The 576,716-nt window shown below is 37.8% G+C and overlaps 2 protein-coding genes and 1 long non-coding RNA gene across 15 annotated transcripts; 1 reads left to right on the top strand and 2 right to left on the bottom strand.

The window, feature by feature from the left end:
• Positions 1 to 225,987: 225,987 nt before the first annotated feature.
• WDR72 (WD repeat domain 72) lies at positions 225,988 to 329,451 on the bottom strand. 5 transcript variants are annotated; one of them, XM_083870942.1, is made up of 20 exons: positions 329,378 to 329,451; positions 320,847 to 321,008; positions 319,711 to 319,817; positions 316,857 to 316,935; positions 313,906 to 314,080; positions 313,341 to 313,417; positions 311,493 to 311,612; positions 310,248 to 310,393; positions 309,790 to 309,886; positions 307,262 to 307,403; positions 306,743 to 306,982; positions 306,000 to 306,220; positions 305,420 to 305,615; positions 295,133 to 295,329; positions 278,062 to 278,879; positions 275,108 to 275,199; positions 273,632 to 273,714; positions 268,908 to 269,019; positions 234,383 to 234,481; positions 225,988 to 228,545 (listed from the first exon to the last, which is right to left on the bottom strand). In XM_083870942.1, the coding sequence occupies exons 2-20, from the start codon at positions 320,997 to 320,999 to the stop codon at positions 228,490 to 228,492; spliced, it is 3,210 nt and encodes a 1,069-aa protein (XP_083727068.1). In that variant the 5' UTR covers positions 321,000 to 321,008; positions 329,378 to 329,451; the 3' UTR covers positions 225,988 to 228,489. The 5 variants fall into 5 exon arrangements, with proteins under 5 accessions (XP_083727068.1, XP_083727069.1, XP_083727070.1 ...); XM_083870943.1 differs by lacking the exon at positions 329,378 to 329,451 and adding an exon at positions 328,759 to 328,832; XM_083870944.1 differs by lacking the exon at positions 234,383 to 234,481.
• Positions 329,452 to 329,570: 119 nt separating this feature from the next.
• Positions 329,571 to 508,766, top strand: UNC13C (unc-13 homolog C). 9 transcript variants are annotated; one of them, XM_083870705.1, is made up of 39 exons: positions 329,571 to 329,615; positions 329,986 to 330,055; positions 339,488 to 339,618; positions 340,419 to 340,607; positions 342,787 to 342,816; positions 344,955 to 345,054; positions 345,832 to 345,949; positions 347,652 to 347,771; positions 350,277 to 350,415; positions 362,812 to 362,878; positions 400,951 to 401,015; positions 405,131 to 405,206; positions 412,625 to 412,696; positions 416,639 to 416,858; positions 420,812 to 421,039; positions 422,955 to 423,096; positions 429,807 to 429,976; positions 430,814 to 430,929; positions 432,297 to 432,460; positions 438,950 to 439,100; positions 441,586 to 441,654; positions 442,906 to 442,995; positions 443,803 to 443,931; positions 452,675 to 452,808; positions 458,920 to 459,005; positions 472,423 to 472,549; positions 473,521 to 473,617; positions 474,069 to 474,212; positions 475,204 to 475,281; positions 478,678 to 478,755; positions 485,445 to 485,533; positions 487,726 to 487,875; positions 489,124 to 489,247; positions 491,776 to 491,832; positions 492,919 to 492,999; positions 495,578 to 495,725; positions 505,360 to 505,452; positions 506,180 to 506,339; positions 507,257 to 508,766. In XM_083870705.1, the coding sequence occupies exons 7-39, from the start codon at positions 345,913 to 345,915 to the stop codon at positions 507,540 to 507,542; spliced, it is 3,987 nt and encodes a 1,328-aa protein (XP_083726831.1). In that variant the 5' UTR covers positions 329,571 to 329,615; positions 329,986 to 330,055; positions 339,488 to 339,618; positions 340,419 to 340,607; positions 342,787 to 342,816; positions 344,955 to 345,054; positions 345,832 to 345,912; the 3' UTR covers positions 507,543 to 508,766. The 9 variants fall into 9 exon arrangements, with proteins under 9 accessions (XP_083726831.1, XP_083726832.1, XP_083726828.1 ...); XM_083870706.1 differs by having other exon boundaries at positions 339,431 to 339,618; positions 405,134 to 405,206; XM_083870702.1 differs by having other exon boundaries at positions 339,431 to 339,618.
• Positions 499,416 to 505,385, bottom strand: LOC310914530. Its single transcript, XR_014591045.1, has 3 exons — positions 505,293 to 505,385; positions 499,938 to 500,041; positions 499,416 to 499,435 (listed from the first exon to the last, which is right to left on the bottom strand). It is a non-coding gene; the product is annotated as an uncharacterized lncRNA (long non-coding RNA).
• Positions 508,767 to 576,716: the final 67,950 nt, after the last annotated feature.

Genomic DNA, 576,716 nt, shown 5'->3' with positions numbered 1-576,716 from the left:
CAGCACATCCCGCTAGCAGAGAGCTGGGAGAGGCACAGCAGGGAGGTGACACCAGCACCCAGGGCTCTGGTGGCACTGGCTGAGGGCCCTGCTGGCACTGGGACATCACTGCATTCCCGCAAGGCAGCTCTTTGCCCGGAGCTGCTGCTGTGGGTTTGTGTGCTCTGAGCCCAGCCAGGTCACAGACCCCGGCCTTGGGTTCATGGACTGTCACTTTTAGTGCCAGGACTGTGCACGGGCAGGGAACATGTCTATGTTCATGGGCAGGGAACACGACTGCAGGCTCAGCTGTGACTGAGGAGTTTACCAAATGCCCTGAGTGACTGTCCTGCAGGGCTGTCCCTGCCAACATGCACCTCTCACAGTCTGGGGCTGCAGGTCAGGGTGTCTACTTGGAGCTGGAAACACTTGGTGAATGTCAACTGTGCTAAACTCTAAATCTGTGGATTTTTTGAGGCTGAAGCTTTGTTTTGTCTGTCCTGGAAAAGCGAGTCCATCAAGTGAGCCATGTTTCCCCTCACTCTCTTCTTGCAAAAGCAGCAAAACTGTTGAAGTTATTTTTTTTTTCCATTTTAGTTGCCTGGCTCCATCTATGGGGCTTTGGAAACCCTTTAAATCCCAGCATACTCCCAGATCAGTGATGGCAGCACCATTCTGACAGCAAGAGGAGATTACGGCGGGCCTTCCGAGGGGACAAACAAGTGTCACCCAAGAAAAATGTGTTTCTATCAAAGGGATGCTCTGAAGCTGTGAATGAAAACACAGCTTCATCACTCTGCTGAGCACAGAGCTAGTGGGAAAAGCTGCTTAGATGCTCAGCAGTCAGACAGGAAAATGAGTGCCTCTTGGAGAGCAAAAGAGGAGAGGACCAGGATAGATATGATGAGGTTTGGATCAGCACAAGTAAAACATTATCAGTAGCTTCCTCAGCTATGAGATAAAAAAGAAGATTGCAGAGGATATTACAGATTTAGACGTTCCTTTGTTATTTGTATCCTCAAACTTGGACCTCCTTCAACCCTAAGTTAAATCAGAGGTCTCTGGTCGTTTATGTTTCCTTAATACTTTTTGTGCTCAGCTTATCCAGGCTCTTAAACACCACTCTTCAAAGCACGACTCCGAGGTAGTACCTACTCAGCCCTTTGGCTTCATACTGTTGTTCACTCAACCCAAACCACTCCTCAGCCCTTTTTGGTGGCTGTTTTTTGGCATCTCCTGCTGGTAACACAGTATAGCTTATACACCCAAAAGGTCTAATCAGGGTGCTCTTCTCAACTGTCTCCCTCAATAAGGTTTGGTGCAGGCGTATTTTGGTGTTTCTGCCTCAAATTTTTGCCTGCATCCCTACATCACTCAGTGTACCTCGCTGTTGGATGTGTGAGCCCCACAAGCCAGGGCTGGAGGAGCACAGCTGACAGGAGGCTGCTGCCTTAATAACAGCAGCAACAGCCTCCAAAAGCATAATACTTTCTCCCTTCCAGACAAACATCTCTTTCCCCATTTATGATGGTCCAAAGGTCGAAGATAGCACTTCCACGGCTCTGCTGAAGTTTTATGCCCTGGAATTGCTGTCAAGTTTAATGTTAGCATTTTGTGTAATGAAATAGCAGTTGTTACAGCTCTGCAACCTGCATGAATTCACACTGAAAAGATGGAAAATTTCAGGTGAATTTTCCCAAACTCCTTAGACCTTTACCAATGGCCTTATATTGGACTAAAAGCAGAAGTAAGCAGTATTTACTTGGGAAACTGAGCAGCAGACATACCTGGAGAATTCTTTCTGAACCTAATATCAATGTATTTGAGAAGAAACCATCGGAATATTTACCCTTTTGTACAGCTTCATCGACCTTTTCTTACAACCTCTTGTTAGCTTTTCCCTTTACAGGTTTTTGGTATAGATCCTTGGGTTATAAGTCTGCAGTTCTCTGACATGTTATTGCTTTGTAGAAAGGAAGGTCTCTTTGTTTTACGCTTTTAAAATACAAAACCTCAAAATGATTGCCTCTTCAGTAGTATTTTTACATAAGCACGGTCTCATCGACAAACCTCTCATTGACTTTGATGGTTACAAAAAACATGTTTGAATTTAAAGAGAAAACATTATTATGCTTAAAGGTGACAGTCTGATGCTCCCAGTACCTTAAAATCTGATGAAGCCAGTGGTTACCTGAAAGCCAAATATATGTCCCTTATGGTAATGAGCCCCAACTTGGGGCTGACTGGAGGCCCCTCTGAAACACCTGAGGACAATTTCTAGCATTTTCAAAGCAAACTGAGAGCTGATGGGTTGCTTCACAGTTGGGTTTTTTTTTTTTTTTTTTTTTTTTTTTTTTTTTTTTTTTTTTTTTTTTTTGCATAGTTCATTTCATAATTGCTGTGAGCAATCCCAGAGGAGCCCACTCTTCAGTCTGTTGGGGGAGGCTGCACCTTAAGGTCTAGCTGCATTTGCAGATCTTAACGTTTTAATTCATTCCCCTTCTGGCAAGTGGAAACTGAGCTAAGCCTAAAGGCACAAGGTGTAGCTGTGATGCTGAAGCAGAGCTGATGAGCAGGAGATGCAGAGCCCCAGAGTTACCTTTGGTCCCTCTGAATTCACTTGCATGCCCACAGCAGTGCTGAGGGTCACAGGTTCACCGCTGCGGCACCAAACCCACTGCAGAGCTGTGCCTAAGCCCGTCCCTGGGGTGTCAAAGTAGCTTATGCTGCACTAGGAAGAGAGGAAGAAAAATGTCTCCGTGACTAGTAAGTCTAAAATCTGTATTATTGTCAAAGAAACAATAGCAGCATCAGCTGCTGCTGCTGCCCAGGAGCAGAGCAGTGTCATTAGAGGCACAGGGCAGGGCACCTCTGGGGCAGGCAGTGCATCCCTGAGCTCCACAGCCCTGGGAGGCAGTGGCAGAGCAGCTGAGCTGCTTGAGCAGGGGCATGGGAGAAATCTGCCAGTGGGAAATGCTTTTCCTTCTCTAAAGGATGTGATGAAATAATTCATAACTGACCGTTCTGGAAAACACAGAGGCCTGTGGTGTTCCTCTAGTTCTTATTTAGTGGCAATTTGCCTCATGCTTTTTAGAGGACTGTTAGTGACCATATTTTGAAGTGCTCTGCACTGCTGATTGCTACTCCCATGCTTCAGACATGTTTGGAATGTCCTTATTTGAGTTCTAACTTGCAACATCTGTATTTAAAACCATACACTTCACCTTCACTTTCCACAAGCAATATTGTTAACAGGGAGAAAGTTATGGAAGGATGCCAGAAAATATTTACTCATTTCTCTCTGCTCAGTCCTCCCCAGCCCTCCATTAGCACATCCCTGATCTTACTCACTGTGCACTGAGGGATGCAGCTGGCAGCTGGACTCTGGCAGCAGTGGGTGTGCTGGTGTCAGTACTCTCAAAGCAGCTGGGAGAGGTGTTTCCAGGACCCTCCTGTTCATGCAGCCCCTGCCTGTGGGGCTCCTCTACAGAGCTTCCTCTACACCTCTCAGGGGTGTTTCCAGACAGGACCACTGGTGTTCCTGGGTGTCATGGACATGGCTGCAGGGGGCTGAGGGGGGCAGATGTGGGGATTGCTGCTCACTGGGCTGATGCTCAGTGTCACCTGCCCTGCCAGGTGCCAGGGGACTGCTCTGCCCTCTGCATATCTGGCTGCACTGCCCCGTAAAACTACATTGTGTAAAGATCCTCCAAGTCCTTTCCAGATATTCCAGTAAGGCTTTTAAGACCAGACTTATCTGATGTAAACTGATGCAGCTCCATCAAGTCAATGGAGTGATGTTGTATTACAGCTAAAGCCTTCATTTGTTAGTTTTTATAATTGAATATACAACTCTTCCAATTTCAGGTAACAGACACCTTCATTTCCACATTGGCAAGGGGTTGATTTATTCCAATAAATATTGACCTGCTGTGATGAAGCATTCTTATTACCAGGATGTATTGGTACAGCACAGATATATCGATAGATTTTCAGCTCAATGTTGTATAAACATTTTACAGTGACATATTTTGAACTTACACTGACATGTTTCTGAAAATATTTGTGGTGGTGAGGAAGCTGTGAGCTCAGTCAGTTATCTCTGACATGGCAAGGACTGGGAGAATGACCAAAGATTCACTAGAGTTTTGGGCTCTTATCAGTTGTTTTGCATGTCCAAGCCCAGGGACAGGTCAGGAGTCTGTTTGCAGTGGGGACTCACTTGCAAAATTTGCTCCATAGATCATCCATTGTTCTATCCATCAATAAAAAAAACAATTAATGAAGCCCAAAATTTTCACACCAATTTGTAGGGAAAGGTTGGTTAATCTGCTTTTCAGAAATTTTTACATTGGTATTTTGCTCTTCCCAAGGGCTGGGTGGTGGAGTTGGGCACCTCCTGCCACAAGCAGTCTGGAAATTCAGTCCCAAAGCAGGCTGCTGGGAGAGCCTTCTGCCCCTGGTGTTTGTGCAACACAGCCCACAAAGCTGCAGTGCAAAAGCTCTCTGAGATGACAAGCAAAATGGTGAGTAGAGTAAAATATGGGACCTAAACTGTTTTAAGCATTCTTTCCCTGAGAGCAAGATACTCTTTTTCTTTAAGTGACAACAAAGCTACCAGCCCCCTCACTGAGCAGGGGCACTCTCAGGAGGGTTGCTGGCCTGGGCAGGGTTGAAGCTTGTTCTCTGTCCCACTATGCAAGTGCACACTGAGCACTGGGGGAGGAACAGCCTATTTTTAATCGCCGTAATGGGTGAATTTTAGCTGCTCGTTGGTGAGAGGCAATTCTCTAATCCCAGAAGAACCAGTATCATTTGAGCTGTCAGCAACTGGCAGGAGGGATGGATTGTGCCTCTGGCTGTCAGGCAGCCCTGCAAACCTTGCAGGACTTCCCCCCGTGATGGCACGTGGGATCCCCAAACTTTTCTGAACTTGTTTGGTTTATCTTGATTAATAAGCTCAAGTATTCATAAAGCTGAGGCCTGCCCTTAAGGAGGTGATAAGCCATAATTTGTAATAAAAGAGCTACCTTTTCCAATTGTCTTCAGCTGAAGCGGAGAGTCCCCGTAATGATTTATTGCCTTACTGCCAGGCTCTTGATAAGTGGACACCAAATGGCTCCTCATTACTCAAAAGCCCCTATGAATTCTTGAACCAAAGTCCTTTCCAAGCTCCACTTCGTCCACTTTCTTTCTGGAGAAAATGAACCAGGGCCCTTCTCTCAGTAGCCTATAAACTATTTTAGCATAAAAAAAATATCATAAATGAGAAAGGAGAAAATCTTGTTTGCTAAAGGGCTGCTGGATGAACTGCCTCTTGCCCTTTTGATAGCATCTTTGAAATGGAAATGGCCAGCTGCCTGACCTTCTGTTCAATGACCCTTTTTGTACAAAGTCAAATTGCAGTGGCTTCACAGCAGCAATTCACCTATGGACATAAACTAGATTTCAGGGGGGTATGGAAGAGGAGGCTTCTATCTGCAGTTTCTTTAGAATATTTCTTCCATGTTAGTATTTTCTACATACACATCAAGGATCAAGCTTATGAAATGAATTACTGTTCATAAAAGGTATTTAGAATTATACTTCAGTAGCTTACATCTCTCTACTTTTTTATGTTATGGATGTAACAAGCTGTCTTTAAAAATCATTAATCAAAAAGATTTAGTATGTGAACAGTGCTACATGCAATTTTGAAAAAAATTCTATAATCAGTTATTGGATTGTGGCATTAATTATTTAACTCATTTTATTAGAACTCAAGGAAAAATATCATTCTAAGCAGAATGAAAAATCAGCAAAAATAAAAGAACAGGAAAAAAAATATTTTTGAATATGTTGAGACTCAGGCACCCAAATTTAGAAACTGGCTGCTCATGTGAGATGTCCAAGTACTGTGACAACCACATTTGCTGTCCAATTTATGCCCTCACAGCTTAGTTCATCCTGTAATACAATTGCTTTTTAAAAGCAGTCACTCGTTGTTAAATGTATTTGCCAAATTCAAACCCGTTCCTCCAGCTGGGGTAAATCACTCGTGCTCTAATATACCAGCTGAGAAGTTGTCCAAGGAAGTTTCCCAGATACCCACAGAGACATCAGGCTCAGGGTTTGTTGGCAGGAGTCAGGACTGGCGTGGCCATGGTCACAGCCACCCACCCTTTATCTTCCAGCCCCACTTCTGTCCCTCTGCCAACTGCCAAGCATCACCAGCCAAAGAGAAAAAGCGTGGGATGTGTTTGGTTTTCTAAGCAGTATGTTTAGCAGTGTTTCAGCTTCATCTAAAATTATGCCTGGATCATGTAAGCATAAGAAATCACTCATAGCTGTCAAAAAAATCAGACCCTTAAGGTAGCTAGTACATTTTCTGATTAAAGAGCAGCCCTGATTGTTGGTTCACAGCTAACAGCTGGTATGTTAAAGCTAAAATCTGAGTGTCAATTAATTCTGTATCAGATCAGCTGAGAAAGACAACTGTGCACAAGCATATGGTCATTGCAGGAATAGGGCTGCTGAAAGCTCAGGGTGTTTGATGGTTTCAGCCTGTCGCTCTTCACTTATGATATTGTAAATGAGGCTAAAACAGTTTAATTCGTGTAACTGGCAGTCAGAAGGAGTGTTTAATTGAGGGAGAGGGGAGGGCTGGCAGTACTGTCAGGTTCTCCTGCGGTTGCTTGATGCACAGTGGATTGTGCCCAGTGGCAGGTTGCCCAGTCCTGTAGCACACACAAAAACAGTTCATAATTAGACCATAATTCAATCTGAAGCCTTGTTGGCAATAAATCCCTCATGAAATTAGAATTCTACCCGGCCTCAGGGACATCAGCCCTGCCACCCTTGGATGTGGCATGGGAGGAACCCTGCAGGCTCAATGAGTACCTGGCACTCTTGGTGAGGGCATGGTGGAGGCCAGGGCTCCTCTTGGCCATGGCTGGGACCCTGATGTGCTGTGCCCTGTCCTCCTGCTCTTTGGCAGTGGGGAGACATGGCTTTCCTGTTTGGGATACACTAATGGCTTGGAAATTTTCTAGTTGATCGGTTACAATGCAACCTCAAAGGAGAAGGAAAACAACACTCAAAATGAATAAAGCATAAGAGATGACCCTTCTTCTGTTCCTGCTGGCACAGGTCAAGCCAGGAGAAGTTTCATGACATATTCTTGGGCCCCCAGGTTCAAAAAAGCATCTGTGCATTTTCCTAAGTTTTAAATGTACTTATGTCCATTCCTACACAACAGTGGCCTCAAATCATGTGAAACTTTGTCAAACCATATAGAAAAAACAATTTATAATATTTTGCAGAAACTGTCAAAGGTTTGATCTGAAAAGAAGTTTAGGTGAAATTCAGGTTCCTGATTTTAGAAATACTACCTGGCTGTATTTTAATTTCTGAGGTGCTTAAACTTAATTTTCAAAGTTAAAAGTTCAAGTGGACACAGGTCCCTGCTGCCAGAAGATCCTCCAGCAAGACCAGGCTCAGTAGGTTGGTACCTCCTGAGGTCCAAGAAGGGGATGATCTTCCACATCTGCTCTTCTTTTGTTCAAATCCCCCAGCCTTGCCTGTGCTGTCTGCTCTCTCTTTTCACAGAGCTGGGGGAGAGGTGCTGCCATTCCCTTGGTTTATTTTTTTCCCAGTGAAGCCCTGTGGTTAAGGCAGAGGGAGACCTGGGTTTCTCCTCTTCTGCCTGAGAGGTTTGTGTACAGGGAGTTGTGGCTACTGAACTGTACTCTTCTACAGGAAAAGCTTGTGAGGGGACCAGGAGAGAAATTGCTCTTCACCCCTCCTGTTGAGAAATGCAATTTGGAAAGGTCCCTGGAGGCAGAGAGAGCAGCCACGAGCCCGACCATTTCACTGAGAGTCAGGCACTCACCTAGCAGGCAGGATGGGCCCCGCTGGCCCAGCACTTCATTCAAGGACTGATGTAATTAAAAAAGACACCAGCAAATAGTCATCTCCTGTTACCTTTTGTATAAAAGCATCTGAAATACTACTGACAGAGAAGGAACTGTCTTTTCAAGTCCCATATGTGAAGGTCTCTAAAATGGCCAAGGAGTATTTCACAGATGTTTAGAGGAAAATAAAAATCCCTCTTTGAGCTGAGAACAAGGATGAAACACTTAGACCAAAGGTTAGTGTCCTCCCATATATATAAACCTCCCGGGTCACTGGCTGTTAAGATAGAAATGGTTCCTCCATGCTGAAGCACCATGAAGCTGTAGGACTGCTGCATTTACAGGAGAAATAGCAAAGTGTTACTGAGCAGAGTCAAAGCACAGACTCAGAGATACGGGAAGAGCAGAATGTGAACCCAGGCTTGAGGTGTGTACCTGGCATGGCCAGACAGGAAGGTTTTTAGAGTTTTTAGAAACTTTTCCAGAGAGAGCGCTAGATATATTTCCCCCACCCTATTTGGAGTTTCTCCCTATAACCACTGCATGTGAGCAGCTCCAAGGAAATGCCCAGCACCCACCTATATGACCAATGCAGATGTGGGGAGCCCTCTGAAGGGACACTCCCCCCTCAAGCTGTCCCCATGATCCCCTCAAGGACAGACTTGCCAGGAGTTACCAACCATTCCCTCTATAGCTACAAAACAGAATGCTTGTGCTTCCTTTTCATCCATACTGTCCCAGTGAACATGAAACTAAAATAACCACAGCAGTGTCTTGTTTGAAATGAAAATGGCAGCACTTTTTCTTCAGGAAAGTCTTTTATCATCTCCCTTTTCACCAGTAGCACCGTGACAGTGAGAATCAGTTAATGCAATCCTCACAAATCAGCACTAACCCCACAGATGCTGGGAACCTTTGACAGAAGAACTTCATACCCTGGAGGAAGTTACCTAATTCCTAAAGGTCTTTACAAGTTCGGCACTCCCTGTTGTTTCTGCACAGTAGCAGAGCAGGATTAGGGGCATGACACAGACAGAAGTGCTGTGCTAATTCCCCTCTGAAAATTATCTGTTGGCTCTGCTTAAAATCCAGGGCTCCTGGGTTAGGGAACAAACACTGTTGTACTCAGATTAAACATCTTTGTTTCCCAAAATAAAATAAATTATGGAATACAAGATTAATTAAATTATTTTACTTGAAACAACAAGTTGAATCCTGCAGTGCAGCTTTACCAAACTAATGAGCACAACAGCGAGGCTGAGCAGAACGCTAGCTAGGAGAAAGGAAAAAGTAGTTCAAAAACCAGTGTGACAACATGTAAATAAAACACCTCCCAGGTTTTATGCTTTGCCCTTATAATCACTGCATTTGCTTTGAAGGACTCTGCAATACACAATTGTTTATGTATTTTCTTCCTTATTTTCTCCTGAACATCGGATTCTTATTTTTTTATGGCAGAAGTAGCATGCAGACCATAGTATATGGATTAAAGATGCTGCATCCATATCTGCTTGTTGCTATTGTTCCTGGCTTGTGAATATTTTAAAGCACATGCCAACTCTTTGCCTCTGAAAATCAATGGAAGTTTGGCCATTGACTTTACAGAGCTGGATCAGAACTGAAGGTCTGTTCCCCCCGCCCCCTTTTTAAATAAGTGGGAATTTTATAGGATAATGGTCCTGGAGCATATTGATTGGCCTCAGCCAGGCTGCACATCGCCCTCACTGGAAACTGTAAAACCTGTAATGGGCTGAACACAATGGGAATGTGACTGACATGTGCCGAGGGCATTTGGGGCTCAGGGCTGCACTCTGCTCAGGGTGCTGCAGCAGTGGGAGGTGTCACGAGAGACACCCAGAAGGCCTGGCATGACACCACTGCATGGAGCACAAACATCCATAACCCTGCATCTGCTCTGTGGGGTTGCTGACCTCAATGTGATGGGCTCTTGTGCTGCTCTGCGAGGACAGCACACGAGGCTGTGTGTCCCTGCCCACACTGAGGGGACAGACAGTGCACTGCACAAAATGCTGCAGGATTCAGCAAAATGGGGCTGTGGAAAACTGGCAACAACATTTTGTCTTACTACCTTCTTCATGTATCAGTAGCCTTGGATAAGGTAAGTACAGAGACCTGTGGGGTTTTGCAGAGGTGATGTGAACCCTACAGAAGTGCTGATGAACATATTAGCCCTATGCCAACTTTGTCACCACCCTTAATCAGCCCCTGCCTCATCTGGTGTATCTATTTGTTGCTCTGTGCAAAGAACATTCAAATCAGAACTACTGTCCTGGAACAAAAATCTTTCCGATATAACAACTGATGGTGTGAGCCCACATCAGTGGTAGCCTCTTATTGACTGGTGAGGGTTTTGGATCAGGCCCTCCCCTGTGGTCATTTCCAGAGACAATTATTCTGATAGCTCCTGCTTTGCCTTCTGTCACGTAGTGCAGTTGCTCTGGGGCTGGCCAGGCTACTGTGCTCTCCTGGAAGCCATTTCCCTTCACTGAACTTTGATTGTGAGGAATAGGTTATTGTCCGGGGTTTGAAAAGGAGACTCTGCAGAACCCTGCCTGCATCGAGGCACCCACTCTTTTCACACTCAAAATCAAAACAAAGCACTGTTTTCTCCTAACACTGCATGTGATTGCAAAACGATCTACACACATTTGTGCCTGTTCATCTGAATATGGGAATATGCTCTGTGAGACTTTCTGCTAAAAACATCATGTAAAATCATGTCTGCTGCTCCCAAGATTTCAGAGTGCACACACAGAAAATAAAATCTTCCTTTTGCAAAAAATCAAAGGATCTTTACTTTTCTCTCTAACTTGACTTCACCTCACTAAAAATAATGTTTTAGGTACAGTATTAATGAGAAGCTACTGTCATATAAAAGCAGGAACATGGGTGTCAGCCGGTGTAATAATGGTAATGTAAAAATCATAGAAAGTTGATGTGTGACATGTACTAGCCCTATTACACAGGCTGTGCACGCACGTGCATGATATTCAGGACACCCTCTTATCAGGTTTAATTATATTAGTACCTGCTGCTCATCTATATCCTGTATAAAAGCAGCAAGGCAATCATTAGAAATAAGCATTGCAAGGTAAAGCAGAGAATGGAGCACAGCCCCAGTGTCTCTCTGGCGGTTTGATTTGACATGCTTGCATAATCACACAGGGGATGGCTCCTTATTGTTTTATTTTCAGTAACAAGCAAACAAAAAATCTCCTAACCTGAAATAATATGATGATAATTTTCCATAAAGGAAGAAGCTGAACTACTTATGGCTACAAAGACAGAGGAGATTGTATTAAAGGACTGTGAATCTAAACCTCTTTGTTGTGTTCGCAGGGATTTTCAGGGTGATTTAGTGTGGATTGATTTGCAGTTTATTCTGCAGCCATTGTTTGTAATGTGCTTTGCAAGCTCATGTACTCTGAACCTTAATTGTTCTAAATTAAACTATGGGGACCAGACAGAACACATTTCAATCAGAATTACAAAATATTGCACCAAATTCCTTTGGGATACATAATCTCTCGCTAGGTCTGCAGCGCTTGTATACATGAAGGAGGAGTGAGAAAGCATATTTAGGAAGACATTTGACTATAATTTAATTTACCCTTTTCCATTGGTAAAGCAAACAAGGACAGAGGAATTGGTAGAAACAAGCAAGGGAAGTGGTTATGAAGCTGCCTCAGTGTGGTATTTTTCGCACCCTGCGAAAGCAGCTGCTGGTGCACAATGCTCTGTGCAGGGCCAGCAGAGAGAAAAACACTGCCAGCAGCCAGTGGCTGGGCACTGGCTGGGGTCACAGAGATTGGCAGGGTAGGGAAGGCAATAAAAGCTTACTTGGGCTAGCATGGGAGAAAGGAGCAATATAACTTGCATTGATTTGAACGATTCTGAGTGAAAGAAGCTCAGATATTAGTAGGGTTGGAGCCCTTTTAAGCTAATATGCCTTTACTGAAAGAGCTCTGTAATATTTGCTTGAAAAATACCTTTGTGTATCCTTGCTAGGACTGACCTGGCTCCTGGCAAGTTGGCAGACAAGGAAACCCCTTTTTGTTTCCTCTTATTTTTCTTCAGGTAATTGCTTCCCCAGCTGAAGCTTCTCTGAAGAACCATGATAAAGAAGTTCTATATGAAGATATAATTTGGGAGAAAAACACTCAGTGAGGATGAGAAAGAGTGTGAGAATGCAGGAGATATGGAAAAAGCAGGAAAGGATTTTGGAGAAGGGCAGATGGTGCCAGTGTAAAAAGCATGGCCATAGGGAAATAAGGGCTGAGGACAGATCTGCCACCCAAAATCAGACGTCTGGCCTGCACAAAGCTCTTCTGCTCAGTGTGTCAAAGCTCTAATAGAAGTTTCCTTTTCTATTCAACACTTAAGTGGGTTAAAATCATTAAAGAACATTATTTTTGGAGTTTACCGTAAGAATGTTCTTCCTATGCCTGTGTCTGAGCAAGGTAGAGAGCAGCTGCTCCAGAGCCTGGTGGATACTTCAGCAACCCATACTTGGAACAGTCTAATTATAATTTTAGGCTATATTCTGCATTGCTATTTGGGTGATTTGAGCTGGGACCTCCCAGCAGTGGGCTATCTCAGCAGCTTTGGGGGCAGAAGTGACATCAGGATGCTAATCTGCCCCAGGCTGCACTTCCAGACCACCTGAGCCTCCCTGGTGTGGGCAGAGGGGGAAAGAGGGAACCCCCAGCTAATGGGGAATACGCTGTAAGATCTCCTGAGATGGTCCCTGAACAGCAGTGAACTTTTGTGGCAGAAGTAAGGAAAGAGATGTGGTGAAGGAGAGAGACTGGCAAGCCTTGGCCTCAGCAGAAGGGTGAGGAGCTGTTTACATGGCCAGTCCTTAGAAGGCACCATGATTTTGGGACAGGGATTGAAGTCCTTTTCAAGCTCACAAGTATCAGTGCCTCTTCCTGTCACTTCCAGTCTAGAGAAATACGGATCAACTGAACAGCAGCTCGACAGGCTCTGGAAAGTCACAAGTGATTTGTCAGAGCTTTTTTCTGGGAGGTCACAACGAGCACGAGCACATTTAGGCACCGTATGTGTCCCTATTTATCGACTGCACCTGTGCTTCCATGCCGAGCCTGAAACAAACCCGCTCATACTCAATTTAGCATAGCAGTCTGAATTAGTTAATTTTAGTCAGTTGGTGATTGTTATTGCTAAGATCCACCACTGTTCTGCATTGCACAGGCATTAAAATCAGTGTGAAGATTGACAGCCTTTTCCCAGAAAGAATAAAAGTATCTGCACATTCATGATGAATATAAACAGAAAGGTCAAGACTCAAAACCCAGCAGTCACCTATATAGTCTCCAAACAGTAGACTGTCTCATAAGGTCACAACTCATTTAAGCCCAGTGCTTCCTATGAATGCTCTGGCAGATGTACATAAGTGAATGGCTTATTTATCATCAAAGCCTGAGCTCAAATATAACTTTATTAAAAGCACTAAGTTTTTTACTGTTTTAATTTAGACCTAAGAAATTAAATTCAATAGTATTAGAAGAAATTACTCAAATGTTCAGATTGAGATAATACTGGCTGAATATATTGTTCTCAGTGCCTGCCATGGTCTGACAGCCTCTTTATATCAGTGATTTTCAATCTCTTCAATGTTTATGTATCTAAAATCTTCTGCTGGAAGTAGGTACCTTTATAGTGAAAATTTAAGCCAACTGACAAGAGATTTGCTATCCTTGCTTATCTTTTATAGTACTCTCATTCACAGCCCATGGACCCCAGGTAAAAAAAACAAACACTAACCGAGGTATTTACACAGCCCTCCTTCCCATGGCACCTGAATACCCACCTCACCACGGATTTATTTTTACTGCAACAATGTGAATAAGAACAGCACTTTTTGTCATTCCTACCTACCCAAAGAGCAGAGACATCAAGTCAAAGATTTTAAAACCAGACAGAAATCAAAGATTAGCTGCCCAAATCCATCCTTATGAACCTACTTAAAGTAAAGAAATCCAGCAACTCTTTTTTCACATTATCCACAGGCAGGACTCTCAGACCCATTTATCCTTTTCACCAGTGATTGGATCTGCTAGATCCTTATTTACATGTTATTATTTGTTCAGCTTTAAGATCTGGCTTTTCAAAATTTCAGAGTGTAAATGAAGACAGACAAGTGGTGAATTGTAGGGGCAAAAATGAGGTAAGAGCAGTAACAAGGCTATCTCATCCAGAGATTTTAGGTTAGGTGCTAAGTTAAAAAAAAAATAAAAATTAAAAAAATCTTTCCTTACAACTAAAGGCACCCTGTGTGTCTCCCTAGTTGGTCTTTGTGGGATCTCTATTGCAACACTACTTCAGAAAGGTTGATTCCTTGTTTTAAGCAGTGGCTTATTTGGAGAGACTCATGAATAAAGCCAGCTACACTGAGAGACCTGCTATGTGCTCTGCTGGTAACCAAATGAGATGGCAATTTGGTGACTTAAAAAAAAGACCTCACAGTGGGTCCATCACAGTGTATCTCCTATGTGAAAAAAACCCCAGTGACACAAGTGGTAGCCTTGGCACAAAAGTCAAGGCCTGGTAAGCACAGACACGGTTTTGCCCATGCTAAATGCCACTGAAGTCCCACTTCCAAAGGATATTCTCCTGTTCAGAGTGTCAATCTCACCCTCACTGCAAGATGCATAGGAAAATCCATGGGTGAATAAAATATACGCTGATTACAGAACTGCTTCCTTTTCTTTCCTCTAGTATTGCCATTAGGACAAAAGGCGAAAAATACTTTTGTGGACAACAACTCAACAGCCACAGTTTCAAAGTAAAGCCTATCATTTGTACAGCAAAAATCAAAACAACCTTTTATTTGTCACTGCAGGGAGAAGAAGAAATATGATTCTTGTCTCCTGGCTCTGTAATGTTGTCTTCAGCTGTGCATTTTGTCCAGTTGTGCCTTATCATGTTAGTGAAAGGAGGCTTTCTGCTTCTTTCTTTCTTCCCTTTTCCAAATCTTTCTTTCTTTCTTTCTCTACCTCTTTTTTTTTTTTTTTTTTCTTAAATACCTCCCTGTTCTTGACCTGACCTCTTGCTCATGTAGCATCTGTTTTAAAATGGTCATTCACTATCACCATTTCTTTTGGGAAACACGTTTCTAAGCCTAAGTATACAAGATTATAGCAGATTTCTTAGCTTACTGTGTAGTGTGTTTCCCATGTGATAGCTTCTCCTCAGGAAAGCTATTCTTTCATGCAGCCATAGCACCAGCATTGATCAGTGGAAAAGTTCAAGGCAGCAACTCATCAAGCACAGCTTCAATACTAGATTCCAGACAAGGTCTGCAATAAATAAGACCAGTAACAAAGCATCATATTTCCTCCTTACACAGAAAACCAACAGTGACACAGTTCTAAATTTCAGAATATAAGGACAATTTCTTCTCTGCATTGGAGCAAGATGAAAGCTGGAGGTATACTCTCTTTTAATATAAACTATCTTTAAGTAATCATGAATTTTTAGGATGCTAGTCTTTGAAGTGTGATAGCATATCATTTTAAATGCACAAGTTCTTACTGTAGGAGATTTTTCAGTGCCTTTCACTGAGTAGGACTTTACTGTCTGAACACTGTGATATTATTGAATATGAGTGTTTAGAATATATTATTCTGAACCCAGTGTTAGTTCCTGCTTTTTATAAAATATAATAATGGTTCCAGAATTTCAATGTTAGCTAACAAAAAAGGAACAATCTAGGGCTGTAAGCAGATAGGAAAAAAATTCCAAATAGCAGTGCGATAAAAAAATATACACCCTATGAGGCCCTCACAGATTATTGCTATTGATTTCTTTCCTGGAGACGTGGAAATGTTACCAGATGGGGTGTTAGGCAGTAAGTGTGTGGGTGCAAACGCAGTTTATTGCTTGCTGTCTAGAAATCACTGAAAACCTTCACAATTCTGTTTGGCTGTGTCACATAAAAAGGTAAATTTTTTGCCCTACACCAGTCCTTACAAAAAGCTACATGACATGCCATGCAATGAGCATACAGTAAATTTGTCTCTAAGGAAAAAAAGATCAGCAAGGGAATTAAACACACACAGATACATGCACACACTTCCCAAGGACTGTAAAATGCCTTGAACATATTTGAGTATTTGTCCTCATCTTGGTCATATCCTTGCACTATGTTGATTTAAATTAATTTGAAAGACTAAATTGATTTATTTCATGGTTTTTCTCTTTTACTTCTGCCTGGAACATTGGGCTCTGTCCTGTATTTTATGCTTATGGAAGTGCTAATAAGATTTGCTGTAGGTTTCTAAAAGTCAGGTACTGGAGCTGGAGTATAATGCACAACTGTGTCTGACCCCCTCGGGGATGCACCCATTAAAAAAAAAAAGGCTGACCTTCTGTCACTTTCTTCCTCCTCCCTTTTAATGATTCCTTCTATATCCTTTTGAGAAGATCTTTACAGCCCTTTGACCCCTGTTAGAACAGGAAGACTTAAACAGCTAAAAGTACCCTCAATATCAGCGGTTGCCAACAGGAGCTCAAGAGGCTTTTTAGGAAATGCCAGAAGACAATAACCTACATTTTCAATGCATTTAGAGACAGGTCCACATTCAATATTGTATAATTCCCCTTTCGTTTGCTTTAGCACAGCCCACGCTGGTGCTGAGCAGAGGCTTGACAGTACAAACAGACATTCCCCAGCAGCAGAGCTGCTGTTTTGGCAGCAAAGCCACTTCTAATGACAAAGCAGCAAACCTCTGTTAATTCTGCATGTTACGTTACTTCTCATTTAGCCTTCAGAAAAACAAAACTCTGTGCTTTGGAAGGATCAGATGGTTCTGGTTTTGCTCTGGCAGCAGTGCTGACCTCCACCTCCCCTCCTCTGAAACTCCTGCCTTGCTGTTTCCCGAGCCTTGTCAAATCCTTCACCACCCCTGAGCCTGGCACGTGCCGCTGCTTTCTGTGCAGAGAAACCAGAAACAGCAAAACCAGGTTATGCCAAGCAAAAACCAGGCTTTGGCTGTTCTCTGTGGTGTTTCTCAGGTGGCAGGGCACACTCTGGCAATCTGCAGCAGAGCAGACCCGTGCTGACAGCTGGAGCACAGCTGGTTGCTGAGCTCAGGCATCAAGAGAATCTGGTGGGAGGGAGCAGGGATGGGCTCACTAAAACAATGGCAAGATGAACCCAAGGGGTGACGGCACCTTGGCAAACAATTGCTAAAGGAGCCTTGGTCAGAGAATGCAAAGGAGTCTTTGGGCCTGTCTGCAAAATTTAGATTCTTCTCTCTCTCTGGAAGAGCAGTCTCTGACTCTGCTCTGAGGCCCTGCCAGATGAAGTCAAGCAGGATGACGCCTCTGAGCAGAGCAGTGAGTGGCCAGTGCTGAGCTGAAGGTGAGGCCCTGAAGAGCCATGAAGTGATAGTGGAGTGAAAATCCCTGTTGCAATGGTATCATAATCTCACATGCATCTCATTATGTGTGTCTTCAAATAAAATATCATTAAGCAGTGTGATGAAGCCATCAGCTTTAAAATTCAGAGAAAAATGTTTTGGGGTAGCAAAACAGAAAATAAGGCAAGCCCACTCAAGACCCCAGTTCTTATTTGTGTTTGTTCTTTGGGGACACTAACCATAGGAGAAAAGCTGGAGCTGTGCTAAAATTAACTGAGCCATCTCACTAAGAGTTTGCAAAATGTTACCTGATACAAAGAAGCCCTTGTGCTGCCAATGCATCCAAAAAAGAAAGTCAAACCTGAGTTAGACTGAGCAAATCAAGTGAGCAGTGGGGATGTGTAATAAAAAGGTATTTCAAGAAGGACAATTAAACACAGACACTTTGTTTTCTTTTGGTATCTCCCAAGACTGGTTAATGTTCATTGCTCACAGCACATACTAAATTTGATAGCTCAAGCAGTTTTCTGCTAAAGTGACTTAAAAGATTGAAGTGTGCCCGTGTACTGCAGTGGAGTGCAGCCCCCTTGGCTGCTGGGGGTGAAGTTACTCTTGTAAGCAAACAAAACAACTGCCTCTGGTCTGAGGGCACTTACAATACGGAGACTGAGCTGCTGTGAATGACCTAATTGGGTCATTTGTAGGCCAGTAGGCTTGGAAAATTGATGAAACTGGTCTTCAAGGTGGGGATTTCAAAGACAGTAACAAGGAGATCCCCATATGAGTGATGTTCAAGCCCTACAAAAGGAATAGCCATGAATATAATTGGGCAATACCACACATAAAGTGTGATTCTCCAGACAACAAGATATTTTGTATACAATTCACTCTAAAGGAAAGAAAGCCTTCTGTTACGTGTTTGCATGACCTAGTGGACAATGCCATAACAACCAGGTGGCCTTGATGTCACACTGACAAAGGATGAAACTTAGTCTGATATTTTTCATAAGGGCAGTACTTTTATAATTTCCAGTGGAAAAAAAAGTAGCAGCCTCAAGGAAGAGGAAAGAAAGAAAGAAAGGAAAAGGTAAATTTTTCCTGCAAGCTTTTTGCTGCAAATGAAAAATGAAACACAACACAGGTCTGGTAAGCCTCGTGGGCCAAAACAAAGCACAGCCGAGTCCCCAGCTCTTGCTTTGTCCTCTCTGAGGCACTGTGTCCCTTGGGGACCAATTGTTCAGCTCTAAGTCCTTTTGCCTGGTGGTCTGTCATGGAGTCTGTTAGACTATAACTCACAGCTGCTCTTTCAGAAACATTTATTTTTGTTTGTTTGAATTTATTTCATACACATGCATGTGCACACACAGAGATACAAAAACATGGCCCTGTTTTTTCAAGAGATCTGGAGTTCCCAGGCATTTCATTGTTTTTCATGCATTAGCTTCAGAGGACTTCAGGAGTAGAGGAGTATTTATTTATGGATTAGATTGACAGAGTGCTCCCTACAAGTGCTCCAGATTCATCTCTTTTGAACTCTGTGCACTTACTCCGAGGTTCTGATCCTGCAGAGTAAAGGGAACCCACCCCAGTGATGTTCTCAATCCAGATGTTAAAGCTAAGAATATGTTTAAAGTGTTTGGGGACTGAAGCTCTAGCCTCTAAATATCACATGAAAATAAATGCCCTATGATTCTCAACAGCTCCTGAAGCTGTAAATCTTTTAGGTTTATCATGAAATATTGAATAAGTAAAGCCAACACTACGGTCAAGAATGAATCTGACACTCAAGTCAGACCTTCCAGCCAGCAATATTCACAAAGTGCGTATTTACATAACCTGTAGAAATTATAGTATTTAGCCATATTATAAAGCTCTTGATACCATAAAAAGGCAGGAATATTCTCTCAGTTTGCATCAGTACTTAACCAACCAAGAGCCATCAAATCTTAAATTTCTACTAAGTACATAAATCTCCCATATCAGACAGAACAGACTTCATGTTAGCAAAAAGCCTCCAGTAGAAGCAGCTTGTTAATGAAATCCTTCCTTCAAAGGAGTGATTTTAGAATTCTGCAATAGCCAATGAAAACTACATGCAAACATTATGGTCATTTGTTATCATTATAAATTGTGATAATGTCATGGCTGACTTACAAAGATGATGACCTGAAAGGCCATGACATTATGACATTACATTTTATCAATAATGAAAAATTGCTTCTTTTGCATGATTGTACCGGAGATGAGCCAGGACCCTGGAAGGCTGCTGGCTCCTGCAGACCAGCCTCAGCTCTAGAGAGGGAAACAGACCAATAAAGGAATGCTTGGGGAAAATAAACCCATCAACCAACTGTAGCAAAACTAGAGATACAGATAAAGAATACAGAGTATATTTACCTCACGGTATTTAACCTGAATTTCCGAAGGCTTGGATGATCTATGTCTTGAAAACGACAGAGGAGATTCACCCAATACAAGGACCTCACAAAAGGCTCTTTCTAGTAGTTAGCTAGCACACTGAAAGCCTTGGGGACCAAAGCAGCTCTTAAAGAGGGGTCCAACATTTTCAATAGCAGTAATTGACAATTCTATTTTAATTGTTTTCTAATCCAGCCTCTCTTCACTCCCTTAAGTTCCCCTCCACCCCACAGCTCTAACAATCAGCTTTAAGCTGGATCCTAGAGATACATGGGACCCTGAACTGTGTGCCAGAGAGAGAACTGGGATGAGCAGGACGTTATTCAAGGAAAACAGCTCAGCTATTGCCACTGGCACACGTGCTTTGACAGCTACTCTAACAGCCAAAAAGCTGGAGGGCTGCAAAAGATACAGTTCTGCCATGCTTCTCCTAACTGCACTGAAAGCTCAGCTCTCAGCCACCTAACTCTGGGTGGGTATTTACACCTGAAAGAATGTGTAAAGTTGAACCTCCAGTCTCACCTTTTCTGAGGCATAGCAGAGCTGGACAACCTGAAGAATTGCAGGAGATATGGTGACCTCCACCTCTCAGGACACCGAGATGTCCAAACCACTTAGAGGTAAATCATGATCCCTTCTGCATGCTTCCCCCATGCCATCTCCTGCCTCCACTCCTGAAACACCATAATCATCTGTGCAGCAAGATACAGAGTCCCTCTCTTCAGGTACACCTGGCCTTGACACACTCTGCAAGGGGGAGTGTGGTACAGCCTCAGCACAGCCATGTGCTCTTTTCCAGGACCAGAGAACAAATCAGTGACTCTCACAGACCCACTGAACTGCTATAATCCTGAGTGCAACTGGCTTCTGCACTCCTGCCTGTTGTTCCTTCACTGTAGGAGCACCAAGTCCATAGCAGGATCTCCTACCAGCTCCCCCCTGTCCCACCATTGCTGCCCCAGGCCAAGCCCTGAGCAAACAGATGGGCTTTGCCTGTGCTTGGTGCTGCCACCACAAGCAACAAAGGCAGAGGCTGCAAATCCTCAGTTTGAAGTGAATAGAGCCTATAACCTGAGTTTAGACTCAAGCCTAAATTTCTCAAGCTCCTGGAGACAGTGGGTAGCACATTTAAAAGCAGAGCTGTCTGCCTTGCAGCATCCCCTCTGTGCCCCAGAGTGCTGCTGGTGGGACAGGGCTGTGCCCCACTGTAAAGGGGCTGCATTAATATTGCAGAGATGCCTGTGTGTAAAAATGTGTAGTCACTATAATTGTTTTTAGAACATCAGCCAAAATGCCATTGTGCATCTGTAGTAATATTTATGAGGACAGTTTTATGGTGAATAGGAAAAGAAATGTCCATAGTGGTTTTCTTACATGTAGAAACATAAGTAGAAAAAGGAAAGTTGATCATTTTATTTGCTGGTGTGTCAAGGCTGTAATGTTTCCAGCAGGTCTATGCAGGAATCGTTTCTCAATAAATCAACAGATAGCTGCTTTTTGGTTTGGTTTTTTTTAGAGCTTGAAAATATATAATCCAAAAAAAGTTGGAAGCACTGTGGTACCTTGTCTATTCTCAGCTGCACTTAGTCTCTCAGATGGCAGTGGAGAGGCAAATACACATATACCACAGGCTGAAATTCCTAAAATAAAGACTAGAGGGTATGTAAAATCTTGACATTTGGGATGCAAAGTACATTTTGTTTTATATTTTATGTGGGTATTTTATGGCAGGAATGTAAAAGACCTATTTGTTTGATGCCATTACCTCTCAGTAATAGCTCCTGTACTTGTTCTCTTGGTGCTACCGTTTTAAGTGATTTTTGTGGAAGTTAAAAGCAGTAGCACCTGATACCTGAAAATTACATAAATTGCCTTGATTCTAAAGGATGGCGGCAGCAACACAAGACAGCTGCTTGCCAGTACACGGGGCAGAAGCAGAGAAAGGCTTGACCAGTTTTCACCTAAGAGGTTCACTTTTGTGTGCATGTGGGGTTCTGCTGGTGGTGTGAAATCCCAGGGCATCTGCCAAGATGTATTGCTTAATGTTCTCTGCTTTTCAAAGGTTCAGTAAGCAAAAGGGGTTATCCTGAGCAAGCTGCTATGACCATGACAGGAGCAAAACACCTCTGTGTATAAATTTGAAACCTTTAACCTCCTAACTGTCAAATTTCAATATTTCTGGTCACAGTGTTAAATGCACCCTAGCATTTTTATTGAAAGAGTTTTCAGTGTATCCGGATGGAAAAATCAAAGTTTCCTTTTATATTTACACACTGTTAGTAAGTTGTTAAAAGAAGAATAAAGCAAGGTGACTGCCAGCAATATTTTGTATTAGTGTAAGCTTTACAGCTTCAGCATAATAAAATAGCTTCCCTATTTGCTTTGTAACCTGTGACGTACACTCTAAATGCCTTAGTGTTATTGCTGCTCTAATATACCCTACATATTACTATGATAAACAGACTGCACTGTGTTGAGGCTGCAGTTCAAACTGGACAGAAAGGAATACAGGAAAAGATAAGATGGGATAAAAATGTCTCTTAGAAAAAAAAATACTTTAATCAAATCTAGTTTCCAATTCCTTCAAATATCAATGCTCATCCTACCCATTTAATTTTAGTTAGTCTTTTTTGCCTTTGCATGTACAAAGAGCATGCCCACCACTGATAGACACAGTGCTATTACAGTGCCCTGCCTAGAGATGCCCTTATAGTTTGGTATCTTTTCCTGCTCTGTCCTTTTTTTGTGGATGAACCCTCTATCATTCCATCACAAAGACCTTTATGACAGCAGATGTGAGAAAGAAATAATGCCTTTAGAAAGCCATTTTCCCTTCAAACAGTAAATAAATATTATCAGAGATATGTGTGACAGTGATGGAGAAACCCGATGTGGAACCGTCCCTTCCAGGGGCATCACTTGGCTCATGCTCCCCTCAGTGCAGCCACCACCAGCAGCTTCAGCAGGGAGAGTCCAGGATGACATTTATGAAGCCTCTCTAAGGTAAGACCTTCTGAAATGTCACCACTGGCAGCAGCTCTGGCTGCAGGGGCTGCTCCCCACGAGCCCCTCACTGCAGCCCAGCCCTCGCAGGGCTGCCTGAGCTGTGCTCCTAAGCCATGTACAAGTCAGGGTTGAACAGTTATCTTTAAGCTCTGCTGCCAAGAAGGAAATTTATTTTGGGGCAATGAGAGGATTACAACCCAGCTTCTGATCTGCCACGATCCTGTTTTACACTGGGGTGACTGTTGGCTCGAGTTAAGTTACTGTGCTTTATGTGGAGTAGATGTAATCAGAGCAAGGCTTTAAGCACCTATTTCTTCCACAGAAGTGTCTCTGGCTCACAAGGACAACAGGATGGCAGTACCAGCATCTCTCTCGAAATCGGAGAGCACAGACCTGTTACTAAATGGCCTAGATTTTTCTCTAGTGAAAGCAACAGGGCTCAGCACTCACTTTTGGAGGGGAACATTTTCTTGGGTTGACAACCCAGATATTTCGTGGGTGGTGGATACAGAGAGAGCCCTGAGTGCCACAGCAATTAGCTGAGCTTCTTACACAGCTCCAGGCACGTGTATCAGGGTGTTTAGATTCACTCCTCCTCCTATCCCAGCTAAGCCACTGGGCATTTCTGTCTGCAAGCTGCAACAGGGTCACCTGCATGCTCTGGATGTCTAAAGCTTGGCCTCAGCTCCGCATGGATACAGCACTGGCATGTACAGTCAGGGTCTGCTTGCAGCCTCACTTCCAAACTAATTTCCAGGAGTCAGACTTCTAAGTAAAAGGGCAGCAGAGGACAGGAAAGCAGCCAACTCTCCCCTGTTAAAGGTAGAAGATGTTACTTGGAGTGGCTGAGGAGTGCTCTCTTCTTCCTTGGTTGGGTGCAGCAGGGCTCCATCACCTCCATCTGCTCTCCCCTGTGCCCCCCAGGATACTCTGCTCCTCCCTGAGACATTATTCTGAGTTGGATGAGGCTCTAAATGCAGCAAGGGTGTATTTACTGGTGAGCAGTTTTAGCTGTATGCATTTCTCAAGGCAGCCTCATGTGTCTGGAAGCTCAGCTCTGGCTGGGGGCCATGGCATGGGAGGTCAGGCTTGGCATAGTGATGCTCAGGAGAGCCCTGAGTGTGGGAATCACTCACACCGAACAGCTTTACAGCAGCCCTGCAAGGGCACAGCCAAGCCATCTTGCCCACATGGACACAAAGTCCCCACCTGCTTCTCTGGGGGCAGGTGTTTTTGATTTATTTCAAGGAGGCGCATCACTGACAGCTGGGGAAAGGTGTCTCAGTGCCCTTTGACCTGTGACTCCGCTTGAAGAAAATGGGATGTCAGAATGCTCCTGCTCTGAAGATGAAGCCAGCAGCAGCTACTGGCATCAAGATGTTTGGATTCACTTGTTAAATTAGAGATAATTTCCATGGCATTGACAGAAAAAGGTAAAAAAAAGGCAATTGCATCTACATTCACCCCGTTTTACATGGAATTATCAACAGCTCAGGTAGCTCCTGCCTGCTGGGGTGGGACCTGCTCCTTCACTACTCTACCAGTCCCTGATGGTGCCCACAGTTTTGCCAGGAAATACTTGGAGCCTTATTGGATTTTACCCAGCTCAAAATGCCACCACAACCTGAAAATCAACAATTCTGCCATTCTGATCAGAAAAGAAAGGATGGTCAGTTATGGTCTTAGTCTAATAAAATACAGAGAGGTCTCAGACTAAAAAAATGAAACAAAGTACAAGGAAAAGGTGGTTCTGTCCATATGATGCACTAAGGCCATTTAGTCCTAATAATCTTTGAAACACCCTATTCAAAAAGGTATTTGGAGTTCTTATCACATTTAGGAACTTGCTTAAAACATTTCTGGATTTATCTGAAATCCATTGCTAATTGCGATTGGTTTAGTCTGCTGAAATACAGGAACCAGAGCATGCAGAAAGTCCTTGGTTTAGCAACACTTCCTAAATGTATTGTGACAATGAAAAATAAACTTCATAAATGGTTGTCCAGTACCTATTTATTTACTAAGAGTTATAATGAAATTCAGGACTTTCAGTCCTAAAAGAGTCTTCAGCACAAAACACACCCACTGCCTGCAGGCAGCGTTACAAGCAGGGACGGGCATTTCCCAGGTAGGAAAACGTGTGCCAGTGGTGAGGGCACCTGCTGGGAGGGAAGACACTTGTCACCTGCCCCATGCTTTGCCACGATGCATGGGGTGACATTGGGAAGGTCACTGAAGCTCTGTGTGCTCTCTGGAAAGCAGCAGCACAGAGGGGTTCCCACAGAGCACTGTGGCATCACAGGGGAACTGGAGCTGTTCGGCAGCTCCTGACTTTGTACTTTCCCAAGAACACGACTCCTGCTGCTACTGCTCTTGTTTTCAAAACATACAATAATCTCACTTTGGTCAAATAACAATCAAATACTATAATTTTAACCATGAAATCAATAGCCATGAAAATGGCCCCAGCTCATTGTAGCTCTCTTGGGAAGTTTTCAAATAGATAAGGATAATGGCAGAACGTTGGAGCTAGACTGGATCAGGCACTAATTGCAAAAAAGATGAAGGACAATTTTGGGTTTAAATGTAGGAATATCTCTAAGTTATGACTCTGAAATAACATTCACTTTTTTGCAAATATTTAAGTGGATTCTTGTGTTTCTCAAGCTATTCCTTAATTTCTAAATGGGATCCTCAGCTTCAGCTCAAATGATTCCTGGGTGTTCATCTACTTGTTGTGGCTAAAAACTTTATTGTACAGTGGAAGACAAGGAACAAAACCAGGTTTGTGTTGTGTAACCAGCACAAACACAGACCAAGCCAAATCCCCATACCCAATGGGCATTGGGCCAAAGCCATAACCAATAAAAGAATAGTTGGAGCAAGCAACTGAAGGACAAGCTGTGGCTGAAATTTATGTAAACCCTTCAGAAAACATTCAGAAATAACCACTTCCATTCTGTGTATTTACAAAGATGCTGAGCAGCTCACAGTTTCTATAGCAAAGAAAGACTGCATTATAAAATGTTGCATGTCCTACAACATGAAAGCCACCTGAACTTTGAAGAGGAAGGGTGCCTGTCTTTGCAGTGGCCTTGTGATTGCTGGGAGTTCCTTCAGCGTCCCCTTAAATCGCTGGTGTTTGGCTCATTTGTGCCGCTTCTTTTCAATTGTTGACTGTGAGATTGAATTTACCATTTAGAGCCATTACTGTGTGTCATGAACCTTCTCAATCTGAAATGTGAGAATCTTCTCTTAAATACGGGGCTGCTGAGAGGGAGGTGTTGCAGGGGCAGGTCCCGCAGGACCCAGCGAGGGGAAGGAGGTGGAGAGATCTAAGGAGCTCTCCTGGCATCACTTCCTTCCCTTCCTCCTCCCACCTCACTGTTGCCTTCCCTCTCCAGTGCCCCACTTTGTGCCATTCCCCTCCTGTTCACATAAGGAGCTCTGTGGCATCCACTATGAAGAAAGAGATGTGCAGGGTGCACGAGTAGTTTTCCACACAAGGATGGATAGAAGGTGTGTTTATCATCAGCTGGAGTTTTCTGGCTTGAGGCTGAAACGTGGAAAAATTAAGAATATTATTTCTCTCCTTCCACAACCCATTTCCCTGCTCTGTGGCAACATTAGCAACAGCCAACAAGAAAATCATATCTGCAGAGGAAATTTCTGGGCTTGATTAATGCTGTTTGTCAGTTCAGCTGGGCAGAGTGAGGCTGTGTGGCAGCAAGTCTCAGAGCACAATCCTTCAGGCAAGGCTGAAAGGGCTGTAAACAAGCTATGAAAGTTTAATGACATTCAAATATCTGAATGACTCCTCAAATGGTATAGTGGTTAGGAATTGTCCTGTACGGCTTTTGTAAAGAATTCACAGGGTTAATGACTAAAGAATGGAGTTCTGGTAATCAATATAGTCCTCTGGCTCTATTGATTGGAATCGCCTGCTTATTTTGCAGCTAAGATTTTTTAGCCCATTCAGAACAAAGACACCCTAGGGGACTGTTAAGTAAATAGGCATTTAAGACTTTTTCGTTGCTAAGAAAGTAGTTAATTATTATTAGTGCTTAAAAGTCTCAATTTAGACAGAACATCCCAAAGAACATCATAATTTTGCTAGTTTTCTGTATGTTTTATGCTCATGCATGTGTATTGGCAGCTGTTTAGAAGTGTGCACCTATTGGCCTGGACAAGGTGCTGAGGGAACCTTCAAACCTGGAAGGCCTCAAGACACTGAGTAGCTTTGCAGGGACCTGTACACAGAAAAAGATCAGGTCTCCAGAGAGTTGCAGTGTTTGTAGGGTGAGGACTGCCAAAAAATATGAATATGCCAGGGAATCCTTGTTGATCTTTTGCTGAAAGATGGCATTCATGGAAGTGGAGGAAGATGAGTGCCTCAAAAAGGAGCTGGGCTTTATAGATACAAGGTTCTTCCAAAGAGAAAGTGCTTCACAAGACAAGCAACTTTCTATTTTGCCATACATGTAAAGATTTTCTGCTGATGTCACTGTTTTTGCAGGCCAGAGGTGCAGAGGATCACCAAATCACCTAAGGCAGCCTCCAGTGCAGAGGACACTGTGGCAGGGCAGGGAAAAATGCAAGTGACTGCTCCTAACTTGGCAAGCAGAGTGGCCTCAGCCTCTGAAAGCAGCTAGGAGCCAACTGCATTCCCTTTAGCAGATTTCAGAAAACAGGGGAAACTCAAGTTAAACATTTTTTATGAAGGGTGTGATCTGTACAGTCAAACTGGGTCTGTCCTGGCCCTGCAGTGCAGCTGAGGTGTCTCCTGCAGAACCAGCTGCAAACTTAGCCCCACACTTGGCCCTCAGACCCACCAAAGCTGAGAGCTCCTGCCAGATCTCCAATATTTTCACAGCAGACCTGAAATCATTATTACTAACATTCTTTTCTTACAGCTACACAAGTCTTAACTTCTTTTTGCCTTATTTGTAATTTTAAACCAGAAGCTGCTCCTTGCTTGACAGAGAGGGAGAACAGAATGGCGCTTTCCCACTGAATGGCAGATGATGGTGGAGCTGCTTTGCATTTTGATGCCACTCTGGTTTCCTTTGCTCTTTGCTTGTTCAACCATTTTTGCTTGTTACACTTAAAGCTGTGAACCCAGTGGATCAGAGAAAAGACATCCATTTGGGACTCAAGCATAGCTAATCTTTTCCATCCCCCTTAAAAATTAATTATCATAGCTCCTTGCTCATATGGGCATTTGATAAAAACACAGATCATGCACCAGTCAACAAGCACTTATGCACCAGCTGAGACATTAAGAAAACATTACATTTCGTATATGATCCAATTAACAGCTTTTTCCCCTGACAATGATTTCCTACATACTTAGGCTATTATATACAATTTGGTAATATGTGGAAGTATTCATCACGCTTGCATTCCCTGACACTAATCCTGTTTGTACATTCTCCTCGCTTTCCCCTTCCTAGAATTTAGAGTGGAGATTCCTGACTGCAGCCTGTACAGAGCAATGGCTGGATTTTAGCCGCAAGTGATGTCACAAATCCATAAAGTGATAGATAGAGGCAGAAGGGCAGCTCTGTTCATAGTTTTACACACATCTAAATTTTGTTTCTACCTTGTACAACTGTACTCCCAGTATGTTTTTAAGTGTGACTCTCCAGCCTTGGTGGACTGCTTATCAATATTTGGTAACCTCCACTCCTTATCTTTTCCAGCTTCTAATGGAGATATTGTCCAAAAGAGAAATCCTGGATCTGAATTTTATATCTCAGTGCAAATCTGCTGTCAAAAATCCTGGCAAGTGGATTTGAAGGTTTTATTGCACCCAAGTAGCAGTCCCTAATTTTGGTTACTGTTGAGGTCTATCCATCTGCATAAGCCAGCAAGTGAAAGATTTGAATTAATTTTCTGGAAAAGGTTTACTTAAAAAGAAACATTTATGGCAAGTGTATAATGATACCCGCTATGGGTGCAAGATCTGAAAATCATTGCAGCTCTAATACAGAGAAGTGTTAGACAGAACAACTCCTCCCAGGATTTGAGCTGGTGTGCAGCTGATTTCAGATCAGTGCCTTCTTTGCCCCAGTTTTACTGAGCACCATAAGGCTAGAGATGGACAAAATGGGAGGTAGAGAAAATAAGGAGTTTCTCAAGGGTTTCTGAACCTTCAGTGAGAATTGCTTTGGGAAGACAAAGGAGAGGAAGCTATCCCTGATTTTGCTTCCACTGTGGAGTCATCTTAAAAATTACCAGATGAAAGCCACATAGCACTTCACAGTCTTTTACAGTATAAGTAACACAGATGCAAGTCACATTGTAACCTTTTGAGAAATTTTGTAGGGAAAATTAATGCACAATTTGGGACAGAGAAAGGAATTCTTAGTGGTCTTTTGATTAAAAAAAAAAAAAAAAGTTCAGAAACATTTCAGGTTGAATAAGACACTGAACTTGACCCAAAAATGTTGTTGATTTTTTTCTTAGAATTTTTCTGGATCATCACTGAAGAAAAATAATCTGATTTATTATGCAATGTGTAAAGACTTATTGCACATTGGCAGGAACACGATTGTGAAGAAAGAGCTATAAACCAGTGCACATTGATATCAAATGTGTAGCCATTAAGAAAGAAGAAAAAGAAAGGTCCAAAGCTAGGGAATTAATGAAATTTTGCCCAAGGGCTACACTCAAATGTATTTATTTTTTGAATTTGTAGTTTTAACTTTGCTGAAACCATCTGTTATTTTTATATGTAAAAGCTCCTTTCCTCCACGTTTTCTATTCTCTGGGCACCTTTTCCTTCCTTCTCTCTCTTTCTCCTTTTTTTTTTTTTTTCTCCCTTGTTTGTTTTTTTGTGCTAACTCCTCAGTAACATGTGAGATCTCCCTGAAGTGTGGAGTCAGAGCATTTTGGGTTGCCAGGTAAGATGATGTTCACGCTGTAGAAGTTGGGGCTTTACCTTTGCAGGCCACAGAGGAAACTGTCCTGTGAGGAAGGACACAAGAATCCTCTGAAGAGTTTTTCTCCACAACTTATTATGAACCTAACTTTTTAAAAAGCAGAGGAAAGCCAAAAGTCATTGTTTTCTCAAGGATGAAAGTATTGATGTTGATGGTGAGTTGGGCTCAATTTGTAGTGTTAAATCATGAGCCTTGATAACACAGGAAAAAAAAAAAGAGAAGGAAAACCTCAGACTGTGGAGAAATTTTTACCATGTAGTTCTGTCTTCTCTTTTCCAAGATGACAGGTCTGGGTTCCTTAATTGACTCTGTGCTATAGGAATGGCATTTGCCTGAAAATGAGTCAAGGTGTTCCCTTTTTATGAAATGCTGAAGCCTCATGGCAGTGCAGCCAGGCACACAGCCTGGGGACACCTCTGGTTTCTAATAGCCTGTGCTAGTGGCTGTCATATGGAGTGACCCATTCCAACAGGAGTCATGAAAATCATAGCTAATTTTATTTTGCATTGAAAATGGTGCTAAGCTTTTGAGGATCAAAGTTCTCTTCCAGGCCCTGCCAGAGATTCACTGTGTGACTTCACTCTGTCCCTACAGACTCTTTTTACTTCTAGATCTCCTTCTATATAATGGGAACAATGTCATTGGTCCATCTAAAAGAAACCCTTCAACAGTCCTCCCTAAAAAGCAATAGCACTCATTAGGGAGATGTAGGTGACATGAGGGTTTTTTTGTTACTAGAAACCTCACCCTCTAGTAGATATGCAAAATGTATCTTTATGGTTTGGTTATTTACCATGGTGTTTATGAATTACAGAGAAGTCATCTTATACCTTGGTATTCAGAGTAATGCAACATACTTACTAGAAATCCACCTAAGCAATTACTTTTTTGATCTATTGCCAGATTCCTTTCATATCAGCTGCAGCAGCTTGCAAAAACTTAACAAATAGCATTTTACATAGGCTTGTAGTCTATATTCAGTTTTATCTGATTATTTTTAGCACAGTGATTTGAGAATCCAAATTACAGCTAAGAAAATGGAAAATTCATTTTCCAACAATGCCTTAAGCTTCACTAGCATTTTAGAGCAGAACATTTCTGTGATGGCCTTTGATTCAATCCAGGCTGAACGAAAGACATTTCATCACCACAGAATGCATTTCTTTATTTGCCTTGGATCTATGATTCTGTCAGTATTGAGAGAAAAGAAAAATCAATGCTGCACTATAAACCTCGGGCAGCCCCTGGCCAACGTGGTCAGCATGGTGTGAGCAAAGGAAATGGCAGGGGAAAAAAATTGACCGCTCAGCAATAGTGTGGCACAGTAACGGACAAAGCTCTGGGCTAATAACAGCTTGCAATTACACATGGAAAGCCAAAGCTTGTAGGGCATTCAGTACGAAGGGGATGTAATACAATTTATTGAACCACCGGTTAGAGTTCTGCAGCTTCTCAATAAAAAAAAAAGGGCTGTGGACCTGTACTGCTTAAAAGACAGACTTATATGGTGCCAGCAGGGGAAGGAGACTTGAAGAAAGCAGAAAGCCCTTCCTTTTTATGTCTTGGATAGTGAGCAAGTGGGAGAATGCAGCCTATTTATGCTTTCTAAAAATACACTGGTGAGGCTTAAAGGGACAGCCCTGCTGCCAGTGCCCGGCTGCCTCCACGGCTGCCTGCACACACACACCCCCTGAGCCAGAGTGGCCAAACACATCCAGGCACTGCATTTTAATTCCTTAAACTGCACCTATGCTGACAGCACACTGCACATCCTGCCACTATGAAAAAGGGGAGAAGCAGCGTGACAAAAATCTTTGCTCAGGTACCGTTCTACACCTGAGAGAAGGAAGGTGTTTCTGCAGGAAAGCAGAGCATTAAAATACTAGTTAATGAGAAGGGAAAATCTTGAACTAAAAAGAGGAATCATTGACAAGCACGTTCTTGAACAGACAGAAATTAAAAATTATGACTAAAAGCATGTGTTTTATAGTGATCAGAGGAGGTGGAGGCATGTTTGGGTAGGTCTGGCTGCAGTACTGAAGGTCAGCACTGCACACTGAGGCCAACACCCTCCTGCCCCCCACAGAGCCCTTTACCAGATGGGACAGCTGGGGACACTGTGGCCACAGGTGGGGCACAGCCTCAGTCACAGCCACCTGCTCCCCTGGGGTTTGTGCATCCACCAAGAAGGAGCAGGGTCTGTTAGGGGTAAAGTGGCTATGGGGCAGTCTTGGGGAAATACATACAAACACCTGGTGTGCAGGTTGCAGAATTTGTGTTTTCAGGGATAAATTATGCCCTTCAGATGGTGATGAAAAGTTTTGTCACTCAATGGCATGAAAACTGGAGGTGCCAAGTATCACCCAGTGTGGGCTGAAGCCCTGGTGCTGGTAGGGCTGGGCTCAGCAGAGAGTTTGCCTTGGAGAAACCTCTGCGTGATCCCACACTTGGACCTCTTTCTGACTATGTTAGCACATGTGCACATTTACCAGATTATCTCTTAGCATCAGTTTTGGGCATTTGATACAATGGCTGCCAAACCAGCAGCACGTTGCTCAAAGCCCTGTTTTAGAGTCAGGATTCATCTTTCCTCTGAGTCAGCCCAATACAATTATATATTAATACCCAGCATCAGATCCTGCACTTGCTGGGGGACCCTGATCTTTGCAGGGTCTCTTGGGTCTTGCCTGACCATATTTGTGTGTGTTGTGAAGAAACATGGTTTCTAAAATTTTTGGCAAGTGTTGTAGTACTCGTTCCTAAGTACTGCAATGATGTGGTGAAGTGTGCATTGAAAACAACTGAAATGACAGCCACCATGTGTCTGGTTATTTTTGTGTTAACTGAACTCAAGCTCTCCTCATGATGCAACACAGCTACAAGATTCCTCATCCTCAGTAAAAAGTAACAGATTTCCCTTTATTGTGACCAGGGGAACCAGACCACGGGTACAACTGTGGGATACTATCCCAGCACAAATCTGGCCCAGAGATACTTTTGTTTAATATGAAATGTAATTTCTAGAGTCCCAGTCAGAGTATTTCACCCTTCCATATTTCCACATCCATCTTTTCTCCTGGTGCAGTTCACAGTTCCAGTGGCTCCTCTGGGCTCTCCTGGCACAGGAGGTGCTGCCAGCACATCATCTTCAACACCAGAATGCCTGCAGGAGAGGATATGTTGTATCCCTTGTGACAATTATGGCGGGGTCCCCCCAGCTCCATTCCCGGCGCGATGAAAACAGCTCCGAGCGCTGCAGCCGCTCAGCAAATCCCTCTCCCGTTTTGGTAATTAAGTCCTTCTACATGACACGGCGCGAGAGATAAGGGATTAGTGCTGGAGACGCGAGGAGCTCCTGCAGCGGGGTGTGCCGGGGTGATGCAGGACCGGCATCCCCGACACGGAGGGAGCCCCCGGTGCGGCTGCTCTGGCACTCACGGCCATGGGGGAGGAGGATGCGAGCGCTGTCCATCCCCAATGTCACCTGCAGAGAGCCATTAGCCCGCTCAGCCCTCTATTCCTGCATGCTGAATCAAATTAATCTAACAAAAACAGATGACCTGTGAGCTCAGCCTGCCTTACAGCAAAGTCAAACGGGAGCGAGGGGCGGCGGGCGGCGGGGAGGGCCAGGCTGTCCCCTCGCTGTCCCCTCGCTGTGGCCTCCCGCCGCTCTCCCTGTCCCCGGCTGTCACGGCCCCGCACCGCGGCCACCTCTCTCTCCCTCTCGTGTCTACCTTGGTCTGGCTCCGTGCTACCCCCTCCATCGCACACGTCCACACACAGAGCTGCTGACCTAGAGGTGTTAGCCACTCCGCAGCTGCCGTTCTTCTCACATTAATCTATAGGAATCAATGGACATTTCATTAGAGTAATCAAGTGTGGATGCATCCCGCATTTATATCCCGCGCCTCCCCCCTCCCCCCAGCTGCTTTCACAGGCTAATTGGTCCTACAGCAAAGACTATGTGGATATTTTTCCCTACAGATGAGTGTCAAGAGCAGTTTTTTACTGCTGGTTGAAATACCTATCAATAGAGAGGTAGTATAAAAGCCTTCACCCATCAGGCAGTGTTGCTGATGCTAATACATTATGCACTTTCTGTTCTCACACACTCAACTCTCTTCTTTACACCTTTTCCCCATACTACTGAGTCATTTATGCTGACTTCCATAAGAGAATTAATCCATTGCATTTTCCTTAAAAAAAAAAAAAAAAAAGAATTGCAAATAATACTTCTCTATCAGTTCACAATACATTGAGGGAATTTATCACATAATTATATTTCACCAGCAAGCTTTTTTATTTTTATTTTTTTTAAAATTTTTTTTCTGTCAAATCTCTTCCTCTTGCTCTACTGTGTTTTTTGTTATCATTTCAGGAGGTATTTTGTGGTTTATGTGCACATTGGTACACAATGACGTCTTGTGAAAGGCACCAGCATTGTGTTGAGCACCCTTTGCTGCCTGGGAGGGGATGCTCTCCCCTCTCTGCTCAACTCTGCAAAGACAGCAGAGCTGTAGCAGGACTTAGGGAGTGCTGAGGAACATCCTGAGAGTTTCTGTCCCTAAATGCGCATGTGACAGAAGGCTGGTGACCAAGTGGAGTCCCTACAGTTGGGGAACCAATGGATTCTTTCAGATGATCTTGTTGACACCATGAGAAAATGTGATGATACTTGTTAGAACAAAAAGTTTGAAAGTGGAATTTTTCATAAGATCATGGACTTTTCATTTAAAAATAATTTCAAAAGCTTTTACAAGAAGGTGGACACCTAGCAACACATATTTAAAATGTATGAAAACTTCAGAAATGTCATTGTGGAGAAGGAGGCAGTGCAGGGAAGGCAGGCAGTGGCTCAGGGGTGCTGTGCCTGGGGCTAAGGTGCCTCTTGAGAAGGGCTGCTGAGGCAGTGGGTAAGGGCTCTGCACTGGCACCCCCCACTGCAGCAACCGTGCAGCAAAGATGAGGGTTATATGGGAATTCATCATCCTGCACCATCACCCAACACAATGCTTGGCCTGGGCAACCTCCAAGGAGAAGGGCAGGAGCTCAGAAAACAACAGGGATGGGAGTTTTGGTGTCTTTTGAAGTTGCAACTAAACTTTTCTCTCTTGGTAACTGTATTTGATGATTAGAAAAACTAGCTGAATTAAAAAATCATTGACTTGCAATAAAGCTTATCATTCTGGTATGTTATCTTTCAAGTTATGTCAGACTTGAAAAAAAACCACATATGTTCTAAGCAGAAAAGCACTTGAGCACAAGAGTTTCCAGTAACAAGAAAAAAAAAAAAAAAAAAGAGAAAGTTCCTTTCTTCTTCATCCTATTTTTAGAAGTATTAGCAGGAGTTGCATGGGTTTACCCCAGGTGAAAGTACAGCCTCATTTGCTGCTGCTGCTACAGTACATTGTTTGCAATTTATTTGGATATATTGCAGGGATGTGGAATTTCTCCTACCTTCCTGACTTTTTCCAATATGGCAGGCAATTTTCACTTTTGTTTAATGAATACTATATAGGCTCTTAAGGATTTTTTTCTTAACTAAAGCCTACTTTTTGCTTATGGCCAAATTCATGAAACTGCAATGAAGAAAAATGAACCTGCTGAAGGGGATTGACCCCAAATGCTCACGACCAAGTCTTTCAAGACTAACGAGAGAGTTTGCATTTGCTTTTCCTGCCAGATCTCTTTCCTGAGGGCACACTGCATAATGCAAAGAGAGCTATGTGAAGTTTGGTGCAGAGCATTGAAAATAGGACCATTCAGCTGTTTTGCAGAGATGAGGTTCTCTTCCCCTTCCCCCTCCACACGTTTTTCACTGTAAGTGAAAATGAAACTTGTGCTTTTCAGAGGAAATGGCTGCTAAAGGTTAGAGGGTAAGTCTTCCTTGCTGCAAGCATACATTTTTGCAAGCTGAATCTTCTCCATGTGGCTAGCAGCACTCACACTGAAATAACTGAAGAGGGCTTGGAAGAAGAGCAGGGAAATAGAGGGCAAGAGCATCAAAAGAACATCCCAAAATCGATTCACCTCCTCTTTTTTATTCCTTCATTTGAGTTCTGGCCACCTTCTTTTCCCTATTCCACATTCCACTGTAGAAACAAGATCATTATTGAGAAGTGGAGGGTGGGTAGCAGTGCCCAGAAATGACAGTCATTGTGAAAGGAAGAGCATTTCTCCAGGGCTGCCATGGGGGCTTACCTACCACAGGGGGAGGGAAATTTGGGGCAACAGGGGACTGAAGCCTTGACTCCTTGGCCTGCCAACCAACCAGCATATTTGTGCAGCTGATGTACCCACAGAGAAACACAATGTCACACATCACAAGTCACTGGGAAAAGAGCAGAGGGAGGAAGGAGGCAGCTGTTGCCCACCTCAATTTGCCTCTCTGCTTGCTTTTGTCCTCAGAGTACCCAACATTTGGCTCTTGGGTTTCTTTCTGCCAAAGGAAGCCACAGTTAAAGAGTGTCTGAATGGTCCTGAAAGCAGTTCCTTGGACATTTTGATATATTCTGTGTAGTGCAATGCTCCTATGAAATATTTGACCTCAAGCAAACACACTCATTAGTATCCATATGGAATTCAGGATATTCCTGGTAACAGTCTGTTATATAAGATACAAAATAGGATGAACAGAAGTCCAACCAAAAACACACCTTCCAGGAGCATATAGTTTGCAGAATGCAAATGTGGACAAGACTGAGTGTATTGACACAGAACATACATGGAGAGCAATAGAGCACAAGTGTATACCCATAAAATTTACAACCATTTACAAATGAAGATGTTTCAAGTTGTTATAAGATAGCAAACCCAGATCTGAGAGGGACTCAGCATGTTCTTTTTATTCCTTCTCTCCCACTTGTCCCTCTAAACCAAACACTGACTCAAACACCTGGGAGATTGGTGATGGGGTTTGCTGTGCTTGCCTAAGGAAAGCTAAGTTTCAGTGAAGCAATATTCCAAAGGTTGCAGAGTTGGATGGGCAGAGGGATGGCTGGGAAATGGGCATGACCAAGGTCAGTTCTCAGAAGCCTGCAGGTTCCAGTTGTTTAGACCCAGTCTCTGCACATATTAGTTATTTCTGTGTGAGGTAAATGGAGTGTCCTATCTTAAAACTGCCCAGATTCACTTTTGCCATTTTTAAACAGAGCTTCCTTGCCTGATGCAGTGTGTGCTCACAGAAATACCTTTGTTCACACCTCCTTTGGCACAGGGTGACTCTAAGGGGAAGTGTACATACTGCAATTGGAATAAACCAAAACTTTTCCAAGGATATATACACTGCCAAGAAAAGTGTGAAGCTGGTGACAAAGTTTTCATATAGAAAACACATATCAAGGGTTTTTTAAATTTAGTTTCTATAAAGAAGAAAAAAATGCACTATGAGAAGTATATTGAGATCTCTAGAAATTCTCCTTTTTTGCCTTTACCTGCACAGGCAGAAGAAGAGGCAGTCCAGGAAAAAAGGCATTCTAAGAAAAAACAGTCCTGTCCAATGGCCAGGGCTGTACATTATTTAAAATGTAAAAAGCCCATGCACTTTGTTATCATTAGGACCTGTCTGGAGATGGGGATTAACCAGCATCATCATCTATGCTTTATAAACTAACTCTGCATTTTAATAGCTGCAGCTAATGTATAACTGATCATAAATATCTTCATTCTCTGCTCTGTGAATCCCCAGTACAAAAGAATAACAAAAATACTACTATTTGGTAGTCACAGACACCAGAGTTATTAATGTCAAGGTTTGAAACAAAATATAAAAGTTTCTGTTAAGTCATATGCCCTCTTTCCTTATAGAGGATATATTATAGTGCATTGTTTTTCTAAAACAAGAGCATAAACCTCTATGATGCTACTGCAGACCTTTCACAACAGCAAAGCTGCTCAGAACCTGTATGGAGAGTAAGGGGTTTGGGCTGACAGCAGAGGATGGGAGCAGATAAAACTCCTTCCCAGAGTGGTTCTAGATGGGGCAGGGGAAGGGATTACATTAATCCCTGTCCCACCCACAGGCTCTGGTGGCCTCCAAAAGATATTCTTGAGCTGAAGTGTTGGATCTGTTAAGAGGCTCTTCATGAATATCATGGAGCCAGTTTAGAGAAAATGAATTCACTTCCTTTCATCTACCTGAGGTGTTGGGGCTTGAGGGTTTGCTAATGACAAGAAGAAAGGCTCTAAAGTGGTAGAAGTGGGAAAAGAACCATGCTGATGCAGGCCGGCAAACTGTGCTAAGGTTTCATTTCTGTCACCAAAGTCTTGCAAAGGCCACCAGTGAAAATGAGCACAAAACCAGGACCTGCCACTATCTGCTTTCCTCAGTATCACAGACAGCTTTAATCATAAACCAAAAGCTTTTGCTATGAAAAGCACCCACTGTGCAGAGCCCTCCCCTTTGCCCAGGAGTGACAGAATGACCCCTTGGTATGAGGCCTTGGTTAAACTTTGCTTTGGCATTTCTAACCATACTTGCTTTAAAAAAAGTTTTCAAAGTACAAATGTTGGTTACCTTTTTTTAAAAACGGGTCAGATTTTTAAGGTGAATCACCTTAAAAAAAAAACCCCAAAAAACAAACAAAACAAAACTTCAGAGCTTGCAGTGTGCTTATTGCCTTACAAAGTGTTGCTGGCAATAGCAATTTTAATATGAAGCAATAAAAGAGGAGGTGTGGGGACTATTGCACTACTTGCAGATGGCTGACCAGCCACAGGGGGTTGCAGGAAAGGGTTTCTATGGACTGTTGTGGTCCCAAGAATAGCCCCCCTGGCTATCTGGAGCTGGGGCTGAGCAGGGCACTTTGCCTGTAAGTTCCAACAGCCCGCTGGGCCACACACTATCGTCTCTATTTACAGAAGTTGGTGGACTTTCCTCCACAGCTAAATAGGCTGACAGCCTCAGAGATTGGCTTTGAGTTTTTTGGTTTGAACAAATCAATGAACTACAAGGAAAACTACAAAAACAACAACAAAAGAAATGGTTTCTGAATGTTACCTGAAAAACCACAGAGTTTCAAAGGAAAAATCTCTAGCAAAAAAATACCTGGAGCAAGGCAAGGGAAGAAGTTCCTCCTACAGTACGCAGATCAGTGCAAAACCATAAAACAGAGAGTTGCTGATAGTGAATTGCTATTTATTGCATACTATTCTGGACAAAAAGACAGACTTGATGAGAGTCAGTTTTAGGCTGTTTCAGTCCATCAATAGAACTGCCAAATAATTTCTAATAGAATACAGAAAAAGCTATAGTTTTTGAAGTTAGTTTGTGACCCGCTTGTGCTAGCCCCAGAGGACAATAACAGCCCAAGCACTTCCTGAGTCAAATAAAATGTGAGTAGGAAGATGTAGATGGAATTTCAGTTTTCATCATCAACTTTTCAGCCTAATTACATTTAATTCACATGTGATCAACCCTGGCCCATGGAAGGGTAAGGAAGAGAGTGGGCAGAAGAGAAAAACATGAAGGTGACTTGAATAGCTTGAGTACAAACACCAATAAAGAAATATTTATTTACTAATGGTAATAATTGCCACTTCTTACACAACACTGGAAATATAGAGCTCTGTAGAAGCATGAACTCATCAATGACCTAATTAATGGTTCAGGCAAGGACCCCACTGGAGCCCTGCTGCTGTGGAGGGACCCTGTGCACCTGCAGGGCATTGACTCCCCCAGAGAGGTTTGGGGAACAGCATCAGGAGCTGTCCTGTCCACCAGCAGTGCATCCCAAGGCATAGTGCCACCCCCTCTGGGAACACTTGGGCCGTGAGCTGGAGAGAGAGAACAGGTTCCAGAAAGCATCTTTGGTGGGTTCTCAAAGGGAAAAACCTCACAAAATCCCCCCACCCTTACCCTAAGGATGGTAAATATATGTGTAAGACATTTAATTAAGGTAAACTCTCATATACCTGGGAAGTTAATTATGGCTACACTGGCATTGGTGCTGTGCCTGTGAACAAACAGGTTCACAAGCCAAGTACCCAGATGGAGACACTACCAGCAGATCCCTGAGAGAGCCTTTCTCTGTTTATCCCTGCCCAGCACTGTTACCTGGAGCCACATCCCAGTGCTACCCTAGCCAGGGGGTTAGGGAGTGATTAATGCAAAGGGAATTCACTTGCTGAGCTGATAACAGATACTGCAGCAGGTTTCCAGGGGCTCTGGCCTATATCCAGCCCAGTAAGAAATACTTTTCCTGTTTCACTTGGGTACAGCAGGTTCAAATTCATACAGGGGCTGTGAAAGGCAGAGCTGTAAAGCAGCTGCTGGTGAACTGGGTTCTCTATCAGCCCAGGCACAGGGAGGAAGGAGGTCAGCACAGCACACATAGCTCTGCCACCCTCCCACTTCCACCTACCTCCTGCCCAGGGCATCTCCTCACCTTGCAACTGACTGAGCCTGGCTCTTGGCACAGCTTTCCAGCAGGAAAGTGTTTAGCTGGTAGCAAAGGTAATCCTGAGTTATTGTTCAGGGCTAAGAATAATAGAAGGGTCATCATTTTGGTGGTGATTGAGTATACAGATTTGATCTGTGAGGAGTAAAGACTATATTTATTTTACAATAATGAGAAAGGTTATGATGCTATATTATCTAATGCTGGGCACCTTTGCAGGTTAAAACTTCCTACAGTAATATTATTTAAAATATATATTTTCATTTATTTTGAGAGATTTAGTCTGGCTTGCATGGAAATAGAGATGCTTCAGCTTTATGAAGGGTTTTCTGTGTATTTTCACAAATTTAGTTGAATTTTTAATGTGCATGTCAAAATGAAGTTATATACATCAAAGAGTAGTGTGGGTTTTCAAGTCTGAGGTCCAAATTCATTATTGGTGTAACTGCTGCAGAGGTAACCAATAATCTGACCCAGATTCTGGACTTTAGACAAAGTTTATCATCCCTGAGGATTATGTAGAGTTTACTTATCAGGAGAAGAATCCAATCATCTTTCCCTGCCCCTTGTCTGAGGAGTGGACTTTGCAGCCACATTTAGCAGTAATACCCTGTCTGGGAAATGTCTCAGCCTCCTATATAATAAATGGGACTTGCTAGAGCTGAGAGCTGGGGAGGAATTGTGCTGCCCTGTTCTGTGTGTGGAGGCATATGTGAGCAGGCTGTGTGTCACTGAGATTTGTAGATAACCAAAGCTCGACACTCTATGGTTTATAGTTTACTGATGCAAGTTCCTGCTTTTCATTGATCTTCATTCACTAAATCTGGACATTTGACTACTAGAAAGAACCAAGCAGCTTTTAACTCCATCTTTCACATCTCTCCAGTCCCTATGAAATGCATTGTTTTGTTTCAAGAAAATGATGAAACTGAAGGAGAACCTCCACTTTAAGCATCCCAAATATTTGGAGAATTTAACAGGCTGAACTTGGGTTACATTTGTATTTTGGGCTTCCCTTTACATTTTATGGGGAAGTAATTGATCCATGTAAAGCACTTCTGTCTCATATTGAGAATGGCAGCATGTAGTGCCCCAACATTTAATGTGAAATATTCCTGGTTTTAATTTTCTATTAATGTTAAGCTGAGCCGTTGTGTGTCCCTGTTTCATTGCTTAGCTGCAGTTGTACTGAGCAGCCTTGGAAAACAGATGAAGTGGGTGGTTATTGCCCATAATACAACTGGATTCCACAACTGAACTCTTGGAGCTTAGAATTTATGCCAGTGCTACCTGTGGTTCTTAAATGCCATTCACCCCTAAGAAGCAGCCCACACTCACACAAAAGATTTGTGTGATTTGGCTTGATGTGGTGATTTCCAAGGTCCAAAGCAGGACTTATATTATTATTTCTAAAAAAGAGAGAGGAGAAATAAAATATCTTCATTTAACTGCTAAGGAAAAAGATACCTGATAGTTTCAAGAGATTTAGACTTAAAGTGTGCTGCAAACAGATGACTCCAGACATGAGCTGAAAACAGCTTGTTGTGTTTCTTTAAAAGGACCTAGTCAATCTGCAAAGGCATTTTTCTCTCATGCTTGGATATTTTATGTACATTGCTCTATTTTTGGCTTAACAACTTTCCTGCTTAAATCACTGAAACACATCAGCTAAGCAAAACTGCATTTTGCAGAGCCATGACTGAAGTGTTAACATATTGTGGTTTCAGAAAGCATAAAAAGGACAGACTGGAGGAAGGGAAAAATTTTCATTAGGGGATTAATTAGACAAAACAAGGCAATAAAAGAGACTCCAAAAGACTCACTCTTCAGAGATTTCCATAATTGTGCTCTTTACAAATGAGTTTAATTGCCTAAAGGAAGAACCAAGAAGCAGGTGAGGAAGTGGTCAATAAGTAACAATAAGTGACCACTGCATTACTGGGGTATCTCGTGCCATCAGGCCCAATATCCGGACTGCTGAAGTAATGCAGCCATGAATCCTGACCTGCCTGAGCAGCACTGTGGTGAGCTCCTGAGAGCTTGTTCTATTCTGGGGAAAAACCAGTTCCGCTCAGATTTTTCCCTGTCATCGAGGGGGCTGCTAACACACAGATAGGATGTATATTTTGGAGGTCAAATAAATCAATACGAATCAAAATCAAAACAAATCAGAGATATGGTAAACAAACAGTCTAATGTGATTTACTGAGATATTTTCCTTCTTTTTCTGCTGTGCTTGGTCCTCAAAAGCCTTAGTGGCCTAAACAATAGAAGGAAATAAATGAATATGTAAAGTATCTCATCTCTTCCCACACGTAATAAAATGAAAACAAATCTTCTCACTTCTACAAACTCCACCACATCAAATTAATAATGGAAAACATCACATCAAAGCACTCTGTGCTCAATAGCCTGTGGCACATTTGGACTCATCAATAGATGTTCAACAATATTACAACTTGTTTAAATCTTGGTAAAGTAGTGTTATGTACTATTGTTATTGACTTTCTTTTTCTAATTATCACCCAAAGGTGACAGATGATACAGCACTAATGATCAGACTGTTTAAGAGCTGAATCAGCTTAGAATCCCAACTCATTAAACCTCAGCAAAACTAAAAGATTCCTTGGACTTTAAGGCTAAAAGCTTCACTCTGCTGACAACATTTTGGTCAGGTATACAGGGGACACAGTCAGGAGATTGAAGGCATTTTTCACTGGCAGCATCTTTGGAGATTTTAAGGATTCTAGTATACACAAGTGCCTAAATATTTAAAAGTATATAAAATCCATACAGCTGTCATGATAAAGCAAATACTTTGCAGAAGCCCTTTTGTTATGCTAAACATCCCCATGAATCTGATTAAGCTAATAGTAAAACTGTTCTTGATTTTAATAGAAGCTGAAATCAGTAGGAGTCGCAGAACCATGGCATTTGTTTGAACCCATTTCTCCCAGTGTAGTCAGAAACAGAGACCCCAATAGTATTTTTGTGCCATATACTAGTGTACTTCAGCCTTGCACCAAATTCATTATTTTCTTTGCCAGTTTGGCAACAAAATGTGGCATTCTTACATCTGTTTGAGAAAATCTGACTAAACTAATATATTCCTTTCTGTTGCTTCACTGGATACAGGTTAGGAATGATACTCCTGATGTTATCCTGTTATTAAGAAGTGATGGCTGTCTCTAACAGCAAGAGCTGAATCAGATTTCTGAAGCTAAAAGTAGAGAGATTAAATTAAACTAAGGGATGGGGACTAAACTCACATCTTTTGTAACTGCATTGAAAAATAACCTATAGCACTCCCTGATTGCAATTTTTGATACCAGTGTTTAGTCTGAAGATCCTTGTCCAGAGCAAGTAAATCCTCCCCTGGACAAACTTCCTTTTACTTGGCAGTGACCAGAACTAGAAGCATTGGCCTCCATACCTTGCACTAAAAGCCCAAACATTTTAGCTCAGTGTGTTCTCCCCCACTCAGAGCTCAGATGGTTCACTTCCCAGTGAGCTGTATTACTTCTGCATGGAGACCTAGAGGAAATAACTTCTAAAATCAGGCATTAGTCACTCTAATCTCTGTTTCTAGTTTGTCCCACTCAAGCCCCATGTTATAAATCAGAATAGTAGTTACCCAATTTGCCAGGTCACATTCCTTACAAAGCAAATGAAACTATTAGGTGCTATCAAAAGGGCAGGATTAGCAACTGAAAACTTCCCTATAAGCTGCTATCTAATAATTTATGACACTTTTGATGTTTCCTGGCAACTGAACAGATTAATAAGTCCATAGTCCACCTCTGATATTCTCTTTCCCCCTATCACAAACTTTTGGACCTTGAAACATTTTCACTTTCATAAAATTCACTGTATCAGAGAGTCAGTGCAGGACTAGCAGTGGTGCCCTAGTTCCAGCCCAGGACAGATTTTACCCCACTTAGATGAAACCCACACTTTAGAGTGTCACAGCAGTGAGGTGCAGAGAGCATTCTCCTGCCTGATGTGCACACAGAGAGAGAACACAAAAAAAATGTATTTCAAAAGACTCTTCCCACCTTAATTGCTTTTCCCCACTTGTACTCTGCAGATGTCTTGAGCCAAAAAATGATGGCTGGTTAATTTTTCTACTTTTTAGGACTACCCACATGCTAATCTGGTCACAGACTCACCACTTCAAAGACACTGTGCACCTAGATGAATGTTGTAAATCCCAAATTACACAGGATTTATTTTGGGAAATTGCTTTTTCCTTTTTTTCTCACAAAGTTGATCGACGCTAAACCTTTTGTTCATTTTGGGTCAGCTTAAGTCTAAGTCCAAATGATACATCTAGCTTTAGATTTGATAAGGGCAAAATTAAACTCAAGGCTGGATCCTCTGAGTCCCTGCTATGCAGCCCCCAAAGGCTGCCTGGTACACAGCTTTTGAACCTCTTGAGCAACCAGAGCTATTTACTCTGGAGTCACAAAATACAAGGACTAAAGTTGTTTTTTCGATATTGACATTCAATGGAAAGGTTACTTATTTTTGACAGTCCTTCAAAAGAGATTCCCCACGATTCCCCCATTTCTCCTTCTCTCTGTGTCTCATCCCTGAAGCCTCCAGCTGCAAGCACCATTCCTCTTTGCTGCCTGTCAACATGAGCAATTAATGGCTCCGAAGGGTTGCTTTGAATGACCTGTGTAGTCCCACCCACAGGAACTGGCTCCAAGATAGCAGTGCCAAGTAGTTTCATGGGAATCTGTAGAGGAGCGATAGTTTTGCCCAGAGGTCATAATGTTTTGGATAAAATTGTGAATCAGTTTTTAGCTGTGTGCTATGAGCTTCAGGCTACTTTTTAAATTCTCCCCCAAAGCTTACTGTTTTTTACATGAAGAGGCCATATGTCATAATAAACATCAGGCTTAGGAACAGCTCACACTCTAAATGTCAGGCTACAAAGCTACCTTTAAAGATTAAATCTCTGCCCTCTTCAAAAGGGAGGTTGAAGGGAGGGATGAAGAAATCCCAAATACAGAGAACCTTACAAATAAAGCAAAGTTTACTACTAACAAAACGTATCTTGCAAAAACACACTTGGTGCCTTGCTGTTGGAGCTGCCCTCGATAAAATGTGGGTGTCATTTGAAAAGGACATCATTTCCAATGAATTCTGAAAGTGTCACACAGAGTATTGATCGATCGAGTCTTGCCGTCAGCGTGACCGGGGCCGGCAAAAAGCTATCCCTGTGATCCAATTTTCAGAGCTCACAGACACCTCCAGTCCCAGGCAAATGGCGTCAGCAAGTGGCAGGAGGGGTCTGGGGGAGGGGAGCTGGAGGGAAACGTGGAGGGGAGAGGCTCTGCACTGTCTGCTTGTCTAAGCATTAAATGTTATTAGCCACAAGCATGGCACCCCCATTGTGTGGGGAGGCTGCTGTATGCCTGGCTTTTGTGTCACCAGCAATGCCGGACCATTTGTACATCAAAAGTAGGTCCTTATCAGCAAGACATATCCTGATAAGATCACGGTTTTTATGATTCCATCAGTGTTCAGCCAGTTTCCTGCTTTTGCCTACAGACGCACACGGTGCCGGGCAAGGGCGACGTGAACTCCAGAGCCATTGCTGGCCAAGCACCTGTGAGCCACCAGCTGGCTGTGACACAGTGGTGGCACTGCCCTTCTGCCCCCCGTGTCCCCCAGCGTGGGCTGTGGGCAGCAGGATCAGCCCTGCACAGCACAGAGCCAGCCCCAGGCCTGCTGCTTGCAGGGCTCAGGTACCAAACAGATCCATCTCACAGGAGAGGGAAATTATCAACGCCCTTTATGAGGCTGAGCAATCTCTGAAGGAAAGTGTTGTCTCAGCCTGAGACAATCCTGGCTTGAATCTGAAAGTGCATCTGGGGATGCCCCCACCACTGCACAATTAGGGATGCACCTTGTTTTTCCTCGTTACCAGGGAGAAACATTGTGTGGGATCCGAGCACAGCAAACCCTTTGCTGCACTTGCAGGTACCACACAAGTGAAATAACAGGAAAGATAAAAACATGAAAAACAACAATAAAGGGAGAGCTGCCAGGTAAGAGAAATGGATGACTTGTTTTTTGTATGGAACTGCAGCAGGTAAGGAAAGAAAGTTTAAATGGGAAGAGTGAATCACACACATTTTCTTATTATAAACCTGATTTCTGTTTGTGGACTCATTGCTACTCAATATGTGAATTATTTGCTCCTGCTGTATTGTTTCCTCTTTGTACTAAGTGACACAAAACCTCTTTCATTACTTTTGCAAGGAAATTACTTCCTTTCCTAAGAATTATTCATATATTAAAATAAAACTAGGAACTGAAATGACCTATTAGTCATTTCTAGTGTTGAAAAGAGTGCTGTTTTTGAAAACAGAATGGAAGTGTTCAACAGAAACTGAATTTTACTGTCCATATTAATAGTATTTTAAAACAGAAGCTTCAGAATGTAAACAGAAATTTAAAATACTCCACACAGCTTTCATTTTAATAAAGAAAAAAGCTCAATTATTTAGTCCCAGTGGTACTCTATTTAACAGGCTTCTTTTCTAATTAGTGTCTAAATCTACAATTATTTCTGCTAAATTTGAGGAACTCTCATATGTGAGTGAGTACAACAAAGAAAAACAAGGCTCCACAGCTAATAATAATTTTAATGAATTTCTTTTATTTCATATAAATTAAATATTTTATTTTAAAAACCACCTAGGGAACTGAAATTCTTCTAAGTCACCCAGAAACCATGTTCTAGGGTTGGCACTCCAAATTCACCACTTATAATTAAAAACAAGGACAGCAAATGCAGTGAAGACACATAGCAAAACTTGCCACAGAATAAACCGTGTTTGCACAGAGAACACAGCACCACTTCAAGCCACAAACAAATCAATCAAAGTCAACATCTATTTCCAAGTGATTTGAAAACAGAAAAAAAGTAACTAATTTAATGAATTTTTCATTAGAAGCCCTTCACTCTACCACAGATGAACTAGAAAAATCTACAAAACAGTCGTGCAGTGTTTGAGAGAGACCAAAGTTTCCTTTCCTTAGAAACAGCTCCCAGCACCCCACCTGAACTAGGCTAAACACAGGCAATCTGAAAGGCCTGAACTTTCAAGTGCCATTTTCCCTTGTAGAGCCCTTTCCCCCAGTGATTTATATATTTGCTAATACATTTAATTGCAGAGGTCTGAATTGCTGTATATTGGTTCTCATAACCAACTGCAGCTGAATTTTTTTCAGAAAGTCCAGGTGAGAATGTACAAATTTAAGAGTCCCAAATTGATATCAGGGCTGACAAATACACACAAAATCTATTATGGTCCACTTCATCAAATACAAGTTTTTAATGAAATATTGCCTGTTTATCAATATGTGTTTCTCCAAATGTTCAGTGGCAGAGTACAGAATGAGCTCAAATAAAGTGAAGGACTCTGAAGTTCAGTGCTTGACGAAGGTATCACTAATTGCTGATGCATCTGCTGTTGCTCCAGATGAAAGGGATCAGTGCTGAGGCATCCATGTGGATTGCACTGGCAGTACCAAAGGGAGAGAACTCAAGTAGAAAATTCTGGCTTTTCTCATCACTGATGCACCAAGCCCAGAAGTATAAAATATATTCTCAATAAAATGTATCTCTTCTGGACACTAATGCATGAGTAGTAAAAAAGAAAAATAATGGAATTTTTTTCTGAAGATACAAAGTCAAAGTCCACTCATGGCAAAAATTCCCGTTAACTTCAATGTGTTCAATTATGGTCCAAATATTGCAAATGATTTCTTCAGAGGTTCACCTGAGCAACCCACTCTGCTGCAACAGCAGCACTGGGCCATCCAACAGATTAAGCAGATTTTCCCTCTTGATTTAAGATAGTTTCTAATTTTCTACAGCAAGTGGATATTTCACAGTGAATCACATTGCCTAAATCTGAAAACTAACAGGAAATTAAATAAATTACTTCTTTCCTGTCACCACTGTAAGCACTTTATTGTCTTCTATTTTAGCTCTTTTTTACTATTATTTTTACTAACAAGGTGAGGGGGGTTTACTTTGATGTCTCTCTAATAACCACAGCTAGTGAGTCAAGGTCTGACTTTTGGACCCCCAATGCCAAACTCTTCTGGGTGAGGTATCCATGCAGCTTCCCACAGACACTCATGGGATAAATCAGAGCATTTTTGGGGCCAGCTAATCTGCCTGTAAATGTTACCTCCCTGTGCTGCTCTGCCTGAGGCTGTGGCCAGTGTGGCCCAGGCCCACCTTTGAGCAGAGCAGCATGTAAGCAATGGTGATGGTAACACATGGGTAATGGCAATGATGGCATTACAGAGTCTTATTTGGTGAAAGGAAGAAGCTGGCCCCAAATCTATTGCTTCTGAAGGCTATGAGAGACAGAATCTCAGTTACAGGAGGTTAAAAAGGTCCATCTATCCTCAAAGAATGGAGTAAGCAGCAATTCATGGAGACTGAAAGAAATGTAAGTCCTGGAGGGGATGTTGTGGAAGGGAGGAAGCCTGAAGCTAGATTTCTTGTCTGGCTCTGCAGGAGCCATAGCACAGTGAAGAACATCTCTGCATTTGAAAAGTAACAATTGAAGAGCAGCCACCCTCTGAACCTGAATGGGCACACAGAGACACACAGCGAGGCTGCTGCAAGTCCATCTGTTCCACCCCATACAAATACTTTGCCTTTAAAAGAAAAGAAGGAGGCTGCTCATGCCAGCTTCCCCTAAGTATCTTTGGCACTGCTTCGTGTCCCTGTGCTTGTCTCATTAGGGAGAGAATGAAGGTGCGATGCTCTGAATAAGTATCTCTGCCCACATTACGTCAAATCCTTCATAGAGAGGGAAAAAATCCAACTGTGGGGTAGAAAACCCCTGCCCGTCTTCAATCAATCCTCACTACCACCAGGCATCTAGTCAATTTTTATTCAGTCTTCTGTAGCCTCAACTTCAATGAGTGGCACAGCAGGGCCAGCGCCAGCAGCTGCCAGCGTCTCGTGCTGCCGAGGAGCAGAGCCAGCCCAGCCCAGGGAGGGCTGTGCAGGGGACTCAGGAGTGTTTCAATCTGTGCCCCAGCCCTTAATCATAAACTCAAGGTTCAAAGCCTTGCTGGACTGCTGGCCGCTGATCCCATCTCAAGGTGATAGTCACCTCTAGCCCTTCTGCAAACTGCAAACCTACTGTCCATCCATCTTAGAGCAGCTTGACACTGGCTTCTCTACCCATTTTACAGCCAGCGAACATTTCCTATTGATTTATTGATTTCTGTCTGCCTGTGGAAGGAGCTCAGAACAGACTCTATGTGCTCTTGCAGCCTCCTGAATAGATTTTTTTCTCCCTTTTTCCCTTTTTATCCAAGCTGTGTTAGCAGTCTGTGGTGAAGCAGGAATTAGACCATGCGGGAGCCCAATTTGCTACTGGCGAATGTGCCAGGCTTTTCTTCCTCTCCCTACCCGGCATGCACGCCTCTGCTCCCACTTTCTGCCTCTGTCTCCTTTTCCTGCAGGAAAGCTGGCAGACCCCTGCCTATTCGATCAGTTCATCTTGGCTGAAAACCTCTGCTGCTTCCCTTCAGATCTTTTCCCTGTCATTAAGAGGTGTTTGATGTGCGTGTAAACACCACTTGTAATTGCAAATCCTTGATTTGTACCGGGTCAGAGAAATTTCTTCTTTTCTGAGTCAATCTAGGAAAAGGCACGGTTCCCAACTGCACATGCATCTGCCCGAGTGCAAACCTCTGTGTGTTTTAATAGACATATGTTTTATGAACTTCAAAGCCCCTGGGGGACAGGATGGCTCCAAAGATTTGAATCAGGGAAAGGGTGTAGTGTGCTTTCCACCTCCTGCTTGCCAGTCCAAATGCAGCCCAGGTCAGCAGTGATTGAAAGTTATTCCTGGCTGGTGGCAGATCAGAAATTAGTACCTGTCACGAGACAGGTCCCAGCGGGCAGATCCCACGTCACAAAGAGCAATCTGGCCTTTCCTTCTCCACAGAGAGGCAAGCACTGACTGAGCCACAGGCTGCTCTTTCTCCCCAGGCTTCCAGGTGGTGCCTTGAAGTTCTGCTTCAGTCGTGATGGTGGCAAACTTTTGTTTCTGGTGGCTTCACTTTTTCTCAGCTGGGGAGCAATGTCCCATGGGCTGCCTCACCCTGGCTCCACGGCAGTGATGCCCTGTTGAGCCTCTTGGCCCATACTTTAGGTGAGATTGGGTTCAGTTCTTCATCCTCCTCATCCTTCTCTCACCTGTCAGCAGTGACACTCAGAGAGCAAACACAATGGCATGGCAGGGAAAAAAGGACATTTATGGACTGATGCCTATAATACAATCTCACTTTTTCATGCAAAAGACTGACAAATGGTTTGACTGCAGGCAGCTTCTATGAAAAACACCTTTAAGTTATTTGATACCTGCTTCTCATTCTTCCCTCAGAGTGCATACACCTGAGCAGGGGAGACAAAATCAAAGAGCAGCCTACAGGAAGTGAGGCAAAACATGCAGCCTTGCTCTCCTTTCAGGAGATCACAACATCTTAAATCCATATCTCTGCACTCACGTGTGCAAACCTCCCCTTTGCCACTCCCTGAGGGAATACATACAGGCAAATTCCCACTCAGACAAAAGGGGAGGAGGAGAAGCCCATTGGAAACCACTCCTCTCTGCCCTCAGAAGATCTGTGGGGGTTAATCATGTTCCCAGGCTGTGGGGGCTGCAGGGGCTGACCCAGGCACAGGGGTTGCCCTGGTTCTGCTTGGGCTGAGAAACTTCAATTTGTTTATGCTCTCCTTATCCTCCTTTTACAACAGTCCTTAGCTTGGATTCACAGGAATTTTTACTCCTTTATCTCCTTAGAGACTGGCCTTCTTTGTGGGAAAAATGCCTTTTGTGGGCCCTAACCTGCCTCTCTGGGTACCCAGGGAGGTGAACTCAGCACTGCTGAGGGCTGAAAGGGAATGTCCACACCTTGTCTCTACAGAACATCCTTAACAGTGGCTCCAGTTTTGTTACCATCCATTAGCATTTGTTTTCTTGACTAGAATTTCTTGCATCATAGAAATTTTTATATTCTTTTCTAGTATTACAAGCTGATATAAAGCATCATGGATGTCCTTCTGAGAGATGGTGAGAGCTGTCTGCACTGAAGTTGTGTGTGCTTTCCTGGCTCTGGAGTGAGGGAGCAGGTATTTTCCCAGGATACTTATGCAATACTAGTAAGGCATGTGAGTTAAAAAATATGAACATTTAAAAATTAACCCCCACATTTGTGTTGTCTCTTCTGATTTATTGGAAATACAGTACTGATGAACTAGCGGGGACTCTAAAGTGGAGATTTTTCAAGGCTGAATCAGGCAAGTGTGGAAAGGGAAAGCTACAGGCATGGTGTTCCAGGCTATGTGGCCAGCAGGCATCAGTGGCTGGAGCCTGCTCTTGTTTAAACTGATGTATTTCCAGTGATGTCAATGAAATGATGCAGATTTACAGCAGCACAGAATCTTGTCTCAAGTCCACTTTCAGCCCCAGACACAGGAGAAAATGTTTACAGGATAACTGGAACTGTTCTTTTAAGAAACTGCACCTGCCCATTTTTACACTGGGTCTATCCATATGTAACTACATGCATTTCAATGGGTTACTTCTGATTTACACTGCAGGCATTGTGCATTTCCCTAGACCAGCATTAACCATTTATTGACCTTCCCAGCACTGCTGTGAGGAAGGCTATTATTCCCGTAGTATAGACAAACAAGGATTATATTTTGGAGAGTGTCTGGATCTGGTGCACACATTTGATCCTCTTTTGCCATCAATTACACTTCTTCTTACAGGTCTTGTTTCCCCACCCCCATCCCCTTCTCCCTTCCATCACCACCATATGTGTGCAGGAGAATGGAGAGGAAAAACAGCACAAATCATAGTCCAGGTCCAAATATAAGGTAAGTCTCTCAGGCTTATTTGAATTGATTACTCTCTTTTTAAACAAAAATCTCTGACCTCTTAAATTTGCAAAAAGCTATTTTTAAGCCTTGCTGGTTTACTGGTTGGTCTGCTGCTCTTTCAAACTGTGCTCAGAGATGGGGTGAATCTTTCAGAGGGCTTGGAGAAACGGGCTGCACCTGCAGCAGGCAGGGAGCAGCTCTGAGGTGGGAGCTTGGATGGACAGCAGAGGCAGCAGGCTGTTCCAAGCAATATAGGCTGATGCTGGTGCTTGTTTGATGTGGAAGGGACACATGAAGTAGAGAGCAGGAGGTTAAAACTCAAGCCAGAGCACACTTAATGCAGCTTAATGTCTGCCCTGGACTTCGGTGTACCTTGTATCAGGTCTTTATTGACATAGCTCAGTAGAAGGTGAGGGAATCTCCCAACAGCACAGTTCTTATTTCTGGGTATGTTCTACGATGCCTGGACCTCCTGCTCTCACTGTGTACTTGCCACATGCCAAGCAAAAGTACCAGCCTGCACTGTCAGTGACAGGTTCACAGTTGCAGACCACTGAACAGACTTAGCCAACAGCTTCAGGAGACCCCAGACCAACAGCCTGTCCTTTTCCCTTGGGCAATAGGGCATGACTTGTTTGTCCCTGTCAAGCAGCACACTGCATCCTGCTTCAGTGTTTCACAGTCCCCTGCCTGCCATGTGTGGGATTTCCCACTGTCTCCTTCCTTCCAGCTGCCCTCTTCCACTGGAATGAAGTGATGGAGCTGTGATTCTCTGAGCTGCCAAACAGCAAACCCCAACTGAGCATGACAAATGTGAGAGGTGCAGCAAAGACACCACCAGCCCTCTGCACTGGCCCAGGCACTCCAGAACAGAGTGCAAGTTGACATATTGAATAAATACAATTGGCACATGATTTATCGATTACACCCCTTCTGAAGACAGGTCCTCTACTGAGATGAGATTCATAGGGCATCACATCACTTAAATGAGCCCTGAAGCATGTCCTTCACCATGTTTTTACTGTTGGTGCTTTCACAAGGCACCAACTTTTTGGGGGTTTTCTATGTGTGAGATCCAGCCATCAGTATGAGCCAATACACCCCATGGGAAGTGTATTAGAGTTCAGTAAAAGGCAGAATTTATGTCCTGCAGAAAATCCAGGTATTTCAATGCCATGATTTGTGTCTGCTTCATTGGGATTGTCTGACGACTCGGGGTTCAGAGCTGAGCTCTATTCTGTGACCAGCCCTTGCAAATGTTACAATTGGTTTTGGTGATGCTTCTTCACCCCAGGCTGGAAGATGCAGCAAAAAAATTTTAGCACTAGAGCACTAAAAATAGAAGTTTGAAACTGCAGTACCAGCACATTTTAGGAATCAAAGTATTACTGGATAGGCAGAATTTTACCATTGTCACTTTGAAAATACTTGTGTATTGGGATAAACTCCAGTTGCAAAGTATGACAGTGAGATCCTTTTATGAATAAAGTGTTCTGCTACATAGATATTTCATCAAATGACTTCAGCTTATTTAATGAGTCACTCTGTTTTACCCAACTTGCTTTGAGAAGGCATTAGCTTGATTTGGTTTTGTTGCCAATGATGTATCTTCTCTTCCTTTTAGTTTTGCTTATCTTTCTCCTATCACTCCTGTTCTGTCACCTGCACTGCCTCTCTTTACCGCTCAGTTACACTCCCTGCAACCTCTTTCACCCAGCTGTCCAGCCCAGGTGGACAGCTACAGCTGGTGATGTGGCCCAGATAGATTTTCTTGTTTCTGATAATGAATGGAGTGCAGTTGTGTAACTCTAGTTTTGTGTATAATTTTCAAAGACAAGTTTTGGGGAAACAAATGGTTTAGTTGTTATATCAATATTGTAAGGCTTGACAAAAAACAACATGGCAGAAAATTATGACAGAAATAGCAGAAAGCCAGTATGAGGCTCTGCACTATCTAAATTCTCTTTTTATATCCCAGGATTGATAGTTCTACAATTATTCTCTAAGTTTTAAAACTTCATTTCCCTTGGGTCTCCCACTGCTATTGTATTTTCTATTTTCCTGCAAGGACTCCACTTAGGTGTATAGTTCTTTCAATATTTTTTAAAAAACTTTCAAAATATTTAGTCTATTTCTTAAGCTATTTCCTACTAAAATAAATATTTTGTACTAAATTTTTTTTCAGTGATTCTCAATCTCATCTCATTGTGAATAGCAATGTTCAGGAGAGATCCAAGAGAGTAGCATCATCTGCTGCAGATAATAAAGCACTACCCTGTGGGCACTGGCAATAGGTAGTGGGAAGAAGGTGGCAGAAGGCAGAGGTACTGAGGGCTGTGAAGGAGGCAGGTGAGGTCAGATCCTCCTCCTGCCTCTGTTGATAAGTCACAGACCAGTCTTCATGGCCTGATCCTGGTCTCCTGTTGTCCTTTTAGAGCAGCAACAGCTCCATAGCAAAAGCTGACATATATTCCAGCATGCTTGTGGGGAAAAAGCACAGTGCCCAGAGAAACAACTACAGGGCAGTGCACTTCAAAGCAATGCCAGAGTTGTACACCATCACCAGCACTGAGGTTTGTGAGAAATCAAACACTAATAAGCAGATGCATTAAGGAATACACATGCTTTTTTCTGCCCTGTCCTACACAGCACTGACTGTGCTGGTACGTAACCATCCAATCCTACTGAGCACCTGGTGCTGATTCCTGAATGCTGATTGACACTCTGGAGTATTTGAGATAAGTTCCTATTGTTAGGAGTGCTTGTTGACTGTGCAGAGGTAAGGAGATTTTTTTCATGCTGAAGGTAAAGGCCACTGAATTCCTGTGTGCAAATCTGGGGAGTTTTTTTCCTCCCCTGATGTTTTGGACAAGGTGTCTTGGCCATCTTACAACCACTGTCTGCAGTGCTCTGGCCATGTCTTGCCTCAGGAACATTCTGATAGTGTAGAATAACCTACCCATGTTATTATTGCCTTGCTCAGTCTGCTTTATTGCAGAACTGCTACATCTGCAGGTCATTGTGGCATGGCTGCCTTTCATGAACCACACTTATTTCTGTGTGGCATTAGGGGAACAAACCTGCAGCTTGTGTGAACTGCTGTAACTACAGTGGTCTTCAGCTGAAAAGCTCTGAATGCAGCCAGTTCTGCTGAGGTTCCTAAAAAGAGAAACAGAGTTTGCTCTGTTGGGGGCCATGGGGTGGATTTGTGCACAACAGGGCATAAAATGGTTTGACCTCAGGAGCCTCCCTGACAGCCTTGTGCTTATTCTCCTCATGGCTACAGTCACACTCCTTTCCTCCTCTCCATTCCTTTCCTTCCTGACTCCTTACATGCTGCTGGCTTTTTTTTTTTTTTTTCTTCTGGGACTTGCAGTAACCCAAAGGATGACTGAAGTTCTGTTGTGTGGCAGCACGAACGCCATACAAATTGGAGGGTTTTTTTACTGAGGAGCTCTGTGTGTAGTAGTTTTTACGTTGTCCTTGGCAGGTTGTTCTCTGAGTGTGGTTGTTGTCTTCAAAGACTTGTGGCACATCTGTAGGTCTGAGAAGGGGCTGTTCCCCCTGCCCACTTTGGGCCTTGTGCCTGACTGGAGTGAGAATCAGCAATGCATTTTGTTGGTTTGGCAGAGGGACCTGATATCCCTGACAACTTCACTGCATCAAGGGAAGGGATGGGTGATTGCTCAGTACAGCCCTGTTGAGAAGACAACTTTGCTCATCTTTACCTGAAAAAATGAAAGCTCAGGATACTCCTAATGGCAGCAAGTGTCTCTCCTGGCTTTCTCCCAGGGGGAAAGATGACCCTAGGACACTGCAGGCAGATCTGCACAGGGAACTTGCCAGTGGCCATTTAGAAATGATTGCTGAGCAAGGAGGCAGCACCTTTTCTGCTGACACCAAGGGCAGCAGCAAAGGAAAGGGTGGGACAACTGCTGGAAGGAGGTAACCCTGCAGTAATGGGGCAGAGGCTTTCCAGCATTTCCACTACTGTCTCCTGCCTTTTCTATCACTTTCTGACTGTCCTTGAAAAAGTTACACAGGGACACGTTACCAACAGAGCATCCTTGGGAGGTGAGGGAAGATTGTGTTACGCTGGAAAGTATTAACAGTTGCATCAATCACAAGCCTGGTCAAAGCAAATAGATGTCCTACTCACCCTTTATCCAGGCTGAATAGAAGATGCAATTAAATGGCTCTCATACAGCAATAGCAGGAACAGCAAAAGCCATTATCCAAAGCCTGAGCAGAAGTGTGTGGGCTGAAGCACCATAACCCTCAGCAAAAGAGGGACAGGCAGAGAGGTGAGCTGGGGCTGGCTTGGAAAGGCAGCAGTGAGAGCATGGAAAGCATGAGAAAAAAGAGACATGGAACCTCCAGGAATGAGCAATGGCAGTGTTCTTGTGTCCCAGGGTTGCTGGGCAGGTTGGTTTGGAAATCCTGACTTGAAAAATTGTCTCTATCTGTGTCAGGAGAACAGGTTAGACCAAACAAATAACCTTTTAAAATAGAACTTATTTAACTTTTAGGGAGGGTAAAAAGCTCAGAAGAATATGGGGTAATTTGGGGCCAAATAGGTCTTATTAAGCTAATCCAACTGGGGAAAAAATATTATCAAATGTGCTAGAGGGGTGGGATTCACCACATGTAAATAGTGCAATGAACTGGTCTGTACCTGACTGAATGGCCTCAATTGTCCTTAAGACACTAGAGAGAAATGGGCAGTTTTAGGGAAAGCTTCATCTCTTCCTGAAGAAGGTGTCTAAAACAGGTCAGATGAATTGGGCATAGAACTGCCTGCTTCTCTCTATTGACATTCACAAGAGTCTAGACATCAAGCTGAGATAGAGATAACCGCGCTATATATGTCTAAAGTTAGGTAAGATGAATCCCATCCAATAAGTCTCTGTGCCTCTACCTGCAGGCAAGGAAAGGAATGTGAATAGTGATGGATGAGAGGAGCATTGAATTTCCTGCAAACATTCATCCACTGTTTCTGTGACTGGGCTTCAGCTGCATTCTCATGTATTTGTGCTTTCCATTAATGCTGCACGAGTACAAATGCCAGTGGAAGGTGAGTTTCATGCTTGCACACACAAAACTTGTGGGAAGAAGATTGTCAATTTTGTCTCGCAGGCTTTTTGCACCAAAACTGATGGCCATATTTACATTCAGCCAGGCTATCTACACAAACTGCCCTGAACTTCTGACCTCTTTAGGCACAATGAAAGATAACAAAGATGAAGGCTGTATATTTTCTTTGACAGAATTATGAAGGCCAGGACATAAGTCATTTAAGCAGAAAGGATTGAACAGGCCACGGGGTGTATTGGCTGCTGCAGAGAGAAGAGCATTCAGACTCGTTCTGTCAGAGGGCTGCTGGATGCTGCTGATGGAAACACAGCCATAATCTGCATGGGAACAGATGCAAGATACTTCCTTGTTGGAGCTGGTGTGTGAGCCAGGGCCAAGTCACCCTCCTAATTCTTCCTGTCATTTCTGAAAGATTTATTTCCCAATGCCTCTGCTGGAGAAATGGGTTCCGTATCCCAGGTCTCACCTTGTCCATGAATGTATCAGGAGCCATCCCCAGGGGTCAAATTCTTTTCCTGCTCACCATCCAGGCAAGCCCATCATCTTTAAGGGTCTCAGAGAAACATAAATAAGAAGAAAAATATAGCCACCATTGTGTTATTCTGATTTAACTTTTATGGGTGACCAAAGTGTTCTTTTCAATGTATTTTGTGTATATTTTTTATGAAGCAGAAAAATGTTTAGCCACTTCTCAGCTGCTAGTAACATTTCAAACCGCACCATCAACTACCTGTATGCAGTAGATTTCTTTAAATAACTCCTGGCAAATGCTTGACATCTGTTTTCTCTAATTAATTTTAGCAGTCATCATACTTCACTGCATATGTTGAAAGCTTTCAAGGATGATAAGAGCTACCTACAGCATTTCAATCATGGGAGCTTGTATTGCAAACACTACTCCATGAAAGCTCCAGCATAGTTCACTCTGAAATGTCAGTGAGAGAAAACCAAGATGAAACACCTACTGAATGTGAAAATAATTGCCACATAAGTTGGGGAGAAGTATTTCAGAATTCTGGCTTTTGATTTTCTTGCAACTATATTCTGGATTAAAAGGAGACAATCATTAGGAATAAGAGGCCCAGACAATGCTCATTCCCGTGGAACTATGAAATGAAAAAGTAAACTCAAAGCAAAAAGTAGTTACTGATGGATAAGCACAAGAGAATTAGATCGCAATAATTTCATTCCTATGCATTTAGAATAATATTACTATGTATTCCTGAGCTTGGCCACACTGCCACCTCTCAAAATGCCCTATGGCCATCATACTCTGAGATGAGAAACTGCTTCAGAAAAACAAGTGTCAGAGAGTGTGCCTGTGTCAGTGCTGATCAGACCCATCCCTGCTCTCACTTCTGCACAGGGGGTTTGATTGTTGTTCCCTTATTTCCACCCACAGCCCTGTCTGCCATTTGCCTTTGTGCTCTTGCAGCCTGGAGGTTCCCAGTGACCTGGGATTGACAGCAAACTGCAGGCTCTGCCAGAGGCAACCACAATCACTCTAACTGACAAAAACAACACAAAAATCAGCATTCATAAACAGATCTGATGCTGTTCTCTGAAGAGGAGTGTACCCTTCAACATCACCTTTCCCTTGCCTCTAATCACCCCTCACACGTTTTGTAAACAGAACAACAGAGACCACTTAGATAACACGTTAATGAGTAAAAGAGCTTGCTGACATCCTTTTGGGAAAAAAATGTCCAAGTGCTGCATAAACCTTATTAACTGCAAGTAATTGGAAATTCTCCTCACACATCATGTGTGAAACCACACCAGTCACCTGGCAGTGCCCCCCAACTGCAGCTCCCCCAGACCCCACCCTTGCCACCAGCAGGACTGGGGTGAGGCAGTGAGGGGCTGCAGCCTGAGCTCTGTGGGAGGGGAGCAGGGAGGAGGAACAAGAAGAAAAGTCACAGTTCCCACTGTGCCAGCCCATGGCACAGCACTGCCTTGCTGCCCAGGCAGGACTCTGAGGTGGCTTTTAGTGCCCTGCACAGCACAGCATTTACAGCTGCTGAGCTGCTGAGCAAAAACCCTCTTCTGTCACTCCTTGAGACCCTCATGCCTTTGCTGGTGAGTTGTAACTGTTCAGGGCTCTGCAACGGGTGTACCACAGGCTCTGTGCTTTGCTTTGGGGTTTCTGGTATTCTGGGCTTTATCTTAGCTACACTGAAGTCAGCGCTGGAAATCAGCATGAGGGAAAGGCACAAGTTGCTAATATTTGTTGTTTTATTCCCTTGCAAAGTGCTTATAGTGCCCATTTCCATGTTAACACATTGCAAAGTGTCTTCTCAATGTTAAGTGTCTGATAATGGCAACAAAACCCAGCAGAGATAACTTGCTACAAGGATACACAGTAAATCAGACAATTTAATGAATTCATAACCTTTCATTTTATTTCCTTCCTGTGAGATAATTTTAGCCAGTGTCAATGGGATTTGTAGGAAGGGGGAATGAATAGTGATCCTACCTCAACCAATAAAACAAAATCCTAATTTTCTGTCTTTTATCTTTTCCCATTCTTTCGTGCGCCTCTTTGGCCTTGTCAAAACATATCGTTCAGTTAGAGACTAAAAATATTTTCCCATCGATTGGGGTTATTGATTTTTTTTAATCTGTACTTTGGCTTAGAGAGCTCGGGTGAAGGGTGAAAGTTCACCGGCTTAGTCCGCTGTTTTATCTGGACAGCAGAAGAATGTATTGGCAGCAGATTTGATTTACCTTGTTGGTCAGCTGTAGTCACTCCAAGCTCTGCAGACAAGCAGCAAGCATATTTTGCTGTCTATTTTATTGTACACCAAACTTCTTGAAGGTCCAGCCTCTCTATTGATTTATCTCTCAATTTCCAGTGGCCTATGTTTCCATTCTTATTAACATAAATGTATCAGAAATCAGATTCCCTCTCAAAGATATATTGATCATTTATGAGCTTTGAAAAAAGTCTGACATGTATGCCATGTATTTCAATCATTCAGGGTCCAGAAGACTGAATACATACTGAGCAATAAACAAATGGAGAAAAAAAGTAGAAAAAATGGTGTATATTAAGGTGCTGTTATAGAATATATTTGGATATATCTGGTGTTGATATTGAAAATCATTTTCATACTAAAAAATATTGGTTGTTATGAACAAATATTTGTCAAAATGCTCAAGAGTCCTGGTTGAATTGCTAACTTATTTCTGAACAAATTTAAAATAAACTATAATGAAACAATGATTTTATTGAGAAAAATAAATTTTACCACATAGTGAAAAATATTTATATTTTTTTCTATTCTTCCTGTAGATGCATTGATTAAGTTAAGCCTTTTTTTGACAAAACTTACTAGCTTAAAGCTTTCTATATAACACTTGTATATAAATACATACAGGGAAAACTTATTGTCCTAGAAAATAATTTAATAATTTAATAATAAGACATCATTAGACAAGTTCTTGTACCTACCCAGTATTTCTAAGTCATAGTGAGTCCTGCTCTTCCAGATTCTGTGGAACCCTTGTGAGCAGAGCCAAAGAGAAAATGGAGGTGGGAAGGGAAAATCATTCTTCTCTGAAGAAAAGCCTTTCCTGTACTTGTAGAAAGTATGTCTGACTAAAACGATCAAACCACATTTTTCTGGCATTTTCTGGCATGCTGCAACTGCAAACAGTAAGTGAGGACATTTAGCAGGCACCCTGAATATTATCTGGTCAATGACTACTGCAAATAGGTGGATGGATTCAAATATAATTTTGATGATTTATAGATTTCTTGGAAAAATTCAAATTCATTAGGTATGTAAAATAGTCATAAGGTAACTCTAAAGAAGTTCTAAGTTACTGCAATACCAGTCTGTCCTTGGAGGGCACTGGGTTTGTTGTCCCTTCCAAACACTTGTTTTTAAAGGCAGAAACAATCCTTTGGCCAGCAGTTCTTTGGTCTAGGACTGACTTGACCACAACTACCTGAAGCACTTTCTACACCTCTGAGTGCCCTTTCCTTGACCATCCCCACTGCCCCTCCAACAACCAGAGGATTTCATTGCTCAGCAGCAGTGGACAATGTTCCTGTAGATACTGACTTAACTGGAGGGTTCCATTCTCCATTTGAAGTGAATCTCTGTAACAGGTCAGACGTCTTAGGACTGACTTCTGGGCCAAATCCTTTAAGGGCCAAATGGTCTTTGTTCTGCTATTTCTTCAGTAGCAGCCTCCCTCTTGCAGTTTGCCAGGTGCTTTTAGCATGCCTGCCAGAGGAGGGACAGGGAAGGAAAAGGGAAGCTTCACTTTGCTGTAGGCAGCAAGTATGTGCAGGTACAGGGCTAATTCATGTGAAAGTTTATTTTGCTACAGCCCATTGTGGGGGCAGGGAGAAGTGAGGAGGGGTATTTTCCTCTCCCCAGGCATTACCTTCTCAGAGGCAGTGAAGCAAAAGGAGCTTTCCAGGAAGGATTTGAATAAAGAGTACTGTGACCTTGTGGATGACAAGTAAATGCTCATGCAGTGAGCAATGTCAGTTCTCCATCTTCTTTGTGGCTGGATACATCCTGGAGGGCTCTCTCAGACAAAATGCATTTCCCATCACAAACCAGCTTCCTGCATTCTGGATGGTTTCTAGCTCTGGCAGCAAATCCTCCAAATCTGTGGTGTCAGTTTTATTTTAGGTTTTACTTTTGCCAGCAGTGCTGTGTTCTTGAATTTGACTTTGCTCCACATTCTAAACAAATATTCAGGCTGCCTTTTCTTGCTCTCTGTCTCCCCTTGGACTTCCAAGAACAGAGGGATGCCTAAATATTGTCCTGTCTCATTCCTGTGGACTTCTCTGCATGACACATCACAAAACAGACTGGACTTCCTTCTCTGCCACTTGCTACCACACATTTCTGTGTGCTTACTTTCACGCTGGTTGTTTTCTGGTGGGTTGTGTTGCTGATTTGTTGTTTTGTTTTGTTTTCTTTTTACCTTGCATGCAAAGGGAACAGCTGGAAAAGGCATTTTTTCTATGAGTAGAAGAATCGTATCAATATTGCATAATCTATCTCCATTTTCAGTAAGTCTTCATTAGATAGCCATAGAGGGATCCCCAGGTGACATATAATAAAGCCCCTTTCCATGACAGAAACATACCCATTAACAAATTTTACATTTTCCTTTCTTCCGTTGCTCACCACAGAAGCAATTTCAGTAAGAGCTTTATTAAGTCTTTGCAGGACTGGAACATATGCTGTCAAAGGAAGTACTGTCAAGACTAAAGGAATGAGTTACTGGGCATTTTCTGGCTCTGAAAATTACTTTTAAAAATTCAAGTAACTGGACACAACGGACACTATTCTGTTTAGCAGTCGTGCCCCTAAATTTGAATCTCTTTGTTACCTAGAATAGATAAGATACAGCAATGATTGTTCAAACATACTGTATCAGAGACCTTTGCACAGAGTACTGCCACTGCAAAAACAATCAGTGCCTGCAAAAGCTGTTTGCTTTGCCTAGGAAACCACAGGAGCTGGACATGGAGGCTCACAGCAGGCCAGACAATATGACTGCCCAGTACCTCAGAAGACAGTGTATTCCATTATTGTACTATATGATCCTAAATACTGTCATAAACTGCTAATATACTAATGTGTTCATAGTCTATTGATTAATACTGGCAATGGTATTCTGGGTTAGCCTAACTCGTCTGTAATACTGCATATAAGCAGAAGTTTTTGAAGCACGTGGTGTGTAGGAAAAGGGATTCCACACATGCTTTATCTTATCATTGCAGCATTAATGTTACAGTTTCTTTTATAGTGTACTAAAAATAATTTTATTTCTAAATCTCCTTACTCTCTTCAAGCATTTGGAACACCATACAAAATTCCAGGAATAATTTAAAATGCATTAAAAATTATATTAAAGAGCCACAGCCTGAAAGTTTTAATAAAAACCTAATCAAGGGTGTCAGGGGCTGAGAGATGTTATTCATATAGAGTCAATAAAAATAAAACTGAATACACAGTTAAAATGTTTTGAATATTTTTAAGACAAGGAGAGAGGGATTGAGGGACACCTGGAAAAGAAAAGGCATATTGGGTTCCTCTAATGAAATGTTTTGGATGGAAGAGGGGCAGCAGGAAGGGGCTGCAGGCTGCATCTGCACAAGGCCTGGGGTCCTCACTGTGGCTGTGGTAGGATGCAACTTCTACTGGAGGAGTTCTTAGGGGCTCTAATTCTCTTCTTCCCACCCGGGCTGGTGCAAGAGCATGTGTGCTGCTTCCACAGGGCTGAACTTGCCAGGGCCCAGTGCCATGACTTCTGTTTGCCCTGGTCAGTGTCCCCTTGGCAGTCAGGGACAGCCTAGGACACAGGGCAGGACACAGGGCAGGACACAGGGCAGGACACAAGGAAGGACACAGGGCAGAACACAAGGCAGGACAGAGACAGGACACAAGGCAGGACACAAGGGAGGACACAAAGTAGGACACAAGGCAGGACACAAGGCAGGACACAGGGCAGGACACAAGGCAGGACAGAGGCAGGACACAAGGCAGGACACAGGGCAGGACACAAGGCAGGACACAAGGCAGGACAGAGGGCAGGACACAAGGAAGGACACAGAGCAGGACACAAGGCAGGACAGAGGAGGAGCAGCCTACTGCCAGCAATGTGCCCGTGGAGGTGGCCTGTATATCTGGTTTGCCCATGAGGAAGAGTTTTGGCCTGGGTTTGTGCTGCTCCAGGTGTGAGAAGTGCAAGGATGGTCTGTAATTACCCTGAGTGTGTCAGCCCAGGAGCAGGCAGGGTGCAGCAGGGAGCCTGTAGGCAAACCCTGTGCTGTACTCACACAACAGCCAGCAGCAGGGAGAGCTGCTGGAGCTGCCCCTCATGGAAACCAGGGCCACTGAGCCTTATGGCCCTGGGGCACACGCTCTGCTGTCCTTCCCAACCTGCTGGTCAGGGTGGAGCCTGCAAAAACCATGCACAAGGAGTAGCTTTTGGGAAGGTATGCCTTCCTGGGCATGGCTGCTGCAGTGAGATGTTAGTAAACCAAACACTGTTCCTCTGGGGACATTAGATTGGACTTGATGGTCTGACAGGTCTTTTCCAACCGCAATGATTCTATGATTGGAAGGTGAAATCTGCTGGGTTTTTGACTGCTTGAAGCTGCTTGTAGAGCTGCCCACAGCAAGTGCATTCTGACTTACAGACAGCCCTCAGAGCCTGTGAATGCCTCAGCCACATATTCAACACACATTCATATACAATGGTTTTGTGAAAGAAAACATTCCTTCTACACAGGAAAGCATGAGCAAGTAAATGTGAGCATTGGTCACACTACATGGTATCAGCACTCACACTCAGACATTATTGATACATATTCTTAATTTTTAGCTTGATGATATCTTTTATGCACTCACTAAAATATACCACAGAAGGTGTAACTGGTTACACAATTGTCTTTCCAGATCACATTTGATAAGTGTAATAAGATATTGCTGAGTTTACCCTCTATTTTAGCATCTAAGATAGTCTACAGTCAGTGGCATAAGGACATTGTTCAAAAGAAAAGATTTTTTCCTAGGAGAATGGGCATGTGCAGCAGAGGTTTGCAGTGTTGCGTGCTGTCAGTCAAAATTTGCTAGCAATGTCATTGAAGGTCAGAGTCCCAATATCTCTGCAATCAAAGCTGACAATGACACATTCACTGGATAGATACAAGGAAGGCACTTTTCTACTAAATGTCCTAAAGTAATAAGTGAAAAATTAAAACTTTTCTTTTAAATATACTGCACATATTGTAACAAAATAAGTTTGGAATTTTTTCACGGAAAGAAGATAGCAATGATAAAAGAGAAAATGAAGAAATAGCACCTGTCATTTTAACCAGCTGTGGCATACTGTTTTCCAGTGTTTTCTAAAGGTTCACAGCTGTGGAATCAGACCAGTGGAAAACCAATAATGACTAGAGTTGCAGAAGGGAAGCTAAACTAGCAGGGGCACTAACAGGCAACAAAAGAGGCTCAAAAGAAAATAACGTAAGTTCTAATTTAATCTACTGATGCAAAACCAGAGATGCTCCTTGTTTCTCCAGTTCACTCTGTTTGCATTTATGCTAAGGTTTTGGTTGGGAGCACAGTGCATTTTAGAAGCAAATTTTCAATCTTTTCCACTTACTATGTATTAGTTCACCTCAATCAGCAGACAGAACTAAGCCAAAAGAATTCCCATTTCACTGCATCACTTTCTAATCATACATACTCCAGCTACCATGAAGCTATCAGAAGAAAAATCTGGGGGGAGAAGCCTCAGTAAAACCAATATTTGACTCTCTCAACCTCAACACTAATAATCCTAACCCTCACCCTAAACCTAGCCCTCTCCAACCCCAAATCCAATACCATGGCTGGTCCAGGTCAGAAAGTTGTAGGAGCAGCAATATTGGGGTTTTGCTGGGATTGTTTGAGCATTCTTTTTCCAGCCCCAATGTTTTTGGAGCTGTAGCATGTTAGACTCTCTCAAAAATCCCAGACACAGATTGATGATGAACTCACCCAAAAGCCCATATTACTGGGAAGAGACCCGTGCTCAGAGCAACCATGTCACACAATGCAAGAAACTGGTAAATGTTAATAACATTTAAGCACTATCATCTGTGTAGATAGAAGGTTGTATTAGCAATTCCCAGACAAGCCAGTTCTCAAAGGGAAGTTTTGACTTGAAACAGTGTTTCAAACAAACGACTGCCGCAGATGTTCAAGCAGACATCCTGAAGGAAATCTGAAATGCTTGCCTCCAAGAAAATACTTCTTGGAAAAACACAATTTCTCTTCAAATCCAAGTCCCAGTTGAAACATTTTCCATCAGTTGAAACAATAACATTGAACTGTTGTACAGACAGCATGAGAAAACAACGGAGAAACAATTCAGTATCATGGGATGGAAGTTTCACCACAAAAGATATAGAAACCAGGGTTATTCACAGAAAACTGGCTTGTTTTATGTTCTCATGGCTGTGAAACCAATACCTACCTTGGAGCTTTTTCTACTAGATTGCAACTAGATAGAATCCTGATGCTATCTTTGACTTCATGGGCAATTTTTTCCCTCTTGAAACTTAGGATATGTCTGCTAAATTACCATGCCAATAAAGGTTGCCTGTCCCAGGAATCCTACCCCAGAAATGCCAGGAAGTCCCAGGAATAACTTGAACAGTGGAAGTTTGAGCTGTTTAACTATCCTGTCACATTTCGTGGCTCTTCTCTCCAGTTCTTAGCCTATCCTTCTTAGGAATACATGGATAGGTTTTATGGTTTCCATCTATATGCCTTGACCCTTCAGAATCTTCAGGGGCACTTTCTAATTTTGCAAGAGGCCAAGAAGGTCTTTTTCCCATTTCTTATACCCTGTTCTCTGACACCCTTTCCCTAAATCCCTCACAGAAATCTCAGTGCAGACACTTAGTTGGAGCAAGGTATAAATTCAGCTCATCTTTCTAATTTTTTTTCCCCCAGTTACTGTAATGATGACCTGCAGCACTTGGGTTCAAATCCTGCCAGCCAGGAATATAACATTAATTTCTCATCAAGACAAAATAGGAACACTGTTGAATAAGTAGTTGTATTATAAGCACAGGAATCTCACAACTGATTTGATAAAATTGAATTCCTGGTTGAGGAGGGAAACATTCAGAAGGGAAGGAAGAAAATAGAGCAAATATCTTGTAATGCTGAGGTTCACACATCCAGCCTGGGAGTTTGGCAACCAAATAGATGTTTTGAAGAGCTAAATGGTAACATAAATCACCTGACAATTTATTATGAAGTGATTATATATATTTCAGTAGATGTCAAACAATATAACTGCGTTAATTAAAATGGAATTAATATAGGGCATCTTGCCATATCTAGCAATATATCAAAGCATAATTTGCAATATTAGTTCTGCCCTCACTGTAGGGCTCCCAGGGCACTCCCTACTGCAGAAACAGTTGTTTGCTTAAGCCTTTCTTGGTTTATTTTTCAGCTGCAGTTAATTTTGGAAGAACCAATATGTTTTTTTAAAAAAAGACAAAACCAATAAACACTGTGAGCAGTACACTAAAAAGCATTTTGATTTGTGTTCACAATGCTACTATTGCCACTACAGTTGTGGATTTAGTTTTGCAGCCAAGGTCAAGTACCAGGTAGAAGTGCTTATGGGACACTGAACACTTTATGCAACTTGTTTTAATTCAATTAAAAGTTGTCTCCTTCCACCTACAGAGTGGGTGTAGGTTGCAAAAACCTTCTCACTGTCAGTGCTGTTAACACTGAGAAGGCACAAATATCCTAAAAAAATAATGAGCTGTGTTGAAAGAATGTGAGATTCTTAAAATGAATTCATTGGGGAATCTTTTTGTGTGCTTTCTTATTTCTCACTCCCTCAGGGTTGAAGTTCTCAATTTCTCTGTCTTCAACAAAAGGGAAGGGACAGAGGAGAGAGGAGGATGCATTAAATAATAAAACAATAAAACACCAAACAAAGAATTGTACCAATTATTCTGTTTGGATGAAACCTCGTGGCAGCACTGCTGGATCTGTGACAACAGGAAGGAACATGGAAGGAGTAACTTCTCATCATCAACAAAGAAGTTCATTAGAACAAGGAAAACAGTGTGATCCCCTAAGCTGCTTTATCTCTCTCCCTAATTCACTGTGAAATTCTGCTACAACTCTTCTTTGATGGTGAGAAGTTAAGCACTCTGTGCTTCACCTGCTGATAAGTATTCAGGATCAACTTTTGAAATCACAGCAGTGTGAGCACTCTTCTTTGCAATGATGCTTACTTTTACAAATACTATTTTCCTCATCGCCCTTAAAACTTCTGCCAGGCTTCTGGAACAGAAAAATTCTGTTCTTCAATGAACACAGGCATTTCTTCTTAGGAAAATGGGAGCTGCATTCACATGCATCTGGAGGCTCAGTTTGGCTTTCAGCCCAGGGATGAATTTATTTGTAGATGATTTTAGAAATCAGTTCCACTGCCTGAATCTGATTTTCTTTACAGCAAAGACAAGCCCCCCTAAACCAAGAAACCTAATTAAGATGCTATGTAACTGCCATAATAATCAGCACAGCTTCTATGTACTTATAAAATGAATGTTTACATTGCTATATAGGATTTGCAGTGAGGCAGTGTGTGAAGAGTCTCCTGCCATACTTGGTACTGTAAAATTCACTTTGCAAAAGAGGGAGCTTCTCCCAAAGAATTTAAGGGTTCAGCTAGTGACTTGTTCAATTTTTGGTAGGTGACCTAAAGCCTTTAAGGGCTGGCCTGTACACAAAGGCACGGAAAGTGTTGTTTGATACTGATTTGATTAAATTGGAGCAACTTTTCCGTGAGAGTGTTCAGACATTGGTTTAATTTGTGTTGATGAATTTACAAGCATGAACTAAATTTGCATAATCAGTCTTAGTCTGACATAAAAGAGAACAAGCACTAAAATTGCACCAGTTAGCTAAATGGATATAAATTAACCCTGAAGCCCTCTCTGGGCAGAAGGAAGCCTCAGAAATACTATACAGCAGCAGAGAAAAGCATCCAACCAGAGCAATTCTATTTGTTACTTAGGGATTAACGATATAAGATTAAAAAGATGCAAAACCAATTCAAAAGTATTCCAAAGTTAGTCTGCATTGAAAATGGCCTATTTGGAAAGGCACACTTTCAAATGCAGCTTTTGGAGCTGCAAGCCAGCTCAGACTATGCCTGTGGCAGGAGTTCCAGAGCAGCTGCAAAAGGTTGTGCTGCTCCACACATTCCTGCTCCCTGCAGCTCCTCCTGTTCATCCTGCAGCTCCTCCTGTTCATCCTGCAGGGAGCTGACCCCACTCTGGCCACACCTCGGTGCCTCCCCAGGACAGAGGGATGCAGAGAGTGACACTGCTCTCCATCCTGGCCACAGCCACCAGAGAACTCATGTCAGATGTCATGCAGCCACAGAGTTCTGATCGGGTGTGTGCACAAATGTTTGAACCTTACATTTAGTAGAGACTCATCCACTCCACACAGCTTTTACAGTAATTAAAAATCTGAATCAAATCATACCAATCTCACCAGCAAGTCCCAAAAGAATAGTATAAAGTAACAGTAGGACAAAAACTGAGAGAGGGACTATTACAGTATTTAGACTGTAGGGAAAGATGTAAATTACAAATAATGAAGGAGAAGTACTGCAGAAATCTATAATCTCTGTTTGAAGACCAACAACAGGCTTTTGAAATGCTAAAAAATTACACCCATGACAAGGCATTGCCACAGTGGGAGAGGAAAAATAGTGACAAATAGTTTGTCAGAAAGGTGAGAAGCATTTGATCATCTCTCCAGCTGGGGCAGTGGTTATTTTTTTATTATTGTGCTCTGCTAGGCTCTGGATGGAGCTGGGCAATTGCTGCCAAAAAAGAGTAGTTTGACAACAGCTGTTCAAATTAAGAAAGAAGTTAATTTTGGCTGGATCAGGCATTTTATCTTGTGTGGTCATCTGAATTGCTTTTGGGATATTTTGTTTTTGTGCTAAGGGAAATAATTTTTGATAATCACATGGATGCACTTGTTTTGAGTATTTTTATACCCATCCTGAACACCACTCACCCTCCCACCCCACCCGTCTGCTGAATATTTTCAGATATCTGATCAGAGATCAATAAGGATATTTTACATCAGAGATGACCAAATAGATACTGTTAATAAGTTAGAAAGCAATGAATACTTAATGTTTAGTCAAAAAGATCAACTTGTAATCTAAAATAACTGGCACAGTTGTCAAAACTGGACTGTTCAGTGATAGTTGACAAACAAAAACAGAAAAACTAAAGCTATCCCATCATTTGCTATGAAATTTGTGCCCTCTAATTTCTCAAGCCAATTCAAACCAACCACTTCCATATCAAATGTGTCTGATGGACAGCCTCAGAGCTGAGGTAATGTGATTTGTTATCTGTCAAATACTGCACATTTGCTGTGAACATTATGGATTTTAATTTTTTTTAAAAATTAATGTACTTCAAATGTATTCTATTAAGAATCTCTGGAACAGTCTTCTTTATTCACAGAAAAAAAAAAAGAAAAAGATTATATGTCAGTGTGGGCTGTTCACATGGACTTTATAGTGCCCCATTTTTCCGAAGGTGCAAAACTCCTGCTGAGGACATCAGCTTGGCTCCCTTGGTAGATCAGCACCCTCCAGGAGTTGAATGCCACCATCTTCAACAACCAGTGCAAAAATTACCATGATTTATGTGCATGAGGAGCTGCATTCAGACACTATTTTTAAGCCATCAACCTGTCATGGAAACAGTTGACTTCTACACTTTACTGATCTAGATTGGCACATCTTGATGTCGGTCCTGGAACCTCTTGGTCATCTTCAATGATACTTCAGAAAAAAACACCAGATGAGCACCACTGGATGACACTTCCTGTGGGCAAATGTCCTTGATCCACCTGGCACAGGACATGTGTTCGTAGGTGGGATTCTCAGCTGACTGACATTTGTTCATCTCTATAAACTCCCACAGCAGGGAAGTTGTTGCACCATAAGGGAAGAACGAGTCCTTCTTTCCATCCATGAGGTTTACATTTCATTTTCCATAGCTGTTTACTTCTCCCTCTTTACATTCTTCCCCTTTCTGCCAGTGTGTACTTTGGCCTCCCTTTCAGGAGACAAAACATAATCTGCCATCAGCATCTTAGAGGAGTACCTGTGTCTGTGTACCACTATCATTTACTCCATGGGTTGGCTGAATCTCTCATCTCTGATGGATTTTCCCTTTTCTCCATCTATCTGTCACAATACCTTGGAAAACATTGCTATGCAGGCAGTCAGACTGAAGGTATGGAGTTTATTTTACAATCGAACTTGCTTTTGCTGAATATTCTGAGCACTTTCTTCCATCTGAGAGAGTTCATGATCTCTGCTCCCTAACTGTTGACATTTATCTGCCCTTTCTTTCATTCCCAGCTCTCTTTCTGTCATTATGATTCTGATTCCAGAATGACCTATTACCATTTGTCTTTTATTCCTGCACATTTTAGGAATGACACCTTTTATGTTGATATCTGGATACCTTTTACATTCCTCTCAAACCTTTCTCACCTTAGGCGGTTCTTTGTGTGGAGTAGCAAGTCAGCAGTGCAGCTCCCTCTGCCTCCCCACACAGCCTCCTCAATAACCAAGGGTGTGCACTCCCCTGCTCCTTCCTGGGCCTGTCAAAGGACAGCATCAATCAGATGCCAATTTTGCAGTGGGTTGAGGTCAGGCCTCACATCTCTCTTTGTGGGGTGGGGGTAAATCTTGGCCCCATGGAGGGGTCCAAAGGACCATTCAGCAATGGTAAAAGCTGGGACCATCATTCTGACTATAGAAAGTGCCAAAATAATGAGTCCTGCCTTCTCTGCTCTTTTAGAAAAAGGACCAAGGGAGAATCTGTACTCTTCTGACACTCCTGCCTCCAGAGAAATATCTAAGGTGGTTTTAAAGAGAGCTAGGGAACAGGGGTCAATGCCACCCACAGCTGCACACTATGGAATTACTGGTGGAAAAAGGAAGAGTCCTTTCATTCAGGTACGAATTTTAAACTATGGCTGCAGGAAATGAAGGGTGAAAATGCATTAGGTAAGGTTAACAAGTTTGCTTGACTCAGCTAATCAATAACTAAGTAAAGAAGATTCTCTAACCATGAAGAAAACATATTTATTCACTTGCAAAGGAATGGGGAGGTGCTTTCTGTGATGCTCTGTATACAAAAGTCTTTGGAGCTTGTTCATATTAAGCTTATATTATACATAGGCTTATATTAAGCTGCACACAGTGATAATCTCAGAATTCTAACTGATGATAGCCTTCTCAGTGCTTAGTTAGAACAGAGCAGATATGTCTAAGAGCAAATGAGCTCAACTGCACGGAGCACACTTCTGTAACTGTTCTTGGGCTGTTTTTTCTGCACAGCTCATTAGCTATCCAGCACTGCAAAATGCAGGTATTCTTTGCTCCCATTGCAGTTTTAATTGAGAGCTTATGATGCAGCACTGCTCTGGAAAAGAATTCAACATCCTTCTCCTCATGGCTTCAGGAGAGTGGGGTGTTGATTTTTTGCCCTTACAAAATCCATTTCTTTGTACTTTAAAAAAAATACATATTTTTATTACATGACTCTCCAAGAGCTTAATATCCTAATGTGCCTTTTACAGAGGAGGAGAATCAGTCAAAGACTAAGTAATCTGCCTAAGATCACAGAGGAAGGCTGTGGCAGCATCACACTGAGACCTGAGGTCTCCAGAATCCTATTACTGTGCTCTAACCCCAAGACCATCCTGTGTTTCTTAAAAGCTTTACTATTACATTGAAGTATGCAGAGACTCAGACGGAAACAAAACCAGAAGGCATAAACAAACTCAGCATGACAGTGACTGCAAATACCCTGAAACAATAGAAAAGCAAATAGATAAAGTTATTTCAGTTTGAATTATATTTGGAAAGTATATTCTAATAGAATGAATTCATATCTATTTTACAACTACTAGTTAATTAGTCAAGGGATTAAAACATTCCTGAAAACATAGGCAAGTGCTCTTTACTACCTAGTGGGGCGTGAACCTCCTTGGTGAGAATTTACTATTTTAAATGTGTATTATAGGTAAAATCTACTGGAAATCAGAATAACCTTTTCCCCTAAAGACATCGTCTCTTTCCCTGTGATAAGTCTGTCCATCATCAAAGAACTGATAAAAGGAAAAAGCGAAGGTCACCCATCAGAAGCTACATAGCCATGCAGCAGGAATGGTTCTGGAAACACATTAAGTTATTCTCAGCTTTGTCATCAGCATCACAGACAGACACTGCAAAAGCTGACCCCACCGTTCAGAAGGCCTCTGGCCACACAAGGGCTCCTGCACATTGGGGATCTCTGCTATTCATTTTATGAATAGACAAAAAAACATACGTGAGCTGTTTTGCTATGTTGCAGACACATTATTTTAATTCCACGCCTTCCCAAATTATGCCCTTAGGTCATTTTTCCTGTTGGTCAGTCAGCGTCAGTCCTCTGAAGTGATTTTATGTCACCTGAAATCCCCACTTAGAGTGGAAGCAGGAGGATGTGTGCAGGACAGCAGGAAGTTAGATAAAAAACAGCTGGAGATAAAAGAGCATAAATAGTAGATAGAAGAGAGCCTTTGGGGAAGGCCACAACACCTCTGCTTGAGTAGCTCTGGAAAATTTCCTTCTATTTCCAAATGTCCGGAATAGTGGAAAAAGTCCAGCCAAGGGATTTCACAGTGTAATCAAGGAGTCACCTCAGAATATAATCAGTTAAGAGATTGTTTTATATACACCTGCTATATTACATTATTTATCATGCCCGGAAGGCTCTGCATGACTTGCTATCTTTCATCACAATTCATCCTCTGTGGCAGGTGACTATCATGAAAGAAAGAAGAGAAGATTCTCAGAACAACTCAACCAGCTACCACCTACTAGGTCTGGAACTGGACTTGCAGCAGCAGGGTTTGTTACAAGGCTTTGAGCTGAGAACTGCAGTCCCATTATTCTGCACACTAAAAGCAGCAAGCACAGCTCATGACTGAAATGTTTTATATTTGAGGCTGTTCTTACATTTAGGGAAGGAAAGGAGACTGAATTTTGATCTTCTTCAGATCATAGTACGAAAGATATTTTATTTCAGGGAATTATCTTTTTGTGTGACTAATGTTTGTTCATTTGACCACTCTATGGAACTGAAGGTAGGGCATTTTGAGATGTTATTGTAGTGCTAAGTGCAATAAAAGCTGCAGCGAAAGTAGCTAAACACCCTGAGGAAAGCAAACACACAGCTAATGACACACAGCAACTGCTCTACTTTGAGGATTTACTGGGACAAACTGTTACAACCAGAAGCAGAGTTTATGACATTGGGGAGCCTGTTCAGCCTCAAATGCATCTTATTCAGTCACATTTACCTAAAAGAGCATTTCTGATTCATGAAAGGTTCTTCATCAACTTAACTGGGAACATGGTGGGAAATAAGAAATACTGCCTAGATTAAGAGTTTGTTTCTGGGAGTCTGTGATTCAGTGCTTCTAAAAAGACCAAAGCAAATGGCAAATAGTATGTTTCTCTCTCTCTCTTTTATTTTTTTTTTTTTCTCCCACCATTATATTTTACCACCCTACATTTGTTTCAAGGTTTACCAGGGGTTTGAATTAAATCCATCCAAAGGAAGACTTGATATTCAAGGCTGCCCCTCGGCAAAGAGGAGTTTTGCATTCATTAATATTGCCTTGGGATGAAGGAAGGAACAGGAGAGCCCTGATTGACCTTAGGCATTTATAAAGGTAATCTAATTTGTGCTCGTTTGCTACTTTTTCATTAAAGCCACTCCTGGAATGTTTCTTATCATGGGTTCCCCTTCCCTTGAGAAAAGTTTCAACAAATAGACCAAATCCAGCACAGAGTTGTCCCAGCAACTGACTCAAGTGATGTGGAAATGTAGGCTTGGAGAAATTCACTGCATTTTGACCTGCAGAATTAGGAAGGTAAAATCAGAACCAGGAAAGTCTACAAACAAGTCAACCTATAGCCAGTATATGGCTCATATTACATCCACATGAAAGTGACTACATCTTATCAAGGCCTGACTGAATATATGTTGTTCATGCAGGTCAGCAGCCAATTTCCCAGCTGGAACATTTTAACAACCACGGTCCATTTGGGTACACACAGAGGGTAGAGAAGTAAATCTAGTCCTCAATACTGAAGCTTTCTCATATCACACAGTTGAAGACATAATTCCAGAAACAGGTGATGCCAATGATTAAAAGAAACATTGGAGTTCTCAGAAACATTACTGCTACTTGTCAGGAACATTCTTTTTTCCCCCGACTTAAAGTATATTTGTTATACCACAGATTAACTGCATCCATTTAGGGAAGAAATGGCCTTGAATCATTGTTTCATCTTAGGAACCACAGGTAATGTTGTACACAGTCTGTTTACAACCTCAGGGTTAGTGAAAATGAAACCAAACTAAGAAAATGCTGACCAGAACGAGCCCCGCCAACATTTCCTTCTTTAATCTCTTAACCAAACAATACGACACATGACAGCACAATGGTGGGGATGAGGTTTCACAGCCTGCTGGGAACGCCACTTTTTGGTTAAAAAGAAATAAAATAATATTTTGCTCTTTTGATTTGCATATTGCACATTAAATAAGCCCTGCAAGGTACCATGTTTCAAAATGGACTTATTTTTAAAGAAATGTAGATTAATAATCCTCCTTGCTTAAAAAATGAGCTTCAATATTTGTGCGAATCGTAGAGTGAAAAAAATCAATGTGCTATCGACTGCTGGGGATGATCACATTCATTTTGCCCTTTGTGGTTGGTGAAATCCATGCTGCAATTACAGAGACAGGCTGGCAGCAAAGAGCCTCAGTTGGGCTTTCAGCTCCACATTAATCCAAAACTCACCATTTTAATGCAGATATAGATTGCCACGAGTCAATAGCTGACTACTTGAATTGTGAAGTAGCAGTTCCATGCTATATTGGCAGCACTGGCTGTTACAATATCTTCAAGTATTTTGAAATTTCAAAGTGTTACTCCATGAAAGTGAAGAGCGTAACTGACACCACATCAGAAGGGGCTGCAGTGTTAATGCCATTATCATCAATGCTGGAATCTACAATGAAGACATAACACCACAAATAATCTTAAAGTAGATCAAAAGTAGACTTTTCTTAGGATAGCATACAAGTGTATCCACTCATGTTTTAATGGCCTGATGCATTATCTCACAAAGTATCCCAAGTGTTGAATTCTGATAATATAGTTCCTAATTCTCTCTCATTTATGCTGTTCCAAACACAAATGACTTCACCAGAGAGTTCACTCTGCATTTACAATCTGGCAAGTGAGGTCAGAATTTGGCTTTGAGTAGCAATTCCCTTTTCAGCAATCTGTCTGTAACCAGGAACTGAATTCTGCCACTAAATTTGTGTGAGGAATGGGGGAATCCACTAAGTGCTCATTGTCTCCTCTGCAGCACACCAGGTGTAGGGTGAACTTAGGACTCTATTTTATGTACAGCAACTATGTTCTTGTGTAATTCCATGACACTGACCACTTTCTACCCCATCCTGGTGCCATGGTGAGACATGCACCGAACACCACACTGTTCCAGCTGTCAGTTTTGGTGCACAGAGCAAACGCAACCCCAAACCCACAGAGCCTGGTGGAAATGCTTCCATTGATTTTATTGCGCCGTGCTTGTGTGGCTGCAGACAACTCCACCACACAGGAGAGCACCAGAGCTGGGCTGGGGAGGAGCTGGAGCTCAGAGCAGGCAGGATGTGTGTGCCCTGCCGAGAGGCACCGTGCAATTTCTGGGTTTTTCTGGTAATTTCAAATTTAGTTAAATATTTACAGATTTCCCAGCTACCATGTGATGGTGGTGTTTAGGGACGTCATCCTTCAGGTTTGATGCTGACCACCTTTACCTCATTCACACACATAACCATTGTCTGTGCTACTGGAAGGAAGAAGAGAGGTGTGTGCTGTGGCTGAGCAACAAACAGCTTCATCAGATGCAGAAAAATGTGCACACTCATTTTTGTTACCAGGGTAACCTGTGAACTCAGCAAGAACTCTTAGCACATGTAAGACTATCAATAATAAAAATAATTAAATAGGTAATATATAGGCAGTAGGCCCAGGTATTTTGCCACAAAATCAGGTGTGTGCAGCCATTTTCCTTTGTTCATATCTGAAATACAGTCTCATTTGATGTTGGAAAGCCTTGCTGTACTTTAGACTCTTAACAATGAGTCAAGCAAAATATGCAGCTATGAGACTTTGTGGAGGATTTCAAAAGGAAGAGGATTCACCCTGGTGTTACATATTGATATTCTGTGCAGCTTTTCATAGCACACCTGATAGACCTTCAGAGTTTGCCTTAAAAACATTATGAGATTTGAGAAGGATCTTAACTTTACCTGCAGAAAAAAAATACTGGTTTTTGCCACTGACCTGTACTTGAGGGGTTCATACATCTGGAAATCTTATAAAATACAAAATTTTATATAGTGTAGAAATGAAGATTATTTATATCTCAGTTATAAATAGACTCACGTTATGTTGTGAAACAACCAACCACAAATTTTCAGGTTTTTGATTGCTTAGAAAGATGTGAGTTTTCAAATGCTTTTTTCCTAATTTCCTCAATAAAACATAAGGTTTATGTCAACTATAATGGGCAACATAACAGAAATATCATTAGTATCAAGAATCAGAATAACAAGTTTCATTGAACATGATGGGAAGAGAGAAGGATGCATTTGCATGGGCAGGCTAGGAGTCTTCCATAGGAACAGTTTGATTAGCTGAGAATTAACAAATTCTTAAAATTGTCAGAATCAGGTTCTCTCCTTATGAAATCACTGTGCTCTAAAACGCCAGATAGAAAGAGGTCTCAGCACAACAATTCAACATCAGTTAGAATATTAATAAGCAAATGGAAAAAGTGTTTCAAACCAACAGGAAGGTTTTTTTTGCCTTGACCTTCCTACTGAATAGTTTTAATTAATTATGAGGAATTGGACTTACAGGGGAGTGCATAATGATAGCCATTATGTGGAAACCCTAAAATTAGACCGTGTTTTTAAGCCTATAAAAACAAACTACAAAGTCTGCCCCAAGCAGCCAATAATAACACAAAGCACAGGCAGTAGGGATGAGGTGTTGAAGGCACAACCCAGCCAGGTCCCAGCACCCAGCAGAGGATGTCTGTCCCTGTTCTGGAGGAAGTGGAAGGGTGTTGAGAGGTGTGGGGAGATGGGGGCAGCACATGGGGTGGAGGCAACTGGACCTGACTCAGGACTCATATGTGGCAAAGCAGTGGAGAGGCAGAAAATACCCGAAATGAGCCAAGCCCAGGGCTCTCCTGTTCCAGTTCCTTTTTGCCTCTGGCTGGATCCTCTCTACATTTTCTTCTTTTTTTTCTGAGGACTGTTTTGAAGATACTGGTTTGACTTTCCCCAAGGTGGCTTCCTGTCTTTGCAGGGGTCAGTTCCCCTGGGGGTCACCAGCCTGCCCTTGTTGGTGCCTGCCAGGGACAGAGCTTCTTCCCATACCGACTTTCTCCTAATCTTCACTGTGCTTGTATTGCTTCAGCTGTCACTTTTTCAGGCCATCCAGTTGAGGCTGATTTTAGGAGGAACTTTGTGCTCCAAGAAAGTTAATTTTGAACAGTTCAGGAGAAGTAAGCCTGCCTTTAACAATCTCCACCTGGAATAAGAAAAACTTAATAAATTCTTCATGTTTACTGCATTTACACAAGGCCCCAGACTATGGATTACCTTTTTATTACTCCTTGTTGTAAGTTTTTTTTCTCTATTATTAGTTTTTTTTTAACAAAACAGTGGCAAGAAGAGAAAATTGTTATCTTCCCTGTGGACATTTACAGGCTTTTCAATGAAAGTTTGGTTACAGATTTGTTCTCTGCAGAAGCATGAAATAGTTTTCCCTTACAGAGCTCGTGTGCCCCATATCTCAATAGAAGAACTTTCCCAATGATCTGGCAACAGCTATACAACAGAGAAAGGGATATGTTTAAAAGTCTGGAGAATCTGCTTCACTGCTGACATAACACCAAAAAATAAAAGTACATACACACACAAATAACCTGCTTCTACACAGGAGATCCTGAGTGCACTTTTTTATAGACAATTCAGAGACAGTGGTTTCTTTTCACTATTTTAGCTGCAATTCTCTCTCCAGCAGAGAGTGGAATTTTCCAGCGCTGCTTAATGTTGAAATAATGAACTTCGGCAAATCTAAATCAGCTGAGAGCAAACTGCAAATACGAGACTCTGTAGTTTAGGTGGTGGTTTGTGTCATTGCACCATTGGGCCTGAGCTGTCCTTATACCACTGAGGACAGAGAGAGAAATCCTGCTGGACTCCAGGGTCATGATCTACTTTCTCTATTGCTACGTCCTTTATCCTATTTTCATAACTTGGTACTGTCATTTTGTGTTCTGCTCCTCTCCATACATTAGTGCATAACTCACTATAACACTGTAGGCAATGATCTGCTTCAGGAGAAATATTTGATATTTTCTAAACTAATCATAATTCCTTACAGCATATACTGTCTGCATTTCAAGAACACATTTAGTTAAGGCAGGGCCCAGCACTGACCTGTCACCAAAGACAATGATTTTTCTCTCTGTTGTCATTATGAAGTGGCAGAAAGAGACAGTACACTGCAGTTTGGGCCCACAGAAACGCCCAGAAATAAATACATAGCTCTTCTCAGGGAGAAGTCAACAGACATGCAACCAACCAGGTATTCTGAAGAAAACAGAAATAAAATAAGTTAGGAAAAACAGTGTTAAGGGAGGGAAACTACAGCAATTCTTCACCCCCTTCTAGAATAAAAAGAGTAGTGAGCTGAATTCACAGCTTGAATGTTGCTGCCCAAGCAAGAGGAGGTACAAAAGGAAATCCTCTTATGAAATGGAAAGGCAGTTCCTCTCTATGCCACAAAAGAAGCCTTGAAAGATGAGAATCCAGGTATCAATCTTCCTGCCACTATTTCTCTATTGCAATGGTTATTTCTGTCAGAGCATACCCATGAGCAAAATTAACCCACCAAAAGTACAGGCAAAAAATCCCCTCATCCTTCAATGCCTAAATAACAACTGCATGAAGTTTTAGACAGAGTAGACTGGTAACAGGTACCAAAATTTATCACTGAATTAAAAAAAATAACTCAAATGAAAAAGACTGGCTGGTAAAAAGCACACAGCATCAATCTCATAGGTTAATCATCTTATTAATACACTTATTTTAATCAAGGTACTTCTATTTTGTCTAAAATTAATATTTTCAGAGCCAATAAACCTGCAGTTATTAGAAGTATCTGTCACTGAGCTATTCAAAGATATCACTACAATGGGAATACATTCCATACACTGACTATTCATAAAATTCCCATGTTTAATTTGAAGTTTTATTATTCTGTTAAAAGCACTTAATGGCTCCAGCCCTGTACACCTGACAGAACTTCTGCCACCATTTACCCTCAGCCATTCTGCAGGTTCAGATCAGAACTGGCAGCCAGCTGGAGACCATTTCCAAGCAGGGGAGAAAGCTCAGTGTAATGAATCCCTGTGTTTATGCCTGTTCATAGGTCTCTGAATAAGCATTTAGGACCATAAATATGGATGTTTATCACTAAGGATTGTTTATGTGTGGTACAATTGGTCTAGACAACAAAGTTGGGTTGAATTTCCCTGGATTCTAGAAAATGTAGAATTCAAAGGCTGATTTCAAATCATTCACAAGTCAGTAACCACCCCTCAGGTGTTTATGTGTTTTCTTGCTACGTGTCAACAATTCAGAAATTCAAAGCAGAAACTTCTTTACATGTCAATCTGCAGACAAACTTTAACATTTACAGAAAACGAATGCAAAAAATTTGTTTCATCAGAATAAAGTTGATTCACACTTGCCAGTACATCCGTTACAACTGAGAAAATTGCAGCATTATAATACTTGTAATTCCATTGCTCCTGAGCCTCTTAATGTGATGATAAGTTGCTTCATTAAAAAAAATATTTTGCTTCTTAAATGAGGTATGAGGAAAGGGGAAGTACAGAGATAAGTAATTATATTTCTGAGAATATAAAATTAGCTAAATGTATCTGCATTTGAACTCAATATGATTTTTTTTCCCATTTTCAGTATTGGAGACCTCATTTGCATCCTAAATCAGAATGAAATACTGCAAAAGATGTTTTGAAGTTGAAAAAGTTCACCTTATGTCAACAGAATATTTTGTTTTCATATGTTCAAAATGCCACCGTTTTGCTTTTAGAATTTTTCTTTGATTTTGTTATAAATTAAATTTCAAAAGGTAACATAATAAAACCAAATTTATAGGAAATGATTCAAAATTCTGTATAAAGTATTTGTAATTTATTTTTCAAAAATTCTTACAAATGGAAATGTCATTAGAGGTAGCCTGTTGCAGCAAATTTCACCTTTGACAAATCCACATAGTTTTGAAATAATAGACTTTTCCAAGTTATTTTTCCATCAGCTCTCCCTGATATAAATATCTCAAGTCTGTGAAACATCAGACTGAGTGAAGCTATTACTAATACTGTATGTGTAAATAAGTATCTCCATCTAAATTACTTCATACTTTTTCACACAAGGAACATAAATGCAACAAAAGATCAATCTGACTGTAAATATCCAAATATGTCCTTTAAAAGCCAAAGGAATGTCAGATGCAATTTATTTTCAGCCAGTGCAAACCGAGACATTAAGTGGCAATTCTACTTCCATTAGCTAAATCTGGCAAATATGCAACTGTTTAAAGGCATTGTCAATAGCCATTGCACAATTAAGCATTTGTACTGATGCCTTATTAAATTACCCTTTTCAAGTAGGTATAATAAACTAGGAGTTCACTGTACAGATTTTCATGGTGAAAGTCCAGATCACTGGAAAATTTATTGAAAGGCAATGCAGTCCACCCAGTAATGAAGTAAATGTCAAATGGTTTTGGGCAAACAAGTCTGAGCTGTCTTAAAACTTTTTTGACAGATATAGCTGAAGACAACTCTGGTAACAAAAAGCCTTCAGATTTACAATTCTGATTTATGGAGTTCCCAGGTAAACTTTGAAATGCTTTGTATCTCCAGTAGCAAACCCTGTGTGGTGGGGAATGGAGATCACTACCACGAGCAGTCAAAAATGGAAAGCCACCCAGAGCTGATAACTTGGGTGTTTCTCTGAAATACTTTCATCCCCTTCAGTTTAGTCAGAAATTTTGCTGCAGTGCCCTACAAGACCCACTGTGGGCTCTGCCCAGCCCAGGCTGTGGGGAGAGGGACTTGAACTCCCTGCTGCATTTCCACACAGCCAGCACAACACCTGGGACAGAGAGAAATGGAAAATTGCTTTTCTACATTAAATTATCTCTTCCCAGGGGAAAGACACGTCTTTGAGGGCCTGTGTTGCTCAGGATGGGCCATCCTGAAGGATGTTTTCCCCAGCCCTCCTCTCCCCAGTGCAGCCACAGAGCTGGAGGAGAGCCAGTCCTCCCGCCTGGCCCAGGGCATGGCCACGGCAGAGAAAAGCTCCAGCACAGGGACAAACCTCCCACACCTGGAGCTGCCAGCACCCATCTGGCTCTGAGGGTGCCAGGATAAATGCCCAAACCAATCCACACTGAGGGAATTTCACTCAGTCCACTGAATGGAATTTATGTACTTTAACTGTGCCTTTTTTTCCCCCAAAATATTTGTACTGCTTGCTATTCCCCACAAACAGAACCAGCTATATTCAGGTGCTACATTTTCAAAGTCTACTTGTGACCTTTCTTTTTTTGCCTCATTGTCAGGTGCTGAAAGGCACAGAGAATTACCTCCAGACCCTCAGCTTTGTGCCAATTTGCCACCATTGAATTGGAAAAGCAATGGCCACAAACTGACAAGATGTTTCACGTTGGAATATTGGAATTTTGTCTTTCCAGTCCTCTTCCAGGGCTGGGCAGTTGTTTTCTTTATTCACAATGCATGCATCCTGCCAAGTCTCAGCTGTGTGTCTGGCTAGAACTGACCTCAAAGGAAGACAGGCACTGATATTTGCAAGCAGAATTTGGACACTTGAAACACAAAGGCTTTATCTTAAATGTAACATCAAACCACTTACAATAGTTATACTTTCGTCAGACATATAATATACTCTGAATATTTTCTCACTGAATGCACTATAGTTTCTTCTCTTCATAACTTTTTTGATTATTAGTTTCAGTCTGCTGCTTTTAAGAATGGCAGAGTTGCAATGTCCAAACTGTTATACACAGGGTTGTGAATTTATTATTTTAAATTATAGCTTAGTATATTTAGTCAGTTTGTTTTATATCAAGCATTCATTTAAGTGGTTTTCATTGTATTGACATTTTATAATGCCCTCCTAATATTCTTATTATTGATTTTAATACTGCAATGGTATTATTCATGGTGACACCTATTGGAAAGCAAGCTTCAATTATATCAATAGATGCTATTATTATAACATTGATAACATTAATATTTGATAGTGGCATAAAATGTGATGCATTGGCAATTAACTCATTAATGTAGATATCATTAACCAAAAATGTCAAAGTTGTTGTAATGATTTTTCTGTGGTTTTCTTTAACAAATTCTCTAATCACTGGCTCAGTTTTGCATTTTCAAGTGCGCATTAGCCACGAAAGTTTTTCTGAAAACTAAATAACATCATCCTTTTTAAATAAGAAAAGACGGGCTTTTATGGCTCAGAAGATACCCTGAGCCTTGAATCAAGAGCATTAGTAGGAGATCCAGTATCTGAAACTCCAGCACGGAATATTCAAAACTAAAAGATTTACCAAAACATAACAGTGCCTTTTTGCTTGTTGCTTAGCAACCAGAATTGATCCGGCCAAACAGTCACCTGACTGAGGGATTGCTGGTGGCGATATTACTCCATCATTTTTCTTTTTCACACTAAACTGATGAAGGTTCTATCAGAAACAGCAATTAAATGTTTCTTTCTTTTCTCTCCAGCTCCTTAATTATACAGTAAAAACATTTCCATCGCTATTGCTGACAGGAAGAGAGCACAATGTAAAGCTTAAATAATTAACGGACTTATTCAAATACATCCAGCTCTAAAAGGAGAAATACTGCAAGTCACAACTCACTGTCAACTCTGCCATCCCAAAATAACAAATGCAGCGAGCTGTTCATATAGCAGCAGAATAGCCATTTTTACCACACCTGCACTGATGGACAATTTGCAATAATCTTTTAAAAACCACAGACTAAGAATACTTGTTGTTTTGATGACTCAGTTGGAATTCACCACCACATTTGTCTTGCTTTCATCATTTCTAAACATTAGCATTTTCATCTGTTGACTGAAAGCACTTCTGGTCCTCTAAAACATATATATAAAACACTTTTGATCTTTTTAAATCCTCCTGTCAACCTGGAATCACACAGCCTCTTACATTACCTTGTTCTTGTCCTTAATGGTGACCTGCAGTGAACTCCGCACTCCCCACTTTCAGATGTTCAACATCCTTCCTTTGTTAAAAGCAGCTGATCAAAAAGGAACATTGTGTTCGCTGTGTTTCCCTCTATAGCCCCTCACAATCATTTACAGGAATTACACTAAAACACAGGGTATGGACAGCAGCAATTTCATTTAACCGCATGCTGGATTTTTGTTTTGCTTTCTGCCATGTTTGATTCCTTCAGCAAACAAGGAAAGGAATGCATCCTGGGACTTACACACTTGGCCCATCATGAGCCAACATAAAGTTGGGTCCAGGAGTGGCCAAAAGATTGTTGTTTTTACCTGCTGATTCTTTGAAATGAATGCTCTTTATAAGCTCAGATGACATTTGTCCTTTTAAGGAGTGAAGAAATGTTACCTAAATGGAGTGTATATCCAGTTTCACTTTTCCTCTGTATCATATTTAGATCTGTAGATGGGATTTGATGCTGTTTCCCATAATGCCTCCATGGCTTTTTCTGTAAAAGCTTAACAAGGACACAGCATCAGAGAGTCTTTAGTGGCTAATACCCGACCCCTTTCTCTCACATTACAGCTCCAAGTGACCATTTTCATGCCAAAAGGTCACCAACATCCCCATCCCCATGGAACCAATGTGCATCAACCTTCTAACCTTTGCCACCGAGAGATGATAGCTATTTGGGCTGCAATCCCTTCATTACAGATGCTCCGTATTTTATATTTAGTGTGGGAGGTCAAATTTAGGAAAGCAATTTCTCTTAAAGCTAAGAGTTCCAATAATCCAAGATCTTCTATTGGCTTATGGGTGAGTGGACAGTAATGGGTTTATGGGCAGCTTTTTTCTCTTCGCTGGGGAGGGAATTCCGTCAATCTAAATTTTTAGGATTGGGTGGCTACCATTGTTTATTATTCAATGAGCCCTTATTAGATTGTATCTAAGCACACTACAGCAGGCAGAGAGTATCCTTACAAGCAGCCTCACAGGCTGGATCAATATCTCAAGGCATTTACAATCTTCTTGAAACAGATTAAATAATGCTATTTTTTAAATTCTGTTTTTAAGGCTTATATGTGGTCACGCAGTTTTGTTAGTGACAAAAGCATTCATCCATTATCATCATTAATCACCATGGTTAATCTAGTGTTCAAGCAGCTTGCATCTTAATACAGAGACCATCTTTGGTGGAAATAACATTTCACAGCAGATCAGAGAAGGCAGAGTAAATCCCACAACCAACAAAAAAATTTAAAAGATCAACTCCAAAACTGTGGTTTAAAGATCTCAGCTCTACATTGAGGGGGAACATTTTTGTTCCATTTTGTACTAATCTTTGTAAAATGGAAAAATTATTATAGTCTCAAAACTACAAATATTTGGACACATGCTTTACTTCTTACAGCAAGACCCAAGCCAGCAAGGTACTTGGGGACATTGTTGCATGCAGTGCTGCTCAGGACAGCATTCAGGCACATGCTGGTAAATGACAGATCCATACAGAGTCTTTGGGGGGCAAGGTAGGAGTTTATCATCTATGACACCATTGAACAATTCTAATTCTAGAAGGCCAGTGCAGTCTATGGCTAAAAATCTCTCTTAGACTGGCAAAACTACTTTGAGACAGAAAAGTTTTGAAGCTACCTGTGAATAAGGAATTTCGAGCAAATTGCTATTGTCTGTACTATCATGTTCTCCATTAGCCAAAAATATTAACAGAAATGTCAGGGAAACCTGAATTTTTTTCAAGATAGCATTGAGCAAAGCTCCTTGTTAAAAAACAAATCTTGCTACAAACAGAGGACAGAAACAACATCAGGTCATTGCATGGGGAAGATCTAGTGACAAGCTCTTCTTATGGCTCCTTGCTGCTGGGAGAAGCATCCTTAGATAAATCCATACCCATTAAAGAGTTTTTCAAGTTCCCAGCTTTCTCCTTTAATAATAGCTCCAGAGATTCAAAAAGGAGATCCATGGGCAGAGACTGCAAACAATAAACATCCTTTGTGTTGGGGCCAAGACAAGATCACAACAGAGTTCTAAAAGTGAATTTCTCAAATATTTATTTGCACCCACATTAGTCTTTTTCACTTGCTGAAACCCACACTTCGGATTTCCAGGAGCCTGAGTGCCCTCCCTGGAGGGCTGGCCCTGGTACCTACTGAGCAGGAGCTGTGCATGGGGCACAGCCCCTCCTGCCTGGCAGCTCCTGGAGTCACAAAGGGACTGAACATGATGCAGCTCAGTGTGCACAGAGATTTGGTGAGAAGGAAGAACAAGACATTTAGACACATCTAAGAGGCAGAAGATGCAGCATTAGCTCTAGTGAGGATTGGAAACAACACCCAGCCCTCAGTGCCAGCACCTGGGCCACGAGGAGTATCTGCAGACTTACTAGACCCCTCTGTGGATCATTGAGGGGACACATGGGGAGCATATGTTAAATACCTTCAGACCATCTTGAGCTGTTAAAAGAAAACCTGCAAGGAACTGGTGCCACATGTTTGCCTTGAGAGTGCCTGGAAACATCTGTGGGTTCAAACTGGACATTTGGAGAACATGGGATGGAAACTGATGGTCATAAAGGCAGCTCTGGAAATAACACTGGGCTGATCTGACCCCTGATATAATCCCCCTCTGATCAATAGGGTTATCAGCATTTTTTAAAAAGTGAGTCTGGCCCACTTCACACTGCATTTTTGTTGCAGTGCAAAGGGTGTCAGTTTCTTTAATCTCTTTTAAAACATCTTCCATCACCCTTTTTGCAGGTAAATTGAAGTCAAATTGTCAGGATGGCTGTGAAAGAAATAAAGGGACTAGGACTGTCCTGCTGTTGTTAATGTCCCTCGTGTTGCCTTTCCTTTTTTATTAGGCTCAAATATTACAATTTTGATAATATCTGCACACAACACTTCCATAATTTAAAACAAACATAATACAGCAGATCTCTTATTGATTTTGCCTTCAATATTCTGTTATTCAAAAACTTAAATGGTGTCCCTCTCAACAATGCAACCCCTAAGTCAATGGCCACAGGTAGGCCTGCATCAAACTTAATTAAGGAAATTATCCAAGTTTTAGGGCAACTAAACATATTTCAGATTCCAAGTTTAGGCCAGTTATTTTCTTAACTGGAAGGTGTTCTGTGGCCCTGGTCTCATGGTGCAGACACAGCCTGAGCTGCACAACAGGCTGGAGGCTGCTCCTGTTAGCATGGAAAGGAGTTTTTCATTTTCTTTAACAACTTTGGAATATCTCCTGTGCTAATGATGGTCAATATTTCACAATTTTTAAACTTAATAACTGAACTAAACTTATTTCTGTAGTATTTGTGCTCAGCACTCCTTGGAACATAGACTGCTGCTGTGTCTGACTGCGTGCAGATCCCATGCAGCAGTGTCCTGGTCCCCACCAGAGTCTCCCAGGTGCGGTCACAGCTCACCTTTTTTGAGACACAACGGCAATTCCTTTTATTTTGGTCTGTTATTCTCACATTCAGTTAATGACCTCTGTAAAAGCTGTAATGTGAAACTAAAACCATCTGCCCTGTGCTTACACACACGTTCCTGCTTCAAGGTCCATAATATAATCTCTCATAGCTCAAAGTGGTTAATATTAAAATGATACCCTGTAAAGGTACAATGGGTGTGGACAGAACCAATTTGTTTATACAATCGTATTTTGCCACAGAGTAAATTAAGTTACAGGGTATTCATCAAAATTGAATTACCACAGTGCGAGCTAACAATTTTCCAAAGAAGTTGTGACATGAGCACAAAGCAGCCCGTCAGCCACGAGGAACCGCTGTCGTCTCGCAGGCTGCAGCTGAATTACTCACCAGAACAATTAGACAAAAGCAATCCTCAGAAAGCTGGAGGTTGCCAACCAGTGGAAAACAGTGACAGGTCTAAAACTGTGTTTATTGCTTATTTAGAGAAGCCAGGAGAAAGGAGAGAAGGAAGGAGAGATAGAGAGGCCTTCCATAGGTGGATTCTCCATGGGAGCGGGCAATGGGGACATCTCAAGGTGAGGAGTGTCACTGTCCTGGTGGGACAGGTGGGAGTTCTCCCCTGAAATATTTCTGGAAAATCAGGTTTTCAGTTGGCTGTTCCCACTTTACTTTTCTTTTCAGCATGTGAATGAGATGGTGTGAGAAGTCCCTTCTCTGACCTTACATTTCTTTACATGAAATGAAGATGAAAGTGAGAAAATTGTTGTGTTTCAGTACAGGAAAATTTAGGAGGGCAAATGCGGTCAGATGAAGTTTTAGCACTCATCTTCTCTAAACTCATGCTGTGAAATAGGGAAGACAATTCTGGAAAATACATAAAAGTGTATGAGTATGGAGGCCACTATCTAATTTCTCTTTGTTTTTTTCCTGTAAGAAAATTATTTTGCTAATCAATGTTACTTAAAAGAAAAACTGAGGCATTAAAAAATACTGTTTAAATGGCACTTTTTTTAAACTAAATGAGATGTTTAAAGTGTAAAATAATTTTAAGGGCATTGAAATATTGCTGTTGGAAAAGACATAAAAGTTGGGGTCCTAACTTCTTTCATCTTTAACCTCTTTAAAAAAAAAATAAATCTGTCACTCCACTTTTCTTAAGGAAACAAAAAAATCAAAAGATTTTGCAAAAGGACAGATGTTTCTTTATCCTTTCAAAGCAATAGAAAAATCACAAAGGTTCATCCAAAATAGTTATATTAAAAAAAGGGAATACTAGATGGCATTCAATAATTTAAACTTTGATAACTACCATACTTCTACCTATTGCAAACCCAGCTCTCCTCAGGCAGTCTGACCTGCTCAGACTTGGAGAAGAGCAAAGTGGTTAAATCAAACCACCCTTGGGCAGTGCTCCAGCCCTGAGTGAGTCCCCAGCTGGATGTGCCTGCTGTGATCCCCCTGAGGTGTGCTTGCCATTCTGTGCAGGGGAGGCTGCAGGATCCAGGCAGGATCCGGGCAGGATCCAGGCAGGACCCAGGCAGGATCCAGGCAGGATCCAGGCAGGATCCAGGCAGGACCCAGGCAGGATCCAGGCAGGACCCAGGCAGGATCCAGGCAGGATCCAGGCAGGACCCAGGCAGGATCCAGGCTCCCCAGTGGGATGACAAACAGTGCCCAGACACCATCGCTCAGCACAGCACCTGGGCAGCCCTTTCCCCACCTGTGCTGCTTTGGGGTAACAGCCACCACCTCGTCATACTCTGGCTTTTTGGATCCTTGTAAACCACACAGGTTTTCAGAAGACTCCTCGTTGCAAACAACCGTTCCATTAGAAAAGCCTGTTTAGAAAACTGCATTACTTGGGCTTGGCAGGATAGATTTTGTTTTCCAAAAATAATCGTGCATCATTTCCTTGGCAGATAGGACATTAGAGCTAGAACTGAACAGGAACATCAGGCATGCATCTACCCCAACCCAAGAATCATGTCTGCCCATCTGTGCAGTCCAGGGGCTGCAGGAATGATGAGCCCTCTCCTGCCTGAGCAGGTCCTGCCCAGGAGCCGCTTTTCCGTGCCCGGCTGGCCGAGCAAACACCCGCCGGGTCACCGAACCGCCTGAGCCCTGTCACACCAGGGCTGTGACCCTGAACACACTAATTCCTTCCACACATGGCGCTGGCCCGGGGGAAGCGCTGTGAGATGATACCTGCCTTGTCAGGGGCTCCCTCGGGGAACTGAGCAGTATTTGGGTTTTGAGATATGGGCATACACTACACAGCATGTATTACTGGATGCCATACTGGTGCCTCAGGAGATGTTGACTGTGCACATTTACATAAATCTAAAAATAAATAAATATACTCGCAAGCCTCCTCAATCAAAATATGCCACAGACAACTAAAAGATCTTGAATCAAATATTAATGTTGGAGATTTCTCCAGCCATTTTGTAATGCTTCCAGCTATATTTATTACACAATGTGTAATGCACTACCTTATTATAGTCCTGAACTATCAGGAGTATCATCTTTTTTGATGGCCTCAAACTGGCTTAATAAAACTGGCCCTCCTCTGAGTGCCCAGGAGCAAGTAGTTAAGATGGAGATGTGGTAGTCAGCACCTGCAGGCTGTGGCAGTCGTGACCAGGACAGTGCTTGCTCAACCACAAGAAGGAATTGGTGCTCATTAAAGGTCTTTTACTCTGGCACAGCAAGTCCCCTGTTTCATATCTTATCCTGAGACAGGTGAGAGGATTTGGAACATTTCCCCACATATCTAAAATTTGTCCTCAATTTGCACTAGTACATATTATGTCAGTCAGTTTTTTTGTCTCATACTATTTTTTTGTTGCTTTTACCTTCTGCAGCTTTCCCACTAGTAAATGCACTGAGTATTTTCTTCTTTGCTGCATTGTCTCCTTTTCCTTACTTTGCTATAAAGCTCCATGTCTTACAGAATTCTTGTTTTCTAACTGAAAGAGGATGGGATATTATACTTAGTGTTGGCAACCACAAGAGATAATGAATGTTTAAAAAGAATCCCTTGTAAATATGAGATTTGCAACATCACTATGGGAACAAACCCAAGTTACTGGGCTTTCTAAATTTAATGAGGTTCAAATGTCCAAGGGCACCAGCTTTCAGGAGAAGAAGCAATGTCAGAGTGTGCAGAGGAGAGGATAGTGTTTCTAAAGCAGAGGAGAGAAAATGTCTTGAAAGAGGCTTCCCCCTTGAAGTGAATCAGGTAAAGTTAGTGGTAAGGAGGCAGCTGTGAATGTTCAAAAGGGATTAGATTCTTCCACAGATCGTGACTTTTAAGTTCAGTCACTGCAATACTATTTATGATGGTTATAGTCCTATATGGCAATATCTCAAGGACGAGAATGATTCATCAATTCCAACACTGCTTCTTCCAGAGACCAAACTGCAATGCAGCACATCACAAGGCATACTATTCCTATTAGGTAGGAAGCAAGAAATATTCAAAAGAGGAATGATGCAAAGTCTATTCAATCAGCTTAAAGATTTCTATTGCCTCCAGTGAGCTTTGGATAAAAGCAGCTGTTGAAAACAGGAACGTTTTATTTGTCAGAAATTCCTTTTGCTGCAAATGACATTCTGAGGTGTATTACTAGACTGAAACAACCAGTGCTTGCACCCTGGAGTATTTCAGTGCTTTTTCTGCAGAGCTCCCCATGCAGCTCAGTTCTAGGGGTCTGAAGAGGCAGTTCCTTACCATCTTATAGCCACCAGGCAGGCTGAATGTAAAGCTTCCTCCAAACTAAACTGCCTCACTTCAGATCAAATACTTGCAGCCATGCTAGCTGTGTCCATGGTAGCAAATACCAGCCTGTCCCCTGCAATGGCTGGGCAATATTGCTTCCTTCAGTGGAAATCCCAGCCCTCTTCTGGGCTTGCCTGTGTATTTCCCACCCAGGGCAAGACAGAAGTGGGTTCTTTGCAAGCTGCTTGGCAATATGAGTGGGATTTGTCATGAAGCTACAGCCTGGGTCGAGTCTGAGATCATTCAGTGCACTACCCACACATCAATTAGGATTTCTGCAAGATTCTGTGGGAACTCACACGGTATCCTCTGGGAAAGATCCACCATTGCTTCAAACACAGCACAGCATTCTTTGGTCAGCTAAGTCCATATCTGCAGTTTTATAGTAAAATATCATCATTGTCCTTATGCTCTACCATTTCTTCTTCAAATACTTACACTTGTTTTCACTGTTTGATGTATAATACACCAACACTGTAAAGCAAACACACACGAGTGGTGCACCTTGCTTTAGTACTACATCTATCTTCTGCTAGATAGCAGTAGATGATCAGGCTTCTACAAGCAATTTATCAGCAAAGAAGATGCAGTGATGTATTTACAGGAGATATTACAGTGCGTTTTGGTTTATTTATACGTATTCATATTAATTCCACAAGAGAGATTCTACAACAGTACTCGGGGAAATTCTCCCTAGCAGGAATCTCAGCCCCATGGTTCTCCTTGTCCCCAGTGATAAATGATGTTCATAACATCCGCCCAGAAGACAGCAAGTTCTCCTGCATTTGCAGAGCCTTTTTTACCTACGCTGAAGGTTCTATACCAAATGCTTAAGCATGAACTGATAATATGATATATCTTCCCCAAACTGGCCATTTGCTCACATGTAAAGAAAAAACCCCGTGTAATAGTGACACCTGGTGACACCTATTGTTTTGCTTACACGCACACACACCTACCTCTTTTCCCAAATATACTGGGTTGCTGAAAACTCCCAGCCTGTGCTATGTGATCAGGGGTAGAACTGTAGAACAACACTCAAAGAATTTGGTTTGATATCCTTTTCTTTGCTCTCACCTTTGTTATTGACAGTAACCTTCATCAAATGGTTTACACACTGCACTGTCACATTCAAGGTGATGTACAAGAGGCCACATGGTCCACCTGGAAAATAGATTTGTAGCTAGACACTAATATAAAATGAAAAATGCATCACACCGCCATCAGTTAAGCCCTTTTTCTGTAGTCCACATTCCCTGAGCTAAGGACCACATGTTCTTTGGAAGGGATTCTGCAAACTTAACTGTTAAAAGATAGAAAGTTATTCTGGTTTAAAACCCCTGAACATCTAAGCCTCCAAGACTTCTTGTAAAGTTTCTCTGCCAATACATTCTCAAAGTGACCTCATTTTTGTATTAAAGAAGATGAAAAAGCCTAGATGTGTTAGAAGGATAATAATAATAACCAATACTATTAGACATTGATCTCCACTTTCTCAAAGTGTTTGCTGGGAAGTGCAGGGATTGTTGTCAAATACTCTGAAGTTCTGGTACTGTAAGTTATCATTTGTGTCCATTATTAAATTAGCTCACCACTGTGGTGGAAATCACAACTTGTCTTCTTTGGCAACTACACTATGAGTCATCTAGGCCATGGATTGTGTGAATTCCTATTGGAAAATCCTGTAAAAATTATGTGGTGAAAAATACTCATCTTTCTGACTCAAAGAAGACTACAGTGAAAGGGGCATTAGTTTTTACTTTTTATTTTGATATGTTCACAAAAGTGTTTGAGGAGGTGAGCAAAATGTCAGATACAATAGCACAAAAGCCACACTGCCAAGCTTTGACCACTTGACTGCTTCCCTAGGGATGTTTTTACTGGTATTTTGTTGAACTCAGCCATTGTGCTTTCTGTTATGAACTGGTTAAAGAGAAGATTATAATATGGTTATAGCAAAGGCAAAAAATATGAAGTGCATCTCAGCAGAAAGAAAAAGGAGAGAATAGCAGGTACAAAAACAAAAAGATAATTTTCTTTTTTTGATTACCCTAACCTGGTTATTGTTTTGTTTTGTTTTTTTTTTTTTTTTTTTTTTTTTTTTTTTTTTTTTTTTTTTTTTTTTTTTTTTTTTTTTTTTTTTTGTTTTGTTTTGTTTTGTTTTGTTTTGTTTTTTTACTTCCCTGATTTCCTTGTCCTTGGACCTCAGATTCCAGGGCTGTGCACAGCCTCCCCCTGTCTCAGCTGGAAAGGTCCTGCCTGTGAGCAGGGACTGCTCAGGTACGACCCCTGAGCCCTCAGAGCACAGGGACATAATAAAGATGCACCTGGAGACAGGCTTCCTATTGAAGAGTAATGGAGAGGTCACCCCGAATGCCTGTTGCCAAGAAGGGCTGAGCTAGGGTCATTAATGATAATTAATCATTAATTAAACCAGGCATGATACACTGGAAATAGTATGTTAGCTACTCCATTCTCTGGGAAATCTTCTCCTTTGGGTTAAACTGAGCTCATGCAGTGGTTGTGCTTCCTGTGTGAAAGATGTGTCACTCCTGTGAGATCCCAAAGCTTCCCAGTGAAGTTGTGGAAGCAACAATCTTCATGTTGATTGAATTTTCACTTAATTTAATTTCATTGGAAATCACAGATGGTGTCACCCAGCAGCTAGAGGCTAAAAAGGGGCACTTTACAAACTGAATAAAAAACTTATTAAGTTATAATAAGCATCAAAAGCAAATGGAGATGAAAACTTTACTGCAAACAACATATTTACTCTACACACACAGTGATACTGAAATTGAATTTCTTTTTTATTTTGGACATTAATCAGGCTCTTGATAAAGCAAGTGATTCTAATATTATGCAAATCCCTGTTTTCTTATGAAGGAGACTGGAAATAAGGAGCACAATAATGCTAAAATATGGAAAGATAAGAATGGCTCAAATGTAAAAAGTTTAGTTACATAGTTTATTTTTACAAGTGAGAAAAGAATAAAAAGAATAAAATACTCTTTTTCAGTAAAGACACTAAACTTTCTTCCCCAGATGAGCAGAGACAGTGTGGTCAGTGTAACAGATTGCTTTCAAGATCTAAAACTGCAGTGTGTGAACTTGCCCTTCCATTTCTCACCAGCCTTTCTCCACCTCTTGGGGAGCAAGTGGCAAATTGTGCCACAGAGCAAGGTGTGGGAAGTGTTCCCCAAATCAAAACAGCCTCTCAGAAAGCACTGCCTCATGTCACAGGCACATGCAGGGTACATTCTGCCAGTCTGCAGCCCAGGTAATGTACAACTTTCCTGTGGTTTTAGTATCCACCTACCACTCCTCAAAATGACATAGTAGTGACTCAAGGGCTCTATGTGCTGATAGGTGTGAATATTAGCTGGGAGATAGCATGTCAGGGAGAGAAACTTTAAAAGCACAGGCAAGGATGTTGTTTTTTAGTCTGTATAAACTGGGAAATGAACATCTACCATTATTGGAAATGAAAAAAATCTGTGATTGAATGAAACATTGTTGTCCCTCCTCTGATTTTCTACTTGATCATTTTTGGAGAAAGGAACAATAAATTTTAAGCTAAGCCCTGCTCACAGATGTGTTATTTATTCACCCAGTTAACAGCCATTTCCTGTAATCAGTATAAACTGATCAATCTGCCATAATGAGGATGGAGCCAGTAGCTTCCTGGCCAGGGATGAGTCTGTGTCTCTTCTAATCTGCAGACATAACATATTGGAAGATTGCTACATTGCCACATGCTAAGCAGTGAGAACACAGCAGCTTTCCCCTCTGCAGGTAGATGGCTAAAACAATGCATGAAGACAATGGTTTGTGGGTCACTTGTATCATTAGTGCTAGAAGAAAAAGACTGTTTTCTAACATAGCCTGGAATTATTAATTAATTAATTATTTCTGACAGTAGAAAACCTATTTTTTTTTGTTTCCACTGTAACATAACCGTTACAACTAATGGATGATGTTTAAAAAGAGATCCACAAATATATTAAGAAAAATGATTTTTGACCCTCCACAGAAAAATGCTTTTATTAGTGCTGTAAATACCTCTGCTGAACACATGGATGGGGGCAAACTACAGAGCAAATGAGATTTAGTGGAAATAAAAAGGAGGATCAAATAGTGCTTTGTTCCTACGGAAGAGTAAACCAGTAAATAACGCAACAAAAAAAATCCTGCTCCTTTATTCCAGGAGGCCCCATGGCCTGGGAATGTACTGGTACATTTGTTGGTGGGCACAGAAAACATGTTATTTTTATGGCCATGATGGGATTCAAAATAGACAAGAAGTAACTGAAATATGTGCTGAAAAAGACAATATTATCATAAAGTTATTTTGAAATCTGTCATATTTACATTTATAATGCAGACTATGGTTTAGAGGAAATACAGCAAATAAAAACTAGTAAACATCCAGAAATTGTTTTGGAACACTACATTAGCATCAGTTATTTGCTTATGAAATAAGGCAAGATTTCTCTTCTTTTTTGGGTGACTATGTGGGCTTTGAAACAGACATTTCTGAGACTTCCTACAGTCAAAATACATATTTCTTATTTCAAAACACTCCTTGCACACCTATTGAAAGTCTTCCTTGAGCCCTGACAACTCCATAGGGTTTTGCAGTATTGTTGCTTAGCTGCTTAGTGTTCACTTCTTACAAAGTTTTCTGTATATTACCAGGAGACATTATGCTGCAAAATGAAAAGCATCTCCATCCAAACAGTGACTCAATGCCCACCTTCAACCAAATAAAATGTGAATTTCCATTTATGCCTTTTCAATGTGGAAGGTCTGATCCCATAAAAATGTCTGCAGGCATTTATGCATAATATTGTGACTAATTCTGCTGCAGCCAATGGGGTTTGGTGGTATCAATCCTTGATAAGCTAAAGCTACACAACTCAGTGCTGCAAGATGGAAAAGCATTGCTTAGTACAATGTATATTAAAATTGTGCCAGAAATTATTTTACCGAATGCTTACTGAACACCAGAGAGCACTCAGTGCCATAAATACTGTGTTACATGTAGTGCTCACAACCTGAATGGCTGGATGTGTGCTGCTGTGAAGCACCAGGTTGTTCCTGGGACTCTGTACACAGGCAATTGATTCCACAGATCAGATACAAATCTTCCTTGTGTCTGCATCCCTGTCCACAGCTGTACACACCCAAATAAGAGCAAAATCCTGTAACTACTTGTTTCAGAAAACAGATCCTGGACGCAATGCCTTGGGACCAAAACCGAAAGGAACAGTCTTTAATTATATGATGTGACAGGATTTTCCGTCTCCAGAGAATATTCCCTGGTTACTAATGATGCCTTGAGAAGGCTGACCTGGAACAGAGACTGGACAGAGCTAAGAGAATAAAGTAGGCATTTATTAAAAAGCCTTGAAGGATATACCTTGGGCAGTACAAGAGCCTGGTCAGGGCTACACCCAAGGTGGACCCAAAATGCTTACAAAAATGGTCAACAGGTTTCACACTTTATAAGTTTTGGTCCATTTGCATATTTGGGTTAATTGTCCAATTATAGCTTCAGGTTATGAAGTCCCATCTTTTTTTTTTTTCTCTTCAGTCCATCATTGTTTATGCTTTTGGGCCTGAAAACTTGTAAGAGTTGTCCTTGATCTCAAGCTGGAAAAGGATTGTTTTGTGTACCTACTCTGTGAAGAGAACCAACTAACACTCAATATGAGGCTCAGAGCTACACACCTAGGCACCACAAAAATCTAAAAAATATGAAAGCTATAACTTAAGGCATCACTAAGAGTGAAGGGCCATTGTTAGATAGCTGAAAATTGAGAGCTACCAAGGACTAGAGGATTGCTGACAGCCCCACCATTGAGGACACACCAAAAGCTGATAGTATTTTAACTTCCTGTGACAAAACAGTATAGCAGGATTCTGTCTTTCTGTAATCATCCCCTTGCAAGGGATGTGAGCTGTGGCTTCACCTTGCTAAGCAGCAGCTGGCCCCAGAGGAACAAACACACACTCCCTTACTGGCACATACATTTCTATGCACAGCAGTGCTCTCAGTTTCTAGGCTGAAAAGTGCTATGAGAATGCAAAGAGCTATTAATATTAAAATTGTGAGTCTAATAATTTATATGCTGCTTTCTCATCGTCTTTCAAAATGTCCCCAGCAGCAAATGTTATAAGTCATGACATTAAATGTTCTTTAGAGAACTGCACTTTTTTTTTTAACAAATAAGACTCTCCCCCCGCTAAAAGTCACTAACAAAAACTGCAGGGTGTCCAAAAGGGGCAGGATCTGCCTGTTAGCTTTTGAGAACGTGCAGTTCATTTCAGCTCTGCTACCCTTGATGAAATCTCATGTGATAAATCATACAACTCAGACGTGTTTCACTTGTTTGCCAATGAATTTGAAAAAGGGCTTATAGCAGTTAGGAGTGTAAATACAATTTGATTTAAAAATTATTCAAGAATAATTTTAAAGTTCCCCTGAGATTTCCATGTTAACTCAAATGGATTTTGCTTTCTCTCAGGATTCAACTGCTTCTAGGAAAGCTTTGGTGAGCAGGTAATGTGACACCTACTCTTATGTGAGAATTTGTGGACAGATCTAAATTACTTAATTACAGATCACCACTGTAAACAGTAACGTGATTTTAATATAATGAAAAGAATATTCATCTTAGTTTTTATCTCAAATAATCTCAAGTACAGCTACATTTACAAGTTCACTTCAGCTCTCAATAAATATTCTTTATTTTTACACCAGCAGCTGGTCTAATTCTGCACATCTGCATCTGCTGCCTGCTCTGGGGCTCTTCCCCTGCTTTGCATCCCTGTTGTGTCAACACTGTTTGATGTTGCTGGGGGAAGAGGGCAAGGGGTCAATTCTTTTACTGATGAGATGTAGCTGTTGGCTCCTTGAGATTAGGTTACACTAAAGTTAGAAGCATGAAGGAAGGTAAAATTCCCACCTCTAACCGGTGCACCTTCTCATCCTACAGGGATGGGTGTGCTCAAACTGAAGAAATCAGCACTGCAACAGAGCTGGCTTCACAGGTGCATTGGGAAAGACAAACTGGGGATGGGAACATTTGAAAACAGTTCCCCTTGCAGGGGCCCAGCACCCTCCTCACCCACCTCAGGCTGATCTACCTGAAAACCTGCTGTGAGAGATGGTGTCACACCCTCACTTCTCCCACCTCACTCTGCATATCCAGCAGCATTTTAAATGTGTCAGGAATCGTACAAAGAAACTATTTGCCAGCGACTGACATAATCCACAGACAAAGACGACTCTGAGTGAGAATAATTTGATCACAAACTATCAATGCAGTGATCATTTTTTGCTCTGGGTTTGGGCAAGCACCTGTCAGTGGGGAGTCCTGATTCAGGACTGAGGCCTCCAGATAATACAGATGTGTGCTGGCTGGCTTCCTGCAGCAGCACAGCAGCTTTTCAGGAGATAAAGGGAATAGGAAAAAGGCTTCTCAGAAAACAACTGCTGGAGGACTGTTTTTGAGTAGCTAGTGATGAGCAGTCCAGATATCAGCTGAATATTTACTGCAGAAGTTCCAAGAGCTAAAAGCTCCTGCCTCTTAAGTAGCTGGATATTTCTACTGATTTCTTTGTCTCATATGCTATCACTTCACCTCCATAAAAGATATCATGGGAATTTTACCAGCCTTAACCTCTTGTCTCTCCACAGCTCTACCCCAGGTAGGAGTTGACCTTTGCTAAGTGTTCATGCTGCCTTTAATGAGAGAGGATGTGTTGTATATAGATCTTTCTGAAAATCCATGAAAAAAGCCTGTTGCCCAGTAACAAATGGTCCAGTTCACCTTCTTTTGCTCATGATGGGGAACATCTACCCTTCCAGGTGGTCCTCTTGCTTGCTTCCTCTTTCCTGAGAAAAGAAACATGACATAACATGGGTGAAGGTATAAGGCAGGGCAGGAGGCTCTGTGGATGGTTCCTCCAAGGGAGAGCACCCTCAGGGCTCTCCAGCAGATCCAGTTTCACTGAGGAGCTGATTTTCCTGGGATTTTCCTGCAGTCATCTTTGCTGTACAGTGACATATGAGGCAGACACTTGACCTATGCCTGCTATTTAATTAAATGCACTTCTCCACCTTTTTTCTTTGTGTCCGTGTCATGATCCATGTAAGGATAGACAAAATACACTGTTGTTAATAGGCAAAACTTATGAAGCTTAAATGGAAGATTTGGCTGGATATCTTTAATTAAATGGGCATTAATACTATGCAACATCCTAACTCTGAATGCGAAGGCATTAAAATAATTAACTGGTCTAATCTAGGTTTAAGAGGCTTGAAAACTAGGTTGAAAATAGGTGCCAGTGTGACAGTATATCCCTGTGAAGGTGACCTTAATTCTAGATACTGGAGCAGCTGCAGCATGCTGGGGACATGTGAGTACCTGGCTGTGGCAGCAGGATGGTGAGTGCTGGCAGAGGAGAAAGCAGCAGCTGTTTAATCTTATGCATGATTAATATAACTAGAAAATACACTGAAAATTATTCAAATCACTGGAATATTGTTCATGTATCACAGCAGCAGCACAGGACTGATTACAGATTTAGGACTCTCTTTAGGGTGACCTTTAGCCATAAGTGTAGGAAGACTTCTTGTCAAAATGATATTTTGTTCTGACCTTGTAAATAAGACAAAAAAAAATGCTGATAAATGACTGATCTTTGTTTGCTGACAATCACATGATGTCACAAGAAATCCCTATCCCTCTCACTTAGGAAACAGCCACTGCTTTTCCTGTGTGCTGGCCCTTGACATCAAACCCCAGTTCCAGTAGGAAACCAGACAATCCAGCTGTAAACAGACTCTTGCCACAGAAACCATGCTCAGGAAAAACATCTCATTTATGCTTGCTTGGTAAATTTGTCATCTATTGATATCCCTACACTAACAAGGGTTTCACTGAGGTTAACATACATGTTGTCTAAAAAGAGCTGCTACAAAACTGATATGGAAAATGATAATTAAAGGCAACTTTTGGGGGGATTTTTTTTTTGCCAATTTGATCAAAAATCTTGGCATGTGCCAAGTAGTGCAGCACAACAGAAGGAGATTTGAAGAGTAGAACCATTGGTCTGATGATGTTCATTCTGCCTAGATGTGATGAGTCAATTTTCTACAAGCTCCAGTCTGACCCTATGATTTGCATGCTTTAGGTGTGTGCCTGTAGAGCATCTTTGGGTGAGCTAAAGTTATTTCTTCAGAGATCACAAATGAAAGGAAGAATAAAGAAAGCTGCTCATGTATTCCCCCAAAGCTCTGGGCACTGCTCTAGAAGAAACTGAATCCACTAAAATAAGCAATTTCCATTAGACTTGGGTGTTAACACCCACTGAGCGTACACATTTTAGGCCTTCTGGACAAAACTGACCCTTTGTTTGTCAATCTAAATAGAGCAACAAAAAGAACAAACAAAGGCATTTCATTTCAGCTTCCTCCCTGAAGAGGACTGTCATTATCTCGTGTCTGTTCAGGCTGAAGGTCATCAGTGAACAGTCAGATCTAGTAATTTTTTTTACATGTCAAGTTAAATTCTGAATAAATTGTGTCCATGCAAATCACACTGCTGTTAAACAACAAATCCTAAACTATAATACATAACAACAGTCATTAATGCCTGGAAGATCACCCTGCCTGATCACCCTGTTAATTCTGGGATGCAAAAAATTCAAAAAGAATGGGAAGGAAAGGAGAGGAAAGTGCACCTCCAAATCCTGTGGTGATCTCAGCTGTCCAGAGTACAGTGGCAATCTGCAGGATTTTTGTCTTTATTTATCAGACTGCATAATCTAATTATCTCTCATTAGTCCAAAGCTGATTATTTCATTTATCTTTGTATATGTGACAACAAAAGGCTCTCTTTAATTAAGCAGATCAGCAATTAGCTGTTGTTTTATAGGCAGTTTCAAACATCCCTGTACAAGTAGCATGCAGCATGATTGCAATCAGATGCTTAGGGAAGAATTGTAGATGAGGACATTTTGATTTACAGCCCCATTTAGTTTAAAGCTGCATTGGCAAGTCTAACTCCAAAAGCAAAGGCTTATGAGATATGGCCAAGTTGCCAAGCACACTCAGTGGAACAAAGCATAACTGAGACAAGATCTGCCAGGGAAATTTAGTTAGATCTGCAGAGGAACCTTTGTGGGTTGACCCTGAAGAACATGGGAACTCTGCTTCAAACAGGATTGTTTTACTCTTTATAGTGAAGGAGACTCACATTCAGACTCCTCAGTGAAGCAGCAACAGGCAGATCAGGGTCGTCTGTGGTTAATTAAAATGAGAAAATTATTTTGTTTGTGATGTGATGCTGTTGACAGCAGTGGATACTGCAGAAAACATGAGAACTACTTAACTTGGCTTGTGAATTCTGCAAAAATCAGAGCAACCCAAAACATTAGAACCTGAGTATTCTTCCAAGAATCTTTGGATGAATTCCCAATCTCAGTGTTTCCTTTATCTCCTCTTAAAAAGTCATCTCCTACTTTGGGGCTGGTACTAGAGAAGGAGTCATCACTAATCCCTACTTTTCAATCCTGGACTACAGAAATCACAGCTGAGTGAAAACGTCAAAGCCATTTTTTTTTGTTCAACCTTTCCAAATTTCTGCAATACTTTCATCAGCAAAAAAAAATAAAAAAATAAAAAAAATTCTGCATCCAGATAAATGTATGTGTCCATATGCATAAAAAGAGAAAGCATTAAAAAAAAATCCTTACAATCATTTATGAACACCTAACAAGTTTTAATTTTAAGATGTAAGTGCTGAGATAAGCACAAAGAAATTAAGTTGGATGTCTCTGAGAGCACAGAAAGAAGAATGGATTGGAATGCAAATCTCCACACAAACTCATACTTGTAAGCACGGGTATTGTCCATTACTTGAGAGTAGCTCAATTTAAATAATCAATTTGCAAGAGAAAACTGCTGGTGCATTTAATATACTGAACTTCCCCCACTGGACTGTGCTTGTGACCTGCTCTGCTTAAAATATGGAGAAATAGGATTAAATAAAACAGACCACAGCAGCTGCTCCTTTTTTACTTCATTTTGCACATGCAATTTCTTATTTTTCAAAAATGAACTGGAATAATAAAGGTTCTTTTGTGTTGATACAATTTTTAAAATGCATTTGTCTTATTTTTTTGAAAGACAATTCTTTTAAATGTTTTCTGCCCTTAGTTTTGGATGGAAACATGACTTTTTAAAATAGGAATATTCCAGTGAAATGCACGAGGAGCTCTCAAAACTGCAAGGAGCTACTGGAAACTTTGACAGAAATGAGGAGGTCCTTCAGTGGCCTTTATCCCTCCTTGTGCAGAGATTTCTCTGCACAGAACTGCTTTGCAAAGCATGGTAGGCTTGGAGCAGCACAGTGTTATGAGGCTGTTCACCCGCTGGTAATTGGCAATTAAGCCTGGTATAAAAGGCTAATGGCAATTCTCTTCTGCTTGGAGAGTCAGAGGTAGGAATCTTGCCTGAACAAACTGAAGACATCTGTGAAACTCCCTGAAGTGAGTCATGAAAAGGACATAACCTCTCAAGTGCCTGCCATGAATTTTAAGGGCAGAGTCCCTAAAAACACGTTTGAAAACCATGAGAAATCTAGGGCATCATATTGTGCAGGGGGAATTATTGTTGATTTGAAGGAATCAGGATGTAGCAGTCTTCATATAAATATGCAGAAACAGGTGAGCTGAGTGCAGACAGCTCCTGGAGTCCTGCTGCAATCCCTCCATTGACTAGGAATGTCACTGGGAGACTTGGATAAACCTTTCTGTACATGGCTTTTATTTAGAAGGGAAAAAAACCCACCCAATAGCACTGGGATCAATACTAATCCTGGGGACAGAAAAGTTTGAAAAAAAACAGTAAAACATGTGCTAGAAGTAATTCCTGAGGGACTACTGAATAAACAGCCTAGTGAATAGGTAAAGAGCTTTTAATGTAATTTTTTTCCTTCATATTCTGGTGATAACATCTGTAGATGTAGTAGTTGAGCCAAACCTCTTCTTTCTCTTATCTACAGTCTTAAAATAAGAAAAAATATTCTTCCTCTGGGCATATTGTGAGAATATCTAGCAGGTACACTGAGAAGCAGGAAAATAAGTTTAGAAAGCAAATATCATAGATGGTTCATGGCACATTCTCCATGAGAGACTAGTGGAGCATCAGGCAGGCTGGACAGCTGCAGCTGCAAAGTTCCAGGGATGATGACACCAGTTAGGACCAAGGCTGTGCCACCTCAGAGTCATACACCCCACAGTGACAGCATCATTAAAACTCAGGACAAAATGACTGTCCTGTCTCAGAGAGTTTGTGACTTATCCAACTGCCCTCAGACACTCCCCAGAGGGAGCAGAGCAGACCTCAGCCAACCTCTGCACCCCTACATGGAAAGGTGCAAGACACCACAGTAAGTGCCTGCTGTTACCTCCTTAGATGGGTGCACTATAAAATATTGGTCAATATTCACACAAAAACATGTGCTGTTACCTCCTTCCTTTGTTGCACTATAAAATATTGGTCAATAATCACACAAAAATCCTGAACAACTGAAATATGAAGTCAATATGAACTCAAACTCATCAACCACTATAACAATTTTAAATTATCTTAGAAGCAGAGGCAGTAGGTTGAACCAAGGATCCCAACAGCCTAAGTCAACGCTGTACAGCAAGAGAAACAAAGACAATACCCACTCCTATCACACAAACTAGAGCAAAAAAGTTTTGAATTTTCTCAAATCTCACTGGACACCTTGGAATGGAAATCTGGGACATATCATGTCTGTTGGCCACCCTTTCACTCTCGTGGTTTTGGCTTCTAAGTCAAGGAGGTGAAAGCAAAACCAGGAGTCAACCCAGTGGTCTGGGATTACTGAGGACAGATCCTGCCTTGCCTGGAGTTACTCTTCAGCTGCCCTAGAAGGAATAACTTGGTCCATACTCAGCCACTCCACAAACCCATGGCTCCTGCACCTTGCTAAAGTAGAGGGAAAACTACATTGAAAACAATTTGCAGAGCAAATTATTGCCTAAGGATAGAGATTTTCATCTGAAGGGAAATGGTCTAACTATAGATTTCTTGAGGTACATTATTTTATTCATAGAATGACATCACCAGTTAACTAATTTTTCTGAAGTCTGGCTACCCCTCATTTTAACTTCTGACCATTCTCTGCTTTTATGTCTTTGATGTACTTCAATCTCATAAATTGCAAATGAGGAACCTTTTTTGAAGTATGTGAATTTCAGTTAATAATATTCTAGTCCACCAGGAATGTGAATATGAACCAAACTTTGACTCCCAACAGAGGATTTCCACAGCTGGATACAGCCACATGTTTCTCACTGCTTCATTTACATTTTCTAATTCATACAGGCTCTCAGCAATAAGCAAACAAACAATTGAATTGGCTAATAGAGTGAGGATAATTTAATGTCTGAGGTTTTTTTTTCCTAAAAAAAATTCGGATTGTGAGGTAAATTGCCCTTTTTTACCGATAAAGGTATTTAGCTGCACATACATTTTAGAACCTGAAAAACCCCTTGCAATATACAAGAAGAACAGTTTGAGACATAGGGCTTTACATTGATACATTTGAAATATTGCAGGCAACTCCTCTGCTTTTCATTTTGCAGATGAAGAGGCAGTCCTTTTATGATTTTTAGGCTAAAGTAAAATATTGGCAGAATGGGAAAAGAACCCAGACTTCTTTCTCTGCATTCCTTTCTCTCCTTCAACTTTCAGGTCCCAGTTTCATCATAAAAATAGGATACCTTACAGAAACCATACACACATGGCACTGAGATGTTTTGGCCTTTCCTCTGGCACAGGAATCCATTCAGAGCCATCCACAGGGAATGGTGGCTCATTGTGGGAGCATGGCCAGGTCCTACCTCCTCCTGCTCTCCTGACAAATCTGGATAAGCTAACAGACAAATGTAAGAGGGTTTAGTGGCTATTTGATCCTCGCTAATAGGCCCAGGCAGACGAGGCAGTTGCAGGTCATGGTTAGTGGTCAGGGAATAACTTTTGCCCCCATCAGTTGGCCTAAATTTACTCCATGAAGCCTTATGGGTTCTACTCTAATAGAAAATACCTACTTTACCCAACATTGCATCCATGTTTAATCTGGATTTTATGTAAGTTTTGTTTGCAATTTAAGGGTATATGAAAAGCAGGTAGTTTCCAGAAAGAGTTATTTTATGTAGCATATGGGACTCCAAAACAGGTAAGAATTACACAACCTCCATTTTCTCCGTTTGCTGCTCATGCCCTCTTTACTCCCAAATTACAAACATCCATGCTATCCCTCCAGTTAGTCATTATTCATATGATCAAACAGTAAACCTAGAATAAAATGTCTGAATAACTATGATGTGGCCCAAATAAGTTAAGTTAGACAGTGTTAATGAGAGTCAGCTCTGATTTCCATGTTCAAGTGCCCTTCAGCTACAATAGATTTTTTTTCAACAGGGCAAGTCTAACAATATCTCAGTGAAGCCAGAAAAATGTATGCAGAGACAGACATCCACATCAGAGTAGGAAAACACCCTGAAATGAGTCCTAAAGAGCGAATACGTAAAATGATTTATACCTTTACAAATCAATTAAAGTAAGCCTCATATAGTTTTATTATTGATGCCCATTTAGTTGAACGAGAACTTTGAAGGGCACTATGGTTCTTAAAAAGAAAAGATTCTGCTTACAAAACGATTGACCTTCCCAATCACACAGGTCTGGGTTTTCCACTCTACTTAAATATCTGGAGAAAGAGTTATTAAAGCTTCTACACTTCACCTTCAGATTCTCAAAGCTGCATTTTCATTGGAAACAGTGAGGAGGAACCATCACCTATCTTCTTTCTGGATGCTTCTTCCTAAATACATTGGCCTACTGAACAAATCAGTTCCCTTTGCATATTTTTCAGACCCCTGCATGGGAAAGCAAAGATTCAAATGTTTCCTATCAGCATCACCTACGTCCAGTTTATTCACCTGGCTGGAATAATGCACTGGTGTGCAGAAGCTGCTCTTCCCAAGGAGAAAGGACAAAAGTAAGTGCTTCTGAGAGGGATGGGGCTTGACAGCATGCTAATATGATGTCCCTCAAGTAGGTGAATGCATTGCCAGGTATCACACAGATTAATTCTGATTCTTCCAGCCTTGTTTTGTAAACTCAAATTTGGAAAAACCACCCTTTTCTGTGGTGAGAAGGTAATTAAAGCTCTGCTCCTTCAACCTTGCCACCTCCTGAAAGCTAAGGAAGCAAAGAGCAGGGAGAGGCTGTGTGATACAAACTCAAACTAAAATTGACTTACAGCAAACCCCTACAAATTAATGTAAATAAAACCCTGTAGCTTTCATACATAATCACACAACCCAGACAGGTGGGGTGCTCCAAGGAAAGAAAACATTAATTCCTTTGAATTTATGGTTAGTAAGCAAAACTTGTTCTCCTCCAGATACTTAAAAAGTATATACAATGTAAATGTAAAATTCACCCTAGGTCTTAGGAGACAGTGCAATAGCATCTTAAGTATGAATGTACCTCCTTTTTTCATTCAGAAAATCCAGATTTACTGAAGTAAAATAGTTCTAAATTAATTCCTTCTATAGCAAAACCCCCATGCTGTATTTAATAGCAATCAGAGCTTGAGAGTTCTAAACCAAAAAATCAGAGATTTCACTATGGGAAGTGCTCTATTGCTATACAGAAAAATTCAACCATCTTAATTGTATGAGCTATTACTTTAACTTACAAAGCATTTTGTATAATCTGTCTGTTCCTCTCCCATATCTCCCAAGAGACAGCCATAAATATACAGAGCTGGGGCACTCACTTGAACAGTGCATTTTTCAGCCATGTATTTCTTTAAAAATGGTATATTTTGTATTATTGTGAAGAGCATCCTCATAGGCACTCTGTAGTTTATTGATTCAACTGAATTGTGCAGGACTGAAATTCTAAACCGTGCTTTTTGCATTGATCATTAAATCGTGTCATTAAAATAGGGCTCAATGATGTTTTGAATACACTGATCCTGATAATTTTATTGCCTGGGAAGTTTCATTGTGGCACTGGTGCTAACAGCACCTGAAGAAAGAATATAAAAATCTTCCTCTGAAACACAATTGTGTCCAAGCCATTTGAAAGGTACAGAAACCAATTACAGTAAAATTCTGTGTTCTCAATCAGGCTCCATGAAAAACATTCCAGCACGGAGGGATGCTGGGTTATTTATTGTGGGAAGTTACTGAATGCTTAACTATGCAGATGAAATTCTCCTCGTTCTTTTATACAAGGCAGCAAAATAAATAACTTAACAGCTCCCAGTTCCCAAGGTAGACTTGTTAATCGGCCCAATATTGTTCTAATTCTCCTCGTCGCTAACTGAATTGGAGCATGTAACTGGATAAAATGTGTCTTTAGATACCATGTACTTATTCCGATTACTATTTGCTTGATTGATGACTTTCTGATTTTTTGAAACAATGCCAGCACAGTGGCCTCTTGGTAGCTGAACACATGACTGCTGTTTGTTGTGCTTTGGGGGGACTGCAATGCGAGGTCTGGCTCAGTCATTTTTAAAATCAATACTTGCTCTCTGAGCACGGGATAATTTAGAGAACATAATTCAGAATTCTACCTTTCAGCATGTATCCTCCATCAAAGGAGGATTTTTGTCCAGAGTCAGCACAAAGGCTACATGACCCAAGAATGCACAGATAAGGTTAAAAAAGAGAGGGAAAGTACATATTTTTTTTTTCAAACTAAAGCATCACTAGCCACATGTGTAGATAAATATTACTTTTATGTATGTGCACTTATAGCACATGTGTGCCTCCATAAATATGAATTGGAACTGGACGCCTTGAATAAATTTTGGGTTTTGCTTACTCTTATGTGTTTTGGTGTTTTTCCTTCTATTTTGACCATTTGTGTGCTATCTCACACTTTTTAAAGCAAGGTCATACTTCCCTACAAAGACTGAAATGGCTGAAAATGGGACCTGCAAAGTGTCTGATCAGTTGGTGTTCAGTCTTCCTAATTCTCTGAAAATGCTGAACAGTGAATAATTTCCTCCACAGGTATTAGTGGTGTTCTTCTCTCAGCAGCAGTGATTTGAAATGAATCTGCTGCATTCAGTCAGTGCAGTCCTGCACATGTAAATGAAGAATAACTGATCTTAGAGCTACTGTTCTTTGGGTATTGAATTAACTCCAGTGTTATGGATTTTGATCCTTTTGGATTAATCTTTACATCTTACATTCAGACTCAAGGTTATATCTCCATTTCACCTTTCATATCCCTTCCATTAATGAAAATCTCCAACTGTCCAGCTCTTTGAACCTCAGTAATATTCTAAATCCTCTCTCTGCCATTGAAATTTTCTCTTTGCACTTTCTCTTCCTTCCATCCCCCTCTGGGAGGAGCACCCACAGAGTTTCCTATTTCCCATGCAGCACTCCAGTTTTATTCTTACACTCATAGCCTGCAAGATTTCCCTCTTTCCTTCCATATCAGAAAACTTTTATTCCTCTTATGTTTTGACAGAAGCTGCTGAAGTCAATAGAGCATTGTTCACATATCAAATGTGCTGAATTTGTTTCTCAACCCTGAATGCATTTTAACTTCTCAGTACAGAAAAGCTCAGGTACAATCCTTTTGCCCAGTTTCTCCCCAGCTTAGAGGACTGGGAGTCCCTCTACGAATTCTTACTTTCATTCTAATTTTGCTTCTACTTCCTTCAAAAGGGGAAACTTTTGGTATGTCTGAACAGAATTTACAGCTTCTCTTCATTGTCACAGCATCCTGAGCAAAGGATCTGTCATAAAGAGCAAAAAGCAGTCTAATTCTTAGCCAATGACAGGAGAAATAGTACTCAAAATGTCTGGAGGTCTTGGGGAAAAAAGGCTGATGCCTCAACTAAAGGTACTTTTTTCAAACATCTTGTCCTCATCCAGATTTCTTACAAGGAAAATGTTTGTCTTAATTTTTTGCAATACTCATTTTGAGTTCTACTCGAAAATCCATAGATGGCAGCAAATTAGCTTTAGCAAGTTGAGTTTTCTAATCATTCTCCTTTTTTTGTATGCTTCTTTTGATAGAAATTGAATTAAATATGACATGAAACAGTGGAGAATAGTGACAAAAACAGACAAATCATTCCAACCATCTAAAGACTAACGAAACCCTCTAATTTTTCTTACTTCCTTATTTATTGTCCTTTGATGAGTCCTCAGTTATTCCAGTGTCAACCAAGCAAATAAAATCCACTCAGGATAGAAAAGTTTCAAACCCTGCATCCATTATAAATTTTTTATGAGGATTATTGGTGCTATTTCATTCTACACACTTTGCTGGATGGCCATAACAGCAGCTGCAGCAGCAGAGCTCTGCAAAGCTGTTTCCCTTTCAACTTTTTCCACAGGTTTCTTAAAAGGTCATCATTTGGGGCTGAAATTTCTAGTGTCGGTAAAGAAATTTTAGACAGGAGATTTAAAATTTTTAATTTTTTTAAAAAAAGTTTTAATATTTTTTTATTTAATTTTTTAAAAAAATTTTAAATTAGGAGTTAAAATATATTTGTTCTGTTTTTCAGGGAAATCCTTGTTATTCTTTCCCACAGAAGGGTGTAACACAAGCATCAAAGTAGATCATAAAAGTTTGCATTTTCCAGATCTTTGACCCCAGGTTTGTTTTCTAGAGTAAACAACTTCCCAGGCTTGGTTGATATTTTTTGCAACAAGACAGGTGCTTTATCCACAGATTCCTACTCAGCCAAACCTCAGAATAAAACATGGTGGAATAGAGGAACAGAAGGACCTGACTGAACCCAGAGAAAGGAGTTTGAAGCATCCATTGCTGTGACATTTGTTCTCATTCACTTGGCACCTTGGGTGCCCTGGATGTCACCTCTCAGGTGAGGTTTGCTCCCTCTCACCACAGGAGAAAAGGTGAGTGTTGTACCAGCTTGGCTTTTACAAGGTTTAGGAAATTTTACAAATGTGGGGGAAGGGGGAAATCCCACATTTTATTCCAACTGACCACCAGGATAGCTGTCTTTGAAAATCAAGCTGAGATTTTCTGCCCTTCATCTGTCCTAGAGAAAAGCAATAAGGGAGCCTCCCACTTCATTGCTCCTTATCACTTGTTTTTGTTATGACACAAAACCCATGTTTTAATTGCAACAGCTTGAAAAAATTACTGAAGCTTTCCCTGTGCTCAGTATGTGCATTGATAAAAAAAGGCAAAAAAAGCATAGGAAGGAAAAGTGGAGGATGAGGAAGAAGCCCAAATTCTCAGCTTTGCACCTGAGGCCACCTGGGTGGGAAAACAGGAATATGCACTGGAAACCTGTAATAATGCTTCCTGGGTTTAGCAGAAAAAAGAAGGAAAAATTCCATGTATATATACCACAAGCAAAGTACTTTTGTTCTCCAAGCATAATAAAAATAAAACAGAACAAAGACAATTTTTTTCAGAAACAAACTGCAAGGCTGAAAATAATTTGACATGAAAGATTTTATTAATAGTACTTGATTATAGCTTTGTTTTATAGTAAATTATTTCAAAAGGGAGAGTTGCTTTTGTCACACTACTTGCTTTAGATTTTGGGTGCTTGCCCTTAATTTACAAGTCCAAGTCTAGATACCTTCACACCCAATTTCTCAGCAAAGGAAAAAACACTCAGACATGTATCTGCAGCATGATTTTCTGTTTCAAGCTGTAAGCACAAATTATATGACAGAAAGATGGGGAAATGGCAGGGGTTTGACAAGATTTTATTTAGAATATATATGATTATGAACACATAATTTGGAGTCGGAAATTATCTCATTTGTGAGAAATAACACCTCTGGCTTCACTGAACATAAAACAAAGGGTTTGCCATGGGGGTTTCACCAAAGACATCCTTAGGAAAAACAGCATCTTTAATAGCAGAGTTACTGCAAATACTGTAATACTTAATGTAAAGATTTTTTAAAAATCATCACAATTAAAATATCCATATCATAATCCTAGAATACATCGCAACTACTGTGCTGTTTATGTTGGCAAATCAATAATTATGAGAACGAAGACTGTAAAAGCTGGCATTTCTTCATTCTCCTTCACACCGTTTTTTCTCCATTTTTAACCCTTGCCATTTACTTCCTGTGGCATGGGCAGCTGAACTGCTCATTCAGCTTATCCAGTGAGCCCAGACAGAATGTTTATTTTTGCTTATTCAATGAGCCTGCCAGCAAACCTTCCTTTGCCAAACTGTCCTTATCTCTTCTCTCGTGAGAGCTCTCAATTTGCTGATATATCCCAGTAAATTTTAGATGCCTAATTCTAAAATTTAAGGGACATCACCTTGGGCTACCACCATTTTCCTGCTCAGAGTTGTTCTCACACCCCTGTTGGTTGTATCCAGAAGGATCTGGGAGCAGAGTGTGTGCTGTGACATCCCTGACCAAAGAGCTAATAGTTTCCAAAATAATCACCAGTACTGGATATGCCAGTCTGATTTTTTATCTTGAGCTAATAACAGATCAATTACTGTCAGATTTCTTGGAATTATGGAGAGGAGACTGAAGTTTTTGCTTTCAGAGTGTACTTTTAAGGTGAGTTTTGGCAAATGTGAAGAGGGTCTCGAAGAGTGTCCTGCAGCACATGAAAAAAGAGCAGTGATAATAGCCCAGCACTATTGCAGTCAGCCTGGTATTTTCTACCACACTGCAGGAACAACAAAATGCCAATTTAACATAAAATAGTGTTTTAAAAAAATAAAAATCCTAGCTAGAGATGTTTTGGCAGAATGAACTCCCCTATCATGTACAGGACAGGATTCTGTAGATCACTCAGTGAGTGCCCATTGAGTCTGGGTACAAGTCATTGCTCTCTAGTGTGAAAACAGGAGTAGGTAGGATAAGTCTCAGACAAGAGAAGAGCAGGCTGTTAATGTGTAAATGGATATTATTTCAAGAGTGTCTTTGGACTTGCTGTGCTCCAGATTTTGGGTCTGGAACGCAGACAATCCTCAGGAGAGTATTGGTATCTGCACATCCATGAAATTGGAGAATCCAGTCCTTGCTTTTAAAAGAGCCAGTGTTAATAAAGCCCTGACATCTTTGAGTTTATCTTCAAAGTCAAGAAATACAAGAGGATGCACGGTTTGTTTATAAGATTTTATTTAGTGCTGTAGATTAAACTGTACCTGTCTCTGGACCAAAATACTTCTGAGCTTTGATTCTTATAAATTTGTTTTGAGCCATGTGTCTGTGAACCTCTCTTAGGAGCAGATTCACAATCTCAATACATGAGTTATTCATGAAAGGAATGCATGTGTTAGAATAATCCTATCACTTTTTCCTAGTCAGATGAAATACTGTTGTATAATGTTGGTTTCCCTGCCAAATTTCTTCACAAAATTCCTTCACAGAAATAAAATCTGCAGGAATTGTAATACTTTTATAAAAAGTCATGACCCCTTTAAGAAATTGATTTCTGTAACACTCTATTTTTCATTAGAATTGTTTTCCTTTAAGTAATTTCATAATTCTCTGTTAATGAGCAAGTGAAGAGTGTTTCGGACCAGATAGCCTGTGATGTCTAAAGCACCAATCACTTTCCTGGACCTCCTATCTCTGAAACCACCTGCTAATCATAACAATTGCTAATTTGAGCCCTTTTAGCCATTTCTGGTGTCAGTGACAACGCCTCGTAGCCTGCAATGGCCATTTGGCCACTCTTCCCACCCACCTCAGCGACTGCTGCTGCCGCTGCCCATTTTGGGCTCTATTGTTCTCCTGCCTCTTCTGACCACAAGCAATTCCTCCTCTCCTAATCTCGAGGGAATCTCTGCCTTCACAATGGGGGCAGGGCCATTCGCTTTGTGTGCAAGATAATCTTTTATAGAATTGTTCTCACACACACCCCGTCCTGTTCATGCTCTTTCTGCCTCTGAAAGGCAGATAAACAGCAATGGGGAGGTTTAAAAAGCCAATAGGAAGTGTTAACTATCTCTGGTTACCATTACCCTTTTTGATATGCACTTAAAATTCATAAAGAAATGGCTAAATTGGGAAAAAAATGTAATCATTATTATTCTTGCAGTTTCTCTAATATTAAATCCAGAAGTGCCTCGAAAACAGCAGCAATTTGCTAACAGATAAACAGTTCACTGGATTTGGATTTTATCAATACCTATGTGTAAAAACCATACAGTGATGGAGCAAGTGCTTCCCACAGTATTTCAAAAGAGAGGAAAAATGTAAGGTGATCAGTTAAGGGAAGCAGAACTGACAGCCCCTGTGCTCAGCATGGTATCTCCCTGCCTTGTGGATGCTCCTCTGCCCCAGCCCACTCTGAATAGAAGGCAAAATTTACTTCATTTCCCAGCCTGAATTGTTGAAGTATGACTTCGTGCTAGGCTTTATGTTTAAGTCCTCTACTCCAAAGGATTTAAAGCTAGTCGTTAAGCAGAAAAGGTTGCAGAAAAGGGAAAAGCATTTTTAAAAAGGTAGACTGTACCAACCAATTGCTTTAATTAGGGAAAAAAAAAATCTGTAAATACTACTGTTCCCCACACATCAGTGAATAAATGCATAGAAAGAAAGTATCCTGCTGCCTGTGCCACGGATAATAATTTTAGGTATTTCTTTCACCTTTCAAAATTGCTTTTCTGATTTATTCCCTATCCTTTTCCTGAGCAGAGTATAAAATTACCTGCAAAACCTGCATCACGCAGGCATTTCTTCTTGACAGTGTTCCCTACTAACAGAGCAGAGAAAATGCTCGGGAAAATCTCAGCTCGGTCATTCCTCTCCGTCCTGCCGGTGCTCTCCTCCTCCTCCTCCTCCTCCTCCTCCTCCTGCTGCTGCCGCCGCTCCCGGAGCGCAGCCCGCGCCGAGGGCTCCCTCTAGTCCCTGCTCCCAGCACAGCAGGGGCCGGATCGATACCCGAGCCTGCAGCTGCCCCTGCCCGAACCTCAGCACCGCCCGAGCAGCGCCAGCCACGGGGAACTCCATCCGTCCGTCCATCCGTCCGTCCGTCCGTCCGTCCGCCCGTCCGTCCATCCATCCATCCATCCATCCATCCCTCCATCCATCCCTCCCTCCTTCCTTCCATCCATCCATCCATCCATCCATCCATCCATCCCTCCATCCATCCCTCCATCCATCCATCCATCCATCCATCCATCATCCCTCCATGCTTCCATGCCTCCTTGCATCCATCTATGCATCCATCTATGCATCCATCCCTCCATCCCTCCCTCTATTCATCCATCCATCCATCCATCCATCCATCCATCCATCCATCCATCCATCCCTCTCTTCATCCCTCCATCCCTCTCTCCATCCCTCCATCCCTCCCTCCCCTCCTTTGGAACCGCACTGCCCCACACAGACTGCAGGCTCGCTGCTCCGTGAAGCAGCACAGATTTTGGGATCTCTCCTGCCAGAAGTGCTAAACGCAGAGGATGTGAACCCCAAATCTGACATGTCTGTGTGTCCCCGGGGACGGAGGCACTGCCCCGGTAGGCGCTGTGCGGGCGCTGGGCAGGCAGGGCTGCAGTCACTTAGTGCTTTGTTGTATTGCTGCCTTTCATTACTCTCTGCTTTAGCCAGGTGGTGAGGGCCACGCTCTGAAAAGCTCCCTGGGGTCCATGTTGTCTAATAAGTATGGATGTTGCCTGAGGCAGTTGGTGAGGTCCCTGTATCTAAGGCCCAACAAACTCAGCTTTATAATGATTGGCAGATTTGGGGTTGAAGCGTGGCTGCTGACATGACATCGTAATTCATTACACACTGCTCTTTAACGTGTAAATTACCTGAGATATTACCAGTATTTTGCTTTTAACCCTCATCTGCTTGTACCTAATTTTGTTCTACAGCTGTGGGGGCTGACTTTGGTGAGGCTTTACTGATGCAGGACAAATGCAGGGGAAGCCCTAAGCTGCATGTTTTGTTACATGTTTTTTTTTCCTGTAAAACACAGTGCAGTAAAAAATTTCAACAGTTTCAGTCAAGTTCAACAAAATGTTACAGCTATGACATGAATGTCAGACCACAAACCTGGTATTTAATCACTTAGTTCAAAAGTAGCATTTTTGCAGTGGTTTCTATAGAGGAAGAAACTGCAAGCACCTCAGAGACACAAAAAAAGTCCTTTTCAGCACAATCATCCATCTATTCCCACACCTTTGTATGTCTTCCTCTGCCAGTGTCTGTTCAGATATGGAGTTGCAGATATTGCTGTTTATACAAATATAGCTCTGCACACAGACCAGGACCAAGTGCTATCCCTTGCTCACTGCCACAACTTACCCATAGAACTAGTAAGAAAGCAAAATTAAGTCTGTCAAAAGTTAGCTGATGTAGAGTGACAGATATGATTAATTTAATGCTGGGAAAACAGATGAGATGTTTTGAATGAATACTTGAATTTTCTTGGAGAATGATACATATTGCATAAATTAACATCCCCAAGCCCATCCAAGCTTTGTCCTTAGCCAGAACAAGCAATTGGCAAGTTACAAAGCTTGTCATTAAAACATAGCATCTGATTTTGACAACAAGCTTTAAAATGTTGTTTACAATAATGATTTCAAAGGGTGCTGTCTGTGGTACTTTGACCATAGCAGCCTCAAGTACACAGGTGTAGATGGAAAATGAGAGGCTGGCAGTGTGTGTGGGGCAGGCTCCTGACCTCTCTCCCTGGCTGAGAGCTCCTGGGCCCTGGAGCCTTTGCCCATAGCATTGCTCTTTGTTTTCAAAAATTATTACAAAATAGTTGATATTTATAACTTGTAGCTACAGATAGATTTTTCAAGACACCCAATATTAGCCAGCCTGGCAACCATTTAATTTAATGCTGAGTGCTTTGAAAAAATATATCCTGAGAGTGTTGACTGTCCTTGAGTTTCTCTGATGCCAACAGAATCTAGAAGGATTTATAATCCTGTAGGAGGTGGCTAGCAAACTGAAGGATTCAGCTCACAGGCCAAAGAAAAATAACTGGGCCTTGTTTCAGGCACTTCTAGAAATCTGCATCACAGCAAACATTTTTTGGCCACCCTTATGATGGTACAGTACCACTGCCAATTTATACTAACACTTTTATCTCAGGCTTCAGCAGGAAGGTTTTGGCCTGGATATGACTGAGTTAGCTGTAAATTTTTCTCTTCCTCCACCATAAATGTCCTCAACCTCTGGTCATGTGTTTCAGATTCACTTTCACCTCTTCTCGGTCCTTGTGAAAGTTTTCCCTCTGTAATGAAACCTCAAATGAATGCAAATTGTACTCAGACTTGGTTCAAAACCTTTACATTGTTCTAGCTGAAAACAACATGCACAGAGTGAAGTACCAACCCCTTCCTCCCCTAAGGCAGTGAACATCTTTGCTCTGTAGTGAACAGATGCTTTTGGGATTGCTGCTGTTCACCACAGACTGTCTGTTGTGAGAGTTCCAATACTGGGAGGCCTCAGGAGCTCTAAGAATAATAATGTTCTTTAAGATCCAATTTTAATTTGGATATAGTGAACCATTCACAAGTTCCTGGTATCTCAGGCATTTCAATGTGATGTGTCAATAAAAGATTAAAAAAAGTAAGTGAAAGCTTGCCCTGAAACCTAGATATGGTTTTTACATATCCGACACAGTTATTTTGCCTTTATCTTAGATTATATAGATTCTTTGTTTTCTTGATACTAAATATTTGACTTACTTATTTTTTTTTTAATTCATTATACATAAACTGATTGCACCAGCAATTCATTTGGCCATAGTTTGAAAATAACACACAGCATCTCTTTTTACAGCACTTTACTCCCTATCAAGGTAAAGTAGCTTTCCATAATCTCTCCCAGATTAATATAGAAGAGATCCCTCTTGTCCACTTTGAGTGGAAAACCAGCTTTAAGGCTGTTGATGACATGACAGCCAGTTGCTACTGAAGCCTATTTCCCTTCATCCCTGGCCCTTCAAGACAAGTCAAACCTTGCGAGACACTGAGCTCTCTCAGCTCAGGCCATGCCAGGTGCTGCAAATGCCCACAGGAAAGATTCCCAGCCTCACACTGTCAGCAGGGTGAGGAGGAATTTTCCCCTGTCCACAGCAAAAATTCCACAACAACTCACCTTTCTATGTGTCTTCTTGCATAGAAAACAAAGTACTTCCTAATTACCCAAAGCAGAGTTTTTGGTTTTAACAAGCCACATTCTATATTGCTGTGAAGCTGAGGAAGACACTGGAGCTGCAACAGCTCAATATGGTGGTGAGAAGCAGAGAGTTAATCACTGCTGAACCAATATTTCAATATAATGTTAGTGGGCTTGGTGCTATTTTTAGCCCCTCTGCCAGCTGTATTCACTGCAGTTCCTCTGACTGTTTTTGACAGAAGAGGAACAGTATCTCTAGTTACCTGGCCAAATTCTTATTCTGGCAGTTTCATCCTCCCTGCTGAAAAAACTTGCATAATGTCTGAGGAATAAAGGTTTGTGTTCCTCCTCCAGCAGCACACAGCAATACTACATGAGGAGCTGATGCACCTTCCTCCCACAGGAATGTGCTGCCAAAGGTGGTGTGTGATCCCACCAGGCACATTCAGCCATGCAGGTGGGGTTACTGCCATGTCCTGCAGCATTTCTGTCCTCCAGAACCCCTGCTGACCTGGGTGGTGCTGCTGACACACTCCAAGAAACGCCCTGCCTGCTGTCTTCTGCATAATTTAAATTATGGGCTGCTTGGGAAAGCAATCCCATCTCTCATGCACTGGTTCCACTGCTGGACACACAGCCAGCACTCAGAAAAGGACAATGTATTTTTTTCCAGCTCTTTGACTTCACCGAGTGCCCAGTGCCTGAACAGGACATGGCAATTCTCTCCTTTTGTTTCATCACACACAGACCTGAGCCTGCAAAATTAAATATAGCCCTGATATTTGAATTAGCTGGTACATTAAAAGAGGAAACTTCCCATGTTTGTGGGGGTATAAGGAGACAAAGTAAATGTCCCATGGCATTTTAAGATAAAATTTTGAGCCCACAATCTTATACATTGTTGTTTTAATAAGCTGTACTGCATTACAGTAGAGAAGGTTATAGATTCGAGCATACCCTTGGCTCCAATACAATCTCACTATGAAATGGTTTTAAACACAAGGACCTTCAAATTTTTCTTTTAAATCAGATTATCCCCCAAAACAGAAAAACCCCAACTGACTGTGGAGTGCTATCTTTCCCTTGCTTTCACCATTTCCCTTTCATAGCACAGTACAGGCACACAACAGAAGATTCTGTACATTCTCTTCCTCCTTCCCTTTTAGTGCTAGAACCACCTCTTTTATCTGAAAGATCAGCCACCTAAGGCTCTTTTTCTGCACATAAGTATGTGTGTTTTTTTCTCTGTACTTTGAATGATACCAGTGAGTGCTGTGTTCACAGGTACACTGAGTCTAAAGATATATATTTGGGGATAAAATGCTCTGTAAATCTGCCAGTCATCTAAAAGAAGGAAAGGATTTAATTGTATTTTAGCTGCAGAGGCATTTCATGAGCCTTAACTGTTAAAATAAAGAGGAAGACTTTCATTATCAGGTTCTGGGATTCAGCTGTGCATCTTTCCTTAACGCTAATAGGAGACTCTGCTGTTTCTGCTCACCTAACACTGAAAAATTGCTCAATAAAAAATACTTGTCTGGTGCAATTACACCCTCATCTTTTAATTAGCATTCTCTCTAGTAGTTAGGGTGGGCTTTAGAAGCCCAGTAAAGAGATATTCCTTGGCCAAAAAAAAGTCATCTCCTTACCAAGTAGATTGGTTTAGCCTCAGCCTTTCAATGAGCACAGGATCCCAAAAGCATTTCATCCTCATTACTGAATCACAATGCTGCTGCTGAAGTGTGAATGTGGATGCTTTGGTCTTCTGGGAAGGGAGAGCTTAATATTGAATAAACAACTATCTGGGGAGAGGGAAAAGAGACTGAAAGGAGCTTCTGGGGCAGAAGAGGGCTGAAGCCAAATATTTTTATTGGTATCATTTTTCTTTTAAAATGAAATGAGCCACTTAAGTGTTTTCTTTGATTTGTATTTGGCTGACTGAATTATTGTCAGAGAGAGGGAAATGCCTGCAATGCAATCCTGAGTGGTGAAGTACCACATATAAAAAAAGTACCAGGATCCTTAAAAAGCATCATGAGCACAGAGCCGTGCTTGCATATGTGGCTCCCTCTCTGAAATGAAGTTTGAATCATCCAACAAAACAGAGCCATTGTTCTATTTACACTGTATTTTTTTTCCTCATACTTTCAAAAATTTCAGGCTGAGAAAACTTTTCTTTCATTTCCTGACATTCTAAACAAAAATTACTTTGGGAAAAAGAAGTCTGTCCTAAGCAACAAGGACAGAGTGATGGCAGCACAGAGGCAGCTCCCAGGGGAGCTGGGTGAAGGCAGCACAGCAGGGCTGGAGCTCAGGGACCAGTCCCTGGGGCTGCTCCAGGCCAAGGACAAGGACTTGTCCTCCTCAGTTCCCAGGTGAGTGACCCACCCTGTTTACAGAGGGCCTTTCCAGGTGAGGTTTCTATGATCTCATCCTTCCAAACCTTTCTCTCATATAAAAAAAATCATACATTAAACCAGGCAGAGGAATTCCTGTCCCCTCACCCAACAGAGGGTCCTATTTATTGATCTCCAAAAATCATTTTCTCCCCTCCTCTGGCCAGGTATATTTTTTACAAAACAGTGGCCAAGATTGCCATCAGAGTTTTGAAACACATGGGAGCACCTCCATCCTTTACTGTCTTTTTATTATCGAGGAAAAGCATTTATGAGATGAAGGAGACAGAGTATATGTCTCAAATTACAATGCAGTTAGAAACACTTATAAAATATTTATTCAATTAAAGACTGGTTGTTTTTTTGTTTTATTTCCCACAATTTTTTAAATTAACAGCAAATAGTGTGGCAAGAAAGCAGAATATTTCAGTAAATCTTGATGTAATGAAGAACTCAAAAAGGTCTTTGCTAGAAGATTTTCTGATTTTTCAATTACAAAAGAAGAAATATCTCCAAAATCAGATTAAACCAGAGCTGCCATTTTACCATCTAATGTGCCCTTCTGGACCTGAAATCTGCCCCACAGGGCCTCCTTCCAAGTGAGAATCTCTTCCACCAACTGCCAGAATTGGTTGATGCTGGAGGAGTAAGGTGCTGGACCAGCCCAAGGGAGGGCAATGGCAGACATCCACATGAAGCTGAATGGAAGGGGCAAGGCTGGTGACAGCTGAGCCAGAGCTCAGCCACAGTGTCAGGGACAGCCTCGGTCACACACAGGGACAGTATTGTCAGTCACACCCAGTGCTGCCCAGCACAACCCGGGAAGCAAGGGACAGAGCAGCACTGAGCAGGGAGAGTGCAAATAGAAACCTTTGAGGATACTCACATTGATCAGTTGCTAATGTTGGCTCCTGTATTCTGGGTAGGTTGGGGTTTTTTTTGATTACCTGCTTATTTATTTATTTTTTAGAACTGTAAACTAAAATTCTTGTGATGGGCCAAGCTGCCAGATCCACTTGACATGAGAGGTCATAAGCTGTGGCAGTAGCTCAGGGGCTACTTCTTGGGTAATCAGAAGGTTCGACCTTTGGCAGTGGTGCTTCTTAGTCTCCTGTGCCTGGGAGCATGCCCAGCTTGTGCAGGCCAAGGTGAGCTCTGCAGAGCTCACACTATTTTTACAAGCTGTATTGGCTATAATAAGCATGTGTATGCAGAAGAAACATATTTTGATTACTTCTCATTTAATCTTTGGTCTATGTCAGAAGCCTGGGAGCAGGAAGACCCAAAGATTAAAATAGAATATTCAGGAATCATATCAAGATGGAATGAAGAATCTGTGAATTATCAACTAAGACCTATTCCTTGAAATTCAGTATGCCAGCTCACCTCCCAAGCATGCTCAGATGGGATTTCTGTGACAAGAAACCAGAGCATCCTGATGCTACAAGAGACTCACTCACATCACCAATGCATTGTGGCCTTGACTCTACATAAGCATATTAACAAACTGGGTTATTTTACAAATTACACTGCATTCCTGAATAGTGAAATAGAATGGCAGAAAAGCTCAACATTCAAAATACATACATTGAAATGCATGATGCTTTGTTCAATTGGAGCTAGGTAATTTCACAGATTTTTGCTTTCCTTTTGTTGTATGCTTCTCTCAAAATCAGTATCTGGGAAAATGTGCATTAACAAGCATCTGTACAGTGGGAGGATGACCACACAGTGATTTCAAAATCATGCTCTCATTACTGCTAAAAATATAGTTTGTTATCCCAAGAAGGGATGTAACACCTCTGTAATTAGGGACTGCTCTGGCCTCGGGGGAATCCTAATAAAGCAAATTTCATACATTGATGTGCTTCCCATTGCTTCATTTCTTTGTTCTATCACCCTGTTGTTAATAACACCCTGCAGCAAAAAATGTTCATGAAGCCAAGAGCTGTCCAGATAAGAGAAAAGGTCATGATCCCCCTAGTGCGCGTTCATCAGTGAATGGACACCAATCTGAAAATAAGAGGATGCCTGTCAATATGGAATGGAAGGCAGCAGCATAACATCAAATTAAAGCCAACGAATGCTCATACAGTTGTACTGGGCTCCAACCTTAACCAAAAATCAATAGTCAACAAAGTATTACAATATGAAGTGACTGAATCACTGGGGAAGGAGGTAGCAGAGGGAGGAAGTGCATGAAAGCTTTGCAAACATTATTATACTTATATACACATACGCACACAGATGATGAGGATGATGATGCTCTGTTGCCTCTAAATTTCAGCAGGAAGTGGAGCTTCAGTTACCAGGGGTAGGAAATAGAGCACAAGATTCTGGTCATGCCAGTATTGTTAATGGGGGATGCAGCAGGTATAGCTTATGCAAGGTCCCAAAAGCCATGAAATGTGTTACACACAGCTTTCATGTTGCATCACAGCCCCAAATACTGAGGGTTACTGCTGAACATGATTCGTGTGTATTTTACGGCAATTTATGTGAATAATCACAGGAGCAGTAAAAATTTCACAGGGCAAGCAATGTCAGGTGGCATTATGGGAAGCAGGGATTTTTGCCAAGGAATGGCTGCAATAAAAAATATTGGTTTGCCTTTGACTTTTTTTGAAAAGCTCTGTTTGTGAGGAAAAATGCTGTGAAACTACTTACAGATAACACATCCACATATTCCAAAAAGTTTGCCTTAAAACAGTTTTGATTTATCAGTAAATTTGTGAACTACAGTCAAATTCTAAATTTCTATCCCCAAATGCAACTTTTTGCTAAGATATTCTGTGCTTTCATTTTAGGCCATTGATAGCTTATTTCAAAACCACTCACAAGCAGTTAGGAAACATCTAAAACCTTCAGTGGAATTTGTTTCAACTTCCAGAGACAATGGGGATGACTCCATCCCTAACTACAGGCAAAACTCAATTAAAAATCTCTTTATTTTTCCTTATAATTTTCAAATAAGAAGAATCCAAAAAAGAAAAAGGCTAAAGATATTCAAAACATATAGCAATCCATACAGCAGACTTATTTAATAACTATTTTACCTCTAAGCAACTGAGAAGAAAGAGTGAACCAGGAAATTTCCTATTTGTACATCATGTTGTGGTGAAACAAATAATTTTAGCAGTAAGATGGCCCTCTGGTTTGGAGCTCCTCGTTTCACTTCACTAAATGTACAAGATTAATTTTGCTGCCTCAAGGCCTCCCTGGACATAATTAGGCCTGATGCTGGAAAATGACCTTAATTTTATCCATCAGTTTTGCACCCACAGTAAGTACAGGAGCACTTTATAGCCCTTAGACATCTGATGACCAGACTAAGCATGCAAATCTGGACATCTAAGCATGGATAAATTCATCATCCCTAGCTTGAATCTATTAACCTGCACAAATAATTAATTCTAAAGTTTGTCATTATTTCTAAAGATAAAATGCATCAAAAAATGCAGAGAATGCTTCTAGGCTCTCCTAAAATTTCCAGAAATGATATTTCTAGTTTATCAAAGAAACAAGGCAACTTGAGATTTCTCTGGGTTTTTCAGGATGAGTTGCTGAAAAAAACCTTTATTAAAGGCATTAATTGGGATAGGGTCCAGTTGTTCTAGGCACTGCACAAACCATGCAATGGTCACCTAGAGATTAGAAAGTAAAAAGAAAGACCTTAGCAAATAATTGACACGAAGAAGGGAAATTGCAAGGAAGACATTCCCAAAAGAGGAGACTGCAAAGAAGTTCAGATCTACTGAATTTTGTTATTACAGTTGTTTCTTTCCCTTCCTTTCAAAAAATGCCTTGTATTATGTATTTTATCAAGACAGCTATTAGGACTTCATGCTTACGCCTTTGCTTAATTGCAAAGTGCAATAAAGAAAATAGAAGTCAGTCTTATTTCCAGAAGAGCTTGGCTATGAACTTTGTTATCTGGGCCTCCACATTTGCTCAGTGCATTACACAAGAACTATGTTGTGGCCTCTTCTTATTACTCAAGCCATAAATTTACAAGACAATTATGGTCTGCAAGCTACAATGCAGTGTCAGTTCCAGTAACCCAGGGACCCTCATCAACCAATTTTTGTTTGGTTTGTTTCTTCTGCAAACCTTGGGCTCCTCATTTTCAGGGAAAACTCTACCTAGATCATAGGGTGTCTGAACAGCTGCATCATAAGCAAATCTTCAGGTTTATTGCCCTGTTAATTAGGGTCACTGCCCACTAATAATTTACCCAATAAGAGGATATTTTTTTAATCAGCCAGTCATTTCATTTATTATTTCCTTTGGCTGAAAGTGTAATAAACAATATGAAATACTTTAATTTATGATACTTTCACCCATCATAAAAGCATTTAACCTGGCCTTAAATTTTCTTTAATGGTAGCTTTAATTTGTAACATTTTAGATCTTTTAAGGCTATAATACATGTTCTGGTAGGTGGACTTCACTGCCATTTAGTGTATTCGCCTTACTAGCCAAATTCACTCCTGAATAAATAGTTTCATTTTCTTGCTAACAAGGGCTATAGCAGAGAATTGTCCTGTTCCTGGGCACCACTAATAATCTGTGTTATTGTATTAGGGCAGGATACACATTGTCTACAGAGGATGCTGCAGATCAAATAGATCATTCTGAAATCCTGCAGGTCACTAGCCCAGAAAAGAAAATCCTGCAGGTCACTAGCTCAGGATTTCAGCCATGGGAACTATTCAGAAACCTGGCTCCACTCTGGTGCCCAGTCACCCATGGCAGCAGCATTTGTGGGGCTGATTGCAGGCCATATCATCCTCAAGAACATCTAGGAGAAATCCTGAAATCTCAGTTGAGAGCTTCAGGAAACTCTGCCCTGAATATAACGGATGAGCTCAATGCTGGTATTTTCCCTATTTTCATGCTGCTGTTAGAAAAAAGATCTGTATAAACCTCATAAAGATAATTAGGGAAAGGGGAAGAGGAGGAGCTGGAGCATTGTGCCACTTTAATGAAAGGTGCTGCAGAAAATGCTTAGAAGTGAAAAGAGATGGTTGCACTTCTCAAAAGAACCAAACCTCTAAAAGTGGGCACACACTAGAGAAATAAATACCAGGAGTTTCTTGAAGTGGTTTCTTCTTGAAAAGGTCTCTTGAAGTGTAAAGACTAAGCAGTGGTGTATGCAGAATACAGTGCCAGCAGCTCCTCCTGGCCAGCAGAGATAGGCAGAAAACCAGAGTAATGCTCCTTTCATGAGGGAGGAGTATTAACCACGAAGATGTTTTTCCACACCAGTGGGACTGAATGCATTAGGATTAGGAGCAGAGATGGGCAAAGCAAATCCTGAGGGGTAAAGAGCTTGTCAGCATGATACTGATGCCACAAGTCATGCTGATGCCCAGGTAGTAATAGCACTATTTTTGTAGCTGTTATTTGTATTAAAGTAGCTGAGATTAGGATCTCTTTGTGTTAAGCCTTTAAGCAAGGGAAAGTCTAACCCCCAAAGAGAATGCAGTCATCAATAATAAGACAAGCAAAATCTGGGAACAAGGCACTGTTATTATTCCCATTTTATAGCTGGAGAACTGAAACACTGAGATTAAATGATTTGTCACCAAAAAAACTCTAACCCAAAACAAAGCAAACCAACAGATATCAACACTTTGGCACAGTTATGACATGGAGCCACATCTGATTCTATAGTTTCTGCTTTAGCCACCAGACCAGGCCTCCTCCCTAAAAAAATGGTAATAGGAGGTGAATAACATACTAATAAAAACATACTACTCACCTAAAAATCTCAAACCACTTTATGTACTAACTGAGCCTAACAATGACTTCAGAAGAACCGTTAAGCATCCTATTCAAAGATCTAAACAGGCAGGCTTTGCCTTCCCTTGTTCCAATATTGCACATCATATCAAGAATTCCTAGTTGTCATCCTGGCATTGAAAGTATCATCCTAAATCACACTCAGGCTGTAGGGGAGGATAAAAAGTGTGACTTATAAATGAATGTCTGTAACAATATTTAGCACACTGTCCCTGACTGGATTAGAAGGCTGCTTGTGAAGTAGAGCCACAATGTATACCTTGACTCAGATTCCTGCTAGCAACAGAGGAATAATGCAAAAGATTGTCTAAAACATCTACCATAGCAGGAAAAGAATGAGAAAGCACAGGGACCCTTCAGAGCTGAGAGTCTTGTAGCCCTTGATACCCCTCAGGAAGCAGCCCTTGCTGTGCCCCCAGGATGGGGAGAGCTGCAAGGCTGGATATCACTGGGGGCTGTGACTCAGCTGTCCAAGGCAGGTGCTGGCATTGCATATCAACAGGATTTTTGTTCCTTAGACTAGGGTAGGCTTCTTTTTATAACCCAAATTGCAGCTGAAGTTATGGATTTATTTGTATGAGCAACACAGGGTGAGAGCAAAACATCCTGTGTGAGAGAAAGTAATATTTCCTTTCATAGAACAGTCTCACAGTGTAGAGTTAAATCTGTGGGGCTAACACAGAGCACAGTGAGCCATGGGTACAGCTTCAACAGCAGCTCAGCTCCAGGTACCCATGTGGTGGCCTGATGAGCTACAGCAGCAAGGCTGACACTGGTGGAGCCTGTGAAATCAGAGCTGCAGAAATATTGTTATTCAGCAGCTGGGGTGCTGAGTGCCACAGGGGTGACACCAATGCAGTGTAGTACCTCAGGAATAATGGAAACTGCTGTGAATTAAATGTCCTCCTGCACATATAAGAGAAACATACCCAAAGGGTCCAGGTATATGTGCTGTAACAGGCCAACAATGCTGAGCACAAGAAAAAAAAAGAGTTAAATGAAACTCAAAAAAATGGAATAGAAGGCCCTGTAATTACACTAGATATTCCACAATTACGAGAAAAAGCTTTTTTAGCCATAATATTAAAGAAGCAGCTGAGGATATTTTCCAACAAAACTAGTACTTATATTTCTGCCCAAAAGAGAAAAATTGAATGTTTGTTCAGACTTATTTCTGGAGATGTTAAATAGGAAACTTGTTACTATAACAAATTTGCGAGCTTTAAAAATAATAATTCCGTTTGAATTATTTCAAATTGATGTTTGAATGTTTGGTACTTCAGTGACTGCTGCACAGCCATAATTAGCCAAATATATGCATTATGAAGAGTTATGACACTGCCTCCCTATGTGTGTTAGTCAGAGCTAGACTGTCACCATCTGTGCATTGTGAAGACAGCAAGAACTCATTTCATAACGAGCATTGGTGGGAGTGCTGTAGCACATCAGCACAGTGTCCTACGTAACTACAACGTGGCTCGATAACAAGCTTAGCATGTTTAGGCATAATTGGTTGGAGAAATCAATCCTCTTCTGTGGTGTAATTGTTGTGCATGCAAGTGAGAAATAGGACTGGACCTGAGAGCTCTGCTAGGTGGCTCCTTTGGCCGCAGGTTCATCTTTCAGCACAAGGACTAAGGAATGCAGTCAGAAATCAGGGAAGGAGGGGAAGTCACAATGTTTCTTCCCCTATTTCTGGGCAGATCACAAAGAGTAATTGCAGCGAAAGGCGATTTCTCCCATCATGCCTTGTGCTCTATTGAGTTCACTCAAGATGTAATTGGAAAACAAATACAGCAACACCATCATCAGGACAGACACAAGTGCTTGTCTTGGGTACAAGCTGTTGTATAATGTGATAGGTCTTATTTCCACTGACACTCTTTATTCTTATCTAATAAAATGCATTGCCACAGCCTTTGTAACCTGGTAGTAATAATTAAACCTCATACATATATATTGGTGCTCTGTACACATTCAAAAGGATATTTTAATAACTATCAAACATTAAGAATTGGCCTATGTCCAGAAAATAGAATCTAGTTAATTACTAAATTATTTTGTAAATTTAACATTCTCCTCCTCTCATATACTTACACGGCACATAAAGAAGTTTTGAGTAGCAGCTAATAAAAGCGAGTCTTAGTAAAAAGAAATGTTTTTGCTAAAAATAGTGCATCACATAGAGTTATGCTGATTTTTAACCTTTCTATTTATACACATCTCCAGTACATTCAGTATAGTATCCAAGTGACTCGCAAGATTAAAGATGCACCAATACATTTACTGTGAAGTCCATAATATTTGCAAAGAAAATAAATAAAAAGAAATTACTGGTGAGAAGTACCGCACTTATTAAAAATACCATCCAAAGCTTAAAAGAGCTGAATTTGATGAGATTGCACATCTGATATAACTCATTTGTTTGATGGTTTTAATCTTAACAGGTACATGGCTAAACCTGAAAAAAAAAATTCAAAATGAATGTGTAGCTATTAACTCCTGGTAATTAGCTGCTATCACCAGAATAGCATTACAAAGTCAAACAAACTAAAATATTTTGACAGACACAGTGACACTGCCAGTGACTGCAGCCAAAAAGCTTTTACCTGCCTGGGGTAGACTAAGATTTTAGACTTGAAAGCATCTCTTGGCTGCCACAAATACATGTATTTTTTTTTTAAACTGCCAGTCCGTAGGCATGATGTGTAACATGCATCTGCACAGGAATCCACTGCAGTTCAGTGTTATTCATAGCCACCGATCCACTCTGACAGTGCTGCTAATTTATGTCACACCCACAAGCTAACAGGGGACCACAGAGGTGCTTCATGTAGATGCACTTCAAACTGCACAGTGGCTTTAAGTGATTAAACCATATTCTATCTATATACTGCCAGCAATGTGCCTCCTTTACAAGTATTCATGTCACAAAGGCTCCCCCTTCTGCACCCCACCCCTCTGCTGATAAATACAAATCTTAATTTTTGCTACAGATAATGCAAACATACAGAACTTGTGAAGAAGCCTTTACCCTGAGTACACTACCATAATTAGTTACCTTCCCCTGTTTGCTTCCTGTCTGCTAAGTGTGATGGGGTTTTTTTCTGCCTAATATCCTGTGAAGGTGCCAATTACCCTGCTGCTTATCAGCTGAAAACTATGCTTTGTGCAAAGGGAGCATCAATTATTTGTGAGCAGAGAGCAAAGCACGTTTGAATCATAATGATAGGATGCTGGGGCTTCCAGCAAATAGAACATATCAAAAGGTAACATAAATCTAATAAAGTGTAGGTCATAAGGGATCATCTCAGAAGTCCACACTTCAATCTTTAATTGTTAAAATTATGTTAGTTTTGCAGAAGGCAAGTCTGTGAGTGTGCAGGGGTTTGCTATAGCTTAATAATAGGAAAAATCCACAGCAGAAAATAAATTTTCTTCAAGCAACGTTGTCTTTAAGACACATCATTTCTTCCACACAATTCATTTGAATCGTTAGGCTTTTTACTTGGGTGCTGTTGTTTATGCTTTGATTCTACACTGATAACCATTTTGCAGCAAAACCTCCTTGGTCTCAGCCAGACATAAACATGCTGCAAACCTGTAATCCTCTGCAGATTGCAGAGAGAGGCTGTAAATGATTTTGTGAGGACACCGGTCTCTTTATTTGGTATCAACATTGCCTTTACAAGCTTCCCACACACACACTTTCAATTTCAGGCAAGCTTTTGTACATGGGGGGATATGGGACAGAAAGATTAGGTTATTCCTTGAACTAGCTCTGTAAGGTCAACTCTTTATATGCTTTTGAAACCCAATTTGAAGGGCTTGTCCCTACTTTTTCCTCAAGGATTGTGATTCACAAGGGTTACTACAAGCGACCATTATCTTATCGTAACACCTGCTCCAAGTGGTGGGACTGCAGGGCAGCTCCTGCAAACCAGCTTCTTTTCTATTACAAAACTGCTTACCTGCTGACTGACACAGTCTCATTCAAATGATGTACAAGTGTGTCCCAACCATTTACAGGATTATCGTGCTCTCCTTTCACGAGGCTGCTGCCCACCCCCACCCCAGCTCAGGTCAGAAATCCAGAGATGGTACTTCTGGGGGAGATCTGACTCAAAGCTGTGAAATGTAGAGAATAAATATCACAGTAGTTTTAGGCATGAGAGTCTTATTTTGGATTATTACTCTATTACTAGGAGAACAGCAATGCTGCTTAGAGACCTGTTGAAGCTTACTAAACCATCCAGTGCAGAACATTACTTTTAGAGTCTTAGGCAAAAATCTTCCAGGTTAAAAAATTCCTGTTTCCTAATGCCTGCCCAGAGTATGACATTGGTACTCAGAGAAAAAATAGTGGTGTGACAGACTCAAAGGACTCATCTGAAACACTACAGTACTAAAAAAATTCACATGCACACAGACATTAAGGTGAGCCTCTAGAGATGGTCATCACCTGGCAATAGCTGCCACTCAGTGGTCAGAGGTGTGGAGATGCTTGAAAAACCCAAGGCGGCAGATGTGACACAAAAAGCCTGATGGAGACAGAAGCAGAATGAGGCAGCTGAGGAATGGCACATTTTTCTGCCTCATCTCTGCACACCTCAGAGCAGCCTACAATGTTCTGTGATCAATTATTATACCTGCAAGTCTGCTTAGGGATCTCGAAAAATTCAATATTGTGAGCTGCAGCTTTCTTCCCAGCAATTGCAGACCTCTGGCTTCCAGAAAATCCACCCCACACTCCAGTTTGTAACACTGTGACCCTCGTAGCTAAGAGCACGCAGGCAGTCTGTGCTAGGAGAAAATTCTGGTGCTAACTCCCATTAATCATTGGTGTTCTTCAAAGGAACTGATGGATCAGTCTCTTTCCTATATTAATCATTTCTGTGAGTAGCCTCCACTTTCCATTTCCAGCAGTTATGAGAGAGGCACCTGCTTCCCTGTCAGAGCACAGCCATAGCCATCTCCCTTCCTTTGCCCAAAGCAGTCAATCATTCCTCTACTCTAGCACAACACTCGGGGTGCAGCCATCCCCATTCCTGCCACGCCTTCACCCTTACCCCTCAATGTTGCCTCTGAGGAATTTAGCAGAAGGTGGAATTAGCTCCTGCTGAGGTTCTCAAATTACGTCCTGGAACTTAAAAAAATGGCCCCTAAAGTAAAAGCACAACCTGCTCTATAAATGTGTTACTCTAGCCTCCTGTACCTGCTCCTCACAATATATGACCCTCCTGTGACCCCAGAGACTTTTAGTTCTCTCATCTGTGAGGGATCTGAGGGACTTGGGCAGAGCCAGGCTGACAAGCTCACAGGATGGGCTGCTATGTCCTAGAAGTGAGGATCTACCACCTGGTAGCAGATTCTTTCTGCTACCAAGTGGATAAAAGATGGGATCAGTTGTGTTTCTCTGAGCCACACATCTTCCTCTGATATCCTTGGAGGATAGCTCAGTTCCTTGGATTGCAGCTTGCCTGGGACAGGGGACTACAAAACAATAACCTGTGTCACAGGGCAACCCTGCTACAGGACAAGACATTGAAGTCAAGGTACCCACAGTGATAGTAATTTTTGAGCAGCACACAAATAGTCTGTGGACAATTGATTGCTTTCTCTTGGCATTTACAGAGCTTGGTCCAGGACCAGGACCAGCAGCTATTGTTGATGCAAGTAGGGATAGCCAAGAAATCTAGCTAATATGTATAATAAAGATGCAAGTTAATATCCACAGTGAAAAACCACAATCTTATCAGAGAAACAATTCTTCAGCTTACACAGCCTTATTCAATTCACAATTTCTGGGAAAGGATGCAAGATTAGACAGACCTTGCAATGACCATCCAAGTCAGCAAATCTGAGGCACTTTTTAGATGCAAGGCATCATGGCCATCAAATCCATGCAGATTTAGACACTGACACAGCTGGACAGACAGGGAGAGGCTGGTGCCTGGTAGGTACCACCTGATCCATCTAAGAAACCTTGTAAACAGCATCAAAATTTGGACAACCCCTCTGATCGTGCACATTCTGTTGCACATCCCATTGTGTCCCATTGTTTCCAGTCTGATTTTCTTGCTAAGACTTCATCCTTTTCTACATTCAACTAGAAAGAAGGTACCTGCTCAGGCCCTTCTGCTCTGCTGAAGGCTGAAACTTGGTTCCTTTGGGGGGTCTAGGGAAGGTGTGGAAGATCTAACAGCAGCCAACGTGATGTGTCAGATCAAGCACTATGTGACTCTCCCTGGATGCAGAGGGGAAAGATCTCTCTTGGCCTCAGCCTTTGGAGGGACAGCATAAAAGGGGAAAGATAGGAGAAAACCTTTGCACAGAACTGACCCAGGTCACATAAATTAGACACTTGCTCAGACTTGTTCTCTGCAGGAGCACATCTCTTCCTCTATACAAATCTCACAAGACTAAGTTGTCATACCTTAGGCATTTAAGACAGGTCCCTGTGGGGGCTTACCTGAAATCCCAAGTGATTTTTCCTAAGTACATGACCTCTTTCTGTTGTGGACGATATTTAGTATTCCAAAAGTCAAATTAAAAAGAAATAACAGGGAGAATACTTATATGAATGCAGCAGTTGCTGGGTTGAAAGGTAACATGAAAAAAGATTTAAACACAACAGTGAACAAGAAGTCAACCCCATGGCCAAGTCAGTGTTCATCCCAAATCCTGGGGCTGCAAGCAACCTTGTTGTCCTCAGGGTGGAAGAGAAGGTTTGAGCCCTCTGTACCTGCTGAAGGCATCACAGGTGGCAAGAGACACTATTTATCCTGTTTTCCCTCTGCAGCACTTACACTGGAGTAAACCTGGTGCTTCTGAAGAGGGAAGGGCCATCATTTGCTCTGCTCTGCCCAGAGGTTTATTTTTCAGGAGAGACTCAGAGGTACTACTATCAGCTGGCAGGCACATCAATAATGCTTTCTTCCAGCTGGCACTTCAGAATCCACACACTGTGGTTTGTGGAGATTATAGGAAATTTGAGATCCCAGATATTCTGCACATGCAAGACGACCAGGAAGGAAAACTCCCAATTGAAATCACAATGGGTCAACTTCAGTTAGCAAAAGAAATTGTAACAAGCATTATCAGTGCTGAAATTAAAGCTTGAGCATAATTCATCTAATGAGATATATCAACGTGTGTAGGTAGGTTTTTATTTCTTCTGTCAGGATTTTTCCATCTCAAGCATTTTGTATGGCTTTTTGAAAGTATAAAGGCTGACCACATCATAAATGGAGATTCTGGGCAGCTTACACTGTCCACACTTCTGTTATATCTGTTTACTCTCTCATGAATTGACATTTAAATAGACCAGATTTTAAAACACAAATGTAGCAAATATAAATGCTTCAAAATACAGTTCATAACTGTATAATTACTGCTGGTGCAAGTGGTTAATGTAGTGATCCCATATTTATATCTCAATTATAAGCATTTTACCCAGCCTAGATGTGCCAAGATTTGCTTATGTTTAGGACTTAAAAGTAGATCAAGATAACACGTCTGGGTTGAGAAAAGTTATTTCCCTCAGGTACTATTCTGTCTTTCTTGTGGATCCTGATGACCCTAAGCTAATCACTATTTATAATAAGAGCAATATATTTGCCTAACCATTAAAAATAGGAACTTTAAATTTACAGAGTTTGCAGACAGTCCCTGGAGTGTTCCAGGACACCAAGGATGAATGCCAAAGAAGAATTTTTTATCTCTCCTTTTTCCCTTCTTCCATTCTGAAACAATCATCAATTACCCTTATCCACTAGCACCATCTCATCTAAGTTCATTTTCAAGATGAAGTTTCCTCGTTGGATGGTGGCTGTCCAATCCTCTTTCTGTCCATCATGGACTGCTTTAGCGCTGTCCCCAGATTGACAGCCTGAGAGTGAATCAATAATAATTATCAGACTGCAACCACAGCGAGCTGTGTAATTCTGTGATGGGATAGCACTGAACAAACAGCCCCACATCCACTGCCTCAGCTTTAAATATGTGCCTGTCCATTTAACTACTCTGATCATGTGGTTAGTAGTAAGCTCTTGGCCTTTTTTCCATGCCAAACATAAAACCTTTAAAAATTGCCTGCTAGTCTAATGTGACTGTGCCATGTCCTGCCTTTCACTATGTAAAAGCCTTTGCCAGCAGATGTTAAATACGACCATAAAAAAGAACAACTCAAGCAAAAAGGAGGAGTAATCCAGTTTTCCTGGATGAGAGCAATGCACCACAAGAGAAGTGAGGGGCATTTTGCACACTGTAAATGACAAAAAGTCTGGGGTTTTTTCCACATGGCAGTAATGTTCCTGGCTCAGCCAGGATGCTGCAGGCATCTTATCCTCACTGCATGTACATACACACAGCAGGTGCTGCTCAACTGCCCTGGCAAAGAAGCAGCTGGACTAATGGAGAAAGAGATTCACATTTTCCTGGGGAAAAAAATCTGGGTATCTACAAGGTAAGGGGAAGCATGTGCACTCTCTGCCATATTCCCTAGGAAAAAACAAACGGGTTCATATACAGGTAAATTGGCACTGAAATAGTTTCCAGGCCAGTTTTGTATCTTAAAAGCAAAACTAATATTCCAGAAGGTACATACTTCAAGGTAGGAAATTCAGATGTAGGAGAAGGCACAATGTGAAAAAGGCATTGGTCTTAAATGAATATTTTTCACCTGATCCAGATGTTTAACTGAAGTATGAAGTAGCACAAAGTAGCACATGAAGCAACAAAAGCCTTTGTGTAACCATCATGTGGGGCAGAGATTGGTAGGCTTGTAGGGTGAAGCACAGAAACTAAAGACAGAAGAATTAAAAACCAACTTTTAGAAATGTGAAATTAAGATTTCTTAGCAGATAACAAGACTAATTTCTTGACACAAGGAATGGAAAATTTAAAAATTACATAAACACATACATACTCACTATAACATACTTTTACTAAAATGGCATAAGAGAACCTCGATGCCATACACTTCATATGCTGTTTACAGTAAAATAGTTGCAAGCTGATTTTATGCTGCATTTCAGAAGTTTCCTGCAGTGTCAACAACAAACCAAGCCAAGGTTTCATGATGTGACAGACCAGTGTGAGGACATCTGAAAGGGCCAAGTGCCAAGACCAATCCATATTATTGACCCCACAAACGTTAACATATAGCTGGGGAGAACTGGAGATCTACTGAAACATTAGGCAGGAAACAAGACATCTTCTAAAATTTATGCACTTATAAAAGCTATTGAATGTTAAATGGGGAGAATTCATCATGAAAAAAGAAATTCAATAAATTTTAGCCAACAACTTATCTTCTCCAGAATCAGGAGGACATGTTGAGTGTGTTTAGGATGTGGACACGGGATACTGAGAGAAAGAGTTGTAAGTTATCATAGCAAACCACCAACTGTGAGGCAAAGAGGTCTTTCCAGAGAAACCTTAAAAGCAATTTCAACAGGGCAGTGCAATCCATATCAACAGCACAAGGCAGATCAAGGGACGTGGTCTCCATAAATGACAGTAGATTACAAGATCTTTACAGGCTCTACTACAAAATTGGTTGAGACTTCCTCAGTGTATTCTTGATCTATCAAATATTAAAATGTATGCTAAAGCTTCCAGTACTTTAATTCTTGCAAGATAAAGGGTACATTGACATAAAACAGAAAAAAAATGTTTTACTTTGACTAAGATGGGGCCAGTGACAAAACACAAAGTCTGCACTTTTAAGTATTTATGATGATTTTTTATTAATTTATCCAATGGATTACGAAGAACTCTAGCACATGGGGGTCAATAAATAGTTTAACACAAATAAAACAGAATTTGAACTGTAGTTCAAATCCCCTCTGGTTTGATTTCTGGCTTTCTGCCTTGGTCAAATTCCCTGACTCTATGACCAAGTAAAAAGGTAGCTGAGTTATTGCCTGGTTAGCAATCAGAATAAAAACAAAGGCTGAGAAAAAGCTCAGTGCTTCACAAGGACGCAAGGACAGTAAAAAAATGGCCTAGTCAGTCATAGAGCTGAAGGTCAGGATGCAGTCTTGAGTGTTATCTAGCATTGCTAGATATTGGAAATCCTTATAAAGAGTCAGAAAGGTGTTGCATATTATGTGAGAGGTTTAACAGCAGTAAAGCTATTATTGCAGGAGCAATTTCTGAAAGCCTAACAGAAAATCTAACTCTTCAGTTCCAAACACAAAACAAGCTTATCATGCTTATCATTGAATTCCCACTGGAAGATCCCCAAATTCTACCTTCTCTTGTGGCTTTTTTCTCTTTTATTTTCCAGTGCCTTTTTTTTTTTTTTTTTCCCAGAGAAGTGCTTACTGCCTTCAAACATACAGAGCTGCTTACTTTCTACTGGCAAGGAAGAAATTAAATGAAACAAGCCAGAGGCAGGATATTAATGCAGAGTGCATTAAAAGAAAAAAATTACGGTATGAACAGGGGAGTGACTGATTTATAAAATCAATCACATACTTTTGGCTCGATGTCATGTTATAAAAAGAACAATAACCCTGTTTACATGAACAGGATGATTAATCACTGTTTTCCTATTATTTAAGGTAGGCAATTTTTATTTCCTTTTTTCTTTCATATGAGTCGGCAGTAACATAGTTGTTTTATAATATCAGTCGAATAATTGTATTGTGATGATAGTGAATTTAATGCACTTCTGTAGTTAAAAGGTCTGTCAGCAGAAATTCTGGAACAAACTTTCAGGCATCCCTAGACATAAAAATTCAATATTAGATTAAACTTGAATTTTATCAAGTTTTAGTGAATAATTAAATATTACAAACTTGAATGTAATATCTGTAGGTTACATTGTACAGCACTAGATATCAAGGCAAGCATTTGAGGCTCAATAGTTGTGTGATAACTGTTTTCCTTCTCACATGCATAAAAACAAACTGACAAATTTTCAGGCCTTTTAAAATGTGACTGCTCAAGGTGTGTCTGTTAATTACAAATTTGCCAAAGGTTATTACTAGTGTAAAAGAGGGTTCTTTCATAGTTTCCCAGTTGTGATAATTGCAAGGTAATACCTGTTTCTGATATTTCAAATCAACACTTCAATCTCTTTTAGTTTTTAGAACTCAATAAATCTGCACAAATTGCCATTACTAACACCTTTACTTCAAAACACACCTATTTTGTGGGATACATACAAAAGAGAATTATGAAAAGGAAATAAAGGAGTGGCATTAGAAATTTTAACAAGACCATGGGATGTCCACACAAAAAACATTCTTGTTTTATAGGTCCTGCAATATTATTGCCACAATTGATAGCCAATAATAAACATAATCTTCACCCTGGTTTGAAAATGTGTTTCTATCTCACCTGCACTAGTGTGGAGGTGTAAATATGCAGTACAGTTCCCTTGCATAGTGTTTTTTGTCAAAAGCTTCAAAGGATTATAAATTTATTCCAACAAAAGACAGCAGAAATGCAGAAAAATTCACAAATCATTGAAGGGAATGATGTCTTAAGAAAGCTATCAAAACACCAAAATTAGGGACTATAGTGTCTTCTTGGATTTCTTGCCTACTCCCTGTACCACAGAACTAAGATAAAACACAATTGTTTCTCCTGTATAACCTTATCACCCTCTGTGTTGCTAAATGCCAGCTCTGAGCATTCATTCATGGTAGGTTTTGGTCTAAGGCACTCCTTCTTTGAAGTGCTTTAGGAGACTGGCTCTTGCGGAGAACAGAAATCAGTCAACCAATGCATCCTATTTCCATGAAATACAAAAAACCCCCAACAACAAGCAAAACAAAAAAACACACAAACAAACAAACAAACAAACAAAAAAAGGAAGTTAACCTGAGGATCCTATAAATATCCAGGATGAGGACAACCTCAATGAAACCCATTTTCACAAGTAACAAGAACCACTGAATGAAGACACTTCAATGGTTGGTCCAGATAAGAGAGAGAGCAGCAGACAGGTTAAGGCATGACTGAAACAGACCTGGAGATTGGACTGCAGGTAATCATGCTGAGACATGGAGGAGTCTGAAAAGTCAGCCTTCCCTGCTCTTTCCTGGAGAATTCCCACGTGAGAGCCTCTTAGTGCTTGTGGAAGAACAGGATTCCAAACCTGGAGCTGCAGTGAAGGTCCAGAGTGGCAGCCCAGCAGATCATGCCTGTTCTGTAAGCCATGAAGTGGGAGCATTAGGGATGAGGATAAAGCTCCCCAGGGATTCCTGTGCTACTGAGAAGTGGAGACTGATGGGGTGGGAAAGTCAGTGATACGTGCAGGGGGATAAGGACACACAGCCACTCTGCACTGCCTCTTCTGGGTGTGGCAGGAAGGGGGAAGCTCAGCATTTAAATAAGGGCCAAGGAACAGCTGTATCATCTTGGTTTAATGTATGCACTGTGAAAATAAAACTAGAGAGAAATTGCCTGGAACTGATTTCAACTCCTTCCCTGTATTTCCTAGCATTTCTTCACTTCTTATGGTGCAAATTTTCACGCTTGTACAGAAGTGATGAATCTAAAGATAATATTAAAAAAGCATCTTAGAATTATTTCACACCATCTGGGAGAAGAAGTTGACATAAATGTTGTTAGCAAAAATTATTTCTTTCTATTTAAAAGAACATAAAGTAAGATCTAACAAAATAATCATGTGGTATAATATTCTAAAGAGGAGCATTATTTGCATGATGTAGTCACAGAAATTTCAGCAGTCTATAAAGTGCTGTCAATCAACAACCAGTACAGAGATGTACTTGAACTTCTTGATTGGGTTTAAATTGGCAAATATCTTGAGAAAAAAAGCCCTAGCTATGTTCCACTATCATGCACAATTCATTCAGGTGGTAGGACAACAAAGGATTGCTTCCCAGCCATGAAAAATACAAAAAGTTAATTAAATTCTTGTCAGTGGTGAAAGCACTCCTTTCAAATTAAACTTCATTGACTACCAGCCTATACTTACACAGTTAAAATTAGAGTATATTAAAATAATTTATCAAAATAAGCACACAAGTACAATCAAAATTAACTGATTAAAAGTCCATTGATTAAACACATGCAAAATGTTGTTAATGTAATAAAGAAGAAACAGCACCATTTATAGAAAACCTGTATGTTGCCATTTAGGTCACACAGGCTTTTGTTGGTAGAGCATTTATAGTTTTTATTAGCTACTGTGGCCTTTGAAAGCCAGCTTTGATACCACTGTACAAAACACTTACCACCCAGTCTTCTTTTTAGCCTTCAATTTTAATTTTAAATTCTTGGATCATATGATTTGACTCCATAAAGTTCCTTCTCTCCCTGTTGCTGATAGAGTCATATTATTAAATGAAAATTATTCATTTTTATTATAAATACTTTTCACTTCAACTTTGCTTAAAGTTGTCTTTAATACTGTCGATGTAAGTGTTGTCAAAAAAAGAAGGGAAATACAAAGCTAACCTGAAATCTAATAAAATGCTGAATATGTAATTGTGAGTAAACCAAAAATTTTTGGTTTGTGTATTGCAGAGCCCTGACTGTTTCAGCTCAGGAAACAAGAATGTCAGTTTCAACTTCCACCTGAAATAAACAAGGTTTGAAGACCTAAACAACTCCAAGAGGTTCCTTTTGATAGTCTTGACCACGATTCCTGTGGGCAGCCTGAGGTGTTTGATGAGGTGATTCCAGAAGGTTTTCTTTCTGATTCAGGCAGGTCAAAAGTGGAGCCAGTCCTCAGTCACTCTCAGTGAGATTTGGAGTCACCAGTCAAATACAAGCTCTGCATTCATCAGTCCATCAACTATGAAGTTAGAAAGTCTGTGCTTAGGCTTGTTTTTATTCTTCTAGTCTGTGAATCTGAAGTCGGATATTGTTGTGGAACCTCACTAATTGCTCATATTGCTTATCTGTTATTTTTCATTTTCTGGCAATGTTCTACACCTGGAATAACCCATGGGGCAAGAACAGCTTTGTCATTTCATGTGGTCAGGCATCACCCTGAAAGGCAAATGCACAAGGTGCGTCTTTGGTTGATTTCTGCAGATTTCATTTATAAAGAAATAGTCTTTATGTGGTTACAGCTTTGCAGTGGCACTTGACTGAGTTGTGTATGAATAATTTCTCATTATAGCAGTATAGAATTACTCATTGTAAATACTTGACAATGTTGCATAGGAATCAGTAAAACTACAAATTACCTTCTAAAATCCAGGGAAATATCCTAGACTTAACCTAAACTGGTATCGCCTATCAAAAGCAAGTTGGAAAATCTTAGGCAAAGAAAAAAAACAGAAGCTGCTTAGAACTTTCAGGTTTAAGTAGCAACACAAGATCTGACACCTACACCATTGTTTCTCTTTCAAAACATGACATTTTATGTATTGTTTCATTTGTTGACTTGTCTGAATTATTTTATAAACTCATACCAACTGACAAAGAAAAACCACACAGAAAAACTAGATTAAATTGTTTAGATAGAAAGAATTCCATTTAAGCGTAATTCCCCCGATAGCATTAATTTGGTAAAAGCCCTGGTACATGACCCAATCCTAACCTTATATTGAGCAGTCAAAGATAGCAAAAAAATTCATTGTCAATTCCAAGTTGCAATTGCACTTGTTTGCCACCAACAAAGCCACCTTATATCGCGTGTGCAAAGTAACTAATAAGTGCCTGATTGAAGTTTTGACTTCTATTAGTCCAGCCAAGGCCAGAGCAATTTTCTGGGTTTGAATGTCCAGGGTTTAGTTGGATTCCCTTGAGGATGAGCAGGAAATACTGCTCGACAAAAGATGCTCTGTGGCTGAACTGCTTCTTCTGCATTCAGTGCCACTGCACTGCTCCAGCTGCTCCAGCCGAGCTACTAATAATGTTTTTGTATGTCAGCCCTGGCTCCCAATAAAGACAAGGACATTATTCTTAAATGACATGTGAAGGTGTGATAATCAAGACACTGCATTCAATCTTGGTGGGGATTTTGATAGTGCTACTTCTCCAGATTGTATCACAATCTTTTGTTCAGGTGCCACACTAATACCTGGAGTGTAATTTGCAAACAGGTAGATGAGAATTAATGGCATCTGTGATGCAATTTTTAATGTATTTGGGCATCAGTGAAATTATAACCAGTCTAATAGAGAATGACTGATGATTCTAGAAATGTTATGCTGCTCAGTGAATGCACACACCCCTCACCCGATTCAGAGTCTGTGTAACAAGCACTGACTTCAAAGGGATTTGAATCAGACTTTCAAGATTTACTATGTTAACTGTGAATAGTCCACACTTCACTGGTATTGAAAAGCATTGTCATTTGCAGCCAACCTTCTTCTTCCTTATACCTTGCAGGGTTTACAGTGTATTGCAGGTTATTACTTGTTTTTATTAAATCCACTTTGAAGCCTGAGGCTAAATCCTAAAGTCCTTGCCCAGCCCTTCCCTTCTTCCCCCAGACAAACATCCCCACTGCCTGCAACGGGAGCCTGAAATCAGAGGAAGTAGAAATAATTGAATGTGCTTAAATTTAACATCAGCTTTTTGTTAACTGGTTTATCATGCTTTACCTTTATTCACTGGATAAACATACTTTATAGTAGTGTTATCCTTTATGAGCACTAATAAGGAGGGAGGGATTATACACAGAACTTTTTTACTTGTTCTGTAAATTAGATCATGAAGTGTTTCCACCAAAGCAGATTTTATTGAAGCTATTACTTATCTTGTGGTTCAGTCAGTGCAGACCTATAAGATCTGCAAAGTTTACAAGGTGCTAAACAATACCCAAACCAACCAGATTAGCTGAGATAGATGTCAGGATAATTATAGGCTGTAATGACTCTACAGAGTTGTGAGTGTTCAAAATGCAAGACAATGTTTTATATTTAAAGGATCAGATAAAATAAGATATTGTCTATCCTTTCTGGAATCAAAACTGAATACAAATTGTTTATTAAAATTTGAAATCCTGAGTTAAACAGTAATTCCTCCAAACCTATTGGAAATCACTATTATTAGGCCACTAACACACACAGTGCTCCACTAAGAACAGAGCTGCAGTGGTAAGGAGTGCTACAGAAGCAGCTGTTGTCTGTCCTGAGCAAGTGTTGTTGGAACCAAATGAGCTAAGGACCTCCACAATTTCCAAAAGTACTATTTTAAAGTTATTCCTGTTACTGAACTCCTTTCCATTCTGTAGAACCTTAAACCCCTCTCTTTCTCATCCATCATGGCTTTGTGTCCATTTCACCGACTGTGTGAAGTGTCTGAGACCCTGTTTTAAAGAGCAGAATCTGTGCATGGAAAATCTGAATGCTCTGCCTCTCCTCACCCCTGAGGGTGGTGCAAAGAAATTCTGTAACTGTCCCAGAGTGCACAGAGGGTACCTGTCAGTGCCAAGGGCTGCATGGGGATTCTCCATTCCCCTTATCTGGCACCAGAGAAAAGGAGGGACTGGTGTTTTTCACATCATCCCTTCCACACACACTGCACATGAGACTCCACTGGTAGTCCCTGAGCTGCTGTGTGCTACTGCATGGAGTCTTAGGAGAGACAGACCACTCCTCTCAATCAATGATTTCCCTTGCAATTTGGGGGTTGATGACACTGAAGGAAGCTGATTTCCAGCAGGGAAAAAGTTCTCTCTTACGCTGAACACAGAGACCATTTAACAAGTGACAAAAGTAGGATAAGGAAATTGCACAGTTCTTCTCTGGCTGAAATAACACTCAGGTAAAACATACACTAAAAGAAAAAAAAATGCACTCGACAAAAAAAGAAATCTGTATCTTTTCCACATTTTAAAAACTAGGTTTTTGGATTTCCTTTAGCCAATAAGAGTTTGTTCATGTGACCTATTATGGATTTATTTGAACCTGGGTATAAGGGAAAGAGATGACCCTTCATTTCCATGCTAAATGGCAGGGGAATGAGGGAGATTGTTGCATAACCCCCCCTATACCTGCTGCAGTTACTCTCAAACTGTAATAAGAGAATAGACACATATAGGCTCACAATTACCTACACATTTTTTAATGAATACCAACACCTTCAGGGGAAATCAGAATATTTTAATAGACAAAATCATTTCAGTTGAGTGCAATTGCTGTAGAAGTTCATCACTTGGAAGTCTATCAAGACGTAGGAAAGCTTTTTAAAGAAGCAATGATAAGTGAAACCATGAATAGAATGGTTAAAATTGAGCCTCGTCAATCAGCTGATAGAACAGAAACATGCCAGTTAATTTCCAGAGGCCTTTAGGCATGTATTTATTACTTGATTTCTAATCAAAATTATATACACAACAGGAAAAAGTGCAATTACAGATCTGTTGTAATACAAAACAAGTCCAAAAACTATGGATAGTTGCAGCTGCACATTTCTAAACTAATATATTTACATGCTGCCAAGACTAATACACTTTCTTTGATTTCTGGCTGCAAAGAACAATGATATATGTTAACCTGGTATCTGATTTTCAGCAAGGATACCTAAGTACTATTTAACACTGACAGTTATAGATAGCTTAGCATTTAACTGGAGTCTCCCTTGACCTCAATTACCACATTAAAATATTGTTAACAAATTTAGAGTCAAATTGGCATTTATTATACAAGATTAGGTTCACTCTGAGTAATTTACATATTGTCATCAGGTCTGCCAACTGCTTACATCTTCATGTAGTTTGGGGAAAGCAGCCAACATTGATATTATCAGGGTGGATGTGATGACAAATAATAAAGTTTTGTTCCCATGACAAAGCGGAATTTTTCCTTTGACAGTAATAGACAAGGATCTCACCCACAAAAGTTATTATCCTATACATTGTCTGCATCCTTTGAACAACAATTTAAAGAATTCATATATATAAAGGGGAAAATTTCCATCATTTTTGACCCGTATGAACATAGTTTGAAGTGACATGTGTGACACTGTAGCCTGATGCTTTTGTGCCAGTGACTGTTTTGTTACGTATTTCAGTTTCAACATCAGTATTGCAGGTAACAGAATACTAAGTCTGCTTCCCATAATTTCACATGCTTACGTGTTCAAGGTGACACATGAAAGATGAGAATGAAAATGTGTTCATGCTCATGTATGAAATACATGAAAAATAAAATACATATGCATGTGTTTCACTTGTGCCTCCTAGATTAACAGGTTTTCCAATATTCAGAATTGATGACTGTCTCCTGTTTCAACCTATTTTTGTGCCCTTTAAATTTTAGTCATAAGGGAATAAGTCACAGAGCATTAGTAATCTAACTTTGATCAGCCTTGGAAGTCCCAGGGGGAAAAGTCATGAAGCTTCTGCTCAGTTTAAAGTCGATCCCTAATCAGACAAAATGCCTAATAATTTCAGTAATGATTTTATAAGGACTCAGGGATTTGTTCTACTCTTACTAAGCAATGCAGAAGAGGGATCATAGAGTATTTCCAGTTTGCCCTCAATCTAAAAGGATATTTAGTGCATTAGGGAAGATCTCATAAGAAATGCTTTCTTAAAGGCAGATTCTGCAGTCTGGGAGATTTCCAAGGTATGTAATCCCTTTAGCAGAAACATCAATTTATCTCAGCATGCTGTAAAAACCATAATAGCAAACAAACCTACAAATCCAGAGATCAGTTTCTGCCTGATATTCAGCCTTAAGTGTTTTTTGAGACCTGCAGACACTGACATTCTTTGGTTGCTTCTAAAAATTATTTCCCCTGCTTTCATTGTACATCTTTGAAATTGCATGCAACTCTATGGCAGGTCTGCTCAAACTGCTTATATTGTGGCTGCGTGTTTGCAATGCCTTCACTCCAGCTTGCCCAGCTTTGTAGAGCTGACATTTCTTAACCTTGCTTGTATTTTTTTTTAACTTCTTAAAAGGAAGAAGGGTTTTAGGGTAAACTAAAGGGAGAAACTTTGTATTGAAGTTTGTAGAAGTTGTCAACGAACTAAATCTGCCCAAAGACATTCTCTACATGAATCAGTCAGAATCTGGAGGCCTTTTTGAAGAAGAGATATCCCAAAATTCCCTGAAGACTTTTCTACTTGCATAAACCAAGGTGCTCCTACTACTCCTGAACTACCAAAAAACCCCAAAATATGGCATATGTCAACTCCAATTGAGGTACTGACCCCAAAAGAGACTCTGTAGACTTAAAGATGGTCTCTGGGTTTAGAACTGGAATCATGTTGGAGTTTTACTAGAAAATCTTCACTTTGGTCAAATCCAGAATACTTTCACATAGAGATAAGTTGAAATAACTGTTGCTAGTTGTCTGGGTTTTTTTTTTTTTCGCTGTTTTTTGGTTTTGTTTTTGTTTTTGTTTTTGTTTTGTTTTGTTTTGTTTTGTTTTTAATGAGGAAAACTAAAATATTTTGAAATAGTTATTCCTATTACATGCTTAAGATTTGCAGGTTTACACAAAAGAAAGATTGCATGAGTGAAATTAGAAAATTATGCAGACATTATAAAAGGTGAGAAACTCTTTTTTATATTAACAGCATACTGTGTTTATAAAGAGCCAGAACCCTCCAACAGTCTCATCTCAAGGGGGCGTGTTCTAAGTTATGTTGAGGAAAACATCAGACAATATTCCAAGCAGCAAAAATTTTTTGAGTAATATTTGACTCTCATAAAGGACTTCAGGAATTTCTGATCCATCAACCAAAAGAATTTCAGATTCAGAATGTGTGGGACTGTCAGTTTGGTCTTACAACTATTTTTTTGGTCTTCCCTGAGGACAAGACTGGAAGTTCCTGCAGGTTTTTCACAATCATGCTTACAGCCAAGCAGGACATCACTGAATTTATGGCTTGTTCCAGTTGGGAATTCCTGGTCATCTGGAGCCTGGGAGATTTTGTTGATTTGGATAAAATGCTTTAAGTAGTGGCCTCTGTGCAAATAGTGGCCAAAGGCACTTTGGTACACTTCTGTTTAGCTACAATGAGGTAAACTGAAGTACTTTCCAGACTACAGTTTAAGCAAGAAACATTAAGAAGAAGTGTCACAGTAACTACTTTCCTGGAAGTATTATATACTGACTAATCACTGGTGATTGGCCTGACCCAGTAAATTTAGTAAAATACATATCTATACACAGGAAATAAACTGTGCTACAGAAATCCCTTTAATAGACTCAGACCTCAGGCTCACCTGGACCACATTGTCAAACCTACTGCTGGCCTCAGTTTTGAGGTTGCAAACATGACTTGGCAGAAAAATTGCTTCCTGACAACTGAAAGAGGTGTTAGGGAACATTGTTGGATGCCAAATGGAGTACAGGAGCCTCTCTGACATTTTCAAAAAGTACCACGTTCTTTGGTGAACAGAGAACTGGAATTCAGCAGCTGAGGCTTTCTCTCCCAGGATCCCATAGGAGCAAACTCCCTTCAGTTTGGAGTAGGACCCAACTGAAGCCAGTTCACAGCAGGGTTTGCCAATGGATTAGTACTCAGCTGCATTATTCTGAGTCCCTCTTTCAGCTAGGCATTTTTCACAAATCCTTGATATTTCTATTCCTTGGGAAAGCTGATGTCCTTATACACATCTTGAGATTTCCAGTGGAATTTAATGTGCTTGCTGAAAATGCTCATAATACAGAGCATAAGTGCCAAGTCACTACAACAATGGCTGGTGTAGCATTGCAGTAAGATTTATTGCTTGCTGTTTGAAATGTGAATGTGTGCCTCCACACAATCTCTGAGGGACCAGGCAGTTCTTATACAATTACAGTGCCATCCTATACACCTCAGCATCAAAATGTTGTAGATCAACAACTCTTACTATAAAATGCCAGTAACCTAATAACAGTGCATTAGGCAGTTTATGAAACTTCTCTCACTCTCTACATACATCTTCCAAAAGGAAAAGGGTCCTAAAACATACCCTATACCTTGACCATTTCAAGCCAGGAGTAGATGTCATTCCAGGGCCTGAGACTCTCACAGAGAAAGCTGTTGCAGCAATCTATGGACTGAAAGGAAGAAAACTGGTTCTTCTTACCTTTCTATATAAAAGACTTCAGTGTGCATCACAGAAGCTTTTCAATTTTATTATAAAACCTCATTACTTCTTTTTATTGCAGACTTAGTGGAGCCTTCTTGTAGAAATTAATCATATGATTAACTGTGAGATGGTCTTTTAATACTGTATAAACCATATATTGCTAAATGTCCTTCTTGACCCTTTATTTGCAACTTGGGTATTCTCACAGGACAGACAATAAGAGACAAATCAATGCAATAAGATATTTCATCCAGGGCTTCCTGCCTTACCTTAAACTCACATTATTTTAAATCTTATTATGCAAGGAAGGTATGGGATCAAGTTCACAGCTGTCAGAAGCCATTAGAGTCAGGGGACCTCTACCTGCTTATTCTACCAGGGAATCTGGCCAATGTCTTTATGTTTTATTCTTGATTGTCTTAACACCTTAAATGGAAAGTTTTGCAATACAATGGAGATAAAGCATCTCCAAATTAAGACACCGTCCAACATAAGATGCACAAAGTTTAGGAGCAATGTGTCTTCACAAGATGCTGCAGACAGAAGTTACCAAGAGCAGCAGTATTCAGAACAGACAAAATAGGAAAAAAATCTCCAACCCAGACATAAGTTCTGCTATTCCTGGAGTTCCCATACCTATGTGAGAGCTGCACAGGAACAGATCTTTTCATCTGCTTTGCCCTTTGAGTGGCAGAGCTGCTGTTGCCAGTGTTGCAGGAAATCCAATCTGTAAATTCAAAAAGGATTCAAGTGTCTCTCTTGGAGGAGTGGCACTGAATCCCCACCCCACATGGCAGCAGCTGCCCCAGGACCCTCTTTCAGCTGGAGCATTTGTCAGTCTAAGTGAAGGACATGTCAGCCAAGGAAACTGCTACACCTGAGAGCTTTTCTCACAGCTTGGAGTCACAGTACATGAACCTTGCTGTGGAGGCTCTAGAGACTCTTTGGGAAAGGGATTTTGTTATGTATTTACACTGGATCCTGGGGCCCAGGCAGTGATGCTGCAGCCCTGCCACCTTCCCCCCTGTGCTCCAGGCATGCAGCTCTCCCCTGAGCACCTGGGCATGTGGTAGCTGAAATTTCATTCGAATTGGAGTAATGTTTTCTCCCAAGGTGAAACCCTCTCCACTAACCCCCAGAGCCTCTGAGGTTACTTTTTGCTACTTCAGAAATTCTACAAGACTCTACTTGCTTTAATCAGCAGCTCTGCCTAATGGCCGAAGCAGTCCTCTAAGGGAAAGAAATGAAAGAGTTCTGAGACTTATTGAGTAATTTTCAGATTTTTCCATTGGGTCAGCACCAGGAGTTTTAGGGTTTTAGTTTTTAATTGTAACATTTCAAATAGGATTTTTTCATGAAACACACATGAATTTATGCTAACACTTTTTGAAAATGTTTCTATCCAGCATACTCGATTGAGGGCTCATACTGACCTATTTCAAATATGATTTTTTAGCATATCTCAGTTTACATATTTGTAGACTAGCCACACTAAGCAAGGGTATGCAAGTGTCTATGAGGGCAGATAGATGTGTGCTTAGACATTTGTGCCAATCTACTATTGGATTTTCCCTGAGAAAAACTTAAACCACCTACATTCTTTTGCAAACCTGACTTGGAAAGCAGAGCTCATCACTGCTCAGCACTGATTGTGTCTGAGAAAAGTACTTTTAAAAGTCCTTAAAATAGTAAGTTAGCTATCTGCTGTTGATGTAATAAAATCTGTTATGTGCAGATATTTAGGAATTTCAGAACAGTGTAGGGAAAAGTCAGCAACATTATTTCTTTAGAACCAAGTAGAATACAAATTGCTGACTTAAAATACTGCCTGCTAATCTTCCACTACTTGTGCATTTTCATAGGACTGCAGGATTCAACTGGTCTAAAATGCAGAATTTGTAGTGGGCTGGGTACTGCAGTGAGAGCCAAGACATCCCTAGAGGGGTTCAGCACCTGGCAGGAACAACAATAATGTTCAGCATGTGGGTAATGAGGGAAAAAAAAAATATCAGCCTCAGGAGTGGGATTGTCTTCTTTCCACAAGTACAAAACAGGAATATCTCTTCTGAAATCAAGCAAGGTTGATCACTGAGAGAGGAAAATCAGATTTTGATGTATCTAAATGTAAACCCAACATGGATTACTTTTGCAAAAACCTAGCTGCCTTTACTTTTTACCCAGTAAAGACTGTATCCAAATCTACTGCTCACCATAATGTGTATTATACAGAGATGTGAAAGCTGATGCAAGTGAATATGCACAGTCCTGGCAATCTTCTCTAGTTTATTTTAGTACATTGCAATACAGTCCAATATTATCCACTTCAGTATAAACTTGTCTTTTCAGCTATTTCTACAACACAATGAAGTGTGTGCCTTCTACTGCAGTTCTGCTCAAATACATCTATCACTTTATTGACCTGAAGAGGAAAAAAATGTCCCTTTTTCCAGCTCACAGGTATGAGTTCTTCATGACCACATAGCAGAGACACTGCTGAAGATATTTAGAAAGCTGTAGATGTTTTCTCTTTGTGTAAATACATGATGCAAAAGAAAAAAAAAGGGACAAATGTCCTGGCAGGAATTGTGTCCTGCAGAAAACAGGGACTTGGTCAAAGATAAAATCCTCACTATAAACTGAAGAACCCAAAACCACAGAAGAAACCCAGCACTGACAGAGAGCCCAGTATAGGAGCAGAGCAGCACATAGGGCTTGCCAATGCTTTGCTCTAGATCAGCTGAGCCTGGTTTGTCCTCAGCCCAAGGCACCACACGAAGACCTGCCCTACTCCATTTGCATGGCTTGTCCACAGCCATAGATCCCCCAAGCTCAGATTCACCACACCTCCTTCCTGGAAGCTTCCTCTTCATCCTAAATCAGCTCACACCTGCCTTGGAAAGGCTCTTTGGGCAGGGACTCTCCAGGACAATGTGGGATTTTCTTGTGGGAGGAAGAGTCTCCTCTGTGGGTGAGAGGGGAGAGGTAGAAGCCCCATGACCCCACTACAGCAAGCAGCCCACAGTGGCCCTGCAGCTCATGGAGCTCTGCCAGGGAGAAGTGAGTGACTGGGGGCAGTTTGTGAGATTCAGGAGATTTAGACATTTTATTAACACAAGCCATCTCCTTTAATGCAATGTAAGGAGTATCAGCTGGCTGTAGAAGACAAAACACACCTTCAGTACAGGCCAGTTGGCAACAGGTGACATGATATTGCATTTTGTTAGCAGCACACACATTTCAGCTGTGCTCTTGCTCCTTGTTAAAAATTCTGCGTAACTCAGCTACTGAAACATTTTTAAGTTTCCAACGCCACAAATTCTTTTAATATCTTCCAAGTGTGGTGATATGAGTTAAGTTTCTTACCTATAAAGCTTTTGGGGTTTCTCATGAGTTTGGTTTGATAGATGGGTAAGAACATGCAACAGAAAATACAGAATACAGGACTTTGATGTTACCAGCATTAAACCCGTACCTGTGCTTTACCAGTCACAAAATCCCTAGCCCAACATGATACATCAGCATTTTTCATAGAATTCTGCTGAAGGGAGACAAGGTATTAGTCTGAGTAAGCTGTTCAATTTGTCACAATTTTTTGTGTGACCATGGTCACACCATTTCATTTTCCCATCCACCTTTCCAGACAGTCAGTAAGGAAAAATAGCATGTCAATACTTTTCACTGCTGGATATTCATGCTTGCAGGATATTCAAATATTATTGGTATGGGACAGTTTTATTCCTTAGATAGATGAGTATCAAATAAAGAAAAAGCTAGATATTCATTTTGTCTAAACTGATCTTGTTCCTTAGATGAATGAAAGTTTCCCTATAAAGTCCTGAAAGTCCAGTTTCTCCTATGGCATGAAAACACTGTTTGTCCCTTTAAAGCAGTGATCTTTTGGCAGCAATCCTTAAATTCTAATTAAAGACCTTTTGTTTGATCTCTTCCCCTTTTTCATTCCCACTACCTGTCTTAGAGATTTTTTCCTAGCAGCATCTCTCATTTCTGACAGAGATAGCATATGGCTGGCTGAGAAATTCATCTCCACCCAGCAGTTCCTTGTACGGTGGGGAAACCCGAGCTGTCTTCTTACTACTGACAGAGAAATCTCAAACCCCTTCTGGGTTATGTCCCTATTACTGCCTCTGCTATATCTGTAGTTGAAAGAAAGGTACAATTTGGAACTTAAAAATCAATGGTAATTTTTTGGTCTTTGTACAAATTATCTTTAAGTGAAAGACTCAATTTCGTCTGATATCATACTGATTGGAAATCCATTTTTCCCAGCAAAAGTATTTTTAGGCGTCTCACAAACTCATCCTTAAAGACCCAGATCCCAATTGTTTTACAGGAGAGGAGCATTTGTCTCCATATACATAAAGATTCAGATCTTAAAAATTCAGAAAAATCAGAAGTGCTCTGTTGATGGAAATGTTAAATAAGCTTTGAATGACTGGACATCTATCCTGTTGTAGGTTTGTGAAAATAGGAGAAAATAGGCACAAATGGGAATGTTTCAAAATCTTTCTCACTACAGACAGTGCACAGTGCAACACAATAAATACACTGTGTAATCTCAGTGAGAGGAGCAATGACAACATCACACACACATCTCTCAAGATATAAAGTGTGCAGCTGGCTGGCACACACTCCTATCCTCCCCTGCTGCACTAGTCTTTACAACTGCCCAAGAAATTAGGGAGCTGAACATATAAACCCATCAATTCAGACTCTGCTCTTCTTTCCTTGTCTTTTAGCTGGAGTGCTAAATGAACCAAGCAGGAACCAAATGAAACTGCTCTGAACTCAGATTCTGAGCCAGCATCATGCTCTCATGTCTTCTCAGTAGCACTCAGGGCCATACTTTCTAAATGTACATATTTGGGACCCCACTTCAAGATAATTTCCTACATCCTCTGACCTTTATCACTTTTGCTTTGGCTCCGCCTTCTCTGATTAATAAGATAAAACAACCCACTTTTTTTCTTTCTTATTTTGAAAGCACAGCCTGTTTTTCCTACATCTGCTGACTCTCACTGCCAGAGGTAAGTTCCTGCCTCTCTTTTTCTCACTTCACCACTTTCTTTTTTTAAAAGGAGTACTTACATCCTCTCCTGTATTTTCCTTCTTAGTTTGGTTGAGGTTTCCAGAAACCTCTGGAAAGCTACAGAGGGATTTTCACCTAAAAATCGGTTAAAAACTCCTGTTTTGTATGATGCCAGCCAAGCCCTTGATAAAATGAGTTCAGGCCCACAATGAGCCTGATGTTCTGGCCCAAGGCACCTCATCCCTCAGCCTCCTGCCTGGACACAGCACCAAGCACAGGGTCTTGGATCAGCAGTCATCCATCTTATGATAAGACAGTTAGTAGTGGTCTAAATTAGCCTCAGACATGCCATTGATTTGGTGATGCTATATGTGCACTAGAACATATATCTATCTCCAGATGACTTCAGTATTTTTTTGCCCATTCCAGGATTCCTCACTCCTCCAAATCTTTTCCCTCTAACTTACAGAATACAGGTCAGTTCAATCCTTCTTTATAAGTCATACTTCCAAAACCTTAAATCATGTATTTGTTTGCCTTCCACTGCACTTTTACAAGCTCAGTCAGCAATGTCCTTCCTATAATACATTGCAGAATTGCAGATACTCCAAATGGAACCTGACTAGCGATTTTCGAAGCGGCAGAGTAACTCTAGTAGTAACAACACACATTTGCTTGCATTTGTACTTCTGCCAGTTTTCTGTTCAAGACTGTATTTAAATCTCTGGTTTCCCAGAGCTAGAAAGGAGCTGATGCATCTCTGCAAAAGTAAATGGCCTCAGTCATAATGGTAGGGATTCCTTCCCAAACACATTTCTCCAAAGTTGGCAAAACTCCTTTCAGAGTAATTCCCATGTCTAATCCCTTATAAGCAAATTTAACATACTGAATACATCCACTGCAGTGATTTTAGGTGTTGTAAGAAGCATCAATATTAAATCAGTAACATTCATACCCAGTTAATCAAATGAATCCAGAGCCAAAACCTCAGAGTGACTCTAAGGGCTTCCACCCTCTTTGATTTCCTATTCTTTGGATGAGATGCACACTACAATCTCTTTAGTAAAAACCCCTTAGAGAACTTTGCAACAACCTTTCAGTTCAACACTCTGGCTCAAATCCATCTACTATAATTATATTTCATTATCAATAGCCTCTCCTTCACAGTCTTACTCTACTATTCTGTAATACAGTCTAATACCCAGTGCCTGGGAGCTGCTGCGTTATACCTTGCAGAGGGCATAATTTCAATAACAAGGATATTAATCCAAACTTAAACTTGGCTTAAATTGATGTTTTAGGGCAAAATATACCACATAGAACCACTGTTAATGATCATCACCTCCCTCCCAAGATAATCTCTCAGTGGATGAATTTAATTCTGTCTGAGATTACCTACTCCCCATAACTCCCAAACTTATACAAGTAGGGGCTCTTCACAGCCCATGTGTTTACCTGTTGAGAAGGCAGGATGCCTGGCTGCTCACAAGTTCTCAGACACTTCCCCTAAGACAGAACTTTCCAGGGAATATGAAAGCTTAGACAGGAGGCCTAGATAACATCTAAGTGCCATCACTTTTACAGGAAATCCTTTCCACTGTGACAGCTCTGCCACATTGGTGTCACATCCCTCTTTACACTTCATCACGCCTGTTCACACTTTGGTGCATTGATGAATCAATTAAAGCATTTTCTTGGCTTTTTTCTCTCTCCTTTTTGCATCAATATGGGACAGTTGGCTCACAGCATGACAAACTTTCACATCTAGATTTCCAAACTTTTCCTGGAAGCTAAGAATACATGTTCCACATGTAAATTAACCGTTACAGCAGGATGACAGTGGGGTATTTCTCTGGCTCTACTCTGTTTTCATGCAAGTTGTACAAAATGGTGGGTCTTATCTCCCAGAACTGATAGACTGAAAAGGAGTTTACTTTTTATGAATATGGGTCTTGCAACAACTACTATTATTCAAAGCTATTAAGTTTGTATTGTGTGCTAAAAATACTATATTCCTGGTGTCTGTTCAAAAATTTGCAAATCTTAATGAATACATACTAAACTCTTAACCCAGTCTGGGTTTTCTGATAGAATCAACTTGAATTTCAGGAGTGATACATGCCCAGACATCCCAATACAATTAGAGGTACTTCAGGTATTTGACAGCTTGGGAAACATCTGCCTAGATGAAGCATGGGATAGAATCTACATTTAAATAACCATGTTCAAACCTGTTTGATTATTGAGGTTATCATGCACACACCAGTGTAAAACATGCACAACCTTTTAATATCAAGTCTATGGAATGTCCAGTTTTCGTTATTAACAAGATGTATTGGCATCTCTCCATGAAAATTAGAGTAAAAAAATTATCACCTTCTGAAGGTTTTCAAAACTGCTTAAAGACAGTAACCCCAGAGAACTCTCTGTCTAGCTGAAAGCTTGCCCACTTTTGAAATTGGGGTGTAGAATCTCCCCCAAAGGGGAATGAATTGAGTCTCAGATTTGCTGCTCTACTCCTGGACAGTCATACTGTCATTGAAGAACCAGCTCTAGAACTGGCAGGACATAGAAAAAGGCTCCTCACCTGTATTATACATAAATACACACAAACACACATATGTGCCTTTATATATGTGCGCGCCAATCAGAAAAGCATTGTGAGCAAATAGAGCTGTTTTGCGTAACAATATCTGAATGAAATATATGCTCACTCAAGTTTGGCATTATGAGCATCCACCCCAAGATATATTAGCCTTGCCCAAAGATTTCTCAGTGCCGCTCAAAGCTCACAAAAACTATACTGCTGAGACCATGACAGTATCTTTATAGAAGTATGCCAAGTAATCCACTTATTACAGTTTGAATGTGAAATCCTTTACTAGGTAAGAAGCAAACTAAAATATGCTCTTTGAAGACAGCTACATTATCCTTTAAATAAAAGGATGTTTAAACTATACTTCTCTTCATATGTGAAGTATAGGCCCTTCATAAAAACAATACTATAGTTTTTCTAATGCAAGTTGACCCTACTATCTACTAGTGAGTTTTCTAAAAAGTGTTTTCATGGTGGGTTCAACTCATATCATGCAGCTTTGCAACATGGATTTAAAGATACAGATTTTATCATAAACATGAATAAAACTGTTATATTAAAACATTAAAATCGTTCTTAACCTGTTGCAGCTGCAAAGAAGCATTCTAAGCCTTTCCCACAACACTTTTTCAAGAAGACAAGGTAAAAGAAATCAGTGTTAAATCTTCTGTAACCTCTAATTCATGAAATTAGCTATTTCCCAATTAGACAAGAAAGCACTTCCAGGAAAAGTGACATGTGAGTGTTTACTTTCTGCTTAAAGACTTTTTTGATTAAAAGATATTGAAACAGATAACACAACAAAATTAGGTTTTGCTGTGATGGTCAGGTTAAGGTTTATGCTGTTGCTAGGATATACTGCCCTATCACAGCCAATCTTGACGGTGAAAATTGGTGCCTAATTTCCCAGTGGTCCACGCTACTTCTGACTGAGGCCTCAGTCTGGTTAATCATGCTGTCATTCTCACTGCAGATTGCCTTTTGACATCTTCATCTGCAAAAAGATTCTGTAGTCAAGTCTGACTGTGGTGAGTCAATTCAGCATTTCACTGGTGGTCAAGACTTGTGGTCAAGTTTCTTGTGAAACGAAGAGATTCATGAAGGGATGAGGAATACAGTAATTGAAGTTATTTTGCTTGGCAAAGGCAGGCATGGACCATGCTTGAGCAAATATAATTGAAGCAGTGATCACATCTGGGTCCTGGTACTGCTGTGCCAGGTGCCCCTGACACTGTTACAGGAGTCAGGAGACAGAGTCTGCCCCTGCTTGTGCTGGTTTGAATAACAAAGAAAAGTTTCTTTTCATTTACACTTGAGAACAGAAGCGAGCATAGTGCTCAGGATTTTCTTATCTCAAATGACAGATTCTGTTGAAGATGTGTGTTTAAAAACAGTTTAGACAGTGTAGTTCCCTAAAAATTTATTTCTATTATATTGTTCATAATGTGTGTAATGGATCACCTGTATAAATTCTTTCACAAAGTTGCAATTGACTCCCTCAGCCACCTACACATTTGGCCCCTCTAAGGGAGTTCCATGGTGTTGTGAGATGGGAGATATGCCCAATACAGCAAATCCTGCAAAGACATGCCTGCTGTCAATGCTGCTCAAAAGCCTTTCTGAGGATGAGTGACAGATGTCTTTGCCTGGAGAGAAACATAAAAAACTCTGCAAGATCCAAACAAGGTGACTTCTAGCAGGCTGAAAAGCAGGCATCTGTCTGAGGAATAAAACTAACCTGTATGTTGTACAAGATAAGAGATTAATTCAGTCAGAAAATCAAAACAGAGACTGTAATTTACACGTAATTATATCCAAACTACACGTTTGTTGTTTCGCCTTTTTTTCCTAAACATGTTATTGCTTTCACTGCTATATAAGTTTAATGTGCCCACAAATTACATTAGATCCCCATTTCCACCAGAGAATACGAGCAGATGTCAAAATTATACCAGTGGAGAAATGCAACAAAACACTGCACTGTTTTGCTATAGGTAGGAATGAACAGGAAGCATTTTAGTATTTTGAATAATTTATTGATGCTTTTGAAAAGCAGATGTGCTCTCATTAACACTGTCTCTCTGGCCTCACCAGCAAGATTTCTTCTGGTGCCAGTATTCTACTATTTTTTCCCACAATTATAAAAGCAGACCACTTACTACAGAAAACTAAAACCAGTAGAGTCAGCCTTGCAGAAGATTTCTCAACAAGTACTTTTATTTTATTAGACAAGAGCAGAAAGACCATCTGATGCTCTTAGCACCTTCCTTGATCCCTGGCAGGTACCCTAGCTGTGAAGGTATCAATTACTGATGGAGGGGGAAAAAATCCCTATTTGTAGTAAATCCAAATGAGCCTGACTCTCCCACGCTTGCTTACAGTTGCTTCAGTAAAGGCATCGAAAATTAAAATTATCTTTCCTTCAGAGAGATAATTTTATAACCCTCCATGTAACCTATATAAGAACTTGAAGTTTCTAGAAGACAGCGTAGCCCAAGTGAATCTGCAAGAGCTAAAGGGAAATACAGAGTTACAGGACACTAGAACAGGAAAGTGAGCAAGGGGTTGATTGGAAGTGCACCTGATTAAATAATTCAAATTATTTGGAATATATAACACAAATTCAGAATGAAACCCAAACCTCAGTGTAAAGATTCTTCTTTGCAAATGCACAAAGTGGCAAATAAAAGCATGCATTTTTAACAAAGCATAGGAAACTGCTCGGTCAAAGGTTTTCCAGAAGGGATTTCCAGTTAATGTCATTGCAATTCCTCTGCTAATTCGTATCATCTCACTAGCAAAGGGACTGCTCTTGTTTAAAGTGAGGCTGACACCAGTATTATCCCTCACATGTAAAATTCACACACAGCACACAGTCAGCAGTGACATACATGTACTAAACCCTGAAACCAAGTGATAAATTGCATTTCTCCAGCACCTCCGATCGCCTCACCTGCACTCTGCCCACTAATCCATCTTTGCCAGGACTACCACTAACCTTCCAAACCTATCAGTTCCTTGCAGACAACCATCATTTTTTTCAGATAATAACCTGCTAAAAAAAATGTTTTCTTCCTTCCTACAAATGAGGAATTTGCCCCCAGAATGTATTGGTCTGAGGTTCAGGGCATTCTTGGAGCAGTGACAAGTTTAAAGTCCAATGTCTCAGAACACTTGAAGGTAAGAGCTGAGTACTTCATATAAGTGGGGAAGAGGCACAAATTCACCCCCCTAATTGTTCAGTATAGGCTTGACCAGATGTAAAAGTTTTTATTTTAGCCATGGTTGATCATAAGATGTCAATTTTTCAATTTGCAGTGCTGTGAGGTACAGAAAAGCTCATGTTTAAATGCTCTAAAGTGAATTATTCAGGTTCTCTGCCTTGAAAGACCTGTAAGAGAAAGTTCACAACAGTGAAGAAGGTCAATACAAAGAAAGTGAAGGGCATACACACATGAGCCTTAAAAATTGCAAAATACACCTATGTATTTGCCACTGCTATGTGGCCCTATGCTTTGCCAGTCTGAGTTAATTCACATCAAATCAACTCAAAGTACATCTGAAGTCTGTCACACACTTGGATTTTTTTTTTTTCTTTCTGTGGCATAAACAAAATACCAGGACACGCTGTCAACATTTCTACTAAGTGCATGTACAGAGAACTACTGAAATCAAGGTCTGTGCTCTGTCTCAGTGGAAAGCAGGTATTTTATATTGGGAACTTGGGCTGAGCAGCACATCCCTTCACTGCACAGATAACTCAACCAAAACACCAAAGAAACCACTGCCTCCTTTCCACCTCTGTGTAATGCACTGTGATGGAGGGATAAAAGACACTGTAAAACATCAAACTGCCTTTAAGCATCCCAAAGCTCTGCACACGCTCCTAAGGAAAGCTTTGTCTGTCATCCCCCTGATCTATGAGTGGTGAGTTAGCATGATCCAGCCAGTTGTGAGGCCTAGGGGAGAAGCAGACCCACACATGCAAACCTTCTGGCAGATCCTCAGACCACTGGGACAACAGTACAAGGGATGATGCAGTTGACACTATTTAAAGACTGAAACAAAAAAGCAACATTAAATTCCAGAATCGAGTTTTCTTATGACAGTATATCAAATCATACATGGCAGCATATTTTACCTATCCCCATTTCTGCAGAACCCTGGTGTGAGATACATACAGGTTAATACCCACTGGGACAATTCTATGCAGTTCTTTGGTTTTGCATAGAGTTAATTATAACTAATGTAAATCTCAGAAGAATGTGAAGGTCTTGGTTGATATGGTCCCCTTCAGAAGACCTACACGTAGACCTAAATTCTACAGTCCTTGGTCTCTGTTTAATTTTAGAGACAGTTATATTTTCATAGGACATACATTTCCACAAGATACTGCAAACAGACCTTATTTTATTTATCATGTAGGAGCGAGAAGTTAACAGAGCTGGGATTCACACCTTGGGATCAAAGGAGCATAGATATTTGAAACCTGATGCTTATACCATTAAAATATCTGCTCTGGGACATGCTCCGTATGTTTGCCCTCTCTCCTCTCACAAGTTATATTCTGTAATAAAACCTTTATATTCTCAAGATTTCTGAATATCATAAATTTACCAGAAAACTGTGCTTTAAAAGAAAAAAGCTAATACAATGAACTCTGGATGACACTGATTGACTTTTAACAACCTTTCCTGGGCTTCCACATGATAGCAGCATTAGCCTTAGTCATAGGGACAAAGATATCTTTAGATTCCAAAAAAATGAGTAGGTACTTGTGGACAGACCTTAAGCCAAATAGAAGGAAGGGATAAGAAATCAGTGTCAAATAAACATTTTATTTGCTAATTGTTTAAACAGGAGTTGCTTGTAATTATCTAAGTTTTAATGGCTTATTAAAGGAAAGAAAAATTCTTAGCTAACACTTTGCTTTATTAGAAGTGAGGAGGGTTGTAAATGCACTGTACTATTATCTGTGCCTTCCTTCATATGTTGTGATTATGTGTTCAGTAAATAGCGCACACAGACTAAAAAGACCTTGTTGTGAAATCAAGCAACATTAACTCATTAAGTCAATAATTCATGGATTCTTTTATCTAAAGTGGCAACATCACACCATCAATTCACAAAACAGCCACTTCTCCGAAGTGTATGTGATGATAATAATGGATTTTCTAACAATACACTCTCAGAGCAAGGTCACTGCGCACAGATGCGGTGGACGCCATGATCTGACCTAGGTCAGCAAAACAAGCTTTATTATTGAACCTAATTATGAACTATCAAGATAATGGCCTAGACTAAACTGTTTCCTTAGGGATTATTTAGAAACTAGTCAGCCATTTTAGGTTCAAATCTACTGTACAGCACTACCTTCCAACGCAGAGCAAATGCAAGGTACAGGATATATACAGATGTACTACACGCCCATTTCTGAATATCCCCAGAGTTGCCAAAGACAACCCAGGTGTGCAAAACACATGTTCAAATCAAACTGAACTCAGTTTTTGATAGGGGCAATCTAGTCAAGTGAGAACACAAAGAAAAAAGCATGTATACAAATCTGCATGGATATCAACAAAGGGGTAACAATCCAAATTTTGCTTTTGGTTTTCCTTAGGTCTAGAATTAAAAGCCTTTTCATACATTCTGATAATAAAACAACACTACTAAGCAAAGAGATATGAAGCAAAAAGCTTCAGAATACCATGAACTGTTTTCAGACCAAGCACGGTAACACTCATGATGTTTATAATCTATTTCAAATATGTTCCATAAGAGAGTTCATGGAGGAAAAATATTTCATGCAACTTACATTTCCCATAACTTAAAATAATGCATGGGATCAGTGCTGTCTAGTGTAATTTTTGCTCAGTTGAGGGTATTTTTACTTCTTTCCCCTCCACCCCCAGAAGATAAAACATTTCAGATGAGTTCACTTCTCCAGTGAGAAAAGTCATTAAAATGTTTCCTCCCCTTGTGTGCCTCACACTGTAATTCTCCCAGGTATATAGAACTGACTCATTATTATTTTATATTTCAGTCCATGTAATTATATCCAAGTTTCAGGAAGGAATAGCTCCTTGAGATCAGAGATCTTCTTTTGTTAGAAGTAAAGCCAACCTCTGAGTACTCCTAGCAGAGGAAGATTGATTCCCTGTATGATTCCCTCAATTATTTAAAATTATCTTGGTTTTATTTAAGGTTTTGATTCATATGATAAGAAGAGACCTAGTTTAGAGATGTTTGTTTTTCTAAGATCAGAGTTATGTTGCTGTGATAAACTTCTCACCTTTTCAGCTTCCAGTCCCAGTGAACCAGTCAACCTGTATGAATTAACATGATGTGATTGACCCTGTACCTTGCCTGTGGGTTTGTAATAAGATCCAACCCATGGGAAAACGTGTAGGGAGAAGGGAGGGGGTGGCTCAGCCTGAAACCTTTCCTTTAACTGGTTGGCCTGTGAACCCATGTGAACTGGATCTTCCATAGAAGTCGTGGTTTGAAAGTAACCCTTTCAAATCACTCTTGGAAAGGTTTGCATAGCCCTAGTGCTAATACACTGGGGCAATTTGCAGGAAATTTCATATTCTTTCACTCCACACTGACAAAGACTGAAGGTTCACAAGCTCTAGGACAAAAGAAGCCATAAGGGAAAAGCAGTTTTTCACAAAAATCAAGATAAAAGAATTACTTTGTCATACATGGATGGAGAGAGTCTTCAGGAATAAATGTAAGATGGAAGGAGGGGAGAAAAAGACTACTTTTGCAGGGGCACTGCTGAAAAAATATATTATTTTTTAAGAAACAGACTTTTCTCCATGTCATATCTTGAATTAGCCAAGCTGCTTATTTTGTATTACATAGAGTCCTGTAGCAAGGCTTCTGAGTTTCTGTATAATTATTTAATACAGTCTGGAGGAATTTGAGAGTTGGGTTAGCAATAGCTGCTTAGGAGAACATTCCTAACCATGTGAACTAAAGGCTTTTTTAAAGTATCTTTTAAAGAATTGTGTAATAATTTATATGTTTTTTTTCTATTAACATGGTGAGAAGAGAGAGCAGAAACTTCCCAGCTAGAATTAGAGGCACTGGTGATGTGGTAACTCCAAAGAGAACTTGGTACAGTAAATTTCTGATACAAATGATAGTGGGAAGCACTGATCAGTCTTGCATAAATTGTAAATCTATTAGTCAATCTGATTTTTTGTGTGCACCCTCACCAATCTGGTTTTACGTGCCCCCACCTTTGGGAAGCAGACCCAGCCTTTTCCATAACCTCACGATACACATGTGCTGAATCAGGCCAACAGCATTTCTTCATACATTAGTGCATGCAACAAAATCAATTGTCTGGAGCATTATCTGATGTAGCCAGCCAGTGGAAGGCACTTTACATTTTGTTTATGCCTATTCCCGTTCACTGTTTTAAAATAAAGCATCTCTAAATGGTGATAGCTTTTCACCATAATTCTGCTACATTTCTAGATTCCAGATAAGGAAGAAAATGCTGAATAGACATACCTACAAAATGCTAAGAGGCAGAATACTATAAAACATTAAAAAATATATGTCATTTAAATGAATTTCAAGGAATATATTTTCTCTCTATCTCCTGCCTCGTTTTGACTACAATATTGAAAATAGAGGTAAGATTGAAAGGCATCAGGCCAATCCTTTGATAACAGTAAAGAGAAACTTCCTGACAGACTGGATTATATGTATAACACTGTTCTTCCTACAGTCCTTAGTTCTTGCCAGATCCTTGCTGAAATCAACAGTTTTTATCTGATTGTGACCGTAGATAAGTATCAGGATAGTAGAGTTACCAGCTACAATAAGAGGATACACAGCTTTTGTGCTAATAAGCACTTCTGTTTAAATGTTAAGAGCAATTAGTCCTTTTGTGTCAACTATTGATTATGCAGACTGATAGACAAAAATCCCACACAGCCTCATTCTTCTTTCTCCTGGATTTCTAAAGAGCAAAATGGGCTTAAAGCAATTGTAAGGCAGTGTGATATTCCATCTTTGGAATCAAGAGCAGCTTAGCTGTTTGAAAGAGCAACGGTGATGGGTTTGACTATGAGTGAGAAAAGCAATTTCTGATGTATTTCTTTTTCAGTGCTATTTCATGAAAATACCCAATTTTGATACCAGCTTTCTGGAACAAGTATGAAGAAGGTTATTTCATAAAAAGTTTTAACCATAAATAATTTTAGTTGTTTCTAATTATAACTTTTTTTGAAATTGACTTTTTGGACAGTCAGTCTACATGCATTCAATTTAAAAGTTGCTTTCTAAAGAATAAACACAGTTCAAAGTTTGTGGATTTAGAATCATCTTCTGACTTAAGAAAGGGGCACCAGTATGACTTTATCTTCAACCATAACTACCACATTTATAGAGTATATATGTGTCAAACTTCTTTGTTTATAAATCATGTAGCATCAATAAAATGGTTTTAGAGAATCTTTTATAAAAAAATTTAAACAAGTAACAACAAGAACATTGCAATAGTAAAAATGTACATTCTTTCTAAAATGTAAAAATGCTCATTATAAAAAGATAATAAAATAAAAATTTAGGGGTAAAATAAGGATAAAAAGCTAAACCAAAGTTTATAAAAACATACTGTTTCAAAATAGCATTTGGATTTTATTTGCTCAATCATTTCCAGGTTCTAAATGCATTTAAGCTAAATATAAAGAAATACTGAAAGAGGAATTGCTTGGCATGAGAGCCACAATTTTCATTGGTAGCAACAACAGAGTCAACCGTTACAGCAGGTGTTACAAGCCTATTATTGTATTAACTAAGTGCTTCCTATTCCTATGATTATTCCTTTAGGCATATTTTCATCAAAAGATGGGAACCCTTGAAAACCCAGAGCAAGATAAACTTGGAATTCAGTATCTCCAAATTTCCAGCAATTTGTTGACAATTCATTTTCAAGACAGAAATATAATGTAGATTAAAAGAAAAGCACAACCTCTTATAATTTCATGTGAAATGCAGCAAGGCATTTAATTTTGTATGTGACTGCTTTTTCAGAGTTTTTATATTGCTGCACTGCTGCTTCACACAGAAGTGACTGTGAAGCTATTTCATGAACTACTCATTGATCTCTATGAATTTATTACAAACACTCTGGACCTTATTATAACAGCATCCTTGAAAGACAAGCATTTTGAATGTCACTAGGAGATGTTGCTGTAATAAAGGAGAATGTAATAGGCCTTCATGCACAGTATTTGTGAGCCAGAACATTTTCAAAGAGAATAATGTAAGTAAGTGCCTTATAAGGAGAGTGGACCCTATACATATTGCAGTTTGAAGATTTCTTGATATTGTACATTAAATCTATAGAAGGATTCTCTGTCTTCAGACACACGAGAGCATATAAGCATGTATCATAGTCATGTTATGAAGAGAACACACAATTTTTCAAGAAAATTAATACACTTTTATCACTGTTTTACCTGCATCAAGATGAATACAGAGAATGATCATTTGGTGTACATCACCAAAACGGATAGGAGCATTAAATTCCTGTGAATGCATAAGATTTTTACAAACTGATTGTAATTTAAACTTCTGGGGGTAATGTTTTGATACTTCTAATGCTATACATGTTTGGAATATCTGCTCTAAATAAAATATTATGTGTCTAAAATCCTCATTTGCTCTGACCAGCATGTGGGCCCATAACACAGGTATTCACACAAAGAAAATACAAATATAACAGCTAAATTTCTATTCAGACAACACATAAATGTCTTCAGGGTTATTGGTATTTGACACATGCAAAATCATTGCCATGTATTTTGGCAAATACCTATTAGCAGAGTAATTTATGAAGTTTAAATGTTTAGTATTGGGTTATTCACGGCTGCATTTTAAAACCAAGTAATCTAATTATATGATTCTGCCACATCTGATTAGTGTTTTATTTTGCCAGGATTTCTTCAGCTTAAAAATACCTTCTCTGTTGTTTTGCTTTCCATGAGCACTGTTGATCCCATTACTGAAATCTCTACTCAACCATTAGGTTACTTTTGTAAGTGCATGCATTGCTTTTGAAAGCTGTTGAACTTCCAGATTTATGACACTGAAAATCTAAGCCATTGATCCACCAGGCAAATACATTACAGAGAGCACTGGCAATGTACAGCAGCTACTTTACTGAAGAGCTCTTTCAACAGGCTTCAGCCCTGACCTGGGGGCCTGTCTCTAGAAGGGAAAAGAGTTGAGACTTCTTGAGTCACTGAACTTTGCAGCCTGAGCCAGAAAATGTACAAATACCATGTATTGCTACAGTGATGGCAAATTAGCAGTAGTGTATACAGCTCCTTATTTAGAAACCTGGTTGGATCTCAGCATTCTCTGCAGCTGGAGTACACAGGACTAGATTTGCAAGATGTATCCTTTAAAAATAGTTTACATTTCCTAGAAATGTGGCAGGGCTTTTCTTGAAGATACACCACACAGAAGATTGAGCAAGCTTTTAAATAACACACTATTGAGACACAGCTCTAAAAAAATACTGGCTTTGGAAACTGGTGCTGAAATAGGATTGCCTGGAACAAGTACTAATCCTTCAAGGGCAAAACCCAGGTATGGTTGCTTTCAAAAATCTTGGTGTCAAGTAATGACAAAATATAGGACAACATAGCTAAATCAGTCTTGCCCCACTGCCAATTTTCAGTGACATTTTTAGTGCTCAGATGGACAGTAATATCTGAAATGTAATAGCTAGCTAAACAGCAAACATTCATTAACTGAAATAGAAAGGGTTCTGAACAGATCCTAAAAAAACCTAGAAAAAGTTAGATACAAGTTGAGCTTTAACAGCTCTTCATAATTTATCTAATGCATAATGGTTCCTGGAAGATATGTGCCTATCAAACTTTTATTCAGCTGTAACTCAGTGTTCAGAAAGGTACACATTCATGTCTGAAGGAAAGATTCCCTCCCAAGAACAAGCAAAAGATACTGCAAACATATTACATAACAAAACCCAATTATACTTTAATAGAATATACCTTGGGTATGAGAATGAGAGTTGTAAAGGAACTTGCTTGAAAGCTTCAATTGGGCTGTTTTATTGGCAATATCAGCTACCTTGGATACAGTGAAACAGTTTCTGCTGGTGCAGGATTGTCCTGATGCTCCACAATAGATGTGTTTGCTTGCATAAGCATATCCTGCATAAAGAGACCAGAGCCAAGAAATTTCTCCAAGTCAAAGAAAAAAGCAGAAACTTCTAAATCCTAAAATGTTCAGCTTCTCCAAACCACTACACAAATGAGAAAAATGCATGTACCTCCATTTTCCTATTTGGGCAAATCAAGTTAGGAAGAGCTTGAACAATGAATGAGACAGAGACATGATGCATAATTCAGATAATCTCAGATAATTCTTATCATCTGGGAAGGTACAATTTACCTTACAATTTACAATTTACTGTGCTCAAAAAAAAAAAAAAAAAAATGTATAAGCGGATGCCAGGAGTATATTTCTCATAAATAAGGAAGCAAGAATATTAATATGGCAATTCTGGAAGAGAAACATCATGGGATATATATTTCTCAGGACAGTGGTTCTTCAAGAAGAGAATTAAAGATTTCCTACCAAAAAAATCCTCCTGATTCCTTTTCAAACACTTGAAAAGGTGTTTAACAAAAAATTATTTGCAGCTAATTCTTGTATTATTTCTCTGTTCTACCTGTTGGAAGTTCAGATCAGAAAGAGGTAAAATGTAACATTTAAATTTGCCACTTGAAAGAGATGTATATAAACATTTAAAAAGAAATATACATCTGTTATTAAACATTGGAAAGGAACACACTAACAATTTACTGTAAAATCAGCAATTACAATGAATAACTACTACTGAGGGAAGTAGATAAACACATGGTGAGAATTAGACCATTCTTAATTTAGGGACTTTTTTCCCTTGTGAACTTCTTTAAATGCCTGGAATTAGATTCTTTTTTTTCCTTCATTTAATGTAAGTGTTCGCTCATGTTTTATGCAATTGGTTTACTAAAGAAAAATAGTAGCTTCTGTATAATGTAATTTGGGACAAATTAGAAACTTTGAAATATGTTTTTGTGTTGTAAAAAGGATCTTAATCAAGATTTGCCACTAATATATTGACAACAACGTCTGAAATGTTTTCCTGGAATCAAAGAGAAAAATTCTCATTTTCATAATGTATCATTGGACCAAAAAAAAAAATAAAAATTAATTGCGCTACCATTTCTGACTATTACAGTTGTCATGACTACTGGAGAGCCTTCTACATTCACTGGGTGTCTTCAGGCCCCAGTTCCTGATCTCAGCAATGATTAGAGTCCTGTTGCTGTGAGAAGGATGATTAAGAAGCCCCTCTGGAAGTGTTGGGATCACTATCCTGTCCTGCCAGCACAGGAAGATCCACTTGTAAATTCCAAGGTTATAAGCACAAGCTTTCAGAAAACCTCATTCAACTTTTCAAATTGGTACAATTTATGAAAGTAGGTTTCTACTTAAGGGCAGAAGAAACTCTGCGTAGCTGTCTAGCAAGCAAGATCTAAGCTCAATTTTCAAGAGCAACCTTTTTTTTTTTCCTAAAGAATTAATTAAGTTAAAACATTGTTCCTGCAGCCAAAACTTGATACACTGATGCAGAAAGATTAATACAGCTAAGCATCACAGAGATGAAGAATTTCCTTCTAATTAAAACTTTCTGGCAAGATAACTGAATTGCCCTCGTATTAAAGATTAATGCTTTTGATAGCTTTGATGGCTCAATATCTCCTGTAAATCATAAGAGTAAGATGCTTAAAAAATTGATTCAAGCTTATTAATTGCAAAAATAAAATATCACAGCATCTTCAGCAACTATAAAAAGTTGAGTAGCAATCATTGGCAAGTTAATTTTTATTTCTTTTTAGAACGCTGCATTAGTGGAGTAACTAAAGCATTGCTGCCTCAGGTCTGCATTTTGCAGCTTCCCCATTGTATTAAACAAACATTCACTGACCCATGTGGTTTTATGGAAACTTCTGTGTTTACAAGAATAAACTTATTTTCCCTTCAGCACGTTTGGTAACCTGTCCTTACCCAGAGAGGGATATGCCAACTGGAAAATCAGCTTCCAGCAGGTGGAAACACACAATCACTCCAAGGTTAAGCCCTGAGGATTTTTATGTTCTTATTCCAAACTTTACTCCTTAACACTATTTATTTTGAATTTATGGACTTTTCCAATGGTTAGCCAATTAAAGCAAACACTTCACATAAAGGTGGCTTCATTTGAATTGGAGCAATATAACTTATTTCAATATTAATTCAGACACTGCAAAATTTGTATCCTGCTCTGCTAGAAGCCTTACATTAGAAGTGCTTGAATTTGTGTTTGTGCTGAGCTCTCAACAATATTGACCTTGGACTATATGGGACTGTTTGTAGAAAATATTATTCATTCTAGAGACTTTGATTTTTTTTAGTTTATTGTTGAAGAGATTAATGACAAATCAACTGAAGATATTCACAAAATAAAATTCAAGCTAGAATTTGTTTTAAACAGGATATTGTTCCTTCCTAATTTACTGCATTTTGACACATGGTTAAAGCAAGAATAGAAGGTGTAGAGGTATCATCAGCCTGGATATATTTCCAGCTCACAGTAATTGAGAAACTTCCTAAAATTCAAACTATTTCAATAAAATAAATGGAAACTTTGTCCTCATGAAGCAGGTGGTATATAACTTCCAGGCTTCCTTTTACAAGTGCCACTGGCTAACAGGTTTTAGAAATTGAAATTTAACAGGAATATTTTTTATATTCCCTCATAGTGCCATTATTTATCAACTCTGCTGATGGAAAACTTACAGAAGCAATTCGAGGAATACAACAAAAGTGATCCATTTTTCATCATGCAAATACACCACCTGGAGGCACTTTTTAACCAATGTGCTTTCTGTTTATTCTGGTCCATTTAAAATTTTTTTTCTACTCCAGTGTGCCATATGTTTGTCATACTTTATACTACTAGGCATTAGAGGTAAAAGAGAGCAAAATTTGATTACATATGCTAAAGAACAGTACAAGAGCCATTGTAAAGTTAATTCTCTCCTGCAGGATTTGGAGAAGAGAGAGCAGCGTATGTGCATCATGGCAAATTCTGATTCCATGATTCACAAGGAAACTAAAGTTAATTGCGTGCACAAGAATTAATCCATCATTTTCACTTACAGAAAATATTATAGGTTTGGCCACTGCTTCTCCAGTTAACACAAAATATCTTATTTGTCTGAAGAATTAGCTGCTGTATTTTGAAAATAACATATATTTTGAAAGTAATATAAAAGTTTTCTTGGAGTAAACTCTCTGGTTTTAAGAGACCTGGGGGCCTGAGATAAAGGAAACCAATGAAAATCTTCAAACCTGAACCCAGTAACAGGCACTGATATTTATCTGTACTCTTGTTTGAGCACTTCATGTTCACAACCATTTCCACATCAGCCATTATAAGGTTGAATTTGAAGGCTGTCTGTATTTAATTGCAGAAGGAACAATAACCTATAGCCTGATCCAATACAGGTGACATTTGCCCTGTTCACTAGGGAGCATCTTTTTAGTGTTTGAAGGAACAACTGCCTACTGCACTAATTTAATGGCTGCTTTGGAATGAATCTGCAGATGCAGTTATGTACACCCTGGCCTGGTGCACAAAATAAAAAAAAATAAAAATCAAAAGGGATTGACACTAAACAGTGAGCCCAGGGAATAACACAAGCATCTGGGTCTTTGTGAAGCTGTTGTGAACGATTGTAGTTCCCTAAAAAATGTGCTATAATGTTGTCTCTGCAAATGGCTCAAGGTCTTAAATATGTAGGCACAAAAAATATTGCCTATTTCATTTCTAATTAGAAAAGGTGACTGCTAATAGTTTAGAGTGAATATTTCCTTATTTTTGTCTCAAATACAGATAGAATTTAGTGTAGCCTACTTTGACAACTAATACCAGCCCAATTTTGTTCTTCTGTTTTGTTTAAATTTCAATACTTGCTTACACATGCAGGCATCCCCAGGCACTTCAAAGGCACTGGAGCAACAGGCTACACAATTTAACTTAAGGCAAGTCAGAAAGAGTTGAAAGAATCCATAGTACTGCCTTCCCTTTTGAAGTTCAGGAATACTTTCTTTAGCTTTTTATATTTATAGTTGGCCTATGCCAGCCTTTGGGGATTCACATTCTACACTCATTGGATTGATTGAACAAGACTATTTCCTCATGGGAGCCGCATACGCTTAAAATTGTGGCAAACATTACCCCAAGAGTCCTCCTTGCTGGATAGATCTCATTCTAATCAGAATTTTATCATCCTATTGCATATTTTTAAAAATAGGGTTTTTTCTATATCAGGTGTGGTCATGCTACTATTCCAGAGCACACCTGAGAGCACATTGAAAGTAAATGGAGTAACTAAATTCACTGGGCTTTGAAATCAATTTCTTCACATTGATTTCAAATGGAGCTGAAAGAGGACTTGTGTGGGCTTGTGAAGTTGGAACAGAGGAAAAAAACTACTGCATTTGCCCTTATTATGATAAAGAAGGTCAACAAAACAAAAACTGCATCATTTTTACAGCCAATAGCTCAGACTGGATAGTGTCAGCAGAGATTTCCTTATTTGAAATTGAGGTCAACAACACTTAGATGCTTGAAATTCAACACCCCCAAAAATATATGCAAAGAAGAAATAGAGGTGAATTTCACAGTCCAGTTTTTCCTCAGACCAGTATTAAAATGCATTGCAAAAGGTGCTAAGGAAGAATTTTGCCTGAGAAACTTGATAAGGTCCTGTAGTATGAGTAGGGTTACGCTCCTTGTAAAATTCTTCTGGGTGGTGTGATGTGGATACACAGCATCCACTGAATAGCAGGAAGATCACTGGAGTCAGTGACACACGGGGTACAAGGTCTGTCCATGCACCTGTCTAAAACCTTGCTTGCCTTAAGCAGTGACAGCACCATGAGATCTCTTAATTGAGTGCTCCAAATTTCTTCTTCTTGAGCTCAGACACCTCCCTGTTTTCCTGACCTTGCCATCCTTGCCTCACCACAAACCCTCCTTTTGCAATGGGGTGTCATTGCTCAAAGCTACCACCTTGTAAAAGGGGCTGTGCAACCACTGTATTTCCTGACTGTTTGTCACTGTCAAGGAGAAGCAGATGAAGGAGCCCTACCCTGGAAAATGAAGACAGTTAAAATATCTGTCTTATAGTAACATGATCATTAAAGAGGGAAACACTCTTTGCTTATTGCTTTGAATCATGCAGAAGATAACCCTGCCAACCTCCTTCCTCCCCATGAAGGAAGATGGGAGACTGGCAATTATGACAGGGAGGATATGAGCTCAAACAAGAAACGCTGGGAAAGGCAACATTCCCCATTATGCTGGCTTTCTAGGGATAGAAATCTTTTTGGAGAAGTGACCCAGATCTGTAAGTAACAAGGCATGCTTAGCAAGACTCCAGAAAACATAGAAGAGAATGCTTATTTTAAAAAAGTTGAAACAACCAAGCAATCTCACATTTTTTATAATTTACAGTTAGGAGATTAAATGAAAAAATATCTATGACACAATGTTCTCAATTGGCTGTAGGAATAGCACCAGACACTAAAAACTGAAACATCAGAAAATTTAGCATTTTTACCTTTTCTAGAAATGTCATGGCATGGTAAAGATTCAAGTGAAGCTAATACACTGGACTGACAGTCTGTTTTATTTTAAAAAATAGCCTGTTCCTTCTGCAAGAACAGCCCCCAAAACTATATTCTTTTGTGACAGAAAGATTATTATTGTTTCATCTTTATTTCTCTCTAGGAAGAGGCAATTCATCTACAGCCAAAATTAGAGTAGCAAGAAAAAGCAATCTGTGTCTAAAGTATTAAGCCAAGTAAGGCAAATAGCGATTCTTAACAATAAAAGTGAACTTTTGCAGAGTGTAGAACTTCAATGTCTTCAGTCAGACAGAGCCCTAAAGACAAGTGATCTAAATCCTGTGGGGAAGCAAGCAGCTTTTTAGACCAACAGGAGTGCTCTTGGGAAGCATCACTTTCCTCAGACAAGAAACTGGACCTGGGGGAATCAGCAAGATCCTACAAAGGCAGGAACTTCTGCAGGCAGCTATCAAAATCATTGTGTGCACAGTGAGCACACACATACAAAATTTAGCCTGTAAAAAGGACTCACTAAAAAATAGCTTTAGTCAAAATCCTTTAAATACAACCTTAGATGCTTAAAAATCTTTCCCTGGAATTTCCTTTTCTCTGTTTTCCTCAGCAGCATGTTTTTGTTTAGAAACAATTATTCAAGATGAGTTTCTCTAGTTTTTAAATTATTATACCAAATATTCCTCAAAATGGAGAACACTGTAGATCCAAAAAGTTCCATGTCTTCTAATTATGTTGGCCCCACCCCTTGCTTACTGTGCTTTTCTGGGATTCAATTGCACACAAAAAAGTAAGGTTTATCTACCCATTTAAAAATTGTTCAGTGATTATGCATGCATAGCAGAATCCCCAGTTCTGGAGAACAATTAAGATGCATCAGAGTTCAACCAATCTTCCTGGATTTTCTCCCTAAATCTTTCTAGGAGGGTACAGTTCAGTTGTTAAAAAAAACCCCAAACCAACAATAACCAAAAAAAGCCCTCAACAATGTATATTAGGCAGACTCATTGTAATGATTATAATGCAGATTTCATCTGGACTGAACACAGACTAAGAAATTGTGATTATTGCTACACACAGGATCAAAGTGCAACAAGGCAAATTCATGGAAGAAAATTCACAGAGAGCTACCAAATAGAAAAGGCACCAGAGAAGCCTTTCTAAGCTACAAATCATAGCAGAATAGATCCATTTAGTGAAGTATCACTACATGCTTGCCCTGTTCTGGTTCTTTATCTTAGGTATCTACTTTAGGTTCCACTCAGAGGCCAGATAATAGACTCAGAGTCACCTCAAGGCCATCTTGGTATGGGCATTGTTACATTTCACCATTTCTCAGGTAATCTACATTAAATGCACAAGAAAACTCTATGTTCTTCGGTCCCAAATTAAAAAGAACCATTTCATCAGCACATAACTGTGTAAATTAACAGGTTTTGCTGGTAAAGCACTAACAGGCTCTTTGGTATTTTTCACAACTACCATCTAAGGTGAATAATTGTGGAATCAGGCCATGTGCCAGCTGAGAAATTCTGTCACTTTTACTTTAACTGAGTATTACTTTACTTTGCAAGTTGACCTATAATGAGATTCTGATGGGGATAGATAGAAGCTTTTCAGCCAGCCTAACTCAATGATGAAAAATGATGGGTATGAAATTACACTTTTTTCATATCATTCTCCTGCTTCTTCTACTGCAACCCTGTGGCTTCATTTTTTAAGCTATAGATAAGGATTTTATTACAACTTAGGGTAATAAGAAGAAAGATTACCATCTGAACAGTAAAACTTGCAGCACTCAATGACATGGGAAGATTCCCCTCCTAGGTTTCCCATAAATGCATTTTCGGAAAGGGAGTTGTGTTCCATTACCCAGAGTTTCCTACAACTCCCCCAATACACCCAAAGTCTAACACACCATCACTGCCCAGTGCACACAGAGCAAAACTCAGGGACTTCTCACAGAAGATCATTTGTTGTTTGCTGCCCCATTTCTGCTCAGGCTCTGGTGGATCCTGATGTTCTCAGGAGGAGCAATGTCAGCTCAGCACGTGCTTCATGCTGGCAAGGAGTCTCCTGAAGAGCAGCCTGACACCACCATCACACTTTCTTTCCTATGGCACAGCTGATTCAAAGGCCAGCTTCATATTTATTGTCTAGGTGGTTTCAAACTGGGGAAGGACAGATTTCAGTCCTACCACAGTATTAAATAATGTAGAAGAGAAACGTGACTATCAGCAAAAGGCATATTCATTTTCTTCTAACCCTTATTAAGCTACAGAAGAAGTTGGCTTTGAGATGAACTGAGGTGAAAATGCTTGATAGATAATTCACTTCCATTTCTCTTCCAAAATCTAAAATAACTAACATACAAATCAGAATACTTCATTTCCATAGGTCTGAAACACACAAATTCTACACTTTTTCTCCTTGGATGAAAAGAGATGGTCCACAGACCCTCATATAAACCAGGATATGGGCCATCAGTTCTCAAGAATTTCCTGCCACAATTAGTGGCTTTTGTAGCTTTGCAGGGGCAGTGGCCTGGGCACTGCTTCTCCTGGGCAGTGTTCTCACTACCACAAGTTGATTGGCATAAAGAATTATATACACCTTTCTCCTGAGAAATCAGATTCTAAAAAGCACAATAGAAGCAAGTGCAAGAAATTAACATAGCTGGTAAGAGGAAACAGGCAAGATATTACAGAAACAAGTTTATTCAGGTACAATTTTCTGGAAATACAAATACAGGGGATAGATCTGTGAAGGAGTAAATATTTCCATTCGTAATTGTGTAAACAGACCTGCAAGTGCCTGGGTGTCCACTGGGTCATTATTAGCTTTTTTCTTCTGAGCAAAGAGAGGTCTCCAGAAAGAACAGTGTATGACAGACAAAAGTATAGACTTTTGTAGGAGGGGAAAAGCAAATTTTTTTGAGAAGATCAAGTGTTTTTTTGTTTATTTTAAATACAGATCATCCTGGGTCCCTTGGTTACTTCAGGGTAGTTCTCATATTTCAGTCTTTGTTCAAAAGGAATGTTTGGGCTGGCTGCCTTTATGTCTGTTCATCCTCAGCTCTGCCAAAAGTTAGTTTTGAGCTGCAAGCAATTGACCACAGAGGAATAGGCTATCAAATAATTGATTTCTCAGAGCTTGTATGGCCTCAAACAGGTTTAGAGAGTGCTGAAGCAAGACAGAGTTAAAGGCTGTCTCTAATTCTGCAGCTCGTCAAGATGAGAGACAGCTTTATGGGCATTTCCAAAGGTATGGCTCTGCAAGCAGCCAAACGTGTTGGGACTCACCGTTGAGGCCTGGAAGATAATACTCAGTACAGTCGTTCTCCACCTTTGCTGGACACAGTTTGCAGCACAGCTTTTGTTGTCTGGGCATTATTTGGTTGTGAAAGGAAGTAGGAAAGCAGCAGGATTTTCCTACAACCTCATTGCTTTAAAAACAAAAGTCTGGGTTTATTTAAACACTAATACAAAACACATTATCGTTATATCTCCAAGACCAATAACTCCTGTGACCAAATTCCATTCTCTGCAGGAAAATGTGACAGAACAGTTCTAAAAATTTCTCAGTGGAGGGAAAAAATGATAGATTTCTTGACCAAGTAACTATTTCAGAAATTTACCAGCTGATTTAGTGAAGACCTTCATGTTGCTTAGTTAAAAGCTCTGTGGCTTAGTTTGCTTAAAAAAGAAATAAAAATTACCCTATTAACTAAATGCAATTGTTATCACACTTGATAGCAACATCATCAGGGGATGCTCTGACAGTCCTTGCAACATGACTGAAAGGCACCTGAGCTCTTCAGTTGTTTTGGGTTTTTTTTTGCAATGCTGAACAGCGAAGAATGCTACAGATTCACCTAAGGAAGCTTTTCTTTGTCTATTGCTCAGGGGCACTTCAGAGTACCTATCTCAGTATCCCTAGGCTCTTTTTCAGCTATTAATGATTTCAGTGAAAAATTCTGCAAAAGCTCAAGGCTCTTGTGACGGATAGAAATTTTGTTAATGTATGAATTAACTATACATGTGGTTTTTAAATTCAATTTAAGCCTGAAAATTTAACCTTAGGGGTTTGAAATAATGGGACATTAACTTCACTGCCTTTTACAAACTACCGTGAAACATAAGTAAATGACAAAGATGAATAAAATCAGAATGATAAATGTTTTATAGTTGGTATTTTTTAAAAATAATGTTATTGCCATTGAAAACCTAAGTGAAATGAATTCGGCCATTCCAGCTTAGTCCCTGGTGGACAATAGTCCACATTTCAAAAGCATCACACATAATTTGGCAAAATTGGCAGCTTTGGCTCAGATGTGGCTTAGGGCTGAGTAAGCATGCAATTCCCCTAGTGAGAGTGCCCCTTTCCTTGAGGGTTAAGGTCAATGGCTAGTCACTGTGGGGAAGGAAGGTGGATATTGTCTGCTTGTATTCATCTCAACTACAGCCTCAGAATCAGCTGCTGGTGATGCTCAGCTTCCCAGTGCCAGGAAATATATTATACTTTTCCCTTAAATATACATGCACCTTCCCTCTCTTCCATTCTCACAGATAAAACACTTACTTTCCCTTTCCAGGACAGACAGCCCTTCAGTCAGTTTTATAATCTTCCCCCTCCTCCCCTTCTCATCCCACAGTAATATTTCACCTTATACTAGATTTAAAAGATTGCCCATTCTTGACCCAGAATACAGCTGGGCAATATACTAGTTTAATGGCAGGAAAACAGGGGCATCAATGGAAATTATAGAAAATCAAATTGAACAGATGTCAGGAAGCACATCAGGCATTGTAAATGTGAGGGATGCCCATCAGACAAGGTTATGGAGGTGAAAAAACAGAACACGTGAAAAAAGCAGAGCAAGAAGAAGAAACCCAGCCCTCCCCCAGCTGCCAGTGACATGCTTTAACTGATGCATTGGGAAGGTTATTCTGTGCCAGCCTTCAAAGTGACACTGGAATCTACTGGCTTGTGTGAAATATATTATAAAATATGACAAACAAGTGTTACAGTAACAATGTTACAAAAAATATTTTTTAAAAATCCTCAGTCTCATTAAAAGTTAATGGGGATTTATATCTGACCCTGAAAGTATTGAGATATTTCTGATTTCTCAGGAATTTTCCACTGATTTTAACCTACAGAGGGATAGATAATTTTTTCCAAAGGTATTCAGACATTTAACACAATGGATTGTGTCCACTGGGATTTTAAGAGCCTAGACATGCAATTCTTACTAGTGACAGTTTTGAAATGCCCACTGTCATTTCATCTCAGCATTCTTGGCATTTAAATAACTTTACAGAATTGGTTAAAGACTTTTTCCCTTTATTATGTCATCTGAGGAGAACTGTAGAATCAGATTCAAATACTAGTAGTGTACACGAATTTCTTTCCTTCCAACCAGGCAACTCCACTCATTGAAATCATCTAACACTACCACAAGTTTTGCTTTCTTTCATCTTACTAAGTCAAATTTATCTGGAAGAGCCGGTTCAGGTTTTGAGAAAGAACAAATACATCTTGCTCCATATTTTGAGACAATGAATGTCTTACTGAAAGTTGTGTTTAAATCACAAGGTATCTTTTTTTCATAAGGTTGCCAAATCACATTATATTGCTTGGAATTTACTGTCAATACCTATGCTTTTTAAAAGATTATGTAATGCGCACAAGAATAACTTGTTCAGTCTCCATGAAGAACTGTATAATACACATTTATGACAGAAAAAAATTTCAATTGCTTTAACAACAAATAGCATCTTGCTCAAGTAGCTTATAAAACACTTTCTGTTAATTTAGATACTTATTTATTTCAAATAAATGAAGAAATAATTACCATATGGATTCCCTAGTTTGTGCTATTAAAACTTGATCAAATTGTTGCCCTAACAGAAGGTCATTGGGAAATGTCATTCCACCCCACCCCGAGGCTGTGCCACCCCACACCTGAGCCTCAGAGTGCTCAGGAACACAGGTTCAGGTGGACACAGGTAGGCACTGAGGGCTGATGGCCCAGACAAACTGAGAGCAAACAGGGCCAGGGTGAATCTCTGCCTACACAGGTCAGGGATGTCTAAATAGATCAGAAAAATTTATGTTCGTTTTAGACTACAGATGTGCTGCTGCAGGCCCTGGCATACAACTCTGGGTTGCCTGCAATGAAGTTCAGGCACAAGAGTTTATAAAGGCCCTGTGGGACCAGGCAGGAATCAAACAACGTTTGGAATCAGCACTACTTATCTATATGCATTTAAAAATGTGTAAATTATACTTCTGTGTGAAGAAGTATCACCAATCACCAATCAGATACTCTTGCTGAAAAGGCCTTTTAGTTTCTCCACATATTGAGCAGCACTGTGCCCATGCTCATTTTCACTGCTTATAGTCAGGTGCCCTTGACTGTCACTTGGCCAGTCTTAGCTGACAGCAGTTCCACAAAACACACACTTTACAAGCTTTGAGTATTTCAGAGTAATGAGACACAGAAAATGAAAGAAAAAGACAAAATAGCACACAAGAATTTGGCCAGAAAGTTCCAAATGCAACAGTTTCAAACTTTTCTTTAAAGTCAAAATGCTTTGAACTTACTAACAGAAATTTCCTTTAATTGAAGATGTAGTCAAGTAATGTGCAACTCAGACCTCAGTAGGAAATTATGGTACAGAGACTATTAAGGTTTAAGTGCACTAAATCATCCCAGAGCACTTCTCTTTCCACTAGCCAAATCTACTTCTTTGCTGGAAATGAGACTTGCCAAAATTGGGATGTCTGACAAATAACATCTCTGAGATCAACACGAGGAAGTGTTCTCAAGAACACAACTTTTTCTCTCAAGTTCAAAAATCTGCAAAAAGATCTGTTTACTATCCCAAGGTTGAAGGTTGCTATCCACCTTGCTCATCATTTTGTTCATTACTTCCAGCTCTTAATTGTTTGGACCAAGTCAGGCCAGCTCATCTTTAATTGGAATAAAGAGTTAATCTTTTATACAAAGGACCCAGCTGAGTCTTTGTATGTGTTTGAATGTGTAAAGGGCTTTTGGCAGTTTAGAGTATGTGTGGTGTTAGCAGGATTTAGCTCATTAGCAAACCACAAAGGCTCTGCTGACACTGTACTCTGGGTAAAATACATGAGGCCAACCTACACCCTGTGGACATGTACAGCATAACTACATAATAAACAGGCATTTATTAATAATTTTATCTGTCACACTTGTAGAAGGAGAGGGTGAGAAGTCAAAAGCTGTCATATGTTGCAACTAAAGAGGCATAATTAAAATGATAAGTGTCATGTGATTACAATCCTTGAAGAATTAATCTAGCATGAAACAACAATGGTATAAATACAACAGCATATGTTCCAAAAATTAATTTCACATAATAGGCAGCTGATGTAAGCATTTAGACCCAATTATGTATGGTCATACAATAGCAGCTGATGCATGGAAAATCCCTTCTATAGTATATACTAGAATAATCCCATTATAAATGAATGAATGGAAAGACTCCTTCAGAGTCCTTGCACTAGTGTGCACTTACAGACAAATCAGAATTTGTGGAAATATTATGTAGCTTTACCTTCTCCACTAATTTGTTTTCAAGGTTTAACTTTTCAAACCAGATACTTTTTCCCCATCATCTTAGACCTTTGGCTGTTATGTAGAAGGAGGATTTGTGGTGACAGCAGTTACAACCTACATATTTGTTTAGCCTCAATTTAAAAAAGTTTAAGCAAATTAATTTCCCCAATTTCTACTCTATGCAAATTAGACTTAATTCCTAATATTGTTCTACCTGATTCTCCCTCTGAAGTAGAATCAAACAGAATACTGCACCTGCAGAAGTCAGAATTGAAGAGACTAACAACCAATGAATGTTGTAGCATAAATCTCGAATATGGTGGCTGTACTTGTATTAACATTTACTTCAATATGATGATTAGGATTTTTCCTCATAGGCAAAATGTAGACAGTTTATACATAAATCATGTTTGTGTTTCAATTTACACTGATGGTGTGCACATGGGCTTTGCTCTGTTTCTCTATTGACCCCAGCTCTGCTTGCGTGCAATGCAATGTCGCATCCCAAGTTTCAGCTTGAGAGCACAATGTGCATCCAAAGTTTTAAACCTGGAAGCACTAATAAGAATTCAGATGCACACAGATTACCTCCTGACAATGACAGAAATAAACTTATTCCAGAGAGAAACTGAATTTATCGATTAAGTTTTGGCCCTGAAATCACTTTGGATGCTTGTAAGGTCAATCACAATGACCTACCATATGTTTCAATAGCCTTCTGTTCTCTTTCAAATTGCACAACTTTTAGTTATGAAGCTGTGAACACTACTACTACTACCACTGACCAACGACACTTCATGTGTTTCTGCTTAGAAAAGTTAGAAGCAAATTACATCCACTGCTTCACTAGAGTCATATATTAAGCAAGGGAAGAAACAATAGAAGTATTATAGCACTGTGACAAGTAAACAATGTTATCTGCTCCCCGGAATTAATGTTGAACTGTAAAGCAAAATAGTCCTGGTGTCATGCTAGGCAAAAAAAAAATTCAGAGGTAGAAACAGACATGGAAATATCCATTCAGCTGATCACATAAAAGTGTATCTGACAAATAAAGAAAAAAACAACACTTAATGAACAAACTCTTTAGTAAAGAGGAAAAAACTTACAACTTGTCTCCAAGAATTAATTCACAATGTATGCTAGTAGTTGTTTTTACTTGGGTACATATTTTGTTCTTTCAGTGTGCTGAAGAATGAGAATGAATACATACAGCTTATTAAGCTGATTATTAACACAGTTCTTAGGGACTAAAAACACATCTGGACTTTAAATAGAAGCAGCAAGAGGTGGCCAAGATTAAAAGCAAACTATATTTTTTAGTAGACAAACTCAATGACAGAACTGCAAGTCCTTTTTGGGAAAGTAAATAAAGTGTTATATCTCTGGGGAATGCAGTGTTTTGTTGGCATCAGTGAATTTCCAGGTGGACACTGCAACCAGGACCCAGGTGTGCTTTCATTTAAGTAGAGCTAACCCAAAAAGTTTCTTAACAAGGAAGCAATAGACTTGCACTCAGGGGGGTGCACTGAACCACAGGGAAGTGGCTTACTACTTTGGGGACTGGTGGATTGAGAGTGAACTGAGCAAGATGAAATAAAACACAAAAGTATCACATCTTTTAAAAAAACCCACAAAACAACAAACACCACCAAAATTTCCACCATGATACATTTCCTATCAGTCAGAAGAGGAAAAATAAAAAAAAGACATATTATGGGGAAATAAAAAACACTTGAGAGAAAAACAAAATCAGAGAAGGCCAGACACTAATTGTTTATCTGGGATAGGAAAGGAGAGCTTCTGTTTAAAGTTAATGCATTTACCCAGATTTTGAAACTTCACTTGACATTTAATTCCAGCCATTTGTAGATTATTGATTAAATTAAGGTTCTAAAAACATTGACAAATGCAAATGACACAATACTACTTTAAGAGACCACTAGTCACAAAAGCAGCCTTGCTTCCTGAAGACAACTGTTAGCACCTCCCTTCTCTTGGGAGAATACCCTAAAAATGACACTTGTTTCCAATATAAAAGTTTTTCAACACACTGCTGGCAAACTGTGCAAGCTGTGCTGGGGCATAAAGCCACGCTGAAGACAAGGTGCTCACAAGAGTAAAAGATCTTTAAGATATCATCTCTGTGCAGAACAGGTGAGGGAGCCCCCCAACACAGACCTGCCAGGCTGCTGGGCTCTGCAACCTCCTAAAACAGAAGATGGAGCAGGGAATTTGACCTGGATTGGCCCTGTGGGGACCCATTCTGACAGGAAGGGATTATTGGACCTTGCTTGTATCCTTTCTACTCCTGGACATGCCTTTAAAGAGAAAACCTCCACAAGGGCTCATGTATTAATACAGACATGGGTCCTGTTCCTGTGTAGAGAGATGTTCATAGAAGTCTCCATAAATGGAATGAGAAAATTCCCTTCAGCCAAGGATCCATTTTAACTCCTTCAATTTTCAGCTTTTTTTTTTTTTTTCTTTTTTTTTCAATAGACACAAAATAGCTCATTACCAAAGGGTAAAGGGAGTTTTTCCTATTCCACCTTGCCTTGCTCAGGATTTGATGCATGTGATGGTGCACTGGGGGGCTGTGTGTGAATGGTGAGTACAAAGCACCTGGCAATGGGTTTGATCATATAAGTGATTCAGCCTCAAAGTCAAGGAGACGCTGCACACAGGTATTCCTGAATGAAATCTTGTCTTTACCAAACAAGCCCACACATTTGGACCTGGAACTCATAACAGCTGTACCTAAGCGAATGTTATTAAGAAAGGAAATAACGCATTGGGAAGTATTTGAAGTTCTGACCTTTCACCCACAGCACTATGATTCAAGCTAACCCTGAAGACCCGACTATGATCTATCAATGATTTCTGGTTTAGATCCCCAATAGTTAATTTGTTTCACGCTGGGAGAAGTGGCTTGATATAGTTTAAAAACTGGACTATTAGTAACAGCACATTACCTATTTGTGCAAAATCATGCATATGAGCTTGCGTTAAGCACTGAATAAAATAGAATATATACAAGACTCAGGAAACACTAAATTGGTAAACAGGTATGAATTTTGAGAATATGAGCTAAATTATTTTTTTCTCAGTAGAAAAGTCTTGAGTGAATGAGCAACAAAGTATCACTGTACTTCATGCCATTAAAATTAAAGTAGTATCTAATGAATTTACAAGTAGTGGACACTTCAAAGGCCACTTTATTACATCTTTCAAAAATATTGCTCCATTAGAGATGGATTTTATCAGTTAGAATGGTGACATTACTCAGTATTAATGAAATATAGCAGAACACTTGAGGATGGACATATTTAATTTTAAATGAAATAATTTTTTATGTTTTCATGGATAATAAAGAACATTCCCTCTGAGTGGGGAAAAACGCTAAGGAGCCAGAGGTTATGAGAGGATCATTTAGTGATGTTGTAAAATCCTGGCAGCACCAAAGTGGTAATAAGTATTACATGTTCACTTCTTAATAATTGTAGAAAGACTACACACCAGAGCTTCATTCATGCAGTTCACTTGATCTCCATTTAAACTAAACAGATTTTTTTTTCTTGCTTCTCCTCAAATTTTGATGCTAAGTAAATATTTAAAATTTTCTTTGTCTACGTCATAAAAGCTTCACAAATTATCTAATTAGCCAAGATGAAGTGATAATGTTTTATCAGCAGCTTTTTCCCTCTTAACTGTTGTTTAAGAAGAATTCTGAGATAAAAAGGAAAGGTTATTACACTTGGACAACCTTAATTCTTCAGGGAAAGATGCAGAGTTTAATAACAGCAGTCAGCCATCTGCTACTCCCAAGGTCTGCATGCAGATGGAGCAGCCTTGCAATTGTGTCAGCTCAGAGACAGCAGATATCCCTTCCAGGACTGTGAAAAAACCCTGCCAGGACATAATCCCTTCTCACCATCAGTCCAGGCTCAAGGAGCACTGGGACTCTGGGCACCACTGCTGTGAACCCCTAATCTTCACTAATATGGCTGCATCAAGGCTGTAATCTCACATTCTAAAGGATAGAATAAGTTGGATTCTCATTTTAATGCCATGAGTTTAAAGAAAAGTTAACAGATTAAAGGTTCTTAATACCTTCTTAAGTTCAGCAAGTAACACATGGAACAGAGCAGGTCAGTTGGGAATGGAATGTTGCAGGAGACAACATACCAGTTTTCCCACAATTTCATTGGTTGTCCCAAGGAAAGGAGGTGGCAGGCTGGAAGCCCAGACTTGGGAAATAGACCCAGATCTTGGCCAAGGCTCCAGGAATTGACAAGTTTACACTGCAAAGAGATATGGATACATTGGAGATAGTCCAACAAAAGGTCACAAATGTGATTGAGGGATAGAAAGGGCAGGAACTTTTCTCTAAGGCTGAGAGATCTGGGGTTGTTTAGCCTAGAGAAGAGGAGGGTTGGGGGAATCTTATCCATGTATCCAAATACTAGAAGGGACTGTGCAAGCAGGACTGAGCCAGGCTCTTTCCATTGGTGCCCAGTGACAGGACATGAGGCAATGACAAAAACAGAAACACAAGAGGTTCTGTATGAACATCAGAAAATACTATTTTATTGTGAGGTTGACCAAACACTTGTACAGATCACCCTGGGAGGTTAAGGGTCCTCCACTCATAGAGATATTCCAAAGCCACCTGAATACTGTCCTGGTTCTAGATGGCCTTGCCTGAGCAGGGTGATTGGACAAGACCATCTTCAGAAGCCTCTTTCAACCTGAACAATTCTAAAACTCCAAGATTAAAAAAGCTTGCTTAAATATTTGATATAAGTTTATATTCATTGGGAATTTAGTTCTCAGGAACAGAGTCTTACACACTGGATGACAGTTTCAGAAAGTGCTTTACCCAAGGAGGCATTGCACTTTTGCTCATACAACCTCCCAGAGCTTTTTGATACCAGTATTGCCAGCAAAGAGGTCTCTGTAGACAATGAGTAGAAAGAGGTGGAATTTTTTTTCCTGAAATTCCCCTGCTGGAGTCAGTATATGTTTCTGAGAACATTAAGCTGAGGCTCACAGTGGTGGTCTGTTTCCCCCTCCCACATATTTCCCACAGAAATACTGGAAACATTATTTTTTCAGGTTTACACCTATTGTGAACTCTGTCAGAGCATCAGCTAAAATTACCAGTGCAATGTGGGAAACTGGAGCCAAGTGTATCCTTTTCTTATGGAGCTGCCACAGCAGCTGGTCTCTTCATCAGCAGCAAAACTACTGGGGATGCTAAGGGAGCAATAAGAAACTTTCTGGTTTTCTACACCTTTGCATCAGTACAAACAACTCTGTGTACTCTATCATTCAAAGACAAAGAAACTCAGGAATGTCAAACTTCCAGAGACAACTCATAATAAAGTGGAGTAAAAAAGTTATTCCTTTAATTTTTTTTTACTAGCTAACATCAAATAAAGATTACCATAACAATGCAGAATTTGGATCTGAATTGATCAAGGTAACAATAAGAACCTGTGATATTTGAACTTGAGTTTGGCTAAGGTTTGCTCTAAGCCACTCTAGTGTTCTGTAAAGGGGATTTGGAACATCCTATTGCATTTTCACTTGCTGCTTGAAATAAAGACATAAGTCAATGTCTCTTTTCGAAGTGTGGATGCCAACACAAAATCTCACACTGCAACATATTAAAAACAAATTGCTGTATACAACAGATTTCTTTTTCAATACTGAGACAAATTCTGACCCTAGACACTTAGGCAACAGCAAGCACAGAATTCCGAGAGTAACAGAAGCCAGTGAAAGAGCTGCAATTAAGTATTTCCCCAAACCCTTGACAAAGCACTGAAGCAGCATTCTCCTGTAGGTTTGGGAAAGGAGTAAATAAAATCTCTATCCATTTTGTGCTGTTGGTCTATGAAGTGCAGATGATTACCATTGCCTTCGGTAAGCCAGAGAGATATGAACTTCATCTGACATTCTGAGATAGTTTAAGTCAATATTATCATTGAATGATACCCATTGATCAACCAAGTGAAGCAGCAAAAAAATGGATTCCAGCTTTAGGAAAAATTCGCTTGGGAAACTGCAAGCCTGCCTTGACCTGACTTGGCAAAACTGAATTCTTGGTGCATTGACTGGGTTATAACTGCAGCCTACACAGCCAAATGCAGACAACTACAGCCTAGATTTAGAAGCATGCTGCAGTTAAAATAGCTTCCTGACCAAGATTTCACTTAGTGAGGTCAGTAGTTGAAGCTTGACCTGGCTTGAGTGGACTGAGCCAATAATAAGGTTTGATATAGTTATGTGGTCAGACAAAACACTAATTAATTACAGCCCTGCCAGAAGCTTGACTTTCTAATGAGAGGTTGGTTGTAGCATTACTGTTTCCCTAATCTCTCTTGCTTTTTGGTTTAACACACTTTAATGGAGAAGAAAAATAGATTAGAAGTAAGGAGGGGAAAGCGAATGAAGCAAAGGATGGAACTGAATCCCAGCTGGTCCAGAGAGCTCACAGTGGTAGAAGTACCTTCTAAACCAAGAGCTGCTCTTTGTGCTGACTGCCCAGATCTGCCTCACAGACAACACTGTAAAGCTTTTTATAATACCTTTATGGTACACAGATGGCTTATTCCTTGAAGCAGCAGGGAAAAAGGTCTATAATAAATCATCACACAGGGCTCCTTTAAGGTATGTGATAAGTATGGTGAACTAGGACTGAATTCTGGATAATAGTAGTGAGTCAGGAAGCAAAAATAATGGCTACATTGCTCAAATTAATGTATCCCTTTTTGTAACTAAAAGTGTACTATGATAATTCATTAGAAACATGGATATTTCTTTTAATTTCTTTCCCGCTGTACACATGAAGATGACTACTATTGATCAAGGGTTGTCCTCAAGTGAAGTTATTTATCCATGTCCCACTAAAAAATATTGTAAGCCATTTATTACCAGTTAATCAAATAAACTTTTGTAAACTTCCAGTAATTTTATCCCCACCTAAAATAAGTCTTCTATTTTCAGCTTTCATTCGACTTTGCTGAACAGTAGAGGGAGATTTCAAGCATTATCAATAGTGTGGGTCCCTAGATGTAACAAATAACTACCACCAAGAAAGCTATTTTTATACAACAGGCACTGGACTGGAGGTGTTTTTTCCATTTGGTACAGGTTATATATTGCCTTCATTACCACGGCATCCAGGCAGCTTTCATTAATACATGAATGAACACTTCTAACTTGCCACATGCAGTTGGCTCCTCTGAGCATCTCCCAGGAGAAAATTGTGTATTCAACATGTGCATGCAACATGAGACTTTCTTTTTTCATTATTGACTCTCTTTACCAAGATGATAACAATAATCTATCAGCCTGCAATCTTAAATATTCATAATCAAGTGTTTTATCAAAATTACATCCCATTATAATCTTAGCTTTAGAAACAGAAAGAAAATTCAATCATATTTTATAATCGTGCCCACTGTTTAAAGAAATTCTCCAAAAATTTAACTTGCTTCTCAGAGTCAACTGACATGACCTAGACTCATCTTTAGATGTTTCTTGTACTGCAATAATTGCAGTAACAATCTCTACAGAGAGAGGAGCCCATTATTCACATTTACAGGCTATTTAAACATTGTCAGCATTAGATAAATGACAGCATGTGCTCCCTGCTGTACATGAGCCCCAACCCTGAGTCAGGGGCCCAAGTCTCACTCTCTGACTCTGCTCCAAGTCAAAGCACTGCAGCCCTGACTTAATCCAGAAAAATATTTAAAACATACATTTCAATTTTGGGCACTTTATTCAAATCTGAAGGCAACTAGTGACAGAAACACCCTAGAAGATTGATACGGTTTGAAGCATGTTATGTATGGCTTTGCTCTTCAACTTGCAAGTAATTTGTAAAGCGGGTCTGTCCTGACTATGAAACATTGTATCAGTGTGATTGGAATCAATAGTTCCTGCACTGTCATTTGTCACATATTTACAAGCCTGAAAAATAGTTCATTTTGTCCTGATCCTATAACTCAAAAGATTGAATCAGAACCCTGGAGGGACCTTCGAATGCGACACATTCATTACTGGTCACTAGTCTTTGGTGACGCTGCCATCACCAGAGAGGGAACACCACTTAAAATTAAAACATGTTCCTCTATGGGTTATCTGTTCTAGTGCATTAAAAACCTGTTGTTGTTAAGTTGTATCTCTACTGTTTTATTGTAGTGAACTTAAAAAACAAACTTATTTGAACTGTACATTGCTTTTAAGTTTTAATTGCCCTTTTTAGACGAGCTTTCAGAATTTTTGCCTCAACTTTTTAACATATTCCAGCTCCTGCAATAGTTTTAGGAACAAGCCTGAGGTATGATATAGTCAAATTAATCTACAATTTCCCTTCAAGCTTCCTTTTCACTTTTCAAATCAGTTTTTATGGAAAAAATTGTTTGAAAATTTCTTTCTTGAAAGGTGTTTGCCATTCACAATACATCTCCCCTTAATGCTGTACTTTGAAAGCTTGGCCAAGCAGCTGAACTTCCTCTTCAATCTCAAAGGCTAAAAAATGATTTATAGCCCTTAAAAGAGTGTGGTGCAAGTTCACTGCCATGAGGAAACACTCACTTTGCCACAGGAACAACCTCAGATTCACTTTCACACATCATCTCCATGTTCTGGAAATTACCAGGATCTCTGTGCTGTAACTGAGCAGGAGGCAAAGAGATTCTGTACCAACCTTATGTTAAAATGTGAACCCTGATACCCTCTGGGATACCTCATCCACTCCCTGCTGCTCAGCCAGGAAGCCACCCTCTGCCCTGTTCTAGCCCACTGAACAACAGGGATCACTAAGTCGTGGTCCTTGCAGATGGGCACAGCTTCTCATGCTAATACAGCTAAACCAGAATCCAGGGAGCACAATTCCATTTCCCCCAGACCTCTCTCACTCTGCACATGTGTCAAAGTGTTGTTTATTAGGGAAGAAAAGCTCTTAGCATGGTCAAAAATTTGAATATCAAGGTTATCAAAGTATGAAAGGCAATACTGAGAGCCTGTGCTCAATCATTTGATGAACATATGGTCTGCAAATACACATGTGGTCTAGGGTGATAACACTTCACTGCTGTGTAGTTTTCTGGTAAACCACATTTTCTGATAAAATGGCAATTTTAAAACATTCCATCAGATCTAGGAAGTGTAATGCAGTAAGACAAAGTGCCACCTATACCTAAAAAAGAAAAAAAAAGCAGAGTATTAGCTCTTGGATCAGATCTAAAAACAGAGTCCAAGTCTTTGTATCAGTAAAGAACTCAGTCACAATTTCAGCAAAAGGTCCTCTTGAAGTTATTATCTGTTCAAATTAACAGAACCATCAGAGTCACTTTTCAGAGTATGCAGCATAAGGCTGTGTAAGAACCTCAGTTACAGTAATTCTGCTTCCCAGTGAATGTGTGTCAAAGACATGAGAAGAGGCAATATCTGGAGAGGCCGGATTAATAGAACTTAAAATACAATCTCAGTACAAAGAGGAAAGATTTACCAAAAAACCCCAATTTCAGGAAAGCGTCACGTAACTTCTGACACATATCTGACCATCTTCAAAAGTGAAGCAATAATTCTAATGGTGTCTCATGAGAAAAACCCCTCTAATCAGTATTGTGAGCCAGGATCCCCTGGGCAGACTTTGCTGTGCCCTCCCAAGTTAGGTTATACCAGGGGAAAAGAACCCTTCATTTCTCCAGCTCTAACTGTTAAAATACATTGATAACAGTGGTACTTAACATTGCCTCAAAAAGTTTTGAGAATCCAGTAGTAATAATCACTTTGGTTTTCAGCTTTTACTTGTTGTAATCAAAGAGTGCATAAGGCTGTATAACATTTTTTTTTGATTATTCTATAGCCCTGTAGTAGCATTTTGAGTACAAAAACGAGAAGGCTAAGCAGAAATTTCCATATGAAAGCTACAAGAGGACAACACCTTTGATGGCTCATACAGATTTGATTCACTTTGCATTTTCACAGATACAAAAAGACTCTTTAGGGATGTTAGAGGCACTAAGCAAAAATGAAGAAATCAGAATAAACACATTTATGACTAAGAAAAGAACAGAAAGAAGCCAGTGCAATCCCTGGACCCTTATCAATTAAGGCAGATTATCCAGACTTGAAATGGAGCAGAGAAAGAAACCATCATAAGGATAGGGGAGAGAGGCCACAACCTCTCCCTTCCCTCAGCATTTCACCTTGCTTTGGCAGTGTTTATTCTTTCACCAAAATAGCATCCAGTAATCCAGAATTTACTGTATCTCCAGCCCTGCCACAGGGCTTCCCTTTTCCCTCTTCTCAGCAAGATTTCCCAGCCAGTGCCAGCCAGCACTACACTAGCACCAGCTCCTTCCCACTTCCTTCACAATACTTGCCAGCTCCCTACTTGCAGCTGCCTCTCTTACCTTTACAGTCTTTTAACTCCAGGCTTGGTGGGGAGTAGATAAAATTCCTCTTGACACATACCTTCTGTTTCTCTCCTCTCCTTTATTTCAGCCTTTTTATCTCCAACACACATGTGCTTGCCCTTCTTCCTCCCCCAAAACTTCCAAGAATCTTTTTCTTTCAGCCCTTTTATTTTTGGTTAGGTTTCAGACACACTCCTCTTAGCATCTCCCCCACCCCTGAGGCCATTTGTATGGGTCAGCCTTCTCCTTTTGTTTTTCTCCCAGAAGTGATAGAGCAAGTCACAGAAAAAAAGACAAGGTGACTGTTACCAAATACTAATTGTAAGAGTTCTCAGGTACTAAGACACTTTTAGCTCAAGAGATAAAAGTATAACTTTCAAACTTAGAAATCTTTGTATTTCTGCTAATTCTGTAAAACTTCTGTCATAGTTTTATATTTTACACTGACAATAACCATTTCCTCAAAACCCCATATGCCCACAATAAAAGCCCTTTTTCTTGCAGCTGAAGTAATAACAGAGTGCCAGGATAATTTCAATAAGGTCTATTTGTTATGTATGAACCAGACAACCCAGGTTTGCCTTTCAACTCTGACTTGTGCAGTTTTAGTCAAACAGGTAACAACTTGCAGGCCACAGAGTGCTTCTCAATATGCAACCAGTGCTAGACATGTACCCAATAAATTCAGAGCTAGTAGATCACAGAAAGAGGGTAAAATAGGGGTATCTAAAGAGCTGGGAGTTTGTCAAAGTTAATTTTATCTTTGCAATGATGTTCAGAGCCCAAAATCAAACCAAGTAGTCCTTGCTCTATCTGTTTCCAGAGGCAGAGTTTTGCCTGTTTCCAAGGTCTTGCTCACCCCTTCAAACCACATTTATGCATATCCTTCTTGTATCACTTGTCATTTGTCAAAAAACATTAATAGGATTTAGGGCCTATAAGCTTTTCTTAATCATCACTCTGTGTTAATCTGCACACTTCCTAATTCTTCATCTGCTAGCCTTAAACATCTGATGCAGTTTAAGTAAATCTCCGCCATCTTCATTTGTAAAACCAGATGCAAAACAGTTAATAACTCTGCTGTTTAATATCTTATCCCTTAATCTGTACTATAGCATCAACCCCTAAGAAGATCAGGTTTTTTAATATTTGTCTCCTGACTTTACAGCAAACAAGAACTCCAGCAACAGGTGAAATGCCTTACTTTAATTATACTCCATTGCTTCTGAATTCCTGAGCCTTTACTTTTCAGAAGAAATATCCAAGAATATAAAATGAAAAAAAACAAAGCTTAAGAGGGGTACTGCAGCCAGAGATGTGGCAACACAGTCCTGTTCTCTATATTTCCACTACATTCTCTGTATTCTTAAATATTTTCTGTCATTGATTGCTTCACTCTTTTTCATCATGTAACTACACACTCCTTCAGTCCAGGAGGATTCAATTATATGAACCAAATCAGGGGTGAGCACCCACAGCACCCCACAGATCTCTTAGCTGTGTCTCAGCCACTCTCCTCAGCCAGCCCAGCAGGCACTGCACACCATTCTGGCTTTCAAGTGTCCTTATGCAGTCCACCATGGAAAGACATATGATGGCATATTATCCTTTTATCCCCCTTTGTCAGTACAGCTCCTTGAAGTATTTCTCTTTCTGTCCCAGAGTCATTATGGTACTAAGCTCATAAGCTGCACAGAGAGAGCTCTCTCTGGAGGATGGAGGAGACAAGAGGCTGCTGCTCACTTCAGTCATGATGGCCTCAGAGTCAAGTGAAGAGCCTCAGCCGTCATGCAGCTCCATGGCCTGGCAGAAACAGCCAGGAAAAGCTGGGCTTGTGCAGCAGGTTTTTCCTCAGCAAACCCTCTGGCTTCTCCATGCCAGGGCACAGCAGCCACCCCTCACTCTGGGAACCCACCAAGGCCTGCTCCACACAGCTGCAGCAGCCCAGTTGTATGAGCTCTGTTATAAAAATGGCTGAAAACGGCTGTTAATATCCTCTGGGCACATTCAGAAAGAATTTCCTCTTCCATACTCCTCTCTCTAGTTGGTATCATTCAGTAGTAAACCAGGCAAGTAGAAAAGAATATTAGTTTTGTCTGAAATTGTCAAGAAACATGAAGATCTTGACATGAGAAGTAGTCTAATAGAGATATACACACATATCCCCACAGAAAAATGTCATCAATTCCTGACACAGGAAAGGAAATATTAATACTGTTAGTTAAAAATAGCTTCTGAGAGTTATTACAGACATAGAAGTGACCTACTAACTTTTTTTCCAGTTGAAAAGTGTTTTCAGTAACATCTGATCTAATATTTTGGACAGTAGATGCTTGCACTGGGGAAAAAACCTAGGAATGATGTCCACGGTACTGATGTATCTGCATAAAACTTCATTCTATGGAGAAGTAGAGCACTCACTTAATTCATCAAATCACAAATAGTTGACAGGTCTTAACAAAGGCAATCATACAGCCAGACAGCCAGAAATTCAACACCCCAAGCAAGCTAACACCAAACCATGAGTAAGATATATTATTTACATCAGTGCTTTCTCTCAGTGTGAACTATTTTCTTTTACTAGCTTTAGCCATAATTTCTGTTCATCACATCTGTGGAAGATTTTATAAAGTATTTAATGAAACCAGAAGCAGTGGAACTGCTGTCCCATGCCCACACTTATTCTGAGTGGGGAGGGAGGTTTTGATGAACCCGGGATAATGGGAGGAGGCTGTGACCACTCCTTCACTGCAGTCCTTCCTGACTTTAGATTCTGGTCACAAGCAGCCCCTCAAGGGTGCCAGCAAGGGATATTTTGCTTGCACTTACTGAACCTCCATTATTTTCTTGTGACCACAGTGATAAAGCCGTGATCACTGTCATCATGGTATAATTACAAATGACATGATACTTGCTATGGCATGTCAGGTATTTGCAGAAGTAAAAAAAAAGGGGGTTTTTTGAGATGACCAGATAGACTAAAACCAGTCAGGTATTTTTTTCTTTCCTTGCAACTTCAATAAAAACAGAGCCAATGGGATTCAAAACCTAAATTTTGTGATGTGTCCCAACTGAATGAGTAAAGGTCATTTTCAGTAACAAAGGTCAATGTGATCTAGTGGCCTATGGGCCACCTGGGTGGATAAGGAGCTGTGGTCAAGGGCCATGGCCACAGTGCTAAACACAAGTGTAAACCTAGAGGTTTGGGAAAATGGATGGGGCAATTTCAAGAGTGTCCATCCGTGGTCAGAAAATGCCACAACCAGCTCAGTTGAGCCAGCCCACAGAGGAGTGGTACCTGCTGAGATACGAGCAGCATCTTCTACACGTGTCTGACTTCCAGACAAGGCCAAGTGTCACAGCAAAGCCTCACACTACATATTGCACCTAACGAATTCCCCATCACAGTTTCCAAATTACAGATTTAGATAGAAAATTCAACAAGTTGAGTGGAGGGAGAGGGCATTCTCTCTCAGATTTTTGTAGCAGGACAGGAGGTGACTGGATGTATGAATGCCAGGACTCAGAACGCAATTTCTTTTCATATGCAGTAAACCAGATAGGAAAACCCCCCATGGGACAAAGCAAAGGAGTGTACTCCACACATTGAGTGATGGCGAGTCTACAGCACCTTGGAAAGCAAAACAGGAATGCCACCTCCTGATCATCCCTCAGTCACACACATACACTGCATCAGACAGGCAAGAGACTTCAGCCAACAGCACAATGATCACTAACAGAAAAAGGGAAAGAAGAATTTATCACATTGAGAGCACAGCAAAGAATTTCACAGGTTGTGTTTGAGACCAGTGTGTATATAACCCCACCCAGCTCCCACTCAGCTATTTGTAAAACAGAGGCTTTCTTAGCTTAAACACCAATTTCTCAGAAGGTTTTTGATAGGGCAAGCTCTCCAAAGGAAGTAAACATAAAAGAGAAGACATGAAGAAACAAGGATTCATGCCAAGTTCTATTAAAGGAGCTGAACGAAAGCTGGACAAAGCTTTGTCAACTAAAACAATAGCTCCTACCCTTCATTACTCCGTATTATCTAAGCATTGCTATATTGTAACTTAAAGGAGGAAAAAGGAACTCCCTGTGCTATATATGCTATATAGGTTTATTAACTCCCAGTCCTCAGGAGCAAGTTGTGACAGAGTCAGCATTCACATCAAGTCTTGCTTAGCTCCCAGGCAATGGCTTCTTCTCAAGATTGTGCTTCTAGTGCCAGCAAAGGAAGCAAACCTGATACTTACCTTCCTGTTTCCCTCTGCTTTGCAGCCTTCTTCAGGAGTTTGCATTTCTCGTGTAATTATATCAGTTGCACGGTAGCTTTCATTTTGTACAGCAGGGAGAGATCCAAACTTTTTACACTGCTGGCCATCTGTTAGTGAAACTGTCTCTCTGAATCAGAAACCCCTGACCATGGGATGTTTGCTGTTGATGAGGTGCTCTTCTCCTGACTAGATCCATGACAAAGATGAGAAAGATCCTTGGATTGTATGGTCAGTAATGTGAAAGAAGCCCTAGATGCAGGAGTTCATGGATTAGATTGTATGTAGAGCTCATACATCTGCAATACCAGAGTGTCTAATAATAATAACACATTACTATATTTCTCCTGAGTAAATAACATAGGAGAGAGATGAGGTATACCTTCCTCTCCATATCTTCCACCTACACTCCATTTAACATTTTCCAGACACATTCAAAGGGGCCTAACACTCCTCTTTATACATGGTTCCCCACTTTAATATTTGTCACTTGACTATTCACAGTGGGGATTTTGATACAAATAGCGATGCTAAACAACACATGTGTTTTAAATAGAGAGCTGCTCCCAACAGAGTTGCAGCTAGGAAACTGCAGAGAGCATGTTAACTGAATTTTTATAAGCACATATCTCAGCTGAACAAAAATACAAGGTCAGTTATCTACTGTTTCTGAATGTCCTCAGTCTCCAAGTTAGCCACTTACTGTTCAGATCACAAATGCAGTGGCAGCATCTGTATGCACCAGAGCTCTCTCTCTCCTCGTGGATCAGACTTCAGCACACTGTTTCTCAGCCAACTATATTTTTTCACATGAAAGCAGACTAAATAAAAAAGCAGACTAAGTATTTTTTCACATGAAAGCATTCTAATCAAAATATTCTTTCTCCCAAAAATATGCAAAGCATTTAATGAATTTATAATAATTGTGGCAAATGAATTGGGAAAAAAATAGTTTTTGTGAAACTGAAAATGCTAAAACCCCTTAAAGCCTATTACTTCAGTTTAGATCAAAGTAGAAATCTTCACCATGCCAAAAAAGTGAAAAAAGCCTCTAAATCTCTTGAATAAAATCTGCTTCCACATTTTGACCAAAAAATGCCACATCCAAACCAGAGTATCTTTTTCATCCCAATCGTTGTTTTGTTGTGTCCAGTGTGCAGTGATGTAACGCTTCAGTGTACCAGCCCAGGCCTGGGCCTCACCTAATAGGAACGGCCAAATATGCCAAATAGTGGCAATTACTTGATGGCTTTGTGATGTGGACCATTGCCCATCAGGGACTCATCCTTGACAACCAAACTGATTTAACTTAGAGTCTGAGGATGGATTATACAGAGCTTCCAAATACAAAGGTCTCTGCTGTTAACACGGTTTAATTGCTGTCATAAACATAAATTGCTGTCATAAACATAAATACAGGCTTAAAATTATATATCCTTATGGTTGATATATGGGGTGCAAAATATCTTGAATATCATGTCTATTGGCTTAAACTTGAAAAAAAACCCCAAACAATAATGTTAACATTTTTTAATATTGACTATCTAATGGAAAAAAAATATTAATTGGGTAAGATATTTACTACTTGCCCTTTTTATTCGATGTGTTATTTAGCTAAAGACATATTATCTCCTCACTTGCAGAACCCCTGAACATCCCAGCACTCAGCCATGGACTGCTGGGATGATGTTCCTCACAGAATGCACCCTGGGTTTTCTAGTTGTCGCATATGTTTAATTTAATTACAATTAATGAGTTACAATTTACCCTAAGGGAAAACTAGCTTTTGTTGACAAAGAGGTGTTTAGTGAATGGCATTCAAATTCTTGACCTAGACCTCAAATTAACAGGCTGTCCATTAAGAATGCATGAGTAGCTTTAAAGACTGCATTTATCTGTCATAGTCCTTTAAGTCCTCTGTGATGTCTTAAAAAAAGACAATAGTAACTGTGCAGTACTACTAAAAAAGATTCAGACATTACTTTTGATGGTACTTTCTTCACTGCAGAACATTATTGAGTTCTACTGGATTACAGTCCATAAAGACACCACGATGAATGAAGTTCTTACTTTTAAATCCTGGTCTGTTTCTATTGCTGTACATATAAATACTGATGCTAATTTCCTTCATGCAAGAAATAAAATACAAGGACTCCAGTGAAGCAAATTATCAGCCACACTCTTGCCTATTACCTAAGCAGCAGGGAACTGCACTGATGTATTTTGAAGATTACATATCCTCATTACATATCCTCAGAGATTCTCATTCTAACTACTGTATGAAACTGTTTTCAAATCTATTTTTTAAGATGTTAACTGGGTATAAAAGTTAAGAATACCAATTCCAAATGAAAGGGGAAAATGTTTTTTATGGCATTTCAGAAATGCATATGGTCAAATAACAGTGTTCAAGAGTCTTTATGTGATGCAGTAAAAGATACAGTCTAGTTCAGCTTACATTCAGCTAAACAATACCTGTTTCATTCAGTATATTCAGTACATTCACTGTATTATTATGTAGATTCCAGCTGCTAATGTGCTATGGGAAATTAATATTTCATTGTTGCTGAATGTAACAAAATTTGCCTGAATTTCCCTGAAAAAATATCCCATACCCTGCTGGTGTGGGTTTTTGTTATTTAATTATTGGGAAACTAGAAGTTGAATATTGTCATGAGTAAGGTTTCCAGGGAACAGCCATGGAGCATTATAAGCACAATTGGGAAGTACCCCTTTGTTAGAATGCTACAGAATTGCCATAAAAATAGTTCCTACCTGGATGAATTGAGAAAGGATTTGCATTTTGCTTCAGCTCTTTCAGAGGATTCAAGTTTATCTGATGCTGCTACTTGTGTGGGTGCTGGCAAGGACAGGTGTGTGGCCAGGTGAGGGCAGGAGGCATTATCAGGAGGTGTGTGCTGACCTCTCTCCCAGACTGGGGTTCTGGATGCACACAACTCATCATCTGGCCAGAGATCATCACAGAGCCTTGGCATTCCAGAGCATGGGTATTTCTGCAATTCAGTGGCAGCAGATGTACACACTACAAAATTGGCTTGATTTTGCCAGATATAAAATTGATCCTAAATTTTCAGAAAAGAAAAAAAGGTTTTAGGAAGCAGATGAATCTTTTCACTAGTAGTGAAATTCCTTTCAACCCGAATAATTTCAAAGGGTTTTACAATTTAGAAAGTTATCATGCAACCCAGATATATGCAAGTCAAAATTTCCAAATAAGGAAATCTGAGATGCTTTTATACTAAGTGCTCAGCATATGGTATTTTTGCCCCAACATTTATTCATAAGTATCCATATTTTTCCTTCATTTTGAAATTACTGTAGGTTAACAGTATTAACTGTTAGTTTTTGGTGGTAAAAATCAGGCCAATGATGGATGACAGTAAGAAAAGAGACACTTGAAAAAGATGACAAAGCATAAATATTTAACAGTAGAGTAGAGTAGATCTTCTACCAATATGTAGATCAATTATAATCACCCTGGTCTAACTGAAAAGAGTCAGACAAGAAAACAGAGCAATTTGTGATGTACAGCATGCAGGAATTTATGTTCAGCAGACTCCTATACCTGGTATATCACACCTTTTCCACATTTTTTAACTGGAGATTACCTCATTTTTTCACTGGCTTGTTAAAATACATTATCTCATTTGGATATTGGAGAGTATTTGCTAAGAGAGATCATGGGAGCATCAGTTCATCCCTATTTCCTACATATTCTTGCTTACAGTTCTACAGAATAAAAAAGAAGTTCAGGAATTGTTGGGTGTGAATTTACCAGTCTGTGAGAGTGCATTGTGTTTTAAGCTCACACATGTTCAAAGCTACTGTCTCTATTGGGGAACCATTCTGAGAAAGCTCAGGTTAACTGTTCTCTCAAGATATCCACTAAGAATCTCCAAGTGTCTGAATGGGAGCCCTTTGCTATTTAGATAGTGAGAGATAAGATTTCTTCTTTAAATATTAGCTGTCAAACTGTGTTATGTCTTATTATGTTTCATCAGATTGGCATTCAGCATGATGAGGTTTAACAGCACATGCTGATAACGCACAAATAGTGTAACATAACTTAGGAATAAAATTAAAGGGCAGGAGACTATTTTCAGCTCAGATACCTGCTTATCAATGTTTTGAGATAGAACACAATTCAACCACAATAGGAAATCTAATTCATGTTCACAAAACTGGCAGGTTCTTCTTTCTCACCAGCCAGCTAATTTTGAACAGCACCCTTACAGACTATATTGGGGTTTGTGAATATTTTCAATCACCACAGTAATTGTACAGTATTGTCAAGGTGTGTATGTTCTGTAGATCCCAGAAGAAAATATTGCCACATGAGATGGATTCTTTAGGTTACATGTTTTGGGTCAGTACATAAGGGACATGTTCTGTGTCCAGTACAAATAAAAACAGTTTGAGAAGAAGCCAAGAGAAGTTTCTAAACAGTTCTGACAGCCTACACAATCTCTATTTTATTCTCCATTCCATGCATAACAGATCATACAGTTATAAACCCTTTCCATCAAGAAGGAAGGTTAGCAGTTCACAGACATAATGTTTGAAAGTGAAAGACAGGCTGCTGATTTTAATAGATTACTCAAGTCTGTAGTCAAATTCTTCTCCTAAACCTTGTTCCAGAGTTGTAAAAACTCAGATGGATTTCAATTTTTTACTATATTGCTTCCATGCTAAATTTTATTTTCTTCTAGTTTTGACCACTGATTTATTAATGTCAGATATTTTTTTATTGCCCTCCCTTTCTTCCCTAAACCTCAATTACAGGTTGCATTCCAAAAGATGAATATTTGTGCATGGTTGGGAATTAAAACGCTGACCTTCGGTATATTTTTTTCCCTCAGTGTTTTTCCGACTATCTGCTCTGTACCTGACAAATGAGGCAGTGAGGACCCTCCATATTCTGTTTGGGGTCTATTGGCTGAGGAACTCTTGGTCATCCTACCTGCCTGACGTCTAGGATCATGATGAATTGTCTCCAACTCCAGCCTCAGATTGTTTTTTAACATTTAATTTAGTTTCTTCCTGTGCTTGGATGAACATGGCCATGTTATGGATTTCTGCTCTAATGTACACCAGCAGGTTGGAAGAACAAGCCTCAGCAAGCTGTGGAAATAAGAGAGGCTGGATCAATAGTCAAGGTCACGACCCTGGCTCTGATTCCGTACACTGTCCTGAGATTTTCTCCCCTTAAAAGCCTCTGACTGCTTCTAATGTGGATCCAAGTGCATATTGAAAGAGAAATTCTTAAAAATCAACCCCTCAAAAGGGTAGGTGTAGCAGGATCCTCTTACCTTCTGTATCTTAGACACAGAGCTGACAAGGAGTGTGTCTCTGAATTTGGTCTAAAAATAATGCCTCATTTTAAATATCTTCCTATGCAATCATTTTGATAAAGAAATAGATAATTGCAAATTTTGTCATCTGGTGCTGTGAAAACATTCATTTATTCATTCATTCATGGAGTAGTTCTGATCCAACTAGAAACAATTTCAGATGGATGTTAATGATAATAGGACATTTCAATGAAGATACATAATTGTTTTATAAAATAAAGAGCAAAATATACTAATTTCACAAGTATACCTTGACTCGTACCAAGTAGAAAATGCTGCCATAAAGTGTTGTAATAAAGGATCAAAGATGCTAAGTCATTTGTTGAGCCTGCCTTTGTGCTGCAGATAGAGCTTTGAGTCTTCAAATATACAACCCTAATGCAGCAAGGCACATTTCTGAATGGTAGTAATTTTCCACTGCAGGATATAGTCATGCTGAGATTTAGTGCTTAGGAAAAAAAAGAGAGAGAGAGAGAGAAAGAAAGATAGAAAGAAAAAAAAAGATTGCAAAGGTATTTAATGTATCACAACAGCACTCCCCCAATCCTTGATACAGATAAATTGTCATATCTGTTAAAACCCAGCCCACAATGATGGGCAGTCAATACAATAAACAATTCAGTCTCCAGTAGAGATGACCAAAAGAATTTCTCATCTACAGAAGCAACCTTTTTGTTGTTTCGGCAGAAGAGGGAAAAGAATTACTTTTCAGTTGGCCCCTGTTTCTGACTTTCACTTAGCAGAACAGAAAGCTGTATATTGCCATGGAGGGGGAAGGCTGAAGGTCAGTCAAGAAATTCAGCTTGTTGCATCAGACTGCCCTGGTCTGAATCTGATCTGCATGCTCAGATGCTCAGCAGCAGGGTGAGTGCAGAGAACTGCAACAAATATTAAAAAAAAAAAAAAAAAAAAAAAAAAAAAAAAAAAAAAAAAAAAAAGGCATTGCTTAAAAAGGTTTCCCATAATAGCTGAAAATTATTTACATGCAAACTTGGCATCCTAATCAAGGGAACAGGAATTCATAATGATTCACATGGTAAAAATCAGGAGTTTGCTCAATGTGAGAAAGAGGAAGATGAGTGAGCTTTATGAATTGGCACAGTAAAGTTGTCCAGAGGTATTTAGGTGTCTCATGGGATTTTCCATCAATGTAAATTAGATGTGTAATGGTTTTGAAAAATCTCACTCTATGCCTATTGCATGTTGAAGTGCCAAATCACTTCAAATAATAGTCAGTGAGGGCTGTTACCCATTAAAAAGGAAAGGCAGAGGACTCTGCTTGAGCTCTGGAATTGTCTCTTTGGTTCCAACCTCCAACTGTGAATGTAGGAATTTCTCTTCTAATATGTTGAGGAGTAAGCAATCAGACTTGTCTCTTGAATGGGACTTTGTACCTAAATCCCTGATGGTGGGAACATCAGTCTGTGCTCCTTAAGCAATAATTTAACATTTTGCTTGCCCAGTTGCTCCACCTCTATCTGCAGTCTATAGTATAAGTATGCTTATATCACAAAATATGATGTTACAGGATTATGATATATATCTGGAGGAGATGACTGAAGAGAAACATGGAGAAATCAATTAAAAGTCAAGAAAATAATAAAGACTTATTCTTATAAAAGGTACCAAAATCTGCACTATTTAAAATAGAAAAACAAGAAAGAGTATAGAGCCTGCAATATTCTAGTAGGATACAAAGACATCTATAACATTGTTATTGCTATGGAATTAAAGTTTCTCCTCCACTCTGTCCCAATTACCTTGCTACAGCCACAGACAGGGATTAGTAACCTCACAGATACAACAGGAAATAATTTACATGGATTTCCTTGGATGTGGAATGCAATTTTCTGCACTAGACTTGTGTCCCAGATGGAGAACTCAGCTGCAGCAAAGGACACCCCTGGAAGAGATCTGGAATAAACTTTGCCCCAGTCGTTTGAATGTTTTCTGGGGTGTCTTGAGTCTTACCTTGGCTGTGCCAACCATCTCCCCACCATTGTAGAGGGCAGCTCCTGTCTGCCTCATGATTTGTTTCTCATTTGCCAGTGTATTTTGTTACAGGGTTCACTTGGCTGCTAAGAGAAATATGTTTTGGTAACATTATCCCGTACTGGCAAACTGCCCACTAGGAAATATATCCGGGAGAACTGAGCAGAAACTAGGAACTGTTTTGTTCCTTGATTCTGGCTTGGATGATCTATATTTTAGTCAGATTCAAATTTTCATAAGCCACCCTGTTTGAGTGGGTCTTAGTTTTGCATATTCTGTGTTCGATTTTCAGGACTTAATTTTCTACCATTCTTGAAAACTTGAAAATATCTGCAGATGTTACTAAGACAGCATTGTCCAAATTTTCAAATTATCACCATGTAGGCGACGCTGAGAGAGGACAGCAAAAGTCACCAATAATGTCACTCCTGGTATCAGTGGACCTCAGAGCCAAACTTTTTCATTCTTACACTATTTTCTAAATTAATATTAAAGAGGAGAGAGCAAAGGTGTGTCTATTCTGGGAATAAAAAGAAAAGCCCCATTCTAGCATCTGTTTCTGTCTCTCAAGTTCTTTTTATGCTACAGGCTGGTTCTATCTGATGAGACATAATGTCATAATAAATCTGTCTACCTCTCACTCACTCCACCAGAAAGTAGATCTTGCTTTTTGATTGTATATGTTCTTTCCACTTTTGTGGGTGAGTTTTTTCCAACACTTCTAAGCAAAGTGGAGAAGTCTTTTTGTTCTCAAGATGTACTTCCCTTTACACTAGTTCTGCCTGTGACTATCATACACTATTTTTGTGCTGTATCTCCATAAAAAAACCAAAAATCAGCAGAAATCTCAGAAAATTTCTCCAATCTATTCTCTCATACACCATGCAGAGAACACAAAATGCAAAACTCCTCTTATAAATAAGGCCTCCAAGCACCAGCTGGGCAAAAGGCATGGCTTTCTTTTTGCTGCAATCTAATTCACTGAGGTTAAAAATAAATATTAGAATGATGGTTTTATTAATATGGTATTAATAAAAAATACCTTCCAAGTAAAAAGGGAAGAATTACTTTTCTTGGCTTTGGGAAAACTGCTGTCTCAGAAAAAGCTCTTGTGACTTCTTTTTAACATTATCCTTGTTTCATGACTTACTGCCTCCTGTTTGTGTCCCTGGTGGAACAACCAGAGCCCACAGGTCTGAACTGATCTCCATCTCTCTCCTCTCGAGTACAGATGAAATAAGCAAAGAGATCACAAGATTAACTCTTCTGTCAAATGCACATCTTCTGGATGTTGTGAACAATATATACATAACATGCAAGGCACTTCTAAATCACTCCTCTCTTTTGCTGTTAACATCATTTCAGCATCTTAATTAAACTTTGCACTCCTGTATTCCTTAAGTGCTGAGTTCTTGCAACATTTTCCTATTTATAAGCCAAAGAAAGTGAGGAAAAAACCCATGCATCAAGAAATGCCAAGGAAAAAACCATCAAGCCATCAAACTGAGTAAACTCTGTCTCACTTCTGTGAAAGTAAGAGAAATTTCTTTTTTACCTGATACTGTATTGCTGTCAAAATAACACCTATTCTTTATGTCTGTCTTCAGGTACCAGACTTAGATCAGACTCATATAGGGAAAAGACTGTTCATGCTTTGTCTCTAGCTCCTTGTCTCCTTCACTGTAAATTCTGGAAACACATCTTTGATTGGGCACAATTCCCTTGCCACTCCACAAGCCAAACTGAGATGAGGCCAATTATGGGAGTCTTTCATCTTGTAGAAGTGAGATATCAAAGAGTGTAGTTTGATAGAGGCAAAAACTTCTAGTGAGACATTATCACATGCATTACACTCACACATGGGACTATGGACATAAAAGATCAATGCAGAAAAGAACCAAAAGGTCAGTTTTCAAGATTTCCTGAATATTCAAGGATTCAGCATAGATTTCTTTCTGACTATTGAACAAAACAAATTTAAATCAAAAACCCTGCTTGTGGACTGCCTGGCCGACTTCCCAGACCTTCCCTAATTTCTATTGTGAGAGTCAAAACAAAACAAACATTTTTAAAAAGTCTATTATATATTTAAATAGTTTTCAAACAGGAGAATAAGTCTTAAGTAGATTTTCATCTCATCAGCGCTATCAGTTCCTATATTTTCCTTGAAGTGGTAATTTAATAAACATAGCTATAGGATTGTTTCAGGATAGAAGAGATTCTCTTTCAAAAAATAACAAAACCAAAAAACCCGCACCCCCCCTAAAAAAAAAACCCAAACAACAAACCAACAACCCACCAACCAAGAAACAACCTAAAACAATAACAAAAAAAACCCAACCAACCAACCAAACAAAAAAAAAAAACCAAACCAAACCAAAACAAAAAAAAAAAAAAAAAACAAAAACAAACAAACAAACAAAAAAAAAACCACAAAAAAAATAAATCCCAAAACAGAAAGCCACCCAAAAAATAGAAGAGATCCTTCTTTAATGGTGAAAAAAAACTTATCTTCCTTTTTTTGGGGGGGGGAAGGAGTGTCTGCTGTCATTGTAGTCTCTTCAGAAATGTAAATTTTGGCAATTATAGTTATATAAATAATTCCCAAACCTATTTTTCAAAATCATACAAGAAAATTAGGGAGTCATACATAAAAACAGATGATTGTGAGGTGTGGCTTTATCTAGAGTAATTTTTGCAAAGGAGAAGCTTGACCGAAAGCTAAAAATAGAATCCTAATTTTTCCTTGAGAAAACAAACAGTTGTGTCCAGGAAAAATCTGTAGATTTGTACAACTTCTTAAAGCAACTTCGGTCTTTCCAAAAGCTGCTTTTTGCCTCCTTTCTCTCCCCTTTTCCCACCCAGAAACACACACACACACAGAACAGACAGGGAGATGTTTGTGAAAACTGCAGTTTCCGCAATCAAAAGTACAACATTTACTATGGCTTTTATCAAAGATTTCAATTCCCTCATCTTAAGGAAAATGACCCTTTTATTTTGTTGTGGACATAAAATTATGGCTCAGGGAAAATTGGAAGCATTTCTGTTGAGGGAAATCAATTTTCTCACTGCCATATATGATCAACATGTCACAGCCATCACCTAGATAATAATAGTAAAGTACAAGTAAAATGGCTGGTAATACTGGCTTTAGGAAAAAAAAAAAAAAAGGCAAGATAACACCTTTTTTTCCCCCAACATGTTTTCAATAAAAAAAAAAGAAGAAAGAACGCAAAGGTTTCTCCTGTGATCATAGCCTTTCAGAACGAGAATGTTTTATTTTGTTTATTGATAGTCTGAAGTGTTGGGGAATCTGATGAGAAATTTGGTCTTCCTGGAAAATAGTCAGCGCTTTGTGTAAGATGTGCTGGGCCCTTTTCAATCAGCTTGTTAATGGGTGGCTAATGGTAAGGAGAAGTGACCAGCCTGAGATTACCCAGGAGTACGTTTATGTAAAGGCAACACTCAAAGCAGAGAAGCATCTTCTTAATTTGGATACTACAAACAAAGAAAACATCAAATTTGACCTTGCTGGGGAAATGTTAATGGCTTCTGCTCATCCTCCTTCTGCCACTTAGCATCTCTTGTGCCCCACCTTGGGAAGCTTCCCGGCAGAAGTGTGCATTAGCAGAACTCTACCCTTACAAAACACTGGCCTAGGCAAGGAAAAAACATTACAAGTGATTAAATGGTCTTTTGATGTTCACTTCAACAGATGTAACAGGTCACCACAGTTAAGCACATCTTCAGTGATGCCATAATAGTATATACAAGGTAAATCAGAACTCTGTAAACAAAAGGAAATAGTTTCATGTTTCAGGTTGAATTTTCAATGTTGTCAAGTAAAGATCAAGAAACTACAGCTGCAAAGGTTAAGGACTGCAACACTGGAAATGAAAATACATACGAACACTAATTTTAATTCATTGAAGAAATGTAAATGTGACAAAATCCTTCAAATCCTGGTGGTAACTGAGAATAAATTATTTCTAGGACATAAAATAATAATAATCTCTGCTCTTCCACCTCTGTTGTACTTTGAACTTTATAAAATTTAAGGAGATGATGTCATTTGTATCATGCTTCAAGAATAGCAGTGGGCTTAGAGAACAAGCTGAAAAATTAGTGTTATAAGGTTTGTCTTAAGACAGAAAGGAAACAAAACAAAACAAAACAAAACAAACAAACAAACAAACAAACAAAAATTAGGGTTAATCCATCTCCCATAGTTTTTGTTGATGATTCTGGACTTTGCTACTGTTCCTACTACTAAATCCTGAGAGATAATTCCTATTAACCAGTTGCCTTAATATCCACAGCTGGATGTAACTGGTTTTTACCTTTGAAAGTTGAGCAGGCTGTGCATTTCTAGAAACTCATGTGGGACCCAAGATCAACATCAGTGACATCAGATCATCAAATGAATTGGGGTCCTTGAAGAAAGGTATCAGCAAAGCAGCCTCTAGGTTTTTAGCACCAGTCAACACTGTTTGTTAGAGTGCACAGATGAATCATAAGAAGGGATTTCCTTGGGTTGTGCTGACCCATGTCCTCAAACTACCCCCTCTATATGTTTGCAGTAATATAATTATGTAGGGTGGTGTAAACTGGGATGACTATTTATTGGCATATGAAAAAGAAATGACAGCACCAGATTGTGGTCACTTTAAACTATAGCTTTTCCTGACATACCTTTGACAAGTTTCTTTTAGAGAAGCCTCCATTTCCACTCAACACAAGTGAAACTTGTGCTTTGACTGCCAGATTCCCAAGAGAATTCCTTTGAGAGGTAGTCAGAGAAAGGACCTGATTTTTGTTCTTATTAATGATAAAAGGGAGGAAGAGACTTTCTACTTGGGTTCTCAGGCAGCAAAAACATCTAATTTAAACACTCTGGTAGTTATATTCTTTACCAAACTGCATAAAATAAAGCATATATTTACATTTTTTGAAGGATTTATTGTGAATTTCATGAAAGTTCACTATGTCCTTGATTTGACAAAATGTGTAAGAATAAAACTAGTGTGACTCCTAAATACTTAAAATCAAGCATCTGCTTACTTTGGTGAGGAGCTCTGTGTAATAATTGATGAAGGTTAAACATTAAATCTTCCAAGTCTATCTGATCATTCTAAGAATATGCAATGTCATGACATGCTTCAAATTTAAATACAGTCTGGAAATGTGTGTCTAAGGAGTAAAAAGTATAACTGAAATGTGCTAAAAATACGGTGAAGACCTTTCAAATCCTTTTTTAGCCTTTAATCCATTATTTAGCACTTCATTCTTTAAAAGAAACCTGCAGAGCTATATCCTCAGAAGCACAACCTTGAAACAAAGTGTTTTTAGACATGCACAGAAAGCATTAGCAGCTTTCATTGCAAAATGACACCTGTGTGCCTGTATGTCCTGATCCCTGAAGTCATACTTCACAGTATAGACTTATTCATTCAAAAACACTTCATCTGATTTATATCAAAGTACCTGCTCCTGTCTACACAGACTAAGTAAATGTCCAGCTCAGACAGCAAACATTATTGTCTTGAAATCTTTCATTCTGGTGTATTATCATACATTTATCATTATGGTGTTTCGTAGCCACATACCCATAAATATTTGGTTTTGGTTGTAGCAGACCTGAGTGTCAGGGAAAGCTGACCTGCAAGTAAGTAAGAGAAAAATCTTATCTGTGGCCTTGGAGAAAGGGAGATAAAAATGAAGGGAAAGTTTGAGCAGTGTGAGCAAAACTTTTTTTAAAGGTAAATTAAGTAAATGTCCCGTAGTCAGTTATTAACTTCACATGGTTAATGCTGCTGTTTGGTCTAGGAAGGTTATCTGCTGTAACATTTCTTAACATTTTCATAATGTTATCAAGAATTAAAAAGGTAACATTTATCAAACATTCCCAGTGTCCATGAGTCAGAACAAAGAGCAGCCACACAGTTGTGATAACGTCAGGCTGTCAGTTAGAAGCGAGTCCAAATACCTTGGAGATATTTGCTTTTGGATGATGCATTCTCTGTCATGTAAAAATGTAACTTTTCAAAGTACACATGTTACTGATTAAGTTAAAGACAGAAAATCTTATTTCCTTCTAATTACTTCTAAAGATATATGCAAAAGATGGAGAAGGATAATCAACAGGATGATCCAGATAAAGGAGCCTTAACATGAAGAGAAATCAGAGGGCCCAACCCTCCAAATCCTTCTATGATTAGTCTTTAATCTGCAGTGACATTGCTCATGTGAAACAGAAGTTACAGGACCAGATCCTAAATCTCCCAATTGCATCTTCCTAAGAAAAGAGGTGGATTAAAATCCAGACCTAATGTTTCATTGTGTCTGGCAGTATCAGAGAAACAATGGCAGCAGCCATTGAGTCTAAAAGACTTGTACCATTCCAGCAGGCTCTAATTTGGACAGTCAGGACTAATCTTCAATGCTGAGATGGGAAAATTTTGATTACAGTAGTTTGTGTTAAAACCCTTACCAATGAAGTAGTTGAACCCATGCAAGTGATCATGCCAAGGGCAGCCAAAATCCTAGGACTAACAAACCTTTTCACTACAGCAAAGAGCATAATCTCAGATTGAAAAGCTTACTATCATTTTAAAATAAGTGGGGAAAAAAAATTAGCTAATTGCTCTGCCCTCTTTTTCTAACATTTCCATCAATGGCTATCAGTGCTGCCAGAGTGCTAGAAGTGTCTTGGGGCTCAGGCTAAGACACTGTGTGCTGATTAACATTTTACATTAACAATTATACATGTGGAGGTTATTCCAAGAAACAGCAATGTGCAATTTAGGGAATGGCGAGGCTTGGAAAACATGGAAATTAACAGCCTTTACTACAACTCAGATCTCAGGTTTAGGTTCACCTCCAGCCATTCATTCCATTGAGGTCTGGGCAGACCCTGGCACTTCTGTATTAATAGCTCTCATCCAGATCTATTTATTGTCATTAATAAATAACTTGGGAAGAGTAAATAGGTGAATAGAATTGCTAGTTATAATCTCTAACAAATTAGAAGGCACCAAATCAGTATTATGTTTCAGTGGGACTCCACACTTTCCAATTCACTCAATACTTCCTAAAATTATAATTTCACTAGTTAATCAGGGATTACTTAAATTATGTGTTAACAGTGGCTTTACTCTCTTTGTATCTTCCAATATGTCCAGTAAATCCTGCATCAGGAAGTGGGACTAGGAGGATGAAGGCACCTGCTGGTATTCCTTAGTGTGTAGGTACACACAAAGTCTGGATTTTCACATCTCTCCTTGGCTGGCAGCCCCTCCTATGGCAGGAACCAGCAAACAAGTTGGCTCTGCTTCTGCCTCAGTAGGACAGGGGACATGGACAAAGGGAGTAGTATAAGACAACTCCTGATACTTCTAGCTGTAGAACACCCTAGGACCCACAAATTCCCCCCTTTCTCAGGAAGGAGAATGTACTTCTGCTCTACATTTTTCTTATTTCCCAGATTTGCTAATATTTTAATGTAAAATACATCAAAATTATAGATGGCTCAGTGCCTTCTTTCTGCTTTGGCAAGGTGTTACCAAGGCTTCCTGATGTCCTGACTCCTCTGTGGAATATAACAAGTCTTAGAATAAACCTATTACTTTGATCTGTAGACATTACCAATTCTGGTTCCATTCATGATAGGCAAAACACAAAATCCCTGCTCAAAATACATTGTGGGTGTTGTAGCAAAATGCAAAAGTAGTAAAACAACACTGTAAATTTATTGGGTTTTCTAATTATGGAACTGAAAATATTTGCTATTTTATTTACTATTCGGCATTACTTACAACCATCTATATTCTCCTTTGAGAGGTGCTAGTCCAGGATGAGCAATCAATTCCAGGCCAAATTTTGATCCAGGTAATAACCAGCAAGTACAGGATGATATTTTGATTTCGGTGACATTGCTCTAGATTTACTCTAATCTAACCAAGATCATTACCAGGCGTTCTTTAAAGACATTGTTCTCCCAGATGCCTTTCCAGATTAATTGGCACAATTACATCCTTCTTTCTCTCTTCCCCCTCAGGTCAATCTGTATGTCAGAGGGCTACAAGCTCTGTTGATTCAGAGCTGAATGAGTTCTGTAGGGAAACAAGTTACAATGATCCTCCTCATCTCTAAAGGCCCAAACTCTTTTGGTTTTGATGTAGCAGTCACAAAAATACAGTAATCTTTCATTCGCCCAGACTTTCTCTTCTTCATTTGAAGGGTGAGAGACATTTCCAGGATGCAATGGGCTGTTTCTTCACAGGTGAAGCACTTCATGAAAACTTACATGCACTTACTACTTCTTCGGCTTCCAAAGGAAAAAGACTATTGGCATTTACAGTCAGAAGGTAATCTTTCAACAGGAGGATTGCTAGGCCAGAGGGGATAGCTTTGTGATCTGAACATCGAGGATCAAATTAGGCCTTGGTGCAGGAGAAAGCAACTCCTCTGGCTTCAATGGATCTGAGCACATTTACATCAGAGGTGAATTTTTCCTAAGAGTCTGCATGGGAGCAGAGATTCAAATCCCAACAGCCACAGAGAAGTAAGGAGTGGACTGTCAACTCAGCAATACAAGAGAAGATTTCTTATGAACGCTAGCTCAGTAATGCCTACTGCGAAAATACCTCAACTACTAAGCAACATGAAATATAAAGAGACATTTACAGTTTGCCATGTGTCTCCCTAAGTCTAAATAACAGCAACCAGAAAGATACTTCTGTTAACTTTTCCTGAAATTTGCTACCAATGGGCTTGTGATAATACTGGTTCTTCCTGTTCTATTTTATCATTCAAACTAATTTGCTAAACAGCTAACAAATTTTCATCAGAAAAGAAAATGCTGCTAGATGTATTTCAATTGACCATCCCAGGTGGACTGTGAATAATGGCAATTAAAAATCCATTAAATAAGCATTTCTGAATATCCCCCACTTTTCTGCACAGTTTTTCTGCTGTTTCCATTATGTTAAAAAATGAAATAAAATATTCTTTCATTCCACATGGGAGCAATTAATACTGCCTTCCCCCCCCCACCCCCCCACCCCCCCCCCCACTACTGCACTTTGATTATGACTATTCATTATTTCATCAAGGCTAAGTAATCAATATTCTCATTTAAAAATAAAGACAAAAATCTTTTTATTAAGAATATAAATGCCATTTTCAGACCTGTGGTATCAGACATTCTCAGGGAAATCAGGAGAAATCAACAGCAGCTCCTATTCTCTCCTCTCCTGTTTAAATTTCCAGGGGAAAAGGCTGTGGGTTAGTAGCATTCAAAGACAATGTTCCAATATTAGAAATCTCCCAACCAGAAAGTTGTATTTTGGGTTTGTGTTTCCCAGACCTCTGCAGTAGCAAAATCCCTCATTGCTCTTAGATGGCAATTACACTTTAAGCAAAAAGATATTGCAGATCATTGATTCCTGCAAATCTCTTCTCCTTTGAAGTAGCAGCACTTGCTTATGAATGAAGATACACACACTTTCACCTTGAAATCACATCAGCCTATTTTCTCCATTTAGTCCTGGAAGCACATGGATTAGATGTGCCAAATTGGATACATCTCATCAGAAGAAAAGAGGTTTGGTCCTGTGAGCCTCCCTTGCAGGTAAGATACTTGCATGAGGAATCTTAGCAGTATGACTGACACTATTTGTGGGAGTGAGAATGAAGAACAGGAAGCTTTTCTTGAACCTGAACACTCCCAGCTCCACACAGGTGAGGAAGATCCAAGTCCTGCTGAACCTGTGTCTGAATGTTGGTGTGTGTAAGGATTCCTTGCAGGAGGAGGGCTTCCACAACCCCACTGTGTGAAACTACGCAGTTGATTGACAGAGAAAAAATAGTTGAATTAAGCTCTTCTTTGATTTTACGGAACATTGACTTCTGCAAATGTGACCTTAAATTCAAATTGATTTGATCTTAAATGCAGGAGATTTCATCTACCTTCCAGGCAAATATGCTCCATATGTTAAATACCAGTAAACATAGTTAAGTTCTCCACTGTCTATGAATGGAATACAGAACAGCTTTTCTGTAAAGACCAGATTCTCCCTCAGCAGCGGAAGATTTAAAAGGTCAGAACTGGTAATGATCAGCTGAAAACAAGGGCTTGCCTGAAAGCTGTTAGAGTTTGCATTTCCAGTAGGTCCTAAAGTCCTTACTGAAAAATTCAGGTGAAATGGCTCCTTGTGGTGTTTCTTTTTGTTTGTTTGTTTTTGGTTTGGGGTTTTTTTGTTTTGTTTTTGGTTTTGATTTTGGTTTTGTTTGTATGTTTTGTTTTGTTTTGTTGCCTTGGTGATGATTCTTTCTTTTTTACCTTCTGATGGTAAACAAGAAAACTTGAATGCTGTTTTTCAGATACATCATCAAAAGTCAGGTATTTCCTGTGAGAAACTGCCACAAGTTCAGTATTTAAACTGACCACTACTGCAAGGAGCTAGGAAATATCTTTTAATTAGTTCTCTCATAATTGCTTCCTGTAAAGTTTTGTAATTTTTCTTAAAGGGTATTTTGCTGCTTGACACTCAAAGAAGATTTCTTCAACAATTTTGGCTACTTATTTGTTTGTTAGTCAGCCCTCTGATATTGCTCTGGATAGCCTCTATTTTTAGCTCTTGGATCATACATCCTGGGGAAGGAGAGTGATTCTATTCTCTCTCCCAAAGATAGATTGCCCCTGAGTGCCAAAAGCTGGCAATGGAAAAAAACAAAAACAGCAGCAAAGTGCTCATGGCAGAAGGCTTGATGGAAGCTTTAGGGGACTAATTCTGATATGTTTACTTTATTTTCTTTTTAATGGGTTGTCAGCTGAGGAGAACAAACAGCTCTTCCTGCATCCAGAAGCATAAGCATTTATTGGTCTAGATAAAGCACAGAGAAGAAAAATTGTTCAGGGTGTACTATAAGTCATCACCATGTCTCTTCAGGTAAAATGCCAAAGTATTTCTGCTATACAGTTTTCACTGTGCTGCTCTGTGCAGCACAGACTGGTACCAGAACGTACCATGACCATTGGAACAATGCAGAGTTGAATATTGAGTATAACCTCTGAATCTTACCCTGCAACAGCCACTCAGGTAAAAGCATTGCTGATATCATTAACAGAAAAAGCAGTTCCCTTGGGAATGATATGTGTGCACTTTCAGGAGAAGGGTACACACTCCTACGCACATTCAGAGCCCTCCTGAAGCTGGGAGGGGTTTGGGAAGGCTTAAAGAGTCAAGGATTGCAGTGTCCCAACTCTGACAGACCTACATAGGGAAGCTCTACTGTCTTCATGCTGTTAAACTAGTCCTTCATCTGCAAAAGGAACCTGCTGTATTTTCCCTTTCGCAAAACATATCACCAGTAAAGCCTTGATTTTTACACTGGCACTGGATCAAGCAAACGGTACACATGGAAATCACTTTTGTGACTTCTCAGGATAAGAAGCTTAGTAAAAACATAGGGGATTGTTTTCAAAATGCCTGTGAAAGAAAACTGTTTAGCTGTGTTTCAGAATGTTGCCAGTAAAAGTGCAAAATTACATTTCCCCATGCCACACTGGAGGTGTCTGGTAAATGTACTGCTGAGCTGACATTCAATGTCCTTGCAATGAATCAAGTCTATGTCTTTACAGAACCTGGGGTTTACAGCACTGCCCTGAGTTTATAGCTGAGGGTAGTCATAAAGATCCATGTTTCTTTTATGTATTTCAAATACATTTGAACCATAAGCCTTTCTTTGCAAAGAATACTCTAGAAAGCAACCCTCCTAATCACCTTGTATATTCTGGACTTGGACCTCAGTTCCCTCAATAGGTTTCATTACAATTGCACCTGGGTTGCTGCGTAAAACTGCCCAGAGGGAGACCAGAATGGTAAATAAATCTCATTTACCAAAATGACTGTTCTTCTGGTCAGCTTTGGTGTGATTCTTTTGAACTGGCCAGTCTTGAAACTTGAGTACACTGGTTCTTTTTGTGATCAGCAGTATTGTGCATGTCAATGAGTCAAACATCCTGAGCTGCCTTTAACTATCTGGTGTGCCTTTGTGGTGAAAATGACATTACCCTCAAAGGCAACCCAAGGACATTCCCAGATTGTCACTACTCGAGCAAACAGGTTTTGATGGTGGCCTTAAACATATACTGGTGCCAGGCTCACAGAAGGAGCAATGGAGATGCCAGGTGTCAGCATCCAGGGAATCCAGGGAATCGCTGGAACCCTGTCAGACACAGGGAGAATACAGCCAACAGGGATCAGCAAAACCAAAAATTGGCTGGGTAACTCTTGAATTCTACTGTTTTAGGGATGTAAGAAAGGAAAGGTTGCCATTTCATCAACAGCATGTCTGGTAATTCCGGTCCCAGAGTCTGCTCAGGCATAATCATTCATCTATATCTGTTAATGACATTTTAATTGCATATCCTTATCTCATAAATATGGAAATATTTGTATAAAGTAATATGTGCTAAAGAACGCATTAAATTTCAGTTTGCTATCAATTTCAGTTTGCTATTTATATACAGCATATAGATTTCAGTTTTCCCTTGACACTGGCATTGTTGAAACAACCACTTGATCTATTAAATTTTTTGAGTAGCTCTTTAAATTATAAATAGTGCCCAGTTGTTTATTTCAAGTGCTTTCAGTACTCCAAATGTGGTTTAATTGTATTTGAAAACTGCCAAATATCAATGGAGATCAATCCCATCCCATTGATCTGTTTATGCAGTTAAACATGTAGAATATCAGATTCAGGCTCTAACATATTTAAATACTCCTCTATTGATCAGCTGCTGCCATGATCCAGCACAGATGATGGCATAGATGATTACAGGAAACTGCCTGCTCTGGTTTGCTCAACTGATACCTCCATCTTTCAAATGGCATCATGGAAAAAACTGACCCACAGCTCAAAACCAGAGGGTGAGTCAGACGTACACGCAAGCCTGCCACATGGAAATGTTTAATATCCATGGAAAGACTTTAGTATCTGATGTGGGAAAAACCATATACTGAAAAGCAAAGTACATTAAAGCCCTGCACCATTCTGCCTTAATGGGACAAGAGATGAACTAGGGAGCTCAGACAATCTTTGTTCCCTCCCAAAAGCAGACCAATACCCTCCAGGGCTGCTTCTCCAGCCACATGATAAAGGTCTAAACTTAGGATGCAGAACTGTCTTCTTTAGAACATATGGCAGAAAAAATGTAGTAATGCCAGGTCTTGCAATGGTGTTACTTCACTGATGTGGATGAGTATGTGATCCTGATTAGAGTGCTCTACAAGCAAGGGAACAATACTTTCCTTCAACCCAAAAGACTTGGGTTGAACAAATCTTTTAGAGCTAAGTAAATGTCCCTTTTATTAGCTATTTTGATTATCCATGAAACACTAACCAGGAAACACTGAGCTGTTGTATTTGTACTTCAGAACTAACAGGGCACGGAGGGAGTGAATGGGTAAGGACAAAGTGTTTGCTCCCAATCCCATGTACTGATCAGGGCCAGCTATCAGAGGAAAATCATTCTCTGGCCATTGGTGAGGCTTCAGTGGAGCAGTCAGTTCTGTGTTGGTATCTCTCCATCAGCAGAGGGGAAAGAACCTCTGATTTCCCTCAGACATCCAGAGAGCTAAATGAAAGCTGCAAAATGCAGAGGAAAGTGAGGGCTTAGATCTTGGGAAAAGAGAAGGAGTGGGATGGATTAAAGAGCACAATTGCTCTAAAGGATTGGCAGAGCCTTTCTAGGTAAGAAGGAAAAAGGAATCTCATTTATAGTTCCATAAAGTGCCCCATGCATGTGACAATATTGGAGAGAGAGGAGTCATGCAAGGAAGTGTGAGGAGAGTGGTCTTCCCATTCCTAAGCACAGGGCCTAAAAACCCCTCAGCATTGCTGTGGATGAATGAGCAGAGTTTAGGCAGTTCAATAGCTCTTTCTGAGAGGTGAATGCTTTATTTCTTGGGTTTCTTTTGAAATTCCAGCTAGCTGTGTAATACTATGGTGAGAGCAAAAAACAAATATATATAAATTCTTCTGTGGTGTTTCAGGTGAGTGAAATGCTTGGAATGCAACCACCCATCATTACTATTATTGTGCTTTGTCTGCTAGTTAGGGTAAGAAATTGTCCTTGTCAAGTTTTCTTCAAAACTGACCCTTGCTTCAAGCCTTGAATAAACAGCCTTCTCTGGGAAAGCTGCACGTGGTACGTCATTATCAGATAGGTACATTTTCCTGAATGGTACACAAGACAGTGTTTGAACAAAGTCTAAATGTTTTTCAACTTCTCTTCATAGAAGATCCGAAATAGATCCAAAGTAAGACTAAATCTAGTTTAAAGTAACTTACAGACCTGTTATGACATCCTATTAACTGGTCCTGAAATTAATTCGGATGGTCTCAGATATGAGGTAATATACCTTTTCATTATTAGAGAGGATTACTGGATTTTTTACAAGTTTTGTGGACATTACTGCATCTGCTTTAGACACAGGACTCCACAGTCAATGACTGTCTTTGGCAGAGTTTAAATATCTCAGCAGCTGCAGAAAATTAATTTTATCAGAGATAAAATACCAAAAGTATTTTGCACATTAAAATATGAAAAAAGGAAAAGTAAGATTGTGTTGAGTTTAGAAGACTTCCTTCTTATCAGAAGTCAAGCATTGCAGGCAATACACTGCTAGTAGCAACAACTTGAAGCAGCACTCATCAATATTTCTAAATTACTAAGAAGAATCTAGTTAATCATTAGTTTCTTTACACCTTCTGGCAACCTTGCAAAGATTGCTATGAGTTAATATAAATCCCATAAAGTTCAAAAATGTCCTATGACTGCTGGAACTTTGTGGGAAACACTAATAACCAACCTAGGGGTTACACCCCAGAAGGTTTGTTGAAGGTACCTTGGTATCTGTGAGTGACTGACAGCATGATGAATGATGATTGCTGGGCTGGCTTTGAACAAGCGTTCTTCCTCCAGCAAAGTCAAACAGACCTTGCAGAGGAAGTTACAGAATTTGCTTTCTGTTAAGGAAACTCAGAGATTAAAATCCATATGCCAAGACTTGAAAACTTGGAATCCAGCTTCAGGAGTGGATGATTCTTGTCAAGAGAATCTATCTGGAGGTCTCTTGTCACTGCTATATACTGGCTAAAGACTCTGATATCCCTTTGCTCGCTGTCAGAGATGTTGCCAGCAGAGCCCAGCACAGTATTCAGAGAAGAGATGCTGCCCTATCCTGTCTGCCAGTGAAATCCAAAATACATGCCCAGGATTGGTATAAATAATATTTGACTATGTGTGCTCAGCAGATTCTTTGCTGAGAGCTTCAAAGCGGGCAGAGAGAGCAGTAAATGTCATCTTTGCATGTGTGAATTTGAAAGCCTGTTAAAACTCACCATTTATGTTTAAAGGTTTAGCATTCACATGATCCCTCTTCTTAACACAGCCAATACACCTCATAGCATTCATTCATAAATGCAAGCAGACTGTCATAGAAACTGGAAAAAATAAGGATAGAAGAGGGTAAAATATGCAGGAAGCTATCCTATCCCCCTATGGCCTGAAATTTGCTCAGGGTATTATACATGTGATTAGCAACTGTCTGTCAACTAAAGGAAAAAAACCTGGGAAATTTAAGGAGGATATGGTTTTTACTGACGATGCAGTAGTCAAATAATAATGAAATATAAAATGTTGCATCGTAAATTTCAGCCTGAAAGATGAAGTTTTCGAAGACAGGGAAATTAAGTGGTAAGATTCTTCTCCCTTTTCTTTGTTGGCATGTTTGCTAAGACCTGCCTCATAATGGGTTAATATTTTAAATGTAAAGCCAGATCTATCAATTGTATTGTTGTGGTCTGATCATCAGGACCAAAATGATACACATTTATCTTTAAAATACCTCTAAGAGTGCTAAACATATGTGCGTATATAAAAGTATAGAGGAGTTTGACGAGGCAATAGTATTGATTATGAGTGGACATGAGCTAATACACATAAAGATGGGTGTGCAATCCATATGTGCAGAGGGAAAAGTTAAGCATTGCCACAACCATTCTTTCTGCAGTCCTAGAACTGACATTTCCTAATACAAATTCAATCTTCATGTTCACTATTAAAATAGGACTCAATATGGAATATACAGTAGTGGATACAAATAAATTCCTACACATACACATGCTGTACAAGGCTTGACTCAAAATACTTTAGATTCAGTAAACCTGTTTTAGTGGGGCCACAGCAAATAAATATGATGTTCTTAACATAAATTTGCAACTTTAAATTTTAATGCATTTAAAAACCTTAGTAAACATTTTAATTTAGTACCTCTAATAGGAGATATTTTACACTTTCGCATATAAGTTTCATAAACCAGACATTCATCATAAGCATGTATAATTTTGTCTCTTGGCCAGAGGATTTTCTGGATTTATGTGCAGGATAAACTCTGATAGTCTATTCACACCCTGCATTCTTAAGATGCCACTCAGAATACCTCATAGTGGATTCACGGTTATTGCTGTTGCTTTAGGCTTCACTCTATTTATTTCAAAAATACAGTGAAACTTCTTAGGAGAAGGAAAATTACATTTAATCTCCTTATGACCAGGTATATGAACCAGTTTACCTGCATTTGTTCCATTAAAGAAATATAACAGCTTAGTTTCAAAAGATCAGTAACTTCTGAAAGAGTCTTGATTCTCTTTCTGGTCTGTAGCTGAGAAAGAGCAGAGACCACTCAATTCTCAGCAGTAAAGTGGTTCTCTCTACTTAGCTAATTTCCCCACACAATCTGTAGTTCACTGGTGACATATGTCCAATGCTTCCCCAAGTTTAAAAGAAAAGGAACTCACATTTTGCCAAAGAAGAGCCAAGACCACAGGGGAGATGAAATAGAAGATAAAGTAGTAACACTGCAGTGGAGTGAACCCAAATGGCACCTTGATTTTTTTAAAGTGACATATTACAGACATAAACCTGAGTTGGAGAGATCAAATCTATATCAGCAGCAAGAGCTAAGCTCTCCAAAATTTAGCACAGCTCAGATCTCCTGGCTGGGCTTGCTCCCATTCTTCTGTGAGACAAAAAATATAATAGGAAACTTTAGCACAAACATGTATTTTCGGCTCCATTATTTGATTAATATTGGTAGAGCACTTTCAAGATTACTCATATTGCATAGCATGCATTTCTCTTGAAGAATATTCAATTTACTTTTATACTGACTTTTATCACATTCAGGAATGCACAGATACTATGCTTTAAATAGATTCCATCATCCCGTGCATACCTTTTGTTTATATATCTGTAACAGCAATGTCCCTCAGACAGTTTTCTGGCAATAAAGCCAACTACCAGTAGAACTGAAAGTAAGTTAAGAGTGAAAAATTATTTTATCCTCCAGAAAACATGGGCATGTTCAAACACTTCCTATCAGGCACGGTCATCAGGAGTGTATTAGTTGTTGTAGGTCAAGATCATGGAGATTGTTCCATCATTTTATCCATTTATGTAATTTTCCATACCTGAGAATGTTACCTCACACTAATTTGCCAATACAGATCCAGCATCTGTTTCTACAGTCAACTTACAATGAGTCATACCTGCTCATATAAATACATAGCTATAGTACTAAAACCATGAAAAAGAATATAAATACCTCATATGGAAAATAGATTAGTACTTAATTTCACAGTGTTGGGCTCAATAGACCAAGGTTGTCAGAGAAGCACAGTTATAGATTAGTTACGCCCATTTTTGTCCTATAAAATTTTAAGCATTTTATTTTCATTATTACTTACTTTCTGAGGATAACTCCAGACACCCAGGTTTACCAGTGTGATTTCATTAGTAGAATTTCATTCATTGGTAGCATTTCAACTGATACCTCTGAGAACAGAAAGAGAATAGGGGTGCTCTTGCTGGGTAGGAAGTGTCTGAGGGCAAAGGAGGATGAAGTATCTGCTGTTTTTTTCTCTGGATGCCACTGCAAAGTTTTAGCTGTGGACTGCCACAGAGGACCTTATGATAGCTTTCACAAGAACAGTTCAATGCATTTCACTTAGTTGTCACATTTTTTGAAAAACACCGTTGTGCAATGGCAGTGGTGTGGAATAGAAGTTGAATTTCACTGTAGAGATAGCTGCATTTCAGTGGTGGGTGAAGTGATCCCAGCAGACTTCGTAAAGCACTTTGGGATTCTTACAGATGAAAGGTGCTATATAAATGTCAGGTATTGTTATACACCACTTAGGAAAAATGTTCCCATTTATTCCTCTGGATTTACTGTTGAGCATTTAGAGATAATCGTCATCGCTGATAATAACACTAAGAATAGTATCTTGAACGCTGCAGACTGTGCAGATTGTTCTGTAGCAGGAGGTCGCATACTGATAAGAAGGAGGAATTTTTTGACAATGTGATTATAGAGAACAAGCTATTTTTCATATTATATGGTCAAAGTGCAACAGTCAGAGTTATTTACATGGCTGCATCATTTACAACCCAGGATTATTGAAAAGACTCAGCTGAAAGGTAAGCTGCTTTCCTGACGATATTCAAAACAGCACAGTACAACAGCTCCCTGTAGAAGGGTCATTTGTTTTACTGTATTACCTCTCTATACTTGTCTAAGTTCTACTCATTCATTTTATTAATAGATTTTATTTAAATGTATGACGGATGTTTCTAACAATGCTTACCTAAGCACTGATTAGATTTTGTTGAGGGATTCCAGTGTTTATCCTAATATGAGCACCTTTGGATTTTGGTGTTTTGTTTAGGGTGGGGGGGACACTTCTTTTTAGCATAACAAGAGTTCCAAATGTAGTTCAGTATTGATTTTAACAGGGGCGTAAAAGGCAGATGGTTTTTGCCAGGTAGATGAGTAGTTTCAGCAGTGCACTAACAGATCAAATGGTCTTTATAGTACTGGAAAACAATCCTGCCCCAGCAATTCTCTCAACTGAGTAACACTTGAATATAAAGAAACTCACATTTCCCCTTCCTCTTCTGCTTCCCAGTGTCTCAGATTTGTGTCTTTCAGTTGGGGTATCTCATTAACCTGCAGGCTCTATCCCTGCCTCATTATCTTTTCCTGAACATCTGAGGGAAGCAGAAGTGAGGCTGTATTAACCCACTGATTGCTGCTGACCGTGTGATGCCCCTGAGCCCTTTCGGAAGCAGCTTTGGCTGAATAAAAGCTGCTGGAGGATGTGGTCCAGGACTGACTACTGGATAAGGAGTAATCTACAGTGGGGATTCCTTTTATTAAAACCTTGGCAAAACCTTTGGGAGGAAAGGAGCTGAGTCTATCTCTGAGGAAGGCATGCAAGCTTCTCTGCTATTCCCAATGTCTTTTAGTACGGAAACTGTAAAAGCATTAAAATATACAGAACTACCCCCTCTCCTTCCTGCTAGCCAGCAAGGGCACTTTCCCAGCTGGTCCAGAAAAATTACCCCCTGGAGAAAGACTAAATGCTAAAGAAAACTTAATGTTGCTGAGATTCTTTTTACAGTCCCATTCCCCTACCAAAAATGCCGCAAGAGCTCAGTCCCACATCAGCATGGGTACTGTACCCAATACTTGCAGGATTAGTTGTGGCTCTATGTATCCTATGCAAATTCCCAGAAATTCCCAGTCTTCCTAGAATATTGACATTTATACCCACCTTCAGAGCGCTGTTCAGAATTATCACAGAAGATCAGAGTGCAGCTTGGAGGCCAGTGTAATCATAATTTGACCATGCTGGTATATTTACTCTAGATAATAGAGTTTTGGAAGTTTAACCACTGACTATCATGGGAGGAAGAAAAAACTCAAAATTCTGGAAAAAATGTGATAGATTTTTCCCACACACGAAGAAAAACAACCAAATAACAGGAACGGAGATTAGCATGTATAGATTAAAGGGAGTAACACAAGATGGTACATGTTCCATGGGCTAAGCAAAAATTTAACACTAATTATATGTGCTTAAAGGACCTACATAAGAGAAGGCATTTTTAAATGAAAAATCTAGAATGGAACCTGTGAAGTACTTACGCAGTTAGTCAGATGTGACTTAAGATATGAGGAAAGACATCTCTAAAACCTCATAAAGATTAAGGTTTGCTCCAATAGTATCATAAATCCTCCTCACACACAGGGTTAGTACAGGAGAAACCAAAAGCATGAATGTCTTTCAAATATCTACTCTTTTCAAGTGAAGTAATATTCTAAAATATTTAGTCAAATAAACATGTACACAGAGTAGGGCACATGCTCATCATATGATAGGTGGTAGATCCATCTAACTCTTCCCAGAGATTTCTTTATGGAAACCACCAAAGAACCTCTGTAATTTAATCACTGGCTGCTGCAACTAGCTGACTGCCTGTTAATTGCTTGGACAATACCCAAATTGTCAGACCAAAAGACCACCCAGTGATTCATTGGGTTGTCACTTCATATAACCAAAGCAACAAATATAAGAAAGAGTGCCTGAAACGAGTTGTTACTTGTGATGTCTTCTGATATTTTCTCAGTATTCAATCCATTAAAATTGTTCTTCAACTTCTTCAAAAAGCTTGAAATGTTATTGCTGCAAATCTCGAGTTCCTAAGGAGCAGTTATACTCCAAAGTGATTCTGCAAAAATATCTCTAAGGAAAGCTTGTTTGGTAGTTCTAAGAGTTTCTATATGGTATTACTCAGGTGATGTTTTCTTAAGCCTATTAAGTTTAGGCATGGATAAAGAAAATCTAGCAACATTTTTATTATGGAATTTTGCTTTTGTATGAACTTACAAAATGCCATGACCATCCTTTTACATATCCTTACAAAACCACTGCAATGTACTACACAGAGATAACACTATCACAGTGACAGTTATTTAAGTTCCAGGAGCTTTTAAAATATATTTTCATTATAGGTCATGAATACTCAGCACTAATATGAATTCTAAATGTATGCTTGGTTGCAATGAATAGAACTTTCCCATAACTACACTAAGTATTAGCAGTGAGGTAAAGGGAAGGTGAAAAGATATTTTTTATTACTTAAGCAGTGGCATAATTTTGAAAATACAGGGGGAAAAAAGAGGATTTGGGAGACCTGGAAACAGCTTTTTGACAAATACCTGCTCAATTGAATGAAATCTAAGACTGATTCAATGAATGCTATGAAGTGAAATGTAAAACCCATCCAATCTTCAAACTATATCCTAAAAGCAGCAAAAATATATTTGCTCTAAGCATGCATTAGTCTGGAAGACATTTAAGAAGAGAAGTGCTTTTCCCATTACCAATGCCCAAGGCATTGAACTCAACAAGTGTAGGAAAGACAAAAGCTGGGTACCCCAGTGCTTTGATGCAACATGTGTCCAGTTGCTGCTCTTTTCTCATCACTCATCTACTTTTACTGTTGTCACACGTTTTATCAGCCAAGAATTCCTGCTTTCCCTGTGTAAATCCTTTGCCTGAAGCAGTAGTTAAGGAGTGCTGTCACTCCAGGACATGTATCTCAACACTTGTACTATGTTTTTTGTCAGAGCCCCATCAGACATTAGAGGATTGTTTGGTCAGAGCCCATCCACTGAGTGCAGTGTGAAGCTGTGACAGACCCTCCCATGTGGAATCCTGGCCTCTGCAGACTGCCTGACAAACAGCTGGATGATCCCCTGTGCCAAGGGTTTCCACTTCACACAGCAAGGGCATCAGAGGGATATCAGTTCCCATTTCTTCCCCAGCTTCTACAGAGGGTTAGAAGAAACCTGCCCAAATCTGCAGCTGTGGCAGTTGGATGAGGGTGGCTCAGTGCCACAGTCTGCCCACTTTCCCAGTTACTTTAGCTGATCCCATAGTCAGTGTGGATTAAACCGCCACCCAATGCATCCTCAGGCAGGACCCTCTGGAATGAGGTATGCTGTCCCTTGGATATTTCATCTTCCCCTGCAGGTGCCACTGTTTTAGAAGTATTGAGGGAGCTAGTGCTGATCTGCTTTGTACGACAGCTCACTGTAACACTGCTGTTTGCCCCCAGCATTTCAACAGTATTTTCTAGTTCAAGGCACTGCCATCATTATGCTTTCTTGTGCTAGTTTTCCCTCTGTGCATAGTTACATGTGTAACACCTGCTTTTATCTCTGAGGGCCTGGAGATGATCCCACAAAGTCTCCCTGAGGTTTCAGCTGATGCTGCAGAGACTAAGACTGCTGGACAGCTTTGATTCTGGGTCTCAGTTTTGTTGCTTCTCTTTCAAAATCTCTCTACTTTTTAGCCAAAGTAAATGACAGTGCAGATAGTTCTACACTACACAAATATAAAGATATTTGCACCTTCAAATTTTTTTTCCAGATAATTCATGATAATTTCTATAAAGCACTGCAATTAGTAGAACCCAAAGCACAGAATCCTACACTGTGTATCCCACTACCTTTATCTGTTTGTACCTTTGACAAGGATGTCCACAGTCAACAGCTTTCCTGCCGAGGCTGCTGCTCATTCTGCAAGGAAATACAATTTTGAACTTTCAAAAACATCCTGTGTGTCCTGCAACCTAGTGCAGTAGGAAGAATTCTAGAAATTTAATATACAGGGAAAAAAAGTGAAAACGTAGAAAAAAATAATATTGACAATTATATTAATACAGAGAGTTTTGACATACTGTCTTTTAAACACTGATAATACAAAGTTAAAAGCTTCTTTAGAGGCGCATGTTATTAAACTGATATGCATCTTTAAACTGATCAGGCTTTCAGTTCAGTCTCAGCAATAATACTCTTAAACATGTTTTTTTCAAACAAACTCAAGAAAGAGCTGAAGTGAATTTCAAGGCTTGAGTGCTGCTGCCATCTACATGGCAGGAAGACTATAAACCAAAACAAACAACAAAAATCTGTATGCTACATTTACTGGTCAGAGCTGTAAGTCTGCAGATCAGTGTGATGATAGAAAATACAGTTCTGAAACTAAACCAGCTTTTACTACCCTGAGTTTCTGTGTGGAAAATTCATGATTTACGGTATGATTTCCCCACACCCTTATTAGCGAAAAGATCACACATTATTTAGATAAAATTTAAAAATAATTACAGAAAATATCACTATTTTACTAGTTTTGGATATTGCTAATATTTTTATGATGAGTATTGTGTTTTCAAATGCCAAAAAATAATAAAAAAAGAAAATCTGCCAGTTGATGTAAAACTGGAGGGACTAATGTACTTAATGAAACAACATATACTATTTACATATACTACTTACTCCAGTGAGACTATTTTTCACAACTGTCTTATTGAGAGTATTGCAGAAGAAGAAAACCAGTTTTTATTGCTATATTTGCACACCACAATGTAAATTCAGGTAGCACACCTCTGTATTCTGAAGTTAAACCTCCTTGAAATACGTGAAAGAAAAAGACAAATGTAATTAAATTCGTACTGCTAAGAAATTTCATCAAATGCTCAGTCTGCTCTCAAAAACTTTGCAGATGTTTTTTTAATTTTCATAATCTTTGACATTGTTTAGCAACTCACACTGCTTCACCTTGGCAGCTCTGTTTGTACTCACCCATCACAGCCACATCCATCAGAAGACGGGGAAGGTGCTCTTGCTGTGACATGCCTCTGTCCCACAGCACAGCTCTCAGACACACTTCAGACTTTCCAGCAGGTGTCATTCAAGAAACAAACTTCCCATGGGCCCCAATAAGACAATCTCAGGTTATTGTGTGAATTTTATGTTGCATCCAAGTTCAGAACTATTTCTCCAAAAGTCAAATTGATGAATTTTCAGTTTGGGGATCTATGAATTCAAATGATACCCCAACTCAAATGCTAACAGTAATGCTGAGATCTTTGTCTAGCAGTTCAAACTACATATTCAATGAGGAGGGGAAAAGGGGAAGACCAGTCCTTGAATTTTCTCTGCTTGAAAATCCTTTTCTCATCCAAGAAGTATGGCCTGCAAAATCCAGCAGAAATGTCCATTACAAGAAGCAGGACTTTGTCTTCACAGATCCTCCATCAGGGATGTGGGTGCAATGCTATTCAGCATTGGCACACTGACTCTGGGATTTGTGCGGGAGCTCACTGTCCTGTCTGCCTTCAGAGAATTTATTTCTTTCAAAAGGAGTAAAACCCTGGGCAGAGGTAATGCTGCTTACTGAACTGTCCCCTTCTCTGAATTTTTCAACACTTCAGCTCAGTCAGACCTGCAAAACCATTTCCTTTGCTAAACTTCTGCTTTTTGGAGCTTGTAGCCCCATTGCATAGTGGTTTTGTTAAAGTGTCTCTTTATTTCAAACACTGAATCCCATCAAGTCCCATGCCAATGTGCTCTGAGAACATCTTTCCTGGATTAGGGAAGGGCATTACTCCACAAAATACAACCCCAAAATGGAAGCAGTTTATTACAATGATCAAATTTAAAATATGTAAATGACACAAGATATTTCAAAATATAATGTTTGGATTTGGAGACATAAATGAACAGTTCAAGCTTTAGGGAGGTTTCCAAACAGGAATCTAAGTGACCATTCAGTATGACCAGTCAGAACAAGTATGAATTATTTGGAAACTCAAAATCTCTCAAATAAAAGAGATGCTGAAGAGTTTTGATTTTGTCTTATACTAAAGCAGTAAGTGTCTTTTAATTTTTTAAATAATATAATGAATTATGCATGTAATGCAAAAAATGTTTATAGGATTTGAAAGCCAAAAGTCTGTGTTTAAGTAAGACCCCTGCACATAGCACCCTAAACTTCAATTTCATTCTCATTTTTGTGTGAACTGTCCCACATTTCCACTCTGGATTGCTTGTTCCTCCTCTGACTTTGCACTGAGGCCAGTGCTTGCCTTGGCACAGCCTGGGCACACAAGCAGTAGTGCCAACATAAGTGAGGAGACACAGAAGCCTGAGGCTGGAGTGTAGAGAAATCCTCCTGATTGTGAAACCACACCTTGAGCTGTACACGTCACTGGACCCCATGACTTCTATATGGAAAAAATCCAAGCCACACCAAAACACCACATTCTTTAAGCAGTTTATGTATTCATGAATTTTTACCCCATATTTAAAATTTAAACAACTACTCAAAAATATTAGCATAACTATTCCTTTTGACAGGATTCCTTCAGAGTAACACAATAAAAAAATACATTCTTAATTGCCTTGGGACTTTATTGTAAACTCCATCTCCATAAGCATGAATGCAGAGATACATCAGACCACACTCTCATAAAATGCTTCTTCAGTTTGGCTTACAAGAAACTATTGCAGAAAGTTCATCAGTATTTGTGTATTCAGCTCTGAAATTGTTACTTTGCTGCAAAAAGATTTTTCTAAGTGAGTTGATTGTGAGCACATATTATAAAGTTGGTTGTTTGAAAGACATCCAGAAGACAAGGGGAATATATTTGCTTTACTAAGAAATAAATGTACCTAATAAAAAAGTTCCTGCCTTACCTTACTGATCCTGTAATGATAATTAGCAGAAAGCACGCACAAGCATGTGCCAAACACCGATCATCACGGCACAAACCATTCCAGAGGGCTGGCAGTATTGGCAGGCTGCTGATGTGCACTGCTTTGCAGAATTAAAGACAAGCAATCAAATATCATGTTGCACAAATGTAATTGCTACTACAGCAGTATTGGGTGTTATGGACAATGCCAATTCCTTGAGCTATGAGACCTCCTTGAACACATCCATTTCTGAAATATCTAGATGAAAGAGTTTTCCAAAGATTTATTATCTTGGCCCAAGTGAGCAGATGCTGATGCAAAGCAGTGATGCTTGCTGTGAACAGACTTTTTAATGTCTATGGAAGAGACAGCTGCAACAACTGGATGTGGTTGTTAATATGGAAGAGGAGCAAAGGAAGGAAACAGGTCCATCCTTTGTTTGCAGTTTGTTCTACTGTCTGCAAGGTTACTGTAGGGCTACTAAGTTCATGTAGATATATTTACAACTCTATTTTTACCTTCTTGATGTTTGCTACTCCCATTCAGACACAAAAGTTAAGAGGAGAATATATGTCAGCTAAAGACATGTTCTGCTCTCAGTTGTGTTGTGCAAGTATAAATACATCAATGATATTATTCCATTCATCCAGCACAAGAAATGCAAGAATGAAGACATAGCATTGAATATTCAGTCACCATAATTCCAGTACAACCACATAGAAACAAAAGATACATTTTAGAGAGGAAAATGCCTTCTATGAACAAAGAATGTTGTTTCTGAAAAATACAAAATGTGTAAAACCATTGACTTTTCTGTCCAAAGATGCCATTTTTCTGCATGGCATTCACAGTCACAGAAAAAATAACATTAATTATCCTTATCTTCTCTAGATTGCAGCCAATTTGAATTACATCTTCTTTAGTTGAATAAAAACTGGGATACTTCTCACCCTGTCCTTCCATCACCCAGTGTGTCAGAAGACCATTACACTGCACTGCACTGAGGAACATGGACTTACAGGAAATAAAAAACTAGAAGAAAGAAGCTTTCATGTCTTCTTCAAATCAAATTGTGGCAACAGAAACCAGGTTTTTCACTCCTGCAGCCATGATAATTCCCCACAAGGAAAAAAGAGATTAACTGCCAGAGAATCTTTCCACACTGAAGAAATCTCCACTGTCTTAGTTAAGGGATCCTATGGCTAACGTCACAATCAGAAGGGATATATCAGACCAGGATTTTCACCATAAGGTTCAAATCCATAAGGCACATCCCCAAGACCCTTTGTCTTCAGTAGCAATCCAACTGCTGGCAACAAAGAAAGTCAGCTTACTGCTCTGAGCAGCCATTATTTGTCAAACCAGCTTAAGTCCCACAGGATATAAAGTGATAAATGGGTCTAATCAGCTGCATATATCCCACAAATACAACAAAATATTTTTTTTTAGGGAAAAAAAAAAGAAGTAAAAAAGGTATAGCTGCTTTTTCCAATGAACACAAATTGATATTCAATTAAGTATATAATTTCAGAAGAGGACCCCAATGGGCTTCTCCAGTTCCACACTGGTACTGCGTTTCTACAGATGATGGTAATGGCAGTATTTAAAGAAAAGGAAAATTTGTGTCCTAGGCCTGACCAAATCAATTTCCCATTCTCTGCTGTGCACAGATCATTCTTTGTGTTTTGGTTATTTCTAAATATTCCATGTTTCATCCAAATTGTGAATTTCTCTTTTCAGTGAAAACAAATTATCTAATGATTTGAAGTGCTTTTGGTTTTGGTCAATGTTAAAATGCTACTGGCAAGAAAAGTCAGAAGGAAGGAGAGAAAAATTTAAATTTGTATGTAAAACAATACTAAAATTGATGTAATTGCTTAATGGCAAAGTTGTAAAGATCACTACACAAACAAGTGAAGGATATCTAAAAAATGAAGAGCTGATATTTTCTATATCAAAACTACTCAAATTTAGTTGAATACATGTAAATCTATTAGAGATGGAAGTGTGAATTGAAGCCAATAAATCAGCCAAAAGAAGCTGATCTTATGGAAGGCATTTCCTCTGAAAATGAATTGTTAAAGGTACCATAATAAATACAAAAAGCTATTTCATGTCCACCACACTATATATGTCCTATTTCTTGGCTGTCCTTCTGCATCTTCTAATTCTTTCATCTCAGCAAGTTTTTTCTAACACACCTTACAGGAGCACACCTTAGATATCCAGGGATGTGGCTTCATGTCATCTGGAAAAGAAATGCATCATTTCTAAATTATTTACATTTTGAGGCTTAATGATTTTACAATATGAGGTAATAGCTGAGACTGTTACTGAAATATGTGTTATTTTACAGTCTTTTTATAGAGTAACAAACTCTATAATTTTTGTAATGGAATAAAAACTTTCAGCACCCTCATATTAGTGTTAGAAGGACCAGAAATCTACCTCCAGAAGACCATTCACATTATAATTGATATACCACAGGAAGCAATAAGCAACCCGAAACAGCTCCATAGAATATATGGCATTTCTCAAAACTCTTCATCTGCACAGATTTCTGCCTCTTCCTTTCTTTTGTTTTAAAGGAAAGTACTCCAGAGGATCAGCAGAAAGATAATTTCTCTTTTAAATTAATAGGGTTTTATGTTTCCTCTGCAAAAACAATTGTCCAATTATATATATTTTCTCTCAGCAGCAATAATCCTACAATAGCTGTAAACAGAAGTAATGTTATAGTATATTTTAATCCTGTCAAGGCATTTTGAATTCCACCAATTAAAAATTGGTGCAATTCTAAAAGAATCACCAATTTTTACGTTTGTGATTTCTTTTAATTTGATGTATGGTAATATTTACAACCTGAACTTTAAATATTACTTGCATTAGAAATACTGTTCAAACAGGTACCACCACACCTTTTGTGAGTATATGAACACTGAGAAAGCAGCACACGTAATTTTAGTCCCGTCTAATGAATATCTTGTAAATTTACCTATGACCTTTCTGTTTATCTATCATAGACACAGAGATATATGCATTTTCTTGATGACTATTAGGCACTCTTTTGAGTTTACAGAAGTTTAATTTGCTATTAAAAAAACCCCAAATCTAAAGCAAACAGAAAAATCACAAATCAAACCAAAATATATGAGTCATGATTCTAGTAAACCAGAACACTGATAGGATATGACACTACATCTACTGCAGTGAAATTATGATGAATTCATCCACACCTTGGCTAGAAATTCCAGAACTTCTCTCTGGAATAGTTCCTAGGCACTGAAATTTTATATACAGTCCCTGGAGCTATCAGTGTCTGTGACCAGTGGGCTGCCCTGACATTGCATCTTTCTGCTTCATTCATCCTCACCAGCAACAGCCTCCAGCACCTCATTCCCAGGTCAGTCCTCATTTACTGCCTCCTGCTTTTCATGAGGATGCAAACACAGAAAATAAGGACTTTCTAGAGTGCTTTGTACCTGTAAATTTGCTGAATATTTACTTTTACATTCTGCCTGTGTTCTGAGCAACAGCCATAGAGGTGACACAAGGCTGATTTAAAAAAAAAACTCTACTCTTCAGTGGATGGAACTTGGAGCTGGTAAGTGAATATCTGATGCAGAAATTGTAACTTGCCTGATAACAAGATAGTCACACTTTTAGTGCTGTATTTTTAAGCACAGTGTGGATAATAAGAATCTGCTGTTCTTCATATATTTTTAGTTCTATTTGCTGCAGTTCTGTGTCTCACACACTGTATTTCAGGGGCAGTCAGAGACCTTTCCCATCACCGTGCCAAGGTCTCTAAACAGGACAAGCAATTAAGCAAGATGGCAAAAATTGCTCGGATTTTCCCTATTATCTATTATGCACCCAGAATTACATTCTGTCTTGAAGAGTGAAAAATTGAACAGAAATAAAATTTAATATGTGCAATGGTTTGGGAATGAAGGGATGGGAGAGATCATGAGCTGCAGAAGGGACCAGGCAGAGACTCAGGCAGAGACCATCTGATATTAAGGGCCATAAGCATACAGGGGTTTTACTGTTTATGTGGTTTCTATCCAAAAGATGGAAAACACTGTACTTCCCATCTACAGCTTCCAATTCCATCTTCCATTAGTGAGGCTCAGTTTCCCTCTATTACCAAGTGAAGTAATAGTCTATTTCCGACTCTACTGCAATGTGTCTTTTGGGGAAAATAAAGAGGAAAGAGGCATCTGTGTCTACATGGTTTCTTGTGACTTCAGCTCAAATCTCTTCCTTTTTCCCACAGGAGCTGCACTTGCAGAACCCTCCTTAGTGGGACTGCCCCACATATGAAAGACACCTCAGGCTGTGTTTACTCCTGCCACAATCCTCTTAGATTTTGACTAACAAAATTCAGAGTATTTTGAATCCCCTTAGGAACCATTTGAAGCAACTCCCTTTGGATAAGATGATCTGCATCTGGGGGTATAAATTTTCCACCATTGTTTGTACAAGAAAACTCAGGTGAATAGCTCAGACCTAGAAGCCTAACTAATGCATCCATGGACACCCACTTGCAGCTTCCTTTTCAGTTTCCTTAAGTGTGGAAAATTTGTCTGCTAAAATGGAAAACTTCTGGGAGTATTTATTTAAAGAAAGAAGCACTTTAAGGGATAGTGCATTCTTTATGGGAAGTTGATATGATTTAAAAGTCAAGTTCTACAGAAAACTGTTGCAATTCTTATTTGATTATTACGTTCAAGGCCAGAGCAGAGAGAAGTTTGAAAAGCCAAGGCTTTGCATGTCAAACAGGAGTAGTCCTCAGCATGTGGGGAAAAATGGCAGTGATAAACCTACTATTAGGCATCTGGGAGAGAAGCCCAGCATCTCCTCTGTGTGGGGCCTAAAATAGACATGAGCCACTATCACAGATAATGGCAGCCTGTAGCCACATGAAGGGAGAAACTAAAATCCATTTCATTTAGACAAGAAACCGCAGTCTGATATTTACCTGTGTCCATCACTTGTGAAAAGTGTTTACTGTGAATTATCCAAGAGAAAAGTGCAGGTTGAGGGGTTTCATTACCTATCTGAGAGTAGTTCAGATCACACACTAAACACAAGAAATCACAGGTAAATCTTGGATTGGTGTCTTGGGTAGTCAAATGGATTCCTGCTATTCATCTGAGTATCTGCCTCCTACAATTGCTGGAGGCCGACATGCAGAGCAGTGAGAACATGGGCAGACACAGAAAATGTGAAAGTAAAACAAACAGTAAAAACAAAAGCTTCATGTGATTTTTGAAAACAAAGATTGCTTTGAAAATAAAGCTCATTCTAATGTTAAAGAAAGAGACTGCGTCTTTCACCACCAAAAACCACAATGCACAGAGAGATGTGTTAAAGGCTACAGCCTTCCTGAATCTGGTAGAAGTTATAATAAATAACCCTTTCTAGGAATAGTAGGAATTCCTTCCAGGTATATTGTGATATTTTCACCTCTTCCTCATCAGAAGAGATAATAAAATAAATATATCTCTTAACATCACTATTGCACCAACATCTTGTAAGTGAAGCACAAGAGACTCTTTATAGATATATTAATAAAAACTTAAAGATTATGTTTGTTAGTTTGCCCATACTTAAAATGTGTGAGAGAGATGCCTTAGTCACAAGGTTTCACCAAACCAAATGTTGACACCTCCCAAGCATTCTCAGGTTCCATGATTTGAAGTTAAAGCACCTGAGAAAATCATAGCCAACTGAATGTCATATTACTGTTTCAATGTTTGCTACTAAAAGTAAATGGTAAGCTTTAAGTAAATGTATTGTGTTACCAAATCTTTCCTTTCAAACAAGCACTTCTGTCAGAAGTGTCTTAATTTCTTATCACAGAATTTCATCCGCACAAGGAGCAATAAATAATTCATGTTCCTAGCTCTTTGTTGTGTGTCCCTGAACTGCACAGAGCTGGAAGGCTGACAGCTGTGTCAGGACAAGCACCAAAGATCTGACATGACAAGTGACTAACAAGTTTCTTTCAGTCTATAGTGAAAGAAGACAATGGCATAAAGTGCAAAAACGAAATCCTGAAACAAAATGAAACTGTTTCTTTCTCTTTGCCTAAGTGTTTGCTATGAGCTTATTTCCGACCCATAACCTCTGGTCATTTTATAGTACTGCCCAACCCCCTTTACTCCTCACATTCGCCTGGCCATTTACGCCTGTCCACGGATCAATATGAGCAATTCTTGGAGAAATACGATGTCTCCATGACAACCAAGCCACAAATTCTCAGTGGAAAGCAGTGAGACCAGTAGTGAAATCTCCTGAGGTTTTCAGACCTATAAGACAAGATGTCTTAAAATGCAGGAACGGACAGAAACAAAAGCCAGAGTAATTCATTGTTTATTACTAGTTTAATGATGTCAGATGGACCGATTGGAACTCAGTTTTTAAGTTTGGATGCTTTATCAACATGTATTTTTGCCAGTCAATATTCACCTCCTGACAGGCTTTTATTCTTTCCATCACTTCATAGAGATATGCAGAGTGAGAATTGGATATGTAAGTTCCCATCCAAACAGGTACACTTTGCCAGAGAGAATTAATTTAAGGTCAAAATTAGTGTTATCTTTATGGTACGTTAATTCTCTCCTGAACACTGTAGTGCCACCTTGCTTCAATATTTTCTCACTTCACAACTGATCAAATCTTGGACAATCCAAATTTTGGCCCATAATTGCTGTTGAAGGGACTACAGACTATTTCTTAAGGAGATACTAAACACCACAGATTGTCAAACCTGGCTTCTTTCTGTGTAGATTATCTATTTATTTCTAAATCTCATGCTGGTTTGTGCTGGACAACATTGAGTTCAAGTCTATGTGGCTTTAAAATGAATAGAGATTTACAATTCATTGGTTTCAATTATTGCAACATATACTGGTGTTCATTTCTCTGGAAAAGATGAAAAGGGAATGTAGTTCAAATCAGGTATATGACAGTAGTTGAACTCCCAAGGAATCTTGGAAGAGTGGAGTGTGCTGAAATATAATCCCCTAGACATGGGTCCTATCCGGGTTCTGAGATGACTTAGGGGACCTGACATGGATTTCAGACTGCACCCTTTGACTGAAAATTAAATCTCAGCAGTGTTCCTTGGGGAAGGATCAGGGGACTGTTGGCAGCTGCCCCCTGTCAGCACAGGCTGCAAGATTTGGAAATCTCTTAACTAAGCTGACAGGCCGCAGAGACGATGAATCAAAAATATGATACACGGATCAGCACACAAAGATGCAGGAGGGTACAGAGAAACCAGATAAAGCAGGAAGGAAAATACCAAGTGAAGAAAGATGTTTAACTCTTTCACTAATGAGGACTATGTGCAGGTTATGTGTGTGGTATATATGGGTCAAGCTCACAGTTTGCTTAAAAGATCTTAGTATTTAGTCGCACAGAATGTTTTTAATCAGCTGTGACTCAATACAATTTATATTTAACTGTTTCCTTTTGGGATTCATTTAATAAATTTCGTAGATGTTCCATAACGAGAAAGATAATGAAACTACATGAAGATAAATCTTTTGGATACCAAAAAGGATGCACTTTATGGATGTTCCTGTATTTAGCTGAATCAATGTTAAGAGTCATTAAAATGAAATAATGATTGTGAGCTGATTTAAAGGAAAGAATCAAGCTATTTAATGCCACCAATTTGCTTTCCTCCAGAGATACAGTGTTTGAGTGTCCACTGCTGCATTCAGCTGCAGTATATACAGTACTTCTAATTTTTCATAATCTCACACTACCTTCAAAGGGTCAGACATTGTACATATATTAAGTAAGCAGTGTAGTCCAAAAGTAATTATAATGAACTAGTAGTGTCAGCTTTCTTTTTGGTCATAAAGCCTTTATCCTTTCTAAGACCTGAATTCCTGATGAAAGAGGAAAGGATAACAGCTCCACACTGTGACCCCTGGAGGTGACCATTAATTTGACATTGCAGCTGCTAAAAAGGAAGCAGCATTACAATGTGCTTTTTTTACAGACCCAAAAGCTGTGTCAGATTTATCACTTGATACTTGGTGGCTGTCTTTAAATGCCTCTCACCTGGACTCTCAGACTCTTCCAAGACACATCTGTCAGGCGTATCATCCACATCTTGGAAGTTTGCCGAGTTGGAGCTCTTGTCATGCTTCAGCACACTGACTGGAGCAATAAAGAATAAAAACACAGGGAGGGAGAAATGTAATGTATGCAGAAATCAACACTTCTTGGTTTTCTGCAGAGCCTTCAATGCTGAAGACATAATTTGTAAACACAAATAATAGATTGAAAAAAACCCCAGAAACACAAACTGCATATATACAACCACAGGATGCTTGAAGAATCTGTAGACAAAAATGTATTCAGGGCAAAGTTTGAGACTCAGCTTAAATGAGGTCCCTTCGAAGTAGAAAACCATTTTTTTCTTATAGAATCTTAATATAATAAAAAAAAATTTAGAAGTCATAAAAAAATATGCTTGTCTGTTTCACCAAAGAAGCCAATAAACAATAGAAAAGATCAGTCAGACAGTTTTGTAACTACTGGAGTCATTCAGCAGGGAGAGAAATGGTATGTGTTTTAAGATGAAAATATGTTGAATAAAACAAGCTGGAATGTGTAAGAAAATTACTGATAATTCCAAAGTGCAGTGAAACCCAGACTGAGTTGCTGTTTAAAGATTACTAAATTTGGTAACATGCTTTACGTAACTGCAAAAATCATTTTCATTTCAGAGCATACAAATATTTTCAGGGAAACAATTATCTGTCTATATATAACTTTTTAATTCACTTGGCTTTTGAATGAATCCCATGTAACTTTTCCTGAGCAGAAGAGAGGTATTTCCCTTGTCAAAGTCCATTCCCCTCTCTTCTGCTTCACATCTCTACATGGAGCCACAAATACAGCTTGAAGATGAAGTACAATTATTAAGCAGTATATTATAGAACAGCACAGTAAAGACTAGATCTAAATTTTTCTGTCTGGTTAAAACTCTTAGCTGATCCTATTTCCTAAGATAATAGCACTGGATAAAAAACACCACTTTTTTTTGTAATATGCAGAAACCAAAGTAATGTTCCAGACTTCTGGGGATGGGGATACCAGTGGCTATGCACAATCTCCTTGTTCTTCTGTCTTCTTTTCATAAGAGGAAATTCCTTCCCTTACATATTTTGATGACTTTTTTTTTAGACCAAATACATATTTGCTGAAGGATTATGTAATTTGAACACCTATTTAAATTTTCCAAGATTATGAGTGAATCAACAAGGCCCGAGGGCAGTATGCAGACACATGAGGAGCTCAAAAGACACATATTCCACTTCAGTGCTCTGTGCTTGCCACGGGTTTGCAGCTATTGATCCCAGGTCACCAAAAGGTTCCATCATTCTGGATTCCTGCAACTACATAGAGTCTGTTTGAAGCAATCAGAGCTTCAATACTATTGTGAAATTAGAACCTTAAAAATGCAATATTAAAATATAATAAATAATAAAACCCATGATAGTGACACCATGTGTTTCACCTGAAAAAACAAAAAAACAGTAAATTTTGCTTAAAAGGTTTGCCCTGGATAGCAACAAATCAGTATGTAAAACCCTGCCCAGGTAAAGCAGAAAGTGTTGACATGATAATCCACGTGGGGTGAGTTGACACTGAAGAACAATTACAGTAACAAATAACAAATGTTCTTGCTCACAGATAAAAAAGCTATGATATGTAAAGGAAGAAATGCCTTTAAAGAGATCTGTGCTTTTCTCTTTTTACAACATTTAAATAATTTTTAAATGCACTAAGTGAAAAGAAAAATTGGAATATGCAAGTATTCAGATTATATTTAAAAGCAAAATAATTTTATGCCAAATTTTTAGAACACTTTTTTTCTAAAACAGTTCTTCATACAATGGAGTCAGCTGCACTGTCCTGAGTGACAGATTGAGTCATTACAGCTGCATGAATTTAAAAGTCAGAACTACTCTGAAGTAGAACAATAGGAAAATTTCCAACAGAGATGGATGAGAGAAAACAAAAAGTACAGCTATGCATCTGGAGAGACAGCAAAAAATCACAAGACCTGTTTTGGTCTAATATTAGCCACCAAAAATTCATAATCAGCCTTTTAAAACAAATCGTGTATTTTCACCCAGTAAAGAACTCTCACGGGGAACCAAAGCGGGAAGACACTTCCACAGCAGCAGAATCAGTCCCAAGTAGGAGCTGGCAGAGACTTCCCTTACTGGAAATCTGTATTGCAACTGCCTTGCAGGGGACTAAGACAAACCTGCTCAAGTGCTCTGCTCCTTCCTGGGCCATGTCAGCACAAGCCAGATGATTTCAACTGATCAGCTGGATTCTACAACACAGTACTGAACAGTGTCTTAGTGAAGGTACTGGATTTAGCTGAGGGGTGACTCAATGCCTAACAAATAAAACCCAGCTAGAAGCAGGTCCAGAGTTAGACAAGGTACCTCTCAAGGATGGTGTGAAATGAAAAAGAAAAAACCAATGACAGGACAGCAAGATGCTTGGACAAAGCAGGAGAATGTCCAGTTGATGTATCTGAGTAGATACTGCAGAGATTTGGGGAAATCTGGGAGAAGATGGAGTCATTAAAAGCCAAGAAAGACAAAAATGAGAAGAAAAGGAATGACAGGCAGAGCTGATAGAGCTGAAAAATGCCAAAAAGCATGAAACACTTGCAGTAATAGCTGGTCATTAGGAACAGTTTAAAGGGAGTGGAAAGGGGTGGAAAGGGTTTTCATGGGAACAGAGAGACAGAACTCTGGACAACTTGTGCAAAAACAGCTGTCAAAGAAGGCAGCTCAGCAAGTGTGAGTGAAGGGAGGGAAGTGCTTGTTTCAGAAAACCAGGAGACAGGCTGGGATCAGGTCACTGGTGCAAATAAGGGAAGTCTTCCTCAGCCCTGTCACCTGCTCAGAAGTACACACACCTCCCTAGACAAAACCAAGCAAATAAACTTCACAAGACCCTGGTTTATGAAGTTACATAATGAGTGCATGCAGTGAGCAAGAAAGGTACCAAGGCACAGACCTTCAGACCTTTCTTTCCTAAAACATCACATTATATGCTCAACTGGAAAAGAAAGGTTTCTTAAAAATATCATAAAAGAACAAAGGGAATTGGAAGGTTAAAAATAAGGAAAGTACAGTCTGGCCCAAATAAAGAGTGAAAGTTAAAATGGTGTTATGTAATCAAGGAAAAATATTGTAAAAATCTCAGCACTAACACCTATTTTACTGCATGTTCTCTTAAGAGAATAGGATTTTATGTATAAATATCAATAGGAGGAGTATTCTGAATTGCTTATACTGAGGATGCTGATGGAATTTAAGTTATTTAAACATAAACACTGTCATCTTTATTCAGAAGACACTCTGTCCTACTTTTGGTTTAAATGGACCTTAAAATTACTTTTGCTTCCCTTTGAAAGGTAATCTCTGTAGTCAAAGTGACATAAATAGAGTATAAATGAGCCCCAAATCTATGAGTCATAAGCAAGTTAAAAACCATTTCTGGCATTATAACTCAAATAACATTTTCTTTCAATTCAGTGCAGCATCATTTCCATTGTTACATGGACAGTAGAGATCACCTTTGTTAGCATGGAAATAAGGTAAAAGGATATATTTCATTGAAGCAAATGACCTTGAACTTAGCATATAAAGATGACATAAATCTTCACTGCACAGGATCAATCTTGAGAATTGTAGTATTTTTTTCTGATGCATCTTAATGACCTCTTAGGACTTGTTTACTGAACTTGATAGCCATTCTTCTACATTATTGAAACAGAAAAAGTCACTAAAAAGATATGGTATTTAGAATAGTAAAGGAATGTCATAAGATCATAGTATTCAATGAAACATTTATGAATCTAGTTTCAAAATATTTCAAGCAATTCTATACAATAAAAACAAATAATTTCCAAAAAGATACCACAGAGTGGGGATACATCTATAAAGAACAGTCTTTGAACAAACTGTTGAAGTTGTTCTCTGTGAATATAGCCTAATCATGAAATACAGCAACAACTCATCATGGTCGTTTATTTCTACATGTTGGGTTAAAACTCTGAAAAGCCTTGTTCCACTCTGGAAATACCCTACTCTAAAATCTAAAAAACATGCTTTGCATACCAATTATTAGAGGAGAGACACACTGGAGAAAGAAGTTTGCATACCTCAGGCAAATAAAACATTTAGCATTTTCTGATAAAATGCCTGTGTTATAGATAAGGTGGATTAGTAACTTAAAGACTATCTGCAGGGAAAACAAGAACTTGTCAGTCAAAACAACTGGATAGAGCAACAAAAATTAATTTTCATTTGAAGATGTTAGGTAAGAGAGGATAAATATATTTAAGGTTCAATATGGAATATAAAGAACCTGAATCTAAATCAGATTGCATAAAAAAAAAAAAAAAGAAAAAAAGAAGAAGAGCTGTAAAAAGAAACAAAATGGTGATACTGTTTTATTTTTGTACATGGATAAAACAACTGTCCTGCAATGTCACTTCTGAGCTGTTTGGCTTCTACAGGCACTTACTGTACTATACCTAAGAAGCAATGGAGCAATAAATGCTTTGAGTACTATTTTAAAAGCACATTTCATAGATATCATAAAAATATAATGAAAAGTATAAGAACAGCCATATTTGCTGAGACTAAAAAATATCAGTGCAAGAGTCCAACAACCATAAAATAATACTTCAGCAGAAATTTCTCCTAAAGTTCAATTTGAAACTCAAGGAATTACAAAGAATTTTTTCCCCTCCTGTAATAACTCACAGTAGATTTTTGTTTTACAAATTTCAAGTTTTCTTTAAGTGTGGAATTTTTGCATCCTTAACATTAACTCGCTTTGACATGGCAAATTCCATAGTTTTATCACACGGGAAGGAACCTCATTTTGTTTGTCTGTCTATTCCCTGTTGCTTAATGTGCAACTTCTTGTTTGAGAAAAGGCACAGTTACAAGCCCAGCACATTCTCTACATGACCTGTGGCTGAAATCCTTTGTTTTCTCTCTTTTCCAGACTGATGGTTCCTAATCTACTTGGATTTTCCATATATTTACAGCCAAACTAAAAGGGTAAGATTATTTCACAAATATTATAAGAAAAGCAGAACATATTCATGAGCTGCCAAGAGAAATATCAGCAGAAACTCCACACATCCCAGAGGCACAGCAAAGGCAGACACTGAGGTGACACCATGCAGATGGAGCTCCCACTCTGCCCCTGTGGTGGGTGATGCTCCCACCCAGCAGTGCCCCAGCAGGCAGGAGTCTGGCTGGATGGGGAATTGCCCCTGATGGCACCAGTGCTGAGCACAGCTCAAGGATCACTCACAGGTTGTCCGGGTGATACTCCCTGGTATGGTGCTTGCCTTTGTTGCCACACCAGGAATGCTGTTGACTCATGCTCAGTTTGTAATCCAGATTCTTTCACGAGAAACTGTTATCTTGCTTTTTCTTCCTCATCTTGTCTCTCTGCAGAAGATGAACCCTACCTCAACCTGTTCTCATCCTTATTGAATTGAACCCTATTTTTTTTCTAGACCATTTCTCAGGCTCTACAAACCAAAAATTCATTTCACTAACAGAAAACATCAGATGCCGGTCATTTCATAAATTTTAGTGTCATTTGAAAAAAATCTGCACAGATGTACGTAATTTTAATTTAATTGAGAATGGCTGGTTGTTATCTTCTGATGATTAAATATCACAATGGCCTAGTTTTCATTACTTTTTAATTTAAAAAAGAACGATGAAGATATTAACCTAAAGAAACACATTATTATTCTGAAGTGAATGCTGGATGCTGCACTGTATGGAAGCTGAAAAAAGCCAGTATGGAACCAGTGGAACTGGAAGGTCGTGTAACTTGAATCCATTACAACGAGGGCAGAAATAGGACCTGATATGACATGGCAGAGCTCAGTTTGCAGAACAACCAACCCACCTGGGGCTGGGGTTGGGTGCCTGGGAAGCCTGAGCTGACTCTTGCACTTCGAAGGCACCTGCAAACAGAGCTCGTGCCACTCACCAAGTGAACTGCAACTAAAGAACATTTTTCCTTAAAGGTTTTAACATCTCAAAAAATCCCTCAAAGGAGGAAAAGTCCATTTTCCTCTCTCCCCATATCTATGAGGGCAGCATTCCTCCAGACAGAAAAATTGAAATTTTCAGTGATTCTTTTCCCAATATACCTTGAGGTTTTATTCACCCAGAGGGACTTCCCTACTTCTCTCAACTAAAATATAATGGCATGTAACAAATTATGCTCTCAAAGGACATCCCATTTTTGTTTCATTAGTGCAATGAAACATTCACTCAATTTTAAAGCAGTTGTCTTGATCTTAGTTGTGATTTATAGCAGATTCTATCCATGTATTCTGTGTAGTATATATTATAAAACACCTAACTAGTTAAATTTGTCTCTGTGGGTTCTGCTGCAAGAAATAAAATACTTTCCCATAAAATTCCACACAGCATCTACTGCACAGCTCTGAAGCACAAGATTCTGTAAAACTTAGGAGGATTTAAAAAAGGAAAATGCAATCCCAAACTGTCTTTTATTAATTCTTCTATTGTTATATACTCTTTCTTCTTCTCAATGTCCTCTGGCTAGAAAGCTTAAATTTCTCTTTTTCAATTTCCCTAAGTGTGTCTTTTAATCAAACATGAGGTAAGACTGAATTATTTGATGAACATTATTTATCCCTATCTCATTTTTTTTTCCAACCACTGACTGGGAGACAATAGGGAAGAATAAAATAGTTACAGAATTAGTAAAGAAAGCCAAAAACTATTAGTTACTAGATAAGCAGTCTCTTTTTAAATTAAACTATATAGCATATTCTTGCTATCTAAACTTCTAAAAATATCACAGAATATGCTGAGATGGAAAGGACCCACAAGGGTCATCAAGTCCAACTCCTGGCCCTGCACAGAACCATCACTGAGAATCCCATCCTGTGTCTGAGAGTGTTATCCAAACTCCTCTGGAGCTGTCTGGTGCTGTGACCACTTCCCTGGGGAGCCTGTTCCAGTGGCCAGTCATCACCAAGGATGAAGAACCTTTTTCTAAAGAAATACAGCAAAATTCCCCCTGGTTTCTGTACATTAGACCAATGGTGCTGCAGAGCACACAGTGCAGATGTGAATCCTATCACTGTGTCAGTAGCACCTACAAAACCAACAAAGAAATACTTACTATTTTTAAAATTGTGTAATTGACAGCATTGACATTACTATTTCATGATAGTAGATTGATTTGGTATTCAGATATAAAATCATTAATCAGGAAGCTTGCGGAGGATTCTGGTTCAGTCCCTTTCCACAGAGAAATTCTTGCTGTAGATTGCATCAATTTGCTTTTAAAACCAAAACTAAATGAAAGTGTGCAGCACAGTTATGACACTGACGCATCCCTGTGCATAATACGAGTGTTACAGCTTTTATAGTCTTCCCATCTCTCGATCAAAGCTGTCCAAATAGCTTAATCCATTAAAAAAAAAAAAATAGAGCCTCTTTATTAACCTCTTCTGGCCAGATTATTGTTATTCTTTTGCATTATGGCCTTGGAGATGTATTACTGATAGGGAGGTAAAGCCAACTGCAGCACAGCATGACTCTGCTGAATGGCTGCTGTAGGAAAGTGGAAGTACTTATTTCCAAGACATTTCTGTGATGCTCCCTACTGTTAAAATGTTATCTGACTTTAAAAGATTTTCAGTTCAATTGTAAGCAATAAGTAAACTCAAGCAGTACAGAACTGTACACTGAAGAGTTTCAGTAGCTGGTCAAACAGGAATTATTTCAAGAAACTAATGTTGTATAGGACTGCTTCCTGGTGGCTGAGACCTCTGATTGGCAAAAGACAGTGGACTTTTCAGTCAGCAAGCTAGTTACCCATAGATGTGGCTCAAGGCTGACACACAGATTGACTGGTTCACACTAATTTACTTCACACAGATTCCATTTATCTCCTAGAAGATCCCCTGGCAGCAGCTTATAATGGCATATCCTAGGATGCCTGCCTGCATGAGTTTTTAAAGCGGCAGAGCTTGATGAATCTAAGTCCAGAAAACAGTTCACAGATTGAGGACTAGGTGCAATCAAAAAACATCAAGTAGCACAGCTGGGACTTGCTACCTTGCTTGACTGGTTTGAGCAGCTGAGCATTAACTACGCTTGCTTTCCTGCTGGCAGCCCTGTGTCACTAGGACAAATCGGAGCACTACCCGACAGAGGAGAAAGGCAAAAGGAAAGGCAAAAGGAAAAGCAAAAGGAAAGGCAAAAGGCAAGGCAAGGCAAGGCAAGGCAAGGAAAGGACCACAGATTATTGCATTGCATGGCTACTATTTATAGATGCAGGAATAACTAATTAGAAAATTAAATCTCTTTTCAGCCCTAGGATTATTAAAGTAAATAATGCACTGCTACAGAATAATACCAGTTTTGAGGCTGAAAATTTGGAAGATTTTCTTTTGGTCATGGTGACAGTTCCTAGGAAAAAGACCTGAATGAAACTAAAGTTGTTATCTTTCTTTCTTATTGCAAACAAAATATATTCAATCTAGTAATTCATGCACAATGAAAAATAGTTATCAATATAGTTGATTATTCATTACAGCAATGTGAGCTACACGTCAATGCACTGCCTTGCCCCCATAGAGAACAAGGTACTTCAATACATGCAAGTTTGTAAGCAGTATTTTTAAAAGGACTGATAAGAAAAGGACTGAAAATACAATCTCACACCCTAGCTCTCCAAACTCAGATAGATAGACCCTATTCTAAAAAACACTTTTTAGAAAGGAAGCAAAAATTAATATTATCAGAGAATAACATTTGACAGCAAATGTATTGTGAGAGATCCAAAGCACATTTAGTACTTAGAAGGTTAAAGACTCAGCTGTAGTGCTAGTTGATGAAAAAGTAGGATTAAGGCTTTAGTATGAGTCTTGACATGATCATGTTGTCTGCCTGCTGTCTTAAGCTTTGAAAAACAGCTGGGATCATCTTCTTATAAGCTCCAACTCAAAGATGTTTAAGCAGTTCCAAATCCAATTAAACAGAGGTAAATATAAGGAAGGGCCCTACTGAGCCAAATCATCTTATTTTTTTAATGAAAACCAGCATAATTGCAGGTTACACAACTCCTTAATCTCACTTTAAACCTAACAGACTGCTGCCTTACAGTGCACATGGCAAGTCCAGTTAACCCAAGCATTCTGCATTGGTGTGCTTAATTTTTGATCATTATCCTTTATTATGTTACTTGTAATCCTAAAAGCCTATGATTGTGTCCAGATATTTGGCAAGGATTGTACCTGGATATACAGGGATTCCTCTTCTAAGAGTAATGGATTAATTGGATAGCACTGTATGACTAGTAGATGGTTTGCAGTGAAACTGCTGTGCAGTTTTTAATTTGTGAACTCCACTTCCTTCTCCTTCTGTGCCCATCCTTTAAACAAATTGCCTTTTTGAACATTAGCAGTGTTGCTGGAGTACCCTATCTATTCGCTCCCCTAACGTGACAATGGATTAGAAATAACACTGCCCTTCAGAGTGGGCTGCTTACTAAAATCCTCTTCATAAAAATTAATGGAAGATATGGAAATTGTATTTTTCACAGGGAATTGCATATTCAATTTAAAAGTGGCTATCTTATGAACATGACCCAATCAGACTATGACTACTTAAAGGCTTAGAGCATTAGAGCACCTTTATTTTCCATTGAGTCAAAAGATTTTTGAGCTGATCATATTGTACCAAGGTATGTATTTTTTACATTAATACATCTAATACCCTAAAAGCAAAAAACACACATAGGTAATCCTTCTACTTTGTCCTATAAATATGTACAAGGACATTCTCCAAGGATGAAAAGGCAAAATCTCATCAGGGACTACTTCAAATACAAGCTCCTCATGTCGGTAAGAGCAAGAAGGAAATTTAAATGATCAGGAGAGGACTGTTTGCAGTAGTTGTGTTACATTATGCATGATTCTCGGCTGCACAGGATTTAATTAATGATTTCCAGTTACATGGCTAAGATTTGTAGTGAATTGGTATTTAGGGCAGCAAACTAACATCTCACAGTGTAATTTTGTATTTTTTCCCAAACACCAGTTACTGGGGGTTGCTGTCCCCTTTGTTATTTTGTAGCTGGAAATCGGTTTTGTATATATGGACAATAATTCGGGGCTCTTTCACAGAAGCGTAAGTTTAGACCAATTTCAAGGCAGTTATTGTCCTGATGCAACTTAGAACAAAATCTAGACTTTGCTATTCTCTGAATTAATAAGCAATATCTGTGGCTATGTGTAAATATCAGAAAGGTTCTTGTTGAACTGTCAGACGATACATGATCATATTGGTAATGAATGTTACCACAAAACATACATAGGCTTGGGAAACAGGCTGTCCACTTTAAGCATCACTGGATGTACCTCCAGAAAATGAATATGGCACTCCCTCAAATGAATAGATAGGCAAGAATCTCTGATGGGTAAAAGATGACTGCTGCCAAATACTGCATCTTCACCTGCACTCAGCCCTATTCCTCAGACCATCAGCAAGACCTATTTGAAAGTGAACAAAAGAGCCTGGAGACTCTCCTTTGAGAGAGGTAATAAAGAGGCAAGACAGACAACACAGGCACTTTCAAGAAGCTGGACATCTAACACACACTGACAACTGTCTCTGTGCTCCAGAGGCTGTGTGAGACCACATGTGTGAAGAATTAAAAAGCATGGGTCCAAAAAGTGCAGCTGATCTGCCTTGCCAGGTAAGACATCGGACAAGACCACATTCTTACCAGAGTTAGGGACCATGGTGGGATAAAGAGCCAAGGAGTAACACAAGTGTGAGCTTTTCCATGATCTCTTTGATGCATTCAAGTGTCATGTATGTGTGAGGCAGAAATTATCTAGATGGAGAAGTGGCAGCATGTTTTAAAATGTCAAATTTACTGCACTTCACTTAAATAAGGCTGGTCAAAGGTAACAGGAGGATGCTGCTCAATGCTGCCAAACTTAAAAATCTGTAATCAGTTTCAGTATTGCTATCAGCCTCCAAAGGTATGAGCTTAAAAAACACAAAAGAAAGAAGAAAAAGTTTTCTTTAGGTTCTTTTTTTTTAAGTGTTAGCCTTTTTGGGTGTTGAGCCTTTATTCCTCAGGAAGAATAATTTGCCTATAGCAATGATTGCATACTATCACTTTGCTATATGAACTGGGACTTTTGGGAAGAGAAACACACAAGACACCATAAGATTTACCATAAAATTATGAGGTTTGGTGAAACCTTACATTCACTGGTGATATTTGTATTACCATAGTAGCCACTAATTAGAATTTGATTTTCCATTAATGCCTGATCATTAGTTTCTTGTTAATTCTGAAAACAAATGTTTCTATTGGTTTTTGTATTATACCTTGTCAAAAGTATCTGGAATATCTTTATTTAGGTATTCTGAAACTTAAGTCTACTAGAGTCTATTTGTGCACATCTATATTCCAATTCACACACAGAAAAGGTAGGTATACACTGACTATTGGGAAATTACCCAGTCCTCCACAAGAAATTCCATATGGAAGTGTCCTACCAGTCTTCTGCAGATACATCAAATTGTACTGCTGGTATTCTTCTCTTCTACTGGTTGATTTGTTTCTGTTCCTATTTCCTTTCAACTACCAACTTGTCTGCACATTTAGAGGTGAATCTAGGGACAGTCATATATATCCTTGTTCATACAGAAGGATAAAAACAAATTTAATGTTTCAGGATACAAAACTGCCAGTTCAGGAGATCACTGAAGGTTGCACTTCAGCTTGTAAGATGAGTGAAGTGGAAATGCCAAAAGGGCTCCTGCACAAAAAAGGTACAAATGTGCAGCAGGACCTTGACTGCAGTTTCAAAAGCACTGTGCAATGGCTGTAGCATAATTAACAGAAAACACAGCAGTCTTGTAAAATAAATCACAGAATGCTCACTCCCTTCTTCACCTCTGTGTTGACTAGGTGCACTTTTATAAAAGGCAATAGAGCTGCTCTTGATTTAGCACAATGTAAGTTCGGCCAAGGTGACCGAGCAGTGTAGAAATTTTAATGGATATATGAAAAGGATAAGAACAGATACTGTAAAAGTAAGATGACTTTCCAAAACTACATTCGAAGAGCAGAAGACAAGTTCACTTATAACTGGCACTCAGGAATCTGCTTTATCTTTTCCAAAATAACCTAAGGAAATTCAGAGCTTCAAAACAGAGCTTCAGACTTCTTATTCCAGTGATTTGAGACTGCACAACTGTAGCACCCCAGTGTAACTGCTCTCAATTGTTAATCAAATACACAGAACCCACTGAAGCTTCCAGGCACCCCAGTCTTTGCACATCCTTTATCACAAATGACAAACACAGGTGAACTTCCTGCCATAACCCAAAGCCTTTCCCAGAGGAGAACAGCCTAGCAAGAGAACTAGGCAAGACATCTCTCTGGCAAGAGAGCTTCAAGGCATTTTTACATTCCTACAGAATTGCAAGGACTCCTGTGGCAGTATGTGAAAAAATACTTAAAGTGCATGGGGCCTGTTGGACTACAAGAAGGTGCAAACAGATCTACAACTGTCTAAGGCATTAGTACCTAGGGGTATTAAGTTACTTAGAGACACTATTTTTCCTAGAAAATATGAAAGGCTAAAGAATATATTCAAATAGTTGTTACAATGGGAAAAATCAAATTCAGTATTAAAAAACTGGGATCGCAGCTGTATTGTTATAAAAAACATTCTCCCTATCTACCTGAGACTTTCATAATTGCATACACAGCTGCCACTTCAGGTTCCATTCCCAGGGAATTACGGATTCAGAGCTAAAGGAAAGTGAAAATGTGGTTTAGAAGAACAAATTACTTGATTTGTTTTAGCTCATGAAGACAGCTACAGAGTGCAAATGAATAGGCAGGGCTCACTTTCCTCCTTGTGTTATTTTTTATTCCAACAATGTCACCTTCTAAAGAGCAGACTTTTTTATTGGTTTCTTTCAGACTGCACACTCTTTTGGATACATATTTATTTTCTTTACTTTTGATTTCTCAGGGAGCTTCACTTACCACTCAATGAAAGACAGTAGAGGAGTTCTCCTTTCTCTTTGTTCACCTGACTTGAAAAGACAGGTCAATCTCTGTCCAGTTAAATGTTTGTTAAAAGGGGAAGATTTTTTTTTTCATTAATCTGTGAAGTACTGTATTCTATGTATTTTTCTGCTCATTATACGTCTGTCAGTATTATTGTTGAGTTGTTTTGCACTTTTAACTAGCAGTATTACTTTCTTTCATCCAGCATTTGGATGACATTCTCCACATTTCTTGAACCTGAATTTTAGACCCTTTGAAGCATTTTTATGACACTATGAAATCTAAATGTGGACCCTGCTGTACACACATCTCCTGCAAATTATCTTTCATGGACATGTAGCATTCATAATACACATAAAGAAGAATGATAAATGCTTTTTTTCACTTTACAAAGTACACTAAGATGTGCTAGAGCATTTCACAAACGTTAAGACAGCGCTTCTCAAACTAACTACTCTGAATATTTATTGCACCATGATTTGTTTGTTTGTTTGCATGATAAAGGCTGGAGCAGGACCTGGGGTTAACTCGCATATGGCAGCACATGGCCATGTCTCTAGAAGATTCAGAGGGAACACTGGGAACTCTCCCCACACCTCATCTGTACTAAAAATACATGTCATTTGTTTGGGAACACAGTGTGTAGGCAGAAGCAACCAAGTATCATATATAAAATCACAGAATACCTGCAAGATACAGACATTATTTACGAACAAGAGAAACTCTGCACTTCAAACACTCACAGGGCTAAATCCTGCATTTCATTAATACCAAATGGCTTTAACTTTCAGTTTCAAACAACCCAATCACAAAACCCCTTAATGTGCCATCAACACTGTAATAAGTACAAGATTGTTATTAAAGCTTAGAATTTGTTAAAAGGACCACTGCACTATGTTACGACTCTCTCCACAACAAGCAGACTTTCAGCTTACCATAGTTAGAAGAAAACACTTCATTCCAACCAAATATTATGAACACCTTGACATCTTACTAGTATACCTTTTTTTCTCTCCTACTAGAAATACCAAAAGAGAAGAGCTGATAACCTTACTGAATATTAATTAGTGACAGAGCTGCATTTACAAAGGTGATTGACTACAGGTATTTGAAACACTAGAAATACAGTATTTACAACAATTCGAGTATCTACATGAATACAGATGTTCAGAATTTTTTAATATAATTTTATCACTATCTGTTCATAGCAATTTTCTTCATTTATGTATACATGATTGGTCATATTTAAGATAGGTACAAATTCTGTTACTTAAAGAATTTATTTTACAGCAGCATTTAAGAAACCATAAATTTATGACAGTATTACTAGAGGAAATCCATTTCTATGAAAGCTGTATATTTGCAACACATTGTTGAAGTATATATTGCATTAATACTTCACTGTGCTTCTAAACGTTAATATAGGTTATTTGTTTATTACTACATCAAGGTTATTCATCATATGCAGTGTCAGAAAGCACAAGCTGACATCTCATATTGTCTGTTTCAAGGGCAAGACCAATGTGACCTTTGGCTCCTTCTTTTAAAAAGGATGAAATCATTCCAGAGGGATAATGCTGAACTGCACAGCTCCCTTTAAGAATCAATCTGCCATTTATGGTTTCCAATCTTCCATACTGTAGCATGGCTTGTTAAGATCTCATGGCTAATTTTCTCTTCAAATTTAGTGTTCTAAAATTCCCCAAACATGTTTCTTACTGCAATGTCATTTATGCTTCCTATTTTAATCATCATAGAAGCAAAATTTCAGATCATCAGTTCTTTTTGATTTTTCCAGGGTACTTCTGGATTCTGTTTGGACTAAAATCATTCTGGCCAGTGACTTCCTAGATCTAGATCACATATTGAATCAAAAAATATTTTGGATTCAGTGTTTTTTCTTTCTAGATTTTCTTACAATCTCCAAGAAAAAAATCTCAATCTTTATTGACTTTTCTTGCTTTACCATGTTTCTATGTTCTATATTCAACTGATATAGGTGTGCAACTGAAGGTAGAAGATACAGTTACCAGTGAAAATACATCAAAATTAGAAACAGTTAATAGGTAACTGTGCAAAAAGTACGGGAGTGATAAAAATGAGAGGTCATCCATTAACTAAGGAGCTCTGCCTTCAGCTGCTTCTGCACCACGCCAGAGGAAAGCAGATGCACAATCAAATCATGAGCTAGATGTGAAGCTACGTGTGTTATTTCACAAGGATGACAAGGCACCTCCACGATCTTGAAGCAGACATGTTTGTACAGGCAACTCTTCCAACTTCATCAACCTCAAAGTGAGTACATTTTTGGAGAGAGAGGGATGAGATTCATATGTATTGGTAATTTTATTATCTGTGCATGATACTGATTTCACTATAAAATTCGACCAAGGAGAATACAGCATTCTTTGACCTAGCTGATAAAAGGTCAGAAAGCAATTTTGAATAATAAATGAGACCTGCTGACCTCATGACCCAAGTCTGGCAGGGTCAGCAGCAGCCCTCTCACCAGATGCTGATGGCAGATATACAAACGCAGACAGCTCAACTAATGAGCTTCCCGGATAAAGGTTTTAGATCCAGTGACATTTAAGTGCTATGCAGTATATAAAATAAACTTACAAATAATCTGTGCCATAAAAAATTAAAGTGATATTTACAGTGAGGTGGAATATGACATACTTTGTAATCTTCACTACAATGATTATTTTACTGCTTCTCCTAGCTGGCCATTAACCAGAAAATATAATACCTGACTAACATTTCCTCTAAGGTCTTTTCACGCTTATATGGTTCCCATTCAGTGGATACACTCTGCAAAGACAGACTTTGATAGTGCATCTTCTTGGCACCTCATTTAATAAAAGTCAACAAAAATTACTTTTAAGACAGGTTTGAATTTATTTTATTTAAATTCAAACCAACATATTTCTTCCTAGTGAATAAAACACAAGCTTAGGGTTTGTAAGACCAAAAACTATTTTCTTCTCATTGCTTCATGAACACTTCCACCCAGAAATTAATTACACAGTGCATGGTTCATGAAGAAGAGAGGGAAGTGTGCTAGAATTCATTCTCTCATCTACCTTGTATTTCACTCTACAAATGTCTTCCTCCATTCCAGACCTCAGAAATCCTGAGTTTCAATTTCACCCTGGGTGCTGGGTCTGAGTTCCATAACTATCATCTCATTCCTCAGGTATATTACTGCTGCTTGCTTGAATTTTTAGGAATATAACTATATATTTCTGTTCTGCATGAATTAGCAGTGTAAGGCCAAATTTCTATATATCATTTTTGAGATCTGATTTACAAGGAAAGATAATTGATAAGGTTCTCTTCATCTGCAAATAATTCACCATGAATACAATTAACTACAGGAACCACAAAAACTAGCTTTTCTGTCACTATTATTAATTCTATGGAAGATGTCTTTTAGCCACTTACTGAAGTCCAGAGACTACATTAAAAATGCTACAGAAAAGTTATTGTGCTCTATTCAATTCTGTGTTCCTTTGCATAACTAGTTTTAACTTATACAACAACTGGTATTTAAGAACTCAGAAAAATGCTGGAGATAGAAGAAAAAACACTGTCCCATTTCATTGAAGGGGAATCTGAGACACTAGGTTACATGAAGAAATATTTTCTTTTAAACTTTCTAAAGTTTCAGCCTTTCAATTTAATTGCATTCCTGCATGTTCTTGAATTGTGAAAAAGGATAAAGAATGATTAGTTGATTCAATTTTGTCAAACAATATGTATACTTCTACAATATTATTTCCCATTTATCTCCTCTTTAAAATTACATTTATATTGTTAATTTTTCTTTCCTATCTCTAAGGTGTCCTCTATTTAAGCCACAGCTTTTCAGAGAAAGTAAAAAAGAACTTGACCTCTCCAAAAGGCCTCCCAATCAATGTACACAATAAATTTGTAATATTTGCAGTGTTATTTACATTCTTCTTATATCTTCCCAGTACACTAGCTCTTCTGAGTGCTACTGTACTTTTGACTGAAATGTTACCCCTGACATTTATAGATGGAATTTACCAACCCAATGGTGACTGGCACACCACGAGGGAGAGAGCATCTGTATCCTTCTGATCCAGGGACTGCCAGGAGCCATTTAGATCTTTTTAATCAGTGCTGATTAAGGCAAGTCAGATGACTACCCTCAAATTTATCACTGCCTCTAAAGACCTTGTAGCCGCCAGTAGCTTGGGTAGCTCGCGCAAGGGATTGTCTTGGCCACTCGCCTTCCCTCTGCACTTGAGAGGACTTTGCAAGGGGAATTACACACTGTCACTACATAATCTATCCCAATTTTTCACTGAGTCAAGTGTGTGCCCAGAATACAATTTTGGGACTTCAGTACTGTGTGTAGATATCAATTAAACTCATTGTTAGTGAACTCAGCTTCTAAATCTTAGTGCATTCATTTAGGAAACCAGTAACAGTGACCAGAACCAGCTCCTGCACTCTCAGCTGGCAAGCAATTGAAACAGAATTTGATTATAAATAGATTAAATTATAAAAGTTGCTCAAAAATCTGCCTGTAGCTTTGCCTCATGTATTTAAAACAGCAGTAGCTCCCACTACCAAGGAAGATCTTTTTACTGCATCCAGTGCATCAGTAAAATGGACTGTCCTGATGCTTTGATTTCTGTCTTGCCACTTAGACAGTTATGTGTATTGTTGTAAGTCTGCTAGATTTCCTTAAAAACATTATATTCAATCTGCCTTAAAACAGCTTCTCCATTTTAAAGCTGTGAGAGTACAAAAAATTTTGGAAGTCAAGAGTTGTTCACAGTAGGTTCATACCCATTTTCCCCCAACAAGACCCTACAAAGCTGTGCACCAGCAGAAGCCTCTGCCTAGCAGAGTAAAATTTCCATTACATAAATCAGCTGGACTTATGTTAATAATTACTTACTGGTGAGATGTGTGAAGCAGAACAGTGCAATCTGGAATTAGATTCAGGGTTTGGAGATACATCCTAATCTCTTAATGAACACCTGAAAATGCTTTACTTGAAGAGAGACAGGAGGACTCATGAGATCCACCCAGTAGGATCACCTATGAGGAGAAATTCCATTTAGCTTTGCTCAGCAGCAGAAAACAAATGCAAATGATAGAGTGGATCTCACTATAGGATTGCAAGGATATAAATCTACGGAAAGGAGAATCAGAAAAATTACTGTACTCAACTGGTACTGTAATAACAGGAAACAAGACTCTTACAGAAAATCCTCCTAGATAAGTACTACACACTAAAATTGTTAAACAAATCTAGCCATGTTTTGATGTACTCTCTGCCCTTGCACCACTGTAGTGACAGCTAATGCATGGTGGGCTGCTCTTTTCCACTGCCTGTCCTGCTTTTCCTGCGATACAACACCACCATCCCATTTCATTTTTTATTCTGCAAATTTATGCTGTGACTACATCCACCAAAGGATCCATTTTACCTCTGTACTCCAAATGAAGAATGTGTAAATTAGTACTCTTCACTAAAAATCAACATGCTTTTCAGAGTGTACAATATTTATTCTTCTTAACCCGGAATAGCGTATTCCCAAAAGCAATTAACATGCCTTATGCTCTTTCCTCTCCTCTTCCTAAAATCACTACAAAGAAAACTAGAAATTAGATCTTCATCTTGGTATGTTTTATCCAAACACAGGCCAAAAATCAAAGACCTAGTTGCCAGCTTTCTAGCAAAATTATGCTTGATAAGAGACATGTCCGTGTATTCCAGAACAGGTTCTGCTCTCTGTGGCTTTTGTTTTCCTTTAATTCATAGGCCACTTTTCCTTGAAAAGATTGTTTTATTCTGATTCTGAATCTGTGCTACAATTTTGCAACTTGAATAAACTAATCAGCTGTGAATTTTCTAAGTAGAACTTGCACATTATCACAGTTATGAACAGACTGCAATTTTTTTAAAAAAAAATTTCAAAAAAACAGTTCCTCTGCATAATAAGCTCCAAGATGTCTAACAACCCAAAACACAAAGCTCTGACTTGTATTCTTGTTTAGGACCTTAATTACTACAACAGATCTTACAAGCATTTTGTAATAAGTCATCATATTTTCTCAATCCTTAAACTGCACTTAATTTCAGCCTTCTCTTTTGAATTTCACTTAGGACTGGCTCACAAATCAGAGGCAAGGAAACTCTGGTCTTCATACATACTTGTCTAAAAAAGTATTCAAGATTTATACTTCTTGTTCATACAGATTCCTTTTAATTTTATTCTTTATACTAGGCAGCTTATTTACCTAGTAAAATCTAGTTTTATAGCAATCCATTGTATGCAGGGCATCTTTCAAATGTTACCATTTTCATCGGATAATAGAAAAAAAGAAAGAAAGATAATCAGAGCCTCTGGAATAATAATTGGTAAAAAAAAAATGCTTTGGATTAAAACAATTAGTTACAAGCACTACGAGTTGAAATTCAGTTCAGTGTTAAAGAGACAGTTTAGAAGCACATGGTACATTTATCACAGCTCCACAGACAAGTTATTGAGCTGTCTGTGAAAAACAGAGCCAAACAGGAAAGCTTTCAGCAGAAAGCAGTGGTTGAGGTCCTTGATTGATAGAGTTAGATGATGCAAAGCTGTCTGATGGCCTTTCTGCAAAATAAAGTGAAGGAACTCAAGGTCTTTCATGACGATCTCTGACCACAGATGAACAGCTACTTTATTACAGCGCAGATTGAGGTTGCACCTTAGTCCATATTCTGCCACTTTTGGATGCACACGGTTAACTTTACCAACAATCCACTGTGTTTAACATAAGTGTCTGCCATCTTTATACGGTTTTAAAAGGACAGCAGACTGCAGTAGTTAAAAGCTTAACCTCTTTTCTGTTTAACTGTGGTGATCGAAAAAATATAATCACTTTTATCACAAGGTTCTTATTGCAGTGATAGGGCTGATTGTTCAGGGAGAAGTGCCTCATTTAAAAGATGCAGCAAAATCCCTGCTATGCATAAGAGCCAAAATCTACTTGTGCTGCCTCTTTCAGAAATGAACTAATTTACTTTTTCCAAAATGTAAATCCTATATTCCTAATGACTTGGGGGTGATTCCATTCTTCACTGGTGCTACAGACATTGTAGAATATATCTTTGCAAAGCCTGAGGATGATTGTAGCACATTTACTTTTAGCAGAAATTTAATATTTATCTCCCTGTTTGTGATATTTAACAAACACTATTTTTTATGAAAAGACACTGCACTACTTCACCAATAAGAAGTACTTACAGCCACCTAAACACTCCTGACTTGTGGGGCACATTTCAGGCAAGAGTAATGACTTCTCTTCACAGTACAAGTTGAGGATATTTTGTCTGGGGTTCTCATAGCTGCCTGTGATTCACAATGGCTTAGGCTGTACTGTCTCTTTTGTTTGGAAGTCCAACTTGGAGTCAAATACTACAATCCAGTCACTTCCACACTTCCCACACTGACACACTTCTGGTTTTAGAAAAGCAAAAAAATTCCACAAAAAATTTTTCAGAGTACTCAGAGAGTTTGACTCTGGGCCATATTGTAGTTAAAGTTCCCATTAGCATAATTGTCTAATGGAGTTGCTAAAGCAACTTTACAGAAGTTACTCTCATTCACTCTCTTCAACCATCCTTCTAAGAAAAATATGTTTTCAGATATTTAAAGTCCCTTCTCCTAAACTATAGGTGTCTCTCCCTCATTGACAAGGCCAAAGCAGCGTCCTGGACTAAACCGTTGTTGTAGGCTCCTTCCAGATGAACTATCACAGTGTAGTGCATTTTATATTTGAAATGCTTCAATTCATCCTCACATTCATTTGTAGACTTCACTCTGGGTTACTCTCTCAGCTCTAGTGCTCCACTGTGAGTGTCTTTAGAGCAGAACAAGTTACAGTAAAGCAGTAAACATTTCTCCCCAGAAGTGTCTCTGTAAGCAACCAAAGTGTCATTGACTGCAAAAACTTGAGTTTTAACAAGGGCAGGTTCATGTATTCAGAAACTGTCTACAAGAATTATTCAGTTTTCTAACATGTTCTGTTCTGCGGTGATGAGTCTTGCTAATACCAACACATCTACTCCTCACGTCTTTGACAGCCTTGGTTATAAGTCAGTGTTAATGACTATCCCCAAACTCTTTTCCTCAGAATAGCTTTTTTTCTTTCCATTACCTTAGTTTAATATTTACTTTAGAGGCGGCTGCCTAAATTGTCTAGTTATGGAATTCAGTGTGTCATCTATCAAAGGACTGACAAGAGGAAGGCTGCCCTGAAATTCTGACTTTTGAATTCAGAACTGCCTAGCTCCTTTTTCATGGTTGAAGTGGCATAGAGATACTATGACCTATGTACTCAGCTTTCAACTCAGTTATTTTACCATTTTCACAATAACATACACCAGAAGTAGTTTTAAAATGTAACATTTTAAACACCTTATTTGATATCATTTAGTTAGATCTATTCTGACTGCTGGCACAAATGCTGCAAGTCTTGCACAATTTTTATGCAAAGCAAGATTTAGAGTATTATCTAGGCTTTTCCTCCTGTATCATATAAAAGACTCTTCAGCACAGTACCACCTCATAAAAAGGAAGATGCTCTCAATTTCCTGGGTTTGGTACTGGTCGAACAGAGTCGAAGAAAATAAAAACAACACTGAGTGCTGTCAGTAGAGACAGGCACTGGGAAATAAAAAAGGATTTCAGCCTTAAACTTTAATCTGGTATCATGTATTTCTAAACACAAAATTGTAAACAACTTCTAAAGCATTTAATATTATCTCAAAGTAGTCTTTCTCTCTGATTAACATTAGGAACACTATGTTTTGGCATACTAGAGGCTGAACTATGAAAAGGATTGCTTTATTACACCTTGGCTGCATAAGTTCAATCTTGAAATAAAAAAACCCTTAAAAACAAAACACCATGTCTGGTTCATATAAATAAAGGAGTTTTAAAAACATGTATTGACTTTTCCATGTTATTAAGCTTTTTAGATGAATCCAGTTGTTAAATGGTTGTTCTAGTAACTGGCCTGTCATCTGGAAATGTTCTTAGATTGTTTTTTTGACACAATGTCCCTGCAGAAAGTTGGGCAGTGTGACACAGGGAGCACAGGTTTGCCTATCACACTGATTACTTGATGTAATAGTAAGCAAGCTTAAGTGAACTGTGTGTCTTCAATCTTTCCAATCACTTAGGGATGGGCACCAGAGGATACCATCCATCATCCATGGCCTGAAACATATGGTGCATCAGCAATCTTAGGCTGACCTAAATGATAGTAAAAGCTGCTATGCTGTTCACAATAAGGAATTGTTGTCCACTGAATTACAGGATTGTGATTAGATTGCTAACATGGCCAACTTGATGTATAAGTGAAGTGTCCAGGAAAGATATTCCCTAGGATCCTTTGAAGATTAATTTATACCCTTGAAATGTGCACCAATCACAGAATGAAAAAATATGTCAAGGTATTTTTCTTGTGAACAAAAAAAGCATTGCAGTGGTAACAGCTATTAATTTATTTTTGGCAGTTTTAGCCAACAGAATTCAATAAACAAGGTTCCTAAAGGTTTTTTTCTTTCTTTCTTTTTCTTTTTTTTCCAAGGTTTTTCCTGCTTGACTCCTAAAAGCACTGAGTTCTACAACAATATCTTTTATAAAGCAGACAGTTCCCCCTCACATTCTATTCTAAAATCTCAAAGAATTTTAATTATTACACAGAGGCAGCAAGACTGAAAATTCTTAATTATTGTATTACAATGTAATGGACATATGAATATACTACAATATTATGTATCATACTTTAAAAACAAAAAAATATACATCTGACCACTGATCCCAAAATTATCAATTTTGTCTCTCCATAAATTAGATTATTCTTGTCATGTTATTCATTCATCAATTTAGGAAAAATCACCCGCATCACAGAGCTAAGGCTTCAACTGCAATATCAACTTTGGTGTGACTCAGGGCAGGGGGCAGCAAGGAAAAGGGGAGTTATTATTCTAGAGTAGCTCTATCCCTTAAATCCTCTTTAGGTAGTAAAACACAGAGTGAAAAGCACATTTTAGGAAGCACAGGCAAAGAGTGAAAAAGAAAATTATCTTATAATAGCTAGGATCTGTATTAGAACATAACAAAAAAACAGCATACATTTGTGCTGACCATCCAAATACCAGCTTACTCCAGGCTGAGGGAAATTATTCCCTTATATAAAACATGGAACTTTAAAGAAAGTGTTTTGCAAATATGTCTTCTATATACAATTACCATGAGAAGACTGGAAACAATGGTCTTCTCTGCCCTATCTGCCAGTCTATTTTTCATTTGTGACTTGATTTGTTTTTCCTGGAACACGTGAGGCAGATGTGCCTGCTGTGCCTGTTAGCTCAGACCTTCTGCTGGTGCTTTTACTTCATTTCTTGTGTGCTTGTAGCCAGATCAAGTCCTTAACCACACATAAGTCTTGTTTTAAAACATACCTAACCATGCAACTAAACCATTAAATTTCATTACATAAAAGCACAGTTTTAAAGTCATAGAGTTGTTGGGGTTTTTTTTTGATCTTTTTTTTGTCGTTGTGTGTGGTTTTTTTTTTTTTTTGTTTTTTTTTTTTTACTATTCCCCAGTAATCTGCTGACAGAAGAGTAATTCATATAATGTACTATATATCACACCTTGACACAGATAACAATGGTCACTAGTGAAAGGGGCTCCTACTGGACCTTTTGAGGGGACATACTAATTAAATAATAAATTCTTTCCTGTGCACTGAGAATGGCCTTATTCTGCGAAAAATATCTGAGACACACCTATTAGAACAATCTGCCCAAGCTACCAAAATGTTGCTTTTCACTGAAAACACAAGCTACAATCAGTGTCTGCTTAACTTATATAAAAAAATAGATTGCCTTTTCAGTCAAGACAAAGACTTCATTGCCAGCATTAAACTTGTCAGTTTGGTGAGATGCAAAACCCTGACAGAACTTCATGTCCAAAAGAAACAGAAAAATTTTAGCATTATCATATTATTAGTACATTAAATTGAGCTTGTATGTTTTAGTTATGTCAGATAGGCTTTGCTTTTCTCTTTTTACACTTCTGAAGAAAAAAGGAAAGTAAGAAAGGAAATTCAAAACCTATTCAGATAAAAGGGTGGTACAGAGAAAAGAATACACATATGAGCTACTAATTATTCTACAGAAAATACTTCCTGGATTCAGGTTCCTACTTCACCCTCTTCCCTGGGCTATCTGAACATCTCCTGGTAGTGCAGCAGGTGACGTGAAAAACATCCATCATATGAGAACAATACAGGCACCTGGTCTTTAGGGAATTAATGATACATATCTTAAGTGTAATATAAGTTGGATTTTTTCAAGAGGAGGGAGAAGAAATTCTTCTGCTGAAACACCTGGAATTTGACAAAAAATTTCCTCAGGTACACCAGAAAGGTTTCTGTATTCTTTAACATTTGAATAGTCATCTTTACTAGCAATGCAATTAAAAAATTAAAACATGATGCTGAAGCAAGACTGGATACTTGGTGGACATAACTTTGGTCCTTAAAATAAAACATACAGTGAAACATTAAGTATGAACCAGTCTTGAGAGAATACTGAACAACAAGTTTCAGAATCTGGGAGCCATTATGTGCTGATTGGTTCTGTGCACCATGTAAATACTATTTCTACTAATAAGGCTCATTTGCTTTGAAACAGCGTTTTTGTTTACTTTTATATAAAAAAGAGAAATAGATTCTGCACACATGAGACATGAAATACAAATAGATGCATTAAGCCTTCTAAAAACATGTACAGGGACAGAAGTGTGCCCAGAGATGAACACATTGTCTATCCTGAAATTTAACAGATCTACTGAAATACGTTCTAGTGGTGATAGATATATATGTACCTCCAACTGGTTCAATATTTTCTTGGTAGGCAAGAAAGGCTTCTTTTGAGCTATTTCCATTTTTTGTTTGCTGAGACAATGCCCTGATCTCATTACTAGAGACAAGCACTGTTCACTTGTGTTCATCTGCTGTGTGTTAGCTGGGACTCTCTACTTCCATACTAATAACGACTTGTATAAATGAAGTAGTTTTACCTTTCAGCATGTTTTTCACAAAACACATAATGAAAAATTTCCATCTTACTGAAAACTATTACGAGCAGCTTGAAGTAATTCCCCTCTTTCTGCAAGGATTTCTTTTTAAACAAACAAAACTATTACAACATTTAACTTCTCTTATTGCCAGATAATATTAGTAATACTGTTGGTTCAATATTTGTGTGATCCTAATTTTATTATTTCCTTCCAAATAAGGTAGGCGAGTCAAATTCAAGGACAGAAACATTTCAAATATATAAAGCTATAGACCAGGTTCAGGAATCCATTCTGTATTTCCTAAAAGTCGAAAAAATAGAAGATGCAAAATTTGAAGGTATCTTGCTTCATATACCATTAAAAATAATCCCTTCAGTAATTCGTATTCCAATTACATGATAGAAAGCTAACCAAAGCATGACAAAAACTGCTAATGGCACACTGCAGATTGTTCTGCCTTCCTTACAGCCCAGTACAAGCCATAGGTAACTGCAGTCAAAGTGTCTCAGCAAGATTTTATTCCCCATGATAAGGAAAATTCAGGCAACAGAGCCTGAAGAAAATATTGCCAAACTCTTGTAAGCCTTTTTTAAGCATGGCAGTAATATAATAATATAATGTGGAGAAGAGAACTTCTGCCTGGGGATCATCCCTTTATCCATGCTGTTCTGAACCATCCCAATCTCAGAAAAGCATCCAGCTCTACAATCTTTCTAGGGTAGAACCCATTTAAATCTTTCCTGCCCTTTCTATAACCATAGTATTGTACATGAATTTCAAACAGCAAAGAAATTAATAAAAATAGTATCAGGAGGTGGTAGATTACAAAACATCAATACAGCACAGAAAAACTCTAGAAGGTGTCTTATAAATATGAACAAGGTATTCTGATACTGTGTTATCTATGGCTGCTAGCACAGAGTTCAGTTTCAGCGTTAATTATGGACCATACACAGTAGTACTTTTCCCCCCACCTGAGTCTACTTCTCATAGTAGACCCATCTAGAAAATCTGCAGCTTTGCAAGAACCATTTGCACAAAAAATACTAGGGAAAGTGCTAGAATTTAAGTACTCTTTTTTTGCTATTTTGTTCACAAGATTTTACAGAAGCTGGGTGAGCAAAATGGACAGAGACATAGGGAAACATCACTAAGGCCTATGAGTTCCTTAACAATTTAGACAATAAAGAGCACAGAGTCTGAGCACTTAGAGATTGTACTTCCACTAGTTTAACTTGGTAATAATCAAATTTCAAAATATAACCTAACCAAGGTGAAAACCATCAAGTTTTGTTCTTTCTACCTTTGTGAATAAAATTAACACTACATTGTACAGGCACAAATTGATTAAAAAGGAGAGGATGACACACAAGAAATTAAAACATTACTTTGTAACTTACATACTTATTTCTTATGGTATGTTCACATGTCTTCCAGTTCTAAGGGTTTATTTGACCCATGGCTCTGCGTACTAAATTAGTCACAAGAAATCCAGGGCTCCAACTAAACTATAAGGACTACAGTTTACACACTATTAGCAAGTCTGAACACTGTGTTCAGCTAAGAGCAACAATACAGGCAAGGAGATATTCAGAGTAACGAAACAAGATGTGACAAGGAGTGGCTCCTCAAAAAAAAAACAAACCCCAAACTAAACAAACCCAAAACCCAACAAAAGAACAAAAACAAACCAAAAACAACCAGAAGACCGTCTTAGAGGAGACCAAGAAACAGGAATAAGTAACAGGGAGTATTTGCAGTTGCTTCACTCATCATTTTGAAACCCCAAGTCAGAACCAGCTGTGAATTTTTTTCTAAGATTAGCGAGGCACTTTGCCTCACCAAATGAACTTGTAAATAAACAGAAGACACTAAAAATGAACCAATGATAATTTTATATGTCGCTATTAACAGCTTCTCCCCCCACCCCCCCCCCCAAGGTATTTACCTTTAAAGAATTAAATAGAGCACTAGAGATTCTTTGCATTCAGTAACCACTGAAAAAAACACATGGAAACCAAAACCGACTAAAGTTTATTCTGCATTTAAATTTACAATATGTGTGATCCTTATGCCTCCTTGACCAGTGAATCCTATCTTTCCTAATGTTTTGTAGGAGTCTGAGATGGCGCCTTTAGAATTTGATTTTGTGTAAAAATACTCACCAAATCTGATTTCTGCTACATTAAGGAGTCCTCTGGTAAAATATATGACGCATGGAATGAAATAAGCTGTAGTTCTAGAATGAGTCTTTAAGCTTACTTCCTTTAGTACTTGACCACTAATATTAAAGACTACTGGATCAAACTACAGTTTTAATTGGATATATAGGACATGATACAGTAGTATAGTTAAACTGCAAGTTAGATTCTAAAATATAGCATTGATTTGTATTCTTTTACTGGAAATATTTGTAATATGAAACTAGGATACAATAAACTCATTTTTAATGCATATTCCGTACAGAGGAAAGCTACTGCTGTCACAAGGTTATGCTCAAAGTCCATTCATCAAAAAAATGTTAAATTAATTGGTTTGCTGTTTCTAAGTCTAAAATGAGATTACAGATTAGTCTAATTTTCATTAATAGTGATGAAATGTTGATTATACAATTCTTACACTGCTTATTGCTTGCTAAAGCACACACAAAAAACTGGCCTGCCACATAATTTTTTTTAAAATAACCTGCTCTGTAATAATTTAATGAATTCTATAGCAACTTGCCCAAGAGCACAAAACATCAGTTCCACCTAACAACTTTGCTTTATTGGATGAAAAGTTTCCACTTATAAGATGACCAGATTGGACAGAGAAAAGAAATTCCACTTTGGAGATAATTTTTAACATTCTTATTTCTTGGTAAATAGAGGAAGTAAAAGATTGGAATGTAAAGGAATAAAAAAACAGGCTCAAAGAAATAAAAGCGGAAGATGTAACATGCTAGAAGAGGGTTACACTGGAAAAATGTGAGAGATGTCAGATAGGAAGACATGTGGAGCTAAAAGTCAGAACAGCTGAAAAGTACAAACTGCAAGAAAATATCATAGTGTTCAAATGTTGCTCTAAAACTGAAGCTCAGGAATACTTCAGAGAGACTGCATAGGAAGAGAGACAATTTTGATAAATTTCATTGGAAATACTACACATTTTAATCATGGGCACTGTGAGGCCCAGAAGGACATTTTAGTTTATCCATTTTGGAGGATCCACCAACAAAAAGAATTCCTGAAGTGTAAAGATTTCTTGATGTCAGCATTCTCAGCCATATTTACCCAAACCTGTGCTTACCTCATGACAATGGTGACCTTATTCAGATTTAAACTTTTTTTGAGCGGGATTCAACTTTACCATAACGAGACAACGTAAAAATTATGTTCTTGAAAAGAATTTAGTGTGGGTTCATTCAAACATAATGTCATGATTAGTAAGTGCCATCTATTCATCCTGTTGCAACTTTCCTAAGCAATTTAGTTCCTCCAAAGCAATAAAATCTTGAAACATAGGGTCAATCACCTTGTGTTTCTTCAAAAATCAAAATTAAAATAAAAAATTTAAAAAGTAAAATTTGTGAGTTTAACAAACAGATTATAAAAGGCTAACACCAACACCTCACTTTCTTTTGGGACATCTGCCATAATGAAAGATGCTCATTGTCTTTGATTTTTATATGGACAATTGAATTGTCTTTTCATTTTTGAAGTGATTAGAATGTGCTAAAAAAGAAACATTTTCTCTTATGCTTTTCAAAACCCCTGCTGTTAGGATACATGGAATCATAACTGCTTGTGCATTTAATGGTGTCTTTTCTCAAATTCTTTTGATCCAAAAAAATGCACTGTGAAAAGTTCTTCATTTAAGTTAATCTCAATAACATCTGTCATACCAGAAATGGGATCAAATACAATTCTTTTGTGTTTTTAAACCAGCAGTTTCCCAGACATGATTTCCACTGCAACACTGGCACTGTTTTATACCTGCTCACATTGCCATACATCTATTATAATCTTTTTCTTCTCCACATTCCTACTTTTTCTTTTTAACCCTGGTTCCTTTGTGTTGAATTCTCCTCTTCTCTTTAGCCTTCCATTTATTAGAAATGCTCCCATGAGTTTGTTGTTGTGCATCCCGTTACTCCCTCAACCCTCCCCAACAATTCCTGATCACAGAAGCAGTCAATTCACAAGCAGTCGATTCACAGAAGAGGAACTTCATAAGAGCTGCACTGGTAGCTTTCATTTTCTGGTTCTGCATTTCTAGGACTCCAATGTATTTTGCCTGGAAACCTTTTTGCAGATTGTGTTTGATTACTGTATTTGTGCTGGATATTGAACTCAGTCCCAGCAAGAAAAGCAGTTCAAAGACTGACCCCATTACACATATAACCAGCCCAAATCCAAGCTTGAAACATCCTAAGGGTATTGTAAGGACATGAGCACAGATGTACACTTATCTGAAAGCAAAGTGTTAAATCAGAAGCTGATTCCGCAGATTCTGTTGGAGATTTCTGGGCATTTAGTATCCCACCAGAACACAAACAATATAAATTATATGAATGTGTTTATAGCAAAAGTGTCATTTACACCCCTAAAAGTTCCTTCCCCAGCAGTAAGGCAACAGAAGTTTTCATTAAAATTGTGTGTAACTTTTGTGGGTATCAGTGATCCAAAGGGGCTCCAAGTCAGGATTACCTTTTGGATCTTTATTTAAATACAGAGTCAGAATGTGTATCTGGACTAATACGAAAAGGCAGTAGGTTGTAACAATGTGAAAGAATATCAGAGAGAGAGTAACCCTTCTCTTTGGCTGCAGTTCCTTGACAAAACTTTCAGACTTAGCAAGCAGGCAAGGTGTTTCATTTACTATATAGAAAGACAGACACAGAATTACTTCCTAAGAGCTGACATTAAAAAAGTCATCTGCAACTGGACAGATTTCTGAAACCCTGACAATGGAAGTGTTTAAAGCCCCGTGCCACAGGTCACTATTCCTCTCTAGTGAACAGGAGCTGTTATATCCCGCCTTTCATTGATTTACCATTACTGAACGGATTCCTCATTTTAACAAAACATATTGTTATATTCTAGATAAGTCTTCGACAATTCTTTACACTAACCTATGGAATTCAATTGCCACCATTAATTTCACTCCGGTATTTATCAGCAAAAGCTTTTTTCCTGCAAGAACCAATTTATTTAATTGAATAGTTTAAAGGGCTCCAAAACCACATACAAAAGATGAGGTTATAGCTAATAGCTTTCAAATATACTTAAAAGCTTGAATCATTAGCAGTTGCTTAAACTAGGAATTTTTAAGTGCAAGCCAGAATTTATGGCAAACTAGCCTTAGTCTTGTGATTTTTCACATTTCATTTTTTTTTCACAAATAGAGGAGGCAGTTAAAATATTATGCTGTATTTATGAATAAAGCCTGCACTTTGGTCTCCACTTTTCCAGTTTTTGGCATTCCTGGAATATCACATGCATCATTTCCTCAACTTATTATCTGAGTATTAGGTTCTTAAACACATTTATCCTCATGATATTTTTAAAAGGTAAATAAACCCAGTTGCTCACACATTTTACAAAAAACTGAGGCATGTAATTCCAGAACTGGAATGCTGTAATGCTGTTTCACATAAGTAATTTTTAGCTCCCTATGCATTAGAAGAAACAGTCATCAAAGGATAGCACATAGAAACTGCTTCAGTGCAGTAGCTATTGGAAGATTGCAGTCCTGCACACAAAATGCACCCGGAGGTGAATCTCATTTCTAGCTCTTAACCGAGCAAATATTTAGATATTTCCATGAAAAAGGAAAGAATTTCTGTAGATGGCTCACTGCTGAATGCCTGAGGATAACCAATGAGTTACCACTAAGAAAGATACAGGTTCAGATCTACTCCAGGAGGGAATATCCAATTTCTTTGTGTCCAATCAGCAGGCTAGGGAATGACAACAGTGGTATTATCCCTACACTTCCTCTGATCAAAGAAGTTCTGCACGTGACTGGATATGGATTAAGGATGTATGTCATAAGATCAAACACTACAAATGAAAAATGAATTTCACCATACTTCCTCTTAGCTTTATGTTAAGTGGATATAAAAGTGGATAAATAAATTTTAAAGACCTGAAAATCACTGCCTCTGACTCATATGAGTGGAAAACAAGACCACACTGACAACCTGTTAAATGGTACTATTAACCTGAGATTATTGGTGTGTAGAAAAAGGCAAGAAGGAATAAAGTCCAATATACTTTTTCAGAATTATGATGAATGTCAAAAAAATTAGGGAAAACCGAAGCTGCTTTGAAGAACTGAAGAAAATCCTGCAGAAATCAATAGTAAGATTGCTATCAATATGTTTGGAACAGGTCCAAAATTATTATCTCTGATATTAACATAAAGAAATTGCAGCTGTTTGCATTTATATTTCCTTTTAGCAACAATGGAAGAATGTACTAGGACAGAACAGAGTTAACCCTTTCTCTGGCATACTTTACATGCACAGTTTGGGGTTTTCTAAAATTCCTTATCTTGGTTTCTAGAAAAATATGAGTTTGGTAACTAGGGTTTTTTCTTTTTGTTGTTTGGGGCTTTTTATTCAAATAAGAAATTCTGCCTGTATGGAACCACAGAAAAATATGGCATTTAAATTATTCATCAAGTGAAACTGTTGTCTTCACCTGATCACCCTTAACCATGAAGTAAGGATGCAGAAGCTTCAAAGGATTAAGAACCTTTCTGAGAAAACAAACAAACAACAAATAAACCCCACCCACAAAACCAATTATATAATATACTATAAAATTTAAAGGTCAAAACGGAATGGCAAATTCTGAAGGTTTGTCCTTTTAAAAAAAACTTCTATTCACTTCAGTGGAAATTTGTTGAGTTAAACATCGCTAGAGCTAAGCTACTAATTCTAGTTAAGGAAAAACACAACTCAGTGCAATGATGATGGCAACCAAGATTCAGATTCTTTTACTTTGGATCAGAGGGCACAAAGCCAGTCTTGAACTATAACTTAAAAACTTGAAACAATATTTGACCTTTACCTTGATATTGCACAAGATGCCAACTACTGCCATAAATACAGATTATGTAATAATATATGACATACCTATCATGTAAATTACTAAATCCAAATAATTACTTGTCTTAATAATTACACTGATTGTGGACTTACTTCTGCATGAGTTTTTAATAATTTCTGCATACCGTTATAAGACACATCGTTATACTCTTTCATATATTAGAAATCACAAAAACATTTGTTCAATTCTCTATGAATTCATCAAGTTTTACAACATATATGAAAAACCATACAAGTCAAAACAAGAATACTTCTGCTATTTACATACTGTGATAAATAATGCAACAAACATGACTGGAAATAAAAAAAAGAAATCTAATATAATATAAAATGCAGTGAAAAATCTCTTTTCCAATCATTCTGTATGTTTTCTGCCTCTTTCAGAGGCATTAAATTCTGAATATGTAAAAAAAAAAAATCCACTCTTCTTTATGGCAGGTATTTATATAGTTGAGATCAGAGAGTATGAAAAATTCATAGCCAGTAGAAATGCATATTGTTCTCCTAGCAAAGCAGTTTTCTAGTTGTTTTTTGAACAACCATCAAATAATTAGGTTAAGAATAAAATGATAATAAAACCAACAGTTCTTAACAGTTACTAGATATACAAACAAACCCCCTTTCAGAGAGCAGAAGTAACTATTCCTGAATTCACAACTTGTTTAAGACTTAATTAGAATTAAACATCAATTGACTACTAGAATCATACCAGCACTTTTTATGTAACAGAAATATTTTTTTCATCTAGCATAGAACATTTTGAAATGAACCCAAAGATCTAAACACATTTGGAGTTTGGAGACATCTGCATTTGCAACTTTCAGTTAGTTCCATTTTAGCTGTAAATTTTTTTGTCAAAATACTTCATGGAAATACATGCTGAAAATTCAGGAAATTGGAAATTAGGTCCATACATGAAATTGACAGCTGGGGCTGCTCTTTAGTTAAAATGCACCTTGAGCCAAACCACATAAACAAAATGACTCAAAACAATCTTTAATATAAGGAACATAAAAACTCATATATGACAATCATTTAAAGTGTTTTGCATTTCAACATTATAGAGACACCTCTTTGTATTGTGGCCTGGACAAGTATCACTGATCATTTTTAGTATGCTGGAACAAGGATATTGGTAACAAATTTTCATGACAGACACACACACACTCAATGAGATAATAAATTAGTTTCCCCAGTGAAGGCTCACTAATAAGATTGGACCTAAAATTTAGGTCACTTAATTTTAAGACTCAGCTAATGGCCTAAAAAAAAAAGTATAACTTCATAACATAAATTCAGGTTCAATCTTTTTTACCATAAACATTAGCACCATTGTAAAGTTGCAAAGAGTAAGCTTCTTGTAAAATTAAATGATCTAATTGTAAAATGCATTTGATATCTCCTTGCAGGGAGGTTATTTCTAAAAGAAAAATAAAATATTCTGTATTACATTATGAAGTTATAAAATTTAAGCAATTAATTTTTAGTGCTGTGTAAGGTCTGATGTCACTGGAAGGATAAATTTGTAAAACTTCTTTCCAATATGATTTATTGATTCTATTTCAAAGACAGTGCTCCTTTTATTTGCAAATACAAGACATATTATACAATCAAAGAAACTTTACCTTTTCTTCTTTAGTATTCAGAGGTCACAAGAGAGTGTGAAAGTCCTTTAACTCTTTGACAATCATATGAGAAAACTCCTAGCCTGCTAAGGTTGAAATAGGCCATTTGCCCTGCCTCACAGAGAAATAAAGTATTTTGAACTCATACTCCCAGCTTGTTCTGATTACTAGAGGAAGTTCTTTAACACACCAACAAATTTTCCACTTATAAGACAAAGAAAATCTTCTGAGAGGGACATTTTACAAGGTCATGTAGTGATAGAACAAGGGGTAATGTATTTAAACTGAAAGAAGACAGATTTAGCTTAAATATAAGGAAGAATTTCTTTACTGTAAGGATGGTGAGGCACTGGAGCAGGTTGCCTAAATTGTGGATGGCCCATCCCTAGGAGTGCTCAAGGTCAGGCTGGACAAAGCCTTAAGCATCCAGGTCAAGTGGAAGGTGCTCCTGTCCATGGCAGGTGGTTGAACTAGATGATTTCTAAGGTCCTTTCCAACCCAAGCCACTCTATTATTTTTAATGTATTGCAAATCCCTCTCCTCAGTCTTTGGCAATGTCCAAAACTTACCATTTCCATTCTCTACTATGGCCAATGGCTCTCTGCAACTTGCCATCTTTCTCAAGGGATTAACAGTCCTTTGAACTTCAGCCAGCAGCACTGCTTGCATTGCCTCAATAATCTGTCAGAAATGCAAATTATTATTGGAGGATATCAGTACCTCAATTATTTATCTAAGTATTTGACAATTTAAACCAACTAGCACAAAATCTGGAAATTGTCCTGGTGAATGTCATTAGAAAGTCGACACTTATTAATAAGTCTTTCAGACAGTGATAATCATGTGTCTCTACATACACACTGAGGAAAAAAAAGGTTAACTAGATAGCAATAAAATAGTGTAAGTTGTCAGTCAGGACTGCTTCCCAATAAACATTCATTTTCTCTAATGTCAAATCGAGAATCAGTCACCTACTGCCTCCTTTATTTCAAAGATAAAAAGTTACTAACAAAATATGCTAGTAAAGGACAAGGTAATAACACCTAATAAGTATCTTCAGTTTTTCTTGATGTGTGCAAAAGTGCTTGATAGACTGAACAATGACCCTGTTGTCTTGAGGTGACTTGGTTTTGACTTTTTTAGAATTTCTGGCATGTAATCTTTCTGATGAAATTAATTTATGTTTTGTTACTAGTGGTGATGGTCTATTCCTCTAGCTCAAACATAACACCCCCATATTTTTTGTCTAGCACAGAGAGAAATACCATTCCTCAAACTCCTCTTATGCAAAAGGAACATCTTCTGGAGTTGTAAGCAGCCTAAATGGCACTTGCAGTAGCTGATGCACCTCATGTGGGCATTAGGACAATGCATTAGTGAGGAGGCTGTCTGACAGAGTTAACACTTTCCTTCCCTTTAGCAAAAAAACGACATAAGAACTATGGACATTTTAAAGATACAAAGACACTTATAAAATACATTAAGACCTTAGACAAAAACCCCAAACCTTTGTAATTCTTAGTCTAAATTTCAGCACAGTGAAATCCTTCTCTGCATTTGGTATTTCCTTCAGAAAAAGAATACAATTTTTCCCATTTGGGAAGGTATTCATTTTCAAGTACAAGAAATTTCCTGAAAAACAGTTTAAATTGAATACAAAAACTTTAAGTTTAATGTATTTTATTATAAACATTTTAAGCTTATATGCTATTTATATCTTTTAAAAACCTATTAAAATTATCTAAGTTTCATATGAATTGAAGTTGATATGTAGGAGCCTTCAAACTGCCCAGAAGAGAGACCATTTCAACTCATTAATCAACTACCTGTCCTCAAAAATATCTCAAACTGCCCTTGTAAGTTCAAATCATTAAGTGGAACAAAGACTGCGGGTGTCCTTTGTGACAAAATCCTTTATTGTGGACAAATATACCACAGTCAGGTCCACAATGTAAAAGTTCACTGCAAGTGAACCCAACCCTATGTGATTCAACATAGCACAAACCTTCATCTTGTTATAATGGAACTTTATTTTACAGGGGACACCAAAGGCAGTTTCCAGTTCCTCACATCTATACAGCCCTGAGCTTTGGGGATTACAGATCCTGACTTTGCAGCAGACTCTTACAATGTATGGACAATAATTAAGAAAGAGAAGAAAACACGGACATGTTTTCATTGTCCTGGGGAAATACTTGACAAAACAATTCTTACAGAGGTACACAAAAGAAATCTGCTAAGAACCTTCCACTAATCTGGATCAGATGCTCTTTACTTGTATCACTGCTGTGCGTGCCAGGCAGCATTTTTAATAGCTTCCTCTAACATCTTAAAGCAATAAACTGTAACAAATGCACAAGATAATAATACTGTAGAGGCACCTGTAGATGTCTCTGCATGTTACTTGACTGTGTCTGTTGTATCTACATTTCCACAGTGCTTGCTGTGGTTTCACATTGAGTTTTGTTTTCTCATGGAATCTTACCCCAAAATTTATCTCTCATCTGTCCTTATCACCAGTTCTAACAATCTCCAGTAGTTTTTCCTGTTTCTAACACATAACAAATCTACATGAGCACCTTTCATTTTCTCTGATCATTTCCACTTTATCTTTAGTTTCCTTCTGGATATAAATTACCTATCTTATTGGCTACATATGGTTTCATTTTTTTTCCTCTGTAATTGTAATTGCTGTTGAAAATACAATGTGGTTTTTAGTTGAGATTATTAAATGTGAAAAATTATGCTGCTTCTTTGACTGAGGAAGTATAAATAGCATATGTCAACCTATGATACTGATATAAATACTGATATTAAAAGTGAAAGGTAATTGTTTGACTAGCAGCAATAATACAGATAAATTCAAAAAGACAAGTGAACAAAAGTTGAGGTAAGTTGTACTGTTACGTCTATACCAAGTTATCCTGGCTTTCCTCTCCACACTTTATCAATTACTTCCAAGGCTTACTATTCTCTTTCTAATGAGTGGGTTTAAGGAGAAGAGTCAATAGATATCACTCCTGGTTATTGCTCAGGCCACAACCTCTACAGGTCTGAGCCTTGCAGAGACTGTCTCTCAGGTGCCTTCATAACAGTGTCACATCACAGGGCAAAAAATACACACCAAAACATCAACTTGAATGATCCAGTCTGCTTTGCTCTAATTCTGCACAGTAATTATCAGGACAGTTGTCTAGATACTTCTACTGAACTGTGTATTATTCTTCACATATCTATCTGTAAAGACAAACACACAAGTCATTTCTGGGTGGGATGGGAGTGGGGCAAGGAACAGCTGTTAAAAATGGATATTTTATCTGAAAGAACAGCTAAACAGATGAAGACAACCTTTCCTTTCAAATCATCTGGGGGAAAGAAAACACTAAAAAATAATTTAAAAACATACACATTTAAAAAATTTGATTCAGAAGATGACCTCCCTACAACCTTCAAGTCAGTAGACTCATTTGCAGGAGGTTTTTTCATCAGGCTCTTTCGGTTTCTTTGTTTGCACAGAATCTGTTACAGTGCTGTAAGGAGATGAGGAACCAATAATTGGTAACTCCTTTGGGTCATGTCTGAGTGTCAGTATTCTTCATGGAAGATCACAATATAAAAAGTTTTTTATAACAGCCTAAATAGTGATGTTTTTGGTAAATGTACTTGAGTGCTTAATCAGGCTGTTCAGGATTAATAAATTGGCCATTAAACTGTGATTGCATAAATAAAGTTTTAACTCAACCATCTTACTGTCAACAAAAACTAGTTTCGTATAAACTACTGGTCACTAAATATCACACCTACTGCCAACACATTTTTTTTGAATCTTAAGTTTTATGGCACTTTGGTGGCAAGCAATCCAAAATGTGTTCTGCTGAGTGGGTTAACAAAGCTTAGTGGAGCTACAATGCTGTACCTGAACAATGCTAACATTTGAGAAGCATTGAGAGCACAATATTTGCAGTACTTGACAATTTCAGTGTCTTAAAAGTGAAGTAGTCTGAGGCAGCTTATTCCATACCTTATCTTCCAGCACACTAACCTCCGATGCTAGATGAGACCAATATCATTGTAAACACTGATCAGTTGCTAAATACATTCAAAAATATAAATATCTAGATCTCACATAATCAGTTATGCTACAAACACAACTTCCATAAATATATGAACTATTCTCTGAAGAGTTTCAGCGGCTGACCAGGTCAGCAAGAGATTATATACATTCCACATGACAACTGCAGTTTTTGAAGTTTCAAAAGAAAGGGAAAAAACACTTACTGTAAGAGAAAGGGGAGAGAAAAAGAATTCAGAAATAATATGGAAGATGTGAAGATACCAGGAATATAATAAACAACTGATAAGCTCAAGACAAAATGCTGGAATCAATTGAATGCGAATATTTGCAGAAACTATTTTTGTCTAACAGAACAGGGGACTATCACTGCAGCACCCTTACAAAACTCAGCTCTGCAAAATATTCTTTGCATTTGAAGTAGCAGAGAGTTGCATTCAATTTCAAAAGTAATATCATAAACCAGATTTGTAACAGGTATTTCCCCTTTCTGGAATAAAATCAATTGTGGTCAGAGTGTAACATCTTGAGTTTTGTATCCCTGAATATTAACTCACTCAAAGAACTACACAACTTTCTTTAAATGCATATTTCCAAAATGAAAAATGGTCTCTATATTTCACTGCTTAGATTGTTTCACTGCTGCCTATCAATACTCAAAAAGTTATCGCTAAAGACTTCATATTCTTCACTAATAATAGGGATGAGTATCATCTGACCAGAAGAATCCATAACTACATGACTTGCAAGGTGTCCTTGAAGACTGTTGTAATAATTAAAGACTCAGGATTTTTGACCATCACTAAGGCATTTTGAGTTTCTTCTATAATAATACATTAATATAGGACACTGCCCTTATTTTGGCCTTTTATTTTCCTGGAACCAAATATGACATTTTTGATATAAGTTTCATGTGGTTGTTAGAGAAGAAATAACTCACTTCTTAAATAAATGCTATCAACAAGAGCACTTAGATGAAAGATTAGTAGGAGAGCTACTTTGTCACATCTAAACATTCACTTTAAGGCTAAACAGTTTCATGAGTGGCATACTTCATACTGTAATACTAATCTGCTTTCTACAGACCTGAATGGCATGACTTATGTCATAGTTTCCCCATAAATTGTAACTATTGGGTCACATTACTGATTCCAAATACTATATTACAGCAAATGGTACTTAAGGATTACATTGCTACAACTGACACAGGCCATTTCCTACCTTTACAGATTGGTCATTCCAACAACAAATGAGTTTCAGCAACGAAATGCTCCCGAAGTCTGGGGAATGATATCTACTCTTATCTGGAAAACACATAGACAGTTTATGAACTGACAATATATAAGGAAGCACACAAACAGAAAAATATTTTAACATTTTAAAATTTTCATTTCAGCACCATACCTGAAAAGATCTGAAAAAATGTAATTTCTTAGAACATGCTCTAATCTAATACAGTATGCACAAAATGTTCAGACAATCTACTACTTGAACATTTATTCTCATCCTAAATTAAATTAGTGTTGGGTTTTTCAGTTTTTTCTGGGTTTGGTTTTTTTTTTTAACAGAACTGATATCCCATGGAGTACTCTTTCACCACAATTTTCTAAATATATTAAGAATACTTTCTGGTTTGGATTACTTTACTGGGCATTCCCTGTTCTGCTATCCAGTGTGTCCTTGATACTAAAGAACAGATTGTTCCTAGAATCTCCAAAATCTGCAAGTCTCAGATTTTAATTTGTAAATGTGAACAACTGTATGAACCAGGAGATACAACATATGATTAGATTACCTTAGAATTTTTAGGTCACTCAGTAAATCTATTTTTATATTCCTGAACATTTTAATCACCATTTCCATGCCTTTCCCTCACTTACTTTCTATTGTTACGTGATTTTACGTTCCATCTCTTTTTTCCAATGGACGTTTCTGCTGTCATTGCAAGTTCTACAGTTGTGGTGCATATTAGATTCAGAGAAGGAAAGGTAACTAATGTTTGATGGGGATATTAAGGTTTACCTGCACAGCGCCAAGATTTGATGTAAAAGAATTTGTGTTTTCAGTCTGGACATGGCTTATTCTGACTCTATTTGTCAAGTAACGTGTACTGACAAATGTCCATATTCTGTTTAGGTTTTTATTTAAATGTTCTTTGGTTAGTTACATGCTGTAAACAAACCAAGGCTGGCTTGGAAAGCCAAGATTGACGAGCGATGGCCTGTGGGACATTAACAGGAACAGATTACTTTATTCTGCCCTGAGCCAGAACTCTAAAGGCATTATTGAACACTCAGGATGGCTCTTGCATTACTAAGGCAACAGTTTGCTTGGAGGGGTGTATATATTATTGGGTGGGCACGTAATGGTGATGAGGGAGATGGGGGAAGGGAGCGAGGGCAGTGTTTGTCTTATTACATTTCTGGTTTTCTCATTGCTGGAAAGTGTCTTTAGAAACTCAGCTAAATGTCTTGTCATCACAGGAAAAATATCATTGATTCCAGTTAACACTTTGTTTACGCATTTTTTGTGATATTTGCAGAAGAAACAGTGTAATTCAGTTTCTCTGTTTGCAGATTGGAGAGCATAAAGAGCAATATTTTTTCTCATTAATGAAATTAAATTCTATATTTTAGCAGCAAAAAGCATGCAAAACCAGAACACTTAAAAGTTAATACTGCCAATTCACATACTTACTGCTTGGTAAATCTCCATAAAAACTGGGGCATGAAAGTGCTACTGCTTCTACATTTCGCCATTTGTCATGTACAGATTCTGGTTTCTGTGGACTAAAAGAATATGAAACTATTAAACGAAAGCTAAACATACATGAGAAATGTTATGTATTAGGGGAGGGTTTTTTTTTTGGTTTGTTTTTTTTTTTTTACAGTAGGTACTCTGATATCCATTACTATCAACCTCAATTAAGTTTCTCTTCAAAAGTCACTTACATTTTTTTGTCTACAACTTGATATTGAAACATTCACAAGTATAAAACACTGAAAAGTACCGTCCAAATGCAGAAACTTAAGCTTAATAAGCTTTGAGCCAAATGTGAAGCTCTATTTTGCAATAAAGAAACAAAATCATATGTAAAAAACTGAATTAAAATGCCATTTTTACAAAAGAATTTGTCTGGGTTTTTTTCTAATACACAGGACAAAAGTTCAAGGGAAACTAAAAGCCTTTTTTATAGGTTTCCTTTTTTATTCCACAGTGGTAAATAATTTAGAGTATCATTACAATACTTGGGATTTCAGTGGATGGCTACTATTTAGGAGACTAGTGTGTACATATTCTTGCTTTTTCTGAGTCACTAACTCAGCAACCTAACCCTTGAAAACAAAGGATATGGAGAAAGTGAAAAAACCACTCCAAACCCTTGCACAATTTAAAAGTATTTCTTTTAAATAAATCACTAAAGTGACCTGCAAAAACTACATTTATGTGTCATTTTAAAAATAATATATTTGCCTTTCAAATCCACTACAATGAAGACTGAGTCATAATATTTCAAAAGACTTTACAATACCAAACAATTCTGAAAGCTTGCAGCTGGAGAGACACAAATGTCAAAAAGCAGGAGAAAAATTTTTTGAAAGTCTTTTCTTCCCAGCTTCTTCCAGTTTCTGTCCCACTTTTATGATCTGACACATTTTGCTGCAGCTTCCTTTATTTTCACAGGCTGTGTCAAGTTGGAAAAAACCAACAGCTAGACAAACACCAGGACCCTTGCAGGCTGTGAGAGCTGTCCTACTAACTACTTCTGCAAATACTGTGGCGAATTAGAATTCAATATGTAGGTTTCTTTTCCCTTGAGCATACTGCAGTTTTGGATAAAGCAAATATCCAAAGAGGTTTGGCTGCATACTGTACTTTTTGAAGGAAAACTTGCCAAAATAACATTTGCTAAAGATAGTAGGGTTTATGTATCTTTATGTATCCTAAAGAAAACTTAAAATTATATAGCATTGTTTTTAAAAACAAACTAAAAAACACACACCCCCACAAACAAACAAAAACCTCCATTTTTTTCCTTGCAGCAGCTTCAATACTTAAAATTTTACAGGACATATGTTCTAAAACCAGGATGTACATGCCTAGGAAAGATGTTTGATTCTGGTATGCTAATTAATTTCAATTACACAATGTCTTTCCTAAAGGATGCTACACAAGGAAAGCATAAAGTACTTTTTCACATGGAAAGGAATTCATGTTCAAGCTGTAATCCTGAAACAAGTCAGTCATTCATATAAGAGCTTGTAACGAATATGGACCAATAGTCAACACAATGAGCAGCAAAAGTAACTGAGAAATGTGCATTTGTCCTGTGGGATGGTGCACATGTCTTGAGAGATGCTGAGTGCCCAGAGCTTTGTGGGAGACATAGATATTTGCTGCAAGATCAATACTTTCTGTCCCCCCTTCTTGCCCTGGGGCCATAGCATCACCGACACTGAAGTTAATTGTCCCTAAAAAACTAAATACAGACCAACACTATGTTTGCTGAACAACAAAAAATCTGTGGACAATATCCATTGCCTGATTAGCATGCTCTATTTGGCTTGTTCAAATAACATTGAGCATGTTATTTTTCCTTTAAAGCTGAAAAAGCATTTAGTCAATAAATTTGCTTTGAGTAACATAAATGCCATTTGGGACGGTCCTCACAACATAAGGGCTGATGAGGCATTCATCCTCAGTATCTGCCATCATTACTGGGGCCATTGTACTTCAGATAGTATAACTAGGGCAGACTATTCTTGTCTCTTATGTTTTATTTATCTGTGAAGTCAAGGGTTCTATGGCAAAAGAAGTATATTGCTTATAGGGAGTGGAAGTTTAAACAGCACAAATGTGCTTAATGCACATCTCACTATGTGCCTAAAGAGACCTCATTATTCTGCTTTGAACTGCAAGGAAGAGAGTGATCTCTGGAAAAACTGCGTATGAAGCTGGATAATTCAAGTTCTTGCTCTTATGAAAAAATTGCATCAGTTCTCAACAGCTAAACAGAAAAACGTAAAGACTCTTAATTATATCCTGATCTCCTTTTCTTCAAAGAACATCAAAAAGCTCTAGAGAAAGAACATAAGCTCCATTAAAGAAGTACATATTTAAGAAAAGTTTGTTTCATTGTTTATTTTTTAACCACTAAAAAGGAACACAAGACTCAGAATATTCTTAGGTGGAAGGGACCTACAAGGACCATCAAACCCAACTCTTAAGCAAATGGCCCATACATGGATTGAACCCACAACCTCAGTAATATCAGCACTGTGCTCTGACCAACTGAGCTAATCTCAGGATCAAAAGAAGGAGCACAGAAGCTAAAAGTATGGAGATGTACTTGTTGAAGATCCTCTTCCCAAAAAGTATGTGACTGGCTGTGTGTTACCTAATAAGCTCTTCAGAAGAAAGATTTGGGGCAGGAATAGTACTGATTTAATAATTTATGTTTAGAGATTACTCTGCTGTGACTTGTTCTTTGAAATCAAGGTATTGGCTTGGTGTTTTATTTTAAGGCATGCTTCATTTTCATGTGTTTTTGGGACAGAAAATATAACCAAGTGCATTAGTGTGACCAGGAGGAATTGGGTTTGGATGTAGAGACGTTACAAAATATAATCCACTCATAATGAAGTTCTTACCTTTCGATTTCATCTGTAACTGCTGAAGGTGTGTTAATTATCCTGTTGATTAAAGCTATTCTGCTCAATATGTAAAATAATGTTTCCAAGTCCCTTGTTCCATAATCATCATTCTCAGGTCCATCCTTCTTCCCAGATTGTCCTTCAGTTGCAGCAAGGTATTTGTTTGATAAATCAAGGACTCTTTTTGAAAACAAATTGAAAACTTCGTGTTCTCCTAGCACACCACAATCAGTACATTTCCATCCTGGCAACATCAGTGAGAGGTGCCTTTCATCTGAGACAAGTCCAAAAGAAACAGGACACCGAAGTCTCAAAATATCCAAGTGTCTTGCACAGAGATTGTCTATTTCTTTATCTACACCCCATGGCAAGAGACATGACAAAAGCAGTTTAGCTGTATCAGTGGCGATGTTCACATCGATGTTTCCTGATGGCTGCATTCTGATCTTTCTTGAACTCTTCGTTTTCTTCCGTCTTTTTGTGCCACCACTTTCTTCCACAGGCCTAGCTGCATTATTATCCCTGTGAACTAGGTCTGAACAAACAGCCTCTGCCTGCCCATCTGCTTGAGGTATGAAGGTGGCAGTTTTATTTCTTTTTAATGTCATTGCCCTTTTCTCAGTAGTACTTTTAGCTCTTTCTAGAGTGTATTGTTTGTGGAATGATTTTGATGACTTTAATCCATTGAGTTGAGATGAGAGAAGTTCCTCAAGCTTTTCCAGGTCAAAGAAGAGAATATGAAAGTTTGCATTGTTCCATTTTGTCTTGGCTGGTAAAATAGTAAAGGGCTGTTGGATGCAGCTGGTATCAGTCAACTGAAAGAAAAATATTAAATATCCAAACAAAAATCCAACAGTACTTGGTAATTTTCAAGGTATCAACATAGAACTGCCTATGGGATACATAAAATCTATTAACTCCATCAAGTTCAGTTTAATTATATTTATTTCATTTTGATTAAGCAAAAAAGATTTTCTTCCAAATAGCTTAAGATACACAGAGACATTCATGTGTAAATACTATAAAACAGGCTCCTTAATGTCTTCAATTACACAGTCATATTGCAGATTGCACGTATCTTTGCAAAAACCCTAGGCTGGTATTTCTTCGGCTAAAGTCTCATTTCAAACTAAAAGGATTGTTGGAAAATTTTACAGCATAAAACCTTTGTTTTTTCAAAATAAAGCTAGAGAAGGAAGCCCTACAATGCTGCAAAATTCTTGCAAACCCTGAGTGTCTATATGCCTTTTTTGCAATTCGCTATATGGTGTATATATATACATATATGGCACTTGTGTGGGATAAAGACTATGCCTTTTGCTATTTCAAAACATGTAAAGCTATCTAAAAGTTACCTCCTTCTGAGCTAAGTCACATAGCAAGAACAATAAGGAACTTAGTTTAAAAAATCTCCACACACACAATTATCTTACCTGAAAAAAATTAAGAGAAAAAAGTCTACTAAAATGTTTGTGAACATCTGACTTTATCTTGTGCCACCCTATTTCCTACCTGCATCTTTCTAGAATTCTCCATACTTTCCCCCCAACTTTAAAGCCCACTCACAGTAATGGCAATTTGTAAAGCATAATTTCAATTCTACATACTAACACAATAAACACACATGGTTGCTTACTATTGTTAATAAATGACCAAAGAACATAGTTTTTAAAACCAGAAGATTTGAGAAGAGCTACAGCTGCTGTCAATTTTAGATTCATATGTTAAACTGTAGAAGTAACTTAATGATAATGACCTGTCCACTGACCATATGGAAATATTCACCAAAAAAAATTACTCCATTTTAGCCCTGCAGTTTCATTATTCAAATGCTGAATTGTCATTAAGAAGAAAATTTTACATCTTTTCTTTTACCAGTGCCCTTAGCATAGGGTGAACACTATGCAGTGACAAACTCCCATGGAAGGGATGGCTCCAGGCACTTTGAAAACAAGCTGATGAGTTAACACACTAACACAACATCTTATATCATAATCCTGCTGCATCTACTAAAGAAGTATCTTTTACCTTCAGGGAAACACCAGAAGTGAGGGAATATAAACTCCTTGCTAACACTTCTGCCCTTTTCTTTAAGCATTTGTGACTGACATGCTTTTATTGTCCTGCACAAGGTTATGCTCTCAGCACCATGCTCAGCCTATTTCACCTTTACAAGCAGAAAGACACATTAGGAAGCAGCAGCATTCATCTCACTAAAAATTTTGCAAACAATCGTGCCAGCTTCCATATCACAAGTGATAAAGAATTTTCCAGATCACTTAGTTTTATTTTTCTGTTGATAATTTGAAACATTCCACTAATGCAAAGAACTTTCTCTTGAAAATAGTTAAATTTCAAACTATCAAATGTTAGTAAAACAGGGCAGCAACCAGGTCTTGCTGGAATGGAACATCGTTTACCTCATCTTTCTCATAACCACCTTACCTAAGTCCTTTTACATTACAAACTATGATTTTATAGGATTAGCTATTTTAAACTGTTAATACTATAGTAAAAATAACACAAGGAAAGAATTGACTGCATAAACTCCATGTCATTTGACTATTTAGTCTTGGGCAGTAATATAATTTTTGTTATTTTGGGAATGATGCTGTCAACCAGATGAGGATATACTCTAAATACATAATCTCATTTAAAGATCTCCATAGGGAGTCGTAAGTAAGAGATTATAACTGCTTGTTCAGGTTTTTTATCCTTTTCCTTTAAAAAAATAATACATCGTAGTTAAGCACTAGGATTATTTTAATCTTTAATTATGCTGTTTCCTAATAGATAGAGAGAACCCCCGTGGAATGCAAACACTGGAATTCACAGGCTAGCTTTGACATTAATTGAAGCTTATTACTTAGCCTACCATTTTCTCTTTCTATACACTTGTTATTTGCTTGATTAACATTTAGAAACCTTTAGTGAAATCACCATCCAAACAAAGGAAAACATAGTGACAATGTCAATCCATTGAGACATCTGGTGATGCTACTACACGTGAAGTCACAATAAACACTCATGGTTTATTGGCAATATGAGAGCTTATGGACATTGATGCTAAAACTGTCTGCCAAGTTATCTTAGCCCTCTGCCACAGGCATTTCACTCCAATGAAAGAGGGTGGGCATCCAAAGCTCAGATAAAATGCTATTAAGAACATATGGGCAAGTTATTCACTGTAATAGAGGATTACAGAGAATGGAAAGACACCCATAAAACTAACTACAAACTAGAGAGCTGGAAACTGCATTTGTTGAATATTGAAGAACAGATCAATAGATATTTACATTATATATTTTACCTTTCCTTTTCTAGTTTAACCATTTCTAATTTTAAAGTATATTTTTGACAAGGACAGCTTACTATGAACTTTAAAGAAGCAGAAGGTCTGACTACAGACAAAAATTATATTCTGAGACTTGTGAACCTCCTGTCCGTCACTGACCCACAGCAGAACAAGCTTTCTACATCCAGGAAAGAGCAAGATTCAGGGAGGCTTTGAGATGCCAAGCAGTTTTCCATGCATGGCCATATCCCCCTAACAACTTTCCAGTCTGTCGCTGAAGGTGTTTGAGCCAGGATCAGAGAAAAGCTAGAATAGACTATTTCAGCTGGAAGAGACCTACAAGGATCATTTAATCCAACTGAACTCTCCAAATGCCCCTTGAACAATCACTGGCTTGGGGCATTGTTCACCTGTCTCAGAAGCCTGTTCCAGTTTTCTGGTATGCAATTCTTCACTGTTGCCCAAGTTACAACCCTGTTCCTCCATGTCTACAAAGGGGGCACTCATTCTTTACTCATTCTTAGCACCCAAGGAAAAATTTTCCTGTGACCATGGGAAGGGGGCAGCACAGGGCTGTGCTTATTGTGGCCCCCAAATGCATCAACACATGCCATTATCTTTAACAGATTTAAGACAGACATATCACATAAAAATTTCATGGGAAGTACAATTCAACTGTTATTTTACCTAGCTGCCTTCTCATCTCTAAAGGCCTTTTTCCACTGGGATCCAACTTGTTATGGGAAAGGTATTCCACTTAAAATACACACTTCCATTAGCTGGCAGGGATTCCCATACTTTTTCAGCTCCTCATATGTATGTACTTTCTCCGCGTATCTGCTTTCTTTACCAGAAGTATTCTGTTGTGGGTTTTGTACTAAAAACAGATTTGACAAGAATGATCTTGACATTCATTTTACATAAAGGAAATAAAGCGGCAAAAAAAAAAAAATCACAAGGTAGAAATTTTAGAAGGCAAACAAGACTCAAAATACATTTAGAGGTTGCTTTGATACCACTGAATAGCAGTTGTTCAGTTCTCACAGCACAAGTAGTATCAACCCCTGAGCCGAACAAATCCTGAAGTATTAAATGTGACTTTTCTTCCAGACTTATGGCCTTCTTTTGCCATTGCATTCTCACTTTATCCCAAACATAACAGGATAGAAATGGTAGAAGATTGGTCCCAAAGTTCCCAGTGCCTGCAGAACAAATCAGGATGTACAAAGCCAAAGTGGGAGCTATCCTGTTGATATCTCATATGCTGATTCTAAATAAGTTTTTTTAATTATGTAATATTCAAGGGGTAAAATTCTGTTTTCCTTTGAGCTTTCCCCTTTGAAAGAACATACTTTGATTCATTAACACTGAAAAAGTTCAATCCCCTCTTTTATCCATTGCTTGCAACCTGCAAAGGCTCAAGAAAATATTAGAAATTGAAGAACTTTAATGGGAATTCTTAGGTAGATTAGGCAGGAGAAGACTGGGAAGGGGAATGTGTAGAGCTTAAATGAAATGGTGCCAAGGAGACTGGAAGGTTCTTTCACTCATAGAAGGTGCACTACTGTTTTATTTTCCTTGGGGTCAGGGATTTTCTATTTCTGATTGGATTGAGAGGTTTTTTTTTGAAGGCATATGCTTTTCTATTTTGACAGCAATTTGGCCATTGGCTATTAATACAGATACAGTACAAAAGGCCCACTGAAATACATAGTAGAAGAGTAAGTCTTATCTGATGGACTTTTAAAGAGTAATTGTTTCATTCTTAATTATACTTACTATTAATAAATTAATGCAAATTTAATCATTAAAATACCAGCATCCTACTGTTTGCTCAATGAAGATATTCTGTGAATATCCACTTGTATTATATATTTTCAAACAAGATTTTTTAAACAAAACCCAATCTAGAATCATCAAAACCACCATATCTTATAGGCTCTAGGAAGTTTTTCTGACACAATTTTTGAAATATCACAATGATGCTTGATAATTCGATATCAATATGCTTATTTCAATGAAATTAAAATTGTTTTTGTCATCTGTGTTTACTGTAATCTAACTTCTTATTACAGTACAAAGAAAACAGAAACTTTAAAGACTATAGTATGCCTGAATCAGTCTTCATCAAATCTATCATTAACAGTAAACATTTCGTTTTTAAAAAACTAAATTGTGGAGAACCTGTTACAGAAAAGAAAGAGGAGAGTAGTAGAATTTGTCAAACAAAATTTACTGATGGGTAAGAATTTTCTGTGTCTTGATCAGACCAGTCACTGGATTGTCAAGAGAAGTTCAGAGGTCATAACTTCTCAGAATCACATCTCATCACTAATCTGGCACTGGGCTCACAAAAAATAAGTACATCAAACATCTGCTTGAAAAGCTATTTAGGTACTCCTACCCTCCTGTTACATTTGCACTTCGTGGAGATTGAAGAACTGTTAACTGAAGCATGGCCACCACACCTAAGGGTCTTACACATTAAATTGTATTGCCAATGATAGCTCTATTTTATTCTACATAACACTTTATCCTCGATGGTGGGAAGGAAGGAGTATCTGTGTTAGCTTTTGTTGGATTTGCATTTGCATTTTACATCTGTTTTTAACTACTGAATATGTCAAAAATCATCTTTTCTTGCAAAGATATTTTTCTCTTCAACCTTTTAAATGAAAATAGTAGCATAAGAGAAAGTACCTGCAAAACATAAATCTATCTCATGCATAGTTTTGCAAAATAGGAAACTTGTAACTGTCTCTTGAATTGTCACAGAAAATGAATACATAAACAATACAAAAAATGGCTGGCAGAGTGTAAATTAAAGCATTAAATTTATTTCTAAATCCTCTGAGCCCTCAGTTGCTAGAGATGGTAGTCGATAGGAGTAAAAAAAAAATTGCCTCCTTGAAATGTGCTTGGTGAACAGCAGCTTGATGATTGGCAGCACAAATAGAAGACAAACGAGAAAGCCTTCAATCTGCAGCTGATGCACAGGAAGAACATGGGGAGCTGAGTTTACAATAGAGAAAACATTACCAAGCTAATGGCACAGGCAATCGTTTGACCACCATGCATCTCTGATAGCAGCAGGGCATCCATTTTCAGTTAAGTGTTAGAGTACCTTTTTGCTTTCTCTGACCACTGCAGGGGTAAAACAACCCCGTGCGTGAAACCCACTGACTGGTAATAAATTACTATATTGGATACTTTTTGTTTTCTTTCAGCAATGACTTTACTATGTATTCTTGCTATCATTACCAATTAAAGTGGAGCTCACGTTAGCAAGCTGTATCTAACTGTACATCAGTCCCTACGCTCCAATTGCTTTGGCAAGAATCACGGGGTCAAGAGGCTCCTTTGACCTTTATCAGCTACGTCTCTCTGACCACTCACTATTTGAAGCAATCTCGACTGAACAGATGGACACTTTTGCAGACTCTATAAAGCTTAGAATATAAAGATAAATGAAATTGTGTTTGGGGCTTCAAACCATTTTATGAGCATAAAATACAGTTAGCAAGTTCCACAAAAACCTCAGATTCCAAACAGCACATCTTAAACCTTAAACAAAACACCTCTTTATCTACTAAGAAATTTTATTTTTTGGATGTGTCTTCTACATATAAAATCAAAAACTTGATGTAAATTACATCTACTTAGCATTAAGTCACTTCCAAATTTAGGAAGCCTAATTTACTTTGATCATTAAATGACAAGCAAAAAGAAAAGCTAGTATAACCTTTTCCTATGACAGCACAGCATACAGCATATGATCAAACATCATTCAGTGGAAGAGTACTAAGACAGTTAGAAAGAACAGACCACTCATGTATTTTATGACTAGAATTTTGATACAATAGTTTAAAAAGCAAGGGCTTTAAGAAATGCAAGATAGAGAAATCTGAAACATAGAAATTTGAAAGGGGGTCCAAGTCATCCCTAAAAGAAACTCCAAATTCTCAGTCTTGCTTGAAGAACTATTAATAATTAGATAGAAATATGGTCTTTAAATCCTATTTAGGTGTTTGAAACTTAATAATCTAATCATTGAATGGTGTCTTATTTCAGGAAAATCCTGTCAGCAAACCTGCTTTCTTTAGCTATAACCTTTTTGCAAATACGCAACTGTCTTATTTTCTTGTTCTGCTGAAAGGATGAGCAATCTGGGATAAGTGCAAAGATGCATTTATTTAAAAATAGTTACAAGCATCAGCTATATAATTGAAATAGCACTTAAATATACACCATACACCAACTCTAAAAGAATCTGCTGAGGAAGAAAGGATGCAAATTATTGGCTACACTTTTATCCCCACATAAAAACCATATGCACTTCCTAATCCAATATTAGCTCCTATCAGCAGTCCACCTACCACATCCCTGTCTAACCCTGCCCACCTCCCAGGCTTCAAATTTAAGGAGCATGTGAAGAGTTTCTGTCACTAAGAGTATCCATGGTCTCCCAAAGGGCACAAAGAGACCAGGCCTACCTGCCAGAAAGCAATGCTAGCCTCATGCATGGGGTGAGCATCACACAGTTTTGGTATCACTATCCCAAGGTTGTTCATATTCCTTACCTTCGGACACTTCACCTAGTCATAGGACAGAAAATCCTTTGATGGGGGCATTCAGAACTTTTTTCTTATTCATTTACCCCTTTTATAGCTCAGTGCTCACATATAAAAGACTATCTGTACTTTATAAGGAAAAAGCCTGGAGTCAGTAGTAGTGCCCCAGTTTGCTTTCACATGCAATTTATGCTTGACCTGAGGCTTCATCTTTTGGACAATGCATCCCAAACAAACGTGTCAATTCATGATGAATTTTCCCATATGAACTGGTAAAAATAAACTGCTTTGAACTTGCCCTGCATTACTTTTATTATGGTATTTATTACAACTCTGGTTATACTACTGAGGATGCCCAGATCCTCCTAAGAATCCACCTCCCATGAAGAAAAGGCTACAGTATTTTTTGAGTTTGCACCAGTGTTTATCTATCAACTTAATTGCAACATAAGTAAAGTCACCCTCTTTCCTTCCAACACTGTAATCTTTCTTTTTTCTTTTGTTAAATCCCAGTGGAAGGCTTTACTATCCTCACAGCACTTTGAACAGTAACTGTAGCATCACTGCTGATGCATCTGTGGCACAATGTAAGTAATTAAGCCAAGGAGTCTTCAGGCTCAAGCTGTGTGATGAATAGTCTAAGCAACTGAATAAACCCTCTCTTTATCATGTATGGAAGGCCACTGTCAGGCAGATTGTAGTCCAGATGGATCTACTGGGCACAAAAATTTCAATTGTTCAGGAAGAATTGCTCACACATCTATTCTATTGCTCAATGTAGAGGTCTAGCATGAAAATTTAATGTTTCACACATTTTGTTTTCAAGTTAACACTCTCTCTCCGTAACACTCAGCTTAGAGTTTACTATTGGATTTAATTAAAGTGTACATATAAAAGTGATTCTGGAGACAAATCTTTAAAAGATATCAAAGAATAATAGGCAAGTAAAACTAATATCCTGAATATCCTTCACAAGTTCTCAAAACTAGGAAACAAGCCTACACTTTATTTTTCAAAAAAATATTTCAGGAAATGCATAGACTTTTTTACTGACAACTTTTGGTTTGCTCTAGAATTCATATCACTGCCTGTCTGGGCACACCATCAGAAAGGCAATTCTAAATACATCTGACAAAATCTTGTCTAATTATTTTATTAGAAAGAACATAAAAGTGAACTGTAAATCCACTCATCTCCTATATCCATTTCTGACATGGACAGTCTTAGCTGTGAAAAGTTTAGATAGAAAGAAGGAATATGATAGTGTTTAAAATTAAGTATTATTTATGCACTCAACATTCAAATACTCTGCCTGCATCATAACATATTAAGTTATTTTGAATGTAAAAATAAATTTCCCAACTCTATCTTTAGAAATATTTACAGCTCACTGCTGGGTGGTAATGAAAAATTTTTCATCCTCACTCAGCACTTTAGAAAAAAATATGGAACATCTCCAAAGTTTTCTTGATCATCAACTGGACAAGAAATACTACAGCAGTCCAAAGCCACAGACTGCTGGCTCAGGATTTAGGAATTATCATATTGAACGATTTACTGGATGAATGAACATCCAAATATCTGTAAGATATAATGCTGAACATCAAGATACTGCCAACAGGACCTTTGCAGGAGCTTGAGAATATTGCTTTGTCCTAAGAAGGAGTGATGTATATAAAAATTAAGTTAGCAATACATGTCTGAGTGCTGACTCCAACTGAAACAACATATTTTCCCTGGGCTGTTCTGAGTCCATTTCCCATCTTGAATTATAAGAGTCCCATCCAGAAAATTTATCTACATAAAAGTTCTAGATCAATTCATAAGCAAGTACTTTCTACTAAAGAACAATAACAACAAAAAAAAACCAACCCCCCCAAAAGCAAAAAAAAACCCCAAAAAACAAAAGCAAACAAAAACAAAACAAAACAAAACAAAACAAAAAAAAAAAAAAAAAAAAAAAAAACCACAACCACCAAAACAAAACAACCCCCCGTGCATTCTAGAAAGTGCCACTTGAGATTTTAAGAAAATGCAAGCTGGACTTTCTTCAGATCCTATAGCATTGCAGGATGTATAAGGAGATGAGGAGAGCAGTTAAGTTTCTGTATGCATAGATCTCGTACTGTTCTTTCCTCACTGTCTTACTCTTCTGTCTTACTGCACAGGCTTCCAAAAGGACAGGATTTAGAAACAAACATTCTCAGGTGTCTGCTTGGATGATTCATCCTTTTCCATAAGTATTGCAAGAACCAAACCAGAACAAATTAATGTTTGAGTATAAATATACAAAAAAAAAAAAAACAAAAAAAAAAACAAAAAAAAAAACAAACAAAAAAACAAAAAAACAAAAAAAAAAAACAAAAAACAAAAAAAAAAAAAAAAAAAAAAAAAAAAAAAAAAAAAAAAAAAAAAAAAAAAAAACACCCACAAACCAGCAAGAGAATGGACATATAACCACTGTTGTTGCTTTGTTTGGAATCAAACCATAGGTTAATCAAGGATCTTATTTCTGCTATATAACCAAGACAAGAGTTTCAGTTAGCTATCAGAAGGAAGCTATCAGATAACAAGTCTTTCTTTCGCAGCATAAGGTTTGTTTGCGGCAAGTCCTATTTCTAAAGTTGCATACAAGATGATGATGATGCGCTTCTGAAAAAGTCACTATGTTTTTTTATTATAGATATGTGAGGTGGAAACCTACAAAAAACTCTCACACTGAATTCACTCTGAATTCTTCTTAATATTTTTCTTCACTAAACTAATTAAACTATAAGAGGCCAGGGAATTAATGTTTAGAATAGAAAAGATGATTATCAGAACTGTAAAGATTCCACCATATCACTATCATGAATTGTGAAGAATTTAAAGAACACCATTGAACAACATGAAAATATAAAGGTTATAACGAAGATCATGTGATTTATTTTAGAATTAGGCAGAGCACTTAGAAAGAAAATCAATTAGGCTGATCTACAGAACAAGTCACACCTTCTAGACAACAAGAATAGTAAAGATAAAATCCAAGACAGAACAATTCAAACTGTGCCCAGCTGTACACCCAGACCTAAAAGAAACAGTCCTAAGTGCCAAATATGCTATCATAAACACCACTTCCATAAGATACAAACTGCACATTTTTAATTACATGTGTATATCCCTAAAAAAACAAAACGCAAACTTTCCTAAAAATTCCAGGAGACAGAAGGGAATTGCAGCATGGCAGCAGAGGTATGAGAAAAGACAAAGACAAAAATAGCTAGGTTAGCTTCAATAAATCATCCTTCAACATGAAATACTTCACAAGGACTGTTGATATTGACCTCAGATTTATATCTAGTAGGATACTACAGCAACCCCTTTAGCTTTATCATACAGTCCAATTAGTTGTCTAGGAAAGGAAAGAAGTTTTAAGTCAGTCACCTTCAGTATAGTCACAGAGCAGAAAAGAATCAGTGTCAGAAACATGGAAATAAGAAGTTAAGACTTATTATCAGATTTCTGTCATCCTGTGTTAATTGTTAGCCACATGTGTAAGATTAAAATGTGCTACAATATCACACTTTCATTTTGCTTTGAAGCAATAAATGGTTTGGTTTCATTTTGGTTTGAAACAATAAATGGACAGAACACAAATCAACAAATTCTTGACTTGGTAAGCCAATTCAAAAACTACAGTAACTTCCATCAGAGATGGCATGTGGTCAAAGCTATCAATATCCCTCAGGATCATGGTTCTTTTTAACTGCTCCCAATTTAATCTCACAACTCCCAAGTTATTACTTCACTGTAGTTATGTGGCTACCTTGGTCCCTTGATAAATACTTGTAAAATTTCACAGGAAATGTAATACTAAAACTTTTTGCAACTGAATTACAGAGAAAAAAAAAATCTGTACGTATTGAGTCCTTTTCTCTTCACTCATTTTCCTATTATGCTTACTTAATAAACTACTAAATATAGCTACTGAAGACTAGTTCCAGAAAAAAAAAAGAAAATAAATACCCTTGCAGCAGCAATGTGGTGTTACCAACTTTAAGGAGAATATTCTGCTACTTTCTATTTTGCTTTGTCCATAATGATCCACTTCACATAAACCATCAAGACCTGTAATTCCCCATAATAATGCTCTAAACATTATAAAAGGAAAGAAATTAAAGGAATCCATGTCTGTGACACCATTGTTTATGGTATCACTCCGGATTTCCTATTTGCTAAGTATCATTCTGTATTTGTGCTTGTATCTTATTTCCATTTTTCTATCAAATTTTCCATCAGTAAGATTTAACTAGCAGTGATTTTCTATGCTTCCAATAACAATTTTATTTTCAAATTGCTTCCCTTGCTATACTAAAACAAATAGCTGCTATTGTCCTCATTTGCCTCAGTCTTCGTTTTCCTCTTACTTATTTCGTGCAGCAACAAAGTAGATACTTCTGGAAATTGTTGCCTTTACATACTTTTGTTCAGAGCAGAAATATATATACTATTACATAAGTGAATATCAAGTTCTAAAGGACTCTTATTACAACATATTTTAAGAAATTGCTGAGTTAATATATCAAAAAAATACATATACTTTTAAAAGTCGACAGATAAACAAATGTGTTTCTCTTCCCCATCTTTGCCTTGTCTTATATACAGGGGAAAAAATCCCTTTTCTGATCTAGACTTTCAGTAGTATAATTTAAGAGTTCGAGCTTCAGTAATTACTGCACAGATTTTATAATCTGCTTTTCCCTCAAATGTTTTTACCCAGACCATCCTAATTACTTTACCGAAATCACTGGAAATATTAGTGCATGACAAACACAGGTTTATATCCAAAATATTGAAGCCGAAAAGGTAGGAAACTTTCCAACACAAAGGGTTTCTGGAACATCAGGAAAACAATTCCCAGACACATCCAGCTTTTTATGTGCATCAATGAAATCTTCATATGACGCACTGAAGCATTTCAATTTTTTTTAAATCAGTTTTTCACAGAGCTCCAATTTTCAAACAGAACTATGACTTGAAGGTATAATGAGAGCAGGTTCCATACAAACACCATGAGCACAGTCTAGTGTGTATTCTATTGTAATTAAGACCAGTGATTCAATACCTATTGCTACTGGCCAGGTATCATAGCAACCTTGTGTCACTGAATACTGCTGGAAAACTGTTCAGCACTAGCAAGACCATGCTTCAGGAAAATCTACAATGGCACTACAGATTGTCAACATCTGTGGGGGTTGTTACTGGGAGAACAACAAAGAAACCTGCTTTTAAAAAACCCCATACTTAGAAAATTGACAGGGGTACTACAGTGGCACTACAAAAAGAAAAATAAAAACACAAAGAGGAAGGAAATAACATTTTTTGTCATTAGTTACACAACTTATGCACCCACATCCTAACATCCATCCCTATAAACAGAGTTACAATAATGCTGCATCATCACATTGTTTATGTATATCCACAAAGCACTGTCTTCTCTTTTTTACTAAACACAAGCATCATTCACCACCAACATTAATCTGAAAATAAAACAGCCTCACTTTCAAAATAATATTTAAACTTTCACAAATGAACTCTAGATAGTCTTGTATAAATCTGCAAAAAAAAAAAAAACCAAAAAAAAACCAGGTTACTATGAACAAGAACCCAATATTGATTTTTCTGCGGTGCAGTAAAGCATCTCCATTCTATTTGGCTGCTGTCAAAGCCACTCTTTAACAGCTGGAGTCAAATTGCACTATTTACAGCAAGAGCCCTTGTCAAGTGGACCATAAGTATTCTAACAATACACTATTCAAATGGCACTTTGCCACACAAATTGCTGACTTGATGAATACCCTATGTCAATGACTAAGGCCAATATAAAAGTTTCATTTTTATGAGAGGTTTTACATTCACATATTAAGTAAAGCTTTTTTGAAGAACTATTAAGCGACATATTTTGGGTCTTATGACATTAAAAATAATTAAAATCTGTTTAAATATATCAAGGGAATTTGACAACATTAATATGGATCTTGTGTTAACTACATTTGTCACAGTCATCTGTTATTGGTACTCCCACTGGCACGTGCAGCACAATAAAAGAATTAAAATGGTCAAAACACCATGAAATCAAAACATTCTGCTTTTGTATCTGTGATTTACATGATGGCAAAAGTTTTGAAAGAAAGCCTTTGAAGCTGGACTACTATGTGAGGACATTTTTCTTTTTTAAGATGGAAGAAAGAGAGACCATTATTTTGAAAACGTTCTTTCATCTTAAATAAAATATGAATGGTAAAACAATATAATAGTGGCAAGAATAAATTCTGAGTTTTACTTGCAATCATCATGTGGATCATTCATTGTACAAAAGGATCACTCAATTAAAATATCAAGAGGACAGAATAGCTACCCACTCATTTTTCCTGTCACATAAATCTTTTGAAATTGAGTTCTTTAATATATGCTAAAATTGATGATGGGGTTTTTTGATAGAAAAGTTATTAACAATTTAGTATGTTGTTAAAGTTCTAATCCACAATTTGCCAAAGAAGGAAACTGATAATGAAACACTCACTCCATATTAAAACCCTCTGATAATCTGAAAGTTTTGTGATAGTTTTAAGTGTGTAGTAATTATATATTTAATTAATAGGGCATGGAATGTTGAAGTCTGATGACCACAGTCCTCTCACTAATTACATGGGATCTGAATTTTCAGAACATTTCAAGATGCTAAAATACAGTGAAGCAAAAGAGTCATTAGAACACTTTTTGAAAGACCTAAACAAAATTTTTTCACAAAACTTAAGAAAAACAGCAGACTTCATAAGAAGCCTTCAATTCAGCAATAACAGAACAGTGCTAAAAAAGCTGCAGAGTTTCACAGTCCTTTTGTGCAGCCAGCACTGTGCTTCTGCAATAGCATTAAGGGGACTCCCATTGTTATGTTTTCTCCAGGTTCAGATACACTAAATACATTTAGGCTCCAGCATCTCCCACAGTGATCTACAGAACCCTCTCCAATGCAGATGCAATTGGGAAGAAGCTCTGGATGACACATGTCTGATAAATGAAAAGTGCTTTCCCAAGCACAGAACTTAATTTATTATGAATTTAGACAAACCTAACAGGTCTGTAGTGAAGAAAAAGAACATGAAACTAAAATAACGATTTTGACAGAAAAAGTCTAAGAGACATCAATAGTACTCTTAAGTTTGCATTTGGACAAGATAATTAATGGACAATATTTAAACATGAAAATAGGATATTATTTTGAGAAATCAGAGCAGACAAGATGCGTATCAGATCAAAAAAAGCACTACAAATTATTACATTTCCACAGTTTCCTGTTGTGATATTTCTCCCAATTTAAGATTGTGCTAATTCCCAAAGCATGTTAAATTCCACATTTTAAAGTTTACAAAAAACTCTTTTCCTGTATTTCATAACCAACACATTTCTTTTCCTCCCACCCTCTTAAATCCATGCAATTTTCAATTTAATAGACATACCTAAAACTACTTACCAAACAACTACCAAAACTTTTTTTCTTTTGTTCCTATTTAAGAAGGCAAGAAGAAACTATTCCTTTTAACAAACTAACAGGGAGATCAGATTCTGTGTCAATGGCCAACTAGTGCACCATCTGCCCCACAACATGCTCAGCAGGATTACACGCTAATAAGACTTTTCAGAAAATGGGATCAAAAAGAACTTTAGAAATCAGACTAAGGTTAGTAAAAGGTCAAAGAAAAATATTAAGAGTTAAACTACAATCATTAGAAACTCAATGTTATATGTAAATTTGAAGATACAATGAAGAAAAGACAATAAAATTCAAGAGAACTTGGATCAAGCTGTATTTTATCAGTTGTGAAATATCTGCTACTTCATTTCCTATAATTAATAATGCCAGAATAAAGACCAGAGACCATTCTGAAGGCTGTTTCTATGTGTGATTGAGGGAAAGGATTTTTCATTCTCAACACTTGTGGTAAAACATCTTCTATGTACACTGAGGGTTGAGGAATAGCAGACATGACTTCCCCTTTTTATTGCAGAGAACAGAATTCCCAAACTCATTCATTAAAAAGTGTAAGCAAGAGCAAACAGCATGAGAGCCCTATTCTTAAGATACACTCTTATCAAGAGTTCAGTGACTATATTACCTCCTGATGCATACATAGGGTTTAAGAAAATAGGTTTGTACCATTTTTTCCTATACGAAAAAGGCAATATCCATCTCATAAAATTTGAGATTGTATTAAATTAGAGATAGTTATAATAATCAGTTTCAAAAATGGTTTTATTTGAAAATATTTACTATATTAATTTTTAAATATCTACAAAAAACTGATAAAAGCATAGATACTTAGGCCACAAGAAAATAGAGTGACTATTGCATTTTCAATCTTACTTCTCATTATTTGATCTCTGTACTCATTTTCTCAGTTTTAACAGCACATTAACACTACTTAAAGCATATTATTTCCTTCTATTATTTAGTCAAAACCAAGAGCACATCTTCTCCATCAGTAACAATTAGTTGGTTTAATGATTTTGGTAGAAAAGTATTTCTAGATAAAGCTAAATACGAATCTCTCCCTGGCCAAATCTTTCCTGAAGATGGTCATACCTATTTGCAGCATTTGCATATACAAGAGTATTACCGTCTTCTTAACCAATACGATGCCAAATTTAATCACTATATTAAAAACATAAGGCACTTGCAGTCTATTCTGTAATGATGCTAACAGAAAGCACACACCCAATAAAAAACTCTCTCTGAATGACAAGAGGAATCTGTGGTCTCATTAGAAAAGCAATAAGAGGAAGAACAATAGCATCACAATGTGCTTGTTCTTAAGGCATACACATTTGAACAAGTGTAAGGTGTATTCCACTGTTCTCAGGGTACCACTGACAGGTGCAGTCACAAGCTAGAGGCATGAGGAAATAGGATCTAACTACAGGTAATAAGGTCTGAGAAAATCCTTTTGAGATTATCTACTAATGACCTGCATAAGACCCTCTGCCAATTTTCCTCATTTGTCTATGAAAGGGGGTTGAAGGCATAAGAACTGAGCCACCCAAAAGAAGCCTTTATAAGCTTAAAACCAAGCCACCATCCCACTTACATATCAGCAGGTGAAAGGGTAAGGAATTGGAACCACAACTAATTGCACTGGAGAAATGCTCTACTCTTGACTCTTACCTTATCTGGAGATTTCTCTGTATGAGCAAGGTAAGGGCCCGTGCCATGCTTATATGAGCTGGAGTGTTTGTATCCAGAACTCCTGTTTCGTTTTGACTCCTGAGGAAGTAGAGCACCTGTCACTAAGTGTTCTGAATCTTCAATGGCACTAAGAATTGCTCTTGCTGTTTCACCAGTTTCATGTCGTTCCAGTGTGCCTAGAGAAACACAACAGAAGTTGTAACTTTTTCAATGAGCTACACTATCACATCTCTATGTAAGTATCATAGTATTAATATAGTACACTACATGCAAGCAAATAAATTACAAAATATTTACAGATTAGGCAAATAACTCCTTTTTTAAAATTAAAACGTTATTCTACACTATTGCTATTAAAAATTAAGCTTAATCTCTAAAGAAATCACTGCAGCAAATAACCTTGTTTCAGTCCAGAAACAGCTTGGTATTTTACTCGCATGTAGTGAAATGCAGTTTTCCAAAGAGGGCCAAGGATGTTCACAAAAATATCACTGGCCGTAACTGTTCAAAACAGTAATTTGTTTTCTCCTCACAAAGCCCTCCCAGAGCATCTATATCATTAACACTGTAAACAACAACACATTTATGTAATATTTTAGTGCTGTCCTCTAGTGTTCTGTATTACAAATAGCAAGAGAAAGCTCAATTTTTTTATTCCATTCCTAAAAACTGACAGATATAAAGAAGGTTTATACATGAATATATATGTAGCTTAGTCATCAGGGATATGAATGCGATATTTCAGACTATTTCATTGCTTGTGTGGCTCTCTAGAATCTAAATCCTCTAGATGTTATACCCAGTTATATTACTTTAGTCAAAGTTTCATCTAGTAATAATTTTGGTAATACTATTTTAATTATAACTAACATTAAAGATATAAAACCTGAGCTTAAATGTATTTGAAATGAGTTACTATTATATACTACATCATTTCCTACAGGAATTAAAAGAAATTGATGAAATAGCATGTTTCCTATAAATATCAGGGATAAAATACATCTGAAGGGTTTTTCAAGTATTAAATATCAGCTATAACATGAAATGTTTTTCCCTTAAGTTTGAATTCTTTCTCCCCTCAAGTAATAAAACATGAATTTTCCCTTTCACTGCTACAAGAAAAAAAATGTGTAACACTGAAGTTCTATCAGTAACACCTGCTAAAAATATTGGACTGGGATTGAGGGATCTCATACAATAAGTGTTTGTGTGTATATGTGTGTATAAAATCTCTTTATCTGAAATTATTTCTTTGAAACTCATCCATTTCTGTTCACTGCCGTATCACTTCTACTGCTCATATGACAAAGTCTTTAAATTCAGAGCAGAAGAAAACAGGGCACCTGATTCTTTGTCCCCTATAAAAATCAGTTGAACATCACAGATTACTGTAATATTACACTGAAAGAAGCATCAATCAGCCCCAATTGTTTAATGTGCCATTTTCTTAATTCCTTCCCAGGACTTGCAGCCAGTGCCAGCGACCATTACAGAACAGGATGGTCACTGAAAGGAAAGTCGCCCAAAAGGTCTCCATAGTTAGACCATCTACAAAGGTCCCAGCACTGACACATTTCAGTATTTCAGGAACACAAAAAACATGTTTATAAATGACTGCTGTATAGTTCATGCTGGACACGAGCAAACATTTTTAAGAGTACTACAGCATTTGCAAAGTGAAGAAGCTTGGAAATAATATAGTCAACTCAGCTAATATTATTTTGGCTCCTCTGTATATGTAAAGTAGTCTTTCAAGCTATAAACGTGCCACAGAACTATGTGGATTATTCAGAGCAAAATATGAAAAAAATTCAAAGAAATCATTGTTCTCCTACTTTTAAGTGGAGGGGCCAAAGCTTTCTCTATCACCTTCTGTGGCCAAGTCCACTACACAGTGAATATTTTTATGAATGTATACACATACATATATCCAGCATTGCTTCCTCTAACACTTTTTTCTGTGAAATTCACTGAGTCCTCAAGACTATCCTAATATCCCTCTGAAATTACGAGGTATTAGGTTCCTTTTAAGAGAAATTACAACGAGTTTTAAATAAATCCAAGACTTTTGGGGGCATGTTACTAAATTCAAAGACCTGATTATGCACAGTATTAGACAGAACTTCCAAACATGCCCCGATAGCTCCAGTTGCATGTGAGTGCCTCGGCAGCATCCATCCCTCAGAGTCAGACCATTCTGTGGGATAATCCAGTGGATATACAATAGAATATAATTTAGTTAAGGCTATCATACTAAGGACTTGTGTTATCTTCCATATATCAGAGTTCTTCTCTGGCAACAGCTTCAAAGCCAATTTTTCAACTTCTGGTTGAATATAAAAATTTTAGTTGACAGAAAAAGAAACAGACTAGAAGGGGAAAAAAAGTACAGAAAACGTGTATTTAACATCGGAATTTAACCTTGGAGGGCAATGGCCTGAACAGAATATACAGGTATTCTCAATGTACATGAAAGCAAATTCATGTTTTATATATTTAGCACTCATATCTTATTTTAAACAGATGACAGATATGCTTCTATATATTATAGACTTAGCAGACACAAAGCGAGAAACCACCAACTGGTTGTTGGGTTACTGAACATTTCTGCTGCTAACAAACTCTTCTCTAAGTGCATCAGGACAATGCCAATGCAAGCATACCATTTTCTGAGTAATTTGGAGAAGAGAAAATTAACATCTTATCAACTCAAAAAAGCCCTTCTGGGTTCACACTAAGCAAGAAAGAGGGCTTGGTTTTTCACATAGAGAAGTTACAACTGGTTTGGGTTGGTTGTTTTTTTTTTTTAATTTTTATTTTTAAAGCATGTTTATAGAGAAGAACATTGAATAGCAAATGCCCTGGACAACCAGCTTATTTTCTTACTAACAGAACAGAGGACACCCTAAAATCAATTTGAAAAACTCCTGTTACATCTTTAAATCATTGATATATCACTCAAATCCCTTTTAAGTAGCACCAAGCAGAAGGAACCCAATCCTGTTCCCTAGTATGAACATCTGTATCTACAGGTTTGTGTGTACAGCTGGAGCTGCAACAAAATGGCACAAAGTGCATAGGAAAATGTGTGATTGTGACAGTATTACAAAGTATTTATATTATATGCTTAACTTACTCTACTGAAGAGCCCAAAGTACTAATTTACAGAGCAAATAGTTGGCAGAAACAAAATAAAGGAAGAGACCTATAGTCTGTGCTGCCTGAATACATCTGAAAAACAGACAGGGATGATGAAGGGGAAAGGATTCAGAAACTTGTATATATGACAAAGACTTTCTGACCACTGCAAAGAGTCAAATAATACTGGGGCAGGGTAGTTATTGTTCAGAAATTGTTATTTGTTAGGAATTTGCTGTCTCTGATTTTAAAGGAAAATAAAAATAAAGAGTAAGAAAAGACAAAGCTTGTACATGATAGTACAGGAAAGAGGACAGAAATAAAATTCACTCTCAAACCTGTATTTAAACACAAATAAGTCCAAAGGATTTTGACTGAGGAGTATAAAATAACAATGGATGAACAGGAAGAGATAGGGGTGTCCACACAGCAGCAGCACCACTGCTATCACCCCCTACTATACATACAAAATACAGGAAAAGAAAGTCTTTATCTCTCTAAAGCTGTGACCATGGCAACCAAGTCTCAGGAACAGTCAAGAGTGGAGTATTTCACTCTCCTGGGCAGCTCTGGACCACCAGATGCGACTGGCTAGAGACTGCTACAACATCTTATTCTTCCTGTGGACCAAGTACTACAAATTGTGTCTCTTGGTGTTAGTGCTGTCCACACAGTTCTCTGAGTTCTGCATACTGAAGGATGCCTTTTTACTGGAGAGGTCACGCATATTTTCCTGCCTCAAGACAAGGCATTCACTGCCATCACATGACCTGTCATATCATCAGGCTCCAGTGCTTTCTGTTTGCTGTCACAGCTAAAGTATCGAAAATCCTCAATATTGCAGTGCTGCTGTGACCTAGTAACTCAGATGACTCTTACAGCATAACAGTGCTCTGTGAATGAGAAATTATTTCAGAATTGATTTTATTTAAAAACAGCATGGGGTTGAGAACAAATCCTTTTCTTTACCAGTAGTCAAAACAGAAAACTCACCTTTCAGAACAAGTATTATCTGTAACATTAATTGGTTTATTTTCTGTTAAGATCTTCTTTTCCATAAATACCTATTTCACCTGAAAAAAACCCTCTCAACACATTTCTATGATGGTAGAATAAGGCATACAGAAATTTTATGTTCCTTGCTACAAAAATACTTGAATTTTACAATTCTACAATCTTGCTCCAAGACAATTGTCCAGCATGTTGCTTGAAAATTTTCTCCTTATTGCTAGTGCTACCACTCCAATATCAATTGGCCCAAAACAGATGGAACAAACATTGCATTAAGAATACATATTCCAACCAACACCAATCCAAAAGTAAATGCCATCTAGCAAATAGAAATGGGATTGATTACACAAAATCCAACCTATTAAAATAATCTAATAATATTTTAAAAGGTATTTTACTTATAGGAAGATATTAAAAACAGAGATGCCCTGGGCTGTGTCTTTGCAGACCCTCCTTACTTATTTTTGCATTTGGATGATTTCTGTCATGTCCAACTCAGTGTGTTATTGACATTCTTCAGAATACACACTTTCAGAAAAGCATTAGCAAACTACTGTCAATATCCTTCAGCTGAAAAAATGCAATGAAGAACAACACAAAGGAAACCACTGAAATCTAAGTTATGATGGAGGTTTATATATGTAGGTAAAAAGAGCAATTCTCCAACGCAGCCAGTCCTTACCTCAGGATTTCTGATGTGGGCACAAGATCCCAAAAGAAAGGACACTCCCCTGTTCTCTCCCTGACTCCATCTAAACTGATCCAAACAGTAAAGAACAACAATAATCCTTTGAATGAATTGTTAAGACACAATAAATGTGGTAAGCTGGGCTGAACGGAAGAAGTTACCAGCTCTGAACTTGGAAGATAATGCAAGTAGTTTCCATCTACTCCTTTACCACAAACTAAAAGATGGAATGGGAATCTGTCCTTTAGCGTCTGGAATGACTCCCCTTCCTGGCAGGCACTCTTCTGACTGCACTGGATCACAGACAGCAGTTTTCTATTACACCTCCTATACATATACATGTATATACACATGTATAAAATCTTATTTATTAAGAATGAAGACCAATTATAAACTGGAGATCAGAGATACATACAGCTAAACTCCATACATGTTCCACCAAGTATACATAAATGTACATGTGTGTAGGCACACGAAGGTACACTCTTGTATACTGACAAGCGTCAGGTATCCTCAGCTTCTGCAAACTGGCCAAAAGATGACACTGCCTTTTTTTTCCCTGAGACAGACTCTCCCAAGCTCCACTACCCTTTATTATTCTACATCAATAAGTATTTACTGAACGATGACTCAAATTTAGAGAGCTATGAAATATTCAAGTACAAGCTGCAGACTGACCCAAGGCTTACACATAAATAAGAGGCAATAAAAAAAGAGGCAAAACATTAGTTAAGTTTTACCTTAAGACTGACAAATTAAACAAAAAAAAAAGCCCCAAACCCAAATTCTAAGTTCCACAAGGCATATATATTCCTTTTTAAATCTTATTTGGAGATTTGCAGATCTTTAGGCTATGCAAAATTCATTAAAAAAGAAACAAGAAGGTAGTCACTGCTATGACTTTAACCCTACATCATGGCCTCCAGGAGATGAAACACAACCACAGGATTTATCAGTTAGGCCACATTCACCCACTCAGATCTAGTTCTGACCAATGACCTGAAGAGAAAAAGAGAACAATGGAGAGACAGGGAAAATGAAAAAGACTTTAAAAGATACTCTAAATCTCTAAATTTCACAAGGACAAAAAAGTCACAAAAGCGTAATTATTCTTCCTTCTACAATTGTCTAGGCAAAAATATTAGTAAAGTAATGACTAAATTTACTTTGATAGAGTTCTAAATTTCATTAAAACTATACAACTTATTTTCTCACAGCCACCTGATGAAATCTAAGCCTTAACTTTCTAAACAGTTTCATCACTAATTTCTGTATGGGATGAAGAAAGTTGTCAGACATATTAAATAAAGGTCTATTTAGGAAAAAAAAACCCAACCAATCAAAACCCCTCCCCTCACAATCATGTGATACTGGCCGATTACTACAGGTTTAGAAGCGTTATTGTTGGCACCAATTATAAAAATATTGGAGCATATATAACTACATAAAATTATCTTCAAACAATGTTTGAAAACCTTCCAGCATGTTTGACCATCATTATGATCAAAGGTTTAATCCATAAGATCACTATCTGCAGAGTAACTTCATTTTCTCCATGGCAGGTTTGCTTCTGAAACAGCAGAGGTTTTATGCAACATTTAAAGTGATGTTACTCTATCTTTAAACCCAAACTAAAAATATCATTAACAATAAAACAATAAAACACAGCAAGGCTTGCAAGGCAAAAGAAAGTAAAAGGAAATAAGTAAATGATTAATTCTGCAAGTATCATGAACTTCAATGAATAAATTCACTTTAAATTTGTACTAATTGAAAAACAATTTATTGCTGATAAATGAAGATTATTATCTCTGAACAAGGAAGATTGCTAAAGTCCACCCATTCATTCCTCACTCTTAATACACACTGGATCTAAAGTTGGCTCAGTAGACACACTGCCATTTGCTGTACATAGCAAGCAAAAATCCTTTGATCCTTTTATTACTGTATCTTATTGTAATGATATTTACTTTTCTAAAAAAGCAAAGATACCAACTGGTTAGGAAAATGTAAAAGCAATACATATAACAGCTAATTTCCTTATTGAAGGGGATTTCAAGTGGTGGCTATTGGAAGAAATATTCTGCACTTTAATTAGAACAAAATTTGTTATTGATTTTCATATTTGTCTTCTAGCACACAAGTTTGGACCATATCCTGTAAACATACTGTATTAATATTCCAAATGTCTGATTAGATCAATATTCATTGTCATGGAAAGATATTCCACTGAAATGGAAAGTTGCCGTATCCATATGTTAAAATTTAGGTAAAATACATTAAACTACACAGATATTATTTCATGGCCTCTGTATTGTTTTCTATATCACTACCCACATGTAGGTGCAATATAAAAATTTAAACTTAGAATAATTTTACTTTGCTCTGTAAGTCTTTACTTCGCTCTGTAAAGGGAATAAAGAATATAATTAAATTTATCTTATTCTAGATCTGTAACAGCAGGTCAAGAATAAGATAAATAACTGCCTTTTTTCCACCCCATCTTTTTTAGACTTGTTTTTGAGTCAGTGAGAAAGAGATACAGATTTAAATTACACTTGAACTATACTCCTGGTATTTAACATTTCAGCCTAAACTATGCTGAAATCCTATTTATTTAGAATATATGCAGACTGTTGTACTCAGAAAACTCCCCAGTGATCAGGTAAAATAAGGTTATCTTTGTAAATCTCATGAAAAGAAAGTACAACAAGAGTGCAACTTTGTACACAAAGTAGCACTGCTTTAGAGTTTAACCTAGGACACAGTTTCTTCTGCCCCATAAAAGTGATGATTATGAAAGGCTGTTGAGACACAAATTTTTTAGGTCCTTTGAAATACTTTCTGTACAAGTGTGTCAACCTCCTCCACAGGAAACTGAATGACAATGAACTGTTATGCACAATGAAATCTTCCACATGCTTTAGAAGGGTCACCCTCCTAATTGTCAGATAGAAGAACCATTCTAGAATCAAAGTGGTACTAGGTCTCTAAACTTTTCTGAAGTCACCTGTCAAATTCAACAGAATTATTGCTGACTCCACAAGAGTGTAAATACTGAAATATTCATAGAAATTTCTTAATCCACAGCCTAAAATTATTATCAGACTGGCTGTTTTCCCAGGCATCCATTACCTTTTGCACGGAAACACTGTTCAGATTTGGGGTTTGCATATATCACTGCAAACAGTGATATATGAGTCTGACAATACTCCACTGACTGCAGCTTAGAGGCAAAGCCCAAATCATGAAGTTAACTGCAGACTTAGCCAGAAGAAATATAAACACTTTTTGACCATAGAAGCAATAAAAGCCATCTTATGTCCCTTTCCACAACAGAATTCAAGCACAAGGCTACCACTCATATTCTATCCTATTTAACTTAGTGAGGAAACACATTCAGAGGTAACTGTGTAGGCAAGTGGTTGCCCATTCATTTGCCAACAGATGAAATCCTAAGGAAAAGTGCTGTGTTCCTGCAAAGGTGCCTCAGTGATGCTGTGTACATCTCTGTCACACATCTGAACAATGCTTTGCCTGCCTGAGTGCCACTGAAGTATCTACATAGCTCTTGATCTAGGTCAGGCCAATTTCAAGGATCAATGCCATGACCCCTTGTGTTCTGCTGCAATACAGATGTAATTCAACATTAAAGCAACTACAGTATATCCTACCAGGCTTTCACAGGTATTGACCCTAGATGGCACCTTTTAGTCAGCAATCCATAACAGGAACAACAACAACAACAAAGATTTGTTAATTGCTACCGTATAGTGAATAACAGCATCTTTTCCTGTGTACCAGCTACTCTTAGAGAGGTGGTGATGGTGGCACTTACTCTTCCAAGATACTTGTAACAGAAGACACTTCTGGCCATCTGCACCCTGTCTGAATATGTAATATGCATCAGCAGTGGTATCAATTTAACTTCTTTAATACTGAAGTATGCAATGGATTGTGAGCAAAGGAGGGGCAGTTCAAATACACTCTGATTTTTCCTGTTTTGTCTAAAGCAAACAGCATAGATAGTGTGTTGTAATAAACTGTAAAATAAATAGTGATCTCAGTGCTCAGTTAGTAAAATTGGGTTTTGATACAGTTTTAACATGCTGTGCATTTCAGTGGCCCTGGACTCAATGTACCTTCCTCCTCCCAGGACACACAACTCTGAATTGCCTGGACACGCATATCGTAGTGTCTAATACCATTACAACCTCTAACAGTCCTGTCTGTCCAAGCTCAAATAACTACATTTATTATCCATATGAATCAGCATTACATCCTCAAATCACCTGAGAATCTACAGTTTAACCTGAAAACACTCAGCTTTAGTTTTGTTGGCTAGATAGTTGTGAGCTTTGTAATTATCTTCCACTAGTAACTGATCATCAATTAAATCAAATATCTCAGATTATGAATTCTTGGAAGAAAGCATAACTTCGTGCTCCAGCTTGGGACAGTTTAGACTGAAAACATCAGTCTTTTTAATAAGTTTGATTTTTATTTATAGCTCCCAGGAGTATTCTACTCAATTCACTGCCACATCAACTGAACTTCTGATTATCAGGATTGGACTTAAGCTGTTCTACTTTACTAGTGGCATACCTTGAACCTGAAGAAAATTTTCTTTTTATATAAGCACTAAAACTCTCCAATTCATACAATAAATGTGTTAGCATTTCTACTGTTTCGGCCTTCTGTAAGTGTCAGAGTCTGTCCGAGGATGTGTTATGCCTCACAACTGTCTCCAATGGTTGAAGACCAAGACCCCCGGAGAGACCGGGGAGAGCCCCTGGCCTGGCTGAGGTGGGGTGCCTGCCGAGGACTGATACTCATCTCCATGAGAACGGAATGCAAGAACAATAGTAGCTTGTTACAGTGGACTGAGCTGACTATACTGACCGTGCTAGAAGGGTACAGCTTGCCGCTTGTTCCTGAGCACCCAACTTTGACGCAGGTGCCTGCACTGGCCCAGTGCCCTCTTTGGCTCCATTCCACTCGCCTTGGTCCTCTTCCTGACCAGCCTATAAAGACTCTGCGGATCCCGTGCACCCTTTGTGATCACCCCACTGGAGAAGATCGCGTCTATGGGCATCTCTACGTCTTGAGGACCTCCGACTCTCCACGTGGTAGCTATAATCCCCCTTCCCCTCTTTCTCTATCTATCTTTCTCACTATTCTCTATTTTCTTTCCCTACTATCACATTGTGGGCTCTAAATAAAAGTGCATTTTTTGTTTAAGCAAACTGGTTTGTCCCCTGTTGTGTCTTTTGCGCTTTGAGATCTCCAAAACGAACCATCAGGTTCCCCGCATATGTTTGCGGACCCTGACATGTAAGTTATGCTCCTATGACACCACATGACAGACAAACCTTTAGGAAAGCGAGCAAAACACCAAAACAAATAGGATGAGCCCTCTGTGTTATTACCTGTTTCAATTTCCCATATATAAACTGAATTGTCTTCACATCCAACAATTAGCACATTCTCAAGAGGGTCAAATTTTATCTTCTTCACAGGAAACAGATGCTTTCTGGCATGTAAGAGACATTGTCTCTTCTGAAGGTGTAGAATTGCTACTGAGTGGTCACTGCACACACAGCACACTATACTCTGGTCGTTTAACTGCAAAAGAAGAAAACTCCAGGAGATTAAAATACTATGTTCAAGCTTCTAGCCTTACTGAGTATGTTCTTTAAATTTCAAGAGGAAGAGATAATCAGATTGAGATATAAGTTGATAATCATGATATTAAAAAGGGTAAATAGAATGTTAATACTTAAGAGCTATAACTTAATATACCAGAAATTCAAGAATTCAACTCCCTGTAATTAATAGCAATTTCCAAAGGCAACAATTAAGGTAAGTTAAGCATAAAGTGGTGTGGGCTTAAGCATTGCCAGATAGTGTTTTCTTTTTATTTTCTCTTGTATGTAAATATATACACAAACAAATGGATGTATAGAGAGATCATTTTTTGAGACATAATTTATCATGCTTTTTACTTACTGTGTAGTGTTCTGGGGATTGCAAGAGCTCTGTCACTGCACCAGACTGCAGATTAAACTGGTGTAGGATCCCTCCAGTAAATATATCCCAGCAGATCACAACAGAATCCTGGCTCCCTGATAACAGCCAGCTTGGATCAAATCTTACTGATGTGTCATGTGGATACAGTAAGCAAGTGACTCTGCTACTGTGACCATTCAGAACCTTATAAGGTAGATTATCTGAAAAAAGACAGTACATAAATTATTTTTGCTCTTTAAGAATAGGAGTTCCATATTTTACAGCACTTTTCCTGAAAGTCAGGATAAATATAACCAACCTTTGTATGAGATCAAAGAATTTTGGACCTTTTCCTAAAAGTGAAACAAAGGTGTGCACTCTTAGCTTCACTACTGAGATGTAGCCTTTATGTTCCCTTCAGTAGAATGATCTTTTAGAGAGCAAATAAAAAAGAAAACTGCCAATATAATGACATGCCACATATCTCACTTCTAGGGGATATCCAATCCCACAGCCATTCCCAGATTCCTACTACTGGAAAGCACCTTGGTAGTACTAAGCTGTGATCCAGTAGATCAGCTATGGTAGGTGGAAGACCATCATCTTCCATTCTTCTCATTCCATTTCTGACTACCAGCCCTACTTTTCAGAGAATTTTTACAGGGATCACTGGAAGAGATACCAGAAATATGAAGTCTTCTGTGATTGACTGAGATGAATCTGAAAAAATTGTTAAAACTTACCTTTAAGAAAAGATATATTTTCTAAAAGTCTTGCTCTTGCAGTTTTTAGACCTAATGTTACAAAAATTTTCCCGTTTTCACATCCACAGATAAGCTTATCAAGACCAGGTATGTACACAGAGGAACTGACAACTGCACTTCCATCTTCAGATCCACAAAGTTCATCAATAATGCCCTCTGACATGGAATGATCTTTATCAAAATTATCCTGAAGAGTCCACATGGTTGTAATTTGGACCTCTAGGGGGTAGGGAAAGAGAGGATTTTTTTGTTTATGCAAAGCAAAATATAAAAGTCAAGCTAAACAAAATACATCTTTTCATCTCTTGATCACTTCCCTTAACTTATCCTTTCTGCAGTTTAGGATTGAAAAGTCAGCAGTTGCTACTCCTAACTACAGGCAATCGCCCCACAATGAAAAAACGAGCATCACTTTCTAATGTAAAATGTTGATTTTCATGAAAATTGACCCCAAGAAATAATGAAAAAGATGGGAGCAAGGTGCCAAAAGTGCCAAACCTTTTGGAGAACCATCAAACGTTGACACAAGAACATCGGGAATGTGCCACAGAGTGATCCGTCCTGAAGCTTCACCAGAAAAAAGAACCTTGTAGAAAGGCTCCTTTCTTTCATTCATGAAGCCCATGACAAAAGGAAGACGCTGTGAAAAAAACAGTAAATGAATATTCTGAGAGAAAACTGATAAATTAATGTAATAATTAATTGTAAATAAGAAGGTTTGTTGTTTCTTTTTTGTTTATCAAAATTTGTAAAAATACAAAACAAACCACAGTTAATTTCTTACCTGCCACTAAATTGTGCCCAGATCAAGTCTACTCTACCTGGTATAAACCTCTCCAGGATCACCTCTGCTTTGCAGGTATCCTTGGCTAAATCTACATCCTAAATGAAAAAGTAGACAGAGTTTTCCCCAGGTTTATAGTTTCACCAGCATAAGGACCAAGATCAGGCTGAAAAAACAATACAGTCAAATATTGATAATCTTTGCATCTAAACAAATTCAGTAAAGCTTCAGTCATGACAGCTTACATGACTACAAATAATAAAAGGTAAGAATTATGCTTTTACACAGGTAATAATTTATAATAGCATCATTCAGTCATGAGGTGGGGTGGAGCATTTCCAAAGAGCAATGAAGCCTGCTGAAGAGTGTGGAGTACAATTCTGATGAGGAGCAGCTTGGGGAGCTGGGGTTGTTTATTGCAGAAAAAAAGGCTTAGGAGAAAGCTTATCATTCTCAACAACTATCTCATATGTTGGATATACTTATTTACAACACTGAAGTTTGAGAGTCTGTTCCAAAATAATTAACTGTCCTGTAAAACGCTTCAGTTTATAATCTCAAAATGGAGTTCAAAATGGATCATCACCCAGGTGATTTGGTTGTCTCACAAATCTGCTTTAAAAACTATTCAGACAGTAAGGCAAATATTAAAGAGAAATATTAAAAAAGAAAAGGTCATTATTTTTAAAAAAGCACATATTTAGGGGAAAGCATATGTGAACTTTGTACCACCCCTGTAACCCTATTATTTGCTAAGCCATGTGTTTCGGCTATTTCTTTTCCCTCACCTTTCCTGACCTTTTGGCATCCTTCAGCAGTTATCCTATCTGATTTTTAGATCACAGCATTTAGGGAAAAGCTGAATGGCTTATGCTCTTTCCCTTCAACTGAAAATTAAATCTATCAGGCTTCACAGGATTATGCAACAAACATGCTTTCTAAGGGCCTACATTTGTCAACAGAAAGAAAGCAGGCTAGAAAACCTCACACAGGTATATATTTAAAAGTGTTTCTAGTCAGCTACAAATAAAAATATGTTTCTGTTGCATATCTTCAGAAACTGCTCAACAACCTGCTTGAGCTGCCACACAAACACTCAAACAAACACAATTTCAGGCAGGAATTAAATCCACATCTTTCAACAATTACAACTTCATTAGCAGCATCAGCAAAAAAAGCCAGAACCAGAACAACACAGAATAATCTGTTCTGTTTGTTCTGGTTCATTTTTTGCCCAAGTAAGAAGGCTGACCACCTATGTTTCCTGTCCCCCATTCCCCAGCTTCCTAATTATAATGAATTTTCTACTTTTCAAATCAATTGGGTTTCCTTATGTACTTCTATGTGGTCACACAAAGCACTACATAAAAAGTGAGTGAAGATGTAGGTTTGCCAATGCAGCTGGGTCCATTTGAGATACCTCTCTACACAGTAACTTCAAATTTGAAATCGGTGTGACATGCTCTGCTGAATATGAATTCTCAAACAAAAGCATAGAGGCCACCTAATTTCTCAGCTTCTTCTTTTCTAAACGTTAGAGGCTTCTTCAAGTCAAAACCATAGTTCTGAAGAGAATCACACATGTCTCATTTTATGCACTCTGGGTACATCAGTGTGCTCACAGTGCAAAAAGTTCTGCATGCGATTATGCCTCTGAAGGCTCAAGCCAGCAGTACTCTGGATAAAGTGCCATAGATTCAGATCCCTTCAATTTCAGGTGGATACACAACCTATTTATGTAGTTACATTGAAACATGCATACATTCCTTAATAATACAAGAACTAAGTAACTTGCTTATATTTTGCTCATGGGTTGCCTTTTTTTGATTTTGGTTTTATGGCATGGTTTTAGCTTTTGGTAGTTTTTATTATTTATTTTTATTAATTTTTATAGATTTGAAAGTAGATGCTTCTAAAATTATTTTAGACTACATCCTTGTTAGAAAAAAAATTTTCTTTTTGTCAAAATTAGAGAAAAAAACACAACAACCAGTTGATCTATATTTGAAGATAAAGGCATTTTTCCACTTTCAAAAATACCTAAATATAGCCAAAATCAAAGACAAAATATTTTATAAGCACCTACAAGTTTGTAAGTACCAATTTTAAAATTAAGGAATAAATATTACTCATTGTTTTTATAGAACAATTAAATCTGCTGATGAATTCATCAATTCTTTTGGGATTATTCAAGTAATTGCAAACAGTCAACAAATAAGCTTTCAGACCCTTATGATTTTACCTTATTTTCGTTCATACTAGTAAAGCTGAGTAAATGAGGATAAACTGTTTCCTTCAGCGCCTTCCCATCAGCAGGGTACATGCTTTTAGAAAGACCACTGCATAATTAAAAAGAAATTTTAAACATACAAGATTTAGAAAGTCATTTTTTTAGAAAGCAGAACAGTAACATCCAAGATTCACAAGTTCAATTAAAGGTAACCAAATAAGTAATTACAGGAGACTTTTTGAAATCACAGCACCAGCTGCCCAAGTTCTACATGGCTAATCTTATTCCTATGCCTCCTGCTGTGTCAAACAAAGACTGAGGGCTGTCAAATTCAGGGTAAATCTTTGAGTGCCAAAGTGGTTTTGTTCTGGTTTTTGATCATTTGCAACATGCAGAGATTTTCCATAGTAACCCTCTCAAAGTTCATCTTATACCTGAACTTTTTGTGTGAATTTCCCATCTGAGCCCACCTGTTTAGCAGCTGGTAGATGTAACTGTGGCCATCTTCTGTCCAGATGATAAGTCTGTAAGCTGCCAGCACTTCCCCACCAGCAAAGCACTGACCACTCTTAGAGAACTCAGTACAAAGCAACGAGAAATCACAATAATCATAGACCTAGGTTCAGAAAAACAACAAAATAGAAACAAATAGTGTAGGCAAATTCATTTGAAGCTGAACTGGGTTTGGGCAGTGGATCAGTAAGTAGAACATGAGTTCAACTCTTTGTAGTTGAACAACTATTTTTCAAGCCTAACATGTTTTGATAGCAACAAACTACTGTTTGATAACAAACAAGCAACAAAGTCAGAGTGAACTCATACAGTTCAAAGTTAAAGAAACTGACAGTTAGAAAAAAAACAACCAAAAAGTAGCATTAGGGTCTTACAGTCTCCTTATAGGAATTAATAGAAAACAATGCATGTTACAGATATTTTTCCATGAAAAGCTTATCCCTTCTACACATGAACTTTCTCTATAAATGCTTTTGTACAAAATTTAAGTAGTCTAAGAGATATCTCAATAATAGTCTACAACTACATTTTTCAAAGTTGACCCAGGTGTATGTGAAATTTTTTGACCCATTCCTGGGAGATGCTGGAATCAGGTATACATGTTAAAATAATCCTGAATGATTAGTGTAAGAGAAGTTTTGTAGTGCTGGAAAAGAAAAATAAAGAATTTTACAATAAGTTTCAGTTTAAATATTTAATGTTTTCTCTAAAACTGTTATTAATTTTTAAAATATTTTAGTTACTTTATTATAGCTACAAGACAAAGCAATACAGCCTGGGGTCTTCAGTTTTGCTGCTTCTATCAACAAACAAAGGCCCCTGGCTACTGAGGGCTTGCCAACTGTGAGTACTTCTGTCATACTTAAACAGGGTTTTTTAATCTTTGTCTCCCTTTCAAATGCACTGTGGAGGGGACTATAATGCACTCAGTGCTCTACAACTGTCTAATACTTAAATCCCTCTTCTATCCAGCCAATTTGGTGTTAAACTTTTAAAGTGGAAATACATTCATAAAAAATAAAAGCTTCATCTCTTTCACACAGTTAAGATAAGCCAAGAAGTGTTACAGGCATAATTATATTTGACAATTTGTGAACACTTTCTTGAACCTAAGGAGAAAAACAAGCATCTGCACATAAAAATCACATTATCTTTTCAAAATTAACAACATTAAAAAGCAAGTGTAATGCTCAATAATGTACCTGCCAGCTCATGGAAGACACAACTAGAAGGAGCCTTTCCGTGTAAGTACAAAATCTTACTGCTTGACAATTTATACAGTCCAGAGATTTTGATTCCTTCTCGTACACATTTTGTTTCTCCTTTACAGCACAGAGAAAAAAAAAAGCTATAAAATTTGTTTCATAGATCTGAGATTTTAGGATAGAAACAACCCACTAAAAATAGCTTTCTGTTAAGAGACTTTCAAAACTCAAAGCAACATCTAATTCTTAATTAACAATATAAAGATAACAGGGTTCACAACTAATATATAAACAGAAGAATGTAAACATTCAGTGTGGCTCAGACCATGATTTCACTTAAAGAACTTATAGTGAATGTGGAGAAGGACCAAAGAAAGACCATAAACAGAAACTGCTATAATGAATATCTGCTAAGTATTCTTCAGTCAAAAAATAGCTACAACAACCTATAAACAGAGAATCAGAGTCAGAAAAGCTGATGAATATTACACTTTCCCACTCATTCTTGTTGCAATCAGAACAGTCTGAGATGCTGGTGTTGCCATATGTCTTGTTTGCTTTTAACATCTTTAAAGGTAGTGCAGAAGCAATTAATTTTCTTAGCTTTGTATTGCTAAATATACTGCTAAAAACAATGTATATATTTTTACATTTTTGTGGGAATATCAGATATATTAAAGTCATCAGGCTCATAATTTTTCTATTGGAATTATATTTATTAAATATTGATTAAATCACTTAAAATTGATGTTTTCTGTTTTTTTAAGATACCAACAGTCTCAAAACCTCTCACAGAAGGGATATGTATGCTTGGCATCATGGCTATAAAACTGAAAGCCATTTTCTGACATCTTGTAGCTTCAGTTAATTCTAAGTAAATCCAACAATATTTACTAAAACACTACTCTTTAGAATTTAGATTGTTACCAACCCTGCAGCAGACCCTCCACAAAAAGCGGCCCCAGGCAGTAAAAAGACTGCACCACACCATATGTTCCTCTGACATCTGTAATCAGTTGTTAGAGTCCTCAGAATTTTTACAACATGGCAGCAGGGTTTGCTCTAGGAATGCCGAAGAGCTGCACCCACACCAAACACCACAGATAAATCGGAAACACCAGGATAGTATCAAACCTGACAGACTGTCCTCAGGGGCCTGACTCTACCCATGAACAAGTAGTGCCCACACCCTGCAGTTTGTTGAGCCAGGCGCTGAGGAGTTACCAGCATTCAGAGAAGTCTGTTGATATTTTGCCATTTCTGTCTCACTGTTGAAGTCCCTTTGTGAATCTAGCTTTTAGAGTATAATTAAAACACAAAAATTTCATCCCAATTCTAACACTTGTTTATGGAAGGTGACAGCTGCTGAGAATATTAACACAAAAAAGAGTAAGTGAGCTTGAAGATAGAAAAATAGGACACTTGACACAGCAAGAGTCTTTTCCAAGTGAAGACAGCATTGTGAAAAGCAGACTGAGGAAAACAAAATCTAAAGGACCATTTTGAAGAGAATAACAAGGGTGAAGAGGGAGTACAAAGGCCAATATTGAAGTGCTTTTAGTTTAAAGGACAGAGTGAAGGGGTTTAAAGGCATTATCAGGAAAGCAGGAAAGCATTTAAACTTAAGCATCCTGGAATATGAAGAGACAAGAAGTCCGGCCAAAAGGCAGTACAGTCGTCAAGGCAAAAGCTGTCCAATGTCCCAATTTTAAATAATGCTATGTGTTTTCAGAATTTTGTAACAAAAGTAATAAAATCTATTTAATACACATTCAGAAGATCTAAATTTATTCATATTGTGCTTCAATATAGTATTTACTTGAGAACATTCATGTTAACACTGACCTGAATGCTATTCAGAGATGAAGACAGGTCCCACACTTTGAGAACTCCAGTTACAGACACTGCAACCAAAGAGTCCTCTGTGAAAAGTTAACAGTGAGATAGTCAACTTGAAGCCAAGTTCAAACAGCGCCCACCAAATCAGCACTAAATCAAGGATTCTACAGGACACTGCTTAGATGTTTTACACAAAAAAATAAATAAATGATATACAGAAATACAAAACGTGTAAGCAAACAGTGAATAACGTATAAACAGAAAGCACAGAACTGTGGTATTGTGCCTTTAATTTCTCTGATATAATAAAACTTATTTATATTTAAATCCAAGAAATGAGCTGCTTACAGCCAGTATAGACTTTTTTTCCTCTAAAAACTGTATTAAATAAAACAAGGCCAGTATTAGGAGTCTTAAAAATACCTCTTGTGCTATCAATGAAATATTAACCTCTTCTACATGACACCTCTGTGAAACAATTTGATATAAAATCAAGCAGGACCATACCATCTATACAGAAATATTTTATCACAATTTAATTTGCTTACATAAACACCTTTAAAACACATACCTTGAATTCTTGCAGAGTGCACAACACACATACAATTTATCCAATCAGAAGACTGAGATGATGATAAAGTGTGAAGAACAGCCAAAGTTTTAGCATCAATAATAAGAACATCTTGATATTCTCCACAACAAAGAAGCCAGCCTTCACCTGTCATTCGGAATGAGCAATGGTAATACTGTCCAAGGGGAAAGCAGAAAGTCAGCACACAGAGATAGACAAATGGCATGCAGATTTTTCACACTGAACATGTCATAATCAACACTTGTAGCATCAGTAACAAATCTGAGGCATTTGTGAAACCTTACACAATACTGGTAGTGACTCTAGCAAGTCACACAGCTTAGTAAAAGGTGCTTCAGACTGAAAGCAGCGCCTTCCTTCCTAAATATTAGGATTTGGGTAATTTTTGGAAGAAAGTCGGGTGTTAATTTTCCCTATAAATTGTTAAGAAGTTTGAGACTTGTTTCTCTGAGAGGCCCCTCTCCAAACACTGAATCAAGCTCCTGTCATCAAGAGTTGTAGGAAAAGAAAAAAATCAGGTGAAGATGTAGAATATTCATAATTAATTTTTTCATACTGGATTTCTGATTACTTTCCAGGAAAGATTTCTGCTCCATAGGATATTCTTTATTCTGACATTAAATACCCTAGGTGTTCAGAAGATTCTCTCAGCAATCACATAAATGAAAAAAAAAAAAAAAAACCAAAAAAAACAGACAAAAAGCAAAGGAACAGAGAAAAGGACAGAGTGACTGAGAATTTTTTTTATGCTGGTGTTTTATATGTGCAAGGACACATCTCAAGCTGTAATTGTAAACAATTTCTATAAATGCATAAGCGGTCACCTCAAAGCAGATTTACATTTAACACTAACCTTAAAATAAAGGGAACAATCATGTAGTCAGAAAAAAAAAATAATACAGACAATCCAAAAAGACTGCACCTCATTTACAAATTTTCTGTATGGTTTTGCTTATATAACAATGCTTGCTTTTTCAGTCAACTAACTGAAGCGTGAAAATAAAAGTAGGATAAATAACTGGATACAGGATAAATAGTACTACAGCTATTATGAATTAACAGAGGCAGAAATGCTTAGAATTTACAATTACTGTTACCATTAAACTAGGCTTGAAATAGAGGATTTTTATACTCAGTAATTCCTCTGAGAAAAGTCCACACTGATTAAGATCCACAAACGTTTAAGTGTTGACCCTGGTGTTAAATTTCATTTCAAATGGCAAATATTCAGTTTGCACTACTTGACATCTGCCATTCATAGCTAAATCATCTACACTGAACAAAAGAAACCTACTAGAGCAGATAGGTTAGTAGTTCAATTAAAACCAAACACTAACTACAGCACAAGCAACCCTCCCCCATGAAGCAACAAGAAAAATATATGAGAAAACACACCCAGAAAAACACAATTTATTATAACTATCTGAAGGCTGCATTTTAAGATTAGTTTACCCTCCTAACAACACCTACTTTTTCCTAAGGAAGGCTTCCTGTTAGATTTCCTATTTTCCTCTAGCTATCTTGCCCTAGTTATTAAACAAAAATAATTATTAGCCACAATTAGGTTTAGCTCACTTCTAATAAAGAAGATGTATTTTCTACAAGTATTTGCTACACCTGTTTGAAGGGTAAGAATGAATATTTTGCCTCTGATCTTCAGAAAAAAATGTACACATTATCAGCTAATCAGCTATGCCAGATTTGCCTACTTCCCTGCAGAACTTTTTTGTAAATTCATCTATTAAAATCTAATAAGGCACCAGAACATAGCAGATCATACTGCACCTCAAATTATAATTTAAATACTGTTTTGTTTGTGTATATAGATCCATTTAAGGAATATATATGCTTTAAGTGTATGAACAAATAAAAGTGTAGAATAATTCTTTATGTTTTTATACACATACATAAATGTAAAAAAAAAAAATTAAAAAGTTAATCTTCCATGATTTTTGTTGGCAATATATCCAAGCTTTTTCCTCTTCCCTTTACAATTAACAATTACTTGAACTCCTCATATCAACCAAAGAAGTGTCAGGAAAAACATTTTCTTCCGGAAGCTTTAAAAATTTTGAATTCCAAATTGGCTGTGCTTTGGAGTTACATGAAGGCTCAGATATCCGCCATTTGGAGCCTTAGTTCCACCCTAGACTTCCTCACTGAGGAAAAACCGGCATTTTAATGAATACAGGAGCCCTGAGCTTCTCCTCTGCTTACATATCCAGAAATAAGCCATGTCCCAGAATCAAATCCATAGTTGGGGCCCTCAATCTTACATGTGTATTTCAAACTCTCCCACACTCCAAAATCTAGATACCTATTTTACCTGGATACAGTTTCAACGAGACACATGAAATTATCTGAAGCAACATTCAAAGTCTCTGAAAATAAGGGATTTGTTCTTAGGTTCTGCAAAAAATGAAAGTGTATTTTTGAAAATGGGGTGAAGTCTTTTGGAGGTCAAGAGTTCAGCATCAAAACCATTCCAGAATTTAAAAATAAGTCTTTCAGCAGATTGCCTCACAGATTACTTTGGCCAGATTACTTGTACTCTTAAAATGTCAAGAAAAATCCAACATCAAACTTGAAGCTTCCATGCAATTTTAACAAGACAAGAGCAAAGATTAAGACCATTTCACTTGGCTACCTGATGCACAAACAGTAAGTTAATCACTACTGCATTTCAAATATTTACAGCTTAAAAGTAATCAGTCTGATTTGAATAAAGAATTCAGAGGAACATAAAAGTCTCAACTCTTTCCTTAGAAGAAAAAAAAATGAAAAAGAGATTAAAAACTACTTATGTTGTGACAGGGTCTTTTCTCCAATGTTAAGAGCTATATATTTAAAACTGTTTCTGAAAAATATCACTTTAATAAAGCAAAACTCTTGTAATGAAGAGAGAGCCCATGAAAAGTTGCTATACTTACATGGATTGCTGTGTGCCTATAAGGAAGCTTTGCGTTCTCAATGCACTGTCCACTAGTGACATTCCAAACACACATCTCCCTGCCAAAGATAACTTCATATTACTCTCTGTCATTTCCACTCAATTGGCTGGAATAATTCTGTGCCACCAAGTTTTTTCTTTAGTGCTGTATTTAAGCGCAGTCTGGTCATTTATAAAGCTTTTTGTTACAGATTGCTGGGTAAGAAAATGTAGTCATTAGAAGGGGATGACATACAGTATCTGTTTCTTTTTGTTTTGGTAATTACACCCTGCTGCCTTGCAACCAACCTGACTTTAAGACCAACTATGGCCTACAACAAATTGTAGGTATACTGCCATTACAGCTCGTCAACATGTCACTGTAACTATCTGTCACTGGAACTACATCCTCCTGAAAATGATTCATTTCACTGAACTTAAACCACACATTTCGAAAGCATTATGCATCTTCTCCCACATCAGACTTCAGCTCTTGCAAGGAACAACTTCTGTAAAGAAGAAACAGTGCCATCATGAGGCTGTTCCCAAAAATCTGCTCTCAATACACTCAACCACCTGAGCACTTGTGCAAAACTACAGCTACACTTGGGCACATTTGAGAAGGTTGTTTGAGAAAGACATTTTGGCACACCTTATCTACACATTATTCAACATGCAGGGGGACTAGATCACAAGAGACAATCAAATTAAATGTTGTAAATAAGGCTGTATGAGATATGTTATCATAGTTCAGCAACTGAATGTTAAACTTTGATGCTTTTAGATTTTATTTTAAAAAGCCCAAACATTACTTCCAGGACTGAGAAACAGCAGCATCAAAGTTAGTAGATAAAAATTCAGAACTTAAGTGAAAGCTTTACACTGTTTATTAAACATTTCAGAGCAACGATTTTCTCCCTGTTTATATCAGAACTTCACTACTTTAGCTACATTACTGTGACACACACATACAAACCTGCACAAATCAGACCAGAATGTAACTTCAGCTTCTGGATGATGTATTCAATTTACTGTGTATACTAATAAGGAGTAAGCAATATCACATATTCCATACAGCATATGCTATAGGAGAGGTTTGTCATTTATAGGACATCAGTGAGAAATTATGAATCATTCAATTCACTTATAGACTTCCATATAAGAAGTACAAAAAATAATGTTCAACATTCATTCTTTTAAGATTAGTCAGTTATATCAAGTCTGAAAATAATTTGGAGTGGAATATGGAAGATTATCATAGAATCATCTTCCACACAATTTCTTCCATACACACTACAAGGAGATGAAAGTTTGAAAATGGCAGAAGTGAAGTATTCACAAGCCAGAAAATGCAGTTTGGCAAACACTCCATCTCCTGAAGACAAGGCTTCCTATTTGTAATTACCTCAACTTCATGTTGCAACTTTACAGGTATCAGTGATGGATGCTTTGCCCTTATGTAGCACTGATGAGAAGTCAGCAGTAATTTGGTAAAAGGAAACACTTAAATGGGCCAGCAGACAATTCAATCCTACCTACCCACATTCCAAACAAGTCCAACGATCCCTTCAGAGATAAAATCTTTAGCATGTGAACATCTCTGTATGGTAAATCTATAGCAATATCCTCATTTGTGTCTTAATATTTTCCACCGATTTTTTTTTTTTTTTTGGAAATACAGTATTTTTGCTTCCAGTATGATCTGGAAGCAGTACTGCTCTAACAGACCTTCAGAACTGGGATGAAGAGCAGCTTCATCTCAGAACCCTTGAGTAGAGCTGTAGAAGGGCAAAACAAAACTGGTTGTAGACTTCTCACCCTCTCTGCATAAACATAACAAACATATGACTACCTGTCCAGTGAGGCAGTCTAATCTTTCAAGATTAAGAAGCCTGGAATAGTTTTTCTGCAGGTTATCCCTTTCTTGTATACTCATGATTGAAAGAGAATCAGGCAGGGATCCTAGCAGCTGGAAATTAAAAATAAGACACAGTAAGAAACCAGTAGCCTTAAGGTGCTGGAAGGTACAGCTTGAAGCACAATTGACAGGTACTCTTCATGGAAAGCCATTTTAACAGACCTGTCCTGTTAATTAGAAAGATGAACCCCCCAAAAAAGAGGGGAATATAATTAAGCAGCAAGACAAATTGCTTATGAAAAGCCCCTAAGAAAATAAGCACCTAGCCCTAACTCTTTTCAACAGATGAAATCCTTAAGAAAAGGTCTTCAGACCCCAGCTGAAAAGGTTATCAAGTATTCTGAACTGTACCCTAGCAGAAATGCAGGAAGTAGTTTGAGTCAAGCAACAGGCCATGTCATAACAAACACATAGCAGAAAAGCTGCAAGATCAGGGCTCTCTGAAAGGACATTCTCCAAAACAGCACGTAAGATTTAAAGATGGAAAATGAGCACATATGGGTTTAATTCATGGCCATTCTGTGTTTCCATACATACTGACTGAGGCACCATAAACCAGATCAGAATACATTAGCCTCTTTTACTGGTTCAGTTCTCAAGACTGAGTTCAGGAAGAAACAGAGAAAAACACCATGATATTCAAATGCTGTTGAACTTGCCGATGCCCTTCAATAGCCCATTAATTTCCCTTTGAAAAGGGAACCAATAGCCAACCCCTTTGAATAATTCTTTTTTCTGTCTAATAAGTGGATGTTCTGTTGTCCAAGCTCTTAGTTGGACTATTGTATATTAACAAGACAGTCACTATCCTAAGTAGCTGCTATCATTTAAATATCATGGAAGTAGATGAAAAATTTCTGCAAATGCATAATCTGACCTACACTTGACACATATTTCATGATTTAAGAAATGAATAATTGAATATTCAGTTACCTACCCATTTTCAGTAGCACTTACTACATATGGCTGTTTCTCAAACTCTCTTGCTTTTGCCAAACAAGTTACAGAAGCAGTATGGCCAAAGAGAATTTCTTTAGATGAAATCTAGGAGAATAATATAATGATTTATCTTAAACAAATTCTGTATAAACTAAGGATATCTAAAAGCAAGAGAATATTACTTGTAGATATACATAATTGTCAGCCTGCTTTATATTCTTGTGTTCTTCAGTCATGTTTCTGGAATGCAGAAAGATGAGGAAGAATTTTTATGCCGTTTGCATAAAACTAAGTTTTTCTATTCATTGCACTCATCTTCTGAAGAATGTATGGAGATCGAATGTTGTAAAACAGGCAATGTACAGAACATCTCCATCCTTCACCCTAAGGGATGCACCAGAAGTGGCACAGAGCAGTGGATACTGAAAAACCAAAGCTCTTAAATTTGTGTTTCATACCAAAAGTTTAAATAACCTCTCTGATTATCATCACTGCATGCAAAAGTTTTAATTGGAAAAGGTAGCCTTGTGAAAGTGAAAACTTTCAGGCTATGTTTGAATAAGAATGGGATAACTAAATTTAAAAAAAAAAAATAGAACCGTAGTTCTAGAAACACAGAATAAAAAAACCCTGGAACTGTTTCCACTCTACTCCATTATCAGGAAAATAAATATGAAATTATCAAAGCAATAATTTGCATCTTAATTACATCAAAAAGAAAAGTTTCATCTTGCTGCTTCCATCTTGGTAGACAGATTTGGTTTTGTAAGTAGATACTTTTTCTTTAAATGACAGGTCACACTCAGCAATTGATTTACAAAAGAAGAAAAAACTTCACAAGATAGGAATCATGATAATTGTATATATTTACTTGCTGTCATTACTCAGAGCATACAGTCTCAATTTATAAGCCACAGGTCATGCTAATCTATGAAAAATTCTCCAAAGTCCGCAAATAACAGGTTGCTCACATAGACATTTCACTTTCGGCTTCATGAGTTTCCTATAACTAATATCACACTATCTTTAAAAATTCATCTGAATAAGTGCAAGTCTGGATAATCCTATTGCCAGTAATAAAAGATAAAACTCCAGTCTGTCTATTTGGCAAACTGTAGCACAGTTGACACAAACCTGTAAGTCTGACGAAAGATCCCAGAGACAAATTTGTCCTTCTTGGCTTCCTGTAACTATGGTGTGCTGGTCATCTGTGATCATGACAGCAGTGATGCTGTGAGAGGGAGCTGTTCTCCCCCACACAGCCACAGCCGGTACCAATGCCTTCATGGTCAACACCTGAAAAAAAACAAGTCATGATGATTAAGCAAGATTGAACATAAGAAAAAAGAAAAACATTTAAAAGGAGGGAATTTAATCAACGTCTGGAAAGGGAAGCTATAAAATATTGCTGTAAGAAGGTGGAGCTGCATTGAAACATTTTTTTGCTGTTGCCAACATCACACTATTTCAGGGACCAGTGCTATCAGAATACTGAAACATCAGCAACAAGAGTTGTGTGCTGCTCCACACAGCCTGGCTTAGCTCTGATGGGCTCATGTTTTCTCTCCCTAAATGTGGCTGGTGGAATACACAACATCCTCTCTGTTCCCTCCAACCAGTAGTGCTGCTCATTGGCAGCAGCAGCAGCAACCAACTGCTGGAGCAGCAGCTCCTGCTGGCACAGGAGCAGGGTGTCAATAAAGACTGATTCCTAGAAGGGTAAGGCAAGAGAAAGATAATATGGTCAAAGGAGAGAACTGGTGGTGGGTCAGGAAGGAAGAGAAAAATGAGGTCTAAGATGGCAAAGCACTATATACCCAACTGTGGCATCTCCTAGAGCCAAGAACCAAAATAAAGGTGACAGCACAGCTGCAAGCTGAGAAACAGAGAGAATGAACAGACTCTCTCTGTTGTTCAAGACATGAGTCCATTGCCCCCCAAAAAAATTATCATCTAATAGATTCTTCCCTACTGCAAAAAATTGATTTAATGGAGTTGTCCATCTTGCTGAGGGCAGTTTTGACTCCCATCAGCTAGACAAGAGACAGATTGACAACAGCTGATGGATGGAACAATGTCAAAAGTGTTTGTATATGTCAACATGTTATTCTCAAGTGTCAGCAACAAGAAGAAATGGATTTTAAGCTCTTTCAGATTCACCATTGTTTAAGGTCACTTGAATAAACAAATACTTTAATTTTTCTTTTCAAAAGTCATGCCACCTTTCTTTTAATCCAGACAGCAATAATACAACTGAAGACATACTTCAGAACAACCACTTTGCAGCCACTAAGCAAAATTTCAGAGAAGATGTGCTCCAGTTTGTCCTGGAGAAAGAAGAGACACCAGAGCCCTTTGCGCATCCTTGGGAAAGATGTTCAAAATGAAACAAGATGCTACAGTAGTGCGGCTGGGAGAACTCAGTCAAAAAACATGACAGTAAAGCTGACCTTTTGTGAGGAGAGACAGGAAGTGAGCAGAACAAAACGCATGATGGCCAGTAAGAGTGAGTCAAAGGAAAAAAAAACCACAGAAATGATGAGAAGGGACATGAAGAGCAGATCCTGGGATAATTCAGAAAAGACCACAGGACAGGAATGGAGCACAGAAGTAGCCTTTTAAATTATGCTTAGAGAAACTGTAACCCAGCACAACAGTGGCTGAAAGCAGGGACATACACAAGAGGTATCTTCATGACTGCTACTAAAAACCTAAAGTGACAGAAAACTAAAGGAATGGTCTTCCTGACAAGAAAATGAGATAAAGGGCTCAGCTACTAAGAAAAAATGCTGAAAAGACTGGTATGGCAGACTATTGAGGTGCTGCCATCCAACCTTGACAGAATTCTGAGGGCAGAGGAAGAAGAATCTAAGAAAAAATTGAGGTCATGAGTTCATTAGGCTAAATCCCACTAAGTTTCATTTAAAAGCTCTTGGTGGATATATAAAAATATTGAGACATGTTATAGTTCCCAGCATTAGAATCTGACTTTTCTAATTATTTTTTTTTTATATCGCCAGTCATATGATGTTACTGGTGAACATTTAAATCCTTTTCTCTTGCATTTTATGCCCTGAAATAAAAGCTGTTCTGGACAATCTTTCATGATATGTTTTTAGTTATCAGATAAGCTAAAAAAGGTTGCCATTTTCTAAGCCTTATAAAGGGATGGTTGCCAAAAGAGTTTGATAAGCCAAATCTTGCATCTTTAAAATGCATTTGCTTGCATATCATGTAGGCATTTATACTTGCACCATGGGAGTGTTCAATTAGTGTAAAACACCACAAGGAAGCACAATCCAGCTTTGTACCGCATTGAATACTGAATATTAAGTCATAAATTTTATTTTCTTATAAGGGAAGCATAGAACCAAGCTCAATATTCTTAGCCAAAGACCAACTGCTGAGCAAGTAATGAGTAAGAGAGAACTCAAATTAACAGATGTTAATGAAGCAAACTGATAGAATTTGGTAACATGGAGATGATCTATCTGCAGACAGTTTAGTTACTCTTGAGTAACACGAATAAAAAACAACTGCTACTGACAAACTGGCTTCATTTAGACTGAAATGTTACGAGAATATTTTCTATGTTTTCCTTTACGAATGAAGCCCAAGAGAAGGAAAGCAGAAGGTACATGAATTTTTGTATTAATACAGTCCTTAACATTTTTCTCCACTTGCTTCTTGGTTCTTTGGAATAAGATATCTTGATGCACAAGCAAGTGTGAATGAAACCTTTGCTTCTTAGTGTAGCATGACTCCACTAGAAATACAGCATAACCACAAGATGGATTTTGTCTGACAACACTTAGCTTTACCAAATTTTTTAGTGATACTGATGGCACCTAGAGCAAACTTTTTTGAAATAAAAATCAACAGATATTTATCAGACTGTTTCTTTTAAAAATGTAAAAGCTGTTTTCACAAAGTCAAATATTGCCCAAGGCATATGAGAGCTGCATGTAGCTTATCAGCACAGTGTCAAATTCCTCCAGCTCTGCCCACTCAAGCATGCCTGATTCGCAGTATTAACCCATAATTCAACTTGAAATCACGTTTCTCAGTCCTACTGCCCATTTCTCCCTGTGTACAGCCTAATAAGCTTATTTTTGCTGCCCATATAACCATACTGCCAAAGAGTGCTCTCTCGTTACTGAAAAGCTCTGGTTTTAGTTAAAACCATACCAGCCCACCTCACCACTAACTTGTTCCATCTCTAGCATTCTGTCTCTAATACCTTTTCACACTGAAACCACACCACAAACCACTGTTAACTTGGAAAATCATCCAAATTTTCAGAGCTTCAAGGACTTTGGTTATACTACTTCAGTGTAGTATAGTGTAGTATTAAACCTTAATTTGGAAAGCTGAGCCTACCACGTCTTATTTTACAGGAGTCATGAGATATTTAAAAGTCTAATCAAAAGCTTTAAGAGGCCAGAAAGCCAAAGGTCTGACCTTGAATGCCTTACTAAGCACACATTTATGCAAGGTCTTTTCCTCATCACTCAGCTTTTTTGACTAGGACTGGTCATGAAATGACAAGAATGAAAAAGGTCAGATTATACCACAAAGAATCAGTGCCATCGTAACTTAACATACACTTTTTCTGTATATATTAAGTGTATCCTGACTTTGACTTCTCTACTGACCTTAAGACAAAATGAAACAATTGTTAGCTTCTCTATTGGGCTCATCTCAGACCTTCCGATCACTGCTACATAATTACTGCTTAACCTCAGGCACACATCCCTTCCCTAAGCTGTGTTTTCTCAAAATAAAAATGAAAATAACCTTAAAGCCAGTGGCCTGGGAACATAAAGGGTTAGAAGGGCAGAGTGGCTGAGGCCTCAGGAGCATGCACACCCATGCACTGACAGTGATCTGAAGTGAGAAATCTGGGTACAGTTTTGCCCCACTGAAGGCTGTGGCACACGTTCCCTATTGGTCCTTGCATTTCCAGTGCTTGCTCAAAAGCATAAAGGAAGCTTTACTGTATGACACATCCTCCAGATGTTAAACTATTAGCTACAGTTGTAAGAATGACATTTCTTGATAAAGAAAATACATACTGAGATCTTTCAATGAATTCAGAAATAATATTTCTGATAAATATATATATACACCAAAGTTCTTAAAATGAGCTAAACTCTCCCCAGGGATCTACTCTCAAATAGTTCATCATATAAAATGCTGGTTGTGATAAACATCCTTCTCATCACTATAACTCATAAAAAGCTTACCAAATGCAAATTTATAGTTTATTTATAAAAGGAGAAAGACATCTTACAACAAAATATCTCTTTACAGGTAACAGTTAACCTGCCAAAGCATTTTTGAATTTATAGCCATAGTTATGTCATGTTTCCTACACATTCCAAGCTGTCAATAGAAGTTTCACTTTCTTAAAAGTCCAGTTAAATGTCTGGCAATCAATGCAGGCCCAGGACAAAACAAAACTGTGCAGATATTTGCTTGCAGTCCTGAAAATATTAGGATATTAGCAGAATTTAGTTGTTGGCATTGGATTCAATAAGTTCTCCCCATGTACACCCCATTATATTTAGTAAAGGGAACCTTAGGGAGTAAAATTTAGGCAGAGCCTAAGTTTTTTCATTACAAATTACTGTGGTTTTTGTCTTTCTAATCTCTCTCATTCTCCTGTTCCTGTCTGTTCTTTGGGTTTGTCTGACACATCCTCCTAGTTTCTACAGAAGAAAATAAAGTACTATTAATATTGGTTTTACTCTTAGTAAAAAGCTAATACTCTTTCTTAAAAGCAGCTTTGCAGTCTACTGGCCCATTCAACCCTGCTTTCACAACTTTCTCTATTTTATGATGTAAATGTTGCACTTTCCTTAAGGATGTTTCATACCATCTCCAGTAATCCACTTTAAGATGGACTTTCCTGAAGACCTGTTGGGCTACACCCGAAAGGGCTGGAGTCAGTGCTGAGTGACACCCACACCTCCCTGGGGATGGGGATGTCCTGCTCCTGCAGTCCAAGGGAGCAGGGCACTGGGACCTGCAATCGATACAACCCATTTTAACTAGCAAGAAGCACCTGGTAATACCTTGTTTGTATTTCTTGAACGAGTGACACAAGAAACACTTATTTCATTCCACACAATAATTCACCACAATCAGAAAGAGCACAGTAAGGGCAACACCATCTCCCAGCTGCTGATTACATCAAAGGTTTGCAGCACAAATTCAATTTTATGATGTTAATCTCAACCTGCCACTCAGAAATTTTCTCTGAGGGATATGATTTTTTTTCTCTGGATTTCATTTTAAGAATGATTTTCTTCTTCTACAATCAATAAAGATATGTTTTCATCAAAAGACTCTATCTTGGCGGAATTCAATTGGCCGTCTCAAAACCTTTTGGTGACACAATATTAATTAAGATAGTTTATGTTGCACCTAAGCTGGAAAATGGGGCACTGAAAACACAGCAAGTCAACATCTGTGCTTTTCACACTGTCATAAGATGCAGTAAAACAATCTTCACTTCCTTCAAGTTCTGTTTTACCTCATAAACTGTTACATTATATTAAGCTCCCCAGAAAAATATCACAACATGTTTTTTTGCTAAGTAGATAAATCAAAAAGGTGTCCAAAAATACAAATTTCCACTTTCTTCAACAGTCATTGAAGGCTTCAACAACATAGTAGCTGTTTAAACATGTTAGATGACAATTAATGCACATGAGCTAGCAAACTTGGTTTTAAATCCCATATATCAAGGATATAAACTAAGTTTAATTGAAAAAAGAAAAATATGATGCAAGTGTGTGCGTAGAGCCATAAAAAACATCATCTCTTAAAGAAAAAAAAAATCCAAACCACATTTACTGTCTGAAATATGGTGTCTGAATGTCCTATCAACTACTATCAAGAATGGATATGTGCAGGAAATAAACCTTGCTTAGGCACTATGCAGAACTACACACATGCAAGTTATTTGTCACTCCTAAAGCATCAAGCAGAGAAAAAGTAACACCTTAAGTCATCGCCAGTGGAGTTACTCACATCCAAACAGTGAAATGCTTTGCAGCAGCAGACTTTCCATCAGGTTTTAGGACAATCACACATCAATTCTTACAGGAAAGCACATGTGACAGAAAGGGCCATCAGTTCCTGCAGAATGTAAGCTTTGATTTCTATGAAATTGCATCTTACTCAAAGATCTTACCGTCAGTTTTATACACATTCAGTCATGCCTGGGTTTATTGAAAATAACAGTTTTCCCTGCAAGAAAGTGCTCAATCCTTTTGCTAGCAAAGTAATAGCACCTTACATTTTCTTAATTATAAATTCTTTTTTGAGCAGAGAGACATCTATGCCCTTTAAAGAGTCAATGATCCCAACAGAATCCCACATGAATCGAAGGACCGGCTAAGGTACTGTCATCTCCAAGTTTACGGCCTCCAGAACTTGGAAAGTGTAGAGAGTAACAAACTTTGAGTCTGTGTCAAAGTATCCCCCCACAGATGTAGGAAAATTCATTTGTAAATGACAAAAGCTTTGATTGACTTGCATTTTTATGAAATATCACAAATTCTGTAATGAACTAGTCATAATTACAAAATTTATCCTTATTTACTCTGTTTTAACACAAAAAAAAACATATAATCTGGTAAAGTCAAGACACATAAAAGCTAAAACCAAAATTTAAAAGGATCTCAAACTGGCAGGCACAGAATATGAATCAAAGTTTTAAGTCAGTATTTTTGTCTTCCTTAAGTGACCTTGAATGCATTTAAGACAAAAAATCCTGTTGATCATAGGAAGGTGATGTTTTTGGTTCAGCTACATTGTACTCTGGGATGTTTAAACAACAAACAAAATTGGAATCAGATGGTGAAAATAAAACAACCAGAACGTTTCACTAGCCCTTGTTTTTTCAATTATGTAATAATCATTAATCAGTGGAGGAAGCAATTGCATCATGGCGAGGATTTCTAAACTCTGACAGGCTGCTTCTTTTTCACTTTTACTCTTTGGATACTCTCAATTAAGAAACAGACCTCTCTGCAGTGATCTTTGCTACAGGGCATGCAGCTGTTTAGTGTAAACAACTCCGAATGACTCGTTATACACACAGTCTAACCTGCTTAAGTAAAAAGACACTGTTTATTATGAAGCAGGACTGAAGTCCAAAACTTACTCAATGCATTGCAATCCATGGATTGCAGTTCTCTTCACAGTGAACTTCAAATTCTAGCACTGAAAAGTCTTTAAATGAGAAAAAACTGTTATTGTCATGTAATCAGTCCTACTGACACAAACCTTTTGAGCAGACCCACCTCACCACAACAGTCATTTTTGTGATGAGGAATTCCAAAAAGAACAGTGATCTGTACCAGTGACATCACAGATGTGTTAAAATTTCATGATATATTAAGGCAACTACTACTATTTCTAGCACCAAAATTACTAGAAAAGTAATGAAAGCACCATGGTTACTAGAAAAGTAATCATGACAGAAATGCTCCCCAACTCTAAGTGAGCCATCCTAATGAATTTTTAATTGAGCAAGTCTCAAAAAAAAAAAAAAAAAAATCCACCCTTTAACCAGAATCACTTGCAAGAAAAAATTATGCTGCTAAAAAAAAAAGAAAAAAATCTGCATGTTAACGCTTTGCACCTACCCAATAAGGAATACTCAATAATGAAACACCAAAATAGCACAAAAGCATTTTCTCACATTTCAAGGAGCTAATATTCTGCACTCTATGCCCTCTCACATTACAAGTTTTCTCCAGTAAATCCAGTGAACAGTGATACATGCCGAGGCTAGAATTGCCAGAATCTCAGTAATTCACTAAACTGCCCTGAAAACAGAAGCAACAGACATCTAACATCAAGCACCAGAGCTGAAAGTTACAAAGCTGACACTACACGTGCAAAAGACCAAAAAAACATCCCAGAAACGGCTGAAATTTACCCAAGTAAGGAAGAACAAACATTGCACGGGCTAAAAAGGCTTCTCACCCGCCAAAACAGCTCTAGGGAACCCACTATTGACAAACCTGACCTGAGGAACCGGAGCCTTAAGGCCGCACGGGGCATCTCCAGCGGGATGAGGGGCTGAGGGGGGGCAGCCGCGCCAGGCCGCGGGAGGAGAGCGGGGACGAGGGGGCAGGAGGAGCGGGGCTCAGGGGGGCAGCGGGGCTCAGGGGGGCAGGAGGAGCGGGGCTCAGGAGAGCAGCGGGACTCAGGGGGGCAGGAGGAGCGGGGCTCAGGGGGGCAGCGGGGCTCAGGGGGGCAGGAGGAGCGGGGCTCGGGTGGGCAGCGGGGCTCAGGGGGGCAGGAGGAGCGGGGCTCAGGGGGGCAGCGGGGCTCAGGGGGGCAGGAGGAGCGGGGCTCAGGGGGGCAGCGGGGCTCAGGGGGGCAGCGGGGCTCAGGGGGGCAGCGGGGCTCAGGGGGGCAGCCGGCCCGGCCCACGGGAGGAGCAGCGGGGACGAGAGGGCAGGAGGAACGGGGCTCAGAGGGGAGCGGCCGCCCCGGCCCACGAAGGAGCAGCGGGGCTCGGTGGGCAGGAGCAGCGGAGCTCAGACGGGAGCAGCCGCCCCGACCCGCGGTAGCAGCAGCGGGGCTCAGGAGGGCAGGAGAAGCGGGGCTCAGGGGGAACAGCCGCCGGGAGCTGCCCTTACCTCCAGCGGCCTTCAGGCACCGGGCGCGGGGCAGAGGGTGCTGAAGGGACGGGCAGGCAGCCGGGACAGGTTTTATCCCGCTCGGCAGCGCCAACACCCGGCGCGGGCCGGATCCAGCCGGTGCTCCCCAGGGCACCGCCGCCCTCAGCCCGGCCAGCTCCCGGTAAGGAAGGAGCGACCGCGGCTGCTCCCTTTGCCCCGGCTGCTCGGGGCGGAACATGGGCTGGAGAAAAAGTAGGTAGGGAAGAAAAGCCCTCACGGGGCCGCACCCCGCCTGCCACGGCACGGGCAGAGGCGCCCAGCCCGCCCCTCAAAACTGCCCTGCGGGGCGATGAGGGACACGAAACTTCTCATCTGCCTGCCCTGCCCTAAGTACAGTGAAAAGAACATTTCCGCTGGCAGGTGGGGTGTTATTTCCCACAGGTGTGGGAGCTCGAGGGCCCGCACCCAGCCAGCTCCGTGCGCACAGGGCTGAGGGCTGTGCATGGGCCAACCTTGTAAGTTCAGGTGCTTCTGTTTGAAAATAACTAATAAACTGCACTGAATGGATACTGTAAGAACGTGCAACTTGATGTGTGTTCAGTCTTTTTCTTTTTTTTTTGTTCAAGGTCAGTCCCAGAGAAGCTTAGGTCTGCAGGGGATTCTTGTGAGGATCTGAATTGGCTGTGCAGTGCACAGGTGAGTTCATATTAACTATTGAAAAGCTTAGTCACAGTCACATCTAGGGCTGCAAACAACATCATGAGACTGGTTATAATATGTAAAAAAATATATTCTCTAAAATCATGTCTTCCTACATTTGTTTGCCTTAAATCCACAGGGAGTTGGAAGAATGTCAAGAGATTTAACTATATTTTTATTGCCTATAGTTTTCCTATTTTAATATAATAAGTGTAATAGCTAAAGTGTGCAATGTTTTTATTTTACTATTACTGAATTCAGATTTACACCAAGACTATTTCCCCAAGATATCTGCCTTGACTTAAATAGTAATATTCTCAAATATACTAATGTGGTTGCAGTCTGCATCAATAGGCTGTGCTTTATAGGTAAGTGAATACAATAAATAAAGACAAATGTGTGTAAAGTTTGTCATTTATTGAAACATATTCCTTGCAAATTTTTCTTCCTAACACTTCTGGAGTTTAGATTTCAAAATATTTTTAATACAATAAAATAAAATACTTTGAAGATGAGACTTCTTAAATCATTTCACCATATGAATCATTTTACGTAGACAAGTTACAAGTCCTGAAAATAGAGCTTTAAATGTAGAGAGTGATATTTGATTAAACTGCATCAGGCCAAGTGTCGAGCACTTAAACATGGTATGTCAGGTGAAAACTTACAAAGATATCTCCTTTTCTGGGCTTAATGGGATGATACAAGTCAGCTTACTTTAAGAACCTTAATGCTATTTTTCTCAGAAAAGGTGAACTTTAGGCCCTTTAAAGTCAATAGTGGTAACTGGAACCTCAGCTAAAGTTTTTGTAGTCAAAAAATGCCATCAAGAAAGTGAAATAATTGTGTGAGACCAGGTAACCTAATGGATAAACTAGATACTGCTTGTGCTTTTTGACACTTCATTTGAGTCGCGAATTCTGCCTGTGAATCTAAATAAATTATTTTGACAGCTTCTCCTTAATCATTGATACATGGAGGTTTCCATAACAAAAACTGTCACATATGCTTTAGCACAATTTGACACAAAGGGAAGGTCACTCCAAAGAGCTTAATTGCATCTTATTCTGAGACAGGGTCACAAAACTATGTGATTTCTGTTTTGTCTTTCAACATCTCATTTGTTGCTATGGGAAAAACATCTCACTCCATAAAAGTAGTGCACATTAATACCATAGAAATGTATTTTGTACAATCCTAGAATGGTTGGGGTTGGAAGGGACCCTGAACACTATCTATTTCCAAGCCCCTGTCATGGGCAAGAATGCCTTCCACTAGGCCAGGCTGCTGAGAGCCCCTTTCAACTGGGCCATGAATCTTTTCAGGGATGGGGCATCCACAGCTTTGCTGGGTAGCCTCTTCCAATGTTTTGCCACCCTCACAGAAAAAAATTTCTGATGTCCAATTGTCGTGGTTTGAAAGCAAAACGAGTGAGAGGCTCCAAGTCAGAAATACAATTTATTAAGACGAAAGGGAAAAAGTAAAATAAAATAAAATAAAATAACATAAATGCAATAATATAAAAGACCACTGACAGAGTCAGAATACAACCTGAGCAGGGTGGTGGAAGCAGTCCAGATGAGGTGGTCTTCCTGAAGCAGTGATCCTGTAGAAAGGTCTGGTAGCTCTGGTCCTCTGGGAATCCAGTGGGTAAGGGCTGCTTGTACTGTCCCAAATCCCAGATTATATCCAGGCGAGAATGCTTGGCTCTTTCCCCTGGGCGGAGCATCTCACAATGGGATGATGAGCTGTGAAGTGGGTCCTTGATGGCCCATTAAACAGAGATAACTCCTGGATGGAGTTACCTGTGAGTCCTGGGCAAGGCATTGATGGGCCATGAGCAGAAGACACCCCAAAGTAAGGGGGGCCTGGGAAGACACTGCCCCACCTTGTTTCAACAGCTCATGAAGATGGTGATAGAATAAATACTTTGTGTACATCCTACACTGCAACCCAGGACATCAATCTAAACTTTCCCTCATTCCCCTTTGTCTCGTCACTACCTACCTCTGTCAAAAGTCCCTGCAGCTTCCTTGTAGGCCGCTTTCAGGTTATCAATAGAAGACTTTTGCTGAAAATTGGACTGTTCACATTCCACTGTTCTTTTAAAAATAATTATTTGGTTCTGAAACAAAATTGCATGACTTATAGATACCTCAAAATTTTAATATGACATTGTTGAGAGTTTGGGAACTCTGTTGTAATTTCTTTTAAGAAACTAGAAAGAGAGAGTTTGAAGCATGTTTCAAGAACAGGATCAAGGATTTTAGTTACAATGCCAAAAAACGGACTTGTGTTGAGTATGAGGGTGAGCCAGTTTTGGAATCATTGCAACTTTTGCATGTTTTTTTTCTGAAAGTGTTGATATGGTGATCAGATTTACAGAGCTCTGGTTTCTCACTCTTCCTGTGAAATACCGCCTTTCTGGGTCCCTTTCTCAATATCCCTGGTTTAGCCATCTCATTATTTCCTTGAGCAAAATGAATCACTGAATGGTGCTGTTATGCCACTGAGAAATCCCCTATACACCATAGCAGCAGTAGGAAAAGTAATTCGATGAGGTTAAAGATTTGTTCCTTTAATTATTTCATGGTGTTCAGTATTTTTTCATGTAAACACATAAAACACCTATTTTTTACATAATTGAAAATATGCATACAAATTAAGTTTAAAAAGTCATGGCAAAGACAAGATTCATAGAAGAAGATAGAATTGCAAAGATTAGGTATTCTGTATTTCCCTGTTTTGTAGAGTGGTTCTTGGGAAGAGCCTGCATTATGGGAAGACAATGAACAAACTCATCAAACCTGCCATGGTACCTGCTGGGTTTGCATATGAAAACAAACTATAAGGATTACCTTGGCTCAACTTTTATGTATAACTTGTGATGTTTACCAAATTTGAAATCCGTAGTGAATCAGCACCAGGCAGGGGCAGTTCAGAGATGAATATGTACATAAAGTGGAGACAGGGAACGGTGTGGGCGTGGGAAAAATTTCTTCTGAAGGAAGTCAGACTTCTTTCCCAAAGTGACTTTTCTGAATCCCAGCTACAGGCATCAGGTGGTGGTTGTATTCCTTGGGCATTGCATTCATAGGCTGTTACAGAAAGCTTGCATTCTTATTCTAGTTCTATGGTTCTTCTGAGCTTGTCTCCTGGCTACCTCTGCTCTTCAGATACCATATAAACAAATTGTTCCTTTGGGTCCAGATTTCAGACAGAGGTGTGACTTAGCTTAGAAGAAGGAGTGGCTCACACTGGGTGGTAAAGAAGGTGTTTATTCAGGGCAAAGGCCCCGGTGTCAGAGAGCATGAGAGCGTGAGCCCCGATTTGGGCTCTTGCTTGCCTTTATTAACAGGGGCGTTACTGATGGAAATGAGGGGAGTAATTTAGGTACAGAGGGCATTGACATGGCCATTTTGGGGCAAAAGGGGTGTGGGGATACCTGAAGCCTTGGCTGAGCCACGTGGCTTAGCCAGGGCCATCAAGTACTAGGGTGTGTCAATAGATAAGATACAATAGAAGGTACAGTACACTGGGACAGGGCTCTTGAAGGGATACAATGGTGAGGGCAAGGCCTATTGAAAGGGATAAGGACAGGGATTAGGGGAAGGGGGGTGGAGGTGGATGAACTTTTACAGAAACTCAATAACAAAAATCATACAGAACTTTAGAAAACGCAAAATGCACACTGCAGCATAGTTCTTTATTTTTGGTCTGCACACCACTTCATCTCATTTCATCCAAACATAATTCTTTGTAACAGAATGTGTATAATGAAATTTCATTTTGGAAAATATTTTTCAGATTCTTTTATTGAAGAAGTTTTATTTTGGCTTGATGAGCTACTGCTTGATTCAGAAATGCAATGTTGCACTGCAGCCTTGAGTGTTCATCTACTTGTGAAACACTGTGCAGCTAATTTGCCCATCAGTGGTTCACTTTCCTCATGTCTAATTTAATAAAAGTTATATTCACTTCCATTGTGGAAAGCTTTGACAGCTATTAATGAAAAGCACTTCAAAACTTTGAAAAAAATCTGATACAAATGTGAAAAACTGGGCCTGTTTTTATTATCATCATCACCCAATAATTAATTTCTTTGGTTTTCTTCTCCTAATCTTCTTTTCAAGATTTTTTCTATTTATCTGAATGGGCAGCAAAGTAATTTCAATAAACTGAAATATTTACCTGGCCTCAATTAGCAATCAGGGCATGTTTCTGAGATGAATAAGAGCAATTAGTGGTTAACAACATTGTTGACAGATGTCACATACTGAAATATGAAACAGCATTAGCTTAGATTGCATTACGGGATGGTTGTCAAGTAGTGAGAATTTATTGTATTATCTTACATGTAATGTGATGAAATATTGATGAAAAAATGTCACATTTCATGTCAATGGAGGTATTGTTTTGCAAAGATAAGCTATGGGTATGTTCACCACTGGCTAGACTTCTGGAGAATGCTGTTGATTAAATCAGCAAACCTTTATGAGAAAAAATTTAATTTCACAAATTGCTGTCAGATAAAAGCTGAGATAAGCCTGTACTTGTTACATTGTGTAAATAAAGCCGGGCAGCATTTGGTAACACGGAATTCAACATTTTAATAATTTTATTATATTTACAGACTGTAGTTTTTGTTTGAATTATTCCCTGAAAATGATAAAACTGTATACACTAGATCCGACAAAGGGGTTGTTTCACAATGTTACTAATTTTAAAATATGGGTAATAAGTATGGGTTTGCTTATTTATTTTAATTACGAAGGACTGTCATACTCCATTTTAGCCACGGGAGGGAGCAAAATGCCAACAGGGAGGACGGTAAAACCCTAATGACTCTGCTCGGGCTGGGAAAAAGGTGACTTGTTATTGTTGAATTGCTGTTTAACGGCACTTGGAGCTCGTGGGAGTAACTTCCTTGTTTTGTCCTTCTCGTAAATATTTTTCAGCGCTTTTCCTTGCTATAATTTCTCACTTCACATTTCTGCCTTGCAAGATTTTATATATAAAATGGATTTATTAATCATTCTTTGTGCTTCTCCAAGGAATAGTATGGAAAGGGGGGAAATGTAAAGGAATTTTTATAATAACTTTTTCCAGTTTTAAAATTTCTCATTATAAGAATCATGACCACGTATTTTCCAGTATTCTCGATGCTGTAAGACCATATACATTTGTTTCTAAAAGTTCCTTGCTTAATACTTTTGTGGGACATGAGAATCCAAAAGTAGATTGTTATCTGTTGTTTTTCTGCAGAAACAGGATGGGAAATATTTGGATTTCTTATAAGTATGTATTTAATGTGGCTTTAGGGTATAAATTAAAAAAAAAATAAAAGGCTGAAAAGTATCTATTATAGATACTTTAAAAATAATAATTTAAACACTTCCTGTGTATTTATTTAACAGATACAGGAACTAAAGAAATCTAAGATTTTTTTGATTTTTTCTATGGCTTCTTTTTAATACAAATATTTTAAAGTGAGCTGAAGAGAAGAGAATTACGATCTTAAAAATATGGGTACACAGCTGATGTAGATTAAAATAGTTGTTGAGTGTCCATAGTTAAACTCAAACTGCTTCTTTGCTTAGGGACTTTTTTTTATTTAAGATTGGAGAGGAAGGAATTACTGAGTCCTACATAATTTTTTGGTAAAGGCTTTGTTCTGCCACCTTTTTTTCACATATAGAGCAAAATTACTGACACCAAGAGAGCTGATTAGGTTCAAGCACTCCATTAAATCAAAAGTTCAAAGGAATGTATATGTACAAACATACATGGAACAATGAAAAATGGCATCTATTTGAGATGTATACTTAGGACAAGATATAGAGGCCAAAGTAATAAATCTAGTGCACAAGATGAATAAAATTGAGATTTCTGGGGAAATATAATTAAGGCATATTTTCTATGGTATTAAAAAAGATTGACATGTTTACTCCCTGGATATGAATTTCAAAAAGAATGAGAAAAAGGGATAAATTATTTTGTTGTTGTCTCAAACGTTTCACATGTACTATGAAATACAGTTCTGTGGCTTTGTAATATCTTTTGTGAACTGAACTGTTTCCTGTGGTATGGTTTAATAGATAAGGAAGATCTGGAAACTCACAAAGTTCATTTGGAAATGCAAAATCATTGCAGCTTTCCAGAGCAAATCAGACATGAGCCACTAGGTGTCCCTAAATGTAAAATAAAAGTAGTCAAGAAGGTAGCTAAGGCTATGTAAGGACACATGGAGCAGCAGTTTAAGAGACTGGAAAACATATCCTTTCATAGGGAGCAAACTGACAATCAACTACTGAGCAGAAATGTTTGATTTGCCCTCTGATGAGCTATGGTTCTTTTGAAACTTATTCCTTCTTTATTAATACAAGTAGAGTTTAATTTTTGTGTGACAGCAAGCAATTTTACATAAATTATACCAATGACCAGCAATACTAACAACAAAATAAAAACTTTGGAAAATCTTGGTTATCTTAAAATAGATAATAAAAAAGAAAATACCTATTTTTACAGGATTTATATGTCCTTGCATTATTTAAGGTCACTTTTTCTGAGCTGTCTTGCTGCATAAAGGGGTCAATGCTTTCTGGGCCATGTCAGGTCAGTGGTCCAGATGACTGCATCATTGAAGAGACAGAGGTCACAGTGGGGGCAGAACTGTACCCAAATTTAAGGACCATAATCATATACTGTATGAGTATGATCCTCTGCTGATTAGTGTAGTGGTAAAATGACTGGTTTGTATTAATATTTAATACAGTATTAATATTTATGCAAAATATTAAAATTTTTTATCTTTCTTTTCAATGCATTCTTGATAAGAAGATCCAAACCACTGTACAGATGCTAATTTCAACACTATTTGCAGAAGACGTAAGTGGTAGTTTTCTGAGTCCTTTTGAGATTGAAGTCAAGGAAGGAGATATGAAGTGACACGTAAAATTTGTACACAAAACCTCTAAGGTTAATAAATGAATAATCGATTTATTCCTAAAGTTTAGGACCAAAATATAAATTATATGGTCTTCTCAATGTCTCTAAATAGACAATTATGCAAAATTTTAAATTTGAGACACTTATTTTTAGTTTGACTACCACTTTTCTGTAATGTAGTAACAAACCTGTGAGATAAGTCTATTTTTAGTCTAACAGCCTATTAGCTCCTGTGACTATCACAAGTATGACAGGTGGAATATGAATCTATGACAAGGTCTTCTATTTTTGTTTGTATTAAAACATTAGGATTTTTTATTGCTGCGTATTGAATTCACTACAGTTTTGGACAATAACAACAGATACTTCAATAAAATTTATATTCTTGATGTTTAATAACACATAACATTTTGAAGGAGGACTCTTCCTTTGGTTGCTCTTGGACAAGGGTCAATGGAGTGCTTTAAACTCATTCATCAAGGTGATTCTTGTGAAGTCCAGAATACATCACTGATTATCCCTAACCATAGTTGTGCCTATCTTTTGGAGGCAAGGACAAAACTGATCTAATTTGTAGTTCCTATCTTCAATATTGCTCATGGTATTTCAGGGTCAGAAATCAACTGATTGATTTTCTGCTTATCCTGTCACTTTGATGATGTATCTCTTGATAGCATATTTTGTTACAGAGTTCATTATTTCTATCTTTTATCACTTATGAAGTCTACTGAAAATTATAGTATACACCTGGGAATGCAGAATCTATATTTCTGAAAGGTAGAAATGAACTGCCTGGCAAAAGTGATTTTGTTGTTGTTTTTTTTTTTCTTGCTTTGCTGGTTGAATTCCTCTTCATGGGTTTCAGGTTTCTGTATCATAAGAATCACATAATGATAATATAGCTATTTATCTTTGAATTTTATCAGAAGAGTGTATAATTTTTTCTTCATACTGGACAAAAATCTTCTCCCACTAGTTCTCATTTTAAGCCAATGACTGACTTCAAGAGGAATGCAAGGAACCACTTCATGAACTACTCTTCTCAGGTGACTGGCATGTTTCTTCATGGACAAGTGTTAAGGAGGTTCTGATGAATGCTGATCAGCTGAAAAATTCACTCTGAATTTGTTTGCAAAGGAGAAAAATTGCTTTCTCCTCAAGAGAAGAATTTCAGAAAAAAATATAGTTAAAGTGTTGGTGTTCGAAGGCCGTAAGTTCTTTAAAACCAAACATGGGTCAGCATAAAATTAGCCAAGAAAAGACAGCTTCATGATGGTCTCAGACAAAAGTATAGGAGATGCAAGGAGACTGTTCCTACACCTTGTATTCATATTACTAACTGAAATTTGGACTTTTTTCTCACCAGGGTTATTAAAAAATATTCTCTTCTATAACTGACATCTTTAACCAACAATAAGCTGTGTTTTCATTTTCCTGTGAAAGTTGGGAGGTTATCTTCCACTTTTTTTTTGTAATCAGTATTCAAATGTCCTCTGTTTTCCTTTTACAAAATAGTTTATTGGAATCTATGAGCTCATGACCTTACTTATTGCATTACAAATATCCTGTAGAGGAAAAACTTCCTGAAAAGAACAATATGTGGTTTTAATGCCAAATAGGTGAATCACAGAGTGAAGTCTCCTTGCTTTTGATGAACTAATGGAAAGATACTGGCAAGCTTTAATTTGCTAATATGTGCTGTATGGAAAGAAGTTTAAAAAAGGCAGATTCTCAGTAGAAAAAAAGCTCACAAATTGAAAGAATCATATTCTCCCTATATCAGCAGAAAATTTGAATTGAAAAATAGCTACATAGCTCTCATGGAAGCAGATCACTCAACAGTGTCAGGTATCTGGTGACACATCCTTAATAACAGCCTTGTACCTAATTACTCTTTTATAGAATAGAGTGGACAGAAAATATAAGTTTTGAAATAGTTTAGTTTAGTTTAAAAATGCACTGTAAACAATTAATTTTGTTTCTTTTTTTCTTTTCAAATTTCTTTCTACATTCTTGATTCTGCACATAGGTCTGTGATGTTGGGACCTTTTAACTGAAGTCAACATATAGGACTGAAGTCTTATATCAGGCATTAAATAATAACTGTAATATTGAAAGGGGAAAACCTTGGGGAAGGCATGGCTGAGTAATAGAGTAAGTACTTGAGGTACTGAAGCATGGATTTTGTCCTGCAGCTTCTACTCTTATGCCCTTTAGCCAAACACCATCTTGACAGCTTGTTCCAGCTCAATGCTCTTCACTGTTTTTTTGTTAAATATAATAAATGCTTTTTCCAAATGAAAAAGCATTTGCACATGCCCTGTTCCCAGTCCACAGTGACCTTCTGCCTATGTTCAGGTATTCTCTTCACATTTCTTACCATAAAATCATAACATCTTTCTTAATTGCTTATGGAAAAAACAGTCATGGCATCACAACTAACTGAACAACAGTAAAGTAAATGAACAACAATGGCTACAGTTACAGCTGCAATCCAAGGATTCAAGGAAAAATCAGCATTCCATATGATGGCCCCTGATATCTGAGAATGGGCATGGAAGAAAGGAAGAAGAGCCAGGATTAGTTCCAGATGGATACAGAGGTGCAGCTGTGTAAGTTTGATTCATGATAATGCTTGCTGTGAACTCTACTTACTAAACCTTACTAAGCAGTGATTAGGTTTTTGTTCCAAGTAAATATTATTTTTCGTGTGATCCAAATGCACCCTTGTGATCAGTGTCTCATCCTGTGTGTACCAGACTAGCTTTGTTAACTTCCCTGGAGCTCCATTGTTTGCTTAAGGTGGAAATCTATCTCTAAGACTATCAGTCGCTGTGGGAGCAAACAGAACTCAGAAGAAAGATATGCAAATATAGTAAGCTAAAACACAAGACCAAAATGTAATAGGTTAACAACTTTACATTATGGCATAGTAGCATGACCCTGAAACAACATAAGTAGTTCTTATGACACTTATATGCAGGGAAAAAAGCCTACACACATTACATATAGAGACTGTAGGCTTTCATGATCTCCTAATTAAATTTACTTCAATGTCACACTTAACAGTTTGACCTTGTGGACTATCACAGAATCACAAGGAAGGAAACTCTCAGTATCATCTAGTCCAGCATCCCTGCTTAAAACAGGGTCAGCATGAGCAGGTTGCTCAGGATTGGGTTCAGTCAGGGTTGGGGTAGCTCCAAGGGCAGAAAACCTCCACATCCTTTCTGGGCAACCTATTTTAGTGTTAAACTACTCTCACAGTAAAAAAAAGAGTTTGCTGTTTCTGTAATTTCCAGTTTGTGCCCTTGGCCTGTTTACCTGTTACTAGATAACAAAAGAGTCAATTTTGTTTGCACCTCTCATCAGGTTTTTATAAACATTTATTAAACCCACCCCACCTTCCCAGGCTTTCTCACAGCCCAGCTAAACAATCTCAGCTCTCACCTGTGTTTTGAGATGGGCCATTTTCCAGACCCAATTTCTTTGAGCTGCAGAAAGCCATTCCTGGACTACCCTCTGATCCAAGGATACTGCCTTACTTGAATTCAAGACCTCAGCCTTTAATTATAGAGATGGAGACTCAAAAATTTACAAGGTAAAGTATTCTGTGTCTATGGAAATATATATACTGTCAAAAACAATTAGAAACCAAAGAAAAAAAAATCTCAATATAATCTGAACAAACAGTCATAAACACCACAATTTTTGTAAAAATTTCAGTGTTGAGTATAGTAACAATAATAATATGAATAATGTTGTAAAATGTTTCAGCATTTAATGAGAATGTTTATTATCTTATGAAGTGCTGCAACAGAATTAGAAATTTATGAAGTATAAAAAAATTCAAATTTTTGTGCAATATTTGTTTATACTATTTTATAAAATTACATATGCTTAGCTATAGCATAAGAAGTGTTCTCTGTGGCTCTATAGTAGAAGAAAAAAGTCTTAAACTTTCTGTATTCCAAATTGGATGCTTTGCAAGTATCAAAATCAAAGCTTAAGAGCTCTAAAAGTACGTTCTTAATAAAATAGTTGTGCTGAGTTTGTTACTTCTGGAGAAGATGGCATTTGGAAGTGTGTTTAGACTACAGACAGCTGCATACAGCAGATAGAAGCTGAGGAAATGAGGGTAAGGAAACAGTTGTAATATTTCTCCTGTCCTCTTCCTTGTCTGTGTGTAAAGAAGGAGAAGCAATTTGTCATCTCTGCTCCATCAGTTGCTTGGCTTTCCTCCATGTGAGCCATGGGAGGAGCATGCTGCAAAAGTGAAACACACATGCAGTGAGGGAGCAGCAGCAGAAGAGTAATTTAATTCAAGCCAAACTATTTTCCTTTTGTATAAAAAAAACGCCTGAATTTCAATGTGTGGTCTTTAAAATATTTTTTTGCTGCAATGGAACTTCTCTCTATAAAAGGTAGGTTTTTCTTATCGAGCTCCTTCATCCATGTGACAAGTATTTAGTACGTAGCTATAAGAAATAACTTCAGAGAGTGGAGTTGTGCAGTGCTCATTTATGTTGATGAGAATATTTCTTGCAGTACTTCTTTCCTACAGGGAAGTATGTAAATTGTGCCCTCTCATAGTTTAGTTGAATTGCTGCAGTGTTTGGCCTCTGTTTGTAGCTCAGCACCATTTGGGCCCCTCAGCATTTGTGATGAAAGTGAAAGTTTTTTTATGTAACTGTGTGAGATGTGATGGAATTATTCATGGTCATATTCTGCAGTATGGTGCCATTCATAGAATTCTCAAGGATGTTTAGGGAGAGGTGAAAGTAAGAATAAGTAATAGGAAGGTACAGGAGATTAAGAAAATGAAAAGAATATTAGAAAACAATGGCAATCTCTTGGGAACCTTTACATTGTAAAGTTGTGGACTCATAATTTTGTTTTATTGGCAATGACTGGGTCCTAAGTATAGCAGTATGATGTATACATGAGTGTATTCATAGAGCAGGTTTAATTATTGTAGGACTGCAGTGATATTTCATTCAAATTAAACTGAACTGTGGTCCATGTGTTGACATGGCAGGGAAATTGAAAGAATATTTAATATTGCTTAAAAATCTAAATTTACTGAACTTTATTAGTTGCACATGATAGAAAATTATGACCAGGTTAAATTTGCATACCTATGACTACCTGAATCACAATCCTCTTAGTTTCACAGATTTTTTTCATTAATGGAAGAAATACCATAGTGTGGAACTTTAGGTTGTTAAGCAAAATCAGGATTTGAAATTTTCACTTTTTATTTGGCAAGGTGTTTACTCAAGTATGTCCTTTCTAATGGACAGAATAAGTACACTGTAATAAAGGATTAGTTGTAAAATGATAGATTATTTTAGATTATATATAGCCAGTCAGTCTTCTGGGAGTGTTATTGGGAAGAATTTAGAACTAGAATTATGAGGTGGTGAATAATAAGTATAATACTCTTCCTGGACAGCTGACCTCCATTCTGCCCTCTGTATTTATTAAATTCCTGTAATGTACAAAGAGTTTTCACATGTTTTGTTTTGGGGGTTTTTTTGTTTGTTTTTTTTGTTTTTTTTTTTTCCAAAGAATCCCAAGCAATCATATTAGCTTCCCACAATGATACTTTTTTAAGATTGCTTGTTTTCATTTTTGGTTGAGTTTTTTTATACCACATAAGTCCCTTAGATTTTATTTTTCATAAAACTTATTGGAAAACAGTGTTAATGTATTATCTGAAACTAATGATATGGTTTGGTTTTGTTTTTTGTTTGGTTTTTTTTTTTTTTTTAATACAGTGAAAAAAGGAAGGTTGGATAAAACAACTGGTAAGTCTGATTCCTCCTTCGGTTTCTACTTTACATTTTTCCTTCATTGGCATGGGGTTTTGTATCACACTGAAGAATCATTTAAGCTTGGGACTACTTTGACATGTTGGATCAACAGTACAGTACAAAATAAATGTACAGTACAAAATTATGCATGTATTTTAAAGATCAAGAGCTGAGACAATTTGTAATTTTAAGTTATGAAATGTTATTATCTTGCAAACTAGTGATATTTAAAATACATTTCCTAAATTTTGACCTAATTTGATTACCTAAATGTATCATTCATCAACAGAAACTTTTTTTTAAGTAAGGAAAGTGAAGTACTTTAGCCCAGACAGGGTGGGGAGGAGATGGTGTCTGAATTTTCCCAGTGAGGAAATACAGACAGGAGACACTGATGGGCAGTTATAGTGACCAGGTGTATACCCTAGGCAATAAATATGAGCAAAACCAAGCTGCCCAGGTCTCCACAAGTCTGTCTTCAGGACCAAGATTTAGCCATGGCGGAAGAGAAAGTCCAAACACAGCCAGAGGTTTCTCACACACAGGTAGACTGTGTAGAGACGACCTGTAGAGACAGGCAGTTTGTAATTACTGGTTCTCAGGAGCAGCTGATATACAACTTAATCAGTGCAGCAAAAATTGCCAGTAGATGTCTGGCTAACAGATGCAAGCAAATTCAAATAGTTTAAATTTACATGGGTGCTCTAAATGGCTAAAGTTAAACATTGTAGGTTGCTATTTTTCAGCCAAGCAATTTAGAGTTCTTTTGAAAATTTCTCAAATTTTAAGTTGCAAATTCTCTCAACTATAAAAAAAATTTTGCAACTACAAAGGATTTTGCAAATTTTTTGTTTTGTTTGCCTCAGTTACACAGAATTGTGGTGTGTGAACCATGCCACGTTGGTGCCATTTCTCACAAATAAGCCACCAGAGTTCTAAATTCATATTGACTTTGTCACGTTTTTTCAGTATGAAAACAAAGTCATGTTTGAGAAGACTGGTGCACTGAGTTAGAGAAAATAAATAGATAACATTGGCCACTGTTGACTTTTTTTATTAAAAAAAAAAATTCCGTTACATGATATCTTTAGTCCTTTGGTCAAATATTATAATCAGTCCTGATCAATAAGATCTACATCCAGGATGTACACAGCCAAGGCTTCTCCTTCACACCTTTTGTTAAGTGCAGTGTAATTTGATACAACCTATTCAGTGATCTATTGTAGACAGTGACAGCTTCCCTCCAGCTCCGAGTGTTTGATTGACCTGTGGTAATACAGACAGTTCAAAAATTCTGTTCTTGGCTACCTCTTGTATACATATATTTTGGCAGCAGTTGTATTAAAAAAAAATAAGTATTTTTTTCAGTCATGTGTCAATGTTGCTCATTGCCTAGGATGCTGGAGGGTTGTGAAGGATGTGTTACATGCATGTAAATTAAAAAGCCATGTTCATTGAGATGATAGAATGTGCCTTTACAGCCCTAGATTCCTGTGTCAGACCCTACAAGATAGAGCTTTCCCTCAGTTCTTTTGTTTTCTGTCAGCCATACTTTTAAGCACTTTGAAATTTCAAAAATTTTATTCTTTTTCCTAATTAGGTCTGATTTTATGAATACTCACACTGTGCCTTTACAGTAACATTTATAAAAATCTATGAGTTCATTTGGGACTGCATCTGAAACCCATTTTGCTGCTGTATCTATATACAGAACTTGACTGAATTATATATTACAAGTCTATGGCCTTGCCTTAACTGGACATAAAAGCCCATTAGCCAGTCCCCAGTATTATCATATCAATTAAAAGGAAAAAAAAAATCCTAATTTGCAGAAAAGGAGTTTCTTGTGAGAGCTGCCAGAGAGATCGGTAAACAGTAAAAAGCTGTGTCTAGAACTGATATTTAAAATACTCACATTTAGGATTATGCTATCTCCCACCTGTCATGGGCAGAGATTTTCCTGCCATATTCCTACTAAAACTAATAAGAATTTCCCTGTTCATATTTGACCCACACCTCTGAGAGCAGGTGTGTATGAAGTATGTGTTAAACTCTTGCTGGCATATGGTTGTGTTTTTATCTTCTGGAAGGAACTAAAGTGGGGTTTAATATGCTGGTAATTTGTTTTTCAGACACATCCAAAACATACGTTGTTTTAAAAGTCCAAAATTTAAAAAGCACTACAATATATAGAAGAGGAAGGGAGCCTTGCTGGGAACAAGATTTCATGTTGTAAGTAAAAGGGAATTCTTATCAATTGGTTTTGTTGTATCTTTGCTGTATTTGTATAGTGTAGAACAATTTAGGGCATGTGAGGTCATGCAGCTGTCTCAGAGCTGGCACCCTTTGCTGTTCTCTGATTTCTTTTGTCTTTTTCCTGATGGCTAAATACACAGTAATGCTCTGTGGTACCCCACACAAATAAGTTGAAGATGTGTTTTACTACTTAAAATTAGTGGAGATTACATACAATGAGTCACAGCAGAGATACCAATACCTACTTTATTATATTGTTCATATTTACAGAACTGGTCTGCAGTGGGGAGCATTCCCTGAGGAAATTACCTCTCTCTTAATATTGATTCAATGTCAAGGGGGACTGATATGGCCTGATAAAATCTGATTTTAAATTCTTGCAAAATAAGGTTGTGGAATGGTATTTTTTTGGTCAGAATCAGCTAGTAATAAAATGCATGTATCCTATAATTACAGCTAAAATAGAGTCTGGATCTTCAGCTTTTGAAGTTGGAAGATGTTTTCCCATTGTTCCAGCTGAAATGTCCTCATCATTTTGTAAGGGCAATCCTGAATGATAAAACCTGAGATTTGGCTTGTTCAGTCTAACATTTGTGCTTGTCCTGCTAGTTTGTATTTTACAAGTATACTGAAAATCCCCACCTCTGCATCTACTGTAAGAAGATAATAACTTAATAATAAATTACTATTATAGATTGCTGAGCAGTTGAGATTATATTTTCAGTTTAATGATTTCTGTATTCATTCTTACAGTGAAATCCATGCTGATGGAAAGGGCTTCATTATAGAGCTGTGGAAGAAAGGCTTGCTCTGGGATAGCATTTTAGGAGTTTTATGGATTCCCCTTGCCACTGTGGAATATGCAACAGATGTAAGTTGACTTTCTGTGGAAATATAAACACTGAGTAAAATCCAATAAATTTCCCATTCTTGGACTCCACAAATACTGTAACAACCTTTGTGATCAATGTATATTTCTATCTCCTTTGCTTCAGTTGTCATATTAAGGCATAATGTACATGTGGCTCTCAAAGTGACAACTGATACACATCAGCCATACACCTTGGAAAAATAGCTCAGGTCCTGAGGCAGGTGTAACACAGCAGCACTTGGGAAGAGATAGGGAGGCAAGGATGGTTTGGTTTATATGATTAGAGTGAAAGAATTTTTGATCAAGTTCCATGGTCTGGCTCTTCATTTTGTTACTTTGGGCAAATCTATTAAAATGGGCAAAATGCTGTTGTTCTCTTTCTCATGGGAATTGACCATTGTCTCAAAGAGGAAAACAGAAATGTACCTTGTGATGCTACAGAAGAAATTAACAGTGAGGACATAGGAAAGGGTGAGTGGGGAAATGGGGTCAATGCAGGAGTTATGAGTTATGTATCCACCACAGTCACTTGGCCACCAAAATGACCATACTTGCTTTCAGTAGGGAGTTCTTATATTATAAAATAAAGAAAAAAGGTTTCTGGGAGTGTGGAAATACTGAAGCAAACTGAAATTGCTGCAAAATTTTCTAAATTAGGAAAAGGTAAGAGGTATCTTATTTTAATAATCCAGAATTCTCCCAATCATAAATATGCTTTCATATGCAGAGTACATGGAGGCTATTTTTAAAGAAATAACTGTGAATTAGAGAGGATGAATTTAATCTTTGCAAATAAAAATTGTTTGCTCTCTATTTGTAAAACATAAAAAAGCAATTGAAAATGAGGTAAAGGTAATCAGAGAATAAAATCAGAGAATAGCAGTATCTTTCATAGACTATAGCCATTTCTTTACAGGAACTAATAAATATTAATATATACATTGAACTGACATTTCAATTATTTTTCTCAAAAAAATGGAAGCAGAGGAAGAAAGTAATTCCTGCTTAAATTAGAAGTTGCTCTTATCACAGCTGCCAAGCGCCATTTCAAGCCCCAGGGCAAGTTGTTCTGCTCTGCTGCCCAAGCTGTTGCTGAGTTACAACTTGCTGACACAGAGGTTGTGGCTTACTTTGAAAAACCGAAACTTTAAACAAACAAAGATGCAAGATAAGAGATTGTTTCTTAATTTCTTCAGAGCCTCTAAATCTTAATTTATAATTAGTCTGCTGTGCAGCATTCCTGGTTATTTATCCTCCTAGTCTTAACCATGCAGTTCTCTTCTGGGCTTTATAACTCAGAAATAACCTACAAGGGAGTGTTACTTTAGAAGCTCTTTTTTTGGCTTGGTTATTAATTTAGATGTTTCAGTCTTGCTAGAATGTACTTGTTTGGTACCAGTTCAAAGGGGAACTGGAAAATATCAGTTGATAAGAATAATTTTCAATATTCATATTTTTTGTGTCTTAGTCATCTGACAACCTTCATGTCTATTTGTCTATATTGTTGTGCAAATGTTGTATTTTGAATTTGATGATTGAGAAAACTTGAAGTCCTAACTAGTACATCAACAAAAACTGGAAAATACTAAAATGGTGTTATAAAGAAGCTCCTATTGACTTAGGGGAAACTTCAGTCAGTAAAAACTGGCTAATGCTATAAATCCTGCTCAGGTAATTTCCATAACCTGTTTTTCCTAGGAAGGCCCAGGTTCCTGGTGGAGATTGCATTCTGAAGTAATTAAAAATGGAAGTGAGATTCAAGGCACAAAAACACCAACTTCTCATGAGATCTTACTAGACATCTACTTTGCATTACCATTTGGTGAGTTACGGATTAAGGTCCAGTACTCCAGCCATTCTATTTCTCTCTAAGTTCCTGTAATTTCACCAAAGCTCCTGAAGTACAACAACAAATAGCAATTTTTCTATCCTGAATCCTGAATGCATTCTGGTTATTTGTTTGCTTTAGGCTTTTGGTGTGTTGAATTTGCAGAATGTTTTAAGTATGTACTTACATCATTCTCATATCTAGAAACCTAGTGTAAATCTGATATAGGAACTCTAATTGTGTGTTTAAAAGATGTAAATTTAGATTCTTGGTGATTTCAGGCTGCTACTTGGGGAGAGTGTTGGTTTGTATGTTGAAGCTTGTGTTCTGATTTCGAACAGATATATTTGGAAAAGTTCCCAAGACAGGCCCTGGAACTGTAGTCACAGAGCACTGCAAATATCCTGTAGAGGTCACTCTTAAACCATAGTTTTCTTCATTGAGGAAAGAATTCAAAAGCATTATGTGTTGGTTACTGAGAAAGCCAGGATTATCATCTACTTGGGGTTTGACAAGGGCATTTTCATTGTTTATCCTATTGAATGACTTAGCTCAGCTCTGACAACTTGGGAATCTGTCCTTGACTATTGGAATCAGTGCAGCCCTCATAATCATGACAAATTACACTGGAAAGGTAGAAGATTGCAGTTACTTTTAACAATTCCTGAAAGATGTTCATTTCAGAATGCCAAATAATGGGCAGGAATATAAGAACCTCCCATGCTGCTTTAATAGTATGACATCATTTAGACTTGAGATCCTGCATGTAGTAACATGGAAATGTGTTCTCATCAGTAGTTCAGTGCCTTTTCTAGAAGTATCATCCAATGCCAGTTGTGGTAGCAATAAATTGGCATTTCACTATTGCCAGCTAGACTGAGCTCCATTAAAAGGCTGCTAAGTGAAATGAAGACCTACTATATTTAAAATTCTGCAAGCAAAGTCACAGTAATAAAGTACTGACTTTAGATAAACACTACAGTTGAATTGCAAACATTTTTCATGTCTCTAAAAGTCAAGTTATTTAAAGGATAGTCAGGGGTTTATGAAATAAGATAATTTTCCTTCAAATCTTTTAGATCTTGTAAGAGACAACAGAATAAAATTTAAAGGACATGTCTTATGTTTTTCCTTGAATTCAGCATTAGAGATGGGTAGCTTGCTCCTTAACATTATTATACCTTACATAAAGAGTATAAGCAAAAGGAATTAAAGATAATTTTACTGAAGTAATTGGTAATAGCTGTAATTTGGAAAATCATTTGTATGTCTTGGGAGCTGTCATTTTGCCAAGTAGCCTACTGAAAGTCAACAGAACTCTTACCTCATTAATAATTTTGGAAAATACCATACAGAACTCATGTCTTGGCCTAGGTTTAAACTCAGCTCATTATTACATTTTTCATATGCATTAATTAGCAAACGAACTAGTAACAAGAATAAAGTAGCAATGATGAGATTTAACCCCTGTTTCTGCATTAGTCACCACATTAATGCACTGATACGCCAAGGGATTTGCAAATCAGAAAATTAATTATTCTGATAACTTTGATCAGAAAAAATCAAAGTCCTGAAAAATCATGATAGACTGATTGTGAAAACTCATGGATCAAAGTATAGAATTCTAAGTACAGGGCACTTTAGTTAGTGTAATAATTCACATATACTTAAAATTTAAAAGTTTGCGTTAACACATAGGCAGTAGGAAAACTAAAAGATCCTGTTTTCCAAAGTGTTACCTTGATCTTTTGCATGTTTCACAACAGTGTTGCATTCACTTTGAGCAAAAGATATGACATAAATTTCTGGCAGCTTACCTAGTGTTGGTAAACACTGTGATGGAAAATAAATCAAAGTATCGTTCCCAATCTGTAAGCAAAACTTTAAAAATGGAAAAAACACGTGGACACACAAATTCTTACCATCATAATGGAAGAAAACTTCCTCACAGTCAGGATCAGATCATGAATCCTTTCCTTTCACTAAAGCTAATCAGATTATTTATGAAGCAAAATGTTCTGCAGGAAATCAGTTTGTACCTCCATTTGCAGACTTGGAATGTTTCTCCCAAGAGCCTAGAACTGGGAAAAAAATCCCTCAGTTCTAGGCCAATAGCGCGTGAATTGAAGTAGAGCTTGTTTCCCTACATAAAGCACACACGCAAAACCCCCCATAGAACCAAAATCCAATCAAACAAAAAAACCCAGTTCGCAGAATGCTATGCATGGACCCATAAGAAATACATGGCAAGTTGGTCTGGAAGATTTTATATGATTAATTTTCCTCCTAATCCAGCAATAGGTAATATTTTAAATAGGTCATTTTTACTGCTTTTCCTGTAATAAATAAGTGATTTAACCATTATAATGTTTGCAATTTATTTCATAATTCCATATTATTATAGATTTAATGAATTAAGATAATTAATTTTAAATGTACTTTCTCTTTTAGAAGTAAAATGGGCTGAAAGTTTTCTAGTGGCTTTTTCCTTCTCTACAGATACAGATACTACAGATTTAGATTGCAGAGGTTGGCACAGAGAGACACCCCTCAAACGTACAAGACATTCACATCAAGATACAAATGACAATCAGTCATCCATGGAAAGTGGGCTCAGCATACAAGAAAGCAAACTCAGGTATTTTACCGTGTCACATCAAGCGTGTGATACTATTTGTTGATTTTTTTTTTTTATTAAATGCCTGAATGTCAGCATGATACATGCAAAATTATTTTAAGCAAGACTGTGACTGAAAGTTTCTTAAACTTGTCAAGGAATGCAGGTATTTATTAGCTTTTCTATGTTCTTTTATGGAAAATACATGTGCACCTGTGCTGTTCTCACTCCTGGGCATGTGTTCAGCTATTCTATAGTGACTTCCTGAAAGATTAAGAAAGGAAGGGAAGCAACTCCTGACATGATTTGGGTATTGTAACTATTTTATTTCATCTGGAAAGCAAGAAAGACATTTGATTCCATTTTTGAAGCTAATGTATTTACCTAGACAGACTGCCTGCATTTCTGGAAGTTTTCCAGAAGAGAATTAATATTTTCTGTGTATTTCTTTTGAACAAACAACGGCGCAGTGAAAAAAAAAGGTGGAGGGGGGAGATAATTGCTGTCTTTCTGCTTCTCTGAATGCGGAAAATGATGATGCATAATGGTGGAAGGGGCAAGGAATAAGGTGGGAACAACTGTATTTATTTCTCTGCCATCACCTTCTGGTGAGTGGAGTTGAATGCTCAGTAGGGAGCCCAGTCAGCCTCTAAGAACACCACTCAGCAGTGGTCTCTGAGCAGGGAGAGCTTTCTCTGTGTTAGAATAATCACTTCACTTCTTTTGAAAGGCAAACTGGTGAGAAAGAAGTTCTCTCTGCTGTTCATTTTGGCTTTCATAGCAGCTGTCACAGACTGTATTGCATTTCATCCAGGTGTCCTTTATCTATAGCAGTGCAAGAAAGGCACTGTGGGCAGCTGACACTCCAAAAGGTGTTCTGTCTTGATGAGAAATAGAACAGTCTCTTGGAAAAGGCAGCCAGAATATTTGGTGTGTCAGGCATTTGGCTCCTATTTATCCTATATCAGGTATCAGGTCTTACAGCAGTGGTACTAGAAAATTAGCTCAAACATGAGGGAAAATACAATAAAAACTATTACATTATTAAGTTATATATCCTCTGAGGCAATAACATTTTGATGCACTTAAATGACCTTTTCATGTACTCTAAAAAAGCAGGGTCCTGGTGCATGTAACTTGTACACAAAATTAGGAAATAGACGAGTCTACAAAAAGCTCGAGCTCAGAGAGGCAGTTGGAGGCTGCACATGGACAAGGTGCCACAGCATCACTTGGGTGCCTGTCAGCCTTACCCTGTTTACATTTCCTAGTCAGTCCTTGCAGGGTATTTACAGAGAAGTACAAGTGCTTCCTCAGGGTGAGAGCTGTCAGTAATGGCAGCATTCAAGAGCTGTTTCTCTATATTTTTCTAAGCACATGTCCAGTCATTAGCATATCATCTGTGCTGACGTGTCATTTTCAACAGAGATCTGAGCCTTTGAGCAGCTTAAGTTAAACGGAAAGAAGTTAACCCAATCTGACCATGGAATTCTTTCCTTTACCCCAAATAATTTTATTGAAATTAAATGAACTTTTATAGTACTAAATTGAGGGTCACCACTAAATTATTATTTTTAGGTGAAAAGTTCTTCTATAGGTATTTTCAAAAATTCTGAGCAGAAATATCATTGTTTCAAAACTTAAAGTCCAAAAAACTGCATTTTTACAAAAAAAATCTGAAAAATTAGGGAAGTGGATGAGACTATTTCTTTTAGCTGTATTAAACACCAAAATTGACTGTCCTGTAAATATTTAAGTATTAATATGTTCCAAATTTCTTCCTTAATTTTTTTTTTAGACTGATATTTATTCATCAGTTCTTTGGTTATGTACAAAAGTGGTGTTTATGGTTGCTGACTTCAGGTGTAGACTGATGAGTAATTAAGTGTAACTGAGTAACATTTTCCCCTAAAGCAAAAACTCACTAAATCAAAATTTGAAGGATGTGGTAAATTATCAAGTGACCTCTCACTGGAGCAATATATTTTTTCCTAGAGGCTTAAAAAAAAAAAAGACATGCAGAGAAGGGGAAAATATTAGTAAAAAAACCCCAAACCCACAAATCATCTGAGTTTTTCTCCAAATAATGTAATTAATGAAAGCATCACTGTGAATTTCTAAAAATCAGTAATCAAGTATTTATTGTATACTTCATTCCATCTCTCCATAGTAGCCATAAGATAAATCAGTTGGTTCACTCTTTATGCATTATTAGTATCCAGTGCTGAGTGCTACTACTTGCAGGAATAATGATTTCATGTTTAATCTTTGTGGTACCACTGAGGTAGAAATAACGTTGTTGTGTGTCTATAATAGCCAGAAATGTATAGATGTACTGTCAATCATAAACTAAAATGAACAGCATAAAATCGATTAGGGGCACTTCCAAAACAAGCAAAGTGGAGCAAATATTTCTTTTAAAAAACAACCAACTAACGCCAAAACCTAAGGAAGTACAGCAATAGGGACAATGATCTTCCTTTCAAAAGGATATTGATTTGTCCTATGATATTTGTTTTCTCTGTAAACTGTAAATCAATCATTGAACAAGGAGAAAAAGTACATTAAAAAAACAACTAAAAATCCATTATTTAAATGGATAATAAACCATATATGTTTATTTCTTTCTACCTACATAGCCATGTGAGTAGATGTCATGTATACCTACGCAGGAGGAGAAAGAGGGATATGCTGCCTACAAAATTGTGTTAGACCTACACAGATTGCGGTGACAAATTTGGGGTTGAGTATTTTGCTCTAAGGTGTTTGGCTTTAACAGTGCTTCCACTTTTCTAATGGTTTGGGTGGCTGTAACTGCTGTGTTAAAAGGAGATATATTACTAAAATTTGACTTCATGACCTGCAGCCAGTAGCAAAGTTGATTTTTATATTATATCCATTAAACTGCTATTAACTAAAAGAGTGATTTGTGACAGTAAAATGCATATTTATTTTCAAAGGGATGAAAGCTGAAAAGAAAGCTTCAATGTGATAGTATTAGAAGTTCCTTAATGCTTGAAACATCATGAGCATTAAATGGCCTCTTAAAAATGTAATTAATCTTTCCTGGTTTTCCATAGGGTGAACAAAGCAAACAATTGTTTGAGGTCTAAATTAATTTGAGGTGGTCAGTTTACAGCCATTTTCCCAGTAATCTGTTTCATTATTCATGCCTAGATAATATAAAAAATAATAGGCATAAAATTATTTCAAAATCATGAAAATTTCCACCTCCACCTCTTGGCTACAGGTTATGAACTCCTTAAACTAAAGCCATATTTCCATGCATAGCCATTTGTTAAAACAGACAGTGTTTGAATATATACATTTGTTTTCTGTTGTGATCATTCAATGAGAAGTTCCTCAAAGTTAAATTAAAGAATAGGTAAGCATAACTGATCTTCTATAATATGTTATTGCTTCATATTTACTGCCAAAAAGAAATAAGGTCCAAAAGAAAAAAGAAAGAGGCATTTAACAAAAGATGTCTGTCACATTCAAGGCCTTTGGCTATGAACATCCCCAGGTTCCCAGCTTTCAGAACTGGCAGATCATTTTCAAAATATGAAAAGAAGTTGACATTATAATTAGTGATGGGTGGTTTTGCATTTAAATATTATTCATAGGCTGTTCTCTAAGCTGAAGGTAGTTTAACTCATGTAACACTTGTATGTTCCAAAGGCAAGGTAAAAGGACTGTTTACATCAAAACCCATGAACCAAGAGACTTCCCTGAGTCTGAACTATTTTCACACATTAAAGAGCATTCCTCTAAGCCCTTTGGCTTCTTGGACAGCTTTCTGCTGTTCTGCTTGAGTTACAGAAAGCAGTGTGGGTAGGAAGGTATTCAACTTTAGAGGATGTTTAGTCTTGTATAATAAATCAGTAATTTAAAACTGTAAATAAATGTTGTTATTAGTTTATATAATTACAGTAAGGCAGACCTTTTCAGTATGAATCTTATGTAAAATTAAGCCCTTTGTGTACCAGCGCAGTGATGAGAGTTCATTCCGCTGTACCCCAGGCTTAATTCTCAGCTGTCACTCAAACTCACATGCTCATTGATGATCCTTCCTGCTCCACTGCTCTTTCCTATTTCAGTTCCACCCTCTTGCTTTTCTCAAATGTGTTTCCTTCAGATCTTCTGTGACCTAAAACTATTGCTCTTGGTTGCATTAAAAGTTGTATTTTAAAGGACTAGTTTAAAAAAAAGTTTCTAAATAATTTTTAGAACTGTTACAGTAGCTCTGTAGAGCAGAGGAAGTACAAACAAAATTTAAAATTAGAGATGGAGAATGCTAGGTCTCATGCATACAGTGAATTTGAAGTTTAACCAATTTTATGGGTTTTTTATGTCTCTACTTTATAACTATGAGAACTTCACAATTGTTACCCATTTAATTTCTGTATTTAAAATATTTTTGAGTAAAAAAATGGAAAAGGAGATAAATTAGCAGTTAGCAATATAGAGGGAAAATATTGTACTTGAAAGAGATTTAGAAAAAGGACATTGAGATAACTGAGAAACATTTAGGGAATTGAAGATTGTGTCAGAAAAAAATCCCAATAAATTGTTACAAAATTGTTAGGAAGTGTAGTACAGATCCAAACAGATTTATTTTGCAAGGCAGTTTGCAGTTTAAAACAAGTGATGGTAAGCTGATGTGACATGTTGATGTACATTTTCTTTCCTAAAATTATCTCGAATAGATTTTGGTTTGTTATTTTTGTTTGACTGGGTTTGAAGCTAAATGCTTTAATTCTGAAGTTCTCAGTAGAATCTATTAAAAAAATTTTAGTAACTATGAAGCTAGTATGAACTAGTTCATGAACTATGAACTAGTATGCAGCTATGAATCCAATCTTTGTGACACATCTGAAAGCCAGAATCTTCATACCCAGCTGGGTTTGTACAAATGTACAGGGTTAAGGCCATAGGTAAGTGAGGATGAGCTGCTGCTCCCCAAGGGAGGGACAGTGAGACAGGGTAACACAGCAGGCAGGGCAGGGCCAGGGCAGCCAGTGCCCCAACCCAGTACCCCAGGCAGGGCTGGGAATGGCAGAAGGGGTCAAACAACAGAGCACAAGCCTGTGCTGATGGAACAGCTCCAAGGCCAAACTGGCAACGCCTGAGCTCAGGGTCAGGCCAGTGGTGCAGCCAGGGCAGGGCACAGCAGTGAGCACCAGGCAGGTCCATAACAGCACAGCAGGGTCAAATTCAGGTCCTGCTCAGTGGGTACATAGGCAGAGCTGTTCTTGAGCCAGTATCCCAGTCTAGGAATGGGACAGTCTTGGAAAAACTTCCAGTAGAGGAGCCATAGTATCTAGCTCTAGCACAAACGATACAACTAAGTTTTATGTCCTGCTGTATATATAAAATAACCTACAAAACCCAATTATAAAATAGATTACACATTGAAATAAAATGCAAATATCTTTGTCACATAGTGGAGATTACTCTTTGTTTCTTCCAGTCTCTATCCTCACCATTCTATACTGCTTTAGTTCTCCCAGTACTTAGATTTTATGAGTTTCTTTACCTTCAGTCTTTTCACAATTGTCTGTTTTGTTTGTGGTTATTGGGAATGTTTTGATGGTTGTTTCGCATTCTGATATGAAATAATACTGAGCTTTAATTGATTGGGTCCTTTTTTAATATTCATAGTTTCTTATGTTGACAACTTTTCATAATAAATAAGAAATCATTATGACTCTCCCTGAGATTCTGTGTAATATAACATCGTTCATGATAAATTCTTTAGGTTTGAAAAGAACAGGAAAGGCTTTTGAAGTTTCATTTTACCTAGATTAATTAAGTTCTATGCCTTCTTAGAGGTTTCTGATATCATGTAACTGTATTAAGTCTATTACTCGTATACAGTTATCTTATCTTGGGTTCCCAAAAGGTTTACTTGTTATAAAGGTTAACACATTTTACTTAGACCTTACATAATAGTAAATTTTTAAGGTAACTTGTTGGTTTCTGGGAACTAGTTTATCTAATTAATACTTAGAGCTGTGTGTAAAAGATTGAGAAGATTCAATCTCTGTGCAAGTATTCCCTTGAAACTACTAGAAAATTTATTCATTTACAGAAAAGCTAAAATAGTCATCAGGTATCAGTTCTTCCACAGAGAAATTCCCTTTTTCTGTATGAATTGATCTCTAAAAGCAACAGCCATTTCAGTTGGGGGCATAAGAACTCTACGTAAGAGCTACACAACAGGAGAAAAGAGAGTTGCCATGGAAAAGCAGCAAATGTTTATGAAGAGTTTCATTGGGCTCCTAGTGCTGTGTCGTATTTCATCTATACACTGCTACTCTGAAAGATACCATTATATTCAGAAGCAGGGTAAACTTCACTGGAATTAGTTTACTGTACTTGCATAGCAATTTATTTTGTTTGTTTATTGCATGCATACTCAGTCAAATATCTTTATAATACTGATTTTGATGGCTTTTTAATAAAATTGAAAGATTAGACATTGGTTATGAATAAATAGAGAGATTCTGTAGGAGAAAATTGAGTTAAGTTGATTAAAGAAATACATCTTTCCAGTATGTATTTGGGAAAATAATACCCAAATTTTTATTTTTTGAGTTGGGGATATCAGAAGAAAAAAAATTGTTTTAATGATACAGTATTGAAATAAGTGAGAAATTGGAGACTAACAAATAGCTGCATTGTGGCAAATCCAGGCAAAGTCTGGAGAAATTCGTAAAGTTTCCCTAAGTGTCAGATAGATATTGTTTGATTTCTGGGAACAATCCAAGATGACACTTTGACAGATTCAAGATTGATTAAAAGCTGTAACTTCACTGGACAGCAGAACAATGTCTTGATAATGTCTTATTCACATCAACATGTGTTTCCTCGTGTCACCTGTCTCCTGCCATAGCCCTTGGTCTTGTCAATCAGCTTCTGTCCTAATTGCATGTTCCTTTTGTTCAGATAAACATCTTTCAGTTTGGAAATCATTAATGTAGCTACTGCAGTGCTGAGGAGGTAATGTATCTTGTGGGGGTTTCTCAGGTAGCAGCATTGCCTTGGAATATCTTTATATTCATCAGAAAAAACTGGAAGTTATTTTGTAAAATGTTGATTTACTGTCTTGGCAGATCTTAAAAAAATAGAATCTTTCTTCAAAGCTGCTGTTCTATAGCAATGTAGGGGAAAATATGAGCTATTCCCTACTGGCACTGTATTAAGTGTCAGTATCACAAGCTGTAGTTTTGATAGATCTGAATGAGAGTTTACAATCCAGTTCATAGCTCTGAGTGGTAAAAATTGCAATTTTAAAAGTTTAGGTATGGATTGCTGTACATCTCTATTTGCACACCTTTTAGCACCAGGCCTGCAGTTGTGGTGGTTTTTTAAAACAAAATTCAATAAATACCTCCAACATAATGAAAACAGGATGCCACCCAATCAACAGGATGCCACCCAACCTTGAAAACCAAACCTTTCAAGAAAGGGACATAGTAATGTTTGAGAATAATAGTTCATTAGATAACAAGAAAGTCCCAGTGTTGAATGCAAAATGCCTCTATCTTGAAATCTAAACATTTGGAGTGGCCTAAAATACAGAAGTTTAAATAGTTATTGTTTCCTTTTCCCAGTACTCATTCTCAGCTACACTGAAGAGTTTGCTATTTCTCTATCTGTGAGGAAAAAAAAATTTTTTTTGGTCATATTTCAAGTCAGAACACTAAAAGAACATTACTGGAAAGTAATTGTTAAAACAAGAGACAGCAACGTCCCATCAATAATCGTACTATGATCAGACTCCAGACCCATCTGAGGAGTCAAAAGACACAAGGGAGAGGAAGGCACTTCCCTTGCACCAGACAGTTAATTGTGCCCAGGAAGGGGAGTGGTGGTCAGGCTGCAGTAATTGATGGCTTATCTTTAGCAGCTGTGCAGACTTGGCTCAGGGGTATTTCTAAAAGCAAGCAGACAGATCTCTTTCTTCAGTAAGACAGAAAATCAACATCAATATGAATTATACCTATGAAAATCTTGTGAAGAACTGGAGGAAAAATTTGAAATGGGAAAAAAATATGAGTTCTGTTATGAGGATAAATGCATAGCTTCAGACTTCATTTATTTGCTCTATAGGTGAGTCAAAAGATGTAGCTCTTATAAAAAACTTAAGTTCCTAATGATTAGGTAAGTAAAAGAGAGCTGGAGGAAAAACTGAAATAAAGCAGATATGTAAGCGTATTTTAGTTTCTGTTCATGCATTGCTAAATTTTTGAATCTGAATGGCTAGAAAACAGCTGTTGTTGCTGTAATATGTGTTTTAGGCACTTAAACAATATTATCTCAAAAAATCATAAAATGTTATTTCATTACTGTAGTAATCTTATTCTCAAAATACAGACTGGTAAAATTTAGTACCTTGTCACAAAGAAACAAGGAACTTGTAATTTTAGTCTGAAAAACCATCAAGAACTCAGAACTGTAAACTATTTGAAGTAAAAGCAGCAGTAATATAATATATGATTGAAGATGATAATATAGGTACTGAAACTTTCTATTTTAGACAATAAGAAAATAAATGGAAAAGAAAAATGTGTACTCAGATTTAAAACTAAAATTTTACTGTAGTAAAATTTTGATGAGTAACTGGTTGCTGATCTATACTAGGTTTTGTTCTCTGCTCTGTTAGTTTAAAAAATAAATTTTCAAGAGCAGTTTGACCATCTGTAAAAGGGAACCTGTGTAGGGGCATAGATTTACTGCTACCAGAAAAATATCTTGGAGAAAATTCTGCCTTCTTTTGCAAAACCCTAACACACAAAAATAGCTGTATGAGGCACTTTAGTAATGCTAAATTGTATTAATCTATGCAAGGCTTAAAAAAACGGTATAGTGGTATATTTAACTGTGGAATGTCTAGATAACTTAATTTTCCTTTGCAATTTTTCCACATCATTAATTTCCTTTAAATGTGATTATGGCTAAGATGGACGAGTACTGCCTACAGTTCTTAGTGTTTTACTAAACTGCTACTTATTGCACAGCTTTTTAATGTTATAATTATGCTTTTATCTATACCATATAATTGAGGCCTATGAAAAACTTAAAATTGAATTATAGTTTTACAGTCCAATAATCCTTGACAGGATACCTGTTCTGTAGTTCCATATCCCAGACATATTTTCCAATAAGAATAGTGTGTCCTTCTACCAAGTGCATGAATTGACTTGAAAGCTAGTGATGTAAAGCACCTTATTTTCAGCTGAAAACTATTTCAGTGCAGTCAGGTTCAGCTCATGACCGGTGCTGGAACCAGGACAGGTTTTTGAAGCCCAGGTGTAATAATGCTGTTGTGGTTTTGGCCTGGTGTGCAAGGTAGCAACTGCACCAGCAGGGATATTCCCAAAGAACTTGTGCTGCTGCAGTCTAGAAGAGTAGCAAGTGTAAATTCTCACAAAAAAGTTTAGGGTATGTTACAAACTTCCCTCCAATGCATGTTTAATTGTGCATGTTTCAAAAGTTACAGCACTGGAAGTGATACAGTTAAAAATATCATTCTTGGTATTCTAAAAAACAGAGAAGTTGTTATTAATCTTTATTTTTTTCTATCCCCCTCCTGAACTATAAAAGAATGGAGAATAAAACTCAAAAATTTCATCAGCCTGATCCCATATTTGTGCAAGAACGAGCATTACTGGAATATTTTGAAAAGCACATTTAAAGGAGAAAAAAACCCCAAACATTTTTATGGCAGTGTATACAGTCTGCTTGATATGTCCATTGGAGATTGATTTAAGCGCATGATGTTTGTTTCAGCCTGACTGTTGCCAGTGGGGAGTGGAAATTGCCAAATAAAAAATGTCATAATAGAGTGTAATTATTTCAATTTTTCTTCCACAGTTTGTTTGCAGAGGAGTCAGTTATATTCAAAGCTGATGAAATTGACATTAGTGATGAATACTTAAAAACGAATGCAGATGTTCAGGATGGCCTATTACAAAAAAATAAGCATTCAGAAGATGTCATTTTTTGTCTGTATGTGGCCACACTGCAACTGCTCTATAATTAACTGCCGTACCATGAAGTCTGTAGTGAGATTAATTTTACAAGAGGTGCCATGAAAATGCAAATCATCACTGCAATGCTAGAGCAATTTTAATGTATTTGGCCAGCTAAATTAAGAGGGAAAATATCTATTAAATAGAAGCGTCAATGTAACTTTTGTTTTCTATTAAAACTCCTTAGCCTTCAAGAAACCAGACTAAGAGCCCTTGTGTTCACCTAGCCTGTGCATTCCTTTGCACATACCCGTCATTGGTCAGTAAATCACTGGAACAAGATTGGTTATTTTGATCCTTCTGGCTAAGAGATGTGAAAGCCCACTGAGTTTGATGCATGGTGCTTCAAAACTTTGGCCTGGGCTGCTTGCTGAGCTCACCAGATCTGAATACTGCCATACTCCTGAGGTGTCTCTTGTAGTTCTCCTTGTCTTGTGGCCTTCACAGCATCAGAGACCACAGCTGGGCATTATGTTTTAAGGGTGGTGAATCAGTGTGATTTTCAGGCATTCTTACAGCATTTGTTTTTAAACTTTTTGTGGTTCAATCATATTACACTCTTCTAATTATATTTCTAGATACTATTCCCTTGTTTTCTGGCTTAATGCCTGTGTGAAGTTCCCTAATCTGTTGTTGTTTATGTTGTTTCAAAAAATTATAGTGATGCATATGCCTGGCACATATGTTCCTTGTGTGCAGTTCAGTTTAGCAGGACTGGTCGTTCCCAGCAGTATCTGGTGGGCTTTGTTACCCAGAATTCCTGTAAAGCACATGTCATCAGAAGCTTTGTTCAGTATTGATAGTGTTTTCTGCCAGGTAACTAATTAGTTTGGCTGGATCTGAATAGAAAATTAACAACCATTTGTCCAAATCAGACCCATCACTGTGTCAGCAGGAAGTGAACAGGTAGAAACTGCTGAGTTTCTGAGTGGCACAAGAAACGTATTCAACTGCCTGATCTGACTGCTCTGCTCAGCAGTCTGATCCCCAATTGGTGACTTCCTAAAAGTATTGCAAACCAGTTAAACCAGGTTTTGTCCCCCTCTGTATATTATGCCTCAAAACTTAAGAATGCTCTTTCCCTACTTAGTTTTAGTTGAGGCAGAGAAAGCTGTTTCTCTCTGTTCCTTCTGAATCAACACTGACAACCCAATCTCACCTAGAGGTTAATTACCCTGGTAATTCCTAAGGTTAATTATTACCCAGCATTTCCAGTCTAGTTAACAACTGCAGGGTGGGGTGGCCCAATTACTAGTTTCACTTGGTTGATTTACCTGAAAACAAAAAACCAGCTGTGAAGAGGAGAAAGGCTGGACCTGCACACATGCAGCCTGAGAGATGAGGGCAGGGGAAGACAAGCCTCTTCATACTTAGTTTGTATCATGTGCGCTCAGCTGTGTGTATCAGAGGGAACATTTTTCTCCTCAAATAAAGGAGCACTGTTCCAAAAGTCCAAGATAATTAAATAGTAATGTGTAGACCAAGGGATGGCACTGAAGTATAATATAAATATGCTGCAAAAACTTTACTTAGTAAACAGGCTTCTACTGTCCTCTGTAAATTATGTGTAGAATTTTACGGCATACCTTTTTATTTTACAACTTAACTGTTATTGTACAAGGCAATGGCTTTTGAATTACTTTGAATCTTGCAGGAGTGGTGGAGTCTACACTCATTATTTTAACCTGTGCTTAACAGCCATTAATGGAATTACTGTTTTTTCAGTTTAAACCAACATTCTTCACAGGTGTGGTGAAATAGCTGAATAATGAGCCCTAATTATAATTGGCCTGTGCAAGTGTGCAACGTCTGTATGAGGGCAATCAAATATGCAGCTGATTGTATTTCAAAGATTGGTTGGAGTAAATGTTAGTTTTTGTTTGGTGGTACATTTTTGGGTGGAGGGAGTATTGTTTTTATGTTATGTAGCTTCTCAATAACTCCTTTAGTGCAGTTGGCAAAGATTTGGTGACAGTGTCTCTGTCTCACAAGGATATGCCTTTACTGAGGAAATTTAAAGGTTTGCTTTTTTGTCACTGTCTCGGTGGTTTGGATTTTGTTGTTGTTTTCTGACTCTCCTGCTATTTGAAGTTAAAGACCTTGTAATTCTGATTTATGAGCCACTAAAATTGGGAAATGTATTCCTTTGCTAATGTTCTTTTATAACTTGATAATATGAGGAACAGGAACCGTGTGTTTTCAAGCCAGTAAACTCTTAGCTTTAACAGAAGCCCCTGTAATCCAAAGGTGATATTGTGAGTTAGTGATGTATCTGACTTTGATCCACTCATCCATAGATTTATCAGATTTCTTTTAATTATTTATTTTCATACTTTTTTGTTCTGAGTACTTCTTTTTTTCCCCTCCTTTTCTCCAGGAGAAATACAGACCAAGGTAATGGAGGTAATTTTGCAAAAGCAAGATGGGCCAGGGCTATTCAGAAGGTAAGAACTACTCTTAAAACTACTGACGTATTGCTGTAATTTAAAAAATTTTCTCAGTGTCAAGCAGGACCTGAGGATGTGACTGCCAAATTTCTGGTAGTTGAGACAACTCCTTCCATTGCTTCTTAAATCTGTGTGGTTCCTTCACCTCAGGATTTTTTTATTCTGAAACAGAAAGAGGATGAGAATTTTTGAGACTTTCTTTAGTCTCAGAGGAGTGATTGCAGTTTCGCCATCTTAGAGGTGTTCCATATTAAACCAGATGCCTTAACATCAGACGTCATAATTATCTATTTAGTAAAAGTAGTTAATAGAACATTTTTTTTCCTAGAGAATGATACCATTGCCTCAACATGGACTGTTTTATTAGATGTCATAATTAAGGGAAATTAATATGATTGCTTGGTATCATTAATGACCATGTAAACAGACCAAGGTTTTGCTTTCTAGCTGTTGCTGTTAACCTGTGCTAACCACTCACATCAGTGGTTGGGAATTGAAATGTCATTAGTTTTTGCTGAGTTTTCCAGCATTGACTGTAGTGCGGAACTATTGTTGATAACTTCTGAGAAACACAGCAGTTATGTCTGGTGTGTACAGTGACCTATGAGAAACTGAAGAGTCAGGGCTTCCTGTTTCATTGGTGTGTAGGCCTTTTGGAAATACTGCTTATTCTCAAGTAGTGTGCTGTAAAATATCATTTGTGTGCTTTTATGGCCCAGCCAAACTTGTTTAGTGTAAATATGAGTCAAACTCAATCTAAAAATGCACCTTCATCAGTTCATTTTGAGCTGGTTTTTTCCTGCTTTTTTGAAGACCAAGTCCTATTTCATTTCTACTGACTTTTGGTGTCTTTATAATCATTCACAAGATTGTGCCTGTGTGAAAAGAGTGGTGGAGGGAAATCTGTTTATACTGGGGTGTTGTGGGAAGAGTACTCATCTGATTCCCCTGATCTCAGTTTCTGAATCCAATTCTGTCACTGGTTTGATTTTTTCCTTTTTTCTGCTGAATGGTAGCTCACTGAAGAAGACAGACAGGAAGAATCCTGGTCTCTAATTGAACACAACAGTCAGACAAGTAAATAAGCCAATTTTTTCTTGCACACAGAGGTTGCCATAGCCTTAAGATAAATTCTTCTGTGAAGAGTTTTGCTTCAGTGTGTGCTTAATTGCCTAGCCAGTGGGGTAAACCTATTTCTGAATTTAAAACCAAATAACTAATGCCATACAGTCAGCAACTTTGACATGATGAATCAGCTGAATTTCATTCAGATGTTAAAAAGTATTTGAATAAAGCAATATTAGAATTGTGCTTCTTCCCACTGCTGTTCTTCAAAGAAATTTTGAGGTCAGGAATTAGAAGATGGTAAAGTAAGCAAGTTAATATGCATGAGCTGGAAACTTGGTCTGTCACTGTGCCATTAAGTTGTTTTTTGTAGCAAAGTAGTGAAAATATCTCAGTGCACTGAAATAAGAATAGATTGCTCAACAGCTAATCTAGCATCAGTATGGGGCTGAAAGATGGTGGCAAAGTTATTGCGAGACTTTGGAGAATTTTAAGATTGTGTGGATGGGAAATATAAACCTATACATCATGCAAAACTCTTTTGAAGAGGAAAACTTCTATAAATATTTTAAAGGGTCATTTAATTCCTCAGTTACTATTTAATTTCAAATTAATTTAGATAAGGTTTTTCTTTTGATAAACTTATTGTACCAGAAATACTATGTCTTTAGTCCTTTATGCTTCAACCTTGTGGGTTGCCTTGGACTTTTTTCTTTGTCTCTTCTTTCTGAAGATAAACTGGTTTTCAGAAACAGTACATTGGTATTATCTCATCATTGATTTAGCACAATGGATGTGACATTAAGTGCCATTGTTTGCCCAGAAACTCTGAGATGCATGAAGGATGAATCTCTGCCAATGCCTAATCAAAATAAACTTTACACTTGCAAGTATTATTTGGGCTATAAAAGGCCATCAATAAAAAGGAACCCTATGCACCACAATAAGATCAGAAGACTAAACAATCCTGATGTATTTTGCAGACAATACAATACTCACAGAGCCTCATAATGGAGGCAAGCAAACACATAAAATAAGTAGTTTTCCGCAGAAAGCCATCTCTATATGTAGGTAACTGCTGTAAGATAATATTACCACACGGAGGGAACTGTCTCTTCCATAAGGAGCTGGAAAAATAAACAACCTTAAGTAACCGTGAGGGAAGTTTTTAGGCATCAAAGCAGTCATAGGTGAGGAATCAATCCCTGGAAGCGTTTTAGAACATATGAGTAACAATTTTGGTGTTTTGGGGTTTTTTGTTTGTTTTGGGGTTTTTTTGGGTTTTTTTGTTGTTGTTGTTTTCCCAAATATTCTTGGAGGTTTAGGGAAGTGGGTTTAGCTTGGAACAGGGGGAGGGGGAATGTAGTTTGCTCAGGCTGATGGCCTTAAGGTATTTCCTCACAGGTGAAACAAATATGAATTCTAGCTGTAATAGAAAATATATTGGCTTAGGTTCCGGTAATAATATTTGGAATGTGTGCTTTTAATGATAATCTATGGAAATATCAAATTGAATTAGTCTGTTCTGATCAAATATGAGATGACAGCCCAGTGGTTCACCAGAGGCATTGTAGCTGATGAATATTTACTCAAACATTGACTAGATAGGAAAAGTGCCAAACTGTTTTGGAGAATGTTTCTTTCTAGATAATGAATTGCCTTGGTGCATATTTGAAATAGTAATAGTTAAACCTTCTTGCAATTGTGTAAGATCTAACAGTGCTAAGATAAAAGCTTTAGGGAAGCCCTTCCCATCTTTGATAGGGGAGAGGAAGTAAAAATTTGAGGTAAAACCTAATGTCAACAAATAATAGCTTTTAAAAAGACAATGCAAAACTAGATAGGGTCCTCTAATTGTGCTTCTGCCAATTGATTAAAACAGAAATCTAAACCACAAATCTTTTAAAATAATCCAATCCCAGTGTCTGGTTTTCAGTTTCATGTTCACTGTATTCCAGGAGCACTGAATAATGAGGCTTGTTTTTATTTGCCTTATTTTTCTAACAGCTTTGAAATAAGAGCTATGAAGTACTGACAATTAGGAAAAGATGCACTTGGAGAGTTTTGGGTTTTTTTAATTCAGTGTCAGCCATGAGTACAATCAAATGCATTTTCTCCTCTCTCCCCTCTTACCCCAGTTGTATATGTCATTTTGATCATATCTTTAGCTACTAATCCTTAGTGAAGTAGACTGTTTTGCTGCTGAAATATATTCGAATAAATAAATGTCACCTCTCTGAGATGGATATGCTTTTTATCAAATACAAAGCATAGTAATTCATTCCTAAGTCTAACGTTAAGCAGAAAACTACTCATGTAAGCTACCCTTTGTATCATTCCACAACTGTATTTATTGACAATAATGAGTGTTGGAGAGAAATAAAACAGTGACATAGTGGCGCTATATTGAGTGGTTTTATAATCTGGAGATCAGCAGTGAGAGTGGCACAGAGCAGCCTTGGTAAATCTTCCTGACATGCCTTACTCCTAACTTTGCACAATGAGCACAACACATCCATAGATCACTAATTATTCAATAAATTAATTATATTGGTTCAAAATTTAAAAAATATTAGGTAGAATTAAATATTCACTGTGGATTGATGTAATGCTGTTCTTTGTGATTTGTGAGGAATGACATGATGGATGCAGTGGTGATGCTCAGTATGAGAATGCTCACTAATAGAGAAGTTATCAGCAGCTTAGTTTTGTCAGCTCTATTGATTTACTGTCTTATTCAGAAACAAAACTTGATAAACTAATACTAAAGCAGCTATTACACAATGACAGCAGCGGGGATTTAGGGTTGGGAAAGCAGAAATCATTCTTTGCTTAGGAGCAAAGGGGCTATGAGATTAATACCAACCTTCTCTTTAAAAGATTTCAATAAACCCAAAGAATTTTTCTTTTTTTTTAAAGAAGCAATCTTTCAGTTGAAATTTTTTTAACCTTGTACTCCAAATAGTGCAACCATGTTCTGAAGTGGAAACAAACAAGTATTTCCTTTTCATAAAGTATTAATAATAGATATTTTGCACCCTGATTCAACTGAGAACTAATTATGTGCCAGTTACAATCAGCATTTTGATTGGGTGAAATGACTGTCAGCAAAGAAGCTGCTTTCTTTAGTTTTCTGAATTTATTTCAAAGATTAAATATTTTTTTAAAAATGACAAATTGACAATATGAAAACAGAAATGAAGTGCACTTTCTTTTCAATTAAATGACTTCAGCATTAGAACATATTTCCAAGCTGCAGATATTTTGACAATGATTTGAATGTTAATTGGTGCATGAGGACGCTCAAAATATACCTGATAAGTTAAAGGAATATCTGGGATATCTTTGCTTTATAAATCACATTTTTTTAACATATAGTATCTGAAGAAAATTACTGGTTGGTTATATCAAGGAGTCCTACTTTTGTAATACAAGTGATTTTGACTATCTTCTCTCTGAACTCTGAGTTTACATGAAGAAGGTAGAAAGGTCAGTATGGGACAATTGGACCAACAGTCATTTCATAGTTGCCTTTAAGGCTTTCAAAAAGTGATGTTTAGAAAGTTTATTTTGATAAAAAGAGATACACTGATAAAGGCATAAGTTCAAGATCATGTTACACATCAATTCTGAACAAATCAGTTTTGTGTCTTCTATTTCCTAAAATTTCAGGTAAACTTTTTTCTCCTCAGGGATGACGTCCTCTGAAAGTTTTTCAGGGAAATGTTTCGTAATTTGATATAATTGTGAAGAAAATAAAAAGGGAGATGTCTTTTTATCTGAACAGAGTTAGCTAGCTTACTTGAAGATTTACTTTAACTTAGAGCTTCCTATGGTATTGTGAGTTTAGATATTCTATGATTCACTCTCTGCCTTAAATCAATGTGAAAGTCGAAAATTGGTTTCTTTAATTAATTGAAGGTATTAAGAGTTATGGACCCTGGGAGAAATCTTCATGAGCTGCTGTATCTTATTTGAGGGTTCTGTCAGGCAAGGTCAGAAAAAGAATTATCACTGCTTTTCTCTTCAAAAAGTGAGATATAATGATTCACAATAGAGGGTAAAAAATCAAAGCTTTTGCTTTTGACCATAATTATGGAAAATCAACAAACAGGAATGTAACATGCTCTCTCCCACAATTAAACTTCAGTTTTCTTCTTCGCTTCAGAGTTCAAAAGGGCACTATTGAAACATTTTATCTCTTCCTGCTGTTTCAAGTAACCACGTTTTAGCATTTTTCAGGTTGTTTTTGGACTGAGGTTAAATTATTTATTATTAGTTTGATTGGTAACCTGTGCCTAATTCGATGTGTTATAGAATTATACAGCTCCTGGTGCATATTTGTAATTGAATTATAGAGTGTTTTCTGAGTATTTGAGGCAATGCTTAAAAAAATGCTTCAGAAGACTGAAACTCAACAGGGTTCTCATCAGAGAAAGTTTACAATGGATAATGGATGTTTCAGATAAACCAGGAAAAATAAGCCAGTTAGTGTGAATCAGCTGGACTGTTCTTTACGGGCACCATTCTGTGGAGGCAAAAGCTGCCTTTTGGAATGCAGTAATGATAAAGAGGACTGTGAAGGCAAGAAACCATCACATTAGAGAGAGAATTGGGGTTATTAGTTATAAGGATTGGCAGAGAACCTCTCACAGTGCAAGAAAGGGAAAGAAGCCCTAGGGTGAGGAGAGAGAAATACTCAGATAACCAGCAATCATTTCAGTGGGAGATCTAGGATAGGGGAGAGGGCTGAGAGCAGCCAAGAATGGAGCTCTGATGAACTCTGAGTCCTAGCTCAAAGAATGACAGGTCACACACTGAAAAGCTAATGAATTATATTGATGGAATCTAAGCAGTAGCTCGAGGGAGAAGGCCTAGGGGAAAAAAGATCCAGGAGAGTAAATTACCTTGCTTCCAGATTTATTATAAAAGATGTAACTTCACAATTGCTGCAATCACTCATTTTCTCAAATTCTTGCAGCATCTGCTTTAGAGTTCCTACTTCATCACTATGAATTTTTCTTGTGATCTGCTCTCTTTACCTATTTTCAGATTGACAGGATTGAATATTTTAATTCAGTACCAAATAATTATTTTTTTCAAGTTTAGTGGTGTGCTCTTTGTCTAAATCTTCCTATGCTGCTGCCATTTTTGACAAATATTGAGATGGCACTTAATTAGCACCTTTAGTAGCCCTGTTAAATACATACTTGAGTTTAAATATATGACTGAGGGTTGTATTGAATGGAGATGCTGTAACTCTTCCACTCTGTCACTTCTGTTTCAATGAGTTTTACCCCGTTATTGTGGTTGAACCCCAGCCAGCAACTAAACCCCACAGAGCTGCTCATGTATTCTCCCCCAAGGGGATGGACAGACAACCAGAGGGTAAGAGCTGGAAAACTTGGGGCTTGAGATAAAGGCAACCTAAAACCAGTTCCTCACATGAAAAGTGGCAACTGAGTCAGATTCTTCATTTAAAAAAATGTTTTAGTGAGGATTCTACTGTTGTAGACCAAAAAAAAAAAAAAATTTTAAACAGCTTCTAGAATGAACACATTCCTAGAGAGTAACAATGAACAAAGTAGTCGTAAGGAAAGAACGCAATGGGGAATTAAATTTCAGAAGTAACATGTATTGCTTTTAAGTTACCACTCCAGTTATATTACATTTCTTTAGGTGCTTGATAAATCTGGATGGGAAGAAAGTTCACTTTTCCCTTCTGGGTGTAAAAAAAAGAAAAAAAAAAAGGTGTTTCTTGATTTGTTCTTCCAGTTGTACTTGGGCTTTTGCTCCTGTATTTGCTTTTCAACTATGATCCCATCTTATGTGATCCTGTCTGAAATCAGGGGGGCAGATTTTGATTAAATTGCAGCTGGCAAGAAACCATTGTGTTTTTACATTGGTTGCCTGTGCCCTTAATTGCTATTTAAAAAACCTTAAATGTGATTTTATTTCACTTAATTGAATTAAAACTACACAATTTTATGAACTTGGCAATTGGTTTTTTAAAAAGTCTGGAAAAGTTTTAATGTGGAATAAGCAGTAGCTTTAGCTGCCCTAACTTCAGAATCTCCAAAGCATTTTTCACAGTCATCTGAAGTACAATTTTAACCAGCAGTTCACAGGTACATTATGAAATACAAGAGCAGTTATTTTCTCTTTCCTCCTCTTATTGCAAGCTCTTTTTTAGAAGGAAACATTGAGCTTCACCGTAAAGAAATGCAATCAGTGTAGAGAAAGGAGAATCCTTTGTGCAGAGGAGCGCCTGTCGCACCCGTGCGCGCCCCCGGGACAGGCGGGGGGCGCTGCGCTGCGGGGCTGCCGGCAGGGGGCGCGCGGGGAGCGGCCGGAGGAGCCGCTGCGGCGCTTTGGGCACAGCGAGATCCGGAGCCGTCCCGGGGGAGCGCGTCCTAATTGACTGATTGGATTTAGCAATTGACATTACTGCCGTTCTCTGATAAATGGGGGAAATAACCATCGCTTAAGCAAACTGGGAAGTGATGTGCTTAGTTATGTGACAGCTTTTCCAACTTTCAGGCTGAAATCCATCATGGAATACAAATTACTTCAATGTCGTTCTCTTGGTTTACTGCTATCACTGTTTCAATATAGGAATTACACAGTAGAAATAGTCAAACATCTAAAATGTTTATATGTTACATAATGCTGGGTTTATTACATAGAAATAGTGATGAAAATAACTGAATTTTTTTTCAGTGGACAGACTTTTATTTATAAGAATTCAAAGATTCATGTCTGGAAATCATGAACATATAATCCTGGAAATAGGCACAAAGAATAGCTATTTCCTCCATGAAGGCTTATGGCTGCCCATTGGGGTTGAGGCTTTTTGTTTGGGATGTGGTTTGGGGTTGTTGGTGGTAGTGTTTTCTTTGGGTGGGTTTTTGTTGTTTTTCTCCACTAAGCTACAGGATTTGGGTGGAATTTTGTAACAAGTTGCAATAACTTCATGCATATTGTATATGTACAACTAAATACATGTATTTCTTCTCTTTCTTTTATGTGTGGCAGTTACTTCTTTAATGCTCTTTTTGGGAAATAGAGTAAATCAGTGTGGATCCCAAGAGTTCTTCAAGGCCAGCTTCATCAACATGTCAGGTTACTGCCAAGTAATCACTAAATGCGTAGGGCCCACACACGCCAGTTGCTCCTTTGTGTTAGTTTTTTAAAAACTGATGTAGATGTTTTCTCAAGATGAACAGGAGTTTCATTCCAGTAGCTGATCTGGGCCTCTGGAACTGTGAGAACTTCAGCTACTCTACAGCTGAAGTAGAAAAACATCTGCTCATAGACTACTCTAGAAAGTCATGAATATCTATGTGGGAAATGTGTGAACAGAGGTACAATGTAACTTTGCTATGAATTTGGGTAACTTCACTTGTAAGTTGAATAAGTTCAGCTTTCAGTTGAAATATTCAGCATGTGGTAACACAATAGATGAGTATAAACAGGGTCAACACCTGGGAACTTCCTTGAAGATGGCAACATTAATCCAAGTATTCTGAGTTAAATGTTATTGGCAAACACATTTTTTTAATTAAATAACAAAACCTTATATTTTTCCAAAATGGTTCCAATACTTACTGGTTTTATTGTCTGTAGTCTTAAGGCCATTTGTTTAAGCTGACTGAAGCTGATACCTATTTCTTAGTGTGTGACTATTATGTGTGGGCATGCTTGCCTAGGCTGCCTGGTTTTTCCTTTTTTCATCCTTACATGAGCAGTTCTGTTGACTTTGAGAGGCTTTATTATTGTATCTTGTGTAGTTAGGACTATAGCACTGAGTATCGGTATCAGTGGAGTATTTCCTATTGTGCACTTACAAGAACGTTTTATTGTATATTTTGTTGGCATGCAATACGGCGGTTTATAGAATGTTGATTCAGTTTAGATAGAATATTAAGTAAAGGCCGCAGGCTAATAACTACAATAAGATTTGAATAATCAAACATTCATTCATCTGGTTCTTAACTATAAATCTAATTAATGGGCTGTTTATAGGTTACATTTATGCCAGAAAGACATAATAAATATAATGGTCCCTAATTATTTTTATAATGATATGCAAAAATCCAAAATATTAATTTACAACCATACGTAAGAGATCTGATTCTAGAACTTTTCTTTTAATAAATTGTACGTACAACAGTGTCCCAGGAGGAATGTACTAGCAGTAGTGGCAAGGATTGCAGAAAGTGAAAGTTACAACCAATAAATTTTAACTATTACAAGAAATTGTTAAACACTCTTCAGTGCTGTCTTCTACTCAAGGTGTCATTTGAAGAAAGTAACTGTATTACAAACTTCTCTGTTACAAATATCAGTTCTTACAGACTATCCAAAGTTTGAGGGTTTAATTTTTATATGGAAAAGATACATACTTTAGTATTCACTATGGCATTCCAGTCATGCTGTCTCCCAAGATTAAAGAGGATAATCACATACCTGTGGGTTTATGCCTGTACACATTTTTTGAAATATTTACACTTCGGTTGGGTGTACACTTTGTAGAATGGTTTTATATAGGCTCATTCTGGATGCATTTCTGTAGTTCTTGATGTGTCAGTTTTAAATATATTTTCAATACACGTAAAGCTGCATATGGCCTTACACTACTAAACCTGTTAACATTTGAGAAAACACCTGATGTATTCTATGCAATAGTAATCCATTCTGCTATTTGAATTACAGTAAATAAATGACTGAGTCCTACTGTCTAGGAATTAATTGGGGATATATAAGTGCTTTTCCTGGAAAGTGAGAGATACATTTCTTATTATGTGAAGAACACTTGAATCATAATGGAATGACAGTAGCTAGGAAGGGTATTTAGCAGATTCATAACAAAAAATTATCAGCTGTTGATGAAAGCACTGCTGTAAGAAATAGCTACACGATCGTTTCTCTGGGTCGTGTCAGAGTGATAAATAAAAGGTTAGGGTGGAACACGGCCCTGCCAAGCAAGAGATCCTATCTCCCGCTGTTCTCCTTGCGGGCACGGATGCGCACCTGGCAGCTCCCCCGACGCACTGCATGTGTTGTTCCTGTGAGTGGCTCTGCGAGCAGAGGGGCTGCCTGCCACGCAGGAGGGCTGTGCCTATTGCAGCGGGTGCTGCATTCGGGAGCAGTGGCAGGAGAAAACAGCAGCGGGGGAAGTTCCCGGCACATAAAGCACCAGGATGATTACTGTTCTCTCGTGTTGATGTTGTTTTTGAACCGGAGTAGGACACTGAGTCCTGCTCTGCTATTACAGAGGAGAAACAACCCTGAGCTGCAGAATGAATTAGTAGCTAACATCACGATTACTCTTAGCTGTTAGCACAAGTTGTAGGAGGGGGGAAAAAAAATGGGAGAGGGAGGAAAAAAATCCTCATTTAATGCTGCCTAGGGAATGCCGTGGAATTTAGAACAGATACCGTTGCAGACTAGCAGCATGCCTGACTGCACTTGACTTGAATCACTGGGAAGCAGCCTCATGTTGTATCATTTAAGGCTGAAGGAAGAACGGCAAAATAGTAATGGATTTGTGTATACAGTGCTTCTGCATAAATGGAAAATAATATAAAGATGGTGGTATGTAATTTGTATTTTATTTTTAAGAAGAATTTCATACAGGTATGTATGCTCTTTTTATTTCTCTCTAGTCTATATACAGTTTTCTGTTTCCTTTGTTTCCTTTGCTTATTTTCATTCTGAATGTACCTCCCACTGTTCTTGCTAATGCAATGCATTGACTTGTAACTGATTTGCTTTCTAATGCTATAATGTTGATGAAACTGTCTGGGCTTCTGGAATTAACACTTCATTAAAAACTGGGGGAGGTTATTTTGTAAGGTTGGTAACTTCACGGTGTAAGTTGAGTTAGACAGTATGGTGTTGGATTTTTCAATAAGTTGGTATGTTTAAATTGATATAAAATATAAACAAACTACTTATATGAATACATGGTGAAAATATAATATGTTTTGCTTGTTTATGTCAGTATCTTTCTCTCAATTTGTGATAGGATTAGTAACAAATTGACAGGATGACATTTACAGATGCTTATGTATTTCTGGGTCTTGATTAATTTCCAAGATGAACACCCTGCAGCTTTCTTTTGAAGAGGCAGCTTGCTTAGACTACATGCTTGATTCTGTTCCACAGCTAAATCTGTGTCTTAGAATACCCTCTATTATGTACCTCCTCCAAGCCACAACCTAAAAAAACACCATAACTATTGGATACATTTTTGTCCATCATTTTAGGTTCAAGAAGATAACATTAGTATTTTTCCTTCTGCAATTTCAGAGGCCAATAGTAGCTGAAACTAATTTCTTAATATGCGATTGATGGTTCATTTTGCTTTAAGAGGAAGAATTACGTAGATATAAAAATATGACTGTATTCTTTAGCCCTCACCTTTCTTTAGGCACCTGGCTCCTTTTCCACTTTCTTATTCATATTTTCTTTCAGCTGACGTGTAATAAGTGAAATAGAACACAAAGCTATGTGCCCTTACACTAAGGACACTGATAGTTGTCTTATAATGTCTAGTAACAATGTATTAAAACACTTAATTCTTATTTGATTGTTCATTAGTCTTGAAGCATCATAAAACATTCTGTTGCATTGAAATTAGAAATGCAGTCTAGTTAGAAGTAAGATTTTTTTTTTTAACATGTTGATCCAAAAAGGTTTAATATTAACGCCAGCATCTTAATACTGTTGTTAACCCCTGGCTGACAGAAACTCTTATGCCTAAAGACATTCTTTGGTGTAACATCAGTTACTTTCTGATGTGAAAATAACTGACTGTAAAGTTGTAGCTGTTTTTCAGAGAGAGGGTGACATTATACTTGCTTCTTGTTGGTGATTATATAAAACAGATGCCTTTCTTTAGTGTAATACACAACTATGGTCTGGCAATTGAAAATGTAAGATTACTTGACACATGCAAATATTCTAAAAGTCGGTGCTAAATCTTATAATCTAAATCAATATAGTGAGAAAAGCAGCAAGAGATGCTGTTAAGTCTAAAAGCACTAAGTAGAATGAAAAGTAGAATTTAAGGTTTAAAGCATGTTTCATTCATCACAATTTCCTTTTGTAAAAGATATAATGATAGAAATTATGATTATGAATTAAGATTAGCTGTCATCTCAAAGAAAAAGACCATGATGTAAGATAAATGACGGTTCTTTCAGGGGAATATACATGACTTGGAGAGTTGTATAAAGGGTTTCTGTCACTATACCATTTGCTTCATCCTGCAGTGATGTCAGCACATTACCATAATGACTATATATTGCTGTGAAAACATATAGGAAATCCAAGTTAAAGTACTGGTATTCCAGAGTATTGCACAGTAGAATACTCAGAATATCTCCCAATTCACTAAAGCATCAATGAGGACTGAAAATTCCAAATTTTCCTTTAACTGTTGTGTTGTGAAAATCCAGGAAGAATGTAGTATAATAGCTTCTGTTTTGTGAGAACATTACAGCTCTGAAGCTCTGAAGCATAAAAGTTCTTTGGCACCTAAGAAGGTTGTCACACCAGTTTTGTTTTTCTCATTTGGGTCCTTCACTTAGGTTGGTGGCAGAGGTTCTTGCTTTCAGGTACAAATCTGAGTATCACAGTTGTCAGTATATCAAAGCAAAGACAGCAGAAGGGTTTTATTTAGTAAAGTTTTTGCAGAAAATTTAGGAACACGTTTAATGTCTACCATCCTTACCAATGAATGTCATTTCAGGTGTTAAGCATGGTTTCGATCTGTGTGTGCCTACTCATCTGAGTGTATATTGTTGTCAACAGTACTTGTAGTCATTTGTGCTTGTGGTATTTTTCAAATGCAAATATCCCAGATGATTCCTACCATTTATCAAATGAAAGACCATTTTATCAAAAACTTTCCTTTTTATAACTTTCTGTTCCAAAAGTTTGATGTAACTATTAGTTTACTAGATTTTAGAAAATACATAAACTCTGCACGCAAAGGAATGGAACCCAGAGGGCTTACCATGCCCATATAAAGTTGTTCTCCTACTGTAAACATTTCACTGGGAATTTTTACATGTAGTTTAAAAAATATTCCCCCAAACCTTAAAGAAAGGAAAAAAAATCAAAGCTTGTAGAGTGATGTAGTGCACACGTGGCCACAGAGTTCGTGATAAACTCTGTCCAAGAGACATCTAATTCAGGGCAATGTGTTGCCCATTCTAAGGCTCAGGCTAGTATTGCTGGAGGATTAAAATTCTTACCTGAAAGAAAATGGAGGGGGTGTTTCTTTGGTTTGTTTAATTATATTTCCTCATGGAATTACTATCCTGAAAAGTTTCTGAAATTTTTTAAATGTTAGTATTAAAAGAAACTTTGAATGCACTCAGTATACTGTTAATGCAGTCTCTGCATATATGTTATGCTTCAATGTAAATTAAATCACTTGGGTTCCCAGGTTGTAATGTTTAAAAGAACCTCTATTCAAACACAGGCAAAACTAGGGCCAGAACTGAGATTCAGTCAAAATGTATGTTGTCACTTTCTGGTTTTTAATAGGGACTAAATAGGTTCTGATTATTATATAGTAGTTATTTTATTTACAGTAATCTGACATAATAGCAAGGAGGTAATAGTCTAACTAAGCTAATATGTCTGGTATTGACTTAGTAATACAGTAATCTCCATATTGGCAGCAAATAATTTTTCCCTCCCCATGTTTTCCATTCCTCCTGTAGTCTGCATTTAAATAGAAATTAACTATTTGGTGAAATTGTCTCAATCTTAACAGTTTTTGAGCTGAATATTGACTAAAAATTAGTTCTTATATAAGACAGCATATATCATGCATACAGCTGTAAGAGGAGAAAGTGTCATTATTACCACCTTGTTTATGCTACAGTGTATTTTTTGTTTTGTTTAAAAAAGTCAAAGAAACAACTAGAAACACTAAAGAGAAAGGACTCAGTACATTTAGTCAAATAATATGGAAGCTGTTTTCCAAATCACCTGTAGTCTCTTCTTGTGTGCACATTCAACTGGCCTACATTACCTACTGCTCTCGAGATGGGCCGCATTTTACCTTTATAATCTGTTCTATAGCTTTTTACATCTCAGTATGAATCTACTGTATTTGGCACATCTTTTCCTTTGTTTATAGTCTAGTCAAGTCCATTGATCTTTAAGAACAGTTGCTTCATATACAAGTTTTCATGTTTGTAATGTAAATGCCATTCTATAGTTTGTTTCTAAAGAAAGTGTTTTAAATGCCTTCAACAATCTTAGTAGTAGTTCATAAATAATTGAATTGCAAGGGCCTCTGTTGTCTTTAACAAAACTTCATAGAGGAAAATGAAAATATTACAAATACAAAGGTGTAGAGAATAGTGTAACTAAAAAAGCAATTCTGCAAATTATTGTAAAATATTGGGGTTTTCCTGAATTTGTCTGTCTTCAACAGTAATTGCCAAAAAAACCCCCCCAAAAAATCTTTTACTGAACAAAAGAAAAAAAAAAATCCTCTCTTCTTCCATAGTGGTCATAGTAGTAGAGAAGCAGTGAAGATAACTTTACTCTCCAGAAAATTACTCATCCTAGCTTGCTAGGAATTTATATTTTCTGCTAAACTAATCCAAAAGCCACATGCTTCTATACATTACAAAGTAGCTTAATTGCAACTGTTTAACTACTGAGTTAATTCACTAATGGACAAAGTTCTATATATGATTTCTGGGTTAGATATTCTCAGTCACAATGAGCCAGTCAGGTTTAAGCATGTGCTGTTTCCATCTGTTTTCATTAAACTCTGTTAATTTGTATACTCACAGAAGAGATACATAACAGCTATGAATGACCAGTCTTCCAATATGACTGTTAAATTTTTAGATTGGATTCTGTAGTGTATCCCATGAATATATTTGTGCAACCTCCTCAGGACACAGCAGGAGGCCTTGTGGGTTAAAAAATAAGCAGGTTTTAGGCTCTTAAGACTGGAGCTGGAATCAGCAGTTTGGTGGTTACTTTTTACATTCTAATAAATAGAGAAGACAACATGTTCTTAGGGTGGTTAGATATGCATAAATAGTAGAAATCATAAAGAGGTATCACCTGGTAAAAAAGAAGATATAGTAGCCTTTCCAAATAATTTTTAAGAAAATAGGAACAGCTCCCTAGCCAAAGGGCGAGACTGCTGATAGCACTCCACACTTTTGTGTGAATGTTGGAGGGGCTGAAAGGATACGTCAAAAGTCTCATGCTGTGAAAACCTGGGGAATTCTTGGGACAAAGAGTAATTACCCTAATTCATTGCTCTCATCCCTGCCTTTGCCAGGGTCTTCGGGCAGGTCATCCACATAGCATATGCAGTGTTAAGATAAGTGCCATTTTACCTTAAGAGACTCACAAATTACACAGATTAAAAATGTCAGTAGTTAAGACTACAAGGAGAATTTAGGAAGAATGTAAAGGAGCAGATAAGTGCTCCAAATTAAGTTCTTCTAAATTAGGTCATCTGAGATGATTGTCAGTATAATGCTCCTGTTATAGTAAATTAATGAAGCAATGTGAAGTGTACACCATAATGCTTGTCAAAGGAAGGGAGCATAGGTTTCACCCCGCAGACCTGAGCTGAGGGCAGATACATTTATGTCAAGATAACCTTATTCCCTGGCAAGCATAAGACTAATAAAAGATCATAGTTAATAAATCTGTAGATCTGAATTCTGTTACTGGTTCCTGAGAACCTCTCTTAGCCTGTTTCTGCAGCAGGGCTGACTGTTTACACTTTTTTTCTTCATGTTTAATTGATTAATTTCTGTGGATTATTTTGCATATCACAAAAATATGTTTCTGTCTATAGACTCTGGTGACTATTTTGGCAGCAATACAGAGTTGTATTGCTGCAAAAGAAGACTTCTTGGTTTTGTTTTGGTTCCCCCTACCATCTTGGTGTTGTGAACATGAACTGTCCTAGGGTATTTTATAGAGAGAAACTGCACTTCAGTCTCATCATCTTGCCTGCCCCCTTTCAAAACATACAAACCCCTTGTAGTCGATTAGTAGTGTGAATGGTAAGCAAGTCTGTGGTTCTGCCTGGTTTTTGCTTCATAAGAGGACAGTCTGCATACAAAAAGCTACCTCTTGCTGGAGAGAGCTGCTGCTCTGCAGCTTCATTTTCTAGTGTCTGAACAGAAGCTGAGCAGTGATCTAGCTATTGTATTTAAATACTGAAATTATATTTTTATGATGATTCACTTTTTTTAAATAAAAATAATGGGCTGGATTTGTTAAAATAATTTTTTTTGAAATGGGGGTCTGGTGTTCAGATATGTAACTAAAATACTCTGCATTATTAAAAAAGCTATCATTTTCAACTCAGCCCACTCCTCCCCCTTCTACCTGACACATTAGTTTTAGACTTGGAATAAGATGCTTTATAAATGATGCTTCCAACTTATATTTTTATTTTGACAATGCTTTGTTATCAACAAATCCAGTTGAATATGCTTGAAACTGGTCCACGTTATCTGTTCACCATCAAGTTGATCAACAAAACTATTTTCAGACTTGCTGTGGGTCAAAAGTTGATGAAAGTGTCAGTTTTTCCTTTCTTTCTAGAAGGATGCCATTAAGAATTTATTTTAGTTCTGGTCTAAGACTCCATAACACTTTCTAGTTCCCTGCTCTATTACCATCTAGAATAAAGTCATACCTTGCTGCAGTAGCATTTCAATGGTTCCTTATGCTTAGGATGGGTTAACCCAGTGATGTTGAACTTCATCATAAAAATGATTTTCATTAAATAAACAAGCAAAGTGAGAATTAAAACAATGAGATCATAATGGTTTACCAGGGGACCTGGATAAAACAAGAAACTCTCCAAATGACAACTTGCAGCTCACTCAGATAATTGACTCAGTTCTATGTGCTTCTTGAAAGACTGTTCCTTATCTTATGGAGTTTTAACCTAACTTTGATTTAAAATGTTAAGAACAGCTTAGGCAAATCTTTACAGAAAGAAATGAGTGAGACCTATAATGACTCAAACTTGATTCCATGTGTAGACATACTGTTGTAGAAAATGAGTTTTTGACAGAGCAACAGTAGGCTGGGAACTGATTAACAGATCATATGACTAATACAGCTGAGTTGGAATAGAACTCGCATGAGAGAACATAAATCTGCTCCATTTAGCAGATCTCCCTGTGTTTGTAACAGTACATCTTTTAATTCTCTATGGCATTGTCAGAAACTGGGTTTAAATAAATTCAGTGCTGAATGTTCAGCTATTTGTAATACTTTCATTTATCTCTGATAAAAGGCATTGATTAGACACTGGATAAAACACACACACACACACACACACACGCACATATATATATATATATATATATATGTGGCTTGCTTAAGAAATCAAGATTCTTCCACAGAGAAGCACTAAACCATATTTAAAGTGAATGGAAATGTTCCAAATTCCAATGAGAACTTCATTATTTCTTGATGCTTTTTTTGACTGAGACAGGAAACAAGCCTTCTGGCTTTTTTATACATTCTTGATTTGAAGTCATTTGAAGTATGTCCAAGTCATGTAAGTGAAGTTTATGTAAGAGGGCATTTAAAAATCTGTGGCCATGTGGGCAGAGGAGGTAGGCTATCACACTTCAAATCTTGTTCAATAAATGGTTACAAACATTCAGTGTAAGGGCTGAATGGTTACCGAGTGTTTCTACATCCAGAAACATACCTTTAACGTTGAAAACTGTCCCAATATGGTTCCTTTCTCTACTAATGATATGTGAAAACAAGGCAGCCTCAGCTCTAGTGAAAACTTCTCAGTATTCTGAGAGATGTCATTTGCTTTCCTTGAAAATTGCATACAGTCTCATTGAGCATTCTTTTGCTTTCAAATATTGCTTGCTCTTAATTCACACTTGATACTTTAGGCATAATCCTAAAAGAAAAAGATGTGGCAAGGACTAAGCTGATGTATATGTGTTAAAAATGTGATTCATGTCTCACAGATATTTCACCTTTTTATAAAATAATAAATAGCCACTTTGGGAAAAGTGAAGAATGTTTTTCTACTCACTCTGCATCCCAATTTTGTTATAACTGGAAAAGAAATGAGTCTGTTTACATCCTCAGTTCCAGGATTCCAGAAGCTAACCAGGCTTTTAGCAGCTTTGCCTGTGCTCTATGCAGCACAGTGCATTTTGCTGCTGCAGTATTTATCAGGGGTTGGTGTTTATTATTTACTATTACATATGTGTATATATGTAATGAATAAATATATAGAGTATAATAGTAAGGTCAATAAAGACAAATTATGTAATGCAAAGACCAGATCTTGAGGTGTGTCTGTAGAAAATGATATTTTATAAAGAGCCAGGATGTTTGCAGACTAGGACAGTTCATATTCTCTACTCCTCTTAAGACACCACAGAGCAATTTTTAACCCTTCATATACCCTGCATCTAAATGGACTTCTTGTTCTGCCAAAGAACTTTTAGCTGCTTTAGAAGCCAAAATGGCCATTTTAAGAACTTCTTCTTTGATGGATTTTTCTGTGCTGATTGCCTTGTTTTTATTCCTCAGCTGTGAAACTGGGAGGTGAATAATATGCTGTACAGAAGAATACGTTGGCATGTTAAAAATGTATTGACTACATTTCTATGGAATACAAGCTTTTGTTTTATGGAATAGAAACTTCCAGATACCTCATGGAAGCTTTTTAGGCTTATTTTAGATCAAATAGCTTTCTTGTTGAAATGGCACCAGTTTGTCCTGCAACTTGTAAACCATGTCTTGTGTAGGTTTGGGATTTTATTTTTTTTTTCTGTTACCAGAAAAATGTCAAATTTAATAAGCTGGATGAGAATTTCCATTAGTTGTCATTATTTTCTGTTATGTTCTATGACTTATTTTCCTCTTACTTCTGAAAGAAGAGAAACCAAGAAGATAAGCCCACTTTTGAGTCCTGGCTTATCATAGCATGTTAAAGTCTGGTACCAAAGCAACTATTTCAGAAATCATAGTCCTGTACAGAATTCAGTCTCAAGATAGAGCAGCATTTTGTGGATACAATACTCATTTGTACCTGAATCCTACCTTATTCCAAAAGACAAAGCAAAAGAGAATTTTCTACTTCTGTTTTACTAGCCAGTAACCATCTGTTACTCTGTCAGGTTTTTTGATGACTGCCGTATATCATATGGATCTAAATTGAAATGTCATACCCTGAAAAAAAGCAGAGCGCATTTAAACTTAATATCTCTGTTAAAGTCAGAGAATTAAACTGGATGAAGAAGCCTGGAAATAAGTATAGCTTATTAATTGTTGTTAACAATATTGCCTAGAACTGTTTTCAGCTTCAATTATTCATGAAAAAATCCCTTCAGACAATTATGGGGAATTGTCAGTGTTTTCATTGTAACCTAGTTAAATCATCATCAGTATTATTGAATGATAAGTTTGCTTGGCAGCCATTGTAATGTCATTCCCTCCTTTTTAGACGCTTCAAGAAGCCATATGCAACAGAGTGGGATTTTGCAAGATTTACAAAACCTCTTCAGGATTTTATTTTGAGCAAGAAGATGTGTGATTTTTTTTTTTTCATTTTTCTGTCACATTATTCCAGAGCATCAGTAGTTTTTATGGCTATAGTCTCCATTGAAACATTTGCCAATGATCCTTTTGGAGATACAAATACTTCTCTGGATCAAAAATTGTGTTTTGTGGAAACAGCTTAAAATAAATTACACTCCATGGTTTCTGCCCTCTTCAAGAGCCTGATCTCATCTTATATATATAAGATTTGCAAAGGAATGTTTACAAAGAAATCGGGGAACAGTACAAAAAGGAAAGAGAGTTGTCAGAGCAAAAAGGAACAAGACTTAACTCAGATTGGACAAACAAAAAATCCAAAATTTTCAAATACTTTAAAAAGCACTGTTAAAAAGATTGCCAAGTGCCCATCTGCTCGCAACTTATCAACTGAAGAAGAGGAAAGCAATAGAGAATTTTCACTTTCTCCAACATTCAGTTACAGAGTTGCTATTGCCAATGGACTGCAAAGGCATATTTTTGTAGCAAACACTGATAATGAAGATATAGTTCAAGACCTGTCTTCAAATGATAGCTCATGTTCTGATTCATTAAGTGAAATAAAAACTAATAGCAAGAAAACCGAATATTTATCCCACACAATGCCTGTGAGACGCAATAGGAAAAGCTTGAGCAGCCTCGCAGCCTCTGATGGAAGTTCGGATGGAGAACGCACTTTACACACACTGAAGCTGGGAGCCTTACGAAAACTGAGAAAATGGAAAAAGAGCCAAGAATGTGTCTCATCAGACTCAGAGCTAAGTTCGTGGAGGAAAACATGGGGGTTAAGAAGTAAATCTCTGGACAGAACTGGCCGTCACCAGAAATCGAATACTCTAGAACCTGGCTTTAGTTCGACAGGTTGTATTAGCCAAACCCACGATGTTATGGAAATGATCTTTAAAGAGCTTCAGGGAATAAGCCAAATTGAAACAGAACTCTCTGAATTAAGAGGGCATGTTAATGCTCTGAAACAATCAATTGATGAAATTTCTAGTAGTGTAGAAGTTGTGCAAAATGAAATTGAACAATTGCGAACTGGATTTGTACAGTCCAGAAGAGAAACCCGAGACATACATGACTACATTAAGCAAATAGGCCATCCAGGAAACAAAGCAAGTCTTAGGTTTCTAAATGTGCCTGAAGAGCGGCTTGAAAAAGCTGAAAGCATAGTTTACAAAATATTAATGGAAAAAATGGGATTCTCAGAGGCACAGAGCACTATTAAAATTGAGTTTGCCCAAAGGCTCGGGCAGCAAAGAGACTGTCCAAATGCAAAGCCAAGGCCCATTCTTGTTTACTTTGAGTCATCACAACAGAGAGATTTGATTTTAAAAAAGTCTTACAAACTTAAGGGAACTGGCATTGGAATTTCTACAGATATATTTTCCCATGAATTAAAAGATAAAAAGGAAAGAGGACTGCCTTCTTCTCAGACATATGAAAGCATGGATATGAAACTTTTACCCATGGAGACAAAATCTAAAATGCATGACTGGGAGTCACCTGACAGTGATAAAGACTTGGAATCAGATATAAATAAGAACAGTTATGCAAAAATATCTAAATCAGCACTTCACATAAAAACAAGCACTACAAAGGGGACTACTGAGTCCCCAAACACTAAAGACCTTGACAGAACTGCTGACAATAGCACCTTTTCACACAGAAGAAGTTATGACAATCAGTCACCAGAATTTGACACTATGGAAAAACAATCAAAGACCTATTATTCAGATGTGACTCCTTTATGGCATTTACAGAATGACTTTGCAACGCCAAAGCTTAGCCGTTCAGAATCAGACTTCTCGAAATTGTGTCAGTCTTACTCTGAGGATTTTTCAGAAAACCAATATTTTAGCAGAACAAATGGCAGTTCATTGTTGTCTTCCTCTGATCGAGAACTTTGGCAGCGAAAGCAGGATGATTCTCTAAATTGGTATGGCAGTTCTCAGGAACAGACTTTTGCCCAAGATATGCAACAGTATCCAGAACAAAATGAAGCAGGGAACATAGAAACTGTTGATAGTGGAGTAAGCAATGGAATAATCTGTGTATCTGGAGACATAAACCATTATGATGATAGTCAGCTTTCTTTACAGGATGATCTTTCCCCATGGAAAAACTGGAATCAGTTGGAACAAGGGGCAGATTTGGGCCTAGACTCATCCACGCAGGAAGTTTTTGTGTATGATATGAGCAGCCCTTCAGACCAACAGACAGATTTTGGAAAGGGCCAAAGTTCTGACCTCCAGTATGATACTGAAAGCTATGATTACACTCTAGATGGTACTTCTCCATCATGTCCAGGCCTTGACAGCGAAACACAAAGTCAGTGGACTGGTCAATATGATGATTATCAGGAAACAAATTCTATCTCCTCTTACCAGAATCAAAACAGATTGCCTATGATGTACCGAAGTCAAAGTGAACTACCAAGTGATGATTCGGAGGAAGCTGCCCCTAAGTCATGGCACAGCCGATTAAGCATAGATCTTTCTGATAAGACTTTCAGCTTTCCTAAATTTGGATCTACGCTTCAGCGTGCTAAGTCAGCTTTAGAAGTAGTCTGGAATAAAAGTACACAGAGTTTAAGTGGATATGAAGACAGCGGATCATCTTTTATGGGAAGGTTTAGAACATTATCTCAGTCTACTGCAAATGAATCAAGTACAACACTTGATTCTGATGTTTATGCTGAGCCTTATTGCTACAAAGCAGAGTATGAGGAAGAATTAGTTGAACCATCTGGTGAGAATGAAACAGACTATGTAGAAGTAATGGAACAAGTCCTTGCTAAACTAGAAAACAGAACTAATAGTAGTGAAACTAGTGAGCAGGTCCAAGAGTATGAACTGGACCAGTCTTTGTATGAAACTCCATACGCAATGCTACCAGAGGAACAATATGACACACAGTTTGACAGTGTCATCAGCGAAGAGATATTGGAAGTTGAAAGTGACATGGCTCCTGAAGTAGAAATAAGGGAGGATGAAAATCAGAATGTCCCAGAAATGATTACTGAAGTTACTGAAATTCCAAAGAAAAAAAGAATACGACCATCTTTTAAAGAAGCTGCTTTAAAGGCATACAAGAAACAAATGAATGATTTGGAGGAGAAGATCCTTGCTGGAGGTAATAGTGTTTTAATACTGTCTTATAAGTGAAACATTGGTTTCATTAGACTTGGACATTGATTTTGGTATAGTACCTTTTCTTGCTCCCATTGAATTCAGCAGCAAAAATTCTGCTTATGTCTGGTTTTGTTTAGAGGGTGAAGTAATTCCATAAAAGTCAAAAGATTAGATTTCCCAAGTTTGTTTTGAAACGGTTTTCCGAATATGTTTAGTCAGACATGCTTGTAAGTAACTGTATTTCTTTGAATTTCAGTAACTTGAAAATTAAATTTCACAAGATTTAAGTCTTAAAAAAGAACTAAATAGTTCACTGTTCTTGGTTTTCTCACAGTTTTATAAATGTATTTATAGGAGTAATACAGAGTGTTCAGATATTACACTCTTGCTTTCTTCAACAGTTTGCAAGGCAGGGTTGGTTCTATATTCATCCTGTTGGGCAGTGTTCTCTATCCCTTATGCAACCCATAATTTGTTATGTACTTAAAGAGTGAAAGTCTAACCTGATTTTCTGTCTGTTCTTAGTTTGATTCTGTCCTTATTTGTACTCCCAACAAGCTGTCAGAAAAGTAGTCAGTCCTCAAAATGGGGTGAGTAGGGTGTGGAAGAAAGACAAGAGTGTAAATGGTAGCATCCATGTATGAAGAAGTTCCTTTAGTAAGGAAATAAATTCACAGGAGGATTTGACACTGATTTTTTCATTATTTTTATCTTTCGTATTATTAGAATTCAAAGCAGATAGTCCTATATATAACTTTAATAATATACAAAGTGTTAATGAGTAATATATAAAGCAATATACTAGTAATATACAAATATGGTGGTATTCAATGTAAATGCTAACTGTAATTCTAATAAAATTTATTATAATATTGCATCTGCATTTAATTGAGAGCATCATAATGACTATAGCTAGCCAGATGGTAATTGTCACCTTGACTGAATCTTTCCTTTATCTGCCTTGGAAAAATAATCATCTGAGACATTTGTTTTAAAGATGAAAAACTGTGCCTTTAGCCAAAGACTGTAATTCAGTAGTAATGAGCTTGAGCTACTATGGCATTTCTTTTCTACATGAACAGCTACTTTTACAATAAATATATAGTCAACTTGGAAGTTAGTTTAAAAAGCTTTTAAATATTGATGGTAGTAGAGTTTACTTTAAAGTATTTTGCATTTAAATAGTGACACTCGATTGTATACTTGTATTTTGCAGGTGTTTTTCTACAGTAGTCTGATAGATACTAGGTGGTGTGTATATGAAAAAACAGCTATCAATAACTAGGATCTTCATGACTTTTTCCTGATTTTATGAGGCATGGGAGAGGGGAACCACATTCATTTCACCTAGTCATTGTACAATAGGAATATAATGGTCTCAGGACTTAATTAAAGGAAGCACACATGGAAGACCTCAAATTTTGAAACCCAAATTGATTCTGCTATTTGAAGTCTGTGCATTTGTGTACATTGGTAGATAACGGGTTGTTAGAAAATGAGAATTAATTTTGATACATCCCATGCAATCCTTTCTAGGAATTATATTTGGAACGTATGTTCTTCTTTTAACCCAGCAGGTGAAAGACTTCTTTCAGTCTCTTACTCTATTGACATTTTTTCTTCTGAATAGCAGGAACATTTTTTATATTTACAGAGAATCCATTTGACCAGTTTATGAAAATGTGTTATTGGGTGTAATCTATGGGACGAAGTGTCTGCAGGCTTACCAAGTGTCATACTAGGATCTCCACTTACATTTCCAAAAATAAATTAATACAAAATATTATAAAAGAGAAGGGAAATAAAAGAGAAAGGGAATATATCAGGAGGTTAAGGGGAATTTACAAATGAGCTGCTACAACACACTATTTCTCAGCTTATTCTGAGAACAGTGTGCATTCACTCTTGAGTAGCAGTTCTGTTTCCTCTTCACACTGTGTTTTCCATGCCATCACAGACAAGGATAAGTGTTTCAGTCAGGAATTCTGTTTTAGCAGTCACCAATTGGCTTCGTACAAAGGGATCTTCAGATCCTGTAGCACGCATAGCAGTACCTATTAGCCATACCTATATTCTTTCATGTTTTTGTATTTAATGGATGAATATGATATTCTTAACTTTATGTCTGCAGAACACTTAACATTTTTTTAGAATTTAAATCTCAAAATATATTTTGTAGCTGGAGTAGTCTACTCAAAGAATATATTACCTGAAAACTATTTCTGCTGAGTGATAGCTAGCATTATTGGAGCAAAACCTTTATTTTACTTTCAGCTTACTCTCAGTGAGCTGGATAATGGATATTACAGACAGTCTATTCACAGATAATGAATTCCACAGGTGGGACGTCTGTCCTTGGAAATAATCAAAATCCATTTGGGCACGGGTCCTGGGCAACCTGCTCTGAGTGGCCTGATTTGAGCAGGGTTCTTAGACAAGGTCTCCAGAGTTCCCTTCCAATCTCAGCTGTTCTGTGATATGGAAATGCATTTTTGAATACTTTGTATGCAGCCTTTGAAGAAGGATGTCTTCTTAATGTCAGTTTGGCTGCTAAGACAAAACACCTTCAATTTCTGTTTATTACTTGAATGGCACATAGTCTAGGAAAAAACATTTTGTAAATAGGTTCTTAAAGAAGTTCTTCAAAATTCCCAAAACATATTTTCTGACTTCTCTTTTTTGACAACCTGCCTTCTCTTCTTTATGTGTGTAATTAGGCATGTCCAGAGAATACTTGGTTTATCTTTTAGGCAAATAGTAGTTTAAGGTATTCAATCTCCATTTTAATGTTTGCAGGAGCGATAATAACTTCTTAAGAAAGTGACTAATAACTAGGGTTTACATGATTTTCATGAATGTTTTGGGGGTTCTTCTACTCTCTTAGCCCTGTAACTGATTCACAGTCAACTTCAGATTTCTTACTTTTAGGTGGAAAAGTACTAGAAAAAGAACAAGTTCTTTGATTTAATCTTCATTATATAATCAAAACATAATCTATTGTTATAATATATTGTTTCATCCCTCCATCTAAGCAGGAGTGTTCGACAACAACCTGTCCAAGCAGAGATAGAACCGTATAGTACAACAGTGTTAGTTCTCCAGTTCAGTACAAAAGAAGGGTTTAGGATGGTATTCATTCTAGTAATGCATAAGGTAAGGTCAATAAATCCTTGGTACATAAATAATTTGTTAGTGCAGAAGAACCCCGTAAGATAGTCCTATTCTCTGTCACTAGCTGGAGGAAAAAATACACTCTGGGCTGATTGCTTATGTATTATTTATTACAAAATGTTTTTGGAGGCGTACTGGAATGACTAGGTTATACGAATGAGAGGAGACGTGAGCAGTACATGAGTAATCCTCAGATTTAAAGTTCTGTAAGGATATACAGACATTGCGTGGATGCATGTATATTAATGGAGGGATTGATGGCTTGAAAAAAAAATCAAAGAAGTGCTACCCAGTTGTTTGTTTCTTTGTACAGTGTAATTGAGAATGACTTATGCTTTTATTCATTATTCTAGTCCTTACTTGTTATTTTCTAGCTTTCTTTTTTCCTAGTGGCTTCTTCCATTCCATCCCTATCTTTTACAGGTGCCTTAGCATAAGCATGATTTTCTGTCCTCATGAAACAATGCCTCTGGAGAAAATTCCAGAGTTGCACGCAGTCTTCTCAGTTGCTTTGAATGATAACATAGACACTTCCTATGAATTGTAATCTGTGAGCAGTAGCTTCTTGATTCAGTTCTCTTGGTCATCATTTGATATGTCAGATTTAAAAAATTATTCATATTAAATCATTCATTTTAAAATGCCTTTGGTCTGAATTTTCAGACACAGAGTAACCTGTAGATTGTTTATCTATTTATTGTTTATCTGTTTTATTGATAAAATGTAGATTGTTTAGATGTCAACATGGGTGAACTCATCTAACTCTATATATTGCTGCAGTGGTGACTCAAGAGGACAGGGAACAGGGGTTGGATTTGCCTCTTTAACAGTGGAGGGAAGTGTTTATATTGCTTTATAGGAAGGATTTGTATTTCACTTCGTAGTGTCTGACTGAAGAACAGAACTTAGAGATGAGTATGAATACCCTCTTATTTTGTTTATGCTAACATCTGTCATGTATTACCTCGCTGCCTTGGTCGTATGGTCATTTGGTTCCAAGTTAAGAAAATCTGCCAGTAAAATAAGTAAGCTTATTTCAATGCATATTTCTAACTCTGCCTATTCAACCTATGATTTTTTTTAAAAAAAAGTACTTATTTTCTAATTTGGACAGCTTTTCTGGCCTTTTTTATGAAAACCATTAGCTGGAATTGCCTTAGTCAGCTGTATTTTCTCAGAGTGAAGGCTTTAGAAGTTAACCTAACCCTGTCTTGTTGTACTTGAGGTTTGTTTTTTTTCCTATATCTTACCTTCATCATGTTTGTTTTTAATGCACTTCCATAGGTGCACAGTTACCCAAAACTGATAGCTGTAGTTAATAGTGTTGTACTGCTTTTGTTATGTGAATGTAATTCTTGGATTTGGACTTGAAATAATCCATACTGTGGGCCAGATGAAAATCAATAGATCTGGTATTGTTTAGTAAATTAATCAGTCATTTTATAGCCATTCAGATGGAAATAGAATAAATAAAACCTTACCTTGGTCATGGAAATTCCTTACTCTTTGGTGGTGACTATAATGGAGAAATAAAAAGTCTGTTAGAAATTAAATTGGTTTTTTATATTAAAAAGTTCCTCTGCACACAATCTACATTACCTATATTGGGAAGTGGGTTTTAAGAAAGACCACTGTTTGAGATGATAAATGAAAAGTAAGTATGTATCCTATTTTATTTCTTAATTTTTTGGGGTAACTATATTGACTGATGAAAAAGTCTTGAAGCTGAGTTGTGGCCACACTTTAGGTTGCCTGGAAGTTCAGTGTCACCTTCTTCAACATAATGAATGAAACACGTTTTTATGTGATCTCTTTGAGTTGCTTTTCCTGCACTCAGCCCAATGGCATTTCATATCTTTCTAAACTGAGGCACAGTCTGATGGGGGAAACAATGTGACTGAATGAATTCAATTAGTCTTTGCATCATTGGGAAAGAATAGTCCAGACAGAAACACTCATAGTTAATTAAAAGTAGCAGCAGTACCAAGCCTCAGGATTTTTTGTTCTGTTTCAAAACATTGGAGCCACAGTATTTAGCGATACAAGGTTTTGTTTGTTTTTCCCACATCTCATTTATTTATGGTTTGTTTGGGTTTGTTTGTTTTTTTTTTTCACAAGAGTGATAAATTACTTTATTAATATAAGGACTGATTGTGTATTCCTTGTGGCTGATACACTTCATCTGCAATGTCTAAAGAAAATTAATATATATTCACCTAATACATCATCTATAAAGAGATGGATTTGGGGACAGAATGCTTTTCAACAGCAGGTGAATAATCTATTGCTCTGCTCTTCATATGTAAATAATGTAAAAAGGCAGATTGCAGAGGGTGTTCATCTGTGTGACTTCCCTTCTCTGTTTACATCAGAAGATGGTTACAATGGAACAGAGGTATTGTGTAAGCAGGCTGGGGAAGAAATGATTACTCTCACTATACATTTTAATAGACATGTGGTACTGAGGAAACAAGATTACTGCAAGTTAAGGAATCTCCTTTGGTGATGTATTGGGAATGATAATGAACCACAGAAATTTAATAATCCAGTTTTTCAACTGTCTTGGTTTTCTTGCTTAACACCATGTTTGTGTCTGTCTTTTCATCAGGTAAATAAAATGATGGATGTCTTTAACTCTTTTTGGTGTGGGAATGGGGAGGTGGTGCAATAAGAAGCTCTAATTGTCCAGGATGGGAGAAGACAAAATACATTTTCAGATGATGTGGGTAGAAGCTGATTAATACAATATTCCTGCAGCCAAACTGGTTAGCCACTATTCCTTTTTCATATGTGTATGTGTGCACTCTGAAAATCCTCCACTAATATTACAGGAGGTAAAATAGAGTTCTAAAGTATTATTAACCACTCCATGAATTCAGTTATGATCGTACTGATAACCAAGGTATATTGATTTGACTCGGCTTCATATGATTGTTTTGTGCACAGGAGAGTGTATACATTATTTTCTTGCCAGTAGTTTCACTGGAGTCAGGCAAAAGTCTTAATACCTATCCCTTCCTATTTCTCATCTGTCCTTTGATGGGAAAAGGGATATCAGAGACTTAAAACAGAAAATGGCACTGTCTTGAGATTAACAGATTTGTAGAAAGGTTGCTTTTGAGAAATTATGGCTGGAAATTTAATCAGTTAGTCATAAAGATGATACATCCATCTTTTTGTCTGTGAAGAAAAAAACAAGTAGTTTCATTCACCTCCTACTGTAAAGTTGTGGCTTCATGAAAGGATGCTCTGTTATCAGTTGCTTGCTACACACTCAGTCTGTACTTTTTTTGCACTAGTTAAGTGAGTGAAAGAATTATTTAAGAACATGTTTAATATATCTTCCAGGTAACATAATAGTGTTCTTCTGGCTTATTGTGTTTTAATTCTGTCGTTACAGCATTTGTTCTTATCAGAAAATCTTAGATTATAATACTGTGTCTCTTTGTAAACAGGATAGTAACCAAATAGATTGAAGAGCAAGTTTAATTTAGCATAGTAACTCCTGCTAAATCAGTGTGCATTACATCAGGGAAATGTGTATCACAACAACATTCGTGTGTGTCTCAGACTCAAAAAATTCTACTGTTATCAGATGCCTTTTCCTAGAATAGCTACACCTATTCTTTAAGCATAAAAAACAAATAATCTAACCAGGCAAACAAACTCAGACAAAACCCCAAACGAAACCAAAAATCCAACCAAACAACAACAAACCAAAAAACCTACAATAAATCACAAAACACATGACATCCTTAATCAGTAAGGTTTAACAGAAATCTGTATTTTGGCTGTTTAATAAAAACAAGCAGACAAACAAAAAAAAAAAAAAAAAGAAGCAGATCACCCCAAACGTTTTCTACTTAGAGAATGACTTCTGTTTTTAAGAAAAGTGATTTATTAAAACTGCTAGTTTCCTCCATAAATGAAGAGAGGCTCTGCTACTCTACTCCTTATGAAAACAGGAGGGCATTTGACACTGTTTTCACTGACTTTAGAATTAATGTAGATTGATAAATACTCATGCAGTTTGTCTGCTCTTTTTAGCTTTAACAAATTTAAAGTTGCTAAAGCTAAGAGGAAAGCTGACCATGAGTGTCCATTCCAAAGGGGTTTTATAATGATTTTATTGGGAAAATGAACACAATATTGTATCACCAAGATTAAAAAATATTTTACCTTTTTATTTCCAAAATATTTAAGTTTTTTCTTTAGGTCACTGTTTTAGAAGTAGAAATAACACTGCATCATTTTTGATGCTTTGGGATAAAAGGAATCTTCTTAAAGCATCAGGCTGAAAAAATATGTAGACATGCATTTAAAAAATGTAATGACTTGGAAAACATGAATTCATAAATAAGCTCAAGTCTTCCTCTGGTGTATTGGTGAAGAAGAATATTACAAAAGAGTGTGTCAGAGATTCTCTGTTTTGCTGTCAAAGGGAAATTCTGACTACTTCCATGGGACAGGTACCAGACTATTTCCTTGTGCAAATTTTCCAGGTGATCAGTGGAACACCTAGACAGTTGTCTCTCAGGAACTCTAAATAGAAGGAAATACCTGAAACCTCTCTAGTGATTGATGATGCAAAGTTATTGTTGATACTGACAGAACTTTGTTAACCACGAGGATTGATTCCTTGAGGAGCTGAGAGTATTCTTAAGACAACTTGCAAGATAAGAAGTTTTAGTAAATCTGAAAATCAAGACTTATGGTTGTGCTGCTGACAGAGCCATTAAAAAATGTCTTGGATGCTATGACAAAGGACATGGTGTGCAAAACTACAAGGATACAAGTTACCTAGAAAAAAATACCACAGAAAATGGTGTAATCTGTTTTCACTAAATAAGTAGTGGCAAAGAGCAATCTGCTGACTGACACTTGAGTAGCTCCTCTGGAGTAGATTATTGGAGCAGCAGCAAGTGATTTGTCAATGCTGTCACAGATCCATAAACTATGTATAGCTCTGGGTATCACCAGTGCAACTGCAGGCTCACCAAAGGAATTCTTGTCCTTCAGCTGCATAGATACCAAGATGGAATAAGGACAGACAGATATGATGGATGTACTATTATCGAATGTAAAAATAAACCAGGAGAGAGGAATATTTATAAAATGGATGAGTATAAACTAAAGCAGTTTTTAATCTTATCCTGTAGCTCTTCCTGTTTCATTTAGCACTAACAGGATGGAGTTGATGCTCCTCTGCATCCATAAGGCAAGGAGGGTACTGCAAACATAAAGTGGAATTTTCTCTAGGGAGTTTTAAAGGCATGTTGGGTGAAATTTTCTTTTTCTAAAAAACCATGAAAGTAAAGGACGAGGAGACATCCCTTTTTCTATTAACTATAAAAAGGGATTGAGGAATTCAGAAGGATTTATGTATGTCCTATAAAGCAAAAAAAGTCCAATAATACCAAAAGTCATCCTTTGAATTTCAGTGTACCAGTCTATTGCTCTTAACATTTGTGCCTGTCTTTGGTGTTTAGGCATAATTATTACAACTTATTATTTCAAGCAGAGCCAAAACAAACTGTAATTTGATTTTAGGTTTACCTATACCATAAAAGATAACAGTAAATAAGCTTTTTTTAATGTTTTAATGCTAATCATACTACTTCAAGTATTTTTTCTCCTCTTGTATCTGTTAAGCTAGTTTCTTTTCAATAGAAAAAAATCTGATATCTTTGGTTTCTCCCAGTAAGTGATATTAGCTTGATGTCATCTTTTTATTTTGTATGTAATTATACATTGACTCATTTTTTTCTTTCACTACTGTAAGTCTTGAAATTAATTTAGCTAATCTAAATTTTTTAGCCTTCTGGTTTGGGGGTTCTGTGGATAGTGTTTGAAGTGTTTGAGACTATTTTAGATAGTTCCTAAACCTTATCTCAGAAGTGGAAACAACTCCACAGGAGAAGCAGCAACTTAGTGCCAACAGCAGCTGTGAATATCATACCCTGTGAAATAGGTGACAGTTGCCCAGACACTAAGTTCTGATCCTTTGTTCCTGATTCTAGCTGTTCATGTTATTCTTGCTCTTTAACAGTAGTTTATATGACTTATGGGTGTGGCACCATTAGTATTTTATTTTACAAGAGGGGTACACTTTTGAAGAAAATCTTTGTCTTCCCAATTTGCCACATTTGGTTTGATCACTGGAATGGCTGAGTGGGTTCTCTGTGTTTTACTGATGGAATCAAACCAGATGTTACTCTTCAAGATCACATCTGATGTGCTCAGCAGCTAATGGGCTTTCAGTCATCAGGGCCAAAAATAGAAATGGTACAAAGTAAATGCCCCTGAAACATTTTTTGCTGTGAGCACTTGTGTCTTTGTCACCAACTGCTTTGGCCTTCTGATCCGCTCTTGTGGTGCTCAGCTCTTTGCTATTGCACACATGTTATTTGTGGCCCAAGACAGACACCAGCTCATCCCTATGTCCCAGGCTGCCACCAAACATCTCTCCCCTGCTGTCACTTCTGTCTGTGCTGTCAGGATAAACCAGCTTGTGTGTCTCAGTGCACTCCTCACGTTCAGTGCAAGAAGACCCAAGGAATAGGGCTTTTGTTTGTTAGAGTCCAGAGGAACTACTCTCAAATTTGTTGTCTAGCCAAGGGATTTGCTTGGATTTCTTTAGAAGTAATGCAGTTGGACTTTGGCTTGCAACTCAGACTATGATGTAGTGATCCAAGTCAAATGCTTTCTGGCATTGTGAGCTGTGTGATGCAGAAACATTTGCAACAATCAATTACCTGTTTGTTTTCACAGCAAATAATTAATTACTTGGTTGCATGTACTGTTATCACATAAAATATGCCTTTTCATTCTTTCTGGATAATGTATGCCTTATCATTTTAATGCTTTCTGGGTCAGAAGAGAGTTCTTAAAATTCATGCTGATTTTATTTCCTATCATCACTGTAACAAGCCAGAGATTGTCAAGAGAGCTCAGTCTTCAAGAGAATGGTAGTTTTTTGAGCTCATCGCATTCCGTAATCAAATAGTTCTCTTGGCTGTCTATAACTTACTTTTTTAGAGATAAGTTCTAGAATTTGGTAGAAGACACAACAGCTAGTGTCTACTAGCTGTTGAAAAACAATAGAAAACAAAGCTATTAGAAGTCTAATGGGACTCAATTTCTGGACACCAGAGATGCTTTTAAAGCATGTCCTTTTGTTTCAGATTTGCAGACCACTTTATTAATAGAGACACAAATGCAGTTTTCATCTTCACCAAACTGACCTCCTGTTTTGACTCTCCATGTATCCGCTAGTAATTTTTCTACATCACTGCTAGTAAAGTGCTAGCAGCGATTCTTCTATTTCTCCTGTCAACCAAGCTTTATTCAAGTTTGACCTTCTCTTTGTCAGACAAGCATCACTCATCTCTTATGATATGCTAGCTTTAATATTATCTTTCAAGCGTTATACACTATCTCCCTAGAATAAACTTCAGCAATACAACATCCTCTGGGCTTACAGAGTGTAATGTTCTGTTCTGCAGTGGCAATAATAGCTTCTGGGTGCAGCATTTATTATCTTAGCATGGCTTAATTTTTGTCATTGTTTTGTCCAATCTATTACTTTAATGTCTATTCAAACCTGGTTTTCATCTGTTATTTCCCTTTCTTGGCAGTACATGCTAATTAAAATTGTACACCTCAGACTTCAAACTACTTCTGACTGTGGGTACTTTACACATGTTATTTTCATGGAATAGCTGTATTGTTATTGAATTCCAGGAAGTATTTTGTCTGAAGATTTTGCTTCCAGGAACAACCTAATTATCAGTCAGTTTGACATTCTTACAGCCATTTTGCAGAAATTAAATATTGAAATAGTACTTTGAGAGAATAGTGAACTGTAATTCTTTTTCCTATTTGGTGTTGTGAAGTAATGAACATTTAAAAGAGTGAAAAATCAATCATTTTGATTTTTTCTTAGGGTTTCCTAACAGTTTAGATTTTTAGAACCTTGTTACAGTTCTTGTGCTGTGGCAGAGAGTGGAGAACTGAATTTTTGCAATCATTAAATGAGGAGCAGTGTATTGGGACAATGTTCTGAAAAGTGCAGAAATGAAATCATGGCACAAGACTTTTGAAGGAGTGTTATGACTGGTGGGCAGAATCACCTGAACCTCTTTGATAGAAATACCTCTGCTGGCTGACAGAGCCAGTTGTATTTCTGATGGTACCACAAGGTACAAAAGCAAAGGTCTGCCTTGACTTCCATATCTTCAGTGCTAATATACCTTTCATGCTGGAAGACTCTGCCTTTTCAGCATCCTTTAGAGATTTTTTTTTCCCTCAGAAATTTGGGTATAGAAACTTGTTCTTTTGTATGATTCATTTCTGTTTTGTTTGAGAAGTTACAGATGGCAACATTGCCAACAGAATTATTAAATTGGACCATGGCAATCTGAAAACAGTTGATAACAGTGTAAAGTTAAACTTTTCTAAGATCTGTTAGTTTTCATACCAAGTTTGAATATTAATTATGCAGCATTAATACTTGTTGGAAATTTTACTTAGCCTACGTTTAAACTGCTAGGTGGATAAATAACGAGGGGACTTATTTGAGGCTACTGAAAAAATTACAAGCCCCTCTCACTTCATTCTCCATCCATTCCCATAAGTAAACCACTTTCAACAGAAGCCAAGATTTAGTGGCTATGCTGACTATTATACAGCTTTTTAATACCTGAAACTTATTAAAGGAAACTTAAGGACTAATTTTATCTCATTTCCAGCTTATTTATCTAATTAAATGTAATTGACTGCCTTAAAAAGTAAAAAAGGGCTTGTGAGCATTTTCCTTTTGCCTTCAATGTTTGACATTAATAAACAATAATTCTCAGTAGTATGCAGATAGATGATCACCCTGCTCTTCATCATTCTGCCACAGAGATTTGTAGATATCAATGTGGACTGCACTGAGCTGAAATAGCAACAGTTAAGGAGCAAAAGGATTTTTCCTATAATCCTAGTAAAAAACACTCTCCTCTTATCTAAAATGGACTGTGGTATAGAGGCACAATATGAAGGCTATTACTGGTATTTCATAACATAGTGAATTTTCAATTGAAATAAAATTTTAAGGAGCAACAGCTAACTAAAGTAAGAGGGGTTTGCTATATGCTCCTAGGTGTACTCAGTACTTTTTTGGGTTAGTGTTTTGAATGTGCGGTTGACAGAAGTGAGTTAGATGAAGATAAGCTCTTTTAAGTAAATCATTGTCATTCAGCAGTATAATCTGAGATGTCTAGCTTTGAATCCCTGATTTGAAAATACATTCAGTGGTCTCTTACGTAATCACAGTTCATTTCTTATCTACATCAAGGAATGTTGCTGTTTATTCTGGTAGCCTAACGACTACTAAAGTGAATTGCTTGGTGACTGTACACTTCCTGATTTGGTGCTCTCATACATGCAGAGAACACTTCCACAATTCAGAATATTTCACTCATGGTAAGTTCAGAAGAAGCAGTAAACAATGAAGTTTTCAAACCAATTTTGTCTCTGAAGATGCACTCATTTGTTACAAAGAGGAGATGTTCTTAAGATCTCTTTTTTGGGAAATTTGCGTCAGTTGTCCGCTTTATGCAATTTCTATTGAGAAAAGGGACCATTTAGATGGGTGCATTTTTATTTATATGTAGCGACTGCAAATAAAAGCAAGTTAAACCAAAAACATAACCTTTCCTCCTTCCTAATTTTAATTGTCACTCTCCTCACTAAACTTAGGCAAAATTAGGTTCCAGTAAAGGAAAGTAGTGAAAATAGATGAAGCTGGCTGAAACAAAGAGAGGTAAAGAAAATTTTATATATCTACCTCTCATGTTCTGAAAAAAATCCATTTTATGTGAAGACAAGTCTCAACGAATTTTAATATAACTTTTTAAACAAGTGAATTAGATGAAAAATTCATATGATCCTTTAGGCATCTGATAGCAAAGTATCTGCAAACTCTTTATTGCATTCCACATCAATACTACTGAGATTTCTTCTGCACCTTTATTAACAGTTTCAAGTATTACCGGTTTTGTTGAGATATTCTAGAAAGAACTTGCAGGTTGCATGAACAGATTGTGGTGAGGCTTCTTAAATTACAAGTAGTGTCTTGCTTAAAACTTCCCTCAGTCCCCAGATTTTTCTTCACCTTTTGGACTCTTTCACAAGTTCGAGAATTGATGCCTCTGTCTATCCTGCCCTGTTGGTACTTGCTGTCATGCTTTTTCTCTCATTGATGTCCAGATGCTGCTCCAGCCCTCTGGTTTAACTCATCTTTTCTTTAGTCCTCATAAAAGCACACCCCATCCCCTTTCCATGGCCAGCCTACCTTACAGTCACCTATTTCCTCCAGGCTCTGCTCTCATCCTGCTTGTGAAGTGCTGAAATAATTTTGGAGTTGTCCAAATATTCTGTATATGCTTGAAAGAGTACCCAATACTATCTGGTGTTGTAAGACAAATGTATTTCACAAATTTTTTTTTTAAAAATAGAATATTTAAAGAGTAAGCTCATTTTCATAAATCTAGTCAGTCAAACACTTTGATCATGTAGGCAGCTTCTAGAATTAGTGGCAGACTCGAGCTTTTTAGTTCCCTGATTGTCACTACTGTAGCTATGCAGCTTTACATTTGCCAGTATATTTTGGATTTATGTGTTTGAATGTGATTTTTCCTGTATATAAACTGCTTTAAAAATTAAATGTGGCACATGTTTAAGGTGTTATTTTGTAATGTATTTAACCTGAGATATCTCCAAACATCTCGAGAATATCCAAATTATTTAAATGGGCCTTAAGCACTCCCTTTGGGGAAGTGGAAAGTTCAGTAAGGTGACAATTAAAGCAATGCTGTTTCATGTATGCACTGTCCTTTAAGTGCAAATGTGACAAGACAATTAAATAAGGGTAGCTTTTTCTGTCAGCAAGTATTTTCTGTCTGTAAATTTTCACACTGTGCTCTTGCATTAAGCAATTTAGAATAAGATATATATATATATATATGTATATATGTGAAATAACTTATACTTTCACAATTGTAGTTCTGTTAGCATTTAGGGAATAATTTCTGTCATTTTATGAGTAGCTGTGATAGAACAGTTACATTTCAGGATTTGGGATGGGGACTATGGTGTTTATATCCTTAGAAATACTTCCCTTTTCCTTGAAAATAGAATATTATTTTTTTTGAACACTTCAACTATATTAAATATTAAATATCTATTCATTATTATTAAAAATATTTTTAAAGGCAATAAAATTTAAAATCACATGGAGATGGGGTGTAGTATGTGAATTATATGCTATCCACACAGTCCTTCATAAGTGTGAGGGGTTCTTATCTACCAAGAACATCTTTTTGTTTGTTTAAAATGTAGTGACAGTGATTTTGCCACAATTATACAGCTAAGCACAGGTGTTACTTGGATTCTGGTCTACATTAACAGATTAAAACACTGCCAGATTTTATAGCATACGATTTTTTCTCAGAGACTGGCTTTTCTAACCTATATTCCCCTTCTTCCCAATTCTCTTTCAGATAGCGGTTCTGTGGACGAAAAGGTTTAAAATCACCTATTTGCTATAGGGATCATGTATTTTGTTGATGTCCGTTTGTGACTTATTTGACCTGTTTTGTTCCTTCATTTTAGTTGTGAAATCTGCATGGTTTTTTTCCCAGCTTTCCACTCTTTTGTTCTCCTTTGATTGTATTGCAAACGTGTTGCATTTATATACAGGGTAACCCTCACTGTTGTGCTTACCATAATTGCCAGCACAGGGGTCTGCTACTGTCAAACATGATATCTGATTTTTGCCTCTAATTACCATCTACCCTGCATTCACTATAGGATTTAAAGGGCAACAATATTTGGGAAGCAATACCTTACCTTCCCATGGGTTCTTCCACTGTGACACTAAATGCTGAATGCTACCAAAATGTTTCCCAGAGGAACAGTTAGTCTAGCTTTGGCCTGGAGCTGACCCTGCTAAACATTTTCATATGTCTTATATGTTTGATGCAGTTAAATTCTGTCCAAAACTTTCTAAAAGCAACCAAGTAACTGTACTTTGTTTGATCTCTATTAAAGGCTCAGTTAGTAAGTGCAAGTTCCTTGGATGCTTCCAAGCTTTATGCAGTCCAAGCATTTGCTGGGTAAGTAAAAAATATAACTGAGAATTTTGTTATTTGTATCTGCAAATTAGTCTTACAGCATTATAGTATTTTTCTAAGCTTTTTGTTTTAAGAAATTGCATTATTTTAAAAGGAAGATAGTTTCATTGTGTATGTCTTCCCCTTTTAATTTTTTTAATTCCTCATTTTTTGAGAAATTAATACAACGATTCAGATGCTGAGCTCAGTTAGAGAAGTTGGTTTGGGTGGTTTTTTTACCTTATTGCATATAAAATAAGTGTCCTTTGAAGCTGTAGCACAATTTTGTCTTCATTCTGGTAAATATATAGTAATGCAATTCTCACAATATAATAGCAGTTTAGTCCTTGAAATTAAAAAGTCAAGGGAAAGAGAAGATCTTCCAGTGGCTGAGAATGAATGTGGTAGAAACCTGTATCTTTTGTTTTGTTGTCTCCAAATGAAGTTATCTTACACCCAGTTTTAGGGATTTCTTCCTATTTTTAATACTTTCTTACTATTCAAGCTAGAAAGGTAATGAAATAAAAGCCTTTGGTAAAATTTATCAGTTGTATTAGTTACCTGATTTAAAGGGGTATTATCTGCTTGCTGGTGCACCCTGTAAGTACTTTTTACTCTAACTACAGTTTATTACAAAGACAAGGTGATGAGATTAAATTAATCATTCATCTTCTGCTTTTATGTCTGAAATGCTATACAATTGACACTACAAAGCTTTTCCTGTTTAGATTCCTACTTTTAGGGGAGGTGGGTATCGCTAAAAGGTAGTTATAGCAATAATTTTCTTAATATTTGCACATGCTTCTATGGAAGTTATACTTAGGGTAACATTTGTACTTACTGCTAAACTTTAAAGAAATTTATGAGCGATCTACAGCTTTTTAGTGGTGTAGGTAGTTTCCATATAGTTTGTATAAATTCGAAGTGTTGTATTCTTGCCTTTTGCAGCTCCTAGAACCTTCAGAGTTACTGTAAGAGAGTGAGGACACATGTGACATTGTGCAGGATTAGTCACCAAATGCAAAACAGAGGAGAAACGTTTAACACCTGCTTATTGTGTAGTTTAGGACAGAATTTTGCAAGCAGACTCTGAATGCAGATACTGTCAGTCAAGTATTGTATGTGCCTGTAGGAAGCTGCATGTGGCCATACTGTTTTGCTGTATGTACTACTTTCCCTAGCCAGTTGCTTAATTACAATTTCTTAATATATGTAGACCTTTAAAAAGTAATGTGGAATTCCTATTTTTTGTGGTTTGCACACCAAAAGCAATCTCATAGGTGTAAGGAGAACTTTTGCCACTGACAAGGACTATACAGGCTGAAGCTGCTCTTTTTATCCCCTCTCTTTATTCAGGTGAATAAATTCAAATATTGAATCCCCTGAGCATAAGCTGTGCAGACATCCTATAACCACTGCATAGGACTACTTCAAATGGCTGACAGCAGTTCAATAATAGCTCATGTTTTTAGATTAAACCTTACTTCTTTTGCTGACAAAGTTTAGACCTGTCCTCACCTCGCTTTGCTATCCACAGTATCTTTATTCAAGCCCCTGTTTCACTAGGCCTCACTAAAAATAGTTATGCAATTTTCATTTAACTTCTCATTCAGGCAAAAAATGCTGTCATTTCAAATACATTCGTGGCTCTGTTTTTATCACACTTCCCACTCTATTCCTTCATGCAAAAACTAATGCTAATTTCTGGGATCCCTCAATCTTTTTACTGCCAGCGCAACCCACTGCAGTTAGCTATGACTCCTCCACCTCTCCAAAAGGTGTTGCCATTCGAAGTGGGGGACAAGATTTCTTCCCTCACAACCACTGTTAGTTATCATGCTTTGTCTATGCAAAAATCCCCCAGCTGACTCTCTTCTGCCTTGCTCTTTCCTCCCTATCCCAGCACAATGCTGTGAACCCACCTCATGCACCAGCACCTCCCATAGCAGGGACTGCAACTCTGTTCTCTGCAATGATCTTCACTTGGTTGCATGAAATGAGAGAACAACCCAAGACAAAAGAAAAGGCAAAGACCAAAGACAGCTTTTCTGGGTCTTCTCATGCAACTTCTCTGTTAGACGGCAGAAGCACCACCTTTCCTGTTTTTTCCATATCCCATCATATCATCTTCATTTTATTTTTCTTCACTTTTTTGAAGATGAAACACTTTAGAGCTCATTATTTCCATCTTTTTTAAAAAGTGAAAGGAGTTGAGCTGGAATTCTCATCATGTATATGGATCCTGGTTAGTAGTTTTACTTTTTCCAGAGACTTACTCCTGTATTAATTTACTGCTTGCCTAATGAGGAGTCAGAGACTGATAATTTTACCACATGGCCTAATCCATTCTGAAATTCACTAACAATACACAGATGGTGCTGCATGCAGATGATTACTCCTTTCCTTCAGTGGCATGTTCTCTATGGTAAAACAAATTTATTTTTCTATTTTCTCTGACAAATTCAAATAGACTACTGTTAGGCAGAATGTTTCCAGAAGCACCAAAAAATAGTCAATGTGACAGGTTTTTTTCCTTGCCTTGAATGATAACTTTCATCACATTATTATGATTCCACTTCATCATCTTCTATGTCAAGTTATTGTTGGGTTATAATTGGAAGTAGGGAGAGGAGTAGAGAATTCAATGTATAACCGGCATTAACATGAGAAGTTTTTCCCTTGCTATGTTATTTCTTAGTGATGAGCAAAAGGTGTTTAGTAAGATTTTAGTAATATTTTTGTTATAGAGCAGAATAATAGATGGAAATCCTTTTACAGATATTGCCTCTATGTGAACATAAGAATGCCTTATACACAATAAGTTTTATTTATTGCTGATGGAACTGCTCCTGAGTAGCAAAAAGCCCTGAATTTATTTCTTGGTCTCTGTACATTTACTTTTCACAACCTCAGAAATGTTATTTTATTTCTATCGCACTTTTGCTGGTTTGTAAGTATGTCTGGAAGCTGCAATCTGGGTCTACTTTGATCTTTATGTTATTGAAAAAAAAAATTCTAGTATCATAATCCGGATGGAAAAATGGTTATGTGAAAATATAAAGGAATCACATAAACAGACTATGAATTCTTTTCCCTTTCTAAAGAATGGTGTGGGTGCATCAGAAGGAAGTGACAAATTCTTCACTAATTTTAGTTACATCTCTTTTCACACACTAATTGTAACATGCATAAATAAATTTAGGGATTTCAGATGATAAATTCTTTGTTGTGAATGTAGTTTTTATATGCACAGAGAGAGAGAAATGTAAGAACTAAAAAGGGTGTTTGAGGCAGTGCCAAACAAAGGACCATGGAAAGGAAAACGTTGGGTCTTGGAAAATCTGATATCCCAGCTTCCCTGGGAGTTTCCAAGTATCTCTGAATTAGAACTGACAGGGTATATAGAGATGTTCCAAGACCCTCTGTGGAAAAATTCAGGAGGATGCGTGTGTTAATTGTTTGGAAGAGTCAGAGAGAATGAGGCCAATTTGTTATCCAGATCAATATGTATTCTTTTAAATTCTCTTGGTGTGTCAGCCTTTTATTCTTTGAAGTGACTCCAAGTTGCTCTTTGTTGTTGTTTCCAAGTTATATGTGAAATCTAACTAAGGTTTAATTGTGTGATCAATGAAAAAGCTCAAACCAGGCAAGAGAAAATAAGGATGATCGCCATGGAATTATTTTAAAATGTGACAAGTTCTGCTTTCCACAGTCATGTGGAGTTATTTGAGATGTGATTATGTATTTGGCTAGATAATTCAAACTTTGTATCAAATTCATTACAGCAATATTCATTCACATCAATGATGTTCAATATGTAATGTGAGCTGCATCTCAACTACTAGATATACAAGAACTTAGGATGGAAAGCTCTTCTTATAATTTCTAAATCAATGGTAAAAAGTTTTAGGTGGTATTAAGCAACTCTGCTTTGGATGAATGCCAGAAGAAAATGCACCAAGAACACTGGCATTGGTTTTTCAATTTGAGCATTTGCCTTTAGCTGATAACTGCTAATTTTGATTTTTAACTGTAAATAGAGATATTTATTATAAGCAGTTCTTAAGGGCCTTGTAAGCTTCATGTTTTTGTTTTCTCCTTCACCTTTTTATCTTCAGTAGTCGTGGACTGTATGGAATTGACAGCATGCCAGACCTGCGAAGAAAGAAATCTTTTCCCATTGTTCGAGATGTGGTGAGTTACTTCTGAAACTGTAGATTCATTTGCCAGTTGTGTATGTCTTTCTTGTAATTATTGCTGTGCATCTGAATGACAGTTTGCAACAATTGTTTTTTGGAAAAAAGGAGTCTTGAGAGAATGGATCGAGGGCAGTAAAAGTCAATGAGGCAGTTGTTATAATGTACTAGATAAGTCTGAATATCTCATTGGATATTTAGGTATTACTTGTGTAATCAAGTAATGTGCATTTCATGCAATAATAATCTACTCATTTTCACAAAGATGCTAATGAGTGTTTGGGATACTGTTTCATTTGATTTATTTTGATGCTGAAAGAGAGAGAAAGTTCCTTTTTAAAAGCATCCCTTTTTCACTATTAATATTTTAAAGATTTATGCATACTTTAGGTACAAGGTGAGGTTCTCAGCTTTTAACAGTCATTGTAAATAAGAATAACTAAGAAAAGAAATTTCAAAGTGGAAAAGAATGGCAGTTCCTCTGAGATTTATTCTGACTTCTAGTCTAAATATTATTAAGTAGATTCTCTATGCTCCAAAGAATTCCAAGTGCTATTCACATTTATCTTTTTTTTTTTCCTGTAGTATAGAATTCATAATTCAATAAAATACATATTTAGTCTGTGATGACAGTGAGCCCCCAAACCAATTTCTCACTGTGAAGTGATTGGGTGTTAGGCTAAGTAAATGATTACTGCTGACGTCATTAAAAGAACAGCCTTTGCCAATTATTGCTCAATATTTTCTCAGTCTGTGTTCAGTTACTCTGTGGTGAATCCACCACACTGTCTGAGCAGTCAAAAAGAGAAAGCACAGCAACCGTTTTAGAGTAGAATTCCTTCTGAAATTGATGAAAGGTTACACTGTGCAGCATAGTAGAGTTTCATTCATTTAGACTATCTTTTTGACAGCAGCCACTCTACTATTAGTTGTATTAAATGAGTATAGTCTGCTGTTCTGCTATGACACTTTAATGGCATTCTGCTTTATTCTTAATTGTAGGAAATGCTAACAGAAAGGTATAGCTCAGAATACATTAAGACATCAAGATAAATGTAAATGATCCTTTTTTACACTTGCTTACGACTGTTTCAGAAAAAAACAGATATATATTGTTAGAAATGTGTGCTAGGCTCTTTTGATGCTGACTAAAATAAATATAATTTCTTTGTTGTGCAATAAATCTCAAAAATTAATATTCTTTTTAATTCCTTTCCTATCTTGCCTGGATTTTTAAGGCTATGGTAAGTATTTTTATATTTATAAATGTTCTGAAATTATCATAGTAACTGTTATGGATTCCATTAATGTCTTGCTTTATTGTGACCTTCTATTGGAAAGATAAAAAATTATTTTATGACCAAGAATTTGACCATAAGTGGTGCCTTATGTGAATGTGTTCTCTGCATTATGTATACCAAAATTGTTAAAAAAAGTTTATGTTAAAAATTTATCAGTATATGCCAAATATCTTTTCTGATGATACAAGCACAATGTTTAGATCTGAAATATGAGGCTTCCCCTGTGGTACTGTAAAGTCTTAGACACCTAGAGAAAGAGAAGTTGAAAGTGTTCCCTACTTTTAAATTCTCTTGTATCAATCAGATATCTTTTTCCTTATTTTCCTAGTCCCTCTGCATTTCCAGCTTCACTCCATTATTTTCATGCTTTCAGCATTGTGTCTCAATATAATTTTTATCAAAGTTCTGTGTGTTTTCTTAAGATGATATCTCTGACTCCCATTTGTTTCCATGAATTCACATTTTGAGAAATACAATTTCCAACACAGAAGCACAGAATATGTTGAGGTGAAAGAGACTCGCAAGGGTCATCAGGTCCAACTCCCAGCCCTGATTAGAAGCATTCCCAAGAGTTCCACCCTGTGTCTGGGAGTCCAAACACTTCTGGAGCTCTGTCAGGCTGGAGCTGTGGCCACTGTCCTGGGGAACTGTTCCAGTGCTCAGCCACCCTCTGAGGGAAGAACCTTTCCCTGATACCCAACCTAAACCACCCCCTGACACAGCTTCAGGCCATCCCAGTGCCCTATCACTGTCAGCAGAGCAGAGATCAGTGCCTGCTGCTCCTCTGCCCCTCATGGGGAGGCTGTACCTGCAGTGAGGTCTCCTCTCAGTCCCCTCCAGGCTGAACAGACCAAGTGCCCTCAGCTGCTCCTCACACAGCTTCACCTCCAGACCCTTCACCATCATCACTGCCCTCCTTTGGATACTCTCCTCCTCCTAAACCACAGGAAATTTTTTGTATGCTAATGCATTGGGAGTCTCTGCTTATTTTAGATTCAGTCATTAGAGAGGATAAGGCTGTCAAAATCCATCTGCAAGAATAGTTCTCCTTGCTGCAGTCATGGGTCATTATTAGACTTCTGGTAGAATTTATCTGGTACAGGAGAGAGGGAGAGAGTGCAAGAAGTGATGGTTCAAGTGCAGTAACAATTCAGCATGAACAGATCTCTGTTTATTGTGAAGCCAGGAAAAAGAGTCCAGTGCACTTCCTGATGAAATTGCTGTAACTTCTGCTTTAAAAAAAAGATATTCTCTTTTGGATTAGTTACAGCTTGAGTTGAGGTGAGAACAACCAGGGAGAGAAATATCAATGATATTACAGTGAAGGTTAGAAGTTTTTAACTCACAGTGGCCAAGTAGGTGTGGTGATCTGCCCAGACATAGCCAAAGGTAGCTCTATTTTACTGTCTTTGCTTCTGTTAATGCCAGTCATCATTTGAATCATATGAAGACTCTATAAAATTCTTATGTTTATTCAGTATAAAGGTGATTTTATACTGTGTAATCACTGTAATCAGGCAAATTTCTTCTTGTGATCAATAAAGACTTTATTACTCCCTAGATTTATTGTTTGATTATAAGAACACAAGAATAATTTGTGAATCTGCTGCTATTGTAAAGATTGAACACACCAGATGAAGCAAATGCCTGTTTCAGCCAAAATGATAATGCAGTGGAACTTTTGTCTGTAAGTGTCTCCACAGTAAAAGAGGCTGGAATTCCTATATAAAAGTATTCATATTTTAAGTAAATAAATCATAAAATAGTAAGTATTTGTATATTTTGGGGGCCTTTTTTAAGTCTATTAGATGGAAATCATAACAATATAATTATATTTGAGGCTGGACAGAGTATGCTTTTGTGTCTGTGCTACAGATATGAAGAAGAAGCAAATGATATTACTCTTATGTCCAGTAATGATAGTGTAGTGGAGGTGAATTGTCATTTTTTTCTAAATCTGTTTTCTGGGCTCAATACTACCGTTCTGCTGAATATTTCAGGGTTAGACATCAACCTTTTTAATAAAAAAATTATGGGACAAGGCTAAGTTATTTCCCTCCATACCCTACTTCATCTCAAATTATTTTCTCCTCCTTCCTACCCCCCCCCCTTCATCCCAGCACCCCAAGAAACGGTACAAATCTGTCTTCTAAAATAATAAAGTTGAGGTCCCTAGAGTGATATACCTGTAGCTGCTCAAAAAGAAACAGTTCTGAAATTGTGCAGGTTTTAAATGCTGTAAACAGTGAAATTTTTGTCACATTCACCTCTAGTGGGTAACTTTTTCATCACATTAAAAATAGTATCAGCATTTGTAAAGTGATGAAAAATGGTTTGTCTTCAACTCTTTTTCCTGCTGATAGCACTGTGTAGATTTTTTTTAAAGGAGAAATGAAAAGATGATCAAGAAAACTGAAAATTTCTGTAAACCAGAGGAATGAGTATTGCATGGCACACCCCAGCAGTCATGAGCAGTTACATGAGCCTGTTTGTTCCTCTGTGCTATTTTAGCTGTGAAAGACAGAGCTTGCCTGTTTCATTGTGATAGAGGACTTTCTCTTTTTTTTTCCTTGGCACGTTTTGTCATTTGACATGTAACTCTAGTGAGTCCAATTTGCTTTTACTTAGAGTTACCATTATTCAGTGTTTTTGCTAGAACGACTTCTAATTATATTAACTTATTTATTTAAGCTGCTAAGGCAAATTTGGAGGTAATAAATTAGACAGTGTAGATACAAGTAATGAGGTAATCTAGAAGGCCTTGAGCATAAAGGACACTAATTTATTTTAAATCCTGTATTAGGGAGTTGTAAAACAAATTAAAAATTAAATAGACAATGGTCTGCTTTATCATCTTCTCTTAATGTTTGGGTTTTTACTAGTCTTTTTGTTTTATATAATTTCTTTCATATGTTCATAATTCAGCAGTACTTAAGGTCTTTATGCTCTGCTGGTCAGATTTTTACCTAAGGGAAGATGTGAGTTAGTATCTGGACATCAGTTTGAGAGGATAAACAAGTTCTGTATCCTGTTAAAGGAGAGGGGTGAAACACTGCAGATTCCTGTTGCTCTCCATATTCTTTTGATGCTCTGACATTTTGGACTTCCTGGAAGTTCCAGCTGATGAGCTGCACTTACATTTCTTTCTTGCTGCAACTTCTAACAGAGAGGCAACAGGGGAAGAAGTTTTCTCGTTATATTCATAACCTGTCACCTTGTTTCCCATAGATAAACCTGGCAGCTCTTCCCCTTTCTCTTTCCAAAATGCTCACTTCTCCTTATTTCATTCCATACTTAAGAAGTGACACTGCTCTGTGTTCAGTGCTTCATGCTGTTGAATTATCACTAACTTCAGTGTTTTAGAACAGAAACAATTTGTGGGCCTTCTCTTGTAGATGTAGTTTATTCTGACAGTGGTACATAAATGGAAATAATCCCTGTAGGATTTTTTCACTAAAATCCCTGTGAATTTAATCCATATGACTGTTAATCTACTGATTTATCGCAAATCCCTCTAGGTATCATTTTCTTCCAACATGACAAACACTTTATTAAGAACAGCCTAATTATCTGTTTCCTATTAGGTTTTGTTATTTTATATAGGGCACTGTACTATAATTTTAGGCACACTTCTGATTAAGAAGCAAAATAGTAAAGCTCCATGATTCCAAGGGCACCCCTTGGGAGAACTGGGCTTGAAGGACACATGACAGGATCACAATTGCTTCCCAATTTTTTTCCTCACAGGGAATAGTATCAGTTTATTGACCTACAGTGATAGCGTGAAACTGCAGTTCTGCTGGCTCATGTTCTTTGGTATTGCTGGAGGACAGAACACAGCAGCAGCCACTGCCCTATATTTGAGGTTAATGTTCTTATGCCCTTTGTGCTCCTGTCCTGACAAGTTGTTCACATTGCTCTATTGCTCGGAATAGCTAGGATTGTGCGATTGAGACCTAAAAGGGTCAAATCCTTCCTAAGCGTAAGGGACATGAAAACTATAAAACTAGTATAGTGCAGGCAAGTAAATCTACATGGGTACTTGGCAAGACTTTGAGAAAAAAACTGTGCTTCAAGAGGAATCAAAAGGTTGATGCTTTTAAAGTACATTGTTTTAAAACCCAAAACTCTACTGATTATGAAAATTGTTTATTTTCCTCTTAATGATCGAAAGGCATTTTTACTTGCCATTTTTAACTTTGACATGTGGGCCTTGTAGCGTTGGACTTTGACACAAAAAGTGTGAAAAAGTCTGAACACCGTTTAATCTTTCCTGTGACTTTGTCAATCTCACTGGCACACACCCATAAAATTTCCCATATTAACAGACTTAGAATGAAATGATGGTCACAGATAAGTAAACAGAATTATTTACCTAATAATAACAGAATGAAGAATCTGATAGCAAATTAATGGCATAGAGTTGGTAAATTGCTGAGTTTAAAAGAGGAAAAAAAAAAAGAGGGGGGCAGGGTTCTTTGTAATTAGGAGAGAGATGAATTGAACAGTACTAAGCCAAGGATGATTTCTTACCCTATAATTGGTTTCACAAGATTAATAATTCTGTGTCAGACTGCAAGTTTAATTATTATCAAGAGAAACTTATTGAAAATTGAATCAGGGGAAGTGAGCATTTAAAATTAAAATTGAACAGTCTTATAAATAAATAAATAGAAATCCATTTTAAATATACCAGTGTTTAAAATTATATAATTGGAAGAAATTGGAGTTGTCTCTTCATCCAGAGATTAATGATGCAGTCCTCTTGCTGATGTAAGCCTAAATTGCTTCAGGCCCAGTATGCATTTCACAAAAATAAGAATGTCACATACAAAGTATCATTTAAACTTTTGCTGTAATAGTTCTGTAATGATGGACTACAGAGACCCACTTCACAGTTAGGTGAAAATCTGTAACCTCACAACAAAGGCAACAACAGACTTATGGTTAGTGGGTGGTATAATTGATCCACACCCTGCTAGACTGTGAGGGCAGCAAAGCATGACAAAGCAGATAGTGGAAGACAGAAGAACAGAGATAAGGCAGAAGTGTACAAACACACTTGGAATGATTTAGAATAGGAGAAAGCAGGAATGAAAACAACACTGCAGGTGCAGTCCAGTAATATAAGTGTTGTGGTTGATATTGTGCACAGTGGAATAAATCTCATCTGCTTCTGTCAGGCCAAAAGGATTATTGATGGCAGAAGGGGTATTCAGATTTGAAATATTATTTGTAAAACACACAGAGCTCATTCCCCCAGGGTCCTCTCTGATCATAATACTTGCTAGTTAATTCTCAAGGACCCATTTAAATTTCTGAGGTGTTGCAATAAGGAATATAAAATTTCCTTGTTTATTGTATATTAAAATTACTTTATTTTCAGTGCCTTTGCATGTACCATACTAAAGGAAAAGAGTTCATCTCTACAACCAAGTGCATTGTCTTCAGAAAAGTTGTCAATATAGTTATAACATCATGTAGCCAAATGAGGACAGATTGACACAGAGTTCTGGTTTCTTTTCCTGTCTCAAGTAACCATATTTCTCCATATAGCTATCCATAGTATTGAATTAATATTGTCTTTAAGGAAAATAATACTTTAAGATTTCTTGAGGTCTTTTTATTTAAGTAGTATTTTATATACATACACACCATTTAAAAATGCTCAGTGAATTACAAAAATTATCCAGACTGACAACTTGAACCATAAGACTGCTGCAAAATTATCTCCCATGTTGCTGCAGGCACAGTGAGCTTCCAAATTAGGGCAGGATGCCTATCCTTGTACCACATTAATTTGGTTGGCAAAGTGGAAAAACAGTGACAGCCTGTGGTTTAAAAATACTGAGCCACAAACCTCTGAATAACAGGTTTTGTATTAGAAATGGCAGTTCAGCTGGGCACTGCTGAAAGAAACAGTAATGATGATGGAAAGTGTACTTCCATTATGTACTGAAACCCTAAAAATTGTGAGCTGCAAACATTAACTAAACGGTTTTGTTCTTCTACAGTTTTGTTTACATCCAGTAGCATAATCAAGTACTATTTGCCTTCCATTAGATTCAACAGCTGGCGTTACTTGTGTAATTGGTAACTCTTTTGCATTTAACAGACACTTGCAGCTCGAAAATCTGGTATTTCAATGGCCATGCTCATCCGGACCTCCATAAACACTGATGAAATGGTAAGTGTTTTCAATGACAAGTTTAAGACTTTAAAGTAACAGAAAATTTTGTTCAAAGATTTCTAAAAATTATTTCAGCCTTACACACTCCAAACTGGATGTTTATTTCATTTATTCTGTAGAAACTTCCAGGGAACTTGAGCAGAATTTGCTGCCTGATTCACATTAGCAAGAACCAAGACCAGGTTTGCTTCTGCTGACTCACATCCATGGCAGTCAGAGGGGACTAACCAAGAAACCTTTCATTTAAAGAAAACAATTACTTGGGGAAGCCTTTTGTTTTAAATTGTCCAACTGTGCCATGTTTACTTGCAGTCTTTCATCATCTTTCTGTCTTCCTCACACTCTGAGTGCAATTAGCATGACAGGGGTCTGCAAGATGGGTTTTTATGATAATTTTTTTCCCAGTCCTTGGGATATTATTTAATTTTTTTAATGTAACATATCTGATTCTAGAAGAAATATTTCATTCATACAAGAAGTAACCACAAGAGTCTTTTGAAAAAGTGTACTGTCATAGCTACTAAAATTCATGAGTTGTGGTTTTCCATTACTGATTTCACTTAGATTTGGCAAAAGACATTTTTTTGAACAAAAACACAACAGGTACCATTTTCTTCAGGAATACTTAAATTGTAATGCAAGATTTATATGACAGAACTAAGCAAAAGCAATATTTTGAAGAAATACAGGCCCATTTTTTGTTCCTCAAATTGCTGGTGCATACATAGCCTTCTAAAATACATCGTATTCTGAAGAAAAATGGAGTTGAATTTTTCTTACTTTGTTGTTAAGGTCCATAGCAGAAGAATGGGAGAACAGAAAATACTGACAGGTGTTCTGGGAAGTGGAACATGTAGCACAAATGTTGACATCCATGAATCTTCCCTGGTTTATTGTGAACTTTTTGTACTTATATGGTAATCATAAAGTTATGATTTGGTGGTGCTCAGGGATGGATTGCTGAGGTAGAAAACAGCTGGTGTTTGAAATGTTCTTCCAGTAGGGGCAGTAGTTATTTTATTCTGCTATCTCAAAATAGCAACCAAAGTTGATAGAATGGAGAACTATGGGATCTTAAGGAGTTCAAGGCTGAGGAAAAGCTTGTGGCGTCCAAGTGCTTCAAAATAGACCTTTTTCAACTTTTTTATAGTTTGTACTAAAATAGCTGAGTTCAGTAAAAGGCACTGAAATATTCCATGTAATTTACTAAAATATGTTTACTAAACAAACATTATGCATAAGAATTACTACCTTTTATGACAAAAAAATACAGATTCATCAATTTGTTTGCATGCTTCCTCTTGTGTAAGAACTACCAGGCTCTGACTTTGAAGGGCTAAAGTTGCAGGTTTTGGAGATAATATTGATTGCAAACAAATAAAGGATAAGAGAGAATAATTTGGAGCACACTTAGAGATTCTTACATGAACGGTCCTGTTCAGGAAAAAAGAAAAAGGCAGCAAATCCCAGTGAACAGCCTCAGTCCAAACATGTCTGCAATGCTTGCCATCAACCAGAGAAACTACTGAACTCATTCAGGAGAAATGGAAAGGGAAAATTCATTTGAATGTATTTTTATACCTCTATATTCTTTGGCCTCCATTTGAACCATGCCATATGAAAAACTATGTACCAGAAATAGTTATTTCTTAAGAAATCTTGAAATAAAAATCTAAGTCTGAAGGCAGACAGCAAGTGTGATTCAGACACATGAAATATCATTTGATGAGAAAACGTAAAAAGCTTATTCAGAGTAGAGGTGAATAAGAGAAGGTAGTCCTATGCCAGCCCTCACTGCGCATACCAAGGGGCAGGGAGTGCTCTTTCAGACAAATGTAAGGGCACAGCCAGTAAAGCCTCTTGCAAGATATTTAAACCAGGAAAAGGCACTATTTCTCTACTTCTCTAAGTAGCCAGCCAAACTTAATAACCTAGGGCATCATTACACTGGGTAGAGCAAGATTGGAAAACAGAAAGGACAGACATTTTCAGGCATAAGAGAATTCTCAAGATACCCTCCACAAAATGAAGATGTGAAATGCAGATGAAGAAATGGAGTCACCAATGAAAATTAAGGAAAAAATATCCCTTTTGGGCAAGTGGTTCTTCTGATTAAGGCTTTTCTAGTTTTTACCCTGCCTCAAGTTTTTCTGGAGGGAATATTAGTGACTCTGGTGGGTGTGGGTTATTTGGCTGATTAGATTCAGTATGAAAATTCTTTGAACTAATGCCTTTTATTAAAACTCAAGGGCCACCTACACAAAAAATTACACCCTGAGGTTAAGGCTTTGAGCTTTGCCACCTGTCACAGCTATCCTTCTGGTACAACACCCTCATGACACAATGAGTTTGTGTGTTCTCAAGCACAGATCCAAAGACATTTTAAGCAGTGTAATACTTAGACATCTTCTTTCAGTTGAGCACCCGTTTAATTGCTTTGTTGAACAAAGACAGAGCTGCATGTTTTTGAAAATTATACATCAATGACATCGACAAGTATTTCGAGTACTATAGGACAGAAGTAAATTTCCCTTCAGAGGATAAGTGGATAACTAAATAATTCTATATATTAGTATTAAATGTTGCTGAACCAGTTATTAGTTATATAGTTATATTGGAAGTTATTTGTGCCATGTTTTTATGCTCTGTAATTCACATAACAAAAACATTTGAACAGGGAAGAGTAATAGGAATGAGAAAGCCTCTAGACAGTAAGAGAAATAAAATTCTCCTTCGCAATTTGCTTTATTAACAACAGGGGAAAGAACATGTTCAGCAGCAAAACCAGTCTACAAATTGTGTCTTTCAGCTGAAAATTTCATTTACCCTCAAATGTTTATTTTAAGGCCTGTTGAGGGTAAATTTCATTACTTACTGACATTTCAGAAAATGTAAAAGTTACTGACAAAATTCTAAAAGTATTTATAATGTGAAAAATATTGAAGCTGAGCAGGGTGAAAGGGCAGGATTTGTACTGAAGCTACGTGAGCTCAGGAGTGGGAGAGTGTAATAAGTGGTTTCTGAGAAACACGATTCCTCAACAAGCTGTATAAATTAACTTTAGGTTGTTTTAAAGTTTCTTTTCTGTAACATAGAAGGCACAAGTGCAATAATGTACAAAAATGAGTTCTCCTGAATTAGGTGGCCATTACTATCACTGTTCTTAGGGGCTGCCAAATCAAACTGGTGAACGCCTTCACTTGCTTTCAGGGAAGTTATTAGGATAGACTAAGAAGCACCTTGGAGAGGAGTTCAGTATTTGTTTTGGTCTTTTCTGCTGTATCAGGGGTTTTTTTCTTAGTTCAGTTCTACAGTGTTCTCAGATGTGCTCAGATCAAATGTCCATGAAATGTCTCACCATATATCTTTAGCCAGACTTTACAGGATGGATACTGTTTTCAGCAGTAACTACTAATGCTTAAAAATGAAATAGTAAGTATGCTATTATAGAAATACAGATAAAATGGAACCATACAATTGGCTTGCTTTTATTTGATGAGATTATATAGACACTTGGTATTAGAGGATAGTGTTGCATATAATCAAAAGGCGTTTTGTGCAGTGTGCCTAAGTCCCTATAGGAAGTATTTAAATATTCAGAATTAATGTTAGGTAGCTACTTAAGATGCACCAATGAATGTAATACTACTTTTTTTTTCATTTCTGCCTCAAAATATAAAATATATATGTATAAGACCTTTTCTTAATTGAATAACTTGATTCCAACTTAACTCTGCTGTGTGTGTAATCAGACAAGTCATGCAGAATTCTTTTCAAAGTGTAAAGCAAAATGAATGAATTGGTATTTTGCAAATTATTTTATGCTTCTATGTATATTCTGATATTTTATAACATTTTAAGTGTAAGTGGTATATAGTTTAGAAATAATTTCCTTGTGTTAAACAATAAACCTGAAGTATTTTTTTTCTTACCAAACAGAAAATACATGTCTTCAAGAAGACCCTGCAGGCTTTGATCTATCCAATATCATCAACTACACCTCATAACTTTGAAATTTGGACAGCTACAACTCCCACGTACTGTTATGAATGTGAAGGCCTCCTTTGGGGCATAGCCAGACAAGGCATGAGATGCACTGAATGTGGTGTCAAATGCCATGAGAAGTGCCAAGACCTCCTAAATGCTGACTGTTTGCAGAGTGAGTATTTCATGACAGCTGGAGTGTTGTATTAATTCACACCTTTTGATTCTGTGTGTATGCTCAGCAATATCTTGAAATGAGGGCCAGATCACACAAAATCAGTGAAGGTATGTTGATGCTCCTCAATTGAGAATCTAGCCAGGAGCTTTATGGAAAACATACTGTTAGTTTTACTTTTGTCCTTGGAATCTGTCAAATGTTGCTGGGCATTTACAAAATAATGCTTGCTAACATCACTGAATTATTTACTTTCCACTGCCTATGGCAATATCTGAAGCAATTTATTATTTGAAGTAAACCCTCTTTGTTTGACTTAACTCGAAACACAAAAAATGTCAAAGGAAATACTAAAAAAAATTTCCTGCTTCTTACTGTAGTCATATTGATGTGCTATATATTAGACAAAAATATGGAACAGTAAGTAGGATCTTGTCCCTTCAAAATACTAGACCCTGTACGTGTAAGGGAAAAAAATAAAATTAGTCAATAAGCCATTTGGCACTAGAATTGAGGCAAAACAACCTTTTCTTTGCTTTTTTCTTGCTCAGCTTGGTTCCAGCCACCATGAATTCTCCTGTGAAAATATATCAGGTGTATTTAAACAATTCTTAAATTACAACACAATTATTATATGTGATCCTGGTATTCTGATTTTAGAATGGGCTTCCATACTCTGGAGTTATTCAACACTGTTCACTGTTGATATGTTCCAAAGCTTCTACATGTAGGAAGACTACACTGATAGTTCACTCAGTTCTTGCTTCTTTTCACTGTGTTCTCTGTACGAGGAGCTGTCACAAGGGATGGATGCTTGAGGTTTGTACTGCTCAGGAATTAATTAAAATTTCCCAGAGTAAGTGACCTCATCATAAATCAGTGATGAATTTTTAAATCAAACTTCCTAACTGTGCTTAATTGTGATTCTGCACTGTGGTGGAAACTGGGCTATTGTCCCCTGGCCCTGTTGCCAGCCCAAAAAAAACCCATTAAAAAAAGGGTTCAGAGCACCAGTTGGATGAATTTTTAGATATATATAGATGATAAGTCTGAGAGCATGCAAAAAATAAATAAGATTGGAAGTCATCTGTGGTATGAACAGTTTGAAAACACTGAACAACTGAGTCTTAAAAGAGGAAAACCTCTAGAAGGCAAATTGCAGGTAAATTATTTAACATGCCTAAGGGATCCCACTCTTCTCATTAGTATGCAAATGTTTCAGAGCATCCTGTCACATTTTTTGCAACAGATTAATTGCTCAGTGTTCATACTACATTACTTAAAAAAATTTCTTGTTCCTTGTTTTTCATTGAAAAAATTAATTGAGCAATTGGTAAAATCTCTATTTCTGAGAAAGCTGATCCTTACAGTGTCATAAAGTGAAATGTAGCTGTTTTTACTATAGTCATCCTTTTGCCCATCTCATAATCAGTAGTATGTATGGGTCTTCAGACTTCTGTGATTTATTGTTTTAATATATAATGATTTCTAATGTAGACTGTAGAAATGAATTCACATCTCAAGATCTTTAGGGTCAATATATAAACTTGTTCTAAATTAGATTTGGAAGAAAACCAGTAACACTTTCATTAGCTCTCTCATCTTCAATAAGATATCCCTTTCTCTAACTAGATGCAATATTAAGTTAGAATTGATTTCAATCATGTTGAGTTTGTATCAGTCCCCCAGGGTGAAAGGAGCTTGTTAACTTCCTATGCAATGTAAGTTACACTATTGTCTTAATTAGTTTGATCAATACTGCATGAAAAAAGTTATTGATAGACAGCAGTAGAGGTTGTCAGCAATGAGGATGTAAAACTAGTTGCAATAAATGAGTATGAAGAGAAAGATACTTATTTAAAGGAAGTTGTATTTTAACTCATATTTCAGTTTTATCTGAGCTGTCTCAAAAATCAGCAAGGTTTCTAACAGGAACATGCTATTGCCATTCAGATTGTGCCCGGGGTTTATCATTCAGTTATGTTGCTGCGTTTCTACTTTTTAAGGAAGGGCAGAAAATAAGAGAAAATGAAAAAAATTCCCTCCTGTATCTTCTAAGAATGGCCTGATGTGTTTTCCAGGCAGCTCAGCAATCACCTCTTTTGTAATAAAATCACTAGAGAATTTTTCAGCTGGTGTTTTGTTTCATGGTAGCCCATAATTCTATTTCTACTAATTCCTAAATATTCAATCTGGATAATCTTTAATCACTAGAATTTTGGTCTACCATATTCAAAAAGATTAGGTACTGTGAGCAAGAAATTTTCAAGATTTAGTAGCCATGGAAAACTCCTTGAAGAAGCCATCTAATTCAGCCTTTTGGCAGTCTGAGGTTGCTGGTATCTGGTATTTCAACCCACACATTTTCCCATCTGACAGCATTATACATTCCCACTTTACATCTCTCTCTATATAGATATCAGTTGCCCTCCAATGTGCTAAGAAACCTTCAGACATATTGAAAACTGAAGAAAACAAAGCATGTAATATTTGGTTTGTAACACTTCACTGACATCTTATGCTGAAAGGTGACCCTTTCCGGCTCTATAGAGTTGATAATTCCTTCTTTAGCCATTGCAAGCTGAGTGCCTCAACAAAAATTCCTTCAAAAGAACATATTGGTGTTTGATGGTATTGTAAAGAAGGAACTCTATGCTTCTTCAGTGTTGAATCTAAATTCAGTATCTGAATTATAATTGCATAGTGAATTGTTCAAAATTATTTTGTTTTAATTTTCTAACCCTCTAAAGGGAACAGTAAAATACTTTAATCCTCGCAGGATTTGAGGATGGCTAGTTGGATGATGTTTTCATGACTTTTTGGAAGAGTGGAGTACTTAATGCTGCTAATGATAATGATGATTCTGACATTCAGTGCCACGAGCCTTTGAGTCGTGTTTAACAATATGAGCCAAAATTCAGCAATGCCTATAGCAAGTGGCAGTGTGTCATTGATTATAATTTTTTTAGTATTTTTCTATATTTTTTTATATGTTGATCTCATCAAGAATTGAAGTAGCCTATTTAGCACTGTAGGAATTTAATTTTTTGCTTCCTACCATTCTAGTCATACTATCTGATGTTTATTTTCTCACACTCAACTGCAAGTCTAATTTTGGGAATTTTTTCAAGAGTATATTGTAGAAACATTGATCAGAAACCTTTTCCTCTGACAGAAAAATGACATTTTAATAAGGTGAACTTAAGTTCATTTTTGAGAGGGCCTCTGAGATCAGTTACAATTGTTAGAGAGAGAAATCTCTCCAGAGCACTTCTGAAAAGAACTGTGAATAAGATCTGCAGCAACTTGGTCTCCTTAAAAATCTTTTTTTTTTTTTTAATTGAAAACAATAAATGTTGTAGTGGTTTTGATGTCCACAAAAAATTACGATTTTTCTGCCTGACATGCCACCACAGGCTAACAGAGTCTGCAAGTATTCTCACACAGATAATATCCCTTGATCTCTTTTACCGTCCCCATATACTGACTGAAATTATCTTTAATGACCACTTTATTGGAGAGGAGAACCTCTCTATTCCATACCTGTGATATATTAGTTTCTTGGGTAGGCCCTCCTTTCCAAAAAGTCTCTAAGTATAATACCACAGGTATAGTGTTTAATGATTGCTTTTTGAGGTCCCAAATTTGTGCTTACTGCTCAGTACACATGTTGAGATGTTTCCACAGTACTGGTTGGCGCTGAATAGTATTGGTTCAATAAATAATTTTATATATAACACATATCACTGATGGAAGCTGGATATTCATCTCTCATGTTAAACTAAATCAACTGATAATTTTAGATATCACAAAGAATATATATGAGGTATTATTCAGGTGAAATGAAGATCTCCTTCAGGTACTGCTGTACCAAGAGTTGACTGTAGCCCCTAGATGGGAAAAAGAACAAAATTAATTTTCAATAACAATGGTGATCTTTTTTCTCATTTCAGGAGCAGCTGAGAAAAGTTCCAAACATGGTGCAGAAGACAAAACACAGAATATTATTAGTGCTATGAAGGAAAGAATGAAGATTAGAGAGAAAAATAGGCCAGAGGTGTTTGAAGTGATCCAGGAAATGTTTAATATTTCTAAGGAAGATTTTGTACAATATACAAAAGCAGCAAAACAAAGTGTTTTGGATGGAACATCCAAATGGTCAGCAAAAATAACTATCACAGGTAATTTTCTTCTGTTCTAAGAGCTCTTTCTTTCCTATTCCCCTAGTTTAAGACCAAGATTTTTATAAGTAGAGCTGGACTGTGTGTTCAGTTGCATACCTGATGCATCTACAAGCAGTTGGATTTATAGGATGCAAGCTGTAAGAGTTAAATTGCCAAAACCACTTTAATTCTACTGCTCTAGGAAGGAGGACAAGTGAAAATAATTTATCTCCTCTACCTCCTACCAATATCTCCTGTGCTAATGACGAGCTTTTTGCCACCAATTGCAAGAGTTAAAGTTCACTAAAAAAAGGCTCTGAGTGATTAAAAAAACCCTTGAGCTTCAAATTCCAGATCTCATTGGTTTGAAACTTATTATCCATTCATGTTGTTTGACTAAGGGTGTGTTCCATTTTAGTGATGCTGATGTTGCATAATTCTGCTCACTCCAAACATATTCCAGATGGCTTCCAATTGGATTGGCCTGGTTGCTCATGAAAATTTCCAGGTCCTCTGACTTTGTCATTTCAGTTTTTGAATTAAAACCTCAGCATAAACTGAGGCTATTCTGAAGGTTGAGAGGTGGTGCATGAAACTCAAAAGAATAATTGCAGAATTTTGAGACTGTCACCAAGCACCAGGGGCATATTTAATTCATGTGTTTATTTTTAGTTCTACCTCTAAAGGATACTGAAGGCTGTCTTGTATAATACAGGCCAGTATAATACATACAATTTAATCCTCAAAGACTTTTGCTAGGCTGTCCCTTAATTCTACTGCATAAATAGGAGAGAGATACTTCCTTGCTTTCTAAAAGTTTCCCTGTGGATTTAGATTGAACAGGGAAGACAAAATATGCTGTTTTATTCTTAAGAGTGTTTTCAGAAATTGGATGTGTTAAAGACTAGCAGAATTTTACTTCTTTCACTGAAGTCAGCACATACAACTGAACCCACACCAAGAGCTGATCTGCTGAGCAAGGTGCCATTTTTAGGTAATCATTTTTCTGAGCGTGCCAAGGGAGCTTCATTATCCAAAATGATTGACATTAGAGAATGTTAACTAAATGTTACCACTGAGATGATTTAAATAATACGTGCAAAATAAAAAAGGCAACTGCTACTGAATGATGAGAGCCAGAGCAAGTGTTTTAGCTGCAGTTCTCTGGCTTTGGTAGCCTCCTCTTTGGCAGTTCTGCTTTCTCCTGAGATTTCCACTTTTATGAATTATGATGGAAAATCAAATTCTATGTATTTATATTTGCCACTAAATTCATATCCATTAACTATACACCCACATTAACTGTCAAAAAGGATAGCAAATACATAAACAGTTGATGATAATTGAGCTGAACTGTCACCCTCTTTGTGATAACATAGAAATTGTTCTAAAAGTCATGGTTCATCTCTTAAGAGAACAAATGACAAATGATACCCATGCCCCTCATGTTTAGTTCTGTAAGCCACAGGGCATATTATTTATATTGGAGGCTTTACTTTGGAAATGTTAGTTTGGATCTTTGGAGAAATTTTGGAAATTTTTATTAATTTATTGGAGGGGCAGGGAACTTAAGGGAACTATCAGACTCAAGACAAGTTATACAACATTATATTCCTTGCTATTTTGATGAAACCAAAGTTTGAGAAAAGTATTTGAATTATGCATGAAAAGTCATTGTTTGGTGCTCAGTGGTGAATCTTTATATTTATTACTCTATTAAACTATATTTTAAGATATTATACAGTCCAGAAGGGTAGTTAGACAAACCTTATCAGTCTCCAGAGTTACAGACATTGGGGAAATAATCCAGAAACCTTCCCTTCACAATCCCTCAGTTTGAGGCCTTTGTTTCCTGTTGCTCTTGTCACTCTCATTTACTTCTTGGCAATAAAGGCTATGAGGGCTAAAGCACATTTCTCTCCTTTTGTTGTAGTTCTTTGTGCTCAGGGCTTACAGGCTAAGGACAAAACTGGCTCAAGTGATCCATATGTTACTGTGCAAGTTGGCAAAAACAAACGAAGAACAAAAACTATTTTTGGAAACTTGAATCCAGTATGGGATGAAAAATTCTATTTGTAAGTATAGAAAATGCTGTTGATTATTGCTTTTTTTTATCTACATTTTGGTAATGTAACTCTACCAAGTGAAATATTGGCTTAATTTGAATATATGTTTTGTCTGTACTATGGATATTGATAGCATTTTGAAATTAGTGAGTTCTGAATGGAGAGAGCATCAAAATTTATTGTGGCTTTATCTTATGGTGATCATGCAGCTTATAATTAAGTCTTTTTTGGGATCTGTTGGTGGTATCTAATTATTCTAATCTTTAAAGGAGCTTAAGTAACAGTTTTCATACTTCAACCTTACACACCAAGTATTGTCATTAGAAGTGCTTTCTTATGTGCCAGATACTGACCATGGCAGGGAAATGTGGCTTTATTTGACACTGTGATTCTCCAAGGTGTAACTGGGGAACTTAGTAGTAACTGGTGTGCTCCAGGCTCAGGGTTGGTGTGTTTGTGATGCCCATACTTTTAGAAGACTGAGTGTGGTCTGAAGGTCAGATGTGGAGTGTATGGTATGATAGCATTGTTTCATTTATTCTCATATTTCTTTCCTCCCATAAAGAGAGAAGTTGTCCCTATTCTTATCTACATAAACTGTGCAAACAATTTTTTGTTTGCATTTTGCAGGGATTTGCAATAGAGCCCTGTTTTCTTTAAGAAGGTGCAATCTCATGACATGACAGGTTACCTTCTTATTATCTTGGACTTCCTTGGTTTTTGACCAAAATCTGCTGCCTTATTGAGGAGGAGGTTAATGTTTCAGTAAAGCTGGAAAGAGTTTTTGTCCAAGATGCTGCTTCTATTTTTCTGGAAAAGGTACTAGAGAATCCAGCTGAATTAAACAATGCCTGCCATTCTTTTCACAGTTTCAAACACTTCTATTAGAAATCAATGCGTAATTCAGACAAGCTTTTTACAAGCTTCCTCTATCCAGAAAGTGTTTTCTTTTTGAGTTAACTGTGTTACTCTGGTAACAGTTGAAGTGTCATACCTCACTGAATGGCTTTGAGTGACCAAAAGTAGGAGATTGATTAATTTCTTGCGTTTTAATTGTAGGAATTGCATAATGTCAAAAATAGGATGAGCAATTCAGCAAACTTTGCAGGAAGTTTGTTGAACGTAGTTTCTCAAAGACATGAGCAGGGCTACAATAAAATCCCTGGCAATTTGAAAATACTCTATTTTTTTTTGCCCAGCACTAAGTATTACTATCATCTGCTGCCCTAGGAGTAATATTTATACCCCCCTCCCAAACCCTACTATTGTATGAACCTCCTGAGCAACTGCTTTGCACTGAATGCATTTTCCAACATTTTTGTAGCACACGTGCTTTCTGAAATAATCTCCCTGACTTATTTAATGCTTTGGATTTCAACTGAAAATATATGAGAATTTCTAAATTGTATTAAATAAACTATAAATGTTTAGCCAGAAGATTAAATCTAAAGTAAATCAATATAACTATTTAATTGACTCAGGAAGTATTATTTAAATTAGGCTATATTAGTGGTAATTGATATTTAAATCGTGTTTAAAATCTAATATTAACCATCATTATAACTTTTAAATTATTATTTAAATTATAAAATGCATAAATAAGATGTCTCAAAAATCTTACAATCTTATACTTAGTATACCAAAACATGTTTTTAAATCTTCCCATCTGTTTCAAAACAAGGACTTGGAAAAAACATTGGCTCCCCACTGTGCTTTTGCTCTGTCATACCACATGGAGTGAGGGCAGTGTTCTAGTTCTTAGAACCACACATAACCCAGATATGATTGTATGGTAACAGTGAGAGAGTGTTTCTAACAAAATGTAGTCTGACCCTCTGCTAAATGACCATGGGCCGCTGGCATAGATTTTATCAGGGGACCTCATAAAGCATAACTAAAATAGAGCATTTTGGTGCACAAGGTACAGAAGTAAATAGGCCAGCAGATGTTCATTTAATGAATGTAGCATAGGTGCTAAGGGCTTTGATCCTTTCTCCTGGCATTATTAGAAATGAGATAACAGAGAAGTTTTTCTGGCTTTTTCAATGAAACGTAAGTGATAGGAGAGTTTCTTTCAATGCCAGAGCGAAGGAAGAGTCCTGCAGCTGTCACCTTCTCTTTCTGGTTGAGTGTGGCATCCACCAGAAAAGGGACTGCTTTGTTTTTTTTTTTTTTAATTACAGAAAGATATATTTTGGATGTCTAGTTTTCAGCTTTGTAGAAACCTTTAGATTGATACACTATAATAAAAGTCTACTCTCATTCTTTGCTTGACTCTTTTTGACAGTTGGTTACTGAAATACAGAAATCTGTTCTGCCTGACAGTGTTGTTTAGGCTAGCACACATCTCCAAATAGCCCTGCTAACCTTGCAGGTACCACATTTCCTCTGACCATTCAAAAATACCTCAGGTACAATTGTATAATACAGAGGTCTTTCAAATAACTGGATGATTATTTTACATTTTTTTTATTTTTCCTATTTTGACTGTTAATAAGACAGCATAAGGGCTCTAATAAATATCTTCATTGGGTTTCTATTCCTACCTTCAGTGCATGAAAACATTTGCTGAAGCTGATTTCAGTCATCCAGCTGTAGATGTTCTTTCTTTAGAGTTACTTTAATGCATAGCACTTGCACATTATTTATTCTGAAATAAATCATTAGTGGATTAATTTAAAGCAATATTTACTGTCAGTGGCCAAGAGGACTTCACTAAAGTCCCTATCAACTGTTTTATTATATGTTCTTGATCAGCTGAGTTGACTTTAAAAAAATGTGGTCTTCACTGTACCTGAAGATAACATGATTGGTTAACTGCTTAAATGGTGCTCCAGTTTCCAGTGATATCTTAAGAGTTTTGCCAGAATTGTTGAAATAGCTCAAGGATTGCCCCCTAAGCAAGAGTATATAATAGAGAACTAAATTACATAAAACAAATTGAGTAATAAAACCTACACATTAGTTCACTAGATTCATCCATTCTAAAAAATCTTCAATAATCAGCCAAGTTTCTGAGAGACATTCTACTAATTAAAATAACTGTATCTCACAGCCTCAGCCCAAATCAAGAGAGCAGAACACCTCTAAGGATCAATTCCAATGATAAATTGCTTGCTCAGTGATAATGTTTTTCAAAGTACAGCCTGCATGGTCTGAATCTTTTTTTCAAACTGCTGTCAATCCAGATTAATTTTATACAACTCTCTTTTTGTTATGACAGAGTAAAATAATGCAAGAAAAAGCATAATTAGTCTCATTCTACTGTATCAGAAAGCATGGCCTGTGACAACACTGCTAAAGAATTGGAACTGTCCAGACTAGAGAAGAGACAAGTAGTGGAGGTAAGGATGTCTTTAAACACATCCTTTCTCCTGCAAAGAGGAAAGGAATATTCTATTTTCCATGCTTACTGTTATAGTAGAACAAGAAGTAATAGCCACAAACTACATTTAGAGAGGTTTAAATCAGACTTCAGAAAAAGTTTGCCAACAGTGGGGCTAATGAAGTTCTGGAAGTGATATCCTGAGGGACCGTGGAACTGTCTGTGAACAAAGAACCTAAGGACAAAGTGGACATAGCACTGGATCTGGTTCTGCCTTGCAGTAATGGCAGTAATGATAAACGTGAGGGGTAATAAAAGCAGTAAGTGGTTTCCTGAACTTATTGAAGGTAGCAATGTACAATCAGGTCATGCCAGTGCCTCTAATATTAAATTTACATTGACGTATTGCTGTAAAGATACTTTATTATTACAATTTTATTACTCTAGCTGTTAGAATAAGCTGGAATTCCATGAGGATTATTTCATGTCTGTGTGGCATTCTGGAAATGCAGAAGTAGTGTAGTATCACCAGATTGTTGATAAATTATTAAAACTGTCTCTTCTGTCTTGCATCTCTGAATAGACTGCAACTTCTCTAGTTTTCAGGAGCATCAGTACCTTCATTCTCTGTGTACTAGAGGACAATTCATTTCTCATCTTCCTATATCACACTTATATGAATGCTTTTACTGAGCACATAAAGCAACGTGGCTAGAAGAGGAACACTGAAGCTAGTATATGTTGTCTAGCCTTTAATTCTCTGGGCTGATTTTTCTGGAGTAAAGAGAAGCAGGAATTGCACCCAGAGCTTCTTCTGGTCAGATGTTAGCAGTGGCAAGTTCTAAAGCAGAACATGCATGTCATTACATAGGGCTGTTTCTGAGTCTGGGCAGGTAAGTGGGATCATTGAGACAGCTTTGTAACTTCAGCAGTAAATATCCCTGCAATCACACTGCCACAGGGCAGGCCAGGAGGAAATATTTGTTCATCCACTCTTCAGTTTTTAAACACAAATCCGTGCTATTTTTGTGGTCTTGCTCAGGGACATTACAAATGTAGCAGAGCTGACTCTGCACTGAAGTTTTGACACAAAGGTGAACACAAGTTAACACACTGTTTGTGCCAGGTCTCACCAGGTTTCCCTAACCTAAGATTAAAGGAGAAAAGGATGCTGAGGACAACTGAGGATACCAGGGAACAGTATAGTCATCCTGACCATCTGAATAAATATTTCTTAACCAGCTAAATGTATATCAGAGGGAAATTAATTTTGTCTCAGGAGAATAAAAGTGATGTTTGTGCTGAAGTACACAATGACTTTTTATACGCAGCATCTGCCAGAGAATCAAAGCAGGAATTAAATTTCTGTTAAAAGCACAGGTATGGTGATGAGGGTCACATAAATACTGCCCCAGTGACAGATCTCCCTATGTCACTATAGAAATCCCCTGTCAATTATTTCTATTGGGTGCACAGCTAAATGCAATTCAGGACTTTAGCAATGTTAAACAGTAACTTAGAGCTACATTTCAGGAGAGTTAAGTGGTTTCTCTATTTAGCCTAGTTTCTTAAGGCATCAATGCTTATTTGATTGATACAAACATTTGATATTTGTATGTCCTTCCCAATAGCTTTTGAATTTTGTGATCAAAGTCAGTCAAAGAAATTTCACAGATTGCCAAGTAGTATGTCTGTCATCTTCTATGAAAATATGTGGTCAGAGAGAGATGAGATCCTAACTGTCCTCAGTATGAGCTCACCCCACAGCAGATACCAGGAGTTCATATGAAGGGGTAATTTATGAAAACTCCAACTGTGGGAGAAGATTCAGTAGGTGATTGTGGTTAGTTGGATGTCAGGGAAGCCAGTCATAAGACAAAAGGAAGCAGGACTTTATTAGTTTTGCTAATTGCAGAACAATGTACATTTTAATTAGCAGAATTATCTGCAAAGTTAAAATCTGGAATAAAGACAGACACAAGGATTTCTGTGACACTGAATAACACAGTGTGGCAGAGTAAAAGCTGTGCATGCCATTTTTAGTGTCTGATTGGCCTTGACAGTAATAATACCATTTACAGCACTTTATACTTCCAAAGCCCATTACCACCACTAATTAATTCTTAGAATACCCCTGAGGGGTGCTGCTTGGAAGATAAGTTGGAGTATTACTTTTTTAACACTGAAAACAGAGACAGATCACTAAGCAGTGATAGTGCTTGGAACAGAATTTGAGAAAAACCTCTTAATCAAGTGTCAAAGTAAGGCCCTGCTGAAAATGAAAATCTGCTGCTACACTTCAAAGTCATATTTAAAGATAAACAAAGATATGTAATAGATAAAGTATTTCTGTAGCATTAGTGAATGGATATTAAAAACATACTTTGTATGGATGCACAAGTATGGTATGGATTTAACTGATGCCAGCTCTGTACTAGTCAAACATGAGCAGAAATTCTTTCACTGACCCAAACCTCTAGTCAGTGTTGGGATATTCCAATCAAGTCATCAAAAGCCATCACCAATGAATAGCAAACAAGTCCTCATTGTGCCTCATAGGACTAAGCAGTAATAGAGTTTCTTTGCCATTTCTGTGCAAATAAATGCAGGGTGCAGCTGGGAGTAAAAAATTTTATTCACTGTGTACTCTGCAGATTGCAAGTGAAGCTAGCTCATTCCCTCATACATCCAGCAGTTTCTCAAATCCATCAAGCCAAGAGGGGTTAGTAAGCCACTTAAATTTGCAAGAAATTTTTTAGAACATGGCATGGTCCCTACTCTTTCTCTTTACCAGGGAATGGGGGTCTTGAAGAGCATCAATGTATCTTTTTTAAAAAAGCAGATACTTACTCTCCTGGGTTTTTCTGATCGCCTTTCTTTTCTTGCTGGGATGTTTGTGCATACTTCTTGGTTTTTAACAAACACTTCCTGACACACACTGGAAATATTCTTTAATTTTTTTTATTGCTTTTTGTATTATTCCATACTACTTTGGTAGTTTACTGCGTGTACTACATGGCATTCCTAAACAAATAAACCTGACCTAACTGTATCTTTCCTAAGAGATTTGTTAAATAATAGCATCAAGAATTTCATATTAAAAATTTTAATGAAGAGTTATTGACATTCCTAAATACAGTGTCTATGTATATATAATTGAATCAAGGTGTTCCTTTTTTATGTAGTAGTTTTCATACATATAGTAATTGTAGCTTTGTCCCTGGCAGTCTGGGATGGCCTTTTATTCCCTGGATGTTGCAGGTCGTTTGTGCTTTTTGACATTTGGTGCAGTTAAGCAAATGTATGGAGATTGAGTTTAATGAATTAGACAGCAGTGCAGAGTAATATAGTTTATATATCACTCACATTTTGTGTTTTATTTTTGTTTTTCCAGTGAATGTCATAACTCTACAGATAGAATAAAAGTAAGAGTATGGGATGAAGATGATGATATCAAATCTAGAGTAAAACAGCATTTCAAAAAGGAATCAGATGACTTCCTTGGGCAAACAATCATTGAAGTAAGAACACTGAGTGGAGAAATGGATGTATGGTATAATTTAGGTATGATTCTTACTGATTTTTTTAAACAAATTTCAGTAGAGATTTCAGTAGAGTCTTACTGTTTTAACTTTGTGGCTTCAAAATATGTAGCTTTGGTACCAATGTATGACTTATAAAATATTAAACATTGCAGATTGATTTGAAAATGAAAGATAGAACCCCCTGCCCTGTGCCACTGGCAGGGAAGGGGTAGAGAAAAATCAGGAGTGAAGTAAACCTGTGAAGAAGGGATGGGTGAGGGTAAGGTGTGTTTTAAGATCTGGGTTTATTTTTCATTATCCTCCTCTGATTTCACTGGTAACAAATTCTTTTTGCCCCAAGACGAGTCTGGTTTTAGCCACAGCAGTAACTGGAGAGTTATCTGTTCCCCATCCTCCTCTTGACCCATGAGGTTTTCATTAGATTTTCTATCCCTTTTCAGCAGAGGAAGGGAGGTGATAGAGCAGCTTTGGTGGGCACCTATGAGAATCAACCCATCACACTCAGACAGAGTAGTCCAGGCTGTTGATAAAGTCTTCATAACTAAAGGGAAATAATAATAATTAGTACAGATATTAGGTAGAAAATTAAAGTAATTTCAATTAATAAGGAGAAAGTAGTAAATAAATGGTTCTGCAGCCTTGTTTGAATATGGGAGATAAGAAGGATTCTTTACTTCATAGTTAGATATTATATTTTGTGTCTGAGCCACATGTGAGGTACTAAAATACATTCTCAATTTCAATAGCAGGACTCCCTGGCTTTCAAAAGATTAAACTAGAATGATTTATGAAAGCTTTTCATATGACATACATGTGTTCTTGGTAGTTTCTAATGTATTATTTTTCCACTCTTCAGAAAAGCGAACAGATAAATCGGCTGTCTCTGGTGCCATTAGACTGAAAATCAATGTTGAAATTGAAGGAGAGGAGAAAGTTGCTCCCTATCATGTGCAGTACACCTGTCTACACGAGGTATGTTGGAGAAGTTATAGTATACAGTATAGAAATTACTGTTCAGTTGTTGCATGGATAAGGAAAAAAGGCTACAGGACATTAGAACACTGAAACAAATAACTGCTGCTGTACTTCAGAGCCAGTTTATTTTAGATTTCCCATTCTATATTGCTGTGGAAGTATCGAGTTCAGAGGCAAGGGTAGAATAATGACATAAGACCAGCAAACAGATCATTCCTGCCAGGAGGCGGTTAGAAAAAGAGGTTTAGCCAGATAAACTCTCCCTGTACATTTTTTGATTTAGCACTTTGATACATGATTGCTAACATCAGGAGTATACAAACATTTCTATATATTGCAAAAGTATACTGTAAAGTATTTCTCTTGTTTTCAAAAGTAATTCATATTTTGGAGAGTGAGAAAAAGGAGAAACACAGATATGATAAAATCTAATTTTCTTTTCAACTAGTTTGCTTTTGTCAACATTGAAAAAAATCATCACTGATAAATAGGTGTGTTTTCTGAAAGGTTTTCTGTGTCAACTGATTACTGTTCCTTCAAATAGTGGTCCATGTAGAAATTCTATTCTGGAAATACAAGTAGTTTCTGAGAGCTGATAGCTAATATGTGGCTGAAAGTTCACCACTAGCATGGAGCCACAAAATCCCATTGTTCACCATTTGTAAAATCAGATATTTAGGGCATTTGTGCTGATAGATTTTGACCTGAAATTTCAAATGTTGGACCTATGAAGTAAATGACAATATTCAAATGCTTTAAGATAATCCAAGAGGCAGTTACGGGCTAATGAGCAAAACTGAAAGTACTTTTAATTTTAGGGGGATTTTTCAGTCACTGGAAAAAGGATATAAAATCTGTTGGATTTTGTGGATACATATGGAGCTAGGCTATCCGAGCAGCATTCTATGCCTTGGATGTCAAATCCTAGCTTTGCTCCCAAGGGTACTAAACCTAAGCTTTATTGCACACCTTGCATAACTTGAGAGGCACCTGCAGTTACAGCTCCCTGTAACTTAAGGACTTAAATAATGAATTTGAAATTTATTGGTCACAGATTCAATTAAAATTGAAACACTCTGTAATAAGTATTACAACATCGTGATTTCAGTCATTAACAAGGGCATATAAAAGAGAAGTTTCTGCACTATTTTTTGTTGCAGTCTTTCTGTGCCAGTTAATGGACAGGACTTTATATCAAGGAGATACAATGTGCTGAATCACAAACTTGCTGAGTAGTTTGAGCCAGTCTTTGGAAAAATAGACAATTAAAACCATTTAACATGTTGATGCCTATATGTAGGATATATTTTCAGAATGCTTCTTAAAAGCCAAAATTTCATGTTTGAAACATTTCTTACCATTAGAATCTCTTCCATTACTTGACGGAAGTGAAGTCTAACGGCGTGGTGAAAATCCCCGAAGTGAAGGGCGACGAGGCCTGGAAGGTGTACTTTGATGATGCTGCACAGGAGATTGTGGATGAGTTTGCCATGCGCTATGGAATTGAATACATTTATCAAGCTATGACGTGAGTATTATCGTGGCTGGCTTTCTGCTTTGTTGTCAACGTGTGTGAGGGAAGTACCGAACTCCAAGCCTCTGTGATTTCATTTGCCATTTCTCTTCCATTCCTGACTTAAAATTCTTGTCATTTTTGTCCATCTGATTCTCACTGAGGTGCTTCTCATCTGCAGTGGCCTTAAGATGTAAGCATTTTATAAGCTGTTACTGGTATTACTGTTAATGCATTCCTTAATCCTTATGATACCGATATATGGAACAGTTCAGAAAGGCTTCCAGTGTTCCAGATGCAACCGAAACAGGGTTTCACAAGCTCTGTACTCTCTTCCAGGACTACAGAACAACAGCAATGGTTATAGTGAGCTTCCATACTACATGTAAATAATTAGTGCAAACATTTTTAACAGTACTAACACCTATGAGTGCACTGCCCATTCTGAAGTAGCTGTCTGAACACCTAAGAACACAGCACCAGAGAGCTCAGAGGCCTGGAGACATGAGAGATCTATCGTGTTCTCAATTTAGCCAGCAAAAGGTTTTCTGGTGAAAAAGATTATATTCTGCTGGAGCTGTAGAAAAAAAAATAGAATTTTTTTTTCCTTATAGAAACCTGATATTGTGGAATTTTTAATCAGAACATCTCTCATTTTTTTTGCATCTCTTTACCTCCTAAAAAGAAGAGTCTTATAATGTATGAAGGAACATAAAAATCTGAAGTTTTCTTTTTATTGCAGAATATAATGACACCACCTGCTATTGCAATGAGCTTATCTTTCACTTTATGTCGCTGTCTATGAATTATTGTATTGTTCATCTGATAGAAGTGTAGGAAATGTATTTTGTACTATACACATTTTTAATGATCTTCCTTCAAGGAACTTATTCAGCATTGCACAGAATAATTAATGAAACTTGAGATATAAAACTCTGTTTTATATTTAAACTACATATGGAAGAATTCATGTGTTGACTTTCATGAGTATTTGTGTTTCTGTGTTTAGTTTCTCTGTAGCTCTGTGTGATTGTTATGTCATTTATTAACTTATCCTGGTATTGTCATTTTATGACTTGATTTAAAATGGTATGGGAATTTTTGCCAAAATGTTACTGATAGAGCTGTTCCTGCTGTGTGTATCAAAATGAATTCAAGGTTTGACAGAAATGAATTGTTAAGAGCTATTAATGCCAAAGGAGGGCTGTTATTAGAGATTTGCATAAGAAATAAAGGGCTGATTTAGCATTAGTTTTGTCTTAACTATCACCCCAGTAGTTGATTATCTCGATATAACATGGCTGTGTTTTTGACAGACAACCTTAACTCCAGAATTATTTTGAATTTTGTTTTTCTTCATCTTTTGATGTATGAAAGTACTGCAAAACTTTCCAGAAAAAGTTGAAACTGGTTTTAGAAATTCAGATGTTGCAAAAGTCAGCATTGCAAAAAATAGCAGTATAACTGATGTGAGTATATAAAATCTTTTTTACTTAAAAGTCATAGCAATTGACAGGCTATATTTTTGTGTAAAAAAGATGCTTTATTTTTCTCAGTAAATAACATGAAGTACAGATATGCATCAGAAGTAAGTAAATTTAGTCTGCACATGTCACATGGAGCTGGGCAAGTACTCCAATGCATATTTCAGGAGTCCTTACTCAAAAATTCTAACAAAGCCATTTTAAGTTAATTGACCTATTTTGCCTTGTTCTCATTTTGTTCTTGCTTTCTTTTATACTTTTTCCCACAAATTTCCTTGATGTTGTTGACTTCAAACTAGGTGTCTGAAGGCAGATGTAATGAGAAAGTAAATTCAATATTGATAGTCACAAGAAATAAAAGCTCAGATTTCATTGCCCTCATACCCACCTCCCTGTATGTTTTAAAATGTTGCATGTCAATAATGAGCAGTGCCTTTTTGAGGGACAGCCCCAGCCTGTTTAAGTTAGGAATAAAATCAGTGAGGAATGTAATTTCAAGTAATACTTGGACAAGAATATATATATATATATATATATTGTTTTGCTGATTCATCTGCAGACACGTCTCAGAGCATTCAGACTTTGGGGACAAGAGTAGTGAAGACACTAAGTCTATTTGTCATGAGGAATTTTCTTTTTGACTGTTATCTGCTGGTTTTATTTCTTTTTATGAGATTACCTTTTTCTTCTGGAACAATTTTAGTGGCTGGAAGAAAATGTACAGCTTCTTGATTTGGAAAATAGAATTATCAGATTGCGTTTGGTAACAAAGATCTCCTGCTAAAACAAAAGCAATTTTCTACTATACAGCAGAGAGAGAATTTGAATGTAATCACTTTGCCCAGAGGAATATTGTGTAAGCATTTTTTGCTTGAGAATCTAGTTGCAGAGTACTTCTACTGCATGTCTCATGATAACATTGGAAATTAAAATGTTTGTGTTTGTAAATGCAAAACTGACTAAGCTTTAATACCTCAGGATCCAGACCTCAGAGAACATCTGCACTTCATCAGGCTGTTTTAGGATGCTGCTAATGAGGTGCTCTTTTGCCTGAATATAGTTTTAGTGTTTATGTGTGTTTCAAAGTTAGAGATTATATAAAGTTTCAGTGCCACTTAATGATAGTCAGCCTTGACACTTTTAAGTATGGATAGATCGCTTATGCTGGAGTAGGAACATATGCCTTTCTGCATTTCTACAGAGCATAAACCTGATTAAGCTTCTCTAAAGTACCCCTGTCCAAAGTGATTTGAAATCCTATTCCACTACAGCAATAAACAATTCCACTTGTCTACCATTTCTGGTTCATGATGGTGACTTTGTCATCTATGATCCCTTAATAAGCCCTGAAGATTAACTTCTGTCTTAATTTTTTTCCTTTAGAGCACAGAAATAATATTTTAAAAATTTAGTCATGATTTTTCAAAATACAGTGAATATACTCATACTGGCACGTGGGAATCAGCCCAGAAGGTATCACACAGGTGGTTACCTGCCTGCTCTAGTCGTTGTCCCCAGTGAGACCTTTCTCACCAAGCTCAGAAGGAGAATGAATTTAGGTGTGGTTGCACCTCCTTCTGGAGATAGGAACACCTCCACATTTTTATGAGATAAATATAGACACTTTTTCACTAAAGATGCTGTCTTAAAAGGGGTGTTTTATTCGCAAGATATGGATTACAACTGCACAGTTCCTGAGCAAGGAAATCTACTTTAAGTTACCAAATGTGGAATTCATGGGTGTAGAAAAACAGCCATCAACCCAAACCAAAATACAACAGAAAGGCTGGTTCTGTTGCAGTAATTGTAGCTCTTTGAAGCCTTGACTGTACAGGTTACATAATCCATTTTCTTTCTTATGGTTATTTTATTCTTCCACTCCTCGTGGAGTCTGTATTAGGAAAAGAAGAGCAAGACAATTACAGCCATTATTACATGGTTCAGATGAGAATTTTTTTGTTTTTTGTGATGGAGAGCAGCCAGGCAGATGCTTTTAGCCACACAACTGGTATGTGTGACTCCCAGAAGTACAAGCATGGATGTGTGAGAAGATAGGGAGGAAAAAAAGTATCACAGAAAACAGAAAGAAAAAGTAGAAAAACCACACAAGGATCCAGCTGGCCTTTATTTTGATGACTATGGTGATTAATGGCAGTTTATGCTATAAATTCAATGTCTAGAAGGAATCATACTGGAACTTTATTCATTCTGCAGTGAAGAAAAAGTAACTTTTTTCCTGTCATTCATCTTTCAACGTAATTTATTTCTCTTTAGAAGGCAAAAATCTGAGCATGTATTGAAACAGTGTTTGACTAGACACTGAAATTACACATAATATCAGCAACTGAATTTACTGTGTAATAGAGTCAAGTGCAATAAAAGCTCTATTAAGATCTTTATTTCTTACTGGCAAGAGTCACCACAGGTAGAACCTAATGATTCTCAATCAGCAACATAGCTCTCATTCCAGCAGGTTAATGGACACTAACTATGTCATCTTGTTCTCCTGCTAGTTTTCAATTAATGTGGCAGCATTACAAAAAGCACACAAATCGCCCATTAAACTAATTTTTTATTGATAGCATTTGCTTACTGATGAGTGCAGCACATCAATTAGACTTCTTTCTTCGCTAATTCATGCTAGCAGAAATATTGGAAGAATCCCAGGCACTGTCTGTTGGTCAGGAAATTGCATAGTAAGAAAGCTGGAGCAAGCAGGCCTGATTTCAGACACCACTGTAGCTTAAGCAGTGCAACCCTGCTCTAACATGTGTGAGATTTAGCAGTGGTTGCTGTGACATCATGTGGCCACTAGAAATTGTTAATAACTCATGCTGTTGACTGCTGTATTCAAAGACCTGCGAAAACAAGGGTAGGGGTTTGCTTTGATTAATTCATTTTAGCAAGCAGAAGGAATCCAGGTAGCTGATAACCTGAGTTATCAGCACTTGGAATCATAACCCATATTGTGTACTTAATGGGTTCTGTGAACATTAGAGATTTTAATTAAATGATGGAGAGAAAAAAAGATCTGTAACAGATGCTTTATCATAATTTCTACTAAGCATATTACAGGTAAACAATGCAGTGATACAATAAGGACATAAATTATACCAATTGTTTTAAATTTTCCTTGGGAAAAATTGACAGTTTGGGTCTGTACCAATTCTTCAGGACAAGAATTCAGTACAGGTCATGGGTAGCTCATTGTGAAATGGTTAGAGGATCCTGCAGAAGTCACCTTAAAAAGTTGACCCAAACAATATTTCCATGTTTGTCTGTCATGTTCCCTGAAGGCAATTGAGACAATCTCAATGTTGACTGCTCCTTTTGCCTGCTTTCTACCTCAGCAGAGCATATGTCACAGGTGTTACTCTAAGGCCAGTGGGGTTATTAGTGCTTTATCTCCAGACTGATATTATTCATGCGCTAAGGACCTTTAAGTCCACTAAAAGACTTTTGAAAATTAAAGGTCATCAGTAAAAGTATTAATTATTTTTTCAAATTTTGAAAACTGGTTCTGATCATCCCTGCATATATTTCCCAAACTTGCTCGTAGATAAGGAGATATTTCTATTAGCTTTAAAGGTTACCTTTATTGGTGAGAACCACCTGACATCACTATTGTATTTTATTACAAAGGAAAGTATTATTCTTCTATTTGACAGAAAACATGTGACATATAATGAAAGATTTTTCTGAGGGGTAGAGAACTGTGTTGTTCTTTTGTTGAATTCACATTTCAGTCTTCAAAAACACTTCTTGAAAATACTGGCAATGAATTAAAGGTTTGGTAACGCTATTCCGTGAGCACATAGCTGGAAATGCTGAGTTCTAGTCCTGGCCCATGTGGTTGGTTTCTGTGTAGTTTTGAACAGTTTCTCTCAGTTATGTAAAAAGCAGATAATAGCACCTAATGATTGCCCCTACAGGAAAACAATCTTGAATGATGCCTTGAAAGATGATATGGGCAGTGACAACAGTTAAGGTTATTTGGCCTAAGTTCAGCAGGAGAGTTCAGTTGTACCTTGTGTTAATTTTTTTTCTTGGAAGGGCATTAGTGCCCAGGTGGTTCAGGCCCAGCACACTGCTCTGCCTTATGCTCCTGAGGAGGAAGAGGAGAGAGGAGCCAGAGACTCCAGCTAAGAGGAGCATGTGGCCGATTCAGGACTTTCAGTCACACAGAGACTGATTGGAGTTTTTTAATCCTCTTCTGTTGACTGTATACCCATTTTTATCACCATCTTTTTCTAATCCCCCTCATTCTCTTTCTTGTTTGTGTACATTTAGTCTTTATCCCTCCCGGTCCTGCTTAATTATAAATCTTGAAATTAGGAATTTATGTTTGCAGTGATGATGTTCACCATTTGTACCTCTCATGTTCTGTGTTATAAGCTCTTTGTATGCTACCAGCACGTATCTCCTGTTTCATTAAACAAGTAAACAGTGCTGCTCATTGCATCTCTGGTTTTGTCTGCTTTGGGTTTAACAGACTGATCACCTAAATTTTACTGGCCTGGATTAAAGTGGAACAGTTTCAATTATGGTCTAATTCAAATCAAGGTGAACCCAGAAGCTGCTTGAAGCACCTTTCATTAAGAAAGTAACATAAAATAAAAGCCACACAAAAGCTGGTTTGAGTCTTTTTGTTGGCACGATTAAATATTTTACTATAGATCTCTGTGACTTTCCACGATGATGAGTTAGAATTTGCTTTTTAGATTTTCTTTAATAATGAATGTTTTGCTTAATAGCAATTAAAATAGTTAAGTCATGTTTTTTGTGTTTAGGATTAACAGAGTAAGAATTGAATATGAATCTAATGTGACCAGTTTGAAAATATCAGTGTGCAACAAGTGGCAATTATACCAAACATGTCTGGTTTTTCTTCATATACATCTGTACATTTTTCCAGGAGGTAACCAGAAAGTTACATCATTGGGGTTAAAAAGAAATTATAATGAGAGAAGAAGTAGATTCCCTTTCATCTTTAGTAACTGTTGGTTTGTTTGAATTGCAGGCACTTTTCGTGTCTCTCTTCTAAATACATGTGCCCTGGTGTTCCAGCAGTTATGAGTACATTGTTGGCCAATATAAATGCTTTCTATGCTCATACAACAGCAGCAACTAATGTATCTGCCTCAGATCGCTTCGCTGCTACTAACTTTGGGGTAAGTAGATTTACTAGATTTTCTTTTTTAATAAAGTTCTGGTATTTTTTTTTCCCCTGAGTATATTCCATATTAACTTCTACACTGAATTATTTCTTTTAATTGCTCATTTTAGAGAGTGAGGGTTGTTAGCTTTTGAAATTTTTACACTGAGTCTTTAAAATCAATTGTTACAAAAGCCAGAGAGGATGCTGCTCAGCTCCTTGTGGGGCATAGAGGGTTGAAATCTCTGGCACACATTCACAGTACTAAAATCTCCAACAAACAGGTTTTTGCTTTATTGCAGTGGGCCTTGCAAACTGCTAACTGCATAGACTAAGTATTGGATGCAATTCCTTTCTTGGGCTGTGTCATCAGTGAACTCATGTGAACCTAATGGATATAGCCATAAATGCTGCTCATAGGTGCTAAAATATAAGGCTGGAAAGACTATATCATTTTCAGCAAATTGATTTTTTTTTTTAAGCTATAGAAGTGAAATGTTAGGTTTTAAATAACTATTTTCCTGTTACAGACCTTAAAAAGAGGAAAGAATAAACTAATTTTTCAGCACAAGTGTTTATACTCTCTCTTATTTTTGCTGGTGCATTTTCCAGGTCCTGGATTTAGGTATCAGAAATTTTAGCAGGAATAGTAGCATTTCAGGATGTGGTAAAACTTTTTTGTTATTGGTAAATTTTCTTCTGTAATAAGTATCTTGCAGTGTGGACTTCTTAGTCTTTGAACATGATAATAAATAAAGATACATTCATTTTTTATTCTGATTTCTTCACCTACTCTCACAGGAAATTGAGAGCAGGAAGGCAGAGCAATAATTCAGAGAAATTGCCTTCATAGCTCCAGTATTACATATGATAGAGAGCAAGTATAAACACTTGTGCTGAAAATTTTTTTTTTTTTTTTTTTTTTTTTGAAGTAGGGCTTTTATTTGTAGGGCTGATATCAAAGGTATATTTGATGTAACAGTTTTCATAAAATACCATTTATTGACATGAAATAAAATATTAATAATAATTAAAATTCAAAATTTCAAGTTTTATTTGATGTAGTGTTAAAGGCACTAGTACTCTTCTCCTACATTAGAATAATAGAGGAATTATGAATTTTAGATTTTCAAGACAAAATTATGAAATTCTGTATTTGGAGGAGTAAACCAAGAATGACTTAATATCTTTGTTGAAACAAGTCTTGTCTTTCAATGTTCAAGCTTTATTAGACCTTTCACTTTGATGCAACTTTTGAAATTCAAGATGGTTTTGCTGGGGTTTTTATCCTTTTTTTCCATTTTTCAAATCACCAGAACTACTTTTGTCCTCAGACTGGGCAGAGACTAAGTCCTTTCTCTGATGTTAATGCTCGTTTGCCTTTGACGCAATTCCAATCCAATTCATAGTTCAACAGATGGATAGGAAAAGAGTAGTAGACATCACTAATAGAGATTTGGAGCTCTTTTTTCAAACAATTGACTTATAGGCAAAATATTAGATTATTCTTCTCTCCTGGGTCAAAAGGCATTTGTTAGTGAATAGCTGCACATCATTCATCAGAAAGAGCATCTCAAATTCAAGTCCTCAGGCTACAGCTGGGAATGATTTGGCTGACTGAATATTTCAGTACAGATTTATAACATGACAAAAAAGTTCTCTTTTGATTGATCCCTGAAGGGAGCCGTGCCAAATTAGTGGGGTTTGGTGCAGGTTAGAACTCCACTGATGAGAGACAGTGCACAAAGACTCTATTTTCAAATTACTGATCATCACATTTGGGGGATGGTGCAGATACAATCAGTGAAGCCTGAGAGCTATTAGCTGCTGCTTCTTCCAGAAATCTGCTGCTTTCACATAGGCTGAGATTTCAGTTTTGTGCAGTAGACTATGGAATATGTTCTAACATGGTAATTAGAAACTCTCATTAGTATTACTTGAAAATGGCACGACTCAGCTGGAAATCACACAGCAAAATATTTTCAGTGCTCCTTCATCTATCAAGATAACAAGTTAATCTTCATATTCAAAAGGAAAAAAAATAATTGCATTGTATTAGTACTATTTATTCCTACTAAAGCTACTGTTTCAGAAGTATAATCTTCAGTCATACTTTTGCACCAAATTTTGTTGTAAATGAACATCATTTTTTATTATAGGAAAAGGGAGGTGTTTTCTTCAAGAGTTTAATCAATTTCAGGACAAATATAAGACAGGAAAATATTGCATCACAAAATCTTTGTGACCTCACTAAGGTATTGGACAGCTGCACAGTATTTAATCATTCCAGATATACAATATAGATAGAAAGGGAAAATAAAGTGAAAGAGGATGCATCACCTGGCCTTGAAACAGTGTTTCAAACCATCCATTGTATATGAAATAATGGAAAACAAATGGATTTTCAAATAAGTTAAGAGTGGAAAGAAGCATTCTAAAACCCCAGCAATTACAGGAACCTGCAAATTCTAGTGCAACATATTCTCGTTTTCTTTTTACAGAGAGAGAAGTTCATAAAGCTGCTGGATCAATTGCACAATTCTCTGAGGATCGATTTATCTAAATACAGGGTATGTATATGTAATACGATGTGTTCTATCTAGAGCCAACATGAGACCCCAAATCATTTGGAACAAAATTGTATAGAATTTAGAACCAATATATAGAACCAATATTTTTCCAATTTGACAAAAAGAAAAGGCTTAATAATTTCTTCCCTAAAGCTAAGAATAAGTCAAGGAATAAGCACATATTAAAGAAAGAATAGTATGCAACAACTTTGATTAAATTGGTCTATAACTAGTCTTCAGCTGATTAATTTTATTCATCTGGGAATTACCTTCACTGACTCAGGTAGTGCAAAGTGAAGTCACATTTTTTCTGAGACTGTCATGTTTGCTACAACTTGCATGCTAATATTGTAGTAATGTTGAAAAAGTCTTTTCTCCCTGTTTTTCTATGTGGTGGAAAGTTTCACTTCTGCCTCCTGCAATCTCCTTCCACTGAGGTGTGCTCCAAAGGCAGCCTCTCAGGAAGGCCTGCACTGGGTACCTGCCAGTGGTTCTGAACTCCCTCTCCTTCTCCAGTCCACTGGATCATGAAACTTTTGGACAATATTTAAGTTAGGGCTTCGTCACCTGTGGCTCTCCTTTCAGCTTCTAGGAATGGGCAGCCCTCCCCATCAAAGACTTCTGGCCTGCTCTGTAAAACTGGAGGAGAAATGGAATGTTTAAAAGAACCCCAAGGCATTAAAGGGAGTGGAAGTTGTGCATACTTAGTTTTTAGGACCATATCCTTCAGGAAGGAGATATGTTCATCCTAAGTTCTTTTAGTTTTGAAGAATGCCATCCAGATAGTATCGTAGCATAAGGCTGATGATTCATTAGTAGGAAGTTATTTAAATAACACTACTTTACATCAGTCTGTTAACCCAGAGACTGTAGCAAAAATTTAGTATATTATTTCTACATTAAGCTTACTACTGCATTTATGCCTACAAGTGATGTATATGCTATGTAAAACCCATTAATTATTATCCTTAGCAACAGTTTCCAGACTTCTTTACTCCATTCGTGTTTTGGGAATATCACAATATTTTAAATTATTGATATTACAAGTGCAGGAGCATTATCAAAGGTGTATCTATTCATGTCCAAGTGATACTCATCTTGAACTACCTCACAGGCAGAACTCGGGTAACATGAACATCTCTAATCCTTCCAAGCAGCACCTTATGTTTTCTTAGAGAGTTTCTGACTAGTTGTTCAAGGATTTTATCTGTAAATCAAAATTTTCACGATTCTTTCTTTCCCTGCTTCCAGGATAATTTTCCTGCCAGCAATTCTGAAAGACTCCAAGATCTGAAATCAACTGTGGACCTGCTAACCAGCATTACTTTTTTTCGGATGAAGGTATTGTCCTTTACTTGCACAAATAAATTTCCTGAAGGAAACAAAAAATTTACCTTTTTAATTAGTTTAAAGTCAAGTCACATAAAGCATACTTAGTTGAACTCCTTAGGAGTCATACAGAGTAGTGGTTTTCTACTGATATAATAAAAACACAAGTCAAACACCAAAATAGATCTGATAACTATTCACCTCAGTTATAACCTTATTCTCTTCAAAGGTTGATATCTAAATGAGCAATGGAAATATTTTTGTAATGGAATGGTAAACACTGATATTACTGAATTAAGAGAAACACAAAGCAACCTTTGTCATAATACCATGTGATTCCATTGCATTAGGCAACTACATAAAGAGAATTACAATAATCCATTAAGTTAAAGTTTGAATTAATGTATCCTGAAATGGAGTAAAAAGATTAACCCTTTGCTTTACATAAATAACTGCTATTTGGCTGATATTCTTATTCAAAGGAAAGCACATCATTATGTGGTTTAATTATTTCCTAAATAATAAAAAAACTTACAAAATGTAAACCCTAAGATGTAAAGATGCAAACTCTTGGGCAAACATACCTCTTTCATCATATAAATATTTTAATTCAAATAAAACTTAGTGATAAAATCTACTTGAATGTGTTTTAATGTATCTTTGAACTAAATCCACCTTAATTCAATACAATTTTAATTATTTTTGTCATTGCTTTATTTGAACTCTTTTCAGCCTGTAGTACAGAACTACATTCAACATTTGGATTTTTTGTGTTCAATCTAATTCTGACATTCTCCTATTTATGAAATACTTAATTAGGTCCTGGAATTGCAGAGTCCCCCTCGAGCTAGTACTGTGGTGAAAGACTGTGTAAGAGCCTGCCTGGATTCAACTTATAAATACATTTTTGATAATTGCTATGATCTCTACTCCCAATTAGTGGATCAGGTAAGGTCAAAATGAACTTCTTTTGTGCCATTGCTCATTCATTATTGTTAGTTTGCCTTTAGTGAACAGAACGCCTTCTGGTGCTCCTTCATCTCAAAGCACTGAGATCTTCATTTTATTTATGCATGGAGGAGCAATATACCATAAATACACTCATACACAGCTATGATCTTTAAAATGTTTAACATGAGTCTCAAAATGGACACATTAATTCATAATGTATTTATCAAGTTGGACATGACTGTGAAATTGTGCAGTGGTTTGGGGGAAGATGACATTTGATTGATTACTGTTCATTTAAGGTCTGTAACAGGAGAATAGTTATTTAAACCCTAACATTTCACTTCTGTAGCTTGAAAAAGAGATTAATTTGCTGAAAATGATATAGTCTTTTCAGCCTTATATTTTAGCACCTATGATGCATACTTGGATCCCAGCTTTAGTAACTGCTTTAAGAAAGCAGAGGATAATTCTGAAACATTTCTTAATAATAATCTGTCAGGTTGAACTGTCAATGCAAAATAATTACAGCATTTGTTGTGTTCCAAATGTCATGCAATATGTCATTCTATAAGTAATGTTAGAATTATTTAATATCTTAAAGGAGCATCATATCTTTATCATATTACCTCCTTGTAACAGGAGGTAATCTGTATTTGCTTTCTGGAGGGTACACTGAAAAAATGGTAGTTCTGTGACTCTTCCAGCCTTGAACATGACTAACTAAGTTATTTGGCAAATGCACTTTTTTGTATGTGTATATAATAAATAATAATACTCATCCTAATGCTATAAGACTTCAAATGAAATTTATTTGAAAGCATAGTTTACTTAAATCCAGAATATGAACTCTTGTATTTTAGGAGAGGTGATACTTGCTATCTATTCAACATTTCTGAAACGAGAAATTTTTTTTCTCATGTTGGATTCCTGTTATGTGAGAAAACTTAACTGTAGCCTTGAATGTAAGAATTTCTCACCAGCATCAATAAGCACTCCACACTTAGTGCTGATGTGTTTTTATCCTACAACAGATTATATTGTAAGCAGAGTAGGAGCATAAATTAGTGGAAGGAGCAGCTTCGGGCATTGCATCTATTTACGTCACAAAATGTTCTGTTTTCTCGCTAACATTTACTCTGCAGCAATTTGATCTTGTCTGGTAAATATAATATGAAGTGCTGCTAGACTGGGTATTACATAAGTCTGCAGTTTATCAGTAGATTCTAGTCCTCAGTAAACAGCTAAAAGTGATGAAGTCTTACCTCTGCAAAGCATTGTGACAACTGCAAAAGCTTATCTGCATTCAAAAAATTCACAACTTTTTAATGTGATTCCATATAGTCATTTCACCTGTCTATTTTAAAATATGGTTTTAAAGTGCAGGGATATTACAGCTTTTCTGCTTGGTAGACAATGTAAAACTTGCTTAAGTAAGGATTCTCTCCAAATTATACTTGAGGCAGAATAGGCAATATGGTTATTATATTTTTCTCTCATACAACTCTACTTAATGGGGGAGAAATAAGAAGTCCTGAAATAAATAAAAAAAAATTTGCAAGTATTCACTCAGTTGGAAAATGGAGTTAACTGCATTTCACTGTATTTCTGCACCTCTTGTGTTCTCTTTCACAAGATTTCCAGCAGGGGCAGTTTTATGAGGAAACTTTAAGCAGACAATTAATTGTCTGTGCAGGTACAATCACCAATCAGTGCAAGAAACTTCAATGAAGGTGTGTAAGAAGCAAAATTTAAAATAAATGGATTGCATTCAAAATAATTCATTTCTAACAACAAATCACATCAGCAATCAAACAAAAAATTCAAGCAACGGTCATATATAATTTTAATGCCAGACAGTCAAACTTTGTTTCACAGAAGGTGGCAATGACAATTCTGAGAAGTATAACTGGTCTAGTGTTAATTGAGAGGTGAGTAAAATTAATTCAAAAGACTGCCTAAATTCTACATCAGCTCTTGAGTTGTACAAGGAGACGTTTTTCAGCATGATCCTCTTATGGTTTCCAATCAATATATCCAAATGTGCATTTGGTTTTAGGAACACTTAAGTATGCAACTTGTTTGAACCTCTAGCTCTGGAGGCTTTCCAGTGAATCTGGGTGACTGGCTTGTGGTACCACTGTTACAATGAAGCAGTAACCAATATTGTAATTAACATTTCATTAGCTTTGTGTCCAAGCCCCTTAGATTAGACCAGATTCCACCCTTAAGTCTTCCTCAGTAACCATTCCCTTATCTCTGCTCTCCTCCCCATCAGGTTAGGTCTCCTCCCCTCAGAGGGAGGGAGTTCATCCTAGCGTGGTTCAGCACAGGAGGTTCATGTTTTAGCTGCACAGCTGAGCTTTGAGCTGTGTGTACTGAGAACTGAAATCGATGAGCCCCAAAGCAACAAGAAATGATTCTTATGTAGGTCAGCACCTGCTCTCACTCAGGGGAAGGACTGGCAGCTGTTGTCCTGCTGAGACTCCTGCATGCTCAGGGTCTGTATCTGTGTGTAACTCAGGGTAACCACCTTCTGCAGTTGCTCTTGGCTGCAGCCTAAAATTCTCAGAGATGCATGCCATAATATTTCTAGAAAATATGCTTCAGGTCTGATTGTGTGGGATTTTTTAAGTTTGGGGTGAAAATACAGCAATGACTGTTACAATTGAGGGCACTCGAACTGGAGTATTTGGATGTTTGCCATGATAAATGCAACAAGTTAATCACAAAATATGCTCAGCAGTCTCCAATTTCTCTTTTTATTACTCTCTACCTTTGTGTCAGGCAGACAATCACCGTTAAAAAGCTAATGTCTTGCAGCAAAATAGCACCCCTGAGGATACTTCCTGGGGTGAAGCACTGCAAATGCTAACAGTATGAAAAAATGTCATACTACAGTTCCCCACCAGAATACAAAGAACAGCTGATGGCAAAAACCAATGACTACTACAGACAGTAAAACATGATAGCCTGACAGTCTTACTGACATGCATATTACCATCCTCATTATTGGAGGCAAAGCCCTCTGGTGAAGAACTATCTAGTTCCTTATGCAGCACATGCAATATTTTCTCTTTTTAATTAACAGTTATCTGAGTGAAGTGCTTAGCTCCCCTATGTTAAAAAAAATGTCCTAGAGAATTAGTTTAGGAAGCACTTTGATAGTTTTCTGACTCAATTTACAGATATGTCACTCTTTCTGTTTTCTTGAGAAAACAAATTTTGAAATCTTGGCTGGTGCTCACAGTGACTGAAGTCTCTTCAATAATTCTTTTTGCAGTCCTCTCCACTGAGTGACACCAATGAAGTGCAGACCATACCCTTCACGTTATCTGACGAGCTCTTGATCAGTACAAATAATTTCATGACTGATGGCACCAATATACTGGAATAAAACACTGGAGTACTTTGTATTTGACACCAGCTCATCAGGATAGACCTGATATTCTACCCGATGTTAGGGTAGAATGTAAGGTATTAACTTCAGTCTGCTCAGCTCTGCATGTTGTCACAGCACAGCTTGGGGCAGACAGGGAGGTAGCAAAAAACAATTGACTTGTTCAGGAGCCAGGTGTGGTACAGCTGCAGCAGCACAGCACTCCGCCCTTGCCATTTATCTCTTGCAGGGGCACAGCACCTTGGCTTGGGTTGATGATGTACTAAAAGCATCCCAGCTCTGGGAATTCAAGTTGTAGATGAGCAAGTGGATGGGTCAATGCTTTGAGAGCTGGCTCAGTTTTGCTTTACTCAGCTGTGAGTCCCTGGTCACTTTTCCATTTGGGATTTGGGCATCCAAGCCCAACAGCTGTTTTTAAATGTGTACTTTTTTCTCTTTAGTATAAATGACAAAAAAATAGATTATTAATCTCTTATACTGCAAAAGCTGAAGCATGACTGTGGTCTGTGGTTTTCAAACATATTCAGAAGTATGAAGTGGGAAATAAAGTGCAGTAGCAAAAGCTGTTTACTACGGAGAGTCCTATTTTTCAGGCGTGCAGATTTCATTGTCAAGTAATACTTTTTGTACCCTTTGTTATATTTCCATATTGCTTTAGATGGACTGAAAAGGTTCTGACTTGTTCAAATTTGGCATGCAGAGGCTCCTTAGAGATCTTTCCTTGTGTTGCAGCATTGTGTTTGATGGGCAGCATGTTAACCACAGTAATAGAAAAACATTTGGAACATTACCTCAGAACAAAAGGATTTTGTGCTATGGTATTTCCAGCTTCATTATGAGAATTCTCTGTCAGAGGAAGACAAAATCTTATAGATACAATTTCTTCTTAGCAGCTTGTCTGGGAACACTGGTTAGAAAGTCAAAGAGCTTGCAATAAGTGAGGACTCACTTTGGGTTTTCTCCATATATTCCCTGCAGAAGCAGAACACTTCTGGGTGAGTGGGTCAGACCAAAACCACAGTATCACTTGGCTGGCCTCTGCAGAGGAGCTGTGCATGTTACACTGCTCTGAACAGATAGACTGCTTAAACCAGCTCTATTCACATGCCAGTCCTTGAAGACAAAGGCTGACAATTCTTGATGAGAATTAATCCAAAAGAATTCTGTTCCACTTCAGTTGGTACTGGAGAATACATAAAGTTGCCTGGAGAAGGTGTGGGTGCCCATCCCTGGAAGTGTTTGAGGCCAATTTGAATGGGACTCTGGGGTCTAGTGGAAGTTTTCCCTGCCCACAGCAGGAGGATGCAAAAAGATGATCTTTGATATCACTTCCAACTCAAACCATTCTGTGGTTCTGTGATGATTCTTCGAATAGGATTTCAATTTTAAATAAGTTAATGGTTTAGGAGTTAGTTACTGTGCAACAGCACTGCACAGGGAAATCCCTCACAGGTTTTGAATGCATGTCTGCAAGTGGTTTCTGGCTTTAGGCTCTCTTGAATAAATTCTGTAAAGCCAAATTTTAATTCTTTTAGATATTAAAGATATCATAAAAATCACATAAAATTCTAAAAATAGGCAGGTGTACTATGGGAATGTCTGCATATGTGTGTATTTTATATATAGTGCATATTGTATAGTTGCTGGTCATTCTATATTAAGTAATATTATATGTAATATAAGTAATAAATACGCAGTTTTAACTATGAAAGAATTGTTAAGATTAATATTTCATGATCTAAGACTTGTCTATAAAATTACCCTCTGTAGCCTTGTGCTGATTAAGGCTACTGTGTTGGTTTCCATTGAGTTTCCACTCTATCATTATTTATATAGAAAATACTGTATTCTGAAACCTAGCCTGGGGCTTGCAGCAGACAGCAATATATAACTTTCCGATATCAGAGGATTCAGTTTATCAAAGTCACACAGATACTAATGGATATTGATTGCACAAAACACAACAAAATAAAAACAAAGAAAATTAAACCAGACATTCATCCTATAATCTGGTAAAATCAGTGATGGAAGAAGTTGAAAGCCTTCTGTCTCTCAGACCAGGCTTTACAGATTTGTCTCAGGGTAATATAGATGTAGGTTTTAATCTTGCTTCACACTGTGTCAGAGATTGCTTTCTCCATTCTCAGCCACTTTTCTAGAGTACAAAATGTTTGCTTGTCAACAGTTTAGCCTTTTTTTTTTTTTACATTAAACTCAGAAAACTCCCTCTGCATTTTATTTTTTTTCTTTAAGAGAGTATCAAAACACCAATAATGATTTTGGAGGCTCTGTGCTGCATGATCTATTGCTTGCATATGAATTCAGGTCACTAGAATATTTCACAGTAAAAAAGAAAAACACGATTCAGTGTAAATAATATATTTAGATTCATATCCTATGAAAAATTGCTCTTACACACCTCCTCTTTCTGATTTTGATGTCTTATGTGGCAAAAGACAGAGTTACTACCTCTTTCAGATGTTGCATTAAAAAAAACCGCAGAGAATCTCCAGTACTTACTGTATTTGTGAATCTTAAGTGAAATAATACAACTTCTCTTTAAAAACACTTTTCTTATAAGGTGGTTGCTACCACTCTAGGGTGATACTAAAGACAAGAAGTGCCCAAGTCAATTAATATGAGAGTATAAAAACCTGTCTTCGTGAGATATTGTCTGCTCTTATTGCTTGTTTGATCTACCAGCAGAAGCCCCTTAGGAAATCATTGTTGTGCCTTTGGCCACTTAGTGAGCTTTTAAGTGTTGGACATCTTCTGGCATTTGATGGTTCTGTGCATGTGGGCAGCATTACCATCCACAGTGATCTTACAGGAGGTCAAAATATTTTAAATAGCCTTTCCTATGTGAAAAAGCTCATGGAAAATAAAGTGATTCTCCTAATTGGCAAACTTTCATTCATATCGGTATTTGAAAAGGTCTATTGGTTACTGGAAGAGCAGCCTGTGATTTGAGCTTGTGCAGTGCTGTGTCAAACAGAAACAGAAGACAGGAAACTTCAGAAAATCATTTATTTTAAAATTAAGAACCACTAATAGCATCAATTCAGTTAATCATTTTTTGATCTTGCTATATCAAGAATTTTTGTTCCTCTTGACCTTTTCAATTGTATTTTTAAGTAGTTCTCATTGTTACCATCTTCTACAATAATAAGTGGTATTTAGGGTCTCCTATATCTTCTCACTGTATTTGTGCCAGTGTGGTAATAATTAGGTATAATTAGGTATATCAGCTATTTAGTTCATGCTTTTACACTGACAGTTTCTTTCAAATGGGTATAATGAGAGTAAAAAAACCCTAGATTGAAATCAAATTTCCACCACTATAACAGCACTGCACCAAGCCTGCCAGAGCTCAGGAAGCATTTGGGCAATGCTGTCAAACACACAGTGTGGTTTTGGGCATTGCCCTGTGCAGGAATCCAGGAGCTGGACTCTGGTCCTTGTGGGCCCCTTCCAACTCGGAGTATTCCAGGATTCTGTAAGGCTTCTACAAAGACATCTGTTGTACATAAAGCAAATAATAGTACTGACTATTATGTATATAAATAAGGTTAAAAGAGCTTGAATGATTCTGAGAATTTCTAACACACTAGGTAGATTTTAGGATAAAGAATAGAAATAACAAGTAGGGATGGGCAGAGTATGCACTTTATTTTCAGGGCATAAAATTACCTCTGTAATGTGAGACTATTTCAAAAATACCTTCTCTGGGACTTTTGAAAAGGTCATACAGATTTTAAAGAGATTTCTTTTCCAGAAAATTTTTGTAGAAAGGACCTCCTTGTGCAACTATTACTTTGTAAATTAGTTACTTTTTGCTATCTGTGTTAAAGAACAGAATATTGCATTCTGTGATTCACATTCATAGCCATGAAAAGCTGTCTCAGCTACATGTCACTTGCTGTGAAATACATTTCTTGGATAAGATGCTGAACTACATATGAGGTGGCTTTGTCTTCTACAGCTGCCTTTCAGTTGGTTTAATTTAACAAACTTCTGAGAAAAAAAATGGTTTATTCAACATATATCTTTGATATAGAGACAAGACCTTTTTATTAAAAATATAATGTGTTCCAGGGAAAGCCCTTGTGAGTGACATTAATGCTCTAATGTCCATTTCTGTTTTGAAAAGCTCTCTCATTCGTATGCACAGTTGTTAATTGCTGGTGACGGCAGACCCACCATCCTTTGACCTGCTTCTGAGCTTTATTTCTTTTGCCTTAGACACTGAGGTGGTACCTTGTGGTTCAACTGAGCATGTAGTAGTGTGATTAATGATACTTGTCTAAAATATTCCACAGTGGCCACAAAAACAGTTTTGAATAGATGTTGTTGAAATTGCCTTTCTGCCATTCTAAATGCTATTCTCAGATAAAAGTTAATTGAGGTTAAAATAACTTTTAATTAATTCATTTTGACACTAATATAGTGTTAGGCATATTCAAAAAGATAGCAGGCCCATTGAAGTGGTCATAGTTGGACTATAGAGATTTTATATTTCTTATTCCATAGTTGGAATGAGAAATACAGGGAATATATGTTTAAACTTGCAGGATCACAGACATGTTTATTTTCTGATTTACTAGCTGAGACCTCTTTCAATCTCACACAGCAGGGTAGAAGAGCATGTGTAGATCTAGCATGTGCAGACATAGCTCTTTGTATCAGAAGTTATTTGTGTATGTGTCCATACAGAATTAAAAATATTTCTTTTCATATTTTGGTCCCTAGAATGAAGCTATTTATTGGATATTGATGAGGAATCCAATCCTTCTGCCAAGCAAAGAAATGTGAAATACTTTAGCCTGGAAATTGCGGGCTAAGAGTTCATAAATAAAACCTGTAGAGACAAAGTCTATCTGTAAATGCACATTTTAGTGAAATTAAAGAATGTAAAATTCTCAATAAAATAAAGTGAAACTCAACTGCTTCTTCATTTAGACCATATGTCATAAGCAGCTATTAGGCCAAATACCTTCAGCTTATAATTCAAAACAAAACATTTAGCACTCCTCGGCATTGATTTTTTCAGTCTTTATTGTGTTGGGTATAAAAGTTCTGCCTCAACAGGCAATTCTACCTGTGCTGAGTCTCAGCACAGCAAAGAATTTAATAATGTATCTAATTACAATGTGAGTGTGCAGTAAAAACCAAGTCTCTATTGATCTCCTTTGCTGACATGACAATCTTTGCACTATAGTTCTTTATATTTGTGCACAGCCAAGTACAGTTTTTCATACATTCTTCTCTGTTGGTTAGCTAGTCTTGGTCCAAAATTTCTAATATTTTTCTCTAATAAAAATATATTCAATCTTATTTTGACAGAGTAAGAAACAAGAAGTTCCTAAAGAAGAGCAGGGACCAACAACAAAGAATTTGGATTTCTGGGCACAGCTGATTACTCTGATGGTCACCATTATAGATGAAGATAAAACAGCATATACACCAATCTTGAACCAGTAAGTAATCACTTTCCCCAGAAAAATTAAGAATCATGGATTTATTAAAATAAGCATAAGAAATTCAGCTGATTCAGAAGTTGTATTTTAAATAGAATCTAGGTAGAGATTTTTATACAGAATGTAGCATTGACATAGTTTGATAAAAACTTAGTGCTCTGATAATGGCAATCTTTTTAGGAACATTAAAGACAGGTTTAGGAACATTAAAGACAGGTGGTATATGAGGCATCTCCAAATTTAAAGTAGCAAAATTTTCACTAGAGAAACAAATGGGTAGAAGGGAAATGTCAGTGGAGGGAATTTTCAGTGCAATGGTGTTAATGGTATGAGAGTATTGTGGCACACATGGTGCTCAAATCATGCTGAAACTCTTTTAGGTATGATTTTTAGGCATGTAATTGTAAAAACAAATGAACTTCACAAAAAAACCATCTTTGAATTTACAATTGTCTGGCCAGACTGATTTGAAAATGTATAAAGTGGAGAGCGGTATCCTGGAGATGGAAGTTGACTTCTCAGAATTGATGATTTAGCAGATGAGGGAGGTACAATCAATAACCAAGACAAGTCAAATAACTTAAGGTTGATACATGAGTAGAAAGGAGAGAAACAATCGATAAACAGAGAAAAAGGAGGCTGTGCTGGAGTTTGAACATGAAATATATAGAAAGAGTGCAAAGGAACATGTTTCACATATTACAGCTGGAGAAACAGGCCTCGCACTAATTGAAATGTGACGTGATGAGGCCCTGGGGAAATGTTTTAGCTCTTTGGAGCCATTTTACAGAGAGATTGCAGAAAATCTGGGCGTAGTCTGGCTGTGATGACTTATGCAAAAGTTAACATTGAAACCTATGTCTGTATTATGACTAAACAATTAATAGAGCTTTCTGCAATTTCATTTAATTGAATGCTCTGAAGGGGAGCAGAAACAATCTGTATTTTTTTCAGCCAAAATAGGGTAGATACTAGAAGGCACTTGTGTACATTGAGATGTGCTTGTCTGTTGATAAAAGGTACCATTCTATTTATGGCCCTACAGTAAAAGTGACAAACCTCCTGGTTATAACCAGAAGCTGAAAAATATTTCATTGACTTCTGACTCCTTCCTTTACTTGAAATAAATAAAGTATTGCTTCAGTCCTGGATAAATAAGCATTTCTTTGTTCAATCATCTGTTGCACTGACCTTATTAAAGAATAAGTTCTTACCCTATAGAGGAAAGAAAACACTTTTCCTGTTTACTCCATTTTTATGACATAGTGTCAAGTTTCTCCATTAATGAAAGCTCAACCTTTTGTCTGACAGTGTGTATAAATAATACAGTCATTGTAAAATATCTAATTGAGACAAATTCATATATGTGATTCATTTCAATCTCTTCATTGAAATTGGACAAGTGTAATTGCATGTTAATTATCCTAAAAATTGTCCTAGCTGGTTTTTTATACAACTGTGAGGGAGAAAGTAAAGGCATAAAGAACAGAATTCTTCTAAGGGGATTAGTAGGTTCCCTAAAGTACAGATGAATGATTGTGTAAGATGTGTAAGGAGAATCAGGAGTGGACGGAATTGGGACAGATTAAGGCAGAGAGCTTGTGCCTTTGACTTCTCTCTGTTTTTTGCTGTTGTTTTGTAAGTGAAAGAGTGAACACGGGGAATAACATGTCTTTTAGAAGTAGGAGACATCAGAAGTAAAAGCTGAAGAGGCTGTGGGTGGAAAAAAACTGAGAATGGTTCAGAGTTGCTTTGGATACATTTTTTTAAAAGAAAAGCTTATCCTAACGCAAAATCAACATGTAAAAACCATTGAGAAAAAATGAGACAGCCTCTTCCCCCTGCTTACCCCAGAAAAGAAAATGGGTTAAAATGGAAGAATGGGAAATATAAGCTGAATACACAAGAATACTGCAAAAATATGACTCCCTGTTAGAAATATATGGCCATGCACTGTCTCAGTGAAGTATTCAGGCCTGCATCCATTTGAATCCTATTTTAGAAATGAAGTAACCAAAGATCCCCAGGAGAGCATTCTGATTAAAGTTTTCACAATTGTATAATATTGCTCAGAATTCTACTCCTCAACCAGTTTTGGAAACCCTATTTTTATATCTGCCTTAGAGGGAAAAATTATGCTGTGATGGAGTAGTTTGAACTGTATCAGATTGTGAACCCAGATGAAACATGACATGATGGCCTCAGCAAGCATTGCAGCCACTGACAGACCATGCCAGGCCACTCAGTGGGAGTGTGGGGGCAACCTGCAGTTCTTACAGGACATGAGAAACTTGACAAGTTTGAGGGAAAAACATGGTCTGGTATTTAAGTTGTAAAATCCTCGTTCTAGTAGTTAAACAATGTAAAATGTGTTTGAAACTTGATTCACAGGCGAATCCAGGGCTTTCTGGAAATTTTAATATGCATTGTATGTGCTGGGAGACAGGAGAAATTGCTGTCAAGTAAAGTATCTATTCTAATAAAAGGAACATCAAATCAAGAACAAAATCTTCAAATCAAGTATGCTTCTGTATTTTGAAAGCAAGATCTAAACTTCAGGCCTCTGCATTTTTTATTTTTTTTTTTGCACATGTACTCAGAACAGTCAAGTTGTCACTGTAGTATAAATTTAAGAAACAAGACAGCTCTAGTGGGACTTTTAAATTTGTTCTTTACTGATCCTTAGATCATTGCAATGTTAAGATCTGTTTTCTCTGTGATCGCATTGTGTTCCATACAGTATGGAATGGACTAACACATGAAATCTGCAGGAACAGATTTCCTCATGCCATGCTTCAGGAGCTAAGATGTTTAATAACTCTGAAAAGTTGGGGGTAGTAACATATATTGTAGAAACAGCATAATTGTAACCTACCTGTCAGTGAGTTATGAAACATAGGTCAGTGGGAAATAAAATTATGGAAGTGAAAAAATTAGAGTACACTGTATCATGAATTGGACTGTGTCAGCCTATATAGAATGTTTCTTTCATGATGGAAAGTCTGTCTGATAGGTTTTGTGTCTTGATCAGTGATATTCCCCATTATCAATTATACTTTACTCTGTGGAAACATAGGAATATCACTTCTTTCATTGAACTTATGAACATTATCCTGTGTAACAAAGCTGTTCTCATTCTTTCACCCTACCCACTGCAGCTTCTCGTGTAACAATATAACACTGACAGACCAGATTAGTTATATAGACTATAGACACTGTCTTGCCCATTATTTTTTCTTTAGGGAAAGGAGTGTTAAAAATAAAGCTTTGGATAGATGAGGATAGGGCACAAAATGTAAGAATAAATGAGCTTTTTGCTCACAGTTTAAATAGAATATGTATTTTTCAAAATCCAGTAGAAATTTTGTCTCAAGGGTTAGTGAAGCAGTGGCCATGGCCAGAACTCCAGAGGTGGTGTGATCTATCCTCTTGCTGCATGCACAGCACAAAACTGAACATATTCATCCCCTAGGACTGATGAGATTTAGCACCTGGATGAGAATGAAGCCACCAAGTATGGAAAATGAGCTATTCTGAGAAAGTACATCTGAGGTTCAGAGACTTTGATGTTCTTAAAATGTAGCAGACTGGAGATTTGGCAGCAAAAGTTAAGAAAAAGCATTTTTAATTGTCATGATAGTATTTTTCGACTTTAGGGTTGAACTAGACATGCAGTACTGTCTGGGTTGCTTTGGGGGTTATATATGTTTGCTTATACACTGATTCTTTTCATTTTGTTGTAATATGAATTCAATTTCCTTCCATTGATCTGTGGTTTTATATATAGCCCTTCATTAGAATTAGCCAATAAGAACTGTTTTCACTGAATTTTTGCTTAATTAAAATCAATAGAGAGAAGACATAAGTAGCTGTCTTGTATATGCAATTTAGTATTTTTGGAAATACATGGACATGGTCATGTATGGGCAACATAATTTGTCTGGATAAACTGAGATTTTCTATAGTTCCAAGAATGACATAGAAAAGAGGAAAATTATGGCCTGTGGGCCAGAAAAAACTGTAGCAAGTGCAAGCTAAATGAGTGACAGAGCACTCTGCTGGTTGTCCATTTGCTTAACTGAGAAATGTGACAATACATGGCTTTTGCGAAGATTAGAAAATGTAACGTGTAGAGATTTGCATGGGAAATTTCTCTGATATTTTGCACCTTAGAGATGAAAATCTGAAGTAGTTTGAAAAAGTTTTCTCACCTAAAAATAATGCAAAATCCCATAGTTATATGCTTTCGTATTTGGCCTTTGATGATCCTTTCCCTTTAATTAGACAGCTGCTTCTGTAACCATTTATCTTTAGCATGAGGAATGTGTTGTGTGCTTCTGTTGTGCATTAGCTATCAGCTTCTCACTTATAGTAAATTGCAAGGATACCTCTGGTAGCTCCCTCATGCCCATGACTGACAGCTGTGCAATGCCCACCAGTCTGTTACAAGTATAAAAAGTGTAATCAATTTTAGACTTCACCTAACTGAAGCCAGGTGGGACGTGTTGAACTAATTTAAACAACATTGATAATTGCAGTTTGTCTGTGCATGTGCTTCCACAAGTTAATATGCGTAGACAAATCTATTTATCACTAATCAAACAAGTGCACTTTTTTTAGACCCAGCCTTGCCTTATGGCCAGCCTTGCAATATGCTCAAAAGACAGTGTCAATATTAAATCAGCTGTTAAATACTTCCTCAGAGCAACACTGTCAAAGTTTAAGTATGATGCTAAGAGAGAACTCAAAGTGGACTGGAGGTAAAGAAATTAAGACAGCTGAAATATATTTCAGCTTTTGAACAGAAATTAATTTTGTATTAACAGAATTAATACCAAGTTCTTTAATTGACCAGTCATTAGCATAAAGATGGCTCAGTGAACTGAGCCAGCAACTGGTTCCTATTAAAGTGGCAGAGCTAATGAGCTGTTTAAAGTACTTTTTCTTTGCAGATATGATCAGGGTCAAATAGGTCTCTAAAATTAATAGATTACTTAGAGCATACTGCTACCACTTTTAAGTTGTATGTAATTCTCATTCTTTCTACGTCAACAAGACCTTTATAAATTCTTACATTTTTACAGAAACTATTACAGAATATTTTCTGAATTTGATAAGTGCTTTACTAAAAGGTCAGAACACTTTGGACCCAATTCTCTGCTAGTGTATAAAGTGTAATAACCTCAACACAATAAGCCACACATCTCTGTTTGTATCCTCATTAATATATTCCCTTATTTTATGTATTCCTGGTGAACTTTGGGTGTATTTGTGTGGCTCTCACTGCACCCCTGTGCTATAAACAACTGCTTTACCCCACTGGGAGATTCTGTGTTCTACTTTCTGCTCTTCATCTGCCTGACCTGCCTGGCTCTGCTTCTGTGTCCTGAGTGGCTCCATTAATGTCAGTTCCACACCTGCATTAAAGACAGCCCTTTTTCTAAGACAAAAAATGTGACATAAAACACAGCTTTTGCTAGTTGCTAGCAGTGAAAATGGTAACTCAAAGATTACAGCCTTTCTTTTGCATTGAATAAGAAGCAGCTGGGAGCTATGAAAAATTTGTGCAAAAATACTGAATTGATAACAGCAGAAAGTATCTGAAAAGGACTGTTTCTCAAAGATGACATGAAGCATGAGTCCAAAACTAAAATTTTGAATCAAAATCTCCATTTCACTACTTGTTATATTCTTTATTATTTTATCCATACTTCAAGGTGGAAGTCTGCAGTGAATTGGATTCTACAATGTAAATATAAACCAATATAGCTACACAGACAGCTTCACTCTTTTCCAGTGTCACAGGGGAATAAAGGAAAACCTGTGGCTGCTAAACATCTGAGCCAACTGTTTCATGTTCTTCATAAGCCATCTGATTTATCTAAAGTTGAAGGATCAGCTGCAAAATAGATGAATGTTTCTTGATTTAAAATGTCATATAAGGGAAGTTTTTATTTGAAGGTGGGATGGTTTATATAATTATTACAAAACATAAAATACTGTAAGTGAATAATACAGAAATTATTTTGTGGAACTGTTTGCCTTTTTGTTGTGCAGCTGTAAGCATCATTCCTAGCAGCAGGTGAACTGATGTAATGTGATTGATTGCAGGTTCCCTCAAGAGCTGAACATGGGAAAAATCAGTGCTGAAATCATGTGGACTCTGTTTGCCCAGGACATGAAATATGCTCTGGAAGGTAATTAGAAGAAATTGTTAATTACACTAGTGAGTTCACCAAGACTGATTGCCACTGCAAGTGATACCTGGCATCAGGTTTCTGCATGTGGTTAAAGCTTTCTGGTGTACTTGGTTAAGATGCTTTGTAAGTTAGTGAAAAAGAAGGGTTATAAGGGATCAAATTACTGCACTGTGAATATATGAAGTTATCTGTGAAAGAAGAACACAAGAAAATTGTGACTTGAGATGTTGTTTCTAAGATCTGATAAAAATCTTCAGTGTCCAAAGAGATACACATGTACATGTGCTTGCTAGAGAGCACTGTAGACATTCCAATTTCTCTCACTAGCTGAAAATTTTTAACTTGCCCATAAGGAACATTTGCAGAATGAAATTAGGGAGAAAGCACACACTTATAATTAAATCTTTTTGTGTTCAAAAGGCAGGATGTATTCATTCTAGTTCCAGCAGAATCAAATGCAGTTTCATTTTATCTCTTAAGATATTGTGGTTAGCCATTGTTAAAATACACAGGGTTTTTCTATATAGTAGATTGTCTCCAACTAATGGCTTCAAACACAATAAAAGATGATTATTGCAGCAAACCAAGTAAAATACATGGCATAAAAGTCACTGTCTTTAGTCAAGTCTGCTACTAATTACAGAGCAAGTCTGCAAAGGATGAGAAAGAACATATGAGGTTAGATTTAAAAAACAACGCAGTTCAACGGGCATAAAGGATAAAAAAACCCTAATATTTGAGGACACATTTCTATATTATTCTCTCCAGAATGTCTAATGCAATGGTATCAGTGTGGTGGTGCTTTGATGACATGGCAGATTTTCATGATGAGAAAGAAAGAAAAGATGAGTGGCTAGAACAGCTATTGATGGAAGAACTGCTTTGTTCATCTGCTGTTGTGTTACTTTATTTTGTTAATTGTGTTATTCTGTCCTAAGCACAGCAGAGGAAAAAGAGGAGAAAGGAAGGAGGGTAATTCAAGTATGTGCAACAACATCAGAAGATGTTAGGCATCTTAGATATGGGGAGGAGGAGCGATGTTCAAACTATTGTTTCAAAGTGCTGTTCTTTAGTCATGTCAGAGTGAATCAGAAGTACAAGTTTGAGAAGGGATGTCAGGCAGGAGATCATCCTTTAAAAGTGATCAGTGAAGGCAAAAGCTTCCAAGAGCTGAGAAACATGAAGACCAAGTGAAAGCCACTGTTTTAGATTAAAGCATATTGCTGGTTCCAGCAGTGAAACAACCTATCTGGAGAGGCTGTCAGTCAGGAACAGCTATCAGAAGATTGCTGTTCTGTAACTCAGCCTTGTGATTCCCTTACAGCCAGCACAGATTACTGAGGATTTCTAATAGCCCCCAATTGCCATGATTTCATAATCTTGGGTGTGGGGTTATACTCTGCACACAGACATCCCTGAGCACCCAGAGCTTGTAGTGCTTTAGCCATCGAACTGTAAACATTCTGCACTGCACTGAAATAATTCACAAAACATCACCCACTCTCTTTGTTCATTAGAGCACACTGATCACTCAAAAGGCAGCTTCAGATCATGCCATGGTTTGTTTCTTGGTTGTAAAGAATAAAACAAGGAGCTCTTAAGGAAGAGTTAATTATACAGTATATAAAGTGTAGATGTTTGGACTGAATCAGGACTTTAAAATAAATATTAATGTTAATATTAATCCTTATTCTGAGAGAGAGATGAAGAAGGCATTAGATTTTTTATGTTCCAGACCAGTCCCTGAATGTGGTCTCATTTCTGTGTTGCTGTGGATACTGACTTTCTGAGGAGAGGAAATGCCATTGTTGGCATTAGGAATTCTAAACTGCTCCCAGAATCATTAATGAAACAGTTCCTGCATATAAATAATAATTAAAAGAAATTGAGATTAGTGTAAGTTATTATTTTGAAATTAGTATAAATTATTATAAATCTACACAATGTCACCTTCTATGATTTTGTTCTTAAACAGGAACCTCAATAAATCTAGTCATAAAATATAGATCAGTATACTGATCCTCTACCCAGCTTTGCTGGGATTTGAATTATTAATTCTTTCCATAGATATTCTGCAAACTGGGTTTAACTCAGTTGTTGATGGCTATATTATTTTTTTCTTTAAATTCTATAAGATTAGAAACAAGCTCTTAAATATGTTCACAGTTGGTCCTCGTGGTTTTAATGGAGTTCATTAAAATGCATTGCATTCTGCTATGCCACTCTCGCCTTCCAAGTTATTAACATAGGCTACCATCTGTTCATACCTAGTGTCCAGGGCTGTGATTGCAATCTCTCCCTACTCCAATTTAGTATTAATCTCCTGAAGCAGCATCTTTTGTGTTACAAAGTTGATTCCTTTCTGCATCCAATCAAGAAGCAATAAACTGGTCCAGCATTGTTTGCAAAAGGATTGCTCATGTGATAAAAAAGATTGGATTAGCTCATCAAGATCCTGTTTCTGGTTTTACCCCCTTATGCATTCACAAACACTTCCAGCCACACCCATCCGCTTAAATTCAGGAAATAAGAAGACAGCAAACACTGGAGCATCCACTTCCCATTCCTTTTCCCTTTTTCCTGAGTGCAGTTCAGAACGGCTGTTCAGGCTCTCTCCTCTCTCTGTACAGCTGAATCCCTCCCGGATCTGCTCAGGGGGTGTGTGCACAGCAGATCTGCTGCTCTCCAGCAGTGCCCCCTGCCCACGTCCTCCTGTAGAACAACCCAGCAGCCCTGTGAGGGGCACCAGCCAGCACCACACACCCTCTGCCTTTTCTTGTCCCCTTGGTCCTTGCCAGGACACTCCAGCAAGGAAGCTGCTGCTGTGACATGGAGAAGTCAGAGGGGACAGCAGCTGCCATGGCATGGCCTTTGGCTAGAGAAGAGCAAACCATGTCTCTGTGAGTTCCAAGGCAGTAAATTGGCACTGGGGGAACAGCTTGGTTTTTTGGTGAGGGAAGAAAGGACATCCCAAAGCACAGTTCAGGTCTGCACAGCTGCCAAGATCAGGGCTACACTGTGCCAAGATGACATGCCTTGGAAACAAAACTGTACTAAAATCTGGTATTGAGTTCATAATTTCATTCTAAATTTTCTTTCAATTTAAGTTAATTAAAATGTTTAGCCTTTCCATAGTGTTAAAAATTCTGGGCAAACTTTTAACAAATTGAGTTCACACCAGTTATATTTCTTTTTTCTGGTCTAATGGATTATATTCATGTATATATTTTGAATGGAGGTATTACATGTTTCTCTTTGAGAATTGTCTTCATTAGATTTGATCTCTTTGGGGTGTTTTTCTTCTTTACAGGTTAGTCATGAAGCATCAGCGGTTTGCATGATACATTATAGATTGTTTGGCATTTAGTTTACACAAACATCTGATCTTATAGGATGGTAATGTTTTTGTACTGTCTGATCCCCTTATTGTTCCATATTTATGATGCAAACAAATGAGAACAGAGAGAGAATTTCACCAACAGTGCAGATGATTTTTTACTCACTTCATATGGTAGGAAATCTTTTCCTTTGCAAGTAGGAAGATGCAAAGGTTAAAAGATGATGAGAGAGTAATAAGCTGAAATTAGACATGCATTTGCAAAGTATCTTTTTTTAATTCTTTGTCCTCAGAAATGTCTTTTTTCAGATCCTTCAGATCTTTCTAACTTTTGAATAGGTCAGATCAAATGTCTGAAACTATCCAGTCTGTTAGAAAGAGAACATCCTAATTGCTGTTATTATGATAATCTAATTCTGATAGTGGCCAGAAGTCAAGACCAGAATCAGACCAGAAGTCGGTTGGCTGCTGTGTAAATACAGCAATAGACAGTCTCCATCCTGCAGAGGTAAGATTCTAAAGGCCTTACAAAAATAGGAAAAGGAGGTAGTCATTCCACCATTTTATGCATTTAATGTAGGTTTGCTGTTGTCTTCCATGCTTAAGAAGAAAATATTTTCCTGTTTTCTCTGACAGATACTTCTTCCATGACAGAAACTGATAAAGTGATTTGAAAGAGAACAGGCAGGTCCAGAAGTTGATGCTGAGCTCAGAGACAGCACAGAAAAAGCCAAAAGGGCTAATGCTGCCCAGAGAAAGGTCACGCCATTTGGTGGTAGATTTCAAGCCTATTTTAACTCCAAATTTACAACGTACAAAGTTCCCCTTAAGATGGAATGTAGTCTTGGTTTAGAGGAAGGCTACACAGATGAGGGAGGGTGAGACTGAGGTTTTGTAAAGGACAAGAAGGCAGCATCCACAAGAATGCAGTATGTCAACACCATCGGAGTATGAAACCTTTTTTATTTTAGTCAGTCTCATTTCTGCATGGGCGCTTTTCAACAAATGTATTCCACGCTTATCTTTTCAGACACCTGAGGAATTAAGAGTCCTCTATGGCAACTCAGAGAGTCTGTAAAGGCAAAGTCAAGGAGATTACAGTTGGAGTTAAACCTTCCATTGGTAGATAAGATAGAATGTTGCTGTGATTAGAGGAAAAGGGGAGTTAGAAATATTCTTTATTCGCCATAACAGACAAGGATGGTAGTGGCAGCAGGTACACTCTGTACATCCTGCAGGGCTGAGTTTGATAAGTATGAGAATCCACCTGTCAAGGGCAAAGCTAGCTCTCTAGGCTTGCCTAAAAAGCACCATTGCCATGCCAAATGGCACTATTTTGTTGGAGTTAATAAGACCCAGTAATTAAGACAAATGAAGTGGACAAAACTGCTCCCAGTGGCTGAGTTAAAACTTCTTCATGACTTCATGTTGTGCTGTAGCAATGTGTCATCTTGCTTGGAACTACCTCAGAGATCTCTGGTATGGCACGACCTTGCAATTGGGACCGTTATATCTATAATTTCCTTGTTCTCTAACACATTTTCTTGGATTTTACTCATTGAACCATCATCAGAACAATGAGTAGTACTGCAGTACAAGTCTACAGTAAACTTAGTGAGTTCAAGCTTCTCTGTGTCTGACTTGGTGAATTCATGGTGCCAGATTTACTAGAAAAAATGTAGTACCTCAGTGAATGCCTGACTTCATTGTCCAGTCTTAAACTTCTTGCTCAATACTAGCAGTGTATATTGTCCTATATATTTAATAATGATAGCTCTGTCCTTATTTCTTCTTTTTCTAACCAATGACTGTTACTCTTGTTCTTAAACACTATTAGCTCTTACTCAGGTAATCACTTATTGTAAAAAAATTGTATATACATTTTCCTAAATGTTGCCTAATTGTGACAAAGGCAATTTTTTGTTAGTCAGGTTATACAAGTATGACTGTGATGGATAGGTTATGAGTGTAAATGGTGCTTTAAGTGAACCTTGAATTGATTAATAATTACAGGTTATTTATAGCTCACATGGCCCTGCCATTTGCACAGATGAGTGAGTTGAAGGGGGAAGTGTTCTGTTCAGCTGGATGGGTATACAGCTGGTATATCACCTGCAGCAGCAGGGGCAGGTAAGACCTCCTCCAGAGTTTATAGGCATCTCAACCCAGAAAAGTATTTTGCTGCTTCTTTCTTCTTGTCCTTGATTACAGTTCTTTACTACTAAGATGATAGTACTTTATTCCATCTCATGTTTTTACAAAAGCTAGACTTAAATCTTTTGTCTGAACTAATTTTATGGCTGGGGAAGAAAAATAAAAACCTCAAACAAACAAAACCTCTAAGCAAAAATGTGACTTTGTTCCTCAGACACTCCCTTAAAGGACCATAAAGGATTTCATTGCAGCTATGCATCTGCTGGTTGGGTAAAACTTTCATCCTTTTGTTTTCTCAAGGGGTTTCTTCCCCTTATCTCTTCGAGAGTGGAGCTGTGTAATTCTCACACAGCAGTAGTAGAATTCACGTGCTGCACCTCTTCCTGCATTCTGTGATTTAATCACACAATGAATCCCCTTACATTCTGGGCTACTTTCATTGAGAAACAGTAACTAGTAACAGATTTCTGGAAAAGAAATACCTTTCTTTATCAACTAGAATACATTATTGAAGTTAAAGAAAATTAAAAATAACAAGCAACCTCTGCTATCTTTAATCTTGCCCATTTTTACAAAGACACTACTTTAAAGCTTTCCTCGCACAGAAGCTATTCTCCTAGTCTCTGTTTTCTTAGGTTGAAGACTAAGCCTTTACTTTAGGACTGTTCCACTTGTGGAGATTCACTTGTGTCTTTTCCTGAGGTCAATTTCCTCTTATGGGCAAGTGCATTAGTTCTAAACTAAACACTTGATACTGCTTCACCCCCAGGAGAATAGGATAAATCTGTTAAAACTGCTTGTTTCCACATTATCTTTTAGTCAGTTTTAAGTGCAATTTTCTGGGTAAGAATTAGAGAACACCTCTCTCGTTTTGCCTTTGCAGGCAGAACGAGATAGAACGCAGGTAATTATTTAAGTGCTGCCTCGCATTTATCTTCCTGCCAGATTATTCCAGGTTTGTACTTCATTCTACTAATTGCTTGTAAAATGCAAGCATGCCTATCTGATAAGGTTTTATGCTCACTTTGCATACTAGTGATGAGGCACAAAGAACCAGGAAAGACACATTTTTTTTAAAAAATTAACTAATAAGTAAATGGAGGAAACCCATCACAGAAATTACATTGAAGGCGCAAAGCTGAGTATTCAGTAGTTAAGTTCCAATGCTATTGAAGTGCTCTTTGTTACCTTTACTCTGTTTTCCACCCCAGATTCAAGCATTATTCTATCAAATTATAAAAACATGGAGTGGGTTTAAGGAGACCTTAAAGATTATCCAGTTCCAACCCCCATGCCATGGGCAGGGATGCCACCCACTAGACCAGGGCCCCATCCAACCTGGTTTGAGCAATCCAAGGATGGGGCATGTATTCTCTCTTTGTTTTGCAATTTTTATACGTATTAGAGTTTTATGAAAGCTTAGTCAATATAAATTGAATTCCTATATTATTAGCATTACTTTTCTTCTTTTATTACTTTCATTACTTTCATTACTTTAGTTTCTTTCTTTTTTTTTTATTACTTTGAATAGATGTTGAAACGTCAGTGTGAAGTATTTGAAATTTCAATCATATTCTTCAGAACCAGGGCTTTAATTATCACCATAGATCTCTTATCAGGATGGACTATTTCTTCTGCTTCATTCATAGCTTCTATTTCCTTACACATTCCATGGTCGATAAATATACAAAGCAAGAATTCCACTAACAGTAAAAAAGCACAGTTCAGATTATTTCACTCATTGGAAGCGAGTGCTTATTTCCTTTTGTATTCAGTAGTAGACGTGTATCCAAAGGCAGAATTTTATCTCAAAATGTTTGTTCTTTGAGTATTATCTATTTAGTATCACGGTATGTAAATTTCAGTCTGATATGATATGAAGGGTGAAATTTATACTGAGGTTGATCTTATTCATTCACTTGTATTCCTGGCTTTTTTTTTTACCTTGGCAGCAAGCAAAACCAAGCAAGTTTAGACATAATCAAGCTGCACATCTTGCATTGCCCTTTTGGTGATAACCCATTCACTTTTCTGGAACTTTTGTGGAAGTGTTTGGCTTTGGAAGTAGTGATTAATTGATGAGACTAATAGGAGTAATAATAACTACAAATAAGCAATTAAAAAAAGCAACTGGGTAATGTTAATAAGATATCAAAGTTAATTTGCTTAAGTAATCTGAAATGTTTAGTCAATGTAACATAGTGGGTAAAAAAATGGCAAATACAATGTTTAGAGTAGAGGATAGGGTAGTTTGCAGCAGGTTCATACATCCCTCAGGATCTTACATTTTGCATGTCTTAAGTAGTATATGAAATTGGTATTTGATGCCCTTAAAGTTCCCATGAGACATTTCCCTCTCCCAGGGAAGCATGTACAGATCTTTTCCAACACCATACAGGTGACCCTGAACTCTTCTGCACCTGCTGTGAAATGTCAGGCAAAGCAGAGCGCTGAGCAAATGGCCTCTTGCTTTGAGAGCTTCTCATTGAATGTAAAGGGCAATGTCACATCAGCTTTTACAGTGCACTGCATTAAGTCAGGGATTGATTAGCCATTTCCACTGCAGGCAAGACAGAAAAAGAACAGCAAATCCATTTTCCTCACCATTCAGAATAAGAGAGTCTGTCTTCCTTCCCTGATCTCTGTCACAAAAGCACAGAGTTGTTAGGGCTGGCAAGAGTCTGGCACTGTCCTCTTGGCACTCTCCTTGGAGATATTTATATGCATTAATGAGATCCCCCCTGGGTCTTCTCCAGACTAAACAGGCCCAGGTCCCCTCCTAAGTCTCTCCTCATAAGAGAGATTCTCCAGACCCCTCATCATCTCTGTGGCCTCCACTGGACCCTCTCCAGTAGCTCCTTTGTCCAGGGAGAAAATATGACTCCATAGTAAAGAAATCTTTGAAGATCTACACTGCCTTTCTTAATTTATGCATGTTGCCTTAATAAGTGTACTTGGTCTCTTTTTTTCTTCAATTTCCCATTTGCACAGCTTCATCACCCCACAGAGATGTTCCAGGTGCAGTTCATTATGTTTGTGAAGTGTCCAGAGATATTTTGATGAAAATTTCCAAGTAAATGCAGAGAAAAGGTTGACTGTGTAGAAGTCTGTTGTGAAAGATCCAATACGTGTATTTTTAAAGGAGAATTGGAGGGAGTGTTAGAGATATATGTAATCCAAAAAGGGAGTAATGACAGAAGTTTTTCAAGTTTTTGTTTATTATATTCATCTTGACGCAAAGAGCCCTTTCAGAAAGGTCAGTAGTATTTCACATTATAAAAATCAATGTAAATTATACATAATTATCAATTAGTTGTGTTCTTCTGTCTATTTCAGTTAATAACCAGTGACTTCCATTGCCTTTAGCAAAGTACAAGAATCCTGGGATGAGATTCTAGTAGAATGTAATGTTTCCTTCTAAATCAGTGATGAACTTTGAATCAATTTTTTTCTTCATTTGTGGCCTGTACATTGTTAACATTCATACAATCAGAGGTTTCAGGTTTCTTTCAGTGGTATATTGATTAAATCTAAATTAAAGCATAATACCCACATTAAAAGAGGCTGTGGCATAGCAACCACCCCTGTATTGTGGGGAAATTGCACTGGAATCAGGTGCATTGAACATTAACTTCTACTTTTATCTAAAACAAAGGTGCATCATTCAGTGTAACATGAATGTTCAGTGATTCAGAGGGAGGAATTCCAATTCATACCCCGTCCATATCATTCCTTACTGCAGCTTTCCTTCCTCTAGCTCTGCTCAGTTTTGTGTTCCCAATTACCCTTCCCAATTATATGACTGCAAGTCTGAAAATAGCAGGTTTTCTGAAACAGCAGTTCTGGAAGAAATAGATGGCAGCTGGTAGTCTCAGGAAAGATTGGTAGGTAATTATTGGAAATAATAAGGAATTATGTTACAATGGTCGAAAATAACAGCTGAGTTTTGATGGGAAAATTTGCAGCTATTCCAAACACAAATGCCATATGCTTAGTCTCAATCATTTCTGTTTAATAAACTGTAGAGCAATAGAATGTATGTCAGTCAAACCAGCTGGTTGTGATGTAATTAATTTGCTACACACAAATATTCTTTATAGTAGTTATTAATCCCTGAAACATTATCTATAAAGCCTGAAAACTGTACAAGTTTGTGGTCTTTTTAGAGAAATATATTTATGTATATGGAGTCAATTTGTTCATTTTTACAGACTAATTTCTTTGAAGCTCTTGCTCATAAAGATTTGACATATGCTTTAAAATCATCTTATTAGAATCCTTAACTATATGTTTTTTACAAAAATATTTGCTTGGAAACTGCTGTAGAAAAAAATTGTTCAGAGTTTTTGTACACAAATAAGAAAAATCAAAGTTGAACAAAACATCAGTTTGATTATCTGAATATTTAACATGTTCATCTTTTATGAAGGTTGTTAGATTACCCTTTTTTCCTTTTTTAGCCACTAATACATATCAAAAATTACATAGAAATTCAGAGTAATGTTATTACCTCAAGATCAAAAAGAAAAAAAGATTCTGTAGTGAACAGGATTTTATTCCAGTTTGTTAAATGACATTGGTTTTAGTGTCATATAGATATTTCTGCCTAGTAAGTCATCATTATGACTTTTATTTGTTGCTTTAAGAAAATCTCAGCTATCTTCAGGAATTGCTGGAAAAACAAGCAAAAAATCAAACATGATTCCAAAGTACTGTTGTTTGGTCAAGGCCTTTGAGGAAAGTGACTTGGATTATACTCCTTCCTATTATGTTTCTTTATAATTTTTTCTCTAAAAGAACTGCTGCCTGCAATTAAATTATGTGCCAGATACAGCATCACCCCTAAGGAGATATTCCCCCCAACCCCAAGTGGCATCAACAATGTCAAAAAGTTACACTTACTGGAACTGCAATTCCTAAAAGCAGATGAAGTGCCCCAAACACACAACTAAAGTTTCCAGATGTTACTGTTCACAAGAATCTTATCAGTATTTTTTTCACTGATGCATGATGCAGTGATATACAGCATGGGAACAGAACATTACCTCTTTATGAGACTTATTAGATGAGTAGATGCTTATAAAAATATGCTGCACTACAAGGAATGTGTCAGGAAAGGAGCAGCACAAAATGAAAAAAAATATCAGCATTAGGTTTGCTATACTGGAGATTTCCTTACCTAGAATCATCGTGAGGATATTCAGGTATTTCTGTCATCATCTCTCCAGAGAGCACATTTGCACACAACTGGCAGGTTTAGTTCCAGACTGACTCAGTAGTATAAGAGTTTTGCAAAGCAAGAGTGGACTTTTTTAAAAGAGTTCTGTTGTGCAGCTACAACATCTGTCTTCCAGAAAGCCCAAAATGGGTATGTCTGTACAGGGAAACATGGCACTAGCTTTCCATCCAGGAAAACAGATCTCCAAAATGCATCCAGGTATCCTGTGCTGGCTCACATTTACATTAGCTTGTGCAAGTTTTGCAGAAATTAAGGAAGCAATCTATTGGTCCTAATCAAGATTCAGAACACCTACAGTGATGTTGCTGCACTTTGTGACCAAAATCCATGGTTACCATGGATAAACCCATCTATTATCCAGTTAAAATTGTCACAGCTGACTCATGGGTACCTGTGTGCTCCATTCTTTGGTTTATATGACCTGAAGAGGTAAAATGCATGGATACGAAATGTCCTCATATGTCCTGTGAAGTGTTTGCTGATGTTCTCATAAATTAATGTCAGGAATTCTGGATGCATTTTTCACTTATATGTAACTAGAAATAATATCCTGGAAGGCTCTTTAAATATTCTCTACAAGGCCTAACAGCCTGCAGAAAAAGTTCAATTATTCATGAATTACTTTTGTGCTCATTTTTAATGTGTTATAAATCTTAACCTTAAAAAGAAAATATCAGTGAATGGTATGTATAAGTTGTACCCTCCTGGACAAGTTTGCCAATTAGTGGCAGTAGCTCACTTCTAAAATTGAAATAAGCATTTCCTTGGTTTGTGATACTATAGCAAACATTTTCAAGTTACATTTTATAATCTAACAACCCATTTATGCAAAGCTTGAATGAAAAAAAGAGTGCTGTTCATTTCAGAAATTCCACTCTTTTGGGATGCAATCTAGAATAGATTTTTAACAATGACTTAAGCAGCAGATGTGCAGTGAATTTCATAGCAATAGCATAATTGTACTCAGTGAAAGACTGGTCTACCTTGTAACAATACCTTTTATAGAGCAAATGTTTTGTCATCTAGCTTTCTATAAAGGTTTATGAAAAACCTGCTACCTAAAAATAATTCCTAAGAACCATTAGAGAAGGCAACACCTTTCTCTGTGGTCTTGTTTTATGCTAGTAACAATGATACTGTGCTGGGGAGAGTTTGTAGTACTCTCAAGTAGCATGAAGATGAATAAATGTAGTATTTAGACAGAAACTGATTTTTCTTGAGTGTGATGGAAAGGCAGTGAAGGTGAAAATGCTACTGCAATGCTAAAAAGGCAATAAAAGTCCACAGGGGCACTCCATAAGCTGATTTGCACAAAACTTAGTAACTCACTGCATAATAAAATGCATGTGAAACACTTGTCAGATGGCAGGGTGTAGTACTGGAGTGCTGATTTGGCATAAGAATAAAATTAAATATTTCCTTCTAATGTACCTGGCTGGATCTGAAAACAGAGAATGTGTCGTTCACGGTGCATTTTCACTGACAGAGAATCAGTGCTACATTCGAGAGTATGACAGAGGATGGGATAGTCCTGCTGTTACAGAAAATTAGGTACCCATCCAAATATATCAGATTTATCTAAAGCTGTGTTGCAAAGCAAGCAGAAGTAAGGAGCAAAAAGAAGGTTTGAAATTGGTAAGTTCTTAATACATAGTATTTACACAAGAACATCATTCCCGCTGAGCACCTGTATTAGGTCATTTTTTAAGGGACCTGGGAAAAGAAATTACTGTTTTGCTTAGGGAAGAATGGGCAAGTGATATGATACTTCAAACAGATGACATCTGTGGAGATTTTAGGAAGCTGTGAGCAGCAAAGGTATGATTATTCTGCCCAAAACTTGTGGATCCTTGGTTTCAGGCTGAGGGAGAAGGAAATGAAAGATTTGAGCACGGATAAAGTGACTGTTAGCTGAGGGGAGAGAAGGGTAGAGTTGTCCAGGTCTGCAGTGGCTGGGTAAGCAATGCAGAGCATAGTATACAAGCTAAAACAAGGATCAAAATTGTGGAAGAAAGATGGGCATTTGTTCCAAACAAATTAAATTAGACTTCAAAAATGAAGAAAGTGGTTACAGGTGGCTCCATGACTTCTGTCACCTACTTCCACCTGTATATTCAGTACGTGAAAACAGGACACTGAGACAATGAAGTCCATTTGAAAAATATCAAAAACACTTTATTAAACAATCCTTTTTACTTGTGCCATAAATCAGATGGCTGTAGAGCTATGGAGTATTCTCCTCTTCCTTTTTCTTAGCTCTGATGAATACAGGTTCCACAGATTCATGTAGGACTGGCATTTATAGCTGTTACTTCCTCTGGCTACTATACAGCTATGGTTGTCTTTTCTAGCTTGGCACTCAAAAGCTTCTTAACCATTTTCTAACAGCCAAAGAAGGATATAAAGAACAGGAAATCAGCAAATTTATGGGTTTTTCTCACTGCAGTGAAGACAGGGGAGAAGCCTAATTTGTGGTTTGGTCTTCGGTTTGTTTTGTTTTTGCTAAGGGTACTCAGATCCTGAAAATTGAAACGGTGGGTATTACTACCTCTAGAAAAATCAAACCAATTATGCTTTAAAATGCAAGTCCTGTATTATTATGTCACCGGTGCACTGAGGCACAAGAATGTTATTTACTGTTAGAATGCTATTAAGTGCTTTTATTTCCACTCCTTCTATTACAGAACATGAAAAGCAGCGATTATGCAAAAGCACAGATTATATGAATTTGCACTTCAAAGTGAAATGGTTTTATAATGAATATGTGCGAGATCTCTCTGCTTTCAAGGATGCAGTGCCTGAATACTCTCTGTAAGTGGTGTTTCGGGAAGGCTTCCCGGAGCCTGGGCTTGTGCAACGTTTATTTTGGTCAAATATTTATGCTCAGCTTTGTGCAAGATCTCAAGATGTGTGGCACTAGCAAGTGCTTTTTGCACTTCCTTGTCTTTAATTCTTCATTCTTTCAAGTGAACTAGTGCAGGTGTTAAATGTGCAATTGGCTATTTCATAGGTTTCTTGTTGTAACTCCTGGTCTTCAGAGATGACAAAATGCTTTGGTCAGAAAATGTCTGAGGAAGGTATGAGGTGTGGGAACGGAAGCACTATTAGCTGCAGGTTCCCTGCATTTGTTTTATAACCAAATTTGGATAAAGCTGTAATGCTAATGGGATATACTACTGAAATTATTCTTACTGGATTGGGTTAACACTTGGTTTAGTTTTCACCTGTCTCCCTGCAATAAATATATTCATAAATATATATGTCCTTGTATATGAGCTATCCTTAATCTTCTGCAAGTCTGCTGGTTTGCTTAGATGGTTTGAGGCCTGTCATTACTTAAAAAAAAAAAAAAATAAATTAAAGAAAATAAAAGAAAAAGAAAAAGAAAACAGAGTGATTTTTTACAAAAAACAAAGTTATACTCAAGTTCTTTCATATACAAATAAAAAAATAAATGTTACTAAAGAGCCAATATTGATAGAAGATTCATGCTTCACTGTAGAGAATTGGCTACTGCTTCTTTTCCATCACCAGGGTACACCAGTTGAGAGTATTGGGAAACTGAAGCCTGAAAAGCCTTTTGGTAGCTGCAGCATTTTGGTGACAAAAAAAAAAAAATTGATGACAAAAAATTTGGTGACAAACAATTTCCAGGGTTGTTGGAAACTTTAGCAATTAGAAGAGATATGAAAACAGAAAGTGCCAAACTTCTGGGTAGTATGACATCTCTCCTCTTGGGATCTTTATGAAATCTACCTACTTTACATTGCTTCTATTTTCAGGTGGTTTGAACCATTTGTCATTCAGTGGCTGGATGAAAATGAGGATGTCTCAATGGAATTTCTTCATGGAGCACTAGAAAGAGACAAAAAAGATGGGGTGAGCTTTTAACTTTTAAAGAAGAGAAAAAATAAAGTATTAAGATGCATATTATTACAAAACTAGAAGTATATTTGGTCCCACGACATCCTTCTTAGACTTCAGGAACTAAAAGCTTTTGGAAGACACCTTGTAGAGAAATTCTTGTTCTAATTCCCTCTAATTCTCTCTGCCTAAATCCCCACAGAATTTATTCTATGGTATCATTTCATTAACCTATGATGTGATAATGATGTCATGAATGAAAATTCTGGTTTTATTTTTAAGAGGTTCAAAAGTATCACAAAAGTGCAAAGCCACATTTCTTAGTATTACCAGAGAGACTTTTCTTTTTTCTTTATTCCTTTTTATGACTTTAGGAGGAATTTCAAGTATAAGAATTAATGAATCAAAATCAAAAGAATCAATTTGATCTCTGAACAAATATTAACATTTGGATGTTTCTCTCTAGTTTCAGCAAACATCAGATCATGCCCTCTTCTCTTGTTCGGTGGTGGATGTCTTCACACAGCTCAATCAAAGCTTTGAGATTATTAAGAAATTGGAGTGTCCTAATCCAGAAGCACTATCTCATTTAATGAGAAGATTTGCAAAGGTAAATTAAAGTCAATGCATCTCAACTAAGCCTCAGAGAGACTGACACTGCGTTGCCATGTACTTAAAAGCTGAGTGATTCCAATGCTTTTTAGAATCAGTGTTTTCTATCTGATTGGAATCCTCAGAAAGACATACTGTCTGTGGCTTAAAGCTGGGTTTTGTCTACTTTGTCAAAATGGTTTACCAGTTTGAGAAATTCTATCCTCTCTGAGATTTCACATTTTTGTGTTTTATGCATATATGTATGCATCAGTTGTTATCTTGCTAAGAACTGATTGCAGTTCCATTAATGGAGCCATTCATTGAAATGCAATTAGCTAATTAGGCGGTGCAAGTGAAGGAAAAGTTCAAGGTGTGCCAATAAGGTATTTTTGTTTGAAGTCCTGAGGAGGTAGTTATTCACCTGCTGCTTGATAAACTCAGCTCTGCCAGCTTTTTATTTGAATAGTTATATTTCCTTACAAGTTCTGAATTTCCATTATGGTCCTGCTGGCTTTAGAAAAGTTCACATTTACATTTAATTCTGTTCTTCCATTGCAACAATTCTCCATTTGCGCAGTTCTTATTTACATGATTATTGTAAGGTAAGTCATATTGCCAGGCTTTGAACAGTGCTCCTTTTGTCTTATATTTCCATTATATTTCTAGTCCATGTATTGTCACCCTGGAAGATTTTTTGAGCTTGCTACTGTTCCATTAATTATGTAGTACATTGCAAGGAGTAGAGTTCTCTGTGCTTCTCAAAAACAGTAGTGCTAAAATTAAATTATCTCTGCTATTGAAGATTGCTTTACATTAGGAACTACCCACATCTGCTGTACAGGGATTTGAAAATGTGCTCACAGGATTGTTTATATTATATCTAAAAAATATTATATAGTATGTGTGTAAACACCTGTAAAACCTATCATTTATACAAACCTCTTCTTTTATTATTTTTGGTTTACATTATGAAATTCACCATTTAAAAGAGTCTCCTCCTATTCTAGACTATCAACAAAGTACTTGTTCAGTATGCTGCAATTATTTCAAGTTACTTCAGCTCCTATTGTGATAAAGAAAATGTGGTGAGTAAGAAGCTATGGCTTTTTTTCTGCCTCAGAAATTACCTTTAAGTGACTTACTGTACTTTTTGAAAATGTAATCACTTCTTTATATGAAAAAGCATGAATGGAGGGAGATCAGCATGTTTTCATAGCTGCTTACAGTGATGTGTGAAAGCTGCAATAAGTGAAATTAGTTAAGAATCCTAGTTAATAATTTCAAAAATATTATTTTTGTAATTATTAAATTACATTTTTAAGTATGTATCAAAATTAAAGTTATAAAATAATTAAAATATTACTACAAAAATGCAGTGGATAACAGCCTAATACTGTGGTGAACTCATCTCATTTCTCAAACAGAATAAAATCTCTGTGTTTAGGGTTTTCACTTTGCATTGCCTTGCTTCTTTGTATCAGTCTGTGCATTGGGGAGTTTCTAAGATCACTGTTGTCTGTGCAGGGAATGTGTGCAGAGGTTTCTGCTGCTGCCATTCATTGTGTTTCACTGCAGAGGGGAGAAGAAAATTGTGCTGCTTTGTTACTCACTGCTTACGAGGGAGTCCCTAATGAAGGACCAGATTGCCATGGACTCAGAAATAAATGAGATATGGACACTAAAGATGTAGTTGAGCAAATTGAAACATTTTCAATACTTTTACAAGACCAAGGAGAATATTCTTGGGAACTGGCTTTTCAATATTATTGATATTCAGTCAAAGCTAGTTCTCCCATGGCAGGCAGCTTTTAGCACAATGTCTGCAGTATTTGGTAGTATTTTGTTCAGCTGTACCAATCTGTAGTCAGATCAATAACTGTAGCCCCATCCTCAGACTGTCCACCTTTAATGGTACAGCCCTTAGCCCATCACAGATCTCAGCTGTCCTTGCATCACATCACTGTGCATGAAATCTTCCAGTGTTCTATATAGTTTGGGCAGTGTGATGGTCTAGAGGTCACAAACATACACACAGTAATAGAGTTTAGAAAGACATCTATTGCAGCTAAATATCAAATATTTGGAGTTTCTATGAATTTAATGTTAATATTAAATAGAGCTCTCTGCTTTCTATAAGAAGTTAGTTCTAATAAAGCATTGAATCATCAAGTCTAACTGTTTGGGTAGTCTTTTGGCCTATCCAATGGGATTTTTTTAATTGTTGGAGTGAATAATTTCTGAAGTCATCTTCATATACTTATCTTTATTAAGGCTTTAGATTAAATTAATCTCATTATGAATGAAAGAATGGCTTGGGTTGGAATGGACCTTAAAGATCATCTCCTTCCAGCCCTCTGCTGTGAGCAGAGACACCTTCCACTAGACAAGGTATAAAGTATTGTATCAAATGCCTTTGAGGGACATAACTTTTTTTTAACAGAATTTGCCTCACATATTTTTATTGTAGTCAAAGTCCATTTGATTTGGTAATTTCAGCTACAATAAATGTTCATCTGCATTAAAGTTGATAGAAGATATTAAAATGAGTACTTTTTATGATTCAGATTAGAATTTGGCATTCTTTCTCAAGTCAATACTTTTAGTAATCTTATTAAACATTACAAAATGTGCACATAAACTGTTCAAATAAAAGCATATCAAAGGTGCTATAAAGATATTTATCTAACGTAAAAACAGCCTCTTATCTTCCACCTCCTGTCAAGCATTTACAAACAAATGTGGGTTCTGCTATTGTACTTGCCACTCACCTTTACATGTTGTTGCATCTGTCTCATTCCTGTAAACTGCTGCACAGACTATTCTGAAGGGTAGGTGATAGTAAAATACAGTGAGAATGTTTTTAAACAATGGTCTTTACTGACAACAGTAGCAAAGTTTTCATTGAGCCAGTGTAGGCTTAGGCTCTGAAAGAGCCACCTGAGCCAGCCTCAAAGGAAACTTTGAAACTGGTTCACTGTGAAGTATTTCTCTCATAACTTTTGCATTTGCAAATGGCATTTGCATTTGTTTGGGAAAAAAAGGAACATGATTCAGCTACTTATACCCCCATAATTGTCATAATTGTTGATCTGTGATATTGCAGGTAATTTCCAAAATAATTTGTTTATTAGAACTTAGGAGATAGTACAGGAAAGGAGGGATACAATCTTAATGATCGTAAATTAATAGACGGTAGACAAATAGAAGTGGGTTTGTGGATTTTATAAGAGATGAGCAGAGAGGTGACATTTCAGCTATACAAAGCCAGCTGCACTCTGTAGAATGAGCACCATGCTTCACTGGGAAGGAATAATCCAAGTGGTAAGAAGTTAGACCAAATGTCTTTTTTTTTCTTCAGTGGAGAAACACTTTGACACCAAATTCCTATGAGAGTAACACATTAATAATTAAAGCTAAATCATGTTATTGATCCCATCATGTTTTAGCTCATCATTGGAACATGTTGTTAACTAGAAAGGTACAAATGAGTATCAATCACTGTAATCATCCCATCACCACCTTATTGTCTGAAAAAAGTCTATGTGTTTTATTGAAATGCATTTCTTCAGTGTCTAAATTGATCCAGTCATGTACTAGAACACCCTGGCCCTGGCCAGCCACAGTTCTTTTAGTAAGTGTTGTCTGATTGTTTCATCTGCACCATAACAAACCAGCATATAATGTCATATAAATACACAAGGTTCTAATAATAGATTCTTTCTTGCATTACTTTTGTAACTAGCTCCTTAATTTTATTAACAATTTACTTTTAAACTTATATAAATACAGAAATTTATGTCTTTTGCACAGTGTTCTGCCTTTAAAAATGCGCTTAAACAGCCACATTTCTAGACTAAAATAATATGATTACCAAGTTCTATTGCCTAATTTATTCACCAGCTTTTCAAGCAATGCAAAAATCCGTATTTCTAAAATATTATTCGTTATTAACAGAACTACCTCTTGATTTATTCAAATACTTAAGCATCAGCCATTATCTGTGTTACAGTGTTGTCAGTTTTTTACCAAGACTGGGTCTAGCAAGCAACATGGCAACCCCTTTCCTGCAGCTTGTTGTCGCTCCCAAAGCACTTTGATCATTGTTGCCTCTGCTCTCCACAGGATGATGATGATGATGATGATGTGCTACTTGCATTAATCACCAGATGTAGCTGTATTAAGTATGACTAGAAACTATCTGGGATAGCTCAGGACATGCAGTTCTGGGATGTGAAAGCTGTCCAGCTGACTGGGAGATGGAATCCAGCTCTCTGTGGGCAGTCACGGGCTGAGCAGCCAAAGAGAAGGGTCAGTTAAGGAGGAAGGACAGGCAGCAGTGGAAGTTCCTCTAAAAATCACAGTGTACGAATGAAGATGGTCTTAGAAATCTTCTCCAACTTTAATGATTCTAAAATTCTATGAATGTAGGGCTGCTGAAGAATTGGTTATGCACAATCTCACATTTGATGCTCTCTCTATAGGCCTGTATCTTGATGAACAACATTCAGCAATTAAGAGTCCAGCTTGAGAAGATGTTTGAGTCCATGGGAGGGAAGGAGGTGAGTCATATCTGTTTCCTGGTTCATTCCAAGTTCCTTAGAGATCATTAGCACCATGTTTGCAGCCTAGTCAAAGCTTTCACTTCTACTTGCAAAGAAAATCAAAATGTTTTTAAAAAAAGTTCTACAAGACCTATTTAGTGTCCTGACAATACTGGAATGACATAATGCTATTCCACAGACACATGCTAATGATCTGTAATGTTCTATCAGCACTGGGTGTTTTGTGTTGCAATCTGTAGTGCCAGCTTTCTTTTAATGTTTGTATTGGACTGTACTTTGCTTTTTATGTATTGGTATGTTTTGTCTGTAATGTGTCATTGTCTTTGTCTAATGCCTTTGACTTGCAATCCACTGAGCAGAAGAAAGAAGGAGAGAGATTCTCTTATGAGGTTTGTGATAGTAAGCATCTTTTATTATTCCTGACCATATTCTAAGGCTAAAAACAGCCACATTTTCTAATTATTTCCATTGATGCATTTGTGTAATTCCCTATGATCTAAAATCAAAAAGAGCTATGCTTGGGCATGCAGTTGACACTAAACTGAAAAGTTTTACTAGGCAGATAGTGCAAAGCCTTTCAGAGTTTTACAGAAATCTATAAAACATTTTAAGTGCACTTTTCAGTATCTGAGATCCTGCTTATATTCAAGATACCATTGCACCAAGAGCTGTTACTCAACAGTTCAAAACATCCTCAGCTTTACCCCCTTTTTCATTTCAGAAGATTTAAAAGTGCCCGAAGTCCTGTCCAACAGTAAAAGGACATAGATTGTGCTTCAATACCTTTCTGACTGTAGTCTTTTATTGTTCTGAAACATGATGAAGATATTAATGTATCTTCAAGCCATAGGAAAAAATCATGTCTACTTGTTAAGAAACAATGCTTAGAACATGAATATCCTACCCATGTCACCACTAGCTGGCTTTAAAAAATAAGTTATGCATACATCGTCCTTTTTCTTTTTGAGGCTGTAGCTTGACAGAGTCACAAAACTTTGATCTAATGTGGCCACACTACAGAGAAAATGGGAAAACAGAGCATTTCATATTTCGACATCCACAGTGGGACCCTGCAGAGGTGAGATGGGTCCCCTATGTCATGCTAGGAACTGCAGCCTCCAGATGCACCTACAGAATCACTCCAGGTAATGGAGGTTTAGCTGAGCCAGGAACAGCAAAAATACTTCCTGCTCCAGGAAATAAACAGGAAATAAACTTCTGCAGCTTTGTCACTGCAAATTTCTTACCAGACTTTGAAAATAGATATTCATCATCCAGAAGTGGCTGGTTTTGTGGTTCTATTCCTTTTCCCTCTCTGAATATTACAAGTAATCTTGTTCTCCACACTTTTATGTTCTGTACTTTTGATTAGGTCTTGGATCCAATCTTAATTTTAAATGTCGTGTTTCATGAAAACAGGTAAATGTCCATAAATCAGGATAATGATGAGGGCAGAGGAAAGCTGAGTCACATTTCATGTCTATTTCGATCAAATTATTTTCAACCAGGATGTTTGCTCGAATCTCTAAAAGTCCCCCTTTCCATGAGAAAATATTAGGTTTTCATTTGCTCCTAATACCTTATATATTTTTTTTTGAAATTACAAATTTTTCATAGCAATTTTCTTTCAAAAGTTCTTATGACTTCTCATCCTTTTTTGGTTTCCTTTTGATGTTAATGATGATGAATTATTAAGGTTGTTACAGTATCAAAGCAGAATTTCCTACAAATATTGTGCAACATGCAACCCACGGAGACAATTTGGATATTCTTTTCTATAATCCCTTCATTAGGTGCCTTAAGTGCATCTTTGATTCACAGTCTAAGAGAAGAGATCTTAAAAATACATTCAGGCTTTTAGGGCAACTTCTTGAAGTAAAGTACATTCATGTTCAATTTTCTTTCACCCATATCAAAATGCCACTAAAATGTTTGTCCTCCAATTGAATACTTATTCCCCTTACTATTCCAAAGGCACAACTGCTAATGGCCAATTTGGCTTATTGAACTGGTACTTATTAGAAACAAAGCCAGCAATAAAATCTGTAAGCAGTTTCCTTGAAGGGAAAAAACAGTTTAATATTTCACTTGTGGAGGGCATAAAAGTCAGATGATTTTCAGCAAAATAATGAGACCCATTTCAGTTGAAGCAAAACTAATTCTAAGAAAAATTAAATGCTGTTAATCTCCTCAGTGTCACACTGTGAGCAGTATGTCTTTCAAACTGTGCAGTCAAAATAACCACAATCAAGCAGCAGTCCCTCTGTTCAGAGCAGGCTTATTGCACATTGCAGGCAGGGAGCTCTATAAATAGAGAAAAAACTGGATTCTCAGATCCCCCACCATTAAAATAAAATAGTCTGAACAAGATGAGCTTCTTTATTAACTGTCCTCCTCTGCTGCAGCAAAGCAGGGAGGGTACTTACAAATCATATCAATGAGAACAGTCTGCCATAAGAAAGAGTACTAAAGTGCATCCAACCCACTGTTTGTTTGGGTTTTTTTAAATCAAGTCCAAAAACATAAGAACAGATCATCATCATAGAATTTTGGTTTAGCTCTTATTTGTTTCATCCAAAAGGAGTGCATACATTTACACTCAAATTTTTTTTCATGTCTGACAAGCTGGAAGCTGATAAAAGAGAAGGAAGAGAAGCCAGTGCTTGTGTTGCTTTATACCAGATGACAGAACATGGCAGAAATGAGTTACAGTCATTAGGATCAAAAAAAAAAAAAAAAAAGATGTAAAGCAAAATGAGGTCGTTTATGTATGACAATATTTTATTAACTGTAGATAAATCATATTCCCACTTTGGTAAGTTCAGTTCCAACTTTACATATAAAACTTAGGAATTCCTGTAGGAATCTATATGTTGCCTTAAAGACTTTGATAGGGTGACAGAGGGCCAGCAGAATAGTTTTGAGGTGCCCATTTTTGCATCTTGTACAGAGGCCCAAGTGCTTCTCAGTGCCCTCAGAGCAGTGGCAGCCAAACATTTCACATCTCACTGTCCCCAGGGTATGGGTGGAGGAAGGGTGATGTCTGTCAGAGACAGAACCACTAAAGGGATGGAGCTGATAAATACCTGTGTCTTTGCTAGATATACAGAAAATATGTACAACTATTTCCTGAACAGAAGTAACCAGGTGGTCCCATTAGGAAACTATAAGTAATTAGACCTGTGAAATTACAACTAAATGGAATTCAGATTAGAGAGGTTCCATTTAACTCATGCAAAAGTAATTTGCATCTCTGTAGTTTCCTGCAGAAACACCACCAAATTTGCAGTTAACAAGAGGATGTCCATACTAGCACACATTAAATTGCAGCAGGGAATACCCCCATCTAACACATTGAAAGCAGCCAAATTCATCAGATTTTTAATTTTTTTCCAAGGCTTTTCTGTGTGAAAAATTCAGTTTTAGACAGGCAGAATTTGGAAACTATGATGTTCAGATATTTCTCATTTTTTCAGCTGTTCAGAAAATGTGTTCTCAGTTTTTGTGTAACATTCAGAAAAAGTCAAACTTCTAATTATTTCTTTGATAAGATAATAATCAACATAATCTTACATAGTGTGCCAACAAATTTATGAGTATATTCTCTTGTGGGTAAAAAATAATTCTGCTATTTAAGAACATAGTAATATAACAGAAATATGAGCCTAGAAAAGCCAAGAATATTAAAAATTGATAGAAAAGTATGATTTACACATTATGAATAAAATACTCTTGCTTGCTCCTTTAAAAAATCCAATTTTGAAACCTGAGCAATCTACCCCAATGTATTTTAAGGCTCGTCCACACATGCTGGGAGCTATTAATGGAACCCAGAATACATTTGTCCAAGGGATAAATCCGTTGTCTATTCTCTTTTGGTACTTAAATGAGATATGGAACACTAATGACACTCATAGCTGGGTTTTCTTGTTGGTTTTTTTCCCCAAAATAATCTGCTAGAGCCTTTTCCTTTTATTTTCCTGAAATATGTTCAGGGAAGTTTGTTAGTTTTCATTTTCCTTCTTCATCAAACTCTATGAAGCAAATAAGACTTGAAGAGAAAAAGAGAACTCCCCAATACCATAATAACTCATTTTCATGTCCGTATATCCCTCTATGACATCATCTCAGATGCTGATCAGCATTGCCTTTGGTCTCACTTCCATGCTTCCATCTTAGCCCTGCCATATCAGGAAAAAGCAGCAGGTCATGCTGTGGCATATTTGGATGATGCCTGAGGACAGTCATTAGCACACAGAAGGCACATGTTAAAATAAATGAAAAGTGCACATTTTATTCTGGTGAGACACTCAAATCACCATATTTTCCAGTACCTAAAGAGAAGCAGCATTTAAAAATCTTTCTGACGTGTTGTTAGTGATGCCACCGTGGCCAGGTGCTCCACACCTGGCCGGGAGCCCGCATACCTCTTTGTGTCACACTCCTCCCCGTGCCCCCTCATCGATGAGCATGAGCATGTGTACACACAGGGCTGGAGGTCCTGCCAGATGCCTCCAGCTGTGCACACACAAACTTGTTCATGCAATTTGTGAGCACAAAGCCTCTACAATATTGAGCAGTTGCATGCACCCTTCTATAATGTGTGTAATGTCCACAATCTGGCCTTAGCGTTTAATCCAATTTTGGCTGGACTAAGTTCAGTTCCAGGTGAATTTAGCAGATACATTGTGTTTTCTGGTTATCATAACAACCTCTGGTAGCAAGTAACTAGATTGACCTCTATAGGCCCAGTAACAAGGTTATTCTCTAGTGTGTGCATGATCTGCTAAGAAATTTTGTGTCTTCTGCTTGCCCGGTATTTTGTGTTTTCCTTGACATGTACCATGTTCAGCGTGAATGCTTGTGTGTTCAGTGTTTGTTAAATGTTTATATTCTAGTGGTCTTAAATTTGGGGGTTGTATGTATCCCTCCAAAGGAGACAGTGTAATTCCCTAGTGAAATGCATTTCCTGGAAAAATCTTTGCCTTCGATAGTAAAGTCTTAATTTTTTTACTAATATAGACATTGCAGTAAAATTAGCTTTTTAATTCCTGCTCTTCATATGAAGGGAAGCAATCACTTTAAGTGTGTGAACTGTCAAAGTGTATCTGCCAGGGACCCTACTAAGATATACAGAGGCAACAGAAGTTCTCTCAATGCAAAGTAATTCAAAACTAAATCAGTAAGTAGTCACAGTAAGTACTTACAGTAATAAGTAAAATAGGAGCTTCTCAGATTAGAACAGTGCTACACACAACACTGAGTATCTTCTAAAGGATGTGTGGTAATTCTCCCTTGTCACCTAACTCAGGTTCTTGTTAAAACCTGTAGTAAAAATCTTGGATTTTCCATGGTTTTAACCCACACATAACATCTAAGGAGATAAAAGATTGTCTAAGATTAAAACACAGTAGATCATTGGATCTAGTTCAGTTTGCTTTGCTGTAGAATTCCTGTGTAGTGTCATGTAAATTATCCAGTGTGCTCCAACAACTTCCCCTTGTCTCAGAAAAGAACTGACCTGCTGCACCACAGTGCTCTGAAGCACCAGAGGAAAAATAAGCACCAAACACTACTCATGCAGTTAAAAGACAGAAAAACACAAATAGAAACAGCCCTGATTATGTATTCTGAATGTGCATTGTCCTTTGAGATTGTCAGATCTGTACCTGACCTTGCTGCAGAACAGAGTCCACAATTACGGGTTATCATTGAAAATCATTCCTTAACACTGTGATGTAGGCAGCTGAAAGACCTGGAGCATCAGCTATTAATTTACATTCAGCTGTTGATCCTGATGATCATCTGTCTTATCCCAGAATGGGCTGTAACTAGTTTTCCTGAGTGCTAAAGATCAGAGAGATATTTGAAAAAGAATCCATAGCAAATAAACACATTAGCTGATCAATAGCAATAGGGTACCTTTTTGATTAAATATCTATGCATGGATCCTCATCCCTGTAAATGTAAAAACATATTTCTCCCCTGCATTGACTTTCTTCCTATGTTTAGAAAACCTTTATCAGAGCATCAGAATGTGTTGCTCTGTGCTTGAATTTTGTTTTGCCCAATGGCTTTTAGAAACAGCAGTACTGAAATTCGATGGAGTCTCTTCCCACACACTCTGTCAGTAGAATTGGCATGAATAGTCTTCAAGCCATCTTTTTCAGTGCTGGCTGCTCTAATTTTACACTGCAGTATGGAAACGTATGAAATATGGAAACAACTTCAATGCAAATCACAAAACAAAATATCAACAGTAGTAAAATGTACAAAACCAATAAAAATATGAAGGCATCTGCATTAATTTTAACATGAGCACTGACTTTTCCTGCATCCTTCTCTTGGTGTGCCTTATTGAATACCAGTGGCCTGACAATGGTAGTTCTCTCCTTGTGACTGCCAACACAGTTTCCACAATCCCACAGAAAGTCATTCTTCAATGGCACAGTTTTGATTTCTAACAATATAAATATTCCCTACTGTAATCAAAGATTTTTCCATATTTTTTTTTAATGGTAACTGTATTTCAAAGCCTACTAAAGCAATTCTGTGTTGCAGCAGGTGTTTCCACATTTGGTTTTCCATAGTGCAGTATATCTTTGCATATAATTCCTAACTCATTGTTTGTAATGGAAACCCCAGAAACCTAGTGTATAAATAAAATCTTATTTATCTCTTTGCAGTTGGATACTGAAGCTAGTGTTCTTCTAAAAGAACTTCAGGTGAAACTTAGCAATGTATTGGATGAACTCAGTGTAACGTATGCTGCAAGGTAACAAACCCATTTCACTGCAAACCTTAGAGAAATATTCCTGCTCAAAAACTCTCCCTCGTTGATGAAGTCTGGGTGGTTATTTGGATGTCCTGAGGCATGGCTTGCTCCTGCCCTGATGGAGTGGGGTGCATTTGTGTGTGTATGTGTTTAGACTGAAACAAATAACAGTAACCTCGCTCTAAAGACAACTGAACATCGTCTGTGGGCATGGACATGTTACAGAGGTGAGGCTGATGGCTTTTGTTCTGCCTTTTGGAAAGCTAAGTCACTATTTTTTACTTGCTTGATGTGCTTTGTTAAACTTTCGTCTCTGACCATGTTTATGTTACTTCCTGAAACTGACAGCTTTTTCCAAGTGGCCTGCTTCAACCAGGGATATCTGCCTGTGTTTAGCCTGCTTCAAGTGGTCATTGGGAATGGCTTTCTTGGGTCATTTGCTCGCCTGTGGCTCTTCAAAAATTGTCTACTGAGCCTTACTCTCAAAACCTTTCATTAATCAGAGTGCACACTGCAGTCCTGAATGAGTATGGTGCTGTGCCAGCAGTGTTTGTGGTATAAGAAGTAGCAAGTTACTTTTGCTTCAAATTAGAAAGAAATCTAAGAAAGAGGGATTAGTGCTGTAGTGGTGCTCATTAAGCAAAGTCTGTAGTGCTGATTTAATCCATCACTGGGCAGTCTGGGTGGACAGTCTGCTTTTCTCTGAGTGTGCTTAGTTTGCTGTATTGTCTTGCTGTATTTTTGCTCCCAGGCTCTGCTTCTCGGATCATTGACAGTGCATGAATATTATTTCTTTCCAGGGCTTCTTTCTGAATGAGCCAACTAGGTTTCTGCAAAAGCAAACCCAGAATAGCTCAGTGTAGGATATGCTCCAGATAGCTAGAACATTCCTCATGGGTCGGTTTACTGCTTGGGTCTGTGAGGTTAACAATGTTGGAAAGATGTCTAATGTCAAGAAAGGCAATGCATTATTTTGGCTTTTGTTGGAGGGACTGGTCCCAAGAATTTCCATGAGCAGTTTCAAGAGCTGCCTCGTGTTGATTTTATCTAGGGCTTTAAAGTGTGTAGGTAAGTGTACTTCCAAGTGCATTTGGAAAAGTTTCTGATTTTTCCGGTGATTTCACATGGAGGTTTGTATTTTCTTTTTACAATTAGCCATGTCACTGGAACAGCTGATTGTTTCTTTTCTCTCACAGTAAATTCTCTTTCACTTTCCTCAAGTTAATCTTTGCCATTTATCTTTTCCCCTTAACAGGCCCTGTATATTTTTGCCTCTGATTTGCATTTCTCTTCATAAACTAATCCTAAACCATTTTGATCCATTGTAAATCAACTCAAAAATCAAGTTACTGTGTGTGCAGAGACTCTTCCTGCCCCTGAACTGGTGACTGATTAACTGCTCTTCTGCTTTTTGTCAATATGTTGTCCAAAGATTATCACATCAATAGCACTTTAAGACTGTCAGACACTCAGCTAGATCAGTTAGGAACCAGAACAGTTTTCAGAGCAGATACAAACTTGCGGAGGAAGGATGTGTTCACAGTCACCTTGAAGTGAAAAAGATTCCTCCCAAGAGGAAGAGTCTGAGCACTTCTAAGCAAGGGGATTTTTTGCAAAAGGTTATTTTAAACAGTCCAGGGGTTTTAACTCTGTGTAGTTGCAAAGAGGTAACAAACCTTCTGATGGCATCGACTGTATAAAATCTGGAAAAGGTCAAATTAAGCCAGACAAGGCAAAATCAGTAGGAGTTTTTATTTTACCTCAAGAAGAATATCAAAGCTTGGTTCCCATTAACCATCAAGAGAGAAATTATTTATCATCACCTGGTTGTATCATCCTTTCACACCAAAATTGAAATCTTGATGACTTCTAGCTGAAATCTAACCTATAGATTGTGATACATCTGTTGCTTTCAGAAAATAAATATCTGGCACACCTACAAGGGTATGAAATTTGTGGAAGAATGGAAGAAAGACACCAAAAAGATCAAAACACAGCATGAATTACTTATATGAGCTATGATTCTCAGTAGAACTTATTTTCAGGATGTAACACCACAGTATCTTCAATTTTGAACATTGCATCATTGCAGAAAATATTTAAGTCTTGTTGAAGAACCTGATGCAAAATCATCATTATTGTTTTCTCTCACAGAATTCTTTCATTCTCCTTTTTATTTCCCCATCCTATAGTTTCCAATTTGTTATTGAAGATTGTGTAAGACAAATGAGCAATGAACTGAATCAAATGAGAGGAAATGGGAATGCAGCAGCCAATAAGAACAGTGCAGCCATTGATGCTGAGATTGTGCTTCGGCCTCTCATGGATTCCCTGGACAAAACGTAAGTGTGACTGACTGGGAACTGGATGTTGCAGTCACAGGCACGCTGGGTTTTACTCTGAAGCACTGTTGATACCTGGAAGCACTCCATAGTATTTTTAATATTTCTAGTATTCACTGTGTGCAGAATGCCATGCCTAACCTGTTTACTTACACTGAGCAATTTTTACATAAGCTGCAGGCTTGTCTTTCCATGTCTTGTCATGTTTTGAGTCATTGAAAATGAGCTGGTGCACAGTCTCTCCTGCACAGGCTGTGTTTTGAAGATTGTGCTGAACAAAAGAACAAAAGTAATTCCCCTACTGAAATTGTCTGACATTTGTTCTAGGCTTGTACCCAATGTTCCACTGCTTATTAATATGCACTTCTGTGTCACCAAAAACCAGCAGCAGCTTGATTTTTTTTCATTTGGTAAAATGCTAAGTTTTGAGAGGATCCTGCATACTCATTATGGCCTCCGTAAGTAAGCATAACTTATGCTATCATCATTCAGCAGTGACAAGTTCTGAAAGGCCATGTGCAGCACAGGCACGTCTGGAAGCACCTTGATGTCCTTGGAGACTGGTGCTTGTCAAACACCAGTGGCCTTTTGGTGGAAGTGGCTGTGAGGACAGGCAGCCTGGCACTGCTCCTGCACTCCAGGTCTCCAGTCACAAGTTACACACCGCTTTGGTTCCTTACGCAGGTTTTCCCCTGCCAGAAATTTTCAAAGTGAAGATGGAAAAGGTGGTCCAAAAGTTTAATTTTACTGTAAGTAATAGATAGCAAGGTTGCTCAGACATGTCAGGATAGAAGTAAATGCTTCCAAACAGTAGCTGTGAATTTGTATAAGCTGTCAGCAGCCAGTTCTACATTCCAGTAGAAATACAAAACAAGAGAGACAGTTGCTCTTTATTTTTAAGACATAAACAAATTATATACTAAAACTTCAATTTAGGGGCATGGGAGTGCTAAATTGTGTCATCCATCAAACTTTATAACTCATTATGATTTTGCATTTTCAATAAATATGCATCAGTGATATACTAAGCATTAAATTAGATAGTGGAGATTTATATGAGTTTGTCATCTGCAAGTCTTTTTACCAAAAATATTTACTGATAATATTGCAAAATAATTTAGCTACTGAGAAATTTTTATTAGTAGAGAAAAGATCAAACTTAATGGCTATTAATCTGGCCATGATAGAGCACCTCTGAAGCCTTAATATTAGTTTTGGTGACTGGTTTGTGGTTTTGTTTTATTCCAGTTTAAGTGTCTCTGCAAAAATCTGTGAGAAGACAGTCCTGAAACGGGTTTTGAAAGAGCTCTGGAAGTTAGTCTTAAATAAAATAGAAAAACAAATTGTGCTTCCACCCCTGACAGACCAAACCGTAAGTGTTCCAGGGTAATTCTCAGTTGATACAAAGGATTGTAATCATGTGCCTGATCAGCTGTTGCCAGGGAATGTGACACTATCCTGTTCTGTACCTTGACTGCAAGGAGTAACACCTGGACTGCAGGCAGTGTGTTGCTCTCTGGTGTCTCAGAGTCGTGCAGCCAGCTTGTTCTTAGCTGGTGAGGAAGACTTGGCTCCTTCATTTACTGCCTGCCCAAACTCAGAACAGTTTTTATGAATGCAGTCATGTCCTCCCATACAAGGGGTTTTCAATCTGATTTCTCTCTCAGCTTCACTGTGCACAGTAACATGAAGTGTTCCTTGCCCTTCCCAGTTGCATCAGAAATTCAACTCACTTCCATTTTTGAGAAAGCCAGGGATGCCCCATCCCATCCTCCAGTCCTGCCTGCTGTGCCATCCCTCATTTTGAGGCAGCACTTAATTAACATCAGGAAGCTTAAGCCAAATATAGCACTAAAGATTTGGGGTATTTTAATTGCAGACTTGACAGGAGGTCCTCTTTGGGCAGAACTGAATTTCCAGCCTGCTGAGAAGAGGGAACAGAGCTGTACTTACAGAAAGTGGTGCTGCACAGGAGACATTGTGAGCATGGCCTGAGGTGAACTCTGGTGGCTGAGCCAAGGGCAACAGTGAAATCTGATCCTGTCCAAGGATCAGCAAAGACAGCCTGGCTTGGAGAGCTTTATATAATTGTTTTTTTGTTTTTTTTGTTTTTTTTGTTTTTTTTGTTTTTTTTGTTTTTTTTGTTTTTTTTTTTTTTTTTTTTTTTTTTTTTTTTTTTTTTTTTGAGGGGTTGGGATAACAACTGTTAATTCTTCTTGTTCTCAATCTTGTTTAAAATAAATTGACCATCTTATGACAAGCTAATCATGATGTTGCCACAGTGTGCCTTTGGCAACTTGGCTCTTACACATCCTGTGGTACCACTTCAGCTGCTAAAAAGCTGTTGGTCAGGGTCCATAAATTAAAGGCATATCATTAAATCATATTATAGTATATTGAAAATGCATGAAAGAATATGGCTGGACAGGAGGGAAAAACCGTAATAGAAAATGGATAAACGGTGCAAAGATAGTAATTAAATTACCTGAACTATTAAAAATTCTAGAGCTGATCATGGCCAGGACTCCAGTCACTGAATTTGTTCATATTTACTGACATGACCTTGTTAATGATGCATAATGAGAAACAAGCTCTCTTTCAATGAGTTTCGAGTTTACATTTCTGAGATCTTGAATTTGTTTTTCAAACTTTTTGGTGCAAATTGTATCTGGAAATACATAGCATTTCAACTGGGTAACTGCATTTTCCATCATGTGGTAAGAGCATTTATTTGCTTTATGCAGGATTAATTATTCATAGGACATTTTGTGCAGAGGTGAGTTTCCTTAGTGGTAGCCTCTATGTAGAGTATTTCTTTTAGGCATTTCCATTTATTTTGATACTTCTGTTTACTGTTGAGCACTTAATTAAAGAAAATCACTGAAAAGTAGGATACTGTGACAGATTTTCTAGCCCTGAATATTTCTTTCTGTTTGAAAGTGAGAGGCATAGGCATTCACAAATGGGGTTTATTTTTTCACTTTTAGATATTGATATATAGATATATATACATGTTTACCTTACCATTCTTGCTACTAAAATATAATGAAGATTTAGGCTGTAGTTCTATATTACATTTTCTTCAATTGAAGCATTTAGGAAGCAAAATTACTTCTGAAAAATGAAATTCTTTGGAACAGAAAGTCTAATGAAAAATTACTCCAGTGTAAGTTGGATAAACATTTTTTTCTGAAATCCACATAATCAGAACTATGACTTGCTGAACTGCCATGTAACTGCACTGGTAATTATATTGCTTGGAGTAATTGTGATAAAAGATGTGAGCGTGGAATTACAGTAGGATTCTGTTTGTCTGAGACAAATGTGAAGGCATTGGCCTTTGGTGTTGTGCTAGGATTTGGCTGATATAAAATATTGCTTTACCTTCACAATTTCGATCTATTTTCTTTTTAAAAAGGCTCTGGCTCGCAGTACACCACTGTGCTGTGTTTTACTCAGCTGAGGTCTCCCTCTAGACAGGCTTTTGCAGGTTTCTCAGGGCTGCTCAGTTCCCACTATGATTGTTCATTTTAGCACAGCACCTGAGAGCTGCAGTTATGAACAAACATCTCACTGACACACACTGAGAACAATCACAGCCTTAGCTTTCAGTATTAAACACAAAATGAGATAGCAGAAAGGAGAACACAAAACCACTCTCAGCAGAAAGTGCAATATGTGTATCAGCTATAGGATACTGGAGGGAATCTTGCTGCAGGCATTCAACCACTTGGCCTTATCAACTGAATGAAAATGTGTCTCCTGTGTAACTGAAACTTTTATTTAGCTTTGCAAAATGGTGACTTTGGCCAATGTCCTGGCAGAAAATAAGATTGTGTTGACATAAAAAGCAAACATGCTGTCGTGAGTCTGTTTCCTTAATTTTCAATGTGATTACAGGGACCCCAGATGATATTCAGTGCAGCCAAAGATCTTGGACAACTGTCAAAACTCAAGGTAATGGAGCCAGATGAAGCTGTGAATGGCTTGCACTAGCAAAATAAAAGGAGAAAATATTAGTGACTGTGAGGCCAAAGCTCATGCCTTGTTCTTATATAGTATAGTAAGATTGAATATGGTAGTAACTGCTTAGAGTTGAATAATTATTGTACAGTTTCATCAAAACCAATAATGAATAAAAGACTCTATGTGATATGGTAAGTGATCACTACATGGGTCAAGAAGCCATCACTCCCCTATTGCACAACTTGGCCTTATGAGCATTAAACATCACCAAAAAAAAAAAAAACAAAACAAAAAAAAAAAAAAAAAACCACCACAGAAAGCAACAACAATGAAATGTATCTTTTCTTCTGTAACCAGTTCTGAAAAAGCCCTTAAGGTGAGAATACCTGTAATTTTCTTTCTGTGGACTATTCATGTGCATTGAAACTTAGTATGTACCTCTGCAGTAAAGTCTTCAGTACTGCAGTGCTGAACTCCATTTAATGGATAGCAGAGATGTTTGATACTGATATCAGTTGTTTTCCAGTCAATTCTGCCATTAGGATTTCAGATTTGTACTGAAATGTGGTATTTGGGGCCTCTATGAAAGATTGTTCAGTTTGCTAGAGGAGTTAAAATATTACCTAAGTAAACCACTGACTGCTTATTCAGACAAAGGTTTAACAGGAGTGTAGCCACTCTATGTCACCTTCTAATAGGAGCCCCGTTTTTGAACGTAGGGCAAGAACAAACATCTGTTAAACTGTCAGGTTTATTAATAAAGTTAATTACTTCTATATCGTCTAATATAATTATTTTAAGCTAAATTTTAGCCTTTTCCCCGTCCCTCAAAACAGAGAAATAATACATCCTAGGAAAAGAAGTAAAGCTCGGTATTAAACAGTGGATCTGGTTCTCTACCAGTCTGCGTTTTCAAGAAACAACACAATTGCTCTAGGTTATCATTTGTTGTGAAAGGATTCTGAATTAATCCCTGTTAATCACAGTCCTTGGGGGGCTATGTTGTTTTGCAGAGAAGAGATATTCACAATGTTGTCTCTCTTTCAAAACCAACCACAGTGTTCTCTTGCTTGGCAGGACCACGTGATCCGAGAGGAAGCCAAGAGCCTGACCCTGAGGCAGTGTGCAATAATGGACGTGGCACTGGTTACTATAAAGGTACAGCTTTCTGGGCCTTTCTGCTCTCTGCTGCAATGCCCAAGAATGACTGATTGCTTTTTAGATAAAAGACTGGAGACTTTCATGCAGTCTTCATGGATTTGGTTTTTTAAGTCAAAAGAAGTCATTAGGAATATTTATTATATTAATTAACATATCATTTAATTTGCTTATCAGTCTTTTTCACATTGGCCTGGATCATTACTTGTTGTAAATAACTTAAAAGCAATCAGTTTCTAGGATAACAGCATATTTTCCTGTCTGCTGGGAAGATACAGCACATCAGGAATGTAAGGAGGCAGCTACTGAAGTATAAAATTGAAGATATAAGTAAAATACTTATGATCAAGTGTTTTGCAATGAAACACAGTCTCCAAGGCAAGAAAAAGTAACAGAGAGGGCTCCCAATTGCCATTTTTTGTACTTGTAGTGGAATTGGCATTTCTTTCAGAAATAAAAATAATTGGGAATTAGTAATGGTGGGAAAACAAACTGAACAAATTGAATAATGGAATAAATTGAATTATGCTCCCAAAGTAAGCCATGTGAAGAAAGTATGTGGATCTAATAATTTTCCTTTCAAAGCATTTTTTCTAAACACATAAAAGCTGGGAAAAATGTAAACTCTAACCTTGCCTAGATTTCCAGTGCTTAAGTTCTTACAGATGGATAGATAAATGTTGACCATTTTACTAAAAAGATCTAGATTTGGAGAAAAAGGATGAAATAGGGAAAATCCCTTTGTTAATTCAGCATCCTTATATCTGTGTGCTAAATTATTTTAAGGTTTCCATGTCTAAGGAACAGGGTAACAACTGGTCCAGCTGAATCTTTAAAACCCTGTTTACTGATTGATTATTTTTCCATATTCAGCTCCTTACAGTAATGATAGGTTCACATTGCTGATTTTGCTTGCAAAATTTACCATTTATGGGGAAAACAAAAAAAAAAAGTTGAACACTCAGGAAAACAAGGGTCAGGTGTCTTTGTTTCTCTGTATGGCTATTAACTTTCATGGAGCTTTCAGCCATGTGTAGCTGCTGCTGCAGATAATATTTTATTGGGAGACACAACTTCAAAAAAAATGACAGTAATTGTCACAATAGTAGGAAATAGTAACAGATTTAACATTTGCTTATAAATTGATTATGATTCTTAGTGAAATCATGACTAAATTCTTGAGCCTCTTAAGAGGAAGGATTTGTTCGAAACTTATTGTATGAAATCATTTGCTTGCAAAGATACACATTTTATATAAGTATGTAATGATGTAATGACAGATTTATTCAGAACCTTTTAAACTGACACTAACTGTCCCCACAGTATTAAAGCAATATAAAAAGCTGCAGCCTGATAACTTCAAATTCCATTTTGCTCCTAAAGATAATTTTCCCCTTTAACAGTCAGTAGACAGCAATATAGAAATGTAAATAATAACTGTTATGAAACATTTATGTTTCATCTCCTGCAGAATCTTGAAAAGGTGAAATGTGTGCACAAAATGCAAAGGGCAGATGTAGACTGTAGGTCTGAGCTGTCCAGATAAGCCTGATATAGAGCATTTAGTGGAGATGTGTGTATGTGAACTGGAATGTACACATTGCATCTATTCCTTTGGCAACACTGCAGAAAGGCAGGGAGAGTAGATTCTGCTTACAGTCCCCAACACTCCCTGTACAGAGTGGACCAATGTTGCATCTCATCAAATAGTCATTGTGGTCCTGAAAAACATTGTTTATTTTTACTAATTAGCCATTAATGGGAGCTTTATTGATCTTGAGACCTAGAACTGTAATGGAGGGTGCAAAATGCTTTGCCAGGTGTTTAAACAACACAAAGGTTTGTAGCCCATTTATCTTTTCATTGTAGCTAACATCTATCTAACATCAAACCCTGTCCTGTACAAAACTTTGGGGAAAATTCTTCTTTGTGGGAGGAAAAAGGGAAGAATCTGTCCCGTAATTTTCCTGAACTCGGTTTTGGGATTGAAAACATAACATAATACATTGATATATATAGTTTACATAGTCAGCATGGTATCAAAGTGGTAAGCATATTGTTTTTTCCAAATCTAGCTGTGCCAGTAGAACAGTAGGCCTCACACTGCTACTCAAAAACTTCAAACTCTGGCGTATTCTCTCTGAAAATTTTTACAAAATTTTCCCTAAAAAAGAATATATCCTTTATCTGTGCTTGTAAACCATGCCTTCATTTGAGAGGGGCTTTAGGATGTTTTGGGGTTTTTTTAGACATGGAACTAAAACTGATTCCACACTCTGCAACCTATAAGAATTCTTCAAATATTTGTCCAGTTTTGGCAAATGAGTATTTCAGATCATGAAGACCAAAATCTAAATTTTGTGCATTGCTTTCTTCCCTTTATGCTTAATTTTTTTAACCTTAGAAAGAAGCTTTGTACTAGAGATTTTGACAGTTCTCTCAAATGCTATAATAATTGTACACAGGCCTGTTGTTGCTACTTGTAAACATTCATTTAAGAATTTTCCTTAACCTTGTATGTCTGTAACTGAGGCCTTTTTCTTCCTCTGTGAACAAACGTATTTGTTTTTCATTTTAGCAATACTTCCATGCTGGAGGAAGTGGACTGAAAAAGAATTTCCTGGAAAAGAGCCCAGACCTACAGTCCCTCAAATACGCTCTCAGCCTTTACACACAAACCACTGATACCTTGATAAAGAAGTTTATAGCCACACAAACTTCTCAGAGTAAGTGCTCTGTAAGGAACATGGAAATACATCCTGTTATATTTTAAATGTTCTAAATTATTGATTGCAGATTACATTCTCCACCCTCTGTGGTATTTTAGAGTTTATTGACACAGATTGGCCCATGTGATGTTACTGATGTTATCCTTTCTCTAATGCTGTTGTTGGAGCTTATCTGAGGGCAGTTCCTTTAGGGGCTTGTGACTGCACAGGAAGGAGAGTCCTCGAGCTCTGGCTGCACACTGAACACCAGGGGTATTATATATAGGAGCACTGCACGCATGATATTCCAAGCTGAATGTTTTCTTCATTCTAGAAACTTCCAATTTTTGCATAATAGTAATCCTTATTAGATTTCTTTTGAATGTAATGAGCATTTGTAAAATGACCTGCCTGGCACTTCATGTCTTTGGGAAAGAATACAATTTGCTGATATAATGAATTACCCTGCTCCAGCTCAGAAGAATCAGAAAGTTTTAATTGGACAGTAAAGCTGGAAATCAATTGCTTTTACTTCTGAAATACAGCATGTTACTCACAGTTACTCACAGTATATAAAGCATGAAACATGAGTTTTGCAGCTTGCCCCAGGATTATTTCCAAGGAATGATTTCCTAAGTTGTTTCCATATTAAAACTGAGATCTCTGTTTATAACTCGTATATTACAAATGAGAAAATAGCTATAAAACTCTAATATGCAGGGAATAGAGTCTTTTTTCCCCTCTTTCAAAAATAAAAATTAGCAATATGAATTCAGGCAGAAAATTGTTACTTACTTTTATGTGTATTTTGCTTTTCTTTAACACATACCTTCCTTGTAGCTTCAGGGGAAAAACATAGTTAAGTTGTAGTCATAAGTAGAGACCTTATACGAATCTTGAACCACAAAATTGAATTTTCTGATTTTCATCATTATTTCAGCCTGAGGTCTGTGTTCATTTCTGTGCACACATTACCATTCCTATATTTGTACACTAGTATTGTTAGAAATGTAGCCACTGGGAATGAAACTTAAGGAAAAGTGACTCATAACTTTTCATTATCCTTTAATGCCTCATTTAAAAGAATTAAATCCTCATCTATTATGATCTCCAGCCTCACAGTTATAACTGTATCATTAGCTTTTAGTTAAAATGACCATGTTTGCAAATCAGAAGCTTTCATTGGAATATAACTAGATTAATATTTGGCCTGTTTTTTTTCCACAGTGACAATAGTTGGATATAATTGAGCTCAAAGCAATGGAAAAAAAGAATAATGTAAATGTAAAGAAAGCATATATTGTACAGTAACTATAGATAGACTGCAGATAGAATTGGATGCTTGGTTTTCCTGTCAGGACTACAAGAATCAGACAGCAATAAGGCTTACATTTACCCACAGGTTGAAATAGTTTCTCACTCACCATGACTAAGCTGCAGTTTTTCTAAGAAACTGAAGAATGAAAATTGGTCTGATTGGCGTGAGAAGGGGGAGTTAACTTTACACACAAACAGAAAGATAAGGTTGAGTTGATCTTGGAGGTCTCTTCCAACTTCAATTATTCTCTGATTCTGTGATAATGGCTCTGTGTTATGGTTCTTGATACTTTCTGTGTTCATGTTTAATGCAGGATCACATTCAATAGGAGTAACCAAATTATCCAGCACTATGATCTACATTATTTCTAAGGAAGGATGATTGCTTGAACCAGAGGTTTTTTTCCCAGCCTTTGTGCCCACACCTTCCTAAAGATCTTGACAACAAAGAAATTTGCATAAGATAATAATATTAAAAGCATTCCTGGCTTTTAAAATGGTGACTCAGGGATTCACAGTTCTTCCTGTGGTGGTTTCACCACACTAAATAGTTGAAAGCACAATTCCTACTGCCTTTTTCAAATGCATCATGAGACTACATTGTTATAGACATATGCTTTAAAAGCAAATTATGACACAGCAGGAATAATGAAATTATCTGCTGTAATCTTACTCTCATGATTTTTCTTTTCAAAGCACCACTATAGACTCAAGACTTTTCAAAACAGACAAGTGTTGGGACTAAGTAAATGACAATGAGGAGCATAATCTGGCAGTAACATTTTCAGTATGTGGGGTTTTTTTAATTTATTTTTGTCTATATGATTTGTCATGGCTGAAGGTCTTTTCCAGCTGTAATGATTCTATGCTGATGAAAGTTGTAAATTTAATGCTCACTCAGTGTTGTGAACACAAATCTGTAACCACACTATAAAAAAGATAAAAGAAAACAGTTGTCTAATAAATAAAGATACAGACAGTACAGGTTCCAGATTAGCTTTCTTAGTAACATAGGTTATTAAATACCTCCTTTCTGGCAGGAAGAGGAGGAGGGAGAGGTTTCTCTTCAATTGTTATCCCAGATCTGCCACACCCTTTCAATGAATTTGTGTGGAGATTAAATCCTATGGAAACTCTGATCATTACAGATTTGAACATTGGCATCACTAGGATAGTAAGGGGGATATAATCTATGACTGTCCCTTTGTGTAAACATTTCCAGAAAACAAGCAAAGCCTGGTAAGCACTTGTCCTGTTTTAATCCCAGCCCACAAATGTAAAACATGCAGTGCAGCATTTTCTTTTGCAAATAAATCATCAATATTGTTTGATGGGAAAACTTTTTGTAATAATACATAGAATGATTTATAAATTAATATAATGAAATTTAGTTCCACCTGTCTGAACTTCACATTTAATACTACCCAGAAAGGATTCAGCTGATTGTGCAGTGCCTGTTGTAAGCACATTCATCTGGATCAGTTTTCTTATTCAATCATACACAAGTGCTGTCACTGCCAAGAGCCATTCCATGGAGCTGGTCACTTCTGGAGTCTCTAAAAAGGACCTCAATACAGACCTAAAGGATTTTGCAAAACCTGAAGGCAGATTAGTGAGGAGAACAGCATTCCAAAGCCTGAGTGACCAGTGTTTAACACACTAGGTGGTCACTGACACCTCTGCAAAGAGCACATAAAACACAGCCAGACGAGAATTGTGTACCATTAGTGCACAAGCAGATTACCTGGGGGCCAGATCTCAAATGGATTTTATTTCCTCTGGACTTCTGTCAGCTGTAAATTGTCACTTTATTTGTGCACTAAGTAAACATTAGCTCATGCTGTAAAAGTGGGTGGGGTTTTTTTCTCTAAATTCAGCTACAGGATTGCATTCTTGCATACATTCAGATTATATTGTATGGACTGCTTTCAAAATCTTTTATAACCAAACCATTCTTTGTGCACAGTCTGCTTGAGCCAAACATGAATCAGTTGTAAAATATCAGCACAGTGCCGAGCCTGACCTGTAAAACCCATCTCAGTTACAGGAACTTGGGGGTTCAGAGCTGTGGGGCTGGAACCCCCATGGCTGGTTCACAGCTGGAGGCAGCCAGCCCAGAATTTCAGGGAAAGCTCCAAGGCTTCTGCAAGAAATCATCTATTCTGTACATTGACAAGAACTCTAGACAAATTGGACAAATTTCAGGCCAGGCAGGACAAGATAATATTAACCAAACTTGAGGTAAATTCAACCACTCTTTCACAATCAAGACAGAACTCTAAAAGCCAAAGGACAAATTCTCACTCTACTGCTGTTGCCCTATTGCATGAACTTCCCTGCTCCATGGTACACTTGACTTACCCTTGCTCTGTGCTCAGACCAGTACTGGTGAAGCTTCTCTTAAGTCATTCCTGAGAAGAGAGAAGCAGTCACCTTCTAAGTTGTACCTCCACTCTTTAAACTACTTAAAATATATCAAAATGAAATGGCTATGGTTTAGTTTAGCAAATGCCTTGAATCTTCAGTAATTTCATAAACTATAGCCAGTGCTGTGAATATTTACATTTGTTTAGCATCACCACTAATAACATTTGAACAAATACTATTTTCATTTTAGCAAATTACATAAAAAGGGTCTCAAACAGAGTTTCCTGAATTAGCTCTCATTTATTACTACTAATTTCTCCAAAGTAAACACCACTCTTGCATCTAAAATAGTTATTTATTGGACATAGAGAAATTTTTTTTCTTACAAATTTACAGCAGCTCCAGTTCACAAATGTTGTTAGAGAATAATACATAATGGCAGGATTCTGCACTAAATTTTTTAGCTTGACTTAAAATAGTTTGTATCACTTAAGCAGAAAAATCAATACTCATCTCACAACACAGAGCTCATACTGCAAACCCTACCTGTGTGTTTACAATACTGCAGAAAAGGCTTTGCTTCAGCTGGTCTGATTCAGATTTCTTCATTCTTATGCCAGACAATTGAAAGCTAAAAAAGTAAAATGTATCTGAAAACAAAAATACATAATACTCATTCTCATTAGGTAGATATGCGTGTCTCTTAACAGTAACTCCATCTTTGTCTTGTGAAGTCACCAACACAGGGAAGGAAGTTACACAATAAAAAATGAAGATAAATTCTTTTCAGTTGCCAAGCCAAAATTCAGTTCTGTCTTCCTTTGCAACCTCTAATTGTACAAAGCACAGCAGAACCTCAATATTTCATAAATCTAAGGAATGACATTAAAACAATAATCTGATATTAACTATAATTAAAGCAAGCAGAGAGATGACATCATACTACAGAAAATAAAAACTGCTTAAATTGTTTAGCAGCTCTTATAGGTGAAAAAGAAAGACCTTTTCTTCTTTTGCTTGTCAAAATTATTGTATTATTAACTGTCATATTTTGAAAGCTATACCTGTATTCTATCAGGAAATTTAAGTCCTTCAGAGCATTTCCAGTTCTCTCATACTTCCATAACCCATACTTCAGACAGAATTTAACTCAAGAAATAATCCCTGCTTCATCCACTGTAGTTTCAAATTGAGGTCAGAACCATGTGTTACACAACCTTATTTCATGGGGGAAAAAAAACCAGACCTGCATTACAAGCTGCAGAAATCAGCACACTACTGCAAGCAAGAAACAGGAAAGATAAGAACAAACAAAAAAGGAAACTTGCTGAATTAGAACTAATAGAAGTATTCCAGCATATGTTGTTAGCAATGCAAATGAACTCAGAATAGTGGCAGAAAAATAATTATTTTTAAAGTTCACATAGATAAAACCAGACTGCTGGTAAAGCAGAAGGTCTTTACAAAATATTCACTTAAGAGACTGTCACATTTGAAAATTTCTGGTTGTTCCTTTAATAAAACAGTAAAGCACCTAAATTAGAAACAAATTGTATATGAGTTTTCTCTGAGTCTTCAAGAAAATAAACTCAAGCTGCAGGTAACCATTAGTTATATGATATCATTTTTAAAAAATAGCTTCCTACTAGAAGCAGAGCATTCAATACACATAGAAGTCTCTTGAGGAGCCTTGTGTGTTGTCTGGGTAAAATGCTGGATGGAACACATGCATATATATAAATATATGTTTAAAAATATACATATACCCACAGAGGGCTAGATGAGGCCAGTTGGATACACACCTCCCAGATCAAAGCTGGCTGAACCCCAGTTTCTTTAGCACTTGGACAGGGCAGCAGCTGCAGCTCTGGGGGTCCCAGGAAGCTGAGCCCTGGTGTGTGCAGCACAGCTTTCCCCAGAGAGGTGAAGGGAAAGGCCTCAGCTGGGGATTCCAGGCCAACACTCAAAGCAGGACCTCCTGCTCACACCACAACATCCTGCTTTTATGGTGTGTTCTGAGTGCCTCAGATCCCTGCCTGACACCACAAAAATTCCAGTGGGAGGGAATGCACTTCGACAGTGTGGCTTTGCACAGTTGTGGGGAGGCTTACAGATGCTGCTGAATCTCCTACCAACCTCAATTCCATCACAAGTGATCTTTTAGACAAATTATTTACATTTGCTAATCAAATACAAATCTAAATGCGTTCAATCTTTTTATGGCAGTATAGTGAATAAATGATTGCTGAAATCATCCTTCAAGTACTGAACTTGGTTCTCAGAATCCCCCAAAACAAATAATTATCAACCATTTGTATAGCAACTTCCTGAAGCAAAGCACAGTTAGTGTCATTATCATGATAAAATCACGGACTAAGAAATATTTGACTTGGTCCTTGGTCCAAAATGGGGTTTTTCATGTCAAAATCATTAATGTTATAACAGCTCTCACAGTAGTGCCATTCCAGGTGCTAAATAAGAGGAATAAATCCTGACTTCTAGGCCTTTCTAGTTCCTGAGGAGAAAGCATCTTTGGCCAGAGGAGATATTTTTTCTTCTTTACAGTTTATTTGCTGCAGAAGAATGACTGCCCTTAATGCATTTAATGCATGGGATCACTTTAAGACCCACCAGTAAGAAGATTCTGTCATTTGAATGACATAAATATACTAACAAATAAAATGTAAAGCAGATATTAGAGAGCAAGCAGTAATAATTAAACATCCATAAGGTTTTCAAACATGAGGCAGGATCATTTATAAGTTTGTTAGCCTTCAAATGAGTTATATTACAGTACTAAAGGAAAAAAAGTGCAATCATCCTCTGCAGTGCATGGAGAGATTTATTGTCAGCTAAATTGGCTTATTAAATGTAGTAGGATAAATGGACCTTTCTACAGTGCAGTCAGAATAACTAATTCCTGCTGTGACTGTACAAGAAGCGGTAGCAAAAAAAGAAAACAGAACAGCAGAAATACACAGGTCAGAGACTTTAGAATTAAGTACCATAGTTCTTGAATGTCAACAAGAGATGCTATAAGCAAATACTAAATGTCCTGGAATTGTATCTCTAGTTTGTTCAGCAGGTCAGAAAGAGAAAGATGGATGGGGTGATTACTAAAAGAAACCAAGTTAATATTCTAGACTCTAGTAGAAATTGTCAGTGCTGGCTGAGATGATCTGCGAAGGAGGTTTTCTCAGCAATACTGAATGGAAGGGCATTTTAATGTCAACTGCTTTCAGTACAAAAGTGGATGATGTTTTTCACAGATTTCTTTATAACCATATCACACTGGAATGTACATACAAGACTATTCACACCACATACTTCCAGTACTGCTTGGAGCACTGTTGTAAATTATGGACTACCAGGAGATGAAAAGAGATACCAATTAGGAGACCTTCGCAATAACATACATGCTTATTTTGATGGTATGTTCATATCACTTTGCATTTTGGCAGCAAATTTATGTGATTGACTTGTACTATGAAAATTCATTAAAAAGTTGGAGAAACAGAACAAGTCGAATCCTACAGATTAATAGATTTTTGTCTTGATGAAATCCTGCCTCTCATTATTAGAGGTTAACACTGCACACTTCACTATTAACATCATCCCCAGGCTGCTCTCAAGACTATTAAAAAAAAAGCTAATTGTCTTCTTTTAAAACTTTCCTGGGGGTTTGGGTTGGGTTGGTTTTTTTTTAAGCTGAGGCTAAAACAAGTAATTGACACCAGCTGATAATTTCAGTGATATTCAGGATCAACTTAACTCATCTTCCACTGCAGACAGGGATAAATTATTATTGACTGGGAGAGGGTTCAAGAACTTCTCATTTTCTCTCTCAGTATATTCAGTTTATCCTACCTGAGCAGTGTCCCTAAGATTAAGGTGGTGCAAATTCCTGGTTGTCTTTTTCTGTCTGGCTTGGCATTGAAAGCTTTTTAATCTGAACAGAGTTACAGTATGTCCAACTCAAACTTCCAAGCTGAAGGAAGGCTACAGATGGAATTAAAAGCATCATTCACAGAGAGGTTCCTCACCACAAAAAGTACCTGTGCTGAGGTTGAATTCCATGCATTGTAGAACAACTTTAACCCAGGGTTAAATGTAACTGCCTTAAAAACCTGCTACTCACTGATGTATGGCCTAATGACACTGTGTTTGCAAGAGAAAAAAACAGCTTTATGACCTTCACCAAAGGACAATTTCCTTTCTCTTCCCAAGTAAAAGCAAATTTTACTATCGTCAGATAATACTTTGGTCTGTGCTTCTAAATAAAGCCATTTTATTATTGTTAATATTAAGCTTTTCTGATCCATTTGGTTTCTACCTTTTTATACAAATTCTTTTTTAAAAAATGTATTACTTATTGTGAGCAAGCCATAGAATGATTCACCAGCTCAGAGCTTCCATACAGTACAGCTTTAAGTCATTATCCAAATACAAGAAGCATAATTGCTGCCACTGAAGCCAAACCTCTTGTCATTAAAAAGCTGATATCTAATTAAAGTTGCTTATTTACATGTCAGTAGTGGTCCAAACCCTCTGACTGATAATGAAATACATCTAACAGCAAAATTTGTACAGGTAACCTGCAATTCAGAAGTGGCAGCTGTAAATAGAGTAAGACATTGTCACTGTGCACTTTTAAAATACTGCTATGTTTCAAAAGTAGGCTCACGACAATTTCAAGCCAAACTCACCTGAAAGCTTGGAAATGCACAATAATTTTCAAGGATTCTGGGCCTGTAAAATGATCACTGAATCTCCACATTTGGATATATCAGATAAAAAAAGGCTTGTTCTCTCAAGCAGTAACACTTGGGCTAAGAGTATTTAATTGACCTTGCAATGCTCATGCCATGTAAAGAACATAATTACAGGTCAGGCTGAAACAGTGAATAAACATCACTGTAGAGCTCATTTCTAGAAAGCCACTGGCGAGGATATCCAGGAAATAAAGACTATGCATGATAACAAAAAACTACTCTAGTTATGAACTAATGTAAGGGGTGAAATCACTTTCCCCACTATCATTACACGGGACATCCCTCCCTCTTCTCTGTGCCTGTTCCTTAACTCCTATATGAACTGCCAAAAAAATCCTAAAGGAATGTTTGCTTCTCCTCACATATAGAGGGATGGGGAACCAGTGGGTACGGAATTTTCATATAAATAAGAGGAATATAGAATCTTTTCTCTGCTACCCACAGAAACAGCAGCCAGTTGTAAAGGGGTAGCAATTTACTTTAGTATGTGGTTCACAGGAGATTACACTGGGGAGCAAGTGCAGTTCACAGAATTCAACATTCACAGTCATCCAATCAAAGAGCAAGTAAAATACTCAATTTTATTTATGTTGTACTGTTGTAATCTGATATATTGAGGAACCTTTCAAAGCAATATTTAAAGTCCTTTTAAAGATTCATTCTGTACAAATTGACTTACAACCTCCCCTAGTGCTCAAAAGCAAAGACTTAAAAAAATAAGTTCCTGGTTTCTCTGCCATCCCTTCAACCTTCTTGTTTCATTTTTAAGCCCCTCTGTCTGTGCTAGTGCAGAGCTTCAGTAATTTGTTGAGAGAGAACCTTCAGCAAAAGATTCATCAACAGTGATATAGAAGTAACTTTACAGATATGCACTTAGCAGTAAGATTTTTGGGAGGTATATGAAAAGCTTGACAAACCCACCAATTTGAGATGCAAATATACCTAATGACGACTAGAATGGAAAGTTCCAGATGAACAGGATTTTTTATTTCACTGAGGCACTTTCCATAGGTATTTGCAACTGCCCAGTACTTCTGCAGCAAAATCATTTCTGAATCCATAATTGATTCCCACTTAAATATGAAACATCAGAAATTTTGTAATGTTTCTAAAGGAAAACACCACTCACCTTCAGCTGTCTATTTCTCTTGATGCATTGAGAAGCCAGGTGTGCTAACCAATAATTCTTGTTTCAGGTCAAACTGCTAATAATTCAGTGGGTGAGATATCTGTCCAGGTGGATGTCTCTACCCATCCTGGAACTGGTGAGCATAAAGTCACTGTGAAAGGTAAGTTTCAAACAGACAACTTTAAAAAGAAAGGAACAACAAAGACCAAACTTTCAAACACTAGATCGTAGTCAAACATATCAATACTAAAATAAAAAAATTATAAGCATTATATTATATAATATTATATATTATAATTGAGAATATATTTGAGAAGCCGTGAGTACACTTCTGGTGATTAGGAGTGCACTTTTTCCTTGCTCAGCCTCAGCAATAGTTCAGATTATGCAGGCAACTACTGTCTTTGCTGCTCTGTGTAGATAATTTAAAGTTATACTAAGTTATAGAGATATAAATTAAAATGTGTCAAATTATACTTCTCAATTGCTTGTACGTAATTCAACTTCTAAAAAACTACAGCAAAGCTGAGTGGTAACTGACTGGACCAAGCCTTAAGAAGCTGCATTTTTCACAAAATGCCTTTGTTCTGCACAACCTGAATCTCAGAAACACAGGATCACTCAGATTAGTATCAGCTGATTTTTTTTAATTGCAGTGAAGGTAGCAGGCAAAAAGAAGCTGTAAACATAAAGGATTTGTGAAATACATGTTTATATTTGATACTTTTGAACCTAAAAGTAGTCAGACACCCTTACTTGGTTTACTTTAGTTGATATCCTATAGGAAAGTTCTCAGGTTCACTGGCTATACAAAGTCATACAGGGTAATTAATTGGAACTCTTCCAATGGAATTTTACTTAACTTCATTTCTTTTATCTCTTTATAGTTGTAGCAATTAATAACCTAAACTGGCAAACAACAGCTATGTTCCGGCCCTTCGTGGAAGTTTGCATATTGGGTCCTAAATTGAGTGACAAGAAAAGAAAACATGGAACCAAGACAAAGAGTAACACCTGGTCACCAAAGTACAATGAAACTTTCCAATTGTAAGTCTTTTACATCTGAGAATTGCATATTTTTTGAATATTTTCCTAAAGTATTTTTGCCTTTAAAACATTAATAACAAAAATAAAGCCATCTAACATAGATGCATAGACACCATTTCAAAATTATTTACTAATTTCTGTCTTTGTTGTCTATGAAGATGAATTGCAGTCAGCAAGCTTTCAGTCCTGTAAAACCTAGTTAAAAGGTACAATTAATTTCCCTGCAGAGGAAAAACTACTTATATTCTGAGGAATCTACTGGCCTAGGTATTGTTCAGACAGAAGCATTAATTATTATTTCTAGATATCTAGCCTTCACCCTCATAGAGATATCTAAATGTGGATTGGGTTGTGCATGTGTTAATAGTATTGTTTATCTAATGCTATTACCATTTAATCCTTAAATCAGTAAGAAACTTCCACCTAACCTCGAGTTTTAAATTTAGCACTTCACCCTTTTCTGAGACCAATTTATTTTCCTCCCCTTACTCTCCAACTGTGACTGGAAATGAGTTCAATGTGTGTCTCAGTACAAAGCTCCTTTTGAAGCCTGCTGCCAGGGATTTTCTCTTACATTTTGAAGCTGATTTTAAGTCATGGTTCTGGCAGCTGGGGAACCAGCTGAACATTTTATGTACTTTCCAGGGAAAGGTAACTGCCTGTTCCAGCTATTGAGGGAATTCTGTTTCTGTTCAGGCTGCTGAGAACAGAGGCTCCATCACCAATTCATCTGAAGGGTTACCCGTGTAGAAAGTTTGAAACTACATATTCCATTGTAACAAAATGGAACTACAAAACTTAAACTACCCCTCTCACTTTAATTTGTCCAAGAGTGAATTCACTTCTAGAGTGAATTAATTCTTTGGGGGAACCAAACTGAACTCCTTGTTATAAATTCCCATTGTTAATCCCCACAGCCTGCTGAGTAACGAAGACAAGCCAGGGGCCTACGAGCTGCACCTGTCGGTGAAGGATTACTGCTTTGCGCGCGAGGATCGCGTCATTGGCATGACCGTCATCCAGCTGCAGGGCATCGCCAACAGGGGCAGCTGTGCCTCCTGGTACCCCCTGCTCAGGAGCATCTCCGTGGATGAGACTGGCTTAACCATCCTCAGAATACTTTCTCAGAGGAACAACGATGAAGTTGCTAAAGAATTTGTAAGACTTAAAACAGAAACGAGATCCCCTGAAGAAACGGCCTAAAATACCCAAGTAATGCAAGATTGTCACCGCCAAGAGCATCAATACAACGCTGTTGTCTGACTAGTGCATGCATGTGCAAATCCGTGGGAATGTTTAACTATGTTTTCAGTGTTTGCCGGTACTTATGTACTATATTTGCAAGGTATGTCAAGGAGCTGTAATATCTTTTATACATATTTTGGTCTTTGGTAAAGTAATTGTTCCAATGAAGTGCCAAAACTAAGATTAAGAGTAAATGTTTCATCTCTTTTTAAATGTTGATTTCACCTCATCATAATGCCATTATTTTTTAACATTTATTAATAAATAAGTAGCTTTTTTAATTGATAATAGTTTCTCTCTGTTAAACTGTGTTGCTTATTCTAAATTAAGTTACATCCCTTACTCTTACTTTAAAAATGAGGTCTACCTAGTTTTCTTCAAACTCTCATGTTATGCAAGCCTCATTTTAGGTGTCTTACTGATGACTTTTTCTATCATTACTACAGATGCAGTTACTTATAGAAAGTGTTTGTAATTTTATAATTACCAATATAAAGTAATGATTTTTGCATATAAACTCAAAAAGGATGGAAATATTTTATGCTAATCTCTTTTTCCAACCTTTCATAAATATCACTGTGAAGAAATGCTGTTAAAGCAGGTTCTCAAGAAGCTGTGCTTATCAGAGTTTGTTACTGATGTTTGATATCTTGAGATAACTTTGTTCTTCAAAACTGCCACGGTAATATCATATTTGTATTAAAAGAGTAAGTCAGTATCTGTAGAAACAGGTTGCTGTACAGTACAGTATATGTGCTTTTTTAAATGATATGGTACTGTACAAGGGGTAGTAGTTTGGAATATGTAATGCTGGTTTGTGGTTTGTTTCTAGAAATTGTTTATGAGAAGAAAAGATGCTGTTAGCATTTTCACTCAGAGTTATTAATGTTGCTTTACATACTTAGCTGTAACATCAGTTAAGTGCTTTATTTCTTTAATTTTTTTTTAGAAAAGTTCAACAGTTTGTACTTATGCAACATGACTATGTATTGCACTAAAGCAAACTCTGTGTCCTGTAAATATATTTAGTGAGGAATTGTAAAATAAAGTATGCAGAAACTGCTTTCTAGTTTTGTCATTTGATATTATTTATGTAACTATTGGTTTTATGTGCATGTGAAGCCCATGGAGTGGGCTTACTATATAGCTTTATAATATATTAAAGTATGATTTGCACTGTCTGGAATCTGGCTGTTTTATAAGTGTAAAATTTGACACGTCAGGGTCCTAAAAAATACAATTAATTAGGTAGGTGTGTATATATATACACACACACATAAAAAATGTTGTGTAATGCTACACATTTGTCATTGGTTTTGTCACAAGTGTGTCTCATTACACAGCTTGGACTTCTCAGCTTTGCTTAGGGAAAAAGTAACTAAGGGAAGGGAGGACACACAGTTTGTATGTTGGTGTCAGCCTAAGAACATAACACATGGCTCCATACAAGTAAACCAGATTCTTTCCAGGAGATATCTGTTAGATGTTTAGATGAGATTTTAAGATCTTTCAACATCCTCAAGCTTCTTCCTTGAATACTAAAAATTAGATTTGTCATAAGTATATTTAGACATTTAGAGAAGTTATGCCCAGTCTTTTGAGAGTTAAGAACACTCCCCAAAGATAATAGATCTCAAATTGTATTTCTGTGAGGTATAGCCCAAAGTGCCAACAGTAGGCACAGACTCTGTTTACAGTTAACAAGATTTGATGTAAGAAAGCATCAGCAGATTCAGTTTCACATTAAAAAGGAGAATACTTAAGAGATGTACCAGATGGTTCCTGGTACACAATATTGTTGACAAAATGCAAAAAGAATTCCATGATATATCATTGGTGGCTCTGTGAATTAAACCAGAAAAGCTGGAGTAAACAGCTTCTGGTTTTTTAACCTGGAGCAATTTCATCATATTTTTCTGTGGCTGTTTATTCTACTGTAAAATGGCACACACTTTAGTGCATAATGTAATCACCACCCAACTTAACGGTTTATCCCCGAGATTTGGGATAAAGGAGTAAGAACAGAATCAGTCAGGGCAGTCAGTTACTGCTCATAGTGGTCTACCTCAGCTGCATGCAGCAGAAGGAATCAGAAAAGCTGATAAAACCATCCCTTATAATCCACAGCTTTACATAGTACACTCCAATGTTTCACTGTTTTTAACAGAAGTATTTACTTTATGTATCAAAATTTGTCATGTGGAAGATAAGAGGAGGATGCATTAACTCTACAGCACAGGACTATTTTAAACCTTGTTATGCATCAGAATACAAGTAAATGCAATGGTGTAGCACAAGCAGTTGGACCTCACACATTTCATGTAGTCAGAATTACTGATATGGAAAAGTTTTCAGTGCTGTTTTAAAAGCTGTTCTAATCTCTTTTAGGGAAGTAAATATCCCATTAAAAATTCAACTTGGGAGAAATTTCTTAATTCAGCTGAGCTCACCTAAGGAAACTGACAGCTGTTCCTCCAGTTTCACTTCTCAATGACAACTAATGCAATCAAAACTCTAAATGTAATTCCATTTGTATTGGTTGGTTAAGATAGCAAATATACACATATGCACTTAGGGAAATAAAGGAGAAAAAACTAAGGCAGAGAACAGCAAGATTAATTTGAGAACAAATTTTCCATTCTCCAAGGAACAGTTACTACATGGAAACCATTTGATATGCACCTGAAAAGAGCAAATACATTCAGAGAAGTCTGTCATTTGACAGCTCTTCAAGTCAACCTGTGTACTCAGAACTGGCAGGTCTACATAAAACTGTTCAATAAAGACTGAGAAAGACTTTTGCCATTTTTATTTTATTTTCCAGGGTGAAAATGTAAGAGCCAAATATAGAAACTGAATTACATTTTCCTCAAAGCATTTTTCAGCTAATATCTGCCAAAAGAAGGAAGTAGTAATGTGTGAGTTAAAGATATATAAGAAAGTAAAACTAGGAGCCATTGTGAATCTCAAACACCTTACCTAAAATACTTGTTTTTTTCCTAGTGCCACATTGAGGTGACACCTAAATTAAGAACACAGTGCTGGAACTGGCCTTTCCTTCGCATATGGACACTGAATCCACGAAACTGCTAAAAGAGCAAAGGAGGCATCTGAGATGGAATGGGATGTGCATAGTTCTTCCATACCTTTTGTGTCTTCTGGAGACTTAAATTTGCCTCAAAAGAATCAATTCATGGGTGTTGGGCCATCACCAGGAGGCTCAACCAATCCCAGCAGCAAAATATGAAACATTTTTCAAATTATTTTGTCTGTACCCTGGAAAGATCAAGAGAATTTCCATAAAGAATTCCTGGCATGTGCAAAATGCCACCATTTGCCTTAGGTAGACTTAATGACTCTAGTGATTTACTTGAGAAGCTTACAAAAAAAGAATAATAATAATAGACAAATAATTTCCATTGGTTTTCCTCGATTTGTTTTACTAGTTTTCATTGATATTCTCATGCTAGTGACTGTAGAAATCAAATTTGTAGACAAATACTGAAAACAGAATAATAATTCACCATTACCATATTAGTCTGAATTAAATACACATTTCTCACAAATCCCTTGAAATCTAAAGACCTGAACAAATATGGGGAGAATATTAAGTTATTGTATTAAATTAAATTCAGCCAGCAGACATAAAATTAACATAAATGGATTCAATGTTATTTGTAAAATACAGCTGGGCAAGCGTTGGAAAGCATTCAGTTGTTTACACTTGCTTATTTTGATGGTGTTTTCATATCACTTTGCATTTTGGCAGCAAATTTATGTGATTGACTTCTACTATGAAAATTCATAAAAATGAATCTTAAGGACACAAATTCTAAATTTTTTTTAGAAATTATAATCAAGACATGATACAAACACTAGACAGACTAATAAGCAGAACTGGGATATTCTAAAAGCATGTCAGTATACGTATTGGCTGAGAGAAAGAAAAATTACAGTTTGTATCTGGAAAATATCCATTTCTCTTGGGTGTTCTCTGCTGAATGAATGCACACACACACTACAGAGTATAAATGCATTTCTAAATGATGAATCTGTAAAATCTAATTTGAAGATAAACCCAATAGGGAAGCAAGTAAACAAAAGTATCTTTTCAAACAGATTCTGTAGCTGACAGCTTACCTAAACAAACTTTCTAAATGACTCAGCCTATGACCATTTTATTGTAAGAATTCAGTTTCATATTTCCCAGACTCCAGCGATTACAGTGAAAGCCTTCACTAGCAATTTAGCAAACTGAATTATTCACTGCAGAATATCAAATAACAAGTGGGCATATGGTAAACTTTGCAGTGAAAGCCATTAAAACGTCATAGATGAATTTTCAACTAAATAAATACAAGATTATCAGAAAAATTAATCCAAGGAAGTGAAGTTTGCTCTTTAATATTTTTCTGTTATTTCTACACACTACTGTACAGTCCCAGGCTCCAGCCTGCATTGCCCTGGAGTCTCACAGAAGTTAACATCCATTTCTCCAGCTATTTTTTGAGCAATAGTAGGGATTCCAGGCAAAGGGGACAAAGCAGAGAGCAGCTCAGGCCATGGGACAGCTTCCTGAGCTGTTCCCAGCTCTGGTCTGTAAACTGCTGTTTGACCAACACACAAAGCAAAACACAAACCCACACTGGGGTAAGCACAAGTGGAGTTGTAACAGACCAGACATGGCAAAAATCAGAGATCTCCATCTTCACTTGCCCAAGATACACAGGAGCTGCTGACAATTACTGAGGCAGCTTACCCTGTATTCCATTCAGGTCGAAGAGGGCCCACACATTTTGTTCAATCATGTTTGCCCATTTAAGTAAGAGGATTTTTCTCGCCAGTGACGGCACTGACTGCGATGTGAGTTACGCCTCGGGGCCTGAGGTCATGACAGTGGGAAAACAAATGTCAATTACTGACTAGCAGAAACAAAAACTGAAAAGGAATTGCAAAAACATGCAGTGTACAGTAGAACACTAATGGAAAACTACAGCAGAGTGAATCCATTCCTCTCCTCTGAATAACAGTTCCTATATGATGCCTGCTAGATGGACTTTAACTTACAACATGTGGCAGGGCTTTGGCCATAGAAACCACCCAGGGCTTCTGGGCTTTACACAGCAGTCAGACATAAAAAGCACTTCACAAGAAAATTGGAGTGCCAGAATAGCTGGACTGTATGGGAATATACTTAGAGGAAAAAAAAGGGGAATGGATATGGAAGAAGGCTGACAGGCAGTGTGGATTCAGACTGCATTCTTTAACTCATGGCAGAACCAGAAAAAGCTGTGTGATACTGCTATGACAGAGTATTTTTGTCATGTTCTAAACTCGCTATAGTTACTTTTGTCCATTTGTTACTTTTGAGTTCAGTAGGAGTACAAGACAAAATTTGATCCCTGAGAGGGTCTCCCCCCTCTTTTTGTACTAAGTGGAGTCTGAATAAATGTGCTCTGCAAGTCACTACCCTCTGTAATAAAAAGATAAACGTATTCCCAGCCTGGAAGCCACCATAAACAAGTTCAACTACAGAGCCTGCAGATATTATTTCCCTGAGTAATAAATATCCAAGACACAACAACATCAATGAGGTGGAATATTCTCTTGAGGAGCTTGAGAAACAACAGCAATTTGGATCTAATGATGCATCAATGTGTCAACATATGAATTTGTACCCAGGAGACAATAATAAATCAATTGTCCCTTAAAACACGATCTGCTTTTCCTGTGTAATTTGCAGAGGAACTCCTGTGCCAGACTGAGCTTCCTCAGCACAGTGACCACTCTGAAATCAGGTCAAGCCCTTTCTTCTCCCCAGCTCAGCAGTAGAGACAAAGCATTGCAGCATCTACTGAAGTGAGCTGGCATCAGTAGCAGCAGTGAACTTAACTCTGACCAATAATGCTCTGTGATGTTCAACAGTCCATATAATCATAGCACGTCTTCCCTTAACTGTAGAGAATTTCATTTCTGATCAGGGAGAAATTTCACAGCAGAAAAAAATAAAAAGAAAGAACACTGTTTACACTTAGCAATAATTTACTTATTAGATGGAACAATGAAGAGTGTAACTCTGAGTATCTGTTGGAAGGAAATAAAAAACCTTACACACAAAATTTATTGCATGAATTGAATGTCTTTAAAAATAATAGAAATAATAAATAAATAGAAAAATGCTCATAAACAGCTTGCAATTTTGGTAAATGCTGTTATTTAGACTGGCTAGTTAATAATCTGTGAGAAGGGGTCAAATCTCTGTCGAATGCTCCAAGTGAACTACTGAGGTTAGTGCCAGCTAAGAGAGTCCTGTCTGGCTGATGCAATGCCTCAAATCTGCTTATTGAAACACAGGCCAGGCTTAAAAACCAGCATGTCAGACATTGCTAACAGAAACAAACACAGTTAACTGGAATATTTAGAGGATAACATCTGCTTTTGTGCAGAGAGCAAAGTAAACAGAGAGGAGAAAACGATTTGCCAAACAGAGGAGGAAATTCTGGAACAGAATCATTATTTACAGTAGCAGCTTGTATCTGGATGACAGTGTTCAATAAAATATCACTGAAAAAGAGATACCTAAAAGCCAAAACAAGAGACATTGCAATAAAACAGAGGAGGAGGAGCAGAGTTGAAAGAAAAGGGCCCATCTAACCAAGACTGTGCTCTTCTAAATCAGACCTGCACCACTTTGCTAAGCTGTGATGTCACAGACAATGATCATCAATAAAAGTTGCTTTTCTATCAACTGGCAAAGCTGCCAGGATTGATAAGCAATAGCAGGAATCAGGCCTTAGCATTGTTTACAGCTATGTAAATTAATTCTCCTTTTTACTGATTTTCCCATTGATTCAGCCCATATATGTTCAGGTCATCTCTTTCTTTTCACTATTAATCAGAAATGTATCAACAACACTTCTGAGATTTCACCATTAAAAGCAAGCATTCTTTATGTGTTCTGAAACACTAATTTTTTTATTCCACGTGAAAATGCATCACGTCATCTATGAGTATTTGAATTTTTCTAACACAGCAATGAGAGAGATGACGACTTTTTTTTGAAAGATGGAATTCAATAATTTTATACCCATTCTCAGCTAAAAATGCAAGAGCTACCACTAGAACTAAAAGATGCTGCACCATCACCATCAATAATTCCTGCAAGATAATTAGCAATCTTTTACCCTAAACTGTGAGTAACAAGATAACAAGTACTTGGTGCACAGCTTCACTAAGATGTTACAAAATAACCTATATTTAATACATTTGAATGTATTTTAAAAGTCATTCTATTGAATGAAGAAATTCTAGAGTTGCACAGCTCTACAATAATTCTCTGGCTCTTTTAAAGGTGTCTAGCTGAAAGGACACTGCAAAAACAAAATCTCATGCTCATGACACTGTAGGAACCTGGAGTTGTTCTCTAGATACAAAATAGTTCACAAATAAGTTACAGAACAATTCAGAAAATACCCATGAGGTTTTAGGTCATTTTCAGGAATTACTAAATGTGACCAAATTCTAATACTTCTATATTTGCCATGACTAGGTATCAAAAAGTAAAAATTCAAAAGGCTGAATGCTCTCCAAAATTCATGGAGCTATTTAAATTCATTAAGCTACTAGTGCAAATTGGCATCCAAATTTAAAATTAAAAGCTGCCAAGATTTTAATTCAGATTTAACATGCTGTCTGATCTATGATTATACCGAATTTTAAATTAAGTTGCAGACAACTGTGCAAAATATTTTCCTCCAGAAAGAAAAGCCAAGGAAGAAAGGATTATGTGCTTATGTTTGTGGTTTAATGTGGCTTTTGAATTGGGGCTTTTAGAAGAGGGTTGTTTGTTTATTTTAACATTTAACATATAGAACAACAAATAGCATATCTGCCACAGGTATACTTTGCATAGGTCAGTATTATTTGTAAAAATGCAATCAGAAGTAGATATTTTTATTCATAAGGGATTCCCAAAGTAGATAAGGCACAGTAGAAAGAGGGGAAGTGGAAGCAGGGGCTGGTGCCTCAGCTCACACCATGAACCCAGGCAGGAGTGTGAATGGCAGCCCCTCACCCCTGTGCAGCTCTGAGTGTCACAGTCAGGTCTGCAGAGTTATTCTGCCTGATTAACCCAGGAACTGGAGGGGCTTCTCTCCACTGCCACGTGACCAAGGCACTCCAGGACTGTGATGCTGCTAAAAATGATTGGGGAACATAAAAAGCAAAGAACTCAGAGCCACTTGGAAATATCACTGAGCATTTCCACAACCCCCCACACACACAATCACAGGGATTTGATAGATCTGTGTCAGTGTTCAAACTGCAAAAATAGAGCCTGCAAGTCTTACTAGCCTGAGCTCTTCCCAAACAAATTTTGTGTTTCTTAATCTAAGAGAATCAACTGGAAACCAACCTCCCCCAAAACTCTAAAAGCCCTGAAGTCAAACTGAGACAATTTTTATTGTTAATCTTGAATTGGTCCAGTAATTTAACTGCAATGAAATATTAAATATTATCTGGTAAAGATGATCTGTGGGTTTTGGAGAGTGGGAGGCAAGTCTACTGGACACTGAGGACTCAAGGCAATCCTTTTCATTAAAAATATAGAATTTTTAGTTATTACCCAGGGGGTGCTCTTAAGTTATGAATTAAACTTCACAGAAAATTACTTAGATTAAAAATAAGATTTCTTCAATCATTGCTGAAGCAATGAATTCCCATTGGATGACCCTAGGGTAGCAGAATAAATATGTATGAAAAAGAAGTAAAGGCTGCACTCTGCCAAGGTTATTCTGTCAGCTGGCAAGAGTTACACAGCACAAAAAAAAAAAAAAAAAAAAAAAAAAAAAAACCTTTTCAAAAATGAAGTGTATTTGAGCTCCAGCTTTAACTATCAAAGGAATAAACTTCTACACTTGAAAAACCGACATAAGTACTATTTAATTAGTTTGGCTTTTTTCACAAAATATATCTAAAACATAACTTGTCTTTACACAAAGTGGATTAAGTGCATTTTAAGAAGACTGCATGTAAAATGTAGTGTCTGGGTACAGTTATTTTAGATTAAAAACTTGGAGAAGAAATAAACAAAATTTGACAAGTGTTGAATCCAAGGACTTGAGAGAGAAAAAAGAATAAGAAAGGAACAAAGTTCAGTTTGAAGCTTGCCAGAAAAGTTATATACAAAACACATTCATTAAAGAAATCCTATCTCCAGCTGTGTTTAATAATTCAGTATATAGCCAGCTTTAAAGTCTGGACTATCCCTCAATTTCTTCCCTAAATAATAACTCAGAATAATTACTCAGAGATACTGTTCCAAAATATGCTCAAGAATAACCCTGAATGAACTCTGCATCTGCCTGAAGAGGTGTATTTCTGCCAAAAAAAAAAAAAAAAAAAAAAGCTCTGTTGTGTTTGTATTAATACTTCTCCTTCAAAAGCTCATTAATTATCAAGAGTCAGAAAGACACTGAGATGGCTCCTACCAGACACAAATCAGAACTATGACAGATCTCATTTGACTGTAATGAAGGTGACAAGTGGCAGATTCCATTGGTGGATGGAGCCTCCCCTGCACTCCCAGCTGCTCCTGCACTTTGGCCAACACAGGGAGCCCCAACACTGGGCCTGCAGCACTGCTACAGAAAACCCCAGAGCAGCAAAAAGGAGGGAACAGGATACATTCCTGAACACCTGTTGGACTTGAAAAATCAAAATCACCATCACTTGAACACAGAAAAATAAATTCTGAAAACCAAGCTCAGCTAAAGAGAAATTCATACAAACATTCTAGGAAACAGAAGAGGAAAAGAAAACCCAAAATTATCAGAAACACATGAAAAAGTCAAAAGGAAAAAATCCAAGCACTCTCATTGCCTTGATTGACATTTGATAATTCTCATTTTAATATATTTTAACATAAATTACTTGTTCATATATAGACATTTGCTAAGTTTGCTACTAGATTCTAACAATAGTAACTCAAAAGGGAAAAAAATAATTATAAGCCTATAATTTTCAAATGGGCAATTCTTCTTCAAATTAGGTATGAAAAAAGGCTCTAAATACGGTGATTTTTTTCTTCAATAAATATTATGTTTAATTAATATTACTATAGAAAAACATGTTATCATTTCCCTGAGCCTCTCTAAATATGCAGCAGCACAAACACTTCCTTCCTAATTGCTTAGAGAATACCTGATCCACACAACCACTACAGCCTCCAGCCATGAGGTCCTCCCTTTGTTGGGTTTTAGCTCTGTAAAAAATACAGTTCATCATTTCTTCTTCTCAGCTAAGCTGCCATTAGGTCACGCATCACTTTCCTCTAATCACAGCAACACAGCATTCCTATGTTTTCACAAGGGTTTTAAAGTCTGCCTCAGCTGTGCTAAAGCACTTTACATACCCTTAAAAACTATAAATGAGGCAATACCGACTGTCAGTCTCCCAAGTAATTGCACATGCCATCCTGCTAACAGCTGGAATGGAGAGTTCAGCAGTGTAACCCAGCCCTGCCTGCACCAGGAAACACATTGAGAATCATCTCACCGCTGCTGATACCATTTCCCCTCCAATGATCTTGAGATCAATGGGGAGATTCTGCATTTCCAAGTATGAAGCAGGCACATATGAAATGTTATTTTGCAGACATGCTCTGAATTCCTGCTTCCCAGAACAGATCTCACTGAGAAACATTCACACAAGACACAAACACAGCAGAATTAAGATGCTAATCTTGGAATTTTTGCACCTGTAACAGGCAAATATGAAAAGGAAGAGACATTTATAGGTTAAGTTTACAGGCTACAATCGAGCTGAAAAAACACCACCTGAGGACTTTTTTTTTTTGACTGCTTAGAAGTTGTTCTGAAACTTCATAGAAATCTCTGAGGAGACAGAGGAGCTCCTGTGCTCAAATACTCAAAGCTCACCGCGATTTCTTAGTGAAGGTTGACTGGATGTCACTATCTCCATCTGGTAAGGGAAAACATCATATAGATCAAATTTATATATATATATATATATATATATATACACACAAGGCCTGACCTATTGCTAGTGATGCTTAATTGGATCTTTTTCAAGAAGACTTTTTTCACTTGGTATTTTATTTGTCTGCCTTTAAACTCTTCACTCCAAGAAAAACCTTTGCCTAAATAAACATTTTCAAAGGAAAGAAACTGAACGTTTATGAAATTCAGGGAATTTTTAAATCAAAGACACTGATTCATTCATCAAGTGGAAGACAGGTGATAGTGGAAAGAAAAGACTGTCACCTTTCTTTTCTTCTGTTTACCAACTGAGGGTACAATGAATGGGGTTTTATTAAAACCACAGAATAAAGGATGCCTGTCTGAAAGTGCTGAAAGCGTTGAGGAAAAGTTCTGCAAAGTCAAATCCTCCATAGTGGAAGCTTCAGAGAGAAGAACAGCTATTTATAGACAATATTGATCCAAAAAGTTGGATCAGCACTTGGCACAGAGTTTGGGGTCATATAAGAAACCAACTCTTTCCTTCAGGCTCCCTAAAACAAAACTACAACCCTGCCAGCACAAACTTCCTGCCTGGTTGCTGGACACACTGTCAGACTATTTCTAGACATCCAACACTTATCAAGACCTGATTCAAGACCTATTTTGAACTCTAAGAGCAGTATGAAAAAGGTGTAAGAGAATCACTTAAATTTCTACACCTCTTTTGCACTCCTCTGTGTAACTGTTCTGGCCCAAAGCAGCAGGGAGTTACATTCTCTTCATACTGATGTCAAATGACAAAGGTGACTTTCCACCCTGGGCTTCAGCAGCCCCTGTCAGAGGCATGTCCTGTTTTACTGCATTTTGAACAAGTACTCTTACCCTGAATGGTGTAGATGGAACTTTATCTTTCCACAGACTCAAAGGATTGTTCCTTATTGAATGTGCTACTGACGGTTTCACTCCCCATGACCCAGTGAGGCAAATGCCTTCTCCAGGGAACTCCTCAGGCTGAGCAAAACCAGAGTGTTCATAGCCCTGGTTATCATCAGGTAAACTGTGTGCACCCTTCAGATGGGGCACTCCAATTACTGCCACAGGCCAAGGTCACATTCTGTCTACAATAATAGTGTTTGAAAAACAATAGAAACCTGAGTTCAAGTAATTAAAGCACTTGAAGATGAAAGGATCTCCTATAGGTTTCAGAGCAGTGATCTTTGCCTGCCTGAACCAATTCCAAGACATTTTTCAGCTGCCTGCCCTTGATTGTCTCCCTATGTGTGGCTGAAGTTTCCCATTAGAAAACAGAATGAATTTCAGTCCTGAGATGAAAACACATTCTGAGACTGCAATTTCATGTTACAAATGCTTCACTCTAAATGCTGTTGTGGAGCTCCTAGCTGGGAAAAGAACAGACTGTGTGACTGAGGAGAGAAAGAGTGGTCATCTTGCTTTCAATGAGTCACTCAGATCCATTTTGAGTTCATACAGTCCCCTCTTATCTTTTCATAACCAGCCCCATATCACTTCAAAATGGCCCTGAAAAGTGGCACAAAGCTTCTGGATTCAATCAGTCACCAGAAACTGAATGTGTAGCCACTGCCTTAGTTTCCCATCCTCAAGCAGCCACTATTTCAGGGAAATTAGGACACCCTTCTCTGCAGCCCAGAGTAGAAACACAGTGCGGTTCTAAACAAGGTAATAACACAGAGATGATGGAGCTGGACCCCATTGAGGAGATTAGCTCAAGTGCTGGTGACAAAAGTAAAATGCAGAAAATACTGCTGTGTTGCAATACAAAATCCCTGCAAAAAGCAAGCTATATTCTGGCACATCAGTGAAAGAGCACTCACAATCAGTGCTTAGGTTTGGGTTTTTATGATGCTAAACAATAACAATTTGCTTCCATTACCATTCATTGCAGTGGAATTGCCCTAATTTTCACAGAAAGTCTGGAGATGAACAGACGACATACTCATATTATCTGACTCAGTTCCCCCCTAACTTTCTGATATTTTTCTCTCTTGTAAACCCTGAAAAACAGCTCCAGTCATTTACTGTACAGACAATTTGTCACTGCTGTGACAATAAACAATTCTTATCCTCCACAGACCCCATTTGCTGTGGTAACATTTGTTTGCAGAAGGAGGATTTCTGAACTGCATCAATCTGAAAATCTCCCAAGAAAAGACACCTGCAAATCTTCCAAGGTTTATGATTCTCCTTGATGAAACAGTGGCTCAGGAACACAGCAGGATGAGCCATCCTGTGCCTTTTGAGATTTCTCATAACAATGCTTTAGATCTCAAGGACAACTGAAACTTATGCAAGAAGTTTTATTGTGCATTTTCCAACTCTAAATAAGACAGATCATACACAGGGGGGGAAAAAAATCTAAAAAATATCGAAGCTGAAAACTGAATTTTGGTAGATGTTGCTCCAAGGCCTGAACCTCTGAGTCAAGGCAAGTAAAAGCTGGATTCATCTGGATGCAGGAGTCTATTATTGAAGATACCATCAACAAATTTGCTTTACAGTTAGATCCCACAGGGAAGTCAAAGATTATGAGTTTAGGACTATCTTTCTGTTGCTGTTTTATATCATTCAATTTAGGATGTAACCAATCCTGGCAAACATTTACCATTAGAGATTATATTAGTTGTTCTAGAAGTCACATTAATAGAACCAGTTCTTAATTAGGTTCACTACAATTTACAACTTTCACTATCATATGATGTTCTTAAAGTTTACCCAGAAAGAACAAGATTTTAAGCATCAGGTAGTGCCACCTGCTTATAAAAGAAGCAGAATACACAGCACTACTTTTTTTTCTTCTTCTCTTTTCTTCCAATCTAATTTTACATGATTAATCAGATGCGCGCTGCCCAGCTTTCTACAAACTGCAAAGCAAAGGCACTGCTATCATAAAAAAGCTACTTTTGCATAATCAGATAAGATTTAGCATGCCATTCATCTTCATTATACAGCTGATAAGCAATTCCCAAATTGCATGGTTTACTTCTCCTGCATACTGATTGGTTGTTATAAAAATAAACACATTTTGGAGCATCCAGTATGTTGATATAAATAAACAAGAGTTCGAATATAAAAAGGGTAGTATATAACTATTTAAGTACAGTGCATACCCTGGAATTATATATATATATATATCAGAACCAGCAGAACTTTTCTTTTTTTTTTTTTTTAAATATACCTTTATTTGAACTGCCTCTCACCTATACACAGAGCAGCAATTCATCTGACTAATGGGCATTCCAAAAGATGAGACATGTGCAGACAAACTTCACAAACCTCCTGGAAAAATGTGGGAAAACAATTTCAAAATTCACTATAAATATCTGCAGAAAGAGAAGAGGCAACCTCAATATGAAACCTCTTGACCCAAACTCCTCTCCAAAGTCTGTCTCAGGGGTACAGAGGGAAGAATAAAACTAAATATTTCTAATAAACAAAACATGACATATTAATGATTACAGAATCTATTCCACTTAATGTTACAACATCTGCTCTAGATACAGCCAACATGAAGCTGGATATTGAAAACTCAAGAAAAACCACAGCAATAGTCAGTGTAGCAGCATAGTGGAGGCAGAGTTAATCATTGCTGCACATGTAACTTTTTGCAAAATACCACAATCTCATTTGTTCATACATCTAAACTGTATAAAAAGATAATTTATACTCAAATAAACAATATATAAATAGCACTTCCAAGATTATAATTAAAAAAAAAAAAAAATCCAAAGTATCACTAAGAAGCAATGGTCTCTATCAGCTTCAGTAAATACTCCTTATCCTTATCAAATTGTAAAATATTTACTACTGATGGCTGCCTATTTTGTGGCTCTCTAGAATAATCACCAAAAAGATGAAAGGAATAACCTTATGTTTAAAAAGCCCAACTTTTTTTTCAGTTTATTATTATTGATGAATAATTATTTTTCTCTCAGCTCACACAATACTGAATTACAAGATGCTCCTGGTCAAAACTCTTCCCTCACAGCACCTGTGAACATTTATTTCATCTCTCCAGAGACCTGTTACCACCCTCCCAAGCTTTCCTTCCTGAGCTTTATTCTTCTGCAAACTTTGGAATTTAGCCTGAGGAGCTAGACAAATTTGGATGTTCTCACTCTTTTCTCAGTGGCTTTGTGCCTGTGAGTATCTGCTCCAGATAGAGATTATTTTTAACCTCAATTAGTTTGCTGTATTAGCACAAACAAGGATGTGACATAAGGTTGAATAAGCAGACAAGTGCGGGGAAAATTCATAAACCAGTATTGCTCAAAATAAATGAGAAAAAACGAAAAGGGGGGGTGTGTATACACACAAACACACTGCATCCACTTATCCTGTCCTTCTCTTACAATATCCTTCTTTCCTCCCAGGGTAATTTTCTGATCCAGTCCCTGGCTCAGGGATTAACAAAAGAATCATTAGGCTGCACAAGTACAGGTGAACACAGAGCAGGATTTCCAGGCACTTTAAACATCAGAACAGGTTTTCATCCTTCACTGATGCCTCTACCCCTTAACCAAGGGCTGTATTTATCTGTGTTGTCAAGCCACAGAGTATCTATGGCAAATGAGGAAATTAAATTTGCTTGCAAGAACACAAATATATTCAGTTGTTTATTTTTTCCTTGGTTTCTTCCTTAATAGAAGTAGAGCCCATCAAATGTGCCAGGCAGATCATTAGAATGAAATAACATACACGAGATTATTGCAAAATATTTTTTCCTAGTTTCTCTGTCTTCCCACAGCAGCATTTACTCTGACACTGCCCTTCTGAAGGATGGCAGATGTCTGGGGCCATGCAAGTCAGCTTCCTAATGGGAGAGAACCAGTGACGTCAAGTCTGGGTGTAATTTAAGTGTAACTTGTTCTATTTATGCAGGGTCTCGGTTCCAGATTTGACAAAGAAGTTACCAAATTGCCTCTGGGCAATCTCTTCCTTCAATAACAAGCCCAACAGCAGTGGGCAGTGCTCAAAGAGCAGCTCTGCCTTGAGAATTGAATTTAATCAGAAGCCTGGGTAGAGAGAGAACTCTCCTGCTGCTCTCACAGTCCCTCTCCAAAAGCCTTGTCACACAGTCAGACTTGCATGAGCAACACTTCCAGCAGCACAGCACGTCTTCCCAGGACTGAACATATGCTCGTGGGCTAAGGAAAAATCCTCCTTGAGTCTGCCTGTACCCACCATCTGTTGACACCTACACACCCCTGTTCCTCACCACTGACACAGAAAGCTCCTACAGGTCAAGTCAGAGGCTTTGTTGCACTAGACTTGCTGCAAACACAACCCACACATGACAGTCACCCTCTCTAAAGAGAAGCACCAGCAGTTACTCACCAACAACTTGCAGAATAAGGGCACTTTTACAAGGTTTGCCTGGAGCAGCTCCTCAGATGTGTTTCTTTCAAAGTGAGATTTTATGTTTCTAGATACCTAACACAAAACATCCATGCTAAAATGTCAGATTTGTGTGAAATAATAATTTCCCTCATTTATTACAAGCTTGTCTGAAGGGGGGGTATATTTATAGCCAAGATTACCAGCCAGGAGCTGAGCTGAAACCTTGGCAGGCATCCACTGAAGATGACAGTGATCCAACTGAGCTATGTTAAAAAGGACAGGGCACAGGGGAAAGAAGTGACCACAGAGGTAGAAATACAGTTGAGGAACAAAGCTACTGGATTTTGCCAATTCTAGTCAAATAACTCTAGATCAAGCCCAGAAGGGAAAATCCAAGACATTTCTATCTCTCTACAACTTTATGAATTTGATTTCAGAATTAAAAGCCATTCTGCTTAGTACCCTAAAATAATCTGTAGACTAAATTGGTCCCTGAAATGTGATCAGTGAATATATTCATGTCTTTAATTTCCACATGTGTTAAACAATGTTTAACATCCTGCAGTATTATGGAACTAGTAGAGAAAGAGGAGAGCATTGGAAGGTGTAATAGCCTGCTAACATATGCAGCCCTAAAAACACGAGAGGCAGGGAAAATTATCTTCCCAAATATTCCACCAACAATTAGAACTGTGCACTAGAACAGTAATGCTATACAGAGTCAAGAAAAGCCAGCATCTGATTTTCTGAATTAATTTGTTTTCATGTTCACTTCCATAAACATCTGTTATTGTCTTGAGTTTTATATGAGTCTCCAGTTACCAGTGACCCCGTGTTTCAGTGGAAATACACAAAGAATACGGTCAAATAAGGAGAGAATATAATAAGCAGAATTCCTCTTGAATAAGTGACCCCAAGGTTTGCAGTTTTTCTAGACACATCTCTATTAGAGTTCCCTTCATGGATAAAAATCCCATATCTACAGAAATACCAGGCTAAAGTAAAACATAACGATTATATCTTAAACTGTTATTTGTCATACTTTGCTATAGAACACATGATCCCCACTAATGTTAAACTTATTAACTGGTATTCCCAGCTGGTTTAGATTCAAAGCATTCAAGCATGTGAAGGACAATCCATTGTCTTTTTACAGACTATTAAGCAAAAAATATATTAAGCGCTCTGAAAAAAAAAAAATCTAAACCCAATTTATATTCAGGATTTGACTTAGAACCATTAAAATCTAAATCACTAGTGTTAAATTTGGAACATTAAAATAACAGCAATATGTTTAAACATTTCACTCAGTTGTGTTCACTCAGTTTCTGTTTGAGACTCTTCCAAAGAAAACAACCATAGGTTTCACTGAACCAACCATATGATAGAATCAGGGACAGATGGAGAACGAGACTGTGGCAGAGCACTCACAGATGGAAGAGATTGTAGACGATATAATAAAGATATTTTACACCTCCTTGTATTTTCAGTAAACAGTGAAATAAGATACCAAAAGGCTATCACTGTTGGTGGTAGAAGCAACAGCTCCTATTTGCAAAACTATGCTAAAATCTATACTTGAACCACTTCACATTGAAGCAGTTTCAATTTCTGAAATGCCCTTATTCCTGATTTCCACAAGATGAGTTTTAGTAACTACTTGGAACAGTGGCTTTATCCAAACCAACACCAGATGAATTAGGGTACATTCCGAGAAATTCTCTAATGTGATTACTCTCAAAGACAGGAATGCCAACAGTACTGGCCAAAAAGTTCAACGTTCTTGAGAAGCTACATAAACAAAGAATTCTTTTCATGAAGAGATCATGTGATCCCAACGAGATGAACCAAAATGCTAAATTAGTTTATCTCAGCTACACAACAAAACTAAATACTGGCTTTGCACCAGTTGTATATTTTAATGTAACATTTTTTCCGTATCATTTTCCTAACCCAAGATATTACTGGGAAAGGGTATGAAGAAGTTCTCTCAAAAAACATAATGAAGAAAAAATTAACAGAAGTGAATGCAACTCAACTTATGTTTACAGTAATGACTCTTTCTAGGAAAAAATCGTAAGTATTAATTTATTTCTACAGAAGAAACTAGAGAGTAGAACTAAGATTCACTAAGCTTAATTAGGCACAGAGTAGTAATTTATACAGATCTATTTAATTTTAAATTAAAGCAGTTCTACTCAGGTTAATGAAAATATAGGATACAAATCAATAGTACAAATTCTGTGGTGCTCTTAATTTTTCTCAGAGAGCAGAACCTACCACCTGCTTGTACCTTTATCTGCTGCAATAGTACCAGCCTTTGGGCTTCACCTTCCTCTAGAAGGGAATTGTTATTTGCTGCGGTGTCTTGGCCAGCTTTTACTTTTACCCAGCTGCATTCTTTAGTATTTGGTCTAATCCCTACCTCCTGTCCTTGATTGCACTGTCCTTTATCCATCAGGGATGAATGTCAGCTTTTAAATATTTACAGATGTTTACACCAAGTGTCCAACTCAAAGACCAGAGAAAAGTGAATGCTATCAAGTCTGAATCACATTGGATTACAGGAAGGATCTCATATATTGGGCAAAGCCCTGTTGACTATAATGCCAGAAACAAATTATAGCATCTCAGGTGGCTTCCAAAGGTGCTGCTGAGAGCCACACGTGATACAGGTTCTGCATGAAAAGCACAAAGGAGCCTAAAGCTACTTGTTCTTCCTCGCATGATTGTCAAACACTTTTCCTTCCTCATAAAATCTGACAACCATCAACAGGTATCTACTCCTAATCCCATGAAATAAGTTATCTTAATAAGTTTCCTCATTAATACGCGCTTTTCTGTGGAAGAACATCTCTGGATGCCAATAGTGCTCATGGTACATCATGTTTTGATATCAGATTTGATGAAACTTTAGCCCCAACTTTGGCTGTGCCTACATGAACTGAGCACAGCAGATTTGTAGAGTAAACCCAGAGCCACTAAGATCTCAACATCCACAAAATACACACTTCCCAGGACTTGACTTTGTAGTTGTGCTGGTTTTGACTGGAGTATAGTTAAGTCTCTTTGTAGTGCTGGTGGGGCTGTGCTTTGGATCTGTGCTGGACGCAGGGCTGATAACACAGAGACGTTTTTGTTATTGCTTAGCAGGGCTCACACAGAGCCAAGGCCCTTCCTGCTTTTCACAGGGCTGTGCTGGTGAGGGCTGGGGGTGCACAGGAGGCTGGGAGTGCACAGGAGGCACAGCCAGGACAGGGGACCCCACTGACCACAGGGTTGCTCCAGACCACGGGACATCACTCCCAGTATGTGAAGTATGAGGAAGAAGGAAGGAAGGACATTTGGAATGATACCACTTGTCTTCCCAAGTCACCACTGCAGATGACAGGGCCCTGCCCACTCTGAAAAACAGTGAATCAATTCCCTGTTTTGCTTTGCTTGTGTGCACAGCTTTGCCATTCCCATTCCTTTAGCTGAACCCATGAATTCTCTAACATTTACTCTACAGTTCTCACTCCCAATCCCACTGGTGAGAGTGAGTGATCAGCTCTCTGGGGCTCAGATGCTGGCAGGGGTAAATAAAGTTGACTCATTTAGAAGCCTCCTTTCAGTATAATTTGTTCCAGAGTTGTCTCCTCTGCCAGGCACTTTCACTAGAATAATCTCTTTTGATCAACTAGTGTAACAGGTTTATCCTACAATTGCAAATTATGTCAGTGTAATGCAAATTAGTTTTTATTATTTCTTATTCAAAAGACATAATCCCAGGAGACAGACAGATACTCACTGCTTTGATCACCAATAGAAATGGCAAGAATTTAGATTTTCATTTGTCCTTTATAAAAAATTTGTCCTAGAAATCTTTAAAAATCAACTTTTTTTTTTAATAGGATGGTATTCCTTGATTTATATTATGAAAGCAGTAACTAATTACTTGTAACAATAAACAGACTTATGTAATGTACAATTTGGATCATTAAAAGTAGCTAATAAAAATTCACAAAAACTGATGAAGTGAAATACTGAAACCTTGATCCACTACTCTGCTGAAACCTACACACAGTCACTCTTAAAGCTAAACGTGGTCATTTTGCCAGTATGTTGATGTCTATACGCTTTAGACAGCCTCCATAGCTTTAAAACATTCTGTAATCACATTTTCCACAACAGAATTTGGTGTTTAGTCCGAGACATCATGAACTATAATTATTTAGCAGCTAATATTATGGAAAATTATATGTCATTTAGTAAAGCTTCACATCAGTGAAGGAACCAGTTCTGAAAATAAAAGATAAATGTAATAAACATAATATTAAAATTTATTAGCAATTAGAAAATGAAAGCAATAAACCATTCAAGATTAGAGGTACTCCAAGTTCTCCAGCTGAAGTGATAGAGCTTAAATACAGGTAATAAAAGTAAAACCATCCCAACTGACATTTTATCTTATACACTTGTTTGTATTACTGTGGAATAATCAAATACCAGTCTCTGTGCAGAAATGTCTCTATGTGACAAGTAAAGATCTTACTCCCATCTTCAACTTATTCCCCTTGTATAAAACAGCAGCTGCCTCCCAAGACTCAGTACAGAAGCATTTGAAAGCACTTGGAAGTTGAAACATAACATCACATAGACCTAATTGTTCAAGGAAACCAAATGTATTTCTCATGTTGCTACATGTCAAATGGATCAATTACCTCACCTCATGTGCCTTGTCAAACTGAAAACTGATCTTGCATCTTTCCAGGTCACACATCCATTTATTTATGTCATATAATGTTCAGTACTTTGAATGATTTATAGTTGATGAGGGAAGCTGCACTTTGTTTTGCCAGACTAAAAGAGGAGTTCAAAAAGCAGCAGTTCCTAAGCATTTCCCCATCCCTTTTATTGATGCACAGTAAATGAAGTTCATCAAGACTTTAATGTAGAACTTCCAAATAAAACCAATTATTGAGTCCTATACACTTTGAGCTCTCAAAATGAAAATTCAAGACAAAATGCCTTCTAAACCTTAGCTTTGTGGGCCACATATGGTTGGTAGAAAAGCTATTTATTATGGTACCATTCCCTCCTAGTGCAAGGTGATTAACTGCAGATCAAATGTATTAACTATGCATCAGGAGTTGGCTACAATATTCATCTTATAATGTCACTCTGTTGATAGAATCACTTTTCCCATTACACTAAAAATTCCAATACTGCAATTAATGAACCTAGGTAATGTTTAAAGTAAATAAGCCCTTTTACTATAATAGGAGGGAAAGTATTTACATGTGGATGAGGTACAATAAAATAACCTGTTCATAGGCTTTTGTGCAATTCCTCCATGCAATTACTTCAGCCTGAGAACGGCAATGTGAAACCCCCAAATTAAATACAATTAGTTCCATGGATTAACTTCACACCAAGGACACTTTAATACTCTCAAAAGACTACACTCTTACTAGTGTTCCCATATTTTTACAAATCCTTTGAGCTGGATCATTCTGCCTTCCTCTCTTGTGCTATACACATTTATTCCTGGTACTAGAATCTGTCCATTTTTCTTTGAATTTTGGGAATATTTACCTGAGTAGTGTTGTGGCTGTAAACCAGTCACTACTGGGTGCATGTAGGGAAGGACAATGAGTAAATCAGTTCAGGGCCAGGCACTCTGTGGATGTAAGGAGCTCAGCTCCTGTTAGGATACCCACATCCCACAGACAGATGAGAACTCCAAGGGTTAACTTTAAGTAGCCAAGACCCCATCTCATCTAGTGCATAATCTCCTCACCAGTATGGGGACACGAAGGGAGGGATATTATAAAACCACTGCCATATGCTTCTGATTCAGGATGTAAAACACCCCAGGGCATGTCTGAAAGCAGATGGACCTCTGCAGAGATCATCTAAATCCATGGCACCCCGGGGACTCTCCAAGGATGGCACTGTACCACAAGACTCTGCCTCCTTGAAAATGTATGGAGCAAAAGAGACCTGACAAAGTACCCACCGTGGCAGATCCATCTACAATCTAATAACATTCCATCATACAAATAGGAAATATGTGATAAACACTCGGATGGATTTCAGATCTGGAGCTGTAATACTTAGCTTCATTAAGCCATCAGATTACTATGCAATGGCAGTCAGTCAAAAAAGAGTAAATTGAATCTTAAGCAGTGTTGAGAAAGAAACTAAGACCAAAATACCATCATGTACTTCATGGCAAAACACCTTAAACACCATCCACTTTGGGTCTCCCTGCCCTCAAAAAGAATAGAAATGAACAACAGGAAGAAAAGAGCAGGCTGACAAAAATGAGCAAAGATATTAAATAGCTTTGTATTAGACTCAAAGGCTCCTCAGTCAAGATAAAGGAAGAGTTTTGATAGAAGTCTATAAAAATCAAGGGTGTCATGGAAAATAAAGCATATCAAATGACAGGCAGATGGCAGGTTACAAGCAAAAAAAAAAAAATGTGGTCCTTCACAATGTTTAGGAATTACACTCAGGATTAAAAGAACAGTGGATGCTTTCTTCATTTACAGGAATTCCTTTTTGTTCAACATTTTGAGTAAATCTCAGAGAAAGCCAAATCAAGTAAAGCATGAGTGAGTTCAACAGGGAATCATAAATCAGTAAAATGAGGATTCCTTTAAAAATAGGTCAGGATACATTGCAATATTAATCCTTCTCTAAGTACAGGTTGCTTCATGTACATCCCATTTTCTTATATTGCAAATGCTTTCAAGCATCGTATTAGTGTCGAAGCGGCTCAAACAGCACAGAAGTCTTGTTCAGCACTGCAAGGTTTTCTCATATTTTCCTAAACAATGGGAAAGGAGATGTATATAAACACTGCATCAGGAGTTACCAATGAAGCAGAATAAATGGGTCACACAGTGTTTTTAAAAGTCTGTTACTGTGAAAATACATGCCCACTAATGGGATGTAAAACCCAGGTTCTCAGTAAGTAGGTCATGCAGCATTTTTATAGACTATTAGAACATACACATGCATACTAATGGAATACAAAACTGGATTCTGTAAAAGTAAGAAGATTAGAGAGACCAAAAAAATCCTGTGACATGGATGGGTCTGAGGAGGTTGCTCTATTAGACAGCTGTATATATTTGTCAGGGATAATCTGCTTCCTGAAATATTTCTGTCTCTTTTCTTATAAAGTTGTTTGGAACAGCCTCTAGGGGAACTGTGCTTCTCTGGTAGCTCACAGCAATAAAAATATAGCTCACTTCTAAAACTGAATGTTAAAAAGTAATTCTGCCTCTAGAGAGCACTACTGTAAGCAGTCCAAAGTTTGAGGAAAGGAAGGTAGAAGATGACAGAAACAAAACTAAGGATAGTTATGTTTAAAGCCATCATTCATTCTCCTATAATTTTGTTGACAGACTAAGCTTATGTACAAAAATAAAAAACACATTGAACTGGCATAACATATAACTACAATAAAACTGCAGCAGCATAATATAAAGAATGCAAAGCAATGTGACTTAAATATAAACACCTATCTTCTTTTATTTAAGAATACAAAATATTTATATTTAATGCTCATTTATTTGAGACCTAGCAGACAAGATCATCATTTCTACTCATAAGATTGATTTGTCACAACAAAAATCAAGACAGCTGAAGCAAAAGACTTCTGACAAGTGAAAATACAGCATCAATTCAAGCAGCACATTATACATCTCAAATGTGAACGTGCATTGATCTGACTAGTTACAAATTTATGTACCAGATAAAGTCTGCACTGAGCTTTAACTACTCCAGAACCCAAACACATTCACAGTTTAAGTGTGGATTCAACTGTTGAGTATCTTGGCCTGGCAGAAGGAATTAATTTTTTGTGAAAGTAGGGTGCCCTGAAGGAAAGCAAGGATTCCTCCAGCACATTCTTCATCCTTCAGCATGGGGGGCTTTTTGAGCCCCAGATTAAGTGCAACAGTTAAACATTATAATGAAGATTTATTACTATCATTACAAAATTTATTTCTAGATCAAAACTTAGACTAAAAAAGTTACTCTGATGAGTCTGAGGAGACTTCTGTTCCTGCTATCCCCCAGTTCACAAGGGAATATGGTATTTTATGCCACAAGCTAGGATACAAGCTGGAAAATGTAGTTCTCTAAATAAATAATTCCATCAGTAAGCTACTGAACTCAAACAATTCTCTCAATAGGTTTGATTTAAACAGAAACACAAATGGCAGGTATGGAATTCATTTTGTTTTGTGCCACCCTCTCTCTCTGAGGACAAGGAGTTCACTCTCACCAGATTAACCCAGCAGAGAATGACTCCTACCACAATCCCATTTCCTTTATCTCCGGGAACTCTCCACTCCTACATGGAGCACAGGAGTGAGGAACTCCTGTCTGGTTTAGCAGAGCTCATGAGGTACAGACTGGGCAGGTGCCACCTCCCTCAGCTGCTCACCATCACCCCAAAGGCAGCTCCTCCCCAAAAGTGTTTCCCCCTTTCAGGGCACATCCCAGTTCTACTGAACACATCCCTGGTTTTAGGGGACACCCTAAATCAGACCAGGTTTGGTGATGGAACTGCCAACACCTTCTCCTACAGCAAGTCTGTCTTGCTGTTCTGAAATTTAGTTTCTCCCTTGTCACGTGAAAATCAGAATTTCCAATTAGGGACGTCAACTGGGCAAGTTGCCTTTTTTAAGTCTGGAAACAAAAGCAAAGAAAGGTAACACACTGAAATTGTACAAGCTCAGTATGCAAAGATGAGCATAAAACACTGAAAGTAACCCTTAAATAAAATAGAGAGTGTTATACAAAGAATATATACGTATACTACGAAAACTCACTTTGTGATGTAACTTGCAAGATTATATTTTATATGTAACATTCCAGAATTAAAAAGTGTAGCTTGTAAAAACAAACCTTTTTAGCACCTAGAAAATGTAAAATAAGTTTTAAAAACCCAGTAGACCATTCAGGCACCTGGATGATAATCACTATAAGTAATTTCCTGTTATTTAATTTTTTCCCCCAGCAAATAATCCTTTAATAATCAATCAGCAGTATTCAGAGAGCAACAGGAAATGGAGTAAGAAAATGTATAGACTATATTCAAAAAGCAACAGGCATTGTCAGAATACTGACCTGCACCCATGTCTAAGTTAATTTTCAGCTCTTCTCACCACCTGTAGGGAAGAATTGTAACATGCCACCTTGTTAAAAGGTAAGAAAAAATGCATTCTGTTCTGCATCTGGATGTTCAGGAGTTGGTTTCACTTACTTCTTGTCAGCTTATGACCCTTAGGTTTTCCCTACAGGTTTGATTTCAATCGCATTTCCAGAGTAAACCACTCGACAAGGGTTCTTGACTTTCAAGAGCTATAAAAAATAACTCCTAGTGTTTGCAGAAACAGAACATTTTCATTTAAAATGACCTTCTCATTTCTGATGCTTTCACCCTGAGCAGATTGCCTTAGGAATCAAAGGATACAAATGTCCATTCAAATATCCCTTTTTATTTTATATTTTGGGCTTGGTCTGACACAAAGTTTTTGACATGCCAAGAAACAGAAAATTTCATATTATTTCTAGCTTTAAAAAATCCAGTAATAACAAGAAAAGAAATAAGATTCAAAATGCACTGTAAGCCATCTGCATGGAATATTTCCACACCACAGCTAAGGCAAGAATGCACAGCATGTCAATGTTAACATTGTAGCAGCTGATCACAAATAAAATTAAGGTGGTCTGAGACCAGCACCAAATGTTTTGTACAGTATTCTAAGTAACAAGTGAGTTCCCATTCACTCTGCAGAATTATCTCCCAGTGTGAGTGGTGCTGTGAAAGAACATGAAGTGATCCAGGCATACAAATTCTTTTTCATGCTGAAGGATTGGAGAAAATTCTTCTAAGAAAGAATTTTTATTGAAATCCCACTAGGTGACATTTATGGAGTCATTTTAGCCATATTCTAGGAGTGTTCCTATAACATCTGGACAATCTAAAGTAGATTATAACAGGTTTTGTGTTTCTGAATTGTAGGGTTTCTATGCAGCCTTACACATGCACTGCCTGAAGGTGACCCTGAGGCTCATTGGCAACAGATGAGCAGCCCTTAATTCTCATGGGTGTATTTTAGAAGCACAGCAGAAACACAGCATGTGTGGAGAACCTCTGTAATTACTTAATGAGCCTGACAATGATTTCTCAGGGGAATGCAACAACTGCTCTTGGAGTAGCACCCTTAAAAACAAATAGTACTCTTATAGATCCACAACACTGCTCTGAAATTCCCCATTCCCATTAGGTTGCCTCATGGGAAGAGTTCACTTTCTACTCCGCGTTCACCCCTGAACAGGTTCTCTCAGTACCAAGCAGCATTTCCAAGATCTCACTGGGCCTTACCCTCTATCTCAAAGACTGTTTCATTAAAGACATTTTCATTTTAGGTTGGTTTGGGGTTTTTTTCTATCTGTCCTGAAAATCATCCTTTTTGGGCAAATGCCCTTATTTGATCATATATAATGCTAAAAATCTTGCTCAGAGTAAGATACAAAGTAAACACAAAATAAAATTTAGGTCTGAAAGAAAAGAAAAATTACTCTACGGAAATGCAAAGAGATAAAAGGAAGCATTCTCATCACACACATTTTTTCCAAGTCTGTATTCATTGAATAAATACTAACCAACTCATATGTTTGGTGGACTTACAGTCCACACCAGCTTTGGGTACTGAATGGGGGAGGAATTGGGAACCCAGGAACCGGGTTTTGTTTTGAAGAAAGGAGTTGGGGTATTTGTTTAGTTTCATTGAATACCACATGAGAATTACAAAGTCAGTTTGCAGGAAATACCCAGTTAATCTGCCAACTTTAATTACTGATCTTGAGTTTTGCAAAAACTGAATTCAGGAACATCTCACTTTATCTGCAAAAATACTCATTTCAAGATAAAATCTCTGAAGTCCTTAGCCAGGAACAATTACATTGCTCTTAAATTCAGAATAATTGGTTATAAGAATGTGAAACCAAGCAAAGCCAGTTAGTCTTTATAGAAAAATCTCACCGACCTCACTAATTCAACTAACAAGAAATAGTCTCCTACTGATGTTATTTTTGACAAAGAAGTATATTCTACTCTGGTGCCCACCCATCTGGTTCCTCAGCATGAAAACACTTCCAAAGAGCCCAGTTCACAACAGCCACTCTGTCACAGTAAAATTCCACCCACATTTTGTGAAATAGAAAGATAAGCTGGGATATGACAACTCAAACCCACTTTAATAAGTGTAAATACAGGGCACAAAACCACTGTCCAAAGCAGATGTCATGCCATGTGAAGCCCCCAGAGAACATTCAGATTTCACACAGAACACTAAGAAATGAATGAAAAAGAAAAGATCCACACAGACTGCAAAGGAATTTGGTTACAATGGGATTCCTAATGCAGAACTTCATTACTTTTACTCAAATGAAGACTGAAAGTATGTTTCAAGCTAACTTGCCTGGAATGAAAAAGAATTTTATGGAGTAAATTAGTAGAGATAAATGCTCTGCACTTCCAGCTCCTTTTAGCTGAAATGTTTACAAGTGTGTGTGATTAATGGCAATCCGTCACCATCGTTGCCTCTCAGAAGAGAAGGCCAATGTGCAGCACTCCTACCAGCATATATTCATATATTATTATGCCAGAAGAAAACTGAATCTAAAGCCAGCCTTACACCTTACAGAGCCAGAAGTGCCAAATACTTGAGCAACTGTCAGAGAGAGCCCAGAAGAAAAGCTGGCTGGCCAAGTGGAAAATATCAGCCAAAAGCAAAACACTTCCAAGGAAATATATCTAAACAAGAATTTCCCTCGTTTTTCTTCTCAAGAATCATGAGGAAAGCAGAGCAAAAAAAAGGCAGAAGGAAAACTTCTCTGAAATGGACAGAAAGTACATTAAAGTCTCATGTTTGACCAGACTGTACTTAGAGGTGTTTTAGTGGATGTATCAAAATAATTTATTTTAATAGGAATTTTAAAAATCTAGATTATCTCAAAAATTTGCAAAAAAATTCGAGCAGCTCTTACTACCATGTTTCTCTCTCCAGGGTGCACATGGGCAATCTCAGGACATGGAGATTTTTCCTGCTTTATGCACAAATATGCCAGATTACCTGTTGTTCAATAAAGTGGAAATTTACTCTGAAAGCACAAGCTTCATTTTGATATGGTTATTATGAACAACAGATTAAGGTCAATAATCATGCAACATGCAAGGGGGTTTAAGAAGAAAATACTGTGAGATATTCACACAGGTGACATAGTGCTCCTCTCATTCAATCACTTATACTTTAAATTTCAGTAAAATTGTAGTGTAAACAATAAGGCCTTATAAGATACAGTATAACAGCACAACTTGTCAGACAACCCCAGTAAATTGAATTCAGATACATGCAGCACATTTCTGGAGAATCAGAATTATCTGACACAGCCTTTAGTGACTATTTTTACATCTAAATACAATTAAGCACAAAGGCATTTAAAGTTTGAGTCTTTGGTTGCTCGAATTCTGGGTCTAAAGCAGAACATGAAGAGAATAAGGAACAGAGTAGATATCCTTTTTGGTTTCCTTGAATCTAAATAAAGTGCACAGATTTCAGAAACACAAATAAAATGAAAAAATAATGATTTTCACTATTTCTTCATCTGTGGAGATTTCATTAGTAATATTTAAAATTCATACTATTTAAATATGAATGGTAAGGAAGTGGGATGTGCCAAGAAGCAGAGCTTTTACTGTTACTCTTTAAGACCTCTTTAAAAATTAAGTTGTTGCTCCTGAGTAGATACAAAGGATGGGAGTCTCCAAAGATTTTTCTTGTCAGAGCACAAGGAAAACACTGAAACAGTTTGTAGTGGTTCATATACTTTCCAAAAGTATATCCTATACAGTAATTCCCTGAATTTGTGGAAGTCTGTTTCTCTGAAAGGTGTTATTGTGTTTCTCCAATAAATTCTTGTCCTTTAAAAAGTGAGTTCTGTTTTATGGCTTTTATTTTATCTTGTGTTTTCAACTTTGTTTCTTAATTCCCTCATTAAGCAGAAGCCAATCTAAACCATCTGCTGCAATATTTCACAGCTTCTGAAGCCCATTGCCCAGTCCATTTCAGGACCTTTTTGTACTGGTAGTAATGGTAGAATCTTACTATTGTGTCCATTTTTGTACATACTACTAATAACTAATATATAATTGTAAATAATAATAGCAATTAAAAATTATTTGTAGTCTAATATACAACATATATAATTTTATTATGTGTTTTGTAATATGCTTAACATTACTATTAAAAAAATATGCCACTAATATGAGTGAATTCATACAAGTGGTTATTAAAGCCACTCAGAAAACATTATTTAGATTGTCTTCCTTGATTAACCACACACACAGTGCTCTCTCTCCTCTAGGGCAAAGACCTCAGAAAAAGTATATTCAGAATACCAGAACATAATATACTCAGCCAAATTTCTATAAAACCAATCTTTCCTCAGAGAAAGAATTAGAACATTCCATCAAGACTCTAGGATAAAATCATTCCTCTCTAAAAACTGATGAACAGTAAAAGCACAAATTCGTGCTTCACAATAAAATCTTTGCAATTTTGGAAATGTTTCAAGTACTCTTCTACATAATCATCCTATCAATTATTATTATTTAAGACATCTATTTTCCTCTAATCTTTTTCTAAAGTTATTACTTGCAGACTATAACCAAAACATGCTGTAATAAATAATGAAGTTTTTTTATTTTACTTCTTTCCAGACAGGGAATTCTAGGAGATGAATTATTTATGCATTATTTTAGATTCAGAACAACTCTATGGCTTCTCTTTATGCAGCTTCAAATACAGCTAGAGATTAGCAGAAATGAGGTGGATCTAGTCAAGTCAGCCCTAATACCACTGAGCATGATGTGAAATACAAGATGTTCTTTTTACTTGCTACAGAACACAAGTTGTGCTGATAATGTAGTAGAAGCTTCCCATAATGTCTGTGGAAAAGAAATCATTATAGCTTCAAGATCATTTTAAAACACTGCATTAGGTCTCCTGCTCAGGGAAACCCTTAAAATTCTGCTGATTTGGCATAAAGGTGCATCAATTGCTCTTGTCACTCCTAGAAGTAATAAGAACAGAATCCCAAATAATCCAGATATTTCTGCCAGCAATAACCACTTTTCAAGTAGGAAAAAAAAAGTTCTGTAATACAAGTAACATGTCAATTAACAGAAAGTATTCTGACAGCAGCCTTAGCAATACTGCTCAATATTAATGCTGATTTGCAGCTTACAGCTATTTAACTATTATTCAAAATCTGTCCTGCTCTGCAGGTGGGAGATTGGTTTTCCTAAAAACACTATTTTTCACTACTTGAAACTGCAGGGGAGTAGAAATCATGGTTCAAAAATCCAAAGATTTTTAAATTATAACAAAAATTGACATTATCAACATAGCCTCTAGGGACCATTCATTCTCTCATATTAAAATGTTCCTCTTCAACACATCAGCCAGAAGTTTACCCTGCCTTCAGAGCCCTGAATTAGGCCAGCAGAGCACTATGGATACTTTTCTAGAAAAATTTCATCTCTAACTTCCACTACTCTAAAATGAAAAATAGAAAAAGTAAAACTTGGAATTTATTTATCCACTGTTTAATAGTTCCATGAATTATTTCCTGGTAACTAATTGCAGTTTATGAGCCATTTGAGAAGAGATCACTCTGTGCTTGTGATTTGCTGCTTAGTCATATAAATGGCAAATTTTATTCTCCAATTGAATAATGTTGGCCTAAAGTCAGGAATTCTAGACAGCAAAAATGTGAAGCTAATATTTACTTAATATTTCAAAGTAATTTCCTCTCTCCTCATATACCTAGCTCTGCACATTGATCTAATGAATAAGTGCTAATATTTGTACAAATAGAGATGTTACTTTCATTAAAGTAACTTTCATCACAAATATAAAGCAAAATACATAGGGTGGTACAGGAAGGCTGTGTTTAAAGGGTACTTAATAAACACCCAAACAAAGAGTTTTCCTGGAGAAAACCTGAAGCAAGATAATGTTCCAGCTGTTGAGTTTGCCGTATCTTGCTGAAAACAGAAGAGTTTTCTTTGCTGTCAATGAGGAAGATAGAGGACAGTAGAATCAAGGATCCACATTCAGCAGACTCCTCTGGACTGTCTGTTCAGAACCTCAAAACAAATCTTCATTCAGATTCAAGCCTTCACTCTGCAGTGAAAATGCCCTCAGGAGAGCTGTAAAACACTTTTTGCAGCCATTCCCATCAGCTGAGAAAAGACCCCTCAAATCCTCCCACAGAAACATCCTCAGTGAGACAAGTAAAACAAACAACAAATAAAGAGTGATGATGTTGTTTTGGATGAAGAGCTCATACTCTGACACCATTATGACAAAGTATTTGGTTTGTATGTTCAAAAGCAGCGCAGAATTTTTCCTCTTCCCTGAGGAACAGAAGCACATAAATCTTGGAGTCAAATAGAACACAAACCTACCTGAACATCTCTCTTTTCTCCAAGTATGGCAAGTTCTAGCAGAAGGGAAGAAGAGTTGCAGACAGCCATGGAGGAAACCACAATGGATCAGAGACAAGTTCAGCAAACAGTGGAGCCAGGTAAGCTGGACAGGCTGAATTAACTCCCTCGAGCTTCTGCTTCCAACTTCTACTGAACTAACCCAGGGATATTTCCCCACACTGGAAAAAACTCTGCCCTCAGAGCGAAGATTGCTGTTTTCTGGAATGGGCTCATGGCTGAGCAGCTGCAGAGCCTGTCCTGTTTACAGTGAGTAAATGCTTTTGCAGAGAATACTGTTCTTGGAAAACATTTGGCTTAATATCTCACAGGCAGAATGAGCACAATCTCACAGGATGAGTCTCTGTTTTTGGGAGCTAATATTCAGAGATACAGGAAAATTCTATCACATTGCTGTAGTGTTCACAACATTAACTGCAAGCAAAACAATTTACTCCAAATATTCTTGTGACCAACCATTTTCTTTGACCTTTTACAAAGTTACACCAAAGTTGACTTTTGACAATTGATCACAAAGCTTATACTCTTCCAACATTATAAAAAAAAAAAATCTACCAGAAGTTGTCCTGGAGCAGAGATGCAGAGTTTGGAGCATCCCCAGATGAGCAATAAAACCACTGTAGAGTCAGCTACCATGCCACTGCTATTCATGCAGTATAGAAAAGTCATGAAGAAAAGGATATGCATAACTTGAGAAAAGCACAAATATCTCAGCAGTTAATAAAAACAGTGACCCTGAGGTGCTCAGGGCTTTACAGGGCACCTGCAGCAAGCTCCAGAAGAACACCAGTAGGACTTTAAACTCCAAGAAGACAAGTTGAATTGGAATCAAACTAAAAGAGTTGTCATTTAAACAGAAAAGGCAAAAAGGGAAATTATAACGGAACACAAAAATTAAGTATAAACAATTCTTCCCAGGTAATTGCTCATGTAGGCACATCTTTCATTCTAGAATTGATTTTCCTAATCTTATAAATTTTCTGAGCTGCAAAAAAGTCTCCCCATTCTCAGGGTAAGTCCTTCAGGTGCCTCTCAGGCCAGGTTGGCTGGTCTCAATTTGGGCCTTCTCACGTGTTACCACTTTAGTCTTCATAACCTCCTTCCCAGGCAGGCTCAGTTCTACCCAACTTTCTTAGAGAAACTTGATGTCATTGACTATTTGATCTTTTAATTTTTTCTGCTTGCAAATACTGCTCATAAGAGACAGGAACAGAAAAATGAGAAGATGAAATGGGAGAAACCACTTTGTGAGTTCCTTATTTATTTTCACAAACTCAGAACAAACTGCTTTGCTTTCAGAATATTGCATAATTCAAGCGCACACTCCCACACGGGAATTCTTAGTTGGTAGACAGAGTAAAAAATTGTGCTTTTCAAAGAGAAGGTACATCATCTTAGTTTCTAGAAGAGTTCCATAGAAGAATAAAAAACTATTTTAAAGTCCTAGCAGAGACTTTGTAAAGAAAAGGTATTCCAAATATTATTTTTAGAGAAAATCTCTCTACTCTCTCCTCCTTTCTAAAAGGATCATTTAAATATTAATAAACACTAGAACATATAAATACTAGTAAAGGATAGGAAAAAAAGCTCACCTGAAGATATCTCAAAGGAAAAGTTATCTAATAAGGAACACAGACCATGAAAAAAATCCATTTTCTTTTGGCATTCCTCCAACTCCTTTCTAATAGGAGGAGAGAAAGTAAAGGGAAAAAAAAAAAAAAAAAGCCAAGATAAAACCAAAATTGCTTTTGCACCATCCTGAAAGTAAAAGAGTACATAGAGTAGAATAAATGTAAACGTGCAAAGCTGCAGAATCTCACTAGAGTTTGCAATTTCTCTACAGCTTTACAAAACAATAAATATGTCCAGCAAGATACTGAAAACCTTTTGGATCAAACTGCAAGTGTCAAAAGCAAATCCCCAGAAAGTTTCTCATGTACAATCCTGCATTCTGACTCAGGGGCTCACATCACTTGTCACCCCTACCACGAGAAGTGCCACTGTCCAAGAACTGTAAAACCTCTTCCAACATAGGTTTTAATAATTTGAGAGTTGCTGATTTAAATCTGGCACGTAAGATCGTCTGTCAAAATAATTACAGTTCTTTGGAAAAGGTTTTCCTGTGCTGTCTGGATTTCTTTGTGCAAGGTTGTCCCCTTGTCATTTGCAACTACATCCATAACATTTTAATGGCAATTGCTGGACCTTTCTCTCCACTACTGAGCTGTCTTGAGTAATTTTGACATGTTTTATTCCCAAGACTAAGCCTGATAAACAGTTTGGGCTGTCAAACCATACTAAACAGTCATATCTGTAATTACCAAAAGCAGCTCAATCTTAACTATTAAAGCCACTAAAATGTTTCAAATTCAGAAGCTTATCTAATAAGTTTCAGGACTCCCACTTTACCTTTGAACAAAAATATTACAATTAAAAAAAATACACATAACCATAAACAGTTACCCTCTGGCAGAGAGTTTTTAAGTACTTTCCAGTTCTCTTCCACACTGTTGTTACATTGTTCTCTTCCTGCTACATTTTTGAGTCGTAGACTAAAAATGAGGTACAATAATCTAATGCATTATGAGAACAGACATAAGTCTTTGCTTGCATTTATAGATCATCTAAAAACTACTAAATAAGGATAGAGAAAAATCACTGGAGTAGCTCAGCTGGTGACATGGCAATCAAATAAAACCTATCTAGTAAGGAATACATGCAATCACAAAAAAAAAAAAAAAATCAGTTTTCCTTTTTACTGTACCTCAGACTACAAACACAGTATAACTCCATTCCAGCAAGATACCAGGAGCTGAGTCTTCCCTGTGGTCAGTAAACCTGACTTCAAAGGTTAGATAGATTTTTCATTAAAACACAATTTAATTCTGATTTAACATCAGTCTTTCTCAATTTTCAATTCACGAAACCAGAAAATCTGAGAAAATTTTGCCCTACAAACACTGAAGTGCACTAGTCCTGAAACAGAAGGTCCTGGGGTGATGGGACAGTAATGACAATTTGCTTGTAGGGCCAGTGAAGCACAGCAGACCCCGAGAGCTGGCAGGGCTCCCCCCACACTCCCTGGTCAGAGGGCCAGGCACGACCAGGCTGAGCCCTGCAGGGAGCTCCAACCCCAACCTCACCACAGGCTCACGGGGAGGTAGAGCAGGATCCAGGACAGCCTCGGTCACATCAGGCTTTGGGGACTGAATTCAACACACTCAGGACACACTCTGGGGCAGAGCTGTTATGAGAAACCCTTCTGAGCTGTGAGGTGCAGTCTCTATTGTGCACAAAAGTAACTGGCCCAGCACAGGAAATGGCTGACTTGTCCCATCTTATGGGGATTTTATTTCAGAAGAAAATGTTCTACCAGCTCCTGTTGCCAATTACTTCCCAAGCAATGGGAAATTCCGAAGACAAAGTACTGTGACTGCAGCAGCTGCAGCACTAACTCTGGTTAATGCAGAGCCTGTCCCTGCAGGCACCAGCCATTACCTGGTCTGCTCTGAGCACCATCCTGAGCCTGCCCCAGGCACAGCACCCAGGGACTGCCCTCAGAACAGGATGGCTCTAATCAGCTTTTTGTCAGAAACCACCGGTGCATCAGGCATAGAAATCAATAACAGCTTCCTCTGTTGCCCACGTCTTTACTATGTTTGTATTTTAAGTTAAATAGAGCTTTATCTAAACTGCTGGCTGTGACTGTGTCTTGGTACACACCACATCATTCGAGGATGTAGCTCTTGCATTTCTCTGGGGTGGCATACATACTTCTACATCCTAAATGTTTTGGTTATAAAAAGGCAAGGAGGAAAGGCTGTTTGAACATTAAAGTTTACAGTAATCAACCAATTATTTCCATTTTTCTTGAACCAATGAAGAACAAGTTGAACTCAATTATCGCTTTCCACAAGGAGTCTTCAAATTATTTTAATTAATTAGGAATTGTTTAATAAGATCTTTGCTTAGCCTTTTGCTTCTTGGGTTCTGAATCCAGAACAGAGGAAGACAACTGGAATGACACCAGGAAGATTTTCTGAGCCCACTCCTCTTGGCCATTCTGCTGAGCTGGCCGAATAAAAAGGTTTTCTCTTCCTATCCTCTCATTGCAATGGGGATCAATTTGCATTTAGCTCACAAGTCTATGAAAGGCAGATTGTACAAAAGATTGCCTAAGAATAAAAGCTTCTAAAGCATTTTTAAATTTAAAACTACACCCAAAAAAAAAAAAAGTATTTATCTGAAGCTCAAAGACACGTAATCTTTGTTTCCATTAATCACTCCCATGAAAACATTGGATTTTTTTATTTCTCTGGTCTGTGATCATTTCCAGCTAACAGATTTCAGTTTAAATGGAAAAGGAGTTTCTCCCAAGATTATTTTCTTAGAAACTACTGAAGTGTGTCTTCCACAGGTCAAGTTTCAGAGGCCTGAACATTGACCCAAGAGACAGAGAGCAATACAAAGATTAATCTGAAGCGCACACAGTTCCAGAAGATGTCTTTTTGGTCAAGTATTTTAAAAATAACCATGAATCAATTGCTAGCAAGAAGGCATTTCTAACAATTGATTGTAGAAGAGGAACAGGTCTTTTGTATAAGATAAACAGGATACTCCTACGAAATATATGCCTTCTATGACTGGACAGCATCATGTTTATACACTAAACAAAATGAAAATAAAAAAGAAATTAACAGCAAGGCTCCTTGTACATTCCATTCACTTTACCGCCTTTGCACACATATTTAAATATGAAAGCCAGTGGAATATGAGCAGCAAATAATCCATTATTGCTTTGAGGTCTTATCCGCCAGATTAACATCCACTGGCACAACTTTTACGTCTGCATTATAAAAGTATTTTGAATTCTCAACCTTCATACACACATCAAAAATAATGACAGCAGTATCTCAACCATACAAACACACGTTAATTTCATTCTACATTTTGTTTCCAATGCATGTTCCAACATAACGCTTTTCACATCTTAATGGACTAACACTGATGGCCAAAGAAAGCTGGAATAAAGCAATAAATGCTGTATTGACTCTCACCAAAAGGATACGGATCATCAACATTTATGATACAGGTACACAGGAGGGGAGAGAACTGAGAATTGAAATATCTGAGGAAATTAAACTGAGATATAGAGGAAGGGTTTAGATAAGAAAATGTTCAGGTGAAACAACGATGAGAATTTTTGAGGTTTTTTATATAATAAAACCTCTGAGACAATGAGATCATATCACCATCCTTCCTATTTGAACACTGACACATGGAATACTTCCCACTGCAATGCACTAAAAATGTCTGATCGGGAACAATTTTGTGCCACAGGGAGAAGAGATGAGAACTTTCCAGCTTGAACATGTACCTTCAAAATGACGGGCATGCTCCTAGCTTAATATTGAAAATTAAAATTACACTAAATTCCTCTTCAATTTTCTATATGTGAAGTATTTAGGTGGATCAACTGAGGAAATAATGTTCCTGTTTTATGAAACACTGAGCTCTGTATATACCCTCCCCAGGCAGGATTACAGAGGATTTAACACATGTTCCCAGTGGTTTTTAAAGTTTAAATATCTTCCCTCAATTTGGAGCTTCAGTACAGCAATTATATACATTTACACATAATTTTTGTAATGAAACTTGATGCCTGAGTCCCTGTCCTACTGAGATATGTAGAATAATGAGGAATCTATTTATTGCCCATTTGATTGGTAAAGAAAGATCTAAACTTTTCACGACAATGAGATTAAAAAGGGCTTCATGTCCTTCAGTTTTATATTGTGTCATAAAACTCCAGTGCATTTTCTGATATATGAAGTAGATATAAAGTAGTCTTGCAGTCTCCCATGACACTCATTACAGACCTATAAATACCATTCCTTTTCACTTACAGAACTTGAACAAAAGCATAAAGTTTCTGCTGCTATAGAAAATAAATGTATTTTAACATCTCATGCTTAACATTGCAGAATTAAACCTGAGAAACTACTAAATATTTGAAGGAAATCCTAAAAAAGTCTGAAATGCTTTCTAAAACAAGAACATTCATACATTTCAAAATTGAAACTATTTAGATACACATCTACTGAATCATCAGATATTACAGTCATTTTTTCTGTTGAAATTTGGTATTTTGCTCCCAAATTTTAGTATGCAAACATTTGCAAAGTGAACACAAAAGGAGCATTCTCAAGGCTTAAGGAAAGTCACACCAAAAGTGCAGCGTGTGCAGGTTCTTGCAGGCACAGACACGCTGTTCTTACCCTGCTCAGCAGGACCCAGTGCTGGAGAGTATGTGGAGCTTCTCCTCTGTGTACAGAGCAAAACCAGCCACTGTCCCAAACGCTGCCAAAGCCACATTGACACATTCACAGCTCTCCGCACTCATGGCAGTTTAACATCACTCAAAACAGATTGTTTTCACCTGTGCCTCGTTGGGTTTGCACCTGCAGGGGAGACACAGGTGAGACCTGTTAACGGACTGAAAGAGTGAAATCCTGACCGAACAAAAGGATCTGAATCAGTGGTAGGAACACACACACCCAGCCCTCCAGTTTTGTTGTATCCTGAATATCAGTTGCCACATTATTCCTTAATCTGTGATTTTATCACCAGTATTGCTATCATCCTGCATATGAATCTATAAGAAACCTTTAATTCACTACTAGAATGTATCTTTATGTATAAAACCACACATGTCAGATGAAAGTTCTATATACAACAGCAGTTCATCAAAGTTAATTACTGCTATTTGAAACAAAAAATCCACCTATTGCAAGATTCCCAAAGAGAGATTTCTGGAAGAAGCCATATTATACATATTATACATGACACTCCAATCACAAACCCATACTGTTTTCCATTTCAGGTTTTCTGTCACAGGTTATAATTTGGGAGGACATTTAAAATTTGGCAAGCTTCAGCTCTAATATAAATATGCAAATAATAGGGCCAGCATTTTGTCACTGTCTGCAGATTCAGAGTCCTTCTAGCTCAGACAGGTGAACTGCCCTGAAATACAATCTCCCTCTGCCACACTGATGGATTTTCATCAGATTTCATCTCCAAGAACATCTTTGTCATTTCCAGTTAAGTTTCAATTTCATTTCTCAAGTTGACAGACTGTGGAAACAACGTTTAGGGGGGAAGGGGTGGGGGGCTGGTGTCATGAAGACCAGAGTAGCAGTGCTTGATTTGCCAGTTGGTGATTCTTCTGCTTTGTCTGTTAAATAAACAGATCTAAATAAACATATAGCTATTCTCAAATATCAATTTGAAATACAAGTTAAATCTCTTCAAAAATTTTATATTACATCTATTCATACAGACAGTGAAGATATTTTGTAACAGGAGAGTCAGAGAGACTTAACTGATTCACATCTTGTTTAGACAAATACATGTAAAATAAAGAAGTTTTAAAAGAAACAGTGAATCTACATCCAAAAGGTATCTAGGCAACAGAAGCAAAACCTGAAATTCTCAAAACCCTCAGGTACCTCCAGGAGTACCTGAAGTTCATAGATGAGTAACTTTCCCACGTGGAAATTCTGCATTACACAATTCTGCAGAATGTTTCCAGGCTGGGCAGAGTGGTGCAGACCTTCATTCTCAGCCATCCTCTGAGTGAGTGGAATTGTGTCTCCTACTGTGCCAACCCAGAGGCAATGCAGAGGAGCTGGTTATTTCAGGGCCAATAATTAGAGAACGTGTTCAGAAAAAGTAATGGGCTGGTACCATTTTCAGGACCATTCTCTCTCAAAAAATAAAAAGTAACTCACCCCTGCCCTGCTGGGTGTGGAATTGCCCCATGGCCTTAAGGGTCAGGCAGTCTTTCCTGCACCCTAACAAACATTCCTGAATTCCCTCTCCTCTCACTGCCATCATGACACACCCAAGGCTGCTGACAGACTGACTACTCTACCCTCTATTCAGCTATAAATGATCTCTCTCCACTTTCAAACCTGAATCCTGTAACCCACTGGAACTTGTGGTGCCTGTAATCAGCATTGTGAGCATACAGGGTTTACATTAGATAGAAATAATGCCTAATACTGACTTCAGAAAAACCCTGATATTCTCCATTCCAGGGGATTTAAGGTAATTCTCTATAATCAGTCTAGTCCCTGAAATTATAGGTTATACACTCAGTAAACTATTCAGAAAACATATTTCCCAATTATTAAGCTTAATCCTCAGAAGATAAATGTGCTGATGTACCTGGTAAATAACTAATATAATAAGTCATATAAAAGACATTGTAATGGGTCAAATAAATAAAAAGGCTAAATATTCTGTTCTTCAATAAATCTGAAAGACACTCCCTATATTCTACAGAGCAAACCACGAGGGATTTAACTTGGAGACTCATAGGGAGAGGTAGGAAGTGAATTAAATGTGCAATATTATCCATCAGTGACAATAATAAAGCCTCATTAATATACAAGCTATTGAATTTTTAGACTAGTAAAGTTCATAGTTCATTTTGCTTATTCACAGCCGGAAAGTTCCTAGTTGGATACATTGTGTTTGTATGGAAATTAAAACTATATATTAAATAATTGCCATTTTCATTCAAAAATTATTTTCCCAAGTAAAAATCAAATACAAAAGAATATGAGGTTTCAATTGTTACTAATTAATTGAGTTTGACTCTCCTAAGAGCTCAGTGGAGCACTTGAATTATTTGCATAATTAACTTTTGATATCCATATTGTTTAAAGATTTTCTATGTAACTTGATCTCTACTAGAAAGCAAAACTTTATTTTATTAGGAGTGTGGGTAAAATAAAATAAAAACCTAAAAAATGAAAGAAGACAGTACTAGAAAATTACATCAGTTGAGGAGTTACAAGTCTGGCACAAAACAAAGTACAATCTCTAATTTGTGAATACAGAAGATGAATCTCAAAACAAGGAAAATGTTCTTCTCCAGTTCCAGAGCATGGGCAACTTGCATCTTTTGCAGTTATGCAAAATCCCGTAAGTGTGTTCACTGACATCAAACTAAGACACCACCATCCCAATTTACTCACCAGAAAAAGCAAAGTTATGCATTATTAACAGCTCAAAACACAAATGCAAGCTAATGAAGTTTGCTCACTGAGTCAATGGCAGAACTGCCTGGAGAACCGTGCACCACAACACCCAAGGGAAGCCAGAATTCCCTGGAGGAGAGAATTCTGTGGTAGATGTTATACAAAATCTGTTCTTTATAGTTCATTTCTCAGAAGAGAAACAAACTGACCAGCTGTACATGAAGCTTGTCCATATCCATAGAGATGTAATTGTCATTTTCTTTTGCTCTTTCCCAGAATGATTTTAACCTGCAGCTCTCCTTTGCACACACAAACACACAAAACAACCTTACACAGAGAACAGTCCCTTTCCAAGAACTATTCCAGCAGTACTTGTAGCTCTGAGACTTGAGGCAAGGGCTTCCATGTGTGTAGCTAATTAACAAGAACACTGCTTTTAATATGACAGGAACTGTGTATGCTGCATAAACTGAAGTCATATTCACAAGGCCAAGTAGCAGATGGTAAAACCAGATTGACCTATTCCTTCACATTTCCATCACATCTAATATAGTAAAGCTTTGACTCCAAGCAAAGTATTTAGGAAGGAATGGAATACAAATTAAGTAACTGATTAAACCAACATAAGGTAAATGCTAAATTTCATAAAGGACCAGAGTAACATTTCATAAAAACTTTTTTTAAAAACTAAATTTGATGTATTTTTTCATTGTTTTTCAATTTTTAAGAAGCCAGTAAATGTCTTGAGCCAAAACAAAATAATAGAACAAGTGAAACCTCTCCTAGTTGCACACATAAATATTAGTAGAGAAAAATACTTTACAGAATAATAACTAGATATACCCCTTATGTAACATTAGCCTTACAGGCTTTAAAAACCTGCTACTGAAATCCCAAGAGTTTGTACTAAAGTAGGTGATTTATGACCCTTGTTTTTAGACATGCTTAAACATTGATCTGTTCAGCACAAACCTCACGGTGAAAAAAAGAAATCAATTCTGGATTTCACTGAATGAAGCAGTTTGGTAAAGATTCATGAGCTTTATATATAATGATCTAAAAATCAAAGTTGTATGAATGAGGATCCACTCCCTTAAGTATCCTGCATACAGTGAATGATGCCATTTGATAGTTATTTAGTGGTTTTAGTAGAAAAGAGTAGTTATCAAAAGGATGCACTTGTGGGAGCAGTGGCCCATAAACCAGCACAGGCAGCTGCATTTCCATCCTGGGATGAACTGCACCAAGTGCGAGAGTTTTATTTAATGTCCCAGTGCCTCCCTGCATCTTCAGAGTGGAAACCATGTGTGGGTCAGCCAGTGACCTGACCTGCCTGGCCTCCACAATCACCAGGGTTTTGTGCTGCACAATATGCAAAACATGCAGCTTCCCAACAACAGTGAGTGTGAGTGTACTGAGACAGGTGATGCAATTTTGAATTTTCCCATTTGTAAGTGCATTGCAGCTGCAGGGCTGGACTAACCTACGAGTTGTCATGAGCAGGGAAACCTCTGCTTGCACAATGTTTTGCAAGATGTGCAAGACACTGCCCTGATTTGAAGGACTTTCTTATGTAAACTATTCCCATTTGGAAATGTGAAAAAATTTTGCGTCCCAATAGCAGAATTTTCATGGGGGGAAAAAAAAGTTAAAAGAAGATCTTGGAATCCAAAACTATAACTTCAGTATAACTGCTTTTAGATATTCAGTGATTTCCACAGTATTGCCGAAGATAAGAGTAGTTTGTTTTTATTCTTACTGGCTCACAGATCTATCCTGCTTGTCACATACAATCAGTGCCCAGGTTGGGCTTCCAGCACCTTTCAGTTATAATTTTCAGGCAAAATCTCAAGGCAATGAGGCTGCACAGATGAAGTGCAAACTTTGCATCGAGACAGTGGAGTCAAGGGCCATAACTTCCACTTAAAGAGCATCCAGAGTGATTTAAGCCAGGAAAAAAAGCCCAGATTTTTAAACATCTGACTGGTTAGTCATTTTGTAAAATTATTGCTTTTGCCCAAAAGACAATAAAATACAGAGTGGGACTCCAGATCTATATAAATTATTCATACAATAACAGACACACCACAGTCAGCACACTAATTAGAAAGGAAAATTTTGAGATTTTTCCAGAACTGAATCTTCTAGCAAACAGCTTCAGTTAATTTTGTCTAGAAAACAGAGACAAAGTTTCCCTTGCTATAAAAATGAATCTTCTGTAAACAGGCTTCAGCCTACCTTTCCTGTGACATATAAATGTACCTTGCACATAAATATTTAGGGATTCATTCCAACCAGAAATGAAGAAAAAAATCTTGAAAATGTCTTTTGTGACTAAGATTTTGGATGAGAAAGATGTGTAAAAGAAGAAAATACAACTCTAAAGCATCAAAATAGCCTGCAAGTATTCACTCTTTTGATTCTTATCACCCTGTTTCACCTAAAATAATTGACTATTGCAATTGCTTTGCTGAAGCCTCCTTTAAATTCAGGCCTTCATTCTCCCATTTTTACTACCATTAGACAAGCCTGACTGGCAGTCTAAGCAGAAGGTCCTGTTCAATAGATTCTGTCATTTGTAATATTCCCTCCATAAGTACTTGTGTTGCAACTGATGTCATCCTTTCACCACCTTACTTGTAACAGAACTCCTCAGAATAGATTTCTCTCATGAGGCTCTTACTTTGCAGTTGCTTTTACTTAGGTTTTTTTCTACTTATGAAATGCAAAGCTCTGTGGAGATTTCACTGCCTGAATTTCCTGCCTAAACCCAGAATGAACTTGCTACAAACTGATAATCACAGATTGAATAAAGCAAACAACAGTCCATCACAACATTTTTAATAAACTTGAACTTTGAACTACAGTCCTAAATTAAAAACTTCTTTTGATCATCCAAATCAGAAGTAATCCTTAAAACATGGTGGTGTTATTGTTTTATTCATTCACATCTTACATGGGGGGAGAAGGAAGTCATCAAGCAAGCCAGAACAATCTTTCTGTTCTACTCTCTTGTAGCTGTTCCGGTGTTACAAAAATACTGAGTGAATAAATCACTATACTTTATGAAAAAAGCATTTCCAACAAACAACCATGCTGTTTTCACTGTTGTCTGGAGGCCCACAGGTTATTAAAATAGAGAATTGTATTAATGAGTGAAGCTGTTTGGGAGCATTTTCAACTGCCTAAAAAACACAATATTAAAAAAATATCTCTGTTTTTCCTAACTGGCATTACTACAATGACCTTGGGTCACTTATAGTGCCTCTCTTTTCACATTATATTGGCCCTGAGATTACTCTGAAGTCTTGCAAATATAAAAAATGAGTACCTGTAATATCAGAGCCGTAATATCAGTACATTTGCTGCTGCTCTGCTTATGTAACCAATTGGGCTTTAAGGTAGAAATAGATGGTGCTAGATTTTGATCCAAATATGGATCTAAAGTCCAGCATTGTTTTCCCAATAATATGAATTATGACATTCTACTCCATGATGGACAAATGGGTCTTTTTTTGGTTTTATGGAATCTGATGTTATTAAAATATAGTCTTCTTGCCACAAGCAGTTTCCTTACAGAGGGGCCAAAGGCATAATCACTTAAATGTCTCTCTTTGCTAAAGGTTTCCACATCTCCAATTATCATGTCTCTAATTATCTGGTTTATATCACCAACTATAGTGAGACTGGGTGGGTTCAGCTCCACGACCCCACTGGAGCTCATTTACCCCAACATGCATAAGCAGAGTCAAGCATGAATTCTTTCCATTTGTATCCCAGTTGCAGCACATCTCTTCTTGACAGAGATATGTTCATGAAATCTAGTCAGACATTAACAAACAATGATTAGATATTGATAATGGAAGAACTATCATAGTCACCTAGAAACATATGTTGGGGGGATTATCTTATATAAATCCAAGGGATCAATATACTAAACATAAATGTGTTGGACACTCTACAGAAGAGGGTAAATGTGTTCAAAACTGTCCTCAATATTGCTCAGTTATTGCTGATTTTCCAGCCAATAACATAATGAGTCAAACAAGTAATAAAAAGAAGACAATTGCTCCTACTGCTAATTTTTTAAATTTTATTTATCAAAGTACTCTGCCTTCAAATAGAACAAGTAAAATAAATAAATTAGTCAGAACCTTACTTAGAAAAAAAATCAAATAGTTTTTTTGGTTTGTTTTACCTCTTCTGTCTCTAATCCTATCTTAGAACTGGAAATTTTTCTCCATGTAGTTTCCTAGTATAGCTTGTAAAGTTCAGACATCTGAAATTCAGGCTACTGCAGCCACAAGAAATTCAAAACTGTCAATCAGAAACTATTATTGACAAAAAGCTATACTGTTGTGAGTTTCAGCAGACACATTACCAAGAATGCAATACTTTTGAGAGACCTGAGACTGATCAATCAAGACTGTGAAGACCTAATCTTTTGTAAATGGAGTTCCATACAAATTAACTCCATGTAAAGTTGGCAAAGAATGGGTCACTCTACCTGGAGCACAGGTGCACTGAAGGAAATGTATTGGAAGCTGTCCAGCATTGCACAACAATCTGCCTCTGTCTGCAGTTCCCAGCAAAGCATTCTGAGCTTCTCTGGTGCATGGACAAGGTGCCTTTCATTTCTATCATCAAAGTCTCCACGAACTTTCAGCTGCTGAAGAAAAAGAACATTTATTCAAAAACAGCCCTGCACAGGCTGGTCAGCTAAACAACATCACCTTTTTTTGCAGGCTCACTGCTTCACCAAAACTCAGGGAGAAAATTATGTAAAATACAGGGGCTATTTGAGGTTCAAATTATTTGAATTTCAACAAACTAAAGATAATTTTTAAAATGAGAACTCCCTGCATTTAACGGAGAATGAAGGAAATGGTTTGTAGCTCCTACAAATCTGAGGCCTGAATGAAACATCACACAGAGTTAATTAGACACTGAAAAGGTAAATACAGACCCAGGACTTTACTATTCAATGCAAGTATTCCAATTAGAAGAGTTCAATGTATTTGACAGCCAGCCCAGCAAGTTCACAGTGGGATGTTTTTGGACACACAGTAGATACTATGTGACCAACATCACAACCATTTTGTAGGGGACAAATATGGGCCTGGACAAGCTCCCCACAGAGAGCCCCAATCCTGTGTGATTGATAGAGGCACTCTGCTAACACATACTCCTTGTTTCTGCACACATGGTGATGGATGGGCCTGAAAGGATGGAGATGTGCAGTGTGAGCAGATATCCATCATTTCCACTGGATCCTTTAGTGGAAGCTACAGATCCCTTAAGGTCGCACTGACAAATGTTACACAGTCACCAGTAGCACTTAACTGCCATGGAGATTGAGTTTCTGCACAGCACCCAATGTCTGTGAGATTTAGAGGCAACCCCATTGAAAGGTGACAGAAATTCAGTCTTTCCCTTGACAGAGCAGAAAGAAAAGAGCTCCATGGGGGAAATGGAATTACCATGGACTTTTACTCTCTATGAGTTTTCATAGTGCAATCTGAGAACAGTATTAATGACTTCTTTCCAGTTTATTACTAAGCTGACAAGCCTCCTCAACATCCAGCTGGGATGGCCATTGCACAGACGGGGACATCGAAGTGCAGGAAATTAAAAGTCGTATTTCAAAAATGTCTCAAATGCCATTACTTGGTTTCCAGAGGGGTTTTTTTCAAGATGAATCTAGAGTTTACTTTCAGTAGTAATTGATAGAAAAAGCAGGTGTTCAATTTTCTTGAATCCAGAAAAAGCAAATGGCTAATATTAGAGAGCTCTAAAGCATGGGCAACCTAAAGATGAAAGTCAAACTTGAAAACTTCACTCATTTCCCAGAGTCCAGTGTTAAATTTATGAGTGAGAGGAGTTTAGTTTGCTTCCCATATTTTCTGTATGTAGAGCTGAAATGGCTGCCAATATGGTAAATGGCACAGAAGGATTCAATAACACCCTTTCCTGGGCACAGAGGCATCACCCAGGTAGGACGAGCAGAATCAGTTTGTTCTCTTTGGTTAGAGTTTGTCACCCATTTCTGAGGGAAGCAGACACACATTCACCAGGCTAAGTTAAAAGCCTTGCACTCTAAAACGATAATTATTTTCTAATAATTTCCAAACCATCCAGGCATTCCTTGTTCTCAGCAAAGCAGAAAAGCTTTCCCACAGCTGGAAATGCTCAGTATGGTTATCGGGCTCTGTATCACCTCTATCAGGTGATGTGACACAAATTCAGTTTGTACTGTGTGTGGTATATGTATTGCTGTCACAGTCAATATTTTGATATCTCCAGAGAAGAATTCAGTGTTCTTTAAGTGCCAAGAGAAACCCCAGGTATCTAAGGAACAGATCACTGGAAGTCTGTGGGAGGTTTTACATTTGCAGCTGTAAACACTCATTTCCATCACAGGGGAGGCTGGGATGGTAACTCAGCACCAGCTTTGCACTGCTAGGATTTTTACATCAGATGAAGACCAGGAGCCATTAATGAAACAGGAGAGTTTTGTTCCTCTCACAATGAATAATTTTCTCGCTCTAACAAACCCTTCAGTTTGCCACCCTGTTTTAAAGGATCAATGATATTCATTACACTGCTAAAGGTTAAGAGGCTGTTTTCTTTGATACTGTACTGTACATCCCTTGATAATGCAATCATTTCAATGGCTGATTTCCATAGGCCAGATGGCATTCCTCATGTTCTTATTTCTCAGGGATAACATCTACTCCAAACAAGGAAACCAAGCTCTCCTTATTTCAGCCCATAATATCTTTATTTCTTTTTTTTTTTTCTTGAGTCTATTGCAAACATGCCATTCTATTTCCGAATTGTATGAAGTTATTCAGAAATACTACATTTGGAAAATTTCTAGCAAATGGGATTGTTTTACTTCAAGTGTTTCTAAAAGCATTTTGAAATGGAAACTTTCAGCACTGAAACACAGAAACTGCTATTTGCAACAGTAGAAGGGGCAGTATTTCTGTCACTTTGTAAACCTTTATGCAACTTAGTAATTGATGGCTTGCAGGTGATATGTTACCAAAAACAAGTGGAAAAAAAATAACCAAGCAGAAGAACCAAGTATCCAGCCTTACACGCTTCCAGAGTGAAGATAGAGAGTATTTCAGTAGCAGTTACATTTTTCTTTTCACAGGACTATTCATAGCCTCTCCTGGGGTGTAATTCATTAATGGAAGGTTGTGCCAACATGTATTTTATAACTAGATTTTTCATTTGTTCTGTATTAATTGATCCTGAGGCTTTTTATACTATTTAGATATGGGTCTAGTGACCAACCAGATGGATGAATTCTGGGTAGAGAAACTAAGTGCATTGTCCATGTTGCTTTTTGTTGCAGTGACCATGTGGAGGGTTCCTATAACAGGTCAATTCTTTGAAAAGGAAGAATGTGAGAAATTGCATCAGAATTATTGCACAAGAAAAGGAAAGAAATTATAAAAAGGAGGGGGGAAATCACTAGGATCAGAAAATTTTCCTATAAAAGATGAAAAAGAAAATGCAAATATTAAATTTATCATGAGGATTTCAATGTGTTTCCTCTCAGAACAGTAGAAAGAATGCCCTGGGTTAAACAAATCCAGAGAACACAATTTCAGTTCTAGAAAGAAGCAATGGAAGTGAAGGATGGGACAGAAGATGAGGACAGACATTCTGCTGCAGAGAGCTACAGACACAGGAGGTTTGCAGAGAGTCACTTGCCAAGGGAAGCCAAGAACATTTTTTTACTGGTGCACAGCTAAGCTGTAAGCAAATTTAATGTCCAGGTACATTTTAGAGACATAAGACCAAACAGAATATTTGAATAAATGTATAGGAAATTGATCCATTAGCTGCTTTTACACATACCAGTCCCTCTACAACTGTCAGCTCAGGAAGACCAAGCTGTTTTCCAGGAGAGTGGTTTAAAATTGGGAGCAAACTGAGCTTCCAGTGTGAATAATAAATTGTTTGTGTTCCTCATAATGATAAGTGCCTGGAATTGCCAGATGGGCCACACACATAATATGAAAGCTTGCTGATAGCACAAAGTGTCATTCTAACTAAATCTGCTTTCTGTAAAACTTTATCTGATATTTCTGGTAAAAGTAGTATTAAATACTTCTTTTCAATCTAAGCTAAGATATATAATTAGCAAGTCCTGCTCTCCACAGATCTTGAAACACAAGACAATAGTCCATCTAATAAATCAGCTCTAGTCAGCCCACAGAGACTTTGCCTTAAATGCCTCCAAGCTGAAGCACAATGCCTTAAAGAGAGCAAGTAGTTTTAACATCAGCTAGAACTTTTTCCAGTGCAAGTGTTGAAACTGAAAAATCTTATTTAATAAACTTGAAAGAGAGTCTATATCAAATAGTTCCTTGAATTCCCTCCTGATTCCCAGATGAGACAAAATGTTTCACTTTCAAATTATTCAATTGCTTCACCTTTCCCTAATTTGCATGACTTCTGTGCTTAGTTAGGAAGTTGAAACTTAAAATTAAAAATAAAGCAAAATCTTGACTTTACTTTCTTTCCCCTGAATAAAACCTCTCTTGTATAATCAGCCCATTTTTCAGATATTTCATTTAATAGAGAAGTTGCTTCTTTTTGAAGTTGTGTTTCTTTGTATTATTTTGATTTAGTGCAATATTTATTTAATCCAATGTACTTTGTAACTTCTTTCTTCTGAAATTAAAAAAAAAAAAAACTATTAAAAAAAAAAAATACAAGAATCATAAAGCAGCCATCTCCTGAAACCTTTTCCTTCTTTTCCTTCCTTTGTAGGTATGATAGTAAAAACATCCCTGCCAAGAACACTACATTTCAAACTGAAAACACTGCAAAAATCCTACTGGAAGCCAGCAATGCAGTAGATTTGAACACAAAGGAAACAAAACAAAATGGTAGTCATGAATTATTAATCATCAATAAAATGTACTAGCCTTAAAAAAAAAGGCACAAAGCAAAAGGTTAATTCCCATGTTACAGTATTTATAATGCTGGTGGCTGATATTCAACACTGAAGGAATCAATCAAATAGGCAATGGGGTCGCAGACATCAAGAACATGCTCTTAAAAACAAATTCTGAAAGTAAGGCATATGCCAGGTGCCTTACACAGGTAGTAAAAATATCAATTCATAGAATTAATATGTGCTTCTAAATTTTTAATGCTACATTTAGAACAGAATTGCATCACTTGTAATGAAAGAAGATGTATGGCAACATCTGGAAAAATTCAAGAATTTCAAGTCAACAGGCACAGAAAATTAGCTGAGAAGCTTTCTGAACTACTGTAAAATCCTTTACAAGCCTAAAAATCTAAGGAAACCCCAAGTACAAAATGTCCCCAGTGTTATTAGTGTTGTAATCAGTCAAAGTGGTGGTTGGGGAATCAGAAACTGGTCAGCCTTCTCCAAAGCCTAGAACAGGTAACTTGTACTGGGCAATACAGATTCAAATATCATCAATGCCAGTCAGCAGTCAAAATATAATAACTGATGTTTTCCTAGCAAGTTGGTCCTGTTAAAAGTCTCTTCTCTTTTCAAAAAGTTGCACAGCAGTTTGATAAACACAAATGTGTCAGTGCACTCCATGTGGACTCCTCCAAGCTACCTGGCTTAAAACAAGAAGCTTCCTTGGAGGATTGAAAAGAGAGTATTTCTTAGTTTTTAAACTTCCTAAAGCAACCTCAGACATCAAACACTAATGTCAAGCCACAAATATTAGGAGACACTCATTCCAAGAGAAATCACCTTACAGAAAGTGTTTGGAAATACACTGCACAAAATGTAGTACTGAAAAGAAAGGCAACTGCAGAAGCTGCCTACACACCCAGGAAATTACTTCTTTTTCAGGAAAAAAAATGTGTTGTTTTTCCATTTAACTTGATGTCCTGTCTCATTAAAGACACCTCTGAATATTCATTTTCATGGGAACACTCTGCCTGCTCTTGAATATGCAACAGACATAATTTTGCCTTTCTAGCAGGAACTGTCTCCATAAACCTCAACTTTCGTCTGTTTTATTGACCTCCTCCTGTTATTCAAACACCAAGAGTAAAGATAGTTTAAAACTGCCACATAATTTGTGGTGTCAGTCTGCAAAAGCTATGTTACTATTATAAAACAACCCAGGAACACAGCTATAATGGAAAAATAATAACCCACCAGGCTCCAGGATACAGACACATTCAGCAGATGCTAAGTAATACCATCAGCTTCTAAAAGTCAGCATCTGCACAGAAGCAGCAAAAGATCCATGTCCTCTTTCAATTTCTGAGTAATATTTTAGGTGGCAGTGATTTATTTCCTTTCACATATTCAAGCTTTTTGCCCTCTCACATTATATATTAACATTTCAATAAAAATATAATAAAAACTCAGAGGGTTTGAACTTGATGGATGAGGATGCAAAGAAGGGTGAAAACGTGAATGTAAATGTGCCTTTGCACTAATCTGCCACTGAACAACCAATTTAAAGGGGTATGGTTCAAAGATGTGAAAAGAATTGAATTTCATTAGAACTAAGTATCTCTGACACTTTAAAAAATATATTCTTTAATGTCAGTGGGAAAAGTAGGTATTTCCTGTGCAATGTAACTGTCCAAAATATACCATTCATTAATACAAATAGAATATGACATTGACAAACTGAGTATTTATACAAATAAGATTTGGACTCCTTGTCTTTTTAAAAGTAAATATATATTTTTGTGTTCCTACAAGCAGAATTTATTCCCAGACCACCGTTGGAAAATTTATTTCCTTCCAGAAATCTCCATCATTATTTTAACATCTTTCAAAAACACTGAATCCATCTCAGACTCAGCCCAAGTTCTGCAGCCTCTTATTTTGAATGCATTGAAATTGCAATGATAATCACATTATTGCTAAATGAAAAACAAGGTCACATTATATTAATGTTACCAGCTTTAGTATTCAGACTTTTTGCACTGTGTAGCACTTTCAACTTTATACTTATAATTAAGTAATTTTCATCAAATTACTCCCTCACACAAAAAGCATAGTAGCATGAAAACTGATAGAAATACATTTAGCCTGAATGGGAGGTTATTGCATGGCATCAATAAAACTGATACCTTCACATTACTGAAAATTATTGTAACATATTTTTTGTATAAAAAGAGTAAATACAATTTTAACACAACACTGTTATTGTCTTCTGATCTCTCAAGATACAAATAAGCAATTAACTTGCACTTCATTTTTTTAAAGAAAAAAAGACTCCTTCTGTTGGATAAGAGGGCATTTGGGGTCATGCTGGCAACCAGAAAGTGGAATAGAAGCTCTGGAATTCTGCTGCAGCTGCTGTGGGCACAAAGGTGATGCAGAAGAAATTGTCAATAACTCTGAGTGCTGACTGTGCCTTTCCAGATTTATATTTATAGTATTTGCACTGCTAAAAGGAACAAAAATATATTTTGATTCCTAATGTATTTTTCTGCCCCCTCCCACCCCCACCATCCCCCCCAAATTTGGGTCTTTATACATGTCTGTGATTTAAGTCTTTCAAATGCTTGAATTGGGATTTATATTGATTGAAATCTACCAAATTGAACAAAGTAGACTGTGTAGAATACTCCAAAATGACAATCCAAAGAGTTTACATAAAGCTTGAGAAACCAAAGAAATCCACAAATGATAGAATTAAAAAATAATGGTTGAAAATAGATAGAATGAGACCTGGAACAACCATAATAAGATTATATCAGTTTAAAATGTATTTTTATTAAATGCAAGTAATGGTAGAACTAATGTGGTGTTTTTCTTCAAATTAGATCTGCTTTGTAGATTTCCTCTGGAGTCAATTAAGTCTGAAAAAAATCAGTTTGCTAAATGTAAGTTAAAAACATTTAAAGCAACAAATCCTGAGTCTAATACATGTCAGAGTGGATAAATTCAAAGCTAGAGGCTCCCAGTCTTCCAGCATGGCTTTGGCTCTGACTGATTCTAACAATGCACAGAGTGAAAGGGATGCAGCCTGAACACACTGGGTCATGTTTACTGTTTGGACACCTATTATTCAAAGTACAGTATGTGTCAAAAACTAAGTTAATATTTCAGATAGACACCTGTTACTTTTTTTTTAAGTGTAAGTATTTAAAGCTATTAAACAAGTCAAGTAAAAGGACAAACAGTAAAATCATATGGTTGAAAAAAAAAACACTGCCTCATATACCCATGATATTATCTGACTTTCATTAAAACTAAATTAAAGTGAAACTTTTTCTCAGTCTAAGCAACACTAATAGTCCTCAGCCTGTCTATTTTTGCAATAGTTTTTCCCAGAAGAAAATGGGTTGGGTTGGTTTGTTTTGTTGTTTTTTTTTTTTTTTTTTTTTTTTTTTTCTAATGAGAAATGTATTATTTCACCTCAAATTAATTTAGAATTGATTGATGGGAAAATTAAACCTTGGACAGAAAGCAATTGTGGAGTTTTCTTTAGCCAATAGGGAAACGCTCTACAAAATGATGGTGTGCAGAGACAGCTGTTGCTATGGAAACTGTTTTGCAACCTTAAATGTAACAGCAAGTACCAGGTGTCTGCTCTAATGAGGCTGTAAGGTAATTACAAATTGTAAATAAAGTTTGCTGCCAAACTGATGTAGCAATAAGGGTGGATTTAAAACAGGTATGATCTCCAGGCCCAAAGGACAAACTGTTTCTGGATAACAGGCTGGGGAGGAGGTGCAATTTGGTGGTGGCCAGCACAAAGCTCCCAAGCACTTGGCAGTGCTGGGCAGGTCTCTGCTCACAGCCCCAGGGCCCAGAGGAGGGGTCCAAGCTGGGCTGTGCTCAGGAGTTACAGAGCAGAGTGCAGTCAGCAAAGGACACATCTCTGGGACAGCAACACAGCACAGCCACGAGACATCACCTCTGGTCACTCCCCAAGCTGGAGAAACCACAGCTCACACTGCAGCTAAAGGGAAGAGCCCACATTTGAAGGAGCCCAGCTACGAGGGCCATTTCCCAGCTACACACACACACTTCCTTCCAGCACTGACTCAGCTTCTTCAGAATGCTCAGAAGTAGCAACAGATAGTTTCCTCCTGTATCCTGACAGTATTATATATCAAAATTAACTTGCTGCTTTTCTGGGTTATTTTAGAAGAATGTGATACATTTATTCCTGCATTTAAATGATGGACTTCAATTTCCAAAGCTACAGCTCTTAAAACGCTCTTTAGGAACTGGCACTGTGGAAGTTACTCACATTACCATTGCTGAGTCAGAGCCCAAATCTGGCATTGTTGAGAAGACAATTGTGTTTTCTTCAGATTAGGTCTTTTTTGGTAGACACATCTCTACAAATTTTGCCTTGAAGAAGATTTGAAAGAATTCGAAAGAAGATTCTCTTCTGAAATTTATCTGTGTTTCTATCAGACGGTTTTGGATTTCTTAAGTCCTTGGGTTTCTTTCAGTGCTCAGAAATTCTGAACAGGTACCTGGGAGCAGATCCATCTCAGAGCCACCTGCAGGGGAAGAAAACTGTTGCTTGGGGTTTGGTTGCTGGCTGGGGTTAAACCACAACCCTGCAACACTGACTTTATCTCTGCCAAGAGCATCTCACTCCAGGAAAAGAGAATGAAGGGAAGCTCAGTCCCACCTGTCTGCACACAGCAGCACATCTGGCCCCTGTCACCAGTCTGGGGACAGCCTTAAGGGATGACTCCTCACATGCCAGCAGTTACAATCTCCTGGCCTTGCTCAGGCATTTCTAAGCCAACATTACACTAATGATTTGACATGGAAAGAGATCCTTTGTCAAAAGCAAACCCACTTAAAACTTATGCAAGAGAAAATTGTATTCTTCAATACAGATTTTCCCAGCATTCCCACTTGCTACAGGGAGTCTCTGGTTGCTGCCTGATGAAATTTGTTTCTCATTATAATCACATGAACTCCAAATGATTGCACTTATTGAAGTGCACGTGACTATTTTTGGTCAGTTAGTGCATAAGAGAAGCCCTGGGAGTCATGCCTTGTACTCCAGACACAACAGCAATAGATTTGACTAGAGCTTTACAACACAGTATCAGAAAATCAAGTAATGGCAACCTTGACAAAAAGCCAAGTCTAAAAAAAGCAAAAGCACATTCATCTGTGCCTGTAGTGCTGGGGGGTTGGAAGGAAGGGAGGAAGAGGTGCAGTGGAGCATAGTCATTTATCTCAATTATTGTCTGCTTTTCCTAAATCAGTTTTGACAAGAATTACATTTCATAATATCCATTATTCTCTCGGCCTTGTTGGGTTTGGTTCTCTCTCTCCACATTAACAAGTTCATTGATGTCTCCCTAAACCACATCTCCTGCTAGCACTGCTGAATAACCAGCCCTGGGCTGGGTGGACCATCACCACCCACACGCCGTGTTCTCGCAAAGGGCCACAAGTGATGCCTTTGCCCTTGAGCACGGAGCACCCCTAAGGGAAGGTGTTTGTTCCTCTGGGTCCCAGGTCCAGTCAGAAGACCTCATCTGCAAATGATTCATATGATTTTAACAGTGCATAAACAGGCAGCAATAGAAAAAAAGCAGAAATAGTGCAGAAATAGCACAGAAAATCCTAGGGAATTTTCTTGAAAGAGGAAAAAATGGTGTTCAAATTGTGCTGTAAGTTGTTAAAAATTTTACCTTACTTCAAATATGTGATGACCCTTTCTTGCTATCTTTACTCTAAGTTTAGTTATGGGACTAATAAACTAATGAATATTTGATTTATTTCATATACAAAAAAATTAAAACATTTTATGTTTTCAATATTGGTAATTGACAGAACACTAACCTAAAGAGAATTACATTAATGAGGCTACTTTGCTAAATGAGACAACATATCTTTCTACTGTAATGTAATCAGGAACACAGCAACAGAGAAACTTTGATCTCACAATGGGGAAAATAGCATTTCAAAAAAAGGCTTTGATTCTTTTTTTTTTTTTTCTTTTGCAAAAATAGAAAGATATCCTAGCAGAGTGTATATTACTCTACCACCATGAATAGTAAACCCTTTGGTTTAATGCAGCTATTACATTTGTTCTCTTCCTCTGTCTTTCAAACTCTTACCTTGTGGAGGTCTATCCTGAAATAAAAATACCAACAGCCATTCCACAAATTGCTTTGCCTTTAACCTGATATTTTTGAAGTGAGAAGAGCGATATCCTTGTCTTAACCTTTCTATACTTTAAATATTCAAGCATTACCATGATCATAACATCTTCAATAGACAAAAATTTTTTAAATTTATTTAACTCCTACAGGGAAGAGCCTTTTTTATGCCATTGGGTTTTCATGTTGAGAGGCTAGAACAGGAGAACATGCATAGCTTTATGTCCACCTGGTAGGAACATCAATTTCTCCTTTTAACTACATCAGGTATCATACTCCAGTGAATGAAAGTGAAGACTTTTCATTTATTGGACAGTTTCTCATTTGTTTTGTTATCTATTGATGTTTCAATAAATCTCCAATGTTTTACTTCCAAAATACTGTCAGTAAAGAAAAACAAATTATGGCTGGTCCTGCCTTTGTTTCAATGCCTTTCAGGGGGAGAAAGAGATTTAAAAATGTTATTCAGTGCATCAAGAGTTTTAGGACAGAATGATATTGATCAAAATTATTTACATGGAATAATTAAGTTCAGCCATTGATCAAGAATGCAAGTCACTATTGGTGCTTTAGAATAACCATAATAAACTGTGAGATGGCCACCTGAGAGACCAAAACTGATAGCAAGGAACATATTGGAAGCACTAAATATCATGAAGTTCAAGTACATCAGGAAGATTAAAAGGGATCTACAGAAGGAAGATTACAACCTAATTTCTTTTCCTCTTCACTAGTGAAATGGTAAATATAACAATGAACTGCAACTAAGAAGTACCAGAAAAGCTCTGGAAAGAATCTGATGCTGCTCTACCCAAAAAAGTCACTTACAAGGACAGAGGTCATTAGCCAGAAAAAGGAACTTTGAGGAGCATTAAATATAACATTAAGGACAAAAATTTTCCTGGAGCAGAAAACAAACAAAACCACGAACTGCATCTGTGTTGAACATGACTAACATGACACCAAAAACATTTTCCTTTATAATGTATAAACAATGATACCAAGTAGTTCTATAAAAGAAACAGCTTTGCTATTTAGAAGATGTCTTCTATATAGTTCATAGATCGTGTTTCAACATTTTCATAGTGCAAATTATACATTCAGAATTATCAAAATTATTATGAATGGAAAGGACAAATTTCTCAGCTGCTTGCAGTCAACTTTCCCATGTCCTCAAAAGCTCTTATGAGCCTATACAAGATACTTTTGGAAAGATCACATATTTCAATATCTAGTCTTTCCCTTGGGGCATTCCTGTCACTTAGTTATGAGGCAATTCTCATAATTAAATTCACCAGAAGACATTCAGATTTCTGTGTCTCAACCCATATAAATTTAAAATATAAATAGGAAAACATTGCAGCATTCTTTGTGTCCTCCAGCTTCTTATTCCTCTTGGTTCCCTTTCTGTACTTCAGAGTTCTCTGCTAGTCTTAAAGGCTCCCACATGGAGGTGTTTTCTGTTTTCCTCCTAAACAATCCAGCATCAACACGTCCTAGACGTTCACTGGTTCATCAGCTGCAGCTTGATATATATTTCATTTTAGTACTATATTTTTTAAAGCCATTTCCTCAATGGGAACAAATTTTTTCCTATCATTTCCAACAGAGAAAGAAAAGTCAGTTCAAGGGAAAACTTGCAAAGTACAGTAAACAAAATCTTTTCAAAATCAGAACATCAGACAGAACTGCTTTTTGTAGACAACATGACAATAAAACTCAAAAAATGTAAACGTAAATAAATCTACTTCAGTAGTACTGCATCCTTAACAAGAAACTCTGTATAGAGAAACACATTTCACAGCCCTGCCCTTGCCATATTTCCTACCTTATTGTGCCACACTACTTACACTTGCTGAGTTCTATTATAGAAGAAAAAGATTGAAAAAGCATATGCATACAGAATCATGAATTTCTCTTACATGAACGATGGTTCTCATGATTGCTTTTCATGATTCCAGGCAGTCAAACACCAAGATGTGTGTAAAATCCATGTCCATATTCACCAGTCACAGTAAAAAGCCCTGGAAATTATCCTGAATTGGTTTTGATGAGTCAACCAGTTGGTAGCATTTCACACAGCAGAAAATTCTGGTTCACTGGTTATTGGCACAAGGTTCCTGAACTATGAAGCTGGAAAGAGAATTAAGGGAAATCTGGAAACTCCAGTTAAACCAGAGAAATACTTTAAGTTTGACTTCTAGTTTGCTTACTGTCTCCAGAACTGGAAGTTAATGGCAGTGGCATGGATGAAATAAATAATGCCTTGTAAAATAATACAATCTAACTCCATTGAAGCCAATTACTTAAAATAATATGAATTTGTTCCAAGGCTATTATCACTTCAGCCTTGTATTTTTTAATAAATCAAACATTATTAAAAAGACAATTCAATAAAGTTGAAGTTATATTTGGGATATATTAAAAAAAAAAATCATGTGATACCAACAGACAACTCACAAGTTGGTTATTTCATTTACAAAATGCATAACATCATGACAACCAATAGAAAAAAGCAAAATAAAATTCAAGGAACAACATTTGAATTTATAGATTTGGTATGTCTATAAAAGAGATTTTATTAACATAATGATAGAGAGAATGCAAATTCTTGGACTACTTAAATTAATTAACACCAAAAAAATCATAAGGTTATGACTGGAAAAACTTTATAACTGAAACACTACCAGCAATTTTTTTTTGTTCAATGATTATAAAAGTAAAAATAATCTATTCCTCTCCCATTAAATAGAGAGAAAAAAAGGTACATCTGAAAAAAATAATCATGAAAAAGACAAAAACATTCACATACATAAAATCTGGTCCAATTATGATTATCCCAGACTGTTGGCTGCTGGGCAGAGGTGGTTCCCCTACAATTTCTAACGGTCATGAAAAGAATAAATGTCTTCAACTGCTATTTCTAAGTTTTAGTGATATTTTCCAGCTCTTTTTACCATTCTTAAAGTCTAAGAGATCAACGGGAAAGGGAAAACTCAAGCACTAGGTCTTTGACCCAAACTGCTTGCAGGTAGGCAGGATATCAGAAGTCTGCAATGATGGGCACAGCGCTATTCCTTTCAAAGAGTACCTGACAATGAAAGTTTGATGGCATTCAGAGGCTCTCACAAGAAAGCTCTGTGTGAGAACTTCAATTCTGCCTTTAAAAGTGCCACAGTCAGCACTGCCCTGGGGGCGGGCAGGGAGGGAGAGCTTTGTGTTGAGATGAGCAGCAATGAGTGTGGTACCTCCCCCAGACAGACAAGCTCATTAGTCAGAACAGCTCAGTGAAGCAGCGCTGTTTTAAAGTTCAGTGAGTCTGAGCAATGGTCAAAACGGTGTGGAATCACCTGGATAACAAAGAAAGATGACCTGACTGAAGCATGACCAGACAACCTGTCCAAGTTCAGCACCTGCAGTGGCTCAGCCTCTGGACAAGGTAATTGCTCTGCCAAGAGGCTGAACAGCAGCCAAGGGCTGCAGCCTTTCCTGCAGAGGGGCTGTGCTGGAGTTGGAAGTTGGATTTGCTTTGCTCTTTAATGTGTAACTTCTAGTAATGCCTTCAATGAAGGTCTTTCAATAATAATCATTGTAGGTTTCATTCCCTTAGCCCAGAGCATAAACCTGAGATTTCTTCAGTCATTTTCATCTCTGTACTTCCATTAACCTCCACTGGGAACATGGTTTTCAGTAATTCTGCTCTGCAAAGAGGGTATGGGCCTGCAACACTTTCCTCCTCTCCATATCCAAAACATTTTGCAAGACACAAAAATATTATTAGAAGTATAGTAATGTATTTATCTGAATACTTTCTATGTTTCCTACAGCTATTTTTCCCACCTACAAAATGGTTTTTCCACTCCAACAATTCCACAAAGATCCAATTAACTCCATTCAGCAATTACTATTTCCTTGACCTTTCTTACTTGAATTAACTTCTCCTGGTTTAGTTTGCATTTTCATATGCTAAAACACCTAGGAGGTATGCAGTAGTGGCTATAAATAGTCATTTCCAATTATTATTTCTCTGACCTTTCTGTCTCATATTCTTGCAAGTGTTCCCTCTCAGGGAAGCCAAATGACAATTTTGTCCGTAGTTTTTGGACACACTCCCTTCTCTCCTTTAGACTCTTCTGGTTTTCATATACAAAAAAAACTCAGTGAACTTTTCCAGCTAAATTACACATCTTCATTTTTTTAAGAACAAGTTCTCCCAGGTAACTTTCAAATTATAGGTTTTATATATATATATATGTGTGTGTGTGTGTGTGTGTGTGTGTGTGTGTGTGTGTGTGTGTGTTGGACACAACCTCACACAGTGCCCCCATGTTTGCTTTTTTTCTGCCCTTCTGCTGTCTTTCTAGCCTTTCTGACTCTGTTTTTTATGTCCAGAAAGAAGTAATAGACTTACCTGATTTATTTAATTTCTATTTATAGAGACTCTCTGTGTATGGTGATTTTGTTGTTGTTGTTCCTTCCTTTGTTTTCTAAGGAAAAAAACGCTTTAAATTTTAACATGCAAGTGCCTTGGACCTGGAGTACACAGAGAAACGAGTGAAAATCACTATCCCTCCAATTCTTGCAAGAGGATCTTGTGTGAGAAAAAGACCTAAAAGTCATATTGTGCAATTACAAGTTCCCTGCTTTAAAAATATATGATACATTTAAAACCTTGAAATAGACCAGTGTTTTTAGCTGCAAGCACTACATAGTTTTTCTGACTTCAGCACAGTAAAATGTAACAATGCAATATTCTTGAATAAGAGCTTAAAAACAAAGGAGCAATATTATTTGCAACTGTTTATACACAGAGTTATAGAATGTAGCTCTTGCAAACTTAAGCATGAAAACATATCCCGACTATAAAGCTGCACTACACACAGTTGTCTGTTTTAGTGGAAATCTTATTCAACGTTTGAGGCATAAAGGAGCCATCAGTTTTAAACCACTTAACATGTTTGGAACAGTCTGTGGAAGCAGCAGTCAGAAATCAGCCTGTAGGTGATACTGGGTGGAACTGAGAGAACTGAGGTGAGAATGAGGACACTTACAGGTTTAGCCTGAAAAGCTGAGTGAGGATTTACTTACCTATTCCCTTGTCCTTTTATGACTCCATTAATGCAGGACACACTCACACAAAGAGCTGCAGAACATGTCAGTCCAACCAAGGATGGATCCATCCAACAGAGGTGTGTGTGTGAACCTGAGGGTTTAGTCTGTGCACCCCTGGCAGGGGCTCTGCAATATTTATGAAATGTCTGCAATCTGTAACCAAGAGCAGAAAGCCTATTATCAGTAGGTTTAAACTTGCAATACAAGGAGCTAAATTCAACCAATAGTGGTCCCATAAGTGAAAAAAGGGTGAAAGTTACCAATACATCAGGCAAGGCTTCTGCTGTAGGTCAGAACTGATCCCTTTTTCCATTAGTACCGTGGCTGCAGTCTACGAGGAGATGACAGATCAGAATTTGCCTATAAAATTGTCCTGATTTTTGTCAATATGTACTGAGCAGTTCAAGTGACATCAGCCACATCCTGATCTCTATTACATTAATTTAAATTTATAAGTGCTCTGCAGGATGAAAACATGATGAAATTACCATATTTGCCATGCTGCTTAGGGCAAAATAAAGAGAAGTTACAGAAAATAAGTTCTGTAATATTTTCTTTTAAAGCTCTGCAGCTGACAGTCTAATCTTGACAAAAGTTACAACAAATGTTCAAGATGTTCTGCAGTTTCATTTTATGTCTTCAAACCTCTGATCTAAGGGAAAACCTACACAATTTGGAATTCTTTTTAAATTGCTCCTAGCACCCTGCAGAGAGCAAGTTTTCCCATAGAACCATATAGACTAATGGATAATGGCCTTTTTCAGTAAGATTGCACATCAAATCTATTGATAGAAGATACTACAAGAAATTCAGATTTGACTTCCCACCTCAGCTGATCAACAAATATAGCAGGATGACAGTTTACTGATCCACATTCACTCTAGAGAACACAAGAAAGGATTTAAACTTTCTGCAAAATTGATTTAAGGACACTTCATAATGAAGGCAACTTCTGTATTTCTTCAATTTCTCAAGGCATTTAAATACACATATGGTTACTGTTTTTTGGGTTTTTTTTTTTTTTAATTTCTGATCTCAAATCCTAGAGTAGTGAGATAATCTGAATGGGAGTCTTCCACAAAACCAGAGGTGTTAGATGGGTATATTCTAGTGATTCATAGAAATGTTCATTTTATTGAGGGAGCAAATAACCAACAAGATCTCCTGGAATACATCAAGAGATGACATTCTGCCTAAGGAGTAAAGCCTGAGTCTTTGACATTTTCTCATCATTAAGATTTCATAGAGCCATTTGTGAAAGTCAGGGACACCAGTCCTTGCATGCTGGCTCAACTCCAATTTTTTGCAATTATTGCCTGACAGCTTAAATTCCTCAATGACTTTGAAATATCTTCCTGTTCCTTGTATAAAATCCCTACCACATTTTTCTTTGAGTGTCCCTGCTCTTTGTGGTTCAGACTTCTATACCCTGACTTCTAGAACAAAATTAACTTTACTGTTCTGTACCCATCTCACTACTGGAAAGGCCACGATGTCTCTTGATGCAGAACATGCTCTGATTTCTCTCTAAACTATGGCCCATGAAGTGCCAGCAAAACCAGAAGGTGCTCTCAGTCACACTCAAATGATTTCCATTAAAGAAATGAGTTAAATTTACTCCTAATGGTTCAGTCCAGGGAAGCAGGACTCTAAATTGCTGGTCAAAGAAACCATTAAGAAAGCAAAGACTCTGAAATCTGTGAAGTTTAATTCCTAGAGTGGGAAGGCACAGAGGGAAGTCCTGGTTATAGGATGTGAACTACAAATACGGTTGTTACAGAGAAATTTTTTTTTCTTTCTTTTTTCCTCCAAGTCTTATGAGTTCCTGTTGTTGTTTTGAGATTTGTATTTCTTCTGTCCATCTTTCCAGTCTCCTTCATACAGTTGCTTTAAAAATCCATGTACAGTGGCAGGCCTTGCTACTGGTACAGAGAGCTTTGGCATCAAAACTCTGAATTCTACCACTCTACAACAAAAATGCATGCAAGATTGGACATAATTATATTTATCAGACTTGTGGTTTTGTTTGGGTTTTAATACTGTATTTAATGAAAATAACACCTATGACACAGAATTTTGCAAAAGGAAGAGAACCCCAGGAAATACAGTGAAATTCTACTTTGCCCTGTGACCCCACCACAGACAAGGCCTGGATAATCCCCCCACGCTGCTGGATTTCACTGTAAAGTTTTAATTTGCAGATAGTGAAATTGGAGTTGCTTAGATTTGGTGCAAACCACTCTGCTGAAAAACTTCTGCTAAGATCTCAAATTCACCTTCTCCACACAGCAATAACCCACTTTGCTAGAGCAAGAGCCCTTTCATTTATGAATGTGAAATATTCAGCTAATATCTAGCACCTCTGTGAAGAAAATAAATGATTTAGAGAAAAAAAGTATTGTAAAAATATTAAAGATTACATTCAACTGCTTTGAACAGTATCTCACAGCATGGGAAATCTTCTCTGCAGTCACCAGAACTACTCCCAGCACAAGAAAGGGTCTGAGCTTGAGGCGATTCTACACGGCTGGCCAAGGTCACACAGCACATCTGTGACCAAAATGGGCAGACAGCCCAAACCTCTTCCAACTCCTGCCTCCTCTCACAATGACATTCAAAAACTCCAAAGCTCTTTAAAATATTGATACAGTACATTAATTTCTAAAATATTTGGGATAATGTATATTGTCTAACAGTATGCATACAAAATAGAAGTCACAGCAAGGAGAAAGGCCATTCACAGGGGGCACTGGATTTGAAGTAGTTCCACTGCTTAGCTACTGATGGCTCTGTGTCACAGTTCTCTTAATACCAGAGAGCTTGGCAAGGCAATTTGAGCAGAAGAAGTGAACTCAGGGTGGACAGCATGTTCATGGCAGGGTCTGTGCAGCCCTCCTATGAGCCTGGGAAACACACCCACACCCACAGACAGAATGCTTGCACAACACCACTCAGGAGTCTCTCTCCAGCCATTAAATTGTTCTCCTTGACTCACTATTGTCTCGGATGACTATAGCTACAAAGAGTTACCAAGAAAAATTCTTATAGAATTCCTTTAATGCTCCCTCTTGAATGCACACTTTGGAGCTCTGTGATGCTAGAGCCACACGAACTTGTTCACCTTGAAATGTCACTTCGTATCTATTGCAGTCTGATGCTTTGGCTGATGACCAGATGCTTCTTGCCAGCTGCATCCACTGTTTGCATCTTAGTTTTCACCTTTTAATTTCACTTCTTCCTCTGCAGCAATAACCTCAAACTGCGTTTTTCTATGACATCCAGTGCTGCTATAATACTGGGAATTTTTGCAGCTTTCTCCCTAGTATAAATATGCCCCACAGCCCTCTGCCTTTGGTGCTTTTAGACAGCAACATCAAGTGAAGAACACTGCAGGCAGAATCTTAACAGCCCAGATACCTCCTTTTGCTAACTGCAGGCAAGAGGGAAAGAGCTCATAAACAATGTGTGCCTGCTAAGCCAGAGTTATTGTGAAAAGCTTTTTATTCCCACTGCTGAAAGATGAGCAATTCTGGCATTCTCTCGAGAATATTAACAGCTAAAGAGCAACACCAAGGAAACCTGTCAAAACAGCTGACTTAAACAATTTTTGCAAAATAAGTCCCCTCTTTCCACAGTTGCTTCTGCTGGTAGCAAGTGCAAAGTTTTCGCATTTTTGACAACTAAAGTTGCTACAAAGTAAAATACATGGAACATTACTCAACATTTCTCTAAAGGCTGCCCTATGGAAAGGCATAGAGCTATTATCTTTCATGGATTTTCTAGGAGCTTCCATCTTGTATAAGAGATTTGTGGGAGAGGGCATCCCCAGAAAGGAGCACCTGAGAGAACTCATTACCTGCCAGCAACCTCAGCTGCTCTGAGCATGCTGCCCATGGTATTGTGTGTCCTCTTCTCCCTGGCAGCTCCACAGGCTGCAGACACCATCCACCATCCACCCCATGCCCCCACATCGGCATGTCAGAATTTTTCAAATTCTAAGACAGTCTCAGGATTTTGTTGCCAAAAGATATTTTCTTCTGCAGTTTTACACATGTGATGAGTTTCCTTATGAAACTCTCTTATAAGGTAGAGTCTGCCTAAGTCATGATTTTGTTTCTGTCTCTAACATTGTATTCTGACATAAAAACCAGAAAGAAAAAAAAAGGACGATATTTCTGTGGCATTAACCAGCAGTACTGGCAGAATGATGGGTAACTTAAAGAACATTGGTATAGTCTTGTTAATTTGATTTATAAAGGTAATTGCTACTAATCAATTATGCAGTGAATTAGATACTTCTACAAGCAGGCTCAGTGAAGGCCCCTTTATTATCTTTGGCATTTGCAGCAAACTGCACCAGCACTGCGTGTTCCTCATTCCCATCAGTACAATGTTAAATCCTCTTGGCTTTCATAAAACAAAAGCTATCATGTCAGCACCTCTGTGAACCTGTGAACAGCAAAGTGAGTGAGCTTGCAGCGCCAGGAGTTAAGAGCAAATCTTCAAAAGACAGTGCAGGCAGAGCTCACATCAGCCACGCAGCAGCTCACTGGGAGTCTCCCTTGGTTACAGATGGTTTGTTTCAGAAAATTGTCAATGGAGATAACCCAGATAACCCTACCTCACGTGTCAAAAGGAAGGGTATCTAAAAAAACCCCAACATAATACTCTTATCTAAGTATGAAACTACAATAATTATACCCATCTCGGCATTATTCAGAACACAAAAGAATCAAAGGTTCACTAAATTAAAATCGACTCTGATTTCATTCTTTCATACAGAATAGCACTATTGTTAGCTATGTTAAACATCATCATTCAATACATAAATTATTAATTTAATAAATTCAGATTAGCAGTCTCGGAGCATACAAAGGTCAGTAATTTAGCTACTAAATCTGAGCAAAAAATTAAGGAGAGAAATAAAATGCCACAGTTCAGAGAAAAGCTCTGTGTCACTGAAGTGAGTTGTGCTCCCCAGGCTGTGCCAGGCACTGCACTCTGGAAACGTCATTATGTAAGGATGCAGCTCCTCACCTGCCGGGCACAAACACACCAGAGGGAAGGAAGCTTTGGGGGAAATTCCGTCATGATGAATATACGCAATCATTAATTACATCTTCCTTCTCTTGCGTGTTTCTAGACCTTTGGAACATGGCCACTGTTTCTGAACAGTCTGCAGTACACCACAGCATATAGAAGTGTCAGAGGTTGAAACTGTTCTCAGAAAATAGGGCTGTTTATATTACTTTCATTTTCTTTTCGAATATTTATAACTGTGCCACTAGTGCACTGTAGTGTGGATGAATGGTCTGTATTTCATATTGATCTTAGGCAACTCGGCAAAGGCTTTCTTTAATCTATAATTAAAAATTAAAACCTTTAGGGGAGCTATTCATCTGACAGTCAGTTTTCGTCTTGCTGCCCTCTGCCAATAATTAAGTTCTGCTAGCACTTTCAATTTTTTTAAGGACTTGGTTTATTACAATTTTCTCCATATTTGTTGCCACAAAACACCTGAGGCTGATGTGACACAAACAACTACCATTTAAAAAAAAAATCCCACAGAGTAATATGAAAAATGCATTTGAAGTACTTGTATTACCAAGCTGTATTCTGTGAAAAACTGTACTCTATATTCCCATTTATTACACTGTACCTATTACAAGGAACAGCTACATTTTGCAGAATTAAGAATGTGGATTTCAGCCCTCAGAATTCTATTTTGTTTGTTCAGAACTGCCTGGTTTTGCCTTGGAAATTCAATCCACCTGATGGATAATCAGAAAGGACTGATACCTCAAAACATCACTAAGTTGTCACTTAGCAGTCAGACAGGTGCTGATCGAGTCTCAATACATTTTGTACAAGGTTATTCCTTCTGTGCTGCCCCAGTGGGAGGAATGGTGATACTTCTACTAACCACAACACTTCTGCCCAAAGACCTCAGAGAACTTCTCTAGGGTTGAGCACCATTTCCACTTCCCATATGGGCCAAGCACTCCCATGACTAGCCTGAGACCCAATTCTAAAGAAACAAATGTTTCTGTAGATTTTCACCAAACCTTTTCACTTTAGACCAGTTAACATGCAGAAATGCCATCAGCAAAACCCCTCAGTAATGTCAGACAAGCAGGGTATTGAACTCCCTTGCTGCCTAAAAAATATTTGACTTTCATCTCTGCTTGTCAAATCAGAAATCATTAGTTTACAATAGAGAAATCTGGCACTTGGCACTTTTCTTATTAGAATGGAGGCTTGGGAGGAAAACATGATAAGAACAGCTCTGCAGCAGCACGCCCCTGTGATTAGGAGAGAGGCATGTGGTGCTTGACACTGTGGATCTTGCTGGAAGGAAAATCTACAAAGCAGCTACCAGTCTTCCCTAAGCCTGTCAGCAGTTGTAACCACAGGACTTTAAAAACTAGTAGTAAATATAGGATCTGAATAACCTCCTGCTGGGTTACACAGTTACTCCAAAAGGTTCTCAGTCACTAGACTGAAAGATGCTACAGGAGAAACAAAAATGATTTTAGTTAAACAGCCAGGGATCGTAGCTAAAAGCAAGCAAATCACTGCACTGCTGCACTTCACAAAGCATTTAGAATTTTAGCCCACACTTTTTTTTTTTTTTTTTTTTTTTTTTTTTTTTTTTTTTGTCAGTACAGATAAAGAAACATTAAAGAGTTTAGATTTTAACCAGACTCAGAGTGTCAAACCCTGGAGCTAAAATGTTCAATGTTATCAACATTTTTCCCATTTTTTTTACATTTATTCAAATGCAAAGCAAAGCTCTACACTAGAGCAAAATAAAGTACCTATTTAGAAAAAGTAATAGACATTCTTTTTATGCCATACTAAGAGGTTAAATATATCTGCATGTGCAACATAATTAGTCAAAACCAATTCTGATATTAAGGAGATAAATATATCTTTGGTAGTGATCAGAAGAGCACAGAAGATAATGTGTATTATCCAGGAGGAAAGGCTGCAAGTTTAAAACATGTGTGCATAGAGGTAAAACTGAAATATATGTGAATCTGATGTCGGCCTAATCCCCAACAGTTACTTGGCTTATCAGTTCCAATTTAAAAACACAGAGCTCTGGAAATAAGTATTTTGAAAGACATTGGAATTTCTTATGAAATGCAATGAGAACATGAAAACAAAGGAGCCAAGTAATCTCAGCACAAACCCAAATCCTGTGACATTGACAATGCCCTGAGGATCACAGCCATAGCTCAAAAGAAGTAGTATATTTTCTGCAGAGTCTGTTTCTGTTTCAATTCATATCCTTACATATTTATGAAGCCCAAGAAGGAAGTGAGGAATCTACTTTGTAGGAGGGGAAACGAGATGCTGGGCCTGCTTGTTTTACCCAGGATAGGAGGATTACAGGAGGATTTCTGTAATCTGACAGTCTGTGCTCACTGACTCTCTCAGCTACAGTGGTTAGACATATTTAACCCTCAAAATAGAAAATTATATATGCCAAAGCTCTGTTTCAGTGATTTTTTTTTCTATCTGAGATGTCTTGCATTGTGCTGCTGCCTATTTTTCTGAGCTGAAACAATACGTTGTCCTAGATCCTCCCACCAGCATATGCCAGAAAAACAAAATTAGAATGGTATTGGATAATTTGGCTGTTTGGACATTTCACCAAAGGCAGCTTTTCTTCCATTTTCTTCCTTTCTTCTTCAAGGCTGAATTTCTAAATTGCTGGACATATTAGGATTCATATTCTTCTCCTCTCACTGTGATGTATTACAAGACCTGCCTTGGCCAGCGTCTCAGGGCAGAACTGATTCACCACTTCAAAAGGCACCAAAGATTTCCAATTTACAAATCCAGACTGCATTAAAATGAAACATATGGAAAACTAGACCAAGGTAACCTTTTA

This window comes from Zosterops lateralis (assembly GCF_965231275.1).
Source record: "Zosterops lateralis genome assembly, chromosome: 13".
Lineage (NCBI taxonomy): Eukaryota > Metazoa > Chordata > Aves > Passeriformes > Zosteropidae > Zosterops > Zosterops lateralis.
Note: the sequence above shows the minus strand (reverse complement) of the source record. Positions and strands in the feature narration are given on the sequence as shown.

Bases quoted from the DNA above. Each gene is read 5' to 3' on its own strand.
- UNC13C (XM_083870710.1), top strand. From the start codon at position 382,711: ATGGTTTCTGCCCTCTTCAAGAGCCTGATCTCATCTTATATATATAAG. The intron at 421,040-422,954 runs GTAATTTTCTTC...CTTTTGTTGTAG, and splicing joins AGCAAAAATAACTATCACAG to TTCTTTGTGCTCAGGGCTTA. The intron at 493,000-495,577 runs GTACAGCTTTCT...TTTTCATTTTAG, and splicing joins TGGCACTGGTTACTATAAAG to CAATACTTCCATGCTGGAGG.
- WDR72 (XM_083870942.1), bottom strand. From the start codon at position 320,999: ATGAAGGCATTGGTACCGGCTGTGGCTGTGTGGGGGAGAACAGCTCCC. The intron at 313,418-313,905 runs GTATGTGTTTTA...AACTTTTCACAG, and splicing joins GCACTCTGCAAGAATTCAAG to AGGACTCTTTGGTTGCAGTG. The intron at 278,880-295,132 runs GTAAGAGTCAAG...TTTTTCTTTCAG, and splicing joins CAGAGAAATCTCCAGATAAG to TTGACTGATACCAGCTGCAT.